This window comes from Rana temporaria, chromosome 3 (assembly GCF_905171775.1).
Source record: "Rana temporaria chromosome 3, aRanTem1.1, whole genome shotgun sequence".
NCBI classification, from domain to species: Eukaryota; Metazoa; Chordata; class Amphibia; order Anura; family Ranidae; genus Rana; species Rana temporaria.
In genome coordinates, this window is record NC_053491.1 from 192,420,322 (window position 1) to 192,954,894 (window position 534,573).

General features: G+C 42.7%; 6 protein-coding genes across 9 annotated transcripts; 2 read left to right on the plus strand and 4 right to left on the minus strand.

The window, feature by feature from the left end:
• Window positions 1-50,546: 50,546 nt before the first annotated feature.
• Window positions 50,547-230,994, minus strand: MYRFL (myelin regulatory factor like). 3 transcript variants are annotated; one of them, XM_040344013.1, is made up of 26 exons: window positions 230,579-230,994; window positions 201,541-201,631; window positions 196,392-196,447; window positions 190,259-190,502; window positions 182,297-182,388; window positions 177,416-177,566; window positions 173,946-174,141; window positions 169,032-169,108; window positions 163,364-163,474; window positions 162,259-162,349; window positions 153,727-153,927; window positions 142,860-142,968; window positions 141,125-141,234; window positions 140,224-140,405; window positions 138,697-138,757; window positions 138,459-138,538; window positions 129,322-129,393; window positions 124,233-124,291; window positions 122,731-122,886; window positions 121,959-122,024; window positions 114,968-115,030; window positions 109,578-109,665; window positions 107,693-107,767; window positions 73,936-74,044; window positions 57,208-57,282; window positions 50,547-52,238 (listed from the first exon to the last, which is right to left on the minus strand). In XM_040344013.1, the coding sequence occupies exons 1-26, from the start codon at window positions 230,631-230,633 to the stop codon at window positions 52,152-52,154; spliced, it is 2,757 nt and encodes a 918-aa protein (XP_040199947.1). In that variant the 5' UTR covers window positions 230,634-230,994; the 3' UTR covers window positions 50,547-52,151. The 3 variants fall into 3 exon arrangements, with proteins under 3 accessions (XP_040199947.1, XP_040199950.1, XP_040199949.1); XM_040344016.1 differs by lacking the exon at window positions 201,541-201,631 and having other exon boundaries at window positions 230,579-230,992; XM_040344015.1 differs by lacking the exons at window positions 196,392-196,447; window positions 201,541-201,631 and having other exon boundaries at window positions 230,579-230,993.
• A 22,707-nt stretch (window positions 230,995-253,701) lies between these two features.
• On the minus strand, window positions 253,702-327,083 carry LOC120931981 (RAB3A interacting protein). The gene is made up of 11 exons (XM_040344017.1): window positions 326,975-327,083; window positions 309,994-310,257; window positions 307,963-308,221; window positions 305,488-305,583; window positions 303,316-303,393; window positions 299,062-299,262; window positions 283,176-283,304; window positions 264,914-265,026; window positions 258,363-258,462; window positions 258,207-258,276; window positions 253,702-254,038 (listed from the first exon to the last, which is right to left on the minus strand). The coding sequence occupies exons 2-11, from the start codon at window positions 310,233-310,235 to the stop codon at window positions 253,956-253,958; spliced, it is 1,371 nt and encodes a 456-aa protein (XP_040199951.1). The 5' UTR covers window positions 310,236-310,257; window positions 326,975-327,083; the 3' UTR covers window positions 253,702-253,955.
• Window positions 327,084-356,417: 29,334 nt separating this feature from the next.
• Window positions 356,418-403,264, plus strand: BEST3 (bestrophin 3). Of its 2 annotated transcripts, XM_040344018.1 has the most exons (10): window positions 356,420-356,801; window positions 367,450-367,623; window positions 380,397-380,491; window positions 387,542-387,775; window positions 391,794-391,948; window positions 393,086-393,163; window positions 394,519-394,671; window positions 397,674-397,754; window positions 398,709-398,860; window positions 402,066-403,264. In XM_040344018.1, exons 2-10 carry the CDS (start codon window positions 367,472-367,474, stop codon window positions 402,928-402,930), a joined length of 1,965 nt encoding a protein of 654 aa, XP_040199952.1. In that variant the 5' UTR covers window positions 356,420-356,801; window positions 367,450-367,471; the 3' UTR covers window positions 402,931-403,264. The 2 variants fall into 2 exon arrangements, with proteins under 2 accessions (XP_040199953.1, XP_040199952.1); XM_040344019.1 differs by lacking the exon at window positions 394,519-394,671 and having other exon boundaries at window positions 356,418-356,801.
• Window positions 403,265-415,598: 12,334 nt separating this feature from the next.
• Window positions 415,599-441,636, minus strand: LOC120930385 (cathepsin E-like). Its single transcript, XM_040341575.1, has 9 exons — window positions 441,544-441,636; window positions 438,147-438,324; window positions 429,224-429,341; window positions 421,929-422,047; window positions 420,671-420,870; window positions 419,702-419,824; window positions 417,546-417,690; window positions 416,074-416,172; window positions 415,599-415,995 (listed from the first exon to the last, which is right to left on the minus strand). The coding sequence occupies exons 1-9, from the start codon at window positions 441,597-441,599 to the stop codon at window positions 415,783-415,785; spliced, it is 1,251 nt and encodes a 416-aa protein (XP_040197509.1). The 5' UTR covers window positions 441,600-441,636; the 3' UTR covers window positions 415,599-415,782.
• An 8,931-nt stretch (window positions 441,637-450,567) lies between these two features.
• Window positions 450,568-451,630, plus strand: LRRC10 (leucine rich repeat containing 10). The gene has a single exon (XM_040341576.1). The coding sequence runs from the start codon at window positions 450,724-450,726 to the stop codon at window positions 451,591-451,593; it is 870 nt and encodes a 289-aa protein (XP_040197510.1). The 5' UTR covers window positions 450,568-450,723; the 3' UTR covers window positions 451,594-451,630.
• Window positions 451,631-464,960: 13,330 nt separating this feature from the next.
• CCT2 (chaperonin containing TCP1 subunit 2) lies at window positions 464,961-499,730 on the minus strand. Its single transcript, XM_040344020.1, has 16 exons — window positions 499,624-499,730; window positions 492,753-492,827; window positions 490,586-490,651; window positions 487,731-487,842; window positions 487,566-487,642; window positions 483,390-483,502; window positions 481,036-481,238; window positions 476,007-476,107; window positions 475,803-475,930; window positions 474,407-474,510; window positions 473,311-473,430; window positions 473,006-473,134; window positions 472,818-472,921; window positions 472,612-472,711; window positions 468,441-468,582; window positions 464,961-465,503 (listed from the first exon to the last, which is right to left on the minus strand). Exons 1-16 carry the CDS (start codon window positions 499,624-499,626, stop codon window positions 465,473-465,475), a joined length of 1,608 nt encoding a protein of 535 aa, XP_040199954.1. The 5' UTR covers window positions 499,627-499,730; the 3' UTR covers window positions 464,961-465,472.
• Between the last annotated feature and the right edge of the window lie 34,843 nt (window positions 499,731-534,573).

Sequence of the window (534,573 nt, forward strand, 5' to 3'; positions counted from 1 at the left end):
TACGCCCGCTCAATGCCTAGTCGACGTGAACGTAACTTACGTCCAGCCCCATTCACGGACGACTTACGCAAACGACGTAAAACGGGAAAAATTCGACGCTGTTCCGACGTCCATACCCAACATTTACGCCCAAAAAAGCCTTACGTAAACGATGTAAAAAAATGCGCCGGGCGCATGTACGTTTGAGAATCGGCGTATCTAGCTCATTACCATATTCAACGCGTAAATCGACGGAAGCGCCACCTAGCGGCCAGCGTAAATATGCAACTTAGATACGACGGCGTAAGAGACTTACGCCGGTCGGATCTAAGACAAATCTATGCGTAACTGATTCTAAGAATCAGGCGCATAGATACGACGCCTCACACTCAGAGTTACGACGGTGTATCTGGAGATACGCCGGCGTAACTCCTACGAGAATCTGGGCCTATGTCTTTTTCCAAGGGGCTTGCCATTGTTCATTACAGCCTCTTGGGGTAAAGAACAATAAGAACTGCTTTAAATAGGTGAATTTGGTAGGTTTACTGATAAATAATTTTCTTGAGTATTAATTAGCAAGTCTGAATGTAAATCCATGGACATGTTCATCTCTGAATGTTTGAAAAAGTATTTTTTTATTTCAGCACATTAACAAATAAGGTCAGATGTGTTTTATGTTAGTAATGCTGATCAAAAGTGCTGCAGATCTCATTACTTGGACCTAAGTATAACAGCAGTCTGTTTTGGACTGTGATCACTGCTCTTTTGCAATTACTGTCTGGATGTTATTGCTTTCTATATATTTCTATAGCAGGATGATGACATATGGCTTGATTGATTGTTAACTGAACACGGGATTAATCAACAACAAAGAAAAGATATAGGGTACTTGGGTCTAAGGTCCCCGAACCAAAGAGCCAAGAGGGAGCAAAAAGGGCCAGTTAGGACTATCGCGGTACCGGTATAAAATTACAAATTAGGATAAAGATATGTAAAAAATAATAGTTTTTATTGCACAGAACATGACAAACAATTACAAAATTAAAATGACAACCGAACAACACCACCAAAACGGAGGTCCCCGGTAGGGGAAAACATTGCGATGAGTTGAGGGTTGTGGCAGTATCTCAACTAGTTTCGCGGGTTATGCCGCTTCATCAGGAGAAGATCTAGGAATAGTTAAACAATATATCAATAATAGATAAAAAAACTGTTTTTTTTTTAATCCCCCTACAGGAACTTTCAGGTTGCATCACTACCTTGATGCACCGTTGGGACAAGGTTTGACCCCCTTTAACAACTTACACCCATTCACGTGGCACAGTTGTACCCCAATATGTGCCATGCTTGGGTTCCTGCTCCCGGGACCCATTTTTTCACCATTACCTTTTTTATTACCAAGGTATCTATACACCACACTTTTTATTTTGTACTCATTCATTCACTCCACCATCCCTCTACCAACCCATCCATTCAACCTCCTCCCCCCCTCTCCCCTCCTCCCTTCCCTGTCACTCTGGCCCCAATCGGCATTCTCCCTCCCCCCACTTTCTCCCCCCCCCTTTTTCCCTTGGTCCCCTGGTTTTATCCTCCCTCCCTCATGTATTCCACATTCACTTCTCACCCTCCACCTCTCCATTACTTTATGGCTTATGTTCACTCGTGATCATCCCCCCACTCCCCCTCCCTGTTTACCTTAGGTTTGGCTCCAGCACTCATAAACATTTTGTTTACATTAGACAAATAGGTCCCTCCATATATGTGTCCCTCCTTGGCCACCGTGGGGGTCTTTGTCTGGTCCCGCCTGCTGTAACCCATCAGCAGACCTGTTCTAGGTGAGCAGTTATACCCGTGTCTTTTCCCTTTGTTTATGTACACTGTTTTTTAATCTATTATTGATATATTGTTTAACTATTCCTAGATCTTCTCCTGATGAAGCGGGATAACCCGCGAAACTAGTTGAGATACTGCCACAACCCTCTACTCATCGCAATGTTTTCCCCTACCGGGGACCTCCGTTTTGGTGGTGTTGTTCGGTTGTCATTTTAATTTTGTAATTGTTTGTCATGTTCTGTGCAATAAAAACTATTATTTTTTTACATATCTTTATCCTAATTTGTAATTTTATACCGGTACCGCGATAGTCCTAACTGGCCCTTTTTGCTCCCTCTTGGCTCTTTGGTTCGGGGACCTTAGACCCAAGTACCCTATATCTTGATTCCAAGGATGATGGTACCTCCCACTATAATACTAATCTATTTTACCCCTGAGACTTCCTTTTTCAAAACAACAAAGAAAAGAAACGCTGTGAAAAGTATTCAAAATCAGGCAGACCTTCAGAAGACTTATAGTCCAAATTTAAATAACTAACAAAAGATGGATGTTGGTGTTTGGCCTTTATGCTTGGTTGTCAGTTATGCTGGAAAAGCATTATAATTATTTGACAGAGTTTGAACATTCCCAGACTTAAAGTGTTAGTAAACCCACAACATCAGTCTGTATATGCAGTAAAGCATGCTTGTTAAACTCACTGTGGAAGGGGTTAATCCTCTGCATTGTGTAAAAAGGCTGTTTGATCCTGTCTTCTCCTGTCTCCTTCTTCCACAGTCCCCAAACCATACCCTCATAGTACAGAGCCTTGGGGACAAGCTGCACATGCTCAGTGTATCGCTAGAGAGTTTTTTTAATTGGGAGAGTGCATGTGATCAGCACAGAGCCAGCACTGTCCAGGCAGAGGGTCAGGGGTCCTGCAGCCTCACGGGACAGTCAGAGTAGAATGCAAACTCCTCCTACAAGCTTTAACCACTTAAGGACCCCTTCACGCCGATATACGTCGGCAGAAAGGCACGGCTTGCCTTTAAGAGCCCAGCCGCAGGGTGGCAAAAAGCGCCGGCGTGCTCGCGACCCGGTCCGAAGCTCCGTGACCGCGCCCGCGGGACCCGTGGACCCGATCGCCGCTGGTGTCCCACGATCGGTCACAGGAGCTGAAGAACGGGGAGAGGTGTGTGTAAACACACCTTCCCCGTTCTTCTGTGTGGCAGTGACACTGATCGTCTGTTCCCTGATATAGGGAACGATGATCAGTGATGTCACGCCTACAGCCACGCCCCCTACAGTAAGAATCACTTCCTTAGGGCACACTTAACCCCTTAGCGCCCCCTAGTGGTTACCCCTTCACTGTCAGTGTCAAAAGTGTCCGCCATTAAGTCGCAAACCAATCGATAAACGCTTATTGCGTTTTTTTTTTACCAAAAATAGGTAGAAGAATACGTATCGGCCTAAACTGAGGAAAAAAACATTTTTTTATATCTTTTTTGGGGATATTTATTATAGCAAAAAGTTAAAAATATTGAATTTTTTCCAAAATTGTCACTCTATTTTTGTTTATAGCGCAAAAAATAAAAACCGCAGAGGTGATCAAATACCACCAAAAGAAAGCTCTATTTGTAGGAAAAAAAGGACGCCAATTTAGTTTGGGAGCCACGTCGCACCGTTGCGCAATTGTCAGTTAAAGCAACGCAGTGCCAAATTGCAAAAAGGGGCAAGGTCCTTAACCTGCATATTGGTCCAGGTCTTAAGTGGTTAACCAGACACTGATAGAAATCACAGGACTGCTCTAACTGCTGATGAAAAAGGGCATTTAGAAGTCTATATTTACCAAAACTACTGCATTTCCATGTTCTGTGTACTGTGGGAGACCAGATATAGTGAATGCAGGTTCTGGGTTTAGTAACAATTGAATGTGGCTATAAACGAATAGAATTGTATTTGAACATTTTCAATTTTCAAAACATTAATTTTGTTTTCCAGTCGAGTGGGGTCAAATTGAAATTAATTTTCAACCACGGTGAGTAAAAAATCCATTCACTAGAAAATCGAATGTTAAAAAGCAAAGGGCCAGATTCACAGAAGAGATACAATGGCATATCTCCTGATACGCCGTCGTATCTCGGAGAGTATCTATGCGGCTGATTCATAGAATCGGTTACGCATAGATAGCCCTAAGATCCGACAGGTGTAATTGACTTACACCGTCGGATCTTAGGATGCAATACTTTGGCCGCCGCTGGGTGGAGTTTTCCAGCGTCGGGTATGCAAATGAGCTTTTACGGCAATCCACGAAGGTTTTCGCTTTCGTTACATCGTTGCTAGTCATTTTTTCCCGTCGCAAAGTTAAGCCTGCTTTAACATGGCTTAACTTTAGACGAGCCATGTTAAAGTATGGCCGTCGTTCCCGGGTCGAATTTCAAATTTTTTTTTTTGTGCGTAAGACGTCCGGGAATACGAAAGTACGTTACGCACGTCGCCATTCAAAAAACACGCCGGGGCGCTGTAATTTCACGCAATGCACGTCGTGAAATTTCCTAACGGAGCATGCGCTGAATGTTCGGCGCGGGAACGCGCCTAATTTAAATGGTACACGCCCCATTTGAATTAGGCGGGCTTGCGCCGGACGTCTTTACGTTACTCTGCCGCAAGTTTATACTCAAGTGCTTTGTGAATCAGGCACTTACGAGGAAAACTTGCGGCGGTGTAACTTAAAGACGATACGTTACGCCGCCGCAGTTCTTTCTGAATCTGGCCCAAACTTTTTAAACTACTTTACACCAAGTTCTTCATGTGATGGAATGTACTGATGAGAATTTTAGTTCGAGAATTTACTAGTGTATGGCCTGCTTAACTTCCACTACAAGTTTTTGTTTGAATGTTTGTACGGAAATAATAAATAAAAAAAAACATTTGTTGGAGCATTCAATCTTGTCATCTTTGAATCAATTAATTTAATTTGAAAGCCCTTAAAATTTCATCCACATATGCTTTTGGAATGTAATCTCAAACATATTAAACAGGTTTATTTTGAGCCTAGGACATGTGCATTACAACATGCATGATTGTTCCTTAGAAAACCATATTCGCAGTTAGAATTTTTTGGAAATTGAACATAAATATGAGCCTACTTACCATGAAAAAATGTATAAATGTTCTAAAAATGTACATTTTCAAATAACATTCTACTAGTAAATGACCACCTGTTGGAAGTAGATCTAACCTTAGCATGGTTTGGAGGGCCACAGCTTTTGATTAACGGAACAGTTCTTATTAATTGAAAAGAAAATAGTAGATAGTGTTTGCAATACCTAATCTCACCCTCAAAATGATATTTAACCACTTCCCGACCACCGCATGTATATGTACGTCCACAGAATGGCACGTACAGGCAAATGGGCGTACAGGTACGTCCTTGCCTTCTAGTGGGTGGGGGGTCCGATCGGAACCCCCCCCCCCCGCTACATGCGGCAGTCGGATTCCCGCGGGGAGCGATCCGGGACGACGGCACGGCTATTCGTTTATAGCCGCTCCGTCGCGATCGCTCCCCGGAGCTGAAGAACAGGGAGAGCCGTATGTAAACACGGCTTCCCCGTGCTTCACTATGGCGCTGCATCGATTGAGTGATCCCTTATATAGGGAGACTCGATCGATGACGTCATTCCTACAGCCACACCCCCCTACAGTTGTAAACACACACTAAGTGAACACTAACTCCTACAGCGCCCCCTGTGGTTAACTCCCAAACTGCAACTGTCATTTTCACAATAAACAATGCAATTTAAATGCATTTTTTGCTGTGAAAATGACAATGGTCCCAAAAACATTGTCAACATTGTCCGAAGTGTCCGCCATAATGTCGCAGTCATGAAAAAAACCGCTGATCGCGGCCATTAGTAGTAAAAAAAATAAAAAAAAATAAAAATGCAATAAAACTATCCCCTATTTTGTAAACGCTATAAATTTTGCGCAAACCAATCGATAAACGCCTATTGCGATTTTTTTTTACCAAAAATAGGTAGAAGAATACGTATCGGCCTAAACTGAGGAAAAAAAAAATGTATATATGTTTTTGGGGGATATTTATTATAGCAAAAAGTAAAAAATATTGAATTTTTTTCAAAATTGTCACTCTATTTTTGTTTATAGCGCAAAAAATAAAAACCGCAGAGGTGATCAAATACCACCAAAAGAAAGCTCTATTTGTGGGGAAAAAAGGACGCCAATTTTGTTTGGGAGCCACGTCGCACGACCGCGCAATTGTCTGTTAAAGCGACGCAGTGCCGAATCGCAAAACCTGGCCTGGGCATTTAGCTGCCTAAAGGTCCGGGGCTTAAGTGGTTAAAACCATAAAAACTACAAGTTTATATTACAGTCACAGCTGTGTGGACACCAAGCCACCATAATTACTTTGGCCTTGTTTGTGCTTCTCCTGGCTCCTCTTTCATCTCCTGGTGTGGGATGCTTGTATGCGAAGCAAATTGCTTTCTTTTCTGATCCTGCCAGTGACAGCACTGCAAAACAAAGAGATGGTAAAGACAGCCAGCTGTATCTGTCATCTCTGCTCTATGAACATCACAAAATATTTCTTGGACTTTTCTTGTACAGATGAAACACATGCTTAGCCTTAGACAGTGTTTAGGCAAGATTAGCTTTTTTAATTGTTTAGTAATAACATTTGCTAAAATAAATATTTTTCTTGCTATCTCTTCGAGTCCTTCACCGGAAGCTGAATCAAAAATGTACTCAATGGTCAAGACAAACAGCAATAAAATCATGAATGATGTTCTATCCCTTCCACATGTGATAGAATAAAGGAGCAATAACGATGAGCAAATAAAGAGACACACTCTCAGTTTAAGTTTTATTTTCAAAATGTTTTGTCCACAGTGTTTTTAAAGTCTAAACCATGTTTACCTTAATGCATGCCTTGCATTAAGGTAAAAAATGTTTAGGCATTGACTTTTCCCCTCAGCCCCCCCCCCCCCCAATAATTACCTGAGCCCTCATGCGATCCTCATGCACTGTGCATGTCTGCATCTCTTCTTTCCCCACTTTCCCAGGTCCCGTTGGCTTTGCTGGGGCAATGGGAGCCATTGGTTCCCAGTAATGTCAATTAAAGCCGTTGAAGAGGGAGCAGAGGGCAATGTCTGTGTCAATGGACGCTGCATCGGAGCTCAGAAGCAAGCATGCATTCCCCATGGGACAGAGCAAGTACGTATAGAGGGGTTGGTTATTTAAAGAAAAATCCTACTGTGTTTGTGCTGAGAACACGCTGCACAGAGACTAAGCTGTCACCAATAGCTTCAGGTCTTGTACTAACAACTGGGAACCGGGGGACTTGGTTCCCGATCACTGTGATAGGCTATCATAATGACCAGTCACTGTACAGCCCATCCCTATGGGGTTTTTTCTCCTATTGAATGGAGAAAAATATACTTTGTATCTTTTTCTCCTTGCTACAATAGAATTGTAAACACTAGAAGTATGTGTGTGTGTGTATAATAATAATAATAATAATAAAAATAAAGATAACATGACCTAGGTCAGTGTCAAGCCCCATACACACTATCAGTTTTCCTGATGGTTTTCTCTTTAGGTTTACCAAAACCATGTAGTACAAGGACCTGCCTGATTGCATTCAAATTGAAACGCTTAAGGTTTGACCTCATATTAGATGGTTTTGGTAAACCTGAAGAGAAAACCATCAGGAAAACTGATAGTGTGTATGGGGCTTCAGGGTTAGGATCAAGATTAGGGTCAAGGGTCATGCTCAAACTCAAAGTCAGGGTCAAAGTCAGTGTATCTTAGGTAGAATTAAAAAAACTTTTTTTGTAATTTAATATTAGTGTAAGTGTCAGTGTGTTTTAAGTAGGATAAAAAAACTGAATTTGCACTGTAGTTTCTGGGCCCGACTATGGGTAATGACGAAAAAATAACATAGACATTATACACTATATTGTCACAAGTATTGGACCCTTTAATGGCATCCCAGTCTTAGTCCATAGGGTTCAATATTGAGTTGGCCCACCCCTTGCAGCTATAACAGCTTCAACTTTTCTGGGAAGGCTGTCCACAAGGTATGGGTGGAGTTCGGCTAAGACCTGGTGGGAAATGTGTTTAATGCTGCTAGCTGTATGGAATGTGGGAGGGACTTATTGGTTTGTTATGTACTGTTCCAATCTTTTATGGAATGACTGTTCAAGTTTTGTATATCTACATGTACCTGTGTTTGTTACCATATGTGTCAATAAACATTCTTTATGAAAAAAAAAAAACTTCACACAGCTGGTGTGGGGGTTCTTTCCACGCTGGTGTGGGGGTTCTTTACCATCAATGCAACAAACATAGGATTCAGCCTCCTGGCTCTCTTGTGGCAGCTCTACTGCTCTGAGTAGTAGCACGTTGGTCCTCCTGACCATCAAACACGTCCCAGTGTTTGAGCACAGACGCTGCACCTAAGCTCTGCGTCTTCCTCCCACAGCTTCATGCTGCTCTATCCCTCGTAGACTCTCTCTCAGGCTTTGGCCTGTTCTGATTTGGCCAGTGCCACTTACGGCTCCATTCACACACTGACCTTTTCGGGTGGGTCAGTCTCTGAGCTCTATCTCTGACTCTCATATGAAGCCAGTAAACCACCATTTTAAACAGTAGCACGGGGTCACCCTGCTACAATATATATGTATATATATTTCCCCCTGTTTGTGTGATTGGCCCACTGAACTTCTCAGAATTCTATATTTAGAAGTCAAATTTAGACATCCCCTGTAATAAGCATTTTGTTTTTAATATCTAAGGCCTCATTCACACCGGGTGTACTGCAGCATACACCCATGCAAGGACCGTGTTTATCCCCGCACAGGGAAGCATGGTTGTTCTATGCATCCCCATACAGGCAGTCTAGCCACTGCATCCCAATTGACATAAATGGGACAGCCTGCACAGGGATGTGCAAACATCTGTGCATCCCCATGCAGGTAAACACAACCCTTACACAGGTGTATGCTGTGGTAAGTCCTGTCTGAACAAGGCCTTGTAAATGAGGCCTAAAGCTCACCATAGGGATGTAGATGCTGCAGTTTTTCTCAGTATAACACTGAAATTTGCTCAGGTGGTTATAGTGAAGGTTTACCCTCTCATTAACAATTCCATCTGAGAAAGGAATATTAAAAGAAAGAGCAGTTCTACAGAACTCAGAAAGGTATAAACCTGTAAAAAAAACTTGTTGAAATCATAATAATGTAATAATTTACCTAGAACATTGTTCTTTTTTTATCAACAAAACTGGTGTCATACTTTAACATTTACAATTGTTTTACAATTACTGTTAATCAATTTAATCTTACCTCTATACATTTATAACTGCATATGTACAGCCAAATCAAGTCAAGAATATGTCACATAAATAATATTCTTTCTTGTAGCTGTAGCTAGCAATATACAAGGGTTGTGCAGCATCTCTGATTTCCCTTGTATATAGGAAATTAGCTTGACAAATCTTCATTTCTTTGTGATGCTGGATAGCTATGCAACCTAGTAGTGCCACCACCATAAATCTGACAACAGAAGTACAGCAGCTTTTTAATGAGGATGCAGTAGAGTAGGTGATGCAGGGACTAGGTGATAAAAAAAAAAAATCCAGATTTGTCAGCTTTTCTCTCGAAAGGAGAGATAAAAATAAATTATCTGTGATATTTAATGCCCACTGAATACTTGCTGACTTGTGTGTGTTTATAATGATTCCTGAGAAGTGAATGCATCATGCATTATACAGGCATCACTCTCAGGCAGCAGTTCAGGTTGCCACTTCGGCCACAGTCGTATGTCATACAATCTGTCCTCATTTACTATTCTGTGTTATGTAATAGAACCTTTGAATTTCCAGCTCAGTGCTTGAAGTTACTTACATCAGTGTTGTCAGTGAAGTGAGACACACTATTTAATACTGAAACAAACACATTTAGACCAATAATGCCAATCAGTTTTATGAATTGCATGAATGTTCTACTTATCTGTACAGAAAAGGTTATCTGCAATTTCTTCAAAGGAGAAATCTTAAAGCAAACCTTTACCACTCAAAAAAAAAAATTTGAACCTGACTCCAGCCCCTCCCCCTCCCCCACTTTTTTTTGGGGGGAGGGGGGATTTCTACTTTTTTTTCTGCAGGGCAACACTTCCTCTTTTCTCACCTAGGCAAGAATGATGTGCGCTCAATTCCATGTATGCGCAGATGCACCAAAAGGCTTTACCTAGCCCTTAGAACCTGACATTTGCACATGGACCAAAAAACTTTAAGGGGTCAGTCCCCTTAATTCTGGGGTTGCCCCCCATTGGTGTTGCCATCTTTGAAGGTATGGTGCATCAGGCTTCTGCCGTTTTGTGCTGCAGGGCAGCACCTCCTACTTTCTTGCCTAGGCAAGAATGATGTATGCTCAATTCCATGCGTGGGTAGATGCACCAAAGGGTCTGCCCGACCTTCGGGCCCTGGCAGAGCTCATTGGCAGATCTAAGCATATGCCGAGTGTCCCCCTTGTGCATGCACAAAGACGAAAAAGACGAAAAAGGTTTTGTATTGTGCAGAGTATTGCAATAAGCACTGGAAGCTTCTTGTATGCAGTAATATGTCTTTACTTTAATGGAGAAATATATTACATGTCTTACAGCTTTGAAAAACATGAACAGGAAGCAGGAATATACAAGTACAAGCACAGAGATAGACAATTCATCCTGTTATATCATAGAAAACATGAACTATACACTATAGTACTACAGTGCCACCTGCTGCATAATAGGTATAATGCATACAATATTGTCAGTTTATTAACAACTTTACATTACATGCTGTTGTTCTTTTCCTACACCCCTTCTCAACAGCATGAGCTTTGTCAAATTATATTCAGCTTCTTCTGGAAATAACTATGATGTTCCATCAATAAAGGCTTGGTGAGTGCATCAGCAGTCATCTCCTCTGATGGGCAATATTGAATGTCAAAAAATGCCTTGTCCTTGATTATCCCTCAGTAGGTGATATTGACATTGTGGTGTTTGGTCCTAGGATTGACCCTTTCTGATTGTGTAAGCTTAGCTTTATACAGCCCTGGTTGTCTTAAAAAATGGGAATTGGTTTTGACATGTCTATCCCAATGTCCACACAAAGTTGACAAATCCATATCACTTCTTGACATGCGTGTGCTGCTGCAATGTACTCTGCTTCAGTGGAAGATAGAGCGACAGTTGCTTGCTTTCGACTAGGCCAACTTATGGTTCCTTCCCCATATTGGAAGATTAATCCACTTGTGGATTTACGGTCTGTGCAGTCCCCAGCCCAAATCAGCATCCACATATTCGACCTGTTTTGGATGTGATGTTGCTGATAACCATAACTTCATCTGAATTGTTCCTTTGAGGTATTGCATCACTCATTTTACTGCATTGCAGTCATGCTGACAGGGAGCTGAGATTTTCCTGCATAGTATGCCCACTGCTGTGGCTATGTCTGGTCTTGTCACAGTGGCAACATATAGCAGCTTACCAATTGCTCTGCGATTTGTGTCATTGTTGGGTAGCAAGTTTTCTGCTTCATTGCTCTTTTGATAGCCTGGTTTTCAATTCATTTGCATCTTGCATATGGAATTGTTTCATGATTTCTGAGGTTGGTTGAGAAGATAACTTTCATGTTCTCCTCTCTCCATTTGGATTCCCAGATAGTAGCTAAGGTTCCCAAGTTCTTTGATTCCCAAATTGTTGTTGAGCTTTTGAACTATGTGATTGAAATCCCCTTATTGTTCAAAACAGGCTACAATGTCATTGACATAGATAAGGATGTATCTCCATCTGTCTTCTTGATTCTTGGAGTAGACACAGGGGTCTGCTTTACTTCTTGAGAATACCTCTCTAGTAAGTATTTTGTTAACTTTCTCATTCCACATCCTTGCAGATTGTTTAAGAATGTAGATGCTCTTCTGAAGTTTACACACAAGGTTGTCTCCTTGCTCAAACCCTGGTGGTTGCTTTCTTGAAGTGACTTTAATTCTTCTTCTGCTGCCTTACTCTGTTTATTGGCTTCACATTTTGGCAGTTTTTCTATGTCTTCCCAGGTTGTTGGTTCAAGTATGCTGTGTGTTTTGACAGTGTATGACAGCTTGCAGGGTGGTATATCCTTTGTAGTCCGAGTGGATCTTTTGACTTCAGGTAGTTCAGCAGTATCTGGTGGGGAACTTGGTTTAGGCATTGTAAATTCCACCTTTTGTTCCGACTCCTGCAAAGGTTTGCTTTTATCAACCTTTTCGTCTGATGTCAGAATCCTAGGTGGATTCAAAGGCAGATTTCGTGGGACCGCATAGCAACAGGCATTTCCAGATGAGTAAAAAAAAAATATTATTATTTTTTTATTTTTTAGTCGTAAGCTAGAGTTTAAAGCAAAATAGTTTTTTTGATGGAACCTCCACTTTAATACTCCCATTAAAGTTCAAATGGAACCTACATAGTCCATCAGTTTAGTCTCTAGATCAGTCTGTTTTTTCCCTGAAGAAAAACCCTCCAGAAATGGCCTAAAGCTTTCTACTTCTAATGGGCCTTACACACGACCGAACATGTCTGCTGAAACTGGTCCGTGGACCAGTTTCAGCAGACATGTTCGGTCGTGTGTAGGCCCGAGCGGACAGGATTCCAGCATACATTTGCCCGCCGGGCCTTTTCAAAGCGGGCAAATATTTCTGGACTTGTTTTAAAACAGCCCGCTGAAATCCTGCCCGCTCGGACATGTTCGGTCGTCTGTACAGACCTATCGTACATGTCCGAGCGCCCGCCATCCCTCGCATGCGTCGAATGACTTTGACACATGCGTGGAAGCATTGAACTGGCAGGGCCGCCATCGTCGCCGCAACGGCGCGGACACGCCCCGCGTATTGTTTACGCGCGGATTTCTGTATGATGGTGAGTACAGCCACCATACAGAAATCCCCGGGCATACATGTACGGTGAAAACGGTCCGGCGGACCGGTTTCATCGTACATGTATGCTCGTCTGTACGCGGCCATAGAGTTCTGGAGGAGATGTGGCATTCAGACGCCTGGTCAGCGTACTTTGTGCTGGAGCAGCATCTATTTCCAATCTCCACCTCTCATTGGAATGTGTACTCTTGCCAGGACTGTAAAGTTAACCTTTGACATTTTATATCTGTGGATCTTGACAACATGTCTACACAGGCCCAGATTCACTCCCTTTGCCGCCCCAAGGCCGGGTCCTTCAATGCCGCCGCCACAGCCCCCCCCCCCCCCCCATTAAATTATGCAGTATGAACCAAAATCGGGACAACGGAAATAGCCAAAGATAAATCATTCAGAGTCATGCGGAACACAGCGTGTGTGCAGGCCAGTCAAGTTCTTCCACCTCAAACTTGCTCATTCATGTCTTTATGGACCTTGTTTGTAAACTGGTGCGCAGTCATTTTGGAACAGGAAGGGGCCATCCTAAGCTGTTCCCACAAAGTTAGGATCATGAAATTATGAAATTACCCAAAATGTCTTGGTATGCTGACACCTTCACTGGAACTAAGGGGCCAAGCCCAACCCCTGAAAAACAACACCACACTATTACTAACAGTTTAGTGTTTACCAGTCCTTTTCTGCTCCTCTGGCTTCCAATTGTCCTACCAAAAAAATCTAAATATTAACAACATTTTACAAAGCTATCCACAACTCTGCCAGTTGTTACATCATCAACCTCATCTCAGAATATCAACTAAACTGTCCTCGTCATTCTTCTCAAGACCTCCTGCTCTCTTGCTCTATTGTTACTTCCTCCCATGTATGCCACCTTCTCCAGCGCCTCTCTCATCTTCTGGATCTCCCTTTCCCAACCCGTATGACTATCTCCTACTCTGTCTGCCTTTAGGCGATTCCTGAAAACTCCTTTGAGCAAGCCTATCCCGCCTCTACCTAACCTTTTACTTTCTTGAGCAACTTATCCCCACACAGTTAATGCATATTGTATCACTTGTGTCTCCCTTTAAATTGTAAACTCTCCCGAGCAGGGATGTACCACCACTCTTGTCTTGAATTGTAATGTAACTGTACTGTCTCTCTTTATTTTGTAAAGCGCAAACTGCTAGCACCATCTAAATTCTGTAAAATATATATACATATATATATATTATAGTATAAGCCAGATGTATAGTCACCATGGCAGATACATTTTATTGTGAGTAAAGTAAAGTAAAGTGAGCTTTATTACATTTTCTTAGCTGAAGTCTGTTCCTACAGGTGGCATGAGAAAACATGTTCAAACCATCAACTGTGTTCTGCTCCCGTGGCCACAGTTATCTGCAAGGTGTTAATTAAATAAATCTTTACAGGTTGAATAGCACCCTATGAAAATGGCAATTTTGTACGGTTTAAAGGAAGAAATTATATAATTGGATTTGCAGTTCATGTTTTCTAACAGTTACAACCGTGTCCTTTTATATAAATGAAATAATAGCATTCTGAGGAAAGTTAAAACATTGATTCATCAAGACAAGTTAACACAATTGAAATTACATTTATATCTGACACCACGCACTTTCTCCACCTTTGTGGCCTATTTCCCGTAAGAAACATGCTCAGCAGGGATTGCCATTAGTGTTTGTTGAATCCATTGAAAAAATACCTAACAGTGCTCAAAGGTGTTTTTGATGCAGCAGCTCCTTGGACTTAACACAATTATCTCACTCAGTGGCATCCTACCTTTTTTTTCACAGTTTCCGTCTTATTATCCATGCTAAGTCTTATGTTCTTCTCATCTGGATCCTTTGGAAGGTCTAACTGTGTTTCTCAGTGTTCCTGCATCTTATATGCTAGGGTACCAATCAATAATGCATGCATTAAGACTCTACGGTTTCTTTTCTTTTGCAATTGACATCCTAAATAAACAAGCTTGGAAGCTATATCATCCAATTCCTGACACTTGCTGAGTGGTATCTGTGATATTTGCACAGCTATTGCTTTAGGATATTGAGGGATGTTGAATGTGCTTGTGCACAACTGCACATCTATAGTGAAAATAGCAAGCATGTTTGAATACATTAATAGCGACTAAATTAAAACTGTAGTATTTTTTGGTCACTTTTATTTTCCTTTTTAAGTTTTTTTAAAAACATTTTAACGTTATACATTCTTTATGTAAACATGTATATTTAATACATGGTTCAGTATGCACAGTGCATGTTGAGCTGCTTAATCAGAAAGCCCAGCAATAACTCCTGTTTGTTGATTGCTCCTTCAGAATAAAGATCCAAGCAAAACTGTCTCTAGGAGGGGTGCTCTGAGTCATTTTAGTGTGGTGTATATGAGTAACTTGATATCCAGTACAGCACAGCAGTACACCAACTATCTGAAACCCTGCAACACAAGACTCCTATTCACCATCTGCTGACTGCAAAAGGTGATGTGAAATAAGAATTTTTTAAAATTCATCTGAATAAAAATAGGAATAAAAAGTATTTAAAGTAGAGGTTCACCCTAAAAACGATTTATTTTACATTAAAAAGTACAATAGTAAGTACATTTCATTTCGGCAGTTTTTTTTTTTTTGCTCTGTACTTACCTTTATATCCGGATTTTGTCCAGGGCTTCCGCGTTCTGACGACTCCGGGACTGGGCGTTCCTATCCCAGCCTCAGGGTTCCGATGACTGCAGGACTGGACGTTCCTATCCTTCCGTTCGATGATTGACGGCTTGTGAAACAGGTGACCTGTTGCACAACGTGCGTCACCAGATTTCCGGAAATAGCTGAGCTGCGAGTCGGCACTATATGGCGCCTGCGCCCGCCGTGTAGAGCTGACTGCGCAGGCATAGGTATAGTGCCGACTCGCAGCTCGGCTCTTTCCCAACGTCTGGTGACGCGCGTTGTGCGACAGGTCACCTGTTTCACAAGACGTCAATCATCGTACGGAAGGATAGGAACGCCCAGTCAAGCAGTCATCGGAACCCGGAATTTTTTTTTTTTATGGGTGAACCCCCACTTTAAACACAGTAAAACCTTGGATTGCGAGCATAATTCGTTCTGGAAACATGCTTGTAATCCAAGCAAATTTCCCTATAAGAAATAATGAAAACTCAGATGATTCGTTCCACAACTATTTATTCATAGTTCTTTTAGGTTATAACCCGTATAAAAAGATCATAGCTATCCACAAATGGAAGCTTCCACAAGGGGATTAGAAGCAAAATCCAGCAGGAGCTGCAGAGAAAAAAAGAGAAGAGAGGCGTCTCCATGTGTAGCAATATGGATACATTTAGGCCCCTTTCACACGGGGCAGTGGAGGTGCGGTGGCGGTATAGTGTCGGAATTGCCGCAGGATTCGGCCGCTATCGGTGTGGTATTAACCCCCACAATGCGCCTCTGCAGACATTGGTGAGAGCCGGTGGTGAGGACGACGGGCTATGTGGATCGCTTTACCCCGGATCCCTGCATACTTAGATGTGCCTCTTTTAACCATGTGAGTTGCTAAATGTCGCACCTTCATTAACCCCCCTGGCGGTATTCCCGAGTCTGGCTCAGGGTAAGATTTTTATACCAAAAGCGGTATCCCCGAGCCAGACTCGGGCTCGCCTCGCTGCAGCCACAGACAAAGTTACTTGCCTTGTCCCTGGATCCAGCGATGCCACCGCGCTGTGTGATTCACACAGTGTCCTCCTGTGCCGCCGATCTCCGTTCCCTGCGACGTTACGACGCACAGGGGCGGGGGTCTGCCCAGTGCCCTACATGTTCTTTTATATAATAAAAACTGTTTTCTGCCTGCAAACTGTAGATTGTCCAAAGCAACCAAAAGTGTCCCTTTATGTCAAAAATGGTTTTAGAGCAGCTAGAAAACAGCGATAATAAATTATAATCACTTGCAGAATTGTGCGATAGCGATTTGTGGGGAAATTCGTCATAAAAAAATAAAAGTAATGACAGCGACAATTCTGCAACTGAGCAAATTTCAGTGATTTTGAGTTGATTACATTATTGAATAATTTTTATTATAATTATATTATTATTTGTTAGAATTATTTATAATGATTTATTATATTATAATTTATAATTTAGTTTTAAAAAAAAAGTCATACCCGGGATGCCTACTAGACTCTTGTTTGGACAGATTTAAGTGAGTTATTCCTAAGAATTACAGGCCTACAATATAAAACACCAAATTTCCTTGCAAAATAATGGTACCGCTTTCAGCACCTTTTTTCCGAAATAATCATACCGCCAGGGAGGTTAAGGCCCCTTTCTAACTGAGTTTTTCAGGCGTACAGTGCTAAAAAAAAGCGCCTAAATACCGCCTGGAAAACTCCTGCCCAGCCTTCTCAATGTGAAGGCTGGGCAGGAGTTGTTTTAAATGGGAAGGAGCGGCATACACACCGCTCCTCTCACCACTCCAAAGATGCTGCTTGCTGGAGATTTTTTTCTCTCCTGCCAGCGCATCGCCTCAGTGTGAAAGCCCTCAGGCTTTCACATTGAGAAGGCTGGGCAGGAGTTTTTCAGGCGTTATTTAGGCGCTATTTTTAGAGATGTACCGCCTGAAAAACTCCTCAGTTAGAAAGGGGCCTTAATGAAGGTGCGACATTTAGCAACACACATGGTTAAAAGAGGCACATCTAAGTATGCAGGGATCCGGGGTAAAGCAATCCACATAGCCCATCATCCTCACCACAGACTCTCACCAATGTCAGTCTGCAGTCGTGACCGGAAGACTACCCTAAAAGCGAGGCTTGAAACACTCGTGGAGCGCAGCGTTGAAGGGATGATTTTAATGGCGGTGCAGGGGATGGTCTATGTGGACAGCTTTACCCCGGATGCCTGCATACTTAGATGTGCATCTTTTAATCATCAAACATGTGACTTGCTAAATGTTGTACCTTCATCAAATGTAACCATATTGTTACACTTAGAGGTGTCTCTCTTCTCTTTTCTTTCGTTACATTGCTTGTATATCAAGTCAGCTTTTACTAAAAAAAAAATTAGCTTGTCTTGCAAAACGCTCTCAAACCAAGTTACTCTCAAACCAAGGTTTTACTGCATTTCTAAAAATAAACTTTGGGGTAATTTACTAAACAGAATCTGGCGCAAGCTACTAGCATCAGCATGTTCAGTTAAGCTTTGGAAATGAAAGCTAAAATATACCAAAACTATTTTTGATTATATTATTGTAGTTCTTTGATGTATTAACTTTTCCCCTTTTGCACCAGAAGTATTGAAATAACACATGTACAACATATATTTTATTATTTTACATTTATAATGTAAACATTTCTCTTTATATTGTATATTGTCTTTTTTTTTTGTACCACAATTTTTCTTCAAATAAAAGTTTGTAAGCAATACAAAATTAAAGCTAGAAGCTGATTGGTTGATATGCACGACTGATGCAGATTTGCTCCAGTCTTAGCAAATTCCGTTTTAAGAATTCATTTTAAAAATAAGTTGGAGATTTAAATGGTAGGTACAGCTTTATGTAAACCGCCCACAGTGCTTATCAAAATATTCAATAAAAATGCAGACCTAAGATGCAGATAAACAATGGTGTCTCGGGGGCTCTGCTGTTGCTTGTGCAGGGATTGACGGTGTTTACATTCTGTGAGCATTACGTTTGTACTATGACTGCCCTAGCCTCAGCAAGTGGAGTATTGAAGAAAACAAAACCTCCTCCAGTCAGCAATGCTTGAACATTTATCCATAATACAAATTGCAAATGTAAAAAAAAAAGAATCCCCAACTCAACAATAAATACAACTAGTATATTTACCTCAAATCTAATGTTAAATGAATGTTGCATTATCCTTTAAAGCGGAGGTTCACCCAAATAACATCTATATCAGACCAACTTCTTTATACTTCTAACATGTACAGTCTGCATTTTTTTTTTTTACGCTGTACATACCGTATAATCTATATTTGCAATCTGGCTTCCGGGTACTTCTCCCTGCGGGAGTAGGCGTTTCTATGCTGAGGAGGAATGTCCTCTGGGAGGTCGCCCAGATGATTGACGTCCTTTCAGAAGTCATTAGACGTCACAAGTCACAGCGTTTCCAAAAGAAGCCGAACATGAAGAAGCTCTATATGGCACCTGCGCAGTCAGCTCTATACGGCTCCTAGTCGGTGCGCAGGTGCCGTATAGAGCCGACTCACAGCCCTGCATGTTCGGCTTCTTTCGGAAACGCCGTGACTCGTGACGCGCCTACGCAATACGGGGGACGGGGCCTTATCCGCCGGGTGGAACTTTTTCTGAAAGGACGTCAATCATCTGGGCAACCTCCCAGATGACATGCCTCCTCAGCATAGAAACGCCTACTCCCGCAGGGAGAAGTACCCGGAAGCCAGATTGCAAATATAGATTATAAGGTATGTACAGCGTAAAAAAAATAAAAAAGAAATGCGGACTGTAAATGTTAGAAGTATAAAGAAGTTGGTCTGATATAGATGTTATTTGGGTGAACCTCCGCTTTAAGCTACATTGTACAATATGGGCAATCATGTTTCAGGCACTAAGAACTGTATAAGAAGTTTATTCAGTCTGATGGGAAAGGGCAGTCAATCAATTTTCTAATGTTGAGGGGAAACTCCCTGAAACAAAAACAGGGAATATTGTAAACCCAGGAACAAATATTGTCAACAAAAGACAGAGAACATAATTTTGCTGCATTACTACCATTTGTCTGTTATGTCCCATCGTATACTAACATGGAGCTGTCAGGAAATCGTCTTCCATACTTACCATAATTTTCCTTTTCTGTGATCCCTAACATTGATATCAACACCACCCATCTCAGAAGAAAGTTGTGAAGGGTTCCTTGCCACTATCTCTGAAACTCTGAGGCTAAACAAGACTAAATAAGAGTTTTAAGGTGAGGTGCCAGAGAGACTTATACCCTTTTGAACAGATCAGTGGCCAGAAATTACATGACTATTAGTAGGTCTAATTTAGGAAAGAAGTCAGTTTCTTGGTCGTCTGAGTCTTACGATGGTTCTAAAAAACAGAATCACTAGGTCATTAGCTGCCCACTGCACTCTAGTAAGGTTCAACTAGCTAAAAATATGTTCTCTTAAAGTATATAAGCTGAGACACATGTCCAGGCCTCGCTGAAGAAAGTCTAAGGCCTTGTACACACGAGCAGACATGTCCGATGAAAACGGTCCGTGGACCGCTTTCATCGGACATGTCTGCTGGGATCTTTTGGTCTAATGTGTGTACACACCATGAGACCAAAATCCCCGCGGACAGAGAACGCGGTGACGTAGAAGACACTGACGTTCTCTGACACGGAGTTCAATGCTTCCACGCATGCGTCGAATCAATTCGACGCATGCGCGGGATTTCGGGGCAGTGGACATGTCCGATGAGTTGTACTAACCATGGGACATGTCCGACGGACAGGCTTCCAGCGGACAAGTTTCTTAGCATGCTAAGAAACTTTTGTCCGCTGGAAACCTGTCCGCTAGGCCAGAAAATTGTCCGGTAGGCCCTACACATGGTCGGACATGTCCGCGGAAACTGCTCCGACGGACCAGTTTCAGCGGACATGTTCGGTCGTGTGTACAAGGCCTGAGATATTGAGATTGAGGTTTAGCAAACTCTTGAAACTTTTGCTAGACTCGGGTGAGATCTCCATTAAGACATTTGGAGGCCATCAGACACTGGATGAGACTAGAGTTATCCTATTGATAGTGACCAGAATTTTCTCTGTGGGAAAAGAGATACATTTCTGGATAGTAATATTCACTTCCCCAAATAAACAGGGGGACTGGGGTTAGCTGGCTTTGGCAGTGTTCTTTCAAATCGATATAGAACCTAGTTGCCTGGCTGTATCACATGCATGATCATTTGTAGTGACTTCATCTTGAAACGCTCTTTTAAAATTAGCTTTTTAAGGTACTTAAGTTTATGATTGGGCTCCAGTTTCCCACCCTGTTTAAACCAGGAAGAGAGGTAAGTACACACTCACAAAGCACTCTTTACGGGGCACCACTTTTATCACAGCTTTTTCTAGAAAGGTCCTCACATAGCAGAAGAGTACATTTCTCTTGACTGATTTTTGTCAGAAAGACTTGGCGACAAGTCACTTTTTGAAACTTCCATGTTTAAACTTCTATAATAGTATTTAGGACACAACGGATTTTGGGGAATTTTGACCCCATGAAATTGTATTTTTGGATGACTTGGAGAAGGAGTTTGACATAATCTTCCAGGATCTGTAGAATGTTTTGCCAGGCCTATACCACCTTGTCTTTATCTTTAAAGAGCTTTCTAAATTAAGATTTTTACATTATAGAAGCCTTCTATGTTGGGGGAAAAGCCCAGACCGCATAAACAGGATGGCTGCATCCTGTTTATTTCCAAACAGAAACTGGCATTAAAAAAATGAATCCTACAACGTCCTTGCTTTGAACTAGTGTCTGCGTCCCTTAACCACTTAAGGACCTGCTCACAATTATATAGGTCCTGTTTTTAAAGATGGATATCTCGGTAACGGCAGCAGCTGCCACAACCGAGATATCCATCTTTACTGTGAGCGGTCCTGTAAACAATAACGGTGGTCTCCACGGCGGATTCGCCGCAAGATCACCGTTATCGGCCGCGGGAGAGGGGCCCCCCTACCGCCGCTCTCCCACGCCCTCCGCCACTTACCGGAGCAGTCGGTAGCGGCGGAGGCGATCGGGTCCTATCCACTGCTTGGCGAGGATAGGAGTGAGGGCAAGATGGCCCCCTCCCGTCCCCATAGCATAGCAGGGAGGAAGTGACGTCAAAACGTTCCTTTTTTTTTTTTTTTTTGCATTTAAGTTTAAATATAAGATATGAGGTGTTTTTGACCCCAGATCTCATATTTAAGAGGACCTGTCATGCTTTTTTTTATTACAAGGGATGTTTACATTCCTTGTAATAGGAATAAAAGTGATCCATTTTTTTTTCAGTGTAAAAATTTATAAAATAAATAAAAATAAATAAGAAAACAAAACATTTTTTTTTTAAAGCGCCCCGTCCCGACGAGCTCGCGCGCAGAAGCGAACGCATACGTGAGTAGCGCCCACATATGAAAACAGTGTTCAAACCACACAAGTGAGGTATCACCACGATCGTTAGAGCGAGCGCAATAATTCTAGCCCTAGACCTCCTCTGTAGCTCAAAAAATGCAACCTATAGAATTTTTTAAACGTTGCCTATGGAGATTTTTAAGGGTAAAAGTTTGATGCCATTCCACGAGCGGGCGCAATTTCAAAAAAATCAAATGGGAAGGAAAGGGTGATGAAGAGAAAAGGAGAACCTTGCGGTATCAGGCCTGGATATGAACTGAGCAGTCCTGCTCTCAGTAGTATCAAATTGTGATTCGTCGCCACTCTTTCTGAGTGGGTGAAGTGCCCCCGGACAGACCCTTCTCACAAGACTGGCAGCCGAGGTGTCACTTTGGATTGCTGGGAGGAACAGATCTCTCTCACAGACCTGGCTCTAGGCCCTCTGCCACAGGCCAATTACTTTAAGTGAGCTAAATGGATGAATGGAGCGAATCCTCCCAGTAGGTTTTTAGAATAGGTCACCAGATGACAGCAAAGCGTACCTGTCAGCATTCCGGTCACCAGATCCCCGATTGGTTCGTTCAAGCCCTGTTGGACAACCTGCCTCCGGGTTCCCCTCAAGCCGACCCCCCAATCGAATGGCACCCAGCCTGGGATCCTCTCAATGGAACTGAGGGCCCAGTAAGTCACTGGCATCCCCTTTTACCTCCGGATGAGGTTCCGTTTGGCTGCAATTTTGGTCAGGTGGGCCGCGCCGGCGGGGTCCATGGATGCGCGCACCCTGAAGGTGGATGTCGCACCTGGAACCGGGACCCCGCGAAGATTTTTGAGCACATGACACCTGTCACAGATATACCCTTCCCCAGCATGCCCTGCGAGGGAAAAACTCCTCTGATTGGCTGCTGGGGAAAACTTGCTCTGCCAGAACCGCTCTGGTGCCAACTGCTGGCCAGGAATGGTACCGCATCCCTGGAGCACAGACTGACCCAGTGGACTTCTGGAATGACAGAAGTTCCAATTTAATAAATTGTGAATAGGAGCAAAGTAACTCTCCCATTGCCCACTAACTTTAGCGTAGTGGCCATACTGAAAGTAAGGGGGCGCTACATACTCCCCCCACTTGAAATGACACTGTCCCCAGTGTCCTAAAGCATTCGAGCCCGAATGCTGGCCTGATACCTGCTAACCAGACAGAAAAAGGAAGAAAAGAAGGAAGGACAGAATTCACACATTGTATTACAATATGTAAATGGCATAAGACATACAACATACACAACCCTATCTATCTAGCTGCCCATTTTCCGCAGTGTTGATAGTAGGTGGGTCCAGAAAAAAAAACCTGTATAGGAAGGATAAAAAGCATACAAAATATATATAGTCTTATCAAATAATCTCTTATGTATTTACAATCTCCAGGGTCAGGATTGAAGCTGTGCACTCGGGCCCGAGCGCAAAACCTCCTTCCCTCCCAAGGAGTCCTAAGGTGTAAGTGCTGTAGGAGAAATACTCTTTTCTATGCAGAAATTCAAAGCATAAAACTCAATATTTTTTTTTCTCTGCAAAGTAACGGTGCAGAACACTGCCCCTAGCGGTCAGTGCGCTGGTACTGTGGCAGTTCAAAACTCAAAGGAGAAGAAGTAGCAGCAAATGGAAGTAAAAGAATATGGAAAAATAGTTATTTTTCCTTGCTGAATTCTCCAAAACTGCGATAAAGAAGTTTTCAAAATCCCACTCTAACTGACTGAACCCTAACCCCCCCCAAGAGTTATTCACACAAATGTCTATGTGGATCTGGAGGAGCAGGGGGGAAAAGGGAAACTGGGAGAAAAGTTCAAAACGGAGTGGGGTCCGTAACTTCCCTTAGGGTGAGTGCCTATGTCAGGCAATACAGACATCGGGTGCCCGCATAGAACGGCATGTCCCGGGTTGGAGAAGCGGTGAGCTAAAGAAACAGCAACAAACTCACCAGCTCCTCAAGGTAGACATGCAGCGCTCGGTCCACAAGATGTACTCCGAGCAGGGCGCTTCTTCTTCTTCTTCTTTTTCCTCGCTGAGGCCCAAAATCCCCCAAAGCCCTGTTGTTCGGGAAACCGTGTCTCGAAAAGGTGATCAGGTAGGTCATTTCCATCCGTCTGTGATCCGCTCGACCAAAATTCGGGGTTGGAGGAATCCTCCACTCCAGCAGGGAGGTAGGTTAGGGCCTTGGTTGGGGCAGTGCCCGGATCAGGCCGATGGGATTTCCTCCACTCGTCCCAGTCGATCGGCCGGGGAGGCCTTCCTCCGGTATCAACACACCTGGGTTACAACCATGAATGTTAAAAAAGTTGAGCTCAGTGGTAGTTGTATTTTAATATGATCAAGGGAAGATATTTAAAAAAAAATTGGGGGGGAATTTGCAAATAATAAGAGTTTTGGGACCACCACTTAAAAAAAGGTACCTTTCTGTGTTTGCAAATGACATATTATGTAGTGATCTCAAGTCATTGCAAGATGTCTCTGACTTACAAGTACAAATCAAACATAGTTTAAAGTGGAGTTCCACCCTAAAAAAAAAAAAAAAAACACAAAAATCCTGCCCAAAAAAAAATTAGAACATTTTTTTTTACTTAACAGAAAGGGAGGTTGCTATGCGGAAGTTGCTATTCTGCCTCTTCCCATACTGCGGCAGGTCTTCTTCCTTGTCCTATCCCGCAGTGTCTTCTGGGGAATGGGGCACACTGCCTTCTGGGAACTGTGTGTATCCCAGAAAGCAGCCGTCCATTCACACAAGCGCCGCGCGACTCGCGCATGCGCAGTAGGAAATGGGCAGTGAAGCCGCTTCGGAATTGCAAACAGACGATCGGAATTTCCGACAAGAACTTTTTCCATTGGAAAATTTAAGAACCAGCTCTCAAACTTTTGCTGTCGGAAATTCCGACAGAAAATGTCAGATGGGGCCTACACACGGTTGGAACTTCCGACCAACAGCTCACATTGAACTTTTCTTGACGGAAATTCCGACCGTGTGTACGCGGCATAACACTTTCCTCTCTTGCTTTATGCTTTATCACTTACGTCATTTGCTGTTCATGCATATTACCTTACAGTGGTTGTAAACACTTACATATGCCCATTGAGGGGACTATCTTCAGTTGATAAAACAAATCCTCCCACATGAATTGTATCTGTCAATCTGCAATGTCTACATTCGTTCAAAGTGCTGAATTCATAAGCTTGTCAGAAAGTTAAAAAAAAAGAGGGTGGAGAACGCACACACAGCACGCAGGAACAGAGCTGAGGCTGTCATTCTGCTGGAGGTCCCTCCCCTGTAACCATTTTTCTGTTGTTGTCAGGAAAACTTGTCAGGAGTGATTCATGCTGATAGCAGAGGAACAAAGCACCAGGCAGAAATGACACTTAGTACTTTTAATTGAGACAAGTACACACTATAGAAGGATAAGATTTGTTCATATTTCATGTCTGAGGTTTACAACCACTTTAAGGCCCGAGGACTGGTGGTGCTAGTCACATGGATCAGGACTATTCCATCCATCCCATTGTTTAACTTGGGTGGGAATCTTGGAGTACCAGAGCTTAGGTATAGGAAAGGCAAAACTCAGTTCAGTCCAACATTTAAGTCCAACATTTAACTCTCTGTAATAAAATGCCTCTGTATAATGAAAGAACATTAGCTACATTTTAAAGATACATTCCCATTATCATAAATTTCCTCCCACACACAGCCTTTCTAATAAAACTAATCAAGTTTTATAATACAATTGGACAGTGATTATAGCTTTGCATTTTGGCAGGTAATGGAATACTGTGTTAATCGTATGCAATAAACAGTTGTAATAAGCTTATAAGAAAACATTTGGCTTTTCAGACCTGTGAAAAGGTGAGGTTTGTTAAAGTATATCTAAAGCCAATTCTTTTGTTTAAAGTTTTTTTTAGTTTTGAGTATGGAATGGCTAAAACCCACATCAATTGTTTTATTATATTTTTATGTTGCACTTGTATTCCTTTTCCAGAGTTTTCCCTAATTTTAGTCTTACTGACATGGGTCCCCAAGACAAATAAAGAGAGGTTCTAACCCTTGTCTATTCTGTCCAAAAAATGGCTTTGGATACAAACTCCAGCTTGGGCAGCCCCCCCCCTCCCCCTTACCATAGTAAATATTTTAAAAAATCTTGGAATACAAAATTCTTGGTGTCTTCTGCCAATCACATGACAAATGGGAATCTACCTTCTCTTCAGGATCAGCACTTGCAGTGCTGCGGAGAGTTGCTTTCATGCACTGGGGTTTAAGCATTCCCCTGTGAGCCCAAGTTGAGTTATGAAAACCCAGGATGATCTTGACTCGCAGGTATTTGTTTGAATAACAATGGGCATCATTCAATGGAAAAAAGGCCTGACTACCAGTGGTGGGGACGGGTCAGGGATGGTGGTTGGCAAAAGACTGGTGGACGTAAGCCCATAGAAAGGTGTTGGGTTTTATGAATGAAAGAAACCTTATTGTAGAACTGCGATCAGGCTATGGGCTTTAAAATATTTACTTTCTCTTAATGCACTGTACAAAAGCTTTAAAAAAAGCCCACACTGACCCAAGTAGAGAAATTCATCCTCAAAGTTCAATACATAAGAAGTGAAGTAGCCACTTCTGCTCAGTAGATTCCTGTAGAAATCTATGGGTTTTGTCTCTAGACTAGCCCCATAAGGTTCTACATTGTAGTGGTATGGCGAGGAAGAAAGAACTTTCAGTGATGGATGTTAATAAACACTGGAAGCTGCGGGCACAGGATCTTGGTAAGTATGCATCTGTGGAGGGGGAGGGTGGGATCTGTTAAGTCATCTGAAGGCAAAAAGAGTTTCCACTTTTTTTGTAGGAAAATAATTTGCGATGGGAAAAGTCAGACGGACTTTTTCCATCGGAAATTTGACTGTGTGTGTGCCTCATCGGATTATTTCCATCGGAAATTCCGAGGAATTCCATCAGAGTTTAGATACTTACTCTGATGAAATTCCGTTGGAATTCCGATGTGATTTTGGTCGGACAAAGGTCCGACCGTGTGTACGGGGCTTAAGTGGGTTTTTTACTAAAGGCAAATCCACTTTGCAAAGTGAACTTGAAATTGCACAGAAAGTGCACTTGGAAGTGCAGTCACTGTAGATCCGAAGGGGACATGCAAGGTAAATAAAAAAAACAGCATTTTAGCTTGCACATGATTGGATGATAAAATCAGCAGAGCTTCCCCTCATTTCAGATCTTCCCCTTAGATTTACAGCGACTGCACTTCCAAGTGCAATTTCAAGTGCAAAGTGGAATTGCCTTTTGTAAAAAACCCCCTTAGTCTTTAAAATATTGCCACTTATTAGTCCTTAGATGTAGTGGCTGCATTACTTTTTTCAGGCTTGTTTTCCTTTTTTTCACCTGGTAATCCTTCAAACACACTACCTGTTCCAGTGTGTCTACACTCTCTCCCCCACTGTAACTATAAAGGGGACAATGGTTGCCACCTAGACTGGACTACAAACATGTCTGCCTTTGTTCATTTCCATTAAATAATGATGGGATTGCTACTTTATAGATAACACTGTTTTTCTTTCTGTCCAATAAACAGGAAACTATAAGGTTACTTGTGTTTTTGGCAAGATTGACATGTGTTATTTGTGCTTGCTGAAAATGTTTTTAGCCATTGATAAAAAAATAAAAAAAATAAATCGAATGCACATCTAAGAACTGGTAAGAAGCAATATATTATATTTTTACTCTGGGGTTTAGATAAGCTTTAAGCCAGAGTAGAGAGAGGGAGAGGCAGAGGTACTGAAACCCTGCTTGCATTGAAAGTAATGATATGCATGAGATGTAATGAAACGTATATGAGAGCATATGCCTGGTAAGTAAATAATACAACATGTTGTATGAATACGTTTTCTAAGATATTCTCTTTGGTATTATTCAGCAGCATATTAATAAGCTTAATGTATTTCATGGCTCCCCAGCTAGGATTTATGCTGGCGAATGTTTTTTTTTTTTTTTTTGAATGCTTGTCTTTAATTATTTAGACACAGTTAACATTTATAGTTTAAAAAAAATCCCGCTTGCTGAATTTTTCATATGGTCTTCCAGAAAGATAGATGGTCTTACCAGAAATGTTTCAAACACTGACCTAAGAGACAACTGGTTCCTCCTTGGAAAGGAAGCACAAGCCAGAGATGTAAAACTATCACCACTACCCTTAACCATTAGTGCATAGAAAATAAAATTCTGACTACCACAGTAAATAAGAAAATGGGCGAAAACAAGTTCTGTCCTATTTCCAATAAGACTAACTGTATATTTCCCCAATAATCTATAGGCTATAGGCATTCCCTGGGGAGCAGGGCACAACTTTCAAGACTGTCCTGTCAATGTCCAGATCCTACTTGGAGAGAATTTTCATGCTGTATTCACCTTTTTTTTTTTTTTTTATTAAAATTTTTTTTAACAAAAACTTTACATCAACAGACACATTCTTACATTTATGTATTAACATACATACAACAACACACACATGGTCTCCTTATAGTCCCTTATGTAAGTTAATCTATGGTGGCTCTTATTCGAAAGTGCATGGTGCTTCATCCTATCCTATCAATTTTCATGTTGTAGTACATGATTTAGGTGTGATGGCTCAATTAAAGTGGTTGTAAATTGAGGAATAAAAAAATGACAACAGCATAATCTGCTAGTATACATCGCATACTAACACATTATAAAATACTTACCTTAGAACGAAGCCCTTCCAGCATCACCCACTCACTGATGAGACAGCTGACATATCCCCCCCCCTGTGTTTCTAATGGGTTCATGGGCTCTGGTGAGGTAAGTGGCTGGAGCCGCCAAGACACCAATCCTACGCATGCGCACGGGAGCCGCCATTTCGGGCATGGGCCCTGAAGGTACGGCACTGTAAAAAAAACTGTGCAAGTTTAGGAGTTATTCAGAGTACCTACAGGTAAGCTTTATTATAGGCTTACCTGTAGGTACAAGTGGTGTAATAGAGTTTACAACCACTTTAGGCTGCTCAGCTGTTGATGCTACTGCCTTTTTTGAGCCTTTGACGTGGGGACATATTTGATAAAAGTTTTAATGCGAGTAGGTAACTCTGCAATAATACTCCTGTAAACTTGTACATTGGCCTTCTTTTAACAAGCATGCGCAGGAATATCTAGCAGCTCAGAGACCTTTACTGGGCCAACAGAAGTGCATACAAAAATGACTGCATCTTCTAAAATAAAGAGTGGCTTCTAGATACTGAAGTAAACAACTTTCATTTGAGTACAATGAAGCTCCTGTTCCTTAGGAATACAGAGATTATAACAAAAGGAAGAGAGGAACATGTCCTTGGTTCTATGAACTCTGGAAGCAGCCTTAAGAAAGGCTATGCAGCATTTTGTTGGTCTAAACACGTTTCTTTAACCACTTCCATACCAGGTACTTACGCAGCTTCCCGCCCAAGCCAATTTTCAGCTTTCAGCACTGTCGCACTTTGAATGGCAATTGCGCGGTCATGCTACACTGTACCCAAACAAAATTGGCGTCCTTTTTTCCCCACAAATAGAGCTTTCTTTTGGTGGTATTCGATCACCTCTGCGATTTTTTTTTTTGCGCAACAACTAAAAAAAGGCTGAAAATTTGGGAAAAAAATTACGTTTTTATTTTTTTCTGTTAATTTTTTTGTAAATAAGTTTTCTCTTTCAAATACGGGCACTGATATGGCGGCACTAATGGGCACCGATGAGATGGCACTGATGGACATCGATGAGGTAGTACTGACGGGCACAGATGAGGTGGCACTGATTGGCGGCGCTGGTATGCGACACTGATGGGCACACATAGGCGGCACTGATGGGCACACATAGGCGGCACTGATGGGCACACATAGGCGGCACTGATGGGCACACATAGGCGGCACTGATGGGCACACATAGGCGGCACTGATGGGCACACATAGGCGGCACTGGGCACTCATAGGCGGCACAGATGGGCACTCATGGGCGGCACTGATGGATACTTATGGGTGGCACAGATGGGCACTGATAGGTGGGCACTGGGCATGGATGGGCACTGTGGGGTGGCACTGGGGTGGCACTGATGGACACTGGGGTGGCGCTGATGGACACTGGGGTGGCGCTGATGGACACTGGGGTGGCAGCACTGATTTTTGCCAGGTTGCCAGTCAGTGCCCATTTGTGGGCACTGACTGGCATCTTTTTTTTTTCTTTATGCTTTTTTTTTTTTTTCTGTCATTTTTTTTTTTTTTTTTCTGTCATTTTTTTTTTTTTGCCCACCCTGGTGCTCCAGGGTGGGCATCCCTGGTGGTCCAGTGTGGCGATCCGAGGGGGGGCTGCGCTGATAAACAATCAGCGCTAACCCCCCCTGTCAGGAGAGCCGCCGATCGGCTATCCTCTACTCGCGTCTGTCAGACGCGAGTGAGGAAGAGCCATCGGCGGCTCTTCCTGTTTACATCGTGATCAGCCGTGGTTGGACACGGCTGATCACGTGGTAAAGAGTCTCCGCCGGAGGCTCTTTACTGAGATCGGAGATGCAGGGTGTCAGACTGACACCCCGCATCACCGATCGCCGCGATGCGTGCCCCCACGGGCGCGCGCGGCATGAAATCCTGCAGGACGTTCTAGAACGTCCTGTCAGGATTTCATAACCACTTCCCGGACGTAAATCGGCCATAGGCCGGGCGGGAAGTGGTTAAAGGGTCACTAAAGGAAAACAGGGTATAGAGACATAAAAGTTAACTGATTCCTTTTAAAAATGATTACAAATAGATAAAAATCAATCATATAATGTACCTGCAGGTTAGTTTCACTTTTAAACTGGTTTCATGTTCCTGTGAACTAGAGAGACACACAGAACAAAAACAAACAAATCCAGGGCAGTGTTTTGTTTTTAAAATGAATCTGATTGGTTCTGTTAAGTTTTAGACACACAGTAATGACAGCTTAGACCACAGTGAAAAGCTCCCAGTACCATGGTTATAAGGAAACAGGCAACCAGGAAGTTTGGAGATCACAGCAGAATTACAGCAACTTCAAAGCAAAAACGAACAATAAGGACATGAAACCAGTACTGCAGTTAGGTAAAGGAAGCTATTTAGCTAAAAAAAAAAAAAAATTCCTTTAGTGATCCTTTAACCTCCCTGGCGGTATGATTCTGTCTGGAATTACGTACCAAAAGCGGTACATTTATTTTGCAAGGAAATTGGCGTTTTATACTGTAGGCCTGTAATTTTTAGAAATAACTCACTTAAATCTGACCAAGCAAGAGTCTTGTAGGCATCCCGGGTATGATTTTTTTTTTTTAAAACAAAATTATAAATTATAATATAATAAATAATTATAAATAATTATAACAAATAATAATATAATTATAATAAAAATTATTCAATAATGTAATCAACTCAAAATCACTGAAATTTGCAGTTTCAGAATTGTCGCTGTCATTATTTTTTTTTTTTTATGACGAATTTCCCCGCAAATCGCTATCGCACATTTCTGCAAGTGATTATAATTTATTATCGCTGTTTTCTAGCTGATCTAAAACCATTTTTTACATAAAGGGACACTTTTGGACAATCTACAGTTTTTAGGCAGAAATGACATTTTTTATTATATAAAAGTACATGTAGGGCACTGGGCAGACCACTAGGGACAAGGGGGGTGTGTATTTTTTACATACAGTACTGTAATCTATAAGATTACAGTATACTGTATGTAATGTGTTTGTTTACTTTTTTGAATTTGGCGCCGTTCTCCGTCCCCGTGCGTCGTAACGTCGCAGGGAACGGAGATCGGCGTCACACGGGGACTGTGAATCGAGCGAGGAGGTCCCGCTCGCTCACACAGCGGGTGGCATCGCTGGATCCAGGGACAAGGTGAGTAAACCAAGCCTGTGGATCCAGCGAAAGGTAAGCCCGTCCAGCCCGAGCGTGACTCGGGTTTACCGATCCTAACATGTAAAACCAACCCCGAGTCACGCTCGGGTTTACCGTCAGGGGGGTTAAGGCAAGACTGACAAATAGAATTAATTTACTGCAAACTCTGTAAATCTCTCTCTTCTAGCTAAGCTAATGGCCAGCGGAAATATAATTTTCAAAGTAAAAAATGTAAAGGAACCTACCAACAGAGGTAAATACAGAGGCCCAGATTCACAAAGACTTACGGCGGCGTATCTCCAGATACGCCGTCGTAAGTCCGAATGAGCGCCGTCGTATGTATGCGCCTGATTCATAGAATCAGTTACGCATACATTCTGCCAAGATATGAGCGGCGTAGTCTCCTACGCCTTCGTATCTTGGGTGCATATTTACGCTGGCTGCTAGGTGGCGCTTCCGTTAATTTCCTTGTTGAATATACAAATGAGCTAGATACGCCGATTCACGAATGTACGTGCGCCCGTCGCATTTACCGTTTACGTAAGACATACGCCAGCGTAAAGATAAAGCAGGTCTCTAGGTGGCGCAGCCCATGCAAAGTATGGGCGTCGGAACAAGCGTATCTTTTTACGTCGTTTGCGTAAGTCGTACGCGAATAGGGCTGTGCATAAGTTACGTTCACGTCATAGGCAGTGTTCGACGTATCTTAGGCATTCTATCCGACGCATGCGCACTGGGATACGTCCATAGACGGCGCATGCGCCGTTCGTTCAAAACGTCAATCACGTCGGGTCACAATTCATTAGCATAAAACACGCCCACCTCTTCACAATTTGAATTAGGCGCGCTTACGCCGGCACATTTACGCCGTCACATTTACGCTACGCCGCCGTAACTTAGGACGCAAGTGCTTTGTGAATACAGCACTTGCCTCTCTAAGTTGCGGTGGCGTAGGGTAAATACGATACGCTACGCCCGCCCACACTTACGCCGCCCTACGTGAATCTAGGCCAGAGATTTGTACAGCACGTACCCATGTCAAATAAAACCAAAGGTCCCCACACACCTGAGAATCCAAATTGACAAGACAGTAATCTGCAAAGTACTAAGGGACCAGTTCTGAATGAAGTCCAACCATTTGAGATATCCCAAGGCCAATGATCATTTTTATTGCACCAGGAAAAACAATAACTTTACAGATCTTAAAGTAAAGTGTTGGGGCAACTAGATCTTAAGGTAAAGTGTTAAAGCTTTTAAGAAGAGTTGCAATCACTTTGCTGGAAAAATCAAACTTTGTTTCAGAAGATTTGCTACTCAGACTGTCAGGCCTCGTACACACGACCGAGGAAACCGGTTGTGTGTACATTTTCGTCGAGGAAACTGTCGAGAAACTGGACGAGCCAAAAAGAAAGCATGTTCTCTATTTCCTTGACGGGAATGGAGAAATTTGGCTTGTCGAGTTTCTCGACGGCTTCACAAGGAACTCGACGAGCAAAACAATGTGTTTCGCCGGTCGAGTTTCTCGGTCGTGTGTACGAGGCCTCAGATGCAGAAATTAAATAGATGGGCAGAGGAACCTTTTATAAAAGGATAACACCCACCCCCAATAATTCTAAAGAATTCATCAAGAATATAAAAAAGGCAGGAAAGCACTGAGAGCTGGTAAGTTTACAGCCCGGGAAAAGGGTATATCAGAAAACCTTAACCCTCCTTTGTAGACAGTGATCGACTTATGGCTGTCCAGTAAATATTACACCACTTTCTGTGGTCACCTTGCTGTCAGCAGCCACACCACCAGCTGACTTAATAGTGAGGAACCTTCTGGGCGACAAGCAAATAAGTGCCGGAATCACATACCTGATGAAGGGGTCCTGCGTGGCGCTAAAATTATGATGATTATGATGTGATCCTTGAATAAATGATTGGACTTTACGATAAGATTTAAGGTGTTTTGGTGACATAGCCTACTTTGTAGTATTAGGAGAAAAGAATTTGCTACAGTTTACACACACTCTCTTGACACGTGTGATATGCCCATGAATCAGACTGAGGTACGATTAGCTACATGAATACCAGTTTTACAAGCACAGATATTTGGGTCAGTTCATTTGTCTCAAGTGGTAAACTCACAATTTTATTTGATCTTGGATTGCATGTTCCAGTTTATATGTAAAATAATTGTGACCATGTACTAGACCAGTAATCTGGCAGAATGTAATCATCTGAATGTTGTCTTGAACTGATTTTTATGTATCTCTTATTTAAAGTCTGTGACAGATGGATCTCCATCTGTGATTATATGCTACATCGTCATGTTACTGTCCATCACTATTTCGAGGTTCTGAAATTGTATTGTATAGTTTCCATTTCTAGTGTGCATTTTACTAACATTCCCAATACAAACCTTTCAAATGAATTTATTAAAGCAGGCATAATTACAGTATAGTCCAGAATCACATATATTTTAGATTCATATACAGAGTTTACCAAGAACAAAAGTATAGCAACATCCTCCTACCAATAGGGAACAGGTGACATGCTTATCAAAGAAATTCTTTGAGGATGGCCAGGCTACCTCATTCTTGTCTCTTAAAGCGGTGGTTCACCCTCCTTAACATCATTATACCATTACATTCGGCATCGTAGCGCGAGCTACGGTATGCCGGTCTTAAATTTTTAATCCCCGTACTCACTGTGCTATCGATCATTGAAGATTCCGACTCCCGCGGGGAATGGGCGTGCCTATGGAGAGGGAGGATGATTGACGGCCGGCTCTGGCACGTCACGCTCCCCGAAGACAGCCGGAGTAGGTCTCGGCTCTTTACGGCGCCTGCGCACAGGCTATGCGCAGGCGCCGTGAAGAGCCAAGCCTATTTCGGCTATTTCCGGAGAAGCGTGACGTGCCAGGGCCGGCCGTCAATCACCTTCTCTCACCATAGGAACGCCCATTCCCCGGAATCTTCAATGATCCATAGCACAGTGAGTACAGGGATAAAAAATGTAAGACCGGCATACTGTAGCTCGCGCTACGATGCCGAATGTAATGGTATAATAAAATTTTTTTTTTTTTTTTTTTAATAGGGTGAACCCCTGCTTTAACCCTGGTTCACATTGCTACGATTTGACATGCGATTTGACATATCAAATTGCATGTTAAATCGGCGGCAATTGCCCGAAATGGCACGGTCCTTATCGGTGTGACACTGCATTTGCGGTGCCGCACCAGATTCAAAAAGTAATTTCTGTACTACTTTTTGAGATTTCTGACTGTGATTGACATTGACAACTGTGCAGAAACCTGCACAGATGTCTCTAAAATCGCAGTGGAAATCGGGACCGACAAGCTGGAGTGAAATTGTGCGAGTTCAGATGAACTTGCATGGCTTCATTCCCACAGCTCCGTGTGAACCTGGGCTTATAGTAGCATTCACTGTAGCTCAGAAAAGGTTGTAAAGGTTTAATTTTTTTTAAAATAACAAACATGTTATACTTACCTCTACTGTGCAGTTCGTTTTGCACAGAGTGATCCCGATCCTCCTGTTCTGGGGTCCCTCGGCGGCTGTCTCGGCTCATCCCCGCAATAGCTCACCCCCTCTGGGAAGTTCTCTCCTGAGGGGGTTAGCTTGCGGGCAAGCCCCCTGTCATACACTCTGCGTCCATAGACGCAGAGTGTATGACTCGGTCCCGCCCCCGGCGGCAGCGTCATTGGATTTGATTAACAGCAGCGGGAGCCAATGGCTGCGCTGCTAACAATCTATCTAATCAACGCCGAGAATGAGTGGAGAAGAGGACGCCGGGGGACGCGCACAGCAGGTGAAGGGGCTCAGATAAGTAAATAGACATAAATGAGACTGCCTGCATGCAAAATGCAAGGAACACACTGCATGGATGTACGCCTAAGTACCCCCCTGTGAATGAGGCCAAAGTAGGTTTGTTCTGTGTGTATATGTTTATCTTTTAGCTCCTAGAGGCAGCATGTGGGCACACAGAGGCTAGAGGACCACTGAGTTCCAAAACAAAAGACAACAAACAAAAGACAGTGTTTTCTGAAAGCAATTTTTGATACATAGTGGTGTAGCAAATGAAATGTAATCCAGCTTGGGTTTACATCTACTTTTAAGTGGATGTAAACCCGATTCATTAAATTTGACCTAGGTACATATATATCTGTAGTGTTTTCTTATCTCTCGCCAAAGACCTAAGTCCTGTGTCTTTATGTTGTTTCATTCCTGTTTTCAGCACGATAACTTCTAACAAGTTCTCCAAGATGGAAGATAAAAGCATCTGCAAATTTATGCCGGGGTGGGCGCTATAAATAGATTAGCAGAGAGCTTGTCTTGTCAGAGCACAGCTCTGAAAGTATCTTTGTTCTTTTGCTTATGTGGAGTGGGGAGTGTGTACATTTCCTCCAATCAGCTAACACACCTTGTATGCTAAGACTACACACCTACTGCTGAATGTGGTAGTAAATATTGTGGAAGTAAAAATTCTACCACGATGTTAGAATTCTAAAGAATATAGCAAGGTGAAGAAAGCAGATATATATGTAAGACCTATATAGGGAGATTTGTTTTATCTCTGTGTAAAATCTGAGGCTGTCCATGTCACTGGGTATATCCACTCTAAAGCATTAAAAGGAAATATCCTGACTTAATATGGCCAAAAGACATTACCAAGCATATTTCTTGGCATAAGATATTATTCATCCAGCTTTTTTGTACACATTATGTGGAGTTAAAACACAATTTTTCCTTTTAATGTGTGTGTTATGGCTGTTATTATGGCCACAGAGCTGTGTTTAGTTGGTAATGAATTATAAATAAAGCATTCAATTTTTTTTGTCAAAAATGTGCTTACTTAAAGTGGTTGTAAACCCTTATTTTTCACTTTTACCTACAGGTAAGCCTATAATACGGCTTACCTGTAGGTATAAAGAATATCTCCTAAACCTGTACGGTTAAGGAGATATTCCCCTCGCAATGTGCCGCTGATTGCAGCGGCGCATGCGCAGGGGGGATCCACTGCGAATAGACCGGCAGCCGCCGGACCTTGCCGCGTTTAAATCTCCCGCGCGCCCGCCAATCACAGCGCTGGAGCGGCGATACCCAGAAGACACGCCGGAGCAAGATGACATCTCGCTCGGCGTGGACCAGGTAAGTGCTACACACCTCGTTCTGAGGTAAGTATTTGATAATCAGCTATTATGCGGTGCATACTAGCTGATTATGCCTTTTGCCTTGCAGGTTTAAAAAAAAATAATAATTATATATGCAGTTTACAACCGCTTTAATAAGATATTATACAGTCTTGCTGTGTTTAACGAGTGTGTTTGTACACTGAATACTAAATTAATGATTTACACAATTTGATTGCACTTATTTGTGGAAATATAGGGCTATACACTTTTCCTTTAAATCCTATTTAAATGCTCCTTTATAATTAAAAATGTATTTTCTTTTGTAGTACACCCATCAGTGTCTAGCAGGTCCTGTGTGTAACAATAATGGGAGATCTGCTGTACTAAAATTAGCCTACTGATGATTGCATGGTAAATATACAGGGATGCAGTCATCTTGGTAAATTCATAAAGTACCTTTATTCATTGTAAACACATTTGTTTACAATTTTTTAGTATGTACAAGTAAGCGTGTGTAAGCAGAAAGCGGTGTAAAAATAATAATAACCATCCACCCATGCCCACTAAGCACCACAGTGGCAATTTATTAAAGGTCTTGCAACCTTATTCTAAATTATGAGGCCTCGTTTTGCCTCCTTGAATATCAAATACTGTATATATATTGTGGTCCTACTTTTGTGGAGGTTTCAGTTTCTATTCAGGTATCATCATCTTTGGCTTTTTTTGAGCATAGATTACATTTTGCTTTCTTACCCTGAAGGCTTAGTTTACAATATTCACTAATCATTTACTACTTTGGGAAATTGTCCTAGTCTGTAAATAATAGGACCAGGCTGGACTATATCCTTCAGACAGCATTTCCATTTTTTTGTATTTCATGGTACCAATATAGTTACATTGTCTCCCTCTTGTAGGCATCTGGAGTTAACTCTGTATACTCTATATGAGGATTTGTGTGTTCTTTAGTTGGGCTGTATTAATATATTTGTGAATTGGATATTGAAATGGGGATAGGGGTGAATCAGATATTAAATGGTGGTAGGGGATGTTATAATCAAAGGGGTATACATATGGTAGTGGTAGGGTGAATATTATGTGGTAGACAGTATTATTATGGCAGTAACTAGTCTTTATAAGAATAAATATCATTTTGAAATTCGGGCATAAATATGACGGTCAAATATGTTAGGATGGTGGTGAGGGATATCATTGTGGTGGTGAGGGAAATTTTTGTAGATAAGTATTGGCTGAGGTGGATGGGATCTGGCATTGACAGCTGGGTGCTGAGGAGCTACTCTAGTGCATCATTTCAGCATATGGGGAGCCCTACTCAGAGGCGTATCTAGTGAAAATGGCACCTATGGCAAGCAGTGAAACTGCGCCCCTGTCAAAACATTTGAAACCCATCTTTCAGATAACCTTAACAAAAACAAATAAAATAAATCACTGATGATGCCAACACACTGGCACACATTGCCATGCATAGAGAGACCGCTCCACATTGCTCTGCACACAGACTGCTCCACATTGCTCTGCACACAGACTGCTCCACATTGCTCTGCACAACCACAGAGAGACAGACTGCTGTGCCCCCCACAGACCACCACTCCCCTTCTCCAATAGTACAGACCTCCCTGAACAAAACACCTCCCTACATAGAATATAGCTCTGTCCAGCAGCAAATAAACAACATCAGCAAGCACCCCCCCCCCCCCAGGCAGCGAGGACATTGTTACTGTGGCTCATATACACAGAACACCCGGGCAGCAGCTGGAGTGTAGAGGACAGTGTGCAGCTGTGCTGCCCAGGTGTAGAGCAGATTGTGACAGGCTTGGGAGCAAGGCTGCTTTCACATTGAGGCGTGCAGCCGCGGTGACGGTATAGCCACGCTATTTGTAGCGCGGCTATACCGTCGTATTTTTCCGCGATATTCGGGCGCTAGCGGTGAGGTTGTAACCCCCGCTAGCGGCCGAAAAAGGGTGAACACACCGCTCCTATACCGCGGCTAGCAGGACTTTTGGAGCGCTCCTGCTAGCGCACCGCTTCAGTGTGAAAGCCTTCGGGCTTTCACATTGAACACTACAGGGCAGGGTTTTTCATGCGGTATAGCAGCGCTATTTTTAGCGCTGTACCGCATGAAAAACGCCTCAATGTGAAAGGGGCCTAAGAGACAGAAAGGAGGACGACACATGCAGGCACGACCTGGAGGTGTGTTTCCAGCTGTAGAAAAATAAAACTGCCAAAGGTAGCAATGCCACTGCTTACTTACTTGTGGTAAAGCACAGACAACAGTTCAGACATCCCCCCCACCCCCATACAGTACAGTCCTTCATCAAATCTGGCGGGCTATGGAAGGAGGTGGGCAGGTTATAGCAGGCATCTGAATGCTGATTGGCTGAGAGTCGGCCGGGGGGGTGGACAATTTCTGCACTCATGAGCGCCTCCTTCATGTGGTACCCATGGCACTAGCCATATGTGCCATACCCTAGATACGCCACTGGCCCTACTTTGTCCAAAACTTGTCCTAACTATTTATGTTCACTGAATCCAGATAAGAGGTGTCAAGAATGATTATGTATTTTGTGCTTACAGATTATGTAGTTTAAAAATGTGCATGTTTTTGCTTATCTGTAAATGTGCTGCAAAGGTATATCCTTATTGTTCGTTAACAGAGACTTTGTAAAGCAAAATAATACAGTGCTTGTATGAGCAGCACCTTGCCAAGAGTAGAAGTTAGGACTGTTTGTATGCAGTGTTCTTTTTTTGGCAAACAGGCGTTGCTGTATGACTGAGACTGTGTGGAAATGCAAAATCTAGCGATCACCAATGTTCTCACGCACGGACATCTCTTCCAGGAATGGTGGCCAAAGGTTACCTCTCTGCTTAAAACAGTAGTAAACTGCTGTCCCGATGCTGCTTTTCATCTAGTTCATTATAATCAGTCATTATCAAACATTACCCAGTGTAATCCAGGCCCAATTGCATATTACTTACTTTTTTAGCAAACGTTTAAAAAACTTGTAACCCAGGATAAGGAGGCGTCATCTAAATTATGGTGTTGTGAGTCCGCAATGCAGAGCATTCCCACCCTTTCATGTTTTCCAAAACACAGAGCAGAGATCTTAGTGTTTTTTATGCTGATTAAAAACGAATAAAGTTGTGGGTGAGAATTTTCTACCGCTTTAAGTAGGGACCAAGTGTGCAAAGAGAAAAATGCCAAAAGTGAGAGGTATTAACATCTAGATTTAACTTTATTCTTAAAAAGCCAATGCAATTTGGGGGTTCTAAAGGCCTTGGTACAGTTGAATGAAGCATGTACTAGACTGATACATTTGGAGGGATAATTAGTATAACTGGCTTAACTGGCATCAAGTGATTATATTAAATACTAGGGATGAGCCGAACACCCCCCTGTTCGATTCGCACCAGAACCTTCGAACGGACCAAACGTTCGCGCGAACATTTATAACCCCACTGAAGTCTATGGGACTCGAACATTCAAATTAAAAAGTGCTCATTTTAAAGCCTAATATGCAAGTTATTGTTGTAAAACGGGTTTGAGAAACCAGGCCTTGCCCCACGGAACATGTATCAATGTAAAAAAAAGTTTTAAAAACTGACGTTTTTTCGGGAGCAGTGATTTTATTGATGCTACACTGTACCCAAACAAAATTGGCGTCCTTTTTTCCTCACAAATAGAGCTTTCTTTTGGTGGTATTTGATCACCTCTGCGATTTTTTTTTTTTTGGAAAAAAAAATAAGTTTTTAATTTTTTCTGTAAATTTTTTTGTAAATAAGTAAGTTTTCTCTTTCAATTACGGGCACTGATATGGCGGCACTGATGGGCACCGATGAGATGGCACTGATGGACATCGATGAGGTAGTACTGATGGGCACAGATGAGGTGGCACTCATTGGCGGTGCTGGTATGAGGCACTGATGGGCGGCACTGATGGGCACTCATGGGCAGCACTGATGGGCACTCATGGGCGGCACTGGGCACTCATAGGCGGCACAGATGGGCACTCATGGGTGGCACTGATGGATACTTATGGGTGGCACAGATGGGCACTGATAGGTGGGCACTGAGCATGGATGGGCACTGTGGGGCGGCACTGATTTACCCATGTTGCCAGTCAGTGCCCATTTGTGGGCACTGATTGGCATTTTTTTTTTTTTTTATGTTTTTTTTTCCCCCCAGACTTTTTGGCACTCCTGGTTGGGAGATGCGAGTGTCGCACCACCAAAACTGGTAATGGTAACGAAATCAGGGACAGTTGGGAACTATGACTTAGATAGACCTATGGACTTCCTGCGTGAAAGCGCTGATTGGCCAAGTCACATCCTGCTGTAACATCACTCCTCTCTCTGTCTAGACACACTGGGGTTGATTTACTAAAACTGGAGAATGTTAAATCTGGTGCAGATCTGCATAGAAACCAATCAGCTTAATTTTTTTTAATAAAAGCTTAATTAAACAAGCTGAAGTTAGAAGCTGATTGGCTACCATGCACAGCTGCACCAGATTTTGCACTCTCGAGTTATAGTAAATAAACCCTATTGCTGTCGCTTTTATAAAGCATAATACTATATTTTAGGTCTGTATTTAGTCAGTCTTTATCTGCTTTATTCTGCTTCTCCTCTATATTTTGCTCCTTCAATTTATTTACACGCCTGCTTTAATATACAGTTGTGCTCATAAGTTTACATACCCTGGCAGAATTGATTTCTTGGCCATTTTTCAGAGAATATGAATGATAACACAAAAACTTTTCTTTCACTCATGGTTAGTGTTTGGCTGAAAACATTTTTTAATGGGTCAAGTCTGGTTACTCTTTTTAAATCATAATGGCAACAGAAACTACCCAAATGACCCTGATTAAAAGTTCACATACCCCAGTTATTAGAACTTTGTATTGCCCCCCTTTAACATCAATGACAACTTGAAGTCTTTTGTGGTATTTGTGGGTGAGCCTCTTTATCTTCTCAGATGGTAAAGCTGCCCATTCCTCTTGGCAAAAAGCCTCCAGTTCCTGTAAATTCTTGGGCTGTCTTTTATGAACTGCACGTTTGAGATCTCCCCAGAGTGGTTCAATGATATTGAGGTCAGGAGACTGAGACGACCACTCCAGAACCTTCACTTTATTCTGCTGTAGTCAATGACAGGCCGACTTGGCCTTGTGTTTTGGATCATTGTCATGTTGAAATGTCCATGTACGTCCCATGCGTAGCTTCCTGGCTGATGGATGGAAATGTTTCTCCAGTATTTTTTTAAAACATACTGCATTCATCTTGCCATCAATTTTGACTAAATTTCCTGTGACTTTGTAGCTCACACATCCCCAAAACATCAGTGATCCACCTCCATGTTTCACAGTAGGAATGGTGTACCTTTCATCATATGCCTTGTTGACCCCTCTCCAAATTGAGTGTTTATGGTTGTGGCCAAAAAGCTAAATTTTGGTCTCATCACTCCAAATGACTTTGTGCCAGAAGGTTTGAGGCTTGTCTCTGTGCTGTTTGGCATATTGTAAGTGGAATTTGTGTAGTAATGGCTTTCTTCTGGCGACTCGACCATGCAGCCCATCTTTCTTCAAGTGCCTCCTTATTGTGCAGCTTGAAACAGCCACACCACATGTTTTCAGAGAGTCCTGTATTTCACCTAAAGTTATTTTGGGGTTTTTCAACATTCAAAATGTTAAGATAATTCTCCCCCTGTGATCAGTCAAACTTCAAGTGTTCGAGAAGCAAGATAATTTATTTCAAATGTACCGGTACAGATGGATGAGATCTTCATGCTGAGAAAGCAGAAGTCACATACAGACACGAGGTGTGTGACCTTATATGGTCAACAGGAAGTATACTATTGGCTTAAAGACCACCGGTGGCTCATGACGAAAAAAGCTTTATTGCCAATCACAGTGCCTCTTTACAATTCGTAGCAAAGCTTGATTTTTTAAGGAAGTAACTTCAAACAATAGAAATATACAAGTTAAAGCAACGTGTCTTTCAGAAGCCATTACAGAAAATTTTACATTCCCATAAATAGTCACACAATAGATATAAAAAACGTTTCCAACAGCATTCCAAACAATTTTCCTGGCAGTTGTGGCTGAAATATTCATTGGTCTATCTGACCGTGGTTTGGTTTCAATAGAACCCCCCATTTTCCACTTCTTGATTAGAGTTTGAGAACTGCTGATTGGCAGTCTTAATTCCTTGGATATCCTTATACTGTATATCTCTTTCCTGTTTTATACAGTTCAACTACCCACAGATTATTTGACAATTCTTTTGCTTTCCCCATGACTCAGAACCTATAAACGTCAGTGCAGCACTGGATGAAAGATGCAAGGGTCTGTCAAGAGTCCAGAAATGCATTGACCTTTTATACACACACACTAATTACAAGTAAACAGATCACAGGTGAGAATGGTTGCGTTTAATAGCCATTCAAACCCCTTTGGTTCAACTTGTGTGCACTTTACCAGGCCAAAATCACCAGGGTATGTAAACTTTTGATCAGGGTCATTTGGGTAGTTTCTGTTGCCATTATGATTTAAAAAGAGTAAACACAGTTGATTGATCATAAATGGCTTCAGCCAAACACTTAGGCCCCGTACACACGTCCGAGGAACTCGACGTGCCAAACACGTCGAGTTCAGTGTTGAAGCCTCCGAGGATCTCGGCGGGCCGACTTTCCTCATTGAACAACGAGGAAATAGAGAACATGTTCTCTATTCGGCTTCCTCGCTGAAAAGTGTACACACGACCGAGTTTCTCGGCAGAATCCAGCTCCGATCGAGTTTCTGGCTGAATTCTGCCGAGAAACTCGGTCGTGTGTACGGGGCCTAACAATGAGTGAAAGAAAAGTTGTTGCGTTATCATTCATATTCTCTGAACAATGGCCAAGAAATCATCAATTCTGCCAGGGTATGTAAACTTATAAGCACAACTGTAATTTAGTTTTTTTTATGAAGTTACATTATGTGGAGGGAAAAGTGTAAAATTATACTATACTTATTTCTAGCATAGTAGATGAAAAGTCATATCAGCAAAATCTGCAATGCCCATTGTCTTCAAAAACTGAACATCCAGCAGCAGTTTGAAAACACTTCTCCTTGGGGCTTACATATAGTATATGGAAAATCCAAAACAATATACCACTTTTATAAACACCATGCAGAGCTTCAGGCTGGGTTCACACATATGCGAATTGGATGTGGGAAACCGCATCCAATTCGCAATAGCAGGAGATTTTGACCAGCTCTCTATGGAGTCGGTTCACATATCTCCGCTGTGGCTCCGGTGCGAATTTGCACAGGAGCCCTGTGCGTCTTTTGGAACATTTCAGGTCCGAATTCAGCCAAAAATTCTGTCTGAAATCGGATCTGAAATAGTGAAACAGGACGCACCGGACCCCTACTGTGAGCCGCATGCGGTGATGGTGTGAACCCAGCTTTAAGCTCCACTTTGGAGGCTGAAGGGCTGTCTCATTTAGCTCCATACTCAGTCTATCAGTGTTCTAACATTGGATCATCGCTAATAAATAAGAGCAGGGATACATAAGGACACATACCTGTCCAGGGAGCCCACGATATCAGCCCCCCCCCCAGCCCCGAGCCGATTTGTCAATCAGCTTTGGGTGCAGGCGCCGGCATTAGTAAGGGAAAGCTTTCAGGCTTCACAGCTAGTTTCCTACTGTGCATGCGCGAGTTGCGCTGCGCTTTCTGAATGGTCCTGTCTTCTGGGACCTGTGTAGGGGAAGGAGGAGGAGCAAGAAATGTTGTATATTGCTGATCTTACCCGGAAGTGGGAGCGGATACCTGTGAAAACCAGGTACCCGCTGCCCAAAAAGTGCCAAATGTGGCAGTGAAGGGTGTGAACAAGCGGAGCTTCTTCCCCTTTTTGGTGGAGCTCCGCTATAAGGTCTTAAACTATGGTTCATTTCTAAGATAATCCAAAAGCCCTATATTAACACATATTTTAGCCTTTATTTCAGTTCCTGTTGTATCATTAGAATCATGTATAAAATAACCACGTTATTTTTTCCGATTTAGTCATTAAATTAAAATACTAAAACCTGCCACAAAGAAAAATAAAAGCATCTTTGAGGTAGGCAAAGAGTTTAGGTAACGTTGTGTCACAGCAGTCAAAAGCAGCAACTGATTTGCCAGGCGGTCGGATTAAAAGCGTATGCACGTCTCATAATGCTTAGTGGTGCATCAGAAATGCCAGCTGCGGCTCAGGACTTTAAGCCTCTGAGCAATAATGTAATTTTCCAATACACTTTATGTAAATTACAGTAACCCAGGTGTATCACCAAGATGAAAATGAAATGTAGAATAAAAGCAATACGAAGGTCATGATTGTGATTTAATAGAACAGGCATGCCAGCATTTTTTTTTATCTTTATGCTTTCTGGATCGCCCTTCCTGAGCCTATCCTTCCAACTCTAGAAATCCTCATTATGCTACTTTTCTTTAAAACAATCAATAATTAATTTCTTTCTAGCACATTTGCAGATATGAGATACAAACCAATGGCAGCTTCCATTCTGAATGTTTAAATTCTTATGTACATTTATTTGAGGTCAGAAGGTGAATTCACTGTAACCACTGCTGTACAGCATATACATACACTATTTAAAAAAAAATGTACATTCTGTTTGATACCACAATAAAGTGAATGAAAATCTGACTTGAAGCTTGTGCTGCTTTGGTATAGTTATTTAAATATTTTCATTATAATCTAAGGGCCAAGATGTGCAGAACTAATACTTGGAACTGACTTTCAATGGAGGTAGTGCATCAGGCTGTGGTCATGGGACGCATGGAAGTATACATATTGGGGGAAGATGGTTCACCTTGGAATGAAGGTTGGGGGTGGAGTCTTTGTGGAAATGCACCTATACTTTATAGACAGACAAGCTTGTCTTCCTAAAGCTGAAGTTTATTGAAAAAAAAAAAAAAAACATCACCAGGAATGGTACTTACCATGAATGATGAGTGTCTCGTATTCTGGTGTCTTCTGTATTAGACTGAAATCTGAAGTCCTCTGCCCCCAGCTACCCCTGTAGCAGTGATCTTCCAGTGCTGTGGGGGTTAATATGAGCAGTTGTGATAGGCACTTGTTAGTGCTGACTATGCCTTTCTGCTCCCATGCTTCACTCATAGTAGTTGTCCTGGTTTCCACAATGAAAAGTGCTTCATGAGTGAAGGAGGCAGATGCGGTTTTTACCATCCCCTACTCCAGTGATGGCGAACCTTGGCACCTCAGATGTTTTGTAACTACATTTCCCATGATGCTCATGCACTCTGCATTGTAGGTGAGCATCATGGAAAATTTAGTTTCAAAACACCTGGGGTGCCAATGTTCACCATCACTGCCCTACTCTAATCTAAAACTTCAAAAAAAATGGCTTTAGCTATACTTTTTAGTTTAGTTTATATAGCCCTAGGCTTTAGGATTTGTTCACACTGGATACATTATAACACATTTTTGGACAATTTCCAGTGCATGGAATATTCAATGTTTTCCAAAGGACCTGTTCTCAACAGTGCACGGCAGTCCCATAACACCGTCGTTCCATAACAGGCCTGAACGTCTTCTCCAAGGTAATGGAGAAAGTCGTGGTACAACAGCTGCAACAGCATTTAGACACCCATAATTTGCTTGATCCTTTTCAATCGGGTTTCCGTCCAGGATACGGGACGGAAACAGCATTGCTCAAAATATGGGATGATGCTCTCGAGGCCGCAGATGAAGGAGAACCTTGTCTTCTAGTACTGTTGGACCTTAGCGCAGCTTTTGACACTGTAGACCATAAACTATTACTGACTCGGCTAGCTGAAGTAGCCAAAGTCGCGGAATGTGACCTATCCTGGTTCTCCTCCTTTTTGGAAAACCGATCACAAGCAGTGAAACTGGGACCGTTCATCTCTGAAAAATGCACGGTATCATGCGGAGTCCCTCAAGGATCCCCTCTGTCGCCAGTGCTGTTTAATATCTATCTCCGCCCTCTTTTTGAAATCAGCAGCAGCCAAAAGCTGCTCTACCACTCTTATGCGGATGACACACAATTGTATTTTCGCATCTGCAACAAAAAGGATCATCATCTCAATCTAGAGAAATGCCTCTCTTTGATAGAGAACTGGATGACAAAGAGTTATCTCAAACTCAACGGTTCGAAAACAGAACTTCTCCTATTTCACGCCAATCGGAAGAATCAACTGGCAACCACCTGGTCACCTCCGCCCATTCTGGGAAAAACCATCACCCCTAGCACCAAAGTCAAAAGTCTCGGAGTCATCTTCGACACCTACATGACAATGGATGCACAAATAGGGTCAGTAGTCAGCGGATTGCACCATCTGCTGTGCCTACTACGCAGACTTATTCCATTTATTCCTAAAGAAGACATAGAAGTCGTGGTGGGAACTATTGTTAACTCCAGACTTGACTATGCAAATGCCCTTTACCTCGTACTCCCTAAGTACCAAATCACTCGCCTGCAGGTCGTTCAGAACACGGCCGTGCGACTTGTGACTGGGAAAAAAGCGTGGGAATCAATCTCACCCTCAATGAAAAGCCTTCACTGGCTGCCAGTGAAAGACAGAATCACTTTCAAAGCACTCTGTCTGACGCATAAATGTATTTGGGGAATTGTGCCCAAATATCTATGCTAAAAAATAAAAGCTTACAACCCTAATCGCACGCTACGATCCTCCAACCAAAATCTACTCCAAATCCCCAAAACCAGATACAAGTCCAAAGGAGAAAGAAGATTTGCTGTCCAAGGCCCTCGACTTTGGAACACTTTACCAACATCCATTTGGTTGGAGGAGAACCACTTGGACTTTAGGAGAAAGATCAAAACCCACCTCTTTTGAGGTCAAAGGAGAAATGGTCAAACAAGTGCCCAGAGGCGATTCAGTTCGCATGTGCAGCGCTATATACGTTTTTCACTCACTCACTCAGTTCCATTTTAAATACATTGACCTGATTTTGTCATTCACACAATACAGTTTTGCCCAAACATCATTGCAAATAAAGTATAACATATGCATTTCTTTACAACAATTTATACATAAAATCTGAGAAAAGTTGATATATGTATATAAATATTTAATTTCTTGTTTCAATGCTGCCATTTTTTTTTTGTAGTTGTAAAAACAATTTAAGAAAAAACATCTAGTGATATGCCAGCTAAAGTATAATAAATTAAATCTTAAAATGAACGTCACTTTGTTGAGGAAAAGAGAACAATTTGTGGGAAAATTATTTACATTGCAAAAATTTTAGCAAAAAATAATTGTAGTATTTTTGGGTGTTTCGTCTGTGGAAACGGACACATGCATGAAATCACAATCAGTCACAGTGCAGTAATAATGGTAAAATGCTGAAAAAAGCAGCATGCCAGTTTGCATGAACATTCAAGGCCCATTCACATCTTTGTGGCCTGGTGAGTTAACGCATATAAGATCATGCAAATTTTTTAACAAGTTAAAAGGGCTCTCAACAGCTTACTGAGAGGCTGAGCCGGGCGCCGGTTAAATTTTCATGATCTTGCCCAAGCCTGGACTGGCTATGTGACATCAGCTGACAGCGGGCTTCAGCGCGCTGTTTGCTAAAGACAGATCACAGGAATGCAGTGAATGCAATGAACTGCACTCCTGTGACCCACAGGAAAAATACAGCCAAACAAGCTTTGGCTGTACTTCTCCTTTAAGGCAGCCCATTCAAATGATTTGACTGGCAATGCACCAAAATGTTCAAGAAAATGGACAGGCAATATTTTTGGCAAAGCAGCACTCCACAATGCACAGTAGTGTGCTACTGTGCGTTTTGGTGCATTGCAATGCACATGCACTGGAGAGGAGTTACATTAGTGCATTGCAATGTATTGCAGTGTAAAAGTCTGCTTTTAGCATCAGTAATATTTTTATTATTATTATTATTATTATACAGGATTAACTTTGTGCCAACAGTTTGTGCAGAGCTTTACTATATAAAGGGAGACATTACAGCAACAATACAATTCAATACAAGAGGGTTAGGAGGGCACTGCTCCTGTGAACTTACAATCTAATAATAAAATATCTCTCGTATATAATAATCAGACGCAACCTCCAACGCCACAATGATATAACATTTGTGCTAATCATCTTAGGTCTGTATAAAATAGGCAATGTTCAGATTCCTCTTGATTCTGTCTTCACAGTCATGTCATTAGTACCATGATGTATTAATATTGTTTTTCCTCATATTACCCTATACCTATTGTTTTTCTGATTATCGTAACTTCTCCTTTTTCCATGGACACTGTCTTTTTTTTTTTTTAAATGTACAATCATATCTGTACGCTTTGAAAAATTAATAAATAAACAATTTATAAAAAAATATATTTCTCTTATGTCCTGCTGCTGGTAGGCTGCACAGTGACACTCTTGAAGGGCTTTTTCTTTCTTAGTCTTCTTCGACAATTTAAATTGTTTCATTTTTTTGGGGTAGTAAACTGTTTGCTAATGACAGTTTGCTAATTGCTATTCATTGTGGTAGAATAAATATGGTAATTCAGAACAGCACTTTTGGAACCCAATAGATGTCAAATTAGTCAAATATAATAGTAGTTAATACAAAACATTCTTTATAAAGAAACCTCCCGCAGGCCTGGTCTGATTGGCACGGAGTGGAACAGTAAAAAAACAATCATTGAGCCTTTGTATGTAAAAAAGCAAATATGGCTTCCCCGTTTACATGTATAATTACAAAGTATACATAAAAAAGATCTCCAAAACCTGAACATACAGTACATTGATAAGGTTATTTACGTGCATATTTCAATTGAAAAAAAAGTCATCCATTTTTATTCTTCAGCTGTTAATGTACGTTGCTCTTTTACCTTGAAAGTCCAGGTGCCAAGCTGAAAACATTTGCTTTTCACTAAATCATGACAGATAAACTATTTAAAGGTACATATTAAAAAATAACATAGAATGAATATTGTATTAATTTGCAAAACAGGCAAGGAAACACATTATGACCGTTTAACACATGGGTTAGAAGTGTTGATATGGGGAAACTTTTGTTTAAACAATCCTTATGTGCGATGAACAGTGATCCATGTGGCACCCGTCCACCCCAGGATACAAATACAAATGAGTTTTGCTTGCTTAGACTCCTCTCCACACTATGGGGTTGATTTACAAATAGACTGTGCACTTTGCAAAGTGCAGTTGCTCAAGAGCTTAGTAAATGAGGTAAAGCTTCACTTTGCAAAGAATACTCAATCACATGCAAGGAAAATGTAAAAAACTGAATTTTTGCTTGCATAAGTGATAGAACTCAGCAGAGCTTATGCTCATTTACTAAGCTCTGAAGCAACTGCACTTTGCAAAGTGCTCAGTCTTGCCTTTAATAAATCAACCACTGTGTGCCTTACCATCACCAGGTAGCAATAGTAGGATACTTTGGAGGGGGCAAGCAGGGTATGGTTTACTGATCAAGAAGCTGGTAGGTGCCTACATTCCGGGGAGCAAGACTGCTATATTGGGTGCCTACTATTTATTATAAAAAGGTAATTAAAAATGCCTCCACAAATTTGTCTTAATATGCTCTTAAAAATTAATAATTAAGAGTAATTAAGAGTAATTAAGAAATATTAAATATTTATAATTTTCGCATTTCATACATTAGGAGGACTTTTGTCTGTCAAGTTCACCCTTGAATCATAGGTGAGTAAGGGTTATTACTGTAAGTATAAAAAGAGGAAATAATATATAAAACAAAAGAACAGGTTTTAAAGCTGAACTCCAGCCAAACAACTAAATAAATGCACAGAAAAAACACATTGAAAAGTTTACCTGCCAAAGGATGTGTATTTTTGTCCAATCTATTTGCACAGCTTTGCCACACAGCACAGCACTGAAGGGCACAAAATCAGATTTTCCTTTCTACATTCCTGTAGTAAAGTTACACATACAGGCCTTCTCCCTCCCCAAGCCTCTGATTGATGAACTCATCTCTCTGTCACATTGCTCTCTCCTCCTATTAGCATGTCTTTTGATGCACATGAGTGTTGTAGCAAAACTTGACAGCTCCTTGCTTTTTGCTTCACTATACGGTGAACTGCAAGAGGATGACACCAGGTCAAATCCAGTTTTCATTTAAAAATGTATTTAATAATGTAATAATGAATACAAAAAAAATGCATTCATTTTTGTATTTTCTATTTACCTGGAGTTCAGCTTTTAGAAACACAATTGAAGCTTGGAAGAAAATCACCAACTTCGAATTTCCCATTTGATCAGTAAATGAATGGCACACTTGTATTTGGAATCAAATTATATGGGCTGGCAAGCAACGTATTATATTCTCACGTTTGTGCTTAGAAAATAAAGCAATATAGAAATGTATATTTGTAAGACCTTATCTGGGTTTTGGACTGAAACATGCAGGATACATTAGGCGTAACATGGCTTGTCACCTTGAGTGCCAAATACAATAGTCTACACTACCGCACACAGTGTTTATTCTTAAGCAAGGGATCTTTTACACTTGCTTCAACTTCAACACACATTAAAGTGCCTACCGCTTAAAAATGTTTTTTGGATGCTTAGGTGGTGCTTTGATGATGCCTCCTGGTGCTTCAATGATGCATCAGTGATACTTTTTTTGAAGCTTTAATAAAGCTTGGCAGATGACAGTGTGTGTTGATATCTCATACTTGAATAAAAAGCAAAGCTAAAACTGAATAAAAGCCTCCCAAAAGCTTTAGGTGCTGCAAGTGAGCTCCTAGACTTCTATGTAGGCTATTGTACTTCACACACAGGGCATCTGCCAAGATTCATTAAAGCTTTAAAAAAGTACCACTGAAGCACCGCAGAAGCATCGAAAACACATAAAAAAATCATGTTGAAGCAGTATGCATTTTAATGTGTGTGTTGAAGTCGAAGCAAGTGAAAAAGAGCCCCCAGAGACTCAAAACTCAAAAAATACAATCTTTCTTCATAAGAAACGATGTGGAATTGGGGAATCTCTAAACTAGATAACAGAAAACATGGGCCCCTTTACTATTTACACATCAACTCTCTATTTGCTTCTTATTACATTAATCAGTTTAAAAAAAAATAATGTAACAAAGTAAAAATGGCATACAGTAGCTGTGATGCAAACATACTGCAGGTTGTGCAAGCCAGGGCAACACAATTATTATTTAATGTAATTGTTTAGCATTAAAAAAAACATATCATTATGGAGTTCTAGTTGCAATCTCGATAAAAGTAAAAATTATAGTCTGTGTACAGGATTCCAGCAAAGTTTGGATCCGTTGAACAATTTGCAAGATCCTGTAAAAAGAAAAGAAACAATTGTTGTAAATATAGCATAAATATTTGCTTTCGAGTTTCTCTTCTTTCTTTTTTGCTTTCCTGCTGAGTCAGAGTGCTACAATATTGTTTTGTTGGTATTCTTTAACTTCGTGTAAAAAGAAAAGAAAAAGGATGCCTGGAAGCCAACAGGATGGGGGACAATTACTTCTCTATCGGCTCTCTTTCATACCACAAGTTTATGCATAAGGGCCCATTCATAATTGCACATTGCAAAAATGTGTGCAGTAATGCGTTTCTGTAATGTATTGCACATAAAAAAGATGGGTTATGGGAACGCATGTTTTATTCAAATTTAATTTAAAGGCAAAGTGATTTTTCAAGTATATAACAAGGTAGGGACAAGCTGTCACTCAGGACAGAAAAACTGAAAATGACAAAGAAAGTAAAAAAGCACATGAAGGCCAAAGAACAGCACTGAGCACACAGAGTATCATTCTTAAGTGAATATGACACCCATACATCATATATACTATATAATAAGTTGACAGTTATCCCACAAGTAATAGTAAATTATTATTATTATTATTATAATAGAGGATTTATGTATAACGCCAAGAGTTTATGCAGCGCTTCACAACTATTGTATTTGTACTGTCAGGGTAGACAGTACAAATACAATACACTTTAATACAGTAGGAATCAGGTGGCCCTGCTCATTAAAGCTTCAAGAGGGAGGGTCAAGAGATACAAGAGGTAATAACTGTGGGGGATGTGCTGATGGAGAAAATAAGTGTACAGTTGTTAGGTGGGGCCAGATAGGCTTCGCTGAAGAGATGAGTTTTCAGGGATCGTCTGAAAGTTGAAAAAGTAGGAGATAGTCGGACAAATTGGGATAGAGCATTCCAGAGGAGAGGCTCGGGAGAAGCCCTAGAGATGAGCACAGGATGAGGTGAAAAGAGAGCTAGAGAGCAGGAGGTCTTGGGAAGAGCAAAAAGAACGATTAGGTTGGTATTTTGAGACTAGGTTAGTGATGTCGCTTGGGGCCAGGTTGTGGGTAGCTTTGTAAATTATCGTATCTTGAATTTAATTTTTTAGTTGAGTGGCAGCAAATGGAAGGATTGGCAGAGAGGGGAAGCAGAAGCCGAGTGGTTTATAACGTGGATGAGCCTGGCAGCAGCGTTCTTTATGGACTGAATGGGTGTAGCCTATTTAGAGGTAAGCCAATAAGGAGGGAGTTGCAGTAGTTGAGGCGAGAGATGACCAGGGAGTGGATTAGAAGCTTCGTGGTGACATTGGTTAGGAGGGGGCGCATCTTGGAGATGTCCTAAAGCAGTGGTTCTCAACCGTGCTAGTGCCGTGACCCCTTAATACATTTTCCAAAGTTGTGGGGACCCCTAACAGCAAAATTATTTTCGTAGCGTGGGTTGTCAATACCCAAGGCAGGCCAAGTAATTTGCGCCCCTAACCCAGGGACATTTAGTGCTCCCTGGGTCCCTTCCACTCGAACAGTATTAAAACCCCTATGGTACATTCTAGGCTATACCAATCTTTCTTTTTGTTCTCCTTTCTTTCCCTTTTATCTCTCTATATCCTAATTTCTTGTTTTTTTCTTCCCATCCTATTCTTTCTCTCCATTTTTTCTTTGTTCCTCCCCCTCTTTCTCTCCTTTCCATGTATTCTCTATTTGTATTCCTTCTCTTACTCCTTGGTGGAGGGAATGAGATGAGCAGCAGTGCTGGTGGGGGGTGGGATCAGTGACAGTGCTGGTGTGGGTGGGATCAGTGGCAGTGCTGGTGAGGGGTGGGATCAGTGACAGTGCTGGTGAGGGGTGGGATCAGTGGCAGTGCTGGTGAGGGGTGGGATCAGTGACAGTGCTGGTGAGGGGTGGGATCAGTGACAGTGCTGGTGAGGGGTGGGATCAGTGACAGTGCTGGTGAGGGGTGGGATCAGTGACAGTGCTGGTGAGGGGTGGGATCAGTGATAGTGCTGGTGAGGGGTGGGATCAGTGACAGTGCTGGCAGGGAGTTGGGATCAATGGCAGTGCTGGCGGGAAGTTCTGATCAGCCAACTTGGGTGCTCTTGATCAAGGTCATCTGCTGATCTGAAAACTGTAGTGGGGACTTTTAATGGCAACTATAATCACAGGTAGTGTTACTCACTGTGTTTTTGGCTCGGTCGCAAAAAGGCTAGGAGAGTGGTGTAGGCTTCTGAAACAGCCCAGGATTCAGTGACCCCTGGCAAATCGCCATTCGACCCCCGAGGGAGTCCCGACCCCCAGGTTGAGAACCACTGTCCTAAAGGTTGAGGTGGCAAGCTTTGGACAGCGATTGGATGGTGGGCCGAAAGGATAGTTCAGAGTCCAGGATCACACCTAGGACCTTAGCGTGGTGGGACAGGTTTATAGTTGAGCAATTGATTTTAACAAAGAAATCAGGAGAAGAGGCACGTGGGGAGGAAAAATTATGAGCTTGGTTTTGAATAGGGTAAGTTTGTGTAAGTGATGTGACATCCGGGCTTATATGTTTGTTAGTAAGTTGGTGATGCGTGAGGAGACAGATGGAGTGAGCTGAGGGGCAGAGAGATAAATGTGGGTGTTGCCAGTATAGAGATGATATTGAAAGCCATGGGAGGCAAACAACTGACCCAGGCAGGAGGTATATATTGAGAAAAGGAGAGAGACAAAAACAGAACCTTGGGGACCCCAACGGAGAAAAGAAGAGGAGAGGGGGAAGTAGATTTGTAAGTGACACCGCCATCCGGTGCTTCCCCAGGCTCTCCCGTGCCATTGGTTGCCCGGAGAGCGAATCGGCCGGCGCTGTCTGGGAAGCATAGAGATGACTGGTGACCAGATGGTCACCAGTCATCTCTATGACCGTCGGAGGCCCGGGCGCGACGTTATGACATCACGCGCGGTATCCACAAGTAAAAAAAGCCGCAATTGCAGCTGTTGGCATGTGATCGTTGATTTTTTTTTCACCGATTTCATGCTTGTAAGCCTGGAGGATAGATGTGGGGTCTTATTGACCCCACATCTCTCCATAAAGAGGACCTGTCACAGTGATTTCTATTACAAGGGATGTTTACATTCCTTGTAATAGGAATAAAAAGTGTAAAAATAAAAAAATGAAGTCAAATAAAAATAAAATTAAACATTTTTTTTTTAAACGCCCCTGTCCCCGATAGCTCTTGTGTAGAAGTGAACACGCATGCAAGTCCCGTCCACATATGTAAACGCTGTTCAAACCCCACATGTGAGGTATCGTCGCGTGCGTTAGAGCGTGTGCAACAATTCTAGCACTAGACCTCCTCTGTAATTTGAAAATAGTAACCTATAAAACATTTTAAAGCATCGCCTATGGAGATTTTTAAGTACCGAAGTTTGGCGCCATTCCATGAGTGTGCACAATTTTAAAGTGTGACATGTTAGGTATCTATTTACTCGGCGTAACATCATCTTTCACATTATACAAAAAAATTGGGCTAACTTTACTGTTTTTTTTTATTTTTTAATTCATGGAAAGTTAAACCTTCCAGCTGAGAAAGTTCAGCCAACATATCATTAATCAGTGGGGTATACGTACTATATCCAGTAATTCCTAAAAGAGCTGCCTGCCACACTTTATACATCAAATGTGATGTGGGAATTGTGGATTGTACATTAAGAAAAACAATGCCTGTAGTGAGTTTTGGCCATGGAGTAAAGAATTAGTGTTATGAGAGGGCACATGAGGGCCACGTCTTACCCAACCCGTAATGTGTTGAATTTGAGCTGCAAGGAAATATAGGAGCTGACAATCCCCCCTAATCTTTGGAGTATTGCAAGAAATCTAGCTTGAGCCTGTTTTTTTTACCCTAAACAGGTCTCTAAACACTACAGTAAACTTCTTAAAATGTAAATGCATGTTAATGGACATGTTAAACTTATGTAAAGTTCTGTTCTGTTCATGTCCTATCTGGCAGTGATGAACTTGGCCCTGTTAGGACTAGGATCTGAGCCTGCTAGAATGCTGTCATTTTGTAACTGCACATATTCATGCCCACTGTATATGGGCAAATACAGGGCAGATAATGACCCAGCCACATGTAGGCAGGTAGCCTACTGTATGTATAGTTAGCATCTGGCTGTCAGGTCAGGGGGAAGGGGTGAATGATTTTGCCACCAGAGGCTCCTGGGGTTTTTCTTGGTACCTTGAAGGTGTCAGGTTTTCTGGCAGCAAGGGGGTTAGTGTTTGGACTCCCTCCCTAGCTGTCCATCTCTGTCAGTGACTGGAAGTGGACTAGTGTTACGGAAATATATGCCTGGTCACTTAGTACATAAAGAGAAGAGTTAGTTAACCACTTTAGCCCCGGACCATTTGGCAGCCAAATGACCGGGCTTACTGTGACAGGTCACTGATCGCTGCTCCCGATGAGAAGATTCAAGTGAGTCACTTGAATGGGGTTTGATTTATATTTTTCCTATGGTTGGGCTTTAAAGTGTATTTACAGCTCAAACCATTTTGTTATGTTTTGGATAGAGTGGCAATAGGTTAAAACACCCATGCTGTCCTTGTGCCACCGAAGAGCCCTTTATTCCCTTTCTTGGAGGTACAACAGTATGAGAGGAAATATCATATAGGTAAGAGAAATTTCCATCTAAAGCTAACCATGCACTATCCAAATCAGTTTCTCCAATAAGGGCAGTGGGCCTCCACTGTCTTCTTGTACTTCAACAGAAAAACCCCATCCCACCTTCAAAAGTTATGACATAGATATGACTCAGAGCTAACAATGGATTTAATCCCCTCATTTTTGTATAGGTTATGGAGGGAAAAAAGGCGTGACAATGTAATCTATCATTAAACAGGTACTACTATTTCATCCTCACAGCCATCATGATTATTAATAAAAATAGAGTCTAAGTTACCTACTACCATTGAGCTATACAGATAATAGCTGTGTTGTTTATTTTAGTTATTTGTTGTATTCTAAGCACAGGGCTACTTACCGGGGTGGCTACACGAAAATGGTATTCACTGTCAAACAGATAGGCTACAGGGAGGATCCAGTGATGCTGAAGACCCTAAATAATGACATGAGAATGAAATAAAACTCTTACAGAATTGATTAGGTAAATACACTTGTATCTCAAGGAGAGATAATAAAGCAAATCATCTGATATACCAAAGCAAGCATTTTAAGTAACATTAAAATAATAAAAACTCCTAACTAATTTAACAAATTGTAAAGGTCTGTGCCAACAGACTTTGATGGGCAGATTCAGAGTTCTTTTGACAGCACTCAGCATAATCCCCCCCAAAAAAACTGCACACCATTGATGACTTTATAGGCAAAACTTTAATCAGCTGACATGGTAGCCTCACATTACAGTGTGCTTTCAAAATATATGTGGGTATGCAACAATGATAGGTCCACCCTGTGGTAAGAATGAGGGTGATCTTTGAAATATTCTAGTTTTAAAGTGGCTATAAAAGGTAGAAGTTTTTTTTTTTACTTTCATGCATTCTCCGCATTAAGGTAAAAAACCTTCTGTGCACAGGTTCCCCCCAAGCTTCCCCCTCCAAAATACTTACCTGAGCCTGAGCTCAAGCCAGAGCTGTGCCCAATAGCAGTGGTTCTCTCTGCTCTCCCTCTCTTCTTTATAGAATACTTAATCTAGCAATCATTTTATTAAAAAAAATTGGCAATAGTAAACACAATTGAGTACTTAGGGCCAGATTCACATAGAAGAGCGGCGGCGTAACGTATCGTAGATACGTTACACCGCCGCAATTTTTCATCGCAAGTGCCTGATTCACCAAGCACTTGCGATGAAAACCTACGCCGGCGGCCTCCGGCGTAAGGCGGGCCAATTTAAATGGGCGTGTGCCATTTAAATTAGGCGCGCTCCCGCGCCGGACTTACCGCGCATGCTCCGTTTCCGAACTCCCGTCGTGCATTGCGCGCCGTGACGTCATTTTTTCGAACGGCGACGCGTGTAGCGTAATTCCGTATTCCCGGACGGCTTATGCAAACGACGTTGATTTTTAAATTTCGACGCGGGAACGACGGCCATACTTTAGACAGCAATACGCTTGCTGACTAAAGTTAGGGGGCCATATTCTCCTACATTTGCGGCGGCCGTAGCGTAAGCCATTTACACTACGCCGCCGCAACTTACTGGAGCAAGTGGCGTATTCCTCAAGCACTTGCTCCGTAGTTTGCGGAGGCGTAGTGTAAAAGGCCCGGCGTATCCCCGCGTATTTCAAAGGGGGCGGCTTATATTTAAATTAAGCGCGCCCCCGTTTCGATCGAACTGCGCATGCGCCGGGCTAAAAATAGCCCAGTGCGCATGCTCCAGTTCTCGGCGGAAAACGTCAATGACGCCGACGTGTGCGTCATTGACGTAAAGTCGTATTCAAGAACGACTTAGAAAAACGGCGTACCCGACGGGAAAAGACGACGCGGACCCGATGCCATACTTAACATGGATACGGCGGACTTGCGTAAACTTACCCCTCATATAGCAGGGGTAAGTTTATGCTTACGCAAACGACGTAAGCGACGGCTACGCGACGCAAATTCGTTCGGGAATCGGCGTATCAGGCTCATTTGCATAAACAAATGAGACCTGAACGTAAACGCCGCCTAGCGGCCGGCGGCGAATTACATTTAAGATCCGACAGTGTAAGTGACTTACACCTGTCGGATCTTCAGCGTATCTATGCAAAAATGATTCTAGGAATCACTCGCATAGATACGCGGGTCAAAAAACAGAGATACGACGGAGTATCCTGAGATACTCCGTCGTAACTCTTCTGAGAATATGGCCCAGGGCACCTAAAACGACGACTAACTTTGCGAAGGGAAACTAGACTAGCGGCGACGTAGCGAACGTGAAAATCCGTCGTGAAACGCCGTAACTCCTAATTTGCATACCCAACGCTAGTTTACGACGCGAACTCCCCCTAGCGGCGGCCGCGGTATTGCATCCTAAGATCCGACAATGTAAAACAATTACACCTGTCGGATCTTCTGGCTATCTATGCGTAACTGATTCTATGAATCAGTCGCATAGATAGAAACAGAGATACGACGGCGTATCAGCAGATACGCCGTCGTATCTCCATTGTGAATCTGGCCCTTAAAGTATAGTTTCCTTTCATGTCCCTTGGAATTATAATTTAAGTGTCAATTAAAATGTCACAAATGATAGAATAAGAGCCGGTTCACACAGGGGCGGCACCACTTTGGGGGCGACTCGGCAAGGCGATCTCAAGACGACTTCAGAGGCGACTTGCAAAATGAGTTCTGTATTGAAGTCAATACAAGTCGCCCCTAAAGTCGTACAAGAACCTTTTTCTAAGTCGGAGCGACTTGAGTTGCTCCTATTAGAGCGGTTCCATTGAACAGAACGGGACGCGATTTGTCAGACGGATTGTATAAACAAATTAAAACATTTTTGCAAGATAATATTAGCAAGATAAAACCTTGTTTGTCAAAAAAGAAAAAAAAAATCATATATTTGTTATTTTAAGTAATGACATTTTTTTTTTTTTTGCAAGGTCCACAGCAGACATGTAAAGACTGCTCATGTCCATAGGCAGTGTACAGGTGTGAGAGCTCAACTGGTCAAAACTTGGCTTCAGATTTTACATGCTTGTATCCCAAGTAAAGTACTGTATAATCATAACTCATGAAGGTTTACTTGCAGGTATTTTATGCCTCTCAGAGATCACAGTACACTTCTTGACAATGGCCTCAGCTATCATTTTACTGAAGAGCCAAGCATCATCTTTGTTCAGGCATCATTCTGGATCACTATATACTTCCTGGACTAAAATTATTTTCCTAGATGGCACAACCATGTAAATTATTGTGTCTGTGTTTCGTTAGCTATGGCGACCCGTCACAATTGGTAATGGAAGTGACGTTCCATCACCACCATCTTGCTATACCCCGCTATCCTCCATAGTAAGGATACACAGACAACTCACTTTCCTGTTAAAATAAGTGTAAAATGCAAAACTCTGGTGGGTGTAACAAGATGTCTGCTTTCCCCCTTCTCAGTGTATCCTTACTATGGACGAGTGCGGGGTGTAGCAAGATGGCGGCGACGGAACGTCACTTTCGTTACCAATTCTGATGGGTCGCCGAATCTGACGAAACACCTGCACTCTATACATTAGGTTCTGGGCTGTGCTTACAGTGACCACTGGGACGGAGAGAGACTAAGGAATGAAGAGACTGGTTGAATTTCATCTCCTGTCTAAAAGAAGCTTTCATTGCTGCAACATGCACATATGCTGTTAAAAGGGATAGCAAGAGGAATGGCAAGAGTCACTTTAAAGCTGAACTCTAGGCAAATAGCTAATTAGACAGATAAAATAAATAAATAAATAAATAAATATATAAGAGCTATTTTCTGGTACCAAATGATTTGTGTTTTTATCCATGTGTTTTTTTTTTATCCATGTGTTTTTATCCATGGGCAAACAGATGTAAATGGACGTCTTCCGTTTACATCAGTTGTTCATCTGTTTCTGTTCAGGACACCTCTTTAAACTGAACAAGTTTGCAGTTTTGTTCCATTTAAATAATGGATGTAAATGGATATTCATCTGTTTTTTTTTTTGTCCTGTTTTTTATTAAATATTTTGATTTATATATATTAATGTACTTTAACTTGTAATCCAGGTAGTTGTCAACAAAGGAAGTGACATTGTCTCCATCTACATTCATCCAGCATCAAAAACTGACAAAAATGACAAAAAACTAAATGTAAAAAAAAAAAAGGACGCTAAATGGATGTAAACAGATGAAAAACTGATGCAAATAGAATAATTTTTTTCTTAGCGAAAATGTGACTGAAAGGATGACACCCATGCAAAAGAGGCCTATGATTTATATACAAAATGTAGGTACAATTAGGTACAAGCACTAGTTGATTTAGTAATACAAGAAAGGAAAATATATAGTGCAGCGCTAAACAATCAATAGTAGGTAATAAACATACTAGGCATACTAGGTAATAAACATACTAGGCTTGTGAAAATGAACACAATGTGAAGAAATCCTTCCCATAAGATGGCACAGAATACAGGAATAACAAGTTGAATGCTGAAATTTTCACACTCTTCATGCGGTAAACAAATGAGGTACTCTTACCAGAACTGATGGACTCATCTGTTATGTAACAGTGGGTCAAACAGGCTTGAGATGGAGACAATGTCAGACGAACTTCAGAATGCAATCAGGACCTCTAAATTAGGCAAAGCCCCAGGCCCAGACAGGTTTTCAATACAGTATTATAAGAATTGTCTTCCAATCTTTAGGCCCCCATATGGTGTAACTGTTTAATAAAGTAAGCTTGGATACATCCTTCACTAGAGATACTTTAAAAGCACACGTTACTGTAATTCTCAAAGATGGAAAGGACCCCACTTGTAGTATCTATAGGCCTATATCACTCTTGAACTGTGACCTTAAATTATTTACGAAGACCACTGCCACTCGAATTGCACAACATCTACACTCTATGATACATCTGGAGCAGGTGGGATTAATTCCATCCAGAGAAGCTTGTGACAATACGATTAAAGTGTTAAACCTTGTCCAAGTCGTACGGGAGACGCGTACCCCATGTGTTATGATAAGTACAGATGCGGAAAAGGCATTTGATCGACTTAACTGAAAATTTTTGATGGCGGTTCAGCGTTATATACAGGGAGTGCAGAATTATTAGGCAAGTTGTATTTTTGAGGATAAATTTTATTATTGAACAACAACCATGTTCTCAATGAACCCAAAAAACTCATTAATATCAAAGCTGAATATTTTTGGAAGTAGTTTTTAGTTTGTTTTTAGTTTTAGCTATTTTAGGGGGATATGTGTGTGTGCAGGTTACTATTACTGTGCATAATTATTAGGCAACTTAACAAAAAAAAAATATATACCCATTTCAATTATTTATTTTTACCAGTGAAACCAATATAACATCTCAACATTCACAAATATACATTTCTGACATTCAAAAACAAAACAAAAACAAATCAGTGACCAATATAGCCACCTTTCTTTGCAAGGACACTCAAAAGCCTGCCATCCATGGATTCTGTCAGTGTTTTGATCTGTTCACCATCAACATTGCGTGCAGCAGCAACCACAGCCTCCCAGACACTGTTCAGAGAGGTGTACTGTTTTCCCTCCTTGTAAATCTCACATTTGATGATGGACCACAGGTTCTCAATGGGGTTCAGATCAGGTGAACAAGGAGGCCATGTCATTAGTTTTTCTTCTTTTATACCCTTTCTTGCCAGCCACGCTGTGGAGTACTTGGACGCGTGTGATGGAGCATTGTCCTGCATGAAAATCATGTTTTTCTTGAAGGATGCAGACTTCTTCCTGTACCACTGCTTGAAGAAGGTGTCTTCCAGAAACTGGCAGTAGGACTGGGAGTTGAGCTTGGCTCCATCCTCAACCCGAAAAGGCCCCACAAGCTCATCTTTGATGATACCAGCCCAAACCAGTACTCCACCTCCACCTTGCTGGCGTCTGAGTCGGACTGGAGCTCTCTGCCCTTTACCAATCCAGCCACGGGCCCATCCATCTGGCCCATCAAGACTCACTCTCATTTCATCAGTCCATAAAACCTTAGAAAAATCAGTCTTGAGATATTTCTTGGCCCAGTCTTGACGTTTCAGCTTGTGTGTCTTGTTCAGTGGTGGTCGTCTTTCAGCCTTTCTTACCTTGGCCATGTCTCTGAGTATTGCACACCTTGTGCTTTTGGGCACTCCAGTGATGTTGCAGCTCTGAAATATGGCCAAACTGGTGGCAAGTGGCATCTTGGCAGCTGCACGCTTGACTTTTCTCAGTTCATGGGCAGTTATTTTGCGCCTTGGTTTTTCCACACGCTTCTTGCAACCCTGTTGACTATTTTGAATGAAACGCTTGATTGTTCGATGATCACGCTTCAGAAGCTTTGCAATTTTAAGAGTGCTGCATCCCTCTGCAAGATATCTCACTATTTTTGACTTTTCTGAGCCTGTCAAGTCCTTCTTTTGACCCATTTTGCCAAAGGAAAGGAAGTTGACTAATAATTATGCACACCTGATATAGGGTGTTGATGTCATTAGAACACACCCCTTCTCATTACAGAGATGCACATCACCTAATATGCTTAATTGGTAGTAGGCTTTCGAGCCTATACAGCTTGGAGTAAGACAACATGCATAAAGAGGATGATGTGGTCAAAATACTCATTTGCCTAATAATTCTGCACTCCCTGTAGGTCTGGGGGAACATATGATGCAGTGGATCCCTTAAGATTTATTCACATCCGACGGCACAGGTTAAAGTTAACGGCGTTCTTTCAGACCCTTTCCCTATCTCAAATGGGACGAGGCAAGGGTGTCCATTGTCCCCTCTTCTTTATGTTCTCTCCCTGGAGCCGTTTTTGTGTAGGATCCGCCTGAACCCAGACATTACTGGAGTTGGAGTGAGAGAGGAGCAACATAAAATCTCAGCTTTTGCGGACGATTTGCTCTTCTCCCTCACCAACCCTTTGGTTTCATTACCGAATCTTATCTGAGAATTTAAAATTTAAGGTCGATTATCCAATCTAAGGATCAATTTTAACAAATCAGAGGCAATGGGGGTAGGTCTTCTTCCTACCGAGAGGCTGCAGACCTTACAGATACATTTTAGATTTAAGTGGACAGATACAGCCTTGAAATATCTAGGAACATATATCCCCTCCAATCTATTACGAGTTTTTGAACTTAATTTTCCTCCCCTATTGACTAGAACACGCTTTCTATTAGAAACATGGAACTAGAGACTGTATTTGTGGTTTGCTAGATGTAATCTTTTAAAGATAAGTATCCTACCCAAGTATCTATATTTATTTCAGACTCTGCTGATCAAAATACCACCCCATTACTTTAAACATAGTGGAGGAATAGTGCTCCCAGATGTACTTAAATACTATCAGGCTGTACATATGGGGAGACTCATAGATTGGAATCGACACTCAATAAACAAACTCTGGGTTCAGATTGAACAAGAGCAAACGGATGTTTCACTGAAAGGGGCACCATGGTGTTATGATAAACTTTCGCTTGATCTAAAGAGGCATCCTGATGCGGGAGTCTGTTGGGAGCTGTTGCTAGTCCCATGAGCTCCACGAACTCCCCGAGTGATTGCTGACCCCCCCTCGCAAAACCTGCAGCCCGCTTGGAGCGATCGGTGCAAGCAGTGCATTAGTGAGTGCTCTTTCCCCCCTGTGTGCTCCCCCCCTTCTGCACCCATTCCGAGCGAGCGTCTGGTCTCTCTGCTTGGAGGCTGGAGCGCGGAGCAGAGGAGAGAGGAAGTCTGAGTGTCTGAAGCCTGAAGCCAGAGGCAGGAGAGTGGAGAGGAGAGGGAGTAGGAGTGAAGGGGCGAGCAGCGTGCGGTCGTCAACTACATAACAGTGCACAGCAGTGAATGGAGGACGGTGCACATAGCGAGAGCTGCTGAGAGAGACATCGAGGGGGATAGGAGAGAGGTGCCTTCCTGCGGGTCTCTGATTGCAGCCTCTGAACACAGTCACGCAGAGCACACCATATTGGGTATAGACTGTATCGGCATGATTGCATCAACAAAGCCCTAACCAGCCCTAAGCCACAGGCTCCTAAAGGAAAACAGCTTGTGTAAATTCAACTGTTAACCACGGGCTGTATTCCTCCTCTGAGGTTCCCCAGGTTACAACCGGCATAATACGGATTATTTCAGCAGACATTCAACTTCAGACAACTTCACTAAGAAAATCAACAAAGGGTGAGTCACCTCTATCTCCTTTAATGTTCATTACCTGAAGAGTTGTATTGGAGGGACTGCATTGGACTGTGACAATTTTTTTGTTTTTATTTCCCCAACGTGGGTATGTAACCAAGTCATATACGATTTTTGTTGCGGAATTGCTGTATTGCCATATTTTAAACGGCAAGATCATTGTGCTACTGCCTAAATTGCCTAAATTGTTGTATAGGACAGTATTATAATACAGCACACTATGATAAGCACCACATGGCAACATATATCAAGCATAAGGTGTGCGCAACAATACAGTTTGGATGCCCCCCCCAGGCAAGAAAGTGGGTCTTTAAAAAAAAAAAAAGAGCAAGAAATGCATGATACAAAATTTATTTTACCTAAAGTACTAGCATAATATAAACCCACTGTGGTTTTGGTCTTACTCTCACTCTGTTACTCCGCTGCTTAATTTGAATGGACTGATTAAAATCGCAAACTGAAAAGCTATCTGATCGGCCGATGAGGAAAAAAAAAAGGGAGAAAGGGAGAGGACGCAGGAAAACGCAGGGGAAAAAGTATAAAAGTGATAAGGGGAAAGGAGTAAAATAAATAAGGAAACATAAAACAATCGGAGAGTAGGAGTTTGCTATCGCTTTGGCGACTAGGAGGGGAATCTGTCAAAGAATTATCCTACCCTCACTACCTACCCTCACTCCCTTCAAATAGAGGGATTCCCTATCAGCTTTGGCTAGGGTTTGTCTGTTTTTTCACCTCTTTTCTGCGGTCTTCCCTATACCGGAGTAAAAAAGGAAGCAAGAATGAGAGGCAGACCTGTAAGGGGGGCTGCAGCAAATGCCCCCAAAATAAGCACCAGCCCGGGTTCTATAAAAAAATATATGACTCAAAACGGCAGTAAAGATAGCCGTAGCAAAATATTAGGGGCCAAAAGTAAAGTATCGGAGGGCCTACAGAAAAACGGTCTGAGAAGGCAATCTGAAATTGTTACAATTGCAGAGACAGTGGCTGAAGTAGAAGGAACATACGGAACCATAAAGTCATAAAGATCTACCTCCATCAAAAGGAGAGTTATCAGAGATGTTCGCGAGATTAGAACTATCTATCTCAGGGATGGAGCTTTCGTTAAAAAATGAAATATCCATATTACATGAGGACATGAATCATATACTAAGAAGAGTAGAAGAAACCGAAGAAAAATTGGATTACCAAGTGGCTGAAGTGACAGAGTTAAAGCAGATGAAGGAGTTACAGAGGGAACAAAGGAATATGAAGTACCGTTTGGAAGATCAAGAAAACCGGAGGATTCAAGGTTTATCGGATCAGCAAGGGGAAGATCTCCAAGAAAAATTGGATAAAGTATTCGGCCACATTTTGGGTAAAACAGAAAATAAAAAAATAAAATTCGAAAGAATCCATCGGATCTGAAAACCGGCAGAAATGGCAGGGGATATACCGAGAGACGTGATCGCGAGATTCCATAACTTTCAAGATAAAGATCAGATCTGGCAGAGCCTTAAATCTAATAAGCCCGCTATATACAATGAAATCAAGCTACAGATATTTCCGGACCTAGCAACTCCGACCCTCTCCAGAAGGAGAATATTAAAACCCCTACTTAAACATTTAAAAACGCACAGTATTCAATACTCCTGGGGTTTTCCATCATGTTTAATTGGGAGGAAAGAGGGCAGGTCCGCAACTTTAAGATTCACGGAAAACAGAAAGTTCTGCAAAAGATTGGTTATCCCACTGTTAGAGATTCCTGGCTGGAGTGAAACACAAGAGAAGACGCCCTATACAACTGAACAACAGACTTGGCACCTCATTTCAAGAAAGAAGAGAACGAAGCAATAAAGGAGATAGGCAGAGGGGGGGAATGTAGAAATAAGGAGGGAAAACAGAGTAAAAAAAAAAGGAGTACCACTGATGTGGGTGCCACATTATTGTTTTTTTTTGTGAGGGTGGCAGGAGGGGGGGGTGGGGTGGTAGGTGGTAATTGAAATATGAATGGGGAGTGGTGGGGTATGGGGGTTCTCCCCCACCAATTTTGGGGAGGGCAGCAGTCCCGGTGGAGACCCACTTTGAGAGCTCAACCTCCGGGGGGTGAACCGTAGGGCCAGATGGAGAAGGAGGGCCACAGATTTTTGGACATTGGGAAGGCCGCAATCCCCCATTTTGAGTTGGAAGGGGGTGGGTGTGGGGAGAGGGTTTGGGAGGGACGGTTAGTGGGAGGTTGGGGGGAGAGGGGGGCAGAAAGTGAGTTGGGGGAAGGGATTGGTGAGGGAGGGAGGGCGGGTATGGAGTGGGGTTCTCTCCTACTTAAAAGAAATAGGATACTGGATGTGGCAATGTACCAATGCCTATTGAAAACCTGCCAATACACTGAAAAGAACTACATGAACCAATAAGGATTAAACAGTAAAAAGGTGGGAGAGGGGAGGGCGATTACCCGGTAGATAAAATGGGTACTTTAAAAATGGTTTCGTATAATGTACAGGGGCTGAACACTCCCATAAAAAGGGGTAATATTCTGAGAGAACTAAAATATCTCAAAGCGGTTGTAGTACTACTACTACAAGAGACACATATCTTGCAGGATTCAAACCTTAAGATCTGCTCACACGACTACCCGCTATGGTACTATGGGGACTCTCCGACTAAACGTGCGAAGGGAGTCGCCATAGGTTTTGCCAGGGAAGTAAGATTTGTCCCTGGGGAGATAATAGTAGACCCAGAAGGGCGCTATCTTTTGCTCAGGGGCAAAATAAACGAAGTTGACTATTCTAAAGGGAATATCTATGGACCAAACAAAAACTCAATAAAATTCCTTAAGGGGGTAATCGAGAAGTTTATGGATTTTAAGAAAGGCAGGGTAATTATGGCCGGGAATTTAAATCTCTGTTTGGACACAGAAGTCGATTGTATGTCACGTGTGCAGCGGATTGAGAAAGCACAATGGAAATCACTTAAAAAGTAACTACACCAACATCAATTGATGGACGTTTAGAGAATACAACACCTGAAAATCCGTGACTAAACATTCCACTCCGCTGTACATGGGACGTACTCAAGAATCAACATATTTTTGGTGCATCATAGATCACTGGATGCAGTGACAGGTTCTGATATAGGAATAGTTACCTTGTCAGATCATGCCCCTGTATCAATTAACTTAAAAATAAAGGGAGTGCAAAAGAGAAATAATATCTGGAGACTTAATGTAGATCTAATACAAGATGTAGAGGTCGCAGACAGGATTAAAGAGGAGCTAGAGCTGTATTTTAAAACAAACAGCTCAGAACATATGTCAGAATAATTAGTATGGGAGGCTCACAAGGCCTATATTAGGGGAATACTGATTGCAATAGGAACAGCAAAAAAAATGGAGGAAATGTGATGAGTTACATAAAATAATCTTTGATCTTGAACAGCGTCATAAACAAACAGGTGATCATGAAGTTGAACGTACTGTCATTCTAAAAAGAGAGGAATTAAGAGATCTCATTGAACAAGAAAACAGAACGGCCTTCTATAGACTTAAGAAAGAGAGTTACCAATGGGTTGACTTGTCGGGAAAATACTTATCCAAAATGTTAAAAAAAAAATCGAGGTCTAACTTTATCAAAAGTATACAAACGGGTAAAGTTGGTAAGGTATACACAACCCCTGAAATCGCGAGAGTATTTCAAGAATATTATGGGAAGCTGTACTCGATAACCCAAAGTGACCCTCCAGATAAAGTAAAAAGGCGGTCAGATAATACTAAAAAACTACAAACAGAAATAGGTCTAAAAAAAATACCTGCGGATAAATTTAGTTCCCTAGAAGACCCCATTACGGAAGCGGAAATATGGAAAAATTTAAAGGAGTCCCCCACAGGGAAAAGTCCAGGCCCCGATGGGCTGACGACCGCATACTACAAGAAGTTTAGCGATATTTTGCTCCTCAAGAGGTGCTCCTATATGAATGGTATGGGCACTAATTGGGAGATTCGTCGCGAGGCATTGGAGGCCGCGATAACGATAATCCCTAAGGAAGGCAAGGATCCCTCTCTGTGTTCCAGTTACAGACCCATCTCCCTACTGAACGTTGACGTAAAGCTGTTCGCTAAAATATTAGCCGGCAGAATAAAGTCAATTATGAAGGATCTGGTGCATACCGATCAAGTGGGTTTTATCCCAGGCAGGGAAAGTAGGGATAATAGCATTAGAACGCTCCTACTGATACAGAAAAGAAAAGAAAGAAAATCCCCAGGTCTAATTCTGTCAATAGACGCTGAAAAAGCGTTTGACAGAGTAGACTGGGGATTTCTTCAGAACACAGAGGCTTATGGGGTGGGACCTAAGATGTTGGGGTGGATAAATGCTCTTTACAATCACCCAACTGCTAGAGTTAAAATAAACGGGACAGTATCTGGGTCATTTGAGATGTTTAATGGGACCTGGCAGGGTTTAGAAATAATCCTGACATCATGGGGATATAGATAGAAGAAGAGGAACACAAACTTGCGGTGTACGCCGATGATATTCTGCTTTACATAATGAACCCAACGATAACTCTCCCTAATTTATTAAAAACTCTTAAAACATATGGGGAGGTATCAAATTTCAAAATGAATCCCTTAAAATCGTAAATACTTAACATAAGCGTCAAAGCACAGGAGGAATGTAGATACAAACAAGACTTCCCATCTATTTAGGAGTCAATATAACATCATCACCTGAGTCAATTTACCGACACAATTACATCCCACTATTGAATGATATTAAAACGGATTTAAATAAAATCGCATCTAGACAGAGATCTATGCTAGGGAGAATAAACAGTTTTAAAATGCTAACCCTCCCCAAGATTGTATATAAAATACAAATGCTACCGATCTCACTCCCAGAAGCATACTTCAAAACATTAAAAAAGCTATTAGGTAGGTTTATATGGCAGAATAAAAAAACGTGCATAAGTATGGCAATATTAACAAGAGATAAGGCACATGGAGGTCTGGGGGTACCGGACATTAACACATATTACAAGGCTATTCATATGGCACGGGTGGTTGATTGGGTAAAAAAAAATAAAGAGAAAGGGTGGGTTAAATTGGTAAGTAGTATGAATAAGTCAATATTAGGGAAAGAGATTTGGATCCCGGCACATTTTAGACATCAAAACGAGCACATGCATACAATCACACTGACATCAATGTCAATTTGGGATAGGGTACACAAAAAGGAAAAATGGAGATATATTTCCCCACTAATTCCACTAAATGATACAAATTATTTTGCACCGGGGAAAGCGAGTTTGTTTGGTAATTGGATAAAAAAAAAGATGCACAATTAAGGGACATACTAAAAGAAGGCAAAATATGCACATAAGGAACTGATTATAAAAAAATAAATATTTGATCTAAACAGGTGGTGATATGCACAGCTGAAACATTTTGTGGAATCCCTCCCTTAGGCCGGAGGGTAATCTGCTCCCACTAGAGCGCTTGTGCTCAGCGCCAAACGGAAAGGGTGGGATGTCCCCGATTTATAAAATTTTGATTGGGTTAAAAATTTCAGGGCCACCACCGTATATTAAAAAATGGGAAGAGGCATTGGAAACAGTTGAAACTGAGATAGATGTTGGGAAAATATTAAAGTTGACGCATATCACATCAACCAACTGTGGTTTGATAGAAATGAATTACAAATGCCTAGCATGCTGGTATATAACCCTGGACATAGCACACCACTATCAAAGGGAAACCTCTACATTTTGTTGGAGGGGCTGTTTGGAACCGGCAACTATGTCACACTTATGGTGGACTTGTCCAAAAATTAAAACATACTGGAACAAAGTGATATTAGTAATAGAGGAAATTACTGGAACTAAAATACCAGAGGAGCCGTGGGTATGCCTGTTTCACGGGACAAAAATGCCTATCAAACAGTACATGAGAACCTTACTTCCCCATTTCCTAAACGCAGCGAAAGTTTGATTCCCAGACAGTGGAAGGATCCTAAGAGCCCTACAGTGAGGAACTGGCTATGTAAAATGAATGATATTTTTTATACAGAACAGCTAAGGTTTATGTGGGAGGAAGGAGAAGGGGGATTTAAACTGAAATGGCAAGATTGGGAAAAATATAAGCTGACACAGAGATTTGCAGACAGGATGGTATAGAGCAGGAAGGGCAATAGGCAAAGGGAGACATGACACAAGATGGTTGGTCGGAGAGAAGAGGGCGGGTAGGGCGAGGGGGGCTGGGTCTGGGTCAGGGTTTTCTTAAAACTGGAAAATAAAATATTTTTGTATATTTTTCTTGGGCCGGAACAGGCTCTTGGTCTGGGAATGAAATATTGTATGTACTTTATACCTAATAAAAAAAAAAAACGGCATCCTCTACAATGCGAATCTGCTCACAAGTGATTGTTACAAACCTATCTTTCGACAGTGGACTCGCCTCTGATGCCCATTCTTGGGAATCCAGAATTCCCCCCAGGCTTGAGAGCCCATCACTTTTCTATTATGCGACAAAATAATCGCTTTCGAGCATCGCATTTTTTAGTATCGGAAGGTTGGCCATCCATAACCGCTTTAATGGAACCTGCAGGCTTTTTCTGTTTACCCTTCTGGAATGCTCTGCAGCTTCACCATTTCCTTCAAACACTTAAGTCACCAGAGAGGTTCAGACGACAGTTAACCATATTTGAAGAATACTGCTCGAAGGAGGGAATTTTGTCACAAACACTTTAAAAAATGTATACTTTACTGATTTCCCCCGCGAAACAACCAAATCTATCGTGGATAGAGAAATGGGAGAGAGAGATGAACCGTAGCTTTACAATTAGCCAAAGACAAAATATGATTGAACTCTCGCTGAAATCATCTATTTGCACCAAGATTCAGGAGATGAATTATAAAATATTAACAAGATGGTATTATACCCCACAGAGGTTACATAAATGTTATCCTATAAGACCTGACTGTTGCTGGAGATGTATGGAGGAGGGAGGTACGATGTTACACATTTTTTGGTCATGTCCAAAAATAACATCTTATTGGAAGGCAGTACGAAATCTTATTCAAAGATTCACGGACTACTGGATACCGGAGGGTCCAGCTTTTTTTTTGCTACATGTCATGGATATCCCGGTCAAAAAATATAAAAAATCTATTTTATGACACCTAGTAAACGCTGCCAAAGCTTGTATCACACTTAGGTGGAAAAATACGTCACTCCCTATGGTTGGAAGCTGGCTCCATGAAGTGGAAGAGATAAATAAGATGGAAGACCTCACACTTTCAACACAAAACCAACAAGAAAAATATTCTGAGGTATGGAGACAGTGGAATATGTTTATTGCTTCTGACAAAGGTCTGATCTTGCTTAACTCAGGATGATCTGATACAAGTATCATAACTAGTAATCCATTACTTACTCAGGGTAGTCCCTTTCTTTCCCCTTAATCCCCCCCTCTTCCCCCCCTTAAAAAAATGTTTTATTTATTCCCCCCCTTTTTTTTCCCTGTTTTTGCACATAGCTTAGAAAATGGAAAAGGTATAGGGTGAATCCAGCGTATGGGGGTGGTCCCCCCGCTCGCTATAATATCAGCATGGTGGCCTCCTCAGGGGTGTATGGAGGCTGCTATGAAGAATGTGATTATTATCTGGTGTTTAAGGATTAGTGAACATATCTGTTATGTTTATATATGATTGTTATGAAAACCTGGATTCTCCCTTGGCGGTAGAAATAAAGTATTTTGAAAAAAAAAAAAAAAAAAGATAAGTCCATCAGTTCTGGTAAGAGTACCTCATTTGTTTACCGCATGAAGAGTGTGAGAATTTCAGCAGTCAACTGGTTATTCCTGTATTCTGTGCCATCTTATGGGAAGGATTGTGTTCACATTGTGTTCATTTTCACATGGAATCTTTTCACACCACTTATTGAAGCCTTCGGGTTTCCCATTAATATTTTTTCACTTTTGTTCACCATTTATTCATTTATTGTGGTATTTTCTAATATGTTTATTATTTACTATTGATTGTTTAGCGCTGCACTATATATTTTCCTTTCTTGTTTGACTTTGTTAGTTTAAGTGCTGGCAGCTTCTGCACACTACTTTGGTTCTAGCGCAGTTTTTTCCATAGTTTCCACTACTTGATTTTAGTAATACACTTATTTTTTTTTTTTTTGTAATAGATACATACATGCCTGAATTGGTGTTTTTTTATTATCTGGCTGGAGTTTACCTAGAAAGGTTTGGTGAAAAGCTGTGGCACTGAAGAGAGAGAGGGAGCGAGCAATAAAGAGCTTACAACTGCCTTTATGCATTTTTAGTGCTTTTTGCAGATTTGCACAACATAACTTGTTCCATAGGAAACCATGTTAAGTGCAAATCTGCAAAATGCAAAAAGCACAAAAAATGCATAGGTGTGAACCAGGCTTACTGTTATATGAGATTGCATAGTTTTCTTTAACTTCTGGAAAATATGACCTTGTTGTCTGATAAGGCTGGATTCACACCTATGCATTTTTAGTGCTTTTTGCATTTTGCAGATTTGCACTACAGAACACCATGTTAAATGGACTGTAGTGCAAATCTGCAAAATGCAAAAAGCACTAAAACTGCATAGGTGAGAATCAGCCTAAGTCAGGGCAAGTGACAAAATTATGTTTCCCATTAAAACAAATGAATAACTTCAGTTTGATAGATTTAGTTTGGTAAATGTATGTAAAAAGTGTCCACAATTTTCTTGAATGATCATGATTTTTCAGTTAATAATACCTAGCAATTACAGTTTCTTGCACCAAATAAGACATGGGAAATAAGTAAAAAAAAGTGACCCTATTGGATTTTAACATGCTGCCATAGCTGGTGCACTATTCTATGCACCAGTTTTTCTTTTTATTATTAGGGCAGTTTACACACACTCTTTTTACCTGAGTTGCCTCTGGAGAATCATCTCTTTTTTTCCTTACATGAATACGTCTGTTACAGATATTTCCCAGGATCACCTTACATTGGTAGATGATCAGTGGTTCTGTAGTACTAAAAGCAGAAATAGCATACAACACAAATTAATAAGGGGAAAAGCACAGCAATAATTATGATTGTCAGACAGATTACAGCTAATCTGCTATTTCAAGATAACATTAAATAAAGGCATAATAAACATATTAACATATAACTTTTGAAAGATTTGTATTTCCACTTATACATTTAAATGTAGAGTGGAATAGAGAAAGAATCATGATTAATGGGGCTGCACAGCTTGTTATCACAGAGTTAGTAAAAAAATTGAAAGTGGTATCAAATTCTGCGGGAGAGTGTCAGGGCTCTGGACCATCACTAAAGGTTTAAAAAAAAATTGTGACAGAACACAACAATCATTTAAAACACAGAGCGAAAACCACACAGATAGGCAATAAAATTTAAACGTTTGTCCCATTGGGATGAAGATTCTCCCCAAGAAGGCCTCCTTGATCGATTGACTTGCAAAAGGCATTTGATTCCGTATCGTGGACCTATCTTTTCCAGGTCCTGGAACTATGGTGCCTTGGTCCCCATTTCCTACAAGATCTGAGGTCTTTATACTCATACCCCCAAGCCCAAAATTACAGATTCTCTTACAATTTCTAAAGATACTTGCCAAGGCTGCCCGTTATCCCTGTTAATATTCGCCATTGCGTTTGAGACTTAAGCTATCGCTATATAAGAAAGTCTGCACTTTAAAATGTGTTAAGCGTGGCTCCTGAATTCATACGTTCACTTTGTTTGTGGATGATTTGCTTTTGTCTGTCACTTCCCCCTCATTTCTATTCCCAACATTCTTCATACTTTACATGATTTTGGAGAGATTTCTGGCCTCAGGGTGAATGAGACAAAGTTGACATGTTGAATAAAATGTGGGAGCATTTTCCTTTTATCTGGCAAGACATATCGCTCCTGTACTTATTAATTCCTCTTACCCCTTCAATGACTCTATCATCTTAACCATCGTGCACTATTTGAACACCTGTAAGAAGAAATTCTTAACTGGTTGCTTTTTGAACTTCCGTGGAATTAATACAGTGAAGACGACAATATTGTCCAGGCTTCTAGATTTTTTTCAATCCTTGGCAGTGCCAAGACTTTCAGATGTGATGCAGTTTCAATCGAAACTGATACACTGCATATAGGGAAAGAAGGGACATAGACTTGCAAAAAAGGTGTTGTTTTCCTCAAGGTCTAACAGGGGAATGGGGGTTCCTAACCTGTGGCTCTATTACCAAGTTTCTCAGCTGATGTACAGTATCTAAAAGTGAGTACACCCCCATATTTTTGCAAATATTTTATATATCTTTTCATGTGACAACACTGAAGAAAATACACTTTTCTACAATGGAAATTAGTGAGTGTACAACTTGTATAACAGTGTACAATGTATAACTCAACACACAGCCATTAAAGTGGATGTAAACTCGATTCATGAAATTTGAGCTGGGCACATATATCTGCAGTATTTTTATATCTCTCTTCAAGTCCTGTAGCTCTCTCCTGAACTGTTCCTCTGTTATCAGCCTGATAACTCCTGACAAATTTTCAGACTTTTCATACAAAAGCAGCCTAAATCTTCTGTCAGGGGTGGTTGTTAAAATAGATTAGCAGAGAGCTGCTCCTATTACAAAACACCTCTGAAGCCTCGTACACACGACCGAGGAACTCGACGGGCGAAACACATTGTTTTCCTCGTCGAGTTCCTTGTTAGGCTGTCGAGGAACTCGACAAGGCAAGTTTCTCCATTCCCGTTGAGGAAATAGAGAACTTGCTCTCTTTTTGGCTCGTCGAGTTTCTCGACAGTTTCCTCAACGAAAATGTACACACGACCAGTTTCCTTGGCAAAAAAATATCTCCCAGCAAGTTTCTTGCTGTTTTTTGCCGAGAAACTCAGTCGTATGTACGAGGCCTGAGAGTCTCTGCCTATGATGAGAGGGGGTGTGTGCCTTTCCTCCAATCGGCAATGTTAGCTATCTTGGCTGTATGCCCAGACATCACACTATGTGTTAACCAGGAAGGGAAAATCTCCTAACACAATCTCAACATTCTAAACAGTATACAAATGTAAAGACAGCAGATATAAATGTAAAACCTATGTAGGGAGATTGGTTTCATCCCTGTGTATCATCTGAGGCTGTTCAGTTCACTGGGTGTATGGAGGGTTTACATCCACTTTAATGTCTAAACACCTGGATACAAAATGAAAATGTCCAAATTGGGCCCAAAGTGTCAATATTTTGTGTGGCCACTATTATTTTCCAGCACTGCCTTAACCCTCTTGGGCATGAAGGTCACCAGAGCTTCACAGATTGCCACTGGAGTCCTCTTCCACGCCTCTATGGTGACATCACGGAGCTGGTGAATGTTAGAGACCTTGCCCTCCTCCACCTTCCATTTCAGGATGCCCCACAGATGCTCAATTGGGTTAAGGTCTGGAGACATGCTTTGCCAGTCCATCACCTTTACCATCAGCTTCTTTAGAAAGGCAGTGGTCGTCTTGGAGGTGTGTTTGGGGTGGTTATAATGTTGAAATACTCCCCTGTCTCAAAAAAGAGAGGATTGTGCCCTGCTTTAATATGTCACAGTACATGTTGGCATTCATGGTGCCCTCAATGAACTGTAGCTACCCAGGGCCAGCAGCACTCATGCATCCCCAGGCCATGACACTCCCACCACCATGCTCAATTGTAGGCAAGACACACTTGTCTTTGTATTCCTCACCTGGTTGCCGCCAAACACGCTCGAAACCATCTGGACCAAATACGTTTTACCTTGGTATTATCAGACCACAGGACATGGTTCCAGTAATCCATTGTCTTAGTTTGCTTGTTTTCAGCAAACTGTTTGCGGGCTTTCTTGTGCATCATCTTTAGAAGAGGCTTCCTTCTGGGATGATAGCCATGCAGACAAATTTGATGCAGTGTGCAGCATATGGTCTGAGCACTGACAGGATGACCCCCCACCCATTCAACCTCTGCAGCAAAGCTGGCAGCACTCATACATCTATTTCCCAAAGACACCATCTGTATATGACGCTGAGCATGTTGAACTTCCAGTGACCATTATGAGAGAGTGAGAGCAATAACACCAAATTTAACACACCTGCTCCCCATTCACACCTGAGACCTTGTAACACTAACGAGTCACATGACATCAGGGAGGGAAAATGGCTAATTGGGCACAATTTGGATTTTTTTGGACTTGGGGGTGTACTCACTTTTGTTGCCAGTGGTTTAGTAATTAATGGCTGTGTGTTGAGTTATTCTGAGGGGACAGATAATTTACACTGTTATACAAGCTGTACACTCACTAATTTACATTGTAGCAAAGTGTTATTTCTTCAATGTTGTCACATGAAAATATATAATAAAATATTTACAAAAATGTGAGGGGTGTACTCACATTTGTGAGATACTGTAACTTTCAGTTGTCTACTCCAGAAGGAGGAAACCTGATTGGATGAGTATAGAGCAGGGGTCCTCAAACTTTTTAAACAGGGGGCCGGTTCACTGTCCCTCAGACCGTTAGAGGGCCGGACTATAAAAAAAACTATGATCAATTTCCTATGCACACTGCACATATGTTATTTTGAAGTGAAAAAAACAAAATGGGAACAAATACAATATTTAAAATGAATAAGAACAATGCAAGCTCCCCAATCATCATTACATCATCATCATCATTAAAAAATCATCAGCTCCACCATCATCATCATTACAAAATCATCATTACAAAATCATCAGCTCCGCCATCATCATCATTACAAAATCATCATTACAAAATCATCATTACAAAATCATCAGCTCCGCCATCATCATCATTACAAAATCATCAGCTCCGCCATCATCATCATTACAAAATCATCACCTCCATCATCATCATCATTACAAAATCATCAGCTCCGCCATCATCATCATCATTAAAAAATCACGCGGGCCGTAGTTTGAGGACCCCTGGTTTAAACCCCCCCCCCCGCCCACCATCATTATCGTAAGCCAGGCCCCCCCCCCTTCATCATCATTAAAAACCCATCAGCTCCCCTTACCATCGCAAGCCAGCCCCCCCACCCCCCATCATCATCATCATTATTAAAATAATCTTTAGCTCCCCTCACAATATAGCCCCCCCCCCCCATCATCATTAAAAATAAACTTTAGCTCCCCTCACAATCTCAAGTCACCCCCCCCCTCCCCCCCAATCATCATCATCATCGTTATTAAAAATTAACTTTAGCTCCCCTCACAATCGCAAGTCACCCCCCCCCCCATCATCATCATCATCATTATCATTAAAAATAAGCCAGCCCCCCCCCCCCCCCATTGTAAGCACCTCACAGCCTCCTTACTGTTTTGTGCTGTGTCAGTCTGGCTGTCACGATGCTCCCCCACTGTTCTGGCACGCTGTGTTAAATGTCCCGCCCTCCTCCTCCTCCTAGACTAGCTTGTGTGACAGACAGCACGCTGGCTCTATCACACGAGCTAGTCTTCTAGGAGGAGGAGGAGGGCGGGACATTTAACACAGCGCGCCGGAACTGTTAACGCTGTGTCACGGAGATCTCCGTGACACAGCGGGATTGCTGTGTAACCGGTCGGCATTGCCTGTCAGGGACGGGCGGGCCGGTTTAAAGTCCCCCGCGGGCCGCATGTGGCCCGCGGGCCGTAGTTTGAGGACCCCTGGTATAGAGCATCAAGCTATTCCACCTTTCATGATAGATTTTATGTTGTGGAAACCTCCTAGGCAGTGACCTTCAATCATAGCTCCAATATTGTCACACATTGGCTTTATAGGGCAGGCTATGAAGCCACAGGAATTTGATCTCAGAATTCACCCCACTAGCTTGCTTATTTAATAACTCTAACTTTCTTCCAGGTCTAGATGCTAGAGCATTCAAAAGGGGTCCTAATAAAGGGCTGTATCATATAGGGCACTACTTCACTCCAGCTGGATCCTTCGCACTATGCCATTCTGTCTCTAAATTAAAAATGTCCTAATCAGAAGTTTTTCACTTTCATGACATTACTATCTTACCCTTCAGAACCCCCCTCCCGTACAAATTATGAGAAATGGTGTACTAAAGCTATGGGCCAAATAGAGGGTACATTCTTTAATTATACAGGCTTCTATTAAGCTCCTCACAAAAGGGTCTCTTGAATGATGTGGCTTTAGACAGCTGGCAACAGCGATTCTAGGTTTCCTTTCGAGGGACTCTGATTGTTTCTCCAATAGAAGCTAAGGTTAAACTTTTTGACTAACTTTAATGTGAACCAAGGCTTGAGCTAATCTGATCAGCAGCTAAAGGAAACATTTGCTGGAAGTTATTTCTACTAAGGAGGTAAGAACATATACACAGTAACAGAACACACCAATTACAGTAGCATCCATCAATTAGCAATGTTCAGCAGGCTTAAACAGTGAAATCTAACCAAATACAACCATTTGAATGCAACACTGGCAATGAAGAGGAGGAAAAGAGGCTTACCAGTCGGTCAGCTTCCTCTGGGCCACTGGTGCGCGCACATAATATATATATATATATATATATATATATATATATATATATATATATATATATATATATATATATATATTGTGACAGGAAGTCAGGTAAATCTGTGGGTGTTGTCACAGACGGGACACACATTTCTGCCTTTGTTAGACAATACACCAATTGTTATTAGGCGTCGGCTGCAAAAGTGGCCAGAAGAGGTCTAAGGGCATTGGAAAACTTCAGCTGTTAAGAATGAGGCAATTAAGGCCTCTATAAGTAATCCAGAGGATTACCACTGAATTGCTGCATCCTGAGGCTTTGTGAATAAGGAGAGCAGTGTACTGAAAGTCTTCTGAGGAGGAGAGGATTAATTTTTCTGTGTGATAAAAATCAAAAGACTATTGTTTTTCTGCTGTATGACCAGCAGTGTCGGCCCAGCACTAGGCTGTGCCAGACTCCCTAGATAGGTTCCTGTGTGGTGAAGGTAGACGCCCCAAGTGGCCAGGGTTTATTTTATGTTTGATTTTGTTTATGCTGTTTGGATGTTTGCACTTGTTTCCAGCAAGATGGACGAATAAACCAAAATCGTTGTTTTTCAACCGTCTTCGACTGCCTTTCTGTATAAATTCAGTGTGTAGTGAACCCATCCAGGGGGTCACACACCCCCTACCGAGCTAACCCCTTACACATGGTGGAGAATGCGGGCAATTAAAATAAACCCTGGCCACTTGGGGCATCTACCTTCACCACACAGGAACCTATCTAGGGAGTCTGGCACAGCCTAGTGCTGGGCCGACACTGCTGGTCATACAGCAGAAAAACAATAGTCTTTTGATTTTTATCACACAGAAAAATCAATCCTCTCCTCACCTCCTCAGAAGACTTTCAGTACACTGCTCTCCTTATTCAAAAAGCCTCAGGATGCAGCAATTCAGTGGTAATCCTCTGGGTTACTTATAGAGGCCTTAATTGCCTCATTCTGAACAGCTGAAGTTTTCCAACGCCCTTAGACCTCTTCTGGCCATGTTTGCCGGCGACGCCTAATAACAATTGGTGTATTGTCTAAACAAGGCAGAAATGTATGTCCCGTCTGTGACAACACCCACAGATTTACCTGACTTCCTGTCACAATATATATATATATATATATATATATATATATATATATATATATATATATATATATATATTAAAAACTAAGCCTCCCCCATCTGATGATGATGATAATAGCCTCAGAAAGCAAATGGTTTCCTTAATTAAAGGAAAGCAGTAAGGAATCCTGGATTGCTGAGAAATTCTGGTGCAGTGGTTTCAGTTGTCTTCTGATAGCAGTGGTTGGGCCCATGAGTAGTGTCAAGTACTTATAGGACAATGAAGTTAAACAATGGTACTGCTTGCAATAGTGGGTTCTCAGTAACTGAGGTGTAAAGGTGTTTGCATGCAGTGTCTCTAGAATGATGGATGAAAGAAAGAGGTTGGCCATTTTCCCGCTCACTAATCCTGTGGATTAAACCCCCTCCAAGGAGACAGGGTGCCCTGTGCAGGCTCCTGAGTGTCAGTAGGGAGTTGCAGGATAGCCACCCTGTAGGCAGACAGTGGTACTGGAACAGTGACTGATGCGATGAGATCTGTGGAGATGTGTGAACCGGCTCCATAGAGAGCCGGTCACAATCTCCTGCTATGAGAATTGGGTGCAGAGAAACCCGCATCCAATTTGCATAGGTGTGAACCCAGCCTTAGGAACCATCAGTGCAGAAATGCAAGTGTCCCGGTGTTACAAATAATCAAATATCTCTTTTTGTTTCACCATCCTAATACCAAATGCTTCCCCTGCTGATAACAGTGTTTTCTTTAACCTCATCAGTCAGTATTTTACCATACTTCAACTGGTCATCTTGGCATTTATGTTGTTTTATACACTTATTTAAAGAACTATACAAAGCAATATTTAACATGAATCCATGGGCAAATAAGAAAGCAACTACCTTTTAAGGGAAAACAAATTGGGGTCCCCATAAGTCAGGCACAGGGATAGAGGGAAATGCCAATACCTTTCTTCCTGGCAAAATTGAGGGATAAGCCCCTTTGGTGAACATACATAAATAAAAATCCAAGAGAACATCTATTCCTTCTTTATTTTAATATATAGGTATTTTAGTGTGGTTTGTTTCTCTGTTAAAAAGTTTTCCAATTATGTCCTGCTCTGGCATAGCTGCTTAAAGTGTAAGTAACCCCCCCCCCCCCCCCTGTCGTTTTCAGCCAAGGAAGCTGCCATCTTTGCCTCTGTTTAATCTACAACTGCCACATGATTCTGCACATGTGATCAGTTATGACACCAGCCATTGGATGGTTTGACAGCTTGGTTGAGAGCAAAAGCATCCCATTGCCATTTCCGAAAATGAAACTGTTTTATGGATGGGTTTACTTCCATTTTAATGATGGAGAAAGTGATGGGAAATCTCCACAACAAGAACAAGAACATCCATAAGAACCCAGCATGGGTTCTAATTCATCCTCAATTGGTAAAAATAAAAGAAAAAAAGATTTTATTTGCATAAAGTTACAGATTTGCACACAGGAATTCCCTTATATTGGGAGTCCTAGATCACTCACAAACACATCAAAAGGTACATGCAGGCATCTCAGGGTACGTGCTTTTCATTACAACTGGTGCTTTAGAATGTTTAGTGAATTAAATAATTCACAAAAAAAAAATGTAATCACCTAGTAATACCATGAAGAAACATACTAAGCCATCATTTCCATCAGGAAATGTCATGTAACAAGTTAACGCCTTTGGTATTAAAAATAAATTTGTTTCTCTGAGATTTAGTACAATAGCTTTATGTCACATAGCATCCTATACTAGTTGACATGCTATTGGTGCAAGAGACCTGACCATAATTCCTTACAATAGAAATGGGTGAGATGACAACTGGGTCAAGGGCTCTCCTGAGTGTTCTTCTATAGAGTATAGTAAAGCTCACATCAAAGTGGGGATTGAACTATACGCGTCTCTGTGCATAAATTAACAAAACAGTAGCAGTCACTGGGATTTAAATGAGAAAACAAATAGATTGCAATGTGTCAAGGGAATGAAAAGTCTGAGTAATTGAACAATGAAGACGATTATTGCAAGTAACAACAAAGCCAACTTTTAGCACAAGTAAGGCTGTGACTAATAGTTTTTTTTTGTCACATGAAAAGGCATAGCAAAACATAGGTAGTGACACAGATTATGATAGGTATTTACTTTACAACTGGTCTAGGCTTTGCACTGTGTTTAATGTGAAATAGTCTTTCAGGTTTAAAGTCAAATCTTATGCCGCGTACACACAACCTTTTTTTGGGTTCTAAAAAATGACGTTTATTTTTTATGTCATTAAAAACGATTGTGTGTGGGCTTCAGAGCATTTTTAGGGTTCTAAAAAGTAGGCAATTTTTTTTTCGAACATGCTCTATTTTTTCACGACGTGTTTAACATTGTCTTTTTTAAGGTTGTAAAAAATGGTCGTGTGTGGGCTTTAACGACGTGAAAAATCCGTGCATGCTCAGAAGCAATTTATGAGACGGGTAAAACTACCATTCGTGATGGAGTAAGCACATTCATCACGCTGTAACAGACAGAAAAGCACAAATCGTCTTTTACGAACACAAAATCAGCTAAAAGCAGCCCAAAGGGTGGCGTCATCCGAATGGAACTTCCCCTTTATAGTGCCGTAGTACGTGTTGTACGTCACCACGCTTTCCTAGAGCATTTTTTTTTCACAATCATGTGTAGGCAAGGCCGTTTTAATGATCAGGTAGACCCTTAAAAAACGTAAAAAAAAAATGTAACCCGAAAACGGTCATGTGTACGCGGCATTACAGTTGGCTGCCCAAGTTTGCTGGATGAGTTATTAAAACTACAGACAAAACGGTTGGAAATCCTTTCCTTTATAAGGGGCAGCCTAATTTGCACCAGATATTTGGCTGAATATGCTGGAAACTAGTATTTTCACCAAGATAAAAACAGATTGGCTTGACGTAGATCAATATTTTTTAAGAAAAACAAAATGAAAGTTTCAATTATATACAGTATGTACACGGGAAAACCATATATTGTCACTACATACTTGAAATATCTCCCATTTTGCATTTGTGCCTAATGCCGCGTACACACGTCCGTTTTTAATGTCATGGAAAAAACAACATTTTTATCGATGTGATTCTTGTCAAGCCTGCCTTGCATACACACGATCGTGAAAAAAAAATGCAACACATACGACAACACGTACGACGGCACTATAAAGGGGAAGTTCCATTCGGATGGCGCCACCCTTTGGGCTGCTCTTGCTGATTTCGTGTTACCGCGTGTTAGTAAAAGTTTGATGAGACGATTCGCGCTTTTCAGTCTTCGTGATTTTTAGTCTGTTACAGCGCACCCGTCTCATAACTTGCTTCTGAGCATGCGCATTTTTTTCCTGTCGTTAAAGCGTACACACAATCGTTTTTCACGACGAGAAAGACGATGACGACGTGAAAAACAATGAGAAAAAATAGAACATGTTCTAAATTTTTAATGGCCATTTTTCACGTCATGAAAAATGCTCTGGAGCCTACACACGACCGGTTTTAACGACCAATTAAAAAAATTGAATTTTTTCACGTCACGAAAAACGGTCGTGTGTACGCAGCTTTACTGTTTTTTTCCCCCACAATGTATGTTTATCAATCAGCTAACTCATTGAAATTAAAAGTTATCTCACCATTTGATAAACAGATAGGCTGGTTAAATTGTAACTATGGACATAATAAATTTGTGAACTGGTGGATTCCCGTCATTTTACTCAGTACAGAGCCCGTGCTTTTTAACGTGTGATGGTATGTATTCAGTTGTTGCTCCGACACAGGCAGTCAAGTGTTCTTCGTACCACTTTAAACACCTGGAAGAAGGTGAGGGTGTGAACATACCTCACTGTATTCTATGGTACAAGCAGCTTTCAAACTATAACCAGGTGCCAGTGGGGACCAAGGAGTTCAAAGAGTCATGGCAGAACAGAGAACCCATAGTATGAAACGGCTCCTTCGTGGCAATCTTTAAGGAACAGTTTCCACTGTATGCTATGAGGACTGCTGGCGGTCCTGGATACAGTGTACGTTTTCTTACGATCTTGGTAGATCTCTATACCCAAGAAGTGACTTGACCCGTGGGGTTTCCCTTTGAGGTGATCAGACAATTCACCAAGAGGTGGCCGTTTTGGTGAACGTATCACTGGATTTTTGCTGCATGGCACATATTGGAACACATTTTCCGCAAAAAGTGGATCCTTGCCTCATTTATTAAAATTTGACTGGAACTTTTTTCACACATTTTTCCTTTCATTTACCATTGTAGGTGTGAGATCACTATTCTAACAGTTGCAGCTGTTCATTGGTTTATTCTGATTCTTTTTTTCTAGTTTACAATATTCACATTATTTACACATAGTAGCGCTTAAGTACTATATATACAGCCTCAAAACCTTAATGACTTGGAAAGGATCTGCAAAGAGGGGTAGGCCAAAATCTCTCCTGAGTTATGTACAAACATGGTGGCCAACTACAAGAAACGTCTGATCTCTGATTGCCAACAAAGGTTTTGTCATCACGTACCAAGTCATGTTTTATGATGGGGTTGAATACTTATTTCACTCATTAAAATAGAAATCAATTTATAATTTTTTTGAAATGCGTTTTTTTTATGTGTTGTTATTCTGTCTCTCACTGTTAAAATATACCTATCATTAAAATTATAGACTACAGGGGATCAAATACTTTTTTCCCTCACTGTTGTTGGTTTTGCCAGTTTGGCCCAGACAAACTGTTTTTTTCTTCCCTAAATTATTATTGATTATTGACATTAAAAAGAAAATACTAACTGTTGCGGTATGATGAGTGAGAAGATTCACAGTATACAGAAGTATAAGGTAATGTATGTGAATATGGAAAATTCAAACAATATCTGTACATTTATAATGGAAGATTAAAGAATCACATAAAATCTTAAATTAAACGAATGGTATGGAATAATAATGAATGATAATAAAGATTATATTATCAATAATAATAATAATATAAAGGAATTTTTAAGCTTTAACCGTCCATCTACCATCATGGTGTAGATATGAAAATCAGGGATATGGGAAAGGGAAAAGAGAAAATAAAGAAAGGACCAGAGAGGAAGACAAGAATGAGGACCAAGAGAGTGACCATCAATATGAGTAAGTAATTAGATCATAAATGTAACAAGGATTTATCAAAGTCTCGTGGGTGGTATGACTTAATCTAAGGAGATCAGATTTTCTCAAATTTATGGATTTTTTTGTGAAGAATGCTAGCAAGTTTTTATATGATATACCATATCATCTTGTTTTTAACTAAAGTAGAAGTAGGTAAGGAGGGCCACTAACATTTTGCTAAAGTTTGTTTGGCTGCAGTAAATAGGAATGTGAGCAGATGGAACTGGTCATTAGTGTAATTGGGCGTTTTCCGATTTAACAATGCCTCCTTTGGATATTTTTGTAGTTTTATACCCAATAGTGTAGGTATCATTCAGTAAACGTTAATCCGGAAATGTTTAAATTAGGGGCAATCCCACCAGATGTGTAGGAGTATGCTGGTTGTTTGGCAGCTTTGTAAACATTTATCAGAGATGGGAGAGTTAATTTTAGCCAGACATTGGGGAACCATACAGTATATCAACGCATCAATAATTTATAATTAGATTCAATTGCTGTTGTATTAGTTGAGCAATGTGCTGTGGTATGCCAATTATGGTGCCATTCTTTTTCCCCTTACCTCTCACCTAGATCTTCCTTCCATTTCATCATATTTGAATCTGGGAAGGAGGCATATCTTCCAAGGATGGATGTAAAAATTATGGTGATAAGCCCTTAAGCATTAGGATTATGAAAACAGAATTTCCCAAAAGGGGTTAGGGTTCGAAGTGAAGAAAAGCTAATACCGTGTCACAAAATACTTAATTTGGAGATATCTGGAGATTTCCCAAAAAGTTAAGTTGTATAGTGTTTTCGTAGCAGAGAGGTCTAAAACATTTGTGAGAAAAAAACAAGATGCGCTACACATAATAAAAATGAAAATACCCAAAACGAATAAAATTAATTGTCCGTGAGTAATGTGAAGAATTAAAATGTACGACAAGATATCAAAAAAAGTCCTTGATAAAAACAATAAGTCCTTTCACCAGTGAATAAGAAAAGAAAAATCCATGATGATAAAGTGACAATCCAATAAGAAGGAACCTCCACCAAACGAGTAATGAATCTGCTTACCAGATTCCCGGTGGTCTCTTAGTTAAAAGAAGACCCCAGGTAGCATGAAGACTGATACTTTTGGAAAGTAAAGGCCTGTGTGGACGATCCGGATGTTGATCTCTGTTACACTCCCGTGTTGGAGGATACGATGACCATACCACATAAAAAACATAGGGGGCCACAATAGTGTAAATCCGTATAAAAATTATTTTATTTAAAAGTAAAGACAAAAACACACTTACAGATTAGCAGTGTTTGAAAGGCTTGTCAAGCTGGAGCTCCGGCCGGAAGCAGACCAGACAACCCATCAATGGTGTGGAAATAAGTGCAGTCAACGGGGGGTGATACCGATGTAGATGCACGTTAGGGCGGAACGTGCATCTACATCGGTATCACCCCCCGTTGACTGCACTTATTTCCACACCATTGATGGGTTGTCTGGTCTGCTTCCGGCCGGAGCTCCAGCTTGACAAGCCTTTCAAACACTGCTAATCTGCAAGTGTGTTTTTGTCTTTACTTTTAAATAAAATAATTTTTATACGGATTTACACTATTGTGGCCCCCTATGTTTTATGTGGTATGGTCATCGTATCCTCCAACACGGGAGTGTAACAGAGATCGACATCCGGATCGTCCACACAGGCCTTTACTTTCCAAAAGTATCAGTCTTCATGCTACCTGGGGTCTTCTTTTAACTAAGAGACCACCGGGAATCTGGTAAGCAGATTCATTACTCGTTTGGTGGAGGTTCCTTCTTATTGGATTGTCACTTTATCATCATGGATTTTTCTTTTCTTATTCACTGGTGAAAGGACTTATTGTTTTTATCAAGGACTTTTTTTTGATATCTTGTCGTACATTTTAATTCTTCACATTACTCACGGACAATTAATTTTATTCGTTTTGGGTATTTTCATTTTTATTATGTGTAGCGCATCTTGTTTTTTTCTTATGTTACCACTGTTTTTATATATCCAGTAAGGTGCAGCTTCACTTTATCACATTTGAGTATCACTTTAGTAGTATTTATTTTTCTACCACTTATTATATTAGCGCAGTTGCTCTCCCATTTTTTCCTTAAAACATTTGTGGATGATATTAGGTCATAAATTCTGTATATGTATGTATGTAGGTTGGAGATACCCTAAAGTGAAAATTGGATTGCGTGTAATAGTAATAAGGGGAATAAGAGAACATAAGGTTCCCATTGAATTTAAAATTGTCCCAGATTCAAAGGCAGTGTTTATTAATGGGTTTAGAAACCATTTTATGGAATCGTTTGGGTAACCATAGAATAGTCTCAATGGATATAGGATCAAATATAGATGCTACAATGCAGGCCCAAAGAGGGAAGTCTTTATAGTTATGATATGCTGTAAGTTGAGCTATTTGCGCTGAAGAGTTGTAAAATGTTACATTTGGGACTGCAAGATCCTCCTGTGTCTTTTAGCTGAAAGAGAGCTTTACGATTGACTCAGGGTTTAACCTTGTTCCAGATAAAGGCAAATATCAGGTTTTGAATTGATCTCAATATGCGGGAGGGTATCCTAACTGAGTACACAAAATAAATTTAGCAATTTAGGGAGGATAACTATTTTATCAACGATATGTGTCCCACTCCCAGCCACAAGATCTGGTATGTTTTCCGGGTCTCAAGAAGGGTGTGCAAATTTCGTATGACAGAAGGGTAGTTGGCAGCATATAGAGATGCATAAGATGAAGTAAGATTGACACCTAAGTAGGGTAATGAGGTATTTTCCCAGGGGAAAGAAAAGTTTGTATTGATATGGGAGAGAGTTTTAACAAGGAGATTAATATTGAGAGCTTTAGATTTGTCATTATTGATGTGTAGGCCAGATATAGTTTGAAAGTTATTCAGTTCATTTCAGAAGTTAGGGAAAGTAGTAAGAGTTTGTTATGACCATAACTGCAAATTCAAAGCCTTTGATATTCATGTTATTTCTTGGAGAAATTGCTAAAGGTTCAATGACGGGTACAAATAGTGGTGAAAGAGGACATCCGTGTCTATACCTCTCTGAATTTCTAAATAAGATGAGCGAAAACCAGTATAGTGGACAATAGCTTGTGGTTTATTATAAAGGGAGTTTACCCATTTACAAAAAATGGGGTCTAAAACCCAATTTTTCCAAGAGGAAAGTCAGATATGGCCATAGAACTGTATCAAATGCTTCCCTGATGTCTAAAGACAAGAGCACAGCAGAGATTTTGTAGATTTAGCGGTCTGAATAATACAGTATGTAAATTCTGCATATATTATCGCTCGTTCGCTTCCTAGTCATAAAGCCAACTTGGTTTTTTCCAATAATTTGGTTATATCAGTGTTTAGACAGGTTGCTAATATTTTGGCAAGAATTTTAGAGTCATAATTAAGTAGGGACATTGGACAGAAATTAGACCATGACGCAGTGTCAGTTTTTGGTTTAGGTATCATACATATAGAGGCAAGGAGTGCATTGGAATCTAAAGTATCCCCTCCAGTAGAGCATTGTAATAAGATAATTGTGGAGCTACTATACTTTAGCTACACATGTTTTCTTTAATAGAGGTCAGATAGGCCATCTGGACCAGGTTTCTTTTAGATTTTAAGTGATTTGATAGCAGTGGCGGCTGGTGCTCCATTTTGTGGGGGGGGGGGGCGGCAAACAAAAACAACCAGACCCCCCTCCCTCTCGGTGGGTGGTATTTACGTGGTCGGGCTCTGGCTTTTGTGTTGGCGGTGATGCAGAGCAGAGAGATCGCTCCGATGAGGATGGCCATCTCCCGGATCTCCCTGTACATCCCTTCCAGTACCGGCCAATACGGTCGCTTCTCCTCTCAGCCAATAGAGTCTTAGGACCCGCTTCCTGGATGGCAAGGAGGAAAATCAGGAAGACAATAGCGAATATTAATTTGCTATTGTCACACAGCTAGGTGGGCTCAGGGCGCAGTGCTCTGTGCCCCAAGCCCACCTCTTTTTGAAATTATTAGAGCCTCAGGCTCCAATCATGTGCTTAAAAAAAAAACACCCCATTGAATACGGCGTATTCCTGTTTTTGAGGCTCACCAATGGTTTACATTTGGGGTGAACCCTCTGTATTCACTCTGGTGAAGTCTTCTCTTGATTGTTGACTTTGACACACATACACCTACCTCCTGGAGAGAGTTCTTGATCTGGCCAACTGTTGTGAAGGGTGTTTTCTTCACTTGGGAAAGAATTGTTCGGTCATCCACCACAGTTGTTTTCTGTGGTCTTCCGAGTCTTTTGGTGTTGCTGAGCTCACCGGTGCATTCTTTCTTTTTAAGTATGTTCCAAACAGTTGATTTGGCCACACCTAATGTTTTTGCTATCTCTCTAATGGGTTTGTATTATTTTTTCAGTCTAATAATGGTTTGCTTCACTGATAGTGACAGCTCTTTGGATCTCATATTGAGAGTTGACAGCAACAGATTCCAAATGCAAATAGCACACTTGAAATGAACTCTGGACCTTTTATCTGCTCCTTGTTAATGGGATAATGAGGGAAAAACACACACCTGGCCATGGAACAGCTGAGCAGCCAATTGTCCCATTACTTTTGGTCCCTTAAAAAGTGGGAGGCACATATACAAACTGTTGTAATTCCTACACCGTTCACCTGATTTGGATGTAAAAACCCTCAAATTAAATCTGAAAGTTTGCAGTTAAAGCACATCTTGTTCGTTTCATTTCAAATCCATTGTGGTGGTGTATAGAGCAAAAAAAAATAGAATTGTGTTGATGTCCCAATATTTATGGACCTGACTGTATGTCATAGTTTGTATAAATATACATGGATCACAAAGAACTCACCAAAAGAGGTCTCACTAAGTTTGATGAATGACAGACCTGAAAACTACTAAGACTGGAAACACACCTTCAAAGCCCCAATCAGTGAACTAGATATCAGAACTTTGGTGGCTGGGTCTTTAAAGCATCAAAATAATCCTACCACAAGTTTTGATGGTGCTTGGGACAGACTTGAGTGTAGCTTGTACTCTGAAGAAAATGTGAGAGTAAAATAAGCACCACTGTTGGTGTCTGGGACAGCAATAATAACCTCCAGCTTTAGTGTCTGTGCCGCTAATGGCCCCCAGCATTCCTCAGGGCCAGCAATAACCCCGAGCAAGTGTAAGGGCCGGCAAAGATAAACTCCAACAATAACCCCCAGCAAGTGTCAGAGAAAGCAAATACCCACAGAAAGTGTCAGGGTCAGCAATTATAACCACCAGAAGTGTCAGAGCAAGCAATAATCTCCAGCAATATAACTCCTGCAATATGCCACAGTATAATAACACCCAGTATTGGTGTTCAGTCGTTTTCTTACCTGAACCACTCCCTCTTTCCAATGCTTCTGCTGAAAACATTTTAAAACAATACAATTGCATTTAGTCTGCAGAAACATAGCATTCCTTGCACTTTTTTTTTTACGGTATGTTTCACATACTTTGCAATTTGCTTCAACCACACATTTTTAAAGCATATTTAAAGGCCTGATTGTACACCAACCTGTTGATGGGTCTTTACCAACCCCAATAAAATAATTTTATTACATCCCTATAGACTGCCAAGGATGCAGTTTGTTAACCTAAATGCATAACATTCTGAATGCTACAATTACTCAAAAAACAGTATTCTCAGTTTGAGTGAAATGAAAAATAAGACAAATCAAAGAAAGCTGAATTTGTAAAAATTAGCAAATAATGGAACATTTCAATTAATACATAGTAAAGCTAGTGTAGTTTCCCATTTAAAGGGCAACTTCCATTGGCTGCTATGTGAAGCTCAAGGTTCACCTATGACCATCCTTTTTTATTCTCTTTCCTATTGCGTGATTTTGCTTTTTTTAACTTGTTTGAGATAAATATTGAAAGACATGACCCAATTTAGGCTGAAATTATTACGCTTCACTTCTATGCTGTTGCTATGGTTTTCAGAGGCAAAAATACAATTTACTTGTATCAACAAGTAGTACAACATTAAGGTATGTTGACTTGCTGCATTTGCAGGATGCCAAGTAAACAGGACCTCTATTTCTCTATTCTAGAGTGTTATGTCATGGGTGGACTAAGATGAGGACATGTTTATCATTTTGCTCCATATCAGTTTTACTATTCTAAATGTTAGCATTTCAATTGTCCCAGGAAAATCTCTTGGACAAATGTTTGGAGACTGCAATAAAACTGGACTCTAGTGTTGTCATGTGTCATTTGTTCAGTGTTGTCACATAAAAAGATATAATAAAAAGTTTACAAAAATGTGAGGGGTGTACTCACGTATGTGAGATACTGTATATACATGTATATTGTGCCTTTGCACTGTTGAACTGTAACTAAGCTGTGTTTAGGAGATTCTTGGCTGTTATCCAAAACTCAGTTGATCAATAACCCCGTTTTGTACATATACCTTTGTTCAGGTTAAATCTAAGATAGGTGCCTGAAAGAAGATGTTTGAATGCAGAGTGCCAGGTGGGTTGGAGTGTTCACAGGGTCTGGGCGGTATAGTTGAACAGGTAAATCAAAGCAGCCCTCTAGGTGGCAATGCTACACATAGGTGATGATTTTAAGGCCCTTACAGATTTAGAGCCAATCATAAATAATGGCCCTAGAAATACTGCTCTCACTCCAGCCTGTGCTGTGATACCCAGTATGTGGGGGGCATGTGTTTTCGTATGTAGACACACCTGACAAATGCGTTATGGAGGCAGGCAATGGGTACAAGTGACCCTCTGCATCTGGTGGCAGCCAATGGAGGCAAATGACACTATGCATCTGGTGGCAGGTGATTGTGGCAGGCGATGGTGGCAGGCAATGGTGGCAAGTGACACACTGCATCTGGTGGCAGTGACACACTGCATCTGGTGGCAGGCGACTGTGGCATCTGGTGGCAGGTGACATGGTATGTCACACTGCATCTGGTGGCAGGTGAAATGACAAGTGACACACTGCATCTGGTGGTAGGCAACGGTGGCAAGTGACACACTGCATCTGGTGGCAGGCAACTGTGGCAAGTGACACACTGCATCTGGTGGCAGGCAACTGTGGCAAGTGACACACTGCATCTGGTGGCAAACAATGGTAGCAAGGGAAATGATGCATCTGGTGGCAGGCGATGGTGGAAAGTGACACACTGCATTTAGTGGCAAGTGACATGCTGCATCTGGTGGCAGGCAATAGTGGCAAGTGACACACTGCATCTGGTGGCAGGCGACGATGGCAGGCAATGGTGCAAGTGACACACTGCATCTGGTGGCAGGCTAAGGTGGAAAGTGACATGCAGCATCTGGTGTCAGGCGAAGGTGGCAAGTGACAAGCTGCATCCGGTGGCAGGCGATGGTGGCATGTGACACGCTGCATCTGGTGGCAGGCAATGGCGGCAAGTGACACATTGCATCTGGTGGTAGGTGATGGTGGCAAGTGACACATTGCATCTGGTGACAGGCAATGGTGGCAAGGGACACACTGCATCTGGTAGCAGGTAACATGACAAGTCACACTGCATCTGGTGGCAGGTGAAATGACAAGTGACACACTGCATCTGGTGGTAGGCAACGGTGGAAATTAACACACTGCATCTGGTAGCAGGCAACTGTGGCACATAACACACTGCATCTGGTGGCAGGCAATGGTTCCAAGTGACACACTGCAGCTGATGGCAAACAACGGTGGCAAGTGAAATGATGCATCTGGTGGCAGGCGATGGTGGCAAGTGACACACTGCATCTGGTGGCAGGCAGCGTGGCAGATGATGGGGGCAAGTGACACACTGCATCCGGTGGCAGGTGAGATGACAAGTGCCACATTGCATCTGGTGGCAGGCAATGGTGGCAAGTGACACGCTGCATCTGGTGGCAGTCGACAGCGGCAAGTGACACACTGCATCTCATGACAGGCAATAGTGGCAAGTGACAAGCTGCATCTGGTGGCAAGCGACGGTGGCAAGTGACACGCTGAAACTGGTGGCAGACAACAGCAAGTGACATGCTGCATCTGGTGGCAAGCAACGGTGGCAAGTGACACGCAGCACCTGTTGGTAAGCCACAGTGGCAAGTTACATGCTGCATCTGGTGGCAAGTGACAAGCTCAGGGTTCCCACTTATTCTACATTATGGTGAGTTAAACTATTTCATCATATATTATAATGTAGTAACAAAAATAATGTGATTCAATCATCCTGACACCATATGAAGCATGATGTCGGGATAATTTAAGTGCTAACACGTCCTTAGGAAGGTTTATTTCATTTTCATTGATCAGTGTTAGGCCCCGTACACACGACCGAGTTTCTCGGCAGAATTCAGCCAGAAACTCGATCGGAGCCGTATTCTGACGAGAAATCCGGTCGTGTGTACACTTTTTGCCGAGGAAACCGACGAGGAACTCGTCGAGCCAAATAAAGAACATGGGGCCAAATCCTCAAAAGAGATACGACGGAGTAACTGCTGTTACTCCGTCGTATCCCTGGTCCTAACTATGGAACTGATCCACAGAATCAGTTTCCCATAGTTAGGACGAAGATCCGACATGTGTAATTGAATTACACTGTCGGATATTAGGATGCAGTACCGCATCCGCCGCTGGGGGGCATTTTTGCGTCGAAATGCCGCCTCGGGTATGCAAATTAGGACTTACGGAGATCCACAAAGCTTTTCAGCTTTGTTTTTTCTCCGTAAGTTATATTTTGGAAACGCAAAATTAGGGCTGCTTTTACAAGGTGTAAACTGTTTACACCTTGTAAAAACAGACCTTTCTTGCTCGCGACGCGATTTTTTTTAAATTTCTAATTTTTTTTTGGCGTCGTATCTTTTTTTTTTACCCGACGCAACTTTATTGTCCCGTCGCAATCCACGTAACGTAATTTCGCGCTATGCACGTCGGGAAAATTACGTCACGAGCATGCGCAGTATGGCCGGCGCGGGAGCGCGCCTCATTTAAATGGTAATCGCCCCCTGGAGAAGAGGAACGCCTTGCGCCGGCCCGATTTAAGTTACACCGCTCAAAATTTCTAGGTAAGTGCTTTGTGGATCGGGCACTTAGTTAGAGATTTTGCGGCGGTGTAACTTAAATGGAAAAAGTTACGTTGCGCCAGTTTTTTGAGGATTAGGCCCATGTTCTCTATTTCCTCGTTAGACAATGAGGAAACTTGGCTCGCCGAGATCCTCGGCGGCTTCACAAGGAACTCGACGAGCAAAATGATGTGTTTTGCCCGTCGAGTTTCTCGGACGTGTGTACGGGGCCTCAGAGATGTTGAAGGAGCCAACGGGAGCTGCAGACTTTTATTGTATTCAAGTTGTTTATTTCCAAACCCCTACATTGCTAAGTAGTAGAGCTGTGATTAGTTAATGCTGGTAAAATTGAGGATGTGGTTGGCATGCTTGCAGTTTAGGCTTACTGAAACAACTGTAAACTCAAAAGTTTAAAATTACTGGTAATAAGCTGTTAAACATTATCTTCTGGCGTTGTGCCATTGACTCATTGCCATAGAAACACTTGTAAAGGGGAGAAGTTAGTAAGATGACCATGCCCATGTGGGTGCGTCAGAAATATTTCTGCACCCAGGTGCTATGACCCTAGGATTGGCCCTGAGGCTATAACATAGGGGGCTTGAACATGACAGCTCCTCTTTAAGGAGACTTTAGGAATCTATTAGTCCCTTACATCCTCTATCCACCTCCTTTGTGTGAATTGAGGAAACTTCGTTTTTTTTTTACATTCAGCCCTCTGGCTGAACAAACAAACAAAAAAAACAAAAAAAATTAACAGTGTACGACCAGCTTTAGAGCCATTAAACGAACCACAACAACAAATAACAAACAGAACAGCAGATTCTGGATGTCTGAGAATTAAATAATACGTTTCTAAGTAGGTTCTAATCATTGCCACCTATTCTGAAACATCTGCTTTTAATTGCATGGATTGGAACTGGTGGTAAATGCAGGGGTGTATATACTTTTTCCATGTGAAACAGCTACATTTGCAGGGCTGGACTGGGACAAAAATTTGGCCTTGGACTTCATCCAGACTGGCCCACTTTGACAGGTCTCTCCCATGGGGGCCGGACAACTCCCACACCCCCCGGTCACCCAAGCCTCCTCTCCCCCTCACTAGCCACTAGCCGTTCTACTTTATTATAGTAGAACGGCTGGTACTGGTACTCTTATAGGCAGTACCAGTGGGGAAGCAAGACACATTTTTTCACCCGGGGAAAAAAATCAGTTTGGTGCTCCTCTTATGGGACAAGATTAGACAGAAGTGAGAAACTCCCAGGCCATACCTGTTAAGTCAGCTGTCTGTCCCCTCCCCCATGCTCCTCTGTCGTCCCCCCTGCTCCTCTGGTCCTCCCCCTGCTGCTTTGTTCCCCCCAGGTGAGCGCTGTGGGCAGGGAGAGGAGATGAGCGCTGCGGGAAGGGAGAGACAGAGGAGCAGAGGGCGCGGCGGTCCGCTGTCACTAAAGCTGGCCCACTGAGCCATCGGCCCACCGGGAAACTCCCTGTAGTCCCAATGGCCAGTCCATCCCTGTGCATTTGCATTAATTCAGATTATGAAAATATACCTGTCATTATCACTTAGTGCCCCTGTTCCTCATTCCAGCAACCGGGTGTTATCTGTTGCTTTTTCTCCCTGTCTGTGTTCACCTGTTGACTGATTGATCTGGTCAGTCACCTGATATAAGCAAAATGAACATTCTATCCCTTGCCTGTGATAGAGACAGACTTACCTGCATTGTCCTGTCAGTCTGCCTTGCTTGCTGTTGGATTCCCTGTGTATGAATCGGTTTAGACTGGATTATCCCCTGAACTCAGCCTGCCTTTTACCTGGAACGGATACTGGATTATCCCCTGAACTCAGCCTGCCTTTTACCTAGAACTGATACTGGATTATCCCCTGAACTCAGCCTGCCTTTTACTTGGAACTGATACTGAATTATCCCCTGAACTCAGCCTGCCTTTTACCTGGAACAGATACTAGATTATCCCCTGATCTCAGCCTGCCTCAACCTGAACTGTCTTTGAACTACGCTATCTGTTTGAACTGCAAGTACCTGTTTGCCTTGTTCAGTTCGCATCTGCCCTGGCGTGGTAGCCAGACTCTATAGCATTGTGTTTTAAGTCCTGGGGGCAACCAAGTACCGTTAGGCCTGCTTGCCTTACAGTGGGTGACTGCAATATTGTGTCAATCTCGCTCCTTTTCTCGGCGAGATTGACCACCTACGAGCCCCATCGCGGGAGCCAGCGCCGAGCTGGCTTGCCGCGATGGAGACAAAGCCGTCATAGAAGCGACGGGAGATCTGACTTGGATTCCCGCCAATTCTACACGTGTGCGGCGTTTGTTATGAATCCTGAGGAGGAACTCCCCGCCGGATTTAAAATAAAAATCTGGCATGGGTTCCCCCCTCAGGAGCATACCGGGCCCTTAGGTCTGGTATGGGTTGTAAGGAGACCCCCCTAGGCCGAAAAAACGGCGTAGGGGTCCCCCTACAATCCATACCAGACCCGTATCCAAAGCACGCTACCCGGCCGGCCAGGAAAGGAGTGGGGACGAGCGAGCGCCCCCCCTCCTGAGCCGTACCGGGCTGCATGCCCTCAACATGGGGGGGTTGGGTGCTCTGTGGCAAGGGGGCACACTGCGGCCCCCCCACCCCAGAGCACCCTGTCCCCATGTTGATGAGGACAGGGCCCCGTCCCGACAACCCTGGCCGTTGGTTGTCGGGGTATGCGGGCGGGAGGCTTATCGGAATCTGGGAGCCCCCTTTAATAAGGGGGCCCCCAGATACCGGCCCCCCACCCTAAGTGAATGGATATGGGGTACATCGTACCCCTACCCATTCACCTGGAGGAAAAATGTTAAAAGTTAATAAACACGACAAAATGGTTTTAAAATAATTTATTAGTCTGCTCCGGAGGCACCCCTGTCTTCTTTAGCTCTTTTTACCAGGGGGGGCTTCTTCTTTGACGTCTTCGGGTGGGGGCCGCTCTTCTTCGCCGCCGTCTGGTTCTCTTCCACCACCGGGGGGGGTCGCTTTTATAAAAGCGCCCATCCCCCGGCGGGTTTCCTCCGACGTCTTCGGCGGGGGGTGGTGTGCTTCTCAGGGGGGGGCTTCTCCGCTATCCGGGGGGTCTTTTTTTATGTTCGCCGCTCTCCGCTGTTGACTCGGCGCACCCCGGTTCTTCCTCCCGCTGTCCGGTGCCTTCTCCTTCAGGGCTGAACGTCTTCTTCTTCTTCTGTGCTGTGACGTCTTCTTCTTCTTCTGTGCTGTGACGTCTTCTTCTTCTTCTCTTCTCCCGATGTTGACACGTCGCCTCTTCTCGCTGCAATGACAGGTGCGCGGCTTGCATCTGACTTATATAGGCCTCACAGTCCCATCATGCTTCGTACCTACCCATGTGATACCTACCCACGTGGGTAGGTACCGGAGCATGATGGGACTGTGAGGCCTATATAAGTCAGATGCAAGCCGCGCACCTGTCATTGCAGCGAGAAGCGGCGACGTGTCAACATCGGGAGAAGAGAAGAAGAAGAAGACGTCACAGCACAGAAGAAAAAGAAGACGTTCAGCCCTGAAGGAGAAGGCACGGGACAGCGGGAGGAAGAACCGGGGTGCGCCGAGTCAACAGCGGAGAGTAGCGAACATAGAAGAAGACCCCCCGGATAGCGGAGAATACCCCCCGGATAGCGGAGAAGACCCCCCCCGGATAGCGGAAGAAGCCCCCCCCTGAGAAGCACACCACCCCCCGCCGAAGACGTCGGAGGAAACCCGCCGGGGGGTGGGCGCTTTTATAAAAGCGACCCCCCCCCGGCGGTGGAAGAGAACCAGATGGCGGCGAAGAAGAGTGGCCCCCACCCGAAGACATCAAAGAAGAAGCCCCCCCTGGTAAAAAGAGCTAAAGAAGACAGGGGGTGCCTCCGGAGCAGACTAATAAATTATTTTAAAAACCATTTTGTCGTGTTTATTAACTTTTAACATTTTTCCTCCAGGTGAATGGGTAGGGGTACGATGTACCCCATATCCATTCACTTAGGGTGGGGGGCCGGTATCTGGGGGCCCCCTTATTAAAGGGGGCTCCCAGATTCCGATAAGCCTCCCGCCCGCATACCCCGACAACCAACGGCCAGGGTTGTCGGGAAGGGGCCCTGTCCTCATCAACATGGGGACAGGGTGCTCTGGGGTGGGGGGGCCGCAGTGCTCCCCCTTGCCCCAGAGCACCCAACCCCCCCATGTTGAGGGCATGCAGCCCGGTATGGCTCAGGAGGGGGGGGGGGGCGCTCGCTCGTCCCCACTCCTTTCCTGGCCGGCCGGGTAGCGTGCTTTGGATACGGGTCTGGTATGGATTGTAGGGGGACCCCAAAGCCGTTTTTTCGGCGTAGGGGGGTCTCCTTACAACCCATACCAGACCTAAGGGCCCGGTATGCTCCTGAGACGGGAACCCATGCCGGATTTTTATTTAAAATCCGGCGGGGAGTTCCTCCTCAGGATTCATAACAAACGCCGCACACGTGTAGAATTGGCGGGAATCCAAGTCGGATCCCCGTCGCTTCTATGACGCGCTCGCTGGAATGTGCTTTTACTATTTCAGCGAGTGCGAGATGTCGGCACCCTGTCGCCGAGAATCAGCGCGATGCTGTCGTGCTAAAAACACATTCTCGGCGGCAGGCACTGTAAGAGAAAGTGGGCTGCTATAGGTGAAGCGCACAGTAGCCAGCTATTACAACAGCCAACTTAGTAGCCTCTTGGACCTCCACGCCCCTGTTAAAACAAGAACAGTCATCTTCACTCGCTCAGCTCCCTGATTTACAGATGAGCTTCGTAAGATGAAGGCAGCAGGGCGGGTCCTTGAGCGGCGCTTTAAAGCCTCTGGCCTCACTGTTCATAAACAAATCTATCGGGAGCAACAACAAAAATATGCACAATCCCTTAAAGAGGCAAGGTCACAGTTTTACTCTAATATCATCAGAACTAATACAGGAAATTCCTTTTCTCTACTCTTAACCACCTTCTTAAATGGAAATTCCCTTCATTAACTACCCTTACAAGAGAGCAGTGCAATAAATTCATGTTATTTTTTACATCAAAAATTACACATATTTGCTCTGTCCTTTCTGGTCCTTCCACTCAAATTGATCCCCCAACATATATCGTCTCCAAACCCCTAAACTGCTTTCCTGAGGTGTCATCAGAAGAGGTGCATAACATCATTAGGAAAAAGAAACCCTCCACCTGTTTTTTGGACCCCCTTCCAACCTCTCAGGTAAAAACACATATTACTGTCCTAAGTCCACTGATTACCGCTGTTATAAATCATTCTCTCCAAACTGGTTATGTTCCCTCTGTTTTAAAAAATGCTATTAGGCCCTTGCTCAAAAAACTCACTATAAATCCAGAAGTCTTATCCAACTATAGGCCCGTCTCAAATCTTCCTTTTATATCAAAAGTACTTGAGAAAGAAGTTGCCACTCACCTTCAGGACCACCTTAAACACAATAACCTTTATTGAAAAATTTCAGTCAGAGACTGCCCTCTGAGTTACAAATGACCTTCTTATGTCATCCGACGTTGGTTCTCCCTCCTTCCTCATGCTTCTGGACCTTTCGGCTGCATTTGACACTGTTGATCATGGTATTCTTTTAAACCGGCTTCATCTTACCATTGGACTCAATGATACAGCCCTCAGTTGTTTCAAATCGTACCTCACACACCAGACAGAATATATTTCCCTTGGCCACTTCAAATCAAATCCACACACAGTTACTTTCGGTGTCCCTCATGGGTCAGTTCTTGGCCCCATTCTCTTTATCCTTTATCTCACTCCTCTTGGTCAAAATATCAAGCGTCACAAAGTTTCATTTCACTGTTATGCCGATGACACACAGCTATATGTTAATGCAACAGCTAAAAACGTAATCTTCACAGTCATCACTATCAGTACTTACTGCCTGTCTGGAGGAGATAAAGGTATGGATGGAGCACCACTTTCTTCAACTTAACATCTCTAAAACCGAAGTCATCCTGATTGGCACTCATCAGACTAAATCATTATCCATAACCAGCATCACCTTCTCCGGTTCAAATATTCCCCTCTCATCAACAGTCACAAATCTTGGTGTAAAAATGGATTTTCAACTCAGTTTTGAGGCTCATATACATCATCTATGTAAGACCTCTTTTTACCATCTACGTAACATCTCCAAACTTTGTTCCATTCTCTCCCTTTCCAATGCTAAAAATTGGTTCATGCCTTTGTCTCCTCCAGACTGGTATTATTGTAACGCACTTCTCATTGGGATTCCTAGAAAGAGTCTGCAGAGGCTTCAGTACATCCAGAACTCTGCAGCAAGGATCCTGATGGGAGTGTGAAAACATGAGCATATTACTCCCATTCTTCATTCCCTCCACTGGCTTCCCATTTCCGCCAGGATTGCGTACAAAGTTTCCCTTCTTGCCCATCAATGCATCCATGGACATGCCCCTCCCTACCTTAAAGAACTTCTTAATTTACAAAATACAACACGTTCCCTCCGCTCCACTCAATTACACCTTCTTCATATGCCAAGAACTAGACTGAGGACAATAGGAGATAGGGATTTTTGTTCAGCTGCTCCACGTTTGTGGAATGCCTTACCGGACACTTTGAGGGCTCCTCAATCTGTTGATTGTAGTAAAGCTTTTTATCCATTTTAGATGTTCTTTTTTCTTTGTATAATTTGTTTATTTTATTTTTTTTAGTATGGATTTGTAGCACTGAGATCTTTTGTGTCTGACCTTTGGGGTAGACAGGACATTCGTGACAATACCATGTTAATCTTAGGTCTCATTTATTCAAGTATAATAGTTTTATCTGTAGACACTGTTTGTACAGCCCTACTGTCATGCCATTTTTCTGTGTTGTATTTTTCTGCATGAGGCTATTTCTTTTTAATGTAGTATGCTGACATCTAATTTGGCCACTGCACCTTGCTTGCTATGTGATTTTGGTGTCTTACTCTGTCCACCGCTCCTGTTTAGTGATAGATAGTTTAGTCCTAAGCTAGACCCTCCTCTTTTTTTTTTCCATGTTCCCTCAACCAGTGTTAGATATTTGCAGAAAGAGGGCTCAGGAAAGTCATTGTCTTCTTACATTTTAAAAGACTGGAAAAATATCCTTAGTACTGCAATTAGCTACAAATGTGTTGGATTCAACTTCTGTGTCTTATTGAAGAGCTAAGCTGCCTGTTAAAGCTGCCAACTCAGTCATACTGTCCGGACATATTGGGTCTAAGGAGGTATATCAATGCATCAGTGTATTTGAAGCAGAGCACTGTTTAAATGAAGATCCAGTGTTTGCCTGGTCAAATATGTTGAAAAAAGCGCACAAAATTTCCACAGGTATATTACATTTTCTCATGACTGTATCAGTCTTTGCTGATCTCTAGTTGCCGATCACAGATATATCAAACTGTTTGTAAATATTAAATGTATAGACTATTTTACCCATTTAATATAACTCTATTTGCTACCTTTTCAAAAGTAGATTATGACAAAAAATTTCAACAAAAGCGAGCTGAAACACTTTTTAACTACCACGAATGTAATAAATACATTATGGATATTGGGGGAGAGACAGCATCAAAAGGGCGACATTTACCACCTGTGGATGATTAGGGGACCTGATAGTCATTATGATCCTTTAAAGAGCAAAACAGTCCTTCTGAAAACGATTTGCCTCCCTATCATGTTTTTGGAACATTGACTCACAATTAGGGTTGTCCCGATACCGATACTAGTATCGGTATCGGGACCGATTCCGAGTTTTTTCGGCGGTACTCAGACGCCGATACCCTGCCCCGATACACAAATAGAATACTTAACCCCCCCCGCCGCCGCCGCCGACCGCCGCCACCGGAGCCGCAAACCACCACCGCGATCCGCCGCCGTTACGCCGCATACCCGCTACCGCCGACTGTGTAATACGGGCGGGAACATTACAGCTTTCAATAGCTGTAATGATTGGCGCCGCGCATAGACACTCCCCCTTGCTCGGGTGAACTGTCCAATCCCGAGCAAGGGGGAGTGTCTATACACGCAGCGCGGCTCCAATCATTAAAGCTATTCAAAGCTGTAATGTTCCTGGCCGTAGTACTGTACACAGTCGGCGGTAGCAGGTAAGCGGGCCATGGCTGCATATGGGGGGGAAACATGGCTGGATGGGGGGGAGACACAAGGCTGGATGGGGGGGAGACACATGGGGGGGAGACAGATGGCTGGATGGGGGGGAGACAGATGGCTGGATGGGGGGGAGACACATGGCTGGATGGGGGGGAGACACATGGCTGGATGGGGGGGAGACACAAGGCTGGATGGGGGGAGACAGATGGCTGGATGGGGGGAGACAGATGGCTGGATGGGGGGAGACAGATGGCTGGATGGGGGGGAGACAGATGGCTGGATGGGGGGGGAGACAGATGGCTGGATGGGGGGGGACACATGGCTGGATGGGGGGGAGACACATGGCTGGATGGGGGGGAGACACATGGCAGGATGGGGGGGAGACACAAGGCTGGATGGGGGGGAGACACATGGCTGGATGGGGGGGAGACACATGGCTGGATGGGGGGGAGACAGATGGCTGGATGGGGGGGAGACAGATGGCTGGATGGGGGGGAGACAGATGGCTGGATGGGGGGGAGACAGATGGCTGGATGGGGGGGAGACAGATGGCTGGATGGGGGGGAGAAACATGGCTGGATGGGGGGGAGACACATGGCTGGATGGGGGGGAGACACAAGGCTGGATGGGGGGAGACAGATGGCTGGATAGGGGGAAGACAGATGGCTGGATGGGGGGGAGACAGATGGCTGGATGGGGGGGAGACAGATGGCTGGATGGGGGGGAGACAGATGGCTGGATGGGGGGGGAGACACATGGCTGGATGGGGGGGAGACACATGGCTGGATGGGGGGGGAGACACATGGCTGGATGGGGGGGAGACACATGGCTGGATGGGGGGGAGACACAAGGCTGGATGGGGGGGAGACACATGGCTGGATGGGGGGGAGACACATGGCTGGATGGGGGGGAGACAGATGGCTGGATGGGGGGGAGACAGATGGCTGGATGGGGGGGAGACAGATGGCTGGATGGGGGGGAGACACAAGGCTGGATGGGGGGGAGACACAAGGCTGGATGGGGGGGAGACACATGGCTGGATGGGGGGAGACAGATGGCTGGATGGGGGGGGAGACACAAGGCTGGATGGGGGGGAGACACAAGGCTGGATGGGGGGGAGACACAAGGCTGGATGGGGGGGAGACACATGGCTGGATGGGGGGGAGACACATGGCTGGATGGGGGGAGACACATGGCTGTATGGGGGGGAGACAGATGGCTGTATGGGGGGGAGACAGATGGCTGGATGGGGGGGAGACAGATGGCTGGATGGGGGGGAGACAGATGGCTGGATGGGGGAGACAGATGGCTGGATAATGGGGGGACATGGCTGCATATGGGGGGGGACATGGCTGCATATATGGGGGGGACATGGCTGGATATGGGGGGGACATGGCTGCATATGTGGGGAGACATGGCTGCATTTGTGGGGAGACATGGCTGCATTTGGGGACACATTAAAAAAAAGTATCGGTATTCGGTATCGGCGACTACTTGAAAAAAAGTATCGGTACTTGTACTCAGTCCTAAAAAAGTGGTATCGGGACAACCCTACTCACAATTGTTTCTTTTTTTTTTTTTTTTACACTGATCAACAGAAATAAACTGATATATATCAATGTGAACACAAATCTATAAAAAGTGAATGAATTAATTACAGTAAAAACAAAACAAAAAATAAAATAAAAACAATGAAAGACGGGACTGCATAATGACCCTTCGAATCAGTAATTAGTAGATACACCTTTGGCAGCAATTGCAGCCTTCAGTCTGTGCAGATAGATCTTTAAAGCAGCACCTCTGGACACTGCAAGTTTTCTTCATTCCTCCTGGCAAAATGTTTAAGCTTGGTTATGTTCTTTGGGGAGCAAATAGTCTTTTTAAAATGACGGCCACAAATTCGTTATTGGATTGAGGCCTTGACTCTGGCTTAACCATTCAAGCACATTCAGGGTTGGACTGGGACAGAAATTTGGCCCTGGACTTCACCCAGACTGGCCCACTTTGACAGGTCTCTCCCATGGCGGCCGGACAACTCCCGCACCCCCCCGGCCACCCAAGCCCTCTTTCCCCCTTCACTAGCTGTTCTACTTTATTACGGCTGGTACTGATACTCTTATAGGCAGTACCAGTGGGGAAGCTAGACATTATTTCACCCGGGGCAAAGAATCAGTTTGGTGTCCCCCTTATGGGACAAGATTTGGCAGAAGTGAGAAACTTCCAGGCCATAGCTGTTGAGTCAGCTGTATGTCCCCTCTCCCCATGCTCCTCTGTCGTCGTCCCTGCTCCTCTGATCCTCCCCCTGCTTCTTTGTTCCCCCCCAGGTGAGCGCTGCGGAAAGGGAGAGACAGAGGAGCGGAGGGGGGCAGCAGTCCGCTGTCACTGAAGCCGGCCCACTGAGCCATCGGCCCACCGGGAAACTCCCTGTAGTCCCAATGGCCAGACCATCCCTGAGCACATTAACATTGTTGTTTTTCAGACAATCTTGTATAGCTAGTAGAAGTTAATCACATTTATCTTGACTTGTTCATTAGGAAGTTTCATAGTTTCTCCAAATCACCTCTTCAATTCCTAAATAAGAGGTCTGGAAAAGCTACGAGGCATCTTCAATTTCACAGAAAAAGTCCAGTTGAATGTGACTAACCACTACTAGCTTTAGTATAGCCCCATTCTTATGGACTTTTGGCTTTATACTTGGGGTCATTGTCTTACTATAGGACAAATTCATAAAGCAATTCCTTCTTATGTATACATTTGACATGAAGAACATTGTTTTCTCCTCAAAAAAATACTTGTGGAATGCCTACTGCAGATTTACTGTGGCAGAGCCACCCCACTGCACTGGATCACGTCCATATAAGTGATCCAGCACTTTCGAGTAGGGGGAGCACGCATGCGCTCCCACCACCCTGGCTGTGCTGCCATTCACTACAACACAAGCTTCAGCAGGTCCTGGCCAATGATTTATGACTGGAACCCATCGGTCAGCTGAGCGAATGACAGGAGAGAGCCGTGTGCAAGTAAGCAACATAGTGCTCTCTACTGTTAGCAGTGATGCGCACTTTTTTTCTCCCTGCCAAGCAGGGAGTAAAAGTTGTCACATTGCTTAGTAAAAGCACCACACAGTAATTATTTTTAGGCACACATTTAACCCTTCGATCGACCTAGATGTTAACCCCTTCCCAACCAGTGTCATTAGTACAGTAACAGTGTATATCTTTAGCACTGATCACTATATTAGCGTCACTGCTGATGCCAGTGGAAGATAGCCAGTTTCCCCCTCAGCATCAGTTAGTTTCAGATTGTCTGTCGCACTATCGCAGTCCCATTAGAATTCACTGATCACTGTCATTAGTAGTATAGTATAAAAAAAATTCACTATACACTTGTTTTGTTACCGATGTACGAGAATACACTTTGGTCAAAATTTATGAAGACATTTTTTATTTTTTTCTATCTATGGGATTTTTTTTAAGCAGAAAGTAAAACATATTGTTTTTTTTTTTCAAAATGTTCAGGTCTTTTTTCATTTATTTTGCAAAAAATAACAGTGGTGATCAAATACCACCAAAAGCTCTATTTGTGCGAAAAAAGTTATATAGATTTAGTTTGGGTACAGCATGACCGTGCAATTACCAGTTTAAATAGCGCAGTGCTAAATGTAAAAAAAAATAGTTTTCTTCTCCCTTAATTCAAGGCACAATACTGCTTGCAGAAGCTAATGTGCAGCCCACAATCTGATGCCAATAAAAATGTACCTGTATGTGGCAATCCTCTCTACAGAATGCTGATCAATAGAGCAGCCTATAAACAACAAAGTATTGTATTTCATCATGGGAGAGGGCAGGGTGACCTTTTCATTCCTGGTTCAAACCCACTCAGCTGAGAGAGTGTTATCATGCAACATAAAAAAAAACTTCAAACTAGTGCACATTTCAAAACTTTAGAACAACATAATGTGAATTTTTATCAGTTAAAGTAGTCATTTTTTCTAAAAATGATGGCGGTGTTTTTATGTGACTATTTTAGTTACAGGACCTTTATCCCACCCGAAGACTGTCTTTTACTGTGGCAGACAGAATAGGAAATGAAGCAGCAACCACAAATGACTTTGGATAGTCCTGCTCCAGACTTAAAGGAGTTGTAAATAAAAAATGTTTTTTTTTATGAAATGACTGTTTACAGGGTATAGAGACATAATAGTTAACTGATTCCTTTTAAAAACGATTAAAAATAGATAAAAATCAATAATATAATGTACCTGTAGTTTCTAGTTTTGTTTTTGCATGTTGTTTCCTGCCTCTGCTGTACAGAGCCACAGAGTCAATACAGGGCAGTGATGGTTTGGAAAACGAAACTGATTGGTGCTGAGGGCTTTTAGACACACAGTAATCACACCTCCTTGATTAGTGACCACACAGAGAAAGCTCCCAGTACTGTGGTCATCAGGAAACAGACAACCAGGAAGTGTGGAGATCAGAGAAGAATTACAGCAACTTGAGAGCAAAAACAAACAATGAGGACATGAAAACAGCACTGCATTAAGGTAAAGGAAGCTATTAAGATAAAAAAAATTCCTTTACAAATCCTTTAAGGAAATCACTTGGGAGGGTGGGGGGTCAATTTTTGTAATGGCAGCCCCAAGAACCATAAGTCTATTTTTGAGTTTAGGTCTGTTTTAAGACAGCTTACTACATAACGATTTGTGTGATTTAACTTACTTCATTTCTAAAGTTATGCGCATATTGGTTGGAGTATACTTGCTCACTGGAATGATGTAACTATAAACTCCAGACCTAAAACAAAGACATATAAGTAATCAAAACAAGTATATACATAATAAAATAAGTTACATAATTACTTGCAAAACTGTTTTACAATTAAAAGGCTCCTTATAACTTTGAAACATTTTACAGTGATAAATGTCACCACCCCAATTTACTGTTTATAGGAGGCATTATGCCCCATACCAAAAATCTCCTGTGGCTTTCTAGGGTGCTTCTGGTCTTCATATGTCACTACAATGTTAAGGATTGATAGGGTACAGGTAAACGTTTAATGAATCCTAAATGTAAACAATCCCATAGATTAGAGCAATGGTAATTAACACTGTACAGAGGGGCCTTAAAATTTGGCAAATATATGCAAAGTGAGATATTCTGGTTTTTATTCAAAGTAAAGAAGCAGGAATTACTTAGGTGTATCTTGCTAGTTTACATGATAACATTTTGTATATAATACTTGGGCAATGGTTCCTCCCATTGTGCAACTTCTCTGTTAGTTACAAAAGGCTGAGCATTTACCATTGTCCATTTATGTTTATTAAGCACACACATCCCCATCATCAGCAATACACAATAAAGGGTGAGGTTTTTGCAATTTATTTTTCATTGACCTAATCTTACCTTGTGATTTTTTCTTAGCCTATGTGGAGAGTGTGTGGCTCATACTTGAAGTCCACAGCTACGCTAAATTATCTGTAGAGAGCTCTGAAGGGATATATACACAAACTCTTGACGCTGCCCTCTCTATTTACTTCATTCTCCCTGGATACCTAAGACTACTATCGGTCATTCGAGGTCAGTTATACAGATATCATCTTTTACACCTTTCAGTCCTTCGCTCCCCACCCCTTTCCCCCTTTGTCCTTTCCCTCTCCCTCCCCCCTGTTCCCTCATGCCCTTCCTTTTTCCCCTTTCGCCACATTCCCCCTCCCCCTTTTCTCTCCCCCATTCCTTCTCCCTTTCCTCTATCTCCCCTCCCCCTCCCCTTTCTTTCCCTCCCCCTATCTCCTTCACCCCATTTGATCATCTGATCTATTAGATATCTATATCATAAGTGACTATACTTATATATAAAACATTTTTTACAACAGTCATATTTGCTTTATGTGCCCCCCCACCCCCCACATCCGCCGTATGAAAACTCTGGGTGTTGTTTTGATGCAGATTCATCGGTAAGCTGCAGCTTTGGAGCTTTTCCCTCATGTCCCCATTTGTAAATTAAATGTTTAGTATTTATGCATCTACAGTATGCGTAACTGTTATCGTTTGCTTACCATATGTATTTTTATCAATCCACTACAGACAAAAGTCTCCTGATGAAGCTGCATGGTCCGCGAAACATGCTGAGAATGAGTAATGCATGTGATGTTGGGATATATTTCCAAGTGGCATTAGAACATATATCTGTATAACCTTTTATGTTATTCAGGGATATGTATCCTTAATTTTAATATTTCGTATTAATGAAATATATATTTTTATGAAATTTGTGTACTCTGTTTAAGCTGGTACCATGATATTTCATCTCCTTTTTCCCCTTTCCCCTTCTTGGTGACCTATTGGGAACAGGTTTTCCTTGTCCCAATCTCCTCAATCAACAATACAGAGAATTTTAACCACTATCTCAAAGACAGTGTAGAATATTTTTTAAAAATGCAAAAAATAAAACTGTATTTATCCGTCTCCAGTTTACAGAAATTCCAGAACACAGCCTGTTGCAGTCAAACAATTATTAAATTATGGTTACAATAAAGGCAAACTGTTTATGTAAGCCAGAATAACCTCTAACTGGTGTGATGTGATAGCTGTATGTTCCTCTTACCCACACTGCAGGTTTTTTTTGCAGTAGTGATGATCAATTACTTGCTGATTCTCTACAACCTGTATAGAGTTGATCGTTGTATCAATCCCTGAAATAGCAAAGGGATAGTAATATAATGAACATACTAGTGATGTATGCATGTAAAGTAGTTATGAGTCCTTGAACAAATGTATTAAACAGTTAAGAAAGGGCATTTATTGAATACATACAATAATGTTCCGATATTTTGGGGGTCAAAGTCTTTCTCTTTCCATAATCTGTGTAGTAATTTCCTCTCTAATAAAACCATGTGTGCCAATTCTGAGGTCCAAAATATTCTAATAAAGTAAATCTAAGTGTAGCGCCCCCTTACTTTCAGTATGGGCACTACGCTAAAGTTAGTGGGGAATGGGAGAGTTATTTTGCTCTCATTCACAATTTGCTAAATTGGGACTTCTGTCATTCCAGAAAAATCCACTGGGTCAGTCTGTGCTCCAGGGATGCGGCACCATCCCTGGCCAGCAGTTGGCGCCAGAGGGGTTCTGGCAGAGTAAGTTTTCCCCAGCAGCCAATAAGAGGAGTTTTTCCCTTGCGGGGCATGCTGGGGGAGGATGTGTCTTTGGCAGGTGTCGTGTACTAGGCAAGTTTTCGCAGGGTCCCGATTCCAGGTGCGGCATCCACCTTCAGGGTGCGGGCATCCAGGCCAGAATTGCAGGCTACACAAAACCTCATCCGGAGGTAAAAGGGGACTCCAGTGACATACTGGGTGCCCGGTTCTATTGAAAGGATCCCAGGCTGGGTGCCGTTCGATTGGGGGGTCGGCTTGAGGGGAACCCAGATGCAGGTTGTCCAACAGGGTTCCCCGATCTGGTGACCGGAATGCTGACAGGTACGCTTTGCTGTCATCTGGTCACCTATGCTAAAACCTACTGGGAGGATTCGCTCCAATCATCCATTTAGCTCACCTAAAGTAATTGGCCTGTGGCAGAGGCCCTAGAGCCAGGTCTGTGAGAGAGATCTGTTCCTCCCAGCAAATCCAAAGTGACACCTCAGCTGCCAGGCTTGTGAGAGGGGTCTGTCCGGGGGCACTTTCCCCACTCAGAAAGAGTGGCAACAAATCACAATTTGATACTACTGAGAGCAGGACTGCTCGGTTCATATCCAGGCCTGATATCGCAAGGTTCTCCCTTTTCTCCTCATCAACCTTTTCTTCCCATTTGAAGTTGATGTTGGCCGAGTTGGCCAGGAAATAAAGCATTGGAAAACCCTTTATTCACTGTCTGGACCTTCGCTCACTGCTTTGTTCTCCAACTGCACCCATACGCCACATTAAGGTAACTCAATATGCCGATCCCAATAACAAATCAGCGGCTCCTTCGGGTGTAGCGCTACATAAGTAAAGAAAAAAAACATACCCAATATAACAAGGCCATCTGAATGTATGCGATAACAACGTATTGATAAATGACATCATGAAAAAAATAAAACAGAGCATGAATGAACGCCTTTTATTATTTCTTTATACTAAAATATATATCTGCATCATCTTTAGTGGCAATTAAACCTTTCCAGGCCATTTACTACCTTCAATGGGGTAGACAATGAATTACCAATTTAACTTAACTTGCTTTTTGTTTACTTATGTGGATAGTATAAGAACAAAGACAGAAAATGTAAAAGTACACCAAAACATTTTTTTATATTGTGACATCAGCCTAATTCAATAAGTTTGTAGAAAATTGTAAAATGGTAAATGAGTTGTAAAAAGGGTAAAGAAGTCTTAACTGGACATTCGTATTTTGCAGCATTATTGTTGTAGGTAAATGGGTATTGTTATACATACAGTGGGCAGACCACTGTAGCATCACAGTGAGTTTCTGCAAGTTATTGCTAAATCCTTGTAATCCCAAACTAGAGCTTTCTGTGTTTAACAAGGTAAAAACAATGTATAATAATAACAATACTGATGCTAGTAAGTCTTCAAGGTATGTCTATCCAAAACCTATATTTCAGTTTTTGGTACAAACTAGAGCAGGGGGTCTCCAAACTGCGGCCCTGGGGCCGTATGTGGCTCCTTGCTTGCCTTAATGCATCCCTTGGGGCATTATTCCATCCAATTTAAGTGGGGCATAATTCTTGTTGCTGACACCAATGGGGCACTATTCATCCAACGGACACCATCAATTTTTTCCATTAACACCAACGATGGGGCACCAAAGATATGGTATTATTTACTCCCACTGGACATTTTTTACTCCCAACGACCCTAGTCTGGCCCCCTTAAAGTCTGAAGGACCATAAACTGGCCCTTTGTTTAGAAAGTTTGGAGACCCCTGTACTATAGTGTTAAACCAACCAACAGCTTGCATCTTTTGGTTGCTTCGTTAGTAAGAGCCTGTACACCTAATGCAGCCATTACAAGGTGATTTTAATATAGGATTTTAAATGATTTTTTTAGAATCATTTACACCAATGTGCTTTCTTGCAGTAAATTGGGAAAAGGTCTCACATGCTGCACTTTTGGTGCACTGACCTCATTTTACCTATCAAGTCAGTTCAAATGGGGTGCTTCAAAAATGCAAGGCAAGGCATTTGTGTTCTGATGTGAACAAGCCCTTAAATATTTTTATTAATGTGACTATTTTTTATTTTTTTTCCTCCTACCAGACCTTTATTGTCTTTTATAAAGACATTTTTATGTTTATAACGTCAACAAAGAATGGCAGCAAATACAAACAATGTGTTTAATACATATATTCTATTTTTGTGAAATGGTTTTAGCTCTTTTACACATAATGCTGATGATATTCTGCATTCATGTGTATGAATATGTTATCATTTATTTTTTTTAAATATAATATCCATGGTTCTTTTAGCACATTTCAAATTTTTGAACTTGTCCTATACATACTTTATGAAGCATGTACGTTTCTATTGTGATGGATTTGTAATAAACTTACCAACGGATGCATACAGAAAATAATGTATGTACTGATGTGTTGCACCATTCTATTAGCTGACTAACCTTATACAGGAGGCGACACAAAAAAGAGATGCTATTATTTCTGTATCAATTTGATATATAGTTATTGCACATAATAGCTACTTAATTATAGCCATTAGTATTAAAGTTCTGGAAAAAGGAATGCATGAAGGGTCCTTAAATATTAGGTGTTGTAGATAGCATTTATATAGATGACCCTATAAATTGCAAACTGAACTCACCAACTAGAGTTCGGTTCATAAAAGCCTCGAGTACAGGGATTATGTTGTGAAACAGTGCCCTCTGCTGGACAGTACCAGTATTTGTGAGAACAAATATAATAGTGTCATAGAAGAATTATTATATAAAAACTATACATTTATTAAGGAGCAAGATAAGCATCTTTAACCAATTAACCCCAGGACCATATTGCTGGTCAAAGACCAGAGCACTTTTTGCGATTCGGCACTGCGTCGCTTTAACTGACAATTGCGCGGTCGTGCGACGTGACTCCCAAACAAAATTGGGGTCCTTTTTTTTCCACAAATAGAGCTTTCTTTTGGTGGTATTTGATCACCTCTGCGGTTTTTAGTTTTTGCGCTATAAACAAAAATAGAGCGACAATTTTGGAAAAAAATATATATTTTTTACTTTTTGCTATAATAAATATCCCCCAAAAATATATAAAAAAAAAGATTTTTTTCCTCAGTTTATGCCGATACGTATTCTTCTACATATTTTTCGTAAAAAAAATCGCAAATAACGTTTATTGTTTGGTTTGCGCAAAAGTTATAGCGTTTACAAAATAGGGGGTAGTTTTATGGCATTTTTATTAATTTTTTTTTTACTAGTAATGGCGGCGATCAGCGATTTTTTTCGGTACTGCAACATTATGGCGGACACTTCGGACACTTTTGACACATTTTTGGGACCATTGGCATTTTTATAGCAATCAGTGCTATAAAAATGCATTGGATTACTATAAAAATGACACTGGCAGGGAAGGGGTTAACACTAGGGGACGGGGAAGGGGTTAGGTATGTTCCCTGGGTGTGTTCTAACTGTAGGGGGGGTGGACTCACTAGGTGAAATGACTGATCGCTGTTCATACATTGTGCTCTGGTCAGGCAAGTGCTCTGGTCAGGCATTTCTCCCCTGACAGGACCGGGAGCTGTGTGTTGCCCCTTGTAGTTAGACAATATTTGCTTATCCTAGCGTCTAGCTTTAAAGTGTTTCTAAAACTTAAACATTTCTTACCATAATGAATTTCCTACATTATGGTAAAAAAAATTCCAGTAGAAGTATCCCCCACCCCCATATATTATGAGTCCTCACTTATTCCAGCACTGTACCTGTCTGTAGTGGCCCTCTCCTTGCTTTCACAGATTTCGTTGAGGCAGCAGGAGTCAATTGACTCCCGCTGCTGGCAGTCAAATCCTGTGGTAAGGGAGCCGGGGGCGGAGTTTAGGTGTGCTAAGTGTTTCTAGGGACGCAGGCAGTGCAGCTTGGGATTGAGCCTGCACATACACACCCATAAGAAGTGGATTCCTAGGGGGTGCACAGAGAAGAGGAGGGTTTAGGAGTGCCAGGTGGGACCCCAGAAGAGGAGGATCGGGGGCTGCTCAGTGCAGTTCCATTTCACAGAGCAGATAAGTATAACATGTTTGTTCTTTTTTTTCTTTAAATAAGACTTAAAGCGGAGGTTCACCCATACCTTACACATTTTCCCCTTTGCTTTATGCTCGTTTTGTCTAGGGGAATCGGCTATTTGTTTTAAAATATGATCCGTACTTACCCGTTTACGAGATGCATCTTCTCCGCCACTTCCGGGTATGGGCTGCGGGAATGGGCGTTCCTTCTTGATTGACAGTCTTCCGAGAGGCTTCCGACGGTCGCATCCATCGCATCACGATTTTCCGAAAGAAGCCGAACGTCGGTGCGCAGGCGCAGTATAGAGCCGCACCGACGTTCGGCTTCTTTCGGCTACGAGTGACGCGATGGATGCGACCGTCGGAAGCCTCTCGGAAGACTGTCAATCAAGAAGGAACGCCCGCTCCCGAAGACCCATACCCGGAAGCGACGGAAGAAGATGCATCTCGAAAACGGGTAAGTACGGATCATATTTTAATACAAATAGCCGATTCCCCTAGACCGAACGAGCAGGAAGCTAAGGGAAAAAAAAAAAAAAAAAGGAATTGGTTGAACTCCCGCTTTAACAATCACTTTAAAGATAAAATAGGGTGATACAGCGAGTCTCACAGTGTACTCTTAGATTTTCTGCTTAAGAAAAAATACAAGACCTTATGTAGAGTAGAGCACAGTGACAGTTCACCCTAGCAATGTACTTGGTCAAAAGTAAAACATTTTTTAACTATTTTCATTACAGGAGTATGAATTTAATCTTCAACATACAGAAAATATAACTTACAGTCACTTGAGAAACCAGGTTTATCAATCCGCCTCATTTCTGGTAAACCTTTACTGTTATTTCCTGTAAATAAACCATATTTATTAAAATTTGTATTGTTATTTTATTCACAGTTGATTCTGTCATTAAATACATGTAAACTAAAATTAGGAGAGGGCAAAAGCTCCAGTGGACCGTTTTCATCGGGCGAACCGATCGTGTGTGGGCTCCATCGTTTTTTTTCCCATCAGTGAAAAAACTTAGAACCTGTTTTAAAATTATCTGATGGTTAAAAAAACGATAGAAAAAAACGATCGTCTGTGGGCAAGTCCATCAGTTAAAAATCCACGCATGCTCAGAATCAAGTCGACGCATGCTCAGAAGCATTGAACTAAATTTTTCTCAGCACATCATAGTGTTTTACCTCACCGTGTTCTGACACGAACGGATTTTTAACTGATAGTGTGTAGGCAAGACTGATGAAAGTCAGCTTCATCGGATATCTGATGAAAAAATCCATCGGTCCGTTTTCATCGGATGAACCGATCATGTGTACGTGGCATTAGTGTAGTGCCAGTCTTTTGGGGCGAACTGGGCTGAGAGGCAAATTAGTCTAGCGCCCCCATAAAGCAACTGCACTCCTTCTGGTATGCGGGTGGCCGGCATTCCGCAACTGGGGGAGGGGGGCGCTGCTTCTAATTTTGACTGTCCTATCATCCTGGACCACAAACCTCCCTCACTGTGCTATAACTTTTCTTCTGCACCATTGACATGGTTATATCCTCTTAGTCCTCTCCATAAAATTATCAGAAATTTGTGCTTAAAGTAGAACTATAGGCAACACTTTTCTTTCATTTTGGATAGAGTAAGGGGGGGTTATAGCCCCTGTCAGTTTATTTTTTACCATCCCTGTTCCATTGCAGAGATTTCCCTTCACTTCCTGCCCCATAGCCAAACAGGAAGTGAGAGGAAATCTATGCAAATTAATGGGAATTCATTGCCCCTCCACCCCAAGGCCCCTCAGAACTCGAAAATTTCAGGGCGGGTCTTAAACAGCAAGGGGTGTGGGACATATTTAAATTAGGGGGTGCACGAGTTTAGTCAGGCCTATGAGTGAGTGAGAAAACTTACATAGCGCAACACATGCTAACTGAATCGCCTCTGGGCGCTGTATCCATTCCATGGGTAAAACCCTTTGACCTCAGAAGAGATGGGTTTTAATCTTTCCCCTGAAGGCCAAGTGGTCCAACTCCAATCGGATGGTGGTTGGTAGAGCGTTCCACAGTCGAGGTCCCTGGACTGCAAATCTTCAATCTCCTTTGGACTTGTATCTGGCTTTGGGTATCTGAAGTTGGTTTTGATTGGTGGATCGCAGAATGCGATTGGGGTTGTGGGCTTTTATTTTTTCGCATAGATATTGGAGGGTGTTTCCTTGAATACGCTTGTGCATTAGGCAGAGTGCCTTAAGAGTGATTCTGTCTTTTACTGTCAACCAATGAAGGGCTCTCAGTGAAGGTGAGATTGCTTCCCATGTTTTTTTGCCAGTCACAAGTCGAGCGGCCGTATTCTGCACGACTTGCAGACGAGTGATTTGGTATTTGGGGAGTCCGAGATAGAGGGCATTTGCATAGTCAAGTCTGGAATTGATGATTGTTCCCACCACGACTGCAATGTCTTCTTTCGGGATAAATGGGGTGAGTCTGCGTAGTAGGCGCAGCAGATGGTGCGATCCGCTGACTACTGACCCTATTTGTGCATCCATTGTCATGTAGGTGTCGAAAATGACTCAGAGACTTTTGACTTTGGTGCTAGGGGTAATAGTTTTACCCAGAATGGGCGGGGGTGTCCATGTCGTTGCGGAATGATTTTTTCGGTTGGCGTGAAACAGGAGAAGTTCTGTTTTCGAATCAAAGAAGGTGGTAATGTCTGTGCTGTGTAATGCTGCCTCTAAAATATAAGCAGTTGAAAAGGGGGGAGGGGGGCCAAGGGGGGGGGGTTGTGGGGTTGTGGTGTAATTGGGGAGGAGGGTGGACCCGTAGGACGGAAAGGTGGGGAAATAAATTACAAACAGAATGGGTAATGCAACCTTCAATGCTAATGGCTAAGTGAATTAGTACATATAATGCACAAAATAAACAAATCAAGGTGAGTGAATGATTCAGTGAATACACATGACAGTCCCAATTTCAGTCAGAGGAGAAAAGCAGGAATCCAAGTGAAACTTGTAGCATGGATGGATAAGTGAATAGTCTAGAGTGAAAGTTCCAAAAAGCCAGATCTGTAAAGATGCGCAGCAAAACGAATCCAGAAAACGTGCAGCCCACACCGTTTGTGATCCTAGCAGCTTACCTCATAGCTGTTACATAAAGCTAAACCAAGATAAAACGCTTCAACCTCTTAGTAGATGGATACCTTCCTGGAGTGTGAATGGGTGAATCTAATGGATTTCAGTCCCAGGCTGTACATGTGGGAGATACAATGAAGACACTATAGCTTAGTCCTGTCACCACTAAGGAGCCTCTGTTACAAGTAAGTGAGTGTAAACTTACACAGTGCAATAGGAGGGGGTGCCTATCTCCACGAGCGGCGAGCTCGTCAAACTCCTGACTTCTCTCTGCCAAAGCTTTCTCCCATCCACATCAATAACGTCAGCCGCTCAAACGAAAGTGGTAGGGGCGGGGGAGAGAGAAGAAGGCAGGCACATCGCGTGATAACGTACAGGTTTATTAAAACGAGGGTAAAAACATCTAGTAAAAACTCACATGGAGCAGTCTTTGAGGCGGTCACACATCCACGAGCTCCGAGCTCGTCTACCGTCCGTCAGGTGCTGAAAACCAATCCAGTGCTCAAGTCCCGACGCGTATTCGTCACACCACGTGACTTCATCAGGGGATCTGTTTTCGAATCGTTGAGTTTGAAATAACTCTTTGTCATCCAGTTTTCTATCAAAGTCAGGCATTTCTCTAGTCCAAGAGAATGATCCTTTTTGTTGCATATGCGAAAATATAGTTGTGTGTCATCTGCATAAGAGTGGTAAAGTAGCTTCTGGTTACTGATGATTTCAAAAAGAGGGCAGAGATAGATATTGAACAGTATGGGCGACAAAGGGGATCCCTGAGGGACTTCCGCATGATACCGTGCGTTTTTCAGAAGTGAAAGACCCCAGTTTCACTATTTGTGATCGGATTTCCAAGAAGGAGGAGAACCAGGGTAAATCACATTCTGCGACTCTGGCTACTTCAGCTAGCCGAGTCAGTAGTAGTCCATGGTCTACAGTGTCAAAAGCCGCACTTAGGTCCAACAGTATCAGGAGACAAGATTCTCCTTCGTCTGTGGCCTCTAGAGCGTCATCCTATATTTTGAGCAGCGCCGTTTCTGTTCCGTGACCCGGACGGAAACCTGATTGAAACGGATCGAGTAATTTAAGAGTGTCCAAATGATGTTGTAACTGTTGTACAACTTCTTTCTCCATTACTTTGGAGAAGACATTTAGACCTGTTATGGGTCTATGGTTGTTTGGGTCTTTGGGGTCGAGGGTATTTTTTTTTAGAATTGGTTTTATTATACCTTGTTTCAGCAAGGTGGGCACCATGCCCTCCTTGAATGATTGGTTTATGAGCTGCGTGATAGCTGGTGCCAATATATCAGCATATTCTTTCAGCAGTTTAGTGGGGATGATATCATTGGGCGCTGTACTGTTTCGCAGAGTACCGATGGTGTTTTTTGTGGCATCGATGGAAATGGGTTTTAGAGTGAAATTAGTTAATTGCGGTGGTTTGTAATTAGGGAAGGGGTTGGTGACGGTTATATTTTGCTGAATACTTTCACAGATTTTTACCCAGCTCTAAACAAGCTGGGTTCATAGTCTGAGTGACCAGCTTGCAGAGTTTGCGGGGGCGGTTTAGGGCATTGGCGATGATGTTGGAGAAATGTTTTTTTTTGGCCATAAAGATTTCTTTGTGGTATTTCTTGGTTATTATCTTATAAATGGTGTGGTTTTCCTCTGTAGAGCTCCTTTTCAAAGCAGCTTCTGTTCTTCTACGCTCTTGTTTTAGCAACGACAGCTGGTCGTTAAACCAGCTGGAGTTGTTTTTCTGGATGCATGTTTTGCGTTTTGGTGCTACTAAGTCGGCTGACTGTAGTAGCGCCTTGTTGATGGCGTAAAGTGTTTCTGTGGCTGTTTGCTGTTGTTGGATTGTTTTATTTTGTTCCCTAGTGTTGTTTTGAAGAGTTCCGAGTGGAGCTTCTTCTGAGATCTAGTCCAGTGAGTTGTCACCGGTTTTATCGTTTTTTTTGGGGGGGGGGCGTATTTGGTAATTGTGCATTTAATGGCATGGTGATCAGTCCATGGTTGCGGCTCATTTTCCAGGATGTCGATTTCCAAATCTTGTTTGAAAATGAGATCGAGTGTATGACCTGAGGTATGAGTGGACCCATGTATTAGTTGCTGCAGACCTAATCCTTCCAGATGGTCGATGCAGGCGTTGGCGACGGGGTCCAGTGATGAGTTGGCCCAGAGGTTGAAATCTCCAAGCAGCAAGAGGTGTTTGATGTTTAGGGAATAGGTGGAGATGAACTCTGTCAATGACATGAGAAGGTGCGTTTTTGGACCGGGTGGTCTATAGCAGAGTAGAATATGGACCGTGTCTTGGGGATTTATTTGCAGTTGCAGAGTAAGGGTTTCCATGAACGGAAGCGAGTTTTGAAGGACTGGTTTGGTGATCGAGAGGTGAATCTTGTGGATCACCGCTAGGCCCCCCCCCCCTCTTTGCCCCACTCTGTTTTGCATTTGAATGCAGTAATTTGCTGGCACCAGTTCTCCTAAAATGGTGTTGCAGTCGGCTGAAAGCCAGCTTTCTATGATAAAGAGGCAGTCTAAGTCATGTTGAAGGATGAAATCATGGATTTCTTGTCGGTGTTTTACTGCCGATCTTGTGTTGACCAAAGCGCATGATATGTGCTTAGGCTGGCGTAAATGCGCGTAGTTTTTAACTGTGGATCGTCGATCGATTCTTAACAGTTGCTCATTCCTTAGAGCTTTTAAGGTGACGGCTGGTAATATTGAGGCGAATGGCTTTAAACCCCAAATGGTTTCTGCAGAGTATCTCAGATTAGCCATAATCGCAGAAAATGCTGGGGGAGGTGATATCGTTCGTGCAGGTAAACCGTCTCTCCCCGTTTGATCCAGAGGAAGGCGAAAAAAACGCTAGCCGTGCAATGCCAATCTGCCACGACAAGGGAAAAAAAATTCCTTCCTGACCCCTCAAAGGCGATCGGGAGAGCCCTGGATCAAGCGCTAAAAACGACTGGGGGTGCGGGGGATAAAGAAGCAGGTCGGTTCTCCACTATGTTGGGCCGCAGCCGCGGCTTTTCCTAAAAAGAACGGCCACAGACTGTCCCAGGGGAAGTAGGTGGGACCTTACCTTGATGATGCCTGCGGGAGGAAAGAGGGGGGCCAAAAGAGGAAACAGGGGCACTTACCTGGTCCGATGCGGGGGGGGTGGGGGCCCTGCCTGTCTGGTGCTAGGAGCCACACGTCCTACTCCTAGGATCATGCGCCGATTACTACTAGCACCAGTTCTAGCCCTTGGGGTGGGAGCAGACTCGGCTGTTACTGGGTGCAATAAAGATGGTCCGTCGTTTCCAGAGGTATAGGCCGAGGGGCACTGCAGGAAAGCTACCAGGTGGTCCAGGGGTCGAATCCCCGGGAAAAACTGGACTCAGGGCATTCGGGGGGAGGACCTGGTTGCTGGAGCAGCGGCCAGGTGCAGCAAGATGGCCGCCGCTCCAGAGACCAGGCCGAAGCTGGGGACTTTCCTGGAGGATGCTGCGGGTGAACTGGTATCGGCTACGGCGGCGATTCGGTGGTCCGAGCAGCTCCGATGGAGGAGGAGGGCTGGATCCTTAATGTTGGGGGTAGAGGTAGCGGGGATCCCACGAGGCTAGGACCGGAGGGGGGTGCCCGGCGGCGGCGGGTGACGGCCTTAGCGTCGGCGTCGGTGATCGATCGCGGCGGGGGATCGGCGTCGGTGATCGATCGCGGCGGGGGATCGTGGCCATGAGCAGAGGACCAGGGGGAGAGGGGGACCAGGGGGGGGAGAGCCGGAGAGAGCGGGGGGAGAAGCCGGGGGAGAGCAGATGTTGCAGCCCTGGATGTCAGCATGTCAGCCTGTCAGGAGCACGCATGTACGCACGTCCTCCTCTCTGCAGGTATCTCTCTCTCTCTCTCACTCTCACTCTCTCTCTATGGCAGCACAAAACCTAAATACCCCTTCCTAAATACACTACTGCCCCAACAAATTTAAATGTACCTACAAGGAAAGAAAGATTGTTTGCAATTTCTTAAACGATTTAAACATGGACAGAAAACTTTTCATGTTAGTGATAGAAAAGAATTTAAGGGGCAACTCCACTTTCGTGGGGAGAAAAAATGAGCAAATAATAAAAAATCATAATATAGCGTACACAATTGCGACTCATATTGGTCATATTTTAATTGAATATTAATAACATTTACCTTTCCATTTCAATCTGCAGCACTGTCATTTTCTGTAAAATGCAATATGGCTACCTGGAGGCATTCTGTACACAGATGGTGTACAGAACGCCCCCTGAAAAATATAATTTCCTGCTTGTGTGATTGGCTCACTGATTTTCCCAGAAGTCTGCACTATGAGTCATTATTTTTGGCATCCCCTGCAAAATATTTCTATTTTGGTAAGTTACCATCAAAGGGAAATCACATTTAATGGGATGAACCTTTCCAAATTCCTCAATAGAGCCCTGCAGTTGCAGCAGCTGACTGAAAATTATAAAAACACTCCCATACGGATTGACGGATTGACTTTGTACATGGACAGAAATAGATATGTCTTCAGGATAACAAAAGGTAGGAATCTAAAACAAAGTTTGTTAAAATCCCTGCAATGTACATAGATCAACCAGAGGGGAATTTTTGGTTTATTTTTTCTCAACAAAAGTACTCGAGTGAACACATGATTTATGGCCTTACCTGTCCCAGTGGCCTTCTTTACATTGGCTGGATGAACAGAATGTTTTGAAGTAGGTGTGGCAAGCTCTGCAGATTGAAAATGGCAGTTTAGACCATGATGTTCTATAGCACTTCATGTTGAAACATAACAAATCCACAAAAGATTTGAAGTTTTTTGTTATTAGATCTATTCCTTCTGACCTTCCATCAGCTAAATAATTCCGTAAATTTTGTACACAAGAAACATGTTGGATTTATACACTAAACACTCTAGCCCTCATAGGTTTAAACTAACAGCTAGAAATACATTTTTTTTTCCGACAAAATGCAGTATTATAGTATGTGTTATTTATATATCCTTTATATATATTTACCACTTATTATGGCTATTTCTTTAGACCTCATTTTATATAGTACTTATGATTATTATCATTAGTATTATATTTTACCAGTTTTTATGCAAACTATTTACATTTTATAATTTTTATAACATGACAAAATGCCATAACACTTTCATAAGCCTCTAATACTTATATATAATACTTATAATATAAAAGTTTCAAAATTAGTATCTATTTGTGTGGATGCAATTTTTTTTAAATGTGTCAATATGTTTGGAAGTATATCTTCCCAGTGAGGCCTCTTCTAGCAATATCATGTTTTTATTACCTTTATTTAATGATGTTATGCAGTAGTAGAACCAATGGGACCCCCTTCTTGGGTTACCCTATACAAAATTTGGTATGCCTTCCTTAAAGGTAAATAGAACTAATAAAATAAACTGTGCACTTACTTTTTTCTACAGTTCGTACTGCCTCATAGTTGATATCTCTCAGTCTGGATGGTTGAATGGAACAGCAGTACTCTTGGTTACATGGTAGGAGGTCACAAAAATTGATTTCCGTTGCACCAACAGGCATAGACGTTGTCGTAGATGTTTGCCTTGAAGCTGTACAATAAAAATAATCATCCGTTTTCAACCTCACTGGTGACACTAACTATCTAAGCAGTCCTTCAGTGCCACCTACAACTCTTCTCATCTACTTCTTTCTGTAAGGCTCTGTCCACAGACTCCTCCTACTCTCTATCTACACCATCACCCTTGGTCAGCTAATAACTTTGCATGACTTAAAAACCATCTCTATGCTAAAGACACCCATATTGATTGCTCTACTTTTCAGTTCACACCCATCAGTCTCCTTGTGCATCACTAATTTACTGACATATTAGTATGCAGTATGCAATCTTTCAAAGACTGCACAAATAATATTCACAGAACTATTAGTCCTTCCCCTCTAATATGGTACTAGATTTAATCTTAGACTCTGACATCTCCTTCCAGCCCCACATCTAGACACTATACAAATCTTGCCACCTTCACCTCCAAAAAAAATTCCAAAATACACCCCATCTTAACCAATGACACCTCAAAGCTACTAATGTACTCACTTATGCTCTCATATACTACAACTCCCTCCTCACAGCCCCCCCTTTTCATTCTAACAGGAATGCTGCTGCCAAAATCATCCACCTTATCAACCACCCACAATCTGCCACACCTGTCTGCCAATCCTCTACCGGCTTCTGATCACCCAATTAATACATTTCAAATTATGAAATTCTTATAAAGCAATCCACAATCCCAACCTTGTCTCAGAATATCAACTGAACCACCCTCTTCACTGATTTCTGAAAGCTCATATCTTCAGGCTATCTTGCCTCCAGATAACAACTGAACTTGACCTTCTCGAACAACTTATTTCCACACAGTTATTACCTTTTGTATCACTTATTTTCCCTTTAGATTGCAAGCATGAGCAGGAACCTTGAATTATATTGGAACTGTATCATCTCCCCTTTGTAAAGTGCTGCACAAGCTGTTGGCTCAATGTAAATCCTGTATAATAATAGAATAGTAATGTACTACCCAGTAAGAATTGTATTCTAATAATTGAACTAACAATGAATCGGAGTTGTATCCTTAAAGGTTTACTTGAAAAGTTACTGAGAGAAAATGAAGGGCTTGGCTTAGTGAATCCTGACCTAGGTATGAGCTTAACTAACTTTAAGATAAATGCAGATATACAGTAAGTACATGGTTTAAAATGCATTTAGGGATGTTTTACAAAGGACATTATAAGAATCTTTTCATAAGTAGCAGCTTCCTATAGTCAATTCAGATAACGTTTGCATCTCACCTGCTAGTCCCTCCATTCTAAATTGAACAGAAAATAATATGAAATCACTTCTACAAACATGAATTATTGCATGATTACTTTTCAGATATGAGCATACCCATCATGGTTGTGTAAACTGGTGGTATCAAAGAGCTTGCAGCACTTGTGAAGTTATTCCTGTAGAAAAATAAAAATTATGGCAGCGCGGAAATGAAATATATAGTAAAAATGTACACATTATAGGGCCTATATTGAAAAAAACATTCACAACAGTTACACAACTTTCACAAAAAAATAACACATTTGTCCAATTGGATTGAATTGGAAAGCTAAGGGAATTTTCATTGTTTTAGACCCCTTTGGCTCCCATTTTTGAGAGACTCTGAGTATTATAAATATATGTAAATATACTGTATATGTAAAGTATATGTATTGCAGTTTACTAATTCTTAGATGAGGTGTCTGCGTTATATTTTTTTTTAGGCTTTTTACCCCTTTTTGTCACCTGTTGTTCTGGCCATTAAGTCTGATATTTTTCAACAAACCAAGCTGTCCAATAAAAGTGTCAATTATAGGGTTGAGACAAACCCATTAACACTCACAGGAATGCTTACCATGATCAGCTTTTAATTATGTAAACCTGTTGGCAGGTGCTTAACAAGGTTTAGCTTGTTTTCTGTGTTATGCCCATGTTTCCCCTGGCTGAGCTCATTTCCTCCTGTAAGCTGAGCCAGCCAGGTGACAAATGTTACGATGTTTGTATGTGTATCTGTGTCTTCAAGTTGACCCGTGTGTTGAGGTAGCCAGGCTGTAAGCGTTAATGTCTTTTCCACTATATTCAGCAGGATACTCCCCCTACAGGCCAGCTAACATAAAATGGGCTGCCTTAAAGCCCCTGGGTTGATCCATGGGGAAATACTATCAAAATGTAGCTGGATATTCTGCTGGAAGAATCACCCCTTTGGTGGTGATGGTGAGGGTGATAGGAGCCTTTTCAGGATTGCCTAAAAGGGAATTGCTTTCTGGACTTGCCTTCTGTATAAGGTATGTACACTCTATGTATGGTAGGAGAGCTCTGTACAGGGTTTTTGTTGAGACTGCTTTGTGAGACCTGTAATGTATTTAGCAACTACATCAGTAAAGAAACTTGTTTGATAACTTGTTTTGCCTGGCCTGTGGTCTCTCAAAGGGATGCATGCACAGCATATCTAAAAAACAGGGCTTGCAACACAACAAGGGGACTGAGCTAGAGGAAGATACAATACATAGGTCTAACACACAGACTATTATCCAGTATAAGGAAATGTGTTGTTGTTAAGGACTATAATGCTGTGTCATTGCTTTAAGCGGAGTTTCACCCAAAAGTGGAACTTCCGCTTATTTGTCTCCTCCACCACTCCGGTGCCACATTTGGCACCTTTCAGGTGGGAGGGGGGTAACGGGGACCTGTTTTTGACATGTCACCTTCCCCACTCTCGGACATGGTGCCGTGGTGCCATCTCTCGAAGTTTGGCCCCCTCCTCCTTCCTCGGGCACAGGGCCAATTAGAAAGTACAACGCGCTTCACGCATGTGCAGTATGGAACCAGCTGTGAAGCCGAAAAGGCTTACCAGGAATGATGGCGGTTGCAACCGTCAGCTGATTCGAAGATCGGCTGGGGTGCCAACATCGCAGGCTCCCTGGACAGGTAAGTGTCCATATATAAAAAGTCAGTGGGGAGACGGACCTCCGCTTTAAGGAAGCCTGGAGACAAGTGACTGGCAGGGGTGATGGTTCCTTTGGTAGGGGTTAAGTGTGTGGCACCTTCGTTAGTAGCTGGCTCCCCTCTATTTGGGATGGGACCTGCAGCACAGAGTGTGTAAAAAACTAGCCTGAAACCACGAAAGACAGTGTGCAGAGGGGCCTCTGGAGAAAAGAGCAGGCACAGGGGTTAGCGAGAGAAGTAGAGAGTGCGTTTCCTGTATCCCATAGCAACCTTGAGAAGTGTCACTAAGAGAGGTAATGTGTACTGCTGGAATGGTGCAACCCAATACAGGTACAGCAGTACCAGCTTCAAAATGCCACACACCTAGGAGTGGTATCATCTATGCCAGTGGTCTCCAAACTGCGGCCCGAGGGCCGGATGCGGCCCTTTGCTTGCCTTTATCCGGCCCTTGGGGCAGTATCCCTCCCACTGATACGAGACACTATTCTGACATCTGACACCAACAGTGGAGCACCATTTCTCCCACTGACACCACTAACAGGGCACTATTCCTCCCTATCATACCAACGATGGGGCCACTATTTCTCCCCTACTACCATATGTTTAGTTCCACTGATGCCAGGAAAATTTCCACCCACCGATGGTCAAAGTCCGGCCCTCCAAGAGTCTGAAGGACAATAAACCGGCCCTTTGTTTAGAATGTTTGGAGACCCTTGATCTATGCAAAGGAGTACTTAAAAGGTAACCTAATTTTTCCTGGGAAAAAATTGCAAATAAAACGAAAGTAATATAGCATATACAATTGCAACACAAGTCATATTGTAATTGAATGTTATTAAGTATTACCTTTCCTTTGCAATCTGCAGCTGCTGTAAAATGCAATGCTTTCAAGCCATACAACCAACTTAAAGTGGAAATAAACCCTCCTATCGTTTTCAGCCAAGGAAGCTGCCATCTTGGTCTCTTTTTAATCTTCAGATGCCATGACATGTGATCAGTTTTGACACCAGCCATTGGATGATTTGACAATTAGGTTGAGAGCACAACCAATGTTGTCAGCCGACTTAGTAGCACCGAAACGCAAAGTCCGCATCCGGAAAAAAAAGTCCGGCTGGTTCAACAACCAGCTGTCCCTACTGAAGCAAGAGCGCAGAAGGGCGGAAGCCGCCTGGAAAAGAAGCCCTTCAGAAGATCACCTCATCATCTAAAGGCAATAACAACACGATATCATAAAGAAATCTTCAAAGCCAAGAAACATCATTTTTCTATGACGATTAACAGCGCCATGAACCGCCCCCGAGAACTCTTCAAGATGGGCACCCAGACCATGAATCCGGGATGTCTTGAAGTCCCCAATTCAGACACCCAAGAGTTCTGTAATGAACTATCGGATTTCTTCATCGACAAAATCGAAAGAATCCGGGTAAGTATTCTGCAAAATAAAACCCCCCTCAGCCCCCTCTTCAATCAACTACAAAACACCAACAGAAACCTTCTACAATCAACTAAGTTCACTCTGGAACCCATCTCCATCGATACCACCAAAAATATCATTGGTGCGTTGCGGAACAGCACAGCACCCAATGACATCATTCCCACCAAGCTGCTGAAGGAATGCGCCGACATTCTGGCGCCTCCCATCACACAGCTTATAAATCAGTCATTTAAGGAAGGCATAGTGCCATCCCTGCTGAAAGAGGGCACAATCCAGCCCATCTTGAAAAAACCTAACTTGGATCCCAAGGACCCAACTCACCGCCGCCCCATAACAGGCCTAAATATTCTCTCCAAGATAATGGAGAAAATAGTGGTACAACAGCTGCAACAGCATCTGGATACCCACAATCTACTCGATCCATTTCAATCAGGTTTCCGTCCCGGACACGGGACAGAAACGGCCTTACTCAAAATATGGGACGATGCCCTCGAGGCCGCAGATGAGGGAGAATCCTGTCTCCTGGTCCGTGGGCCAGTTTCAGCATACATGTTCGGTCGTGTGTAGGCGCGAGCGGGCCGAATTCCAGCAAACATTTGCCCGCCGGGCCTTTTCCCAGCGGGCAAATATTCCTGGACGTGTTTTAAAACCGTCCGCTGGAATCCTGCCCGCTCGGACATGTACGGTCGTCAGTACAGACCTACCGTACATGTCCGAGCGCCCGCCGTCCCTCGCATGTGTCGAATGACTTCGACGCATGCGTGGAAGCCTTTAAATGGCAGGCCCGCCCACGTCGCCGCGTCATCGTAGTGTTTACGCGCGGACTTCTGTACGATGGTTAGTACAACCATCGTACAGAAGCCCTCTGGCAGGCATGTACGGTGAAAACGGTCCGACAGACCGGTTTCACCGTACATGTTTGCTCGCGAGTACCCGGCCTAAGAGTTATCTGAAACTCAACAGTTCCAAAACAGAACTTCTTATGTTTCACGCCAGCCGAAAGAGTCAACTGGCAACAACCTGGACACCGCCGCCCATTCTGGGCCAAAGCATCACCCCTAGCTCCAAAATCAAAAGTCTAGGAGTCATTTTTGACACCTTCATGACAATGGACGCACAAATAGGGTCAGTAGTCAGCGGATCGCACCATTTGTTGCGCCTACTACGCAGACTTATTCCATTTATCCCCAAAGAAGACGTAGCAGTCGTGGTGGGAACAATCGTGAATTCCAGACTGGACTATGCAAATGCCCTTTACCTCGGGCTCCCAAAGTACCAAATCGCTCGTCTGCAAGTCGTACAGAATACGGCCGCCAGACTGGTGACTGGGAAAAGGACATGGGAATCAATCTCACCTTCGCTGAGAACCCTTCACTGAACCCTTCACCCTTCACTGCCAGTAAAAGACAGAATTGTATTTAAAGCACTCTGCCTGACACATAAGTGCATCCATGGGAAGGCGCCGCAATATCTTTGCGACAAGATAGAACCTCACAATTCTAATCGCGTTCTGCGATCCACTGACCAAAATCTGGTCAAGGTTCCAAAAACCAAATACAAGTCCAAAGGAGAAAGAAGGTTTGCTTTTCAAGGTCCGAGACTATGGAACGCTTTACCAACCAGTGTTCGGTTGGAGGAAAACCACCTGACTTTCAGAAGACGGATTAAAACTCTGCTCTTTTGATGTCATGAGACATGAAACATCATGCGCCCAGAGGCGATTCAGTTCGCATGTGCCGCGCTATATACGTTTTTCATTCATTCATTCATTCAATGTGACAGTTAGCATTCCTGGCATGCCGGGAATGTAACTGTTTTTTGAAACTGTTAAATTTATGGATTTAGATCCGCTTTAAGAGAGTATATTATCCCTCTAAGGTCTTTAATCAGGGCCAGGACTTCTGGCACATAAAAAAATCTATGTCTGGGACCTTGCCAGGGAATCTGGCAAATTAAATCCTATGCCTGGGTGCTCCTATCAGCCACATTAGGCGTAAACTGAGAGGTGCCTCCAAACTACCAAAAAACAGACTCTTAAAATCATCTACACAGAGACATAATACATACTGTAATAGTGGTTCTTTTCCGGTGGCGTCTTCTTGCACATATAATATATACAATGTAGAAATGGTCATGGCACTAAAAAACAAACAAATCATGGTCACTGAAATAATCACATAAATAAGAATTAGTCTAATAAAACTCACACATTATTACAGAGTTCTGAAATATGTAGTTCAATAAACATAGCCAAGTATTTACTGCCTGTATAAGATTCCTGTAGGCCAAACACCTAGCAGTATACAAATACTGACTTTTTAGAAATGTCAGTAGTTGAATAGCATTCCTTTCATGGGCGCCAACATAGATTTGGGTGGTGAACAGAAGCAATAATGATAAATTATGGCACTGGAGGGAACCTGCTATGGATTGCAGAAAGGAGTTTTATATCTGATTTGTTGATGAGAGGTTTAATTTTAACTTATGCAGAGTAAAGCCAAAAGAAGCCAAAAAGCTCTTTAATAAAATGCAATCAGAATCAGAAGATTAATTTCTTATAACAAAATGCATATACGTGTCATCACTTCCATCACATATACAAAACAGGAGCCTTACTTTCAGCAAGATCATGGGAATAGAAAAATAAATTACTTCTTGATGCCCTAGTGCCTAGCTTGGCATCCAAGTTTAGATCACGAATACAACCTAAAATATTGAGCCTTATAAAAAACTTGCAAACAGCGGTTTCAAGCTTAGCCCTGATAAGGAACGGATATACAGAAAAATCTATGCAACCTTGCAAACAGCTGTTTCAGGCTTAGCCTTCATCATGAATAAACAGAAGAAACTATGCATTCTTTGAAATAGTGCTCAGGTCCAACAACACAGAACAGCCATTAAGGTTCCCGTGAGCCAAATCCCCTCTATTTTAGGCTGAACTCCAGGCAACCAGCTAAACAGTTGTAATACACATATGGGACCAGTTTTCCTGGCCAAATCTGAGACTTAACACAGCCCATCCAGACTTGACTTGTCTATTTATTACTGCAGTTACGCGTCTTAGTTTGGTCACCTCCTTGCCCCCAGTTTATGACAGAACAAAAGAAGGAGCAGAAGAAATTTAAATGAAAATGTCATCTAAACAGAGCCATGAAAGTAATTCCTCTATATCCTTATGGCCAAGTGGGCATTTAGAAGTAGCATAGATACAGCCTAAAATTACAGAGCCATGTGTTCCATCTTGAAGACAGCTTTTTGATCATCAGGTAAGGAAAACACAGTGCATGGAATCCAGCTTGGGGATTATCAGACCAGAAGTGCTAGAAACAAATTTATGGTGAGATGGACCAAAAAGTAGCTAATAAAATAAAGAAAAAGAATGCATTCACATCTACCCATTCAAAACATCCATATTTTGGGCTTTTTGTGGTGCAACATGCATTGGGCAGCCCATTGATTTTAACGGGCTGCCCTACATGTGACAAAGTAGCTCATGGAGCATTTTTCCATGTTCCAGTTGGTGCGTTTTTTTTTACTATGCGCTTGTCGTGCATTTTGCATGCAGCAAAATGTGCTTCCTTACGTTTGGGATGCCATTAACAATTAATGGCACCACAAGCAAGATGCACTCAAACGCAATAAAGTTACTTAACACACAAAAACCAAGATACCTATCTTACTTTGTAAAGAAACGGTTCTGAATGTACACTCACCCTCTATTTTGAACATTTACCGAAGGATAGAATCCACTGTATCTTATGAGCGATCTACACCTATCTTATACCACACATGATAAAATTCTCTATGTTACATGACAAATTGATAATAATGTGCAGGTCTCCACCTTTCAGGAATTTTAACCTCTTGCCGTCCACATAACGCACAAGTGCAGTGGCAAAAATGGAGGGCCTACACGGCACATATATGCATCCATGGGTGGCATAGCTTTCGGTGCTGAAAGTGCGCATACTGCACACTCCCAATGCAGCAACCAAACTGTCAAACACAGCTAATGATCAGGAGTCAGCGAGATTGGTTCCCAATTATGTTACCACTATGACAGTCAATCACAGAGGCTACATGATTACTGATGCTTCTCGTCCTTGGGTGTACAGACCCGATTAAAAGGAAATCAGGGATAGACTCACCGGGAGGGGGTCAATGGACCATGTAGCTTTACATGTCAGGTATAAATAAACAAACTTATGGAGATACAACTGCTTTTGAATTTTTTTATGTATACATAATTCTTTATTGGTCCACATAAGTCCATTATAGACAGGTATCTTGGCCATGTATGGCTTCAAAGTATCACATAAAGAGGTAAATTGCAAAGGAGTGGGCAGTATTCACATTGCCGTACAATATCTCTGTATACTTCAGTATCCAGGTGATGTTTACATCCCTACATTTCATGTATGTTTTGCATGTGTAACCTGTGGTTAAAATTTGGTATTTTACTGCCCATTAGGGATGTATAGAACGGTTCGCCGGCGAATAGTTTGCGGCGATTTTCGCTTGTTCGCTTTCGCCGGCGAACATATGCGATGTTTGACCCACCTCCTATTAATTAACATTGAGCAAACTTTGACCCTCTACCTCACAGTCGGCAGACACATTCCAGCCAATCAGCAGCATACCCTCCCTCCCTGACCCTCCCACCTCTAGGGCAGCATCCATTTTAGATTCATTCTGAACCTGCATTCTTAGTGAGAGGAGGGACAGTGTTGCTGCTGATGATTTTATAGGGAAAGCGATATCTAGGCCAGTGTACTCCAGTCCTGAAAGACTCATCTGATCTCTGCTGTTAGAACAGCACCCCAAACAGCCCTTGTTAAGGCTAATCAATCAGTCTGCTTTTTTTTCTCTGTAATCTGTACTGCGTGGTTTACAGAGAGAGACAGAGAGAGAGAGAGAGAGAAAGAGAGAGAGAGTGTATTTTTTTGGAGTTGGGCAGGCTAGTCAGTCAATGTTACAGTGTGTAGAGGATATATATACATCCCAGGAGTTGTACATATATTTATACACTGTATCGTTTAGTTAGATTAGAGGTGCAGGGTGCTGTGTAATATAAAGGGGTGCAGGGTGCTATGTAAAGGGGCCCAGAGCTGTGGGGTGCTGTGTAATGTAAGGGGCCCAGTGGTGCAAGCTGCTGTGTAATATAAAGGGGTCCAGTGGTGCTGGGTGCTATGTAGAGGGGCCCAGAGCTGTGGGGTTCTGTGTAATGTAAGGGGCCCAGTGGTGCAAGCTGCTGTGTAATATAAAGGGGTCCAGTGGTGCTGGGTGCTATGTAGAGGGGCCCAGAGCTGTGGGGTGCTGTGTAATGTAAGGGGCCCAGTGGTGCAAGCTGCTGTGTAATATAAAGGGGACCAGTGGTGCAAGCTGCTTTGTAATATAAAGGGGTCCAGTGGTGCTGGGTGCTATGTAGAGGGGCCAAGAGCTGTGGGGTGCTGTGTAATGTAAGGGGCCCAGGCTCACAGTGTAAATTGTGCCCACCTGCCAGTGCCACATCTCATCTATATTGTGTTGGCACAGTTGATAAGATATACAAACAAAATTCACTGCAATACTAAATAGTAGTCTTTTGTCTGCCAGGGTGTCTTTGCCTCACAGGGTAAACTGTGCCCACCTGCCTGCCAGTGCCACATCTCATCTATATTGTGTTGGCACAGTAGATAAGATATAAAAACAAAATTCACTGCAATACTAAATAGTAGTCTTTTGTCTGCCAGGGTGTCTTTGCCTCACAGGGTAAACTGTGCCCACCTGCCAGTGCCACATCTCATCTATATTGTGTTGGCACACCCCAGATGATACGGTCGTTGCTTCATTGTGAACAGACCAAAAGCGATCGGCTGGATAATTTTGCATAGAAAAAACATTAATTTTCTTTGTGATCATCTAAGGAGATCATTAAAGCCTACTAGGCCAACAATGGGCCCACACTGCAGAATCATTGTTTTCTGGGTCACTTAACTGTCACTGAACTACCTCAGCACGACCATAGGATTTGAAAACCCCCCATCGCCTGCAATCTCCCAAACGTGCGCACGAGCACAGTCATCACTACACCAAGATTGACGCATAGAGGAATAAAATTGTGTAAGTTACAGACAGGGTTAGGGTTACAGATAGGGTTAGGGTTACAGACAGGGTTAGGGTTACAGACAGGGTTAGGGTTACAGACAGGGTTAGGGTTACAGACAGGGTAAGGGTTACAGACAGGGTTAGGGTTACAGACTGTAACCCTAACCCTAACCCTATCCTGTAACCCTAACCCTATCTGTAACCCTAACCCTATCTGTAACCCTAACCCTTACACTACCTGATCGATACAACATCATACCTGATGTTTTAAAGCACGTTATTCCAAACAATTTAGGAATGTTAGGTGATTTATGCCCTTTAAGGATTAAAAATGGACTCTGCGACAACTACGTAATTTTCCATGGGAGTTTTGCCATGGATCCCCCTCCGCCATGCCTCAGTCCAGGTGTTAGTCCCCTTGAAATAACTTTTCCATCACTATTGTGGCCAGAAAGAGTCCCTGTGGCTTTTAAAATTCGCCTGCCCATTGAAGTCTATGGCGGTTCGCCGGGTTCGCCCGTTCGCGATCATTTGCGGAAGTTTGCATTCGCCGTTCGCGAACGTAAAATTTTAGGTTCGCGACATGCAGTGTTGTAACTAACGCGTTTAAATAAACGCTGTTAGGTAACGATGGGCCTCCTGAGGGTAATGAGTAATCTATCAGATTACTTTTGCCCTCTCGGCAACGCCGTTCCCATTACTGGGTGGCGTTACCGAAATCGGGTGGCTGGGAGTGTACGGAGTGACGTCTCGACGCGGCCGCGTTAGCTGGTTGGACGGTGAGTGACTCACAACAACGTCACGGGAGGAGGCAGAGTCTGCCCGGCGAATGGCGATACTTCACCGTGAGATGGGAGTGGGCCCGCCGGATGCCTAAAACGGATGGAACAGCGGCATTGGAGCCCGCCGAGGACTCGGAGATCATCAACATGACAGTCGGGGATGGAGAGGCACACAGGTACGCCCGCACAGTACACGGGACGGGACACACAGACCCAGGAGGTGTACAATTGTGTACTGTGTACAATTATTAATATCATCATCATCACACTCCACCTGCCCAGGCAGCAATACTGTACAATATAGATTCAGTGTGCACTGCAGCAGTGTCACTCACACTGCACACTGAATCTATATTGTACAGTATTGCTGGGCAGGTGGAGTGTGATGATGATATTAATAATTGTACACAGTACGAAATGTTCTAAAATACTGTATATAGTGGTTTTATTCTTCAATCAGTTAATATAAACATCTTTGATATTAAAGATGTTATAGAACGTAATTGCATTGCAGAATATAAAAAAAAATCTCAGTTACTTTGCCGAGTAACTAGTTACTAACTCAATTACTTTTTCGGACAAGTAACTTGTAACTAACTAATTACTTTTTTAAAGGAAGATGAGCATCACTGGCGACATCACTACTGCCCATATGTAACATAGAAAGCACATATCAGATATATTTTCTATTTTGTTGTCATATTATTATGATGGTTTAGTAAATTGATAGGACACAGACTGTTCATTATTGTTGGTTGTTTGTATGTTTAAAAAAGGTGATGCTTCTGCGATTGGCTTCCCTGCAATTATAGAGGCATGGTTCAAGGATATAAATGGGAAATAACAATACCAGGATATACATTATACAGGAATGACAGCATAGGGGAGAGGGAAGGTGCATAATGCCAACATTAATTCAAGAAACAAATGAAGTGCTCAAAATCCTCTGGGTCTGCTTTCCAACCAGAGAGAAATCTTCCCTTAGTATACAGACCCCCAGGACAGACTGAAGATTTTGATAACTTGTTAATTGACAAGATAACTCAAATGGCAATGAAGGGAGAGGTTTTGATTATGGGTGACTTCAACATACCGGACATTAACTGGAATTATCAAACTGTTATTACAAACAGGAGCAGGGATGTAATGCAAGCACTGAATGGGGATTCTCTAAAATAGTTAGAAAAAAGCCCAACCCGAAGTGATCATATTTTAGACCAAGTACTGACAAAAGGGGATTGACTGTCTGATGTTGAGGTGAAAGAGAATTTGGGTTCTAGTGATCACCAATGTCTATGGTTTGATATTAACCACTTCCTTACTATGCACTTAAACCCCTTCCTGACCAGAGGACTTTTTGCGATTCGGCACTGCGTCGCTTTAACTGACAATTGCGCGGTCGTGCGACGTGGCTCCCAAACAAAATTAACGTCCTTTTTTCCCCACAAATAGAGCTTTCTTTTGGTGGTATTTGATCACCTCTGCGGTTTTTATTTTTTGCGCTATAAACAAAAATAGAGCGACAATTTTGAAAAAAAATAAAATATTTTTACTTTGTTGCTATAATAAATAGCTCAATTTTTTTTTTTACGTTTTTTTTTTTATCCTCAGTCTAGGCCGATACGTATTCTACATATTTTTAGTAAAAAAAAAAAAAATCGCAATAAGCGACTGGTTTGCGCAAAAGTTATAGCGCCTACAAAATAAGGGACAGAATTATTATTATTTTTTTTTTTTTTTTTTTACTAGAAATGGCGGCGATCTGCGATTTTTATTGGGACTGCGACGTTATGGCGGACACATCGGACACTTTTGACACATTTTTGGCGCCATTCACATTTATACTGCAATCAGTGCTATAAATATGCACTAATTACTGTATAAATTTTTTTTTTTACTAGAAATGGCGGCGATCTGCGATTTTTATTGGGACTGCGACGTTATGGCGGACACATCGGACACTTTTGACACATTTTTGGCGCCATTCACATTTATACTGCAATCAGTGCTATAAATATGCACTAATTACTGTATAAATGTTTTTTTTTTACTAGAAATGGCGGCGATCTGCGATTTTTATTGGGACTGCGACGTTATGGCGGACACATCGGACACTTTTGACACATTTTTGGCGCCATTCACATTTATACTGCAATCAGTGCTATAAATATGCACTAATTACTGTATAAATGTGACTGGCAGGGAAGGGGTTAACACTAGGGGGTGAGGAAGGGGTTAAATGTGTACCCTAATTAGTGTTCTAACTGTGGGGGAGGGGGGGTGACTGGGGGGGTGACCGATCTGTGTCTCTATGTACAAGAGACACAGATCCGTCTCCTCTCTCCCCTGACAGCACCGCTGTCTGCGAGAGCCGGGAATGAGAGATGATCTCATATGTAAACATATGAGATCGTCTCTCATTGGCCGCACAGATCGCCTAGGAAACGGCCGCTCCGATTGGCCGTTCACGGCGATCTGTGACTGGCTGTGTCCAAGGGACACGGCCAGCACAGCAGTTCCCCGCTGCGCGCTCAGGAGCGCGCGCGGGGAACGTGTAAAGGAGAGGCCGTAAAAACACGGCCTGTTAGAAATTGGGAGCCGCGCTGAGGCCGTACAAAGTCGTACGGCCGTCAGCAAGTGGTTAAAACAAGAACAGAAAAATCATATACAAAAACAAGTTTCAGGCCCCGTACACACGACCGAACATGTCTGCTGAAACTGGTCCGCGGACCAGTTTCAGCAGACATGTTCGGTCATGTGTACGGCCGACCAGACAGGTTTCCAGCGGACATTTGTCCAGCCGACCGTTTTCCAGCGGACAAATGTTTCTTAGCATGCTAAGAAACATGTCCGCTGGAAGCCTGTCCGTCGGACATGTTCGGTTGTCTGTACAGACTCACCGTACATGTCCGATCGGCCGCCATCCCTCGCATGCGTCAAAGTGATTCGACGCATGTGTGGAAGCATTGACCTTCCAGGGCCGCGCACGTCGCTGCGTAATCGTCGCGGCGACGGCGCGGTCACGTTACCGCGTATCGTGTACGCATGGATTTCTGTCTGATGGTGTGTACAACCATCAGACAGAAATCTCCGGGCGGACATGTCCACTGAAAACGGTCCGGCGGACCGATTTCAGCGGACAGTCCGTCCGTGTGTACGAGGCCTAAGATTTCAAAAAGACAGATTATGTTGAAATGGGGAAATTCCTAAAAAAATAATTGAAAGGTTGGAGTAAAACGACAGCAGCAAGCAAACTGTGGGCACTGTTAAAGTCTACCATTCTGGAGGCAACTAGATTATATGTCAGGCAAGTTCGTAAAATAAACGTAAGAATAAACCAATGTGTTTCACTAGAGACATACTTAGGATAGTAAAGTAAAAAAGAAGATTCAAGTAAACAGGAGGTGTAGCTGACAGAGAAGAGTATAAAAATAGACTAAAGGAGGCCAAACTCATTATCTGTGGTGCCAAAGCACAGTAAGTGATGGAAATTTCTAAATCTATTAAGAAAGGAGATACAACCTTTTTTAGGTACATTAGTGATAGAAGGAAAAAATACAATGGGATCACTAAAAAGAAAACTGGGCACAAAATTTATGTTAAGGGAAACCTGGATGTGGTAAACCATTTAGAGTTGAAAATATATTTATTGGTATTTTAACAAATGAAACAAACAACATGAGGTGTCACAATCCAAGAAAAGTCATAAGTGCGCTGGGGTAAGAGTCAGCCCGTGGTAAACCATTTAAACAATCACTTCTGTTCCGTCTTCTCAGAAATAAATTGAACTAACAATAACAAGTTGGGGAACAATATTGATTCTGATAATGACGGTTCATTTTTAGGATTTCTGGAGACAGAGGTAGCAAAGGAACTGGCTCGGTTTAAGCTTAATAAAGCGATGGGCCTTGGCGGTATTTATCCTAAAGTTCTAAGATAACTTTGAGGTATAGTTTTTGGACTATTAACAGATCTTTTTATTCAATCTCTTCTAACGGGAGAAGTTTGCCATGACTGGCAGACAGCTAATATTGTACCTATCCACAAGAAGGGCAGCAAGGTGCAAACTGGCAATTACAGGCCAATGAGTTTAACATCAGTTGTAGTCAAATTAATGGAATAATTTCTAAAAAGAAGGATCATTGATGCCTTGAACAATCATTAGATGATCTGAATTTAATGAAAGTGAAATTCCTTCCAAGGAACCATTTTGTACGTGATTTTAAAAGTAATACATTATAAGTGATATACGGTATGTATAATAAAAGTTGTGGATATTTATTGTGCCTTTTAGTCATATCTCCAATTTGGGGACATTTTGTTTTAAGTACTTACCAAAGTATCATGACAGAGATCAGTGCAATTACTGTAGCCTGGAATATTCTTCTGGAGCATTGTTGTTGTGTTGTGGGAATCTGCAAAAGTCAAGAAAGTGAAACAATAAATATTGTGTACTGTACTCTTCAAAAAAAATTGCATAATGAGCATTGCAGAAACATTTTCTTGTCTAACATATGTTCACAAAGCTACAAAATTTGATTTCCTTTAACATCTTTGTTTTTTTTCTACTAACCTTTTTTACTTTTACAGTTAATGGTCTCTTTTGCAGTGGTACGTGACTAACTTTGCTGTATCTGTAAAAACAAAATCAAATTGTTGAAACTGTTAGTGTATTGATCAAACAGGAAGGATAGCTTCATGTATCCTATATGCACAGAAATGGTGACCTGTGTAGAAATTGCAATACATTGCACAAGCACACTTTTCACACGCTTTAAGGAATCCTGACCCCTGACATGCCACATTTGGCATGTCCTTTTTCACTGTTCCCAACCTTACTGTGCCCATTGCCAGCTTATTGTGCCCATTGCCACCTCACTGTGCCCAACCATACTGTGCCCATTGCCAGCTTACTGTGCCCATTGCCACCTCACTGTGCCCAACCTCAGTGTGTCCATTGCAGCATTCCTCTATTTAGACTGCTCCGTGCAATATTTCCCTCATGTTTATTATGCTGAGAATGGCTGAGAAACCCTTTAGCACCCACTGCATAAACAGAAGCAGAATACAGCAACCAATGACATGATAATTTACTGGCAACCAGAATATACTAAGGGTCTTTCTTTGAGTTTTCATACCTAAAGAGCAATTGTCAAAGTTGAGGTCCCCACAAATAACATCAAAGGCCACCAGCTCAGTGGTGTTCAGTGTTCCGCCAATCACAGACGTCTTTTCATCCTCGGACAAGAGAACGTCCATGATAGGCGGAACACGGAACACTGAACAAAGTGTCTGCTGGGAAACGGAGTCCGAGAATGAGAGGACCTCTGTGAACGGGACCAGGAGGAAGCCGCGATATTTAAACAATGGACGTCGCCCGCAGTCTAAGAAGATTTTCAGGTACACTGACTCGAGTATAAGCCGAGGGGTGTATTTTCAGCCCTAAAAAAGGGCTGAAAAACTTGGCTTATACTCGAGTATATACGGTACTACATTATTGTTTTGTAGCTTTTGTGAACTATCCATGAAGGATGTATGAGGAAGGAATGAAGGAGGAGCACGGATTAGGTGAAATAGTAGCATATCTGGAGAAGTTATTATTTCAAGTGTTGCATGACCCACAGTTTTTTTTATGGTCAAAATATCTATTGAGAGTTTAATATTTTTATAAGGGAATAAGTAAGTATTTATCACATAAGAGAAAATTTAGATGTTGGACTTAAATTTGGAGATTTGCATTCGATTTTTGCACCAACTTTTTCGGGGGTGTATGACTTTGGAAGAGCTGCATTACTTATAGTTCCATGGCATCTGTCCAACAAATACCAGCAGCTGGGGAACTGGGAATTAAGTTAATGTCTCAGCCTGAGCACTAAGAAATCTATACTAATATCATCCATTAGCTAACTCATAGTTCTCTATAATTTTACATCTGGTCTACTCTAAATTAACAGGTTGTTGGAGATCCAAGTGATTATAGTCAGGCATTAAATGTTAAAAATTATATAATAAAGACAGTTTTATTTAAACAGGTTTGGGAAAGGTGAATACCACCATGTAAATATAAAATATATGTCTTTTTCCATTATATCATAGTAACCTTTTAGTATTCTCTACCCTTGAAGAAGGCCTCTCACTGGCAGTTTGTCTTAGGCTGCTAATACGTTTTAGTTTGGCAAGCTTCTGGTTCCATATTTCAAGTTCCTCAATTCTCATTTCAAGGTTATTTGTGAGTTTGCAGAGCTGTTTTACTGCTCCTACATTTTCCATAAAAATCTGGTCCTGAAAGAGAAAGCCATCCTATTATTTTTATGATTATTTACAGTATGGGGAATAATTTTGTTTACAATGCAAACATACAGCAACATTTATTTAGGCAGTGCAATGACAAATCTGTGGTTACTAATCAGTAATTTGTTCCCCTTAAATTACTGCAGTAAACTGAATTTAGATCATTAACTTGTAGGTAATTATGTCTTACCTTAGGGAATGAAAATAGCATACCAAAACTGTTAGAATTCACACCTCCTGTAACCTATGGGCATGCAGACTAGCTCACTGGCTAAATTTACAGAAATCCACACTAAAGATTCAACTCACTTAAAATAACCATTATTGGCCATAATGACAATTATTTGCAGCAATGTGGACTAAATAAAATGGAAAATAGCAGTCACATAGTTAAAAACATCATTGTGGCAAATAACGCCTATTTTATGGTAAGTGAATAAGACCACTTTTTCGGAATATAATTTTTTGCATATTCATTTCTGGATCATGTTACCTAAACTAAGCAAGTCAACAAGTTGCAAATAAATCGACCTAATGGTACTTATAGGGTAGTTTGAGTGTCATTGATAACCCAGTGTTTACTAGGAAAACGTATTTGTTTTTAATCTGGTGATTACAGTTTAGTGTATCCAATTCAAATGATGGGAATAAGTGCAACTATGTAAGTACCTTTCCTTCTGCAGTAAAACTATACAAATACATAGAATTACCTTATCTACCATCAAGAAGTTTTCAATTGTTTCTCCATTTTCACATTTGATGTTGCCAGTTTCTTTAACAGCATGTGGTAAAACATTCCTAATTTCTTGAGCAATTATACCTGAAATATAGAAATATGGTAGAATTGGTGTTACCCATATGGTTGGGACATGCTATTATATAGCTTGATAAATAATGTATTTTAAAACTACTAGACCAGTTTTAAAACACTTGGCTAAACTACAAGGGCAATTTTAGTCCAGGGCTATTAAGTGATTTAACCACTTGCTGGTAGTCACCTCACTAATTTCAACTGCAGATTAAGTGATTGCAAACTTTTTTCAGTGGCATGGGATTAAAATCACCACGGTAGTTTAGCCAATTGACATCCAGCAGTAGTATGTCGGGCATATAGCTTACAAACAGAAAAAAAGAACTGAACTGTTGCTACTACAAAGATAAATGCACATTGTACAATCATCAATCACCAAAAAAAACTTTAGGTTAGAGAATGATAGTTGGACTGTACATTATTTATCCTTACTGCACCAGGATCCATCTCTCCACTTGGAAAATTTTGTAAAAAATTGGTTCATACTTTGCTGGGGGTTTTCTTGCCTTCCTCTGGATCAACTGTGTTTTTTTTCTTTTATTGGTTGAACTAGAAAAACTTGTGTCTTTTTTCATCACAGGTTGAGCACCTATAATGTACACGTAGGCTTTTAGCAGAGTTTAGGAGCTGCAGCATTTAGGTGAGGTTAAACCTCCCTCTCATGAAAGCTGAAGAATTGCATTCAGGATAGGAACGTTTTGAACGCAACCCTAGCCTGCCCTGCTTTGTAGGCCACTAAACATGCAAAGATGCCTGATGTTATGGCAAGCAAAGGTACCTGAGGGCAGTTAGGCTGTGTTTGAATGTCCTACCACCCATTAGTGACTTTTTTAAAATATCCAGGGCTCTCTTATAAGTATATTATCTCATACTAGAAAATATAGTAATTCATTCATGTATTCTTGATATATCACCATGGCAACTACTAAGGCTTCCCTTTTAAAACAAACTGGATGATCCTCTGCACTTCTGAAACCTTTCTAATTTGTAAAATTTTCTAGATATTAGACAAAATTTGGGAATATAGGCAAATTTTGATTTTGATTTTGATGTAGGATTTGATGTAGGATTTGTATTGCACCGAATGCGCTCTCATAGGAGCGCATCTAGGCGCACATGTCTTTGGAGTGTAGGAGGAAACCAGAGTATCTGGAGGAAACTCACGCAGACACATGCAAACTCCAGGCAGATGGTGTCGGGGTCAGGATCCGAACCAGTGACCCTTTTTCTGCCAGGTGAGGGAGCTAACCACTATACCACTGTGCTGCCCTGTATCCATTTTTGTTATTGCAGATACCAAAATTCTGCTACCAGCACCAAAACCTCATTCCATCTGTAAAGTATGGTGGAGTGAAATAGTGTTGTGGCCTAAATGGTACACAAAACATAGAGCATTCTTTGAATGGGCAAGAGGGAAGGGGGGTGGCTGCAGCTCTTGTCACAGTGGGCCAGAACTACAGAAGATGCTGTAATATCTGACAAGAAAAAAAGTATACATTTACAGTCAGAGCAACAATCCAGATTTGGCATACATCCCAGAAGAAGTAACTTTTTTTTACAAACCAGAAATAAATTTAAAAAAAAAAGAAGCTGTGTGAAGTTCTGCTTTAGGGAGAAGCAAAGGGCTCAAATACCTGTTTCATGAAGCGAATCTATTCCCAAAGCTGTTGCAAATTCAGGTTTATAGTCATACTCCACCAGCCTCATGCAAGCTATTCTTCTGAGCTGTTCCACTGTATCAACCTGCATAAGAAAAAATATATACTTATTTCAGAGTGTATATGGATGATCCTGCACATACAGGTCCGGATTCTCGTACGAGTTACGCCGGCGTATCTCCATATACCCTGTCGTAACTCTGAGTCCGAGCTGTCGTATCTATGCGCCCGATTCTTAGAATCAGTTACGCATAGATTTGTATTAGATCAGACCGCCGTAAGTCTCTTACGCCGTCGTATCTTAACTGCATATTTACGCTGGCCGCTAGGGGCGTGTACGCTGATTTACGCCTAGAAATATGTAAATCAGCTAGATACGCCAATTCACGAACGTACGCCCGGCCGACGCAGTACAGATACGCCATTTACGTAAGGATATTCCCGGCGTAAAGTTACCCTTGCTATATGAGGCGTAGATGAGGTGTACCAATGTTAAGTATGGACGTCGGGCCAGCGTGGAATTTTTCACGTTTTACGCCGTTTGCATAAGTCGCGAATAGGGCTAGGCGTCATTTACGTTCACGTCGAAAGCACTGGCTTCTTGTGGGTTAATTTGGAGCATGCGCACTAGGATACTTTCACGGACGGCGCATGCGCCGTTCGTAAAAAGCGTAATTTACGTGGGGTCACATTAAATTTCCATAACACACGCCCACATCTTCCACATTTAAATTAGGCGGGCTTACGCCGGCCTAATTACGCTACGCCGCCGCAACTTTGGTTTTAGGATACGCCACTTGCCTGTCAAAGTTGCGGATGCGTAACGTAAATAGGATACGTTACGCCCGCACAAAGATACGCGCTTCTACGAGAATCCGGGCCACAGTGTCTCACAAAAGTGAGTACACCTCTCACATTTTTGTAAATATTTTATTATATATTTTCATGTGACAACACGGAAGAAATTACACTTTTCTACAATGTAAAGTAGTGAGTACAGATTGTATAACAGTGTAAATTTGCTGTCCCCTCAAAATAACTCAACACAGCCATTAATGTCTAAGGGCCAGATCCACAACCAGCGGGCGCAACTTAAATGTTCCGATTTAAGTTACACCGCCGCAAAATTTCTACCTAAGTGCCCGATCCACAAAGCACTTACCTAGAAATTTGCAGCGGTGTAACTAAAATCTGTTCGGCGCAAGGCGGGCCCAATCTAATGGGGCGAGTCCCATTTAAATTAAGCGCGCTCCCGCGCCGGACGTACTGCGCATGCTCCCGACGCTATTTTCCCGACGTGCTTTGCGTTACGTTGCGCCGAGTTTTGTGAATCGCGACAGGTAAAAAAGAGATGCGGCGTGAAAAAAAAAAATTGACAGCGACGCGGGAAAGAAGGGTATACTTTTACATGGTGTACTAAGTTTACACTTTGTAAAAGCAGCCCTAATTTTGCGACGGCAAACTAACACTTACGGAGAAATAACGAAGGGAAAAAGCTTCGTGGATCTCCGTAAGTGCTAATTTGCATACCCAACGCTGGATTTCGACGAGAAATGCCCCCAGCGGTGGCCACGGTACTGCATCCTAAGATCCGACAGTGTAAGTCCATTACACATGTCGAATCTTAGGGATATCTATGCGTAACTGATTCTATGAATCAGCCGCATAGATAGAAACAGGGATACGACGGCGTATCAGCAGATACGCCTGTGTATCCCTTTTGTGGATCTGGCCCTAAACCACTGGCAACAAAGGTGAGTACACCCCTAAGTGAAAATGTCCAAATTGGGCCCAAAGTGTCAATATTTTGTGTGGCCACCATTATTTTCCAGCACTGCCTTAACCCTCTTGGGTGTTCAAAACCTTGCGCTCGTCTACCTTCCGTTTAAGGATGCCCCACAGATGCTCAATAGGGTTTAGGTCTGAAGATGCTTGGGCAGTGCATCAGCTTTACCCTCAGCTTCTTTAGCAATGCAGTGGTCGCCTTGGAGGTGTGTTTGGGGTCATTATGTCATTATGTTGGAATACTGCCCTGCGGCCCAGCCTCTGAAGGGAGGGGATCGTGTTCTGCTTCAGTATGTCACAGTACATGTTGGTATGGTTACCTCAATGAAATGTACCTCCCCAGTGCCGGCAGCATTCATGCAGCCCCAGACCATGACACTTCCACCACCATGCTTGACTGTAGGCAAGACACACTTGTCTTTGTACTCCTCACCTAGTTGCCACCACACACGCTTGACACCATCTGAACCATATAAGTTTATCTTGGTATCATCAGACCACAGGACATGGTTCCAGTAATCCATGTCCTTAGTCTGCTCATCTTCAGCAAACTTTTTGTGGGCTTTCTTGTGCATCATCTTTAGAATAGGCTTCCTTCTGGGATGACAGCCATTCAGACCAATTTGATGAAGTGTGTGGCGTATGGTCTAAGCACTGACAGGCTGACCTCCCACCCCTTCAACATCTTCAGCAATGCTGGCAGCACTCATAGATCTATTTCCCAAAGAAAACCTCTTGATAAGTTGCTGAGCATGTGCACTCAACTGCTTTTGTCAACCATGGTGAGGCATGTTCTTTTTTTAAATTTAAATTTGTTTTATTTTTATACACAAATATAGCTTACATTACATTTCCAATAAGCATATAAAAAGGATCACATTTAAAATACACACAACATTACATTAACATAAATGGCAATGACAACAATATGAGTCTATCCTATATCCTCCTGATTTTTCATCTCTCTTCTACCTCAGCCTTCTCCTTTCCCTCTCACCTCCCGTGGGGAGAAAGTATATAAAAAAAACAACCACCGAACTACCCCCACCTCACCCCCCCTCCCACCTATTAAAGGGCTGTGTGCCCAATTTCCCATTTATTATCCTTTAGTGACTGTGACCTCCATTTTTTGTTATGAGGGGACTGGGGTGTCACTCTATTTCCCCATTACCTAATTACCACTCTTGTACTAAAAAAAAAACAAGGGGGGGGGGGGGTGGCTACTGGCCTCCTCGTGAAAAAAAAAACAAGAAAAAAAAAACCCTGAGGGAGGGGGAGAGGGGAAGGCCTACTACTCCTACATTGGGCTAAACAAACCAGAGTTCCTTAAGTACGGCCTTGCCTTGCAGGATATGCAGGATAGCTCTAGAGGCTATCAACGACCACAGTCGAGTCATGACTATTGTGGTCCTGAAGGTTACCCCAATAAGGATTTTCATTGGGTAGGGAAGGGCCAAAAAAGGCCTTCGGATCCAAGAGAGGCAACAGGGGAGGCAAAAGACAAAAAAGGAAAAAAGAGGAAGGTAAACTAGGTTGTGGTTTGTTCAATTTGAGTGGTAAAGTACTCACTTCTAGCGAACTAGCCGTTTTAGACAAGGGCCTCAAATTTGCTCCTCCACACAAATTGAACAAATTTGACACCTTTATAGATATTAACAAATTTGCCCGGAAGCTCAACATTCAGCGGCATTTTATTTTAGACTCAACACCCCAGATGGAACGAGCTGCCACCTCAGAGACAGTGCATTCGGGCCTTTCAAACCCTTCACTGTTCAATCCGGCCGTTCCAGCTTCTTCCAAAGTCAATACATTTAAGGAGCTGGTCCTTAAAGACTTGGAAGCTCTTTCTGTTAAAAAAGTTTATTCACACCCAATACCTAAAGAGGGATTTTTATCTTTGTGTAATCGCAAAGATCTTGTCGTGCGGCCAGCCGACAAGGGTGGAGGGATAGTGGTCATGAACAAACCTGATTATGTTGCAGAGATGAACCGCATTTTGGGCGACACTGAAACATACCAAGTTTTACCTAATGATCCAACCAACATTTGCAAAAAGGAATTGACCCACCTGGTTCTGAAGGGGTTTAATTCATTTATTTTAAATAAAAAAGAACAAGCTTTCTTGGTACCTACAGCTCCAAGAACCCCAACCCTATATCACCTACCCAAAATACACAAAGACCCATTAAATCCACCTGGTCGACCTATCGTGAGTGGGATCGACTCGATCACATCACGTATAGGTCGATACATCGACTTTTATTTGCAACCGTTGGTTAAATCTACACCCTCATATCTTAAGGATACAACTTCCACTATGAAAATTCTTGAGAATATTGTGATTGAGGGCGATTACCTTCTTGCGACTGCTGATGTGGCGTCTTTATATACGTGTATTCCGCAAGATCTCGGTGTTGAAGCAGTCAGACATTTTTTAAATAATGCAGACTCAATCACAGAGGAACAGAAAGTTTTCGTCATAGAATTGCTTGAGTTTGCGACGACTCACAATTATTTTTGGTTCGACCAGAAGTATTTTCTCCAAAGACGTGGCGTGGCGATGGGGGCCATGTTTGCCCCCAGCCTCGCCAATCTTTTCATGGCCAAGTGGGAGGAGGACATTGTCTATTGTGAGAGACCTTCCTCCCTAGTCTTATGGGCTAGATATATAGACGACGTCCTCCTCCTGTGGGATGGCTCTAAGGAATCTCTGGATGATTACTTTCGAGTTCTAAATACGAATGATCGAGGTATTTCTTTTACCCATGAGAGTAGTCCTACTAGAATCACATTTCTTGATCTGGAGATTGAGCTTGTGTCTAGGAGCTTCAGGTTCAAAACTCACTTCAAGGGTACTGATAGAAACAGCTTCATCCCTACGGACAGTTGCCACCATAGATCTTGGCTTAAATCTGTCCCTAGAAGTCAATTTTTGCGTTTACGCAGAAATTGTTCTGATGATGACATGTATTTTTTACAGGCAGCCATGCTCAGGGAAAGATTTATTGAGAAGGGTTACGACACTTCCTCTGTTGATATGGAGTTACGACAAGTAGCACTAATTGAGCGTGAAAGTCTCTTGCAAGATAAGGAACCACGTCCCAATGATGACTCTTATAAGTTCTCAATGTTGACTTCCTACTCCAATCAACATAGGGATGTTCAAAATATCATCAACAAACATTGGGACATTCTTAAAAGCGATAAAGTGTTGGGCCCTAGTCTACCTGAACAGGCAAAAGTGATCTTCAGGGGAGCCCCTACATTAAGAAATAGTATTGCCCCCAATGTGGTCGATCCCCCTGAGCGTCCCGTCTTTTTTCAGGATATGAAAGGATATTATCCCTGTAAGAAGTGTAGAGTCTGTCAGTTTAATACCAATGGAAGAACAAAATCATTGGAATTTGGGTCTACGAGTACTGTTCGCCAATACCCTATCAAGGTTTTTTGCACATGCGCAACTACGCATGTTGTTTATCTTGTCACCTGCCCGTGCGGGAAGCAGTACGTCGGTCGTACCATACGTGCCTTCTCCGTACGGGTAGGTGAACATGTGACAAAGATCATTGGTGGAAGCACCAAACACACGGTCCCTCAGCATTATAGGGAATGCCATGCTCGTAACCCTAAAGGTTCCCAGTTTCTCATCATCGACAAATATGTGGCACCTTGGAGGGGAGGAGCCAAGACTAGAGGGGTTTCTCGTCTCGAAGCCTATTGGATTTACGAATTGCGCACTTATGTCCCATATGGCCTCAATGTGGATTGGGACATAAATGCATTTATCAACCAATCATAAATATCTATATATTGTTGACATGCATTCTGTATTCAATGGTGGCTCCAGTACCTTTTTTCTACTTTTTTGTTCTTCACCTTTTTAATTTGAATTTTGGCGAAGAATATTGTCTATTCTGTCAATTTTTATTTTTAAATTAATATTTGTTTTTATAAAACTTTTTATCTGTAGAAGTACTATGTGGTTTCATTACCATAAAATACTTCTAATTTTCAAATCCAAAAACATCTTTGTGGTAGGTGTCCATTTTTGGTTGGGTTAGTTTGTAATTATTTTTGTAATTGTTTTTAAACTTTTTGACTTTTTATTTTATTTTTATTTTTATTTTTTCCATTTATTTCTGAATATCTTTGCTCCTTGGATGTTATAGTCCATGAGGCATTTTTTAAAAAATAAAAGTATTTTAACTTCTTTTTGTGACATTTAGTCCCCTTTTAAAAAATAAAAAAAACTTTTGTTGTATTATCTATACAAACAAAAAGTTTTTTTTCCTCTTTTGGTTATTTCTTTGGCTCTTTTCCCCTTTGGTCATTGGATAAATGGACGACCATCCATTTATTATATATATATATATATTTTATATGTATTTGGCTGCTGATGTTTTCAAATTTTGGTGCCTCTCCCTTTCGTTTTCTGGCCTCTTCCGTGCGTTACACCTAGCAATAAGCGGTGGAGCGCATTGTGGATCCAATCTGAGGCGTGGAGCGCATTGCTGGAACGCATGCTGGTTGTTTCAGCCACCATGAGGACACCGCGGCTCCAAACCGAGTCTTGGTGCGCTTGTGTGGAGCGCACTCTGACGCTGACACGTGACAGTGTCATACTTTCCGGCTGAGGCGTGGAGCGCATGGTGGAGCGCACGCCAGCCGGACAGGTTTGTTCGTTTCTGGGGTGCATTTCAACCCCGTTCCGGATGCTGCTGGTGAGCTAGCGCTAAGCTGGGTTGGCGATCGGCTTTCTCATTTACCAAATGAGATTGGATTATGTGTCAGTGCCACATTTTTGCTTTTACTTCATCTGTAAGGTAATTTGAACCAATTGGGATTCCACAGGTGGAGCCACCATTGAGGTAAGGGTGTCTTGTCTTTATAAGCATTCCCTGTGCAGTGTGTCAGCACCCCAGATGATGATCGTTTAGATTGAAACATGTCGGGAATTTGCTGACAATACTGCTCTTTGTTACATGCCTGTTACCAATGCTGAAAATGTGAGTGTAACCCATTTTTTGATTTTGCTATCAAGTAAACTTTTAAACGGATTTACACTATGTGCATTTTTGCCTTCTTTTTTCTAACTTCCGTTGTATTGAGTGTCTGAACCTCCATATGGACCCAAGTCTACAACCTAATACAAGGTGCTTCTGAACCGACTTTCACCTGATCCTGTGTTGGACTTCACCTCCTCGCTGGTATCATCAACTTTAAAGCGCAAATGACCCACTAGGTATATGCCTATTCTGGGTCCACAGCTTCTGGTAAGCCTCCATTCATTTCGGTGCTGGATTTATACATCTTTTTTACCTATGAAGATTTATTACCATTTCTTTATTGAAGTTTATTTTGCACATTTATCCACTGTGAACTGAATTTTGAGGATTCATTTATTATAAATTTTTTCACAGTTTTTTATGGACTACTTTAATGTGTTTCATACGGACACTTTTCAATGATTGGTTAATTATTAATATACCCAATCGTTTATTTCACTTATAATTAGCGCTACACTTTATGTTTTATTTTGCCTACTAATATAGCCTACATATACCAGGGACTGTCTAAACTCCGCCCAACCCCTGCAGGTTCTTATGTCTCCACTCTTGGATTCCTTATGTTGGTACGTTGCCTCCTGCATAATTCTTATTTTTTCTACCTCCCTCAACAATTCCTGTATCGACGGGGCTTGCTTTACCCTCCACTGTTTCGGAATCAATATCTTCGCTGCATTTAGTAGAATTGGGATAATTGCTGCTTTATATTTCTTCCTAGGGATAGCTATTGCGTGGAACAAACATTGCCAAGGGTCCAAACCAATCTCAATTCCACTGATCTTCTCGATTAACTCTAATATTTCCACCCAGTATAACTGCATCTTAGGGCACTGCCACCAAATGTGGGCGTGAGTTCCCACATCCCCACACTCCCTCTAACATAAAGGTGACACCTGGGGGTTTATCATGTGTAGTTTTGCTGGGACATAATACCACTTAGTTAATAATTTAAAATGCATTTATTTTATCCGTGTGTCGACAGAAGTAGAGTGAACATAATCTAAAACTTTACTTCTCATTGTTTCTGGGAATGACTGATTCAGTTCTAATTTCCAACTCTCCATTGGACACACGGCTCCTCCCTCTAAATGTGTCATCAACAACTTGTAAATAGTAGAGATTCCGGGCCAGATTCACAGAGCAGATACGACGGCGTATCTCCTGATACGCCGTCGTATCTGTTGTTCTATCTATGCGACTGATTCATAGAATCAGTTACGCATAGATAGCCATAAGATCCGACAGGTGTAATTGTTTAAGATGCAATACCGTGGCCGCCGCTGGGGGGAGTTTGCGTCGTAAACCAGCGTCGGGTATGCAAATTAGGAGTTACGGCGATCCACGACGGTTTTTCGCGTTCGCTACGTCGCCGCTAGTCTAGTTTCCCGTCGCAAATTTAGTCGTTGTTTTGGGTGCCCTAACTTTACACAGCACACGTATGTGCTGTATAAAGTATGGCCGTCGTTCCCGCGTCGAAATTAAAAAATTCACGTTGTTTGCGCAAGACGTCCGGGAATCCGAAAATGCGCTACGCGCGTCGCCGTTCGAAAAAATTACGTCACTTCGCGCAAAGCACGGCGGGTAATTCAAAAGGGAGCATGCGCAGTAGGTCCGGCGCGGGAGCGGGCCTAATTTAAATGGCACACGCCCCTTTGAATTACGCGGGCTTACGTCGGATGCCGGCAGCGTAGTTTTCATCGCAAGTGCTTTGTGAATCAGGCACTTGCGATGAAAACTTGCGGCGGTGTAAAAAAAAATGAAAGAAAAAAGCTATTTTGTCTCGATTGGAGGATAAAAGTAAATGAAAGGGGTGACTGGAGATTATTTGGCCAGGTACAACCACTCCCAGGCTACAGAACTGTGTATTTCTTTTGATGCATAAGTATGGGGGCCACAGTTCTAATTCCTGCACGTTTAGGACATATTTACGGTACCTATAGGTAAGCCTTATTATAGGCTTACCTATAGGTACAAATTATTATTGAATTTTACAACCACTTTAAAAGATAAAAAAAGTTGCACACTAAGTAATTTATTAAAATCATCTGCTAAAATGGATGGGGAAAAAAAAGGTTTAATATAACTTTAACATTATAAACTGCAGTGCTTCCAACTTTCCTATATTCATTTCCAGAGCTTCACTTTGCTCTACCTGTAATAATTTCTCAAACCTAATAAAGACTACGGGAAATCTGCAGCATACAAGCACTTTGACTAATACACACGGTCGTTTTTCGTCATGAAAAAAAATAAAATTTTTAAAAACGTCATTTAAAATCACCGTGTGTGGGCTTCACATCGTTTTTCGGCTTCTAAAAAACGACAAAAAAAATTCGAACATGCTGCATTTTTTAATGTAGTTTTTTTAACCACTTAACCACCGCCGCATGTACATATACGTCCACAGAATGGCACGTACAGGCAGATGGGCGTACATGTACGTCCCTGCCTTTCCCCGGGTCGAGGGTCCGATCGGAACCCCCCCCCCGGTATATGCGGCGGTCGGTTCTTCCGTGGGAGCGATCCGGGATGAGGGCGCGGCTATTCGTTTCTAGCCGCCCCCTCACGATCGCTCCCCGGAGCTGAAGAACGGGGAGAGCCAAATGTAAACACGGCTTCCCCGTGGCGGCTGCATCGATCGTGTGATCCCTTTTATAGGGAGACACGATCGATGACATCAGACCTACAGCCACACCCCCCTACAGTTGTAAACACACACTAGGTGAAACATAACTCCTTCAGCGCCCCCTGTGGTTAACTCCCAAACTGCAACTGTCATTTTCACAATAAACAATGCAATTTAAATGCATTTTTTGCTGTGAAAATGACAATGGTCCCAAAAATGTGTCAAAATTGTCCGAAGTGTCCGCCATAATGTCGCAGTCACGAAAAAAATCGCTGATCGCCGCCATTAGTAGTAAAAAAATTATAAAAATGCAATAAAACTATCCCCTATTTCGGAAACGCTATAAGTTTTGCGCAAACCAATCGATAAACGCTTGTTGCGATTTTTTTTTACCAAAAATAGGTAGAAGAAAACGTATCGGCCTAAACTGAGGAAAAAAAATGTATATATGTTTTTGGGGGATATTTATTATAGCAAAAAGTTAAAAATATTGCATTTTTTTCAAAATTGTCGCTCTATTTTTTTGTTTATAGCGCAAAAAATTAAAACCGCAGAGGTGATCAAATACCACCAAAATAAATCTCTATTTGTGGGGAAAAAAGGACGCCAATTTTGTTTGGGAGCCATGTCGCACGACCGCGCAATTGTCTGTTAAAGCGACGCAGTGCCAAATCGCAAAACCTGGCCTAGACATTTAGCTGCCTAAAGGTCCGGGGCTTAAGTGGTTAAAATGTTGTTTTTCGGGTTGTAAAAAATGATCGTGTGTGGGCTAAAACAACGTTTTAAACCTGCGCATGCCCAGAAGCGATTTATGAGACGGGAGCACTCGTTATGGTAAAACTACCATTCTTAATGGAGTAAGCACATTCATCACGCTGTAACAGACAAAAAAGCGCGAATCATCTTTTACTAACACAGAATCAGCTAAAAGCAGCCCAAAGGCGAATATAACTTCCCCTTCAGAGTGCCGTCGTACGTCACCGCGCTTTGTTCATCATTTTTCAAAAACGATGGTGTGTGGGCAACATCGTTTTTAATGATGAAGTTGGAAAAACTTTGTTTTTTGGACATGCTGAAAAATGTCGTTTTTTTTCATGACGAAAAACAACCGTGTGTACGCGGCACAAGAACTACAGTTTTGTATTGATTCAAATCTCTTAAATTCTGGAGAATCCAATAACTCATTGTATCGACAAGATTACACCAATACAGATGAGAAGAAAAATAAAATTTTAGCACAGTTTGGGCACAACCCATATAGTCTTGTTCTGATGTGTCCTAAGAAGGGAACATGTCTTGTCACAGCATTTGATTTTGTTCTACAGTTATGTCCATTAGAAAGGCATAGCAGTTTCTCTGGGCTCACCTCCTGGATGTTCCTCTTTGCTCGACTGTCAGATGGATGCATAACTGTCCCCATCACTTTCACATTGCCACAAACAACCAATGCTTCATCAGGTGTGTCAGTGTTAATTCCTACTCGACCATGAGACACCACCGTCTCTGGGACATGCCCTCGTTGCCACAGAACATCATTATCATTCTCAAACTGCCCAGGGTTCGATGCCTAGGAAATGTTAAGGTCAGAGGTACAATATTATCAAACACATCCAGGAACATCTGCTTCACACGGAAAAATTGTCCACACTAAATATGTTATCTGTATTACATTTACTATAGTCAAACATTATTTTTTAAGTAAACTCGGGGATTTTTAACTTACCACAAAATCCTTTTCTTGGAGTTCATTAAGGGACACAGGTTATAAGTTTTTCTGAGACACTGGGATGCCCATAAGCAGTCCTATTGAGGGGTTGGCAACACAACAAACAAAACTCTAAGGCCTCGTACAGACGAGCGGACCTGTCCGATGAAAACGGTCCGCGGACCGTTTTCATCGGACATGTCCGCTGGGATCATTTGGTCTGATGGCTGTACACACCATCAGACCAAATTCCCCGCGGGCAGACGACGCGGCGACGACGATGACGCGGCGACGTACGCGACCCTGGGAGTTCAATGCTTCCACGCATGCGTCGAATCACTTTGACGCATGCAAGGGATATCGGACATGCCCGATGAGTCGTACTGACCAACGGACATGTCCGGCGAACATGGTTCCAGCGGACATGTTTCTTAGCATGCTAAGAAACATTTGTCCACTGGAAACCTGTCCGGTCGGCCGGAAAATTGTCCGGTCGGCCCTACACACAACCGAACATGTCCGCGGAAACTGGTCCGACGACCAGTTTCAGCAGACATGTTCGGTCGTGTGTACGAGGTAAACTAGAGATTATATATACATCTGTTGCAAGGATGTTATCTCCGGATCCCTTTAGAATCCCAGGGATGGTGTTATTTAGCGGCCCTGGTCCCAGTAATGGGGGTTTTAGGTATATTCCAAGAGAGCAACGTATGGGTTAAAATTGAATAAACTGTGTGATCGAGCCACTGGGTAAGTGTACACCTTTTGGATTCATGAAGGCAAAGACTCCCAGCTCCAGCCCTTGAGTGCCATACATATATTGGAACCAATGGGAAAATTGTCTGGGAGCTGGCATACCCCCTGTTCAAAAAAGGATACCATTTATATGTGGACAATTATTATACTAGTTTGCCCCTTTTCCATCACCTTTACAGTAAACAAACCCTGGCCTGTGGTACCTTGAAAAAAAAACCGGAAGGGCTTCCAACAGAATCTATTAACAAAAAAGTTACAAAACAGGGAATCTGCATTCATGAGAAATGAGGAGGTGCTGGCCATGAAGTGGAGGGACAAGAAAGATGTCCACATTCTCTCTACCATCCACAATGAAACCTTGGTAAAGATCCAGAGAAGACGCGGCTACGTTGTAAAGCCTGAATGTGTCCATGACTACAATCTGTACATTGGGGGGTGGATTTAAATGATCAGATGCTACAACCATATTTGTCAACCCAAAAGTCCTGTTACTGGTATTGGGAAGTTGCATTTCATCTCTTTCATATGGCCATGTTTAATTAGCTTGTCCGCTACCAAAAATCAACCGAAAACCAACCCATCACCTACCTCAAATATATTGAAGACATTGTCACTGCCCTGATTTACCAGCAAGAACCTGCCCCAGGAAGCATTCGCTCTGATAGTGCGGGTCAACTTTACGAGCAACATGTTCCCTATACATGCCCCCCACAGAGTCCGGAATAAGACGCCAAAATAAATGTTGTGCATGCAGCAAATAGGAGTTAGAAGGGATACAATTATTATTGCCCCCAATGCCCCTCCCAACCTGGCCTGTGCATCGGAGAATGCTTCAGAAATGATCATATATCCATTGGATATTAGTTCTCCTTATTTTTAACAGACTGACATTTTCATACAGACTAAATAATATCCACTAATTTGGGTTATTTTTTACCAAAGATATGTAGCATTATAATTTTGGCCCAAATTTATGAAGAAAAATTACTTATTTGCAAAATTTTACACTAGAAACTTAAAAAAAAAAAATTTTTTCAAATGTCATATTTGTGAGAATTTTTTTTATAAAAATGTTGTTTGGATACAGTGTAGCATGGCTGAGTAATTGTCATTTAAAGTGTGAGAGCACTGAAAGCTGAAAATCAGTCTGGGCAGGAAGGTGTATAAGCGCTCTGTATTGAAGTGGTTAAAGAAAACGAGAATGAGGAAAGTCTGCCACATTCTCTCAAGGTCCCTATTCAGGATGAAGTCAATGACCCCTGGGACAGGTTCACTTTCTGCAGCTTATGTAGTTTTGACATATGTTAATTATATAGTAACTCACTGTCTCTTATACTGTAGCTTATCAATACCCAAGTTCCTTTTCCTCGCCTCCTCTCCTATTTTTGAGTTAAAAAGGTGATCCATGCTGGATTATAATAAAGGTGTAAAGCAGGGGTGCCCAACCTTTTGAAGAGCAAGGGCCACTTAAGCGACTTGCATGGGCGTCCGCTCCATAGGGCAAGGGAGGGCGTTCGCCCCCCCCTGGAGCCGCGGCCGCCTCTCGCACATCGCTGGTCCAGGGCCGCCTGTGCCGCGATTGTCACTGTCTCTGTGAGTGGCATGTCATGTGTCTGTGCGCTCGTGTTGTCTGCACAGTCCTGCACTTGTTCCGCTCCGCTCCCGCCCCTGTTTGCCGCCAGCCAATAGATGATCGCGCTCCTTCTAACTTTACAGCCCCGCCCGGCGCTCGTCCTGGCGGCGTGACGTCATTCACGCGGGAGGGGATCATCGTGGAATGGATGGGAGGAGCATAGAGCTGCTCTACTGCCTGCACCAAGAGGAGCCAGCGCTGCTGTTTAGGCACGTTCAGCACTAGGCTAGCACACACTTGGCTGGAATAATAACACAATCACAATTTCACATAGTAAAAATCTAATTGAGCTAATCGTGTATGTACTAGGTCCATTGGGAGTTAGCATTGGTGCAAATAGATAAAACTTCAAGCTTTTAGGATGTAGACAGATGTTTGCCAGTTCACTTATTGAAAACCTATTCTGTAAATGTTTTTAGGCTTCTAGTGTGTTGAGCCTCTGAGGCCTTTCTCCTTCTGAAAATTCATCAGTGACCAGTAAAATCATTATTTTGAGGGGGGTATGTGAATATGAAGACTGTGATCTTTTTAATATGCAGCATGGCGGGGGGGGGGGGAAATGTCCTGCACTGGTCATGGTAGCTTATGTATTAATGTCCTGTGCACTGTGTAGGACATTTACCCCCCTCCCCCCGCCGCTATGCTGCATATTAAAAAAAATCACAGACAGTCATCAAAGTTAATAATCTTCAGACTGCATCATTCTGTATGCAGTCTGAAGATTATTAACTGTGATGACTGTCTGATTTTTTTTATATTCAGCATGACGGCGGGGGGGAGGAGGGGGTAAATGTCCTACACAGTTGCACTGGTCATAGTAACTCATGTATTAATGTCCTGCACTGTGCAGGACATTAATACATGAGTTACCATGACCAGTGCAGGACATTTACCCCCTCCCCCCATGCTGCATATTAAAAAAAACACAGACAGTCATCACATTCACAGTTAATAATCTTCAGACTGCATGCATGCAGTCTGAAGATTAACAGTGATGACTTTCTGTGATTTTTTTTAATATGCAGCATGGAGGGGGGGAGGGGGTAAATGTCCTGCACAGTGCAGGGTGCTGTGTAATGTAAAGGGGTCCGGTGATGCAGGGTGCTGTGTAATGTAAAGGGTCCAGTGATGCAGGGTGCTGTGTAATGTAAAGGGTCCAGTGATGCAGGGTGCTGTGTAATGTAAAGGGGTCCGGTGATGCAGGGTGCTGTGTAATGTAAAGGGGTCCAGTGATGCAGGGTGCTATGTAATGTAAGGGGTCCAGTGATGCAGGGTGCTGTGTAATGTAAAGGGGTCCAGAGATGCAGGAGGGGGGACACGTTTAATCCCCGCTAGCGGTCGAAGAAAGGGTTAAATGCGACTGTATCGCTGCTGTCGAAGCGCCCCCCCCTGAAAAAATTTCAGCGGACGCCCATGGCGACTTGGTAACCGGTCATGGGCCACAATGAGCGGAGCAGGCAGATGACAGGTCCGTGTACATTCTGCACATGCAGAGCAGACATGGACACAGCCCACTCTACTCTATGGCCCCGCCAATCTGCCCAGATGGAAGTAGACAGATCCCCTTCTGTTTTTTTTGTTTGTTTTTTGCAGATCGGATTGAAGGTAGGCAGGGTGAGCCCACCCACTCGTGTGGCAATAGAGAATTAATTATTATTCGCTATTGTCTTCCTGCATCTCCTCCCGACCAATTAGGAAGCAGGTCCTTAGATCCGATTGGCCGAGAGTAGAAGCCTACATCCGATCTGACTTGGTGTGCTGCACATCATTCAGGTGCGCTTGACACTTCAGCTCGGCTCCCCTGGTCTCCAGTCCCGCTTCCCACAGGGGTAAGTGTGGGGCTGGTGGGGGCAGACGGACGAGTGAGTGCAGGGGGGGAGGGTTGGTGGGGGGAACGACCAGGGGGGTGGTTTGTTTGCAGCCCCCTCACAAAATGGAGCACCAGCCACCACTGGTAATGAGGTCTGGGTACCCCCAGAAACAATGGGTTATCCTCAGCTGTTTAAATCGTTAGTTTTAGTTGTATAGAATTTGACATTGCATATACAACCCTCACCATGCATTCATTAAAGTTTGTTAGCAGAGAACATACAGTCTGACAGTATCAAAAATTACACTGAAACAGGGAAGCGGGGCCTTAGGTTAGCTAATGGAATCGGGCAGGTTTGCTCATATACGTTATAGTCTGCCATAAATTACTAATGGCTACTCTAAAAGATGTGTGTTGAACATTTTTTTTTAGTTATTGACACACTCCAGACCAGATAAGTATATATGTTAGCTGGAATCAGGCGTGCAATAAAACCTCTGGTAATAATTGACCATCATAAAGCATTTAGCCCAATACCGAGTTAGGTCTGGCTTTCTGTGACCGTAAGCTGCCCTTTTGAAACAGTATACCCAATTTCCATTACTCTGGCTATAATGGAGATATATTTAAAGAACACATCTAAGCTACTATATAATGAAGTCCAAGTCAACTCAGGACTTAATTCTGTGTAATAATAGGTTGATTGCCTGAATGTACAATATGGTAATCTGGAAATATGGATATAATTAGGAAATTTACATTGTGGGAGGGCCTGGTGTAATATTATTAAAAAAAATGCAGCACTCCTATCTCTCACCCCCTTAACACTTGTGATTGGGTAAGGAGAGGACCCTTTATCCACAAAAATATCTGCATCAGCAATCTGGAGCTCTATTTTACCATTGAAACAAAGATCATCTGCCAAGAGTCCTTTTTTTGAGAATGAGATCAGATCCATTTCATGCCTATTGGCTAAACTTTGCCAAAACCCGAAGAGCCCATGCCTTTGTTAAGTACATTTTTCTGTAAACAATTATATTTTTAAATTGTTACATTTATTTCTAATGTACCAAGGAAAAACTTAAAGAATTCCTGTCTTTTTGAAGAGCACTACTGTATCATACATTTCCGAACTACAGTATATCTGTGTTGTGACAGTATTACAGACACGTCAAAATTGTTAGAGTAGATATTTTGGACAGTTCTTATTTCTGATAAAAAAATGTGCTGGCAGTAGCTTGCATGTGTAATGGGTGTAAGGGCGCCCCGACTTAAGCCAAGGGTCCTTCCGAGCCTTCATTCCTGTTTTACGAGGCTCTCTATAATGTCCCTCAGTGGAATCCTTAGCTCAGTAGCGGGGTGTGTGACCCCCTGGATGGGTTCACTACACACTGAATTTATACAGACAGGCAGTCGAAGACGGTTGAAAACAAAGATTTTGGTTTATTCTTCCATCTTGCTGGAAACAAGTGCAAGCATCCAAACAGCATAAACAAAATCAAACATAAAATAAACCCTGGCCACTTGGGGCATCTACCTTCACCACACAGGAACCTATCTAGGGAGTCTGGCACAGCCTAGTGCAGGACAGACACTACTGGTCATACAGCAGAAAAACAATAGTCTCTTTTTGATTTTTATCACACAGAAAAATCAATCACATCCTCACCTCCTCAGAAGACTTTCAGCTACTGCTCTCCTTCATTTAGAAAGCCTCAGGATGCAGCAAATCAGTGGTAATCCTCTGGATTACTTATAGAGGCCTTAATTGCCTCATTCTGAACAGCTGAAGTTTTCTAACGCCCTTAGACCTTTTCTGGCTACTTTTGCAGCCGACGTCTAATAACAATTGGTGTATTGTCTAAACAAGGCAGAAATGTATGTCCCGTCTGTGACATCACCCACAGATTTACCTGACTTCCTGTCACAATATACACACACACACACAATCATATACCCACATGTTCTGCAGAGGGCCCGCTTCCTACCCTTACATTACAATCCTCCCTTACATCAGAGTTCCCAGACCCCGCTTTACATCAGTGTCCCCTTTACAGTGCATCAGAGTCCACAGGGTTTGCCTTACAGTGCAAGAAGGAACTCTGCAGGTCTTAATGTAAAGGGGAACTCTGTGGACCCTGATGTAAAGGGGAATGTTGTGGACCATGGTGTAAAAGCAAACTCTGATGTAAGAGGTTCTCTCGTCACCAGAGCCCCCCACCCCTTATATTAGAGTGTGCAGAGCTCCTCTTTATCTCAGAGTCTGCAAAGTCTCCCCTTGCACTGTAAGGGTGAACTCTGCTAACTCTGATTCACTCTTATGTAAGGGGGGGATCTGGTGACCAGGCAACCGCTTACATCAGTGTTCCCCTCTACACCAGAGTCTGCAAAGTGAATACACTAAGGTAAAGAGGTTCATTGATGTAAGAGGGAAGTGAAGACACAGATATAAGAGGGGTCCTTTAAATCCATGCCCCCTTACTTTAGGGTCTCCCCTCGCCCCACCCTTACATCAGTGACTTTCCCATAGAGTGACTGACTGCCCCACAGACACTGTGTGGCTTGAAGCTGTCACACACAGACCTCTGCAATTGTCTGCAGGCTTTGGGTCCCCCTCTCCTACACCTTGCAGTCACTTTCAAATTTGCTGGAAAGGCACTAAGCACGATGACATCACCGCTGCACTGTCACGTCGTCCGGTGTCAGCGTCCCAGATAACACATGCACAATAAGCGATCACAAATCGTTTGGTCAATTTGAGGCAGTTGGATTTGCATTAGATAGCGTCTGATTCTGTTCAATATTTGCTAGATAAATCCCCTTGGTATAATAAGCACAACTGAACTGTTAATAAAACATTGCCATCAGTTCTGAAATTAGGGTAATGCTTATATTAATGTTGATCTAGTGTGCTTGCTGTAGGAAGTTTTGACCATGATGACAGGGCTAAAAATCTAAAAAAGATATTTTTCGAGAAATACCTTGTCAAGCTGGGTTCTGGTACATTTGCCATGCCAGCAAGTGCTGATATGGGGGCATGGAATCACTGACTGCACTCACATGCTCTCAGTGTCGCTCTGCTCCCTTCACATATCTCCTGTAAAACCTATCCCGACATATCCATACAGTGGGGAGCTCCCCCCCTTCACTCTACTGGCCCTGAGTCAGCTGACTTTCTCTTTCAGTTTCGGCCTCCAGACATGGCATCTACCTGCTGCTGAACTCAATGGGCAGAGAGGATGGGTGGGTGGTCCACTGTGTGGATAGTGCTCAGTGTAATGTCCCATCATTGCCTCTAACTAGAATAACCTTTAGGTAGCGGGTAGCGTCAGCGGGCATTTGCCCCCCCCCTCACAGTGGTTAAAGTCAGGGCGACCTTTGTGACCAGGGCGATCTTTGGTAGTTCCACCACTGCCTCAAGGAGCTTACAATCTAAAGTCCCAAACGCACATGCATACATACACATACTAGGGCCATTTTAGATAGGAGTCAATTAACCTACCAGAATGTCTTTGGAGTGTGGGAGGAAACCGGAGTACCCAGAGAAACCCACTCAGGCACAGGGAGAACATTCAAACCCTTTGCAGGTAATGCAGTGGTTGAGATTTGAACTGATGACCCTAGTGCTGCCAGGCAGAAGTGCCAACCACTTAGCCACATCTGCAAAGTAAGGTTTAGACAACCCCCAAGCCCACAAAAAATCAGGTGCCCAAGCAACCTATTAGCATTCTCATGTTGAAGGCAGGTTTATGTTTATGCAAATAGCAACCTGGTTCAGGAGGGTGCTCACGTAAGAGCAAGGAGTATACTGTCAGCTACCTGCTGCTGCGAGTCAAGCGCCTCTGCATGGCATTCACAAAAGGAAAACAGATTTAAACAATGACAAAAGTAATGCTTATTAGGACAAAGATTGGGCACTACTTTATATAATATTTTCTATATAGAATGTATGTGTAAGTATTGGCTCTACATATAGATGCATATGTACGCTTACCCTTACAATGATCCTTTCAGAGACATGGGCAACCACCAAGAAGGAGTCTTCATTGCTTACAGCATACAGACCAACCACCAACATGAAATACCTGCACAAACAAGGGAACACATTAGGTCTCCAACATGCTTAACGTTGTTCTAAAGCCAAAAGTTTTTTTTACCTTAATACATTACTTGCATTAAGATAAAAAACCTCCCACTAGTTGTTCCTCCACTCCCCTCAGTAAATATTTACCCTAGTCCTATATAGATCCAGTGCCCTTCTGCAGTAGCACCAATTCTGTCTCCCTGCTCTCACAGGCACAGAGACAGCAGTTAGAGCCATTGGCTCTCGCTGTTGTCAATCAAATACTGTCAGGAGGAATCTGGCAGCGGGGGCCGAGCCACGCTGTGTGTCTCTATTGAGGTAAGGGGCTTTTCTGTGCAATACCATTGCACAGAGCATGTAAGTACAAACCACTTATTTTATTTAGGTAAAGCAAGATGAGCCTTCAGTATCACTTTAAACAGAAGCTTATTTCACAAAGGGCTGCAACTTCCAATCCATATTAGATATTGCAAGACAAGCAGGAAGACTTGAGAGCATAAAAATACCTTTGTTTCTTCACATAAAGCAATATTTATGCAATATCCAAGTCATTCATTATAAACCGAAGTATGAATTTCACGAATTAAAATGATTAAACAGGAAAGTATTATATACTGTAAGGCAGTGCCCAAGTTACGAACAACCGACTTGCGAATGACTCCTACTTACGAACGGGAGGTGGCGTGACATCTCTGCCGTTCTGCGCATGCGCGACCACTTTTTGACGGCGGGCACATTTCGATAGAACATCAGAAAACTACTCCTACTTACGAACGGGAGGTGGCGTGACGTCTCTGCCGCTCTGAGCATGTGCGGACACTTTTCGAAAGGCGGGCACATTTCGACAGAACATCAAAAAAGGTACTGTTCTGACTTACGAACAAATTTGACTTAAGAGCAAACCTACAATCCCTAGCCCATTCGTAACTTGGGGGCTGCCTGTATCTATTTTTGTCATAAGAATAAAGACATTCAGCTGAAAAAATGAGAGTGGTTATATGAATTCCATTGTTACCTCTGCTCCGGGTTTGGTTTCCCTTTCTTTCTCATGTTGTTTGCTGTAGTTTCACTAAAATGTAACCTTCCCAGCGTTACTTTAGTGACCTGATCTGGGGGTAAATTTACCCTATAAAGAAAAAGAACATTGGTTGATATGTAGCAAAGGATCAGCAAACATTTGTATAGTTTATGTTAAAGTCCAACTCCAGTCAGAACTTTTAAATGGAACCTAGCTTTTCTGATCAGGTTTTATTGCAGTCTGTACCTATCCTCTCCTTTATCTCTGATAAGATACGAGAAACTGAGGAACAGGTTTTACCAGGACAGGAACTCTCAGATAGTAATAAAAGCATTACAGAGGTTCTAATGTTTTCCTATTTTACCACAAAAATATAGTTTCTGCCCACTCTGGAGAAATCAGACTATAGATGTTGTAACTGCATTTGTTTTCTGGCAAGGTAAATTTATTCTAAGTAAAGCAAAATTCATGTTGATCCTTTTTCTTCTTGTATCGTACATGCAGTAAACTGAAACCTCAAACAATGTTATCTGTCTTCCCCACTGAGTTTAGAACTAGGAGAGATGTATACTTTAAATCAGTAGAGCACCCTGAGGTGGCAACACTGCTCCTCCACAGGTGCAGTACAGACAATGAGCGTTGTCACCCTAGGACAGGAGTGTTTTACTGTCAGGATCATCAGGTGGAAATAAAGAAAATAAAGGGAAAACAACCCTGAAAAAAGAAAAGGACAGGGGTTCATATTACACAGATTGCAGAAGTCAGTAACACATATCTATACCCCCCCCCCCCATTCCCAGAGTACACATCTTTAATATCATATTTCTGGAATTTTAGTGCCTCGTTGATACAGTCGTTTGGCCTAAGTTGGAATTTGTCATCTTGGAATGCCAATGCAGCAGGTTTACCCAACAGGGCTATGTAACTGAAAAATGCATATCAGAACCTTCATCTGGAAGAAATGAGTCGTCACATATACCCCCTGGCAGGGGGAGTATGGGATAGGATAGCTTAGCTTCAAACCACCTGGTGTAATGAAGATTAAAGTGCCTAAATACCATGACTGCAAACAAAGCATCAAAGGCCAGCTGTTACTGAAGGATGACCCGGGTCAAATAGCGGTTATTCATGGACAAATGCTGCCACTAGTGGACACTACAGCATGCTTCCTGGAGGATGGGCAAAAGAAGAGATTAGGAAGGACTGCCTCTTATGGATTTTTCATTGGATAGATAGGCGGACAGTGTGTGTTTGTGTGGGTGGTGGCTGAGTGGGCTTTAAAAGTAATGATCAGTCCAAAGTTCTCTCTCTTGGCTCTTGCCCATTGAGCCCAGCTGAGATACCAAATGCAGAGGATGCCCTTGCGTAAAGTATCATCTATGTTCTTTTGTTTAATATGCTCTGTAGTCTTTTTTATTTGTATTTTATGTTAGCGTTTCTACTTGCTTTATAATAAATAAGATCCTTGCTAACTTAAGCAGTGTGTTTATTTTATAGCTAGCATTGTTGTTGTATTATCACCATTAACTTTATCAGAGCTTTGATAGACTAGCTAACTATAGGAATAGACAAGATAATACATATCTATAATAAATTGGGGAAATCCACAACCACCCCATATTTCAACATCTTTGCTTCTTTTCAATACACATCTATACCCCTTCCCCCCTGAAGTCCACTCAGTAGATACTATGGCACTGCAGAGTGAGGGGAAGTAACTTAGATCTGAGGACCTGTACACACGATCAGTCTAAACCGATGAGAACGGACTGAAGTTCAGTTTCATCGGTCCAAACCGACCGTGTGTGGGCCCCATCAGTCAGTTATCCTTCGGTCCAGAAATTTAGAACTTGCTTTAAAATTGAACTGATGGACTGGTAACCGATAGGTCAAAAGCGACGGTTAGTATGCAAAAGCATCGGTTCAAAACCCGCGCATGCTCAGAATCAAGTTGACGCATGCTTGGAAGCATTGAACTTCGTTTTTTTCAGCACGTCATTGTGTTTTACGTCACCGCGTTGGACTCGATCGTTTTTTTAACTGATGGTGTGTAGGCACATCGGACCATCAGTCCGCTTCATCGGTTAACCGATGAAACTGAACTTCAGTCCCTTCTCATCGGTTTAGACTGATCGTGTGTACAGGGTCTTACAGTTGGGTCATGGTGTCCAAGATTTGACAGTTGGACGGCGGTGTCTGAAGTCTAGTGCTAATCGCACTGCTGTGGTGGAACTAAAATAAAAAATAAAAAAGTGTGGGCGGTCATGGCATCGAGACCAGGGCACCCTGCAAGTGTTGTGAGACACATTCCCCAGGAGCCCAATGCTAGTGGCATCCATAACCCAGAGTCAGGCAATCAGTTCACAAATCATGCAAATAATTCAATAAGCTTCAAGTAAGCACAATCTGTATCATTTGATATCATCGTTATCTACAAAAGGTCAATGCACCGTCCAAACCCATGTGACAGTTGCATGACTGTCATGTTGATTCTCTGACTTCAGTGCTTTCTGAGTCACTTACTGCAAATTAGTATGTAGCAAGTGAAATCAGACATCCTGACAACAGGTTTGTAATGACAAATTCAACCTATGTATTATCTCTCAGAAGAGGGTTCATTTAAAATGCAACTCAATAAAGTAAATTTTTAGCAATATTTTTGTAAAAAGTGCTCAGATGCCTGATAGCAATAGCATTCATAATCACTGTCCATAATAATAAACTTGAACTGTTATTAAAATGTACACTTTCTTGTGCGACATAAAGCCAGGGCTAAAATGACATGGTTTCTTCACCAGGACACTAGTCAGTGTTCCATGAGAATCTTTTATTTTCTATTAGACAGGTCATGAGTGTCAAACTAGCAGAAAGATTAGAGGATCACTAAAGCTAAGCACATATACAAATGTATGCTGGTTCCTCAGGTATTATGCAAATTTCTGCTGGTTCCCGAGATATTTTGCGAATTTCTGCTGTTTCCTGAGATATTATGCAGATTTTTGACAGATCTCACCTGATATTCTTCAACTAAAAAATCAAAGGAGCTGAGGAAAAATGTTGGCCGGAAAATGCTTGCATCCAGTCAGATGCAGCCTCTGTTCAAGTATAAATATACTGTATGCCCAACTTACGTTACAACCAAGAAGTAAAGATATTTCTAGAGGTGTTTCTACCTCAATTTACAAATCTCACGTGTAGGAGTTAAAACCTGACCCACGTTATGTTATCATGGTACTACAATATCTTGGTTTCTTTTATACTATTGCTCATGTTTACCTTCCCCCATCAACTGAAGTAGGTAGATTGAACAACTGAATGTGTTGCTATGGCTATTTTGGCGATTTTTAAAGCCTAGATATGTTTAAAAACATTTTAGTTAAAATTTGTTTTTATTGGAATCCAGGCCTCCCATATTCAAATGCTAACTAACCTTTTGGACTAGTTCATGAAGCCAAGGACAGAAAATTATACTATAGGGAATGGGGGAAAAGAGAACTTGAATAAACCATGAGCTCAAGACAAAGGAGCACTAGGAACAGTCGTTTGCAGGACATTGGAGGAGCAGGAAGCAGTCTGGAAAGAGATCTTGGATCGTGGAAGAGGACTCCATAATAAGGAAAGACCCAAGTTAAAGTGTTACTAAACCCACAACAGTCAAATCAGTCTCTACGTGCAGCATAGCATGCTTGTTATACTCACTGTGGAACTTAAGGGGTTAATCCTGTGCATTGTGTAAAAAGGCTGTTTTATTCTGTATGCACAGATCCTCCCCCTCCTAAACTGTCTATCTGGGGAAGGCCAGCTAACAAAGGCAGGGTAGTTGACCTGCACATGCTCAGTTCTGTGTTTAATGCTAGAGAGAACATATACTTGTTCTCAGAGCTTGCCAGGTCACATGATATTGACATCACGCATGTATACAAGCTGTAGTGGAAATCTCGTCCTACCTGAACATTCAGCACTGGAGAAACTGTGCAGTTTGTCATGTAACTGTGGTATACAGATAATCCAAAAAAGGTATATAGCAGCAGTATTTTAATGTAAAAAGAAGATTTACAATATCTCACAAAAGTGAGTACAGCCCTCACATTTTTGAAAATATTTTATTATACCTTTTCACGTGATAACACTGAAGAAATGACACTTTGCTACAATGTAAAGTAGTGAGTGTACAGCTTGTATAACAGTGTTAATTTGCTTTCCCCTCAAAATAACTCAACACACAGCGATTAATGTCAATGCGCTGGCAACAAAAGTGAGTACACCCCTAAGTGAAAATGTCCAAATCGGGCCCAGTTAGCCATTTTCCCTCACTGGTGTCATGTGACTCAGTGTTACAATGTCTCAGTTGTGAATGGGGAGCAGGTGTGTTAAATTTGCTGTTATCACTCTCACATACTGGTCACTGGAAGTTTAACATGGCACCCCATGGCAAAGAACTCTCTGAGGATCTAAAAAAAAAAAAAAATTCTTTACATAAAGATGGCCTAGACTATAAGAAGATTGCCAAGACCCTGAAACTAAGCTGCAGCATGGTGACCAAGACCATACAGCGGTTTAACAAGACAGGTTCCAATCAGAACAGGCCTCGTCATGGTCGACCAAAGAAGTTGAGTGCACATGCTCAGCGTCATATCCAGAGGTTGTCTTTGGGAAATGTTTAAGTGCTGCCAGCATTGCTGCATAGGTTGAAGGGGTGGGTGGTCATTCCCATTCTTGTGCATCTTCTAAAGATGATGCATAAGAAAGCCTGCAAACAGTTTGCTAAAGACAAGCAGACTAAGGACATGGATTACTTGAACCATGTCCTGTTTTCTGAGGAGACCAAGATAAACCTATTTGGTACAGATGGTGTCAAACCTGTGTGGCAGCAACCAGGTTAGGAGTACAAAGACAAGTGTGTCTTTTCTACAGTCAAGCACGGTGGTGGGAGTGTCATGGTCTGGGGCTACATGAGTGCAGCCGGCACTGGGGAGCTACAGTTCATTGAGGGAACCATGAATGCCAACATGTACTGTGACATACTGAAGCAGAGCATGATCCCCTCCCTTTGGAGAATGGGCCACATGGCAGCATTCCAACATGATCTGTACACTCACTCAGCCTGCAGGTCTCCAACAAAACCTGGACGTCAGATTGAAGGCTTCATCTTACCCAAGACTCTTCTAAATCTTCACACTCTGGACTCTGATTGGAGATGACAAAACCTGTTGAAAATTGAATACCCAGTTTTTCCACTAAGTACAGACACTCTGGAGCCCTGTATTAGTGCAAACTCTGCATCACTTTTCCCTATACTCACAGTGGCATGGCCTAGCACTGTTACAATATATATGTTATAACTGAAGTATGTGTTACATGTAGTGCCAAGAATTCAAATGGAAGCAATCTTTCTCTCTTCCTTCAATCAAATCCTCGACAACTGCATCTATTTGCTTGTTAAGCTATCACTTCTAAAATGTCTAACTTTTATATGTGTGACTTACCAGTGAAAACCCCAGGAAAAGGTAGTTGTGATAAACAAAAAAGCTTTGACAGTGCATGTCATGCACAATACATGATTTTAATATCAATCTGCTGAGAGGAAGGTATAGTTTGCATTCCATAATAAAACAGATATGGCAAGCAGCCCTTTATCTGAACAACATACGAGAAAGATACCTACGTAACAAGATTGAAAGGCCTCTTGCTGCGATCCGATTGAGACTGCTCAATAGTAATTTTCTGGTTCATAGCTTCAGCCTAAATATGGGTAGAAAACACATTTGTGTCTTTTGGGGTGGCAAACTAAAATATACACATTAAAATGTGTCTGTTTTTATAGTTTTTTTTAAACTTACTCTCATCTCCAATTATACTCTCCTACCTTCATGATTTTGTGATAAAAAGGAAAGATAGAACCAAAGCATTTTTTTATTGAATATTGAGCAACCTTGAATGGTTTGTGTTTATTACCAGTGTTACCAGTGTTTTGGACAAGGGTGGTGCTGTGGACAAAGCATTCTTTGATTTCGGCAAGGCGTTTGATACAATTCAACATAATGATCTAATACGAAAGTTGTACAAGCTGGGACTTAATTCTTGGGTGCTTCAGTGGATATGCAGTTGGCTAAAGGATATATGCCAGAGTGTGGTTGTAAACAGGGTTCACTTAGAACACAGACCAGTCACTAGTGGGGTACCACAAGGCTCTGTACTAGGTCCTGTTCTATTTAACCTATATCTAAGTGATATAACTAAAGGCTATTACGCTCTCGGCTAGTTTGTCACTTTTGTTTTATTGGATTTTAGATAATGTATAGATCTTCCTGCACTGAACGTCTGGGCATCTTGTTTGAGGGTGGTTTATGGCCACTTGATCTCTGCGAGATCAAATCTATGGAGGTTTACCTGGCTGTGTGATTGGAATGTTACAATATGTAATCAGGCTTGATTCTCTGTTTAAAACAAGGTAGATACCTGGATATATTTATTAGCTATTTATGGGAAAAGTTATGGTCTATTATTATATATAGGAGTCTGGTGGATGGACTGGTTGCAGCCATCCCTTGACATCCAGATATTAGGGAAAGAGTTCCTTCCACTCTCCCATCTGATTTTTTGCCTCAGTGAGTACCAGACTGCTAAGAACATATGATTTTTCTATTTGGATTATGTGAATCTTGATATTGGGATTTTTAGTCATAATGTATTCAAATATAAATTGTTTCTATTTGTTGTTGAAGGATACATTCGTCTGAATCTTTCTCCCACACACTTGGCACGCTACTGACAGTAATGTTATAAGGAGTTCATAGTATGCGAGTCAATTATTACATTTTTTACTCATTAAATCAAAAAAATCCTGTCTATTGTTCTATACATTTGATGAGATGATGGGCTGTGCTAATGGTTATGATGTATCCATGGAGAATCCAATAAGTAGTAATATCCATGTATTTCTCTGTTCAAAGTCAAGATTTTAAGGTTCTGAAGAAGCAAGAATGCGAAATGCGTCAACCACTTGACAATTACAGTAACAGAGATCTTTAAACTCTATGATATCCACTTACAATTTAATGATTTCATGAATGTAATCAACTCTTTTACTTTAGTTAATAAAAAATATTTAGTAAAATATCCGATCTATATCTGTTTGTTCGCTTTTTTCTAACTGGAGGAAAGTTTGAAACAAATTTTAGAAAATATTATTTTACTCAAAGGGTGGTTAATGATTGGAATAAACTACCAACAGAGGTAGTGAGACAGTCAACAGTAAACGGCTTCAAACATGCTTGGGATAAACATAAATCTATAGTCAGACAACGAGGTAAAAATTAAAAATAAATAACAACCCCAAAATCCACCCCCCCCCTTAAAAAGTGAAAAAAATTATGCAGGTTTGATGGATTAGTCTTTTTCTGCTGTCACTTTTCTATGTTTATTAATTTAGGTAGTTCTGTTGGCCTCTGTGATTCACCTGTAAAGGATCTCATGGAGAAAATTATTTTATAAAATGCATACTGGGAAGACAAGGCACTACCATGGAGGACATGTACCAATGTCAAAAATTAATAACAAATACCTCACAGCAGGAAGAAAGAAATACCCTATTTATAGTGAGAGGAGTGGCTTATCCAAAAATCCCCCTTTCTGGCCCTTCTTATTCCAGTTCGAAAATGATGATGCACTATGCCTACTGACTACATTCAAAGATCATACAGTGCATTATGTTGCATAACAAGAATCCAATGTGGTCACCAGAGACCAAATGGCTGCACCATGTAATGATTGTTTAATGTCTGCCACTCACAGGTAAATTTATTTTAAAGGAGATTTTATATATATATATATATATATATATATATATATATATATATATATATATATACACACACACACATACACATATATATACACATATATACATACATACACACACTATATTGTCAAAAGTATTGAGACACCGGCATTTACACACACATGAACATGAAGGCATCCCCTTCTTAGTCCGTAGGGTCCAATATTGAGTTGGTCCACCCTTTGCAGCTATAACAGCTTCAACTCTTCTGGGAAGTCTGTCCACAAGGTTTAGGAGTGTGTCTATGGGAATTTAGACCATTCTTCTAGAAACGCATTTGTGAGGTCAGGCTTTCTTGTCCAACATCAGCGCCTGACCACACAAATGCGCTTCTGAAAGAATGGTCAAACATTCCCATAAACACACTCCTAAACCTTGTGGACAGCCTTACTAGAAGAGTTGAAGCTGTTATAGCTGCAAAGGGTGGACCAACTCAATATTGAACTCTACAGACTAAGACTGGGATGCCAGTAAAATTCATGTGCGTGTAAAGGTAGGCGTCCCAATACTTTTCACAATGTAGTGTGTGTATATACATATAGATATACAGTTGCAAGAAAAAGTATGTGAACCCTTTTGGAATGATATGGATTTCTGCACAAATTGGTCATAAAATGTGATCTGATCTTCATCTAAGTCACAACAATAGACAATCACAGTCTGCTTAAACGATTAACACACAAAGAATTAAATGTTACTATGTTTTTATTGAACACACCATGTAAACATTCACAGTGCAGTTGGAAAAAGTATGTGAACCTCCAGACTAACGACATCTCCAAGAGCTAATTGGAGTGAGGTGTCAGCCAACTGGAGTCCAATCAATGAGATAAGATTGGAGGTGTTGGTTACAGTTGCCCTGCCCTATAAAAAAACACACACCAGTTCTGGGTTTGCTTTTCACAAGAAGCATTGCCTGATATGAATGATGCCTCACACAAAAGAGCTCTCAGAAGACCTGCGATTAAGAATTGCTGTTCATCAGTCCATGGCAAGACAAATTGTCTATAAATGGAGAAAGTTCAGCACTGCTGCTACTCTCCCTAGGAGTGGCCGTCCTGTAAAGGTGACTGCAAGAGCACAGCGCAGACTGCTCAATGAGGTGAAGAAGAATCCTAAAGTGTCAGCTAAAGACTTACAAAAGTCTCTGGCATTAAACACTAAACAAGAATGGATTTCATGGGAGGATACCACAGAGGAAGCCACTGCTGTCCAAAAAAACATTGCTGCACGTTTACAGTTTGCACAAGAGCACCTGGATGTTCTATAGCAGTACTGGAAAAATATTCTGTGGACAGATGAAACCAAAGTTGAGTTGTTTGGAAAAAAACACACAACACTGTGTGGAGAAAAAGAGGCCCAGCACACCAACATCAAAACCTCACCGCAACTGTGGAGTATGGTGGTGGGGGCATCATGGCTTGGGGCTGCTTTGCTGCATCAGGGCATGGACGGATTGCTATCATCGAAGGAAAAAATAATTGCCAAGTTTATCAAGACATTTTGCAAGAGAACTTAAGGCCATCAGTCCACCAGCTGAAGCTCAACAGAAGATGGGTGTTGCAACAGACAGGACAACGACCCAAAGCATAGAAGTAAATCAACAACAGAATGGCTTAAACAAAAGAAAATACGAATTCTGGAGTGGCTCAGAGTCCTGACCTCAATCCGATTGAGATGCTGTGGCATGACCTCAAGAAAGCGATTCACACCAGACATCCCAAGAATATTGCTGAACTGAAACAGTTCTGTAAAAGGAATGGTCAAGAATTACTCCTGACCGTTGTGCACATCTGATCTGCAACTACAGGAAACATTTGGTTGAAGTTATTGCTACCAAAGGAGGTTCAACCAGTTATTAAATCCAGGGGTTCACATACTTTTTCCACGTGCACTGTGAATGTTTACATGGTGTGTTCAATAAAAACATGGTAACATTTAATTCTTTGTGTGTTTTTAGTTTAGGCAGACTGTGTTTGTCTATTGTTGTGACTTAGATGAAGATCAGATCACATTTTATGACCAATTTGTGCAGAAATCCATATCATTCCAAAAGGGTTCACATACTTTTTCTTGCAACTGTATATATATATATATAAATTGAAGGTGCAATCTCAGTTTAATATACCAATGACTGCACAGTTTTGGACAGTACATGACTTCATCAAGGTGTGTGTGTGTGTGTGTGTGTGTGTGTATATTATATATATATATATATATATATATATATATATATATATATATATATATATATAAATATATATATATATATATATATATTAATTGCATCTGATAAATGGATCAGGTTTAGCTTCACAGTACTAAATAATATTTATGGCCAATATTTCCAAAAAGACAATTCCCCAATTAGGATTTGATCACATCCTCTTGAAATAAGGCCCTTTGTCCTGGGACACAACTGCTTCAGCTGTCAAACAGGCATATAAGTATTCAAAGCCAGTGGCAACTGTCCAACCAACTTTTGTTTTATAGTGTGCTATGCTTAAAAACCACAATGAATCTTAGCAGAGAGACTTTTCTTTTTAAACATGCTTTGCGAATATACAAAAAATGAAAAGGATAACACCACACTTGCAAATCCTTTGTCTTTCATTCCATTGGACCCAGTACTTCCTGGATCTTCCAGTTAATGGGCAGATATATTTTACAATTTCAATGTTTGTTTGTAAGTTTATATGTTTTGATGTAGACTCTCAGACTGTTGTAAAGACATCTTACCTTGACACCAAACACTTTCAAATAAAAGCTTTCAATTGGACTGAAGCCCAGCTGAGTTTTGATGTATTTTGGATGTCCAAGCACTCTGATATGAACTGTGACCTGGAAATGGTTCTTCTTCTGGCATACATAGGTATCATCTACTACTGAGAAGTTGAATCCTTTGTCAGTGATTACTCTGTACCCCACAGCAGGACTGAAAGAAAGAATAGTCTGTTACAGTGTATCACAGGAAAACAAACTTCATTGTCCATTTTCGACAGAAGCAAGGTCAGATTTCACTGATAAGCCCCCATAGGGAATTTTCATTGTGCTAACTGTAACAACAGACAGCTCTTTGTGGCTGAAAGTATTATTATTTAATAATATCCCCAAACAGGTGTAATATTTTATCATTCTAACTTGGAAAGCAAAAGTTATTTCTAAGATAATAAAAACAACAAAACCGTAATATACTGGTGCTGCCTGGCCAAGACCCTCCCTTTTTAGATTGTAAGCTCTAATGAGCAGGGCCCTCTGATTCCTCTTGTACCAAATTGTAATGTAACTGTAATGTCTGACTTTATTTTGTTAAGCGCTGCGCAAACTGTTGGCACTATATAAAACCTGTATATTAACATAGCTCCCAACTGTCCCCGATTTTGAGGGACTGTCCCTGATTTCGAGCAATGTCCCTCTGTCCCTCATTCTCCTCATTTGTCCCTTGTTTTGTTCTGATCTATATAGATGTCTATAAAATGCACTTTTTATCTTTCAAAAAGTGTTTTCCAGCGCTAAACCTTTCATCCATATTCTAAATTGCTGCATTTGTAAATTCCAAAAGCCAATATAAAGGAATAGTAGTGGTAAAAAAAAAGCACTTGTGGGTTTAACCCAGGGCCGTCTTTAATATGGTTTGGGCCCTGGGCAAACATTTTTTTTGGGCCCCCCTCCAGCTTATTTTGGGCCTGGCTGGTTCACATGTATGTGTTTTGGCGGCCCTCATTTGTGCAGGCACAGCAGCCCATTGATTTGAATGGGCTGCCATGCCTTTGTATATATAAAAAATAAAAGAAATATATAAAAAAAGTTATTTTTTATAAAAAAAAAGGGGGGTTGTCATCCGGGGCCCTGGGGAACTACGGGCCCCTGGGGACCTCCAGACCTCTAAAAAAAAAAAAAAATGTCCCTTTAATAAAAAATAAAATAAAAATATATTAAAAAAATATATTTTTTTTATTTAAAAATAAATAAAAAAAGGGGGGTTGCCATCTGGGGCCCTGGGGGCCTCCGGGCCCCTGAGGACCCCTAAGAAAAATTGTCCCTTTAATAAAAAATAAAAATATATTAAAAAATATATATTTTTTTTATTTATAAATAAATAAATAATGGGGGGGTTGCTATCTGGGGCCCTGGGGGCCTCCGGGCCCCTGGGGACCTCTGAACCCCTAAATAAAAAAAAGGGGGTTGCTTTGGGCCCCCAACAGTGACAGGGCCCTGGGCAGCTGCCCCTGTTTGTCCTATGGTAAAGACGGCCCTGGTTTAACCAACCTTGTTTTTTGTACAATTCTCCTTTAAGGGGGTGTGTCCTATGTCTGCATACTTTTGCTGACAAGTGTCCCTCATTACAATCACAAAAAGTTGGGAGGTATGTAATAATAATTATATTCTTAGAAGATCCAAATGGCTTCTTAGTATAAAATTTGGTCAGAGGGTTTTAAGAATGAATATTAATTAGAAAGACATGATATAAAAAAATGTTTTACACAAAACATCTTAACCAAGTGACAGAGGTTCCAAAAGCTAGTATCTAGTGATATTATTACTGGGTACAATTAAAAGAAACCTCCCAGACAAACAGGGAGTCTGACATTTCTGTATGGTCCTTCTAACAATGCCCGACTGTTAATCTGACCCTCTTGTTAGGATATTTGAGTCAATAACAAAGAATATGTTTGTAGAAAAGAAGCTACGACTTTCTCCTGCCCTACGGGCTCTGCATTTTTCCAGGCCAGTGACAAGTACTCAAGTATTTTATGCTTGGTTGAGTTTTTTTCTTTTTTTTTGCCTTGTGTGTCTATGAATCTGCTAGAAAATTTGACTACCAGGAAGAAGCTATCACCTAGCACAGCCCCATTCCTCCTCACAGCCTTCTTCTCTTCTGGGAGAGTTTAAATACTTTTTGCGGACCCAGTTTCTCTGCCTACCTACTTTTACATAGTAGTTAGGAGAGAAACAAAGAGGATTACTATTGAGTGGCATTATCAGTTCTAAATGTACAAATGGCATGGGGCAAAAGTGATTTGCATGATTTGGCCAACTATCTTTACTGTGAGGGGTGTACTCACTTTTGTGAGATACTGTTTGGCCTGTTTATAGTAGGCACGTCTCTGCTTCGCTCTGGTTTAGTGAATGTTTTTTTTTCCCCTTTAGTCCACTGTACCATAATTCCTCTACTTCTATCTTCTTGTTGGTCCCCCAACCCAAATCCATAAATGATTTATATGCATGCATAAATCAAGATGTGAGCAAGTAAAAAATGGTAGAATCGTGCCCTCTAAAAAAAAATGAAAAACCCCTTTGAAAACCTTGGATTTTATACAATGGAGAGTAAGATCGTAAAGGGTAACTCCACTTTATTTTTTATTTTTTATATAACATTCCCCTTTGAGTGATCTATGTACATAGCAAGGATTTTAACAAACTGTTGCAGATTGCTACCTGCTTCTGTTCTGAATAAAAAGTGGTTTGTTTGTCTATGCGGATGTGCAGAGTGAATGTAAGCGGGAGTGACTTTTTCATTGTTCTAATGATGAAAATTGCAGGATCTGCATCCCTTTAGAAGTAATTAACTTTTTGAGAGTAGCTTAACAAAAATAAGATGTCTCCCTGGCATAAATAGCACACAGCATCTGTTGGTGTAATCAACAAGCATTAAAGTTTATGTAAAAAAAATACAAAAGGTGCATATTCGTCACCAGTGATTTGTGTCAGATGCTTTTCTATGCATTATCCTAATATTGTAGGCGCAGGTTTATTGTATGTATTTGATTAAAGTTTATATATGTAAAACAGTAATAGGCTCAGCTGAATGTGTATAGACTTCTTTGCTATTACAGTGATACAGAGAAACAGTAAATAATGTTAGCTGCCTACCGGAATTCATATCAAACCATGAATAGCCTGAGACACATCAGATCTTTAGGTAGATGCCACAACTGCTTGACATCCAGTCTGGGCCAGGTAATAGAAGATACTTATGTTTAATTTCTTTTATTTACCTTTTGCACTCCTGTTGTTTCAGCCCAAAATGATTCATGCCTAATAAAAATTACCGCCGCTATTTTACCAGCCTGGTAATTTTTTGTACAAAATATTTACACAATCACGCATACATTATAAACAAATAGCTGTGGAAAGTAGTCATTACTTATTTTTATAGCACTGTTGTATGAGGGCAATTTCTCTAATAGGAAGCAGAAAACACCTACATTGTGTCAGTTAGGCTCTTGTACAGGGTTGCCCATTGCGGTGTCTGGTAAGGCTTCCATGTTAATGACTGATAACACTTGTCCATGGGAGATACAGCTTGCCCATCACTTTCATAGTCCTGAACATCCATAATACAGTCTGCAGGTGGAGCTGCAATAAAAATAAACACTTTAAAGTGAAATGGTGAGCATCATGCTTTTATCATAAACACGTCAAAAATAATCTGGCTGATTACAGTCATTGCATTTTTATGAAATAATTAGTAGAACTAGTAGAACTAACGGCAATCCTATTTTATTTTTTGGATAAATAGAGGGTTATAACCATTTTTTTTTTGTCATCTGTGTCTCATTGGGGAGAAATCTCAATGGTTGTCACCAAGATCACAAGAACTAATGTTCCTGTTGGAAGACTTCCCCTCTATTTCTGATCTGGTGACAACAGACAGCAATAAAAACCCGGCAGGTGTTCTAGTCCTTTGCCACTCCAAAAAAAAGGTTTGCTTTAGTTATACTTTAGAGTGTGTATCCTTTTAAACATTGTTTTAGATATACACTCACTGTCCATTTTATTAGGTACACCTGGCTAGTACCGGGTTGAACCCTCTTTTGCTTTCAAAACTGCATTAATTCTTTGTGGCATTGATTCAACAAGGTGTTGGAAACATTCCTTCAATTGACATGATAGCATCACGCAGTTGCTGCAGATTTGTCGGCTGCACATCCATGATGCAAATCTTCCATTCCACCACATCCCAAAGGTGCTCCATTGGATTGAGATCTGGTGATTGCGGAGGCCATTAGAGTACAGTGACCTCATTGTCATGTTCAAGAAACCAGTGGTGAGATGATTCAAGCTTCATGACATTGTGCATTACCCTGCTGGAAGTAGCCATCAGAAGATGGGTACACTGTAGTCATAATAAAGGGATGGACATGGTCAGCAACATTACTCAGGTAGGCCATGGTGTTTAAACAATTGGTACTAAGAGGCCCAAAGTTTGCCAAGAAAATATCTCCCACATCATTACACCAGCAGCCTGAACCGTTGATACAAGGCAAGATGGATACATGCTTCCATGTTGTTTATGTCAAATTCTGACCCATTTGAATGTCGCAACTGAAATTGGGACTCATCAGACTAGGCAACGTTTTTTTCAATTGCTAATCAGCCAATCACATGGCAGCAGCGCAATGCTGTGTTTTCGCTGTGACAACTGTTATATAGGCAAGTGCAGGGCCACCCACTGACGTAACCGGATGACCTGCCCCCTCTGATGGCACATGACATTGGAAGGGGCGGGGTCACTCGGTTACATCACTGGGTGGCCCTGTCCTTGTCTATATAACAACTGTCACAGCCAAGAGAAAGCAATCGGCGGGATGCCTCCCATCAATTTTTTGGGGCCGTCGGGCGGCGTGATTGATGATAGATGGATTCCAGATTCCGATAAGCTACCCCCCCCCTCCGGAGACCCCCACAACCACTGGGCCAGGGTTGTGGGGACAAGGCCCTTGTCCCCATTAACATGGGGACCTGAAAGCACCCTCCCTATGTTGAGGGCAAGCAGCCTAGTATGGTTTTTAAATTGGCATGAAGTTCTATACCAGACCCAGGGCCTGGTATGCACTGGGGGGAACCCTTACTTTTTTTTTCTTAATTATGTCATAGGGTTCCCTTTAACCACTTCAATACACTGTATTATATACTGTACACTGACTGCACTGTAGAGATATATACAATATATATACTAGACTGCCTGCACTGTATATATCAGTGATGGCAAACATTGGCACCCCAGATGTGTTGGAACTACATTTCCCATGATACTCATGCACTCTGCAGTGTAGTTGAGCATCATGAGAAATGTAGTTTTAAAACATCTGGAGTGCCGAAGTATTTCCTGCATGCCACTAACTAACCTGCCTCTAGATAACATTCTCTCAATGACAACACTATATACGGCTGCCATGTAAGCAGCCTTATAGTGTGGGGCATGGACATAGCCCCCTGAGCCATGATTGGCTAAAGGCACCCTGCCTTTGGCCAATCATGGCTCTTGCAGCAGAGCGTGCTGTGATTGGCCAAAGCATGCAGATCAGGTGCATGCTTTGGCCAATCATCAGGCGTCAATGCACTGCAATCTCACAGTGCATTATGCCCCGAACGCCCCATACTGTTGGTTATTGGGAGAAGGGGAGAAGGGGCGAACACCCAATGTTCGACTCGAACATCGAGCCCATCCCTATTCCACAGTCAGCAGATCTCAATCCAATAGAGCACTTTTAGGATATGGTGGAGAGGGAGATTAGCATCATGGATGTGCAGCCAACAAATGTCAACATGGACCAAAATTTTTGAGAAATGTTTCCAACACCCTCTATGCCACAAAGAGTTAAGGCTCTAAAGACAAAAGGGTGTCCAACATGGTACTAGCAAGGTGTTCCTAATAAAGTAACCTGTGAGTGTATTATATACAATTGTGCTCATAAGTTTACATACCCTGGCAGAATTTATGATTTCTTGGCCATATTTCAGAGAATATGAATGATAACACAAAAACTTTTCTTTCACTGATGGTTAGTGTTTGGCTGAAGCCATGTATTATCAATCAACTGTGTTTACTCTGTTTAAATCATAATGACATTTTCTGAAAAATGGTCAAGAAATCATAAATTCTGCCAGGGTATGTAAACTTTTGAGCACAACTGTGTGTGTGTATTATATATATATATATATATATATATATATATATTACACACACACACTGAGCAAAATTATGAAAACTCAACGCTTTTGCGTTTGCCCCTATTTATCATGAGCTGAACGCAAAGAGCTACGACTTTTACCATGTACACAAAAGGCCTATTTCTTTCAAATATTATTCACAAATCTGTCTAAATCTGTGTTAGTGAGCACTTCTGCTTTGCTGAGATAATCCATCCACTTTAAAGGTGTGGCATAGCAAGATGCTGATTAGAAAGAATGATTATTGCACAGGTGTGCCTTAGGCCACAATAAAAGGCCACTCTAAAAAGTGCAGTTTTATCAAACAGCACAATGCCACAGATGTTGCAAGCTTTGAGGGAGCGTGTAATTGGCATACTGGCTGCAAGAATGTCTAGCAGAGCTGTTGCCCTGGAATTGAATGTTCAATTCTCTACCATAAGCCATCTCCAGGTTTTTGAGAGAATTTGGCAGTACATCCAACCGGCCTCACATTCGCAGACCACGTGTAACCACACCAGCCCAGGACCTCCACATCCAGCATCTTTACCTCCAAGATAGTCTGAGACTAGCCACCCAGAAAGCTGCATAACCAAAGAATTTATGCACAAGCTGTCAGAAACCATCTCAGGGAATCTCATCTGCATGCTCATTATCGTAACCAACTTGAGTAGGCAAATGCTCCCATTCGATGGCATCTGGCACTTTTGAGGGGTGTTCTCTTCATGGATAAATCCAGGTTTTCACTGTACAGGGCAGATGACAGACAGCGTGTGGGTGAGTGGTTTGCTGATGTCAACGTTGTGGATCGAGTGGCCCATGGTGGTGGTGGGGTTATGGAATGGTCAGGCATATGCTATGGACAATGAACACAGGTGCATTTTATTGATGGCATTTTGAATGCACAGAGATACCATGATGAGATCCTGAGGCCCATTCTTGTGTTATTCATCCATGAACATCACCTCATGTTGCAGCATGATAATGCACGTCCATGATGCAAGGGTCTGTACACAATTCCTGGAAGCTGAAAACATCCCAGTTCTTGCATGGCCAGCATACTGATCGGACATGTCACCCATTGAGCATGTTTGGGATGCTCTGGATCGGTGTATATGGCAGCGTGCTCCAGTTCCTGCCAATATCCAGCAACTTCGCATAGCCATTGAAGAGGAATGGACCAACATTCCTCAGGCCACAATCAATGACCGGATCAACTCTATGCAAAGGAGATGTGCTTCACTGCGTGAGTCACGCCAGAAATGGACTGGTTTTCGGACCCCCAACCCCCAATACAATATTTATGGCCTTTTATTGTGGCCAGCCTAAGGCATACCTGGCCAAAAATAATGCAGTTTGATCAGCATCTTGATATGCCGCACCTGTGAGGTGGATGGTTAACTTGGCAAGGGAGAAGTGCTCACTAACACAGATTTAGTCAGATTTATGAACAATATTTTAGATAAATTTTGTGTACATAGTAAAAGTCATAGATCTTTGCATTCAGCTCATGATAAATAGGGGCAAACACAAAAGTGTTCAATTTATAATTTTGCTCGGTGTATATATATATATATATATATATATATATATATATATATATATATATATATATATATATATATATATATATATATTATATATTTAATCTGAGCATGAAGTGCTTGCGACGTGAGCGGGACTTGCGACGCGCGTGTTCGTGAATCGGCGTACGCAAACGACGTAGGAAATTTCAAATTCGACGCGGGAACGCCGGCTATACTTAACATTGGCTGCGCCTGATAAAAGAAAGGGTAAGTATACGACGGAAAACCGCTACGGAAACGACGTAAAAACAATGCGACGGGTCCGCGTACGTTCGTGAATTTGCGTATCTCGCTGATTTACATATTATTTATCGTAAATCAGCGGGAACGCCCCCGGCGCCATTTTTAAATTTAAAAAAAGATCCGACAGTGTAACACAGTGTAACACTGTCGGATCTAGCCCTATCTATGCGTATCTGATTCTATGAATCAGGCGCATAGATAGGACCAGTTTACGTCAGAGATACGATGGTGTATCTGTAGATACACCGTCGTATCTCTTTGTGAATCTGGCCCAATATTTGTAAACGGTGTATACCAATTACATGCAAAATAGCAAGAAATTACTTTGTCTTGTCTCAATGCTCCATGTCTGCTGCCAGTTCTCTCCTTCTTCCAAGTGAGAATGTTTCCTTTTCTTTGATGAGGAACATGAACTCCTTAAAAAATGTGAACATTATGAACAGAGAAATTGGTGAAAATGAGTATTGAAAAGGTTTATAGATTTTAAGCATACTTTTGGTGCCATCTAGTGTTAGAATTATTTACTTTCTGCACAGCTTGTACACTCAAAAATCTTTTTAGAAACTCCTACAGTAAGCCATAGCAAAGAAATATGATAGCTTTGTTTCAAAGTATAATGTGTGAAACGCTCCTTAGGTGGGAGTTTCAGTATGCAATTTTTTCATTACAGATTCTTTTCAATGTATTATAAGCTTGGAATGTATCTAATATATATATATATATATATATATATATATATATATATATATATATATATATATATATATATATATATATATATATATATATATATATATATATTTATTTATTTATTTTTTATCTGTAGATGTAGATAGATAGATAAATATATATCTATAACACCCAAAAAATAATGCTAAACAATTCATATGTCAGTAAATATATGGGATATGTCAAATACATACAAATGGCAATAACACAAAAAATGCAATGCTGTGAAAGCTTTGATACCATTTTAAAAAGTGTCAAATTATCAGCTTCAGAAAACCTGTATTGTATGAAGTGATCAACTAAGGCTACAATGCCAATTTTATTTTATAAACAATCATAAATCACTTTGTAATTTTAAATCACAATAGTATGCTTATCATGGTAAAGTCAGATATTGTATAACTCAAGCCTCACTTGATTTAAAAGGTCATATTTACGCAGAGTTTAAATTCTTTGTTTCACTCTTCAGTATATATTGCACCTATGATATATGTATTACATATTGATCTATATTATGTAAAACTACACAGTAATTAATGGCTCACATGATACAATTATAAAATACTGCTGATAATTACAAATGTAATAAAGCAATACCAAATTTCCTTCTAATCATATTTTTAAAGCCCAGAACCAGCTGGTTAGAATGCGGAAGGGGTATAACCTCTGTAACTTTTTAATTGTGGTCTGTGTCCCTGTCCAGTAAATTTCCCCTCACAGCCTTTCCTGATGACCTAACAGAAAATTATGAGATATCCCTAATATGCACTCTATTAAAAAGCTCACTATTTGTGCCCCTGTTGGGGAAACTTTGCTTATTTCCTGTTACAGTTATCTGACCACACAGGAAATGAGAGAAAATCTCCTCCATAACTCAGCAGGCACCCTTATTAGCCTCTGAGGCACTCTTACTAGACAGGTGGGTGGCAGGTAAGCAAAACCAGTTTTGGAGCAGCCAGAAAGTTCCTCTGTGTGGTGCCTGCTCCTAATAAGGATTGTTACTGTTAACTTTAAAATGTCTGGCAGCCACAATCTAACTCTACAATGGGTAACTTCAAAATAACATATGTCTCCCTTAGGGGGGGGGGGGGGGGAGGTTGAAGAAATCAGAATGGATGCTGGTGACCACAGTCGTTCAAAATACGACTTGTGACGGGAAAAAAACCATGGGAATCAATCTCACCTTCACTGAAATCCCTTCATTGGTTGCCAGTAAAAGACAGATCACTTTCAAGGCACTCTGTCTAACGCATAAGTGTGTTCAAGGAAATGCCCCACAATATCTATGCAAAAAAAATAAAAGGTCACAACCCCAATCGCGCTCTGCGATCCACCAACCAAAATCTACTCCAGATACCCAAAGCCAGATACAAGTCCAAAGGAGAACGAAGATTTGCAGTCCAAGGACCTAGACTATGGAACGCTCTACCAACCAGCATCTGACTGGAGGAGAACCACTTGGCCTTCAGAAGAAGGATCAAAACCCATCTCTTCTGAGGGCAAAAAAGTTTACTCAGAGAATGGATACCAAGCGCCCAGCGGCGATTCAGTTCGCATGTGTTGCGCTAAATACGTTTTTTCACTTACTCACTCACTGACACCTGGGAATACTAATCCACAGCTCTGCAGATGGACAGGAAGTCTGATGCAACACAGGGACCAATGAGTCTGTCATGTGGACTGTGAAAAATAATCTGAAGTGTATGTAGGCAGGTGGAAATATGTTGGTTCTAGTGATATAGCGGCTAGCCCAGGCCAGTGGAAAATGCCAGGATGAACTCTCACCTCATGGAGGTATGCCTGAGAAGCCATACTACAGTAGTTTAGAGAGAAAGGCATTGTTCATGTTGAACTGTTATGCTACAACTTGTTCAGTAAAGTTACATTAACTCTTCTGAGCCTGGTCTAAAGCTATTCAAAGGGGTTCATATTGGTTTCTGGTGTATCTAAAGAACCAGGAAGCATTACTAAGGTGACAGGTCCTGTGGTAGAATGGGGGTCGATGTTCTGGATCCCTCCCTAGTGGTTGATTTCTAATAGCAACCGAATCCGAACCCACATTACCAGGGGCGGACTGACAGTTCATGGGGCCCCCGGGCAAAAGGAGATCATGGGGCCCCCTGTGTCCCCGCCCACGTTAAAGCTACATTCACACAAAGTCCCACCTACATATTACACTGCCCACATTGCAGGCGTTCAAAGAATTTCTCTATGTTTATTATAGGAGTTAAAACATGTAAGGGACATTCTTCCCACTGATCACCAATGTAAGGGACATTCTTCCCACTGATCACCAATGTAAGGAACATTCTTCCCACTGATCACCAATGTAAGGGACATTCTTCCCACTGATCACCAATGTAAGGGACATTCTTCTCACTGATCACCAATGTAAGGAACATTCTTCTCACTGATCACCAATGTAAGGGACATTCTTCTCACTGATCACCAATGTAAGAGACATTCTTCCCACTGATCACCAATGTAAGGACATTCTTCTCACTGATCACCAATGTAAGGACATTCTTCTCACTGATCACCAATGTAAGGGACATTCTTCCCACTGATCATCAATGTAAGGACATTCTTCTCACTGACCACCAATGTAAGGAACATTCTTCTCACTGACCACCAATGTAAGGAACATTCTTCTCACTGATCACCAATGTAAGGGACATTCTTCTCACTGATCACCAATGTAAGGGACATTCTTCCCACTGATCACCAATGTAAGGAACATTCTTCTCACTGATCACCAATGTAAGGGACATTCTTCTCACTGATCACCAATGTAAGGGACATTCTTCCCACTGATCACCAATGTAAGGAACATTCTTCCCTCTGATCACCAATGTAAGGGACATTCTTCCCACTGATCACCAATGTAAGGAACATTCTTCTCACTGATCACCAATGTAAGGGACATTCTTCTCACTGATCACCAATGTAAGGGACATTCTTCCCACTGATCACCAATGTAAGGAACATTCTTCCCTCTGATCACCAATGTAAGGGACATTCTTCTCACTGATCACCAATGTAAGGGACATTCTTCTCACTGATCACCAATGTAAGGGACATTCTTCCCACTGATCACCAATGTAAGGAACATTCTTCTCACTGATCACCAATGTAAGGGACATTCTTCTCACTGACCACCAATGTAAGGGACATTCTTCTCACTGACCACCAATGTAAGGGACATTCTTCCCACTGATCACCAATGTAAGGAACAGTCTTCTCACTGATCACCAATGTAAGGGACATTCTTCTCACTGATCACCAATGTAAGGAACAGTCTTCTCACTGATCACCAATGTAAGGGACATTCTTCTCACTGATCACCAATGTAAGGGACATTCTTCTCACTGATCACCAATGTAAGGGACATTCTTCTCACTGATCACTAATGTAAGGAACATTCTTCTCACTGACCACCAATGTAAGGGACATTCTTCTCACTGACCACCAATGTAAGGGACATTCTTCTCACGGACCACCAATGTAAGGGACATTCTTCTCACGGACCACCAATGTAAGGGACATTCTTCTCACGGACCACCAATGTAAGGGACATTCTTCTCACTGACCACCAATGTAAGGGACATTCTTCTCACTGACCACCAATGTAAGGAATATATATAGGGAATAACACTCACTTAGGCTGGATTCACACCTATGGCATTTTTTGCTTTTTTGCATTTTGCAGATTTGCACTACAGAACGTGTTCCATAGGAAACCATGTTAAATGGATTGTTGTGCAAATCTGCAAAATGCAAAAAGCACAAAAAATGCCATAGGTGTGAATCAGCTTTAGTCCAGGTTCACACTGACAGCGGGAATAAAATTGTGCGAGACAGTTCAGCTAAACTCGCATGATTTCATACCCGCATGTCAGTGCGAATTTGGCGGGTGATTTCAGAGATATCTGTGTGGGTTGCTGCACAGATGTCTATAGAAATTGCACCAAGAAGTCGCCAAATGTTGTACAGAAACTACTTTTGGGAATCGGCGCCACAAATGGGGCATCGCACCGATTCAGTTAGTGCCATTGCCATGCGATTTGACATGTCAAATCGCATGGTAAATTGCTTCAATGTGAGCCAGGTCTAAGTGCTATTCCCTATATATAACACTGATATCTATACACTGAGTGGCATTCAGTGTACCAGATATCAGTGTGCAGGGCCGGATTGACCATTCGGTCAGTTGGCAACTGCCCGAGGGCACCGTGGTGGGAGGGCCCGGGCTGGCTCAGTCCGCCACTGGAGGTGCCCGCAACAGCGGCAGCTTATCATACACAATAAAAAAAACTGAGTCTGTACCCCTGAGAAAGCAGTGCCTTGAACCATTAAATCCCACAAGCTAGGTTGATGTGGCTGTTGTATGAGAGGGGTCGGGAGGTATGAGCTGGCCGGTGTCCTGACGATATGGTTCCTCTATCGGATAGTTTCCGACCTCAACTGTGCATGCTCAGTCAGAGTCTACGGAAATCTCCGAGGCTGAACAGCTGTTTGTCCGCTGTAAATGGAGCATGCGCAATGCGCTCGCTCCCGACCCGATGCTTGGGGCTGGTTATACACGGCTCCTCCACTCGATGGCCAGTGCTTTTGTCAAAGGGGTGGATGTCATATTCAGAATATCAACAAACTGGGGGCGTGTGTAACCAGCACCAAGCATTGGGTCGGGAGCAAGCGCAGTGTTCATTGCATATGCTCTGTTTACAGCTAACAAACAGCTCTTCGGCTTGAAGATTTTCGTAGCCTCCGACTGCGCAAGTGCAGCGCCTGCGCAGTCGAGGTCGGAAACCTATCCAATAGGGGAACCATCTCGACAAGACACCGGGATGGATGGCTCATCATGTGCACTAGTGAATAGCCCCTGACATGACCTGCTACCTGGTAAATAAGCACAGACACAGCACAGGGCAAGAAGGTAAAGAAACAATCAGCATGGGCATGGCTCTTATAACACAGATTAGACACTGTCACGGTAACTGCAATCACAGGGCTTTCATTATTTATGACACTGACCTGCTAATCTGCACACAACACAAGGCAGGTCATTGTGAATGCCATTCGTTCCTGTGTTTGTGCAATTCAGTGTGCTCTGCCTCTCCAGTCCATCAGCAGCAGCTCCTTCACATGCGGTCCTCCGAGGCAGTGACTTATGGCCCCGCCCCCTCAGCTGAGCCACAGGGGAGAGAGGTGGCCGGAGCGCCTGTCACAGTGTCACTGTACATCCCCTCACGCACAGCTCACGGCTCTGATGAGCCATCCATCCTGGGAAGCTCATAACTCCCGAGCGAGCCTCTTATACAAGGCATCTCGGGGGTACAGAGTACAGACTCCGTTTTTTTAATTGTGTAGAAGCTGACGCTGCTGCGGGCACCTCCAGGGACGGACTGAGCCAGCCCGGGCCCCCCCACCACGGGGCCCTCAGGCAGTGCCCGAATGACCGAATGGTCAGTCCGCCCCTGCACATTACTGAGATCTATGGCCTGGTTACGAGGTTCAAAAAGTGAAGGCGTTAATGAGCATGCATGGGGTCCGCGCTATGTGCATGGATGGACCCCATTCTGAGAGTGAACTAACAGAAGTGCGCAGGACTGGTGGAGTGGGCACAGGCTTAGCACATCCCTCCCAATACAACATTTCCAAGTAACAAAGTGTAGTGACATGGGACACCACGTTTTCCGAGGAACTCTGCATTTCTACTGCACAAATTGAAGACTCATCTCTAAGTTGGAGCCTTAATGTTAGACTTCGCATGACCATTGTCTCCGCCTGGTCCTCAGGCATTAATAAGTGTGCTCCCCACGAAAGGTACCCCTACATGCAAGGCAAGCAGATCCCACCCACATGTAGAACACCCAGCAGCAGAATGAGTTCAGAAGTGCACCTGAGCAGGCTAGAGTACAGGGAGAAAAGTTTATAGACTATGCCAGCAAGGATCAGCCCTCAACCAATTGCTTAATGCCTAAGCAATGACAGAGTTGATTATCCAGCTGGATGAATGCAGCAGGATTTTCATCCTAATACAGGAGTGTGATGTTAGATATTCAAATGTTACCCCAGTGCAGCCGTGTTAACATGGTATATTGTAGGAGCTTGATTTTCCTTCTAACGCAGATAAAGAGTAGCTGTAGATGTATTTTACCTTGAATAGTACATGATGTACATAACCACAGTGACAACAGCTATCTGTATCAGGAATAATTCACTTTAAATATGGTTGCCAAGATCGCTAATGCCTTGTACACACGATCGGAATTTCCGATGGGATAAAATCCGATGGAATTTTCCGTCGGAATTCCGTTCAAGCTGTCTTGCATACGCACTGTCAGACCAAATTTCGACAGTCCAAAACGCGGTGACGTCAAAGACTTTGACGAGCCGAGAAAAATTAAGGATTTTTTTCCATCGTGTGTACAAGGCATAAATGTCCAAATACCTCTAACACCCATTTGTAAATATACAGTAAAAGGAATTCCATGTAAGGTTCACTGAACCCTACAAATAGCACTCAACCCAGAACACTGAAAGCAACTAGGAAAGCTATAGGTTGGTGTGTAAATTGGACTTTCAACTAATAAAAACTGTATCAGCTGAAGAAAAAAATAAAGTATGCATCTTCTGAAAACGTTTGCTTAAATTCTTTCAAAATGGCTAGCCTTAAGCCTCGTACACACGACCGAGTTTCTCTGCAAAAACCAGCAAGAAACTTGCTGGGAGATATTTTTTTGCCGAGGAAACCGGTCGTGTATACATTTTCGTCGAGGAAACTGTCGAGAAACTCGATGAGCCAAAAAGAGAGAAAGTTCTCTATTTCCTCGACGGGAATGGAGAAACTTGCCTTGTCGAGTTCCTCGACAGCCTGACAAGGAACTCGACGAGGAAAACGATGTGTTTCGCCCGTCGAGTTCCTCGGTCGTGTGTACGAGGCTTTAGTCAACCATGGCTATCCTCTTCTTTGCCAGAGATCATGTGACCAAATGCCTAAATTTTGGTCAAATGTTGTGGGAGATTAGTGTAATTTACACTTACCTCTGTAGCATTCATCACTAAATACACAAGCGCACCTCAATGTACTACCCTTATCTTCAAAGCTTCACAAATGTGCATGTTGACAACTACTTAATTTCAAACACTGTGCAGGCTCTGGAAGCATGTGGGCCATGGTAGTGTGGCGGGGAAAGTTGTGACATGCCTGAATCTAACAAAGGGTGCCATGTGGGTCCATGTTTATTACTCATTACAAGTATTTGAGACTAAAACGCATTCCTTTTCCAACAATACAAAATATTACATGACAGATGATAGAATGAAATATCTTGGGATCTGTTTGTTGCTTGCTTTCATTTTCAAAACTATCTATTTGCAGCCAGGCACAGATGCTACACTCTACTAGATATCAGTATCACAGGAGAAATGCTACCGGAAACAAAGTTCACTTCCCCTTTTAATCATACCTTTTAATCATATAGGTAAGATAAAATGCAAATATTGACACACTGTGGTGAGTGATTTTACAATAGTTAAACATCTTGCTATTACCTGTTGTCTGGGGATAGTCTCTGTTCAACATATGGATAGTTATAATCCATGCAAGATTTGTTAGGGGAGCCATGCCATGAACTCCCTTGGTTATTCACTTTCGTGCAGCTCTCCTTTGAAGGACTCAGAGAATGGACTGCTGATGCAGGGTTCGGAGAGCGCTCCACGTACCGGCAGGATCCAGAGGACTGTATCGAAAGGGTAGGTTGAAACCCATTTGGAAAGTGAGAAGTATGCATTAAACCTATAAAACACAGCATTGCATTGTGTTAAAAAAAAGTGGCAATTTATTTACATCTAAAGTGCTACATTTCAGTTTCAACATTGTAAATCAGAATCAAACACAATGTAAATCAATCTTCCCCTGCTGGAGCTTAAAAGAAAGTCAGTCTCACTTATGCAAACTTGTTCTTATCATGCAAACACCTTGCATTGCATTTACAGAGCATGGATAGGTAATTCTCCCTCTGAGACTTTTGTGTCCTGACAGCCGACTTTGGCAGCTATCAGAATACAATGGGGGCTGCCAAACAGCATATTCAGCCGATTGGCTGCAGTCACATTATGGCAAAGACCGTTTCTTTTCAGCTACTTTGATTTTCAGATCGAAGAATTTTTGGTTGTAGGATTCGTCATATAGAGGGAAAGTAGGAGAAAAAAAAAAGAATAGACCTGGATGGCCGCACTACAATGCAACACTTTTATTGTAGTAAAATCCAGCATATAACAGTTCATACTGTACAGAAGGGGGAAAATATAAGCAACTGACACGTTTCACACCTAAGATTGGTGCTTAATCTTAAGCATCAATCTTAGGTGTGAAACGCGTCAGCTGCTTATACTTTTTCCCTTATGTATAGTATGGACTGACTGTTTTATGCTGGATTTTACTACAATAAAGGTGTTGCATCAGAGTGTGGCCATCCAGGTCTATTCTTTTGTCTCCTTTACAGAGCTTGCACCTGCGTGCCTCATTAGGGTGTGTATTCCATGGAACTCTTGCTATCTCTCCTCTCTTCACTTCAACAATAGGTGGAAAGTGACAGATAGATGAGCTCATCAATCTGCTTCTTTCTCATTTCACTGTCCAGTTACAAGCTGGGGGAAGCACAAGTGTTACTTAACTGCAGCAAGAAAAAATACAGTCTCCTGTTTTGTAAATCTCAAAACTGGATAATCAGAAATATAAAATCTTTTGGTCAGTAAAACATCACATATATACACTTCCTTCGAAAAGTATTCATGCCCCTTGAAATTTTCCATGTTTTGTAATGTTACAACCAAAAACGTAAATGTATTTTATTGGGATTTTATGTGATCGATTAACACAAAGTGGCACATAATTGTAAAGTGGAAGGAAAATGATAAATGGTTTTTAATTTTTTTTACAAATAAATATGTGAAAGGTGTGGCATGAATTTGTATTCGGCCCCCTTTACTCTGATACCCCTAACTAAAATCTAGTGGAACAACATTTCCTTGTGTAAAATCTAGTGGAGCCAATTGTCTAGAAGTCACCTAATTAGTAACTAGAGTCCACCTGAGTGTAAATTAATCTCAGAATAAATACAGCTGTTCTGTGAAGCCCATAGATGTTTGTTAGCGAACCTTAGTGAACAAACAGCATCATGAAGGCCAAGGAATACACCAGATAGGTCAGGGATAAAGTTGTGGAGAAGTTTAAAGCAGGGTTAGGTTATAAAAACAATATCCCAAGCTTTAAACATCTCACAGAGCACTGTTCAATCCATTATCCAAAAATGGAAATAGTATTGTACAACTGCAAACGTACCAAGACATGGCCGTCCACCTAAACTGACAGGGCGGGCAAGGAGAACATTAACCAGAGAAGCAGCCAAGAGGTCCATGGTAACTCTGGAGGAACTGCAGAGATCCACAGCTCAGGTGGGAGAATCTGTCCACAGGACAACTATTAGTCGTACAATAAACAACTCTGGCATTTATGGAAGAGTGCCAAGAAGAAAGCCATTGTTCAAAGAACGCCATAAGAAGTCCAGTTTGCAGTTTGCGAGAAGCCATGTGGGGGACATAGCAAATATTTGGAAGAAGGTTCTCTGGTCAGATGAGACCAAAATTGAAGTTTTTGGCCTAAAAGCCAAGAGTCAGAGGCAGCACAATGCACTGCGTTGCTCAATATTGTAGTGTGATTCAGGACAGTGCGCTGTGATAAAATGCAGCATGTCTGCATTTTATCGCAAAGCTACGCTGCATTGCAGTGTGAATGGGACACATAGGAAGCATAGGAATATCGCAGTCCCAATAAAAATTGCAGATCGCCACCATTACAAGTAAAAAAATTAAGTAATAAAAATGCCATAAAACTACCCCCTATTTTGTAGACGCTATAACTTTTGCGCAAACCAATCAATATACACATATTGCGATAATTTTTTTTACCAAAAATATGTAGAAGAAAACATATCAGCCTAAACTGAGGAAAAAATAGTTTTTTCATAAACAAATGTAGGATACTTATTATAGCAAAAAGTAAAAGATATTGGGGGTTATTTACGAAAGGCAATCCACTTTGCTCTACAAGTGCAAACTTGAAATTGCACTTGAAAGTGCAGTCGCTGTAAATCTGAGGGGTAGATCTGAAATGAGTGGAAGCTCTGCTGATTTTTATCATCCAATCATTTGGAAGCTAAAATGCTGTTTTTTATTTTCCTTGCATGTCCCCCTCAGATTTACAGCGACTGCACTTCCAAGTGTTCTTTCAGTGCAATTTCAAGTGCACTTTGCAGTTGTAGTGCAAAGTGGGTTTGCCTTTCGTAAATAACCCCCATTGTACTTTTTTAAAAATTGTCGCTCTTCTTTTGTTTATAGCGCAAAAAATAAAAACCGCAGAGGTGATCAAATACCACCAAAAGAAAGCTCTATTTGTGGGGAAAAATAGGACCTCAATTTTGCTTGGGAGCCACGGTGCACGACCGCGCAATTGTCAGTTAAATCAACGCAGTGCCATATCGCAAAACAATTCCCGGTCATTGGGCAGCCAAATCTTCCGGACTGAAGTGATTAAACCAGAAATTATATCTTAAAGCAAAAGTCCATAGGTGGACCTCAGGAGAGCAAAGGCAAGCATAAAGAAATCCCAATGTAAGTAAAGGGCTTAGTGGAAAACCCATATAAAGTGAGTGGGTAAATGTGCACTAATGTTAAAGAACAATCCCAGGTATGGATATTTTTAGATTGTTACATGGTTTCAGCGTGGACCAATGTAACTATGCATTATACCATACCTAGCTGATCCCTCTGGAAGCTGGAAATCTTTGTAGTAGGCACCGTTACCACAAAAATATCCACTAGCATCTGGGTACTGTGCTGAGCTTCCTCCTGGAAACAATAGGAGAGCAGAATGGCTAGTCGAAAAAGAGGTAATATATTATTTATATAAAAAATTGTCTGATTTTATAATATTATGTGTAGTTGTTTGGGTACCTTAAAAGTCAGCCGTTTCCCCATTTCCATATCTATTGCACTGGAAAAGAACTACAGGAGCTGGATGGAAAATGGCTGTTGTGTTCCGAAAATTATTTTTCTCCAATCATTTGTAAAATATTCACACAGAAAATATACAGCTCAACACCCCTTTCACACTGAGCTGCCCATAGCGTCGGCGGCAAAATGCCGCTATTTTCACCGCCGACGCTATGGGCGGATTTGCGGCGCATTTTGGCTGCTAGCGGGGCACATTTACCCCCCGCTAGTGGCCGAGAAAGGGTTAAAACCGCCCGCAATGAGCTGCTGAAGCAGTATAACCGCGCTGTCCCATTGATTTCAATGGGCAGCAGTGGTGGAGGAGCGGTATACGCACCGCTCCTTCACTGCTCCAAAGATGCAGCTAGCAGGCCTTTTTTAACCATCCTGTTAGTGCAACGCTCCAGTGTGAAAGCCCTCTGGCTTTCACACTGGAGACAATAGAGCAGCACTTTAAGGGTGGATTGCAGGCGCTATTTTTAACGCTATAGCGCATGCAATATGCCCTCAGTGTGAAAGGGGTATAAAGCAAATGTCTACTTAAAGAAATATGGGTGTTGCCATTGCTGACTTCTGCAATGCTAGTTGCTATTTCGAGACACTGAGGCAAGTATGCTAAATCAGAAGTGAGAATGAAGTCAAAACTCCCAATCTAAATATGTGGCCCAAGACAGTGAGGCAGAAAATACTAAAGCCCCAGGAATACCACAAAAAGGGAAAGTCAGCAATGGCTGCCTAACAACTTCATCATTAAAGGTCTATACTGAGAGCATAGGCGTGCGCACAGGGTGTGCCAGGTGTGCTTTAAACCCCTGATATTTCACCAAAGCCCCCTAATGAGGCTCCTAAAAAAATAAAAAATAAAGAAATAAAGAAAATTGTAAAAAATAATACAAATTAAAAACTACTGACACCAATCTCCGTTCTACTGACACCGTCTATATATTTATATACACATGCACACACATGTGTGTTTGAGCTTTGAGGTGCACACCCAAATGCAATAGGCTGTGCACACCTATGACTGAGAGACATATGTAAGCTGCCACTGCAGACTACATACGAAAATGACTATCATGCTGATTTGGTGTCTCCAGTTCTTTCTCAGTTATTAATATAGGCCCAGATCAGAATTTCATCTTGATCTTGAATACAGCTGCTGCATGCTTATTCCGGGTCAATATCTCACAATACATCAAAGCTATAGAATTAAGACTGCCAACAATAGGATAGAGACAGACCTCATATACTGGGCCCAGGTCCCATCAGTTCAGCAGGAAGCTCAGGGGCAGAGAGGGGACTCTTCAATACCTTTGGCTGCATGCACAGTATTCCCCGGGCCCAGCAATTAAGGCAGGCTGTATGGGAGAAGGGGTGGCATGGGGCAGTCAGGTAGGATGTGTGGGGCCCCACAATTTCAAATGGCAGCCCTGTATAAAATCACAACCACCACCAATCAACTAGCATTTACAGAAGAAAGTCAGCAAAAGGTAGCCTAATCATCCCTCTCATTACAGGCCTTTATTAAAGTATAACTAAAGGCAAAACCTTTAGATTGCTGTCTGTGCCCTCGTTAGGGAGTGTTGCCCTTTTTATTGGTCTTGTATTACCATTATCACCAAAAGCAAAAGAAAATCCCTAAATTCGGACATGTCACCAGAACAGGGATAAAGGGGAAATCTTCCAATGGGGATCCTAGTGACAACCACAGATTCCCTCACTTTAGGGGAGGGGTCCCCTCACTTCCTGTTTTGGCTATGGAACGGGAAGTGGAGGGAAATCTACCCAATGGAACACAGACGGCAAAAATAAAACTGATTATAACCATTCCTTACTCTGTCTAAAATGAAAATAAAATTAAAATGTTGCCTTTCATTCTACTTTGTTCCATCTAAAGAAAAAGATGACCAGCTGGTAAGAATAATAACTCTTTCAATAAGTATTCACAAACCACTTGACTGGAAATATAATGTACGCAAACAGACAATATACTGTAGTACAATACTATTCAAAATGCATAAACCTATAAACCCATCCATTTATTAGAGACATAAATTGAAAGGTAAATAATGATTGGTTCATATGCTTATTTGTCCAATTATGTATGCCTTAAATAGAATTTTGCATCACAAATACAATTCAGTAATACAGCCAATACAGTCAAAAGCCCAGTAAACATGGGCCGAATGTCAGGCGGCATTCAATAGAAATCGTCTGACATTCGGCCTGTGGGTCGTGACCAAAAAAGGTCTGCCGATTGGCTCCCGATCAGCACTCTCTGGCTGAAACCACTGACCAGAGTGTTCTGGTGGGGGGAGGGGGGTGAATGCAGTCAGGACACAATAGCATAGCAGAAGAGATCACTGCACTAACATTGCATAGTTGGTGCAGCGGTTTCTCCTTAACTGTCAGTTTTTTTTTTTTTTTCATTTAGCCCTGCTGGGTTGAACAAAAGAAACCTAGTAGTGTATACTGGGGTTAAATTTACTTTGCTCCTACATCAACCACTGCAGAATTCTGGAAGTATGAAAGACTGAAAGTAAAGTAGAGATTTTATGCCCAGAGAGTTGATCCTTCAGTTTTAAATGAACAAATCAATAACCAGAATTTATAAAATGCCAAGTTACTTTACCAATTTGTGGTGGTGAACATGGCTCTGATCCAGAATCAGGAGGTGAATCCGGTAATCTGAGTTACATAGAGAAACATTAATATATAGATATTTATTATTATTTATTTTACAAAATAATTGCATATTTCAAATAAATATTTTTTTTCAAATATATTCTATATGACCTTGACCACAACCAAAAGTACAAAAGGACTTACATTTCTAATCCATTAGTTCCCTAAACTAACCCAAAATGTATGTGGCAGAACCCCTATTTTATCAGAAGGTAATATGTATTATCTATTCATTTGGATGTTACTGCAATACATTATTCATCAAGTACAGTAGACTTATCAATATCAGATGAAAAGCAGAAGAAATACATAATACTGTAAATCAGTCTACCCAAAGCTAATGCTTTAAATTTGATAGATAGGATATCGGAGAGCTAATAATATTTGCCAGAGACCTTACTGGTGGGGAGCACTGAGTCACAACTAATTGGCTTCTTTGTGCTGTTTCTCCCTATCCCAGTGTAGATTATGCTGTACAGGAAATTACAAATGGGTGATGCCAAGTCAAATTTAGGTACTTGCATTTAACAAAAAAAAACATTTATCCTGCAGTGACCTAGGGGACCTGTGGCAGGCACTACTGAGCATGGTGGGGGGCACAGGCATCAAGCAACACACCCCAAGACAGGTGTGTAGGATGTAAAGATTCTTTAAGCAGGAATGCTAGTATGCAACATACTAAGATTTAACAAATGAGTGAATGATCACTGGTACAGATAAATAAAATGCCTCTTCTTGCATAAGTTTTATTCTTTTTTATTACAATTTTATCCGAGTGTCAAAGTTGCTTATGGGAAAATGCAATAGGAGGTCTTTGAACATGCAAAGATGAGTGGGAAGGAACCTAATCTTAAAGGTGGACGGTAACAGAGTTTGATATTTTGGTAGTGAGATTATGCCACTGGAGAATACAAAACACTTAAGATGCCAATGGCTTTTCTTTGGACTGGTCCTTACAGTATGACAAAATTAATGCTACCCAAAGTCTTAATTTATGCATACAAATTTGGAACTGATCAGATGGTAAAAGTTGCAATATTACATTTTGCTGAAAAGCATTGCTTAATTTCTTGTTAACAGTCAATTAATTACACACCTGAAAAATAAAATGTTAAGCTCTTTCAAAATGACTATTTATTGAAAATATTATTCAAACACATAACATACAGGGGAATATTTATAAAGCAGTGATTATGACATTTACTACAGGTCAATCTTTCAGATGTATGCGTTTTAAATGCCAGTGATTAATTCACCACTAGTGAATGTTTGGTGAAAGTCACACGCTTTATAAATATGTCCTTATAGTGTTGCAGTTGTCACATAATCATCAATACAGTTATAATTTGGTAATTAATGCAATACAGTAGATACACAATAGTAACCATGAATACAGCCATACATTGCAAGTTTGGGGAAAGGTTTATAAAAGGGTTATAAAATCATAGATACAGTGTTGTGAAAAAGTATTTGCCCCCTTCCTAATTATTTTAATTTTTTTCGCATATTTCACACTTAATGATTCAGAACAAATTTTAATATTACACAAAGATAACCCGAGTAAATTCCAGATTCAGTTTTTAATTTATTATTTCATTTATTAAGGGAAAAAAGCTGTTCAAACCTGCCTGGCCCTATGTGAAAAAGTAATTGCCCCCTCCCATGCTGAATACATTTTTTGGAAAGCCAAGTTAAATTTCACTTGCCACACCCAGGCCTGATTACTGCCAGACCTGTTGAATCAAAAAATCTCCTAAATAGAAGCTGTCTGACAAAGGGAAGCACGCTAACAGATCACAAAAAGCCTCAATCTAAAAAAATTCAAGAACAGATTAGAAACAAAGTAATGTACATGTATTGGTCTAGGGAGGGTTTCAAAGCCATTTCTAGGGCTTTGGAACGCCATTAAACCACGGGGGGGAGCCATTATCCACAAATAAAGATAACTTGGAACAGTGGTGAACTTTCCCAGGAGTGGCCGGCCTACAAAATTTACTCCAAGAGCATGACGACGACTCATACAGGAGGTCATAAAAGAACCCAGAACAACATCCAAAGAACTGCAGGCCTCACTTGTCTCAGGTAAGATCAGTGTTTGTGATTCAACAGTAAGAAAGAGACTGGGCAAAAATGGCATCCATGGGAGAGTTCCAAGGCCAAAGCCACTGCTGACCAAAAAGAACACAAAGGCTCGTCTTACATTTACCATTTTACCCAAAAAAATCTTGATTACCCCCAAGACTTTTAGGCAAATATTCTGTGGACCGATGAGACAAAAATGTTACTTTCTGGAAGGTGTGCATCCCATGACATCTGGCATAAAACGAATACAGAATAATAATAGAAGAACATCATACCAACAGTCAGACATGGTGGTGGTAGCGTGATGGTCTGGGGCTACTCTGCAGCTTCAGGACCTGCACTACTTACCATAATTTATGGAACCATTAATTCTGAGCTCTACCAGAAAATCATATTTCTCATCAGTTCGTGACCTCAAGCACACTTGGGTTATGCAGCAGGACAATGATCCGAAACACAACAGCAAGTCCACCCCAAATGGTTCAAACAAAGCAAAATGTAGGTTTTGGAGTGGTCTTGTCAAAGCCCAGACTTAAATCCAATTGAGATGCTGTATTATGACCTTACTGGAAAACCCTCCAATTTGGCTGAATTAAAACGATTCTGCAAAGAGTGGACCAAAATTGCTCCACAGCAATGTGAAAGACTCATTGCAGTTGTTGCCGCCAAAGGTGGCACAATCAGTAATTAGGTTTAGGGGGCAATTACTTTTTCACATGAAGCCAGGCAGGTTCGGACAGCTTTTTTGCCTTAATAAATGAAACCATCATTTCAAAACTGCATTTTGTATTTACTCAGATTATCTTTGTGTAATCATATATATATTTTTTTTGATGATCCGAGTCATTTAAGTGTGACAATATGCAAACAAAATGATGGGTGGTAGCCAATGGAGTGGTCAGCAGAGAGGGATAGAAGATACTGAACGTTTGGTAAGGCGAATGAGTCTGGCAGCAGCATTCATGATGGACTGAAGGGGGGGGCAGCCTATGTAAAGGTAAGTCAAAGCCAATGAAGAGGGAGTTGCAGTAGTCAAGACGAGAGATAATCAGGGAGTGAATTAGAAGCTTTGTCGTGTCGTTGATTAAAAAGGGGCATATTTTAAGGATGTTGTGGAGATGGCAAGATTTCCACAGCGATTGGATGTGGGGCCAAAATGAGAGTTCAGAGTCCAGGGTAACACCTAGCAGCCCGGCAGGTGAGAACGGACTGATAGTTGTACCATCAATCTCAACATAGAAGTAGAAGTCATGTGAAATGACTCATGGTGGAGGAAAGATTATAAGGTCAGTTTAAATGACATGCATATTGATATGTTTAAATCATTTGGTTTCTAGTAGAGTGTTAATATCACAAAACTAGTGTTGCAATAGAAGTTTGATATTATAAGAGAGATGCCCCTCTATTAGGTGTTTGGGTAATTAGGTCTTTGGTATTGCAACTAGAGAAAACTATATTAGCAAAATTTAGCAATTTGGGAATTTCAGTTGGAAGTGTGTTTGTCTTGCATGCCTAAAATGTAAACAATACTGGGATAAGGATTTAAAAGTTTGGGCTACATAAAACAGATCAATCAGGATGACATTATTACATTACGTAACATTGGCAATAAAAAAAATAATGGTGTGTCTATAATTCTTTCCCTCTTTATCAGGTCTGTTTGAAGTTGTATAAAAGGAATTGTGAGGTTCAAAATGAGTTTAACCGGCAATTTGTACAAAACCTACACATTTTAAAATGCATGTACAGTATATGTGCTTTCATATGTGTTTTAATAGTAAAATAGTACAGAACTCTTAATACACTTTAGGTACAATTTAAGTTGCACTGAAAGCACAGGGGTATAAGCTCACCTTTTATCTTTAACAAAAGGAAAAAACTGCTCAAAACGTGTCTAAACCATAAAACCAAAAAATCAAGATATTGCAGTTTAGTTGTCATAAGATATGGTGGCTGCATTCGTTTTCACTTTTTGGTGTAAGAACATTTTCAGTAAGTACAGAAACAACATGTTAATCTTGTCAGACATGCAGTCTACTTCCTGTAAGCTTAAAATAAAAACACAAACATCCTTATCTTTCTTGTTTCAATTACTGGTTACATAAAAAAATAAAGCCGTCTAGTGCAGTCATAACATCCAAGGACTTGTAAGCGGCAATATATTGCATTTTTGGTTTTGGGTTTAGATATTGTTTATAGGGAATCTGCCATCAAAAATAGTATTTGGGCATACAGCTAGCTAGTAATTAGATAAGGTAGAGTTTTTCCACCAGTGGCGGCCCGTCTATAAAGGGCACACGGACACCGCCTCCCCTATCCATGAGTCCGGCCCCCTGATCTACTCCGAGGACCATGGATTCCAATGCGGGCTGGGTGTTTATTTGAAAGAACCCGATTAGAGCCAGAGGTGGCCTCGGAGTGCAGAGCATAGCGATGTGATCCCACCCTGTTGTGTGACTATAGCAAATTCATTTTTGCTATTTTCACACTAAAGTTCCTTCCCGACAATCAGGAGGCAGGTTGTGAAACCTGTTTCCTGATTGGCCAAAGCGTCAGGCTATTGGATGCCTAGCGCTTCAGCGGAAGAGGAGACACAGCGGAGGAAGCTTGAGGAGCGGACACTGGAGCTGCCACAGCCCGCACTCCAGGAGAGGAGGAGAAGAGACCACAGCCCCTCCACACAAGCAGGTAAGTGCTGGACTGCTGGACAGGGGGTGGTGTCAGTGTCGTACCAGGGGGGAAGTGCTGTGCCACTGGAGGGGGGTGGTTTGTTTGTCGCCCACCCAGAAGAAGAACCCACCAGCTGCCCCTGGTTTCCATGGTATCTGTCAGCCTTAGAATAGCCGTAGTGAAAAATTATCGCAAGTGTCCATTGTCTCCACAGAGTCTCCACAGTGTTGAGAACTCCAACTTTCAAAGCCATTCAGTATTTAAATCTTTCATATGTGGGATGGATCAGTCCATGCAGAAACTTTGAATCCAGATTAAAAGGAATAAAGAAGTGTAGTACTTACAGTACTCCAAAAGCAAAGTCATTACTGATGTACTCCTCCAGCATGCTTATGTCCACCATAGGATTATCCAAGGCTCTGTGTACATCTTGCCCTGAAAAAGCATTTGTTACAAAAAAAATTGCACATAAACTAGACACTTACACCTGTACTGGCACTAAATATTTTGTAGATTACGACCAACAATCTGATTAAAACGTTTTTTTTTTTAAATCGTGGGTGAAATACACAACCAAAAAGCTGATACTTGTAAGGCCAATTCTTAATATCTTTAGCACTCACTAATAAAACCTCTTTACTTACTCTGCCAAAAATAATTTTTACTTTGCTTTTTCCACAACTTATTCAAGTACCGTTAAATGCTAAGCAAATTAATACACTACAGATGTAAAAGCATTCTATGTTATAATGCAAAGAACCATAAAAGAAGACAAAGCTAAATAATTGGGGGCACGTGCAAGATTTGCACTTGAGAGGAGGTGTGCACCTTGCCTACCTGGGCCAGAGACAGTCAGGCCTCGTACACAAGATAGGTTAACCAGAGGACAACGGTCTGAAGGACCGTTTTCATCAGTCCAAACCGATCGTGTGTAGGCCCCATAGGTTATTTAACCTTAGGTTAAAAAATAGACAACTTGCTTTAAAAATTAAACCTATGGATTGGTAACCGATAGATCAAAACCGATCGTTCGTACGCACAACCATCGGTTAAAAATCCACGCATGCTCAGAATCAAGTCGACGCATGCTTGGAAGCATTGAACTTCGTTTTTTTCAGCACGTCGTTGTTATGTGTTGCGGCGTAAGGCTGCGTAATTCAAATGGGGATGTAGGGGGCGTGTTTTATTGAAATTTGTGTTGACCCCGCGTTTTTTACGTTTTGTTTGAACGGCGCATGCGCTGTCCGTAAAATATCCCAGTGTGCATTGCTCTAAATGACGTCGCAAGGACGTCATTGGTTTCGACGTGAACGTAAATTACGTCCAGCCGTATTCGCGAACGACTTACGCAAACGACGTAAAATTTCAAAACTCGGCGCGGGAACCACGGTCATACTTAACATTAGCTACCCCTCATATAGCAGGGGTAACTATACACCGGAAAAAGCCGAACGCAAACAACGTAAAAAAAAAGCGCCGGGCGGTCGTTCGTTTCTGAATCGGCGTAAATCCTCATTTGCATATTCCTTGCGTAAAAATACGGAAGCGCCACCTAGCGGCCAGCCTGAAATTGCAGCCTAAGATCCGACGGAGTAAGTCACACACCTGTCTGATCTTAGGGATATCTATGCGTAACTGATTCTCTGAATCAGTCGCATAGATATGACCGGCCAAACTCAGAGATACGACGGCGTATCAGGAGATACGCCGTCGTATCTCTTTCTGAATCCGACCCAGGATGTTCTCTCGGTTTCTCTCGTCCTGAACCCTTTTTCAGCCACTGAGTAGAAGGAGCACATTTACACCCACACACCTTAGTTAGGCATATTTAACCCTTTGATCGCCCTTAGTTAACCCTTACATTACAGTGTCGGCGGTGTACAGTATTTTTCACTGTTCGCTATTTTAGCGTCACTTGTGACATAAGATAGTATCAGATAGTGTCAGGGCCAGTTAGAATCCCTTCCAGCCAGGGTAAGTTAGTGTTAGATTGCCTGCACACTATCGCACTCACACTATAAGTCGCGGATCACTGCCATTGCTAGTATAGTGTCTGCATGGATAAATATATTGATCATGAATAGGACTATACTAGTGTCCCCCTTGGTATAGTGTCCCCAAAAATTCAGTGCTAGCAGGATCAGCCCCTATACCTACCAGTACTTGTGTTTACCCCCCCCAAGTGCAGTGTCAGTAGATCACTGCCACCTCTGATACATTGCATACAAAGCAGCAGTGTTAGAAAGATCAGGCCTAATCTCTGGTAGCACTGGCTTATTTCTGGCAGTTCAAGCAGTCCTTGACAGCCATGGGAGCTTAGATGATGAAGAAGAGGTCCCTGTTAGGATCAGGCATATCCGACGCCAGGTAGTTGAAGTGCTAGGAATGCATGAGTTTTCTCATATGTGGCAGGGTAAAGTACTAGTGCTGCACTACCTTTTGGTTGACTGGCAAGCCCCAGCTGCCTAGTAAATCCTAGCTTTTTACACGCATCACTGCAGTATCTCATGGTGACGTGGTCAGTCCCAGCAGTGCTGTACAAGCTGGTGAGGTGGCTAGCACTCATTGTGTCCCACAGTCACCAAGAATTAGAAGACAGGCCCATAGAGAGCCTATAGTGTCCTTCCAGAGGTGCTTTCAAATACTGATTGGCAGCCCCCAGATTCAGCAGCACCCGTTCTCCCCCTATTCATAGCTCAACCCAGAACTCAGGTGGAAACAGCAAATTTAACAACCCCCTTGATCTTTTGAGCTGTTTTTTATCTGTATCATTTGATTGTGGATCAGAGCAATCTCCATGCACAACAATACATCCAGACCGGGCCTTTTGGAAAACATACCACAATTTTCAAATTTTAACTTTTTGGGCCTAACCCTTACCAAGGGCATTACAAAAAAGAATGAATTTGCGGTCATATTGGTCCACAGACCTGATTCATCATATGCCCATGTTTTCTGCTGCATGGGTCAGAAAACGATACGACAATAATGCGTTTCAAGCATTTTAGTGATAATATACCGTCGTCCTCGGGTGACCCTGAATATGATTGGCCCTACAAAATTTGGCCCCTCAAACATACCACATACCTGGAGAAATAGGTTCAACTTCTAGGGCCAGGGCTCAGTAGATGGCAATTGTCCCGGAGCTGTCTGAGGAGTTGTGGTAGGAGGTGCTCAACACTTATCTGGTGTCCGTTATCTCTTCCATAGATAAAATGATTCAGTTTTGTAACCTCCACCAGCTGTATTATACGCCAGCTAGACTTTGCCGAATGCGTAGGAGGGAATCTGTCATAAATGTATGGGGGCGGGAGTCACCTTTCTACATATGGTGTGGGAATGCCCAAAGGTAAGGCCATTGTGGTCACAGGTAACTGAATTTATCTCTGATAAATTTGGCCTGCCCAATATATGTTCTTCCTTACGTTGCCTCCTGGGGATTTTTGACCAGGAGGAGATGAATGTATACACAAAATTGTTCCTTAGGATCCTGTTTTTTGGAGTGAGGAAACTCTTTGCCAGGTGTTGGATTCATGGAGAGTAGCTGACACTTGGGATGTGGATAAAGATAGTGAACTTGGATGTGCTGTTGTATAGGATGACCTATGAGGCTAGAGGGGCTCCCAAAGGGTTTAGGAAGGTATGGTTCAGATAGGTGGATTCTAAGAACACACTGTAAGAAGAGGGGTTATAGACTATTACATATGATTAAGAGTGTTTTTATTTTACTGCATGATTTCCAGCCTGGAGAGGAGGTGATGAGCACACTACTCAAAATAAGGATGGTTTTAGTTTTCTTATCCTACTAATCAAAGCTCATCAGTGTTGAAATCCCTATAGAGGGGGGAGGGTTTGTGGGGTTCTGTCCCTTTGGAGTAGAGGCACGGTTGCTTTTCTTTCCCAAGGGGCTGGGGGGGTTGGAGGGGGGAGTTCTATCATTTTTTTCCCTATTTTGTTTACTCTTTTTGACCTTGTGGTTGTTTGCTGCTTTAAAAAAAGAAAAAGCCACTACATTGCAATACAAGATAGGGTTGGAGACCTGAATGGTTCCGTTATGGAAGAATGATATTTGCACTATTTGTTGCATTGATGTGTATTTATTTCTCAATAATCTTGCTGTAACGCCTATCCCATGTTCTGTATGTCTATACTTTGTGTGAAATAAAAACATAAAAAAATAAAAATAAATAAAGGATGCAGATTTAGAGTTTATGAGGGAAAAGACCACCAGTGAAATTGAGCCCCCTGAATGCCCGGACTTCATTGGACGCAGTGGCTTGGCATCACCCTTGTTCTGGAAGGGGAACCATTTGCACGTGGACAACTATTATGCAAGCGTGCCACTTTTTAGACACTTATTCAATCTTGGAATTGGATTCTGTGGCACCATGCAGCCTAATCTCCGGGGCTTCCCCCAACAGCTCATTAACAAATGATTTAGAAAGGGAGAGAAAGCCTGCTTGCAGAATGAGTTACTTGCAGTAAAGTGGAATGACAAACTTGATGTTTTTCATCCTGCCTTCTATTAACACAGATCCAACAGTCCAAATTAACACAGCATCTGGTGTCATTGAAAAGCCTCTCTGTGTCCATTACTATAATCTTTATATGGGAGGTGTAAACCTCAACAACCATATGATGAAGCCGTATTTAGTATCCTGCAGAGTTAAATACTGGTACAAAAAAGTGTATATTTATTTATTTAAATTGGCTATATATAATGTTTTTGTATTATACAATTATATACAACTGGAAGAACTGGATTCTTCCCAAAAATTTTTATTTTTTTTGAAAATTCTTTTTATTGATTTTTTGCGCACAAAAAAACAGCCATTCACACCAGATAGGCAACATGCCCACCTAGACACAGGCCACGCAGGGCCGACACACCCAACAACAACAATTACAGTTGACTGACGTATACCCTCCCCCCACCCCCCACCCCTGACCCCAACCCCAACCTTGACCAACCACCCTCTCATAGCAGTCCAACATAGAAACACCTTGTGAAATCCTAAAAGTATAGTGCCCGCAGGCCTCCCTAGCTCAAAAGATATAGAAACATGTCATATTCAAATACTCAGATCAGGTGTATAGATCGCTGTATATCATCATTAATTAGCGTAGACTCTAAGGCAGTGGCGGAGCCCTCAATGAGTCAAGCCACAGCTCTAACCCACCGTGTCTGATGAGTCCAACCATGCCTGCCAAACCCTCTTGAATTTCTTATCACAACCCCTCGACCTATAGGTGGCCTTGTACATGTGTATTACCGAGTTAATCAGTCCCTTCCAAAAAGATAACGTAGGGGCATTGGAGTTTTTCCATTTCAGTAGAATAGCCTTCCTGCCATAAAACAACCCAATATTTAAAAGGGTACGGTGTGCTAAGGAGGGAACTACCTCCTCAACCAACCCGATGAGGCAGACCTTAGCAGTTAGAGGAACTGGGACACTCAGTACTCCCGACAGACACTCAACCACCCCTGCCCAAAAGTTCTGAACTTGAGGACATGTCCAGAATATATGCTCCGAGCCCGCTGGGGTATAATTGCACCGCCAACACTGGCCAGTACTGGCGGGGTAAATACGTGATAACCTGGCTGGGGTATAGTAAATGCGATGTAAAAATTTAAATTGGATTAGACGATCCCGAGCCGAGACCAGGTGTTTGAAGGGGTGGTCCCACATGTCGTCCCAGTCTTCCCCTTGAATGTCGGGAATCTCACTCTCCCATCTCTCCCTACACCTAGACACCCCAATAGGGGTTTTTGTAAACATGGCCTTATACACTGTGGACAGGGTTTTAGATAAATCCTCCGTAGTTAATAAATTCTCCAGCGCCGAGGGAAGAGACTCCACCCTACGGCTCCCGAACTGGGCCTGAAAAGCATGGCGCAGCTGTAAGTATCTAAAGAAGAAGGAGTTCGGCAGATTATGCCTGGTCTTTAGCTGGTCAAATGAGATCAAGTCACCTTCTCTAGTAACATGTTCCAGCAGTTTGACCCCCCCACAGGCCCAGATCATTGGGTCTGGGAGAGAGCAAAAGTCCGGTAAATTTGGGTTCAACCACAGAGGTGCCGAGGGCGAGACTCCCAAATACGAAGGCGAGACCATGGTGGTAGCAACCTCCCATGCCCTAATGGTAGCCCTCATAGTGGTTGTTAACGGTAGGGTAGATTTTGGGCCTCTGTATAGAGCCAACCTCAGACTTTCATAGGACCCCAACAGTGCCGCCTCCAGAATAGTGGCCGTGTCCCCCTCGTCTGCCAGCAACCAGCGCCTGGCAAAAACCATCTGGCCAGCCAGATAATATTTCTGCCAATCCGGGAGTGCCAGCCCCCCCTGACCCCAAGGTTCTTGGAGGACCTCAACACCTAGTCGGGGAGACTGAGGCGACCAAATAAAAGACCCAATTATACCGTTCAGTGATGTAAAGAACGATTTGGGAACCCACATCGGGGAGTGACGCAGAAAGTATAGGAGAACTGGTAAAAATTTCATTTTAAGCAGGTTGACTCTTCCAAGTAGCGAAAGGGGCAATTTCTTCCAGGCCTGAACCCGTTGTTTCAGAGTAACCACTAATGGGAGAAGATTTAAAGTCATATAGTCGGTAATATTGGCAGTAATTTTAACCCCCAGATACGAGGACACCCACTGCAGCGGTAGCGCTTCGTCCCGCTGCATCTGGGCCTCGGGACCTAGAGGTAATATAGAGGACTTGTTCCAGTTCACACGCAGGCCCGAAAAAGAGGCAAACGTGTCCAGAACCTGTAAGGCTGCTTTAAGCGACACCCCCGGATCCCTAAGGAATAGTAGCAGGTCGTCTGCATAGAGCGCCACACTTTCTACAATCGTTCCAATTCGGATCCCCCCCTCCTCCCCCGATTTTCTAAGTGCCCTGGCTATAGGCTCCATCATTAACGCAAAAAGGAAGGGGGAAAGCGGGCATCCCTGTCTTGTACCCCGACCAATTTGGAAGAATGGGGATATCTTAAAACCCATCCGAACAGCCGTTCGAGGGTTGGCATATAGCAACTTAATCCACTTACGATAACCAGGACCGAACCCCATTTCCTCCAACACTTTGTGCATGTACTGCCAATCTACGGAATCAAAGGCTTTTTCGATGTCAATGGACACAATCACTTTACCCGGGCACTCAGCATTATCCAATTGGATATGCGTGAATAACCTTCTCAAGTTTGTGTCCGTTGACATACCCGGCATGAACCCCGTTTGGTCAACCTCCACTAGGGTCGAAATGACTCCAGCCAATCTCGACGCCAAGACCTTAGTAAGGATCTTAAGGTCCATGTTGAGTAGAGCAATCGGCCTATAGGATGAGCACTCCATCGGGTCTTTGCCTGGTTTTAAAAGGAGCACCATGTACGCCTCCATCATGGACTCAGGTAAGGCCCCCGATTCCCAGCAGTGCCTAAAGAGCCGGTTCAGTCTAGGCGCCAATTGAGACTTATAGGTCCTGTAGAAATCCGCCGGGAACCCATCAGGCCCCGGCGCCTTCTGCGGAGGAAACGCCTGCATTGCTGCCTCTATCTCTAGAACCGAGATGGGCCTATCTAAGGATTCAGCATCCTCGTCCGACAGGTGGGGCAAGGCTACCTCCCTCAACAACTCGTCCAACCCAGCAGAGTCATACGCCGAGATGGGCGAGTATAGAGCTGAGTAGTACCTCACAAATTCGTCTAGAACTTCCGCGGGATCTGTAACCAAGGCCCCTCCCCTCCCCCTCACTCCAGGTACACTGACTGTCGTTTTTGGGTCCGCAGCTAGATTAGCTAGAAGCTTACCGTTTTTGTCCCCTTCTGCAAAAATAGTCTCCGCCCTACTCTTCACCTCAGTATGGGCTAAGTCCGAAAAATGTAGGGCAACTGCACGCCTAGCCTCCAGTAGGGACACATAGTTGGCCTCCGAGGGAGAGTCTGCATGTGTTTTAGCACTCTCCCGCTCTTTGGCCGTCAGGAGTTCACATTCCCGATTATGGTCCCTCCTGGCTGCTTTAATGGCCGAGATACACTCCCCCCTGGTCGCTGCCTTGAACGCATCCCAGACCACCGGGGGTTCAGCCGAACCCTCGTTGGTCTCCCAATACGTAGCCATGGAAGTTTTAAGGTGTTCTAGTACCTGATCCTCTACCAACCAACCCGGCGATAGTCTCCAGCCCCCCTTCGTCCCCCGGTCCGGGAAGGCTAAGGTGGCCATTAGAGGGTTATGATCCGAGGGGCCCCCGGCTAGATATTCCATCATGCATACATTTTGTAGGATAGGGGTATTGCCAAACGCCAAGTCTATCCTAGCCGACGACCTATGCGTAGTGGATAAGTGAGAGTAAGAGACTACATCCGGATGTTTCCACCTCCATAGTTCCGTCATTCCCGCCACCGAGACCCAAGAACTGAGATCCCCCAAGGCCGTCCTAGCAGCATTGGAGGAGTCCAGCACCGGATCAAGGATGGCATTAAAGTCTCCCATGAACAATGTCGGAACATGGAGATACGGCCCAGTGTCACCAGCAGGTCATACAACAATTTAGATTGGAAGGGAGGAGGCACATATACATTTACCAATAAAAGCTTATGAACCGATAAATTCAAGAGGAGGGCCACGTATCGTCCCCCAGGGTCAGTAAATACCTGGTGAACTACACACTGCACGGCCTTGCTAATCAGGATTGAAACCCCCCTAGAATATGTGGAATAGGTGGAGTGAACCGCCCTCTGTATCCAGGTCTTACGCATTGCTAGGATCTTACTACCCTCCAGATGTGTCTCATGAAGGAGAACAATATGTGGCCTGACTTGTTTGAGGTATTGAAATACCGCCGCCCTCTTGAACCTATTATTCAAACCTCTGACATTCCATGACAGTATCTTAATTCTACTATCCATTACCTATTGTAAAATTATACATTCTCAAAGACATGACCATTGAATAGGAAAAAATGAGCCAGAGAAACCTGCAGCAGGTCAAATAGTCCGTGTAGTTCAAAGGTGCAAAAAACAAAAAAGGTCCCATGGTGTTGGTCAAAACCCCCCCCCCCCCTGCCATTATACCAGAAACTAAAACAAAAACTGTCCGGTATGCAGCTTCATCCCTGTAACAAACAAACCTGTCAGAGTTCCACCGTCGGTGACGATAGTTCGGCTTAGACGTGCACATAGTATAACAAAAAAAGAGAAAAAAGAAAACTTGTGCCCATCATCAAAGCCCCATTGGCTGATCAAATTCAGTTATATTGCGGTCTTGTGGGAGAGTACATAGAGCAAGGGCCTAGTGGCCAAGTCCCACCGGGGATTCAGCCGGCCGTGACAGCAGAACATGGCACACCAAGGACTCAATCAGCGAGGTCTAGTATTAAGGATTCCCAATAAATTTCCCCCTCCTCCCCTCCCCCTCCAATAAAACTGAAAATAATATTTGGTAATCAAAGAAAAAAGAAAAACGAAGAGGGGAGAATCAGCAAAACCAGCAAGAGGAGGCATCCTCGTGTGTAGAGCAGAACTGCAAAAACAGGAACACAGACCCCGACAGGGTCCTGAAGAGACCATCTAAGGTAACGATAACGATTCTGGACGAGCTGCAAACTTCACCGCGACCGATCCAACCATTCACAGGCCTCTTGCGGGTTGTCAAAGAATTTCACCGACCCCTTGAATTGCACGCGAAGACGGCTTGGATACAGCATGCTGTATTTGAGCTCTCTTTCTCTGAGTCGTCTCTTCACATCCGTGAAGGAGCGTCTGCGTCTCTGCGTCTCCGCCGAGAAGTCAGGGAAAAGCATGATCCTTGCGTTGTCATACCTTAGCTCCTTCTGTTTTCTCGCTTCAGCCAGCAGCATGTCACGGTCTCTATAGTTGAGAAACCGGACCAGGAACGGTCTGGGAGGGGCACCCGATGGCCGAGCAGCAGTGGGTACTCTATGGGCCCGTTCAACCACATAAGTGGGAGGGAGATCCCCCAGACCGAGCAGGGTCTTGAAGAAGCCCTCAGCAAAGGTGGCCGTTGACATTCCCTCTGCTCCCTCAGGCAGGCCTACCACGCGGATGTTATTGCGTCGTTGCCTGTCTTCCGCATCGTCCGCACGGTGTTGTAGGGACCGGACCATGTCATGCAGCTCCGCAAGTTGGGAGACATGTGTATGGGAGATATCCTCTACCCCCGAGATACGGTCCTCAGCAGCGGTCAGCCTACCCCTGATCTTGTCCAGATCATGGCGGATGAGGTTACATTCAGTCGCCAGGCTGTCCATGCGACTCACCAGTTCAGTCTTTGAGGCCGCTATGGCTTCCAGGATGGGACCCGTGATCGCAGCTGCGTCCACCTCAACCTCCTGTGAGACAGGGGGTGACCCCTCGGGTGCTGGCATCAGAGCGTCTTGTTGCAGCGCCATCTTGCCTGGGAGAGAAGAGGCGCGCTGAGCGGGGGAGCTGGAAATCCAGATGGCGTGGGCGGGACTAGTCGCCATGCTGCCTTGAGAGCGGAGCTGCCGTTGCTCTTTCGGAGGCTGAGATCTCTGCTTCTGCTTCTTTTTTGCGGCCGAGAAGGACATCCCCGTACTCCTCAGTGCTTCCCCCAGCCAGGCAACCTCTCTGCGGTGCTGAATGCTCGATCCGGCCGCAATAATCAGGATGTATGTATCGGATGGCAGCCGGAGCTCTGAAGAGACACGTCTAGCCTCGATCACATCCGGCCACGCCCCCCCATTCTTCCCAAAATTTCAACAAACATCACGGCCATTTTGTATCCAGAAGGTGCTGTGGCCCAAAACCCAAATCCAGTTGCAGTGGGCCAGCTGCATGAGAGGCATTTTCCAGATGTTCTCTCTCATAATCCAACTCAAAGGTCTCCTCAAAAAAGATGATGTGTCTAATGGACACAAAATAAGGTGAAACACACTTTTTTTCCTGTCCTGGCCAACCTGGTCTCTGCATCAAAGACTGCTTCCATCGCTACCACACTAGTGGAGTGTTAGTCTAGTGCACACAATTCACGCACAGTCTATCGCATTTTGAGAGACCCTAAAATCAAAGGCTTGAAAATGTATGCTCCTTATAAGTTACAAAAACAGTTAAAAAAAATAAAAAAATTGTTTCGTTATTAACCGTTGCAGCACTGATCTGTTTATTCTCATAATATCAGGGTGCTTCTCTCAGAATACATACATCAGTGCCTACAGAATGTGTATGCCCAAGCATGTGGAGTGTCGTGCTCGCCCCCTCCCTTGAACTACACGAGAGTCAGAACGCCCACTAACACACAGCTCCTTTATCTGCAACGTAGAGAACGTCTTGACTCTCCTGTAGTCCAAGGGAGGGGGCGAGCACGACACTCCACACCAGGGAGAAAGCCTTGCATTACTGTGTGGAGTTACAGACAGAAGAACAGGAAGGGAGGATTTCTCAGAAGAAATAAGGACATTTAAAAGCAAAATCGAAGGATGAGGTAAGTGAAGAAGGACTGCACTAAGGTAAAGGAAGCTATGTAGGGAAAAAAAATTGTACCTTTACAACCCCTTTAATGGCTGTGTATTAAGTTATTTTGAGGGGACAACACATTTACACTGTTACACAACATGTACACTCACTACTTTATATTGTAACAAAGTGTCATTTCAGTGTTGTCACATGAAAAGATAGAATAAAATATTTGCAAAAATGTGAGGGGTGTACTCACTTTTGTGAGATACTGTATATAACAGTTTGTAGATGCTATGGCCCGGATTCACAAAGCACTTGCGCCAACGTATCTCCAGATACGCCGCGTAAGTGAAAATATGCGCCGTCGTATCTGTGCGCCGGACCCACATACTAAGATACGCCTAAAAACAGGCTTCATCCCACCGACGTAACTTGCCTACGCCGGCGTAGAGTGGGCGCATATTTACGCTGGACGCATTTGGGGCTCCCATTGATTTTCCATTCAAATATGCAAATGAGGGAGATACGGCGATTCACGACGCCTGACGCAAGTGCGCGTAAGTTATACGTATGTCGTAAAGTTATGCCCCATAAAGGAGGTGTAACTCCGCAGCATCCATGCAAAGGGCTGCACCAGGGAACACAAGCCGGCGTATTTTACGTAGTTTACGTTGGACGTGAATATGGCTGAGCGTAGGTTATGTTCACACTGTAGGCAGTGATCCGACGTATCTTAGGGAGTAGTTCCGACGTGATTCTGAGTATGCGCACTGGGATGCGTTCACGGGACGGCGCATGCGCTGTTCGTTATACGTATCTGTCTGGCGCTCGGCCCATCATTTGCATGGGGTTACGCCTCATTTGCATGGCTCACGCCCACTTCCACCTACGCCGGCTTACGCCTAGGAAACCCAACGCAGTTTTGGGAGCACTGGCTTTGTGAATTCAGTGCTTGCCTCTCTGCACTGCGTCGGCGTAGCGTACAGGAGATACGCTACGGCGGCATAAATGTGCGCCGCTGTCTGTGAATCCGGGCCTATCACAAAACAATTCATATACACCTATTGTTTATTTATTTTTACCAAAGACATGTAGCAGAATATATTTTGGCCTAAATTTATGAAAAAAATTGATTTTATTGGATATGTTTTATAACAGAAAGTGGAAAATATATATATATTTTTTTTGCAAAATTGTAAGTCTTTTTTTTTTGGTGATCAAATCCTACCAAAAGAAAGCTCTATTTGTGTAAAAAAAAAATGAAAAAAATCATAAAAATTCAATGTGCATACAGTGTTGCATGACGGCGCAATTACTATTTAAAGTAGCATAGTGCTTAATAGTAAAAATGCTCTGGTCATAAAGGGGTTAAAACCTTCTGGTGGTCAAGTGGTTAAAAACAGCTTGCAGTGGTTACCCAGGGTTTGCAAGCCAGTGCAAGCAAGGTAAGAGACTTAGAAAGTAGGGCACTTAAAGGGTCACTAAAGGAAAACATTTTTTTTGCTGAAATGACTGTTTGCAAGGTATAGAGACATAAAAGTTAACTGATTCCTTTTAAAAAAATATTAAAAATAGATTAAATTCAATCATATAATGTGCCTGCAGTTTCACTTTCTTTTTTAAACTGGTTTCATGTTCCTGTGAACTAGAGAGACACACAGAACAAAAACAAACAAATCCAGAGCAGTGTTTTGTTTTTAAAATGAATCCGATTGGTTCCGTTAAGTTTTAGACACACAGTAATGACAGCTTAGACCATCGTGAAAAGCACCATGGTTATAAGGAAACAGGCAACCAGGAAGTGTGGAGATCACAGCAGAATTACAGCTACTTCAAAGCAAAAACGAACAATAAGGACATGAAACCAGTACTGCAGTAAGGTAAAGGAAGCTATTTAGCTAAAAAAAAAAATTCCTTTAAAGTCAAACCTGCAGTGGCTTTGAAGTATGTTCAGTCTACTGTAGGCAAAGCTGAAGCTTTGAATCAGCAGTGCGCAGCCCTCATTAACAAGTCTAAGGCCCCTTTCACACTAGGGCAGGAGCCGCGGTGGCGGTATAGCGCTGCTAAAAATAGCGGCGCTATACCGGCAGATTTGCCGTGGGATTCAGCCGCTAGCAGTGCGGTATTAACCCCCCTAGCGGCCGATAAAGGGTTTATACTGCAGAGGTGCATTGCGGGCGGTATTGCCACGGTTTCCCATTGTTTTAAATGGGAAGGAGCGGTATACATACCACTTCTCTCACTGCTCCAAAGATGCTGCTGACAGGAGATTTTTTTCTCTCCCGCCAGCGCATCGCCTCAGTGTGAAAGCCCTCTGAGTTTTTCAGGTGGTATAGCGGCGCTATTTTTAGCGCTGTACCGCCTGAAAAACTCCTCAGTGTGAAAGGGGTCTTATGATGCCCTAACAAAAGAAAAAGGCCAAAAGCCTGTAAGCAGAAGTAGGACATGTTCCACTGTTACTTCCCATAAGCAGGAAGCTGGAAATCAAATCAACGCAAATAAAGATGGCTGAGTTGAGTGAGATAGTGATCAGTGGACTGATTTACTTAAAAGTTTGGATTCCTACACTAGCTTTACTTAACCATTTGCTTACTGGGCACTTATACCCCCTTCCTTCGCGATTATGCAACACTGTACCCAAATGAAATTTTTATAATTTTTTCACACAAATAGCGTTTTGTTTTGGTGCTATTTAATACATTTCTGTTAATTCAGCTGATGGTGGTTGAATTGGAGTGGACTTTCATCTGAGTATTCCTGGACAAAGGCTTTTCCTATACTATGCTATAAAAAAATCAAGAGGTGGAATGTGTATTGATATGCCAAGAACCCTGTTGGACTGGATTGTGAAGCTCAGGACAGGAAATGATGTACAGGAAGTGGAGGGAGGGGAAAGGACTTGAACAAGCCATGTGCTCATGAACAAAAGAACAGTTGTTGGCAGGACTTGGCAGTTGTTGGCAGAGAAGAAATAATGAGATCTTGGATCCTGGAAGATGACTTCATCATAAAGAAAGACCCAACTGTTTAGTGTATGCCTATCACATACATTGTATGTACATGCTTCTTTGGAAAGGATAGATAGCTTGTAAATTGTAGGCAAATTTTGTAATATCTGTCAGTTGAGAATCGTTTTCCGCAAATTGTAATAGCTTGTATGTGCATAATTTTTGTTTAGTAAAAGCACATTAATATATTACAGAGGTTTAATCTTCCTTGGGTTTACTGCAATAGATGTAAAGCAAAACATCCACTGGCTTTTAAACTGTATACTTTTTAAACCCAAGGGACGATCGAGAACTTTTATCCTGGGGTCAAATGCAACCAAGTACCGTATTTTCCGGCGTATAAGACGACTTTCTAACCCCTTAAAATCTTCTTAAAAGTCGGGGGTCGTCTTATACGCCGGTAACCTAACATCCTTACCTTATCCTAAGACATGTAGAATCGCGACCGTACGTTTTTTCAAAAGCCGCGCCTCCTACGTCTTCTGTTCCGTGATAGACGGAACACTCAGCTTCCCAGGAGACACTGTGTTTAGTGTCCGCCTATCACGGAGGCCCTCTCGTCCTGTGTTTAGTGTCTGCCTCCGTGATAGGCGAACACTGAACACAGTGCCTCCTGGGAAGCTGACTGTTCCGCCTATCACGGAACAGAAGACGTAGGAGGCGCGGCTTTTGAAAAAACGTACAGTATGGCCGCGATTCTGCATGTCTTAGGATAAGGTAAGGGCACAGTGAGTCTGGCATACAGCTGGCATGTAATGGGGAACAGTCTGGCATGTAATGGGCCACAGTCTGGCATGTAATGGGCCACAGTCTGGCATGTAATGGGCCACAGTCTGGCATGTAATGGGCCACAGTCTGGCATGTAATGGGCCACAGTCTGGCATGTAATGGGCCACAGTCTGGCATGTAATGGGCCACAGTCTGGCATGTAATGGGCCACAGTCTGGCATGTAATGGGCCACAGTCTGGCATGTAATGGGCCACAGTCTGGCATGTAATGGGCCACAGTCTGGCATGTAATGGGCCACAGTCTGGCATGTAATGGGCCACAGTCTGGCATGTAATGGGCCACAGTCTGGCATGTAATGGGCCACAGTCTGGCATGCAATGGTGGCACCGTGAGGCGAGGCATGACTAGTAGGAAGGGGGTAGTCTTATACGGCGAGTATATCCCAAAACCAACATTTTGGCTGGAAAATTAGGGGGTCGTCTTATACGCCCAGTCGTCTTATACGCCGGCAAATACAGTAGCTTTTTTTACAGAGGGCCCAACCTACACGTAGGGCTTACCCAAGAGCAAACATGGAAAATCAAGTTGAAAGCACCAATTACAAATAATACTATGAAATGCAGAGTATGCAGCACAGCATACAGAATAGAACAATATGGAATAAAAAACATACAGCACAATGTGCAGAATGTAGCAGCAACAAGCACAGCATACTGAATAAATGTTCTAGAATAGACAATGTACAGAAAATGGTGGTATGGAAATTAAATTGTATAGGTCAACATACAGAAAAAGGCAGTGTAGAACATGAAATGTGTGGTGCATTATTACTAAACGATCTCAGGGTCGTTATGCAGTAACTTGCCATTGACAGGATCACAAAAAAAACGTATGTGCGCCTATTGATATGGCTTCCTTGTTGACCAAAGCACTGAGATGTCATTCCCTAACTGGAGAGTGAGGCCGCGTACACACGGTCGGTCCAAACCGATGAGAATGTTCCCGACGGACCGTTTTCATCGGTTCACCGCTGAAGTGGCCTGATGGTCTGATGTGTGTACACACCATCAGTTCAAAAACCGATCGGGTCAGAACGCAGTGATGTAAAACACACAACGTGCTGAAAAAAACAAAGTTCAATGCTTTCAAGCATGCGTCGACTTGATTCTGAGCATGCGCAGGTTTTGAACCGATGCTTTTGTGTACTAACCATCGGTTTGGACCTATCGGGCAGCGGTCCATCGGTTCGATTTTAAAGCAAGTTCTAAAATTTTTGACCGAAGGACAACGGACCGATTGGCCGTACACACGGTCGGTTTGGACCGATGAAACCGGACTTCAGGCCGTTTTCATCGGTTTGGACCGACCGTGTGTACGCGGCCTGAGATTCTGCAGCAATTTGACTACTGTGGCAGGTGACTAGTCCCCTGTCTACTGAGCCCCCAAGGACTTGAATGGAGACATTTATTGGATATCCTCAGGCCACGGTACAGTTTAAGTCTATAGGGATTTAGAGCTCAGGTCTGGGCAACACTGAAGGAAATTTTGTCCGGAGGATGTAATGCACACTGAAGCAGGACATGCGTGTCATAAAGACATAAATGGGCACATGGGATGGGTAGTGTTGTTTAGCTTATACGGGCTGACATAGGGGGTCAGGGTCATTATCGTTTAGAGAAAGCTCAACCTACCCTTAGGCTTCTTGCACACAGAAGGTTTGTTTTCCGAACCTGAATGCCTTTGCTCCTGGCAGGAAAAAAACAGCTTAAAAATGTGCCTAAAGCGGTGTTTTGCAAACACGTTTATACATGTCAAGTGTTTGGATGTTCGATCATTTCATTGGCTAGAATATTAATTTATTCTGACCATTGGAATGAATGAACACTCAAGAGTCAAACGTGCCTATCGTTTAGGCGTGTTTACATGCGTTTAGGCGTGTCAAGCGTTTTTACTGTTCAAACACTCCTATCCTAAATGCATGATGGATGTGTACATGGCAGCATAGGCTAAAAAAAGTAAAACGCTTGTAAAACTGTTTTTTTTTTTTTTTTTAAACCTATGTGCATGAGACCTAAAGAGCAAAAGCAATACATCTAATACCCACAACAAGTTGCTTTCTATATAGTAAAAAGTCAAAACCGTGAAAGTAATACAAATTCAGAGTAATACAAATTCAGCTTGACTAAATATAATTAAAGTTCTTTTGCTGTCTAGACTTCTTTATGGTCTTTATTGCAATACCTGAGAAATTGTAAAAGTCAGTAAGTGTGGGACACGAAAGAAAGAAAATGGTAATAGAGGCAAGCGTAACCAAAATTAGTGTAAGTTGGGCTATATGCACTAAAAGAGAGGCAACAGTTGCTGTGTTATTAGTTCACTGCAGCAAACTGAAGGGTGTACTAAAAGAACATATGGCGTACCATCATGAAACATAAGGTTAACAGTGATGGAACCAAAAAAATGCTTGATTGTCAAAAATGTCAGTGGGAGTAAAGAAAAGTCCCAGTGCCATGGTGTCAATGGAATTAAATAAACCCTCCAGGTCTATATAATGTACCATGCAGTATATAGAGCATGGGTCTTCAAACTATGGCCCTCCAGTTGTTCAGGAACTACAATTCCCATCATGCCTAGTCATGTCTGTGAATGTCAGAGTTTTACAATGTGTAGTTCCGCACAGTTTTTGGGGAGGCGCAAACGAAAAAAAAAAAAAAAAAAAATTGCAACCTTACTGTGCCCATCAAATGCAGCCACTGTGCCATCAAATGCAGTCACTGTGCCATGCCATCAAATGCAGTCACTGTGCCATGCCATCAAACGCAGCCACTGTGCCATCAATTCGCACCTCTGTGCCATGCCATCAAACGCAGCCACTGTGCCATCAATTCGCACCACTGCGCCATGCCATCAAACGCAGCCACTGTGCCATCAATTGTCACCACTGTGCCATGCCATCAAACGCCGCCACTGTGCCAATTGTCACCACTGTGCCCTTTAAATGTCGACACTGTGCCCATTGATGTCACTGTGCCCTTTAATTGCCGCCACTGTGCCCATTGTCGCCACTGTGCCCTGTAAAATGCCCCTCCCCACCCGGCACTTACCTTTCTGGAAGTCAGCCATCCTCCTAGTCCTTCCAAGTCTTCTCCCGCCCTCGATGACGCTTCAGCCAATCCGGTTATCGATAACCGGTGAACCTGATTGGCTGAGACGCCTGTCAGTCTTATCCAAGGAACGCACCCCCCGTACGTTCCCTGGATAAGCATCAGGAAGGCTGAGGGCTGTACTCGGAAAGCCTATCAGAGCCGCTGGCTCTGATGGGCACTTACGCACAGCCAACCAGCTGCCGTTATTCAGGTGGCTGGCGCTCAAGGTCTGGCCATCTAAATAGACCAGCGGCCGGCAACAATAACATAGATTCATGCAATGCATGAATCTATGTTATTGTAATCAGTGGTTCCGCAACAGCTGGAGGGCCGTAGTTTGAGGATCCCTGATATAGAGCATAGCAGTCTTGACTATGAAATATATAACAGCGCATGACATCAGAGCCAGATACACACAGGTTACATATGCCACGAACTTTAGAGCAAGAACAATAATTCTAGCACTGGACCTCCTCTGTAACGCTAAACATTCAACTTGTAAAAGAAATGTAAAGCATCTCCTATGGAGAATTTTTAGTACTGAAGTTTGGCGCCATTCCACAAGTGTGCGCGATTTTAAAGTGTGACATGTTAGGTATCCATTTACTCGCTGTAACATCATCTTTCATAGTATACAAAAAAAAAAAAAAATCGGGCTAACTTTAGTGTTCTTTTATATTTAATGAAACAGTTTCTTTCGAAAAAAAATGCGTTGGAATTTTTTTTTCCGCAGGGCATCTTGCTAAAACTATATACCGTACTATATACCGTATCGGCGTATAACACACACAGGCGTATAACACGCACCCCAACTTTAAAAGGGAAGTTTCAGTAAAAAAAACTTTTCACAGCCCCCTGCGTATAACACGCAGGCACAGATTACCCTCTATTTTCAGGGTAAAAAAGTGAGTGTTATACGCCAATAAATACAGTATATAATGTTTGGGGGTTCTGAGTAATTTTCGAGCAAAAAAAGATGATTTTAACATGTAGGAGAGAAGTGGCAGAATTGGCCTGGATGGCAAGGGGTTAATTACCATAAGTAAGTAATATACAAATAATTATTATATATTATTTCTAAGGTAAATTTACTATATTTTCAAAAACTGTACTCACGCAGGTGGCCTAACAGACAAATTACTGAAGTTTGAAGTTATAACTTCAAACCAGTAATTTCACAGTAAATAGATAAATAATAAATTATCTTATAACATATAGCATAATAATATATGATTTATGAACGTAAAGTGGAGCGCTGTGAATGTGCAAAACAGCAAAAGCAAGTAAAATGTCAGTGTGACATTGTAGGTATGTCAAATGTACAGGGATGATAAATTTCAATTGTATAAACATAAAACACGTGTGTGTATAAACATAATAAAGGTGAAAATGTGCCAACAGGAACAAATCGTAATCAAAAGTGAATGCACATATTGAATATTATAAGTCCATGTAAATAAATGTGACTTCTAGGATGACGACAATTCCGAGATGGTAGGAATGTGTACAGTCTTGCATCCATGAAGAGAGACCACCATGAAAAGAGTGCACCATCGACTGTGCAACCACCACCAAACAAGATAATTAGGTACTCTTACCAAATTGTATGGACTCCCAGCCAGCGGCAGGGAGTCAATCAAGCGTAGAAACTGGCAAAGTAATCACTTCACAGGAACCAACACGAAGGTTGAACAGCAACACCGTCTCAATACCAAAAAGCAATAGGCTCCATCAGTCATAAAAAAAAGAAGACACCACATAGCATAAAATCCTTAAGCAAGGGTTCTATTGATTAAAATAGAACACTTACGTCATACAGGCACTGTAAAACAATGTGATCACAGGTATTGAAGAGGGTGCAATGTCATGAAGCTAGCACAATTCGAACCTACACGTTTCGTCCATTAAGATGTCATCTGGGGTATGAGCTAGCCCTCCATGAATGGCGCATATTTTTAATCTTGACCAAAAAATTATTACCCAATCTGTAGCAGTGCTTAGAACAATAATCTGCAATACCGGAAGGGAAAGCCTCAATAAAGATGTTGACCAGCAATGAAGCCTCACCAAAAATGGTTCATTAATGGTCGAGCTACGACCCTCAAAGTCAATCTTTTTTTTTATGTTTAAGGCAGGGGAGCACATCCCTGAAAGCCTCATATTTATGTCCTTGTTTCAGGCTACATTCAGACACTCTTGTGTTTAGCTTTTCTTAATGCATGAGAAGTTACGTGAAATTATAAACAACCTTAGGACCTTTTCACACTGGTGCACTTTTTCCATGCTTCTCCAGAAGAAAAGAGCATTAAAACGATTTCCCATTGAATCCAATGCAAATGTTGATACTGAAGGTGCTCTGCGCTATAAAAAGTCCCGTGTGCTGTATCTTTGATGCAGTTTTTCAAAAGCGCACCAAAAAGACACCTTCTATTGTAAGTCAATGAGAACAAAAAAAAACGTGGACAAAAAGCACATTCGTTTGTAAAGGCACTTATGCTTCCTAGATCTCTTTTTTGCAGTGTTTAGATGTTCCTTATTTATAACAGGTTTAGCCATGTTTAGAGTTTTTGGATTCTGAATGTACATAATTCAATTTTTTCTAAACAAAGCTAAACTGACTGCATCTAATTGCGGAGTTTGAATTAAACCATCAAAAAATCATTACCTGCCTTTAAAGATATCAGGTTTGACACAGCCCATGTGAATGAGCAAGACATACCTGGCAACATTTTGAGATGGGAATGAGGGACACCTACTAGCAAATGTATGTAGGCATAGGACACCTCCCTTAAAAGGGAAATAATAATAAAAAAAGGTTAATTAAATTGACAGGTGCTATTTTTTACCACTACTATTTCTTTATATTGGCTTTTAAAATAGACAAATGCAGCTATTTAGAATTTGGATAAAAGGTTTAGCACTGGGAAACACTTTTTGAAAGATAAAAAGGGACAAATGAGGAGGAAAGAGGAACATTGCTCCAAATCAGGGACAGTCCCTCGAAGTCAGGGACAGTTGGGAGCAATGGCAGGATGTCATTAATAGTCTCATCTCTCCACAGGCCTTTAAATATGTGAGCTGACTGATGCTCGGGGGTCTCTCTCTGCTGTGGGAGCCATGCTTTTTTGCGATGGGGAACCCATTACTGGGCAGAAGATCTAACCTGTCAGCCAGTGGCTTACACAAGCAGATGTTTTTTTATGTTTATGCAATGAACTGCTGTTCAAAGCCACCCTGTATTGAAAATTGTTTGTTTGCTGTATTGCTGAATAAAACCACAATGCAAACCTGCCTGGATTGTTCCTTCTAAAGCTTTGTGCATAGATTACCGTTGCCAACTGACGGTTCACACATGGGCGGCTTCAAAGTCGTCCGACTCTGAAGCCGCCCAGTACAGGGCGGCTTGCAAAACAACTTATTTATAGAAGTCAATGAAAGATGCTCCGTAGTCACCCCAAAGTAGTACAGGAACCTTTTTCTAAGTCGGAGCGACTTGAGTATTATATAAATATAATACAAATAAACCCAAATATCGTTTTAATTTTCAAAATTGTTTTTTTTTTTGTTTGTTTGTTTATAGTGCAAAAGTACAAAATCGCACAACGGTGCAGTTGTCAGTTAAATTAATGCAGTGCCGTATAGCAAAAAATGGCCTGGTCATTAGGGAATAAATCCTTCCGGGACTGAAGTGGTTAAAGGAACACTTTAAAAACACACCAGATCTCAATGGGGAAACATATAATGCTGGATATCTATACTGATATGGACTGGGTAATGTGTTAGGAATGAAAGGATGCCACATCGTTTGATGTAAATTAAATTTATTAACCTACAGAGGGCCAAATTCAAAGACAAGAAAATCAAAGTGAAAAAATTATGCAGCAAGTTAGTCCATTTTGCTGAAATTTCATTGCAACAACTCAAAATGGTTCTTAGTAGTTTGTATGGCCCCCCGTGTGCTTGTATGCATGCCTGACAATGTCGGGGCATGCTCCTAATGAGACGACAGATGGTGTCCTGGGGGCAATTTGCTCCCAGATAAGGACCAGAGCATCACTGAGCTCCTCAACAGACTGAGGTGCAACCTGGCGGCACCAGATGGACCGAAACATAATCTGCCACAGCAATGTCAGCCTGTCCATACGGGCTGCAGGGGTGCCACCCCCTAAATCATGGGCCTGGCCCCTAATCTACATGCAGGGTGCCAGATGCATGCATTCCAATGTTTTTTTTTTTTTAATTGGCTTCAAAAAAAGGGTGGGCTCAAGGGACAGGGCACTGAAGCGTTAATCGAACTAGTTAAGCTAAAGGTAATTTTGCTATGAGGGAGAAAAGGTCTATTTGCTATGAGGGAGACAAGGTCTATTATCTTCAGACACTAGCAAGACACTGAGGACTCACAGAGTGGGAGTATATGGTGATGCCCAGGGGGCATGTACTCAAAAGCTTTGCCAGTGTCCACTCACCTAAAAAGATACCAGCCTATAACCTAGGAACTTTTTTTTAATGTGACAATAAAGCTTCTGGTGGAGCATTGCGAAGAGACGTGGTCTAGCCAGGTATCATCCCAATAATAGCATAGTCAAACGGCAAAATGTAGTGGGACTTTAGTTATACTTTAGGCGACCATCAAATGTCAAAATCCAGAAAGTATAAAATATTATATTAACGATCAGTTAAACATCGTAAAAACTTGCTATACAGTAATTCATTACACTATCGATCTTGTCTGAGATGGAGTGTCTACGCTTCCTCAGGACCCGTAACGATCGATACAATAAAGGTTGAGAACAACATTCATAAAAACTAGTACCAAGGGAAGCTGGGGAGGCGACATCCAGAGGAAAAAAGTAGAAGTATCTTCCTATTCGAACAATAAGTTTGTCGGCTCATGGGAGGAACAAATCCAGACCAGCCAGTGCCGCAAATCTCCTTCTTTCAAGGCTGACCATGTGAAGGAATCTGTCACCACATAAAGGCGACAAGCAGAGAGCCCAGGGTCATAAAATCAATCCATCCCAGCAGACTGCCGACCGTCCGTGGAAGATGTAATACCACATGTGGCATGTGTGCAGCAACTGTAAAGCCCTGTACACACCATCGGTTTGTCCGATGAAAACAGACTGATGGACTGTTTTCATCGGTCAAACCGATCGTGTGTGGGCCCCATCGGTTTGTTTTCCATTGGTAGAAAAATAATAGAACATGTTTTAAATTTTTCCTATGGTTAAAAAACAGATAGAAAAAAACGATCGTCGGTGTGGAAGTCCATCGGCAAAAAATCCACGCATGCTCAGAATCAAGTCGACGCATGCTCAGAAGCATTGAACTTCATTTTTCTCAGCACGTCGTAGTATTTTACGTCACCGCGTTTGGACACGGTCGTATTTTTGACCGATGGTGTGTAGGCAAGACTGATGAAAGTCAGCTTCATCGGATATCCGATGAAAAAATCCATCGGATTAGATTCCATCAGATATCCGATCGTGTGTACAGGGCTTAAGACCAATTCACACACACACACACCCTGGGTAACTTTGGTTAGACATGGCTATGCAGAGCAAGCTTTCCACATGTGCCTTTTTGGCACTTAAATGCTTGCAAAACTTTTATACTATACTATATACAGCCGCAACACTCATATTTGAAATAGAAACAAATGCAAAATTATGCTTGAACATCTCATAGAAAAAAGGTTCCATATGCATTAAAGGGGGTTGTAAAGTTTAGTTTTTAATTTTTTAAATAGGTTTCTTTAAGCTAGTGCATTGTTGGTTCACTTACCTTTTCCTTTGACTTCCCTTCTAAATGTTTTATTTTCTTTGTCTGAATCTCTCACTTCCCGTTTCTCCTCAGTAAGCTTGCCCCCATGTTCTGGCTGGGGGTTAGTCAGCCAGAACAGCTTACTAAGGAGGAACAGGAAGTGAGAAATTCAGACAAAGAAAACAAATAAAAAAACATTTAGAAGGGAAATCGAAGGAAAAGGCAAGTGTACCAACAATGCACTAGCTTAAAGGAATATATTTAGAAAATAGAAATCAAACCTTTACAACCCCTTTAAGGACTAAAACCAGACTCAAAATTTACCTACATAGGCCCGGATTCACATACATCGGCGCATATTTATGCAGGCAGCGTATCTAATATATGCTACGCCAACGCAGCGCACAGATGCAAGCACTGGATTCGCAAAGCACTCGCCCCCAAATCTACGCTGGGTTTCCTCGGCGTAAGCCAGCGTAAATGGAAGTGGGCGTGAGCCATGCTAATGAGGCGTGACCCCATGCTAATGATGGGCCGAGTGACAGACAAGTACTTAAAATGAACGGCGCATGCGCCGTCCCATGGATGCAACCCAGTGCGAATGCTCAGAATCACGTTGAAACTACTCCCTAAGATACGTTGAATCACTGCCTACGACGTGAACGTAACCTACGCCCAGCCCTATTCACGTACTACTACGTAAACAACGTAAAATACGACGGCTGGTCCATACCTTTGCATGAGTTGCGCCTCATAGATGGGGAATAACTATACGCCGGACGTAAGCCTTACGCAAACCGCGTATATTATGCCCCGGGCGCAACTACGTTTGTGAATCGACGTATCTCCCTCATTTGCATATTTGCAATGAGACAGCCAGCGTAAATATGCGCCCACGATACGCTGGTGTAGGAAAGTTACGGCAGTCGGATGAAGCCTATTTTCAGGCGTATCTAGTTCTGTGGGCACGGCGCACAGATACGACGGCGCATAGTTACACTTACGTGGCGTATATCGGGATACGTCGGCGTAAGTGCTTTGTAAATCCGGGCCATTGGATGTAAATCAACAAACTAAGATAAAACTGATGGGAGGCCACAAAACCAAAACTTTCACTTCTTCATTCAGCATCTAGTTGAAGTTATAGGTAGGCAATGCGACTGCTCCAACTACACATTCAGAATGAGAACTAGCCTTGACCTCCATAACCAAGCCTCTCACCTACGTAAACATGTGCCTGCTCTAAGTAGGTTGAACAAAGTTCGGTGGAAAGACTTCAAAGACTCACAAGGAATAGAGACAGAGCAAATGAAATGATATAATAATATGATAGCTGAATTTGTACAATAACTTTTTGGAACACGGAGGGTTAAAACACAGAGCTTTCCAGCAACATAATAATTACTTAATATTAGGAAGTAACCTGTTGTTGCTATGAAAACATAAAATCTTCCATGTGGGTGTTTTAGCACAAATGTATATGACGTAAAAACAAAATTAATATACTACAATTTTCTATCAGGAATCATTTTAATTATAATATTTAAAATATTTACATGTTTATTTTGCTTTGTTTGTATGTTTTAAGAAAAATTATTATGTATTTCAATGTTTCCAAAATGATGAAACATAAAAACTCCAAAAAAAAATCTAATTGTGGTGCAATCATTTAAAGTCACTGTGGAGGCATTCTACATTATCTGACAAAAGTTAGTACACCTCTCTCATTTTTGAAAATATTTTATTATATTTTTTCATGTGACAACACTGAAGAAATTACACTTTGCTACAATGTAAAGTAGTGAGTGTATAGCTTGTATAACGGTGCAGATTTGCTGTCACCTCAAAATAACTCAACACACAGCCATTAACCACTTCAGCCCCAGAAGGATTTGCCCCCTTCCTGACCAGGTCATTTTTTGTGATACGGCACTGCGTTACTTTAACTGACAACTGCGCGGTCGTGCGACATTGTACCCAAACAAAATGTATGTCCTTTTTTCCCCACAAATAGAGCTTTATTTTGGTTATATTTGATCACCTCTGTGGTTTTTATTTTGTGTACTATAAACAAACAAAAAAAAAAAAGACAATTTTGAAAAGAAAAACACAATATTTTGTACTTTTTTTCTAAAATAAATATCCCAAAAATAAATAAAATAAAAAAATGTTTTCATCAGTTTAGGCAGATATGTATTCTTCTACATATTTTTGTTAAAAAAAAAAAAAATCGCACTAAGTGAATATTGATTTGTTTGCTCAAAAGTTATAGCATATACAAAATAGTAGATAGATTTATGGCATTTTTATTAATTATTATTTATTTTTTTACTAGTAATGGCGGTGTTCTGCGAGACTGCAACATTGTGACGGACACATCGGATACTTTTGACACTTTTGAGACCAGTGACATTTATACAGCGATCAGAGCTAAAAATAGCCACGATTACTGTATACATGTCACTGGCAGGGAAGGGGTTAACACTAGAAGGCGATCAAGGGGTTACCTATGTTCCCTATGTGTGTTTCTAACTGTGGGGGGGATGGGACTGACTAGAGGAGGAGAGAGATCGTTGTTCCTACTCAGTAGGAACACACAATCTGTCTCCTCTTCCATGACAGAACTGGGATTTGTGTGTTTACACACACATATCCTGGTTCTCGTTCGGTCATGAGTGATCGCGGGTGCCCGGCACCCATCCTGCCCACCGGGCATGTACATCGGCTCCGCGAACACGCTGCAGGCACGCTTGCGCCTGCTATAGCGTCTTAAAGACCTGACGTACAGCTACGACGGCTCACACAGCAATGCCAACCTGCCGCAGTATAACTGTGGTGGCTGGTCGGGAACGGTTTGTCTAAACCACTGGCAACAAAAGTGAGTACACCCTTAAGTGAAAATGTCCAAATTGGGCCCAGTGTGGCAATATTTTGTGTGGCCACCATCATTTTCCAGCACTGCCTTAACCCTCATGGGCATTGAGTTCACCAGAGCTTCACAGGTTGCCACTAGAGTCCTCTTCTACTCCTCCATGAGGACTTCATGGAGCTGGTGGATGTTAGAGACCTTGTGCTCCTCCACCTTCCGTTTTGAGGATGCCCCACAGATGCTAAATAGGGTTTAGGTCTTGAGACATGCTTGGCCAGTCCATCACCTTTATCCTTGGTTTCTTTAGCAAGGCAGGATGTATTGGAGGTGTGTTATGGGTCATTATGTTGGAATACTGCCCTGCGGCCCAGTCTCCATAGGCAGGGGATCATGCTCTGCTTCAGTATGTCACAGTACATGTTTCCCCAATAACTGTAGCTCCCCAGTTCCGGCAGAACTCGTGCAGCTCCAGACCATGACACTCCCACCACCATGCTTGGCTGTAGGCAAGACACACTTGTCTTTGTACTCCTCACCTGGTTGCCGCCACATGCTTGACACCATCTGAACCAAATAAGTTTATCTTGGTCTCATCAGACCACAGGACATGGTTCCAGTAATCCATGCCCTTAGTCTGCTTGTCTTGGGCAAACAGTTTGGGGGCATTCTTGTGCACCATCTATAGAAGAGGCTTCCTTCTGGGACAACAGCCATACAGACCAATTTCATGCAGTGTGCGGTGTATGGTCTGAGCACTGACAGGTTGACCCCCCCACCCCTTCAACCTCTGCAGCAATGCTGGCAGCACTCATACGTCTATCTCCCAAAGACAACCTCTGGATATGACGCTGAGCACGTGCACTCAACTTCTTTGGTCGACCATGGCAAGGCCTGTTCTGGGTGGAACCTGTCCTGTTAAATCGCTGTATGGTCTTGGCCACCATGCTGCAGCTCAGTTTCAGGGTCTTGGCAATCTTCTTATAGCCTATGCCATCTTTATGTAGAGCAAAAAAAAAAAAATTCAGATCCTCAGAGAGTTCTTAAGGTGCCACGTTGAACTTCCAGTGACCAGTATGAGACAGTGAGAGTGATAACACCAAATTTAACACACTTGCTTCACACCTGAGACCTTGTAACACTAACGAGTCACATGACACTGGGGAGGGAAAATGGCTAATTGGGCCCAATTTGGACATTTTCACTTAGGGGTGAACTCACTTTTGTTGCCAGCGGGTTAGACATTAATGGCTGTGTGTTAAATTATTTCGAGGGGAGAGCAAATTTACACTGTTATATAAGCAGTACTCACTACTTTACATTGTAGCAAAGTGTAATTTCTTCAGTGTTGTCACATGAAAAGATATAATAAAATATTTACAAAAATGTGAGGGGTGTACTCACTTTTGTGAGATAATGTATATTTGCAGGAGTTTGAACATTCCTAAATACTAATGATAGCACAAACTTCTGAAAATGCTAGTTGTCTGACTGTAAAACTGTGCCATTGACTTTAAAAAAAAAAAGCAATCACCAGTGAAGTCAGCACTTTTGATCTGGATACTTGTTTTTGGTCAATTACAAAGTATTTTTAAAGCTGAACTCCAGTAAATGAGTTATTTTACATACCAAACGGGTTAGTTGTTTTTGTCATCCAGTTCTGAGATTTATGCTACTCGGCCAGCCAGGTCTGACAGGGCAGGATAGCTGGTTTTTTTTTACTGCTGTAGATAAGCAACGCTTATAAGTCTTCTCCCTCTTATGATTGAAAAGTAAAGGAAAACAGCAGACTGATGAGCTTATCACTCTGCTCTCTCCACCTACCAGCATATTGCTTGTCAGAACACAAGCACAATTGACTGGCTGAATCTCCCTTTCCCAGTCTAAGCTTTGCTGTACAGGTGAGTGCACAAGGCTGATACTAGGTCAAATTCATTTATTAATTAATATATAACTGCATTCATGTGTGTTTTATATGTGTCTGAAGTCCAGCTTTAATTTTCAATTATTCCACAAAGGTATATAATATCCAAGTTCATCATCTATTGATCTCCCAGAATTATCCATTTTGCTTAAAGAGCAGAACCATGAAACAAGTCAAAATTGGGACCTTGTATACAAACAATGACTCTGGGAAAAAAATATTTGAACAATTTACTAGGCAAGGACTGACCTGTAGAGTACACTGTAGAGTTACCAAAAGCACCCAAATGGAAAACTGATTTGTCTGACTACAGCAAACCACTGACTGATCACTATGGACGACTTTACAAAATGATTGTTTCTATAGCGTTTAAGTAAATGGCATAAATAAATAAGCAAGGTTGCATTTTTGTAGGTCCAATTAAACACAAAACAGATATCGTTAACTCTATCTGAAAAGACAGTAATTGCTGGGCTAGAACAGAAAACACTCAAAGCTAAATTTTTACCTTCAAAGAACTGTTGCAATGCTTCGTTTTCATCTAGTACATCCAGCCGATCCATATTGGTGTCCTGAAGATTCTTGACAAGTATTTCAAAGGAGACAATATGATGTGTTAAAGATCTAGGCCATACTTCCGATGTGCAACTACCTTATGCACAATCATGTCACTGTGTTGTAGAGCAGATACACTGCTAAAGACCGGGTCGTGTACACAACTTGTTACCTGTAGGCATTCATCTTTTACAGATTTCGATCGAATTTCTTTTAATGGTGAGGAGCCGTATATTTCACTGAAAACAGCAGATTACACTATATCCATCCCTTCCTGGTTTAAAGGACCTTTAGCCTGTGTGCTCTATACAGCACATGCGTAGACAGCAAAGTAATAACCATTAATTCTTATCTAGCATTTGTCCTTCCATGCAAGAAAACTATTTTTACAATGTATGCTATCAAGAATTATAATACGCCTCCTCAAGTATTGGCTGGATGGCACTAAGAGTTTAATGCATCAGCATAAGCCATACAATTCTCTACTGATCTGTCAAAAATTTTCATTGGATGTGGAGGCATGCAACACTGTATCTGGCCAAACATACGAATGCAAACCCTATTTAATGTAATTTCCATATTTTATAGATCTTTCACCACCATTCAGAATTGAAAACAAGCAGAATTCACCAGCAGCTATACTGGATGTATATCAAAAGTATAACAATATAGCAAGCATAGCAGCTGTGTAGTTATATGTGATACTAAGATACATAAAACAATTAAAATAGCATAAGCTTCAACACACTGTGGGGCAGATCCTCGTACAGCGGCGCATTTATCCGCCGGGCGTAGCGTATCTAAGATACGCCACGTAACTTACGTTTTTTTTCAAATCCACAAAGAATCTGCGCCGTAAGTTACGGCGGCGTAGTGTATCTTTGGCGGCGTAATGGCGCGCCATTCAAATCTCTATGATGGGGGCGTGTTTTATGTAAATACGTCATGACCCGACGTAAACAACGTTTTTTTTTTTAGCTGCACATGCGCCGTCCGTGGGGGTATCCCAGTGCGCATGCTCGAAATTAAACCGGAACCAGCCAATGCTTACGACGGTGACGTCATTCTACGCAAATTCCTATACGCGAACGACTTACGCGAACGACCTAAAAAATTCAAAATTGTACGCGGGAACGACGGCCATACTTAACATTGAGTACGCCTCATAACAGTAGCTTTAACTATACGCCGGAAAAAGCCGAACGCAAACGACGTAAAAACAAAGCGCCGGCCGGACGTACGTTCGTGGATCGCCGACGTACGCCTGTCGGATCTAGCCGAGATGCAGTCGTATCTTGTTTTGAAGATACAAAACAAAGATACGACGCGCAAAATTTGAAATTACGCGGTGTATCAAGAGATACGCCGGCGTAATACTTTTGTGGATCTGCCCCTGTATGTGCAAACTGTAGTAATCCTAAAAGTTTACCAATTCACATCTTATGCCTTTTCCTTTAACAAATTGGTTGATTGGTTAATGGCTTACCAATATACTACTCTTATGCCGCGTACACACGATCGGTCCATCCGATGAGAACGGACCGATGGACCGTTTTCATCGGTTAACCGATGAAGCTGATTGATGGTCTGTCATGCCTACACACCATCGGTTAAAAAAACGATTGTGTCAGAACGTGATGATGTAAAACACAACGACGTGCTGAAAAAAAGGAAGTTCAATGCTTCCAAGCATGCGTTGACTTGATTCTGAGCATGCGTGGATTTTTAACCGATGGTTGTGCCTACTAACGATCGTTTTTTTTCCCCATCGGTTAGGAATCCATCGGTTAAATTTAAAACAAGATTGCTTTTTTTTAACCTATGGATAAATAACGGATGGGGCCCACACACGATCGGTTTTGACTGATGAAAACGGTCCAGACCATTCTCATCGGTTTAACCGATCGTGTGTACGAGGCCTTAGATGTCTCAATGCATCCTCTTAATACTCCAAGTTGTACACTGAATATCTTGATTCAGTTTCTTCCCAGTATAGTTTAACATTGTCAATCTCCTTTGTCATGGACACTTTGTTCATCAAGTGTTTTTCTCTATTAGTTCTTAATCAGCGTGATCAGCAGTGCCTAGCCAATACCTCTACATTTTCCTTCTTGCTTGTAGCAGCAGTGGCACCATTGACCAGAAGCATGTTCTTTCCTTTTTCTAAATTATTATAAAATGTAGACATGTGCATTCGTTTTCGTCCGAATTTCAGGTATTTTCGTTATCGTTTTAACAAATGAAAACAGAATCCGAAAGATCCGACATAAAAGATGCTTTATTTTTATTGCTACAACAGTTCGATATAGATAGGAGATTCGACATGACGCTGACAATAGCAATCTGTCTATCGAACCTGCGGTCGAATTTGCCTAACCTTAACTCTATTAGTCCAAGATTATTCTACATAGAGAGGAAAGATTCGACAGAGAGAAAAGATTTGACATTATAGAGAAAGTGTTGGGGTAAACCATTCGACATGAACAACGAAGAAGATTCGACAAGCAGCTAAACTGTACGACGCCGCAATCGTACATTTCCGGTCAAATGCTCGGCCCATAGGCTATAGAAGAATTCTAATATTGGTTGACTAGTAATAATTTATAAATTTAATTATTACTAGTCATACAACATTAGAATTCTTCTATAGCTTGTAGGCGGAACATTCCACCGGAAATGTATGATTGCGGCATCGTACAGTTTAGCTGCTCCGTCGAAGCTTCTTGGAACATTCGACAGACACCATAAGCCTTCAATGACAGATTCGACCTTAATTAATTTGGATTTTCGGAAAAATGCATTTTTTAACTAAACAAAATAAAAACATATTTCGGTAGTAACTAAATACATTTATTTTTCGGACCAAAACGAAATTCCGAAATGAAATATTTCAGTGTGCACATGTCTAATAAAATGTATGTTGCAAAAGGCAAAACCTATTTGCAAATAGTTATGTTTTCTTTCTAATCCCTTTGCGATTAACAGAGTACAAATATTAATTATGGCCGGCAATAAAGTAACCATGCTTAGAATTTGATTAATAATTAGACATGGCATAGTAATATTTATAATGAAGAAATTTTAATGGAATCTTACAGGCACAGGCTAAATAGAAGGTACAAATATAGCCCTTTATATGTTATATACTGTACAAGCTAGTATAAAACATGCTCTAGTGTGTCCATAATATTCAATTGTGTAACAGAGATAGAACCCCTCCTAATAACTTACAAATACTTACAATTACTTTTTTCAATGGAGCCAGAATTACTTGGGGGTCTATTTCTATTACATATATCAAGCCCTGTTTTGCTAGGAGCAGGCCTGACTGCTTACTGGTACAGTGTCAGTCACACAACAAATCCATAGCATTATCACAGCTAGACAGTTTAGCATGCAGTATTTAATTTATACTCCTTTTTTCTTGTTTTCGGATTGTGAGGTCGTTTTCAAAAACCTGTACCAAAGATGCAGACTATTAAAACATTCAGTAAGGCAGTACCATGTGCAAAAAACTTTAGCAACCAGATATTAATGCAATTGACTTTAAGAGGTGCTATTTTTCTACCAAATACAACTGCAATGTAAGAGACATAACCAACTTCTGCGCAAAGCAAATAGGATTTTGTACTCTTGGTAAAATCCTTTTCTTAGAAGAAAATATACTGCTCTCCAAACCTTTAATCCTTTTCAATGGCTCCCACCCTACTTCTCCAACAGGTGCCAGCTCTGCACAGATCCATGGAAAAAGGAAAACATCCTGGACTGCCGCACTCCGTTAAGGTGTCTTTATTTTTACTCAGAGCTATGAGTAAGCATCCAACGATGTGAAACGCGTTAGCCATTTGTCCCTGTATGTTTACTTTTTGCTATTGACTGTATTTTGGATTTTATTTTTTTTATTTACAAAATAAAGACGCCTTAACGGAGTGCGGCAGTCCAGGATGTTTTCCTTTTTCCAAAAATCCTTTTCTTCATGCCTATTGAGGGGCACAAAAAATTCAGATACTGTTGGGTTATACTGCTGTCTACAGAAGGATTGGGTACCAGCACACAAAAAATGTTGTAGACCAGCTTCAGGTTAATCCCTCTCCTGCCTAGTATGCCTCATTTGCAATTCAGTCCTAACACACAGTGATTGGACTTGTGGGACTTGGATGGAAAGTAGGATGCACATAAAGTATATTATGTGGACATTGTGATATTAAGGACATATATGGAGCTATTTATATTTTTTTCATTTGATGTTTTTTTGGGAATAGCGCCTATCTTTATATAAGGTTGGAGACCTCTTACTTTAGTCTTAACATTCTTTCCTACCCCCAGAACTATCACTTGGGTCTGGAGCTTGCCTAGCCCTGAGTACAAGCCATGGACCAAGAAGTTTCTGATTTCCCAGGTTCAACAAAGTATCAACAGCCATGGTGCGAGGAGCGGGTATGCTAACAGATTCACCAAGAACATGCACACTGATTAGGGGCAGAACCAAGGAAAATCTGTAGGAAAGCCTACAAGACTGGTGAAAATCCAGTGAGACACCTGGCTCTGAAGTGATTATTTCTGCCTGCCTACACAGGGGGAAGAAACTACCTCAATCGCCTGGAGAGGCAGATGGATCACATCATGAACGGGTCTATAGAGACAGAGCTATTGGTCTGCTCAACACTCAGAAGCTCAGAGACTACAGAGAGGGGGTGGAAAAGGACTTGGAAAAAAAACAGAAGAGGAAGGCCATCCTAAGAGGGGCTCCCCCAAAACCTTACGCTCCTGCAATGGAGAAGGGGTTGACTCACTACATGATGGCCATGGATCTAAAAGCACAAAGGATGTTGACCCATTTTGTGGTGGTTTAAACTGAATCACTTCACCCAATGGGGACAAAAAGGTGAAAATGCTGGAAGCCAGTGAAGCCTGAAAATGGTTGTATCTTGACTACCTTGGGTCCTTCACGATGATGCCAACTACACATATACATAAACTTGACTTTCTACCTGGCAGGCTGTCTGAGCATCCCACAATGAAGATGCCAGGAAAAAGCATTAGACTGAACACAGGGGCCAACACTTTGTGAAGCAGTAATATCAATGAAATACATTTTTTCAATGGGGGGAAAGAAAGAGGACATGTCCTCATTGGACCATTTGAACTGCTGTTCTGCCTGAAGACCCGTACCAATTAACAAATGCAGCACTGAAAGTTCAGAAACAGGAAGACAACAGACATCCCTGAAATGAAGGATTGAGCAGCCTGCACACATGCCTGGGACATACTTCATACAGGTAAGGGAATTAACTAAAGCTGTAGAGAATTTTTTCTTTTTTTAGTAAACATCATCTTCAAAGCAGAACTGAACCCTTATATCTTTTACAGCCAAGGAAGCTGCCATCTTAGTCTTTGTTTGATCTGCAGCTGCCATGGTGCTACACATGTGATCAGTTATGACAATAGCCATATCATTGCTTGACAGTTCGGTTGAGAGCCCAGGCAAATGTGACAGTTATAATTCATGGCATGCCTTGAATAGAACAATGTTTGGAAACTGTTAAATCAAAGGGTTTAACCACTTAACCCTCGGACCATATCGCTGCCCAAAGACCAGAGCACTTTTTGCGATTAGGCACTGCGTTGCTTTAACTGACAATTGTGCGGTCATGCAACGTGACTCCCAAACAAAATTGGCGTCCTTTTTTCCCCACAAATAGAGCTTTCTTTTGGTGGTATTTGATCACCTCTGTGGTTGTTTTGCGCTATAAACAAAAATAGCGCGACAATTTTGAAAAAAAAGAATATTTTTTTACTTTTTGCTATAATAAATATCCCCAAAAAATATATAAAAAAAAAATTTTTTTTCCTTAGTTTAGGCCGATACGTATTCTTCTACATATTTTTTGTTAAAAAAAAAAAAAAAATCGCAATAAGCGTTTATTGATTGGTTTGCGCAAAAGTTATAGCCTTTACAAAATAGGGGGTATTTTCCCGGCCGGGCTCGGGAAAGCTCGTATACGCTTGGCCGGGCGGCGCATGCGCAGTTACATAATGGCGCCAATCTGCCCCATTTTTGAATAGCCGATCGAGTCAGGGCGACTCAGGGACACTTTGACAGTGACACTCGTTGGCTCGTGCAGTGCACTCGCCATAGGCAGAGCACGGAGCCGTGACAGCCCAGTCCAGTCCAGCCCAGCACAGCAAAGCCCTGAGCCCAGCACAGCCAAGTCCAGCACAGCACAGCCCAGCTTTAAGGGAATAAAGAAGCTGGTGGTGGCAGAAGGTGATGGTGGCAGGAGGTGGTGGGGGCATGCGGTGATGGTGGAAGAAGGTTATGCTGGCACTGTGGCAGAAGGTAATGCTGGCAGAAGGTGGTGGGGCAGGAGGTGATGGTGGCAAGAGCAGATTGTGGCAGGAGGTGGGGGTGGTGAGAGCAGGAGGTGATGGTGGCAAGAGCTGGCAGGAGGTGGTGGTGGGAGCAGGAGGTGATGACGGCAAGAGGTGATGGTGGCAAGAGCTGGCAAGAGGTGGTGGGGGCAGGAGGTGATGGTGCCAAGAGCTAGCAGGAGGTGATGGTGGCAGGGGGTGGTGGGGGCAGGAGATGATTGTGGCAGGAGGTGGGGGTGGTGGGTGCAGGTGGTGGGGAAAGGAGGTGATGTGGCAAGAGCTGGCAGGAGGTAATGGTGGCAGGGGGTGATGGTGGGGGCAGGAGCTGGTCGGAGATGGTGGCGGCAGGAGGTGATGATGGCGGCAGGAGGTGATGGTGGTGGCAGAAGCTGGCCGGAGGTGATGGTGGCAGCAAGAGCTGACAGCTAGTGGTGGCAGGAGGTGATTGTGGCAGGACGTGGAGGTGATGGCAGAAGCTGGTGGGTGCAGGAGGTGATGGTAGCAAGAGCTGGTGGGGGCAGGAGGTGATGGGGATCAGAAACCGATGGACTATTATAGCGAAAATAACAGAAATATGTTTTTTTACCTTAATATGTACCTTAAATTGTATTGCTATTTGCATAGTGTACTTGTTTGTAGCCCAAATACTGAAATTTGCACTTAAAACTGCAATTTTGTAACTTTTATAAAATATCCGTAAAAATTTGCCTGTGCCAGTAAATTTTGGGTGTTGGGCCAGTAAATTTCAATCTGGTAGGTTGGCAACACTGGGCTGGGATCACCTGTCTGTGTCTTTGTGCAGACATGCTGCATCTGTGAAGCAGTGACACAAACCGTTACCAGGCCTTGGTTACTCACAGGCAGCTAGTGTTAAGGGTTGGGAGGCCAGAAGTGACCAAGAGTTTCATCTGGTGTTTTGAAAGAAAGAGCCAAGCTTGGCAACACTCCACCTAGGGGACGATGTTAGCGCTTATGCCGTGGACACACGACTGTTTTTCATGACGAGAAAAATGCAATTTTGAAATTGGTCATTAAAAACGATCGTGTGTAGGTTTCAGAGCATTTTTATCATCGTGAAAAATGGCCATTAAAAATTTAGAACATGCTCTAATTTTTCTCGTCGTTTTTCACGTCGTGAAAAACGGTCGTGTGAAGGCTTTAACGACGGGAAAAAACGCGCATGCTCAGAAGCAAGTTATGAGACGGGAGTACTCGTTCTGGTAAAACTATCATTTGTAATGGAGATAGAACATTCATAACGCTGTAACAGACTGAAAAGCACGATGACTGAAAAGCGCGAATCGTCTCACCAAACTTTTACTAACATGAAATTAGCAAAAAGCAGCCCAAAGGGTGGCGCCATCCGAATGGAACTTCCCCTTTGTTGTACGTCACCGCGCTTTGCTCAAGCATTTTTTTTCACGATCGTGTGTATGCAAGGCAGGCTTGACAAGAATCACGATGAGAAAAACTTTGTTTTTTCCATTACATTAAAAACAGTGGTGTCCAAGTCTCTCAGAGTTCACGCTTTCTATGATGGAAACTAGGCTAGCAGAAAATTTGAAAAAAGGTGCCCAGGAGTGCAATAGTCCCCACTATTTTAGAATGACCAGCCTTACTCACAAGTCATATTAAGATTACATTGGCACATATAAAATATGACTCACAAGTCAGTCTTCATGCTCCTGATAATAAAACGTGTTAAACGCATAATGCGAAGCCTGACGTGATGCCATACTGAGTCCTGACCTCAACTCTGCAAGCCAGGCCTTTTCGTCCAACATCAGTGCCTGACCTCACAAATGCACTTCTGGAAGAATGGTCAAATATTACCAGAGACACTCCTAAACCTTGTGGACAGCCTTCGCAGAAGAGTTTAAAGCGGAGTTCCACCTAAAAATGGAACTTCCGCTTAATCCACTCCTTGCCCCCTTACATGCCACATTTGGCATGTAATTTTTTTTGGGGGGGGGAGTGGGGGCTTCAGGAGGAGTGGGACTTCCTGTCCCACTTCCTCCTTCCGCTGAGGGTCTGGTAAGGCGAATAGCTTAACCGCTTTATTGCAGCCCCTCCCTGTAGGCGAGCACCTGTCCAATCGGACGGCGCCGCACCGCTCGCGCATGCGCAGTGGGTGCCCGGCCGTGAAGCCGAAAGCTGTTACTGCCGGGTGCCCACACTAGGAATGAAGACACCGGCCGGCGAGGGGGGGGGGGGTGAGGAGCGGAGCCCCGGCCGGCGCGACGCTGGAACCATGGAGCAGGTAAGTGTCTTTTTATTAAAAGCCAGCAGCTACACTTTTTGTAGCTGCTGACTTTTAATAAACTTAAAAACAGGCTGGAACACCCCTTTAAACTGTTATAGCTGCACAGGGTGGGGCAAATCAATATTAAACCCTATGGACTAAGACGCCATTAAAGTTCATGTGCGTGTAAAGGCAGGTGTCAAAATACTTTTAGTATCATAGTGTATACATACGTATTGCGGTCGGCAAGTGGAGCTGAGTGCTCCCTCTAGTGGCTAATCTTCATATCTCTTCAAAACAAAATTAAAGCATGCCTTTGCATGTATTTAAGGAAAATAAAATCCAGCACTCCAGAAAAAAGATAGAAGATCATACTTACTAAAAAAAAAAAAAAAGTCATGGATATATATGTACAAATATACACAGACAGAGATGGCAATACATTGGATAATTAGTAGAAAAATATCCTGTTACCTATAAAACATTCCAATCTAGTGTTTAAACTAATCTAATCTGTAATCTTTTGACATCACTTCAGTTCATTAGTGGGATCAGGGTCTATCTTTAAAGGTCAGAGTCCTCCTCATTTCTTCTTCGGGACACTTGTCTCTGTTCAGTCGGAACATCGAGGGGCCACAGGGAGGCACATCTGCTGCCTGAACCCCACTAACAATCAGTTGATCTCACTCCACAGATCCCTGCAAAAAGTCTATACATGTTAACTGGTTACATGGAATGAAGCTCCTGATTGGAGGAGGGGGAGTAGCTTTGCGTGCCCAGCTGGCCACAATAGTAAAACAGGATTAAGATTCCCACTTAACAACTGTGCTTATTTATCTTATTACAGGTATTCATGTATGCTAATAATTTACATACTGTACATTCACATAAGTTCCTGCCTTCAAGGAGCTTGAAGGTCCCTATGACCAGCTCTAGGGCCAATTTAGACTGGATGCAATTAGCATGCCAGCATGTTTTTGGACTGTGGGAGGAAACCCTTGCATGCACAGGGAGAACATGCAAACTTCACAACAGGAATTCTAGCACTGCATTGCAGTAGTGCTAACCGCTAAGCTACTTAAGCTACTGTACTGCCCCAAATCCTAAATTTGGGGCAGTACAAATCCTAAATCTTCTGGCTTCCAAGAAATTTGATTTTTGGCAGGCGTTTTGGTGGACAGGTTCTCTTTATCGTCCCATACATGACAAGTTCTCCTGCACACAACATGATCTCTTTATTCTGACCTATTGGCAGCTCACCTTTTATAATACCTAGCCATGTCCCGGGTCCCCTTTGGTCTAATGGGAACCTCCAGAGGTAGGGATAGCCGACATCCTTGACATGTAGTGTGGGTTACAAGGCATGGTGGGTGTATGATGCAAGGTAGATTCATGGGCACCAGACACTTCTTGAATGCAAACATATTTATTCTCTCTTAAACAGAACTGTGGGAGAGAGGGTTTAGAGCCAGGACATCCTTTTAGTAGATGCAATGTTAATTGGCAGACTCTGAGACTTCTATAGGTAGAGAGCCATGCAGGGAAAGGCACCCAGCCGGACACCACATCTGCATGTGTAGGCATGGGGTGGGTCTTACTCTTTAAACAGCTTGGCTGTTCTTATGGGGTTTCCTGTGATGAGCTGACTCTCCCCAAATTACCTGGCGTCCGGACATTGTTCATGGTTACATGTTTTATGTATGTCCTTGTCATGTGTGAGTGATTGTGGATCTGGATAGATTTTCATTCAGATCATATAACACCATTTTTAGTCTCCTTATATCAGGGGTGTCCAAACTTTTTTCAAAGAGGGACAGATTTGATGAAGTGATAATGTACGAGGGCCGACCATTTTGCCTGACATTCTTTGAACCATTAAAATTAGATGCAAATGAACTAATACACTGCCCAACAAGAATTCTCATGCCTTTTTGGCTGTGTGTGGACAAGATTCTAAGGATGAGCTTGGGCGTGTTATTTGAATATACCGTATTTATCGGCGTATAACACGCACCTTAATTGTAAGAGGGAAGTTTCAGGAAAAAAATAAATGCCCATCTGCAGTCTCATCATTGCCTCTGAATGCAGACTCACCATTGCCATGAATGCAGCCTCAATATTGCCATGAATGCACGATGCTCTGGGATTCGTTGGGGGCTACAAAAGAGAAATATATACAAAATTACCAGTGGTGCCGCATTAAATGGTAACGCGGGCCGCAATTGGCCCCGGTGCTGGACTTTGGACATGCCTGCCTTATATATTAAGTCCATTAACCATGTAAATTATTTAATAAATTGTTGATACATTATACATACATTGTTGTCCTTTAGCCCCTTTGTTTTTTCAATCATGTCGGATTGAAAGACTTTGTTTATGCAGTTAGGGGCTGAACAGCAATTGGTATTTCATTAACTTACATGGTATATTACAAGCCTTGATTATTATCTTTTTTCCATATGTGTAGGCCAGCTGTGCCCTATGGCAACAATCTTGAACAGTTCCTAACAAAGGTCACAATCACTTTCACTTCCTCTACAATCTCCTATTGTAGATTGTCACTCAACTGAGCTTCCTAGTCTCTCTCACTAGACTTGATGATTCACTGCCACTGGATCTCCTGAGCTCCTCCAACCTTCTCGCTCATTATCTTCAAGCATCACCCCCCGCATCCCTGCTGGGTCCCTAGCTTGGCATCCAAGATACTTCTCAAGCGTCACCCCACTGACCTGCTCAGCCCCTAGCTTGACACACAAGGCTGCCCTGCAAGCATCACCTCCGCTGGCTGAGTCCCTGGTTTGACACCTGCTGAAGTTTCCCAATTCTTAACCATCCCCGGTTGGTGAAAATACTGCTCCGGTACTTGATTCAGCTACTCACAGTGGCCCCTGGTAACAAGGTGGATGGCCCCTTAGTGGGCGACAGCTGCCCCTCCACCTCTGACAGGTTCTACAGCCGGCAGAACCGGCACTTCTGGTTGGGCTGCAAGTCGCAGTCCCAACCCTACTCTGCTCTCTTGCTCCTGGATGGGTCCTCAGACAGCCTAGCAGCCAGATGTCCCCGGGAAAGGCCTCAGGCTCTGGCCTAGCAGCCTGGAACAGCACAACACACATCCACCCAGACAGTCATCCAGGTTGCACAGAACCCCGATCACCTGACCTCACCCAAATAAATAGGTCAAAGGACCCAAGAGGATCCCTGCCCATTGTCTGAGATACACCATCTATTCCTAATCTGTCCTTGCAATACTCTTGTCTTATCTCTAATGCTACTAGATACCCGGCCATCTAGTGACAGAGGGGAGAAGTGCAGCAATTCCAGAATTAGGGTGGAATCAATTGATCCCCTATCAATTGACCAAGGCAACTATACCTGGCAGGTAAATGTACTAGCAGCCCTGCCTAAACATCAGGGTGCTACATACCATACATAACAGGTTTCCTTTACTCTCCCCATGCATGATGAGTACTATTATATCATGCACAACAGTTTCACATTATCCTCTCACACATAAGTGATCTTTATTCTAAAAATACATGACAGGTCATCTTTATACGTCTATACGCAACATATCCTCATGTTGAGGCAAAATCTGCAAGCGTTCGGCAGGCACTCTTTCTTTTCTGTAATTATGAAAATAAAGAATATCTTAAAATTTGCTATAACGGACTTGCAATAATAAAAAAAAATTCAAAGTGTAGTGTCAGTGAATTGAATCATAAAATGACTCATAGCCCAAACCCAAATCATAAATCCTACATATATGTTTTTCTACTGATCATTTCAGCTTTACACTGGTTATTCAATATGCAAAACATTTGGTCTTTTCTAATGATTACAATAGAACCAATTCAAACTTAATGCAAAAGTGACATCTAGAGGCTGATAGTGGCAATCACACCTATGTAAACAAAACAAGCAACTCCAAAAAGCTATGGGAGAAATCCTACAAGCCATTAAAGACTCTCAAAGATCCCAACATAAAAATGAGGTGAAGCAACTCCAAAAATGTTTGCATTTCTAGCCAATGAGATGCAAACAGCCATTAGGTGTCAGAGATGGATTGATTTTAAGATGTAATTGTACTCAAAAATTTATGAATTAAACAGAGATGAATGGAGCGGAGGTGCAGGGAGACATACTCGGCTCCATTCATAAAAAACGAGACATTCTATTCATGGTTAAAGTGATATTAAGATAAAAATAAAAAAATACATTTGACCGGTGTGCAGGGGGTGGTGCGTGGCACTAAACACAGATAGTGTCTATACAATGCCTTGAAAAATTATTCATACCCCTTGAATTTTTCCACATTTTGTCATGTTACAACCAAAAATGTAAATGTATTTTATTGGGATTTTTTGTGATAGACCAACACAAAGTAGCACACAATTGTGAAGTGGAAGGAAAATGATAAATGGTTTTCATTTTTTTTTTACAAATAAATATGTGAAAAGTGTCGTGTGCATTTGTATTCAGCCCCTCTGAGTCAATACTTTGTAGAACCACCTTTCACTGCAATTACAGCTGAAAGTCTTTTTGGTCTCTACTAGCTTTGCACATCTAGAGAATTACATTTTGCCCATTCTTCTTTGAAAAATAGATCAAACTCTGTCAGATTGGATGAAGAGCATCTGTAAACCGGTCTTGCCACAGATTTTCAATTGGATTTGGTCTGGACTTTGACTGGACCATTCTAACACATGAATATTCTTTGATCTAAACCATTCCATTGTAGCTCTGGCTGTATGTTTAGGGTCCTTGTGATGCTGGAAGGTGAACCTCTGCCCCAGTCTCAAGTCTTTTGTAGACTCAAAAAGGTTTTCTTCTAAGAGTGCCCTGCATTTGGCTCCATCCATTTTTTGACTCTAACCAGCTTCTCTGTCCCTGCTGAAGAGAAGCATCCCCACAACAAGATGCTGCCACCACCACGTTTCACTGTGGGGATGGTGTGTTCAGGGTGAAGTGCAGTGTTAGTTTTCCACCACACATAGCTTTTGCTTTTAGGCCAAAAAGTTTAATTTCAGTCTCATCTGACCAGAGCACCTTCTTCCACATGGTTGCAGTGTCCTCTACATGGCTTCTTGCAAACCGCAAATGGGACTTCTTATGGCTTAATTTCAAACAATGGCTTTCTTCTTGCCACTCTTCCATAAAGGCCAGATTTGTGGAGTGCATGACCAATAGTTGTCCTGTGGACAGATTCTACCACCAGAGCTGTGGATCCCTTCAGCTCCTCCAGAGTTACCATGGGCCTCTTGGCTGCTTCTCTGATTAATGCTCTCCTTGCCCAGCCTGTTTAGGTGGACGGCCATGTCCAGATTTGCAGGTGTGCTATACTTTTTCCATTTTCAGATGATGGATTGAACAGTGCTTCGTGAGATGTTCAAAGCTTGGGATATTTTTTTATAACCTAACCCTGCTTTAAACTTCTCCACATATTTATCCCTGACCTGTCTGGTGTGTTACTTGACCTTTGTGATACTGCTGGTTCACTAAGGTTCCCTAACAAACCTCTGATGACTTCACAGAACAGCTGTATTTATACTGACATTAAAATTACACACAGGTGGACTCTATTTACTAATTAGGTGACTTCTGAAGGCAATTGGTTATACTCAAGCTACTTTTAGTTGGGGGGTATCAGATTAAAGGGGGCTGAATACAAATGCACGCCACACTTTTCACATATCTATTTGAAAAATGTTTAAACCATATATCATTTTACTTTCACTTTACAATTATGAGCTAATTTGTGTTGGTCCATTACATAAAATACCAATAAAATACATGTACGTTTTTGGTTGTAACATGACAAAATGTGGAAAATGTCAAGGGGTATGAATACTTTTTCTAGGCACTGTACCCGCCTCTGCATACTTGTCAACATTGGACATGCAGCTCTATCTGTATTTACAATGTGCGTGTGGTGCTGCAGGTTCCAGCAATAGTGTGAATGAAAGCCCTAGTGTGTTGGGTTGCCGTTCAAAATGAGTGGCACCACAACACATGTAATTATGCATTACAAAATGCAGAGATTTAAATAGGTCATTAGAGCACAATCACACCAAGGGTGTAGGGACTGTGCTGGGTACCATTGCTTAGTACATTCATAACACAAGACAAGGCAAAAAGCGTGCAAGTATATGCCACTGCACTGTGATTTTTTTTTAAAGCCAGAATTCAGAAATATGGCGTTTTAGTCGATATGAACCCTTTTGTTGTCAGAGCTGTTTCTGCAATTTTTTTTGCACAAAGGTTTAAAAAATTATTTTAGGCCTCATGATTATATATTTTAGGTCTATTAACCACTTCCCCACCGCTCCATAGACAAAAGACGTCTACAGAGCGGTGGAGTTATTCCGGGACGACGTCCCTGGGACGTCCTCCCAGAATGCTTCACTCGCGCGCCCCCTGCGGCGCGCTCTCAGAAGCATCTGTGAGCGCTGGGTCTAGAAGACCCGGCGCATCACAGATCACGGTAAATCGCCGCTGATAGCGGCGGTTTACCACGTGATCGTTCCGTCAAATGACGGAGCGATCACTTGTAAACAAACCGGCGTCATGTAATGACGCCGGTTTCTCCCTCTCCTCTCTGTACCGATCGGTACAGTGTGAGAGGAGAGGGGGGAGAGCGGCAGCAGCAGCAGCTGCTGTGGGATGGATCTGTGACAAATGCAGTCACAGATCCATCCCTCCCTCCCTGTGCAATACTCTGCAATAAATAACACCCACACTCTGCAATACCCCCCACACTCTGCAATACCCCCCACACTCTGCAATACCCCCCACACTCTGCAATACCCCCCACACTCTGCAGAATTTTATTTTTTATTTTTACAGAATTTTCAGTGTTTTTTCTTTTATAGCGCAAAAAATAAAAACCGCAGAGGTGATCAAATACCACCAAAAGAAAGCTCTATTTGTGGGAAAAAAAGGACAAAAATTTCAGATGGGCACAATGTTGTATGACTGAGTTATTGTCATTCAAATTGTGAGAGCACCGAAAGCTGAAAATTGGTCCGGTGAGGAAGGGGGTTTAAGTGCCCAGTGGTCAAGAGGTTAATTATATATTGTTAGACCCAAACATGATATACACTGCTCAAAAAAATTAAAAGGAATCAGAACTCCTGGGATATTGATCTGGTCAGTTAATTAGCAGAGGGGGAGGGCTGTATACAGAGGGGGTTTTTAATTTTAACAGCAAAGCAGCTGAAACTGATTAACAACAGGTGCACTAGATGGGCAACAATAAGACGACCTCCAAAAACAGGAATGTTTTTTCAGGTGGAGGTGTCTGACATTTTTTTCCCCCTACTCATCTTTTCTGGCTGTTTTTCACTAGTTTTGCATTTGGCTAGGGTCAGTGTGACTACTGGTAGCACAAGCCGATACTTGGACCCTATAAAGTTTGCACAGGCAGTCCAACTCCTCCAGGATGGCACATCAATACGTGTCATTGCTAGAAGGTTTGCCGTGTCTCCCAGCACGACAGGAGACAGGCAGTAACTCTAGGAGAGCTGGACAGAGCCGTAGAAGGTCCTTAACCCATCAGCAGGACCGGTATCTGCTTCTTTGAGCAAGGAGGAACAGGATGAGCACTGCCAGAGCCCTACAAAATGACCTTCAGCAGGCCACTGGTGTGAATGTCTCTGACCAAACAATCAGAAACAGACTTCATGGAGGTGGCCTGAGGGCCCGACGTCCTCTAGTGTGCTCTGTGCTTACTGCCGGACACTGTGGAGCTTGATTTGGCATTTTCCGTTGAACACCAGAATTGGCAGGTCCGCCACTGGTGTTCTATGCTTTTCACAGATGAGCAGGTTCACCCTGAGCATATGTGACAGACGTGAAATGGGTCTGGAGAAGCCGTGGAGAACTTTATGCTGCTTGTAACATCGTTCAGCATGACCGGTTTGGTGGTGGGTCAGTGATGGTCTGAAGAGGCATATCCATGGAGGGACGCACAGACCTTTACAGGCTACACAATGGCACCCTGACTGCCATTGGGTATGGAGATGAAATCCTTGGACCCATTATCAGAACCTATGCTGGTGCAGTGGGTCCTGAGTTCCTCCTGGTGCACGACAATGCCCCGCCTCATGTGGCGAGAACATGCAACCAGTTCCTGGAGGATGAAGAAATTCATACCATTGAATGGCCCCCACGCTCACCTGACCGAAATCCAAAAGAACACCTCTGAGACATTATGTTTCGGTCCATCCGGTACCGCCAGGTTGCACCTCAGTCTGTTCAGGAGCTCAGTGATGCTATGGTCCAGATCTGTGAGGAAATACCTCAGCACACCATCCGTCGTCTCATTAGGAGCATGCCCTGATGTTGTCAGGCATGCATACAAGCACTTGGGGGGCCATACAAATTACTGAGGACCATTTTGTGTTGTTGCAATGAAATTTCAGCAAAATAGACTAGATTGCTGCATTTTTTTCCTCTTTGATTTTCGGGGTGTCTTTGAATTCAGCCCTCTGTAGGTGGATAATTTTCATTTCCATCAAATGATGTGCCATCCTTTCATCCCTAACACAATACCCAGTCCATATCAGTATAGATCTTCAGCATGCGATTTTTGCCCGTTGAGATCTCATATGTTTTCAAAGTGTTCCTTTATGGCAGAACCCCAGCTTAGAGGCAAGCTGTACACTGTGTAGCAACGTAGACATATGTAGCAAAGTCCCAGGACCCCTTAAGCCCAATGGTGACCTCCGGAGTTAAGGATAGCTGACATCCTTCAGTGTAGAGTGGGTTACAAGGCATGGAGGGTGTAATGCAAGATGAACAGGTGGGAGCCAGACACTTTTTGAATGCAAAGAGATTTATTGTCTCAAACAGAACTGTGGGAGAGAGGATTAGGACCAGGACACCCTTGGTTAGATGCAATATTAATTGGCAGACTCAGAGACTTATATAGGTAGACAGCTATACAGGGTGAAGGCCTCCAGCCGGATACCAGTTCAGTATAGGTAGGACCGCTGTCTCCTTTGGCAAAAATTGTGTAGCTCTTACTAACAATGGTAAAGGTATTCAACCATCTGAAACTAGAACAGTTCTCTTTACCCCACACTCACTCACTGAGGGTCTTTACTCAACAAGCTCCCAGTCTCTCTCACTAGACTTCAGATCCACTAGCCACTGGATCCGCTGAGCTCTTTCACTGTAGCACTCAATATCTTCAAGCGTCACCCCTGCTTCACTGCTGGGTCCCTGGTTTGGCACTCACAGATACTCTTTTAGGCTTCACCCCTGTTGACACGTTAGGTCCCTGGCTTGGCACTCCTCAAGCGTTACCTTTGCTGTACCGCTGGGTCCCCGACTTGGCACTTGCTGAGGCTTTCCCACTTCTTCACCGTCCCCAGCTGACGAGAAGTCTGCTCTGGTACTGGCCTCAGCTCACTTACTGTAGTCTTCGGTAGCAAGGCAGGTGGTCCCTTTGTGGCGACAGCTTCCCCTCTACCTCCGACCACGACTGGTTCCCCGGCTGGCAGAACTGTTACTTCTGGTTGGACTACAAGCCCGTAGTCCCAACCCTGCACTACTTCTGGATAGGCTCTCAGATAGCCTACCTGTCTGATGTCCCCTGGATAGGCCCTAGGTTTCTGGCCTAGCAGCCCGGGCAATATGACACACGTCCACCCAGAAAGCTGTCCAGGTGGCACAGAACCCCAATCACCTGACTCCACCTACATAAATAGGTTCTACCAGCAGGCCAAAGGACCCAAGAAAATTCCTGCCCATTGGTTGAGACATCCCATTCATTCCTAATCTGTCCTTGCAATGCCCTTGTTTTATCTAATGTCACCAGACATCCAACCATCTAGCGACAGAAGAGAGAAGTGCAGCAATTCCAGGCTACCATCACTTAGAAAATAAATTTAATAGCAACCGTGCCTAAACATTAGGGTGCTACATCCTACCCCTGCCTGGGAAAACTACGTCTCAGAGTTTGCAGAAAAATAATTTGAGCTCTCAAGCCAGTGAGCAAAAGTCCTAGCAAAAACTGGGATGGGTGGGGAAAAAGGAAAAGAAAAATGATAAACAATACACGTGGTGTTCCACATGAAGTAAACATGTATAACATACATGAGTGGCAGTTCACACAGGGCAGATAAATATTAGACATTATATACAATTTCACATGTGGCGTACCACCCAAATAATTAAAAGGGGTTGTAAACGGTAAAAAAAAAAAAAAAATAGCTTTCTTTACCTTCCGACACTCCACAACAGGGAGAAAGCCTTGCATTACTGTGTGGAGTTGCAGATAGAAGAAGAACATGAAGTGAGGATTTCTCAGAAGAAATAAGGACATTTAAAAGCAAAATCGAAGGATGAGGTAAGTGAAGGAGGACTGCACTATGGTAAAGGAAGCTATTTAGGGAAAAAATTAATTGAACCTTTACAACCCCTTTAAGCGTTTTGGTGACAAAAATGTCCACAGTTGAAGGCTCAGAAGCATACAAGGGTGCAAGCAGGTGGTGGACTGAATCTGCAGGGGAAGGGTCAAAGATCAGCTGGGCAACCTAGAACATATCGTGGCTTAGGGGTTAAGACCTGTTTGCTTGTCCCTGGTTCAAATGGAGTTTGCATGTTTTCCCTGTGCATGCTTCCCACTCTGCAAAGACATTCTGGTAGGTTAATTTGTTCCTGTGTATGTATTCATGTGAGGTAGAGACCTTTAATTGTAAGCTTCTTGAGGACAGAGTGTGATGTGAATGTACACGTAAAGAGCTGTGCATATTTGGTTGGTGCTATAGGAATACTTGCAATAAATAATCAAAACAAGTAAAGCATGCCTGTAAGGAAACACCTCCTCTGACATAGTTACTTTGCCCATTCAGGTACAAATGTCATGCTCCCTGTCAGAACAGGTAGTCAAACCCTGCATAATCCCTGCCTACAAAGATAATTGGATTGAAGCATGGGCTAAAAAAAAAAAAAAAAAAAAAAAAAAAAGAAGGAGTCCATCTATACTTTTGCCCCAAAATTAGAAAAACATATGTTACATATACCAGTAAAACCTTGGATTGAGAGCATAATTGGTTCCGGAAGCATGATGGTAATCCAAAGCACTCTTATATCAAAGCAAATTTCCCCATAAGAAATAATGGAAACTCCAACGATTCGTTCCATTAACCATTTTAGGTCTTTAAGTTTATAGTCCATATATACAAAAAAAAAATGATAGCAATGTGACCAGGTTGTGTAACCATAAACTGTCCATCCACAAATGGAAGCCTCCACAAGGGGACTAGAAGCAAAACCCAGCAGGAGCTACAGAGTATAAAAGAGAAGAGAGGCGCCTCTTATTGTAGCAATATGGTTACATTTAATGAAGGTGCAACATTTAGCAACTCACATGGTTGATGTTTAAAAGAGGCACATCTAAATATGCAGACATCCGGGGTAAAGCTGTGTTCAATTGTTCTGTGTTTGTGGGTCTTTCTGCCTTTAGTTTTTCCTTCAGCAAGTGAAATGCATGCTCAATTGGGTTAACCACTTCCCGACCGCCGCATGTATATATACGTCGGCAGAATGGCACGTACAGGCAACATTGGCGTACCTGTACGTCCCTGCCTAGACGTGGGTCCGATCGGGACCCCCCCCCCGCTACACGCGGCGGTCGGGTTCCCTCGGGGAGAGATCCAGGACGACGGCGCGGCTATTTGTTTATAGCCGTTCCGTCGCGATCGCTCCCCGGAGCTGAAGAACGGGGAGAGCCGTATGTAAACACGGCTTCCCCGTGCTTCACTATGGCGCTGCATCGATCGAGTGATCCCCTTTATAGGGGAGACTCGATCGATGACGTCATTCCTACAGCCACACCCCCCTACAGTTGTAAACACACACTAAGTGTACACTAAATCCTACAGCGCCACCTGTGGTTAACTCCCAAACTACAACTGTCATTTTCACAATAAAGAATGCAATTTAAATGCATTTTTTGCTGTGAAAATGACAATGGTCCCAAAAATGTGTCAAAATTGTCCGAAGTGTCCGCCATAATGTCGCAGTCACAAAAAAAATCGCTGATCGCCGCCATTAGTAGTAAAAAAAAAAAAAAAAAAATTAATAAAAATGCAATAAAACTATCCCCTATTTTGTAAACGCTATAAATTTTGCGCAAACCAATCGATAAACGCTTATTGCGATTTTTTTTTTTACCAAAAATAGGTACAAGAATACGTATCGGCCTAAACTGAGGAAAATAATTTTTTATATGTTTTTGGGGGATATTTATTATAGCAAAAAGTAAAAAATATTGCATTTTTTTCAAAATTGTCGCTCTATTTTTGTTTATAGCGCAAAAAATAAAAACCGCCGAGGTGATCAAATACCACCAAAAGAAAGCTCTATTTGTGGGGAAAAAAGGACGCCAATTTTTTTTGGGAGCCACGTCGCACGACCGCGCAATTGTCTGTTAAATCGACGCAGTCCCGAACTGTAAAAACACCTTGGGTCTTTAGGCAGCATATTGGTCCGGTCCTTAAGTGGTTAAGATTAAGTGAGGAACTTGGCCATTGCAGAATATTCTACTTATTTTCCTTCAAAAGCTTCTGGGATTGCTTTTGCAGTGTGTTTTGGATCATTGTTCATCTGTACTGTGAAGCGCCGTCCAAACAACTTTTGCTTCGTTTGGCTGAATCTGGGCTGTCAGTATATCTCTAAACACTGCAGAATTCATTCAGCTGCTTCGGTCTTCTGTCACATCATCAATAAACACCAATGACTCAGTGCCAGTGGAAGCCATGTATGCCCATGCCATCACACTGCCTCCACCATGTTTTACAGGTGACGTTGTGTGCTTTGGATCATGAGCTGTTCCAAGTCTAAACACTTTTTTTCTTCCCATCATTCTGGTACAGATTAATCTTAGTTTCATTCGTCCAATGAATGCTTTTCCAGAACTGGTCTGGCTTTTTTAGATGTTTTTTGACTAAGTCTAATCTGGCTTTTCTATTCTTCAGGCTTATGAATGGTTTGCACCTTGTGGTGAACCCTCTGTATTTGCGCTTGTGAAGTCTTCTCTTGATTGTAGACTGACAATGATACGCCCACCTCCTGGAGAGAGAGTGTCCTTCACTTGTCTGGATGTTGTGAATGGGTTTTTCTTTACCATAGAGAGGATCCTGCAATTATCCAAAACTTTTGACGTCCGTCCAGGCCTTTTTAAGTTGCTGAGTTTACCAGTGTGTTCTTTCCTCAAAATGTACCAAACTGTTGACTGACTGTTGCAAATACCGCACTTGGAATCAACTCCAGACCTTTTACCTCCTTAATTAATGAAGAAATAATGAAGAAGTAGCACACACCTGGCCATAAAACAGATTTTGATTCAATTGTTCAATTACTTTTGGTCCCTTCAAAAAGGGGGGTGGCTATTCTTAAGAGCTGTAATTCCTAAACCTTCCTCCAATTTGGATGTACATACCCTCAAATTACACCCGAAAGTGTGCACTTTCAGCTCATATCCATTATATAACTATATATTATATGTTTTGGTAAATACCTGTAAAAATCTAAAATTGTGCCTGTGTCCAAATGATATATATATATATATATATATATATATATATATATATATATATATATATATATATATATATATATATATATATATATATATATGGACCCAACTGTATTTACAATGTCCATTGTAATTGAAGCTAGAGTTCCTGTTCAAAAATTAAAATAATTTCAGCCAATTAACAAAGCAGAATATTCCATTTCATCAAGCAAAATATTTCATAGGTCTATAAAAATCATAAGAGCTTTAATTTACCCAAAATGTCATAAGAGAAAGAATCTAGCTGAAACTGAACATGGCGATCACAAACTGAAAACAGCCTGAAAAGTACCTGCACTACATCAAGGGGATCCTATTAAATATTTCATTTTCATTCCATGGAAAACCACAATGAAGGTCACTTTGTGCTCTGATCATGACAACAGAAACAAACATGGTGATCGTAAAGGTTCACTTTAAAAAACAAAAATGTTATACTTACCTCCCCTGTGCAGTTGGTTTTGCAGTCCAGATACTCCTCTTCTCAGGTGCTTCTTCTGCTCTCCTGGCCCCTCCCTCATTCGAGTGCCCCCTCAACCAGCAGCTTGCTACAGGGGGTACCCAAGCCAACTCAGAGCTCTGTGTATCCATTCAGACACGGGGCCCCTCTCTCCCCTGATTGCCTGACAGACTTTGACAGCCGCGGGAGCCAATGGTGCTGCTGCTGTGTCTCAGCCAATCAGGAGAATTGTCCTGGACATCGCTGGAGAGAGAAGGCGCCCAGTGTAAGCATTAGGGGGGTGCTTGCTACACACAGGTTTTTTTATCTTCATGCATACAATGCATGAAGATTAAAAAAACTTCTGTCTTTAAAATTTCCTTTATACTTTCTGTTCCTAGATCCTAGTCAACACCTAGAGATCAGTAAATGTCAAACTGATTACATTTCAAACTACACTTTATTTCTTTAAATTTGCATGTTTCACCAATAATTTACAGATAATAATGCCTACAAGGATCCTCAGCAATAAAATGTCTGTAGCACACACAGGATAGGTCAGTTTCATACAGTGTAGTTTGCAGAGTACAGAGGATAGATATTGTGTGATCTCAGTGACAAACGAAACCCTGTGTTATATAATTTCTCCCATCTAACATGGAAGATGGTAAGTCCAAGTACAATCCATTCATGTTCTAAAGTTCTTCTTTGAAAAATCCAAGTTTTGCTCGAGACATCTCTTTTCTCAGTTGCATGACCTCCCAGAACATCTGGTCAACTGTGCAGAAAAAGAGATATACACATTCAGACTTTGTTTTAAGGGAGTAAATTCAATTCACACAATGTGGAAAAGGAAAGAATATGATAAGCTTTAGGAAAACTCCTCGTACATTTTTTTACAACAGAATATAGGCATTCTTAAAATCTTCGGTTGTACCAACATTAGGTGCATGCCTCTACGAAGAATCTATTGATCTTTGACAAATCACTGTAGTGTACACATGGGGCAGGAAATGAACGCATTTTACCAGTGATTGCATATAGTTTTGCACAGTGGGGATAATTTACGAAAGGCAAATCCACTTTTCACTACAAGTGCAGTCGCTGTAGACCTGATCTGGACATGTTGGAAAAATAAACAGCATTTTTGCTTGCACATGATTGGATGATAAAATCAGCAGAGCTTCCCCTAACTTCCGAGCTTCCTCAGATCTACAGCAACTAGGGGTGCAACGGATCGTCACCGATCCGTGATCCGAACGGGTCACCCCGTTTGGATCGGCACACCACGCGATCCGCGGAGCGCTCCGGAGCCTAGGCAAGTCCCCGGCTTCGGCCTAGCTCCGGAGCGGCGGCCATCTTGCTCCACCCAGTCTGCTTGCCAGAGCCCAGCGTGACACGCCTCCCCGGGGAGGCGTGTCACGCTGTGCACTGGGCTCTGGCAAGCAGACTTGGAGAGGGAATGTTAGTGAAGCACTGGTTGAGAGGAGGTGGGAAAAAAAAAAAGAGCACAGTAGCAATTCACAAGGGTGGATTAAAGAGGCTGTTTGGACAGGACTTGTTAAAAAGTACAATCTTGCTGTTTTTACAGCAAGATTATTTACTACTACTGCATGTTATTTTCCCCCAGTTCTGACAATGACGATAAAGTATGTGTGTGTGTGTGAGTGTATATATATATATATATATAAAAAAAATTTGGACCGATGAAAAGGGACTTTTTTTTTTGCTGACCTGAAAATGATCCGACCTGTGACTCATGATCCGAGGATCGATCCGATCCGTGAGTTTTTTTATCCGTTGCACCCGTAACAGCAACTGCACTTTTGAGTGCACTTGTAGTGCAGAGTGGATTTCCCTAGTAAATCAACCCCATTGTCTCTAAAATACAAGGAGAACCCACATTCCTCATAGCATGCTGATGAACTTAGGATTTGGAGGGGAAAAAACAAAAACAAAATTAATATCTCCAAACTCAAGGAAACAATAGTAGTTAGCCTAACTAAGGTGATGGCTTCTGTAAAATTAAGCGGAAACATTCAATGGACATGAAGTGAGCATTTTGTGGTATTAATCCGATTTGTATACCTAGCACTGTGCAAGGTCTGAGAAATGGCATCAGTAACAAATGGTTCAAGTTAAAGCTGAAGTAAAGTTTAAAAATCTTATGAACAGGTAGGCCATCTATAGCAGAAGAGACATGCAATGTCTTTATTTTTTACTTTCTGCTATAATACATGTCCAAAAAATAAAATAAAAATAAATGTTATATTACACACTATATTATATATATATATATATATTATACACACACACTGTATTTATTGGCGTATAACACTCACTTTTTTACCCTGAAAATAGAGGGTAAACTGTACCTGCGTGTTATACACAGGGGCCTGTGGAAAGTTTTTTTCCTGAAACTTCCCTCATAAAGTTAGGGTGCGTGTTATACGCCGGTAAAATATATATATATATATATATATATATATATATATATATATATATATATATATATATATATATATATATATATATATATATATACACACACACATACACAATTTATCAGTTTAGGCCGACATACATTCTTCTACATATTTTTGGTAAAATTACATTACATTACATTGATCTGTTCTATAAAATGCACTGATCAATGTAAAAATTACACTGGCAGGGAAGGGGTCAACACCAGGGGGCCATCAAGGGGTTAAGTGTGTGTTCCCTAGGTGTCTTCTAACTGTATGGGGGATGGGCTTACTGGAACATGACAGATCACTGTTCCCAATCACTGGGAACAGTAGATATCTGTCATGTCATCTGGCAGAACGGGGAATCTCCTTGTTTACATAGGCAGTTACCCATTCTGACTCTTCTTACCGCAATAGCAGGTCATCGGCGGACATCCCGCCCGCTATCCTCCTTGCACGGACCAACGTACAGGTACATCGGGTCGCGAAGGAGAGCCAACCTGCCGTAGTATATCTGTGTGAACTGGTCGGTTGGTGGTTAAAAAGGGACCTTTTTTGTTAGGGTAACAAACGCTTTAATGTTACTGACCATCTTCTGCCCTGTAAGCATGAGGGTGGAGATATGGATCAAATGACACCCTACAGGCTGTACTTTTTTGTAGGTTTGTTTTTATAGCTCTTTTACACTACACAGTGGTCATCTTTGGAGAGCAGAACCAATAGGTTTTTCGACTAGTATTTACCGACATCTACTATGTATTGGGTAGTTGCTAAAAAAAAAAAACGTAAAGTACTGCAAACAAATGACTAAAAATCCCTGTATATATTGTGAGGGATTAGCAAGGTGGTGTAAACACTTGATGAAACACACATTGGCCTTCTGACACAATATTCATCTTGAAACCTCATGCTTCAGATAAGCGATATCCATTATATGGATCGGAATAGCCTTGTGGAGATTTAAAAAAAAAAACTCTACACTAACCAGAATGATTCCACGCTACACGTCAACAAATATTTGAAAACAAGCATTATAGCCAACAGTCAGCACCCTAAAAACAGATAAATCATTCACCCCACTATTGCTGCACGAATAGGCAAAACATTTTCATATTGTGTCAAGATCAGGACACATTCACCAATTTCTATCATCTGTAATTGCCTTTTTTTTTTTTTTTTTTTTTTTACAGCTACACAGGCAACTTCTAGGCACCCAACTAATCCATAGCTTCACAATTACACCCTGCACTCACTAGATAATGCTATACTTGGCATATGACAGATAGTAAATATGTGTGGCCTATTGCTCACATCTGGTGCTGCACTTGAGGCCATTTATCTCTAGTAAATTCACATAACTGCTTGAGATAATTCTCCCTGGGAAATGTATGCAAAATAACCTGCTCCAAAAAGAGAAATGTATTCTTCTTAACATTCTTATGTGGTATGTAAAGAAGCACAGTACTGCACTGGAGGACAAAGTACTGGCAGGGAGACTTTAGGTAATTCTTCCTTGCAAATGTAGCCAAATGACTACCAGCATTTGCAAATGTTTTAGGGCTCCTTTACACAAGCCTGCACACTAGAACAGGTGCAGGCTTGGTTTCTGTTGTGCAGGGGCAGTGCTTGTATTGTTACAACACAATGAAATCTTGAGAGAAGCTTGGGTTTTCCAATAAAAATAATTATATACACATACATACAGCATCGATTTGATGCTGCATCTGTCCCCTGCCACTACACTGAGAACTGAGCGATTAAACACCACTGATCACTCAGTTCTTCCCTCCACTTTAGAGCTGCGACTGGTAGTCAGTGGCTCGCTGCTGTGCCCCTCCAGTGCTCACTGGAGTGTTGACTGTGGAGGGGCAGGAAAACTGCTGGATCAGTCACCCAGGAGCTCGCTGAGTGGCTGAGCCAGCTGCCAGTCCAGGCTTCTGGGTGGTTCCAGACTGTAAATTCGGGATTGGCCTGGCCTGGCTGAGTGACATTGGCCAACAGCATTGGCCCGCTGTTGGATAAAAACTAGTCCCAGGAGTGCAGAACAAACTGCACTCCTGTGATCCATAGAAGGAGTAGGGCCAAAAAAAGCTTTGGCTATACTTCTCCTTTAACATTTTTTTTTTCACCTCTACCCACCTCAACATAGCATTCTGAGCAGATCAATGCAGCTCATCTGATGTGGTGTGAACAAGTCCTTAAACATTCAGGAGGTGGGGCATTCATTTGCAAACCTGCTAAATAAGGGCATTTCCCCGATATTCTTTTTTCTTTTGGTAAAGGTAATTTCCATAAATTGTTTGTTGCGCTGTAAACATTCTTTTAAGTAAGCAAAAAAAAATGATTTGATACATTTGCCAAGTATTGCAAATGTTCATATCATGTTACGCAATTATTTTCAAGGTAGACCAAAATTACAGCCTAACACGTGGCATGTTTACAATTACTAAAATTGATTAAAATGAATTTCTCACTCACCATCCTGCTGCTTTACCAGTCCTTGATGAATGTACCGAATATATGTGAAGAAATTACATACAGAGGTAATCTAAAATAATTAAAGTTAAAATTAATGAAGTGCATTAAAACCATGCATGTATAACCAAAGAGAACCAAATCTTGGACTTTACTCACCCTATATCTACAACATGGAGAAATATAGTAATAATTGCTGGAGTCTCCAAGCTTAATCCTGTGCTTACAATTCTTGGTTTGACCACTCAAAGCACATTTCCTAGGTTAAGTAAATACAAAAAACAATATGCATCAACTATTGCGAGTAAAGGAGCACACACAGTAAAACGAAATCATGTGAAGACAGATGGCCCATATAGGTCAATCTAAACCAAAGCCATTCCTTGTGGCCCAAACTAAACAACCAACAATCCAAAATCAGTAATAAAGTGGTTCTATAGCCTTACAGTTTATTACCTTAATGCATTCTATGCATTAAAGTGTTACTTAACCCACAACAGTAAAAATCAGTCTGTTTATGCAGCAAAGTGTGTGTGTTATACTTACTGTGGAACCCAAGGGGTCAAATCCTCTGCATTGTGTAAAAAGGCTGTTTGATCCTGTCTTCTCTGATCCTCCCCTTCTCTCACTGTCTCCAAACCATATCCTGATAGAACAGAGCCTTGGGGGCAAGCAGTGCATGCTCAGTTTGGTGTGTAATTTTTTCTGTGTAATTTTTTTGGGGGGAAGAGTACATGTGATCAGCACTGTCCAGACAGAGTCAATGGTCCTGCAGCCTCATAGGACAATCAGCGGGGAATTAAAACTCCTCCTACAAGCTTTAAACAGACACTGATAGAAGTCACAAGACTTCAACTGCTGATGAGAAAAGGTATTAAGCCTTTTTCGATTTACTAAAACTATTGCATTTCCATGTTCTGTGTGAGACCAGATATTGTGAATGCAGGGTCCTGGGTTTAGTAACACTTTAACCACTTCAACCCCGGAAGATGTGGCTGCTCACTGACCAGGTCATTTTTTGTGATACTGCACTGCGTGGCTTTAATTGACAATTGCGCGGTCGTGTGATGTTGTACCCCCCCCAAATAGAGCATTCTTTCGGTGGCATTTGATCACCTGTGCGTTTTTTTTTTTATAGTGCAAAAAAATGTAAAAAAAACACGACAAATTTTGAAAAAACAATATTTTGTACAGTGGAACCTTCGGATTACGAGCATAATCCGTTCCAGGAGAATGCTTGCAATCCAAAGCACTCGCATATCAAAGCGAGTTTCCCCATAGAAGTCAATGTAAACTAAGATAATTCGTTCCATGGCATGCACATGGCCAGAGGTGGGGGGGGTGGAGAGACTCGGGAATACAACGAGACCTTTCGGCTGCACTCGGAAACAAAGCATTTCCGAACGGCTCCAGGTGTCACTTGCGGCCCCGCACATCTGGCCAAATGCGGTACTGCACACCGCTCTGTGAAAAACCACTGCACAGACCAGGCAAGTAAAATACACCATTTACTTTTTTTTTTTTTTTTTTTATAAAAAAGCTGAAGCTTTAATGTCACTTTTAATCCATTTTCCATCCATCCAAGAGATTAGCTCAAGTCTTTGTATAGACACAAATCAATTAAGACACTAGACAGATGTCTGAGGTTTTCAGTTCTATTCTAAAGGATCTTATAGTCTAATGTCTCTACCAGTCATACAGACACATACATAAGGGAAAGTGTTAGGTTAAAGATGATTAACCTACAATATTTCAATCTAACTGGGACACAGATATTGAAAGTCCTGACGAGGTTGCTTTAACAGTGCAGCTAAATCAATTCCCGATATGCTTACACCATTGTTTTTTCAGATTTAAAGCTTCTTTTCTGAATTTTAACTGGTTTCAGCAATCTTCGGATAATTTTCTCTTCCTCGATATGTGTTTGTTTCTTCACTGTTCCTATGCAGGTAGAGTTATCTCTTTAAATAAGGTGTGACCATTAAACTAGCTATGACTAAGCATCTATCCATGATGTGAAACATGTTGGCTTTTTTGTCCCCATGTCCACCTTCTACCATTGATTGCAGTGTTGCATGAATTTTTGGATGTCATACAGCTTTGGATTTTATCCTTTGTTCATTTTGTTCCAATAAATTGCCTATCAGAGTGCGGCAGTCCAGGACAATTTATTTTTTCCACGGGTTAGCGCAGAGTTTGCACCTGTCAGTACTACAGGGCGGGAGCACAGCATAGGTCGCAGGGCTATTTTCCACCATTAAACTAATGATAGGAATTCAAAAGTCATGAATGTCATTCAAACTATGAGACAGGGCCACAGGAAAATAAATAATTTATGTTACCTTCTGAACTCATGAACCATTTTCACAATGTTTATTAGGACTGTGTAAAGAGGTTAACCAGATCTCAGAGCACGATACCTGCCGCCTACGTGATTATGAGCCTCTTAACATTATTAAATAAATAGTGTGTCATCTACATAAAGTGCCTTGGAAAAGTATTCCTACGCCTTGAAATTTGTCCACATTTTGTCATATTCCAACCAAAAACGTAAATGAATCTTATTGGGATTTTATGTGATAGACCAACACAAAGTGGCACATAATTGTGAAGTGGAATAAAAAAAATATATGGTCTTCAATTTTTTTTATAAATATCTGAAAAGTGTAGTGTGCACAATTGTATTCGGTCCCCTTTACTCCGATACCTCCAACTAAAATCTAGTAGAACCAATTGCCTTCAGAAGTCATCTAAGTAGTTAATAGAGTAGAGTAATTTCATCTTAGTATAAATACAACTGTTCTGTGACGCCCTCACAGGTTTGTTAGAGAACCTTAGTGAACAAACAGCATCATGAAGACCAAGGAACAGACCAGAAGGGTCAGGGATAAAGTTGTGGAGAAAAAAATAATAATCCCAAGCCTTGAAGATCTCACGGAACACTGTTAAATCCATCATCCTAAAATGGAAAGAGTATAGCACAACTGCAAACCTACCAAGACATGGCTGTCCACCTAAACTGACAGGCCGGGCAAGGAGAGCATTAATCAGTAGCCAAGTTGTCCATGGTAACTTGGAGGAGCTGCAGAGATCCACAGCTCAGGTGGGAGAATCTGTCCACAGGACAACTATTTGCACTCCACAAATCTGGCCTTTGTGGAAAAGTGGCATGCTTTTCTTCAGCAGGGACAGGGAAGCTGGTCAGAGTTGATGGGAAGATGGATGGAGCCAAATACAGGGCAATCTTAGAAGAAAACCTGTTGGACTCTGCAAAAGACTTGAGACTGGGGTGGAGGTTCACCTTTCAGCAGGACAATGACCCTAAACATACAGCCAGAGCTACAATGGAATGGTTTAGATAAAAGCATATGTGTTAGGCCTGGTACACATGGTTCGATTGTTGTACGACCGAGTGTCAAATTTTTGTCAAAAGCGCATGTGCAGGATTTTGTCTAGCATACCAACTATTCCGCAAATTGTCATTCGACAAACACGGACGTATAATAATGTACTATGAGAGTATAAAGAGGAAGTTCATTTCTCAAGCACCACCCATTGGGCCCCTTCTGCTAATTTCATGTTCGTAGAAGTTTGGTGAGCGGTGATTCGCGATTTTCATACAAAACATGTGCGCTGCATTTGGACATTTCATCAATTGCTGCGTCATGAATGTTAATTCTAGATTACGAACAGAAGTTTACAAGATCAAACTCTTCCTAGTCGTTTCTTGATTCCAAGCATTTTCTTTACTGATCATCCAAAAATTAGACATTGAGTTCACACCGACAAAAAATTTATAGCCTGCACATCCATCTTTTGTCTGATGAAAAAGTAAAAAATCGGTTGTGGAATGCACCATACCAACGATCCAAAAAATCTGCAGACAGCTCGTCTTACCATCCGATTTTCAGTCAAAGTCCAGACCTAAATCCAATTAAGAATTTGTGGCAAGACTTGAAAATTGCTGTTCAAAGATGCTCTCCATTCAATCTGATAGAGCTTGAGTTATTTTTCAAAGAGGAATGGCCAAAAATGTCATTCTCTAGATGTGCAAAGCTGGTAGAGACATCCCCAAAAAAAAAGACTTGCAACTGTAATTGCAGCGAAAGGTGGTTCTACAAAAGTACTCAGTTGTTGACTCAGGGGGGCCGAATACAAACGCATGCCACATTTTTCAGATATTTGTAAAAAATATTGAAAACCATTTATCATTTTCCTTCCACTTCACAATTATGTGCCACTTTGTGTTGATCCATTTCATAAAATCCCAATAAAATACATTTACGTTTTTGGTTGTAACATGACAAAATGTGGAAAATTTTAAGGGTTGTGAATACATTTTCAAGGCACGGTACATATTAACACTATTTTAGCTACATTTATTTTGCATGATTTACATCCACTACAGCAATACATGCCAATTTGTTAGCCTGCATCAGGAATAAGCCCCATAAGTTACACTTGACTGACTGTCAATGGTTTTAATGGTTACTTATGCCTCGTACACACAATGGGAATATCAACGAAAGGTCGTCTGTTTTTTTTTTTTTTTGCATGTTAGTCTCATTTTGAAAATTAAGTTTACTAAAGTTATGAAAATTCTCGTACGACAGAATACAAATTCAGAAGTGATATAATGTATTGTAATGTATTCTTTTGTTTGAGCATGCGTGGTCTTGGTCTACTGTACCGATTAAACAAAAATCATTGTTCTGGTATCGTACTATAAAAATTTTGTGTTTGTCCTATTCTTACAAGAACTGTCGTGATCGGCTCATGAAAGCTGTGTACGAATGATCAGATTATCGTACGATCGCTTAGAAAAAAAGTGTTATTTTTCATCCAATTTTTTGATCATGTGTACTAGGCATCAGTTGCATTTCAGAACAAACAAAAAAAATATTAAAAGATTTGGTAGCAGCAGTAAAAATCCATTTTTTTTGCAAAACGTAATTCACAGGACAAGTTTAAGCCTCAATTTTAAACTTGCTGTAGATGCAATTTTTTTTTTTTTATTTGATCCCCTGCCAATTTTGTACATTTACCCACTGACAAAGAAATTATCAGTCTATAATTTTAATGGTAGGTTTATTTGAACAATGAGAAATCCAGAAAAACATTTCAATAAAGTTATAAATTGATTTGCATTTTTAAAAGTTAAATAAGTATTTAATCCCCTATCAATCAGCAATATATCTGGCTCTCAGGTGTCTTTTATACAGATCTAGAGCTGAAATTAGGAGCACTCTTAAAGGAAGTGCTCCGAATCTCAGCTTGTTGCCGGTATAAAAAAAAAAAAAAGACACCTGTCCACACAAGCAATCAATCAGATTCCAATCTCTCCACCATGGCCAAGACCAAACAGCTGTTCAAGGATGTTAGGGACAAGAATGTGGACCTACACAAGGCTTGAATGGGCTACAAGACCATCAACAAGCTTGGTGGGAGGGTGACAACAGTTGGTGTGATTTTTTGCAAATGGAAGAAACACAAAATAAAACAAACAGTCAATCTCCCTCGGTCTGAGGCTCCATGCAAGATCTCACCTTGTGAAGTATCAAATATCATGAGAACGGTGAGGAATCAGCCCAGTGCTACACGGGAGAATCTGGTGAATGATCTCAAGGCAGCTGGGACCAGAGTCACCAAAAAAAACAATTGTTAACACACTACGCCATAAAGAACTGAAATCCTGAAGTGACCACAAGGTCCCCCTGCTCAAGAAAGTACATGTACGGGCCCGTTTGATGTTTGCTAATGAACATCTGAATGATTTAGAGGAGAACAAAGTGAAAGTGTTGTGGTCAGATGACACCAAAAATCAAGCTCTTTGGCATCAACTCAACTCGCCATTTTTGGAGGAGGAGGAGGAATGCTGCCTAAGACACCAAGAACACCATCCCCACCAGACATGGAGGTGGAAACATTATGCTTTGGGGGCGTTTTTCTGCTAAGGGGACAAGACAACTTCACAGCATCAAGGGGACAATGGACGGGCCCATGTACCATCAAATCTTGGGTGAGAACCCCCTTCCCTCAGCCAGGGCATTGAAAATGGGTCATGGGAATTCCAGCATGACAATGACCCAAAACACATGGGTCATGGGAATTCCAACATGACAATGACCCAAAACACACAGCCAAGGCAACAAAGGAGTAGCTCAAGAAGAAGCACATTAAAGGCCCTGGAGTTACATAGCCAGTTTCCAGGCCTTAAACCCATAGAAAATATGTGAAGGGAGCTGAAGGCTCGAGTTACCAAACCGCAGCCTTGAAACCTTAATGACTTGAAAAGGGTCTGCAAAGAGGAGTGGTACAAAATCCCTCCTGAGATGTGTGCAAACCTGGTGGCCAACTACAAGACACATCTGACCTCCGATTGTCAACAAGGGTTTTGCCACTACTTTACTATCAAGTCATGTTTTGTGACGGGGTCCAAAAAATACTTCACTCTTTAAATCCAAATCAATTTATAACTTTTTTTTTAAATGCATTTTTTTGGATTTTCTTTTGTTATTCTGTCTCTCACTGTTAAAATAAACCTACCTTTAAAATTATAGGCTGATTTTTTGTCAGTGGACTAATGCACAAAATCAGCAGGGGATCAAATACTTTTTCCCCCCTCACTGTACAATGCTCCAGGTGCTGCAATATGTGTTTACTCAGGTTTTAATACTGATCATTTGACAAAGATAAAAATTCAGACTCACTTTGGTCCTCCACATTCAACAGCTGAGGCTTTCACAAATCTTACAGGCTGCAGCCCTGCAGGTTCAATGCTCAATGTGTTGTTTTCAACAGCTTCTAGGACAGCTGCAGCCAGCTAGGAATGAAATAAACAGTTACATTTTGCTGGTAGTGGTTTAAATATCTCTATTTAGTACAAAATACAACATAGTTTAACAAAAATTACTGCATTAGCATCACATACCACCATAGGTTCCAAAATAATGTACCATTTGATAACGGAATACAACTGGAATATCTGAACCACAGTATTCTGGACTCTCCTCCAGAGGTCACTCAGATTTATTCAACAACGTAAGTTAGTTTACAAAGTTCCAGCAGCAATGTCACTTGCAAGACCAATAGTATAGGACAAATGGATCCTCTTCCCCGTCTTTCAGTTAAGCAACTACAATGATCTTTTTAGCCGACTGTGAAGGGGTGCATTCTGCCCTCTCACTACTAAATGTAAAAGGGGCATACTTTCCAATGGTCCCTAATTAACAGTATTCCAACCACTGACCACCAATATATATATTAAAAAAAATCTTCTGGGACCTGTGACCCAGAAGATTGCAGGGGGGGGGGGGGGACCTTCCTTCTGGTGCCAGGGGAGGAAGTGAGAGCTGGGTGCGTGTAAAAACAGGGTACTCGCTCCCCCCCCCCCAAAAAAATAAAAATGCCAAATGTGGCATGTCAGAGGGTCACCAGCACCTAAAGCATTCCATTTGTGGGTGGTGCTTTCACAAGCAAACATGCATATTTCTTAATATGTATCAGTGAAAAATAAGACCGTGCTTATTCAAAAAAGTCTGTGAAAAAAGCGTCCAGCCAATCCTCAAAAGACCTTCAATAAACGGTCACAGTGCTACTATAGTTATGACCATTCATCAACATTTGGACAATAAAATTTGCAAAACTTCTTTAAAACGTGCCACGAGCTGTGCAAATGATTTTCAATGTGTATTTCAATCCACCACCACCTTTGCCACACAGGAAAACTCACCAGATTTTAATGACCACCCACGACGTTTTTAAAACGACACTTTTCAAAAACGATGTTGCCTACACACCATCGTTTTTTCACAGTGCTCTAGCAAAGCGAGGTTACGTTCACCACGTTTTTCCATTGAAGCTCGCTTCATAACTAGCTTCTGGGCATGCGCGGGTGTAAAAACGTCGTTTGAAACGTCGTTTTTGCTACACACGGTCAATTTCTGTGAAGTAAAAAACGTCGTTTTCTCCCACACACGATCAATTAAATTGACGTTTTTAAAAACGTTGTTTTTTTACATCGCAGAAAACGACCGTGTGTACGCGGCATTAGCCTCTCTCTCCCTCTCCACTCTACTTACCTGACAGCAAGGGAAGTGGTGGTAGGGAAGTAGAGTGGAGAGGGAGAGACTCTGAAGTTTTGCACATTTCATTGTCCAAATGTTGGTAATGAACTTTTAAAGCACTTTTTTTTACATGAATAGCATTGATCCGGTGGATCCACTGCCTCCAGACGGGTCCCAACTCCGGAGAGTCTCCTCCAGAACCAAGACTCCCGCACAGCACGGTACCGTGTCCATCGGCGCCTATTTTGGCTGCGGACTGCAGCCACGCGGCGGGATGTCCAAGATGGCGACCGGGAGAAGCAAGGGGTCAGATGCACCAGGAAAGGATGCGCCCAAATCACCGCCGCAGCACAGAGGGTCTCCCATCCAGACGCCACACTTGGTAAGAGACACGACCCCTCCTGACTCCCCTGGCTCATTAGGCCTGAACTAAGACGCCTCTGACATACTGGGCGACCGGGACCTGAGGCAGCATATCCTGTCTCCCCCTACCAGGGAGGAAATTGATCGCTTTGCCACTAGGGTGGAAAAGGCCTTTAAACAGGACATTGAGCAGCTGAAAACAGACACTACCCAGCTAGGCAACAGGCTTGAGACTTTAGAACAGATCGTGGATGAGGCCTCGCCTACTATAACTCAGCTAAGGGACAAGTGTGCAGCTCAGGATCACTACATAGAGACTTTAATCTCGCAGCTTGATGATTATGAGAACCGCAGTCGCAGGTCCAATATTCGCATAAGGGGTTTGCCAGAGGCTACAGGAGCCAGTGATATCATTCCCACCTTGCAAGGCATTTTTAAAGAACTGCTGGGCCTTTCCCCTGACGAGAAAGTGGAGATTGATAGAGCACACAGGGCCCTCAGAGCACACAGACGGCCTCTGGCTCTGCGCGATAACTGACTGACTTCCTTAACATTTTTTTCTTTTTTGTTGCATGAGAACTGTGCGGTGCGGAGGCTCAGTCAGGGCCCTCTACTTTCTACTTACCATTAACAGTTTTTCACAGTTTTTTCTAGTTTTATTTTTTTCTGTTTCTTTTGTGGGATTTTACCCCCCAGCCTTAATCCTGTTGTAGTTTTTTCGCCTTTTGTTGCTCCCTGTGACCCCTGCATTCAGGTGCAGATGAAGAGTGACTGCTGGGCAGGAGCCAGGAAATACAATGGACCCTAGACTTCCGGGGACCCCTTGGACTCTGCTCATTTTGGAACTGATTTACTAGGCGCTTTTGGCAGGCTCAGAGTCCCCTCTGGGCAGTGAAATACTGGACATTTGTCGCTTATTCTTATGTGGGGAGCAGGAACCTCCTGTCTTCCTATGTCCGATCACGACTCCCACTTAGGACTACCCGTCAAGGGTATTAGCCCAGATATGGGCACTTTGCTTCACCTTGAGGGCCCTTCAATCTCTGGAGGGCTGCCTGGGTCAGGCAAACAGTATAGGGCAGGGATATGCAATTAGCGGACCTCCAGCTGTTGCCAAACTACAACTCCCATGAGGCATAGCGAGACTGACAGCATCAAGCATGAAACCCAGAGGTAGAGGCATGATGGGACTTGTAGTTTGGCAACAGCTGGAGGTCCGCTAATTGCATATCCCTGGTATAGGGCATCACTTTTTTTATGCCTTCGAAGGCATTCGTGGACCCAAGATTTGTATTTTTTGTGTTATTAATGTTCTCTTCTTCTCCCCTCTTTTTCCTCGCTTTCTTTACCTCCTCTCTTCTAATGCGAGGAAAGCGGATCAGCCCTCGCAGACCAGGGATTGGCGCCTGGACGACCCTCCTCGCCTCATCATGGCTACGATTAGGGTAGTGTCATACAATGTACATGGTCTGTGCTCCCCTAACAAGCAGAACAGGCTCTGGTTAGAATTAGGTGATCTTCCTACAGGAGACCCACTTTACAGATTCATCCCTCCCGAAGCTACCCACTCAACTATTCCCACAATGGTACCTTAGCAATTCCCCAAAGCCCAAATCTAGGGGTACGGACATTGCCAGTTTCAACCCTTAGACCACAGAGTGGACCCTCAGGGACGCTACATGTTTTTAAAAGGCACCATAATGGGACAGAAATATACCTTCGCAACACTGTATGCTCCCAATGTACAACAACTCACATTTATTGACCAGACCCTTGCGCAGCTTGCAGACTTCCGTGAAGGTAGATTAATCCTGGGTGGGGACTTTAACATCAGTTCAGACCCCTTATTGGACACATCGGCGAACAAGTCCACTGGTGGATTGCTGGTCCTCCATGCCACAGAAAGGGACTATACCTACTTCTCTAGCGTCCACAAAGTATACACTAGAATCGACCTACTACTGGTAGACCAGGACGCTGTGGACTTACTTCTGGGAGCAACTATCGACCAAATTACCATATCTGACCATCCCCCGGTGAATCTTACACTTTCTTTATCTCAGGCACTCGCCAAAGTCAGAACTAAATAAAATTACAGTCCCCTAGGGATGATACCTCGAAAATTGCCCCATTGTTTCCAGACTATTTTGAGTCTCTGTACAACCTGGACTCCGCCTCTTCTCTGGCAGAAGTGACTCTCAGACTAAAATCGCCAAGTACCTCTCCTCAATTGGGCTCCCTTCCCTTTCCCCAGAACAGGTGATGGACATAGAACATCCTATTACCCCGGCTGAATTACTGACTACTATCAAATCTCTGCCCTCTGGCAAAAGCCCTGTGCCAGACGGTTTTACCAGGGCCTATTTGAAATTTTTTTACAAGCTACAGACCCCTTTTTGTGCCCTTAACTCCTTGGCGATCACTGGCGGCCTCCCTCAGGAGACCTCATTGGCGCACATTACTGTGCTCTAAAAGGAAGGCAAGGACCCCACCCAACTGCAGAGCTACAGGCCAATATCTCTTTTAAATACTGACCTCAAAATCTTCTCTAAAATACTGGCAAATTGACTAAAACATCTTCTTCCCGACTTGATACATGCCAACCAGACTGGCTTCATAGTGGGACGGGAAGCTAGGGACAATTCCAACAGGGCCCTACAGCTCATTCATTGGGTGCACACACGCGATCGGATGCCTCCCTACCTGATTTTGTCCACTGACGCGGAGAAGGCATTCGATTGCGTGGACTGGGATTTTCTCCACGCGGTCCTTAGGGAAACAGGTTTAGGCCCACAAATGTTATGTTGGATCTCTACTCTATATGTGTCCCCTACAGCTCGGGTTAAGGTAAATGGTGGCCTCTTCGCGGTGTTCCCCATCCGGAACGGCACGAGACAGGGGTGTCCGCTCTCGCCCCTCCTGTTTGCGTTGGTCTTAGAACCATTTTTGCAGAGGGTCAGAACAAACCAGGACATCAGGGGGGTGCAGGCGGGCTCCCTTGAACATAAACTATCTGCATATGCAGACGACATACTTTATCATGTCGTTGACCCTCTTGTCTCGAACCTGATGCGGGAACTGACCGCATATGGGGAGGTCTCCAACTTCAAAATAAACCTCACAAAATCCGAAATGCTACCGATCACTGTGCCGCAGGCTTTGGTGTCCTCTCAGAGATTCCTTCCCTTTTAAAGTGGTCTACCTCCTCTATGAAATATCTGAGGATACAGCTTACGAGCCACCATGATTCTTTATATAAGCTCAATTACATACCCCTCCTTAAGAAAATCACCCAGGACCTTCAGACGTGGGACAGAGCACTATTCACTTGGGTGGGCCGGACGAATATTCTGAAAATGACCGTGCTGCCCCGCATCCTATTTCTTTTACAAATGGTACCTATACACCTACCGAAACATTTTTTGGCGGATCTTCACAGCCTTTTTACCAAATTCGTATGGGGGGCAAGAAACCCAGATTGGCAATGTCAATATTACAAAGGTCTAAATTGAGGGGGGGGGCTGGGCATACCGAACATCCCCCAATATTATCAAGCGATTGCACTGCAATGGATTCTGAATTGGAAATTTCATACGTCCCTTAAGCTGTGGGTCCCTTTAGAGAAAACGATGGCGGGGCGGGACTTGTATTATGCGCCCTGGGTTCCCACGGATGACAGGGGGCTTTTGGAATGGGTGTCTCCACTGACAACCCACTCCTTGAGGTTGTGGGAGAAGCTGAATGATAGCCCGGGCCTAACGCCTAGTACGTCTCCTTTGGCGCCGGTTTGTGGGTTCCCATGGTTTGCTCCTGGAGAGCGGAGGGCTTCCCTCTGTACTTGGGTGGGCGATGGAAATTCGCGGAGGGGGCGTTTTGCTTTCACTTGACACCTTACAAGAGAGGTTTGGCAGCTTCCCCTTTGATTTCTGGAGACACCGCCAGCTAGAGACCTTCATAGCTAAAAGCCACAAGTTAGAGCAGATTAGAACCACTCTGACGAAATTCGAAAACATGTGGGCCTCTGCGGACCCTCTACCCCATGTGGTCCCAGCGCTATATGGGATGCTGGAGGCTGCAGAACCTACCCCTATGCCCCACTTTATCAGGGAGTGGGAAAGGGACCTACAGATTGACTTCACTAGGGAACAGCTTCATCACTTATACCGTTTCACTCACTCGAGCTCTGTGGACTTTAAGACCCAAGAAAACAACTACAAGCTATTGTCACGGTGGTACAGAGTGCCCACTACTCTGGCCAGAATTTTTCCTACTGCCTCTGATGTGTGCTGGAGGGGATGCGGGCAAAAGGGCACGTTCCTCCACATTTGGTGGGAGTGCCCTGTGCTCCGGCCGTTCTGGGAAATGGTTGGCAAACACATCTCGGATGGCCTAGGTGTGGATATCCCGGCTCTGCCTAAACATTTCCTTCTCCATATCCCTCCCCATGCCACGGTCTCATTATAAAAGAAGTGCTCTCCCCCACCTCCTCAATGCAGCAAAACATCTCATACCACTCCATTGGAAAAGCTTGCATATTCCAAGCGAGCAGGACTGGTTGGGGAAGGTGGGGGAGATCATGGAGGCAGAGAGCTGGCTTGCAGACTACAGGGACACCCGTAAACAATTTGATCTAACTTGGGCAGAATGGAAGGCTCACATCCACGTCGCAACCACGTTCTCGTCCAGTTTAGATGTGGCATTACTTGCCCTAGCTGATCCCTCCTTTGGGAGGCTCGTTCAGGCGCGCCGTCAATCGACTAACCCGGACACCTCCTGATTGCGGATACATCTCATCAACTGCACCGGTGAGGGCTGGTTCGTATGCTTCTGCTTCTCCTGCTTTCTTCCCCTCTTTCTTGTTTCCCATCTGACCTATCTTCTTTGTCCCTTTCCTTTTTTCATGATTGTCTACTGTAATTTTTGTCTGTAATGTTTATTGTTTTACCGGCATGGGATGCTTAGGTGTCCAGCCTTGTTTCGGGCCATCGGGATGGTCGTCAGGTTTTTTTTCTTGACTGTCCTGGGTGCCTCTGGTTGTTTCAAGATGCTTATTAGTATCAGTATGGGAGTCCTGATTGCACCTGCATATGGGTAGGGGCTTTAGGCCACCCTACCCCTCACCAGTTTGGGAGTTTGGGGGGGGATGCCTGCCCACATGGAATGAATGACCGGGGCGGGCGGGATGCCCCCTTGCCCACTTTTGATCTAGAGTTTTTTACTCCCTGCCGAGACGTACGTTTGTATCCGGACTATGTTACATATATTTTTTTATTGTTCCCTTCCCGGTATCCCTCCCCTCCCCTCCCCTCCCACCTTTCCTACCCCCTTTTTTTTTGTCTCCCTCCCCTCTCTCTCCCCTCCCCCAGTTTGTCCTGGCTATGTTGAACTGTTTAACTGTCAATATACTTTGAAATTGAAAATAAAAATTATATAAAAAAATAAATCCAGTAATACACTCTCGCCCTGTTCTGCACATGCTCAGTTGCTCTCCATTTTTAGGCACTGCTGAGTTTGTAGAGGCCAATCTGCTGACACCCTTAAAGCAGAGTTAAACCCTCCTATCCTGTACAGCCAAGGGAGTTGCTTCTGTTTAAACTGCAACTGCCATTGGTGCTGCACATGAGATCAGTTAGGACACCAGCCAGATGGTTTGACAGTTTGGTTGAGTACACAATCAAATCAAATGTTTTTTTGAAACGGGTAAATCGATGGGTTTATTTCCACTTTATGATTTTCGGCTGGGGTTTTGGGCTTCAGTAAAATAGCAGCCTCCAGCAAGAAGAAACCATAAAAATACTGGAGGCAATTTACAGCACACACATATTTTGGTAGTACAATTATTAATGTAGAATGTATGTTCCTTGCAAAAGAACATTATTGTTATCAAGTTGTTATGAGTAACATTACACCAAGACCCAGGTAGATACTAGGGTGGATTACCAACTTCTTATATGCCTTGGCCTCCAGAGGTGGATTCTTAACCTGGCCATCGATGGATTGAATCTCTGTTATGGGTAAAGCAGAACTAAACCTAGATTTAACAGTTTCAAAAAACAGTTTTATTCCTGACACCTCTCACCTTGGTGCTCTCAACCAAACTGTCAAACCTTCAACTGGCTGGTGTCATAACAGATTATGGTGTACGTTTAATAAACCGTGATAAGCGGAGATCATGATGATCATGGCTGATCACTGCTTATCACAGAGCATTGCCGGTTTAATAAACTGTGATAAGGAGCAGAGAACACATTCTTCACTTCACATCACTTCACATCACATCACATGGATGTTTTGTCACAAATGGCCAGTTTAATAAACCGTGATCTGAAGATTTCACAGCTCTTCACCTGAAATATCTCCCTTCCAGATTCACCAGCTCAGAGGTGGAGAATCTGGGAGAGAAGCTGGTGTGATAAGAGGAAGAGGGCTTATTTCTTCCTAATTTCAACACCAGTGGGTTAAAAATGAATATTAACAACAATATACGTGTGTATGTGTGTGTGTATATATGTGTGTATATATATATATATATATACACAGTATCTATATAACACGTGTGTGTGTGTGTGTATAATATATATATATATATATATATATATATATATATATATATATATATATATATATATATATATATATATATATATATATATACACACATACACATACATATACATACACACACACACACACCGTATTTATCGGCGTATACGCGCACTTTTTTTCCCTCAAAATCAGGGCAAAATTGTCTGTGCGCGATATACGCCGATACTTGCTTCCCGCACTGTGTTTGAACTTTGCCGCCGATCCCTGCTTCCCGCACTGTTTGAACGCTGCCGCAGACATATACCGAGCGCAGTATACTCGGGTACAGTCGGCCAGGCTCGGCTCCCTTCTAGGTTATGCGAGAGGAGCCGAGCATGCCCGAGTGTACTGCGCTCGGTATATGTCGGTGGCGGCGGCGTTCAAACACAGCGCGGAAAGCAGGGATCGGCTCAGAGACAGCGCAGGAGCAGCGGGGAGGACACCACGAAGGTCGCAGAAGGACGCCAGACTGGACAAGGCCGCCGATGGACGCCAGGCAAGACACCAAAACTGTAAGTAATAAAAAATAAATAAAATTCAGGAATTTCACGTCCAGAGTAGGGGTGCGCGCTATACGCGGGTGCGCACAATAGGCTGATAAATACGGTATATATATATATATATATATATATATATATATATATATATATATATATATATATATATATATATATATATATATATATATATATATATACATATACACACACACACACATACACATATATATATATATATACATACATATATATATATATATATATATATATATATATATATATATATATACACACACACACACACACATATACACACATACATACAGTATTTATATATATATATATATATATATATATATATATATATATATATATATATATATATATATGTTATCACATGTCTGAAAACATTAATTACATGTTCTTTTAAACGTTAGTTTCACTGTTTGAATTTGTCTGCACCATAATCTCACAATATCTCACGAGATTACAGGCAGTCCACCCACTTTTACACAGATCTCGGCTGTTTTCAGAGAAAAAACTTCACCTCTGTTCACCATCTGAGAACTGAAGTTCTCAGTTTATTAAACCGGCAGCAGAGGAGATAATTCTCCTCATGAGAACTGCCGTGAACTGCTGTGAACTGAACGGAGAAAAAACTTCACAGTTTATTAAACGGACACCTATATGTGTAGCACCATGGAAGTTGAAGAGCAAACATAGGCCAATATGGCAGCTTCCTTGGATGAAAACATAGGAGGGTTTGGTTCTGTTTTTAAGTAAGCAAATATTCTCATTTGCACTCACAGTCTGAGGTCTGTATGCTGGCTGTCGGCCCCTAATATTGATTTTATTGCAGGACACATCCTCTACTGTTGTGAGGCTTTATAATATTATTTGACCTTTTAAGCATTATTTGAGTAAGAGGGCATGGGCTTAAACCTGTTAAACTTCACTAATCTTGGATATGAGCTTTGTCCTCTTACTTCTATTGGCGACAGTGATTTGATAGACTGTTTAGTAGGTATGGAGCACAACTGACTTTTATGTTATACTAGTGCTATTAAACAAAAACACACACTATAAAATAGCAAGTGGGGCACTTGACCAACATGCAAATTATTATTATACAGGATTTATATAGCACCAATGGTTTGCACAGTACTTTACGACGAGGGCAGACGATAGAGTTACAATACAATTCATACAGGAGGAATTAGAGTGCCCTGATCGTTGGAGCCTACAATCTAGCAGTAAACATGAGTCTGTAAAATCCATACTTGATGAGCAGTGGTAATGGTGGTAGGGCATGTAGATTCCTGGTGGGCAAAAGAGAACACGTACAATCACAGCTTCTCCGTGAGTTTGGGAGTCTCTCATAGGCATGCAAAACAATAAAAAAGGGTGCCGGTTAAAACAATTTATTCCAAGCAACTTCTATTTAAAACTCCTGTATACTGTATGCAGAGCTGGTGTGCAAACAGGCAGCGGTCTCAATGGGGTCCTTGCTAGTGCCTGTAGCTGCCCTCCAGTCCATCGAGACCACTGCCTGCTTGTTTGGACAGTACACCAGCACTGCATACAGGGAGTGCAGAATTATTAGGCAAGTTGTATTTTTGAGGATTAATTTTATTATTGAACAACCATCATGTTCTCAATGAACCCAAAAAACTCATTAATATCAAAGCTGAATATTTTTGGAAGTAGTTTTTAGTTTGTTTTTAGTTTTAGCTATTTTAGGGGGATATCTGTGTGTGCAGGTGACTATTACTGTGCATAATTATTAGGCAACTTAACAAAAAAAAAAATATATACCCATTTCAATTATTTATTTTTACCAGTGAAACCAATATAACATCTGAACATTCACAAATATACATTTATGACATTCAAAAACAAAACAAAAACAAATCAGTGACCAATATAGCCACCTTTCTTTGCAAGGACACTCAAAAGCCTGCCATCCATGGATTCTGTCAGTGTTTTGATCTGTTCACCATCAACATTTCGTGCAGCAGCAACCACAGCCTCCCAGACACTGTTCAGAGAGGTGTACTGTTTTCCCTCCTTGTAAATCTCACATTTGATGATGGACCACAGGTTCTCAATGGGGTTCAGATCAGGTGAACAAGGAGGCCATGTCATTAGTTTTTCTTCTTTTATACCCTTTCTTGCCAGCCACACTGTGGAGTACTTGGACGCGTGTGATGGAGCATTGTCCTGCATGAAAATGACCAGTTACACTTACCGGTAGCTGTATTTCTGGTAAGTCTTACAGGACGGCACCCTGAGAGATGACTGGCTTCTCCTGACAGGAAACACAATCAAAAAGAGGTTAAAAACCCCGCCCCTTCCCGTGCTCCTCAGTTTGAGATAAAGTATGAACCCACCAGTGCACGGAAAAAACACCACAAAAACATATAATACAAACCAATAATGTATCCCGAGGGTGGGAAGTAGGCCTGCCGTCCTGTAAGACTTACCAGAAATACAGCTACCGGTAAGTGTAACTGGTCATTTCTCTAGTCGTCTTCCAGGACGGCACCCTGAGAGAGAAGCAAGTAGCTTCAGGCCTACCTTAGGGCGGGACCACTGCTTGCAGGACCTTTCTCCCGAAAACCAAGTCCTGAGGTGACAGTAGGTCAACTCTATAATGTTTCAGGAACGTGTTCTGGCTTGACCACGTCGCTGCTCTGCAAATCTGCTCCACCGAAGCTCCGGCCCTTTCTGCCCAGGAGGTTGCTAGTGATCGTGTGGAGTGTGCTTTAACATTAGGAGCTACCTTACCGGCTTGTACATAAGCTAAGGAAATTGTCTGCCTAATCCATCTGGAAATAGAGGCTCTGGACGCTTGAAGGCCTCTTTTCTGACCCGAAAAACAAATTAATAGATGAGTAGAACGTCTAAAGACTGTAACTCTTTCTAAGTAAGCTAATAGACATCGTCTAACATCCAGACAATGAAAGGAAGCTTCTCCTTCATTCTGGGGATTTGAACAAAAAGAAGGGAGGATTACCTCCTGTGACCTGTGGAACTTTGTCACTACCTTAGGAAGGTAAAGGGGGTCCTGACTTAGAACGACCCTGTCCTCAAATAAGCGAAAAAATGGCTCTTTAATGGAGAGCGCCTGCATATCACCTATCCTCTTGGCCGTTGTGATTGCCAAGAGGAAGGCGAATTTAAAGGTGAGTAACCTGATGGGGATAGTGTCGATTGGCTCAAACGGAGCCTTGGTAAGTTGGTTTAACACTAACGAAAGATCCCAGGGTGGAACCCTAGAGATCTGAACTGGGGACAACCTGTCTCTGGCTATAAGAAACCTCTTAACCAGGGGGTCCAGGGATAAACGTCTATCCAAAAAATATGACAAGGCTGCTACCTGAACCCTTAGTGTTCTCGTGGCTAACCCCTTGTCTACTCCATCTTGGAGAAAATCTAAGATGACCGAGGTCTCCTGCTGAGAAACATGTCTCTCTGAGCACCAGCGAGAGAAGATACCCCAGGTTTTGGCATATATACGCCTAGTGACTACCTTCCTGCTGGCTAGAAGCGTGTCAATAACTCTCTCTGAGCAGCCCTTCTCCCTCAGGCTCCGCCTCTCAAGCACCAGGCCGTCAGCTTGAAGAAGCCGGGTTCTGGGTGAAAAATCGGACCCTGACGAAGAAGGTCCGCCCGGACAGGGAGAAGAAGGGGAGGCAACACTGACCCTCGCTCTAGAGCGGGAAACCAGGCCCTCTTGGGCCACCAGGGTGTGACGAGAATGAACTTCCCTACTGCTAGATTTACCTTCTGCAGGACTCTCGGAATTAGGCTCAAAGGAGGGAAGGCATAGGCTAGTTGAAACCTCCACACCTGTGCCAGTGCATCCACCCCCTCCGAGCCGTGTTCTCGGGAGAGAGAGAAGAATCTCTTCACCTTCCGGTTTGCCCTGCGGGCGAAGAGATCTATCTCTGGGCTGCCAAAGTGCTGGCATATTAGACTGAAAATCTCTGTATTTAGTTCCCATTCCCCCTGGAGAATGGGATGGCGACTTAAATAGTCTGCCTCCAGATTGAGGGTCCCTTTCAGGTGTACCGCCGAGAGCGAGAGAATTCTCTGCTCGGCCCAGCCCAGGATCTCTAGGGACAAGTCTAGAAGGGTGCGAGATCTGGTGCCCCCCTGATGGTTGAGGAAGGCCACCGCGGTCGCATTGTCGGAAATGATCTGGACCTCCTGGTCCAAGACTCTGTCCTCGAATGCCTTCAGAGCCTCTCCGACCGCTAATAGCTCGCGGTAATTTGAAGAGGCCCCCTTCTGTCGTTGTCCCCAGGTACCCTGGGCACGGAGATCGTCCAGATGTGCGCCCCACCCCCATGAGCTGGCGTCCGTGGTGATCCTGACCGGATTGGTCTGGCCCCACGACAGACCTTGCTGTAGGTTCTGTGGGATGAGCCACCAACCCAGTGAGAGTTTCACTGGTTCTGGGAGACTGACACTGAGCTCTAGGGATTCCCTTTTTCCGTCCCAGGAGGAGAGAAGGAAAAATTGTAGGGGTCTGGAGTGGAGCTGAGCCCACGGGACTGCTGGAATACAGGAAGTCATTAGACCTAAGACTCTCATGATGTCCCTGAAGGAGGACTCTGCTCTTTCCAACGTTGATCTGACCACTGACATGAGACCTCGGATCTTGTCGCTGGGTAAAAGGAGCTTCCCTCCCAGGGAGTCTATCAGAAACCCTAGATAGAGTTTCTGCTGTTCTGGAAGGAGAGAGGACTTCTCCCTGTTGATGATCCACCCCAAGGACTCGAGAGTAGTCATTGCAGTGGCCAGATCCGCAAGAAGGAGATCCCGACTTTGATTGTATAGTATCAAGTCGTCGAGATAGGGAACTATCGCTATCCCTTGTAGGTGCAGGAAAGCGATCGCCTCCGCCAGGACCTTGGTAAAGACCCTTGGACTGGAGGCCAATCCGAAAGGAAGGGCAGCAAATTGCCAATGCTGCACTCCCTGGACGGAGGCGATCGCGAACCTGAGGAACCTCTGATGCCCCAAGAAAATCGGGACATGGAGGTATGCGTCTCGTAAATCGATGGTGACCATGAATACCTCCCTCAGTAGGAGCCTCCTGAGGCTGTAAATGCTCTCCATACGAAACTTCTTGTGGAGGAGGGAGGTATTCAGGGGCTTCAGATTTATTATCAGACGAAATTTCCCTGAAGGTTTGGGAACCATAAAGATGTGGGAGTACACACCCAACCCTCTCTGGTACACCGGAACTGGGACTATGACCCCCTGATGTGCCAGTTCTGCAACATTTTGTAGAAGGGCTGCTGATTTGAGAGGGTCCCTGGGTAAATGCGTCAAAATAAAGTTTTGAGGGGGAAGCTGACGGAACTCTAGCTTGTAACCTTCCCTTACAATCTGGAGAATATGTGGACTTTGAGTAATACTCTCCCATCTGGGAAGGAACTGGGAGAGTCTTCCCCCGACCTTCCCGTCATTTGGAGTCCTTGTCGCTGGGCTTGGGATTGGAAAAGAGGATACCTCCTTTTTGCTTTTCCTTCCCAGTACCCCAACGCCTGTTGTAAGGGGGCTTTTTCTCTGAGGGACGGTTCTTACCTCCAAATCCACCCTGGGGGCCTCGAAAAAACTTTTTCTTGTTTTGTCTAGGCTTAGCAGGAAAGCGAACCCCTTTCTCTGAGGATCTAGTCAGGGCCTGATCCAGGCCTGAACCAAAGAGCAGGGAGCCCTCAAAGGGAAGACCACAAAGGCGGTTTTTGGACGCAAGGTCCCCGTTCCACATTTTGACCCACACTGCCCTTCTGGCAGAATTGAGGAGGGCTCCTGTTTTTGCAGTAGAACGCACAGTCTCTACAGAGGCGTCTGCTAAATATGCTACTGCGCTCCCTAAGAGTTGAAGGGATTCTAAAATTTCCTTAGAATCTGACCCCTGGGACACATGTTCCTGCAATTTTGAGATCCAGGAATTGGCATTTCTTGCAACACAGGCCGAGGCTAAGGCGGGGCCCAAGGCAGCCGCGTTAGCCTCCCAGGCCCTACGCAAGGAGGTCTCTGCCCGCCGATCCATAGGATCCCTCAAATTGCCTGTGTCCTCAAAAGAGAGATCCGATTGCTTGGAAACTTGCGCGAGCGGAGCGTCTAGTCTAGGAATCTTAAAAAAAGTTGATTCCTCCTCCTCCTTAAAGGGGCAACGTCCTTTCCAGGTCTTGTACCTTAAAAGCTTCTTCTCTGGCTCTGCCCATTCCCTGAGGATAATATCCTTTAGGGACTGGTGTACCAGAATAGCCTTGGCCTGAGGTTTTAGCAGGCCCTGGTATAGCCTATCCTGAGTGGAAATTACTTCCGCAGGTTGAGGGATCTCTTCAGAGGCATATACTGCCTCTAGGAGGCCTTCCATATCGTCCGCAGCAAAGACATACCTGCCTGCCCTAGTATCCTCGCTCTCTTCCTCTGCCTGACCAAGAGAGCCACCCTCCTGAGGGGGAATCTCTGAGTCCTCGGAGTCAGATACTAAGGAACCAAGGGATTCCTGGCGGACTCTAAAGATCTGTGAAGAGGAACTCTCCTGAGAAGAGGGCCCTGCGATGGGGGGTTCAGGCTCTTTGCTCTTTAAAGACACATGAAATTCCTTGAGCGTAGAGAGCATTTCTGACTGTACCTCAAGAAACCCCTTCAGAATCTCAGAGGTCTCCTTCCCTGCTAGCTTAACAATACACTTAGCACAAAAGGGTTTGAAATAATCTGAGGGTAATTTGCAACTACAGTAGCCACATTTCTTGGAACGACTAGTGCTGCTTGAACGACTAGCCCCCCCCTGGGCAGTGCAATCCTCCCCTAAAAAGGAAAAGGTACACAGGCATGTATGCAAATGCTGAGAAATCACATTGGATTTTAGCCCACCATACCTGTATTCAAGAAGACTCACCCCCTGTGGTCTCCTCTGCAGCCAGGGTCGAAGATGACCGGCCCTCTCGCTCCATCGCGGGAGGATGATGGCTCTGCTCTCTCTCAGCTGCTGCTGTCCTTTTTCCGGTAGGACGTACCGTGTGTCTCCGGTGTAGTGGTAAGCCGGGACTGGCGTGCTGGAGCTGCGCTGCGCCATCTTTACCAGGCCGACCCGGAAGTGACACACACGCGCGCGCTTGTGTGTGTGACGTCCTTGCCCCGCGCCGCCGGCTCTGAGAGACGCCGGTTTGGCGCCAAAATTCGAACGGCAATGAACGCCCAGGGATCCAGGACGACCCGGCCGCAGCCCCAGAGCGCACAGAAGGCCCCCACCCCCGGAGAGAGCTCGACCCAAAAACCTCCAAGGTAAGGGGAAGGCTCAGGGAGAGAGAGGATCAGCCCCTGGAGCTCCAGAATAGACACCTATCCCCAGGAGACTCCAGCACTCAGGGGGGTTCTTCTGCTCACATAGTGAGGCCCCCCTGAGTAAGAAGGGACCCCCTAGGAGTGGAAGTATTCGCTGAACCCAAAGGCTACCCAGTGCCTGCGGTTCAGTTCCCAGGGGGGGACCACCAGCCCCAGGCCTTAGGTCAGAAAAAAATAAACGTTTCGCTGTGGGGAAACACAATCAAGAACTGAGGAGCACGGGAAGGGGCGGGGTTTTTAACCTCTTTTTGATTGTGTTTCCTGTCAGGAGAAGCCAGTCATCTCTCAAGGTGCCGTCCTGGAAGACGACTAGAGAAATCATGTTTTTCTTGAAGGATGCAGACTTCTTCCTGTACCACTGCTTGAAGAAGGTGTCTTCCAGAAACTGGCAGTAGGACTGGGAGTTGAGCTTGACTCCATCCTCAACCCAAAAAGGCCCCACAAGCTCATCTTTGATGATACCAGCCCAAACCAGTACTCCACCTCCACCTTGCTGGCATCTGAGTCGGACTGGAGCTCTCTGCCCTTTACCAATCCAGCCACGGGCCCATCCATCTGGCCCATCAAGACTCACTCTCATTTCATTAGTCCATAAAACCTTAGAAAAATCAGTCTTGAGATATTTCTTGGCCCAGTCTTGACGTTTCAGCTTGTGTGTCTTGTTCAGTGGTGGTCGTCTTTCAGCCTTTCTTACCTTGGCCATGTCTCCGAGTATTGCACACCTTGTGCTTTTGGGCACTCCAGTGATGTTGCAGCTCTGAAATATGGCCAAACTGGTGGCAAGTGGCATCTTGGCAGCTGCACGCTTAACTTTTCTCAGTTCATGGGCAGTTATTTTGCGCCTTGGTTTTTCCACACGCTTCTTGCGACCCTGTTGACTATTTTGAATGAAACGCTTGATTGTTCGATGATCACGCTTCAGAAGCTTTGCAATTTTAAGAGTGCTGCATCCCTCTGCAAGATATCTCACTATTTTTGACTTTTCTGAGCCTGTCAAGTCCTTCTTTTGACCCATTTTGCCAAAGGAAAGGAAGTTGACTAATAATTATGCACACCTGATATAGGGTGTTGATGTCATTAGACCACACACCTTCTCATTACAGAGATGCACATCACCTAATATGCTTAATTGGTAGTAGGCTTTCGAGCCTATACAGCTTGGAGTAAGACAACATGCATAAAGAGGATGATGTGGTCAAAATACTAATTTGCCTAATAATTCTGCACTCCCTGTACAGTATACAGGAGTTTTAAATGCAAGTGGACTTGGAATAAAGGGGACTGTTTTTAACTCCTACTTATCTGGTGCCCGTGTCTATTGTTTAGTATATAAGTGCTAATGCATGGTTTTGGTAACTAAAACTCAATAAAATAGAATTTAAAAATAAACAAAATACATTTTTCAGGCTGGAGAAGGGGAATCTACCCTCTGTATCAGCTGATCAGTGTATGTATGGGAGAGGTGAATCTGTTAAGAGGCGGGAAGAGAGAAGGGGAGTTCCTTGGGGGATGACCCTATTTTTCATCTGTTGGAAAAAAGGTTGCAAGACCGGTGAAGGAATTGTGAGGGATTAGGAGTTTATATTGCTGACTCCTATTTTGATTAACTACATTTATAAAGAGGTGGCAAAGTAGTAGGAATTTATGGGAAGAGTTTTTATCAGTATTTACATTTATGCTATGCAGTAGACTACCAGAGCAAGATAATAAAACTATATAGTACGCTATAAGATTCAAATAATAGAGCATACGACGCCTAAACAAAATGTACAATATATTCATTCATAAATGCTAGCAGAGCAATGGCCTTGAAATATAGGTGGTACTGCAGAGGACGAATGGTCAGATATGGGCGATTCTCCAACTTGGTTCCACACAGACCGTTAACTATTGTAGAAAGGATATAAAGAACCACCTCCTACAAATTTTCTATTCATTTTATAGAGCAGGACTCAAGGATTGTCACATTTGTACTAAATATGAACAGGTAATGAGAGATTTTATTCAAATTCACATTTAATCCTGCAGGCTCTGCTTGTGTAGTGTAATCATGGCACTGGCAGAGACAGCTTACATTCCACATTTACCTCATTTTTGGGGAATGTTAAACAGGGACATATATCCTCTTGATAAATTCTTTTTAAGAATGTGCTTGTTCTGTCCATCAAAGGCTCTTCTTTCCACACTTTGAATTCTTGGTAAAGTGTTAAATCAACCTACAATATGGAAGATAAGTATGGTGATACCATTAGAATGGTATGAATCCTCCTTTTATATAAACATTTTAAAAGGTATCCTCTATTAATATTGAAAAAACTCCCATCATCCATCTATCACAGTTATCAATAAAATATGTCAAGACTGCAATTTACACAGGATCTAGCGAACAACATTGCCAATATAAATAAATACACAATTACAATGTATTGCCTATAAAAACACACACGCGCGCGTCTGCAGCAAACAAAGCATGCACTAAGGTTACACCATTCAAATAATTCAAAATTAAATATGATGCCTACTTCTGGCATTCTAAACAGCTTAGGACTAAACAGAAACAAATGCAACATACCATGCATCAACTTATTGGCACATGGAACATACAATGACATTATTAACCACTTCAGTTCTCACACTTGTACACTCCCCCTATGGACCAGAGCAATTTCTACATGACTGCCATGGGTCTGTTTATTCAGCACTAATATTTAACTATGCGAGATACCAAAGTTAATATTTATTTATTGTGAAGCGCTGCACTTTTTTTGTTATGTTATGAAGCAAAGACAGCTGAGAGATCTGGGCTTCCAACTATTTGTTAATACTCGGGACACCCAACCCACCTTGTAGTCTGTGCGTAAAGAGAGTAGCGCTGGGAATTCCAGGATGCTAATTAGTTTATATAAAATGTAGGATCTTATTCTGCACCAAGTGTAGATAAGGTGGGGAACCGGTATAGGCAGAGTGAGGAAGTAATACAGGATCTTGAGCAAAATTGACATTTTTACAGCATTATTACAGCCTATTCAGGATAAGTATACGCTACGCTAGGTGTGAATGGGGCCTAAAAGTGAAATTTATTTTGTTTACACAACAAAGAGGCTCCATTCATATCAGTTTCTGAATGCATAGCAAACTGCACAGAAAAGGCACGCATTGCAAACGCGCCAAAAAGCACAGGTAAAAATGCAAGAAACACTATGCTCTAAAAATACGTTCTTGCGCTTCTTTGGGGTGATTGTTGACCCGTTTGGTATCTATTTTTTTTACCATATCGTAACATAATTTTAATAAAAACCAAAAAGAGTGCACTCAAGTATAAAAATTGAAAGCAGCAGTATCATACTATTGTTACCAGTGGGCAAGCAGTTTGATTCTAGCCAGCTGCCAACTAGCCTGTCCCCCGATGACGTTGTCTGTGACGAAACACTTAGGGAAGGGCCTACAGAAATATCGTCATCACGCACGCTCGTTGGCAGATGGCTCGGTTGGAACTGCCCTTAGGCTAAATTCAGCTTTTTTTTCTAAATTCCAGCTTCTCTATGCCTGGCAGGCGCGATCACTGCCGGGCACCCACGATCGCTCGTTACAGAGTGTGTGTGTAAACACACAGCTGATGTGCTAGTCTTGCAAGAAACCTTTACTGAGACCGTATGCCGACCTGGAACAAGCATTTAGCAAGTAAAGTCAAGCCTACCTACCCCTACCCTACACGCTTTTTCTTTGTTACGTCCTCAAAGTACTGAAGCCACTGAATAAGCATCAGAGTTACATTGTGTTACCTATTGGCACAACAAAGACCAAACTAAACTTAAAGGTTTTGGTTCTGCTCCTAAATCCAGGAATAAAAGCAATCTATCTTTAGACCCTGAAAAGTTTAGGATGTAATTTCAGCATAGCTAAGAATTGGTTCTCTGAGCCACATCTGCACACCACCTTGGAAACTGTACCAATATTTTCGCCAGCCAGTACATAATGATGCCAACATACAACATTAATAGGGGTCTGAGTATGACTCCTGCAATGAAAGGAATGCCAAGAATCATCACCAATTATCTCCAATAAGTCATTGCTCTACAAATCCCTTACAACACTTATAAATATAGTAACACATAAATATAGAAGCATTACATAGTGTCATACATAGGTAGAAATGCAAAAACACTGTCTAAGCTAGCCAATGAACTACAGGAAAGACCATTTCAAAAGACAGACAATCCTGTACTACCATAAGTAGACCATATTTTATTAATTGAATTAGCAAAAATATGACCTATTCAAATAAAGTAAAAACTAGGGTTGTCCCGATACCACTTTTTTGAGACAGAGTACAAGTACCAATCCTTTTTTTTAAGTACTCGCCGATACCGAATACCGATACTTTTTTTTAATGTCATGTGACAGTGGCGGTATTTTTTTTACATTTTTTTTTAACTATTATTTTTTTTTACAGTGATTTTTTGTTTGTTTTTTTTTGTTTTTTTTGGGGGGGGGGGGGGGAGTGAATTGTCAGTGTGTTTGTTATTTTTTTTTTTTTTTATTTACATTCTATTTTTATTTTTTAAATATTTATTGCAATTTTTTTTGTTTTTTTATCAGTCCTGTTGGGGGTCTTTGGTGAGATATCAGGGGTCTTAAAAGACCTCTGAAAACTCCCCTTTAAGACAGAGAAAGGGACTAAGGACACAGATTTCCCTGAAATGAATGGAGGGAAGCTCCTCTCCATTCATAAACTGAAGCATCATAAAAACACAGGTTACGATGCTCAGTTATGTGAATGGACAGAGTCAGTGATCACCGACTGTCCATTCGGAAAAGGTAGGAGCCGGGTTTAGCGGCTCCTACCTCCACTCTCCATCCTCACAAATTGAGGGGGGAGAGCGGCACGTACGGGGGGGGGGGGAGAAGAGCAGCACTGACGGGGGGGGGAGAAAAGCGACACGGACGGGGGGGGGGTGGAGAATAGCGTCACGGACGGGGGGGAGTAGAGCGACACGGGGGGGGGGGGGGGAGTAGAGCGACACGGGGGGGGGGGGGGAGTAGAGCGACACGGGGGGGGGGGGGAGAATAGCGGCACTGACAGGGGGAGAGAAGAGCGTCACGGGGGGGGGGGGGAGAATAGCGGCACTGACAGGGGGAGAGAAGAGCGTCACGGAGCACGGGGGGGGGGGGTAGACTGCACGGAGTATGGGGGAGGAAAGACTGCACGGAGTATGGGGGTGGAAAGACTGCACGGAGCACGGGGGGAAAGACTGCACGGAGCAGAAGACTTGCAACTCCCCTGCCTGCCCAGGTATCGGCTGAGGCATTGGAGCATTCTCCCCCCCCCCCCCCCCAAGTACAAGTACTCGGGGAAAGGCTCAGTATCGGTACCGATACTAGTATCTGTATCAGGACATCCATAGTAAAAACCCACAGTATGCAGTGAAAGACCTGGATGCTCATGCTTAAAAATCCTATCACTATAGACCAAAAAAGATATACAAAAAAAATAAAATATTTAACCTATTATCATCCACCCATAACAAAATATTAGGTAGGAATCAGCTTGTTAACAATAGTGGTCATTCACAGTACAGCCATGGCTGGAACAGAGGCCCAAATTTGGTAAAACAATACTGTCAGAGGTAGTTAAATCTCTGACCACCCTCTAAATTTAAGGCAGCACCACCCAAGTAGCAGGCCGCTACATATACATACATATATCTATATCTATCTATAGGGAGATAGATATATACACACACAATTTTTTTTATTATTTTATTTTTAACTTGAGCGGTTTAATTCTTGACAATTTTCCTACTCCTGACGATTACAGCAATACCCTATACATGTGTAAGTTAGTTGTTGTTTATCTTACCCAAGTGCACACTGACACTAATAAACACAGACTATTTATTTAATCTGATTCAAAAGCACACGACCTAGATCAAGCACTGATCTTTATTTATTTTTATTTTTTAATCCTTCTCTACATGCTCTTTAACACAGGCGTTCAGTCAAGATATGGATCCCGACTCCACTACAATGTATGTCCATGAGCGAGTAGATGTAAATGGATGATCAGTTTACATCTGCATACAGATGTGCCTATTCGGGTCTTTTTTTTTTTTCTCCCCTATTAAAATGGAACAAGACTGCAACCCTATCCGTTTAGACAAATCTGAATGGATGCCGCACGTTTACATCAGTTCCATTTATTATGTCAGTTTTTAGGCAAGAAACATGTTTTGTTGATACATTTGTTACCTAGGATTGGTTTCTGCAACAATTAAAAAAAAAAAAAAAACGGATTCACAAACGGATGTAAAAAAAAAAAAAACTGAACTGAATTGCAACCTGATGTAAACTGAACTGAAGGTTGATGTAAAAACTAAACGTAAACTGAATCTGTTTTTTCTTAGCAAAAACATGACTCAAATGAATGACTCCTGTGTGAAAGGAACCTTGCAGGAGAAAAAACAAAATATGCATTATATTTGATCTGTGCAAGTTCACGCAGCGGTCTCTGCCATTATTTTAACAGGGTGCCTGCATGCAATTGCATTGAACACCTGTGCATCCCAAACATGTGAAGATGGCCCTTCGCACAGATGGCCCTTTGCACAGGTGTACCGATCGGTATGCCCGTGTAAATGAGTTTAAAAGGCTATTGCCAATCCATAGCTTTCCCAGCTCCCGATTGTTAGTACAAGACCTACAAATGTCAGCAACAGCTTGGTCTCTATTGCTGGAGGCACGCTTTAAGCACAAATACAAATTGCAGCCCCCTGGAAGAAGGCACAATTTTAAGTTTTTGCCCCCATTTGCACAAAACGAAATTACATGCAATTTCAACCAGGTCAAATAGCTTTGCATTTTTTTTTAAAACTAAAATAACCATAGTTTTGTTAGTAAAAAAATATGATTTTTATTGTGCCAGTTAAAATCTGTTGCCTTAAGTACAGTGTACAGGACACAGAGGCTTCTTTAACCACTTGACCACTGGGCACGAAAACCCCCTTAATCACCAGACCAATTTTCAGCTTTCGGTGCTCTCACAATTTGAATGACAATTACTCAGTCATACAACATTGTACCCATCTGAAATTTTTGTCCTTTTTTTCCCACAAATAGAGCTTTCTTTTGGTGGTATTTGATCACCTCTGCGGTTTTTATTTTTTGCGCTATAAAAGAAAAAAGACTGAAAATTCTGTAAAAAAAAAAAAAAAAATCTAGTTTCTGTCATATTAGCAGGTTATTTCTCACACACAGCATATGCATACTACAAATTACACCCCAAAACACATTCTGCTATTCCTCCCGAGTATAGCGATACCACATGTGTGCGACTTTTACACAGCGTGGCCACATAGAGAGGCCCAACATGCAGGGAGCACCATCAGGCGTTCTGGAGCACCCAGGCCAATTCTGACATTTCTCTCCTACATGTAAAAATCATCATTTATTTGCTAAAAAAATTACATAGAAACCCAAAACATTATATATGCTTTTTTTTTCAAAGACCCTAGAGAATACAATGGCGGTTGTTGCAACTTTTTATCTTGCACGGTATTTTCGCAGCAATTTTTTGAACGCGTGTTTTTAAAAAAAAAACAGTTTTGTGCTTAAAAAAAAAAAAAAACAGTAAAGTTAGCCCAATGTTTTTGCATAATATGAAAGATGAAGTTACGCCGAGTAAATAGATACCCAACATGTCACCCTTCAAAATTGCACACGCTCGTGAAATTGCGCCAAACGTTGCTACTTAAAAATCCCCATAGGCGACGTATTGCAAGGTATTGGAGTATTGAGGGTATTGCGGAGTATTGGGGGGGTATTGCAGAGTATGGGGGGGTATTGCAGAGTATGGGGGGGTATTGCAGAGTATGGGGGGGTATTGCAGAGTATGGGGGGGGGGGGTATTGCAGAGTATGGGGGGGGGTATTGCAGAGTATGGGGGGGTATTGCAGAGTATGGGGGGGGTATTGCAGAGTATGGGGGGGGGTATTGCAGAGTATGGGGGGGGGTATTGCAGAGTATGGGGGGGGTATTGCAGAGTATGGGGGGGGGTATTGCAGAGTATGGGGGGGTGGGTATTGCAGAGTATGGGGGGGTGGGTATTGCAGAGTATGGGTGGGTGGGTATTGCAGAGTATGGGGGGGTGGGTATTGCAGAGTATGGGGGGGTGGGTATTGCAGAGTAAAATAAAAAAAATGATGAGTGCAATACTCTGCAATACCCCACCCCATACTCTGCAATACCCCACCCCATACTCTGCAATACCCCACCCCCCCAGGGTGGGTATTGCAGAGTATGGGGTGGGGTATTGCAGAGTATGGGGTGGGGTATTGCAGAGTATGGGGTGGGGTATTGCAGAGTATTGCACTCATCATTATTTTTATTTTGCAGAGTATTGCGCAGGGATGGCTGGATCTGTGACTGCAATTGTCACAGATCCAGCCCACAGTGCGGCGGCTGCTGCTGCCGCCCGATCCCCCCCCCCTCCCTCTCCTCTCACACTGTACCGAACGGTACAGAGAGGAGAGGGAGGAACCGGCGTCATTACATGACGCCGGTTTGTTTACAAGTGATCGCGCCGTCATTGGACGGCGCGATCACGTGGTAAGGAGCCGCTTCCATTGGCTCCTTACCGCGATCCGTGTTGCTGCGGGTCCCGTGGACCCGCCGAGCGCCGGTGATCGCGTGTGCGCGCCCGCTCGGGCGCGCAATTGTGACTCTCTGGGAGGACGTATATTGACGCCCTCCTAGAGTTAGGTAACCGCCTTGTAGCCGTATTTCGGCTATAGGGCGGTTACCAAGTAGTTAAATCATTTTGACTAGGTTATATGCAGCTACCTTCAGGTTACTGGACACTCACAAAAGCAAAAGACTATGGGGCAGATCCACAAAGATCTGCCCCGGCGCACCGTATCTGAGATACGCTACGCCGCCGTACCTTACTGCAGTTTGGTTCGAATCCTTAAAGATTTTGCGCTGTAAGTTACGGCGGCGTAGTCCATCTCTCGCGGCGTAAGGGCACGGAATTCCAATTTGGCAGGTAGGGGGTGCGTTTCATTTAAATGAAGCGCGTCCCCGCGCCAAACGAACTGCGCTTGCGCCGTCCCTAAATTTCCCGCCGTGCATTGCGCGAAATGACGTTGCAAGGACGTCATTGTTTTGACTTGGACGTAAATTACGTCCATCCCGCGATTCACGGACGACTTTTGCAAACGAAAAAAAAAATCAAAATTAAAACGCGGGTACGACGGCCATACTTAACATAGCAGGTTTAACTATACGCCACGAAACAGCAGCTTTAACTATACGCCGGAAAAAAGCCAACTACGCTCGTACGTTCGTGGATCGTCGGAAATAGCTAATTTGCATACTCGACGCAGATTACGACGGGAACGCCACCCAGCGGACGCCGAAGAATTGCATCTTAGATCCGAAGGCGTACGAAGCCGTACACCTGTCGGATCTAACCCAGATGCCGTCGTATCTTGTTTTGAGGATTCAAAACAAAGATACGACGCGGGAAATTTGAAAGTATGCCGGCGTATCAGTAGATACGGCGGCGTACTCGCTTTGTAGATCTGCCCCTATAGGGACATCTCCCTAGATCACATCTCACACTTCCAGCTAGCCTCAGTTTTCTATAAAGCAATAGGGGATCATACAGAGGGAAGTTTCCTGTACTCCAGGAAGCAGATTTTACTAGTAGGTCAAAAATCGTATTTTCCTGATCATACAGTACAAGACGCATGCTGACTGGAATGACCAAAAGTAGCCCAACTGAAGAGGAGGGCAACATAGAAAAACATGCCAACAAGCCCACAACAAAAAAAGGTCAAGAAGGGCTGCACGGACTCAGAGCAGCTTGTAGGCACCTTACACCCAAAAGTGGCATAAGAGGAGGCTTTAACATCCACCTGGCAAAACTTTACAAAACGTGACAAATGTGTGAAAAGAGGCCAAGGTGACAGCCTTGAAATTTTAGAAACAGATGCTTAATGCTAAAAAGTCCATAAAAGTATTCATAGATCTAGTACAGGGATATGCAATTAGCGGACCTCCAACTGTGTCAGTTTTGCTATGCCTCACGGGACATGTAGTTCCGCAACAGCTGGAGGTCCGCTAATTGCATATCCCTGATCTAGTAGAATGTGAACTGAGGAACCCTATCCTTTAGGCTATATAGGCAATGACTTGTCTAATCCCCCCACCAATGGGAACCTTCAGGAAGCACAAAGCTTGAATCATATTTCCTAAAAGAAGCAGTAGTTGAGAGGTAAAAACTTACCACAGGCAGCATGTCCAGAGAGTGGAGATACATTTTTTTAAGAAGCTTTGGAGTATAACATAAGAAAGGGAGGACAATATCCTGATTATAGTAGAAGCTAGAGAACATCTTTGGGAGATGAGAAGCCGTAGGCCTTAAACAACCTTGTCCTTGTGCAACAGTAACAAAGGCTCCTTGCAAAATAAGACTGCCAACTCAGAGTCACTCCTTGCAGAGGTGGTAATCGCCAGAAAGGACAGCTTACAGGTAAGGTTAGAGGAGGTATTATCCTTACAAATACAGCTTCTGGAGAACTGAGAACACATGTGGATACAGATGAAGGTACAGGGGGAGAGATGTGATCTACTCCTTAGAGAACTTAATTAAAAAGAGTAAGAGGCCAAAGGTTTCCGAAACAGAATAGCCAAGGCCGAGATCTGTCCCTAATGGTACTCATGGGCAATTTTTTTGGTCTGGTCCAGAGTGGGAGAATAACTAAGGGAACCATCCAATTGAATACTTCTAGGATGAAAGTTCCTTGACTTGTAGCAAGCAATTTAGGCCCTCCAGGTGTAATTGTAGTCTTTATGTAGACTTCCTAACCTACAAGAGGATATGATGACCGAATCTGAAGGTCCCTGTTCTTCACGGCTGTGGCTGTCATGCACTTAGAAGTCAACAACAGAGAGGCAGGATGGAACACTATCCCTATAGATAGACTGTCCACACAGGCCAGAAGAGCTCATGAAGCATCTTTCAGGAGCTTCAACATGTCTGTGTACCTGGTCCTCCTGGACCAATTTGGTACAATGAGATTTACCAGAATGATCAGTAGATCAGGTTCAACTCATCCTACAGAGTGACCAGAGCGTTCACTGCCGAGGTCCAAGGGTCTCTGGACCTGGCAACAAACCTGTCTTGTTTGTTCTTGATCCCAAGAGAGCCACATTTGGTGTTCCCTGCTGGTGTCAAAGACTTCTGGATGAAAAGCATTTTCCTCTAGATCCAGACGATGACAACTGAGAAAGTTCACTTGCCAATTTTCTACTCCTGGAATGTGGACAGTGAACAGGGCTGGAACTAAAAGTTCTGCCCAAGAGAGGACCACATCATCTTCCTTTAGAGCAGCAAGACTTCTGGTGCCTACTTGATGGTGATCGTAAGACAAAGCTGAGGCATAGTATGACTGGATTCTCATTGCAGGTCCTCGCAACACAGTTATCCAGCATTCAAGAGACAACCTAATCGATCTAAGTTCCAGAATATAGATCGGATGCTGAGCTTCCCCCCAAAGAGCAAGTCACCTGCACAGTGACTTGCTCGTTGGGGAGTTCAGGACTGCTCCCCAATCCAACAGGCTGCCATCGGTTATGAAAACTTTCCATGATTATGGAGAAAAAGGTTTATCCAATTCCAAGGTTGCACTGGAAATCTGCCAAGCTAAGAAAACCTGACAAGAACTGAGTCAGTTTTTCCCCATGTGGCCAGAAGGTTGAGTTGCAACAGTCTAGGAGGGAAGCAGGGTGTATGCAACTACCTCGAAGGAGGCCACCATGAGAACCAAGTCACTCACGCAAGTATGAATTAATAATTTTACCTGGCCCAGAGGGCTCAGGCATTAAAATGAATGTATATGTAAACCCTCACCTTGTAAAAGAACATTCATTTGAAAACAGAATTTATCACATTCCCTCTGTTCTCAGCTGCATAAGAGCTAGGGGAGGAGAAGCAGCAACACACTGGTCTTACGAGTGAATGGCTGTGCAGGGGGGGCAGGGTGTCAAGACAAGTCTGACCATTGGAGGAGAGCAGACTCATTTTACCAGCACAGCTAGAGAACTGACCATGCTGTGCTCTCATGTTTAGTGTGCTCAATTTTTGACAGAGGGTTTGGCAAAAACACCATGCATTTCACACAAATGAAGCAATACAAAGAGAACAGGATACTTTTCATACAAGTACATGGTACAACAGCCACATATCAGGAATATGAAAAGTTGGGTTTACATATTCTTTAATCACTTAACCCCCGGACCATATTGCTGGTCAAAGACCAGAGCACTTCTTGCGATTCGGCACTGCGCCGCTTTAACTGACAATTGCGCGGTCGTGCGACGTGGCTCCCAAACAAAATTGGCGTTCTTTTTTTCCCCACAAATAGAGCTTTCTTTTAGTGGTATTTGATCACCGCTGCAGTTTTTAGTTTTTGCGAAATAAACAAAAATAGAGCGACAATTTTTGAAAAAAAATTATATTTTTTACTTTTTGCTATAATAAATATCCCCAAACAATATATAAAAAAAAAATTTTCCTCAGTTTAGGCCGATACGTATTCTTCTACATATTTTTCGTTAAAAAAAAAAATCGAAATAAGCGTTTGATTGGTTTGCGCAAAAGTTAGTGTTTACAAAATGGGGGGTATTTTTATGGCATTTTTATTAATATTTTTTTTTTACGAGTAATGGCGGCGATCAGTGTTTTATTTTTTTTCGGTACTGCGACATTATGGCGGACACTTTTGGGACCATGGCATTTTTATAGCGATCAGTGCTATAAAAATGCATTGGATTACTATAAAAATGCCACTGGCAGTGAAGGGGTTAACACTAGGGGGCGGGGAAGGGGTTAAGTATGTTCCCTGGGTGTGTTCTAACTGTATGGGGGGGTGGGGCTGATCTTCTGTTCATACATTGTATGAACAGAAGATCAGCATTTCTCTCCCATTTCTCTCCCTGACAGGACCGGGAGCTGTGTGTTTACACACACACAGTTCCCGGTCCTCGCTCTGTAACGAGTGATCGTGCGTGCCTCCGGCGGCGCGCACGCGCCCCTAGTGGCCCCTTCGAGAGCCGACGTATAGCTACGGGCTCTCGCGCAGGGGAGCCAACCTGCCGCCGTAGACTTGCAAAGCAGTTGAAGAACAGAAGTTTGCCCTGAGACAGAAAAATTCTGACCAGCTTCAGATACAGTAACTCTAATCAAATCCAGCAACAACTTCTAGAGTTTAAAGATCCAACTGAACCTCTGCAGAGCCTGTACCATCTGTTGGATGTTGACTGACATGGAGAGTGGGGACTGGCCCTTTAACAAAATATTGTCCTGGTACCCCTCAATGTGAATTCCTTGAGCATGGAGCAGAGTCAAAACCAGGCAAGCCTATTAGTGAAAACCCAGGGAGCTATAGAAAGGTCAAATAGAAAGGTGACAAATGGGCAATGCTGACTGTACACTGCAGATAGCGCTTATGAGGTGGAAAACTGGGAATGTGTAAGTAGGCATCCAGGATGTCTGTTAAGGACAGAAAATCTCCTAGAAGGAGGGAGGCAATGACCGACGTGGCATTTTCCAAGAAAATCATCCCCACACATAGGAACAGATTTAAAGTTATCAGAACCAGAATGGGCCGAACTCCTCCATTCAGTTTGGGAACTATAAAGAGGTTCCAGTATAAGCCTTAAAGTGGTTGTAAAGGCAAAAGTTTTTCTTTTTTAACCTTACTGCATTCTATGCAATAAAAAAAAGGTAAAAAAAACTTCTGCGTGCAGCGCCCCTAAATACATACCTGAGCCCAAGCTCATTAGCTCAGATACAGAAGCAGCTTTTGGCTCCTGCACCTTTCAATCAGGGCCAGTGACAAGGAGCAGTTGATGGGGGGGCTGTAGCACCAGAGGGAGACACCAGAAAAGGAGGATTGGGGCTGTTCTGAGCAAAACTATTGCTCAGAGCAGGCAAGTAGAAAACGTTATTTTACAAATAAAAGCCAAGCTTTACAATCACTTTAAAATCATTCTACTGTTCATAGAAGGGTAATGACTCCTTGATCCAAGAGCTGTTGAACAGCCGCAAGCAGATCCACCCACCAAGTTAGAGAGCATGAAGCAAGAAGGACGAAGAGTACAAAACCTCAGTTTGTAGGCCCTGGAAACAATCTGAAGCGAGGGGGTCTAAAATTTTAAGAAGTGGGGCACCTCTTTACTGTAAGGAGGCATTGGATGATTTGGAAGACCATGCCTTCTCACAAAATGTAATTTCTGTCCTATACCTAGTGTAGAGAGAGAGAGACAAAGGAAACCTTCCTAACCTGAAGAGTAGAAGACCTACTGGTAGAGGCGCAAGCCTTTTTTGTCTGGGGAGGAGAGAACACTTACCTTCCGTGATTTCCATAATATACTTATCCAAGGAGGGGCCAATCAGAAGTACGCTTTCAAAGGGCAACTGCTCAACAAGTTTCTTGCAAGAAGTTCTGCTGCATCTGCATTTAAAGTTTTTGTAAAGGATCATGCTTTTTTTGTTTTTGTTTTTTTAAATAACGAACATGCTATACTTGCCTGCTCTGTGCAATGGTTTTGCACAGAGTAGCCCCAATCAGTCTCTTCTCGGGTCCCCCGCCGATGCTCTGAGACACTCCTCCCTGCTGAGTGCCTCAATTGCAAGCCGCTTGCGATGGGGGCACTCATGCGTGCTCGCTCCCAAGTCCTGCTCTGTGTTCATGAGCCACGCTTCCTGTGTCTTAACCCCACCACCTCCTCACTGGGCTGTGATAGACAGCAGCAGGGGAGCCAATAGCTCCTGCTGCTGCATATCAGCCAGTGAGGAGGGAGAAACTTGTTGTGCACGTCGCTGAATCGAGATCAAGCTTATTGGCAGGGCTGAGGGGGAGCTGCATACTGAAGGCATTGAATGAAGGATAAAAACTTTCACCCTTTAGAACCACTTTAAGCCTGAGAATTTTGTACATGTACACAGAAGGAAAGCACATCCTAGAAATTTGGCGAAGTGCATCTGCCAAGATTCACACAGTAGTGTAAAGCTGAAGGCAAAAGGTCCAGCTGACAGTGGAAAAAGAGAAACGCTCAGATGGAACCAGGGTTTCGGGGCCATACGCCTAATCCAGACAGGAAAAGTTTAACAGACTCCCATAGACACAACTGCAGGTTGCATTGCATTGCTTAACATGGCAAAAATAGCTTTCAGGAGAGTCTCTTATCTTACAAACTTTGAAAACTGCATTATTCTTAATTGGAGCCACGAGTGTCTTTTTAAAAGATAAAGCCAGATTCACCCAAGGAATTGCCCATTTCCTAAGGAAACAATTATCAACAGGATATTGATGTGCAAAGCATTTTGGGAGGAGTAAAAATCTTTTCAACCAGCACGTGAACCAGAAAGGGCTTAGTTGTGACAGGCAATTTTAGAAACCTTATACTTGATACCTTGGGGTAAGCAGACTCTAGCTGCTTCAATGCTAAACTAAAGCATACAGCTTTAAATCAGCCATCTTGCTAAGGTTTGTTTCACACTGCTGCAACGTAGGGGGTTCCAACTTGTGAGACCCCAATCACATGACATGTGAAATCCCATGTTAGTCAATGAGAGCCGATCAAATTAGCACTACTGAAGTCGCACTGACTTTAGAAAAGGTTCCTGTACTACTTCAAGGCGACTTCTATCAGACTTGTGCCTCAAAGTAGTACTTAAGTAACCAGGAAGTCTCCTGGCAAAGTCTCACCGCAGGTCACAGCAGTGCAAACCAAGCCTTAGGGGAAAAGTGTGTAGCAGGCATATCATTTCGATATGATGCCTCAGAAGGAGATACATCCTCCTCCTGCACAATGTCTGGTTCAAGAGTCAAAGACAGATTCCTGAGGTGAGGCCAAGGGGGGCACAGTTGTGACGCCTGTGATTTAAGGCTTCTACAAGGTCAGAAATTCTGGCAATGTGGCAGAACATCTAGAAAGGAAATGTGAGGCATGTGTGGCCAATGGCCTGGCTGACTGACCAAAGGAAAGAAGGGATTTAGAATGGAAGCAACATTTAGAGAAAAGGATGCTGGGGCCCTGATCTCATGTACTACGACCCCCAATAGAGCTAAAGGCCGAGCCTAAGCTACAAAGCCCATCTGACCCCCTTATCTTATTCTTATGACACGATTCTGATATGCAAGAGAGATCCAAAATAATTTTCTTGTGTGTAATTGGAATAATAAATGTCTCTACCTTTCCTAAAATACTTAGGAGAGTATGACACACAGAACATTCAGGAAAATATCTAACTACATTAGTGTATTCTCTCTAGATGTAAATGATCTGACTTCCTCCAGAAGTTCCCACATACTGAATTGCACAATTGCAGGACATCACATGCACCAAATATTGTGTACTGGAAAGGATACTGTATATAAAGAAAGGTTCAGTGCTGGAGATCTCACAACCTTTCCCTTCAATATATGCACACAAGTATATATTTACAAAGCAGCGAATGTAAGATTTACCAAACATTCACAGCAGGCGAATCAATCACTGTAATTAAAAGCACATGTGCCAGGAAGGCAATGAACTTGTGGTGAATGTCACATTCACAGCTTTATAAATATATCCCATATTAATCAACTAAAACCTCTTAGGCCCCTTTCACATGTGCGGACCGTATGTCCGCTTTGTCATCCATTCGTTTGCGGATGAAAAAGGGACATACATTGGTCCCTATGTGATTGAGGATGTCACCGGATAAATATCCGCCGACACCCGTAATCACCCGCCTTCGCAAAGATCCGATTTTGCGGACGGAAGAAAACCCTATTTTTTCTTCCGTCTGCGGATCGGATGAACACGGACACACGGTCCGTGTTCATCCGATCCCCCATTGGGGAGAGCGGAGAAAAGACAGGGCGGTCCCTGCACAGTGAGCCACCTGCTCAGCGGGGATATACGGAGAGATCCGTCCCGTGTGAAAGGGCCCTTACTTGCATTACTCCCATAGTAAACTCTACCCAGGTGGGGCTCTTTTTACAAACAAGAACGCTATTTTAAGAATAAATCACATCTTCATAAAGAAAGGTTATCTACGTACAATATTCTTAATTGTATCACAGTCCCAAATAGATTTGATAGAACTACCTTATGTTTGTCCCTTTTAATACACAGAAGATCTTAAAGCGGAGTTCCACCCAAAAATGGAACTTCCGCTTTTCGGAGTACTCCCCCCCCCCCCCACCTCCGGTGTCACATTTGGCACCTTTTAGGGGGGAGGAGGGAGCAGCAACCTGTGCAATCTAGGCATTTTATCCCACTTCCAGGCATAAGTCGCTGCGGCGACCTACGCCACATCCGGTGCCTACTCCCCCCCCCCCCCACACTGTCTTCTGGGAGACAAACAGGTCCCAGAAGTCAGCAGGGAACCAGGAAGTGAAGCCACAAGGCTTCACTTCCCAATTCCCTTACCAAAGATGGCAGCGCCTCCACCCGAAGGACAGATCGGCTTCGTGTGCCGACATCGCGGGCGCCCTGGACAGATAAGTGTCCATGTATTAAAAGTCAGCAGCTGCAGTATTTGTAGTTGCTGACTTTTATTTTAATTTTTTTTCCCGGAAAAACTCCACTTTAAAAGGAACACCGATGTCTTTCTGCTTAAGTTGTAATAGGATTATGCTGCATTATTAGTTTGTGCTTTCCCCAATGTCATCTTCTTCTAACTAGCCAAAGAACGTCCACTGCATTTAAATAGCACATGTTATAGAGACATTGCTCAGTACATAAAACCACCCAGGATCATTCTGATAAAAAGGAATACATACCAAACTGGGTAGTTCATAGCAGAGATCTTTATCAGTAATTTGTTTAATATGCTAGATAAAGACAAGGGCAAGCAACGCTTAAAGGAACAGAAGACTGTTCTGCATTGGAATAACTGTAAATTACTATTTTAATTACCTCTTTAGATTTCTTCACTATTGGCTGCATTACAGTGAGGTCCATAGTGCTGCCACCCATAGCACTGCTAGTGCTTTTGTTTCGGACATGGCCTTTTTTGAACGGAGCCTTCCCTCCGGGCTGTAGTTCATTTGTGGGGGACATTGGAGATGTTGAAAGAAGAGACTTCAAAGCTGCAACTTCTGCCTGTAGTGCATCAATCTATAACCAGTTTCAAACAGGACAAAAAAAATAAAAATAAATTACACTTTTGAAAATCTGCAATATTAAAAATGGTGTAGAGGAAGTCAACACATATAAATTAATTATTGAATGAATACTGTATACAGTTTATATAAAAAAAAACAAAAGACAAAAAAATTGAACTAAAAAAAGGTAACCATTAAGAAAAATTCTTAAAATTACACATATAAGCTTTTATTTAATCAATAAATAAAAAGACCATAAATTTACTCCACTTTGTTATTAAACAAACGTAATCTATGGAAACATCAACTGTGGGTTACACACACAAACTAAGTTTCACAGAAAACAGCAGCTCAAAGTGGTATTCAATACGGTTTCAGAAAAAAACATCTAGAAGGGTCTATCCAATGGTAAAATGCAACATGGATTATCACATTTTTACACTGCTCCTACTTACCCCCAAAAGCAAAATGTATCAAGATTTCTTTAAATTATACAAGACTCTAGCTTACAGACTGAACATTTCTCAAGCTTTGTCATGTATTTGTGGCACCCTTGAAAAAGGTTTTTGTTGATTCACAACCAAGATTTTAAAAAGAAGGACAGTTCTAAAGTATTGCGAGGGAGGCACACAACTGATTCTTTACCTACTTTCAAGGACTTTCCGAAAGTTGCACAGTATTTAACTGGCTTTGCATGGTTCATGGTAATCTTGTTAAATATATTTACATTATCCACTATAATAATCTAAAAATAGATTAAAAGAAATTCCAAAGCAAAGCAAGCAAATTCCAATTCTTTTTTCTGTATTCAGAAAACAAGATACGCCGGAATTTGGCCAAGATCCGACTGGCGTAAGTCGCTTTTACGCGAGGAATATGCAAATTAGGTAGATACGCCGATTCAGAAACTTACGTCCGCCCGGCGCATTTTTTTACGTCGTTTACGTTAGGCTTTTTCCGGCGTAAAGTTACCCCTGCTATATGAGGCGTATCCTATGTTAAGTATGGACGTCGGGCCAGCATCTAATTTTCCGTTGATTACGTTGTTTGCGCAAGTCGTCCGCGAATAGGGCTGTGCGTAATTTACATTCACGTCGAAAGCATTGGCTTTTTGCGGGTTAATTTGGAGCATGCGCACTGGGTTACGTTCACGGACGGCGCATGTGCCGTTAGTCAAAAACGGCATTTACGTGGGGTCATGTTTTATTTGCATAAAACACGCCCGCACAAAGTTATGGCGGGCTATCTGAATCTAGCCCAAAGTGTCCAAAAAAAGTGGAGTTCCACCCATTTTTTTATGTTTGGCTGTGATGCATGCCCTTAGCGCATAGTTTTCACAATGGCCAAAATGTTTATTTTTTTTGGCTAGTAAATACCTTTTTTCCCGTTTTTTTCTGCATAGCTTCCTGGTCCTAATAGCCTAGGCGATTACGTCACAAGGCAATTCACAAGGGTTCCTGGGATATCGGCGTCATGTATCCCTTGCGAATCGCCTCCTACAAAAATCTTGCGTTTTTTTTGAGAGAGAGAGGAGCTTTCAGAAGTCATCAGCGATGTCTGGGTGGGCGGGACAGAGCAGCTATTGAACAACAGCCAATTATGTGGCTTCTTGAGAATGGGGGCGGAGCCGCATCAGATAGCATAATCTGTGTGCAGGGAGAGAGGAGCTTTCAGAAGTCATCGGCGATGTCTGGGTGGGTGGGACAGAGCAGCTATCGAACGCCAGCCAATAGAATGGGGTCAGGGCAGGCCGGATATGTGTATGCGGCTCCGCCCCCTTTCTTAAGAAGCCACATAATTGGCTGGCGTTCAAAAGCTGCTCTGTCCCGCCCACCCAGACATCGCTGATGACTTCTGAAAGCTCCTCTCTCTCTCTCTCCCTGCACACAGTTAAGTTATAAAACAATTATAAAAAAACAACAAGGAACGTCAGCGGCGCCAGAGATGTACAATTTAAATAAAGTTATGATTTAAAAACACCATCAGGATGGCGTCACCCGGTTTCGGACCACACCCCCTATTAATGCCGGTGCATTACCTGCCTAATCTGACTTCTCGCCTGTGTTGTGATTGACTGGTTGCTATAGCATGGGGGCGGGAACTTCCGCAGACACAAGATTGCCATAGAAACCTGTCAGGAAGAAGGGCGGCCTCTCAGGCATTACTGAGCATGTGCGAGATTTGCAGGTTCATGATGGGTAGATGGCTGCACAGAAATCCATGACATTAACACGAGAGGGCTTCGGATGACCACAACTAAAATGGAAACTGTCTGCTTCTGAGATCAGTAAGTAAATAACTATTTTTAAAGAAAGTAAAAGCGCAAAAAGTATGACATGTTAGAAAAGTTCATTTACAGGTTTTGACAGTTACAGAGCAGTGTTTAAAAAAAAAAAAAAAATGTTTGGGGGACTGGAACTCCCCTTTAAACAATCTTGCTTGAAACCTTTCACCACACCACAGTGCTCAGTGACTCCACACCCAAAAGGAATTGCGCTTACCAATAAAATATGCCTTGCATTCGCATGCTTGGCAATAGAGCTGAATAAATCTCCAAACGAAATAATCAATTCCACCAGTTGCTCCACATGAAAAAGTAAAAATGGCTCCAATAGTGAAGTATATCAAAACGAATTTATTAAAAATAGCATAAGAAACCTTCACATGTTGCACTCACATTTAGCAAAACAAAGTTTCGTCGCTCAGGACTTCTTCAAATAAGGAACCCTTTTTGAAGAAGTCCTGAGCAACGAAACTGGTCTAGGAGTGGTTACACGGCATACCAGGAAAACGTTTGGCATACCGACCTCCGTGTGTGTAGTGCTTTGAAGCGAAGAGGGGAACGAACGGAGCAGGGGGCGAGACTGACGGTTTACCTAAGGTCCGCCGAGACCATAATATAACAAGCTTATTGCGAAATTGTCTTTGGTTTGGAGCCCACTGCCGAGTTCATTGTTGAAGTGCCTCTATTTGTTTTGCTAAATGTGAGTGCAACGGTGTGAAGGTTTCTTATGCTGTTTTTAATAAATTAGTTTTGATATACTTCACTATTGGAGCCATTTTTACTTTTTCATGTGGAGCAACTTCTGATTTATGGGAACACTGGTGGAATTGATTATTTTGTTAGGAGATTTATTCAGCTCTATTGCCAAGCATGCGAATTCAAGGCATATTTTATTGGTAAGCGCAATTCCTTTGGGTGTGGAGTCACTGAGCACTATGGTGTGGTGAAAAGTTTCAAGCAAGATTGTTTAAGAAGATTTTTTTGGACACTTTGGGCCAGATTCACAAAAGAGATACAACGGCGTATCTCCTGATACGCCGTCGTATCTCTGTTTCTATCTATGCGACTGATTCATAGAATCAGTTACGCATAGATATCCATAAGATCCGACAGGTGTAATTGTTTTACACTGTCGGATCTTAGGATGCAGTACCGCGGCCGCCGCTGGGGAGAGTTCGCGTCGTAAACCAGCGTCGGGTATGCAAATTAGGAGTTACGGCGATTCACAACGGATTTTCGTGTTCGCTACGTCGCCGCTAGTCTAGTTTCCCGTCGCAAAGTTAGTCGTTATTTGACCTGCCTTAACTTTACACAGCAATCATATTGCTGTATAAAGTATGGCCTTCATTCCCGCGTCGAAATTTACGATACACCGCCGCAAGTTTCCAGGTAAGTGCTTTGTGGATTGGGCACTAAAACTGAAAACTTGCGGCGGTGTAACGTAAACGGCTTACACTACACCGGCGCTATTGTTCGTGAATCTGGCCCTTTAAGTTTAACATTGGATAATAATGATAAAATTAACTGTGTAGTAAAAAAAAAAAAAAAAACAGCGATGATCACGCTCAGTCTGCTGGCACTTAGATTGTGGTCCTGCGAGCTGGAAAATCTTTGTGCAGGGTGAGGCTGGGAGTGTCATTGCCACAAATCAGTGACAGTGGTGTGAGTTTGACCAGCTATTTGGCACAAGTTGGTAAAGATGACTGGAGTCCAATACCAGTTACAGCCTTTATTTGTATAAATCGGGAAAGGAACAAGAAATTATGAAATGTTACTGCATACCTTCCCATGTGCTTCTTTAAGCTGTTTCTCTGCTGTGGCTTGTTTAACATTTGCTTCTCGTACCATTCTATGTGCTTCCTAGGATTAAAAAAAAAAAAATGAAAAATAAAATTACTTTTACACGTCTTAAAACAGAACTGACCTCAACATGTATTCTGTAGACTAGGGAAGGTTTAGAATCTCCATCAGGTTTTACCGTAGTTTATGCTCCATCAATTAAAATTACTTTACCCCCCAAACATTTTTCTCCCAGACACCATAGAGACTAAAAGCGCAAAAATAGGGAACCCCATTTCTAATTCCAAACTGTTGCTGCTAGCCCAATACTATTAGAAAAAAAATACTCAGTTAGTGTAAATAACATATGTATAAAAAGTATGTGCGCCTCTCTCTCTTCCCTCCCGTCCATCCTGGCTTTCGCCCGAATGTCGGTCTAATAACCACATGTGACCTCTTGTAGGCAAACACGGACCTCCCTCATCTGGTGCTCGTCTGCATGGCCACTATGGAGAATTTGGCCACCATGTTTTTATGATCCACTCTGGTTTAGATTCTATGGTGTTCCATATGAGGTATGATGTCAGTTTCATGTATTGTTTTCTCAACTCCTACAGATATAATGCCTGATCAATATAAATATTAAATATAAAAATGGTATAATGTACCAATAACGGTTAATTTTTTAAATACACCATAGATATCTATATATAACCCCCTGAAGACGATCGGTACGATTTAAACGATCGAAACGAGTTGGAGATCCGTATGTGCCAGCCAAATGGTTAACTGCATATGGTCATTGTGAGATATAGATATGTATATGTGAACATCATATATTAATTACATACCAGAGCTCTTAATGTTATCCCTTAATGTATGTATTGGATCCATTTTTCCTCATCCTTTTATGTACAACAATTGTTGATAATTATTAATAAATACATTTATAAAAACTTTATTCAAGAGTCTACAATTTTTTCAGCTGCGCATAAGCCCCTGGGAGCCTCCTTTCACCTTTTATTCAAAAAGTATTTAGTCAGCCACCAATTGTGCAAGTTCTCCCACTTAAGATGAGAGAGCCCCGTAATTGTCATCATAGGTATACCTCAACTATGAGAGACAAAATGTGGAAACAAATGACATTGTCTGATTTGGAAAGAATTTGCAAATTATGGTGGAAAATAAGTATTTGGTCAATATGAAAAGTTCATCTCAATAATTTGTTATACATCCTTTCTTGGCAATGACAGAAGTCAAACGTTTTCTGTAAGTCTTCACAAGGTTGTCACACACTGTTGCTGGTATGTTGGCCCATTCCTCCATGCAGATCTCCTCTAGAGCAGTGATGTTGTGGGGCTGTTGCTGGGCAACACAGACTCAACTCCCTCCAAAGGTTTTCTATGGGGTTTAGATCTGGAGACTGGCTAGGCCGCTCCAGGACCTTGAAATGCTAGGCCACTCCAGGACCTTGATTGGCCAGCAAACTCGTCTGACCTGAACCCCATAGAGAATCTATGGGGCATTGCCAAGAGAAAGATGAGACTGAACAATGCAGAAGAGCTGAAGGGTGCTTCTATAACACCTCAGCCATGCCACAGGCTGATAGCTTCCATGCCACGCCGCTTTGAGGCAGCAATTGCTGCAAAAGGGTACATATGCATGCTTATACTTTTCAGAGGTCTGATATTGTTCTATGTACAATTCTTGTTTTATTGATTGCATGCAATATTCTAATTTTCTGAGATTGAGGATTTGGGGTTTTCATGAGCTGTAAGCCATAATCCTCACAATTATGACAAATCATGGCTTGAACCATCTTGCTTTGCTTATCTATTAGTTTCACCTTTTAAGTTGCATTAGTGAAATAAATGAACTTTTGCACAATATTTAAATTTTTCGAGTTTCACCTGTATGTGTACAATGTACCGTATATATACACACAGTGGTGTTCATTTTTAGAAGCTTATAAACAGCATCCAGAGAGTATTCACAGTGCTTGACTTTTTCCACATTGTGTTATGTTACAGCCTTTTTTCAAAGTGGATTAAATTCGTTATTTTTCTTGAAATTCTACAAACTCAACCCCATAATAACAGCATGAAAGAAATTTGTTTCAAATCTTTGCAAAAAATAAAAAAAATTATATATAATATCATTCTTATGTACACCTACTTCAAACAGACTAGCTGTAAGCTCTTCCAGCTCCTGGCCAAGTTGGTCCCGCACTTTAGAAAGTCTCTCACATTCTTCATCTTTTAGTTTCAGCTCCTTTCAAATGATACAATAACCAGAGAAGTTACAAGTTATTCAGTAGTTATTGCAACACATTTTTCATTCCTCTCTAGATCAGACACAGGAAAAAAAAAAAATATATATATACCGTATTTTCCGGCGTAGAAGACGACTTTCTGGATGCAAAAAAATGCATCCAAAGTCGGGGGTCGTCTTATACGCCGGGTACAGTCTAAGTACTCACTTTTTTCCCCCAGCGCTGACAGTGTCCCATGCTGCGATCGCGATCGAGAATGATTTCAAAGCCGCGCCTTCACTGCAGAGTGTTCTGTGATAGGATGAACAAAAATCTTCCCAGCAGCGCCTCTGTTATGTTTCCCGCCTATCACGGATGTCTTCTCATCCTCGGACGAGATGAGAAGACGTCCGTGATAGGCGGGAAGCATAACAGAGGCGCTGCTGGGAAGATTTTTGTTCATCCTATCACAGAACACTCTGCAGTGAAGGCGCGGCTTTGAAATCATTCACGATCGCGATCGCAGCATGGGACACTGTCAGCGCTGGGGAAAAAAAGTGAGTGTTATTGCACTGGGGGGGGGGGGGGCAACAAGTTCAGGCACAGGGGGGGCAAGTGATGGCAATGTGGGGGCATGTAATGGCACAATGGCAATGTGGGGGCATGTAATTGCACAGTGGCACAGTCTGGGCATGTAATGTAATGGCACAGTCTGGGCATGTAATGTAATGGCACAGTGAGTTATGTAATGGCACAGTCTGGGCATGTAATGTAATGGCACAGTGAGTAATGTAATGGCACAGTCTGGGCATGTAATGTAATGGCACAGTGAGTAATGTAATGGCACAGTCTGGGCATGTAATGTAATGGCACAGTGAGGAATGTAATGTAATGGCACAGTGAGATTTGAAAAAGCCTGTTTCTGTCAGCGGTTCTGGCTCCCCCTCAGCTTCCAGAAAGACAGTAAGAAGGGGGTAGTCTTATACAGTGAGTATATCCCAAAATCAAAATTTTTCCTGGAAAATTAGGGGGTCGTCTTATACGCCGGGTCGTCTTATACGCCGGAAAATACGATATATATATATATATATATATATATATATATATATATATATATATATATATATATATATATATATATATATATATATATATATATACACCACGACCAACTAGATTTGATGTGCTTGTGCCTGTATCTCTGCAGGCACCCAGGAAACCTCCAATTATATGAATGGTACAATTTCAATACACAATATTTAAAGTGGACCTAAACTCAAAAAGTAAAGATTTGTCATAGGAAATATTTAGAAATGGTTAATTGTGCCAGTAATCCTTGCACCTGGCAGGCCCCTGAGCCGAGTACACTTTTGTACCATACTTGACTGGACTGCCGAGGTCCTTCCTCTGCCCCTCCTTTCTTTTGCTTCTTGTAGCATGTCTTTTACCTGTGCTCTTCAGAACCTGACTCATTGCAATGATCTGATATTGTCTTGCTCCTCTTTAAAGTGAAAGTAAACGCTCCTATTGTTTTCAGCCAAGGAAGCTGCCATCTTGGCCTCTGTTTGATCTGCAACTGCCATATTGCTGCACATGTGATCAGTTATGACACCGGCCATTGAATGGTTTGACAGTTTGGTTGAGAGCACAACCAATGTGACAGCTAGTATTTCAGGCATACCGGGAATGTTAAAAAAAAAATTTAAACTGTAGATGGGTTTACTTCCGCATTAAGAGTGTACTTCTATTGTTATGGCGGACTGCCTTTGTAACACCTTATCTTTATGTATCTTGCAGTACTGTTTTTTTCCTTGTGGTTGTTTTCTTTTTATGTCAATAAAACATTTGAACAAGAAATGTTAATTGTGCCCAAGAATTACCCTAACAGTACCATTTGTCTTGAATTACTCCCGAAAAATAGCAGTGCATTCCTGATATGCGAGGGTGCCGAGACAATCCTGTGCCTATAATTTTATATCTGAAGTGTGGGATCCAAAGCACTGCGGCTGATAAGAGACATGCTGCCTAATTTTTAAACACAATGCTACCAGTCCTGTGTGTACTGCACGGTGTGGTGCCCATTGTAATATTCATGGCAGGCATAAAAGGGTGGTTATGAGGCTTTAAAAATGTTTCTTAAAATGCTACTGAAATTCAGGGTACTGATGCACATGTGAACAAGCCTTAAGAAATATTTATGTTTTTGCATTTAATCTACACAGGACCAATCACCTTTTTGTTTTAAGATTGCTAGCACAATGACAAGGACCCTCATATTGCTAAGTTGGTCAAAATAAATTTTAGCCAACTTCGAAGACTGCAACTAAATATAGTTTTACAACATGAGACAGTGACTAATACAAGAATTCTCATAGGCTTAACACTGTGCACTTTATTACTCTCTGGGCTTTAGCAAGCTCCTCCTTTAGTCGTTCATATCCCTTTTCTCTGACTTCTAGAACAGATGGACTCCGCAGGCGGGACATGCTGTCTGTACTCCAGTTAAGCACATCATCTGACCCGTCCACTACATCGGTCAGTGTTGCGCCCTGCAAAAACTCCCTCTCTGCACGGTTGCCGTCCTTCCTCCGACTGTGTTTGGGTGAACATGTCTGACATCCAGAGGTAGAACATGACAAAGTATCCGATAAGCTGGTGCTGTAAATAAGATCATACATATTAGTTTACTTGTCTCCTTTTTTAAAAACACTTAAACCTAAATGTATTAATTTATTTAGACCCCTTTCACACTTGGACTGCACCGCGTTAGCAGTAATGCGCCGCTAATTTTAGCATCACTTTTCACCCCCCGCTAGGAGGCTGAATAAAGGGTTAAAAGTGCCCATGTTGCAGCGCTGCCTATTCATTCCAATGTATACAGCGCTCCTACACCACCTCAAAGATGCTGCTTGCAGGACTTTTTCCAACGTCCTGCAAGCGAACTGCCCCAGTGTGAACGCACTCAGGTTTTCACAATGGGGAGGATTTGAATTTGAGGCATTTCTCAGGCCCTTTACAGGCGCTATTTTTAGCGCTAAAGCAACTGAAAAATGCCTTCAGTGTAAAAGGGGTCCTAAGGTCATATGAAATATATAAAAATACAGTCCAGTTACATTATAATAAAAGATATTCGGGAATGTTCACTTGGCTTTGAAAGAATATAGATGTATACATGTGAAATGTAGAAACTAAGAAAAAAAAAAAATAACCCAATTTCTCAATTTTTAAGGCTGGCTTCACACCTATACACTGTGCTAATGCGCAGTAACCTGCAGTAAAGATCATGCATTTGGGAAAAAGCACATTTAGATGGTATATGGCTCCCTGCTACACAACACACACGTGCACACTGTACCATAGACGACTGTAATAATGTAAAGGAGCCTTTAACCACTTCAGCCCCGGAAGAATTGGCTGCTCAATGACCAGGCCATTTTTTTGCGATTCGGCATTGCGTCGCTTTAACTGACAATTGCGCAGTCGTGCAACACTCTATCCAAACAAAATTTATGTCCTTTTTTCCCCACAAATAGAGCTTTCTTTTGGTGGTATTTGATAAACAAAAAAAAGATAGATAATCTCCATTTTGTACTTTTCCTATAATAAATATCCCCATTTAAAAAAAAAAAAAAAAAATTCTCTCAGTTTAGGCCGATATGTATTCTACATTTTTTTTACCAAAAATAACACAAAAAGCATTTATTGATTGGTTTGCACAGAAGTTATAATGTCTACAAAATAGGGGATAGATTTATAGCAGTATTATTTTTTACTAGTAATGGCGGCGATCTGCGATTTTTATCGGGAATGCGACATTATGGCGGACACATCTGGCACTTTTGACACATTTTTGGGAGCACTGGCATTTATACAGCGATCAGTGCTATAAAAATGCACCGATTACTGTAAAAAAAAAAAAATCACTGGGGTTAACACTAGGGGGTGATCAAGGGGTTAATTGTGTTCCAAGGTGTGTTTCTAACAGTGGGGGGAGGGGACTGACCTAGAGGAAATGACAGATTGTGATTCCTAGCTATTAGGAAACTCACGATCTGTCTCTCCTCACAGAACAGTGTTCACACACACCTGATGCCCATCTCAGGCTCTCAGCGAGCAACCGAGATTGCCACTCCCCGCCCCTCCACAGCTCAGCGCTCCATTGAGCGTGGAGGAGCAGAGAGGCGAGCTGAAGATTCACAGTTAGCAGCTCTCCTTTCTGGGATCTTTGAGAACCGGGCCATTGGTGACGTTCGATGGCTCGGTTCTCAGTCTAGAGGTGTCGGGGGACAGATGCAGCATCAGACCGATCTTGCGTCCACCTAGGCAAGTATAAAAGGGGAAAATCCCCCCCCCCCCCCCCCCCAAACAAATACACACATACTTGTCTTTTAATGATCTTTTAATGATCTAGTTGTTTAATTAGAAGTTACCTTCTCCCTGTAGCATCGCGGCAACTTAAGTGTCTTGGTGAAGAATACACAGGCTGTGTAGGTAGGTCGGATGCATTCAATGTGTTTTTTTGCGAAGTGTTTGAAGTGACATTTAAATGTCTGTAGACAACATTGGGTGAGGTAGTTGGTTCCTGAGACTTTACATCAATAACACCGACATCCGGAGTTGTGGGTGATGCAAGATTCACTTCATGAAATCCTTCCAAGGGGTCACTAGCCATATTATACACATCATCCACACATCTGAAATAAACAAAACACTGCTAAAAACTGAGGCTCATACTCATGGTTTAGGTCTGGTTCACACCTATGCGTTTTCTTGGTGCTTCTTGCAGAAACGCACTACAGTTCATTTAACATGGTTTCTTATGGTATTTAGTACGCTCTCAGTCACGGAATATAGATGCAACAATTGACGACAGGGTGTACGCACTCCTAGTCAAATGTCAAAGTATTACAGCCTGGTGTTCGCCAGGCATAGCCAAATGCTAGCCGACATTTCCTACAGGACGGTTTCCCTTTACAGTGACATTTTGTTTCCACAGAACACTGGATGGCAAGGCATTTCAACGTATTGCAGTGCAATGTACCATGTTGCTGTGCATAAAAAAAAGAGAAAGTGCGATACGATGAAATGTACAATGCACCACCCCCTGCAGGCACCTTACACAGGCACTAACTAGCCTGCATGGTAAACGCTGCAATTTACTCTATAGGCTAGCGTGAAAGCAGCATTATTGTACAAAGACCAAGACAGAAATAGCATGCGATTAAATGACAGCTGCAGACTTTAAGCCAAGATAATTTGAAAATATTTAGAACGTGTTTAGGTGCAAGGCCAGGGAGTTATTTCAAATATTTAACACTAACTACAGTCTAGCAAAGCAGATCAGTACCCAGATCAGACACTGTTAAATAATGTGCACAGTTCAAAATAAAAAACATAAAGCATAAACACGAGTGGGTTGAACTTAAAAGGGTTGTAAAGGAAAAAAAATGGTTTCCCTAAATAGCTTCCGTTACCTTAGTGCAGTCCTCCGTCACTTACCTCATGCTTCCATTTTGCTTTTAAATGTCCTTATTTCTTCTGCTCACTTCCTGTTCTTCTGTCTGTAACTCACCACCGTAATGCAAGGCTTTCTTCCTGGTGTGGAGAAAGCCTCCTGAGGGGGGAGGGGGCAAGCAGGCAAGTCAGGACACTCTCTACTTTGCAGATAGAGAAAGGAGCTGTGTGTTAGTGGGCGTCCTGACACTCCTGCTTGCCCCCTCCCCCCTTAAGAGGCTTATACATATAAAACACACATGCGATACAACAAAGCTCGGCCGCTGGACCATCTAGCATACTGGTGTGTGAGGAAGTCACACTCTAGCTTTGCCCAGCGGAGCCATGCTTGGTTATATCACATATGCATGCCCATTTTTGTTTTGTCTGTGTCCATATGACTTTATATTTAAAAAAATATTAATTATCTGAAAATGTATGTAGTCTCTTCCATACAATTTGATCATATTTTGTCACAGATCAATAACAGAGTTTAGCATTGAAGGTAAAAATAAAATCACATGAAAATATAAAATAAATCTGACATTTGTAATTTAGTTATAGGGCATACTAAACACTCCATTAGCAAAACACTGCATCATCTATAAAAGCGAGCCTCAGGATTACAGCCGATTTGTCAGCGACAAAAAGAAAGCATGACTTTATAGACCTTCGTTAATTATGTATTCCTGATTAATTTATTGTTATGGATACAGATTTTGCTTTTCCATTGTTAAACAAGACTTAAAGCAATGCCAATGACATCTTGATAATAAATACATACATAACAGGTGACCACGTGGGTCATCAAAGGTTCTGAAGAAAGAATACACAAAAGCAACATTCGCCCATAACATTAAAATATTCCATCGTGTCAAGTACCGACGCTTTCCTGTAAACAATTTACCCGACTCGGCAAACTGCCCTTGCTAAATTAAAATCGCATTCCTAAAATGTTTAAAATAATCTTCTAAAAATAAAATAAACAATTTTTGTGCAACAAACGTGAGCAAGACCAACCTAAATTTTTATTACAAGATTAAAGTGAAATGTGTAAAGGCCAAGTTCCCCTTTTGGAGTGGGTTACACCCATATTCGGGGCATATAGTAACATATTCCAGCACGTTCCCTCACCCAGCCCATGACAGCGGGTGGGGATTCCTCTCCCCCACAGCCACTGTCACATTTTAAAATCAGCGAGAGAATTGTAGTTTTAATAGTTTATGAACAAGCCAATGAGCACACTCATAGTCCATCTACAAGTCCTGCAGCTTTCAAAAGGATAAAACCTGTAAAAAGGTTTGGACAGAAAGCTGTAGGACTGGTCTACAGGAGCCTGACACTGCACCTGCGATCCACTTATGTCTGCTTACACGCACCTACCTCCGGTCTGATCAAGTCCATAAAAAACTAACGGGACTCTTCCATTTAGGGGGGAGAAGATCGGGGTTGTTGGATGTAAACCGCCTGCGGAAACCAGAATTGGCTTGGTCCGGGACCAATATTCAGAAAGTGAGCAGACACCGATGTGTCATCTGCCAGCTCTGCTCTGATCAGCAGGGGACCTGTGAGCTGATCCCCTGTCGATCGTAAACAAATTCTACCCCATCTGAAAGGGGCTTAATGCAATAAACTGTGGATTACACATCCAATTAGCAACCAAAATTGTAGATGCTAGCATGTTTTTTAAATAAAGCAAGCTTGAAAAAAAAAATTGTTTTAAAAGCAATGTGGGCATTGCTAGCTTACTAAAAGCAAGCCGTATGAAATGCTTTTCTCGTGTTGCAGTAAACGGCAATTGAAACGCATATTCTCAAAAGAAAAGGAAAAAAAATCTGTCTTGGACAGGGTTAGAATTACACAGCACTGAAAAACGATGAGAGGCTTCTCATACATGATTAATACGTTTCAGGGGGAGCTTAAAACATCAATACAAAAGGACAGACAGTAAGTACAATGCACAACAGTTGCCAGATAGGATAAAACTATCAACAATGATTGCAGTCATCATACAGCTGAGTCCACAGGGCAACCAGCCTATCATATGAAAAGGATATAATCTTTAGAAGAGCTCTTCAGTGACAGTAGGAGGACAGAAGCCAAATATGAGGAGGCACTATACTGTATGTGTGGCCCTCAATCCCTCAAAGAGGCTGCACATTAAAAATGTTGCCAAGAAAAAAAAAAAAAAAAAACACAACACATACATAAAAGGCTATTCTAATGATACTCCACAGAAGGCGTGTTGTAACTGGACAGGGATGTAACTTTTGTGAATGTGTCATTCACAAAATGGTCACTACAAGCAAGTTCGAGTATCTGGTGAGTTTTAAATTACAAACAGTGGGGCCGATTTACTAAAACTGGAGAGTGCAAAATCTAGTGCAGCTCTGTATAGAAACCAATCAGCTTCCAGGATTTTTTTATCAAAAGTTTAACCACTTGCCCACCAGGTAAATTCTGGCACTTCTCTCCTTCATGTGAAAATCACATTTTTTTTGCTAGAAAATTAATCAGAACCCCCAAACATTATATATTTTTTTTTAGCAGACATCCTAGGGAATAAAATGGCAGTCATTGCAATACTTTTTGTCACACCGTATTTGCGCAGCGGTCTTACAAGCGCACTTTTTTGGATAAAAATCACTTTTTTTGAATTAAAAAATAAGACAACAATACATTTTGCCCAATTTTTTTATATATTGTGAAAGATAATGTTACGCCGAGTAAAATGATACCCAACATGTCACGCTTAAAAATTGCGCCCGCTCGTGGCATGGCGTCAAACTTTTACCCTTAAAAATCTCGATAGGCGACGTTTAAAAAATTCTACAGGTTGCATTTTTTGAGTTGCAGAGTAGGTCTAGGGCTAGAATTATTACTCTCACTCTAACGATCGCGGCGATACCTCACTTGTGTGGTTTGAATACCGTTTTCATATGCGGGCGCTACTCGCGTATGCGTTTGCTTCTGCGCGCGAGCTCGTCGGGATGGGGCGCTTTAAAAAAAAATTTTTTGGTTTTCTTATTTATTTTTATTTATTTAGTTTTATAATTTTTTACACTGAAAAAAAAAAAAAAAAATTGATCACTTTTATTCCTATTACAAGGAATGTAAACATCCCTTGTAATAGAAAAAAGCATGACAGGTCCTCTTAAATATGAGATCTGGGGTCAAAAAGACCTCAGATCTCATAATTAGACTTAAATGCAAAAAAAAAAATTAAAAAAAAAAGTCATTTTTTCAAATGACAAAAAAATAAATGTTTCTTTAAGAGGCTGGGCGGGACTGACGTTTTGACGTCACTTCCGCCCAGCAGAGCTAGGAGGACGGGTGAAGGAGATTTCTCCTTCAGTCCCGTCCCCGCTCAGCTGCCGGACACATCCGATCCCCTCCGCCGCTACCGACGGCTCCGGTAAGCGGCGGAGGGCGCGGGAGAGCGGCGGGAGGGGGGGGGGCCCTCTCCCGCCACCGATAACGGCGATCTCGCGGCGAATCCGCCGCGGAGACCGCCGTTATCGTGTACACCACCGCCCCCTGAAAAGATGAATATCTCGGTTGTGGCAGCAGCTGCTGCCGTTATCGAGATATTCAACTTCAAAAAGAGGACGTCTTTTTGACATGGGGCGGTGGTCAAGAGGTTAAATAAAGGGTCATTTAATTTTCTTGGAAAAAAATAAATAAAAATTTGCAAATAAAAAATATAGCATATACAATTGCGACTAGTCAAATTGTAATTGGATGTTATTTGCTGGCATTTTTTTTTACATTCAGCTGTCTGTGGAGAACCCTGCAGACAGATGAGGACTCATGGGTTATTAAAGCGGGGTTCTACCCGCAATTTATTTATTTTTTTAAGTTAGCAGCTACAAACACTGTAGCTGCTGACTTTTAGTAAGAACACTTACCTGTCCTAGGCACCCGCGATGTCGGGCCCCTGAGGCTCTCTCGATCCTGGCAGCTCCCGGCGCCGCCATCCTTACTGAGGGAAACAGGCAGTGGAGCCTTGGGCTTCACTGCTCGTTTCCTACTGCGAATGCGCGAGTCTCGCGGCGCTTTGTGAATGGGTGGCTGCTTTCTGGGATACACACAGTTCCCAGAAGGCAGCGCGCCACATTCCCCAGAGGACAACGTGGGGAGGAAGAAGACCTGCCGTGGTATGGGAAGAGGCATATTAGGAAGTTTCACATAGCAACCGCCATTTTTGGTAAGTAAATAATTTTCTTTCCAATTTTTTGCAGGATTTTGGTGTATTTTTTTTTTTTTTAGGGTGGACCTCCACTTTAAAGGATGCACTGAAAAATGTGCCTGAAAAAAAAACACATCATCAAGTGCAGCCGCATAGATGTGAACCTAGACTTAATGCCTAGAAGATTTGGTGCCTTCCTCACAAATCCTGGAGGTCATACAAAATACTAGCTGTAGTAGTTTTTGTTGTGGGGTATATTTGCTTTTACATCAACTAAATTTAGTAAAACTAAAAGATTTTGTAATCAGTCATATTCTTAAAGAGGAAGTAAACCCTTGTCTCCCCCCCCCCCCCTTTTTTTTTTTTTTTAAATCCACCTGCAAGAGAAAGTCATAATGAGCTAGTATGCACAGCATACTAGCTCATTATGCGTCACTTACCTGAGAACAAAGCCCCCGAAGTCTGCCTTGGTCCCATCCACCGCCAAGTCCCCTGGAGCTTTGGCCTGTTTTTTCACTGCTCCGGCTCTGTGATTGGGTGGAGCAGCGATGACGTCACTCCTGCGCATGCGCTCGGGACTGGCAGGTCCCTGCTCATGTGCGAAAACACGGCATTAACCCAGTTAATGCCAGTCACAAAAATGGCACCGCTCAGTGCGCCTGCGCCGTAGACAGCGGTGCAATTTCTGTGAAATTATCTCCTTAACCCTGTAGGTTAAGGAGATATTTCTTGCACTTACAGGTAAGCCTTAATCTAGGCTTACCTGTAGGTGCAAGTTGCAAGAGTGGGTTTACAACCACGTTAACCTTACTTTTATGTAATGAGCTAAACAAATGTTCTTTAAAAAAGCAGTTTTGTCAAAATGTTGAAAATTGTTCTTGTGTTCATTGATATATTGCTTAAAAGTGGAGTTCCATCAGAAAAAAAAAAAAGTTATAAAGCCAGTAGCTACAAATACTCCCCCGATTGGCTTAGACACAACAGTGGCACCATTGGCTCCCACTGCTGTCAAAGTCAGACAGCCATTCAGGAGAGAGGGGGGGCAGGGTCGAACCGCAGCTCAGTGTCTGAATGGACACATGGAGCTGAAGCCTCGGCTGTCACCATAGTAAGCTGCTTGCTGTGGGGGCACTCGACAGAAGGGAGGGGCCAGGAGCAGCAATGAAGGGCCAGAGAAGAGGAAAATCTGGGCTGATCTTTGCAAAACCATTACAATATGCAGGCAAGTATGACTTTTTTTTTTTTTATAAATAACAAACAACGAGACTTCTGAATTGCTTTGAGGCCCCATGCACAAGGGTGCCAAAATCCATGTATCCAGGGGTATCTGGAGTCCCTGGGGGGGGGGGGTGAATCAGAGTGGAGGCCAGTACCAGTCAAAATCAGATACACGCTCCCCAAAGTGCCATTTCTATACCAGGACTAGGGGTGGGGGCATTAAAGCAGAATTTCCCCTTTTGGGTGGAGCTCCGCTATAAGTCACGTCTTGGTGCATTAAAGGTTGCCGTGTTTACACAGAACAAAAATTTTGTGAGTCCCAGGACTGTACAGCCTAGTTTATTGCAGCTAAACACATAAAAATGCAAGTACATCTAGATGCAGGAGAAATGTTATTTATACTTCCTAGATCAATTTCTCCTGCATAAAGGAGACCCGTGTAAATGAGGCCAAATACAACAAGAAAAAAACTAAAATATAAATCTGATTAGGTTGAACAAATGTTTACCCTTGCAGCAGTAAACTGAGAAAAGCAAATAGTACAGGAACACAGCAAATAGTATTAAATCTTCCTCAAAAACAAAGTGAAAATATCATAATTGTAGTATAAGAATATATATGTGAATCTTTTTCATTAATTATGTATAAAGATTGCATACAGAAAATATTAAGTGGATTTAAAAAGAAATAGGAGGTTGATTTACTAAAACTACAGCTGATTGGCTACCAACAAACAGCTACACCAGATTCTGAGTGCACCAGTTTAAGTAACTATCTCCCTTTGTGTCAGAAAGGTGACCACTATGTTCGTACAGTGGGGGGGACTTTTTGTTCTTGCGCCAGTATCAGAAAACTGTATTGGGACTGTACAGAGCTGCAGGAGAACAAGGAAAACGGCATATCTCTGACCACTCCTAAAGTAATAGTTGCCTGGCTGCCATTCTGATCTTGTTGCTTTAACACTCTGAATCACAAATCTGGAACATGCATGCAGATAAGAAAAAGCATGTGCCAAGTAAAGTCAGAGTAACTTCAAACCTGTTGTTAATCAACAACTTAGAAAGTATTTAAAGGATATTTCACCTTTGGTAACACGTCCGTCCCCCCCCCCCCCATCCCATACAGACAGTCTCATTGATGTCTGCTTTCGGGGGCCGTGTACCAGGAATCTGTGCAGCTGCTGGATCCCAATTGACTTCAATGGCACTTTTTGCAGAGGCATGCACCAAACACCTGTCTATACCAGTGTGGGTAAACATGGTGCTCAATGGGCGTACGCTTTAAAGTGGAACGCCACTTTCCCAATCAAGACCGATTATTCCTAATCCTCATGCATTAGTAAATACAGTATATAAAAAAAGTATATCATATTTCCTTGTTTTAAACTTTTTTTTACATTTGTTCAGCTACTTTTTGATTTCTTGCCAAGGCAAAATGATGTCATACATCCCAGGAGTCTTCAGGAGGGGGACAGAGGAGGAGGGTTTTTTTCAGCTAAGCACACCCACCTGCATGCATGCTTGAGCTAAGCGCAAATGGATTCCAGGAAATAAATGCTACATTAATCATTAACCCTACATCAACCCTTATTTAAGAAGTCCAAAGCCACAAATGATAGGTAAGGGTGTTTTTCAAAGTGTTTCTCAACAAAATAAAGCATGGAGAAATGGATGGATGCTTTGAATATTACAAATTAATTAAATCGTGTTTTTAGTTTGTGGTGCTCAGATGCAGTGAAGATCTGAACAAGGCCTTACTTGGTTCATTAGTTGAAAAAGAAAAAAAGTATTTAACTGGAAATGCCTCTTTCCTAAAACATACCTAAACCCAAAACCAAAAATGTAATATATTGCAATTGTCCTCAGATGTGGGGGCTACATTAATTGTGTTTTTTAAAGCAGTAGCAAACCGCCGATTTAAAAAGAAAAAATCCCCTGCAAAGCAATGGCATAATGTGCTACCGTAGTATGAATCGCATACCAGCACATTTTGAAATACCTACCTTAGAATGAAGCCCTCCAGCGATGAGCTGTCACTGCCGACAGGGATTCCGTCTGCCCCCAGGCTTCCTTCCAGGCCCATTGGCTCTGGCTGTACGAGTGGCTGGGGCCATGTTAACGTCACTCATGCGCATGTGCGTGGTAGCCCTGGGTTATGGCATGGAGCTCTGAAGGCCTGGCACGGTATGCTTTCAGAGTGCATGCGTTGGTGATGTCACCGGCCACATGCAGTGTGAATATCTCCTAAAACAGTGCAAGTTTAGGAGATATTCACTGTACCTACAGGTAAGCCTTATTATAGGCTTACCTGTAGGTACAAGATCAAAAAATTAGTTTACCACCACTTTAAATATTTTTTTAATAACATAATATAATTCCTGTCTTAGGATTCATGCATACAGACACAAAAAAATGTGGAGTTTTTATTCAGTAATTTTCTTTACTGATCTAAATGCAGATGTTTTTAGGGGTCAGAAGTAAATGACACAGTTCAGGAAACTCAGGAATTCAGCATGCTTTGAATGTAACTTTTTGAAAAACAGTGAAAGCAGAACTAAACTCTCTTATATTTTACAGCCACAGAAGCTGCCATCTTGGCCTCTGACCTGTAGTTGCCATGGTGCTGCACATATGATCAGTTATGATACCATTCATTTGACAGCCAACATAAAGTACACTAGTAACAATTGTCACTCAAGGCATGCCTTGAATTAACTGTGTTGGAAAACAGTTAGGCCCCTTTCACACTACCGTGACTTCAAAATTGTGTGATTTTACCGGATTTTTGCTGCGATTTCACGGAATGACTGTGTAACTCGCATCAAAGTTGGATCAAAGTAGTGCAGGGATTACTTTGAAGTCGGCACGACTTGAAGTCATACCAATATGAATGGTTGTCATTGGAAATCATGGGGGAACAACTGGTCATGCTACTTTGCAGTCCCAAATCGTGGGACAAGTCGTACAAGTGTGAAAAGGGCCTTAAAGTGGAACTAAACCCATTGATTTATCAGGTGCAAAAAAGAAAGAAAGTTACATTCTCGGCATGCCAGGAATGCCGTCACATTTCCTTGCGCATTCAACAAATCTATCAAATGGCTGGCGTCATAACTGGTCACATGTGCAGCACCATGGTGGCTTTAGATCAAACAGAGGTTAGGACAGCAGACTCCTTGACTGAAAAAGAAAAGAGGGTTTCGTTTTGCATTAAAGTTTAACTATGGGCAAACATTTTTTATTTATTTTTTTATTTGGAGTGAAGTGGAAAGGTATTAGAAAACTAGAGGTGCACTGTAATGAAAATTCTGATGTCCAAACCGAAAATTCGGGATGCACTTGGTCGAAACCGAAATTGAACCAGTTTTAAAAAAATATATATATTTTTTTTTCCTGTTTAACAAGGCGTATAGAAACAATAAGCATAACTTACAATCAGTAAAAGCCAGTAATAGGTAGTGCATGGAAAGGTATAAGTGACAAGTCTGTAGAACACCAGCGTCTGTGGATATTGCAAGCCTTTCCAGGGGCTGAGTGTAAGGTGCGGAATATTGTCTAGCATCCTCAGGCACCCCAACTGGGAGCAGACTGCGCCAAGAGGGGAAGACAATACATCTAGTCATTGAGTATTTATTTGAGCAATTGAAGTGAAAGGAACAATAGATTTCAGCAAAGAGGTGGGAGTAGTACTGTCAAAGTCTTTGGGATATAGCAGGTGTAATGTGTCATTAATTAAAGCGGGGGTTCACCCTATCGACGAAAAAAAAAAAAAATTTTTTTCTTTTACCATAAAATCAGGCATTGTAGCGCGAGCTACAGTATGCCTGTCCCGAATTTTTTACCCCCGTACTCACCTTGTACGCGTAGATCGAAGATACCGGGGAATGGGCGTTCCTATGGAGACGGAGGATGATTGACGGCCGGCTCTGGCGCGTCACGCTTCTCCGGAAATAGCCGAAATAGGCTTGGTCTTCACGACGCGTGCGCATAGCCTGTGCGCAGGCGCCGTGAAGAGCCGAGACCTACTCCGGCTGTCTTCGGGGAGAGTGACGTGCCAGGGCCGGCCGTCAATCATCCTCCCTCTCCATAGGCACGCCCATTCCCCGCGGGAGCCGAAAAATACGATCTCCGATTACAAGGTGAGTCCGGGGTTAAAAAAATCGGGACAGGCATACTGTAGCTCGCGCTACAATGCCTGTCTCGATGGTAAAATCGTGTCGGGGGGGGTGAACTACCGCTTTAACATTCAAAAAATATCATTGAGCCCAGGTTCACACTGGGCTGCGGGAGTGAAGCCGTGCGAGTTCAGCTGAACTCACAATTTCACTCCCACTGGTCAGTCCCGATGTCTGTCGCGATTACAGAGACATCTGTGCAGGTTTCTGCACAGATGTTAATGTAAATGGCAGCCCGAAAATTGTACAGACACTACTTTTTGAAATCGGTGCAGAGTCACACCGATTAGGATGGTGCCATTGCCAGCAATTGCCGCCGATTTTACACGTCAAATCGCACCAGTGTGAACCAGGGCCGAAGGCCAAGTGGCCAAATAAAGGAAAGCAAGGAGGAATGGCCCATTTTAAGTTACATCGAGGTGAGCGGGAATGATATGGGCTTAGAAAACATTAAAGTGGAGTTCCACCCATAAATATAACATTACATCAGTAGTTTTAAAAAAATGTCATTAGTCCTTTAAGAAAAAAAATTTTTTTTTAGATGCCTTCAAAGTGTTGTTGCTAGGCAGAATAGTTAATCTTCCCACTTCCTGCACCTAGGTGCTTAAGCTTCCTAACCTACACCGCACAGACTCCTGGGAATGTAGTGGGTGTAACTTTCCAGGAGTCTGTGCACTCCCCAGTCTCGAATAATCATGCGACTTGGACAGTACAGGTGCTGAAACCTGATATGAAACCTATTACACTGCTTGTGCAGCACTGAGCATGTGCAAGATCTGCAAGGCTGAAATCCAGGAAGTCATACAGTCTGGCTTCATGATGCCCACACTTAAGATGGTCCCAGTCAATGGCTTTGGCATGGCAGAGTGAGGAGTAACACGCTCGCAGCTCCCTGACCCTCCACTCAACCACCCAGCTAAGAATTCAAACCGAATAGCTCCCTGAGCCCAGCCTAGTAAGTGTAGTCCATCTGGGATGAAGAAGAGGGAGAAAGCGGAGGAACAAAAACAAAAAATTATATATATTTCCCCCGCACACGAGCCGCGCTGACTAGGCTGCAAACAGCAGAATCACGTGGTGTAGCAGCCGGTGGGGAGGAGCAGCAGAGGCGCTTGGAAGCTTGCGCAGTGAAGAGACACACAGACCCAAAGCACTGGGGGAGCTAGCACTATCCATCCCACAAGAGCAGGTGGATATGGAGGGGGTGAGGCAGAGTGAGCAAGGGGGGTATGAGGATAACCCCCGGGGGGGCCAAGACGGAAGGCTACAGGGAGCAGTAACAAGAGACCCTTGTGATATGGACCTCAGAGCATTGCTACAAGCCCTGCCGACTCGTGCAGATATAGAATCCTTGCCGACCCGTGTGGACATAGAATCCATGATGACACGCTTGGAGGAAATGCATCGCATGGAGTGGAACCAGGTACAAACAGAGGTTGAGCACCTTTCAGAGAGACCGACAGGAGAGGAAGGCCAGGTGGCTACTCCAGCAGCTGGAACAGGTACAGAGCCTACAGACTGTACAATGGCAGATGGAGGAACTTAAAGATCGTAGTCACGGCCAAAACATGCAGTTCAGGGGATCTCTGAGACCGTAGGAAGGGAGGCATTGCAGGCAACAGTCCTAGCAATGTGTCAGCAGCTAGCCATCCCTGCTCCACCCCAAGCACTGGCATTTGAGAGAGTGTACAGAGCTTTGGGTCCCCCCTCAGTGAATGTAGATAGACCAAGAGATGTTATAGACCGGTTTCATCAGTACGCACACAAAGAACTAAGAAAAAGCAAGGCCTGGGAAAAAGGCAATATAGAATTAGATAGATCCGGTAAAACTTTTACCCTGACTCCATCGCGTGCCACACTGCAGCGCAGGGCAATGTTACGCCCGCTCTTGGATAAAACTAAATGGGGAGAACCTACCAGTGGGGGTACCCCATTTCATTAAAAGTAAAAAAAAACTCCCTTACATTCACTCTGTGGCATCTGGGAGAATAACCAGACCTGTTCTCTTTCATGGAGATGGAAGCTATAGAGATCCCGAATTAGCTGCAGCAAATTCCAGGATCCCTAAGAAAATGGAGACTATGGGGGGTAGGGGATTCACTGTATCAAGGAGAAGGGGAGAAGAAAGAAACAAAGACCCTACCCCCCTAATGTAAAAGACGACAGGAGACATGTCTAGGGCTGGACTCAAAGAGAAACCCAAGAGGAACAAGAGGGTTTGTTGCATTATGAGGTAACTACCAACCCATTGGGGATGGTTATAGCTGGGGCTGACCTACCCCCCCCCCCCCAGGGGTTTCCTAGGGGAGCACGAGGGGACCTTTTTTTTTGGTATAAGTGATAAAATTCGAACACTTAAAAAGGGGTAAAAGGAGATAAGATATGCTGTAATATGAGATATTTGTGGTTATTTTTTTTCGATCCGTAATCCTATGTACACGTACCCCCCCCCCCAGAGTGAGAGGGTGCGTTGGAGGAGAGGAGACTGCCCCCCTCCGCCTCCCCACTTATGGACTTGGTATACACTAGATATTTTTTTCCCCTCTCTCTATGGGGGAGGGTTTAGACTGGATACTGTATGATAAATGACCTTTGTGGAAGGGTATGTGACAACAAGAATGGTGGGTTATAAATAAGAGAAGATGTTAACAGAGTACTAGAGGGAACCAACTGGATAGGGTTTCCTACAAATACATGGAATATTCCAGAAGGTGTAAAGGCCTGAATAGGTAAAAGGGAAAAAGTCCAAGTGGGTGGGGTAACGGCATCACAGACTCATTTTGGATAGCTTTAGGGACCCCCATCTCCCCACTGGCACAGTGAAAAAAAAGTGCAGAAGCATTTCTCTTTTGGCAAAGCCGATCAAAGAGAAATCTTTTTCAGCTCCCTGCCAGCAAACAAAGCAATAATGCCAGCAATACCTGATTTCAGAGTGCGGCTCACGCGATCGAGCGGCTCTCTCTTCTCACCGTCTGACAACTACATTGGTTGGACCTCAGTTGGGATGAGAGGAGGAGAGAGCCGGCCAGTCACGTGAGTGATGCTCTGAAATCAGGTATAGCCAGCAATTTTTTTTTATAAAAACAGAGAGAGGGGTACCTGTCATTAGGAAGCAAACAGGATTATATAAGATATTTCAGTAGCAGGAGGGGAGGGGGCACTTGACACAGAGAGGCAGGGAGGGACAGGAGAGCTGCGGATGCCAGATGCATGTAAACTGACCCGGTGTCAGGGCTCAGCAGCCATAATGCACCGTGGTCAGTTTACAGAGGGGAGGGTATAGCCAGGCAGGGTCAGCCAGGTTTTTTAGGTGATACAGGGGGCCAAATTACACAGCGCAAGCACTGTGGTGTATAACATGCTTAAAAGGGACAGAATCGTTTTTACTTTAGGGTAACAAACACTTCAATGTGATAGTTGTGCAACAGTCAATAGCCAAAGTCGCACCCTTTCAAAGTTGCATCAAAGTCACAATGTAAAGCTCACGGCTTTGAATGGAGCCTAAAGTTCGGCGGTTATTTACTGTGAGCTGGCAAGCGCTTTTATTGCAGAGGAGACAGACAATAAGTTGCACCTCCCTGCTTACTCTCAGCATTTCACGGCATGTAAACTGAGCCACACATGCACATCTCAGCTTACAATAGCCGGCCTGATCCCTGTGTGTTGAGAGGTCTAGCTCCTGCTTGTGCGCAGGAGTGACATCATTTTGGCCCAGCCATAAAGATAGCCAAAAACCGCCACACACAAGAAGATTCTGACGAGGGAGGGGGCTGTTGAAGGAAAGGGGAGTAAAGTTGCCTTTAAATTTGCTTCAAGGGTTTGTAAAGGTTATTTTTTGTATTTTTTAAATTACAAACCCACTCTGTGCAATGGAATCGCACAGAGCGGCAGGGAACCTCCTCTTTTTGAGTCCCTGTCGGTGCTCCTGGTAGGGTTGCCACCTCCTCCCTTTAAACCCGAACATGTTAATTACACAAGTTCTAAGGCTACTTTAATGCAGATAAGGGACCAAGTCAGTCTTGCTACCACCTTAATCAGCCATAGAACCTGTGTAATCAACATGTGTTCGGGTTTAAAGGGATGAGAGGTGGCAACCCTAGCTCCTGGCCCCTCCTCTGACCAGTGTCTTCATGGGAAGCTGCTTCCCATGTGAGCTCCCATTGACACAGATAGCGGGACTCAGTCCCCAAACCCCCCCCCCAGTGCTCTGTCACTGCCTTTGATTGACAGCACTGGAAGCCCCAGCAAAGCCAGCAAGACCCAGAATGAAGGGGACGGCGCTGGATCGAAAGGGGTGTCAGGTAAGTAAAGGGGGGCTGAGGGGGGTGATGCTGACACTTAAACATTTTTTACCATAATGCAAGGAATGCATTAAAGCGGAGTTCCACCCAAAAAAAATAAAAAGTCAGCAGCTACAAAAAGTGTAGCTGCTGCCTTGTTAGGCCTCGTGCACACTGGACGTTAAAAATTTCATAAAAACGCCAGTAACTTTGCAGTGATTTTTCAATAGTGTTTGAGGTTTTTAGCGTGTGTTTTTTTTTTTTTTTTTTTCTTTCAATGGATCAAAAGCGTTAACCTCTGGTGAGTGACGTTTTTCCAGCTGTAAAAACGCTCAAAAACGTCTCTCAGAACCCACTCTTTTTTTTTTACTGCTCAAAAACGCCACTGAACAAAACTGCTGATAACATCCTATGTGTTCATGAACTCATAGGATAACATGATGGAGACATTATTCACTGAAGAAAAAAAAAAAAGTCTACAGCCAAAAAACAGCTGCTGTAAAAATGTCCAAAAAAGTCCTGTGTGCATGAGTCCTAATAATCGGATACTCGCCTATTCCCACAGTCCAGCGATGTGGGCGTACGAAGCCCAGCTCCTCTACCCCTCCTCTCCACGGCACCGGCATTCTTACCATGGGCGCATGGCTGCTGCGCTGTGAATGACCGGGCAATCTTCAGGGACCTGTGATGTGTCCCAAAAGATTGCAGGGGGGGGGGGTAAACTTCCATTTTTGGTTGGAACTCCGCTTTAAGGTAAAAAATGTTTAGACTTGACAACCCCTTTCAGGTTTTGAAACCACTTCCTCCTGTTGTTATCTGCCACTTGGGGACATTCACTTTGTGCTGATCGTTAGATATAAAAATTAGAGAAAAAAAATCAGAAATTCTTTAAAGCGGTGGTTCACCCTCCATAGCAGCATTTTAGCATAAAATGAGGCATAGTAGCGCGAGCTACAGTATGCCTGTCTTGATTTTTTTATCCCCGTACTCACAGTGCAATCCTACATTGAAGATTCCGTCTCCCCGCGGGGAATGGGCGTTCCTATCCAGACGGAGGATGATTGACGGCCGGCTCTGGCACGTCACGCTCCCCGAAGACAGCCGGAGTAGGTCTCGGCTCTTCACGGCGCCTGCGCACAGACTATGCGCAGGCGCCGTGAAGAGCCAAGCCTATTTCGGCTATTTCCGGAGAAACGTGACGTGCCAGAGCCGGCCGTCAATCATCCTCCATCTGGATAGGAACGCCCATTCCCCGCGGGGAGACGGAATCTTCAATGTAGGATTGCACTGTGAGTACCGCCCTAAAAAAATCAAGACAGGCATACTGTAGCTCGCGCTAATATGCCTCATTTTATGCTAGAAGAAATTTTTTTTTTGTTTTTTTGTTTATAGGGTGAACCCCCGCTTTAATTGTCACCAGAACAGGAAGAGAGTGGAAATTGGCATTACTGCAGCATTTCCAATCACTTTGGAGAGATGATTTGTACTCACTTCCTGTTGCTTCTACAGAACAGGAAGTAAAGGGAAATCTATCCAATGGGACGCAGATGGATACATAAAAACCTGGCACTGCTCTGAACCCATCCTGCTGTGTTCAGAATGAAAGGAGGTTTTGGATTTCGATGCAATTGAAGATACAAAACACATGAGCAGTATTTGATAGGCAGGTGTATAGGAGAGAAGACATGAGTGCAGAGCGGCTGAGTTATTACTAATGATTATGTGAATGTCACTGATGGATGGATCACCTTGTATGAACTCCTGTAATCGGCTCATGGTGGGGGGGGCGGACATGGTGACAGGGGGCGCGCACGCAAGCGCACACACACAAGTTGAAGGACTCCAGGCGGACAATAGCTGGAGGGGACGCCCTACGTCTCACCCCACAGCACGGAATGTAAACATGGAGCGCCTGCAGCAGACAAGCATCTCTCACACACAATGCCAGCAGCGCGTTCCCGCACCGAGGACGTGACGGCAAGCAGCGGGCACTGCCCCCCTGGCACCCCGACCCTCCCCAGCACTTCAATGGCACACTGGTGAACCCTCAAGTCATTTACCTGTCTGAGAACAACGGCTAATAGCAGCCACAGGAGTCCTCCCCGAGAGCGCGCAGCGCGTTCCCCACAAAGGCAAGCAGGTGCACGACACCGGCTGGACCCGCCTGCCTTACGTCACGGGGCACGGGCCTCCAATCAGAACACCGAAGGCTGTTGCACCTGCGTCCATTGTTCCAATTGGAAAAGGCCAGGGGAGTGTTTCTGGCGTCACTGGGCGCCGTAACTGTGAGGAGGCCGTGGTCTGTGTTACTGTGTAGCGGAAACGGGGAAGGAGAGTGAATGCGCAGTAACTGTCCTTCCTCCCCTAGTCACCTGTCTGTTAGGACATTGTATCGTTCTAGAAAAATGGCCCATGCACTCTACTACATGAAGTGGGACACATTTTTCACTAAGTGCATGGTGGACAGTCCAAAATGTGGGTTATTTTAATAGTTCACTCTATTCAGTGCAGTGACAAAAAGTACACCAAGCTGCATGTTTCTGCACACACATGGGGCACATAAAAGCCCAAAGAACATGGAAGTGATCTCAAAGGAAGCTTATACAAATGCACGTCACGGCGTACGTAAAAATGCACAATAATCGCACAGTTTCTGGTGTGAATGGGCTCGAAAAGCCAGAAGACAAAGTGACCTCAAAGGACATGTAAGCAGGGCCGGCCTTTGGGGTGTGCGAGCTGTGCGGCCGCACAGGGCGCCATGGGCAACAGGGGTGCCGTGCGGCCATCACAGCTTGCAGAATGTGAGTCGCAGTCAGTTACTCACATGATCTTCACAGGAGTCCGACTCCTATGAGTAACAGCAGCAGGCGCTGCCAGCCCCCCCCCCCTGCCCTGGGACTGGGTGAAGAGCAACGCATCGGTTGCAGCACCTGAAAAAAATGGCTGCTGCCGGCCCCGACAGGCACACTGTGCATGCGCTGCCGTTGCACGGGAAAGCCAGAAAACGCTTGGCTATTCTCGGGCAGACGGCGCATGAGCAGTGGCGTCTAATCGCCGGGCGGCGCCATTTTTAAATGCAAAGCCGCACCGTCTACCGAAAGGTAAGTCAATTTAGGTGACCAGGGGGCGAGGGGTGAAGATGGGCAGTAAACACGCAGTTTGTGCTGTGAATGGGGAAAATGCGCAGTAAACACGCAGTTTGTGCTGTGAATGGGGAAACATGCGCAGTAAACACGCAGTTTGTGCTGTGAATGGGGAAACATGCGCAGTAAACACGGAGTTTGTGCTGTGAATGGGGAAAAATGCGCAGTAAACACGCAGTTTGTGCTGTGAATGGAGAAAAATGTGCAGTAAACACGGAGTTTGTGCTGTGAATGGAGAAAATGCGCAGTAAACACAGTTTGTGCTGTGAATGTGGAAAAATGCGCAGTAAACACGCAGTTTGTGCTGTGAATGGGGAAAATGCGCAGTAAACACAGTTTGTACTGTGAATAGGTCCTAAGGCCCCATTCACACTTTGCACAGCAGGCACGTTTGCATTTTCTTCCCGCGTTTCAGCAAGTCACAGATATTGGGGCTGCTCTGTGCGCAATGAATTGTGCCAATAGGCTAGCATAGATGGTTTTAGAGTGGTTGTAAACTCATCCTGTCCATTTTCTGCCATATAAGGCTGCTTTCACACTGAGCAGTGTCAGCGTTAAAGCGCTGCTATTTTTAGCGGTGCTTTTGCAGCACTTTTTGGCCGCTAGCTGGACTCTTATAACCCCACTTGCAGCTGAAAACAGGGTTAAAACCCTCCGAAAAGGCCGCTGCAATACTTTGCCAGCGGTTCAGTGGCGCTGCCCATTGATTTCCAGGGGCACTTTAGGAGTGGAGTATAAACCGCTCCTACAGCGCTGCAAAGATTCAGCTAGCAGGACTTTTTTTTTTTTTTTTTACCGTCCTGCCAGCGCACTGCTCCAGTGTGAAAGTCCTCAGGTTTTCACATTGGAGTGAAATAAGATTTTTTACCGTTATAGCGCCTACAAAGCGCCTCAGTGTGAAAGCAGCCTAAAGCATTATCAAGCACTTAAAGCGGACCATTCGTCATTTTTTTTTTTAATCTTTCCATCTATTAAATCTTCTGCCCTTGTTGTTTTGCCTTTGGATAGTAAAACAATATTTTTCTGGGAGTAAATACAATGTTGTGAACAAGTATTTGGCCGCTTTCTGATTTCTTTTTTTGCATATTTGTCACATTTAAATAACTCAGATGATCAAACAAATTTTATTATTACACAAAGATAACCCAAGTAAATACAAAAAGCAGTTTTTAAATGATGGTTGCATTTATTAAGGCAAAAAAGCTGCCCAAACTTGCCTGGCTTTATGTGAAAAAGTAATTGCCCCTAAACAAAATAACTGATTGTGCCACCCTTGGCGGCACAACTGCAATCAAGCATTTGCGATAATTGGCAATGAGTCTTTCACATTGCTGTGGAGAAATTTTGTCCGACTCTTCTTTGCAGAATTGTTTTAATTCAGCCACATTGGAGGGTTTTCCAGCATGAACGGCCTGTGTAAGGCCATGATACAGCCTCTCAATTGGATTTAAGCCCAGGCTTTGACTAGGCCACTCCAAAACCTAAATTTTGCTTTGTTTGAACCATTTGGAGGTGGACTTGCTGGGCCATATTCTCAAATAATTTACGCCGGCATATCAGCAGATACGCCGACGTAAGTCCGATCCTATGTTTAAGTGTATTCTCAAACTGAGATACACTTAAACATGCCTAAGATACGACGGCCTGCGCCGTCATATCTTAGGCTGCAATATTTACGCTGACCGCTAGGTGGCGGTCAGCGTAGAATATGCAAATGACTAGTCACGCCGATTCTCTAACGTACGCTTGCCCGCCGTAGTGTTTTAACGTCGTTTCCGTAAGCGATACGCGGCGTAAAGATGCCCCCTAGGTGGCGTACTCAATGTTAAGTATGGCCGTCGATCCCGCGTAGAAATTTGAAAGTTTAACGTCGTTTGCGTAAGTCGTCCGTGAATGGCGCTGGAGGCCATTTACGTTACAGTCAAAACAAATGACGTCTGTGAGACGTCATTTAGCGCAATGCACGTTGGGTAATTTACCCGACGGAGCATGCGCATTACGATCGGCGCGGGAGCGAGCCTAATTTAAATGATCCACGCCCCCTACCAGAATCATTTGAATTAGGAGGGCTTGCGCGGGTGGACTTTACGCGATGCCGCCGCAAGTTTACAGGTAAGTGGTTTGGGAATCAGGCACTTGCCACTTAAACTTGCGGCGGCGTAACGTAAAGGACATACGTTCCGCCGCCTCAGATCTATAAGAATATGCCCCGCTGTTGTGTTTCGGATCATTGTCCTGCTGCATAACCCAAGTGCACTTGAGTTTGAGGTCACAAACTGATGGCTGGACATTCTCCTTTTAGGATTTTCTGGTAGAGTTCAGAAATCATGGTAGGTTGTCCAGCTCCTGAAGCTGCAAAGCAGCCCCAGACAATCACGCTACCACTACCATGTCTGACTGTTGGTATGATGATCTTGTTAGGGAATTCTGTATTAGTTTTATGCAAGATGAAACGGGATGCACTGTAGCTGGCCAGCTAGAACCTGTCCTAGGTAGCTAATATAACCTACATGTATATACAGCTAAACCTGCTAAGAACCTAAATGTAGTGCACATGTTTATATGTGAGAGACAAAAGAAAAGTTATTCACTGTGATTTTATGCTTGAATGTCATATAATAGTTGTGTGTTGTGTTCACAGAGGCAAAAGAAAAAATATGTCTTTAAGAGTCGTTTATTTATGACAGTGAAGGTAAGCTCAAATTACACAGTATAATTCATACCAGAAAGCATAGAGTTAAGCTTTTGTGACTCATCAGTAGCCTTGGCCAATCACAGCTAATCTCACATTGAGCAGAGTCTTGACCTATCACAGCTACCTTTGCATCCATTCTGTCTGGGAGTTTCCTAATACTGTACATGTGCTGCATTCATTCCACATGAAGACAGAGAGCAGACATACAGAGTTCAGGTTTATGGAAGCAAGGGCCTAAATAGGTATGTTACACAAGTTATATATGTTCCTATTGTAAATAGTGTTATCAGAATTGAATACTGATCTAGTTGTGTGTTCACTTATAGTTCCACCAAACAAAGTCATCTAACCGCCCTAACTGTAGTTCCACCAAACTAAGTCACATCCATCCATCCACTTTAACAAGCTAACCGAGCTAAAGCAACACTGCAAACCAAGTTGCAAACCACAGTTATACCTTTCAGAGAAATCCGAGAATGCTTTGATAACTTACAGAGAGAGAGAGAGTATAAATACTGAAGAAGAAATATATCCTCCATTTTATGTTGAATGACAAGATTGAATATTTGAACCGCCATTTTGTTATACTTATTCAACACGTGTTTGTACATGGACTGTCTGCTGCAACGTGAAGTTAATAAATAAGTTATTTTAAGCATTTGGTGTGCTCTTTAAACCTTACTGCTTCCATAGAACGGCAATATAGGAATTTCAGAGTAATAGATAGTCTTGTTGGACTGAAAAGTCAGAGATATCACAATTCTTCTAATGCCACAGCGCATGAGGCACTTTATAGTGTTGCGCCTGCCACATGCACACCTTCCAAAAAGTTACATTTTTGTCTCATCAGTCCACAGAATATTTGCCTAAAAGTCTTGGGGATAATCAAGATGTTCTTTGGTATATGAGAGATGAACCTTTGTGTTATTTTTGGTCAACAGTGGCTTTGCCCTTGGAACTCTCCCATGGATGCCATTTTTGCCCAGTCTCTTTCTTATTGTTGACTCATGAACAGTGATCTTACCTGAGGCAAGTGAGGCCTGCATGTTGTTCTGAGTTCTTTTATGACCTCCTGGATAAGTTGTCGTCATGCTCTTGGAGTCATTTTTGTAGGCCGGCCACTCCTGGGAAAGTTCACAACTGTTCCAAGTTATCTCCATTTGTGGATAATGGCTCTCCCCGTGGTTCACTGGAGTTCCAAAGTCTTAGGCCCCATACACACGAGAGGATTTATCCGCAGATACGGTCCAGCGGACCGTTTCCACGGATAAATCCTCTCAAAGATTTCCGCTGATTTCGATGGGATGGAGTGTACACACCATCGCATTGAAATCCGCGCGGAAATCCTCTGCCGATGACGTGTCGCGCCGTCGCCGCGATTATGACGCGGCGACGGGCGCGACGCTGTCATATAAGGAATTCCACGCATGCGTCAAATCATTACGACGCGTGCGGGGAATCCCTTTGGACGAATGGATCCGGTAAGTCTGTACAGACGAGCGGATCCATCCGTTGGAATGTATTCCAGCAGATGGATATGTTGTGCAGCACAACAAATATCCGATCTGCTGGAATCCATCCCAGAGGAGATTTCTCCGCGGAAACAGATCCGCTGGCGTGTACACACCATAGGATCTATCCGCAGAAACCCATTTGCTGGGATTTATCTGCGGATGGATTCTATCGTGTGTACGGGGCCTTAGAAATGGCTTTGAAATTCCTCCTAGACCAATACATGTTCATTACTTTGTTTCTAATCTGTTCTTGAATTTTTTTAGATTGTGGCATGATGTGTGACTTTTTGTGATCTGTTAGCGTGCTTCACTTTGTCAGACAGCTTCTATTTATGTGGTCTCTTGATTCAACAGGTCTGGCAGTAATCAGGCCTGGGTGTGGCAAGTGAAATTTACCCTCAGCTTTCCAAAGAATTGTGGTTAATCACAGTTCATTCGTGATTCAGCATGGGAGGGGGCAATTACTTTTCCACATAGAGCCAGGCAGGTTAGAACAGCTTTTTTGCCTTAATAAATTAAATAATTTTAAAACCGCATCTTGGATTTACTCGGGTTATCTTTGTGTAATATTAAAGAGGAAGTAAACCCTCAAACATTTAAAAAAAAAAACCTGCAAGAGAAAGTCATAATGAGCTAGAATGCATAGCATACTAGCTCATTATGATTGACTTACCTGAGATCGAAGCCCCCAAAGTTCTCCTCGGTCCCCTCAGCCACCGCCATGTCTCCTCCGATCTTCATCTTTGTATCGCCACTCCGGCGCTGTGACTGGCCGGAGCAGCGATGACGTCACTCCCGCGCATGCACGCGGGACCGGCAGATCCCCGCGAATGTGCGGGATTACAGCATTAACCCCCCATTATGCCATTCACAAAAACGGCATGCTCAGTGCACCTGCACCGTTGTGTAACGGCATTGGTGAACGACAACTGCGGTTAGCAAGGATTTCAATGCGCTTCTTTATGTGACAATTCAGTATTGGGCCCCAGGCGTCACTCCGCACAAACAGGAGTTTGGGGGATCTCTATATCATCTCTCTGTCACATAAAGAAAGGCGTTGAGCTACTAAGGATGGACGCATTACATCATGCGACCAGAGCTTAGCGTTTACAATTATAATACTTTAAAGATCAAGATTCCAATACACCTCTATATGCAAGTGATTATCAGTACAGGACCCCAGGCGTCACTCCACATAAATGGGAGTTTTGTGGTTCTCTACATAATATCACTTTGTGCATATAGGGATGTATTAGGCCACTAAGGGAGTTGGTATGGAAATACCATCAACCCCTAGCATAAAAAGGTTAGAGCGACCATGTTCAATAATTTAGGACAAGGCCTATAAATGATTTGTACTTATGTCAAGCTTGTAGTAAATAGGAGTTGTAGTGACAACTAGTAGTTGCGTATGAGAGGCAGTATAGCTCAGGTAATGGTAGTTGCATATAAGAGGCAATATAGCTTAGGTGATTATAGTTGCATATGAGAGGCAATATAGCTTAGGTAATTATAGTTGCATATGAGAGGCAATATAACTCAGGTAATTTGGATGTAGATGGCCCTTTAAGGTATTCCTTAGGAAACAGTCTTTAGCACAACAATATATCCCAAATAGTATGTTGATATCCACAAGGCATAATAAGTAATAGTATTAGATGGAACACAAGCAGCAGATCTTCCTATGGCACTACAAGTGACACAGTAGCTACTCATCCGTTTGCAGGCTTCAATGTAGTAAGCAGGGATTCCATGGTGTAAGGTGTTGAGCAAGGAAGGCCTCAAGGTTGTCCCCAGCAATGGCTCTCTGTTGCAGAAGATGTAACAACACTAAAGAGGTAGTTGCAGGCTGGAGCGGTGTTGCAGCATGGGGAGCGATTGCACCAATATCAGTAGCGTGGCCGAGCTACGGTTGACAATAATAGAAAGCTGTCCGTGTACCAAGTGAATGCCTTTATAGGCAGGAGACAGGTACCAGACAGCTGTGATACATTCGTTGTGATTTGAAAGAAGCGCCGTATAGTGCGGCGCATTTCCGCGTTCCACAGTCGCCGTAATACGTTCCAGCGTGGAATGCATTACAGCTAGGAACAGGCGTGCGGAGCGCCTGTTACACGTTGTCTATGGCGCTCAAGCGCTCAAGTCCTTACTGCAAATATTGTTGTAAATTTGTAAAAAAAATCCCTAAATTGCTTCCTTTACCTTAGTGCAATCCTCCTTCACTTACCTCATTCTTCCATTTTGCTTTTAAATGTCCTTATTTCTCCTGAGAAATCCTCACTTCTTGTTCTTCTGTCTGTAACTACACGCAATAATGGGAGGCTTTCTCCCTGGTGTGGAGAAAGCCTTTTGAGGGGGGAGGGGGCAAGCAGCAGTGTCAGGAAGCCCACTAACACACAGCTCCTTTCTCTATCTGCAAAGTAGAGAGTGTCCTGACCCTCCTGCTTGCCCCCTCAAGAGGCTTTCTCCACACCAGGGAGAAAGCCTCCCATTACTGCGTGTAGTTATAGACAGAAGAACAGGAAGTGAGGATTTCTCAGAAGAAATTAGGACATTTAAATGCAAAATCGAAGCATACAAATGGAAAAAGAAAATATGGACAGCCGTACTCCAAAAAACCTTGATGGTTGTCTTTATTTAAAAAAAGGAAAAATGCACTACAAGTCACAGCACACTACACTGGAGTAAAACAGCTGACGCGTTTCGATACTGATCATCCTAACACAATCCACCTGGAGCGGTAACTTTCTTTCTTTCAAAATCAAAGGATGACGTAAGTGAAGGAGAACTGCACTAAGGTAAAGGAAGCTATTTAGGTAATTTTTTTTTTACCTGTACAACCCCTTTAAAGAGATATTTCTTGCACCAATGGGAAAGCCTTAATCTAGGCTTACCTGTAGGTGCAAGTTGTAAAGAGGGGTTCGGTTTGATGATTTGAATCATTTAAGTGTGAGAAATATGCAAACTAATTTATCAGGAAGGGGGCAAATACTTATTCACAGCACTGTACCTTTTATACAGCCCACTTCCTGTTTCTTGTCTGGTCACTTTGCCAGGAAGGGAGGGGGGAGGAGTCATATAAGGGCCAATGAGAGCTGCAGAGCTGGAGGTGTGCCTCTGTGTAAATCCAGGAAGTGAACAGGCAGCAGCTTCAGCTGCCCGCAGTTAAAATGGATGCAGCCTGACTTAGTGGAGGGAGTTTTTTGAAGCATATTTGGCAAGTACAGAATCACAGTATATATAAAATAATATGCAAAGTGTTGAAGGGAAGCTTCAGATGTTTTTATTACAAATTATGTGACCAGACTGCAGTTCCTCTTTAACTGATAGCTCTGTGTTAAAACCTTACAACCTTGTTTATTTGTTTGTAATCCTTCTGTTAGTTTTCATTACATCACCGACACATGCGCACGTTTGTCTATTTTTACAGCATGCTCATCGTGCGATCAGTCCTTTGATGATATGTCGGGGCTCAGTTATCTCCTGTGTCCACGGCACAACTCCAAGATATCACCAGATTTGGTTTTCCATTCACAAAACAAGCATGCTAAAGAATTATGCCGCATGCGCGAGATTACGGGCCGGGAGAAGAAGAAAGGGCGGATGTCCAGAGCACATCAGATGCAGGAGACAGTAGTTAGGAGGGCGGCGACTGCACCCGGAAATTAGGAAATTAATAAACCAAAGAAAAAAAAGTAAGAAACATGCGGTGGGGCTTCTATTTACTGCGCACTTGTTTAAAATGATTTACTATACTACCTTCTTTAAAATGTAGCTTTGGAGGGTCAAAGTTTACTTCCTTTTTAACCACTTAAAAGAGAAGTATGTTTTTTATTTTATTTTAGCTTCATACTTGCCTATGTGGATGCTGTATCTGTCCCCAGTCGTCTCTGCACTGAGAACCGAGCCATCGAACATCGCCGATGGTTCGGTCTTTCACAGATCCCAGAGAGGAGAGCTGCTGACTGTCAGTCAGCTTCTCCTTTCTTCTTCTCCAGGCTCATTAGAGTGCTGAACTGTGAAGGGACGGGGAGCAACAGTCTCAGCGGCTCGACTGATGGCAGTGACGTCAGCAGAGAGCGGACTTCAGACCGCTCTCTGCTGAAAACGGGTCACAGAAGTTCAAAAAGCACTGCACTCCTGTGACCCAGAGGAGAAGCCCAGCCTAAAAAGCTCAGGCTGGTCTTCTGCTTTAAGGACCAGGCCTATTTTTCAAATTTATTGGTTTACAAGTTAAAATCATTTTTTTTTTTTTTTTGCTAGAAAATTACTTAGAACCCCAAACATATTATATATATAATTTTTTTCTCCAGACACCCCAGAGAATAAAATGGCGGATGTTGCAATACTTTATGTCACACCGTATTTGTGCAGTGGTCTTGAAAAAATCCACTTTTTTTTAATAAAAAAATAAGACAAAAGTTAAGTAAACCCATTTATTTTTTTATATTGTGAAAGATAATATTGCGCTGAGTAAATTGATACCCAACTTGTTATGCTTCATAATTGCTCCCGCTCATGGAATGGCGACAAACTTTGACCCTTAATCTCCATAAGGGACGTTTAAAAAATTCTACATGTTACTAGTTTTGAGTTACACAGGAGGTTTTAATTATTGCTCTCGCTCTAATGATCACAGCAATAACTCATATGTGTGGTTTGAACGCCGTTTACATATGCGGAAGTGACTTTTGCGCCCCAGGATGGTGGGATCGGGCACTTTAAATAAAATAAAATAAAGTCTTCTTCATTTTACTTTTTATTTTAACACTGTCCCTTTTTAAAAAAAAACAGCATGACAGGAACTCTTTATTGTGAGATTTCAAAAAGACCTCAGAGCTCACATTTAGACCCCTTTCACATGAGACCCCTTTCACACTGGGGCGTTTTGCAGGCGTTATAGCGTTAAAAATAGCGCCTGCAAAGCGCCCTAAAACAGCTGCTCCATTCACTTAAGTGTGAAAGCCCGAGGGCTTTCACACTGGAGCGGTACGCTAGCATGGCGTCCTGCCAGCAGCCTCTTTGGAGCGCATTAGGAGCGGTGAAATGCGGGCAGTTAAAAGCGCCCCACTAGTGACCAACAAGCGATGTAAATCCGATAGTAAAGCGCTGCTAAAAATAGTGGCGTTTTACCGCCGGCGCTCGGTGTGAAAGGGCTCTTACACTTTAATGCAATAATGGAAAAAAAATGCATGTCACTTTTCATGCAAATATGCACAGTAAACATGCAGTTTGTGTATATATATATATATATATATATATATATATATATATATATATATATATATATATATATATATATACATACACACACACACACATGCTAATGGCAGAGTTGGTCAGTGAGAGATCTTTCCCATCTCCCCGCTGGCACTGTGAAAAAAATTGCAGAATCATTTCTCTTCTGGTATAGTCGGTCAGAGGGAGATCTTTCCCAGCTCCCTGCCAGCAAACAAAGCGATTGTGAAGAGATTAAATGCCACCAAGTTGTAGGAACAAAATGATAAAAATTTAGTTTGGGTACAGTATTGCATGACCGTGCAGGAATGGGGTAAATGTTCCCGGTATTGAAGTGGTTAAACCTGAATTTCAGGTATACATACACAAAATATTGGTCTGTGTGCATGAGTGAGGGGTAGCTCAGTCCCTATACTTATGAACTAACTCATACAAAAAAAGGGGGGTATGAATACTTTTTCAAGGCACTGTATGTGTGAAGAGAAGTCAAACAAGAAAATTGAAGCGCATACTGCATGCTCCCAACTATCATTCACATCTCACTGTAAAAGTTTTTAATCTGGAGCCAGTGGGTCCCAATCATGTTACCAATACGAGAGCCAATCACAGTGGTCTCATAATTCAGAAACCACTTTACCACCTTGGCATTAAAGCCCACTTAAATGGCTGCCAAGAGGCACTGTTAACTTTTTTAACATCCTCTCTTGTCTGTTGTTGACTGTGTTTACAGGCTTTAGGTTGTGTCAATAGAATCCGTTTGTCATCAATTTGAGATTGATGCACTTGACCTCCTTTTGACCTGCATTTGAACTGCTTCATGTGGATGAACCAAACCCCGTCAACACAGGCCATTACAAACACACATTGGCCCGGATTCACAAAGCACTTACGCCAACGTATCTCGAGATACGCCGCGTAAGTGTAAATATGCGCCGTCGTATCAAAACTAGATACGCCTGAAAATAGGCTTCATCCGACCGACGTAACTTGTCTACGCCGGCGTATCGTGGGCGCAAATTTACGCTGGACGCATGTGGCGCTCCCATTGATTTTCTATTCAAATATGCAAATGAGGGAGATACAGCGATTCACGAACGTACGCGCGCCCGGCGCAGGCTACGCGCGGTGCGCGTAAGTTCAACGTCCGGCCTAAAGTTATTCCTCATAAAGCAGGTGTAACTCAGCACCAGACATGCACAGGTCAGCTGGACAGCAGCTGCAGAAGCACCGTTACGGACGAGCTGAGCTGAGCAACCACACTTGCAGGACAACACATCTGTATGCCAACATGCCAGGCAGGGCCGCCATCAGGAATTATGGGGCCCCTTACACAGCTTCAGGCATGGGCCTGGGGGGGTGCTGCCGCGAATTGTGAAAGACGAAATAAAGAAAAATATATATAAAAAAAGGAACTAAAAATAATAAAAAAATTAATTAAAAAATATCAACAACATTTTTTTTATTTTTTTTATAAAAAAAGGTGACTTGCCATCTGGGGTTCTGTGCTCACAACACCACATCCACTTCACATTGGTTTAGCCCAAGTCCACCATGCAGGACTTGGGAGCAGCAACGCCACGCCAAGGCCCCAATGGTGTTGCTGTCCATTCATACCACATTCACACGGTCGTGGGGATAACCTCTCCCTGACGACCCAAGGTGACACACCTTGCTGGCAGGCATGTCACCCACATTCACACACCAGTCACACTGTAGCCTGCACTACTGACTGTGTGCAGTCACTACAAAAATAAAAAATCTCATAATCTGAGCAAAGAAAATAAAAAAGGCACTCATTTGCCCTGTCGTGGGCCAGGCATGGTGCCGCGGCTCCGGGTCCTCAGTTGTCTGGGGGGAGCCTCGGGTGGGGGGGTGGGGCATCAGGAGGAGGATCATCCCCTGGTCTGTCCCTCCTGGCAGATGCTGGCTGCCTGCCCTCCAACGCAAGGGCAATGCGGGTGAGGACAGCGTTCGTCTGCACATGCATCCGCAGCTGGCGGGTGGTGGTGTGCCGCTGGTGGCGCCTGGTCTGCCGTCCCTCTGCCTCGATGGCAGCCATGTTGGCCTGTACCGCCACTCCCAGGCTCCTCACCTCTGCCACGAGGCCTGATGTTGTGGCCTGCAACTCCCCAATGCAGGTGACCATAGCAGCACAGTTAGCACTCACATCCTGCAGGCTGTCAGAGATTGAGGTGCTCTGCTCAGCCTGCTGTGTGAGGCACTGCTGCACACTGGCTGCGGTGCCCTGCACAGCCACTGTGCATTCAGCCTGGGTCTTGGCTGAAGAGGCCAGGCTGTCTGCCACACGGCGCAGGTCACAGGCAATAGCACTCATGTGGCGCGTCTGGCGGGCCTGTTCCCTCGCAAGCCCTTGTTGGAGGGATTCCGGAACACCCCTTGTCTTCCGCGTAGCCTTCTTGGGGGCAGGAGAGGCTTGGGGCCGTCTGTACAGGGAGACCCTTGAGGGGCTTTCCCTGATGGGGGTGGCCCTTGAGGGGCTTCCCCTAATGGGGGAGGAGGGGGAGGGGCTTCCCCTGATGGGGGGGGGTGAGGGGCTTCCCTTGATGGGGAGGAGGTTTGGGAGGGTCCAGGGATGGTGTTATCCTCTTTGAGGTAGACACCTTCCTCAAGGTCACCATGCTCCTCCTCAACTTCCTCTAGAGGAGAGGTGTGGGCACACTCCTCCGGGGATGGCGTGGGTCGTCCAGCAGCTGACAATGGCCCCGCTCCCTCCAGCACATCTGTGGATGACACAAAGCATTCACATGTTGGTGGACCCACACACTTGTCACATGTTCCCTTCCACCCCCTCACATGACACACCCCGGATAGGGGATAAAACACACTTACCTGTCCTCAAGGCCTGGTCACCAGAGTCAAAGCCCTCCATGCCCTCCACCTGCTCCCGCTCTAGACAGCTGGCGATGACCTCCTCCTCATCAGTCAACCGCAGAGCAGAAGCTGGTCGTCCTCCCATGCCCCTGGCGTGCCTCCTCATGCTGGCCAGCTTATCACGGACCCGACGTCTCATGTCATTAATCTTCTTGTTGACATCGTCGGGGGTCCTGGTCTAATGCCCAAGGGCATTGACCTCCAGGGTGATCTCCTCCAGGATCTCCCTCTTACGTGCCCTGCTGGTCCTGGCACTGTGGGCACCATGGAGGTACATATCAAATTTGGCTATTGCCGAAATCAGGATAGCCCTCTCCTCCTTAGAAAAATTCCTCTCCCTCCTCTCCTTGGCAGCTGCCATCGCTCAGCAAAAGTACTTTGGTTCAGGGGGGGAAATAAGCAGGATGTACTTTTGCGCCGGACAGGCGTATGGCTGGGCGTATTTATGCGCTCGGCGTAAGCCGGTGGGCCGGCGTATCCCAGGAAGTTTCGCCGGCGTAGTTGTGAGCATGCGCACAGGGGTGTGGTCATACGTCCGCGTCACTGCGCATGCTCCGTTCATGATACGCGGGACGTAAAACACTGCTCCACGCTCGGACCATCATTTGCATGGGGTCACACCCACTTCCACCTACGCTGGCTTACGCCTTCGAAATCTAAGCCACGCCGACACAGCTTGGGGAGCACTGGCTTCCTGAATTCCATGCTTGCCTCTCTGCGCTGAGATACGCTACGCCCACATAAATATGCGCCAATGTATGTGAATCCGGGCCATTATTCTTGTTTTCTGATCTACTGGAACAAAGGGACAGAGAGCTGAGTTGGCTGGCAGTGCAGTGTGCTGAGACCATGGTGGGGAACACTACAGGAGGACAAATGACAGGAAAATCCAGCCTCAGAGCAAACCTTTTGAAAACTGATAGTGTGATTAAGAGATTTTCGTTACTAAGTGTCCTCACAGTCTTGGTACAGATTTTATAAACAAATTAGTCAAGGAAACACATTTACATTGGCATGAATACAGAAATAAAATGGACAGTATGGCTAAACGACAGCTCACAAATTTATGATGGCAAAGTGTTTTTCTTTTCTACATATGCACTAATGCCACATACTTCCCCTATAGTACAGTATATAACTATTAATGACAGCCTGTTACATTTTTGCATTTGTGGGGCAGCAAGTTCTTGAATACACAGGACACTATATTTTTGAAAACTTTAATTCTTTCTTCAAGATAAAAGTATTTGTCTTCAATATGCACACTAGCGTTTTTTTTTTCAAAAACACTGGTAAAACTTTTTGTAGTAGTGTTTTAGCAGAGTTTTAGGAGCCTTTAAGCGCGTTTAGAAGCATTTTGGAGAGCGTTAGCGTTTTATTATAATTTTTGCAGTAAAGGGGGAAAAAAATCTTAAAGGAACACTAAAGGCAAATTATTTTTTTTTTTTAAATAACAAACATGTTATACTTACCTCCACTGTGCAGCTCGTTTTGCACAGAGTGGCCCCGAATCCTGTCTTCTGGGGTCCCTCGGCGGCTGTCTTGGCTCCTTCTCGCAAAAGCTTTCCACCTTCATGCGAGCGAGCTTGCATGGCGGAAAGCTTTTGCAGGCGCGCTCCCGTGATACAGCGGCGGACATAGCCGCCGACTATCACTCGGCCCCGCCCCCCGGCGCGCCACGTCATCAGATGTGATTGACAGCAGCGCCAGCCAATGGCTACGCTGCTATCAATCCGTCCAGCCTAGCCAATCAAGGGCCAGGCTGGGAACCGAAGAGGATCACGAGGACGTGCGCGGGACTTTCGAGGGGTGAGGTAAGTAAAACGGGGGTTCGGGGGGTCCGGTACCGGCGGATGTTTTTTCACCTTAATGCATAGGATGCATTAAGGTGAAAAAACATTTGCCTTTACAACCCCTTTAAGCTTTTAGCAGCATTTAGCATTTAGCATTTGTTTCTGCTGGGAAAACGCTCCAAGAATATACGGGAACTTGTGGAACTTGAAGATTCATTTTGACAAATCCGAGGCAATGGGAGTAGGTCTGTTACACTCCCTCCTTGCGAATCTTCAAGCCAACTTCAAATTCAAATGGACGGCGACGGCCCTGAGATACCTGGGAACCTACATACCCCCAAAAATTTCACAGATCTACGCCCTGAACTTCCCACCAATGTTGAGAACCACCCGAGAACTTCTTAACAAATGGCATACGGGCCTCCACTCGTGGTTTGAGAGGTGCAACATTCTCAAGATGAGCATTCTCCCCAAATTCTGTCAATCAAGCATTAGGCAAAATCTGCATTAATACTGAGCGGAAATATTATTGGTCAATGTTAGCAAAAAAAAAATTTTGTTTCCATTTTTCTTTTTACCCATTTTTATAAATAAGCCTCGAGAGTAATTGTGGTCTAAAATATTGGTGCCCATTAAACCACTTTAATATTATTACTTTATACTCTGCGTCATGTACATTTGGAAGTTAATTACATTTGCCTTTATCGCTTTTTCAAGAACATCACAGAAAGGCAGAATCACAAGCTAACCCGATTGGAAAGGTATTTCTTAAAATGTTAACAAAAGCATGTCCTGCTGAAAACTAATTGCTACTATGTACTTAGTAGTTTCAGCAAGGTCAAATCGAACTTGGATCAAACATTCTGTACACTAGAAATGTGCATGACGGAAACATTTGTTTTATTTAGTTTTGGATTCATTTGTTAGGTTAATAATTTGTCATTCATTTCGTCATATTGGTTATGTTAGAATAAATAGTTTTCAGAATTTGTTTTTAATATACATTATTTTTCAAAAATGAATTTAAAATAGAAAGATATTGCAATAAATACAGTAAGGTATAAATGTAAAATAAGATGATGATTCCTATTTAGGCTTCTTTATACAATATAATATAATATAATATAGAATGGAGTAGACAATAAAAGAATAGGATATAATAGAATAAACCACAATATAATAGAAAATAGAGGAATAGAAAAGAATATAAGATAATGAAAAGAATAGAATTGAATAAAATAGGATAGAATAGAAAATATTCTGTTCTATTCTGTTTTATTCTATTCTACACTTTTCTATTCTATATTTGTTTATTTTTTCCTTTTTGTATTCTATGCTATTCTATTCAATTCCATTTTTCCTATTCTATTCTGTTTTATTCTATTCTATAAAGCAGGTTAAGTAGGAATCATCTTATACTGGCAGGCATACTACCTGCCAGATGCTGGACCAGGGAGAATGGTCATTGCATTCGGAGGTGTTTCAACTCCTTTGCAGGAGGTGGGGCACACCGGATGTGGATCTCCTGGCCTCTCGTCTCAACCGCAAGGTGTCAAGGTTTGTGGCCAGGTCCAGAGATCCTTGGGCAGACGTGTCAGACACGTTGGTAGCCACATGGGGTCAGTATCGGCTACTTTATGCCTTTCCCCCATTGAAGTTGCTTCCTCGGCTGCTCCGCAGAGTGGAGGCCGAGGGCATCCTGATGATTCTAATCGCTCCAGATTGGCCCCGGTGTCCTTGGTACGCCGATCTTGTGCACCTGGTGGCGGATGCGCCTTGGCGGCTGCCAATGCGGAGGACCTTGTGTCTCAAGGTCCCATACTCCATCCTGCTTTACAGTCGCTGGCTTTAACGGCATGGCTATTGAAAGCCAGGTTCTAAGGGACCGAGGTCTTTCCGACTCGGTCATTTCAACCATGTTGAGGGCACGGAAGTCTTCTTCTAGGAAGATCTACCATCGCACCTGGAAGGCCTACATCTCTATGTGTGAAGACTTTAAATGAGACCATGACTCCACGGTACATAGATCTCCATCCCCAATAATTGATGGAGGAGGGGAAAAAGAAAAGGGGAAAGATTGTGGATGATGGGACTTTATATGAAACAACACATTGGGGTAAGTTGAATCAAACAAAAATATAAATTTGTTAACATAATATAATTGAGCATAGTGCAATAATGGTATCCATAAAAACTCCATGTATGGTACAGAAAATAGCAAATAACATGATTGACAATCACATACTTGGAATATCACATGATTGTGTAATCATTTAATAAAATTGATGACATGATAAAAACACTGTTATACATGATAATAAATGGGCCAGCAATAAACTCAGATGTAAATAATAAAAACATAATAATTGGTATACTTAGTTGATGATTCAAACAAATCAAAACCCATGGTAGGTACATGACTGCTGTGACCTGGTGTCAACTAAAAGCAGGGGGGCTCTACGCATTTCGTGGACTCTATCCACTCATCAGGAGTGGCTATACAGTAGTGGTACCTAAAATAAAGTCCCATCATCCACAATCTTTCTCCATTTCTTTTTCCCCTCCTCCATCTATGTGTGAAGAGATGAGTTGGCGCCCACGGATGTATTTGGTGTCCAGGATCCTGCTGTTTTTACAGCGTGGTGTGGATCAGAAACTTGCCTTAAGCACCATTAAGGAACAGATTTCAGCCTTGGCTGTGTTCTTTCAGCGGCCGTTGGTGGCCCATTCTCTGGTGGGTACCTTTGTGCGGGGGGTTCGTCATATACTTCCCCCTCTTAGACATCCTCTTCCCCCTTGGGATTTGAATCTGGTGCTCTTGGTTCTTCAGAAACCTCCCTTTGAGGACATCAGAGAGATTCCACTTTTTCCAAATTTTACAAGGTTGATGTAAGTGCATCTTCTGATGCTTCCTTCGGCCGCAAGGTTTTGCAGGCGGCTGTTTAAAGTTGCAACTCCTCCGTTGAGGAGCTCTGCTTGTTTGGGGTGAAGTTGTGTGCTTTTTTTACTGATACTGTTCCCACCCTTCGTTTTTTTTTTTTTTTTTAATTCTTTATTTATTTCAAGAATTACGTTACAGGATATTACATTTAATCTCTTCTGCTTAATTAAACTATATCAAAGAGTTGAGAGAGCGATGGATAAAGACCCCATCATCCCCCCCCCCTCCTTCCCTCCTTTATCCTGGTTTCGCAATACTTCGCATTTTCCTCTCTTTCTTTCTAAATCTTGTTACCCTCTCCACCCCCCTCCCCTTTCCTTTACAGAAAAAAAAAATCACCCTTCGTTTTTGACACTGCTTGGGGACGTCCCGCTTGTCAAGACTTGAAGAGGCTGTGTCCGTTCATGGACGATAAGAGAAAATAGGATTTTTTGTACTGTAAAATCCTTTTCTCTGTCGTCCATGGACAGACACAGCCCCCACCCCTCCTTTTTAGGTTTGTACTGCTTGTTACGAACTGAGGCTGCATGCTGCAGGGAGGTGGGTTATGTCCGGAGGGACCGCCCCCTGGGCGGGGCTGTTCAACTCTGTTAACCAGTTAGCAACCGCCCTATAGACGAAATACGTCTACAAGGCGGTTGCTTAACTCTGGGAGGGCGTCAATGTACTGTGGGGCGCGCACACGGGAGTCTCCGTGACCGCCGGGTCCTCCGGACCCGGCTGATCACGGTAAATCGCCGCTGATAGCGGCGGTTTACCACGTGATCGCTCCGTCCAATGACGGAGCGATCACTAGTAAACAAACCGGCGTCATGTGATGACGCCGGTTCCTCCCTCTCCTCTCTGTACCGAACGGTACAGTGTGAGAGAGGAGAGGGGAGAGAGCGGAAGCAGCAGCAGCTGCTGCTGCTGCTGCGGGCTGGATCTGTGACACATGCAGTCACAGATCCAGCCATCGATCCCTCCCTGTGCAATACTCTGCAGTACCAGCCATACTCTGCAATGCCCCCACACTCTGCAATGCCCCCACACTCTGCAATACCCCAAAATACTCTGCAATACCCCAAAATACTCTGCAATGCCCGCAATACTCCGCAATGCCCCGCAATACTCCGCAATACCCCACAATACTCCACAATACCCCGCAATACCCCGCAATACTCCGCAATACCCCGCAATACCCCGCAATACTCCGCAATACCCCACAATACTCCGCAATACTCCGCAATACCCCGCAATACCCCGCAATACCCCGCAATACTCCGCAATACCCTGCAATACCCCACAATACCCCACAATACTCCGCAATACCCCACAATACTCCGCAGTACCCCACAATACTCCGCAATACCCTGCAACGTCGTCTATGGGGATTTTTAAGTAGCGAAGTTTGGCGCCATTCCACGAGCGTGTGCAATTTTAAAGGGTGACATGTTGGGTATCTATTTACTCGGCGTAACTTCATCTTTCACATTTATGCAAAAGAATGAAGAAAAAAAATAAATTTGCCAAATTTTATAACAGAAACAAAGAAAAATTATTTTTTTTTACAGAATTTTCAGTCTTTTTTCTTTTATAGCGCAAAAAATAAAAAACCCAACGGTGATTAAATACCACCAAAAGAAAGCTCTATTTGTGTGAAAAAAAGGACGAAAATTTCATTTGGGTACAGTGTTGTATGACTGAGTAATTGTCATTCAAATTGTGAGAGCACCGAAAGCTGAAAATTGGTCTGGTTATTAAGGGGGTTTACGTGCCTAGTGGTCAAGTGGTTAAAATAACATGTATCTGAATATCTAACATGTTTCTGCCTAGTCCTCTCCTGTAAACAGGAACATAACCCACTTGTCAAGACTTGAAGAGGCTGTTTCCGTCCATGGACGACAGAGAAAGGGATTTTACGTTAAGTACAAAAAATCCTATTTTTAAGCTTAGCTTTCATTTAATACATGTTTATTATCATGCATTCTGTGACAAGACTATTATTTAAATGGAAAGTATGATCTCAGGCTGATCTAATAGAGTGATAAGATGATCAAGGAATAGAATATGAGCTGTAAGCTGTAGATGTTGGGATGTGTTTATCATTTTGGAACAAACTTTCTTGAGTAAAAAAAAAATCCTGGACAGTTAAGCCTCGTACACATGATCGGATTTTCCAATGGAATTGTGTGTTGACAGACTGTTGGCCTAAAATCCTACCGTTTGTACGCTCCAACCGACAATTGTCAGATTTTCCACAGACAAATGTTGGATGGTAGGCTTTAAAATTTTCTGCGGATAACGGTCTGTTGTCGGATTTTCCGATCGTGTGTACACAAGTCCGTCAGACAAAAGTCAAAAGTAGAAACACACATGCTCGGAAGCCGGAAGTGATCTTTCTTGTAAACTAGCGTTCGCAATGGAGTGTTAGCATTCGTGATGCGGCAAATTATGAAATGTCGAAATGCAGCACACATTCTCTTCTTCTTTAATGGGATAATAATGAAGCAGCTTTGCTGGTGATACTGACGGAGGAGTTCTGCCAAACGTATTTAAAACTGCTTTATTTTTCTAGTGATATCAAGAATAATATTATATATTTTTATTTTATTTTTTTGGTCAAGTTACCACAACACCATTATACCGTAGTTTTTTTTATATCAAAGCTACAACTATGTTGGTGTCCCTTGTTAATTTTACATTGTAGTTTTTAAATGTAACTGCCTACTCCCAAACTGTCATTTGAAGTAAAACACATAGCCAAGTATTATTCTACACAATTGTTTTTTATTGTGCATTATTCAAAAACATAAATAAAGTAAATTAGACATGCTATCTGCCATACAAATCTAAATAACTTAAAACAAAAAGTGCATTCTATGCATACAAAAATAAATAAAGTATAACAAATAGAAAGAAAAAAGAAAATTAGTAATTGAAGGGCTGAAAATCCCCAGCCCAGTGGGCTTGTTGGGGGTCTTGTGGCTGGAATTGCCACTGTACGCCATGCTGCTGTGGTGGGTGGGGTGGCTGTGGTGGGGCCTCCAAATCACAAATGTGGGTAATGGATGTAATTTGTCCCCCCCCCCCCTGTTGAGGAGCTGCAGCATGAGTTCCTCACACATTCTCCTTTGCTCCACATCCATCTCCCTTAACTTATTTGCCGTCAGACACCCAAATGCCTCAGCTGCATCTGGGTCCGTCCTGATGCCACTAGTGGCTTGGCCACGGAAGGCAGCTGTGGCCTCATCCAGGTTCCTGCTCTTCCTGGCCCTTTTAGCAGAAGGGAGTAGAGGAGGGATCTGGGACCCTGTGTGACTGCTGGCAACGGGCTCCTCCTGACTGACACTTTCCTGTGTATGAAAATGGGACATAATCTCGTGAGAGTTTGCCAGAAAGGGAGGGGGCATGAGTCATAAGAAGGCCAATGAGAGCTGCAGAGCTCTGTGTCTCTGTGTAATTCCAGGAAGTGAACAGGCAGCAGCTTCAGCTGCCCACAGTTAAAATTGTTGAAGCCAGACTTAGTGGAGGGAGAATTCTGCAGCATATTTGACAAGTACAGAATCACAGTGTATATATAAAATAATATGCAAAGTGGTTAGAGGGAAGTTTCAGAATGGCAAAGATGTTTTTATTACAAATTATGTGAGCAGACTGCAGGTCCTCTTTAAGGTAAATTCCAGAGAACACTTTGCATTAATTTAGAAAAATGCTAAGTGTTTTTTTTTTTAAAAGGGAGAGAGGGACATCACTAGATAGGCAAACCTATCTAGAGTGCAAGATCCACTAATGCCTTGTACACACAATCGGAATTCAGACGGAATTTTTTGATCGGATATTCCGACCGTGTGTGTGCTCCACCGGATTTTGTCCATCGGAAATTCCGACTGACTTAGAAAGAGAACGTGTTCTCTTTTTTTTTTTTGATGAAAAAAAATTATTTCGCAAATTCCGATCGTCTATGTGGAACTCAGACGGAGAAAAAAAACACACATGCGCAGAATCAAGCAGACGCATGCTCGGAAGCATTGAACTTTCATTTTTCTCGGCTCGTCGTAGTGTTGTACGTCACCGCATTTTGTACGGTCGGAATTTGGTGTGACAGTGTGTAAGCAAGACAGCTTGAATGGAATTCCGTCTGAAAAATTTGTCGGAGTTTATCCCGATGGAAATTCCGATCGTGTATACGGGTGTAACGCTATCAGCGTTAATTCAGTGTGTACGAGCGCAGCTGTATCTCTCCCTAACAGCTGCGCTCTATTCAATGAGACGTCCGCGTCACTTCCGGTGCGCGGATGTCTGCGGTTCACGCTGGAACGCGGAAGTGCGTTCCAGCGTACGGCGCCCGGCTCCTCTCACGAGCCCGGGCTATTTAAACCCTCAGGTTCGGCGGCAGGGTGTTCAGATATTGCAGTTGGACGCCTGCCGCCACCTGTGTATTGGGACCCCTCTGCAGCCTCTCCTTCTCGGACCAAATCTGCCAGCAGCCCTGACGCCAAACCAGCCTCTCTGATCCAGCTTCACAGCACCTCTTCCCTGAACCCTGCTATCTGGATGTCAGCAACCTTTCTGTTGGAAACCTCCACTTGAAGCTACTAGCTAACCGCAAGTACCCTAATGACAAATAGCTGTTATTACAGTGTATATCTTCTCTGCTGTTAAAGGGACAGTGTTCTTATTCTTTGTATCTGCTATACTACTGGGTCTGTTATCTCAGCTCAAGTTTATTTCCTGCACACACCTCAGTAAGACCACTGAATCCATAGTAGAGCCATTTGCATTCTGCCGCAGCCAACCTGTCTGCTTATTACTGAGCTGCCAGTAGCTATATCAAGGGACTGTTCCATAGTCTGCTGTCTAATTAAGTTTATGAAGTAATAAGCTACCATACTTATAAGTTCTGTTTCTCACTGGAGGTTGTGATGAGTAAACCCCAAACTCTTATTGTTCATTGAGAGTGAACCGGTGGTTGAACCCTGAGAAGCCTCCGCAGTTGAGATCCAAAACCATATTTACTAAACCCAGAATATTCTCGCAGGGTCATAACATAATATCTGAACCAAAAAGAAAGAATGGATCCAGCGGAGCTCGCAAATCATGTGGTTGCACTTTCCCAAAGAGTGGATAATCTTACAGCTAATATGAATGAGTTACGTATGGAGAATGATGCTTTACGTAATCAAAATTTTGTACAAGCCAGAGATAGACCAGAACCTAAGGTCTGTGCTCCCGAACCTTTCTCTGGTGAAAGAAAAAATTACAGACAATTTATTAGTTCATGCCGCTTGATGTTTGAACTGCGTCCACGTACCTATTATTCTGATAGGATTAAAATCCTCACGTTAATTACTTATCTCAGGGGTGAACCCAGAGTATGGGCCGATACCTATGTGGAGGAACATGGAGATCTCTTAGGGGCTTTTGACACTTTTCTTGATGAGATGTCTTTGTTATATGAAGACCCCAACAAACAGCTAACAGCTGAAAATTCAATCAGGAATCTTAAACAGGGGAAGAGGCCTGTGGAAGACTTCATTTCTGAATTTAAATGCTGGAGCAGAGAGACTCAATGGTCCGATATTGCTCTTAGAAACCAGTTCCGGTTGGGTCTGTCGGAGGCCATGAAGGATGAGCTGGCTCGTGTGGAACTCCCTAATTCCCTGGAAGATCTTATGCACCTCTCAGTGACGATAGATCGGCGTTTGCGTGAGAGAAAAGCTGAACGTGCCACCATCTACCCAGTCATTTCCTATAGGAGGTCCAAATCACCTCCCAAAGATTCCCCAATGGAACTTGGAGCTATTAAAGGACCTTTGACTTCAGCAGAGAAACAACGCCGCAGAGCCAACAATCTCTGTCTCTACTGCTCAGCTCCAGACCACATCGTCTCCACCTGTCCTCTTCTTAAGAGGAATACTGAAGGTAATTTTTCCCACATTAGTAAATTAAATTCAGTTGGAACCACATCTAATCGTTATGTCTTTATTCCTCTTACCCTGCAGTGGGATCAAGAAGAGATTACTATTGAAGCAATGGTCGACAGCGGAGCCTGCGGCAACTTCATAGATTCAACTGTTGTAAAATCTAATAAAATTCCTTGTGTGTTCAAGCATACTCCTGTGTCACTCACTTTTATTGACGGTTCTAGTTCTTCTTCCGGTCCAGTCTCGACTCAAACATCCCCTCTTGGGGTTACTTGTGCAAGTGGTCATACGGAGACCCTAATTTTTGATATTATTTCATCCCCTGTATTTCCTATAGTTTTAGGTCTTCCATGGTTACTTCTTCATCAACCGACTTTCTTATGGTCCACAAACTCTCTTTCCCTACAGTCTACCTACTGTAAAGAATTCTGTTACCCTTCTTGCATGATCTCCTTTTCAGAAGTGCACCCGGCTAATCTGCCAGATCATTTACATGAATTTGCTGATGTCTTCAGCAAGACCAATGCAGACATACTTCCTCCACATAGGATTTATGACTGTCCTATAGACCTTATTTCTGACAAGCCTATACCTACCGCTCGGATTTACCCCTTATCACAACCAGAGCTGGTACATTTGAAAGAATACCTGGATGAGAATCTCAAGAAAGGATTTATTAGGCCCTCCACTTCTCCGGCAAGTGCAGCATTGTTCTTTATTAAAAAAAAAGATGGATCACTTCGGCCAGTAATTGACTATCGCTCTCTCAATAATATCACTATAAAGAATAGGTATCCGTTACCACTTATTCCAGAACTCATTGAACGTCTCCAGACTTCCAAAATCTACACAAAACTAGATCTCAGGGGGGCTTACAACTTGATAAGAATCCGTTCGGGTGATGAATGGAAGACTGCCTTCAAGACGCGATATGGTCTTTTCGAGAGTGTGGTTATGCCCTTCGGGTTATGTAATGCCCCAGCAACCTTTCAGAGGTTCATTAATGATATTTTTCACGATCTGCTAGACATTTGTGTTGTAGTTTACCTGGATGACATTTTAATTTATTCGGACACTCCGGAGGAACACAATAAACACGTGCGTTGGGTTCTGGCTAGACTCAGAACACACTCCTTATATGCTAAACTGGAGAAGTGTGTTTTCAGTCAAACTAGTATCTCCTTTCTCGGTTACCAGATCACCCCTAACGGAATTCAGATGGATCGCTCCAAAGTGGATTGCATCTTGTCCTGGCCGATTCCCCAAACTAGGAAGGCCCTCCAGCGATTCCTTGGATTTTCGAATTACTATAGAAAATTCATCAAGAATTTTTCAACGATTGTAAAGCCATTAACTAGTTTAACTAGTTCAAAAACACCTTTCTCTTGGTCCAAGGAAGCACAGAGATCCTTTGATACACTCAAAGTCAGTTATACCTCCGCTCCCATTCTTCAGTTGCCTTACCCACTATACCATTTCACACTGGAACTCGATGCCTCACATTTTTCTTTGGGTGCGGTACTCTCTCAACAATCAACATTATCAGAACCATTGCATCCAGTTGCCTTCTATTCCAGAACACTATCACCGGCGGAAAAGAACTATCCTATTGGGGAAAAGGAACTCTTGGCAATAAAAGATGCCTTGGCCAACTGGAGACATCTACTGGAGGGTTCCTCGCACCCTATTACCATCCTCACAGACCATCGCAATTTACAACATCTAAAAGCATGTAAGACTCTATCTGCTCGCCAAGTTAGATGGAGCTTATTTTTTGATAGATTCGACTTCAACATTTCCTACCTCCCAGGAACACAAAATATTAAAGCCGACTCCTTGTCACGCATGTACGAAGATCAGTCTAGGGAGATTCCCCCTCTCTCCATTATTTCATCCAACCGATTCATTGGTACAACTACGTCCTTTAAAGAGTTGCTTATTCAAACCCTTTCCAAAGAGGGTTCTCAATTGCCTGAGGGACTACTAAAACAATCTAATGGAATATTTACCTTCAATGATAAAATTTACATCCCACCGAAGTTGCAACTCATACTGCTCAAACAACTCCATGATTCTCCTCTCGCAGGTCATCCTGGAGTCAGTAAGACCATACATCTCGTTAAGAGAGACTATTGGTGGCCCCATTTGACAAAAACAGTTCAGGACTATGTCGGTTCCTGTCATATCTGTGCCACTAACAAACATTCACGGAAGCCTCCTTATGGACTGCTAACTTCTATCACAGTACCTAATAGACCCTGGGACGTCATTTCCATGGATTTCATAGTTGATCTCCCTAGGTCTCACGGCGCTAATACCATCATGGTCTCAGTCGACGTTCTAACGAAGATGGCTCACTTCGTTCCTTTAAAAAAGTTACCAACTTCTCAAGAGACAGCAGAAGCTTTCATCTCCAATGTCCTTAAGTTGCATGGTTTGCCTACCCAGATCATTTCAGATCGTGGTTCACAGTTTATCTCGAAATTCTGGAAAGCTCTTTGTCAAAACTTACAAATAGATCACCGCATGTCTACCGCTTACCACCCCTTAAACAAATGGACAAACAGAACGTGTCAATCAGACACTTGAACAGTATTTACGTTGTTATTGTACACATCTCCAAGATGACTGGTTTCATCTACTTCCTCACGCTGAATTTGCTTACAACAACGCCACCAGCTCTTCCTCTCAGTTCTCACCGTTTTACGCCAACTATGGATTCCATCCCAATAGTATACCTTCTATCTTACACCCAAATAAGGTTCCCGCTCTCGATCAATATCTTTCAACCATAAAAGAAACTCTGAGCATACTCCGTTCTAACCTTGAGGCTGCGCAGCAAAGACAAAAGAGATATTATGATTCACATAGAACAGTACCTCCCTCATACAATGTTGGCGATTTAGTCTGGCTATCCACTCGGAATTTACGTCTTAAAATTCCTTCTAAGAAACTTGGCCGTCAATTCACTGGTCCTTTCCCAATCTCTCAGATCATAAACACTAACGCTGTCAAACTACTACTACCTTCAAATTGGAAGATTCATCCATCATTCCACGTTTCACTTATCAAACCATACAAACCTAATCCATTTCCTAACAGAGATCCTCAACCCCCTCCTCCAGTTGAAGTTCTTGGTGAGACCGAATATCAAGTAGAGAAAATTCTCGATTCTAGGAAAAGAGGTTCTTCCCTCCAATATTTGATACGTTGGAAAGGCTATTCTTCCATTGATGACTCCTGGGAATGTTCTTCAGACATTCACGCTCCTCGACTCATTAAACAATTCCATCGCAGGTATCCTGATAGACCATCTCTTACTAGGGGCATCGGAGGTGCTCCCTTGAGGAGGGGAGTATGTAACGCTATCAGCGTTAATTCAGTGTGTACGAGCGCAGCTGTATCTCACCCTAACAGCTGCGCTCTATTCAATGAGACATCCGCGTCACTTCCGGTGCGCGGACGTCTGCGGTTCACGATGGAACGCGGAAGTGCGTTCCAGCGTACGGCGCCCGGCTCCTCTCACGAGCCCGGGCTATTTAAACCCTCAGGTTCGGCGGCAGGGTGTTCAGATATTGCAGTTGGACGCCTGCCGCCACCTGTGTATTGGGACCCCTCTGCAGCCTCTCCTTCTCGGACCAAATCTGCCAGCAGCCCTGACGCCAAACCAGCCTCCCTGATCCAGCTTCACAGCACCTCTTCCCTGAACCCTGCTATCTGGATGTCAGCAACCTTTCTGTTGGAAACCTCCACTTGAAGCTACTAGCTAACCGCAAGTACCCTAATGACAAATAGCTGTTATTACAGTGTATATCTTCTCTGCTGTTAAAGGGACAGTGTTCTTATTCTTTGTATCTGCTATACTACTGGGTCTGTTATCTCAGCTCAAGTTTATTTCCTGCACACACCTAAGTAAGACCACTGAATCCATAGTAGAGCCATTTGCATTCTGCCGCAGCCAACCTGTCTGCTTATTACTGAGCTGCCAGTAGCTATATCAAGGGACTGTTCCATAGTCTGCTGTCTAATTAAGTTTATGAAGTAATAAGCTACCATACTTATAAGTTCTGTTTCTCACTGGAGGTTGTGATGAGTAAACCCCAAACTCTTATTGTTCATTGAGAGTGAACCGGTGGTTGAACCCTGAGAAGCCTCCGCAGTTGAGATCCAAAACCATATTTACTAAACCCAGAATATTCTCGCAGGGTCATAACAACGGGGCATTACAATATAATTTCTTGACGCCATTGCCAAACAACTCATTTTCTGCAGTGCAGAGTTCAAAGTAAAACAATTAGTTACGGTTGCTCTGAACAACTACAAATATTAGTGATAATACTATATTCATACATAAGCCCCATTGTGTAATATCAGCAGGAAGTCAAAGAAAGATTAAGCCTGTAGTAAAATAGCCTGAATAGTCTTTCAGTCTTCACTCCTACTTTTTTTGTGAAAGAATAAGGATTTATATGTGAACATATATAGCTAGATTCACAGAGACTTAGGCTGGCGTATCAGTAGATACGCCAGCCTAAGTCAGAATTTGCGTGAGCGCTAATTTAAGCATATTCTGGTAACCAGATACGCCGCTTGTATCTGAGCCTAGTTTAAGCGTAAGTGTCTTACACCCTTGTATCCTAAAGTGTCATTTTTAGGCTGACTGCTAGGTGGCGCTTCCATTGCGGTCGGCGTAGAATATGTAAATCAGTAGATACGCCTATTCACGAACGTACGCCTGCCCGACGCAGTACAGATACGCCGTTTACGTAACGCATTAGCAGGCCTAAAGTTATTCCATCAAATAGATGGAATAGTAATGTTAAGTATGGCCGCCATTCCCTTGTCGAAATTCGAAAATTTTACGTCGTTTGCCTAAGTCGTCCGTGATTTACGTAATTTACGTAATAGCGATTTACATAATTTACGTCCACGTCAAAATCAATAGGCCCTGTGCGGCGTACGTTGCCGCAATGCACACTGGGAAATGTAGGCGGACGGCGCATGCGCCGTTCCCAAAAAACGTCAAAAATGTCAGGTCAAGCCCCATTAACATAAAACACACCCCCTCAGCTAAATTTGAATTAGGCGCCATTACGCCGCCCGGTTTACGCTACGCCGCCGTAACTTAGCAGGCAAGTACTTTGAGAATCATGTACTTGCCTCGCTAACTTACGGCGGCGTAGTGTAAACAAGCTATGCCGCAAAGTTAGGACAACATGTATGAATCTAGCTATTATTATTTACAAGTACTTTTCTTCTCTTAGGCCAGTGTTTTGGAGTGAGTCTAAATTCCTATTAACCACATTTTTGTTTTCTAAACTAGATAACCCAAGTGATCAATGTGTATATAGACCAGAAGGCATTACATACCGTAAATTGGCTATCTATTAGTCTTTAGTGATATATTAATGTGCTTTAAGATTGGTTAAAGATCCCTTAGTCAATGGTCTTCTTTGAATGGCAGGTGGATTTATAAATATAGAATAGGAGAGCGCAAGATCAGCAGCTGTTGGCTGTTTTTGTCCCATGGAACAGTCTCTGATGTAACTGACAGTGTGCGTGTTGGCACAAACAGGCTTCCAGCAAGAAAGACACTCTTCCCTCCTGTGCTCGTCAGTCTGGTCTCCAGGGACTCCTTACTGCTCCTTGGGAAGAGACTTGATTGCCAGCAGAAGGCAACTGTGAGAGTACCATTTCTGAACGTTACAGTATTTTTTAACCTCAACAAGGACTTTGTAAGGATACTGCCCTGATTGCCATATCAGGTTAGTCCAATACACTTTTCTTTCATTATCTCAGAATGATTGGCTACTTGCATGAATATTATGAGCATTCTTACTTTGTAACCTATTTATAATAAAAGTTATATTACAAATGTGTGCATTCCATTTTATTTAACTTATTCTGCATATTAACCAAGTTATATTACAACTATAAAATAACTTTATATAACTCAATACATTTCATTCCAAATAAATTGCATTACATAATAATAGTTAACATGATCCAAGAGCTTGTTTATAGATGAATTCTTGTATTATAAATGCATGCATGGTTACAGGTCAGATATTCTAACACTGCAGTTTATGAAAGATTCCTTAGAAGATTTGGGTCATGGAAAATCCTGTCTTCTTCTTGCTCTCAGGCCTACAGGCGGACAGCCCTGGTGTAATGGTCTGCAGGTCTTTCACTTATAAATACCCTCAAAGGTCACAGAATAAACTTTTTATGTTGTTTAACATCGTATTAAAATAATGGTTGTGCTATATACTAATAGTGCACATCTCGCATGCTGAGCTGTGGTCAGATTTAAATAGTTTGCAGCATTCACATGCTTGGTTATTATGCTTTAGTTTTTACAGTAATGAAAAAATTAGTTGAGAATCATGTTCTTTTATATCTGAGTAGCATGTACATGCCCATGCAATGACAAAGTACAGACTGTTCCTTCTGCTTTCATTTGTTTGGGTTGTGATGTTCAAGGACTGTTGTTTTATTACAGATCTTTTTAAAGATAACCTTTTAAATAATCCGGTCGGCTTTATGTGCAGACACTCTAAAGCCTCATACACACGATAGGTTAAACCGATGAAAACGGTCTTCATCAGTCCAAACCGAGTGTGTGTAGGCCCCATAGGTTATTTAACCTTAGGTTAAAAAAATGGCAACTTGCTTTAAAATTTAACCTATGGATGGTAACCGATAGGTCAAAACCGATCGTTAGTATGCAAAACCATCGGTTAAAAACCCGCGCATGCTTAGAATCAAGTTGACGCATGCTTGGAAGCATTGAACTTCATTTTTTTCAGCACGTCGTTGTGTTTTTTACGTCACCGCGTTCTGACACGATCGGTTATTTAACCTATGGTGTGTACGCACGACGGACCATCAGTCAGCTTCATAGGTTAACCTAGGACAACGGTCCTTCAGACCGTTTTCATCGGATGGACTGATCGTGTGTACGAAGCTTAAGTTCTTAAAGAGTTCTAATTAACACAAAACGTGGTAATAGAAGATTCATTTTGCATTTTGTAGTATTGTTCTAATGTGCAATTTCACATCAGACATTGGAAAACATATACTGGGGCAGATCCTCAAAGAAATTATGCGGCGTATCTCTTGATACGCTGCGTAATTTCGAATTTTGCGCGTCGTATCTTTGTTTTGGTATCCACAAAACAATCTACGACGGCATCTGTGTTAGATCCGACAGGCGTACGTCTTCGTACGCCGTCGGATCTTAGATGCAATTTTTCGACGTCCGCTAGGTGGCGTTCACGTCGTAATCCGCGTCGAGTATGCAAATTAGCTATTTTCTGACGATCCCCGAACGTACGACTGGCCGTCGCATTTTTTTACGTCGTTTCCGTTCGGCTTTTCCCGGCGTATAATTTAAGCTGCTATATGGTGGCGTACTCAATGTTATGTATGGCCGACGTTCCTGCGTCTAATTTTAAAATGTTTACGTTGTTTGCGTAAGTCGTCCGTGAATGGGGCTGGACGCCATTTATGTTAACGTTGAAAACAATGACGTCCTTGCAACCTCATTTGGAGCAATGCACCCTGGGAGTTTTTACGGACGGCGCATGCGCAGTTTGTTCGGCGACGGGGACGCACTTCATTTAAATGAAACACGCCCCCTACCCGCCCAATTTGAATTCCGCCGCGAGAGATACACTATGCCGCCGTAACTTACGGCGCTAATTCGTTGAGGATTCAAACCAAAGCCAGGTAAGTTACAGCGGCGTAGCGTATCTTACATCTGCGCCGGGCGCAGTGTATGTATGTGGATCTGCCCCACTGTGTGTATATATAAATATATATATAATTACTACAGTACTGTACAAAAGTTTTAGGAAGGTGTGGTACAATGCTGTAAATTAAGTATGCTTTCAGAAATAGAAGTGTTTCTAGTTTATTTTTATTAATTAACAAAATTAGTAAAAAGGAAAAAAAAAAAGTAAATGAACAGAAGAGATTTCTGTGGGGAAAAAAAATGAACAGAAAATAAATTTAAATCAAATCAATATTTGCTGTGACCACCTTTTGCCTTCACAACAGCTTCAATTCTTCTAGGTACATATCCACAGAGAAACTCGGCAAGTAGGTTGTTCCAAACATCTTGCAGAACTAACCACAGGTCATCTGTGGATGTAGGCTGCCTTAAATCCTGCTGTCTCTTAATAGAGTCCCAGACAGACTTGATTTTGAGATCAGGGCTTTGTGGGGGCCAAATCATCACTTCCAGGACTCCTTGTTCTTCCCTGGATGTTCAGGGTCATTGTCCTGCTGCAGAATAAATTTGCCTGTATTTCTCAGTATTGAGGACACCATTGATCCTGACCAAATCTCCAACTCCATTTGCAGAAATGCAGCCGCTAGCTTGCACCATGCTTCACTGCTGCTTGCAGACACTATTGTACTGCTCTCCAAACCTTCAGCAAACTGCCTCCTGGTAAAGCCAAATATTTCAAATTTTCACTCATCAGTCCAGAGCACCTGCTGCTATTTTTCTGCAGCCCAGTTCCTGTGTTTTCGTGTATAGTTGAGTTGCTTAGCCATGTTTTGACATCAGAGGTATGGCTTTTTGGCCACAGTTCTTCCATATAGGCTACTTCTAGCCAGACTTCTCTGGACAGTAGATAGGTGTTTCTGGGTCCCACTGGTTTCTACCAGTTCTGTGCTGCTGGCACTGCTGGAAATATTCTGATGTTGAAGGAAAGTAAACATAATGCGTCTTTCATCTGCTGCCTTAACCCCTTCACGCCAACAGTACACATATATGCGGTCTCACTGGACTGCCCTTTTTTACGCATTTATGCGTATTTGTCTTTGTGCTGGGAGTGTGCTGCTGTGTTTCTCTCTCTGTGAATGGAGAGGAAAGATACCAGGGTTAGTGTTTGGGTCAAGGTCAGGGTCAAATGTCATGATCAGTATATTTTGGGCAGGATTAAAAAAATATATATATATATTAAATTTAGTATCAGTGTCAGTGTGTTTTAGATAGGATAAACAATTTACAGATTCTTTATTATTACACAAAAAACTGACCATACATATTAAAAATAGGTTGGGTACTAGGACTAGATACAGTATATTGGCAAAAAGTCACAGAACAAAGAATGATGATGGAAAACACCTTCAAAAATGTATTTTCTTCTTCAGGGGTGCATGAACATAAGCAAAAGGGAACAATTTGCTTTCTTTTGAGATGGTAAATGCGTCTAGAGAAAATACCCAAAGTTTAAAAAAAGCTGCTAGTTGTCCTTTGAGTGTCACCAGGGGGTGCCAGGGGTCAGTGCCAGAGCAGTGATCCAAAGGGGTTTCAGTAAAACAGTGAATATCATATGTGCAAAATCTAAAATGTCCAAGCACAACCAGCAATACTTGGTTATGCTTCAATTCTAGGGTCACCGATAGATAATGAGGAGATATTATATCATATGACATATGGATTTTTTGCAGTTTTTGGATGCAGTTTCCATATAGTCAGACATCATGCAGTAATCACAATGTATTTGTCCATAGGGGTATGGATCCACATTTATCCAATCTTTTCTTTCTACTAATGTACTTTTTTGACTTTGTGTCTAAAAAGTCCCACTATGAGGGTTCTCTCTATTTGTTCTCAATGTAAAGAAGCACCAGCTACCATATCATAAAATCAGTACTAACCAGAAAATGTGCTACAAAATGTGTAGCAAGCTTGGCATGTCATCATAAGTAGGTGTCCTCTGGGGTAGCTTATGCGTCTATCCACGGTGCTCTCCTCTCCAGTTCCCAGCACCGATTCAAGCTGCAGCAAAGAACGCTCACATTGGAGCCAGCAAAGATGGTAATAATGTAGTATTTATTGCACAGTGAGAATCACATACACCAAACAAACAGACTGCTATATCAATGAAAAACCACTGTGACACCATGTTTGTGTAGCCCATTAATCACCTATAGGGAGGAGCCGGACTGACCTTTCGGCCATGTTGTAGACCAAAAATAAAAGAAGCTGATGCAATCGAGAGTGAGGGTTTGATTTTTGTAGCAGTTTGCACTGCAATTTAAAACTGTGCATTTATATAAAAAAGGAAGCTATTCACTACGTCATTAATAGATTATTTTATATATGACAATGTTTGCAAATAAACATGGGTGAAAGGTCAAATAGATAATTTAGCCCTCTAGTGGGCAAAAAACATCAGTACAAGGAAAGCAATTTAAATACAGTAAAACCTTGGATTGCTAGCATAATTCATTCCAGAAACATGCTTGTAATCCAAAGCACTTGTATATCAAAGCAAATTTCCCCATAAGAAATAATGGAAACTGAAATGATTCGTTCCACAATCTTTTATTTATAAGTCCTTCCGTTTATAGTCCATATAAAAAAGATTATAGCAATGTGACCAGGTTGTGTAACCATAAAATGTCCATCCACAAATAGAAGCCTCCACAAGGGGATTAGAAGCAAAATCCAGCAGGAGCTACAGAGTATAAAAAAGGAGAAGTGCCTCTAAGTGTAGCAATATGTTGCTAAATGTTCTACCTTCATTAAATGTAACCATTTCTTTTCTTTTATACTCAGTTGTGACATGACGCTACTTTTTTATTAAGACATCGCTTGTATATCAAATCAAAATTTATTAAAAATGTTGCTTGTCTTGCAAAAGGCTCTCAAACCAAGTTACTCTCAATTACAAACCAAAAGATGACGGGTCCACTGATGGGACCTCTACCAATTATGTGAATTAATTCAAACCCTATGCCACTCACCCTTGGTGTTGCTGCCATAGCCAAGTAGACTAGACAAAAAGTAAAGTGGGGAAACCAGGAGATAAAGCGGCTACTGGGGCAGCAAAGGGCAATACTGGAGTCTGATAAAAATGCAAAGGAGTTTATTAAATTAAAAAATATAAAGAATAAAAGCATAGCTCAGATTACTGAGAAATAAGGTTACATTTACTTTGGTTACAGTTCATGAAGTCCCATATTGCTAAAATATAAAGAAAGTCCTGCAGCAAACAGATGAAATTCTGCATGTTGTGGCAACCACTAAATAGATGCACCAAAATTGCTATTGAGATGACTGTTAATGATTTAGTTTTTACAGTGTTATTTACTAAAAGGAGGGTCAGGTCTGGAAAGTTTAATTCTTCTTGCTATAAGCATACGACAATTTGATACTTTGATCATTCTGATTAAGTAAGCCCATGAAGTGATTTAGGGACTCCATATCTCTTCTCCAAATAAACAAAATATGTAATGTTTGTAATAGTTCAAATAAGGCATTGCATTCCATAGATATACTTACATCTCTTAGCTCACCATGAAAAGTTTAGCTAGACTGGGCACTTACTTTTGCACAGTACTGTATAAACATTCCAGTAGTTGCCACTGCACACACAGGACCCGAGAAAGGACCCTCACTGATATATATACAGTACAGCGCCAAAGTTTTAGGCAGGTGTTAAGAAATGCTGTAAAATATGAATGCTTTCAAAATATATACATTTAATTGCTTATTTTGATAAATTTACAAAATGCAAAGTGAGTGAACAGAAGAAAAAATCTAAATCAAATCAATATCTGGTGTGACTTCCCTTTGCCTTTAAACTAGCATCAATTCTTACACTTGCACACTTTGTACACTTGCACAAAGTCAGGGATATTGGGAGGAGTATGGAGTATGATCAATCAATTATACCAATCAGGTGCTAGTTATCATCAATTTCATATGTAGGTTAAAACACAGTGAGCTTAAAACTGGGCGAGGAACACACAAACTCTGCTACTAAGGTGAGGTTGTGAAAGAGTTTAATATTACAGGTCATATCCCATGGCAAGAGCACAGCAAAAAAAAAACACCAAGTAGTTATACTGCATCAGCAGGGTCTTTCCTAGGCATTTCAAAGCAGTCTGGGGTTTCAAGAAATGTTGTTCAATCTCTTTTGAAGAAGCACAAATACATGGGCAACATTGAGGACTGTAGATACAGTGGTTGGCCAAGGAAACTTTAATGGAGAAGGATCTGAGGCAGCCCAGGTCACCATAAGATTTGTGGTTAGTTCTCCACTATGTTTGGAACAACCTATCAGCTAAGTTCCTTCCAAAAGTATATACAAGTGTACCTAGAAGAATTTATGCTGTTTTGAAGACAAAGGGTGGTCACAACAAATATTGATTTAATTTGGATTTCTCTTCTGTTCATTTACTTTCCATGTTGTTAATTGATAAAATAAACTAGTAACACTCCTATTTCTGAAAACATTATTATTTATAGCAATTTTTCACACCTGCCTAAAATGTTTATACAGTAGTGTGTATATACACAAAAAAATGGTAATGAAAAAATAAGGCAGCACCCCCTGGGGCTTGAAAGGTGAACACTCAGTAATATGGTTTATTTTGACATTTCAACAAGGTACAGTAAAAGCTTTTCCATCTCAGAACAACTGTGAAGTTAAACAAAACAACATATATACCCTAAACATCCCTCCCATCATTACAACCCACATGTAATGGCATCATCAAGTGCCAAGGTCAAAGTTTCAGCTAGAAGAATAGTGGACAAATAGAAAACACAAAACAACAACAAAGTAGTACATACAAAATTGGCCTAGCTGAAGGATGGAGCCAAACCCTGGCACTAATGGCAAGTGCCAGAGATAAGAAAAGGGCATTACAAAACATCATGCTGACATAGCAAGGTGGCCTTCCAAGCTGAATCAAGGCTAGGATAGGAAAAAATTATGGACAATTAAATATTAAATATATTTAAAAAAAAAAAAGGGGGTGGCCCTGCAGAGCAACCTGCAGCACCAGAGATGTACAGTAGATCAAGGAACAGGCCCAAAAACAGACATGAACCCAGTGTAAAATCACTAAAGAAATGTGCTGAATCTAGGATGGAAAAGGACCTGGGGGTCCTAGTAGATGATAGGCTCAGCAATGGGATAGAATGACAGGCTGCTGCTAACAAAGAAAACAGAATATTGGCATACATTAAAAAGGGGATTAACTCCAGGGATAAAACGATAATTCACCCGTTCTAAAAGACTTTGGTCCGGCCTCACCTAGAGTATCCTGTCTATTTCTGGGCAATAGTCCTCAGGAAGGATGTACTGGAAATGGAGCGAGTACAAAGAAGGGCACAAAAGGGTGAACTGCTCCAGGTGGTGAACTAAAGAAAACACCCTCCTCATAGTGGAAGCCAGGTGCAGGCTCAGCACGAGTAATATTGAAGAAATGGATTCTGGACAGCCGAACTCATATAAAAGCCTTTATTGTAATGAATAGTCAACGTTCATGTGACAACAAAACCAGGAAAAACAGCTGACGCGTTTCACAACATCATTGTTGCTTAGGCATAGCTATGACTAACAAAGCTAATAAAGGTTCTGGATGATATTCGTTATGAAGAAAGGTTGCGAGCACTGAACTTATTATCTTGGCGCTTGAGAGGGGATATGATTTCAATTTATAAATACCATACTGGTGACCTCATGATAGGGATAAAACGTTTTTGCGTAAGGGAGTTTAATAAGACACGTGGCCACTCACTAAAATTTTAATAAAAGAGGTTTAACCTTAAACTGCATAGAGTGTTCTTTACTGTAAGAGCCACAAGGATGTAGAATTCCCTTCCACAGGCGGTGGTTTCAGCAGGGGGCATTGATAGTTTCAAAATACTATTAGATAGGCACCTGAACGACCGCAAGATACAGGGATATACAATGTAATACTGACATATAATCACACACATAGGTTGGACTTGACGGACTTGTATGTTTTTTAAACCTCATCTACTATGTAACTATGTAACTATGAGTGTGAAATTTAAACTCTGATCAGGGAGAGCACACAGCAGAGTGGTCCCACAGACAGCACATAGGTTCAAAGTATCTTATGTATTTATGTTTATTGTGCACTTGGCAGCATGGATATATTGACCTTTGACACCAGCGAAGTGTGGCCTGTTTAGTGAGATCCAATAGAAGAGCTACAGTAGCTCAAATTGCTGAAACAATCCATGCTGGTTCCAATAGAAAGATATCAGAACACACAGTGCATCGCACTTTGTTGCGTTTGGGGAAATGCCCTGACCCCTGTTCACAGCAAAAAGCACCTACAATGGGCATGTATGCATTAGGCCTGGACGGAGCAATAAAAAAAGGTGCTCTGGTTTGATGAATCATGCTTTTTTTTACATTATGTGGATGGCCAGGTGCTTGCCCCTTTATGTACCCGAGGAGGAGATGGCACTGGGATGCACTATGGGAATGCCAAGCTGCTGTTTCCAAAGTGAGCAAAGTCCTTTCTTGTATCAAGGGAGGTATGGACACCAGAGAGATAATTGTGCACCTGTAAAAATCATTAGTAAAACCTTATCTGGAATATGCACTTCAGTTTTGGGCACCAGTTCTCAAAAAGGAACTGAAGAAAGTGCAGAGAAGGGCAACAAAACTGATAAGAGGCATGGAGGAGCTCAGCTATGAGGAAAGATTAGAGGAACTGAGTCTATTCTCTCTTGAGAAGAGGCGATTAAAAGAGAAGTATGGTATTTTTTTACTTTTATACTTCCCTAGGTTGATGCAGCATCAGTCCGATGCTACATCTGTCCACCGCCGCCTCTGCAGTGAGAACCGAGAGATAAAACACCGCCGATGGCTTCGCTTCTCTAAGCTCCCAGAGCAGGGAGCTGCTGCCTGTCAGTCGCTGAGCTGTGGAGGGGCAGGAGTGGCCGTCTCAGTCTCTCAGCGGCTCGCTGAGAGTCTGAGACAGGCATAAGTCCAGGCACCTGGCGGATCCAGACTTTATTGTTGTGATGATGTGGTGCCTGGACTGATTCCAGTGACATCAGCACAGAGCGTAATTCAGGCCGCTCTCTACTGAAAACGGGTCACAGGAGTGCAAAACGAATTGCACTCCAGTGATCCATAGGGGAAGCCCAGCCAAACAAGCTCAGGCTCCTTTAAGGGGGATATGATCAATGTGTACAAATACATAAGGGGTATTTTAATTCTGTCCATCTGATCACCCCCCACATCTACTACCCTCTGTTCCACTTGACCCTCCCTTCTAGATTGTAAGCTTTAACGAGCAGGGCCCTCTGATCCTTTCTGTATTGAATTGTAATGTAACTATAATATCTTCCCTGATGTTGTAAAGCACTGCGTAAACTGTTGGCGCTATATAAATCCTGTATAATAATAATATTTTTTTTATTTTTGGGTAATCACTTACAGACCGGAAAATGTTCCCCCTTAATGACCAGGATTTTTTTTGCGATACGGCACTACGTCACGTTAACTGACAATTGCACGGTTGTGCAACCCACAAATACAGTTTTCTTTCTCTGCTATTTTTATTTTTTGCACTATAAACAAACAAAGAGCGACAATTTAAAAAACATAAACAACATTGTTTACTTTTTGATATAATAAATATCCCCCCCCCCAAAAAAAAATTCTTCATCAGTTTAGGCCAATATGTATTCTTCTACATATTTTTGGTAAAAAAAAAATAACAACGCAATAAGTGTATATTTATTGGTTTGCGCAAAAGTTATAGCATCTACAAAATAGGGGATATATTTATGGAATTTTTATTGTTTTATATATATTTTTTTTTACTAGTAATGGCGGTGATCTGTGATTTTTAGTGGGACTGTGACATTGCAGTGGACAGATCGGACACTTTTGACACATTTTTGGGACCACTGACATTTATACACCGATCAGAGCTAAAAATAGCCACTATAAATGTCACTGGCAGGAAAGGGGTTAACACTAGGGGGCGATCAAGGGGTTAAGTGTGTTCCCTGAGAGTGTTTTTAACTGTATGGGGGCCGGGCTGACTGGAGGATGAGAGAGATCGCTGTTCCTAATCACTAGGAACAGCAAATCTCTCTCTAACTCACCTGTCAGAACAGGGATCTGTCTGTTTACATTGACAGATCCCCATTTGGTGCTCATTCCCATGATTGCGGGTGGTCCCCCACCGTACAGCGGCACGTGCGCCTGCTATGTCTCCTTAGAGAAGCCGACAAACTGCCCCGGTATAACGACGGCGGCTGGTTGGCAAGTGGTTAAACTAGATGGACTTGTGTCTTTTTTCAACCTGACTATGTAGCTATGTAACTATGTAAGTCAAGTCAGGGGGGGTAGTGTGATGCTTTGTTAAATTTGTCTAACGGAGTCCATGTCTCGATGGGTCAGTGTGTGTGTGTGTGTGTGTATGTGTATGTGTATATATATATATATATATATATATATATATATATATATATATATATATATATATATATATATTTATATATAAATAATTTTTGGCTTGAATTACAATAACTCTTAACTCATTTTATTGACCATCCATTTGTGATATGGTATAATAAAAATGCATTGCATTTATGTATTACAGCTTTCAGGAGGAATATGCCGAGATGACAGTCACGTATTCCAGTAAAGTGGCTAATGCTACATTCTTTGGTTTTCACCGGTTACTGCTGAAGTGGAGAGGCAGCATTTATAAGTTACTCTACAGAGAATTCTTTTTGTTCATCAGTTTATATACAACACTGAGCATCATATACAGGTATCTTCTATTGTATATCCTTCTTCATACCATTAACAGTGCATACAAAACCTTTATGAACAATAGTTCAATATACAGTATCTCACAAAAGTGAGTACACCCCTCACATTTTTGTAAATATTTTATTCTATCTTTTCATGTGACAACACTGAAGAAATTACACTCTGCTACAATGTAAAGTAGTGAGTGTACAGCTTGTATAACAGAAATGGGATCGGTGAGTGTATCCTCTCAGTAGTGCCACATCCAAAAATTGTTAGAAAGTAACTAAATACTCCTTGGTGGACTTTTTAGGCACCTGTATACATTCCACGGTTTTGCTTATGTGCAGGGTTTTTTAATATATTTTGTTAAATAAATATATTTTTCTACAAACAAACATTTACTCATACTATTCATAATATGTATGAGTAAATGTATGTTTGTAGAAAAATATGTTTATTTAACAAAATATATTAAAAACATCTGCACATAAGCAAAACCATGGAATGTATACAGATCTGTGTCCAGAAACACCATAATCAGAACATTACGACCAGTATTGTCCTTCAACCGACGCATTTCAGATTTTTTCCTTCATCAGGGATGTTTGTTAAGAGACAGGTTATAGGTCTATAACATAATCAAAAAAAGATAAGTATCCAGTAACAGAGTTTTTTCTATATAGTAATTATAGTATATACAGTATTCGATATCTGGAAAACTCACATATATTTAGGTAGTGTCACAGGAGAACATTCCATTGAAATGTATTTTAAAATCAAAGAGAACATAAAAAGGACTTATATCTCAATAGCCTGTTAGAAAATTAATATCAAGTGTAGATCAAATATTTGATGATGCCGAGGTCCCCCAACCATGAGATGTTGGACAAATGAGAGCACTGAGGTCAAGGGGTGGAAAGGATGACCTGAAACTAAGAAATAGCGATGATATGTATCGTGAAACTTCAGTCAAGTTTTCTTAAAGGGGAGTTCCACCACAATTTCACTTTTTAAATATAAATACCCCTGTAATACACAAGCTTAATGTATTCTAGTAAAGTTAGTCTGTAAACTAAGGTCCGTTTTGTTAGGTTGTTACAGCATTTAGTTTATAATCTAGAAATAGACCGTGGCCATCTTAAGTGTGGACATCATGAAGCCAGACTGTATGACTTCCTGGATTTCAGCTTTGCATATCTCGCACATGCTCAGTGCACAAGCAGTGTAATAGGTTTCAGTCAGGTTTGCAAGGACTACTGGGAAACATGATGCCTATCCCAGAAACCCTTGCAAATAGCCTAGGCAAATAAGGAGGAGGAAGTAATGAAGGACTACAAAATAAAGGTATTTACAAGCAACAAATTAAATAAAAATTGTCCATTCTGAACACTATGAGATTAGAGTATGCAGCACAGACAAACATAAAAAAATGGGTGGAACTCCACTTTAAGTGTTGTTTCCAAGAATAAAGACATACTACCTGAATCATGTAGTTGTCCATACAAGAACATGGAGGCTCTTTTAAAATATAAGAATCTTAGAGGCTGCAATTGACCTATATGAAAAACAGCAAGTAAAGTAATCCAAATTGGGCCCAATTAGCCATTTTCCCTCATGTGACTTGTTAGTCTTACAAGGTTATCGCTCTCACTCTCTCATACTGGTCACTAGAAGTTCAACATGGCACCTCATGGCAAAGAACTTTTTAAGGATCTGAAAAAAAAATGAAAGGTGAAATAAAGATGGCCTAGGCTATAAAAAGATTACCAAGACCCTGAAACTGAGCTGCAGCATGGTGACCAAGACCCGGTTTAACAGGACAGGTTTCACTCAGAACAGACCTTGCCATGGTCAACCAAAGAAGTTGAGCGCTGGTGCGCAGCATCATATTGAGAGGTTGTCTTTTGGAAATAGAGGTATGAGTGGGGGTCTGTCAGTGCTCAGACCATACACCGCACACTTCTTCAAATTGGTCTGCATGGCTGTCGTCCCAGAAGGAAGCCTCTTCTAAAGATGATGCACAAGAAAGCCTGCAAACAGTTTACTGAAGACAAGCAGACTAAGGACATGGATTACTGGAATCATGTCCTGTGGTCTAATGAGACCAAGATAAACTCATTTGGTTCCAGTGAGGAGTACAAAGGCAAGTGTGCCTTGCCTACAGTCAAGAATGGTGGTGGGAGTGTCGTGGTCTGGGGCTGCATGAGTGCTGCCAGCACTGGGGAGCTACAGTTCATTGAAGGAACCATGAATGCCAACATGTTCTGTGACATACTGAAGCAGAGCATTATCCCCTCCCTTCAGAGACTGGGCCATAGGGCAGTTTTCCAACATATTAATGACCCCAAACACACCTCCAAGATGACCACTGCCTTGCTAAAGAAGCTAAGGGTAAAGGTGATGGACTGGCCAAGCATGTCTCCAGACTTGAACCCTATTGAGCATCTGTGGGGCATCCTCAAACAGAAGGTGGAGGTCATGGAAGAGAACCTGTTATGAGGTCATGGAGGAGTGTAAGTGGCAACCTGTGATGCTCTGGTGAACTTCATGTCCAAGAGGGTTAAGGCAGTGCTGGAAAATAATGGTGGCCACACAAAATAATGACACTTTGGGCCAGATTCTTAAAAGAGATACGCCGGTGTATCGCCTGATACGCCGCCGTATCTATGCGCCTGATTCATAGAATCAGTTACGCATAGATAACCATTAGATCCAACAGGCGTAAGGCTCTTACGCTGTCTGATCTTGAATGCAATTTTTTTTTTCGCCGCTAGGTGTCGCCGATGTTGTTTTCCCGATCGAGTATGCAAATTAGCAAAATACGCGAATTCCCGAAAGTACGCCCGACCGACGCAGTGAAGTTACGACGTTTACGTAAGATTTGCGACACGTAAAGTTGCCCCTGCTATATGAGGCGCAGCCAATGTTAAGTATGGCCGACGTTCCCGCGTCGAATTCTAAAAATTTACGTAGTTTGCGTAAGTCGTCCGTGAATAGGGCTGGACGCCATTTACGTTTACGTCGAAACCAATGACGTCCTTGTGACGTCATTTAGTGCAATGCGCGTTGGGAAATTTTAGGGACGGCGCATGCGCAGTACGTTCGGCGCGGGAACACGCCTAATTTAAATGATCCACACCCCCTACCCGGATCATTTGAATTAGGTGGGCTTGCGCCGGGGGATTTACGCTACGCCGCCGCAACTTTAGAGGCAAGTGCTTTGTGAATCAAGCACTTGCCCGTAAAACTTGCAGCGGCGTAACGTAAATCAGATACGTTATGCCCGCCGAGTTTTACGCCGTTATACAAGAATCTGGCCCTTTGGGCCCAATTTTTGGACATTTTCACTTAGGGGTGTACTCACTTTTGTTGCCAGCGGTTTAGACATTAATGGCTGTATGTTGAGTTATTTTGAGGGGACAGCAAATTGACACTGTTATACAAGCTGTACACTCACTACTTTATATTGTAGCAAAGTGTAATTTCTTCAGTGTTGTCACATGAAAAGATATAATAAAATATTTATTATGTATGAAAGGAATTCAAACAAGATTTTTTTTTCTGGCCCCATGCAACCACTCAGAATCATTGTTAAGTTTTCAGCTCTGGACTGCAGGAAATTACATTTGGGAGGTGACTGATTGCTGTGGGTAACAAGAAATGTTCTAGTTATACTTTTAATGCATAAGTGCCTTCTGGGTATTAGAGCCCACTTAAAGTGCCGCCAGGAGCCGTTATTAAGGAGTTAACTTAGCTTTTTAACATCCTCTCTTGTCTCCTATTGCCTGTGTTGGCAGGCTTCAGGGCTGTGTCAATGGCATGAGTTTGACATCCATTTCAGATTGACGGCTACATAGGACCTACACTTTGACTTGCGTTTGACCGACTTCAAGTATGTTAAAGCAAGCCAACACCCGTCCACACAGGCTATTACCAGTACACATTTATTTTCCTTACTGGGCTACTGGAACAAAGGGACAGAGAGCTGGGGTGGCTGGCAGTGCAGTGTGCTGACACCAGCTTCAAAGCAAACCTTCAGATGATATTTTAAAGACCGATAGTGTGATAAAGAGCAGGTGTCTTTAGATTTCGTACAGATTTTATAAACAAATTAGTCAAGGAAACACATTTACATTGGCATGAATACAGAAAAGAAAAATGTATTGTTCAAAGACAACCCACAAAATATAAAAGCACAGAGTGTTTCCTTTTTCCATATGCACTACTACCATACTTCTTAATGTCTGAAGCTCTTATTAAAGGGCATAGTAGCAATTTATGTAGTATAATTATTTTATCAAGTTAAGGGTATTTTAACCAATTAAGACCCGGACCAATATGCAGGTTAAGGACCCTGACAATTGCGCGGTCGTGCGATGTGACTCCCAAACACAATTGGCATCCTCTTTTTCCCACAAATAGAGCCTTCTTTTGGTGGTATTTGATCACCTCTGCGGTTTTTATTTTTTGCGCTATAAACAAAAATAGAGCGACAATTTTGAAAAAAATTCTATATTTTTACAGGAGATGGTCAGAGAGCACAGACATGCTACAGGAGACAGTCAGAGAGCGTGGACATGCTACAGGTGACGGTCAGAGAGCACAGACATGCTACAGGAGACAGTCAGGGACCGCAAACATACTACAGGAGATGGTCAGAGACTGCGGACATACTACAGGAGGCGGTCAGAGACTGCGGATATACTAGCAGAGATGGTCAGAGACTGCAGACATAGTACAGGAGAGGGTCAGAGACTGCAGACATACTACAGAAGAGGGTCAGAGACCGCAGGCATAGTACAGGAGACGGTGAGAGACTGCAGACATACTACAGGAGACGGTCAGAGATCACAGACATACTACAGGAGACTGTCAGAGACCACGGACATAGTACAGGAGACAGTCAGAGACCGCGAACAGAGTACAGGAGACAGTCAGAGACTGCAGTTCCTATGGATGGTTATAGATAATGGCCAACTGGCCCTCTAACCAGACCTGGAGATACGGCAACAACAGTTCCTCTGACCAGAAGTCAGCTCACTCTGAGTTGCCTGTGGCGACTCTGCTGGGTAGCGCCCAGATCTGTATTCTGGCAATGACTCCATTCCTTTCTTCACCAGGGATGGTGCTAGGCTGTGTGGCTTTCCCTCTGATGGCGCAGGGCAGTGGGGTTCTCTCTCTGATGGTGCTCCCTCAGCACTGTCCTCTCCCTGGAGTCCTGAGTGCACTTCCCCAAAGGCTTTCCCGGGCTCCTGACTCTCTCTCTCTCTTTCTCTCTCTCTCCACTTCAGATGGGCATGCTTTGGACTGCAGTTTCCTCCATTATGGTTACAATGGCGGCATCACAGTCTCTCCTCTGACCTCCTCCTCTGCCGTTATTTGTTCATTTGAGAAAAAAATATACAGTATATGTTAAGCGTTGCGTAAATTGACAACTCTATACAAGTACCTGTAATATATAAATATACAAGTAACATATCAATTTTAGAAAATAAACTATAAGGCCCAGATTCACGTAGGAGATACGATGGCGTATCTCCAGATGTGCCGTCTTATCTCTGAGTCTGAGGCGTCGTATCTTGGCGCCTGATTTAAAGAATCAGATACGCCAGAATTTGTATAAGATATGACCAGCGTAAGTCTCCTATGCCATCGTATCTTAACTGCATATTTACGCTGGATACGCCAATTCACGAACGTACGCCCGGCCGTCGCATTACAGATACGTTAGGCTTTTTCCGGCGTAAAGTTACCCCTGCTATATGAGGCGTAGATGAGGCGTACAAATGTTAAGTATGGACGTCGGGCCAGCGTCAAATTTTCCGTCTATTACGTTGTTTGCGTAAGTCGTTCGCGAATAGGGCTGTGCGTAATTTACGTTCACGTCGAAAGCTTTGGATTTTTGCTGGTTAATTTGGAGCATGCGCACTGGGATACTTTGACGGACGGCGCATGCGCCGTTCGGAGAAAGCGTCATTTACGTGGGGTCACAATACATTTACATAATACACGCCCACATCTTCCACATTTGAATTAGGCGGGCTTACGCCGGCCTATTTACGCTACGCCGCCGCAACTTTGCTATGAGAATACTGCACTTGCCTGTCAAAGTTGCGGAGGCGTAACGTATATAGGATACGTTACGCCCGCGCAAAGATGCGCTCTCCTACGTCAATCCGGGCCTCAGAGTACATTAGATGTAAACAGATGTGACCCCAGATGACCACTTATGTGACTCTGCATTTTAAGTCCATCACAACATCATATTTCCTGTTTACGAAGTCTGGTAAAACACTTTACCACCCTGTGACTTTTTATGTCACAGCCACAGAACATGTGTAGTATGTCCATTCGGGTATATAGAGTTTCTTGCTGACCCATAGTTCCCCACGGCGTTCCCAAACTATGTTAGTTATTCTGACTGGTGTAATGCTTGCTTAGCATTTGCATTTGTGTGTCAGCCTCATATGACTTGTCCTTCTACTTGGATTGTAATTTCCTTGGACAATGTTCACGCTGCTCACCATTTTATATATACTATATATATATATATATATATATATACACACAGTATATAGATATACATATATGTATATGTGTGTGTGTATATATATATATATATATATATATATATATATATATATATATATATATATATATATATATGTGTATATATATATATATATATATATATATATATATATATATTATACATACAGGTATATGTGGGATTGGGTGATTAAACTCAATCAGTAGGTGCATTTGCAATGAGTCACACTGTACTTTAAAGTATGGCCAGGGCCGCTGTTAGAAATAATGGGGCCTCGTACAGCCTATCGGATGGGGCCCCCTTCTACCCTACCCCGGCCCTTGCCCTGACCTGCCTCTAAACAAAATGCAGTTTTATCTTCAAGTGGGGGGCATACAGTGCAGTGGTTGTGGAAATGATCGGGCAGCATCAGAGCTGCTGGTATCATTTTCACATGAAACCCAACACACACATGGCCACTGACCCTGGTTTAGCAGCTCGTTTTTACTCCCCCCAATGCAAGTGTAAAGTACCCTCTCACTGCGCCTTATGATCTTTAGCATTAGGATAATCATTCACACAGCAGGTGCTCGGATCTGCCACAGTGTGTCACATGGCTGTTGGGTGCTGACTTTGTTATGGCTGTAGTGTGTTACAGTCTGTACATAGCTCCCAATTGTCCCTGATTTAGAGGGACTGTCCCTGATTTGAAGCAATGTCTCTCTGTCCCTCTTTCCTCCTCATTTGTCCCTCATTTTGGTCTGATCTATATAGTTGTATATAAAATGCACTTTTTATCGTTCAAAAAGTGTTTCCCAGTGCTAGATTTTTCATCTGATTTCTAAATTGCTGCATTTTTACTTTTTAAAAGCCAATATAAAGGATCAATAGTATCAATAGTGGTAAAAAAAAAGTCCTTGTGGATTTAATTAAAGGGATTGTAAATGTACAATTTTTTTTCCCTAAATAGCTTCCTTTACCTTAGTGCAGTCCTCCTTCACTTACCTCATCTTTCGATTTTTCTTTAAAATTTTCTTATTTCTTCTGAGAAATCCTCACTTCCTGTTCTTCTGTCTGTAACTCCACACAGTAATGCAAGGCTTTCTTCCCCGTGTGGAGTTTCGTGCTCACCCCCTCCCTTGGACTACAGGAGAGTCAGAACGCTCTCTACGTTGCAGATATAAAAGATAGAGAAAGGAGCTGTGTGTTAGTGGGTGTCCTGACTCTCCTAACACAAAGCGTAACAGTTCTTTCACTTCCACTAAAATCACTTCTTGCGGTTTTTCAGCCCACTGAGCTCCCAGTCTCTCACTAGACTAGATGATTCACTGACACTGAATCCCATGAGCTCCGCCAATCTTCACGGTGGTATCTTCCTGAAGCGTCATCCCCCCACTGCCTTGCTAAAGAAGCTGAGGGTAAAGTGGTTGTAATCCCACATTGAAAAGAAAAAAAAACTGCAAGACAAAGGCATAATGAGCAAGTATGCATAGCATGCTTGCTCATTATGGAATACTCACCTGAGATCGAAGCCCCCTCTGCGGTGCCCACCGGCCGGCGACATCGCTCCCAGAGTTACATCGACATCGCTCCCAAGTATCGCAGCTCCGGCGCTGTGATTGGCTGGAGCCGCGATGACGTCACTCCCACTCATGCGCATTGGGAGCCGCCGATAACATCACACTCACTGAAACAATGGCACATACGTGCCATTGCTTCAGTGTGCATGTGCCGATGACGTTGGCACATGCAGATACAGGGGATCTCTCCAAAATCGTGCAGGTTTAGGAGATATCCGGCATAGCTACAGGTAAGCCTTATTATAGGCTTACCTGTAGTAAAAAGTGGATTGTAACTTATAGCAGAATGGGAAGAAGACTTTCAACAACCTTGAACAGACTCCAAACGTTCTACAATCTTTCAACTGGCACACATCGCCTCCATTTCTTCAAAACTTGCGGAGACTGGCTATAAAATATTGTCCAGGTGGCTCTACACACGGGTGTCTCTACACAGAGTCTTCCCGGAACTCTGTTGGAGAGGATGTGGGCCAAAGTAAACAGCCTAGTTGCGTTTAGTAGACCATCCCCATGCAGAGAGAACAATAAGAATGTCAGCCGCACTTCACTTAGCTGTTCTTGTTGTGCTTTTTAATATTTCAATAAATTAACTGCATACAATGATACACTATATTACCAAAAGTGCCTTTACACCACATGAACTTTAATGGTATAGCGATGTGGACTACATTCATAATATGGTGCAATTCCCCATCATTCTTCATCTATAGACATATCTGTGAGCCCGACCAGAAAGGTTTGTGGGAGTAGAAGTCTTTTAGACCGGCGTTTCCTTTGTGTGATGTGATATGTGGACTAAACATCCCAGGCGTCCTTGTTACAAGCCAAAGAGACTCCTGGGAGGAACTATAAAAGGGACCGGAGATCCGCGCTGCGCTCTATTCTTCCTGGGCCTTGCTGTGCGCACATCTCCCTTTGTGGGGAGAGAGGCTGCTGCCTACCACGTGGTGATCGAGTGATTCCAAGCCGGCCTGCCTGCTGATCTACACAAGGTCGCCTGCATCCATCAGTCGTGGGTCATCGCTGATCATTTCGCTAAAGGATGTCTCTTCCAGGATTGCTGTCTGCAAGGTGTAAGCCAGTCTGGTCGTTGGTGAGAGGCAAATTGCCCATCCTTTGCAACCCTTCCTTGCTACTTTATCTGAACACTATGTACAGACACTTTTTTGCAATACTGTTTGGAACACTGTACATAGACACCTTTACTTAAAACCACTTCAAAGAGTATCGCCTGTTCAATTCCTTCGGCTATTACCACACCACTGTGGCTTATTGGATACAATCAATGAGCTCCAGCTGCCGGTGAAGACTATCAGGCCTGCATCTTGTCGTTATTACAAATTTAGGGGCCCTATTCAATCCCCTATTTCGTCTGATGTCTCATTTGGATATAAAGGTTGAATAGGCTGGCCTGGGGTTCCCCTTTAGTAGTAGACTGCCTGTCCTAGATAACTAACCTTTTGCTGCCTTTACAGGTTATGCTTCAAGTTGTAACTCATTGTACATAAATGTAAATTATGCGTTTTTGCTGTTGAACTAGTTTAAGCTGTCTTTTAGGGAAATTATTCTTCCAAGTCCTGGCTGTTATCCAGCACTCAGCAGACCAATTCCCCTCTTCTGTGTATCAATACCACATTATTTACTCCAGTAAAAGTATATAAGATAAACATATTTGACTTGTGTGACATGTCATTTAAAGGTGTTGTGGAAGATGTCTGAACCCAGAGTATCAGGTGGGTTGGAATGTGCCATACTACAATGGAATCCAGTGGCGGCTGGTACTCCATTTTTTTTTTTGGGGGGGGGGGCAAACAACCTCCCCACTCGCTCACCTCGACTTCCCCCGCACTTAGCCCATCCAAGTCAAGGGCAGTTTTGGCGGCTTCCCCAGCTGCTCCTCCTGGCCAATCCGGTCGCTTCTCCTCCCAACCAATCCGGTCTTAGGACTTGCTTCCTGTCCTGTTTAGCCAGGAGGAAAAGCAGGAGGACAGTAGCAAATGTTGATTTGCTAGATTCCGCATAGGGCACAGTGCTGACTCACAGTCTCTGCTCTAATTCATCCCAAAAGTGTTTTATCAGGTTGAGGTCAGGACTCTGTGCAGGCCAGTCAAGTTCCTTCACCCCAAACTCACTCATTCATGTATTTTTGGACCTTGCTTTATTCACTGTTTTAACAGGAAGGGGCCATCCCCAAACTGTCCCCACAATGTTGGTAGCATGAAATTTTCCAAAATGTCTTGGTATGCTGACACCTTAAGAGTTCCCTTCACTGGAACAAGGGGCCAAGCCAAACCCCTGAAAAATAACCCTACACCATAATCATTTTGCTTAAAATGCACCTGTGCACTATGAATTATTTACATATTCTGAACAAGCAGAAAGGAGCACTTTAAAGTGGTTCTAATGTCAAATAGTTTTCTACCTTAATATAAGGTAAAAAACACCCCAATAACTGTCCCCTCCCCATCCCTAAACCCTTACCTGCCTTCTCTCACCGCTCCAATGCTGTCCCAGCTGGAGCATTGCTCCTCTCACTTACTGATTTCACAAAAGAGACATATGTGATTGTGACCATTAGCCTTACCCTACCTTTTCCAGGTTGCATCACAATATTATAAGCAACAGCAGAATGAAAGTGACCTAGAGCAGGGTATTGTACACTTAACATAGGTTAATAATGCACCCTAGAGCTCAAACACACATGTGTGTGTGTGTGTATATATATATATATATATATATATACACACACACACACACTATATTGCCAAAGGTATTGGGACACCTGCCTTTACACACACTTGTGACTGTCCTGCACCAGAGTCCTGACCTGAACCCGATAGAACACCTTTGGGATGAATTAGAGCATAGACTGCGAGTCAGGCCTTCTCCTCCACATCAGTACCTGCCCTTACAAATGCACTTCTGGAAGAATGGTCAAACATTCCCATAGACACACTCCTAAACCTTGTGGACAGCCTTCCTAGAAGAGCTGAAGCTGTTTTGGCTGCAAAGGGTGGGCCAACTCAATATTGAACTCTACGGACTAAGGCTGGGATGCCATTAAAGTTCATATGCGTGTAAAGGCAGGCGTCCCAATACTTTTGGTAATATAGTGTATCTCCACCCAAAAAACTGCCTTTCTTGATGTGTTTAACAACTTCTGGCTTGCTCACAAGGATATTAATTTATTGATTATTAAAAAATACTGCGCAAGAGCTAAGTGGAGTGTGGCTGACATTCTTTTATGTTTTCAGTGGAGAGTGTAAATGGTCTGCTGTGGCCGGCACCCACGATGTCCATGTACACAGGAGGCCATTTTTAAATAGAGCTATGGATCTGTGTGTGCTTCTAACCCTATACAGGTATTTAATAATGAAAGGGTTAACTCCAATGCGTCCTGATTTAACTATTTTAGTGTGAGGTGAATATACTTATTAAGGGGAGCAATATGAATAACAAGTTTGTTTCACAGGCAGAGTACGTCTTCTTGACATTAAGTAAACCTCTCACTTACTAAAAAAAAAAAAAAATCTAAATTTTCCAAAAGCGTTTAAGCTAAAGAGTCTGACAGAAAAAGCAGCACCAGAGGGGTGAGTGTAATATGTTGTGTTGCAAAAAAAATTGGACTGAGAGGGTCACGTAAAATACAGGCTATTTAGTTTGAGACTGTAATAACTGTTTTACTACAATTGTATAGGTTATACATAAAATTCCTCTAATTAAGATATAGATGTATTAAGTAATTTAAAGGGTAACTCCACTTTTTAGTGGGGGAAAAAAATAGCAAATAAAGAAAAAATAAAATAGCATGACACATCATATTGTTATTGAATGTTATTAAAAATGATCTTTCCTTTTCGATCTGCAGCTGCTGTAATTTTCTAAAAATGCATTGCAATCTGGCTACCAGGAGTTGTTCTGTACACAGAATGTGTACTGACCACTCCCCAGAAATATAATTTCCTTCTTGTTCTGGTTTGATTGGCTCACCAATTTCCCCAGAAGTCTACACTAAGATACAAGCGATGCAGGCCCAGTAGATTTCCTCATTAGTGCTCTGCAGGTGTCACAGCTGCTTGATAATTATGTAACCACTCCCATTAGATTCTTTTTCCCACATGGGCACAGAGAAACACACAGGGATTTCTTCAGAATAAGGCTCCTTTTCACACAGGCTTTCCGATCAGGTCCGCCTGTCAGTTTTATGGAGCGGCGGATGTCAGCGGTGACATGTCCGCTAACATCTGCTGCTATCCGATCTGATCCAGTCCGTGAAATCCAGACGGATGGAGACCCTATTTTCCATCTGTTTGGTGGATTACATGGGATCCGATGAAAACGGACAGGCGGTTTGTTTTCATCTGATCTCCCCATAGAGGAGAGTGGGGCTCTGCCATCTCAGCGCAGTGAGAGGAGACGGACCTGTTATCCGCCTGCTCATTGGGGATCAGCAGATCAATCCCCGCAGAGCAAAAGAGGAATCCGTCGGGAGGACCGCCCGTGTGAAAGAGCCCTTACAAAAGAAAGGAATCTGCAACAAAATTTGATATAATCCCTGCAATGTAGATAGATCACCCAGAGGGGAATGTTTTTTTCTCAACAAATGTGGAGTTACGCTTTAAAGGTCAGTTACAAATCATTTGCATTTACTGGTGTACGGTGACTTTATTTCTGCTGCAGATTTTTTCTTACAGATACTCAAAAACGTTACTTTGAAAAGCTATCGATTTACTGTGACAAATATGCTGAACAAATCCCAGTAACATTTGTTTTAGGTAAGTGGCCACCAATGGAAAAAGTCTACACAGAAGTATTTATCAATGTAACTGATCGTGACCACAGCAACATATGCACATTTTGGGTTCTCCATTGAAAAAGCAGTTATGTACACTAAAACTAAAGTGGTCCATAGACATGACAGTCAACAGATCTAACTGCCAGATTGTAATTCTTTAAAATGATCATGGGCCCCTCCCCCTCTCTGTCAGTGGAGCTAGAAGAGAGAGAGAGCGGCTCTAATTTCATTCGCCGTGCCGCCGCCTTGCTTCCTGCCTGCCGAGAATCATGGAACTGGTTTCTAGGGAGGGCAAGCGCCCTCCCTTGCCCTATGGAGCGGAAGTCCATGATCATGGCATAAACATATTGGGAGATCTGTCTTGTGTGTATATTTACTCATTGAGAAGATACCCTAGCAATGTGTTTTTTTTTTAGGAGGACCAGTAGCAACTCTCTAGGAAAACTCATCTTAGCTGATTGTTCTTCCACCATAGATCAATCAGCCAAGTGGTGACCACAGAGAATGTAAACTGCTATTAGGCATTTCTAGATTGACTTAATTACCTAAATTGGCCAAAGATCAACTCATGTCTGTGAGCAACTTTATTCTCTTAATAGCATTATTTGCTTTTTGTGTTAAAGTGATTGTAAAGGATCTTTATTTTTTTTAAATAACAAACATATCGTACTTGCCTCCACTGTGCAGCTCGAGTGACCCCGAACATCCTCTTCCGGGGGCCCCCGGCGGCTCTCGCGGCTCCTCCTCGCATCAGATAACCCCCTAGGAGAAGCCCTCTCCCGAGGGGCTTACCTTGCGGACGCGCTCCCGAGCCCAGCATTTGCGTCCACAGACACGAATGCCGGACTCGGCACCGCCCCCCGGCGCCTGCGTCATTGGATTTGATTGACAGCAGCAGGAGCCAATGGCTGCGCTGCTATCAATCTATCCAATCAAGAGCCGGGACCCTGTGGAGAGAGGGACAGCGCGTCCCTGCCGAAGAAATGAAGGGGCTTGGGTAAGTAAAACGGGGGGACTGGGGGGCCGGTGACTGACAGATGATTTTTAAACTTAATGCACAGGATGCACGAAGGCAGGGTTGCCAACCTTTTTCTTACTGGCAACCTGAGAAATTACAGAAATCACATAAATCCTATTAAAAACGAACACAGTGAATAGTTAAACAGTTTAAATATGATATGGAAAAACTGACAATACCTATAACAAAGTCATTTGCTTGATTTACACTTAAAAAGTCAACACGTGTAAAAGTTAGGTTGCTTTGCCCTTGGATGGCAACCAATCATCCTTAAATAGCATAGTGCCGCATCCTGAAATATATTGAGAACAGGGGGGAGCGAAAAAATGGACTTTGTAGGCACTTTTTATATAAAAATACAAATTTTGTTAATTCAATAATCACATAACAATATAGACAAAATAATAAATAAATTGGATTCTTAAAACATGTATCGGATTGTTTGGAACCAGAGGCAATGGGCCGTGCTGAGTGAATTAGTTGGTATAGATCACTGAAGAACTTTGGTTCGCACTGGTCCACTCGTGGTTCAATCCAGTTTGGATTGAACCACGAGTGGACCAGTGCGAACCAAAGTTCTTATAAAAAAAAGTTATATAAAAAAAGTTGTATTTTTATATAAAAAGTGCCTACAAAGTCAATTTTTTCGCTCCCCCTGTTCTCAATAAAAAGTCAACACAGCATGAAATGATCAGCCCCTGATATTTACTGGCAGTTGTAAAAAAATCACAGATTTTTACAAACCGCCAGTAAATTTACTGCCGGTTGGCAACCCTGCAATAAGGTGAAAAAACACAAGCCTTTACAACCCCTTTAAGTTGTGTTAGTTGATATTTATTCTGATCAGTTTGCCAATGTTCTCATATGAAAAAAGGCACGTGGTAGCCCTAAATTCTACTTTTTATGCTACTCTTTATTGTGTCTTTCAGTGTGCTTCTTTGTTCTAGCTTCCTCTGGCTCATTAAACACCTTTGTGCACTTGACAGTCACAATTGCTTTTTTTTTCACTTGGAGCTTAACCTCATAATTAACCAGCAAGATTGAATGTTTCTGTGTTATAATCAAATTACTGTAATACAATATCAAGATGGATACCTATACTTTAATGTTTCCATCTGTTATTGTCTCAGAAGTAGAAGAAATAATGCATATCTCCAAACTTTTTCAGATGGGAACGAGGGACACCTATTAGCAAAAGTATGTAGGCATAGGACACACACCCTTAAAGCAAAATTATACAAAAAAATATTGGTTAAACCCACAAGTGCTTTTTTATCACTACTATTCCTTAATGCCGCGTACACACGATCGGTCAATCCGATGAGAACAATCTGATGGACCGTTTTCATCAGACCAAACAGATCGTGTGTGGGCCCCATCAGTTATTTATCCATCAGTTAAAAAATGTGAAACTTGCTTTAAAATTAACCGATGGATACCTAACCGATAGACAAAAAACGATCGTTTGTAGGCACGTCCATCGGTTAAAAATCCACGCATTCTCAGAATCAAGTCGACACATGCTTGGAAGCATTGAACTTTGTTTTTTTCATTACATCGTTGTGTTTTACGTCACCGCGTTCTGACACGATAGTTTTTTTAACTGATGGTGTGTAGGCACGAATGACCATCAGTCAGCTTCATCGGTTAACTGATGGAAAAATCCATCAGACCGTTCTCATCGGATTGACCGATCGTGTGTACAGGGCATTACACTGGCTTTTGGCATTTACAAATGCAGCAATTAGAAACTGGATGAAAAGTTTAGCACTGGAAACACCAATTTTCAAGAGATAAAAAGTGCATTTTATATACAACTATATAGATCAGACAAAAGTGAGAGATAAATGAAGAGGAAAGCGGGACAGAGGGACTTTGTTAAAAAATCAGGGACATTTGGGAGCTATGAATAATGGATGGAATAAGGGCACATAGCTTATCTCCTCATGGCTGCCTGACACTTCTGACTTCCTTCTCTGGACTCCAGACTTTAAGCAGAGTGGCAGACTAAGCTTGTTTAGACACCTGGAAAACCTTTCCCAGTTACAGATCTTGTCTCACAGTACAGCTTCCACCAAGACTACAGTAGCAAGAAAATGTTAGGTGCCACTAAGTGAGTTGAGAGATTAGACTCATGCCACCCATACAAGGTGCTCCAAGACTCAAACCATGCCTAAAAAAAATGGATTGACCCTGACCGTAACAGCATTTTGAGACAAACCCAAGTTTAGGGTCTTATCCAAATGCGTGAACTGTGTTTTTCAGAAGAAGCTTACTTCTCTAAACTTGTTAAGTAACTGGCCAGCCTTGCTGTTCCATTGATAGGTCCTATTTAACTTTATGGACAAAGAGCAATTGGGTGCTGGCACAGAAAATGGTTGGAGTGGAAAAGTGGAAAGGAGGCAGCTGTGCAAATGTTTACCAGGCCATAGTTACTAAAGAATTTGGCTGAAGGCCCCTATTGTGGGCATTTACTTAGTTAAAACAGCAACATGTGTGTATGTATTTTTATAATTATCTTATTTATTATGATTTTTTAGAAGAGAAAAAGCTTGTCTAATCCCCAAGTCACTGTGCGGTTAGCACTACGGACTAAGACTGGAATGCCATTACAGTTCATGTGCGTGTAGATGAAGGCGTCACAATACTTTTGGTAACATAATGTATATGAAATATGATAAAGCCTAAATATTTTTGCGCACATTAGATATTTATTTTGGGGCTTGTATTCACAGAGCTGGATGCAGAACCATCTTTATTGCCACCTTATTCCAAAAGCTGGTCCAGAGAAGGCAACTAGGGGAGTAGTAGCACAGGGGGACTGAGTGACAATGCAGTAAAACGGTTCAATCTACATTCATTGCACACAAAAAATGCATAAAGTTACCAGGATGGTCCACTTGAGAGGCTCCACCCCCTTCTGGAAACACAAGACAGAAGACAAGAAAGTATAAAAGTGTTCCTAGGAACCAACAACCCCAGTCATTTAGAAGATGATTACAAAAACAACGATAAAGTAAAACTCATTATACCATAGGTAAAGGTCACCATCCAGGATAATTATTTTTTAAAGTAGTTATCAGGTATGGTTTCCCCCAATCAATCCTCCTGGATGGTTCACTAATATGTTACCTAGGGCAAAGTTGGTGGGGAAGCATACACCAGGTCAAAGTGCCAGACATAGGCATCTAACCCTGTTGGGTTTCCCTGTGTGTTCGGGGAGACTGAATATACTTTTATGTTCTGGGCTGGCTGTTGCAAAGAGGTCTACCTAAGGCATACTCCATTTTTCTCCCAAAAGTTGAAAGACTTGTTGGAACTCCCAGTCACCTTCTTGAGGAGAATTCTGCTTAGCATGTCTGTCATGGAAATTTCTGTGCCTCCTAATATGGGTCTCTGAAATTAAGGCTAGATTCTCTTTTGCCCAGCAGGTTCTGCTATCTTCCTCAACACTTCTGACTTTGTTTCCCTTTAGTGATTCAGTAATGAAAGTGTTGCAATATTTTTTAAGAGGACCACAACATGCTGTGAGGTGATTTTTAGCTTGAAGTAGCAAAGCGCTTCTCCTACCATTTGCAGTTGTCTCATGTTTGAGAACTATTGAGAGAGAGAGAGAGAGAGAGAGGGAGTCCATATTCCTCCCAGCCCCAGATGCTGGCATTTGTAGGGATTTTTCTTTTATCCATAGCTGATCGATCCTATGCCAAGTTGGATACTTTCACCTAGTTGTCATACAGATAGATTTGGCCAAGTCTGCTCTTCAGCCAGTCCATTTCTTCAAAACCAGATTCTGTAAGGGTTTTAAGTGAGCTTGTGCCCAAACGACTTCTCGTATGGCCACTGTCATGCATCCTAGCACTGGCATAGCTTTCCTTGTGGAAAGAGAAGCACGTTCCACTTCTCTTGATTAACATTTTTTCTTACCTTCTCTTCCATCAAGTACCCTCAAAAAAAGAATTGTCTGACATAGAGCCAGATTTGTCTTCTCCCAGTTGGAAATAAAACTCTGCTCTTGGAACAGGTTCATAATTGTTTGCAGGTTTCTGTTCACCACCCCTTTGGATGGTGAAAACAGTAGGAAGTTGTCTAGGTAAGAAATGAGGCCCATTCCCAAATTACTTAAAATCACACTTGATTCTGCCAAATTTTGGTATCCTCAATGCCAAGGCTAACTCAAAAGGGAGATCTTTAAAAATAAGTGTCTTTTGAGACTTCTTTTACAAAGCATAATTGCTGGCGTTTGTTATATATGGGAATATGTACAGTAGCTAGGCATCATGGGTATCTAGTCATAAAAGTACTTTGGGGAATGAGAGTTCTGATTCTTTAGATCAGAGGTCCCCAACCCCTGGACTGGTACTGTTCCGCAGCCTAGCATTACCACTAAGCTCCACCTTTTGTCAGATTATCGATGGCATTAGATTCTCATGGGAGCACGAACCCTACTATAAACTGTGCATGCAAGGGATCTAGGTTGTATGCTTCTTATGAAAATCTAATGCCTGATGATTTAACCACTTCCATACAGGGCATTTTCGCCCCCTTCCTGCCCAGACCAATTTTTAGTTTTCAGCGCTGTCGCACTTTGAATGACAATTGCGCGGTCGTGCGACGTCGCTCCCAAACAAAATTGACGCCCTTTTTTTCCCCACAAATAGAGCTTTCTTTTGGTGGTATTTGATCACCTCTGCTGTTTTTATTTTTTGCGCTTTAAACAAAAGAAGAGAATTGTCAAAAGAAGAGTGACAATTTAAAAAAAAAACACAATGGGCCAGATTCACAAAAGAGATACGACGGCGTATCTCCTGATACACCATCGTATCTCTGTGATCTGCCCGTCCTAACTATGCGGCTGATTCATAGAATCAGTTACGCATAGATAGCCCTAAGATCTGACAGGTGTAATTGACTTACACTGTCGGATCTTAGGATGCAATTCTATGCCGGCCGCTAGGTGGCGAGGCCATTGCGGTCAGCGTAGAATATGCAAATGACTAGTTACGGCGATCCACGAATGTCCGCGATGCCCGTCGATCTAAATTTACGTTGTTTCCGTCAAGATACGCGTCTTAAAATTAGGGCTACCTCCTAGGTGTTCTAAGTAATGTTAAGTATTGCCGTAGTTCCCGCGTCGAAATTTAAAACATCACGTCGTTTGCGTAAGTCGTCCGTGAATGGCGCTGGACGCCATTTACGTTAACGTCTAATCAAACGTCATTTAGCGCAATGCACGTCGGGTAATTTTCCCGACGGAGCATGCGCTTAAATTAGGCGGGCTTGCGCCGAGCGGATTTACGTTACACCGCCGCAAGTTTACAGGTAAGAGCTTTGTGAATCAGGCACTTACGCTGTAAACCTGCGGCGGTGTAACGTAAATGGGATACGTTACGCTGCCGTGGAGCAACGTAAATGTATCTGAATCTGGCCCAATATCTTTTACTTTTTGATTTAATAAATATCATAATTAAAAAAAAAAAAAAAAAATCCTCAGTTTAGACCAATATGTATTCTTCTACATATTTTTGGTAAAAAAATTGCAATAAGCGTATTTGATCAGTTTGCGCAAAAGTTCCAGCGTCTACAAAATAGGAACGCTAGACCACCAAGCTCTGAGGAAAGGGGTACGCCCCTGAAACGCGTCAGCCCTAACATCGGTTGTAGATTCAAGCGAATATCGTATCCTGCTGATGTTGTTGGACTTCTGCTGTATTGTCTTTCAAGGCTTGATTTTAAACTCCACTTTGTGAGTACAATGATTTATTTTAACAATTTTAATAAAATTCTTTTAGCAGTATCACACTAGGTCGGTGCGCCCTCCGTTCTCTTTTTTCACATATAGCTCAATACATATCCTATAAGTACCCTATTGTTCCTGCAGACATATTTACCTTCTTGGTTTAAATAAAACAGATTTTGTCATTGGATAGTCAGCTCTGATTTATATACATTTTCAGTTTAAATTATGAATGTTTTTTATGTTTTCTTTATAAACACCTTTTGTTTTGCTTGCAGGTTTTTATGTTACTCTTGTAGTGAACCGGTGGTGGAACCAGTTTGTAAATCTTCCATGGCCTGACAGACTCATGCTTCTCATCTCCAGCAATGTGCATGGTAGAGATGAATATGGACGGCTACTTCGCAGGACACTTATGCGTTATGTTAATCTCACCTCCTTACTGATCTTCCGTTCAGTCAGCACTGCAGTGTACAAACGATTCCCAACAATGGACCATGTTGTAGAAGCAGGTATAAGAACTGAAGTTTAAATAGTTTTGTAGGCTGTATGTGATTGTAGGTGAACCAGATAGAAAGTATAGGTGCCGCTTACGCTCTTTAGAGGGTCCTCATCCGATGCCACCTGTTGGGAGTGCCGGTTGGCAACGAAGCTCATCGCAGCTCCAGACATCACCATGGAGCAGAAAAAGCAACCCATAAGCCGCCCATTGCATCACTGCAAGTACTCTGTAAAGGGGAATGTGGCATCTCAGCCAGGGCTCCACTCAGGCCATGCCCCCAACCAACCACCAGGGGGTGTGGCCTGGTTGGAACCCTGGCTGAGACTGCCACATACTGTTTTACAGATAACTTGAAGCAATGTGAGACTTATGGGATATTTTTTCTGCTATATGATTTCAGGTTTTTGCTTCCTGCTCCCATGGTCTACTTCTAACATAAGCAATATTAAAAATGGATGATATTGACAGATGTTGTCACTCCTTTGCACACACATACGCTTTTTGTTCTATTGACTGAATATACAGTACATTAAATACTTCCCCAAAACCTATTTGTGATCGGTTCCCATGACCTCCACGCACTAATACTAGATTCCTATTGTATTTTGTTTTTTTCATTTCCTACATTTTTAGATAGGGTCCTCTTCTCTTGTGTTTGAAGTTTTTTATTTGTACCTTTTTTTCCTTCTTGTCTATTGAGGAACACAGGAATTCTTAGAATTCTTAGCCTATCGGGTTAAACTGCTGCCTACAGGAGACATGAACACTGGCAACAAAAAAGCCATTGCCCAGCACAGAATACCCTGCCCACAACCATGATGCCCACAACCATGATGCAGATACGAACTTTTGGTCTTCAGGATCAGGTTCCACTGTTTCCAGTGTTCCCATGAGAGTGGACGTGTTTTCTTGAGCTCTGCTGTTCTTTGTTTGTTTGAAGATATTTCTTGAAGACTTTTTTTGCTATCAACAGCTGAAGGTGGATTCATGTTGAATTTATGAAATATTTAAAGTCTCTCCAGTCAGCCAACAGTGTTAGCGGATTCATGCTATTTAAATCCTAGAAGTTTCTCCAGTTAGTCAAGAAGTCAGGCCTCGTACACACGACCGAGAAACTCGTCGTAAAAGAAACATCGTTTTCCTCGACGAGTTCCTTGTCAGGCTTGTCGAGAATCTTGTCAAGCTTTCTTTGCGTACACACTGTCAAGAAAAAATCTCCTCGTTCTCAAACGCGGTGACGTACAACACGTACGACAGCACTATAAAGGGGAAGTTTGATTCCACTGGCACAACCCTTGGGGCTGCTTTTGGTAATCTCATGTTACTGCGTGTTAAGTAAAAGTTTGGTAAAAGACGATTCACGCTTTTCAGTCTGTTATAGCGTGACGAATGTGGTATCTCCATTACGAACGCTACTTTTACAGAAGGTGCACTCCCGTCTCATACTTTATTCTGAGCATGCGCGGGTTTCTAAGCAAACACACAAACGTGTTTCTCATCGTAAACCAGCCCGACGAGAAACACAGCGAGGAAATAGAGAACTTGTTCTCTTTTTTGCTCATCGAGATCCACGACAATTTTCTCGACGAAAAACATATACACTACAGTTTTCCTTGGCAAAAAAGCTCTGCCACCAAGTTTCTTGATGGATTCTGTCAAGGAAAACCATCGTGTATACGAGGCCTAAGAGTAGATTCATGTCAGATATAATAAATCTTAGATGTTTCTTTATTTAAAGGAGCACAAATTTCCTCATTTTATACCAGTGATCTCTCTGACATGAGCCTGCAGTTAATGGCATCCAGTCTATTTTCCAGTTACCATAGAATAATACTAATCACCTCAGGCCAGTATTGTCTGGGAAATCCTTGATGAAAATTGGGACCAGAGCTGCGGCAGTTCATCTAACCCCACCTCTGAAGTCCCCATGTTGTGCGTTGCTATCGGGCACTGACTGTCAGCCTCTTGTCTGCAACTCAAGCTTTACCAGATTGTTAGCTCTGCTATTAGACATGCTGCGCTGTCATGGAACCCCTATTGTGGGATACTTAGAGATATTGGTAGGCAGACTTCCTCAGCCGGCAATGCCTGGACCAGGAGACTGGTTCCTATGCCCAGAGGTGTTCCAGGTCCTGTTTCTCTCTCCACCATCCCTAGTGATTCAGGCAGATTGTGATACAAATGTATAGTCTAAGCTAACACTAAGGGGGTTACTTACTAAAGGCAAATCCACTTTGCACTACAAGTGCACTTGGAAGTGCAGTCACTGTAGATCTGAGGGAGTCATGCAAAGAAAATAAAAAACAGCATTTTAGCTTGTACATTATTGGAGGATAATATCAGCAGAGCTTCTTCTCATTTTAGATCTTCCCCTCAGATCTACAGTGACTGCACTTCCAAGAGCACTTGCAGTGCACTCGTAGTGCAAAGTAGATTTGCCTTTAGTAAATCAATAGCTTAGTCTTCTGTTATTGTTTCTTAGGTTTAACCAGGCGGACATTTAGGCCCCATCTGATGCTAGCTTTGGGTGTTAGGTCTTTCAGACGACTCCCCAGTTTGCTGTCTTTTCTTGGGCTTGATGGACCTCGTTGTAATGTTGCCCTCCTCTCTGTTAGACTTATTTTGAATGTCCTATTTTATAAATTCTTGGAATTACAGTGTCTCTCAATGGACAAGAAAGAAAATAGGCTGTTTGTACTCAACATTAAATCCTTTTCTTGGATCCCATTTACAGGTCATTTCCCTTTGTTTTGTTTCTGCCACAAAATTGAGGCATGATGGTTGTGGTCGATGTTATCCTTTGCTAGTCAATGGCTATTTTGTTGCCAGCGTCCATTTCGCCTTTAGGCAGCAGTATAACCTGACTGTCTAAGAATGCTAAGTATCCCTATTTGTCCCTCAATGGACTCCAAGAAAAGGATTTTGCGGTGAGCACAAAAATCCTTTTATTATGTTATGTTAACCATTGCCTAATGCTAATGCATTATAAATAAAGGATACTAATAGAAATAGTAAAGAAGATAATTACAGTAGAACCTTGAATTGCGAGCATAATTCGTTCCAGGAAGTATGCTTGTAATCCAAAGCACTTGTATATCAAAGCAAATTTCCCCATAAGAAATAGTGGAAACTCAAATCATTTGTTCCACAACCATTTATTCATAAGTCCTTCAGCTTATAGTCCATATAAAAAGATTATAGCAATGTGACCAGGTAGTGTAATCATAAAATGTCCATCCACAAATGGAAGCCTCCAGGAGGGGATTAGAAGAAAAATACAGCAGGAGCTACACAGTATAAAAGAGAAGAGAGCGCCTCTAAGTGTAGCAATATGTCTACATTTAACGAAAGTACAACATTTAGCAACTCGCATGGTTGATTATTAAAAGAGGTACATCTTAGTAAGCAGGCATCTGGGGTTAAACTGTGTGCAAACGTGACCAGGAAGTCTACCCTTCAGTAGAGTGATCTGAAAGCGAGGTTTGAAGCGCTTGTGGAGGGGCGTGGAAGGGGCAACGCCAATGGTGGTGAGGAGGATGGTCTATGTGGACATCTTTACCCCGGATCCCTACATACTTAGATCTGCCTGTCAACCATGTGAGTTTAAAGTCAAAATGTTGTACCTTCATTAAATGTAACTGTATTGCTACACGTGCCTCTCTTCTCTTTTAAACTCAGTTGTGACGTGTCGTTACTTGTATATCAAGACATCGCTTGTATATCAAGTCAAGATTTATTTAAAAATGTTGCTTGTCTTTCAAAGCGCTCTCAAACCAAGTTACTCTCAATCCAAGGTTTTACTGTACAGTGTCAGACAAGGTGAAATATTGGTGAGGCAAGCTACACATTGCTCCTTGACCTTGGTTATAATTGTACTGTGAGTACTTGTAGGTGCAATCTTTCTGTTTTGTTCACCACAGGTTTAGTATGGCTATAAACTCGCTGCTTTCTTAAGTTCACTATTACTAATTATTATTGTTATTATGGTTATAATACTACTTATATTTATCTGCTTTGTATTTAAAAAGGATTTATGACAGCAGATGAGCGAAAAATATATGACAACCTTAACTCTCCTCACCTTAAGTACTGGGTACCAGCCATCTGGTTTGGAAATTTAGCTTCAAAGGCCAGGTCTGATGGAAGAATTCGTGACAGCATTGATCTTCAGTCAATGCTTCATGTAAGTCAGAAAGCGAATACAGAAATGGGCTATTCCCAAGTGTGTGCTGCATTAGTGAACCAAGAATATGTAAGTGCATTTTGTGTGATTCCTGACAGTTTTTTTCCTTGTGAGCAGTAAATACAAAATCTAGTTTTGCTTGGTGGAAGCTTGGTTGCATGGAAATACCACCTTGCATTTAGCCAAAAATCATATTATCTTCTCCAGCAACATCCAGTTCTAATTGTAAAACAAACTTTTTTGTGCCTAATACTTACATTTTGTTGTTTTAAATTAATAATAAGTACTGCTTCCAGCCACAAAATAATGATATTGTAATACTTATAATTTTCAGGGCTGTGCTTTATGCCACATTTTATTTAGCAGTGCTGGTGTCAATTTTGTCTTTGATATACATAATTAAATCAAGTTTTTCTGAAAATGTAAATCCCTAAATAGCTGAAAAAAGTCCTGGATATCAAAAGCAAGTTAACGAATAGCCCAGTTCCTCAGGTTACTAGCATGCAAGTGGATATAATAATCCGAAGCATGTCAAACTTCCCCTCTTGATCTAGCAATGTGCACAGGAGCCTCAGCTGTCCCAGATCTCTCTCTCCTCATTGGCTAAGACACAGCAGCAGGAGCCATTGGCTCCCGCTCCTGTGGGAGCCAGCAGCAGGAGCCATTGGCTCCCACTGCTCACAGCCAGTGAGCCAATGAGAAAGTGGAGGGTGGGGCCAAGACGCAGCTCTGTTTGTCTTATGAAGGCATATAGTGGGGCTGGAGAGCGAGCATGCACCAGTGCCACCATAGCAAGCGCCTTGCTGTTGGGGGCACTGGTCAAAGGGGAGAAGCCAGGAACGCTGGCAGGGGACCCGAGAAGAAGAGGATAGGAGCTGCTCTGTGCAAAACCTTTGCACAGTGCAGGTAAGTATAACATGTTTGTCAAAAAAAAAAGTAAACCTTTATTATCACTTTAACCATGAGTCCAGGTACACATAACAGGCATAAATAAGCAGTTTCTACAGATATTGCTTGTTCTTTGTTTCAAATAAAAACAACATCCTTTCCATATAGGGATAGGCAGTGTATTTGATGAGTAGCCTACAAAAAATGCAATTAACTTATTAGCTGATACTGATGTGTGCTTTACCCCAGGAGATGAACCGGTTCCGGTCTTGGTGTGGTCTCTTATTTGGCTATGACTGGGTTGGCATTCCTCTGGTGTACACACAGGTAAATGCAATTTTTTTAAGGACATGTGTAGTCTCTTTTAGGTATGCATGTGATACGTGCTAGACATCAGACAGATCATATGTATGTATGTATAATGAAAAAATATATGTGTGCATGGGTGCAGCCTTATTTTCTCAATTCGAAATTCCCACTTTGCAGTATGACACAGTGGTATTGGCCTACAGCTCCTTATCATAATGCAAGTCTATAGCAGGGTATACACATAGGCCCAGATTCAGGTAGATCGGCGCAAAATTGTGCGGGCGTAACGTATCTCATTTACGTTACGCCTCCGCAACTTACACGGGCAAGTGCTGTATTCTCAAAGCACTTGCTCCGTAAGTTGCGGCGGCGTAGCGTAAATCACCCAGCGGAATTCAAATTCGGCGGGTAGGGGGCGTGTATTTATTTAAATGAAGCGCGTCCCCGCGCCGAACGAACTGCGCATGCGCCGTCCGTAAAATATCCCAGTGTGCATTGCTCCAAATGACGTGCATTGCTCCAAATGACGTCGCAAGTACGTCATTGGTTTCGACGTGAACGTAAATGATGTCCAGCCCCATTCACGGACGACTTACGCAAACGACGTAACTTTCTAAAATTTCGACGCGGAAACTACGGCCATACTTAACATTGGCTGTGCCTCATATAGCAGGGGCAACTATATGCCGGGAAAAGCCTAACGTAAACGTCGTAACTTTACTGCGTCGGCCGCACGTACGTTCAGGAATTCGCGTATCTAGGTAATTTGCATACTCGACGCGGACTTCGACGGAAGCGCCACCTAGCGGGCCAAAAAAAATTGCACTTAAGATCCGACGGCGTAAGAGACTTACGCCTGTCGGATCTAATGGATATCTATGCGTAACTGATTCTAAGAATCAGTCGCATAGATACGACGGCTCAATGCAGAGATACGACGGCGTATCTGGAGATACGCCGTCGTATCTCGGTTGAGAATCTGGGCCATAGAGTTTTTATGCAATCAGCAAATTGAAAAAAAAAATGTCCAACAAAAGCCAGTCTAACAGCCGACTTCTTTTGAACAGAGAGCGGTACACACAGAAAATTTCAGTACGTGTGTACCCTACTTATGTGTTGCCAGTTTAGGCAAATCAATACATTCCCTGTGTGGCTGATTTCTTATGTCAACAATTGTTAGGAAGAGAGGTAATGTGATTGAAAACTGATTGTATACTCCTGAAGTGTAAGCATGTATAAATGTTAAAGTCACAAATAAAACTACAATAAATAATCATATTTGCTCACTAGAAGTACTCTATACTTTCTAACTGTGCAACTCTTTACATTTTACATACAGTTAACACAAATCCACACTGCTGTATACTTTTTAGGTAGTAACTCTTGCGGTATATACTTTCTTCTTCGCCTGTATAATCGGACGTCAGTTCTTAGACCCTAAACAAGCTTATGTAGGACATGAATTGGACCTCTACATTCCAGTCTTCACTCTGCTTCAGTTCTTTTTCTATGCAGGCTGGTTAAAGGTGAACCCTCTCTCTTTCTCTCTCTCTTATTTTTTCTCTCTCTATCTATCACACACTCTCTCGCTGTCTGTCTATGTTTATACATTATGCATGCTTGTCTATCTGTATATAATACAAAGATATTAGACTTGAGCAGGTGTTTTATAACCATATGGGAGCAAAGGGTTTCTGTATAACGACTTTTATATAGGTCGTGTGTGTTCTTGACTGCTAATATTTTAATTTTAGAAAAAGATGGTTGCAATCTACAGTAATATAATGACCAGTATAGCAGGCTACACTCATTTACACATATAGCGTGCCTCCCAATTTCCTAGGATGGGAAAGAGGGACACCTTTTAGCAAAATGTATGTAGGCAAAGGGCACACCCCTGCCACATCCTCTGTTACATGGAGATTTAATACACAAAAACGTATTGCTTAAACCAGGTATCTCCAAACTTTCTAAGCAAAGGGCCAGTTTCCTTCAGACTTTAGGAGGGTCAGATTGTGTTCAGTGAGAGTAGAAAATACCTCAGACTTGATGGTCCGCAGGGGTAAAAAAATGACATCCTACCCGTGGGCAGTAGGGGGGTATTAGTATTCATGGGAGGAATAATCTTCATTGTTGGTGTCAGTGGGAGGATAGTGTCCTATCATTGGTATCAGTGGGAGGAATAGTGTCCCATCATTGCTATCAGTAGGAGGAATAGTGACCCATCACTGGTGTGGGAGAAATAGTGTCCCATCTATGGTATGCGTAGAATGAATAGTGCTCCATCTTTGATTTTAGTGGAAGGAATAGTACTCCATTGTTGTTGTCATTAGTAATATTGCTGTCAAGTCACCTGTGGCCAGTTGACAGATGGAGTCAGGAGTGCACCACCAGGTAATGAACCCTATGGCAGACTGTTGAGGATGGAAGACAGAGTGGATATGGAAGGCAGGTCCACTCGAGCACAAACAGGGATCCCACAGGAAGCTTGAGCCCAACATTCCCCAGGGCGCGGAGTCTAAGATTCAGCAGGTATTCACCAGAGCCTCTAGTGGTGAGGTTGGCCTTAGCTGCAACTGAATCCAGGTCGCGGCCCCCAGAGTCCCCCAGCTCACGCTCCGTAGGGCATAGAGGAGAGAGGGGAAGCAGCCAATCAGGATAGAGATTAGGGAGGGGTAAGCCAAGGTCAGGGCGACAAGCAGACAAGGATAAATGAAGGACATGCCAAAGGTCAGGGTCAAAAGCAAACAGGAATAGTCCGGGACAAGCCAAGATCGGTACACAGAGATAAACGTAGCACACGGCAAGCAGGAACCCAAACAAACAACGTTGATCAGCAAGGCAGACCTGCAGTGCACTGGTTAATATAGAGTTCCTGTTATGGCCTGGGGTGGAGCCTTGCTAGAGGAGAGATTATTTAAGCAGCCAGGTGAGAGTGACTGGCCTCTAAGGTGAACACATGGGAGGAGGTAAGCTGACAGACAAACATTACTGCATATGCATGACAATTGCCTTTATCAGTGGGAGGAACAGAGCCCTAAGTGCTGGATAAAGGCTAGCAAAGGGTCACATCTGCCCTGCAGACCACAGTTTAGAGACCACTGGCTTAAGCAAACAAGTATTTAATTTTTTTTACTACTACTACTATTTCTGTATACTGGCTTTTGAAACTTATAAATGCAACAATTTAGAAATTGGGTGAAAGGTATAGCCGTGTAAGACACTAATAGCACCCTCCTAGATAGGCTTCTAGGATGTCAGACAAATGTAGTTCTTTTTTGGCTCCTCTGTAATTATTGTGGCGGCTATTGACTTCTTTGGGCTGCTCTAGATTTCACAGGTTGCCGGTTTTATTATCTATCTCCCGGGTTCTGGATGATTCTAGAACATAGGAAGGGGAGAGTCAAATAGGCAGCTTGAATATTTATTGTGCGCCAGCTATTTCCTGGGGAGATGTGCCCAGTGGATGGCAGGGAGAACATAAATAGTCTGGGGTCTGGAGCAGCTGGGTTCATGTCCTGCTGGAGAAGTTCCACAGCCTCAGGGGCTGCTGCTCCTCTAAGGACGTTCTACTGGAGTTTTTTTGGTGTTCATCAAGCTCCAAGTTGTGGCAATGCTTGGGGGGGGGGGGGTTATTCCTTAGTATGGTTGGAGCTAAAGATTTGGTTTGGAGAGGTTACTGAAGAGTGCTTGGTGGAAGCTGGAAAGTGTGTAGCTGACCTGTGGCATTTTGAGCATTAATCTCTCCTTCACTGAAGAGCATCTAGTGGAAACTGGAAGTGAGATCCTATCGTGCAGACAAAGTGAGTCTAGAGTAAGCTAGGAACGATGCAGTTGCCCTTTGATATAGTGATGCCCGGTGGAAGCTGGAAAGTCTTCAGCTGTCATGTGACATTGTGAGAACTAACCTGAGCTCAAGGTCCTGGTGACTGTTTGCTGTTTTCTTTTGGGCTGATAAGTTCCAGGCAGCTCTTACAGGGTCTTAGTTCTGGACATTCCCCTTGGTCCCTGGCCTAAAGATTGTTCAGGGAAGTCTAGCCTAGTGAAGAATGTCTTCCAGCTACTATCCAGCGTTCCTGGAGTATCCCATACCACCCTACCCCCTCTCCAGTTTAAAGTTCTTTAAGCAATAAATTATAAAAACAACAAAAAAAACATAGACGGCTTATTAGAGCCAAAAGTTAATGGACTGTTGCTTGGGTGATTGGTGGCCTCTGCACTGTTTGGGGAAGAATCAGTTCTTGCCACCAGCCCCTTCAGTACACATATTTTGATAAATTGTGCATTTTTTATACAGGTATATGCATCAGACCAAAATGACAGACAAATGAGGAGGAAATAGGGACAGAAGGACTTTGTTCCAAAAGAGGGACAGTCCCTCCAAATTAGGAACAGATGGGAGCTTTACAGAAGCATAGACAAGAAATATACATGTAGCATAGTTCTTACTGTTTACCGTACTTTGCTGTAACTGTTAGCAAAAGTAAGCCTTAAAAACTGTTTGTTATTGTCTTCATTTTTAATATAGGTGGCTGAGCAGCTAATTAACCCTTTTGGAGAAGATGATGATGACTTTGAAACTAACTGGTGTATAGACAGAAATTTACAGGTTAGGAACTTTGCATGATTTTTTTTTTTTCCTGAGAAAGCTCTAAGACAGTTAGTTATACAGCCTACGAACAGTCGTGGTGAATGATCAAAAAAAATTAAATCTACCATGGATGGTGTCTGCACACAGTTAGTAGTGTTCTGAAGTGGAGGTGCTACATGTAGCATTAGAGAATTGCAAGGGCCTAAGATTTATAACCACTTTTTAGATTGTAAGACATACCTGTTACTTTCTACCTTTTATTGTGATGTCACTCTTCTTTGCTTGATATGCACCCCTTAAAACAAATGCCCCGCCTGCTAATTATAGCAAGACTCCGCCTACAGACAAATATTTTTTTTTGCAATGCTGGCAACTATGTCAGTCATGCCCAGCACAGTGCACAGCAACCTCAGCTACCAGTGTATTATGCAGGAATGTTTTAAGAAAATTATAACCCACCCTGGGCGCCACCAGGATTCTTAGTTACCAGGATCTGTAGCCTAGTCTGTGTATGCATACAGTAATAACTTAAAACCATGTGAGAGTTTGGATTATCTGGGGTTCCCATTTTTACTGCTGCTTGGAATTTCCAATGACAGAATATCAAGGCATAGCCATGGATAGAAAGCTGTCAATTATGTGGGATGCAAAAATCTAAATTTGCTGTTAAGTGTGAAGCTGAATGAAGCATAGTACGTTACAGAGAATAGTTAGGTATGACGTTTTGTCACTAGTTGTATGGGACAAAATTGCCTGCGAAGGGCAATTGCATTAGCAACCACAGTTGTATGAACCTCCATACCTACAAGTAAGTGGCAAGAAAGCACTAATAAAACTTGTAGATAATCTTCCACTTAAACCTCCTTATCCTTGTCCAAGGTCATGAAATACATCATAATATGCACTATGAAGCTGTGCTGTGAAGATTTATTCTAGGCTTTCAAATATTAATAGTTAAATCACTGGTTTTAGGTTTCCCTAATGGCTGTGGATGAGATGCATACAAACTTACCAAAGATGAGTAGAGACATCTACTGGAATGACTCTGATGCACGACCACCATACACACTTGCAGCGGCTGACTACTGTATTCCTTCATTCTTGGGATCAACAGTCCATATGGGGTAATTATCATTTCCACCAGGTAAAAGCGTATGTAGCTTTACTAATGTGTACATTTCTACACAATTCCACACAAACAGCGCAATTCTACCTTGCTAATGTTATCAGTCACTAATTTAAGAGAAATTAAGATTTCAAGAAAAATAGCAGCCTTTAGCATTAGGGACGCCTTTTTTTTTCAATGTAAGTACTGACTTCCCTGGGCGCTGAATTAAAAAAAATTACCTAAACTTAAAGTGACACTAAATGATATCCTTATTTTCCAATCACACATCTACTACTCAAGTGGGTTGTAAACCTCCGACATGAAAAATGAACAAAGCACATCCTTCTATAGTGTGTACCTACAGCCTCAATTTAAAACACTCTGGGGTTCATTTATTAAAACTGGAGAGTGAAAAATCTGGTGCAGCTTTGCATAGAAACCAATCAGCTTCCAGGTTTTATTGTCAAAGCTTAATTGAACAACCTGAAGTTAGAAGTGGATTAGCTACCAGATTTTTCACTCTCCAGTTTTAATAAATCGACCCCTTAGGCCCTGAGGATCCGTACATGTTTCATCCGCTTGCTCAGTGGGGATCACTCCGCTGAGTCCCTGCACACTGTGCAGGGACCGTCTGTCCGCGTTCACCCAATCCGCTCTGCAGACGAATGGAAATATTTTTCCTCTGTCTGCAGAATCGGAGCATAGCGGACAGCGATGAGATCAGATGTCAGCGGATGTTCATCCACTGACACCCCCTATCCCATAGGGATACATGTATGTCCGTATTTCACCCAAAAACAGATGGATGAAATACAGACATACTGTCCGCATGTGTGAAAGGGCCCTTAGTGTGATTTCTGTCTGCTGCCTGCTCTGCTATCTTCTCAAATCATTTCTGACAGCTAATGTCAACTCTAAAGGAATCAGGGGGACAGGGGAAGGGAGCTGCAGCACAAAAACTGTGATTAAAACCCCCAGTTGTGCATGTTTACCTATGAGTTTGTATTGGGGGGGGGGTGTCCCTTCTCTCCACTCAGATCTCAGATCAGATTAGTCAACTCCCTGCTATATGCTCTGCAGTGTGTGACCTCAGATGCATGCCCTCTGCCTGCTAAAGCTCAGAGGTGCTCTGTAAAATTTGCACTTTAGGAGACTATAAGATGAGAGGTCTGCAGATAATCAGGTACAACTTATGCAGCAGGGTTTATTTCATTTCTGTGTATCACCTGAGGCTGGTCACTTTACTGGGTAAATGTGCGTGTTTACAACCACTTTAATGAGTGAATGAAAAACTTGTATAGCGCTACACATGCGATCTGAATCGACTTAAGGCGCTTGGTATCCATTTCCTACTATATTTTGCCTTCAGAATAGATGGGTTTTGAGTTTTTTTCTGAAGGCCTGGTGATTTCCTTCTGTTCAGATACTGGTTGGTAATGAGTTCCACAGTCAAGGTCCTTGGACTTCAAATCTTCGTTCTCCTTTGGACTTGTAGCGGGCCTTGGGTATTTGGAGTAGATTTTGGTTGGTTGATTACAATTTTTCACATAGATATTGGGGCGCACTTCCTTGTACACATTTGTGCATCAGGAAGAGCGCCATAAACATAATTCGATCTTTTATGGGCAACCAGTGGAAGGACCTGAGGGAGGGCGAGATTGATTCCCTGTTTTTTTTTCCTGTTACAAGTCGTGTCGCCGTATTCTGGAGGACTTGTAGACGAGCAATTTGGCATTTTGGGAGTCCGAGGTAAAGGGCGTTTGCATAGTCCAGTCTGGAGTTCATTATTGTTCCCACCACGACTGCTGTGTCTTCTTTTGGGATGAAGGGAATGAGTTTACGTAGCAGGCTCGGCAGATGAGTGAGTGAGTAACTTATATAGCGCAACACATGCGAACTGAATCGCCTCTGGGCGCTGTATCCATTTCATGGGTAAGGAACCCCTTGACCTCAGAAGAGATGGGTTTTAATCTTTCTCCTGAAGGCCAAGTGGTCCGACTCCAGTCGGATGGTGGTTGGTAGTGCGTTCCACAGGCGAGGTCCCTGGACTGCAAATCTTCGATCTCCTTTGGACTTGTATCTGGCTTTGGGTATCTGGAGTAGGTTTTGATTGGTGGATCGCAGAATGCGATTGGGGTTATGGGCTTTTATTTTTTCGCATAGATATTGGGGGGCGTTGCCTTGAATACACTTATGTATTAGGCAGAGTGCCTTGAAAGTGATTCTGGTGGGATCCGCTAACTACTGAACCTATTTGTGCATCCATTGTCATGTCAGAGTCAAAAATGACTCCGAGACTTTTGACTTTGGTGCTAGGGGTGATGGTTTGTCCCAAAATGGGCGGGGGCGTCTGTAATATATTTTTCTTGAAACAGTTTCTTACTGCAATGCCCCATGTGAGCTTCTGGACCTCTCCCTTTCCCTCTCAGTTGTTTGAAACAAGTAGTGTACATTAGTTACAGTCATGTTCACTGATCCCATAATCTATGATCCATAGTCCATAATCCATTCCAAGAGTGAGCAAGAGATGATGTCTATCTTCAGACATACAGTGAGACCATGGAGAATGAATGTAATCACTCACTAACAGGAAGTCAGATCACAGCAGCAGTAAAGAAAGGGATTTGGAGACTTGAAGGAGACTGAAAGCAATAGAAGGTAGAAGTTAAGAATACGTAGGATTTTATTTTTTTCAAATCAGATTTTAGTGTCACATTAAGCTTTAAACTGACTGATACATCAATCTATCGTAGCGCCTATGTACTTTATAGTACTGGTGCTAGTTAAATTTAAGGGTAGATCCTCACCACAAGTTTACTGTTTTTACCTGGCTGGGTAATAAAGAGCACAGCAAAGAGCACCTGTCATGGACATTCCTTTACTTCTACTAAATGCTATACGCATCATTCACCCCTAGGAATTTCGGAGGAGCCATGAGGTAACACGCTGCCCAAAAATCCAGCAGCTCCACTGGGGGGTAATGCTACACTATGATAAGGTTTCCCAACCCCATTCCTCAAGTACACTCTTAAGGCCATGTTTTTGGGAACTTCCATTAAACAAAATAGCATTCATAAATACCAAGCTAATAACATTGATTTAATGCACTTGTGCAAGGTAAAGGTGATCCTGAAAACATGACCTTTTGGAGGGACTTGAGAACTGAGGTTTTTCCGTGCAAACAGTAATACATTATTTTCTGCTTTTTGTCTCTGCTGTAGGCTACCTGATTCTGTATTTCTACATGAGGACTGGTTTCTGGATGAAGAGAAGCATAGAAGACAACCTTCTGTTTTAAGAAGAGTCAAGCGTTTTTTAAGTGTCCATGAGCATCCTGAATCTCCCGTCAGAAGTACTTTCAGTCGACAGGGAAGTGATGCTTCAGCTACGTTCTTTCCTTCTGAAACAAGTCACATAGGCAGTTTCCATGTTGTTCCATCCAGAAGAACTAATATTCATGGTAGTAGGAGGCACGGATCTATGGATCAAAATGCTAAGCCTGGCACCACTAGAAATGATCTATCTGTTATTCGGGAGTCTAGTAAATCAAGTACTTCCGTAAGACAACCCTCAAATGAGAACAGTACAACACCAAACTCAGCTTTAAATGTACCTGAAGTGGTGGTTAGTACATCTTCTGAAACGCTAGTCCAAAATGCCACCCCACTGCAATCAAATTCTCCACCTATATTAAATAATGGAGAAAATACTGACTGTGTTCAGAAAAACACAGAGCAACCAAGCTCTGAAATAATTCCCAAACAAGATATTCAGAAACAAGGGTCAATACAAGTTCCACTGAATACAGGTGGGGAGAAATTACAGCACATCACTAAAGATCAACAGATTGCATCCCATCGGTTAAGTGAAATTATATTCCCAACACAAAGTCCTTTAACAGGTTTACAGCCACCATATACATCTCTGCATAATATACCTCTTTCTTTGCCTTCAGAAAGGGAAGTGCCTGCTTTAGGTGTTCACTCAAATTCCACTGAAAATTTGCTGGATTTATTGAGCCACATTGCCACCAGAGAAACAGACATTGTCGACTTTCACGATGAAAAGAAAGATGGGAAAATATAAGATAATATTAAATCCTGTAAATGCAAACATGTAGTTCTGGGACAAGAGAATCTGCCTAACAAGAGGAACGACTTTCATAACGCACAAAAATATCTAAGAACAAATGTTTGTAGTCAAGCTACTGACATGGTCATTTCATACTTGTTATCAACATGGTGCAATTCTCGCTGGAAGCAGGGCATTTGTATAATATAGTGCTTTTTTTCTCATTTCCAAGGAAAATAACAGAACGTTGACTGTACCCATCAGAAGAGGTTTGAAACTTGCACTTATGAAATCAAGTTCTGAATTAGTCACTACTCACTGAAATATGGTTCTAATGCCTCGTGCACACGACCGGTTTTCCCAACGGGAAAACTGCCATGTTTACTTTTTGTGGGGAAAACTGGTCATGTGTATGCTCCATAGCAGTTTTTCCCGACGAGAAAACTGCCCACAAAAGAATTAGAACCTGCTCTATTTTTTCCCGTCGTGATTCCCGGTGGTCTTTTTCCCATCACGAAAACCGCTCGTGTGTGTGCTTTTCCGAGGGGAAAAAAACGTGCATGCTCAGAATCAAGTATGAGACGGGAGCGCCCCCAAAGGGCGGCGCCATTTGAATGGAACTTCCCCTTTATAGTCTCGTCGTACGCGTTGTACGTCACCATGCTTTGGTCGGGCGGGATTTGGCATGAACGTCTGTATGCAAGGCAGGCTGGAGAGGAATCACGTGGGGAACAATTTCGCTTTTTTTCCTGACAGGAAAACCGGTCGTGTGTACGGGGCATAAGGCTGGTTTCACACTGCTACACTGTGGTTTGGCCACAGCAAGGGTGTATAAGCAGTTTTCATATGTTTTACCTGCAGTTTTAGCATAGACTATCTATTAAGTTGCGCATTTTTGTGTGTTTTCTGAAAGCGCACTATGCTACATTTTTAAAACTGCAGTTAAAACATGCAAAAAACACAGATACACTTGCGCTGCTCCCAAAGTGCAGTGCAGCAATGTGAAACCGGCCTTTCTGCCACCACATGGCTTGGACAATACCACCTAGACATAATGTTATTTTTTAAATGCCTTTAGTGATAGGTTAACTGAGCAAACACATGGAATGTAGGCCAAATTGACTTCATATAAACCTTCTGCTTGTCTGCTAAGAGGGATAAAATTGCTGCAGAACATAAAGCTCATTACAGTAATGGCTAAAAAAAAAAAAATCAGATCTCTAGGCCATGCAACATTCTGCCTGCAAAAAATTATCAAAACGGATAAAGGTACTTTGACCTACACACCACCAGTGTTAATTTGTAGACGAAAATATTTTAGTCGCCAAAATTAGCACTGGTACTGGAGATTTTATTGGACTAAAATACAATTAAAACGAAAACAATTCAGATGACTAAAATATGACTGAGGCCTTGTACAGACGAGCAGACATGTCCGATGAAAATTGTCCGCGGACCGTTTTCATGGGACATGTCTGCTGGGAGGTTTTGGTCTGATGTGTGTACACACCATCAGACCAAATTCCCTGCGGACAGAAAACGCGGTGACGTGGCGGCGACGATGACGCGGCGATGTGCGCCAACCCGGAAGTTCAATGCTTCCACGCATGCGTCGAATCACTTTGACGCATGTGCGGGATTTCGGGCCAGCGGACATGTCCGATGAGTTGTACTAACCATCGGACATGTCCGACGGACAGGTTTCCACCGGACAAGTTTCTTAGCATGCTAAGAAACTTTTGTCCGCTGGAAACCTGTCCGCTAGCCCAGGAATCCGGTCCGCTAGGCCGTACACACGGTCGGACATGTCCGTGGAAACTGGTCCGCGGACCAGTTTCAGCAGACATGTTCGGTCGTGTGTACGAGGCCTAAAACTAAAATGGTATTTAAGTCAAAAGACTATGAGTAAAACAAAATCTAATTTTGAAATCAAAGTGAACACGGCTCTGCTGGCCTTATCTAAATCGGCAACACAATTATCCCCAGCCTTTAATAGCACATTCAAGTTTAAACATGTATTGCACTATTCCATCACCACATAAGAGTAAGTAGGGGGCATCTACTAAGCTGCTGAAAGAAAAAAAAATAAGAACAAGGCTTTTCTTATTTTTTTCTTAATATTTAATTCTGGTAATATATTCAGGAAATATGTGCAATGGCATTACAGCCAATAGAGTTTACAGGTTTTATTTGTGTGTGTTTTTTTTATACTTTAAAGTTGCACTTCTGTTTGTCAAAAAGCATTATTTTTGATTGTTTATGAAACTTTATTTATAAAGACATTATATATCACAAAGGCTAAATCTATGTCTGTAGTGTATGTTCAAACCTAAATTCCATAAATAATGTTATTACATTTTTACTCCAGAAGTATATAATGAGTTTGGCACTTCTGGAGAAATGCTTAAATAATGCATTACAATTTAACTAAACTTATTTGATGTTAGCGGTCTAACATGTCTTGCAGATTTTAGTAGACTAAAATACAACTAAAACTAAACCAATTCAGATGACTAAAATACGACTCAAACAAAAATGACATTTTAGTCAAAAGACTATGATTAAAACTAAATCAAAATTTGACATCAAAATAACACTGCACCCCACTTTAATCAGTAGTTGTGCCTTGGATATAATGGAAAAGACTGAAACTTTTTACTATTTAAAAGCCCTTTTAGCCAAGCCCTCTCTAGAGACTCTTATGTGACCTACTTGTAGTATATTCACACAGCTTCCAGCACCCACATTGGGCATTTCAGTGGGCTTTGTTACTAGTAGCTTTACCACCTTAGGTTCAAGCATATGAGACTTGCCCACAAATCCATTGTTTGAATTATTTTTGGAAACCAAAGTACTGTATAGTCTTGTGTATAGAATGTATATAATTTAAGTCTATGTATTGAATTAAGTTCAAGTTCATTTCAATTTACTTTTGTTAGTCATACCAAGTTGCCATGTAAATGAGAGACCCTCAAATAGATTTTCTGGTATGTTTGTATTGCACATTCATATGTCCTCCTCCCACTCTTTGAGACAAGTGTGAAAGTGTCCAAAGCTGCAATCCACACGTTTAATATAAACCTACCAAGCCAGCACTGGCCACTTCCCTTTCTGAATGAACACCGTGAGTGATCGGTACTGTGTGTTTGTGCTTTGGAGTGCACACCTTAATGCAATAGGCTGCACACACCTATGGATATGTATAAAGTGTCTTACAATTGTTCATGCATGTTGTTTTCTTTGCTATGCTCCATTATAACAGTCAAGAGCTATGCTATCAGCACAAAGAAAATATTTGCAAACATTTCTTCATTGTGGTGAAATTGTGATCCCATCACTTTTGACCATATGTGATGTAAAACACTCCACACTAAGGATATATAGAAAGGACAAAAGCAGATATTGTCAGTCCTACTTACTGTTGACAGGAATGACATTTCATACATTTACACTGAGATTATTTGTAGCATAGCTGTTTGTCTATTCAAACAAGTTTGCTCTTCAGTGCCATCTAGTGGTTATCATGCAGTATGTCCTTTAGATTGCCCTGATGCTCCTAGGAGATAAGTGTGCTCCTCAACTCTATCTAGTGACCACAATGCAGTATTCACACAATCTAACCGCAGGGAATATAGCCTGACGACATTTGATTTTGACTCATTTGCATAGAACTAATTTATATGCAGTTTCGATGGACAGCTTTGTGAAGTTTTCATAAATACACCCCATACTGTGTGCAAATGAAAAAGATCTATAGTATTTTTTTTTGTGCCATTAAAAAAAGCCATAATGAAACCAGGAAAAATAAATAAGTGTATGTAGAGTAAAAAAGAGTTTTGAAGGTTAATGCCATCTGTCATCCCTGGTTACCTGAGTTATTATCCAACTTCCTAAATAAAAACCATTGTAGTTACATGAGGATCTCACTATTTTTACTAGCAATAATTTTACTTCCCTACCCGTACAACAATCTGATTGATAGCCATTGATCTCTTTTTATTTCTTTGTAGGTAATGATTATCTCTTGTATCGCTTTATTACCATTCCTGTTGAATTGCTACAATTAACAATACAATTGTTCCTCTTTTGTTTCTTTACTACTGACACTCAAAATATGTATGTTACTCTTGACACTTGATGTCACGTGTCAATATTCCTTTGCAGAATTCAATAAACTTATTGAAAAAGAGAAAAAAAATGCAACACACCTGTGGGAAGTGCTTAGTCCAGCCACATGTGCAGGGGAAAAACACACTCCAAACATAGCAAAATGCATCAAAAACATAACATACCGCTGCAAAAATGGAGCAGTGTGAAAGAGCCTTTAGTAGACAACCTCAATGACTTTGGTGCTTCTATTGTGATTTTATGGGTGAACTATTCTACAGTGCTTGCAGCTACAGATGTCAGTTAGGGTTTGTCTATAAGCCTTGTCACAGGGTTACTTTAGAGAAAATGTGTGGCCATTAAGAAATAAGGGAATTGCTATTTCCAACGTTTTTTAAATATGCACTGTTTTATTAGTTACTGACCTGAGGTGAGCATGAAGGCAGTAACGTCTGAAAAGTCTATACTGCCAACTACTAGAATTGTGTACTAGTTTATGGACTGTGGTAGAGTGTGCCACTACTCGCCTTCCTCAGTGGAGGGCACCCCTCTATTTACTTCACCCCTCACAATCCCTTTGGTTCCCATCATCTTCTGGACTTCTGAACACAGGATATAGATTCTAGTTCGTCTTACCATCCTGGGCATATAGGGACCACACCTGATAGGACAGCAGTGGCTGGGCATATGATCTGTCACTAGACACTTTCCAATTTTGTGTCAGGTGTGCAGGTTGCCAGAGGGCAGAAGAGCACACAGCTACCCCGCAAGTTCCAGTCACTGTACAGAACCTTGCACCAGCTGTACCTAGAGTGCTACGTGCATAGGTGTGGTGGACCTATGCATACAACCACCTACTACTGGATCCAGACCAGAGTCCCCTGTTGCCTCTCCACTGCAGGACTGGGGACTGGTGTAACATCTGTATGCGGATGACATCCAGTTGATAGTTGATGATCTAACTTACCCTGACATGCCCTTAAGATTGGCCAATTGTCTGCGTGATATTTACCACTGGATGGCCATCAACAAATTGTGCCTTAATGGTAACAAAACAGAAGTCATGGTGGTTGGAAAAGGCAAGACTGACTTCAAAACTGGCCCACCGAGTTAGGCTTGACACCAAAACCGAAAGATAAGGTGACGGTCCTGGGGGCTATCATGGACGAAAAACTAAGTATGATTCCCCAGGTCAGACAATCTGTTTCGAGAGCTACCCATTTTTTACGACTCATCCGCAAGACCAAACGCCTCCTGACCCAGGATCAAAGGAAAGACATAGTCCAGGCACTAATTATCTCTCGCCTAGACTTTTCAAACGGAGTCCTACTAGGCATTTCCATCAAATGGTTTAAGAAACTGCAGTTGGTGCAGAATCAAGCAGCCAGGCTCATTTACAATCCTCAAAAGCAAGATCACATCAGCCCTGTGCTCAAAGAACTCCACCGGCTCCCGGTTATAAAACGTGCTGATTTTAAAATGCGCTGCCTGATTTACAGGGGTTACCACCAGCTGGGTCCACAGTTCCTGTCAGACCTGAGCCCACACTATACACCTAGACGCTGTCTCCGTTCAGCCGACAAAGCCCTAATCACTGGCAATACCGATAGGCTAATTTCCATAGGAGGTAAATTGGTTCTGCGGGGGCAACTCTCTGGAACCGAACCCCGCTTACCATTCGTATCTCCCCAAGCCTATATACATTTAGGAAAAAGCTCAAGACCTGGCTATTTTTCCAAGCATTCCAATCCTAGGTCAATCTTCCTCTGTTCATCCACTCGCTGCCTTCTAAATCTTTCTTTCCCTCTCCCTTCTCTCTTCTTCTTCTCTTTTTCTCTATCTCTTCCTCTGCCCTGCAGCAGTTGCGTTTATTTATGCTACTCTCGCCAGAACATCCGGGCAATCTGTCATAAAGCTCTTTGGCACCACCGACTGGTGGTATATGTGCGCTTCACAAACAAATAGTAATAAATAAATAAAATAAATAATCACCTGTACTGCCAGCTGCAGGCCATCTCCATGTCAGGGGGAATTTACTCCACAGTGAATGGCAAGCAGCAGTATTTGCATTGCATTGGTTTGAATTGTATAAGACTCTTAGAACCTGTTAACCTTTGGCATGCTACCACTCATTGCCCTCTGTAGGAACAGCTCATGACAGCTTCAACTGTAGCATTTTCTGTTTACCTTTATTCTGCTTCCCTGTATACCACGTTATTATTTGGCTTCTGTTGTCAATTTTACTGTGAATTCTTTCAGTAAATTTGCAGTTAAGTTACTCACGGTCTGTTATTTAATTGATTTACAATTACATAATAACTCTCTATGAAGTGAAGGTATGATCTGGATGATAACCAAAGGAGCCTGCACCTTTGAAAAAAAAGTTACCTGATAAAGAAGTGGCTCAAACTAGAAAGCCCTAAGGGCGTAGGTGAACTCAGTGGACATCTGGTCGGTGAGGACCTCGGCATTAGCTCCGTGCCTGAGCAATGGAAGTCACCTCTTCCACTGAATGGTCAAAATGTATCTATCGCTGGGAGCCCATGCTGAGACTGAGGACAATACAGTGCTGGCGGTGTGATAAGTGGTTACATATTATTACAAAATATCCTCCATCCCAGGTTTCTATGGAATGTCTCCCAGGAGACTAGCACTTGGTATCCCTGACAGACTGGTGGCAGTATTTAATAAAACTTTGAAAAATATGCTAAAAAAAGGTGGTAGACCAGGATGAGTGGGTTTTGGATCCTTGATATTGCTTGCCACCTGCCAGTTCACTAGTCTTCAACAGGGTTCTGCAAGACAGTATTGATTCTGTGACCCGCAACATCAAGAAAGGTGACTGGCTCAGGAGGCCCAAAGTCAGATGTAGAACAGATCCGCAAGAGTACGAGCTTTCCATCCAGTGGATCAAGTGCTGCTTCTACTTACCACAGTGGAGGAAGTAAATTTCTTGCCTAGTGGCAGAGGCCTTATGAGATGGTGGAATGAGTATAAGGGGTTAATTACAAGGATTGTCAGCCAGACAATGAGAATATAGAGCAGATTTATTATATAAACCTGATGAAGGCCAGGAAGGATAGAGAGACTCTTCTGGCTATGATTGACAAGTCTGTGGTGACAAGAGGAGTGTCACATACCTGTATGTAGAGCCCGAGATGACAAGGGTGGCCTCTTGCACAATTTCTGTTGGGCATCCTGACAAGTGCCAGGGTGTAAACACTCTAGACTGAAACTTGAGAGCACTGGTATCAGATGAGCAGGGGTACAGCTGGCAATACACTGTGGATGTGTCAAGTTCAGGTAAAAGTAGAGTTGGGTCACAAGCTGGGTCCAGTAGTAGCTGAGCAGGAAGGTTTTGACTCGTAGGCAGGATCATAGTCAGAAACAAGCAGAGGTCAGCAACATGTGGCCAGTGAGGTACAAAGTTGATGGACAGAATTTTGGTCAGAATTCCAGTCTGTGCTCAGTAATGGAGATAGACAGTCAACATGTGCAGACAAGTGTAATACAGAAAGCAAGTTGAGACCGGGTCAATAACAGGATCAGAATGAGTATCAGGATCAGGAACACAGGACAAGACTGAAGACCCTTCAGTGTGGATTTTTTACACAGCTCAGATTTAAATAGTCCACTTGGCAGCAGTGGACTTGCCTGTATGTCCATGTGTGCTCGTATGTGTGTGCAATGACCCACGCACAGTTAGGCTTCTATGCCCCGCAATGATGCACATGCAGTTAGGTGTCTGTGCTGCCCCACAAATAAGTGCACATGCTGTTAAGCTTCTATGTCTCACAAATATGTACACACTTATCTGGAAATATAGAAGTATTCCCCCTAGTTAAAGCATGTTAAAGCTTATATGAGAGTTTACTAATCTGTTTGCATATACTTTAAAGAACAAGGATAAGAATGGGCCACAAGATTATAGTCATGTGGAAAATCAAGTACGCTTATGGAAATTGTTAATTTTTTCAACCTATTTTGTCTGTTGACAGACAATAGATGTTCATTCAAACAGTACCTACAGAAAAGTGTGATATACTTAAACAAACGACACATAAAACTGGCACAGTGCATTTATAATCACAACCTAAATGAACAAAAATGCAGATTTATAAATTGCATATTAAAAAAGTACATCCCTACATTTACCTTCATTTAATATCCGTGAACTCAAAAGATAGATTTGTTTGCCCATAGTTACAGTAGAAATGTTTGGCAAAAACCAAATAAAGCATTTCAGGAGAAGAATCTCATACCAACTATAAAGCAAGGAAAGGTGGAAAGGTTACATCTAAGGCCTGGTACACACGATAGGATTGATCCGCGGCTACGGTCCGCCGGACCGTATCCGCGGATAAATCCTTTGAGGATTTTGATCCGATGGAGTGTACACACCATCGGATCAAAATCCGCGCCGAATTCCCAGCGCGGTGACGTGTCGCGCCGTCGCCGCGATGATGACGCGGCGACGTGCGCGACGCTGTCATATAAGGATATCCACGCATGCGTCGAATCATTACGACGCATGCGAGGGATGGGTTCGGACGGATCGATCCTGTGAGTCTGTACAGACCACCGGATCGATCCGCTGGAGCCGATTCCAGCAGATAGATTTGTTAGCATGTCTACAAATTTTTATCTGCTGGAAATCGGAAATATCCGCGGATAAATATCCGCTGGAACGTACACACCAGGGGATCTATCCGCTGAAACCGATCCGCTGAGATTTTTCAGCGGATGGATCCTCTCGTGTGTATGGGGCCTTAGGGGTTGCTTTGCTGGCCTAGACAGCTTGCAGTCATTAATTCATTGATGAATTTTGTAGCATTTCAAAGCATTGTAACACTTGAAGAAAGATCCTCAAGATACTACCTGTTAAAACTTTATATATATATATATATATATATATATCAAAAAGAAAATTTTGGGAGGGATGGGAGCATATCCGCAAGTGTAATTTCTTCAGTGCTGTCACATGAAAGATATGATAAAATATTTACAAAAATGAGAGGGGTGTACTCACTTTTGTGAGATACTGGTCTCGTACACACGGGCCAGAATCTCGTCAGGAAAAAAAACGTTGTTTTTCCTGACGAGATTCTTGGCAAGAATCTCTTGCCGCCCGAGTGTACACACAGTCCTTTCAAAAGAACTGCGATTCTTTTGAAAGGCAAGAACGCGGTGACGTGCATGCGTTAAAGTCATTTAGAGCACGCACGGGTTTCCACGGCGACAGGCAAGTATACACACTTATGGGTTTCTCGTCGGGAAACAGGCCGACAAGAATCTCGACGAGACGAGCAGGATCTCTATTTTTTTTTTTTTTATTTATAAATCTGCCAGCCCGTTGGATCAATTAAGATCAATTTTATTTCTTTTTTAACAAGAAAAAGATCAATTTTGTTAATCAAAAAATAACATTAACCACTTAAGGACCAGGCAAGTCAATATAATATTTTTTTGCTAGAAAATTACTTAGAAGCCCCAAACATTATATCTTTTTTCAGACACCCTAGAGAATAAAATGGCAATTGCACTGCTTTATGTCCCATCGTATTTGCAATTTTTTTTATATTGTGTAAGATAATGTTACGCCCAGTAAATTGATACCCAACATGTCATGCTTCAAAATTGCGCCTGCTCGTGGAATGGCGACTCAAGACTAGTATTGGCAATAAAAAAACTTTAAGGGCTGATTCACATCTGTGATTTCTTAGCTTTTGCATTTTAAGCACGCTACCGTTTAACTCTATAACAAACGAGGGTTTAGATGATAGCGCATCAAAGATGCAGCGTGCAAAACTTTTTTTTTAGCTCACTGCACCTAAGACGCACAGGTGTGAAGGGACCTAAATATGTAAATATCGACTCCCTGGCGAACATGTTGTCCACCCAACCATGATCACCCCTGATCGCCTTCGTTTATGTCACCTCCTTAAGATAAACTAGGTTCTCCTCCCCCCACTTTATTTACATTATTTCTTCCATTCGCCCCCTCAGCAACTCTCACAGTCCCCCATGATCCTCCTCTGGTTTTCTTCTCTCTTCTCTCCTTTCCTTCTATTCTCTCTCTCTTCTTTCCTCCCCCCTTCCTCCCCGCCCTCTCGTGCCCCTGATTCTTACCCCCCCCCCCCCATTTTTATTCCTAATTTTTTTTATTTTTTTTTTGGTTTTCGGCCTTGGTTCTTTTTTTTGCCTTCTGTGTCATTTTTTTTTTTTTTTTTTTTTTTTTTTTCTTTTGATTTTATTGTTTCCTTCCTGGAGACTCTGGTTGTAAGGTTGTCACCTATTAAGAGGCCATTTTGGCCGCTCACAATTTTTGTTTCGGGTTCTTGTCATAATTTTCCTGTTGTGTTACATGCTGGTGGGGGTCCTGCTGTGGGCGATAGCCATTGGGCTGACTCTCTACCACTACCTATTTATGACTGTATCCTAATTGTGACACCTCATGCTGTTCATGTATAACATGTTAAAATTCTAATAAACATATTTTCAACTCTAAATATGTAAATATCATGAAATGACTTTGTAATTTTAAAGAAGTTAGATCTTTATCATGTGTACATATTTTACCATTCTCATCTGAAATATGAAAGCATTACAGTACCACAATGAGCTAATCAATTAAGAAATTACAGTATATTTAGGATGTACACTCACCTGCCACTTTATTAGGTACACCTGTTCAATTACTAGGTAACACAAATTTCTAATCAGCCAATCACATGGCAGCAAATCAATGCATTTAGGCATCTAGATGTGGCGAAGACGACTTGCATTATAATATGAAAGAAAGGGGATTTAAGTGACTTTGAACGTGGCATGGTTGTTGGTGCTAGATGGGCTGGTCTGAGTATTTAAAAAACTGCTGATCTACTGGGATTCACGCACAACCATCTCTAGGGTTTACAGAAAATTGTTTAAAAAAAGAGAAAATATCCAGTGAGCGGCAGTTGTGTAGATGCAATAGCCCTGTTGATGTCAGAGGAGAATGGACAAGTTTGTTCGAGATGATTGAAAGGCAACAGTGACCTAAATTACTACTCATTGCAACCAAGGTATGAAGAGGTGGTGGTGTAATGGGGGGGGGGGGGGATATTTTCTTGGCACACTTTGGGCCCCTTAGGGCCCTTTCACACTAGCGGACCATATGTCAGCATTTTCATCCGTCCGTTTGCGGATGAAAACGGGACATACATGGGTCCCTATGTGATTACGGGTGTCAGCGGATGGTCATCCGCTGACACCCGTAATTTGTCCGCCTCCGCAAAGATCCGCATTTGCAGACGGAAGAAATCCTATTTTTCTTCCGTCTGCTGGATCGGATGAACACGGACATACGGACCATGTTCGTCCGATCCCCCATAGGGAAGAGTGGAGGAAACACAGGGCGGTCCCTGCACAGTGTGCCGGGACCGCCCTGTCAGCTGCCAGCTCAGCGGGGATTTTACGGAGGATCCCCGCTGAGCAAACCGGACACTCGGAGCGGATCATTACTGATCCGCTCCATGTGAAAGGGCCCTAAGTCTCAATTGAGCATCGTTTAAATGCCACGGCCTACCTAAGTATTGTTGCTGACCATGTCCATCGCTTTATGACTACAGTGTACCCATCTTCTGATTGCTACTTCCAGCAGGACAATGCCCCATGTCACAAAGCTCAAATCATCTCAATCTGGTTTCTTGAACATGGCAATGGGGGTTATTTACTAAAACTCAAGAGTGCAAAATTTGGTGCAACTCTTCAGAAAAAACAATCAGCTTCCAGGTTTTAGGCTGGGTTCACACTACTACACTACTTTCATCCTACTTTGCTCTGTGTTCAATGTTTCCCTATGAGAGCGTCTTGTAGCGTCCTACACAAGTCGGTCCGACTTTGAAAATGCTCCCTGTACTACTTTTGGTCCTACATTGATCCTACTTCAGGCCCATTGAATATCATTGAAGTCGGACCAAAGTAGTATCCTGTTCATGAAAGTAGGATGGATGTAGGACCAATGTAGGATAAATGTAGGACCAATGTAGCAGAGCAAAGTAGGATGAAAGTAGTGTAGTAGTGTGAACCCAGCCTCATAGCCAAAGCTTAATTGAACAAGCTGAAGTTAGAAGCCGATTGGCTACAATGCACAGCTGCACCAGATTCCAGTTTTAGTAAATCCCCTCCAATGAGTTCACTGTACTCTAATGGCCTCCACAGTCACCAGATCTTAATCTAATAGAGCACCTTTGGGATGGTGGAACGTGAGATTCGCATCATGGATGTGCAGCCGATAAATCTGCAGCAACTGCGTGATGCCATCATGTCAATATGGACCAAAATCTCTACCATGAAGTATTAAAGGGGTTGTATAGGTTTGTTTTTTATTTTCTAAATAGGTTCCTTTAAGCTAGTGCATTGTTGGTTCACTTACTTTTTCCTTTTCATTCGATTTCCCTTCTAAATGAGAAATTCAGACAAAGAAATAAAACATTTAGAAGGGAAATCGAAGGAAAAGGTAAGCGAACCAACAATGCACTAGCTTAAAGGAACCTATTTAGAAAAAAAAAAACCTTTACAACACCTTTAAGGCAGTTCTGAAGTCAAAGGAGGGTCCAACCCAGTACTAGCAAGGTGTACCCAATAAAGTGGTCGGTAATTGTGTATATTGACAGTAAGATTCCCCTCTCCATAAAACAGTGTTATTCAAGGAATCCAGAAATGTAGAATGCTTTCTTTTCTATTTGAGAAGATGCAGAGGACATGTAGACGGCACATTCAAACAAGGGTTGATACCAATGTTTTTGTGTCCTGCTGCGTGTGCTTTTTTTTCCTGGCTTTTGCTAGTCCAATTCTGTCATTCTCACGGTCAAACACACTGTAAAACTTGGACATAAAAATATCTCCCAAGATCCAGAGAGTTCCAGAGTTAGTAGAGAAATCCATGGGTTGAAACCCAGTCAGGCACATTACAGATTTTTCTGTTTGCTCCTATGATAAAGTACAACATGTAAGTATGTTATCTACACTCGCAGCACAGACTGCATAATATGCATACTGTATGCTTACCTTAATCACATACTGCTCAGGAGTTATAGTGTAGTCTCTCTGTTCTATGGTGAAGGTCACGCTTGGAAGACTAGACCAATCCTTGCAGCCTACCGAGTACTGCAAAATGGAAGTAAAAATAATACCTTTTTCTCAAGGTCAAAAAATATAGCTAAATATAACTTATGTTGTGGAAGTGACCAGTGCCGATCCTGAGTCTACCTGGGGCCCTAAGCAAAATGACATGTCACATTAAAGTTGAGAAGTAGGGGGGGGGGCGCTGCCGACAGTGACATGTAACATTAAAGATCAAAGTTGGGAAGCGGGGGGAGGGGGTGTTCTGCTGTCGGAAATTACATCTTTCGTTAAAGTGAGAAGCGGGGGGGGGCTGACTTCTTACCTCTTCTCCCATGCAGCCAGCAAGTTGAGAAGCGGGGCGAGGCGAGGGGCTAGTAATTTGGGGGGCCCTCCGCAGCTTTGCGGGGCCCTAAGCGGCTTGCATAGTGAGCCTATAGGGTGGATCGGCCCTGGAAGTGACTACTGTAATTACTTCAGGAACATAGTTGCTAGACTGCAGGCCCCAAAGACAGTACCTTATTACAGTATGATGAAATAAACATGCTTTACCTCGCACTAATGACTCTGAAACGGGGGTTTCTGCACAGTGGCCCAGATATAAACGATTTCATAATATGCAATATTCATGCCCGTATTCTTTTGTGGCAGCCAGTACAGGCAGTGTCTGATGCATCTAAGCACTCTTGTTCTAGGAAACTATACTTCATTTTCTTATGATGCTCTAGTGCAGTGGTTCTCAACCTGGGGGTCGAATGACGATTTGCCAGGGGTCACCGAATCCTGGGCTGTTCCTGAAGCCTGCTCTGCTCTCCCACTCTTTTCGCGGCTGCCTAGCAGGGCTGCTCCTGGAGCCCATGGCCGCCCACTCAGTTCACGGCATGGCTGGGGGGCAGAGATTAGAGGTCAGCTGACTGGTGAGGAATGTGAAGTGGGAGGGGCTGGAGGAGACCCTATCTCCTAATTACGGCATAGGTGTCACTGCTACGAGACACCACAAAGTCGGAGAAACAGTGAAGCCAGAGACACAGTGAGTGGGGGAGGAACACAAAAAAAAAAAGGAGTAATAACAGGAAAGATGGCTAGAGAGAGGGATGGGGGAAAATAACAAGAAATTAACATAAAGAGAGATAAAAGGGAAAGAAAGGAGAAGAAAGAGTGGTACATCCTAAAATGTACCATAAGGGGTTTAATGCCGTACGAGTGGAAGGGACTCAGGGAGCGCAAATTACTTGTCTTGCCTTGGGTGCTGACAACCAACCCACGCTACGAAAATGATTTTACTGTTAGGGGTCCCCACAACTTGGGAAATTTTATCAAGGGGTCACGGGACTAGAAAGGTTGAGAACCACTGCTCTAGTGGGTGCAGAACATCATAGCCTTACAACAAATATCAAAGGGAAGTGAAAAAATATTACCTCATTAAATAACATGGGTGTACCTCCGATTATTTTCTGCAACTTCTTTACGTCAACACTCGGCCCAGTAATGAGGGAGGTTCCAGAATCAACAATAGCCTCACAACCATTAGGGCAAAATTGTACTTTTCCATTAACTTTTATGCTGAATGACAAACAAAAATGGTAAGTCACATAACAAATCATGTAAGTCTAAAAAAATAATCTCCCCATATTTTTTTTTACATTTGGTCAAACATTAATTGTATGTAGCACCCTGGGGTTTAGTCAGGAAGCTCCTCACAAATTTACTTACCAGGAGAAGTTACCCTGGTCAATTGCTAGAGATCCATTGATTTCTCCCTATGTTTGGCCTTGTTGCACTTTTCTCTTCTACCGCTAGGTGGACGTGTACTTGGTGGTACTAGATACGAGAAGGGCAACCCAATGTCAGGTTATTAGGGTATGGGGTATCTCAGCCAATAGGCAGGGGTTTTCTTGAATCTCTTGGCCTGCTGGGAGAACCTATATATTTGGGTGAGGTCAGGTGATCCTTGTTCTGTGCCACCTGGACGGCTGTCTGGGTTGACGTTTATTGTACGCCCCGGGCTGCTAGGCCAGAGATTGGGCATCTGGCTGCCAGGCTGTGTGAGGGCCTATCCAGAAGTAAGAGCGCAGGGTTGGGATTGCGGCTTGTAGTCCAACCATAAGCAACGGTTCTTCCAGCCGAAGATGTGGATAGATTCATGCTTTGCATGAAGCTATCAACTGCATATAGGGAGTTGGCTGGAGAGAGGGGGCAGCGCCCAGGTGCGCCTAAAGGATGGACCACCACATGTAAGGTCTGGTAAGCTGCCAAATACTACATTTTGTTTTTTATACACTTTAATCAAGTACTGCAGACATAAATAATTGTAATAATTACAAAAAAATGTAAAATAATAAATGCATCAATAATCCCAGTATTATTTTGTATTATTTTAGGATATTATTAGGGTTTTAATTTGGCACATCAAACCACTTGGCTTTTAGCTATAGCAAATTTGCCCCGATCTTGACTTCCACTGTATAACCTTGATCCCAGTCATACACTCTTAATTTAGAGTGCATAAACCAGTAGTTCGAAAAAGTGCGCCACGGCTGGAACTCCTAAAAGTGGAACCAGTAAATGTGAAAACTATGAATTAAATAAAAACTAAATGAGCAGCTCCCCAAATTCAGGTGACTGAAAGATGTATGGAAATGGTGAGGGAGGGGGCGCTAGGCCTACTAAATGGTGAACATACGGTATATAATAAATAAATAAAATATTATCTTAAATTGTTATAGTCCATATATGAAGCAATATATATAGTCCAATCATGTGCTAATTTCGGAATAGAAAAGTGATCAAAAAAGTCCTTTTTAAAAGAAAGCTCTCGTGAAGAAAGGTTTGTATCTTGAGTAAACAGTGAAGCCTCCACCAGATAAATAACATTCACCCGACGTGAATAAATAGATTGGCTCCTTACCAATTTGAGTGGACCCTTTAACTAAAAAGAGGCGTGACGCTACTTCCGGGTCCTGTTGGTGGAGTTGGAACGCACGCCACAAACGGAGACACACAGAGACCCGCTCTCTGCATTTCGATACCACGCGCAGTAGCCTCAGTGCCGGGACGTTGGCACTTGATCAAGTAAGGAGCCACTTGGCTGTCCTGTTATTTTATTGCTTTTAATAAACGGTAATATACTATTGCGGCCTTTCTTTTCCATTTTTTCAATGGGATGTGAGATCTGACACCAGGCCTATCATCGCTGATTGGGACTTCTTTATCTGCACATACCATGGTTACCTTGTGTAACAAAGCTGATTTGACCTCTTTTTAGTTAAAGGGTCCACTCAAATTGGTAAGGAGCCAATCTATTTATTCACGTCGGGTGAATGTTATTTATCTGGTGGAGGCTTCACTGCTTACTCAAGATACAGACCTTTCTTCACGAGAGCTTTCTTTTAAAAGGGACTTTTTTGATCACTTTTCTATTCCGAAATTAGCACATGATTGGACTATATATATTGCTTCATATATGGACTATAACAATTTAAGATAATATTTTGTTTATTTATTATATATGTTCACCATTTAGTAGGCCTAGCGCCCCCTCCCTCAACATTTCCAGTAGTGGTAAAATACTTACTTTTCAAGCTTTATTTGCCAGTAACCTTTTTTTGTGATGTTAATCCAATGAATTGGACCTTTGTAAAGGGTGTCATCTATTCCCCCCAATATCAGCTCTCCCCCATACTGAAAATCATCATCTCTGAAATAAATAAAGATAGAATAAACAAACAAACACATATAGTGGGCCAGATTCTCGCAGATCGGCGTATTGTTGTGCGGGCGTAACGTATCCTATTTATGTTACGCCTCCGCAACTTAGACGGGCAAGTGCTGTATTCTCAAAGCACTTGCTCCGTAAGTTGCGGCGGCGTAGCGTAAATAGGCCGGCGTAAGCCTGCCTAATTCAAATTTGGAACAGGGGGGCGTGTTTTATGTAAATAACTTGTGACCCGACGTGATTGACGTTTTTCACGAACGGCGCATGCGCCGTCCGTGGAATATCCCAGTGTGCATTTCTCTAAAGTACGCCGCAAGGACGTATTGGTTTTGACGTGAACGTAAATGACGTCCAGCCCTATTCACGGACGACTTACGCAAACGACGTAAAATATAAAAAATTCGACGCGGGAACGACGTCCATACTTAACATTGGTACGCCACATGTACTCCACCATATAGCAGGGGTAACTTTACGCTGGGAAGAGCCTAACGTAAACGGCGTATCTGTACTGCGTCGGCCGGGCATACGTTCGTGAATTCGCGTATCGAGCTGATTTACATATTTCTAGGCGTAAATCAGCGTACACGCCCCTAGCGGCCAGCGTAAATATGCAGTTAAGATCCGACGGTGTAACAGACTTACGCCGGTCGGATCTAATAGAAATCTATGCGTAACTGATTCTAAGAATCAGGCGCATAGATACGACCGCCCAGACTCAGAGATACGATGGCGTATCTGGAGATACGCCATCGTATCTCTTTTGAGAATCTGGTCCAGTATCTCTATCATCTCCAAAAGTTTTACATGTTTTAAATGGCAACTAACTTATTTAAATGAAAAGAAAATATTGACTTGTCCACTTGCTGCAGCTCCATCATCCGGTCAAATACCGGCTTTGCATTTCCAGCAGCAAGTGCAGGATATCCAAGGCCCAACACCCCATCAAACTTTGCCAAAACAAATGTTTTTCCAGGTTCATTGATTGATTCGCCAAAGTCCTGCCCCACTATGGTCATATTGCTGATCTGTATGAGGAGAAAAAAAGAAGATCTTTGACTTTTCACCTGAACTGAGAACCTAGGAACAACACATTTTGAAGGTAACCTCGTGCCATGCATTGTGTAATACTAATAAGTTTACCATCTCTACCACAATTCTGCTGTTTGACAGTTTTCCTTTTAATTCCATGGTTAGGCCATGGTTAATGTTGTTATCAAATTATATAAATATGATGTAAATATTCTTGCATACATAACTGGAAATACTATGATATTCTTTAAAATATAATAATATCAATAGCCATAACCTTTTAGCAGCATCACGTAAAATATAGTACACTGATTAGGAAGGAAGAATGTAATGGGAAAATACTATAGGGCAGATTTACAAAAACTAGACCAGATTAGTTTCTGACAACCAGTTTTATATATTAATGAATCCTAGAAATTCTTCATTGCTATGGGTAATTTAATTCAAGTGTGAGGTTTCTGCATTAGCTTCATACTGTTACACAATCAAACAGTTTGAGCTGACATGCTTGGAATAGTTTATGGTGCATATCAGAAGAAAGAAATGACTGATCTGTTCAAAATAATGTTTTTTTATTTTATTTTACTAGTTAATTATATATTTAATTCCTTAGCCTTGTATTTTAAATTTGTAACAATGTTGTAAATTTTAAGTACCATTGTGCAAAATATGCATTTTTGCGTGTTAGTTAAATTTACTTTTTAATAAAGACACATTCATCTAAACATGATCAGTTTTCTGACTTTGCTTGGAGAACAGCGTGCCTGTCCTCCAATGGGCAAGAATTGTGCTTGCATACCAGCCTGCACAGTCATTCACTGGGAAGAGATCAGTGTAGTGCTGTTTCTCCACCCCTAGCTCTCAAAGTCCCTTATGCAGCTGAGAACAAAGATTATGTAATCACTAAAAAAATATACATATATTTTTAATATTTTTAATTTTTATATATATAGAGGCTAAAAACGTTGTTTTTTACAAGCCGAAAAATGGTCATGTGTACGCGGCATCAGGGTTCATATACACATCTTATCTTTCTTATGACAAAGCCTCTTACCTGCAGTGTGTCTTTTCCCATCATAGCAACAAGTTGTCCAGTGCCATAGTGAATACTAAATGTCCTTCCATTATGTTCATAGGATTTAGACAGGAAGGACTTGAAAGTTGTATGTACAGCTAGAAATAAACAAGTCACTTTATTTAACTTTTACTGTGTAATGTGTTAGTGCCATATAACACAAGGAATACAGCGCTGTGAAAAAGTATTTGCCCCCTTCCTGTTTTAAAAATTTTTTGGCATATTTCTCACACCTAAATGATTCAGATCATCAAATTTAAATATTACACAAAGATAACCTGAGTAAATCCAAGATGCAGTTTTTAAATTATTATTTCATTTATTAAGGGAAAAAGGCTGTTCAAACCTGCCTTGCCCTATGTTAAAAAGTAATTGCCCCCTCACATGCTGAATCATGAATGAACTGTGATTAACCACATTTTTTTGGAAAGCTGAGATAAATTTCACTTGCCACACCCAGGCCTGATTACTGCCAGACCTGTTGAATCAATAAATCACATAAACAGAAGCTGTCTGACAAAGTAAAGCACGCTAATGCATTGTACACACAATCGGAATTTCAGATGAAAAAAGTCAGATGGAATTTTTTCATCGGATATTCCGACCGTGTGTGGGCCCATCGGATTTTTTTTCATCGGAGTTTAGAAGTAGAACATGTTTTATTTGTTTCCGATGGAAATTCAGATCGTCTGTGTGGAACTCCGACGGAGAAAAAAACATTCATGCTCAGTATCAAGTCGACGCATGCTCTGAAGCATTGAACTTCATTTTTCTCAACTCGTAGTGTTTTACGTCATCGCGTTTTGGACAGTCTGAATTTGGTCTGACAGTGTGTATGCAAGACAGCTTGAACGGAATTTCGACGGAAAATTCCATCGGATTTTATCCCATCGGAAATTACGATCGTGTGTACAAGGCATAACATATCACAAAAAGCCACACATGAATGAATGAATGAATGAATGAAGAACTTATATAGCGCGGCACATGCAAACTAAATCGCCTCTGGGCGCTTGTTGTTCCTGTCTCTTTTGGTATCAGAAGAGATGAGTTTTGATCTTTCTCCTGAATGCTAAGTGGTTTTCCTCCAACCGAATGCTGGTTGGTAAAGCGTTCCATTGTCTGGGACCTTGGACAGCGAATCTTCTTTCTCCTTTGGACTTGTAATTGGCTTTTGGGATTTGGAGCAGGTTTTGGTTGGTGGATCGCAGAACGCGATTGGGATTATGAGCTTTTATTTTTTCGCATAGATATTGCGGGGCCTTCCCATGGATACATCTATGCGTTAGACAGAGTGCTTTAAAAGCAATTCTGTCTTTTACTGGCAACCAGTGAAGGGCTCTCAGTGAAGGTGAGATTGATTCCCAGGGTTTTTTCCCAGTCACTAGTCTGGCGGCCGTATTTTGAACGACTTGCAGACAAGCAATTTGGTACTTTGGGAGACCGAGGTAGAGGGCGTTTGCTCAATCCAATCTGGAGTTTACAATTGCTCCCACCACGGTCGCTGTGTCTTCTTTTGGAATAAAAGGAGTGAGTTTGCGTAGTAGGCGCAGCAGATGGTGAGATCCGCTGACCACTGACCCTATTTGTGCGTCCATTGTCATGTAGGAGTCGAAGATGACCCCGAGACTTTTGACTTTGGCGCTAGGGGTGATGATTTTGCCCAGAATGGGCGGGGGCAAACAAGTTGTTGCAGGTTGATTCATACGCTTGGCGTGAAACAGGAGAAGTTCTGTTTTCGCTCCATTGAGTTTAAGATAACTCTTTGTCATCCAGTTCTCTATCAAAGAGAGGCATGTCTCTAGATTGAGATGGTGATCCTTTTTGTTGCAAATGCGGAAATACAGTTGCGTGTCATCTGCATATGAGTGATAAAGCAGTTTTTGTCTGCTAATGATTTTAAAAAGAGGACAAAGATAGATGTTAAACAGCACTGGCGATAGAGGCGATCCTTGAGGGACTCCGTGCAATAACGTGCGTTTCTTGGAAGTGAAAGGTCCCAATTTCACTGTTTGTGATCGGTTTTCCAAAAAAGAGGAGAACCAAGATAAATCACCTTCTGCGACTTTGGCTACGTCCGCTAGCCGAGTCAGTAATAGTTTGTGGTCTACGGTGTCAAAGGCAGCGCTTAGGTCCAGCAGAACCAGGAGACAAGATTCTCCTTCATCTGCGACCTCTAGAGCGTCGTCCCATATTTTGAGCAATGCTGTTTCTGTACCGTGTCCGGGGCGGAAACCCGATTGAAATGGATCAAGTAGATTATGGGTATCTAGATGCTGTTGCAGCTGTTGTACCACTACTTTCTCCATGACCTTGGAGAGAATGTTTAGGCCTGTTATGGGACGGCGATGAAGTGGGTCCTTGGGGTCTAGGGTGGGTTTCTTCAAGATGGGTTGGACTATGCCCTCTTTCAACTGGGAGGGCACTATGCCTTCCTTGAAAGAGTGGTTTATAAGCTGCGTGATAGGAGGTGCCAGGATGTCGGCGCATTCCTTCAGCAGTTTAGTGGGAATTATGTCATTTGGCGCTGTGCTGTTTCGCAGAGTACCGATGATATTTTTTGTGGCCTTGATGGAGATGGGTTCTAGGGTGAACTTTTCAGATTGTGGTGAGTTTTGGTGGATGTTGTATGGGTAATTGCAGGGGGGGTGAGGGGGGTATTGTTCTGCTGAATGCTTTCTCGGATTCCCTCAATTTTATTAATGAAGTAATCCGACAATTCATCGCAAAACTCTTGGGTGTCCGAATTGGGGGCTTCCAGACAGACGGGATTCATGGTCTGAGTGACCATCTTGAAGAGTTCGCGGGGGCGATTTAGGGCGCTGTTGATTGCCTTTGAGAAATAGTTTTTCTTGGCTTTGAAAATTTCTTTGTGGTATTTTCTTGTTGTGGCCTTGTAGATGATGAGGTTTTCTTCTGAAGAGCTTCTTTTCCAGGCGGCTTCCGCCCTTCTGCGCTCTTGCTTCAATAACGACAGCTGGTTATTAAACCAGCTTGACGTGTTTTTCCGGATGCAGGTTTTCCGTTTTGGCGCTATTAAGTCGGCTGACTGTAATAGGGCTGTGTTAATGGCATCCAGTGTTTCTAAGGCAGTTTGATGAGGTTGAATTATTTTTACTTTTTCACTTAATATGGTTTTGAAGAGTTCCGAATGGAGCTTCTTCTGACATCTGGTCCAGTGTGTTGTCACTGGTTTTGATGTTTTTGTTAAGGGGGAGATTTTGGAAATTGTGAATCTAATTGCATGGTGATCTGTCCATGGCAACGGTTCATTTTCCAAAATGTTTATTTTCAGATTTTGTCTGAAAATAAGATCAAGCGTGTGACCTGAAGTATGTGTGGGTCCACATACTAATTGCTGTAGCCCTAATCCTTCCAGGTGGTCAATGCAGGCGTCGGCAACGGGGTCTTGTGAGGAGTTGGCCCAAAGGTTGAAATCCCCGAGCAGCAACAGGTGTTTGCTGTTCAGGGTGTAAGTGGAGATGAACTCCGTCAATGATGGCGGAAACTGCGATTTTGGCCCGGGTGGTCTGTAGCAGAGTAGAATACGGACGGTCTCCTGGGGATTTGTTTGCAGTTGCAGAGTAAGGGTTTCCATGAATGGAAGAGGATTTTGAAGGACTGGTTTAGTGATCGCCAGGTGATTCTTATGGATCACCGCCAGGCCTCCTCCTCTTTGCCCTATTCTGTTTTCGGTTATGATACGATAATTTTCTGGCACCAGTTCTCCGAGAATGGTGTTACAGTCGGCTGTGAGCCAGCTCTCTGTAATAAAGAGGCAGTCTAAATCGTGTTGTAGAATGAAATCATGGATTTCTAGTCGGTGTTTTACTGCCGATCTTGTGTTGATTAAAGCACATAATATGTGCTTAGGCTTCGGGTAAATGGCTGAGATTCTTAAGAATCGATCGTCGATCGATCCTCAATAATCGATCAATTCTTAGGGCTTTTTTGGTGATGGCTGGTAGTATTGCGGCAAAACGCCTCAGACCCCATATGGTTTTAGCAGAATATTGCCGATTAACCATGGTCGCCAACCCTAGGGGGGGGGGGAGGGGGGGTTTTGGGTGATTGAGGGAAGATTAACTTAATCCTCCCTCCTGGCTTGGTCCAGAGGAAGGCAAAAAACCCTGGCCCAGCTGTGCCAATATGCTGTGGCCAGGGAAAAAATTCCTTCCTGACCCCTTGACAGGCGATCGGGCAGAGCCCTGGATCAAGTGCAGATTGAATTAAGAGGGATGGGGGGGGAGTGAGGGGTTCTCCTTGTTGCTGGGTGTACCAAGATGGCCGCTGCACCGGCAGCAGGGTCCAGGCTTGGGGCTAACTTTTAATGGATTTGGTTCTGCTGTACAATCCCGGTCATTGCAGGTATCCTTTAGGGGTAGGGGGGGTGGAGGGGAGATACTGAGCAGTTGGTGGAAGATTGCAGGGTGTGGGAGGCGACGCGCCGCTAGGCCTCAAGTGAAGCCACGGTCTTTCCTAGATCGCGGCTGCCGCGGTTCTTCACAGGCCGGCGCGGATGTCCGGAGAGACGCTGAAAAGCGGCCGGCGGTTGAGGCGGGCAGTTGTTGGGGGGATGCCTTGATGGAAAAGTGGGGGTGTAGAAAAGGGGGTGAGGAGAAGGGGAGAGCCGAACTATATGGGTTGCTGCGGCGGCTTGTCCTGAAAAGGACGGCCACCGGCGATCCCAGTAGATGGCCCCGAGAGCAAGGGCTTACCTGTAGGCTTCCTATGGAGGGAAAGAAGGAGGGAGCCAGGGGACGTCGGGGTAAGCCGGGGGAAGCCAGGTGGTAAGTCTGCGGCGAAGATCTGACAAGCAGAGACCGGGGAGAGCAGACAGCAGTGACAGGGAGGAGGATCAGGCTGAGCTGGAGGTGGAAACCCTGCCTGTCTGGCTCCAGGAGCCGTACGTCCTACTGCTAGGATCCGCACGCCGATTACTACTGGAGCTCAGTTCTAGCCCTGGGGAGGAGTCACTCTTTCAGACTCAATCCTGAAGAGCAGGAGAATGGTGGAATGATCACACTGCATTCTCAACTTGCATCTGAGGTGTCCCTAGCATTGCATTGACATCATGCCACAATCTAAAAAAAAAAAATCAAGAACAGATTAGAAACAAAGTAATGTACATGTATGGGTCTAGGAGGGATTTCAAAGACATTTCTAAGGCTTTGGAACTCCAGTGAACCACGAGGAGAGCCATTATCCACAAATGGAGATAACTTGGAACAGTTGTGAACCTTCCCAGGAGTGGTCAGCCTACAAAAATGACTCCAAGAGCATGACGACGACTCATCCAGGAGGTCATAAAAGAACCCAGAACAACATCTAAAAGAACTGAAGGCCTCACTTGCCTCAGGTAAGATCACTGTTCATGATTCATCAATAAGAAAGAGACTGGGCAAAAATGGCATCAATTTCCAAGGCCAAAGCCCCTGCTGACCAAAAAGAACACAAAGGCTCATCTCACATTTACCAAAAAAACATCTTGATTATCCCCAAGACATTTAGGCAAATATTCTGTGGCCTGATGAGACAAAAACTTTTTGGAAAGTGTGCATCCCGTTACATCTGGCATAAAACTAATACAGAATTCCCTAACAAGAACATCATACCAACAGTCACACATGGTGGAGGTAGTGTGATGGTCTGGGCCTACTCTGCAGCTTCAGGACCTGGACAACTTACCATAATTGATGGAACCGTGAATTCTGAGCTCTACCAGAAAATCTTAAAGGAGAATGTCCGGCCATCAGTTCGTGACCTCAAGCTCAAGTGCACTTGGGTTATGCAGCAGGACAATGATCCGAAACACAACAGCAAGTCCACCTCCAAATGGTTCAAACAAAGCAAAATGTAGGTTTTGGAGAGGCCTAGTCAAAGCCCAGACTTAAATCCAATTGAGGCCAAAATTGCTCCACAGCGATGTGAAATTGCCAATTATCGCAAACACTTGATTGGAGTTTTTGCTGCCAAGGGTGGCACAGCCAGTTATTATGTTTAGGGGGCAATTCTTTTTTCACATAAAGCCAGGCAGGTTTGGACAGCTTTTTTGCCTTAATAAATTAAACCATTATTTAAAAACTGCATTTTGTATTTACTCGGGTTATCTTTGTGTGATAATAAAACTTGTTTGATGATCTGAGTAATTGTATTGTAGCTATTGTAGCTATTTTGTAAAAAGCTGGTCAAACTGTTGGCACTATATAAATCTTAATAATAATAATAATAATAATAATAATAATAATAATAATAATAATAACAATGATTGATTGGTTTGTTCAGCTAAAAATGACACAACTTCTTTTTTAGCTAAAACATTTCAAAATAATTTCAAGACAATCTATTAGGCATGGTTCACATCTATGATAATTTTTTTCAGGCCGCGTTTGCGCGGGTACGGCAATCCATTCGTTTGAATGGGCTGCTGTGTCTGTGTTTCTGGCAAAAAAAAAGGTGCATGCACTTTTTTTTTTTAACGCGGCTGCAGAAAAATTTCCCTGCGGATCCTGCACTGCGCTGCATTTTTTGATGCGTAGGGGTGCCATTCAGAATGAATTAATGGCATCCCCGCACTTTTGTAAAACAGTAGCGCATTTTTACTGTGGGTGGTTGTAGTCCCGCAACCGTAACCATATGCAATTCCTGCACCTGCAACCACCCGCATAGATGTGAACAGAGCCTAAGGGGACCACTCATTGACAGCCAGTTTACACCATAAAAATGCACTCCAGGTCCATTCCAGATGCATTTCTGCATGCACGTTTTGAACAAGTTTTTGATGCATTCCAGTGTATTTTTTTTAATTCTTTCATGCATTTCCGGTGCTTTTTTTTTCCTTTTTTTTTTTTTTCCACTGTACTGGGGGCTGGTGCATCTTTGATGCATTGCGGTGCATTCCAGTACAGTCCAGTAAATGAAAAATGCAGCATTTTCTACTACCTTTAATGGGTGCTGTTTCTCTTAAAGCCCAACCACGGGCACAGCTAACAAAAAAAAATCCCTTGTGATGGGCCCCTTCTCATCCCTCATACTGCAATGGTTAAATGTTTGTTAGGTTGCAAAAGAGGCTCTGTTATTTACTCTCCACTCCAGCAGGATCTGGCGCTCTCCTCTTTTGCAACCCCCTAGACATAAATTTAACCCCTGCAGTGTGGGGAGGTGGCATTTTTTTGTTGTCCCCTACGTTGGGCTTTAAAGAAGGTTTTAAAGGTTGGAGCAGAAAGAAACTAAGAAGTGCAAAAGTACAGTAAAGAAGATAATGGAAGACTTACTGCATGCTTCACTGATACAGTAAGAGGACGGGACCCACAAATTGGAAGACCCTGTGTCAAAGACCACACTAAAGTTTTGAGGGGGAGTTCCAATGCTGATTGTTCCATAATACTGAGCCTGGAATGAGAAATCAACTGCATTATTGTATTACATCATCTCTTTATGTATAGCAAATATAACTACTCCTATCATAAAAAAAGACTGAGCACTTTTATCAGTACTGATACAATTTCTGCTAGCTTGATATTTTCAAATGTTTAGAGAAATATTTATATATAGATTGATTTTAAAACATTCAGTATTTATTTTGATGTATTTTATTTAATGTATTGCATTATTAAGGGTATTGTTTTGTGGTTTTGTATATATTTATTTAGATATTTTTTTCTTATGTCATCTTATTTATTGTGATCAGGACTAAAAAAAATGAATACAATAATAATAATAAAACAATGTAACCACTTAACTGTTAACTTAACCAATTAACTGCATGTTACAGGTATTGTTTTTCTTTTCAGTGATGTGATAGTTTGACTGATAATTACTCCGTCATGCAACACTGTACCCAGCTAAAAATTATTATTTTTTTCAGACAGGGATTCTTTTTGGTGGTAGAGGATTGTGGTTTTGCGTATATTTTCTTTTTCTCTTATGTCATCTTATTTATTGTGATCAGAGCTAAAAAAAATTATAAAATAAAAATAAAAAAAATGTAACTACTTCAGTAACTGCATTTTACACCCCCTTCTTTTTCAGTGCTGTGATAGTTTGACTGATAATTACTCCGTCATGCAACACTGTAATACTAAATATTACTTTTTTTTTAGACAGAGGTTCCTTTTGGTGGTATTCATTAACTACTGGTTTGGCACTTTAAATCCTCCCTTATCAATCTGAAATTATTGGTGGTCAGTAATACTTAAAAAATGTCAAACCCTCCACCTTGAATTGCAGACTTTCTTTGCTGCAGTCTGGAGGATTGATAGAAATACATTTAGAGAAGAGCCATTGGGCACATGCCAGGCATTTATAAATGTCTTTTCAGAATGCCTGTCTGCCCAAGTTGCCTTTTAACTACAATGAAGGGGGCGGGGGGGGGGGTAGTTAAAAAATATGGCCCGGATTCACATACATCGGTGCATATTTAATGCCGCCGTAACGTATCTCTTTTACGCCACGCCGGCGCAGCGCACAGAGGCAAGCACTGGATTCACAAAGCACTCGCTCCCACTCGCTGTTAAAGATACACTGGGTTTCCTCGGCGTAAGCCAGCATAGGTGGAAGTGGGCGTGAGCCATGCTAATGGGGCGTGACCCCATGCAAATGATGGTCCAAGCGTCATAGAAGTACTGAAAATGAACGGCGCATGCACCGTCCCGTGGCCGCATCCCAGTGCGCGTGCTCAGAATCACGTCAAAACAACTGCCTAAGATACATCGAATCCCTGCTACGACGTGAACGTAACCTACGCCTAGCCATATTCACGTACAACGTAAACGACAAAGGATACAACGGCTTGTGTTCCCTGGTCCATACCTTTGCATGAGTTGCGCCTCCTATATGGGGAATAACTTTACGCCGGACGTACGACTTACGGAAACCGCGTATATTATGCGCCGGGCGCAACTATGTTCGTGAATCGGCGTATCTCCCTCATTTGTATATGTGCATAAAAAATCAATGGGAGCTGCAAATGCGCCCAGCGTAAATATGCGCCCACGATACAACGGCGTAGGAAAGTTACGTCGGTCGGATGAAGCCTATTTGCAGGTGTATCTCAGTTTATGGGCACGGCGCATAGATACGACGGCGCATACTTACACTTACGTGGCGTATCTGTAGATACGTCGGCGTAAGTGCTTTGTGAATCCAGGCCTATATGTTTTAGTCAGATAAATAGAGAAATTGTATAGTAATGTTGGTGTTTCATATGTAACCAGCAGGGGGAGTTCTAGCATCTTTTTCATATATTTGCTTGTCATTCCATATCTGTTATGCCTAAAGAAACCTGGTATTAGATGGATTTGGTCAAAAAAGTGGCACAATCTTTCTTCCCTCTTTTCTGTGGTTTATATTCAGCTTCAACCAACATTTCAATTAGAGAGAAACATTCAAACATTTTCTGCTGTGCTTTTTCTTTAGAAAATCCATAATGCTTTATGATCTATGAGTCAATGGTGTATTCTGCATTAAAAGTTTATTTGTAAATCAAAGGTCTTTTTATAAACCATAAAAAAAATGATAGAAAACATTAATGTAAAGAATTTTTATACTTTCCCAAAACTATTAAATTTCCCTTTGCTAGTGCATCCTATGGTGCATTTCAAAATGTAGTCAAGTGTATTTGTTAGTCTTTCTACTTTATATTCACAGGGGGTTTTCTTTAGCCCTAAATATCAAACAGCAGCAAACACAAGGAAATGTTCTATAGATTTTACAATCAGCTCATCACAAGTGAGCAACCAAACAAGTCGTCATTTTATTTAAAAAAAAATGTACAATTTAATCACCCAAATAATCTTCCAGTTTACATTCTGTCTACCAACAAGCGTAATCTCCAGGAAACCCATAGATTTTCTTGCACAATAGCTTCGGTTGAGTATTTATAGAAAGATGTCAGTGTCACATTCCAATGTGTTTGGTATAGCAGACAGAGGTTTGCAATGCTACTCAGGCTGTCCTGAGATGTCTGGGACTTCCTAACAAGTACACAGATTGATATACGAGGTGACAAGGGATTTTGTCAGACGCTTGACATTAAATTAGCTATGTGTTACTCACCAGCACTTAAAATGTTGTGCCAAGGGCTGCTTCAAACATTTTTTTTTCTAAAGAAAGCTATTTAGGCACAAGTTTTCACCACCAAAATGTGTTACATTTTTGGTGCCATAATATTACTGTGATAGTATTTATCACCATTACACTAAAGTCTTTATTGGCATGTTTGTATACATTTTAGAATATGGATGAAAGGTTTATCACTGGGAAACACTTTTTGAAAGTTAAGTAGTGCATTTTATATACAACTATATAGATCAGACCAAAATGAGGGACGAATGAGGAGGAAAGAGTGACAGAGGGACATTGATCCAAAAGAGGGACAGTCTCTCAAAATCAGGGACAGTTGGGAGCTATGCTGAAACAACATTCACAATATGAAATGTTACCTAGAACAATTATTAAAATGACTAACAATAAATAAATAAAAAAAACCTGCAAGACAAAGGCATAATGAGCTTGTATGCATGCATAGTATGCTCCCGGAGTTATTTCTGGGTATCGCATGTTCCGGTGCTGTGAATGGCCGGAGCCGGTAACGGCACGTCAGCTGAAGCAACAGCATAATTGAGGGTCAGTGGGGCAGAGGTTGCCGTCAGTAAGGCAGTGGATAGTGTCAGTCACTAGAGCAGTGGCTGGTGTCAGTAGGGCAGTGCATTTTGTCAGTAGGGCACTGGACGGTGTCAGTAGGGCAGTGGGCAGTGTCAGTAGGGCAGTGGATTGTGTCAGTCACAACAGCAATGAATGGTGTCAGTGGGGCAGTGTATTTTGTCAGTAGGGCAGAGGACAGTATCAGTAGTTTTTTATTTTTATGATATTTTTTATGAATTTTTTAAAATTGATTTTTTTATTTTGGTGAAATATTAGGGGTCTAAACTTTTAAGACAAAGAAAGGAATTGAGGATATGGGTTTTTCAATTCCTTTCTCTGCAGCCTGAGCTAAATGAATTGGAAGTGCTCTGTGCTGAGCAGATTTCTGTTAATTCACATACTGAACCATAGTAAACAACAGAGTTATTATTAAACAGAGTGAGTAATCAGTACAGATCACTCACACTGTCCATTCAGAAAAGGAAGGGGCCGGTAAACAACATATTTCTTGGCTCCTTTCTTCGCTCTCCATTTTGACACATACTGCAAAAATCGGTGTGAGAGGGGGGATCCGGCAGTGCTACGGGGGGAGGGAAGGAAAAAACAGGGGGGGCCCAGGCAGCAGAAAGAGAGGAGGGGAGAGGCAGCATTTTCCTGAACTATTCGCCATTGGCTGTATTTTCCTCCTGCATGCATTGAATCTGTCTTTCAGCGGCTGCAGGAGGGAAATACAGCCATTCGGTTTAACAAATGCCACCCTGCCACCCCTCCTATACAGATCTGACTTCAAGATAGCAGGCTGAATTCCTGGGGTCCGGATCCTGGCTCCCCTGTGATCAGCCAGTTAAAGTGGCAAAATATAGAGGTCGCCCCCTCTAAGATAAAATAGTGTCCTGTTTTTTATGGAAGGAAGAGTATCAAGTAAAGCTTGAGAAATTACAGTCACTCATAGCAGAAAGAAGAAGTATTTATTCCTGTGTAATCTGGTTTTCATCATGATGCATCTCATTCGCTTTAAATACTACATATTTATGTTGAATGATTCCTGTTTAAAACGGGTCTTTCACAATGTATTTAAATGAGCAAAGACATAATTTATTGTGTCTTTCAGCCTGTAAAACTTACGTAAAGCAAGATTTTCTCACAGAAATACATGTTACCATTGGGATAGTATGAAGCTAATATGTCCGTGATACAGGAACAAAACATATTCTACGAACAGATGTCAACATTCAAACCATTCCCATAGATAATTGTGCTGAAAAGAATAATTTTTCGAGTTAATTACACTAGCACAGTCTTTGTCAGTCTGTCTTCATCAAACTGTGTTTGTCTGTGGACGCAGTAGCCATTCCCAGTCTTTGATAATGTGAATATTAATATATTGCAAAGAATTCTGTACTCAGACAATAAAATATTGAATTTGAATGCCAGACAAACAGCTAAATATATAGGTGGAGTACATATGAGAGCTGTTTTACCTGCTTATGGATTTGTATTTGTGCCTATTAGTTCCTGAGATTTACACAGCCCTGCCACACAGCATAGCCAGGATAGTGACCAGACTTATCACTTCTGCACTAAGGCCCGATTCACACTTGTGCGTTGCGTTTTTGAGCTACGTTTTCTTTGCCAAGTTCTCAATCAGCTGTTTAGCGGTTCCACTGCGTTTTGATGACCTTGGAGAGGGGAGGGAAGTCTTGCCGGTGTTATCATGAGGGGGAACTCCACGCCAAATTTTAAATAAAAAATGGCATGGTTTCCCCTCCATGAGCATACCAGGCCCTTAGGTCTGGTATGGATTTTAACGGGAACCCCTACGCCGAAAAACGGCATGGGGGTCATACCCAAAATCCATACCAGACCCTTATCTGAGCGCGCAGCCTGGCCGGTCAGGAAAGGGGGTGGGGACGAGCGAGTGCCCCCCTCCTGAACCATACCAGGCCACATGCCCTCACCCCAAAGCACCCTGTCCCCATGTTGATGAGGACAGGGCCTCTTCCCGACAACCCTGGCCGTTGGTTGTCGGGGTCTGCGTGCGGGGGCTTATCGGAATACGGGAACCCCCTTTAATAAGGGGGCCCCCAGATCCCGGCCACCCACCCTATGTGAATGAGTACATCGTACCCCTACCCATTCACCTGGTGGAAGAAAAATGTCAATAAAAAAACACTACACAGGTTTTTAAAGTAATTTATTAGGCAGCTCCGGGGGTCTTCTTCCGACTTCGAGGGTCTTTTTCCAACTCCGGGGGTCTTCTTCCGACTTCGGGGGTCTCTTCCGACTCTCCGGCCTTTTCTCCCGATCTCCGGTGCCTTCTCCACGGTCTCCAGTTCTCCTCCCGCTCTCCGGTGCTTTCTCGTCCCCACCCCCTTTCCTGACCGGCCAGGCTGCGTGCTCGGATAAGGGTCTGGTATGGATTTTGGGGGGACCCCCACGCCGTTTCTTGGGTGTAGGGGTTTCCGTTAAAATCCATACCAGACCTAAGGGCCTGGTATGCTCATGGAGGGGAACCCATGCCGTTTTTTTATTTAAAATTTGGCGTGGAGTTCCCCCTCATGATCCCTGTTCAGAACGCAACACATGTGCGAATCAGATGCGTGCCCATAGAAGATAATGGGCCTGAATTTGCACCTGAGCCGCACTGCAATGCCTAGAAAACACACTTTTTTGGGCAATGCACAGTACTAATGCATCGCACATATGTGAACCAGCATCATTAAAATCAATGCATTTTATAATGTAATGCGAATTGAATGAGGTTTAAACCACAGGTGTGAACCCGGCCTTAAGCAATATAGCTTGGTCAACCTCTGTGCCCCCAGCCTGATCTGACCATAAAAGAGCTGTATTGAGATAATCTCTCCTCCTGTCAGCATATTTTTTGTTAGCATCTATAAGTGCACCAGATTTTGAATGGCTCCAGGTGATGCCCCCCTCTGCTGAACAATAGGATTGGACCATACTGATATTAACACAGATCTTCGCCCTCAAATACATTATTCCTCCTATCTGCCCTTTCTCCAGTCCTTTGTACGAATAGCACTATTTTTTTTCCTTCACCTTTTTTTTAAAGTTAATTGTCTGGCCCAACCCGCCCCCCGCCCCCTTCATGCCATTTGCGTAGGGGAATGACGTGCACTGTCGTCCCTTTGACTCCTGGGATATGACATTGTGTACTGTATTCCAGGACACAAAGACTCTCATTCTGTAAAGGAGGGGGGCAGCCTAGAGCGCATCATTGGGAGGCGTGTTGGCTGAACCCGGAACAGCTGGCAGCCTCTCGATGGAGTCACACCAGAACATGTTGGCGTGGGACTGAGTGCTGCCAGAAGAGAAGAGTGTGGTCCTGGAGCCCCTTTGTGATTTCCAATTTTCTCATTTACAATAGAAGGTACTGTATGTTGGCAGGTGCAGTGTCCTTTTTAGAGATACCACTCCTCTGGCAAAGTTAGTGGATGGAGTCTGTGCCCTTTATGAACAGCTTTATGTTTGGCCTTAGCTAGAAAGGATGCATGGGAGAAGGTCACCCCCGACCAACAACATGTAGGTCTGATCTGTGCTAGAGAGAGAGGGCCCTATGGGGTTTGAATGTCAGGATGCTCAAGATGAGCACCCATGTTAGGGGGACTCAAGAGGGAGGAGGTCAATGCCCCCCTGATCTACATCTTGCTATTCTGTAAAATGGGGTGTGGAAGCTTTCTGAGCTTTCTGGGCTTGGGTCCAGCAGTAAATCTCAAGGGAGGACTCATCGAGGAACTTATGATGGCAATAAGATGTACTTCTGCAAGTTATGCACTGTACAGAGGAAGATATGTCACTATGCCAATGAGCTATACAAGTTGTTTCACAGTAAACAGATGAAAAAGCATCTCAAGTGGACATTCTTTACTCACGAAAACAGGCCTCCAGCCAGGAATATGTGAGTACTGTGTAAAGGGTGGGCCTCACATCGGGAGTGATGGAGGCACAGTATGGCGGAGTCTCATCTGGTGAAAAAGCAATGCAGGACCTGGGCCAGCTTGGCGGAAACCATTGTACAATCCAGTTATAGGTACAGTATATTGCCACATTTATTATTATTATTATTAATAATAATAATAATAATAATAATATTATTATTACTGTGCCATGTTAGGACTGAGTACTTTTACCAAATAAAAATTCAGGTACTAGAATTGCTGTGGCTTTCTTCATAATTTTAATGTGCCACTTGTTCCTGGGCTGTCATATTTATTCCTAGTTTCATTACATAGTCAGTCACTGACAAGAAAAAGCTTACAGGTCTGGGATTCTGACATCAACGGCTCCATATTTATTCAAAGTCAGTGTCCTAGACCTAGCACACAGGTGTCAAATACAAAGAATGCGGCCCGAATCCGGCCCTCCAAGCCATTTCATGTGGCCCTCGCACTTCTCATGTAGTTGCAGGAGAGCTCCAGCCCTCCTCTGGTCCTTATCCAGGCCCTTTACTTTCTGCTTTCAAGCAATGCATCCATCTTCTTCCTAGCAGCAGCATAAGCAAAGGGGGGTGCACTGTGATGTAAGGGAGGGTGGGGGACTCACCCCTTTTGAGTGCCATCATAATGCTGATGAGGCCCACAATGAAATTGAGTTTGACATCCCTGAACTAGCAACTTGCTTTTAGGTTTGCAGGTTTAGTCTTGAGGATCTCTGCATACACAGCAATCTCCTACCACCTTTCCTCAACACGTGGTCAGCCACTAAAATGAAAGTAGCTGAGCCAATTATTTTCCTCCATTAAAGGGGCAATCTACCATTTCAGATGATCGCAGATGGAATCACTGACTTTTTGTTTGTTTGTCTGACACACTATATGGAAGTCCTGAACTGAGTTCGAAGTTATGCCAAGTACAATGCTGGATTTGTGTTAGGCTGCTTTCACATTGGGCAGTGGAGGTGCGGTGATGGTATAGCCGCGCTATTTTTAACGCCGATATACCGTCGTATTTACCACGATATTCGGGTTAGCTAGCGGTGAGGTTTTAACCCCCGCTAGCGGCCGAAAAAGGGTATTACTGCGGTGTTACCGCGGTTTCCCATTGATTTCAATGGGAAAACGCGGTATAGGAGCGGTAAACACCCCACTCCTATACCGCTCCAAAGATGCGGCTAGCAGGACTTTTGGAGCGGTCCTGCTACCGCACCGCTTCAGTGTGAAAGCCTTCTGCCTTTCACATTAAAGCCTGCAGGGCATGATTTTTTCTTGGGGTATAGCAGCGCTATTTTTAGTGCTGTACCGCATGAAAAATGCCTCAATGTGAAAGGGGTCTTAATGATAGTGAAATGTGGAAAATGCAAGGGGAATGAACATCCACCTGCTGCTGCATAAAGGAGGAGACTCCACAATGGGGAATCGGCTGAAGGACTCCATGAAACATCTAAGAAGTTAATGGGCGGCTGAGGCATCCAATCTCCACCCATAATTGAAATGTGTGCTTTGCATTGTCCAACCCTATAAATGTTGTGCCCTAAAGGTAAACCAAAATAATTTCATTTATCAAACCAATGCTGAATCATGAACACACTTACATTCATATAATCAAACAGATACTCTGATGTAGGCCAAACTGTCAAGGAAACTTGTTCGGAAAAGCACTGCTTATACTTCTGAGCGAAGACATGAGGTTGGTGATTTAACCAAAATTCCTCTAGTTTATTCTTTTGCCGAAGCTGGTGCCGGATTGAATGGACTTTTACAAGGGGGATCCTGAAAAATAAAGCAAACAACAACAATAATATAAGTATTACAACCCCAATTCCAATAAAGTTGGGACGCTGTGTATAAGCTACATAAAAACAGAATGCGTATTCATCTACCTATCTCCTTCATTATGACATTAGATATTATAGGCTCCTACACCATAATTCAAATGCTACTTAAAGGGGTTGTAAAGGTACAATTTGTTTTCTAAATAGCTTCCTTTACCTTAGTGCAGTCCTCCGTCACTTACCTCATCCTTCGATTTTGCTTTTAAATGTCCTTATTTCTTCTGAGAAATCTTCACTTCCTGTTCTTCTGTCTTTAACTCCACACAGTAATGCGAGGCTTTCTCCCTGGTATGGAGTGTCGTGCTCGCCCCCTCCCTTGGACTACAGGAGAGTCAGGACGCCCACTAACACACAGCTCCTTTCTGTATCTGCAACGTAGAGAGTGTCCTGACTCTCCTGTAGTCCAAGGGAGACGGCGAGCATGACACTCCACACCAGGGAGAAAGCCTTGCATTACTGTGTGGAGTTACAGACAGAAGAACAGTAAGTGAGGATTTCTCAGAAGAAATAAGGACATTTAAAAGCAAAATCGAAGGATGAGGTAAATGAAGAAGGACTGCACTAAGGTAAAGGAAGCTATTTAGGAAAAAAAATTATACCTTTACAACCCCTTTAAGGCCTCCCAATTTCTCTATAGGATATGGCATTCCCCTTCTCGATTTCACTAATTTGATTAGAGCTACAAGTTAAGATTATGCATTGTACTAGCCTATATATAGCCTATAGATATTCCATCCAACCGAAGACACCAATGGTTGGAAAAATGCTATATCAGAAACCGAAGTAACAGCGAAGAAGTAGGGGGGGGGGTGTTTAATACCATTTATTAGGTTACTATGGTCCCTATACATTGATTTATCCACTTACTATATTACCTTTCCCTGCAGGGGTATGAGCCCCATTTGGCGTCTTCTTAAGTGTACTGTTAAAATTGTATGGTTAACGCCTATGTTTATCATTGAAAACGTAATAAAGTTTGTGGTATAAAAAACATTGCACTACAAAAAAAAAAAACAGAATGCAATGATTTGCAAATCTCTTAAACCCATATTTTATTCATGATAGAAAATAGAAAACAAATCAAATGTTTAATGTACCATTTTAAGAATAAAACAAGCTAATTTTGAAATTGATGACAGCAATACGTCACAAAGAAAGTTGGGACGTGGCCATGTTTACCATGGTGTAGCATTCCCTCTTCTTTTAACAACACTGTAAATGTCCAGGAACTGAGTAGACCAATTGCTGGAGTTTGAGAGAGGAATGTTATCCCATTCTTCCCGATATAGGATTCTAACTGCTCAACAGTCCAGGGTCTTCTTCATCGTATTTTTAATTTCATGATGCTCCACATATTTTCAATTGGTGAAAGTTCTGGACTGCAGGCAGACCAGTTCAGCACCCCGACTCTTCGACTACAAAACCATGCTTTTGTCATAGATGCAGTATGCTAAAAAATAAAGGCCTTCCCTGAAAAAGACATCATCTAGATGGGAGCATTTACTACTCTAAAACCTGGATATATCTTTCAGCATTGATGGTGCCTTTACAGATGTGCAACCTGTTCATTCCTTACGCATTAATGTACTCCATACCATTAGAGATGCAGACTTTTGAACTGAGCGCTAAAAATAAGCTGAAAGGTCCCTCTCATCTTTAGTCTGAAGAACGCGGTGCCCGCAGTTGCCAAACAGAATATCAAATTTAGATTCATCTGACCAGAACAGTTTTCCACTTTGCGACAGACCATTTTAAATGACCTTTGGCTCAGAGAAGACAGCCGTGTTTCTTTATCATGTTCAGATATGGCTACTTCTTTGAATATTAGAGCTTTACCTTGCATTTTTGGATGGCACAGTGAACTGTGTTCACAGAAGAAGATTTTTGGAAGTATTCCTGAGCCCATGCAGTGATGCCCATCACAGAATCATGCCTGTTTTAATGTAGTGCCATCAGAGAGTCCAAAGATCACAGGCATCCAATATTGTGTTTTGACCTTGTCCCTTGCCCACAGAGATTTCTCCAGATTCCTACAATTATGTACTGTATATGATGATATATTTCAAGCCGTTGAAATTTTATGTTGAGGAAAATTATTATGAAGTTCGTAAATTTTTAGACGCAGCTTTTCACAGATTGGTCAACCTCTACCCATCTTTACGCATGAGACGCTCTGATGCTCTAAGATGCTCTATTTATACCCAATCATGTTACTGACCTGTTGCCAGTTAACCTAATTAGATGCACAATGTTCTTCCAGTACTTCCTAGTTAGTACCACTTACTTTGTCAGAATTTTGTTGCCCAGTCTTAAATTTTTGAAACATGTTCCTGCCACTACAATTTCTCAGTTTACACATTTGACATGTTTTCTATTTTCTATAGTGAAAAAAAATGCATTTATGAGATTTGCAAATCATTGCATTCTGTTTTTGTGTATATTTTACACAGAATCCCAACCTTTTTGGAATTGGGGTTATAGTAGTAATAATATCATATCGATAATGATCAGTGCAGCTTATCAGTGCTTATTTGTGCCGCCTCAGTTGTGCACCATGGCGGCATATGAGGAACATGTGGATGTTGTGGCCACGGCAAGAGGTTAATACATACAAATAAAGCTTGCCTGATTTGTACATGGTCATTAGAGTTAAAGCTCAAACACATTCCAAAGGAATCATCACAAAAGCCATGCTCTGTATCTGTAATGCATTTACAATGTTACCATTTACAGCAATACAGGAACAAAGCAAAAAAATACATCTGAATAGGATCTAGAAAATCTAAAAGTAACAAAATACGGTGTATAAAACAAATGCTATTGAAACACAAAATTACAATACACCCAATGATACTAAAGTATGTCATGTGATAACAAACACACGTAATAATACAACATAGGAAAACAAAGTCAAATCCACAATACGCTCAATTCACAAAGCTAAGACACCTGGATAAGTATCCCTATTTTTAAAATCTTGACAGTTATTTTCAGTAGAGTCCAATGAAATTTGAAAGTCACGGGTACATAGCTCAAAACAGGGTGACTTGGTGTTAAAGTTTTGTAAAGTGAATGTCTTTTACAAACAATAATGATGAATTGTAAAAAAAAATCGGGAAATCAGATCTCGTAGACAAAAAAACATGAATTTTCTTACCTGTGTAGTGCTGTGCTTATATGGATAAAAAGTGTAAGTACAATTATCAGCTTCATTGCTCCTAACTGGACATGCAGACATTTGTCCCTCAGTTTTTATATCTGTTAAGGTCACGCTGTACCCAGGTCACTTGATTACTGCAGGACAGTGACCTGGTAATTATTCACAGAAGTGATAGTAACATTCCTAATATTTCTAAGGCACTTAGAACAATGTGCATTTTCATGTAAAAAATAATAAAAACATTATTTGATGAATAGGAATATTAGATTTTTAAGGAAATTAAACTACTAAGACAATGTAAAATATAAGAAGCATGCAAAAAACATATCCCTTCTGCCATTATAAATGAGAATTTGAATAGTTTTTTTTTTTTTAAACTGCACCAACTTTATTGTGACCTTACCACACAGAAACACAAACCTGGTTGATGGACTGTGAGATGCTTGCTTAAAGACACTGACAGTGATAACTGATTGCTGGCCTTCAAAAAAACTTTTAAACGTCACTTAAGTGGTGCCTCAAGACTACAGAGTTTACATTTAGTTATTGCACTGGCATAATTTCTTTTATGAACTTTATAGACAGGTAGTCTGGCAATTCTGGCACTTGCCATAAGGGTTAGCATTTATAAAGACATTGGTGGCGAACAGCCTAGCTCAGTAAGTGAGGTCACATAAAGCAGAACTCCAGCCAAAAAACAAGCTAAAATGGAATAGCCCATTAAAATATACAACAATTCATTTTTGCTGCAATATTCACCTTCAATCCAGAGATTTCCTCCAGAGTGTTTTTTTCTGCCGTTAGATGTCCTCAGTCTGATGGCCAACATCACTCAACCTACTTCTTTTGAGCCCAGGCCATCCTGGACCCACCCCAAGCCTGTGACTGGACAGTGAAAAGATAAGCAGCGCAGTGATGAGCTCATCTCTCTGTCACTCTGCTTTCTCTTCCAGTCACTATGGGGCAGATCCACAAAAGAATTACGCCGGTGTATCTATTGATACGCCGCATAATTTTAAAGTTCCCGCGTCGTATCTTTGTTTTGTATCTACAAAACAAGATACGACTGCATCTCGGATCGATCCGACTGACGTACGTCTTAGTACGTCGTCGGATCTTAGGTGCATTTTTCCGGGAGTATGCAAATGAGCTAGTTACGGCGATCCACGAACGTACGTCCGGTCGGCGCATTTTTTTACATCGTTTGCGTTCGGCTTTTTCCGGCGTATAGTTAAATCTGCTCTATGGTGGCGTACTCAATGTTAAGTATGGCCGTCGTTCCCGCGTCGGAATTAGAATTTTTTACATCGTTTGCGTAAGTCGTTCGCGAATAGGGATTTGCGTAGAATGACGTCACCATCGTAAGCATTGGCTTGTTCCGGTTTAATTTCAAGCATGCGCACTGGGATACCCCCACGGACGGCGCATGCGCAGTTAAAAAAAAACGTCATTTACGTTGGGTCACAACGTATTTACATAAAACACGCCCCCATCACAACTATTTGAATTGCGCGCCCTTACGCCACCAAAGATACACTACGCAGCCGTAACTTACGGCGCGGATTCTTTGAGGATTCAAAAAAAAGTAAGTTACGGCGGCGTAGTGTATCTTGGATACGCTACGCCCGGCGGAATAATGCGCCGCTGACTGTGGATCTACCCCTATGTTTCTAATTAGCTCCCTGTTCCTCCTCTCACACTCCAGCTCTGCTGTACAGAGACTGCAAGAGTATGATACCAAATCAAATTCAGGTACTTAAAAATACTTGCACCTACAAATACATATAATGATGTATTAATAATTACAGAGTTGCATAAACATGTGTTAGAGCTGAACTCCAAGCAGTCAAAAAATAGTGTGTGTGTGTGTGTCTCTGTATGTGTCTGTGCGTATGTATGTGTCTGTGTGTCTGTATGTGTCTGTGCATGTGTATGTGTTTATGTGTATCTGTGCATATGTGTGTCTGTGTGTGTGTGTATGTGTGCCTGTGTGTATGCGTATGCAATTACCTGTGTAGTTTATGGGAGCTTTTGTCATTGTTCCCAGGAGACATTTCAGGGGCCTGCCGCAAATTATCGCGGGATTTAGAAAGAACTTTAAGCAAGTTCTTTCTAAATCCCGCGATAACTTGCGGCTGGCCTCCGCAATGTCTCCTGGGAACAATGACAAAAGCTCCCAGGAGACATTGCGGCATCGAGGAAGTGACGGAATACCCGCACACTACCCGATGAATCCATATACAGGAAGCGACCAGTAACATAAAGAATTACTAAGGTACAGTGGATCGAAAAAACAAAAAAAATGCGGTTTAGTAATTAACACATTGCAGCGATAATATTTAAAGTGGTAGTAAACTCTTTACTACCACTTTTACCTACAGGTAAGCCTATAATAAGGCTTACCTGTAGGTATAAAGAATATTCCCCTTGCAATGCGCCGCTGATTGCAGCGGCGCATGCGCAGCGGGGATCATCGGTTAAAGGCCCGGCAGCCGCCGGACCTTGCCGGAATGAAGTCTCCCGGGAGTGATGACATCGCCGCTCCAGCCAATCACAGACCTGGAGCGGCGATACCTGGAAGACACGCCTAGGCAAGATGACATCTCGCTCGGTGTGGACCAGGTAAGTTCTCCACACCTCGTTCCAAGGTAAGTATTTCATAATGAGCTGGTATGTGGTGCATGATAGCTCAATATGCCTTTTGCCTTTCAGGTGTAAAAAAAAAAAAACTTGTTGCGGGTATACAACCGCTTTAAGCAAAGTTGTAAAGTAGGATGGAGCTCCGCTTTAAAAACAATAATAATTATTTGTATTATACTTATGGTAATTAACCCCTTGCCACCCAGGCCAATTCTGACACTTCTCTCCTACATGTAATAATCATAATTTTTTTGCTAGAAAATTACGCAGAACCCTCAAACGTTATATATATGGTCGTTTTATGTTACACAGTATTTGCACAGTAATTTTTAAAATGTTTCATAAATATAAACAACAAAACAAAAAAACACTAAAGATAACTTGATTTTTTGGTATAATGTGAAAGATGATGTTACACCAAGTAAATAGATACCAAACATATCACGCTTTAAAATTGCGCACACTCATGGAATGGCACCAAACTTCAGTAATTAAAAATCTCCATAGGCGTCGCTTTCAATTTTTTGTACAGGTTACATGTTTAGAGTTACAGAGGAGGTCTAGTGCTAGAATTATTGCTCTCGCTCTAATGATTAAGGCGTATGTAACCTGTGTGTATCTGACTACAGTATATAGGATTAACACATTCCTTTGGTAACCTACTGATAGTTGGGTTAGCAGTAAAATCTATTTATGGGAGTGTGTGAACTTCACTACAGCGCACACACTGATAAACCACAGCCATAATGTAAGAGAGAATGTAGTCAGATTCCTGTTCTTAGCATGCATCACCCACCACTGGCCCAACATGAGCTTCTTTGTAAAAAAAAAAAAAAAACTGATGAGAGGTACCAAGCACTGCCTTTACAGACCACGGACTTCCCAACCATTTCAGCTCTCACCCCTTATGGACCAGAGCATTTTTTACATTTCTGCTATGGATCTGTTGATTCAGCAATAACCTCACCATTACTTAAAATAACAATTTAATATATACTGTAAGTATTGTTGTTGTTTTTTTTGGTGACATTGTCTATCAAAATGTATCTTATTTTATATGCAATCTATATGCAAAAAGAGGATTAAAAAAAAAATGACCCTTTTTCTTATGTATTCAGTGCAAATTTAAAAACAAAAATTGTGTTTCTGTAGCTAAAAAGTATTCATGTTATTCTATAATTTGTCCTGTTTATACTGATATTATTCAAATATAACATGTTGCAAAGTTATTTACAAATGAAATTGATGTCCTTTTTTTTCCACAAATAGAGCTTACTTTTGGTGGTATTTGATCACCTCTGCGGTTTTAATTTTTTTGTGTTATAAACAAAAATAGAGCATCGATTTTGAAAAAAAAACAATATTTTTAACTTTTTTACATTAATAAATAAATACACAAATTAATTAATTAATAAACATGTCTGTAACGGTCACCACCGTTTACGATTTCCATTCCATCGCCCCACGACAGCTTATCCGACAGTCCGACAGACATCAGACACGATCCATTCCATTTCCCAGAATAATGAGACTCAAGCACACAGCTCTGTTACTGGTTCCAAAATGTATGAACGAATACCTTTAATGGTACCTTAGCTTTCTTATATACAGTACAAATATGTTACAGTAATCAAAGGAACAAAGAAACTCTCCACCCACACATCACACAATGGGGCTTCAATATACCTTATTTTAGATAATGACATTCAGTTGAGTTAATTATTAGTCATCCCCCAGACGTCCCGTCTCCGCAATAATCTATTCACACCTGATCATCAATAGGCTTCTCACACCAACAGTGTCATTAGCATCACACAATGGAATGTCTTTCAGGAGCCAGCCTCAATCAACACCTCAAAGCTAGACATCTGACCCTTACAGACACACAATGGACAATGGAATACCTTAGGAGTCTATTGATCTGGTGTGGGTCAGCATGAAATCATCTGTAATATGTCCAGATCTCCTGCAATACATGAATTATCAGTAATGTCCCATCTCATGTAATTTATAATTATCATTTCTCAGTCACCCTATGCCCAAAAGGGGCATAGGATTACCCTAGACCCAAGAGTCATTAGTGACGCTGGCACAGGAGTACCCCACATCCTTCAAAGGTCCCTGGGTGTCACAGGCCATTCCGTTACAATGTCTTCATCAGTTTAGGCCAATATGTATTCTTCTACATATTTTTGGTAAAAAAAATAGCGTATATTGAGTTAAAGCGTCTACAAAATAGGGCATAGATTTATGGCGGCAATCTGCGATTTTTAGTGGGACTGCAACATTGCAGTGGACAGATCAGACACTTTTACACTTTTTTTGGGACCATTGACATTCATCAAAAATGCTATAAAAATGCACTGATTACTGTGTAAATGTCACTGGCAGGGAAGGGATTAACGATAGGGGGCGAACAAGGGGTTAAATGTGTTCTAACTGTGGGGGGATGGGACTGATGGAGGAGGAGAGCGATCGCTGTTCCTAATCACTAGGAACAGCAGATCTCTCTCTCTTCCCCTGTCAGAACCGGCATCAGTCTGTTTATATTGATCTACGTTCTGGCTCTATTTCCCGCCATTTTGTCTGCCGGCCATGCCCATCGGGTCCCCCACTGTGCAGTGGGTGCGCCTGCTATGGCTCTAAAAGGAGCCGATGTACACCTTGGCGATTTGCGGAAACGAGCCAATCTGCTGTAGTATAATCATGACGGCTGGCCGGCAAATGGTTAAAATATGCCAGTAATCTTTCTAATGTGCATGGACACAGTGGATAACATTAAGCTGTTTCTACAGGCAAAATTCCTGTAGAAGCAGCTATTTTTAAATCAGTGTGCTTGGAGTCTAGGTGTAACAAGTACTTATTTAGGTTTCATTGTTTTATCTTTCGATCTACTTTCTAATATTTTCTTTATTTATTATTATTTATTTATTACAGGTACTTATATAAAGTGCAGTCATTTTGAAATATTTTAATTCAAAATGCTGCAAAAGGGCATGATGACCTTCACAACAGCTGATTTCTGATAATGATTAATCATATGGCTTCTTTTGTCATTGTCAAAGCTTTGACTGCAGAGAGTAGGTTACGCGCTTCCCTTGAACAAACAGTAAAAACACTAAAACCAATCACGGTTCTCCGAAATGTGGCTCCCCTGGATGATGTTTTGTAACCGTTCACTAACGACTTAAGAGACCTAATTTTCATCTCTGCCTAACTTTTATATTACAAGATAGGATGTCATAAATCTCCCGTATCATCCTGTCTAACCATGGTTACAAACATTTTTTGTGGAATTTTTGGAATTGCTGGGTGCTCTGTGTCCATTGTATTACCTGTGTTCTGAGTCACTGACCCAGGTGAATACAGATCCTATGATTAGCAAACTTGTTCCTGGAAAAAAGTATTGAAGCATGTGAGTCAGCATGGAAGATAGACAACTAGCAATTTTACAAGGAGATGTCAGCAATGACCGCCAACAATGTTGTGCATATATCCTCACTACAGGTTTTTTTCAACACTCCAGCCTCGGAAGGTTTTACCCCCTTAGACCCCTTTCACACTGAAGCGTTTTTACAGTGTTTTAGCTTTAAAAATAGCGCTCTTAAAATGCTCATAAAACGCTCTCCATGCATCTCAATGGACCCTTTCACACTGAGTCCTGCAAGCAGCATCTTTAGAGCAGCTTTTGAGCGCTGAAAAAAAACGCTCCAAAAACGCCCCTCTCCATTGAAATGAATTGAAAAGCGCTGTAAAAACGCCTTACCCTTTCACACCGAGGCACTGCAAATACGCCCTAAAACTTTAGGGTGTTAGCGGTGCTTTACCAGCACATTAGGATTGCAGATGAGGCTTCGCTCTAATAACGCTGTAATAACGCTGTAATAACGCTGTAATAACGCTCGAAAAATGGTCGAATAACACTGTAATAACGCTCGAAAAACGCTTGAATAACGCTCGAAAAACGCCCCAGTGTGAAAGGGGCCTTAATGACCATTTTTTTGCGATACGGCACTGCGTTACTTTAACTCACAATTGCGCGGTCGTACGACTCTGTACCCAAACAAAATTGATGTCCTTTTTTCCCCACAAATAGAGCTTTCATTTGGTGGTATTTGATCACCTCAGCGGTTTTAAATTTGTTGTCTATAGACAAAAAGAGCGGCAATTTTGAAAAAAAAATTATATATTTTTTACTTTCTGATATAAATCATATTCAATAATTTAAAAAAATCGAATTTCATCATCAATTTAGGCCAATATGTATTCAGCTACATATTTTTGGTAAAAAAAATCCCAATAAGCGTATATTGATTGGTTTGCGCAAAAGTTATAGCGTCTACAAGCGATGGTATATATATATATTTTTTTAAGTAATGGAGGTGATCAGCAAATTTTTAGTAGGACTGTGACTTTGTAGAGGACAACTCGGACACTTGACACTTTTGACACTTTTTTAGAGACCAGTGACACTAATACAGTGTTCAGTGCTTAACATATGCACTGTTACTGTACTAATGACACTGGCAGGGAAGAGGTTAACATCAGGGGTGATCAAAGGGTTAAGTGTGCTCCTAGGCAGTGCTTTCTAACTGTGTGGCGGTTGCTCTGACTGGCTGAAGAAAGAGATCGGTATTCCTGCTTAGCAGGGACATAAGATCTCTATCTTCTCCCCTGTCAGAACGGTGATCTGCCTTGTTTATGTAGGCAGATCGCCATTCTGCCTTTCTGGAAAACGATCAAAGGGGGGGGGGGGCAGCGGATATCAGGCCTGATTGGCATCCCCTGTGTCCAATCAGCATGGAATTGCCCCACCTAGGGTTGCCACATCAACCCTTTAATCCAGGACACATATTAATTACACAAGTTCTGAGGCTGATTTAATGCAGATAAGGCACCAAGTGAGACGGGGATGTCTTAACCAATTGTAATGCAGAAATGCAATTGTCTGAGCAATGATCATGTTGTAAACTAATTGGTATGCTGACTGGCACTGTAATCGTAATGGGATGTGCATTAGACTCCAAATACCGTAATCCTCTAGTGACCAGGTACGCCCCCTGAAGACGTTAACAACGAAACCTACATCGGCCGCGGTACCTGGTCACGTGTTTGTCTAACGCCACTTCCGGTGCTCTGGTTTCTGTTGACGCTGGGTGGAACGCAAGCCACCGCGAAGGTGGAAGTGGAGCGGGACACTGAGAAGCTTGCAGCCCCCGATGCCGGGTAGGCACATTTTAATATAAGAGGCCACTTGGCTTTTTTTGTACTATCTTTAATTTTAAATAAACTGTATTATGCAATGGATTTCCCTATGTTTTTTTGCATATCTGGTCTGTAACTCCGAGGAAGAGGTGTATCAAATTTTTCCTGTCTATTGGTGTGTGTGCAGGCACAATCCTGCAAATGCTCTATCTTACTTTCTTTTTCATTGAAGAGGTCAGTTTTATCTGGTAAGCGCATTCATTATCTGTGCATTTTGGGTGACGGCAGCAATCAATGTTTGGTGAAGGATATATCTCACCTTAAGCAAGAATTCACAGTAGTTACCAAGAAAATCTGTCATTGGATCGATTGGAATTTACATCATTTATTGGGACTTTTATATATTTTCACAGTTCTCTTTGGTGATCTATTTGGCTATGGACTCATCTTCAATATGTCAATTTATTTAAGATATATTTGCAGTTTAACTGTATATTGGTATATAGTTATATACTATTGCATATTGCACTTTAATATAGCGCCCTCAATTATTCACAATATAAAGCATAGGGTTAATTTGTAAACACCAACCCTTCATATTTCTCGTAAACTATTCAAAACTAAAACAGATGGAAAATGTGACACATATAACTCAATCCTTTGAAGTGGTTAATGTCTTGGATGGGAATAAAGAAAATACATGCAGCATTCTGTGCATGTATCTTCGAGAGCACTTAGGGCTCTTGGTGAATAAACCCATGTGTATCAGTAGGTTTGGTTGTGTGCAATTTAATTCAATTACCTAACCATTAGCTGAGTGAGTTATTTTTAATTCATGACAGGTACTTTAAACAGCTTCAGATTAAATCAGATTTTTTTTTCGGCCTGTTAAAAGTTGGAATGTTTAGCTAAAATGAATCCAAGTTTAAAAATTCTGCCTTTTGTAATGTGCATTATCTGAGTGTACATATCTTCATAAATTACAATGTGCATACCACACCATGTTTCTTTTCTTGTTCACATGAATGCTTGCCAGAAACTGTATATTCTTTGGATTTGGGAAGCTAGTTTAGTTTTCCTTTTGTAGGAGTTGAACAGACACAAGGGAAGGTATTTTTTTTTTTTAAGTCACGTCTGTCCGTCCCATCACCAGATGCTCCTTCAGTTATCAGTAACATTTCACAACTCTTGAGATTAATCGCAGTTACCATGTAAACAGTGTATTGTAATGGAACGACTGAAATGCCACTCTTAACAGCCTTCACAAAACATAGTTCAGGGACAGAGAGAGAGAAGGCTCAGAGCATGAAGTTTCTGTGAAATACATGGAAGATGGGCAATACGGTAAGAGGAATTATTGCCTTCATCCCATCAAACAGCTGTCAAAAATACCTCCATGGGGAACTGGAAGAAATGCCCATAGATAAGATGGTGGACTTGAGCAGTATGCAAATTAGGAGATTTCCTCTAAGAGTATGCGCTTTCACAGAACTTACCAAGCTGTACCTAAGTGACAACAACCTAGCCAACCTTCCTCCAGAGCTGGAACTGCTGCAGAACCTCCAGATTCTAGCCTTGGACTTTAACAACTTTAAAGTTCTTCCACTAGTTGTATGCAGCCTCAAGCAGCTGTGTATATTATACCTTGGAAACAACCATATTAAAGACCTTCCAAAAGAACTAAGTTGTCTTAACAACTTGCATACTCTTTGGATTGAGGCCAATTATTTCACAAACTTGCCTGTTGTCATCTGTGAGCTGCCTCACCTTAAGACGCTTCACGCTGGTTGCAACCCAATCCGCAACATCCCCAAGGAGCTAGTAAATTTAAGAGAACTGAAAAGTATTTGGATGTCGGGAACTCTCCTTGCTGAATTTCCACCAGTTTTTTTAAAAATGCCTTTCCTGGAAATCATTGACGTGGATAGAAATGGTATTCAATTTTTCCCGAGTCTAAAGCGCATGCCGGGGTTGAAACTTGTTATCTATGACCACAATCCATGTCGCAATGCTCCAAAAGTAGCAAAAGGCGTTCGCAGAGTTGGAAGATGGTCTGAAGAAACTCCAGAACCCAAGAAAAGGTTTGAGGTGGAAGCAGAGCTTGAAAAGGTCACAGAAAGTAAAGACATACAATCTACAGTTGCTAATGAAACAAAACCGCAGAATGTTAGTCCTGTAGAGGCAACCACCTGCTTAATTTAATTTTACGGACTATAAAATGTTAAAGTATGGCAGTTTATCAAAGAGCAGTCAAGTATTTTTTTACATTTTTGAGGAATACAGCTTTTTTTACAAATATACTTTTTTAAACTAAAGCCTTGTACACACGATCGGATATCTGATGGAATTTTTCGTCGGATATCCGATGAAGCTGACTTTCATCAGTCTTGCCAACACACCATCAGTCCAAAATCCGACCGTGCCAAAACGCAGTGACGTACAACACTACGACGAGCCGAAAAAAATGAAGTTCAATGCTTCCGAGCATGCGTCGACTTGATTCTGAGCATGCATGGATTTTTCTCAGATGGAGTTTCACACAGACGATCAGATTTTTCTATCGTTTTTTATCCATAGGAAAATTTTAAAACATGTTCTATTTTTTTTCACCGATGGGGCACACACACGATCGGTTTGTCCGATGAAAACAGACCATCGGTCTGTTTTCATCGGACAAACCGATCGTGTGTACACGGCTTAAGTACTTTAAATGAAGCTACCGTATTTATTGGGGTATAGCGCGCTCCCGCGTATAGTGCGCACCCCTAAAGTTGCCCCGAAATTCCTGTGGAAAAAAGTTTTTTGTACTTACAGTTTGGTGTCTTGCGCGGCGTCCATCGGCGGCATCGTCGGTTCTGGCGTCCGTCTGCGGCTTCGGGTGTCCTCTTCGTCGGGTCCGGCGTCCTTCTGCGGCGTCCTCCCCGCTCGTTTAGTCGGGCAGGCTCGGCTACTCTCGCGCTCACGTCCTGTACGTCCAGGACGTGAGCGCGAAAGAAGCCGAGACTGCCCGAATATACACAAGTGTACTGCGCTCGGTATATGCCGACGCAGTATTCAAACTCGGCGCGGGAAAGCGGGTATCGGCGTATATCGCGCACTCACGATTTTGCCCTGATTTTCAGGGCAAAAAAGTGCGCGGTATACGCCGATAAATACGGTAATTGTTAATCAAGAAAAGTTTGATTATTTTATTTGGGAAGTATAATCGCTAAGGACATGTGTCTGCCTCAACATTTTTTTATTTTTATTAAGAATGACATGGACATGTAGAAACCTTAGTTGGATTGGTCAAATTGTCTCACATAATTAGAAGGTATCTACTGAAGAGACATTTATCTTGGCAGGTACCTAATCCCTTGTTGAGAAAGAAATGACTTCCATAGCAGAATACAATCTGATCAAATAGCAGATGGTTCCTTCGGTTTCATCAGTCAATGGACAGGAGCAATTCCTATCATTCTATGCAACATCAAGGCATTGGTTTTCTGGCATTATCACCAAACATTTCTGGAGTACGCAGAGTGTTTCTCCCAGCCAATCTGAATCACCCTTAATAATTCATACTGGGGGTTGTAAAGGTAAGCTAGTGCATTGTTGGTTCACTTACCTTTTCCTTCGATTTCCCTTTTAAATGTTTTTTTTCTTTGTCTGAATTTCTCACTCCCCGTTTCTCCTCAGTAAGCTTGCCCCCATCATCCGAGCCGTTCTGGCTGGGGGTTAGTCAGCGTGCTTGCCCCCTCCCTTGGGACTACATCCCTGCAGGGAGACGATGTGAACACAACAGGCTTACTGAGGAGAAACAGGAAGTGAGAAATTCAGACAAAGAAAAAAAATTCAGACAAAGAAAAAAAACATTTAGAAGGGAAATCGAAGGAAAAGGTAAGTGAACCAACAATGCACCAGCTTAAAGGAACCTATTTAGAAAATAAAAAACAAACCTTTACAACCCCTTTAAACAATTTATAAGAGATCTGATATAATCAAATGTTTAGGTTTTATATTTAATGAATTTACAGTTATTTTTATACACCTCATGTACTGGGTATGTCGCGTGACAAATCATTTCTGACACAATCACTATTTATATACATATATAGAATGAATTCATGAAACATGTTATTTACTGTTTAGGTATATGGTAATAAGCTGGAGTTTATTTTCTAATATAAAAGCTGTGGTCCAATGTCTGTTTAATGATTTTAGGATTTCTCTTTATTAATCAAAGTATTTACTACTAAAAAGGACATCTACAGCTTTAATAAAATGAACTCGGCTGTACTGTAAGTTGTAGACATAATGATAGAGAAAAACATTTAAAATATAGCTTTCTGGCTATACTTGTAAAAAAAAAAAAAAAAAAAAAAGAATATAGCTTACCTAGCATATTTTGATACCCAGGGAGGATTGTTTTGAACATTGACCTCTGGAAGATTTACCCCCCTTCATGACCAGGCTATATTTTGCTTTTTGGCACTGCGTTACTTTAACTGACAAGTACACAAACAATATGTATATAATTTTTTCAACACAAACACAGCTTTCTTTTGGTGGTATTTGATCACCTCTGGGTTTATTTTTTGAGCTATAAACGAACAAAGCGAAGAGCGAAAATTTGGAAAAAGAAACAATACTTTTTACTTTCTGCCATAAAACATATCCAATAAAAAAAATAAAAAATCGAATTTCCTAATACATTTAGGCCATATTTTTCTTTTTGGCACTGTGTTACTTTAACTGACAAGTACACAAACAACATTTATATATTTTTTTCCCAAAAATACAGCTTTCTTTTGGTGGTATTTGATCATCTCTGGGTTTATTTTTTGCGCTATAAACAAACAAAGCAAAGACCGAAAAGCAAATACCAACAATATTTTTTACTTTCTGCCATTAAACATATCCAATAAAAAAAAAAACATATCTAATTTCTTCATACATTTAGGCCAATATGTATTCTCATCCATATTTAGGTAAAATAAAATCCCAATAGACGTATATTGATTGTTTTATACAAACATTTTAGCATCTACAAACTATTGTATACATACTGAAATTTGTATTCATTTATTTATTTTAACCACTTCAATACAGGGCATTTTCACCCCCCTTCCTGTCCAGACTAATTTTTACTTTTCAGCGCTGTCGCACTTTTTTATGACATTTGTGCAACACTGTACCCAAAATAAATTTTTATTTGTTTTTTTCCCCTACAAATAGAGCTTTCGTTTGGTGGTATTTGATCACCTCTGCGTTTTTTATTTTTTGCACTATAAACAAAAGAATAGCGACAATTTTGAAAAAAACACAATATTTTTTACTTTTTGATTTAATAAATATTAAATAAAAAAAAAATGTTTTAGGGCGATACGTATTCTTCTACATATTTTTGGTAAAAACGAAATCGCAATAAAAATTGATTGGTTTGCGCAAAAGTTATAGCGTCTACAAATAGGGGATAGAATTATGGCATTTTTATTAATTTTTTTACTAGTAATGGCGGCGATCTGCACTTTTGACAAGTTTTTGGTACCATTCACATTTATACAGCTGAGAGAGAAAGCCTCAGGGGTAAGATGAATTAATATTGTAGTGGGGGGGTATCATCATCCTTAATATCGAGATATATAGAGTACTTGGGTCTAAGGTCCCTGAACCAGAGAGCCAAGAAGGAGCAAAGGGGGCCAATGTGGACTATCGCGGTACCGGTGTAGAGTTTACAAAACTATGTAAAGAATATATTAAAAAAAGAATACGTTTTTATTTCAAAATACAGACAGACAGTTACAAAATTAAAATATTAACAACCAAGCAACGACACCAGAACAGAGGTCCCCGGTAGGGGAGAACATTGCGATGAGTTGAGGGTTGTGACAATGTCTCAACTAGTTTTGCGGATTGTACCGCTTCATCAGGAGAAGATCTAAAACAATTCCGCCGATGGGGTACAGCAGACGGGGCCAGGCAACACCCCCCACGGTGGCCAAAAGAGGACACATAAATGGAGGGACCTATTATCTGAGTGATAAAAAAGATAATGGTGGATGAATGGGTCCCGGGAGCAGGGGCCCAGCAGTGGCACATGTTAGGATAAAACTGTGCCACGTGAATGGGTGGGTAAGTTGTTTAAGAGGGACCAAACCTTGTCCCAAAAAGGAGCATCAGGGTAATGATGCAACCTGCGGTGCACTTGGCTTGGTAAAGCCACAGCAGTCCCGGGGATCATGGTTGTTAATATTTTAATTTTGTAACTGTCTGTCTGTATTTTGAAATAAAAACGTATTATTTTTTATATATTCTTATCTGGTTTTGTAAACTCTACACCGGTACCGCGATAGTCCACATTGGCCCCTTTTGCTCCTTCTTGGCTCTCTGGTTCAGGGACCTTAGACCCAAGTACTCTATATATCTCCACATTTATACAGCGATTAGTGCTATAAAACTGCACTGATTACTGTGTAAATGTGACTGGCAGGGAAGGGGTTAACACCAGGGGGCGCCCAAGGGGTTAAATATGTTCCCTAGGGAGTGATTCTATCTCTAGGGGGAAGGGACTCACAAGGGGAGGAGACCGATGTGTGTTCCTCTGTACTGGGAACACACATCGGTCTCCCCTCCTCTGATAGGATGTGGATCTGTGTAATTTATAGTGCAAAATGCGTCAAATGTTTTACTTTTGCATTTTTCCTTTTTTAAATAAAGACAACCATCAAGGTTTTTTGGAGTGCGGCTGTCCATATTTTCTTTTTCCATTTGTTGACGTGGATTTGTGTGTTCACACACACAGATCCATGGTCCTGCTGTGATCACGGGCAATCGCGTGTGCCTGGCGGATATCGCGGCCACCTGACATGCGCACCGGGTCACGAGCGATGTGGCGGGCACGCACCCCCCTAGATGACCAGGAAACACAGGACGTTGTATGACATCCACCCGGAGGGAGAGAAGGTTCCTGCCAACATCATTTTAGTATGGCTCGGTAAGGAACTGGTTAATACTAGTATTGGCTGTGATCCGCAACCTATAGTGAGACTGTGATTGTATGGTGGACAGTCTGACACAAACTGACTCTTTGTGGGAACCAGTGACACTAATACAATGATCAGTGCTAAAAATATACGCTGTCACTGTACTAAAGACACTGGCTGGGAAAGGGTTAACATCTTGGGCGATCAAAGGGTTAAACGTGTGCCTAACCAGTGTTTATGTGTGTACTGTGAGGTGCTTTTAATAAATGATGTAACGGTTTTTATTCCCTGTTTTGCAGGGAAACAAAAACCGCCACATCCCCACTGACAGGACAGAGCTCTATATTGTTTACATATGCAGAGCTCTGTCCTGTCTTCCTCCTCGCCGATCAGTGGGTGCCGGCAGTCGTTTTAAGACAATAACTTGCATATTAGGCTTTAAAATGCCGTATTTGCCGGCGTATAAGACGACTAGGCGTATAAGACGACCCCCTAATTTTCCTGGAAAAATTTTGGTTTTGGGATATACTCGCTATATAAGACTACCCCCTTCCTACTAGTCTTTCTGGAAGCTGAGGGGTAGCCAGAACCACTGACAGAAACAGGCTTTTTCAAATCTCACTGTGCCATTACATTACATTACATGTCTCACTGTGCCATTACATTACATGCCTCACTGTGCCATTACATTACATTACATGCCTCACTGTGCCATTACATGCCCCCACTGTGCCTGAACTTGCCCCCACTGTGCCTGAACTTGCCCCCAACTGTGCCTGAACTTGCCCCCCACTGTGCCTGAACTTGCCCCCCACTGTGCGAACAGTGCCATCACTCACGTTTTGCTGATTTGACTTCCAGGCCGTGACAGTCTCCGTCTGCTGCGAGCGTCCATGATTTGAAAGCCGCGCCTTCTCCTCAGACTGTCCTGTGATAGGCGGAACACAAATGTTCCCAGCAGCGCCTCTGTTCTGTGTTCCGCCTATCACGGACGTCTTCTCATCTCGTACGAGGATGAGAAGGCATCTGTGATAGGAGGAACACAGAACAGAAGCACTGCTGGGAAGATTTGTGTTCTGCCTATCACAGGACACTCTGAGGAGAAGGAGCGGTTTTTAAATCATTGACGCTCGCAGCAGACGGAGACGGCGTATAAGACGACCCCCGATTTTGGATGCATTCATTTTTTTGCATCCAAAAAGTCGTCTTATACACCGAAAATACGGTGAGCACTTTTGGATTCGAACGTTCGAGTCAATGGGGTTCAAAATGTTTGCGCGAATGTTCGGTCCGTTCGAAGGTTCTGGTGCAAACCGTGTTCGGCTCATCCCTAGTGTCCTTATATTATTTATCAGTGGAAAGCAGAAGGTGGAACATTGTTAAGCTCATTCTTTTCAAAGACCACCAAACCAAAGTCTCTCTATTGTAGTCTGCATATAATTTGGTTTTCAGTGTTTAGGCAAATAATGTTAGTGATGGTATAGTCTCACAATTGTAAGGAGAGAAATTACAGTTAGTTATTTCAAATAAAGCAGGGGTCCTAAAACGTTTTCAACAAAGGGCCAGTTTACTGTCCTTCAGGCTTTAGGGGGGCCAGACTATGGCCAGTGTGAGTAGAAAATGTCATGGCGCCAATGGGAGTGAACACTTCCCCGTCATTGGTTTTAACAGGAGGCATAGTGCCCTGTTATTTTTAGGAGGAGGAATAGTGCCCCCCCCCCCCCCATGGTTGGTATCAATGAGAGAAATTGTGCCCATCAATAGTGTCAGTGGGAGGAATAGTACCCCATCTTTGGTCTTAGCAGGAGGAACACTGGCCCATCAATAGTGTCAGTGGGAGGAAAAGTGCCTGATTAATGATGTCAATGGGAGGAATGGTGCTTCATTATTGGTGTCAGTTGGAGGAATAGCATCCCAAGGGCTGGATAGAGGCAAGCAAAGAACCACAGTTTGGAGACCACTGAAATAAAAGGTCAATTTTTGTCCTGCTAATAAGGACACAAATGAGATCTCTGCACTTAAATTCCTCGGAATGACACATACTGTTGTCTTTATGAGGGGTTCTTAAAATCGCTGTTGGATTTTTATTTTATATTAAAGTAGACCTATGACCTTCATTAAAAAATCCATTGCAACATTTTCTCTTAGTCTCCCTACATAGTCTCACAAATACCTATTGAGCCTGCTAATGAAGTCCACCGAATGCAGCGCTGCTTCTGAATTCATTATTATGTAGGCTGTGTCTGCTTGCAGTACAGTGGAATAATATATTGTAGGGGGAATGATATAAGTATTGTCACTATTAATCAGAAGCATGTAGCTTGTCATTAACCACTTCAATACCGGGCACTTTCGCCCCTTCCTGGCCAGGACAGTTTTGAGATTTCAGCGCTGTCGAATGACAATTGAGCAGTCATGCAACACTGTACCCAAACAGCATTTTTATAATTTTCTTCCCACAAATAGAGCTTTTTTTTTGTGGTATTTGATCAAACCTGTTTTTATTTTTTGCTAAACAAACTAAAAAATACAGACATTTTTGAAAATTTTGCTTTCTCCTTCACTGACGGGCACTGATGAGGCGGCACCGATATGCAGCACTGATTGACGCTTTATTGGGCACTGCGAGGGGGTTATGATGGGGCACAGACTGAGCACCGATTGTCAGCTAATGGGTATAATTGATGGGGGCTGTGCTGATAATCAATGTGCTGATTATCAGCACAGACCCCCCCTCTGATAGGTAGAGCTGCCGATCGGCTCTCCCTGTCAGCGTGAACCGAGGAATGCCGTTAACTGGCACTTCCTGGTTCACGCTGTGATTGGTCACAGCTGATCACGTGGTAAGAAGCCTCTGTCAGATCGGAGATGCGGTGTGTCAGACTGACACGCCGCACTAACAATCGCCGCGATGCGCACCCCCATGGCGGGTTGTCCTGCTGGACGTCACATGACACCCAGTCAGGATAACAGAACCACTTCCCAGCCATCATTCTGCATACCGTGGGCGGGAAGTGGTTAAGCACCACGCCACACATAACTGTAGTTCTGCCCACTGATTTTTGGTTTGAAAGTACTACCTCTGTTGTTGAAACCCTCACACTGTCATCTGCAGTGTCTAGGAGGTGGAAGCATTAATACATTTTAAAAATTCACGGCAAACTCACCCATCCATCCATTGTCTTCATGCTTTATTTTGTTGAGAAGTCAAGCCTAGCATTTCTAGCCACAGCCATCTTGAGTAAGGGCAGATGATTCATGTAACATTTACTTCCTGAAATCCATCTGCCCTGAGCGCAGACATGATAGTTACAAAGTTGGTAAGGTTGAATAAAGACACCAGTCTATTCAGTTCAACATGTGTGGGTGTATTATGTCTTTACCACTTTCCATATCCCTGTATATTGTATTTAATAAGATGCCCATCTAATATTTTTTTTTTAAGTCAACGACATTAACCGCTGAAATCACCGATTGTAGAAGGCAGTTCCACATCCTTGTCTTCTTGAGTGACCTGAGACTGAATAGCTTCCTCCCTATGCTGGAGTCACCATTAAGATATTTGTATATCGGTATCATATATCCTCTCGAGTCTCTTCTCTGGGGAGAATAAATTTAATGTTTGCAAACGTTCCTCATAACTGAGGTCCTCTTATTAGATTTGTTGCTTTTCTCTAGACTCTCTCCAGTTCCAGCAGATCACTTCTGAGGACTGGAGACCAGAACTGGGTGGCATTCTCAAGATGTGGGCAAATCAGTTTTGTAAAGTGGAAGGATTATAGTTTTATCTCTCGAGTAAATACCCTTGTTAATGCATGCTAATATTCTACTGGCTTTGCATGCTATTGCTGAGCCTGTGATCTACTAGGACCCCCAGATCTTTTCCCATCCTAGACTCCCCCATAGGTTTTCCCCCTAATGTGTATCTTGCTTTTATATTTTTAGCCCCCAAGTGCATTACTTTACATTGGAATCTCATTTGACGTGTCTGCCCACCCCAATAATTTATTGAGACCTTCCTGTAGAGTTTCTATATCCTGTTTTGAAGTTATTACTCTACTTACAGTATATCACAAAAGTGAGTACATCCTCACATTTTTGTAAATATTTTATTATATCTTTTCATATGACCAAACGGAAGAAATGACTTTTCTACCATGTAAAGTAGTGAGTGTACAGCTTGTATAACAGTGTAAATTTGCTGTACCCTCAAAATAACTCAACACACAGCCATTAATGTTTAATACTAGTAATGGCGGCGACTTATAGCGAGACCGTGATAGCATGGTGGACAGTCTGACACTTGTGGGAACCAGTGACACTAATATAGTGATCAGTGCTAAAAAATATGGGCTGTCACTGTACTAATGACACTTGCTGGTAAGGGGTTAGCATCTAGGGCAAACAAAGGGTTAAATATGTGCCTAACCAGTGTTTATGTGCATACTGTGAGGTGCTTTTTACTAAGGGTTGTAACGGTTTTTAAATCCCTGCTTTGCAGCTGAGGGTAAAGGTGATGGACTGGCCAAGCATGTCTCCAGACCTAAACACTATTGAACATCTGTGGGGCATTCTCAAACAGAAGGTGGAGGAGCGCAAGGTCTACCCACCAGCTCCGTGATGTCATCATGGAAGAGGACTCCAGTGGCAACTTGTGAAGCTCTGGTGAACTCCATGTCCAAGATAGTTAAGGCAGTGCTGGAAAATAATGGTGGCCACACAAAATATTGACACTTTAGACATTTTCACTTAGGGGTGTACTCACTTTTGTTGCCAGCAGTTTAGAAATTAATGGCTGTGTGTTGAGTTATTTTGAGGGGACAGCAAATTTACACTGTTATACAACCTGTACACTCACTACTTTACATTGTAGCAAATTGTCATTTCTTCAGTGTTGTCCCATGAAAAAATATAATAAAATACTTACGAAAATTTGCCTGTTACAGAGAGTGTACTCACTTTTGTGAGATTCTGTAGCTTTGTAACCAGTTACATACACGATTGTCCACAGACCTCAATTTGTGGATTAAGCATTTATGGGGGACTGTGACAATTGCTTTGACAAAGTCTAGATACACTACATCCACAAGCCTATCTTTATCCACATTACAGCCCACTACCTCATAGAATTTTAAAGTTTGTCTGGCAAGAACGGTCTATCATAAATCCATGCTGGTTACTACTACTGATACTATTCTCTGCAATTCCTGGATGTAGTCCTTTATCACCCCCCCCCCCCCCAATAGTTTACAAACTATTGATGTTATGGTGACTGGTCTGTAGTTTCAATATATCTTGGCCCATTCTCGAATATTGGTACCACATTAGCTTTATGCCAATCCGCTGGTTCTGATCCAGTCATCAAACTTTCCTTAAAGATTAGGAATAACTGTCTAGAAATTACCTGGCCATGTTCTGTGAGGACTCTAGGGTTTAAGGCATCTGGTCCTGGCAATTTGTTCACATTAAAAGTTGTAAAGGAAAAAAATGTTTTTGCTGAAATGACTGTTTACAGGGTATAGAGACATAATAGTTAACTGATTCCTTTTAAAAATGATTAAAAATAGATAAAAATCAATCATATAATGTACCTACAGTTTCGTTTATGCATCTAGTTTCATGCTTCTGTGAAGTACAGAGCCAACAGAGGGCAGTGATGGTTTGTAAAACTAAACAGATTGGTTCTGAGGGGTTTAAGACACACAGTAATCACACCTCCTTGATTAGTGCCACAGAGAGAAAGCTCCCATGACTTTTTTCATCAGGAAACGGACTGTTCAGAACAGAGAAGGATTAGAGCAAAAACGAACAATGAGGACATGAAAACAGGACTGCAGTAAGGTAAAGGAAGCTATTTAGCTTAAAAAAATAAAAATTCCTTTAGTGACCCTTTAAGTTTTTCTAGGCTATTTTGAACACTGGCTTCTGTTAACCACGAGGACACATTCCTTGCTGTGTTAACAATATGTAGTCTTATCTATTCTGCCCCTCCTTTTCCATAGTAAGAACTGAAAAGAATGTATTAAATACAGTTCCTTCTCCTTGTAACCAAACGTCCCTTGATCATCCTTTATGGGGTCAATATGCTCTGACTTTGCTTCTTTTTTTTTTATTATTAAAATAAACCAGTAGTATTAAAAAAAAAAATAATAATAATTAGACTTAGACTTTTTACTCCCCTCTGCCATGTTGCATTTCGTTGTCCGTTATTGTTACCCTGATCGGCGTTATTTTTTAAAGGACAGGTTTTTCTTTTCCCTCTTTAATGTTCTTTTTTTTACACTTGAATTTGGTCACCCAGGTTTAGCCTTCGTTATTTTATATTTGTTTCCCATTGGAATACACTGGCTAAGGCCATTACCTAAAATGTTCTTCAAAACACCTCTGCTTGTCCTCTGTGGTTTTTTGTTTCTAGAATATTTTCCCATTTAATGACATGAAGTATGGAGCCAAGTTTGGTAGTTTGCGCTCTTGAAATTTAATGTTCTTGTCCTAACCTCGTGTTTGCTTTTCCTGTGCTTTACAGTGAACATAATTACCCTGTGATTGCCGTTTCCCAAAGTATTTTTTACTTCCACATCCGCTATTAGCTCTGGGTAGTATGCGATTAGTGGGTCTAGGCAAGCTTTGTCATCCACCAACTGACACATAAAATTGTTTAAGACATTTCAGAAGTGCCGAACCTTAGAAGAGTGAGCAGTTCCATCTGCCTAGTCGCCATCTAACCCCCATAACTATTATATCGTCCTGCCTCACCGCTGTTTTTAACTGTGAAAGGCGATCAGTTTCCTTTTCATCCGAGGGTAGGGGGCCTGTAGCATACCCCGCTATTTCCCCATTTGTTTCTTTCCTTTGAAGTTCCAGCCACAAGTCATCCACTCCTATTGCTCCGTTAGTGTCATTGCTCATGTTCACTGTCAAATCACTCTTGATGTACACGCACAAAATAGGGCATACCCCTGTAAAGTTGCAAGCCAGTCATGTGTACTGTCAGACCAAATCTCTGTTTCTTCCACAAAGTCAAAATCCTCATACATGAGGAGTAGTCCTAGTTCCTCCATTTTGTTCACCAGATTGCTAGCATTAGTTAACATGCCTTTTAGTTTTTTACAGCCACATATCCAGTTTAGCCCTTTGTATGTACATCCAAAGATTGAACCTTTAATCACAATCTGTTGGCTGCAGTAGCAGCCATCAGCTTTTGTGGGTTTTGTTCAGCCGGCTTCAAAGTTAAAATGATGCAGCCGCTCTAACTGCCGGTCACTTTCAGAGTTGGCAGTGCGGTGCCCCCTCCCTCGTTCCCAGCCTGTGCACGTGTATGTAAACCACAGTCGCACCACACGTGACATTGTCGAAAACGTAAGAGTGAGAACAATTAGAGCACAAGAGCTCCTTAGTAAAACGGATGAGCTGTATATGCTTTTTAACCTTGGCGCACTCAATTTTAAGACATGGAATTTTTAAAAATCTATTTACTAATTTTTTTTATTTGAGTTTTTATTTTTCATATCACATTCAGGTTTGTATTGGTCCAGAAAAGCACCAACACCTTTGCATCCATTGAGCTACATGCTGGTGTGCTCCTGTACCTTTAAGAAGAGGTGGGCTCCCCTTCAGTCCACCTGCCCTCAGGTTTGCTACGGTGCATCATGTTGGAATTTTGCACTTGATATGGCCTGCATATAAAAATAAAATCAATGCACGTTTCTGTGCAATGTGGTTTGAACAAGCCAAGACTTGTCTTCTGTTCTAATTAGTGAAACAAGTTGCATGCATTCTTCGGAATTTAAAGCTACTTGGTTTACATCATACGTCTGTTATTTAACCCCATTATGCACACTAAGGTGTGGTTACACAACATGAGATGTCAGGCAGCTGGCTAGCCAGCAACAGATTTCAGGTAACCTCTGACCCTTTAGCAAAATTGTCAAGTTCAAATGTATATCTTTCATAATTAATATGCATGTTCAGATTCTTGCATACGCCCAACCGTGCCAGGTTTTCTTTAAAGCTGAGCTGGAGTCCTGCAGTAAAAAAAATCTTTCCACCTGGCTTCTAGAAGTCTTTTTTTTTTAATGTTTCTATGTACATTTAACAGCACATGCATCATAAGAGTGCCAGCTCATTCTTTCCATCAGTAGGGTGCCAAAAACAGGAAATTAAGTAACTCTTGTATGCACATGCAAGAGTTACATTGCCAGTGGTTGAAAAGAAGCAAGACCCAAAGAAACAGTGGCAGGGGACAGAGCAGCAAATGGAGCCTGGACTGGGTACTGGTGGAGGGGATTACTATAAAAAGGCAAATGAGTCATAATGTGCAAGCATGCTGTAAATACTTGCTCATTATGATAAACGACCACCCACTACCAAGTGGATTTTAGTTCCACTGTAACTGGCCCATCGTGCTTTCGCCGCAATTTAGCTGCATGTTGCCAATCAAAAGGTGAATAGATGGTTGACTCTTCCACGTAAATATAGTCCTGTGTATATGACAAAAATTGTAATGGGTCACTCACAAGCAATCAAAATGCTTGAAAAGTTGAGTCAATGCATACACTTTTATCATACATGAGAATTTTAATGAGGAATGAGTCTCAAAGCATGCTTTTTCTTGCAATATTTTAACCGTTTTGATCTCAAAATCTTCCATAAATTTGTTTCACACAAAACATGTAATAAACATTGTCTTCATTCATGCTTTTTGGTGCAGGCAAATTCTTGGGATATCTGTGTATGGCAATGTTCTCATCAATGCATTTTGTTCCAATGGCATGGATTATATTGTCATGAATCTCATTACACATTTGACCTACCAAAAATGAACAAAGGATTCTGCTCAAAAGTAAAATAACTGCCTCTAAATTTAACATGTTTTGCTCATTCAATAAACACATCTCATGACACTTTAGTGCTTTGTATGGAAGGAATACAGCTGTATTATCAAAATTTATTTCAGTGGAGGAAAAAAGAATGAACAAGCATTAACTAATAAATAAACCACAATGTGGGCCCAACTCTCAAGTGCCAAGATGTCAATGGTGTTTAGCTTTCACTGTGCCTCTGGCACTGCATCTATATGCAGCCTGGTTTGCAAGCTCAGCCATCCACTGGGAAGTTTAGCAAGGATGATGGTCAGGCACACGTTTCCTAAAAGAGAACATTAGAACTATTAGACTGAAAAACAGGCACAATCAAGGTAAAAACCATTACAGACGAAAAAATATAACATATTAAGACGTCATTCAATCCTTCATATCTATATTCACAGCTTATCTTTTGAAAAAGTATGACATGATTAGAAACTGGACAAATTCCAGACAAGTATCTAAGCCCGTAAGCAATAGATTTTTTTTTTTTTTCACCCCTTCTAAAAGCAACCTTTCATAAAGGTCTTTCAAAATTGAAACCTGAAGAGAAGTCAAAAGAAACCATTATATAAAAACGATACCGATACCCCATTCTCATGAAATAACCTGTAAGAACGGTTTGCAATTTGTGGTTTTGCATATTCTACGTGCTTTAAAGCAGGGGTCTCCAAACTATGGCCCTCCAGTTGTTCAGGAACTACAATTCCCATCATGCCTAGTCAGGTCTGTGCATGTCAGTTTTACAATGCCTCATGGGAGGTATAGTTTGGTAACAGCTGGAGGGCCGTAGGCTGGATATTCCTGATTTAAAGGATAAGTTCCCTTTTTGGAACAGGTTACATGTTCCACCCATATTCAGGGTAAAACATGTAACATGTTCTAGCAGCTGCAGCCATTCCCCCTCTCCAGTGAGGATAAATACGTCATTCATTCTCAGTCCCCTGTGAATGGGAAACTACAAGTCCCATAAGACTTTGCAGCAGTCTGCTTGTAGTTCTCAATAAAGTTTATTTACTCTTCCCGTCAGTGAGTGTCTGCTTGCCCCTATGGAGGTATGAGCATACAGATACACGGACAGGTCTGCAGGAGTCCTACATGGTACCAGCGACATGCTGATTGCTGGTGCAATGCTTTACAGGATCCCAAAACAAAAAACATTGTAAATGCACATTTTTTTTTTACCTGCAAAAAAAAAAAAAATGTGCATTTATTATTTTTGTTAAAAAGGTGAACTTGACCTTTAATTCTGAACGGTCATCTACCAAGTTCTTTTGGGACTTCCTAGAATCATGTTACTAAAATACACATCCACTGGATTTTCTTATCCACAGCCTGAGCTCTGTAGCCCTATGTGCACCAGAGGCATATCCACTTAATGTGATAAATGAGTTTGTTCCTGGAACACATGCAAGAATGATGTTTAGAAGTATTCTCTACTCCTGCAAGGACATCAGCATAGAAAAAGAAGCAAATCACCTAGGCCTAAATTAGTTATGGTTACACTTTTCAAATATAAACTAAACTTGTCTTTGCAGGAAGGTCATATACCACCAAATTCAAAAAGATTAAGCCACAGTACAGTGGTTAGGTACTATAAAGTAATGATCACACTACTGCTTAAGGAATGGTTTTTAGGTATCTGTATATGTTTTTATGTATGCTTTATATTGGTTTCCTAACAATATTGTAACTTACTCAGATAAAGGCTGCATATACAATGTGTAAACGGACAATGAAGTGTCTGCTTAAGAGTAACTTTGCCCTTTGTGTCATCTGTGTGCATTGCAGGGATTACCTTTTGCAATAATGCAAAAGTAATGGTTTGTCTGTCTATGTGCACATGTGTGGGAAACAATTTTAGAATTATCATTTAGCTGCTGCACCTGCAGGGTTCTAATGAGACTACTTTGAAGTTGGAACGACTTGAAGTCATACTACTTTGAATGGATGTCTTTGGAAATCACAGGGAACGACTTGTCGTACAAAATGTGAAGGGGGCCCTAGGCTGCTTTCACACTGGAGGCACTTTGCAGGCGCTAGAACGCTAAAAATAGTGCCTGCAAAGCGCCCTGAATGTGCCACTTCTGTCACTCCAGTGTGAAAGCCTGAGGGCTTTTTACACTGGAGCGGTGTGCTGGCAGGCCGGTAAAAAAAAAAAAGTCCTGCTAGCCGCACCTTTGCAGCGCTGTAGGAGTGGGTAAGGAAGCCCGGCGTTAACGGGCCACGACCAGGACTGCCGGAAGTGGGAAAGGATACCTGTCAAAATCATCCTGTCCCATCCCCCCCCCCCGAAAGGTGCCAATTGTGGCACGGAAGGGGGGGGGGGATCTAATGCGTGAAACTCCACTTTAAACACTGCATTCACACCTGAGCGTTTTTAGCTCTTAAAATGCCAGAAAAAAAAAAAACGCCTGAAAAATGCCCAACATTTAAAATGGCCCCTGCTCACATCTGAGCATTTTGTAGCCTGAAGCAAAACGCCTGAAGCTCAAAAAAGTACACAAGCTTCTTTCTGGGCAGATTACAGGCATTTTTCTGCTTTTTACATTGGTGATTTTTTGAAAAATCACGGTAAAAGCATGCAACTTTCTGCCTGAAAACGAAATGCTCAGGTGTGAATGCAGCCTTATAGGCTTTATAAACACTAGGAAATTGCCCAGCTCTGCTGAACGCCTTTCTGCTGGCAAGAGATGAGCAGTGCAAAAAACTCAAGTCAACCTCCAAGTAGAGCTTTTAATGTAGTTGAGGATGTCATTTCATTTAAAAATGTGAACAAGAGAATCTCAAGGCTACATATGCAGAAAAAAAAAAAAAAAAGTGTTGCTACACAGCAATACACATCTGTTTATTCACTTCCACAACCATACATATTTTTATAATCTTAGTATCTCAGTAACTACAGAAATGTTGATTTGGATGTTGAAAATATGCCTATAAAAGAAGCACCCATGCTTGCATCAATTTTCTTTTGAATAGGACTTGGATACCAAAAAAATAAGGTTTTGATCAAAATAAGAAATATCAATAACTACATTTCCCGATGAGTAAGGGGGACACAAAGTTAAAACTAAGAAAAAAAAAAAAAAAAGCAAAAGAAGACATATGGTAAAATATATATAGCATGGAAAAAAAATTATGGGTGCTGGTGTAGCATATTTGTTGACAATGTTCAAAGGAATAGGTAAATCTACGACTATAAAATTTTATTTTTTGTTACCTTGGTGCAGCTTTAATAATATTGTCTACACGTAGGATGACTTCAGCTGCTTCAGCAGCACTCAGCAAAACTTGTCTCTTCACCTGGAAGCTCTCGGTTATTCCCAGCTCTCCCATATCTCCAATGATGCCATTTTTCATGTCTACAAATAAATATAAAACATTCATATCTCTACAGCAATGTTTAAGTTCCCCCGCCTAAACTTGCAGCCCTCACATACTGGTCACAGTAGTACATTGTGCTTTTTTTTTGTTTTTTTTAGTGCATCCACAAAAACATTTCATGTAAAAAAAAGTTAACATTAACATGCAAAAAATTAGGTTACTAGGATTCTAACTCTAATCTGCAACACCTAAACTTAAAATTAGGCACCTTAAAAGAGATTCAGTCACAACTGGTCTGAAAAGCGGTAGTATTTAAGAGTAGAAGCATTTTGTTTCTTTTTAGGGGTCCCCTGCAGGTACAGTGCATCCAGAAAGTATTCACAGCGCTTCAGTTTTTGTTATTTACAGCCTTATTTCCAAATGGATCAAATAAATGTTCCTCAAAATTCTACAAACAATACCCCATAATGACGACAACTTGAAAGAAGTTTGTTTGAAATCTTTGCAAATTTATTTAAAAAAAAGAAAAAAATCCCATGTACACAAGTACTCACAGCCTTTGCTAAATAGTTTGTTGAGGCACCTTTGGCACCAATTACAGCGTTAAGTCTTTTTGGAGTACGATTCTACTAGCTTGGCACCCTTGGGCAGCTTCTCTCATTCTTTGCAGGACCTCTCAAGTGACATTAGGTTGGATGGGGAGCATCAGTGCACAGCCATTTTCAGATCTCTGCAGAGACATTTAATCAGATTTAAGTCTGGGCTCTGGGCAACATTCACAGAGTTGTCCCGTAGCCACTCCCATGTTATCTTGGCTGTGTGCTTATGCGACGTGCCAGAACCGCAGGGGGAACACGTGAAGTGCACGGTGGGCCGATGAGACAGCAATAATACAGTTCATCCGTTTACTCACGGTTAGCAGAAAGCCTCCCTGGGCCGGTCGCACAGTGAAGAGGAAGACAGCACGGAATCCTCCGGGGCACGCTCTGATAGGGAAACGCCAGCCGAGATGGTGGTTGAGGTGCCCGTGATGACAGGGGTGTTAGAGTGCCTGTGGCGGCTGGGTCCCTTGATGGTATGTGTCGTGACGCCAGTACCGTTAATGGTGGTACAACCAGTTGTAGTAGCAATGTTGAAGAAGGAGGTAGACAGTGGTAGGATACAACTCACAACTTTTACTGTGACTGGTTTTGGTTGCAGTACAAACATCCAGTTAGAATACAGTCTCCGGGTAAATAGAGGAATTCTGCTGATCCACTGTTAATAGGCTTTAGTAATCCTGGACTCAGGCTGTGGTTCAGTATAATGCTTACTTGTTTCTGGTCCCTTTTGAATCCAGTGACATTGGTGAGGTCGCCGGTGGCTAAGAAATCCTTCACCTTTATTCTCAAAGGTCTTTGCTGCCGGTTGGTGGCTTTTACCCTTTGATTTGAGCAGTTCCAATTTGTCCCTTCTCTGGACTGACCTTCTCTCTCACCTTGACATTCTGCTTTCTCTCTGCACACTGACCTCCTGAACTGAACAACTGACCACAGATAAACCTGAGCTGGGATAGATATCCCAGAGTGGTGCTAGCCCCATCTTGTGGTGGGAAGTATGAAGCACACTTGACCAGCCTATGAACAGGGATACCACAGGTGTAGCAATGCAAAATGACATGCAATATAGCAATGACAAAGAAGTAATACTTTTGCAGTTCCCACATGTCCTGAGTGGGACGCTGCACTTAGGGTCGTTGTTCTGTTGGAAGATGAACCTTCAACCCAGTCTGAGGTCCAGAGTGCTCTGGAGCAGGTTTTCTTCAAGGATGTCTCTGTACATTGCTGCATACATCTTTCCCTCGATCCCGACTAGCCTCCCAGTTCCTGCCACTGAAAAACATCTCCACGGCATGATGCTGCCACCACCATGCTTCACTGTAGGGGTGGTATTAGCCAGGTGATGAATGCTGCCTGGTTTCCTCCAGACATGACTTTCAGGCCAAACAGTTCAATATTTGTTTCATCAGACCAGAGAATTTTGTTTCTCATTGTCAGAGTGTCCTTCAGGTGCCTTTTGGCTAATGCCAGGCAGGCCGCCATGTGCCTTTTACTTAGGAGTGGCTTCCGTCTGGCCACTCTACCATACAGGCCTGATTGGTGAAGTGCTGCAGATAGTTGTTCTGGAAGGTTGTGCTCTCTCCACAGAGAACTGCTGGAGCTCTGTCAGAGGGATCATTGGGATATTGGTCACTTCCCCAAGGCCCTATTGCTCAGTTTGGCCTGCTCTAGGAGGAGTCCCGGTGGTTCCAAAATTCTTCCATTTACGGATGATGGAGGCCACTGCTCATTGGGCCCTTCAATGCTGCAAAAAAGTTTCTGTACCCTTCCCCAGCTCTGTGCCGAGATACAATCCTGTCTCAGAAAAATACAGACAAATCTCCTTGGCATTCATGGCTTGGTTTGTGCTATGACATGCTGTTAACTGTGGGACATTATATAGATGTGTGTGCCTTTCCAAATAATTTCCAATCAACTGAATTTATCACAGGTGGACTCCAATCAAGTTGTAGAAACATCTCAAGGATAATCAGTGGGAAACAGGATACAACTGAGCATAATTTTGAGTGTCAAAGGCTGCAAAATACTTCTGTACATGGGATTTTTTATTAAAATTTGCAAAGATTTCAAACCAACTTCTTTCAAGCTGTCATTATGGGGTATTGTTTTTAGAATTTTGAGGAAAAGAATTTATGCCATTTTGGAAAAAGGCTGTAACATAACAAAATGTGGAAAAAGTGAAGCGCTGTGAATACTTTCCAGATGCACTATATTTTCCATAATGTGCCAGTATGCACAGCATGCTAGCACATTCTGACAGACTTGCCTGCCAAAGAAACACTCCAGCGCTACGGTGTGATCTATCCAGCGGGTCCCAGGCACTTCCATCTTCACTAGAGATAAACCGGTGGCCAAAACATATCAGACATTTGGCCGATAAGAGACAAAGATGCTGATAACGGTGCCGGAAACTCACAATTTTGCCACGATTCCATTTTCATGAGTCATAGGACTCCAAAACGGCATCAAAAACGTAACACGAGTGGGTTATTGATGCGTTTTCAATGAATTTTGAGCAGGAAGTGCAATGTTTTTTAACTGACCAAAAATGCAAGCAAGTGAGAATTTGAAACATGGAAGCGCAACGGACCAGAGTGAAGACATGCATAGAATTTCTTGTGCTTTTGTTGCACTAAAAAAGGTGCCGATAATGTCCGACAAACTTATATTAATTTAAATTCATGATATTAAGACGAATATATATATTTATTTTTAAAACTAATTTATTGTGCATTCTTCATTTTCTGGTTCAATAACCAAAATTTCCATTCAGTGCACCTCTAATCTTCACTCCGGTCTTCCATTCAGGTTTTGAGTCTTCAGCCGACTGAACAGCTGGACTGCAATAATGTCACTCCCACTCACTTGATCCTCTGCTTCACCGGCAAACGCCCGCCCCCCTCCCCAATCAATGGGTGGACTGTTCCTGACACTTTTACATCCAGAGCAGGTCTTTGGGCGTGACGACATCAGGAACAGTTCACCTCAGAAGACCTTGGGGGTACAGGAGCCACTGGGTCTGGTCTTGTACAGGGAGATTGGAGGATTAGGCAAGTACATTCCCTAGACAAAAACGAGCAGTTAAACCGTGCAGTACGGGTACAGCCCCACTGTATGGGAAAACTTTTTTGCGCAGAGTTGGGCTTTAAACACACAGGTCACATGGATGGTTATACTGCCCTCTTCCAAAGCAAACCTAAACGACACCTGTGCCTCAAGAGATGCAAAGGCTGCCATTGTCCTAAAAATGCTAGTAACTGGCCAGTCATGTCTGATCTGACTTTAGTCCTTTCTAGATCATGCATGCGTGACCTGGAACGTACATGCAGTCAATGAAAACAAAACAAATTTTCCGATTAATTGTTCTGCATCAGTGACTAACAAGTAAGCAGTTTTAGAATCAGAGGTCTTGCAGTTAAAAACCTTCCATTTCTGTTGGCACTTATTTTCTTTAAAAATAATCTTTACCGAGTCCATATGTCATCTTTCCTTCACTGTGAGCTGCTCTGAGCTGAGACACCAGGTCAGCACTGTCATAGCCGGCATTGTCTGCTATGATAGTTGGAAGCTTTAAAAAACAAAAATAATAATTATTGTGAGATAATGCATTCGATTTTTATCTTGTACATAAATAATCACAAGCAACATGCTCACTCTTAGATTCTAGAGCTTACCGTTCTTAAAGCTATGGCAAAAGACTCCATAGCCACAGACTCTTTGCCAGGGGTTCTTTTGGCCAACTCGGTTACTGCATGGGCCATTAGCATTTCAGAGCATCCTAAAAGATCACAAACAGAAAGTTTACATACAAAATAGCAGGACCGTACAAGCAGTTTGGGAATGAATAACTCAAATTAAATACCTCCTCCATAAACTGTTCTTGAATCCTTAACAGTCTGGGACAATACACAGAGGGCATCATGCAAGGATCTCTCCGCTTCATCCAAAATCTGCTGTGTTGCTCCACGAAGAACAATTGTACAAGCTTCTCCTGAAAAGTACATTTACAATACTGAGGTTTATCCAGTAATGGTAGGGCATCTACTTCACTTTTACAGATTGAGCCCATATGCAGATACTTTGTGAGATGGAGTATGAGAACAGCTACTGCAAACATTTTTTTTTTCTTCTTTAAAAAAAGTGTCACATTTAGAAACCCATACATACCCAATGCAACCCCTGAGAAATGGATGAGATTATCTTCGCCAATCATTACTTCTTCAATAAGTTTACAGCTTCCAAGTTTTACGAGCTCAGGATGATCAAAAGTGGAAGCGATGTCTCCACCTGAAAACAAAAAAGGTGTCAGATGAAAAAAAACAAAGCAGACTGTTTTAGCACAGGTTAGCATAGACAGCACAGTATGATGCTACAAAAATGTTAAACACAGCATTTGTTTTGAAATTTCTGGATAGTTTGACCCGTATAAAAGTCAATATGATTGTTCATAAATAGGAAAACTACAGCTGAAATATATGCAGTCATTTTCAAATTAAATTGTCACTTCTACAAAACAATTACCACGGCAGGCATCTTTATTCTTTTTTATTTTTAATCAGAGAAAGGCATCGTTATGGTTATTGTTGGACCCCATTCACACTAGGGCGGTTTGCAGGCGCTATTGTGCTAAAAGTAGCACCTGCAAACAGACCTGAAACAGCGGCTGCCGTTTCTCCCGTGTGAAAGCCAGAGGGCTTGCACACGGGAGCAGTGCGCTAGCAGGATGGAGAAAAAAAAATGTCCTGCTAGCTGCATCTTTGTAGCTCCTGCCCATTGAAATCAATAGGACACCACTGCTATACTGCCGGCAATGCGCCTCTGCAGAAGCGCATTGCAGGCGGGTTTAACCCTTTCTCGCCAAATAGCACCGCAAAATTAGTGGTAAAGCTTTGCTTTACCACCACTGCACCTCCCACACCAGTGTGAAAGGGGCCTAAATGAAATCATTTTTTATGTTCCAATGAAGCTCCCAGACTGTGCGCATACTGCAACTCTGGCCTTCTCTTCAGCTCTCACTCAATAGTGTTGTTTTCTGGTGCAAGTCTAGATAGAGATGATGTAGAAGCCAGAGTGTGCACCCAGCAATCAACTTCTTGAGTGCAGAGGAGACCATTTGAGTATCAACAAAAAGTATCTGCAAGATGTATTGCGGTGGTAACAAAGCATCGTTCGATATTGAATTGACAAGAATGTAACCAATTTTCTTAATTTGCACCTGAAACACCAAATACAAAGGGGGTCCTTGACTTAAAAGTAAGTTTACCTGTCACAAGTGCCAGACGCTCCACACCCACAAAATCTGCATGTTCTATGGCCATAACACCAGCTGTTGCAAACAACTGTTCAGGGTAATTGTAAATCAGTTGCCTATGATAAAAAAAAAAAAAAAGAAGAAGAAGGTTTACAATAAGATACAAGGTATAGTCAAAACTCAGTGAGCACATATTTTGAGTTATTGCAGTGTTAACTTTGCTTGCTGTCCTATATTTTCTCTATTGTAATAAATGTAAAAAATTTCAGTTTAGGTCACAGCATTGACCGTCTCCCTCTCTCTAAACAAATGTTTAACCACCTAAGGACCAGGCTTTTTTCTTTTTACACGCGATTTAAAATCTCCCTCTTTTTGCTAGAAAATTACTTAGAGATTACTTATATATATATATATAAATATATATCTCTCTATATCTATATCTATATATATATCTATATATATCTATATCTATATATATATCTATCTCTCTCTCTATCTCTCTATCTCTCTATCTATCTCTCTCTATCTATCTATCTATCTATCTATCTATCTATCTATCTATCTATCTATCTATCTATCTATCTATCTATCTATCTATCTATCTATCTATCTATCTATAAAATATCACTCTATCTATATCCCAGACAACGGCCTACAGTCACACCATATTTGCTTAAGCTTCATTTACACTGCAGCTGGTAAACGGATGTTTAGTTGGGCGTTTTTTTCAGCTGACCCTGAACCCTGCTTCGTTATCAGTACATGTACACAGGGTCATTTATAGCCGTTTCTAGGCAGTTGAGTTTAGAAGCATTTTTTTGGAAAGCAGAAAAAAAATCTGACTATTTGAAAAAAAAAATGTATTATTATTATTATTATACTACTTCTAGCCTCAGAGGGGAAAGGACCCGATCGTCTCAGGTAAGCAGTGGAGATGACCGGAAAGCGACGGGAGGGGGAAACATCTCCCCCTGCCAATAATGGTGAATCTAAAAAAGGACCTTCTGCCAATTTTTAAAATAAATCGGTGTTATGGTTGTTATCTGCTGCCATAACAACAGTATTTAGCGCCAAAGTAACGTACGACGGCGGCTGGTCCATAAGTGGTTAAATAAGGTAGTAAGGGAGTGCATAATTTTCAACAAAAATTGACAACTTATTGACTTGCTTTTGGAAAAGCAGCAATAAAACACAAAGCATTCTGAAACCATCAATTACAGTACAGTCAGTATATTATAGCATTAATGTTCTAGGTCCTCATTTTAATATCTAGAAAAACTAAAAGCACAGTAAGAACCTGAAAAGGCAATGAATTCTCCACAGTAAGATCAGTTTCCATACTAATGCCACAATACCTAGCAAAACATCAGAATGAAGCTTTTAATCCAACAATCAGAGTTATCATTACCTGTTGATAAAGCAGTTGATTCCATGTTTTAGAATTCGTTCCACCTTCTCTTTCATCTTCTCCTTCTCTGCTTGCTCAATCTCTGCCACTTTTGCGGTTGAGTCTACTCGCACTCTTGAGCCAAACACCTAAAGGATTAATTTTATTAACGGTTCATAGGAATCAACAAAAGGAAATAAATTAAAGCATACAAAAATCACTAACCTTAATCTTGTCAGTATCCATTCCTGTATTAGCAATAAGTATTTTAGCATTCTCAATGCGTTTTGGTTGATTCACACCAATTTTTTTGTCCAACAAGAAACCTAAAACGATAAACCATCAGTTTGAACTATGCAAAAGGATTAAACAGGAAGATTTCACAAAAATACAAAAAACACATACGTGGTCTCTATACAAATCTACTGAACTCAATTAAGATTAAACACTAAAAAAATATTAAAAAATTACCCGGTTGCAAATTTTACATAATACAGCAGATGGGGGTCTTAAAATTTTGCTGTACTGATATCTCGGACAACCTGGTATCCAATGCTTCTGGGTGTGGTCCACATAGCTAGTCCCCCGTTGCATGCTTTGGTTCTTTCCGCTGACCTCAACATCACTACACCAAGAAAAGATCCTGGATAATGACCGTATTCTTGTTGCAAAAACAAATGATTGTTCCATTAGTCTTTGTGAGAGTTGGTCATGTTTTGTAGTAGCTTGGCTCAACATGTTACTCGTATATTTAGATGCTTCTTCAGAAGCTTTAGGCATACATTAATGCATTCAACACACAGGGTTTGCCGACAAGGTAGGCAGCAAAGTAGATGGATATCCAAGGATACGGTGGGTGTAACAGATATGCAACTAGAGGTAGACCGATATGGGTTTTTCTATGGCCGATGCCGATATTTAGAAATCAGGGCGGCCGATGGCCGATATATAATGCCGATTTTTGCGGCCGATTTTTTTATTTTTTGCTAGGTGCGGGTGGTGCTGAATTGTGGAGAGGGATGGGTGGTGCTGAATTGTGCAGAGGGATGGGTGGTGCTGAATTGTGCAGAGGGATGGGTGGTGCTGAATTGTGCAGAGGGATGGGTGGTGCTGAATTGTGCAGAGGGATGGGTGGTGCTGAATTGTGCAGAGGGATGGGTGGTGCAGAGGGATGGGTGGTGCAGAGGGATGGGTGGTGCAGAGGGATGGGTGGTGCAGAGGGATGGGTGGTGCAGAGGGATGGGTGGTGCAGAGGGATGGGTGGTGCAGAGGGATGGGTGGTGCAGAGGGATGGGTGGTGCTGCGTTGTGCAGAGGGATGGGTGGTGCAGAGGGATGGGTGGTGCTGCGTTGTGCAGAGGGATGGGTGGTGCAGAGGGATGGGTGGTGCTGCGTTGTGCAGAGGGATGGGTGGTGCAGAGGGATGGGTGGTGCTGCGTTGTGCAGAGGGATGGGTGGTGCAGAGGGATGGGTGGTGCAGAGGGATGGGTGGTGCAGAGGGATGGGTGGTGCAGAGGGATGGGTGGTGCAGAGGGATGGGTGGTGCTGCGTTGTGCAGAGGGATGGGTGGTGCAGAGGGATGGGTGGTGCTGCGTTGTGCAGGAGGGATGGGTGGTGCTGCGTTGTGCAGGAGGGATGGGTGGTGCTGCGTTGTGCAGGAGGGATGGGTGGTGCTGCGTTGTGCAGGAGGGATGGGTGGTGCTGCGTTGTGCAGGAGGGATGGGTGGTGCTGCGTTGTGCAGGAGGGATGGGTGGTGCTGCGTTGTGCAGGAGGGATGGGTGGTGCTGCGTTGTGCAGGAGGGATGGGTGGTGCTGCGTTGTGCAGGAGGGATGGGTGGTGCTGCGTTGTGCAGGAGGGATGGGTGGTGCTGCGTTGTGCAGGAGGGATGGGTGGTGCTGCGTTGTGCAGGAGGGATGGGTGGTGCTGCGTTGTGCAGGAGGGATGGGTGGTGCTAGGCGTGGGTGGTGCTGCGTTGTGCAGGAGGGATGGGTGGTGCTGCGTTGTGCAGGAGGGATGGGTGGTGCTGCGTTGTGCAGGAGGGATGGGTGGTGCTAGGCGTGGGTGGTGCTGCGTTGTGCAGGAGGGATGGGTGGTGCTGCGTTGTGCAGGAGGGATGGGTGGTGCTGCGTTGTGCAGGAGGGATGGGTGGTGCTGCGTTGTGCAGGAGGGATGGGTGGTGCTGCGATGTGCAGGAGGGATGGGTGGTGCTGCGTTGTGCAGGAGGGATGGGTGGTGCTGCGTTGTGCAGGAGGGATGGGTGGTGCTGCGTTGTGCAGGAGGGATGGGTGGTGCTGCGTTGTGCAGGAGGGATGGGTGGTGCTGCGTTGTGCAGGAGGGATGGGTGGTGCTGCGTTGTGCAGGAGGGATGGGTGGTGCTGCGTTGTGCAGGAGGGATGGGTGGTGCTGCGTTGTGCAGGAGGGATGGGTGGTGCTGCGTTGTGCAGGAGGGATGGGTGGTGCTGCGTTGTGCAGGAGGGATGGGTGGTGCTGCGTTGTGCAGGAGGGATGGGTGGTGCTGCGTTGTGCAGGAGGGATGGGTGGTGCTGCGTTGTGCAGGAGGGATGGGTGGTGCTGCGTTGTGCAGAGGGATGGGTGGTGCTGCGTGGTGGGGGGGGGGGGGGGGTGGTGCCGCGTTGTGGGGGGGGGGGGGGGCCGGTGCTGCATTGTGGGGGGGGATGGGTGGTGCTGCGTTGTGGGGGGGGGGATGGGTGGTGCTGCGTTGTGGGGGGGGGGTGGGTGGTGCTGCGTTGCGGTAATGAAGATGATTGATTTGCAATGCATTGTGAAAATGAATGAGGATGAGAGTTACATTGTGAAGAGGATCTCCACAATGTAACTCTGATATGCACCCAGTCATCCTCATCTTCTCAATGCCAGCCTCAGCCAGGTTTCACTTTAAAAAGACATAAAATTAAGTCTGCAGGTATCTATCTGCATGCACCTTATAGGCTAGGTTCATGCCGATGAGATGACCAGCAAATCATTGAACACGTGTAATAGGAGCAGCCAGCAGGCTCCCCCTCAGCAGGAAAGGAAGACAGAGCTAGTGCTGTCCAGTGTCCACGATCTCCTGCTGGGGGATGTTACCATGTCAGGTGGAAGCTGATTTTTTCTCTATTACAGCATGCCGAGGGAGGGGAGGGGCGGGGCAGTACGAGGAATGGCAGTGAAATCTCTCCTTGGCTTCTCTATAGTGGCTGTGCGGGCGGAGGATTCAAGAATACATTGCTTCAAGAGCACTGGTCAGTACTGCAAGTCAGGTGGCAGAGAAACAATCATTGGCCCTTTACAAGTATCTGCCACCTGACTTGCAGTACTGATCAGTGCTCTTGAAGCAATATATTTTTGATTCATACACCCGCACGGCCACTATAGAGAAGCTAGGGAGAGATTTCACTGGCATTCATCGTACCGCCCCGCCCCTCCCCTCCCTCGGCGTGCTGTATTAGAGAAACAATCATTGGCACTTTACAAGTATCTAATACAGCACGCCGAGGGAGGGACAGGGCGGGGCGGTACGATGAATGCCAGTGAAATCTCTCCTTAGCTTGCAATTGTTTATCCAATACAGCGCGCCAAGGGAGGGGGCGGAGCGGGGGCGGGGCGGGGGCGCTACGATGCAAGGCCAGTAAAATCTTTCCTTGACTTCAATAGTGGGCGTGCGGATGGAGGATTCAGGGACACACGCTGCTAGAGCACTTGTCAGTACTGCAGGGGGCAGGCGGCCATGCCAGCCGTTTTTTTGTAATGGACGCGAATGCCGCGAATCGGACGATTTTTTTACAATAATCGGCCGATGCCGATTTAATAAAAACGCCCAAATATCGGCCGACCGATATATCGGTCGACCTCTATATGCAACATCAAGAAAGTGACTGGTCCATATCATTGAATCCCAGTTAAACAGTGATGCGATTAAAACAGTATAATAAAATGGGTAAAGGATAAGTCACAGGCCTGTGACTTCTAGATCAGGGGTCTCCAAACATTCTAAACAAAGGGCCGGTTTATTGTCCTTCTTCAGACTCTTGGAGGGCCGGACCTTGGCCAGCGGGAGTGGAAATTTTCCTGGCATCATCGTTAGTAAACATCTGGTATTAGGGGGAGGAATTGCTGGTATCCTAGGGAATAATAGTGCTCTATTAGTTGTGTCAGTGGGAGAAATGGTGCTCCATTGTTGGTGTCAGATGACATAATAGTGTCTCATATCAGTGGGAGGGATAGTGCCCCAAAAGCCGGAAAAAGGCAAGCAAAGGGCTGCATCAGGCCCTCGGGCCGCAGTTTGGAGACCACTGTTCTAAATGATAGTGGGAGCTGCAGAGGGTCTCTGAAGAGAGATGTGTTCCTCAGAAAATACAGTGGTTGAATATCAACATATCATAGATGGATGGTTGCTCGCTATTCTCCGCCACTCCAAAGATCACAAACCATTGTAATGTTATGCCCATAACAATACAACAGTATCCATCTATTTTGTTTCCTACCTTGTTGCCAAACCCTGTGTGTTGAATGCATTATTGTATGCCTAAAGCTCCTGAAGCAGCATATATATACGCGCAACATGTAGAGCCAGGCTACTACCAAAAATGACCAACTCCCACCAAGACTGAAAGAACAATCATTTGTTATTGCAACAAGAATACTGTAATAATTCAGGATCCTTTCTTGGTGTATGAGTTGTGTGCAGTATCAGTATCTAGGCAAACCTTACTTTGCAAAGTTTTTTAGTCATTGTCTGTCTGAATGTATTTCATTTTTAATAAAAAAAAAAATTAATTCCAACATTGTGTACCTCAGTGCCTATACACTCAAAGTACCATTTCTTTACCATTATCTCCAATTTAAGGGACAAGGCACATGTTTAGTCTATTTTTGTTAACATATCACCATTCTGTGGCGATACCTTGAATCAAATCTTTCAATATTCATGAACAAAGTCTCTCAGTGCTGACAACCGATGCAAAACTATCAATATTTTGCGCTGGCTGATCAACTCTGTATGGTCAAATCAAACTTGAAATTGAAAGGGAAGTTATGGCTATTTTATTTGCAGATTAAATTGTTCTGATAAAATCCCATATGGATCAAATAAAACATATATTATTATAATACAGGATTTATATAGCGCCAACAGTTTTCACATTGAAGCATGCATTTAAAGCTTTGGCTAGGCAGACAGTTTATTGGAACAAAACTCCAACTCCTTTTTCTGGTAGCCAACCATCTTTTAGTTCATGTATAATTAAAATGTACCTTCATCCAGATAAGAATCTGTTAAACTTCCTCCCAGCTTCTTAATGACATGAATTGCTTCCAAATTGCCAGAGCCTTTAAGTCTCAAAACAGCTTCCACAGCCAGTTTAGCAAAGTGGTCCTTGTGGTGTGTGAGCAGCTTAGAAGACAGGGTTGTCCTGGAAATGTTTAAAAGATCGGCCCGAAACTTCTCTTCATCATTTCTATGAAAGACAATCAAACAAGAATTACTTATTACAAAATTAGATGCGTTTGAAGATGTATACTGCAAAAATTAAAGGCCACGTTCACCTTTAGGATCATGTTACACCCATTGAGAGTGTACCATGCTCTTAGTGACCCACCTCCCAACTTTGTGACAGTAGGCGGGGGATCTCCTTCCTGCACCCACTGTCAATTTGAAAACAGCACGGCCACATGATTCAGTTTCCTGTAAATTAGAATATAATAAACTTTCAGCTCTCAATGAACTGTAAGGGTGCTAGTGAGCACTCTCACGTGCCATCGATTCTGTCATTCAGTAACTGCCTACCAGTATCAGAGGTACAGGCAGACAGCTTGCCAAGTGTGTGCAGCACCCACCATCTGATTGTGGGTTCAATGCTTTGTGTAAAAAAAAATAAAAAAAATTACTTGTAACCTATTTTTTTTTTAGAAAGGGTTAACTTATGCTCTAAAGCAGATCGAAAGAGAATATATATATCTATATCTATATCACCTCCTTACTTTCAGTATGGGCGGGCACTACGCTAAAGTTAGTGGGGAATGGGAGAGCTATTTTGCTCCCATTCATAATTTGTTAAATTTGGGCTGCTGTCATTATTGGGCGACAGTTGGCGCTAGAGGGGTTCGGGCAGATCCACTTTTCCCCAGCAGCCAATTAGAGGAGTTCTCCCTCGCGGGGCATGCTGGGGGAGAGTATATCTGTGGCAGACGCCATTTTTGTTGGTTCTTCGCGGGTTCCAGAAGCGGCACCCACCTTTAGGGTGTGCGCATCCAACGGACCCCGGCGATATGGCCTACCAGGCCAGGGTCGCATGCTACACGGAGCTCCATGTTGCTGAAAGGGGCCCCAGCTCTATTGAAGAGATCCCAAGCTATGTGCTGAACGGTGGGGGATCGGCTCAAGGAGATCCCAGAGGCAGGTTATCTGAGGGGCTTGGACGAACCATCGGGGATCTGGTGACCGGGACATTGACAGGTATACTTCAACTGTCACTCTGTGACCCTAATCTAATTTACTGGGAGGATTCGCTCAATCCATTTAGCTCATCCAAGTACTAGGCCTGTGGCAGAGGTCCCTAGAGCCAGGCCTGTTCCTCCCAGCAACCTCAAAGTGGCGCTTCTGCTGCCAGGCTCGTGGCAGGAGTCTGTAAAGAGGCACTTCACCCACTCTGGCTAGAGTGGCGACGAACTGTATCTACTACTACTACTGAGAGCAGGATTGCTCTTTTCATATCCAGGCCTGATAGTGCAAAGTTCTCTATTGCTTCATCAACCTTTTCTCTCTAACTCATGTTGATGTTGGGCCGAGAATAAAGCATTTAGAAAACCTTCATTCATTGTCTGGGCATATAAAAATGAAAAAACGGCCATTATAATTAGGAGGGAAAATTACCACACAAGAAAATATTATTGAGAAACAGAGAGCTTTTCTTTAAAGCAGAACTTCACCCTAAAAAGGGAAAGTTCTGCTTGAAGGCCTCCTCACCACAATTTTTTGGGCCAGGGGGAGTGATCTACTGTGTTCTAGGACACGTCACAGAAGACTACGGGACAATACCCAATGAGCAGCGCAGTTCACGCAGGTGCCCACAGTTAAGATGCTGACGCCGTGGAACAAAGGCGGTCCCTGGTGCCCCCTTGGGTGAACACAGCGCTGGATCCTGGTGTCCATCTATTAAAAATCAGCAGCTACAGTTTTTGTAGCTGCTGACTTTTTATTTTCAGAGAAACGATTAGAGCTACTCAAAGTGTTCAATGTATTAAAGAGATCACCATTTACTATTATGCACCATTTGCGAATGAATGTTTAGAGCTGAGCATACTCAAAATAAGGAACACATTTAAAATTGCTCCATGAAATGACTCAAATATTTAAAAATTCCCACTAAAGAAGTGAAAACCATCTCTATGCGCACAACAAAAGGATGGTCAAGAAGCTATCCATCAGCCGCTTTCTCTTCCTTACAATGGTGCTGCTGGAATGCAAAGAATTCATCATTTCAGTTTTCATTAACTGTCATTTGGTCATTCTTGGTTAAAGGAAAAGAGGCCCCAATGGCATCACTACACGCATACAAAGCTCAAAATATATACAGTATGGTATAAATATTGAGCCAATGCAAACTAACCCATGATCTACTGCTGCTTTCAGAAGGGCTTCTCTGGCAACCTGTGTAGCTTGTCTCCATCCTGATATAATAGTCTGAGGGTGAAGCTTCCTGGCAACCAACAATTCAGCTTCCTGAAAAAAAAAGAAAAAAAGAAAGTTTAGTTGAAAGCCTTTTTTTTACCATCTGCAATGTATGAGAAAGCTTACACAACAAAGTGTTTTCCTTTGTATTTTTCTGTGTGCCAGAAACTAACAACTAATGTATGAAGACAAGTACAGTCCATAGGTTTCCTAAATATCTTTGGACAAGATGTTTGCAGTGAAACATCAATAGAACCGGTGGAGGGTGTAAAGAACGCATTACGCATTGTATATCAAACATGCCATCGTTGGCAAAGTTGTCCTTTACACAGTAACTAAAATATTACCAACGTATTTTTATCCTGTCACGTGAAATCAAAAACATACTGATGGATCACCATGACTAGAGAAAACCATAAAGGACCAATGCACAGCAAGTCAGTGAAGCAGCCAGTGCAGAATTTAACGCTTTCGCTGCCAGGCCCTGCACTCCACTTATAAAGTTCCGGTTGGGGCTCGGTGGCCAGACCATTTTTTCAATTTTTTTCCCCATTCGTTCCTTACAGCTTTCAGTGTTTCGAACAAACGCAAACATTTCTCTAAAAATCTTGAGATTTTCATTTTTCCCACTTACAGCTTTCAGAGTTTGTAAAAGACATTTTCTGAAAGCACCTGACCAGCAGAATAAAAAGAAAGTGCTACCAATTTTTACAGCCCCACGATATTTGCAAAAAATGTTTATCAAAAGCAATATTTTTGCCAAGAATACACTAAAATCATTATTAGCCGATATCAACACGGCAAGTTTTACAAAATTACTGCTAAATATAAAAACGTTTAAACTGTATAGAGTTCCAGAAAAAATCTGGGAGTTTTTCTGCTCTGCATATGCAGAGTGGACACAGACCTGTCTTATGCCTGCTCCGCTCATTTTGGCCCACGACCAGTTACCAAGTCGCTTAAGTGGCACTCGTTCTTCAAAAGGTTGGTACCCCTGTCCTAAACAAACTCACCAGAGCTTGATGCTGGCAAGAGTAAAAACCAGCCAAATGCACATAGGAATCACAGAAGGAAACCTGCAGCTTCTTACTTTCAACTGAGAAAGACACCTCTGTTAGGTACTCTCATATGAAGGAAAGAAAGGAAGCTTCTATAGCGAAAAAACTTCTAAAATGTATTTGTTCGTTAAAACCAAGTAATGTACTCACATTTCTGTGTCTCCACTGACGCAAGTATAACAGCAAGATATTATTACCAAGTCACCTCCGGTCAAAAACCAAGCCACGTGGGCCAACTCAGCACACATGATGTTGTCAGGTCTTAGCACCGACCTATGCGTTTAGTCATCTGACATCCACCAGGGGCAGTAGGAGAAATTCATGATGAAACACATAGGGTAGGGCTAGGACGTGACATCACCATGCATGCCAAGTTCACGCTCGTGGCTTGGTTTTCGGTAATACCATCTTGCTATTATACTTGTGTCAGTGGAAACACACAGAAAAGGTAGTACATTACATTAAGCACTTCAGCCCTGGAAGGATTTACCCCTTCCTGACCAGGCAATTTTTTGCGATACGGCACTGCTTTACTTTTACTGACAATCACGTGGTCGTGCGACAGTGTACCCAAAAACAATAAAAAATTCCCCCCCCCCCCCCCAACAAAAAGAGCTTTCTTTTGGTGGCATTTGATCACCTCTGCGGTTTTTATTTTTTTTTGCTTTGAACAAAAAAAAGGAGCGACAATTTTGAAAAAAAAAAATTACAAATACCAAATAAAAAAAAAAAAGTTTAAAAATCTAATTTTCTCATCAATTTAGGGTAATTTGTAGTGCCTTTTTTTTTTTTTTTACCAAATGTATGTTGACTGGTTTGCGCAAAATTATAGTGTCTACAAAATAGGGGATAGATTTATGGCGTTTTTATTATTTATTTCTTTTATGGTGATGGCGGTGATCAGCAATTTTTAGCCGACTGCAAAATTGTGGCAGAGATTTGACACCTGACATTTTTGAACCAGTGAAATTACAGCGACCAATGACACTGGCAAGGATGAGGTTATCAGGGCCGATCAAAGGGTTAACCGTGTTCCCTCAGTGTGCTTACCAACTATGGGGTATGGGCTGCTTGGGGCAACACACAGATCCGTCTTCCTGCATATCAAAAAGACATGATCTCAGTGTAATCCCCTGTCAGAACAGAGATCTGCCTTATTTACACAGAAAGATACCCGTGCTGTCCATGCGGGGAACGATTACAGGAGGCCGGGGGTCATTCAGTCCGCTGTGCCCGTTGATTGGCTCCACATGCCCACAGAACGCTGTGTACGAGCCGGACACACACCTATGACGATTTGCGCAGCCAAGCCAACCTGCCGCAGTATAACTGCGGTGACTGGTCGGCATGCGGTTAACAAATACATTTTAGACATTTTTACACTATGGAAGCTTCCTTTGTTCTGGTTTCCTTATTCATTATACTTCCAATGCTGCCCATTCACATGAATGCAGTGCAGCTGGAATGTAACATTGGGAAAGGCTCCTGTGCTTTTTTGGTGCGATGCAGTGCAATCCTGCGGTCAATAGACATCCTAAATCGCATCGATGCGTTTTTGTGTGCAATTTGTGCTGGTTGGTAGGATCAGGCACATGCTAGCATCCGGACCACCAGTGATTAATCCCTGCTGTCAGCAGCAGGGATGAGTCATCGATTGTCAAGGACTGGGCACCCACCAGCATCCTTACAAGAATGAGTCATCCCTGCTGTCAGCGGGGGGAATTTCCTGCTGACAGCAGAATGTAAAAACAAGAGTCAACATAAATTGTGTAAAAAACAGCGTGCGGGTCCCCCACCAATTCATACAAGGTCCTTCAAGTCTGGTATGGCTTTTGAAGGGGACTCCACAGCGGAAAAAAACAAACAAAAAAGCATGCCCTCCTTTCCCCAAATCCATGCCAGACCCATATCCAAGCATGCAGCCAACAGGCCAGGAAAGAAGGGGTGGGGGGCAAGCGAGGTCCCCCTTCCCTGGCAAAGCACCTTGTTCCAAAGTTAGCTGGCCCTGTGGTTGTGAGAGTGTGGGGGGCAGTTTATTTATGTAAATCTATCAATCATGAGAACGCCTGTTGCTGACCCGCACAAAAAAAAAAAAAAACTTGCTGCCCACCAAACTTTATAAGTCAAAAACAAATAAAAACACAGGACAGTGACTTTTTTTGGTGAATGAGAAGAGCCCCCTTGTCCTCATTTATGGTTCTGGAGGAGGGGGGGGGGGGTGTACAATAGGTACCCGCTCGTCCCCATCCTTTCTTGGCCTGCATGCTCAGATGAGGGTTTGGTATTGATTTGGGGGAACCCATCACTATTTATTTTGCCGTGGGGTTTCCTTAAAAATTCATGTCAGACCTGAAGGGCCAGGGTAGGGATTGGAGGCGGGACCTGCACACCATTTATTTACAAGACAAAAAATGTCAGCTCGTTGGTTTACATTATGCTGTCAGCAGGAAACTGCCTGGCGACAGCAGGCATGACTCGTTAAGGAGTCTGCACGCTAGCGTCCTAACAACTCGCGACTCAACCCTGTTGGCTGACATTAGGGACAGAGTGAGAGTAGTAAAAAAACGCATTATAAAAAGTATCACAAATGCACCAAGTCGCACTACAAAAATCGCATTGAAGATTTGATCAAAATTACCTTAGTGTTTTAGTTATATATAGTGGACTTTGTTTTAAAAAACATTACAGGAGAAGCATAGCCAAATTTGAGGAGGGAGAAGAGCAGAGAGCTGTGACCGACAGCCTACAGCTCTCTGCTCACGGAGCTGTGAACAGCGTTTGATCACTCGGTTCTCAGTGTAGTGCCGCCGGGGGACAGATGCAGCATCTGACCCATGCTGCATCCACCTAGGTAAGTATGATGGAGGGGGGGCGAACACCTTTACTTCTAAGGTTCACTCTGTTACTATTAAACCGCTATCATTTAAACGCATATTTACAAGTGGGTTCGTCACCCAATGGATCCCTATAATCTTGGAAGAGCACATAGGTGTTAAAAAAAAAAAAACACACATGCCATATGCACTAAAAGCAAAACAATCTTAGCATCCTCTTACTCTAAGAAGTTCAGCAGCCAACACTGTCACTGATGTTGTTCCATCACCTACTTCATCATCCTGGACTTTAGACATGTCTAAAATAAAATGGAGTAAAAGTGAGTCAAAGTAGAGAGAGATGGTTTCAGAAAGGATTTGCATTAAAACCAATAAAATGTATCTTACCAACCAACACCTGGGCTGCAGGATTGTCAATTCCAATAGACTTCAGAATGGTTGCCCCATCATTGGTTACAGTAACAATGCTGTCCCTACCACCACCGAGAAGAATCTTGTCCTGGAATGATGATAGCAATGATGGGCACATGAAATCAATATTGTATGATCTACAAAAAGGTCTAATGTTTGACACAAAAAAGCACCCATGAGCTGTATGACAATTACCCTATTACATTAGAAAGTTAAGCATAATCCCTCAATGTAGTCACACACTGCATGGCGCAATTTTTTTTTAAATATATATATATTATATAGGGAAGGGCAGCACTTGGAGAGCGTAGCTCCACCCACTTCCCAAGAAACACTGCAGCCAAACGCCTTCAAATTCAGCCCCTTCCACTATGCCATCAGTTGTTACCGGAGAACCCCTCCGACATGCTGGAAAACAGAAAACCCAACACCACAACAATCATAATAAACAAAACCAGTAATGATCAACAGTGTAATAGCTTCTGTCCTGAAAGGCAGTTACCAGTAAAGCCAAGATTTTCTCCCCTCGCCTTCCAGGACAACACCTGGAGATAACCGAGAACTTACCCTAGTGCTAGACCCTAGTGCTGAGGCGCCTCAGAAGACATTGATGACGAAACACGTAAGGTGGAGTCACGCACTTACGTTACATCTGGGTAACGCTACCTGAAACGCAGTTGGAGCGCAGGCTGCAGTTTCCAGCTTTGGCGATCGTGAAGTGCCCAGCTGATTTTAACTGTATATAGGACTTGGCATTAGGAAGTAGCCGAGCTTTGCATTTTTATTTTTATCTTTCATTTTTATTTTTTGTCCATTTGTTCTTGGCCATTATTTGTCCTTTTTGGATGCACTATCCTTTTGTAGAATTGATGGTGTCAGCCGTAATAAAAATCAATTTTGGACTACCCCAATGGAGCCATATTTTTTTTCTCTGAGGAAAATGAACACATGCTGGTGCTGACTTTCTGGAAGTCTTCCTTTTACACGTAACCGGCCTGACGAGTGGAGAAATAAAGCAGTGAAGCCCCGGGAAATTTTACCTACATGCCGTATACCCCTGGATGGGGTTGCTGGAGCTGGTGAGTGGGAGCACCGTAACCACTGCAAGATCACCTGCTGTGTCATAGAAACACTTTTCACTGCAAGAGCCTGCACCAATTTAAATTCTGATCAATGGAACCTCAATATTGACGTTGATGGGACATCACAATTGTGACAGACTTTCTTTCACTACTTTCCTTACTTGCGATTATTTTTTTTATTTTTTCACTTCTAATTGATATCATGGTTGTGTCTTTTTTTATGGTAGTTACCCATTAACAATCATATCCTATGTAAAACCATAAGTTACATATCAGATGACCTAACAGGAAGTGATTGCTGATACAAGCTACAGGAAGTGATGTCATCGGAAAATCTGTTCAGAGATACAAAACTGACAAGATTCTAAATATCATGTGAAGGAGGCCGTTTTACCAGTTACTCTCCGATTGGCCTTGTTTTTTTACCTCTGTTGAGTCATTCTAGATACGCATTTACCATCCATTTTGGTCACCACCATCTGGAGTCCTTGTCGTTTTGAGAGCTGCAGCATTGGATTGGTCCCATCAGATTTGCATATGCCTGATTGACCCTTACGAACGTATGTTCCTCAGGGTTCAATTTATCCGCTAAGCCTCTCTTCAGTTGGTGACGGCTTCCTCTCTTTCTTTGGCTTTTTCACGATTGAATCAAGGGAGCAACCCTCACTCATTGCTTTAATGGCCCATCACTCCTTTATTTTACAGAGATTATATTTGTATAGATATTTTGTCACATATACTCACCCACATGTATATTTAATTTAGTTTAGTGTATTCATCATTGGTTGCACTTCAGCGCTACATTTACATGTTTTGCATAAGTTACATATTGATTAATAGATTGCCGCACATATGGGTTATTATATAGTATTGCACATCAAGTCCTAAATAGCAGGGCTGCTATTATTTGGATCCTTTATTATTACCACTGAGCAAGGGTACAGGTTTATTTTTATTTATTATTTTTATTATAATATATACACTATTTCGAGATACCATATTGGGTATAGGTATCTACTAACACGGATGTTTTGCACATTTGATATTTTATATAGTCAACACGAGATCCCTGTGAGGGTCCCCTCTTCCCTTGATTGGAGGGGTAGGCAGCGCCATCACCCCCTTTTTCACTTCCTTATATTCTTGTAGCATCCCCTTTGGGGGGGACTCTATTCGGGGGGGCAGCAGCCTTTGTTCACTCCTTTCCCAAGCGCAGGATATATTATTTATTTTCATATATTTAACATTATTTTTATTTTAATTGGCATAACAACTTGCTCATACATTTTGTTCAGCGTCTTTCGGTTTAATACTTTGTTCTATGGCATCTATTAAAAGTTTAAGTAACCCCCCCCCCCCCCCTATCGTTTTCAGCCAAGGAAGCTGCCATCTTTGCCTAGGTTTAATCTACAATTGCCATGATGCTGCGACATGTGATCAGTTATGACATAAGCCATTGGATGGTTTGACAGTTTGGTTGAGAGCACAATCAATGGGAGTGTTACATGTCCGGCACGTGCCAAAAATGTTTACTTCCGCTTTAAATACTTGTTTTGTTGCCCATCACAGTCTGATTGCTTAGGTTTCAGGTGCACATTGGCAAAAAGGAAAAATGTGTTACTGCTACCATGCAACAAGAAATTTAGAATCCTTGATAGGTGCTCAAAGATGCAAAGCCATGTTTCTTAGGGTGCTAGTGAACTCACAACATGTAACTGGTATTATAAAATGTTTAAGCTCAACACTTACCATGCCTTTTGGTCCCAGTGTGCTCTTTACCAAATCTCCAATAGCAATAGCTCCAACAAAAGAAGACTAAAAATACAAAACATGTTCAGTTAACTTTGCAACCTAACCACCAAAGAGAAAAAAAAAATCATGCAGGTGAAGGAAAATTAACTGCTTTTGAATACAGAAAAGGCAGCTATCCACGTAAATGTGTTGGGTTCTTTTTTTGTATAGTGAAGCTTAATAAAACAAATATAGGTACATGTCGTTCATAATCAGAATATGCATAAGTTACAATATAAGTGTATCAGGCAAAAAAAAAAAAAAAAAGCACTGTAGGACACTAGGCTTCATCTGCTAGAGGCAGCTTAGTTGCCCCGTTTCCTTTCTCCCCCACCCTTTCTAGCAATCTTTGATCAACTGCTGTTAGAGTGACAGAATAGATTCTCTAGAATATCCTTTTAGGGCTCTTTCACACGGAGCAGATCCGTATTGATCCGCTCCGTTAGCCCGTTTGGCTCAGCGGGGATTCCTCCGTTAATCCCCACTGAGCTGTCGGCGGGCAGGGCGGTCCCCGCACACTGTGCAGAGACCGCCCTGTCTCTCCTCCGCTCTCCCCTATGGGGAATCGGATGAATACGGACCGTGTGTCCGTATTCATCCGATCCGTTCCGCCGGACGGAAGAAAAATTGGGTTTTCTTCCGTCCGCAAAAGCAGATCTTTGCGGACGCGGATGGTTGCGGACATTAGCGGATGCATCATCCGCTAACATCTGCAATCCCATAGGGATACATTACAAGTCCGAAAACGGACTTGTAATAAACGGACCGTTTGTCCGTGCGTGTGAAAGGGCCCTTAGTCTCACCAGCTCAGATATAAAGCCCATGCAGTTCCCGGCTTTGTGTGCGGGTTCGGCTGGGACGGTCTTGTTTGGACTGAGTGGACAGCTTTCGAGATATCTAACCTGAGGCCAATCGGTCGATTGCGTCCCCTTGTGAGTTGCACTGTCCCCCAGGGAGACAGTGTCCATCACAGGGTATGTACTCCTCCCTTTTAGCTTCAGGACATGCATGATGTATACCACCTCACCCCAGGGAGGCTAGGAGCAGGTTATGGGTACCTCCATCACCCTCTGCTACTCTGTGCTGTGTCTGCTGTGGTATTTAATGACTGATGCTACAGACTCCATGTCACTTCTACACTAGATGTCAGACTTTTTCCCCTTGGACTGCTTGCACTTGCAAGTACAGTACTTCAGGTGGGAGCTCTGGTGGCCTTTAAAGCTGCAATGACTGATTAACACCACACCCAGTGTTATTCTCTGACAGTATGGCCACTCTGAATTGCAGCGTGGAGGGAACATAACCATGTTCTTTCACCTCTCCTGCAGCATATGGCAAATGGCCAAGTCTGCTGGGGCTCTTCCCCCCCCCCCCCCATCTGTGGCAGCACCCTTTGTTGCAGCACCCTTTGTTGCTATTTTCTGCATAGTGCTGAGGAACCAAGTGACTTACGACTGAGTCAACTAAAGGGGTCAACTCCACCTTTGAGTAGCCTCTAGGGACTGACACTTTAAACCAAATGGTCCTTCTGCAGTATGACCCTAATTCACTTTCTGACACTAAGGCAGATGTGTAAAACGAATATAGTTTCAGGGACTCACCTTTATTGTTAGAGAGCTTGTTCAAACTGCCTGCAGACTAAAGGCTCCAGCTTTGTCCTGCTGAGCGGTGGCGAGGGAGCACACATCTCAGCGATTCCGTTTTTAGTTCCTAACTTTATTTGAAGTATCACACTTTGAGATTTCATTCATGTCTCTGCACAGAAAGCTTGGTGTGCTGCACTGCTATGAGGTGACCTGCAATGCTTCCCTGTGCACTGCAAAAAAAATTCTACATTTTACTGCAGCTCACTGCACCTCTAAGCTGCCTTGCAGTGTGAACAGGGCACATAGAAAACAATAGTTTTCTATGTATCCTAGTGGTCATTGGTGTTTTCTCCAGTGCCAAAAAGGGCATTTTGCAAATTTGTGGAATTCCCAATTCTTTAACTAAAGGTAACATGCTATAAAAGTTAAAAATCACTTTAAATACAGCATAGTTATCTAAAATGGACCAAAAGAAAACATACAAAATCATTTTCAATAAAAGCCAACAAGGTGTTTGTGTGGTGTATTGTAATACTTACTAAACGGGCTGTTTCTGCCCTTTCTTCATCAGCTCCAGCTCTAAAAATGTTCATCGGTGCTAGCGAAAGGGAAGCCTGCATTTGCAAAGTATTAAAAGAAATACAAAATTTAAGGAAAAAGGTCCTCACTGTCAGAAAGACACATAAGTGAATATAGCAATATAATTAAAGTATACCAAAATCTAAAACGTAACAACTTTCACAACATTATATAAATATATACACCAAGTGGTCCAAAAATTTTATAAAACGTATCACATTTTGATTTGCTACTTTAAATAAACCCTTTAAAGGCCCGAAAAGTCCAAGCTAATAGTGCTAAACATTGTGGTTTCTGTATGTTCACATTTTACTATTTAAAACCGATTTCTGTGTAGTTATGGTGCCCAAATTAAAACTAAACCCCTCCCATAAGCCGGCCCCACATGGATCAAATTTGGCCTGCTCAGCAGTGACCAAAATGAATTCCAATCCATGTATGGACAGGGAGGTTGTACAGAAGTGAGGTTAGCTGCATGAAAACAGCAAAGTGCGAATATGCCCCAAAACTCTATTCACACCTCTTAGGCCCCTTTCAGACGGGGCAATGGAGGTGCGGTGACGGTATAGTGGTGCGATTTTTAGCGTCGCTATACTGCTGTATTTACCACGATATTCACCCGCTAGCGGTGCGGTTTTAACCCCCGCTAGCAGCCGAAAAAGGGTTAATACCGTGGTGGTTTCCCATTGATTTTAATGGGGAGGAGCAGTAAACATCACGCTCCTATACCGCACCAAAGATGCGGCTAGCAGGACTTTTGGAGCGGTCCTGCTAGCGCACCACTTCAGTGTGAAAGCCTTCGGGCTTTCACACTGAAGCCTGCAGGGCACGATTTTTTCAGGCGTTATAGCAGCGCTATTTTTAGCGCTAAACCGCCTGAAAAACTTGTCAGTGTGAAAGGGACCTTAGGCTCCATGCACACTGGGCTTAAAAAATTGCCAGTTCATATAGAGTGTTTTTTGTACAGAGTTTAAACGAGTTTGGGGGAGTTTTGCGTTTTTTTTTCTATCAGAAAGCTCCAATCGGAAACACAAGCCAGAAGGTTTTTTTCTCTGCCTCTAAACGTTGAGCTCAAAATATGCCTGTAATCGTCCTAATGTGCATAGACACATAGGATAACATTAAGCTGCTTCTACAGGCAGAACACAAAACTCCTGTAGTAGCAGTGATTTTTAAGCCAGTGGGCATGGAGCATAAATCTTTCAATTGTTGTGGTGCATTTTTCATTTGTTTTGCAGTACAATGTATTTCTATAGAAACTGCATACAAACACACACACAGGCAGCATGTTTTTTTTTTTTCTTTCAAAAACATGCTGCAGGATAACAGTTATGAAGCGTGTCTAAGGGCGAGCACTTAAATGCTAGGTTCTGTTCTGCGTCCACTGCCTGCGAGTCAACTCTTTTCACTACACTCCTACATATCTACCAAATGTGATCGTATGACTTGGCCCAATGTCTCCATCCTGGTGGCTGGAGAAGGTGGCGTTTGGCAGATAATGAAAGCACACACCAACAATCAAATTTTTTTTACCACAAAAAGGCTAATTTTTACACAGTCAAACTTTGGCTGCTATCTGCTTGCTTAGCAGGGGATCTATCCGCTGATCCCCGCAGAGCAGGTGGATGACAGGATTGTGTCTACACTGATTATGCAGAGCAGACATAAATACAGCCCACTCTCCACTATGGGGGCGGGGGGGCAGATGTAAACGGAGTGAACACTTTTTTAGGCTCTGTTTACACTTATGCAGACACTTTAATGCGGGTTTTACACATGACATATGCTACAATAGGTAGCACATTCATTTGAACCGACTGCCTAGCATACTAAATATCACACCAAACTCATGCTTACATATTTTTATGCTGTGCATTCCGGTGCACTAACCTGCATGTGCCTTACTGAGGTGCCATTAAAGTTATTCTGCAGGTTTATTTATTTTTAAACAAACATGTTTTACTTACCTGCTCTGTGCAATGATTTTGCACAGGGCAGCCCTAATCCTCTTCTTTTTGGGTCCCCCACCAGTGGTCCTGGTCCCTGCCCCTGCTGAGTGCCCCCACAGCAAAACTCTCCCCTGAGCCAGGCTCCTGTGAACGGACATTGTCAGTTCACACATGGCATTGCTCCATCCTGCCCCCCAGTCATTGGCTGTGATTGATAGCAGCAGGAGCCAATTGCTCCCGCTGCTGTGTGAGCCAAAGAGGAGAGAGAGACCCGCATGCACATAATTGGATCAAGATGGGGCTCAGGTAAGTAAAAAGGGGGCAGCAAAGGAGCAGCACCCAGGTGTTATTTTTTTGTTTTTTAAACACCTTAAGGCAAGATTCACACCTATTCATTTTTTGTGTGCTTTTTGCATTTTTCAGATTTGCACTACAGAACATGTTCCATAGGAAACCATGTCAAATGGACTGTAGTGCAAAGCTGCAAAGAGCACTAAAAATGCATAGGTGTGAATCCAGCCTAAAAGAAGTTTGGCATTTTCTTTTAAAGCATCATACTTACCTAGGTGGATTCAGCAGGTCCAATGTTTAATTTGTCCCCCCGCTGTCTCTAAAACTGAGCAAAAACTGCTGATGGCTCAATTCTCAGTGCTCCGTGAGCAGAGAGCCAATGACTGTCAGTCACCGGCACTCTGCTCCCTGGGCTCAGTGGAACACCGGGCTGTGGAGGGGGTGGGAGCGGCTGGCTCAGGCTCCCAGGGGAATCCTGAGCATATGGTAGCGATCTTTCCCCAGCTTGGAGCGGCTCTGTGACTTTAGCCTGCTGTCTGCTAAAAACATGTCACAGTAGTGGAGAACAAACTGCACACTCTTGTAATCCAAAAAAGAAGTACAACCAAACAAGCTTGTGGTCACACCGAAGACACAATGCTTCTCGGCAAAATGTATCCTCCACGTTGCCTTCAGCAGGTGGTAGTGCGAGCAAACATGACCCATTCAAGCGGCTCTGTAGCAAAATCGCAGTAAAAAGGCACACGTTTCACATGAGTTTTATGTGCATTTCTGGGTTGCCTGCACCTGTGAAAAATGGTCAAGTGACAAAATAATACACCAAAACCGGTGTGTGTTTTTACTGCGATTTACATAGTAAGGCTGAAAAAAGGACAAAAGTCTACCCAGTTCAACGTGTGTGTGTGTGTGTCAGTGTCTAATGATTTCCCATATCCCTGTATGTTGTGTCCTTTAAGATGTATATCTAAAGCCTAGTACACACGATCTGATGTTTTGCAGACAAAATGTCAGACTTTTGTGTGAATGGGGGTTGTCGGCAAACAAACACGAACGTAGTGACGTACTACATAAAATATCAGCTTTCAAGCGCCACCCTTTGGACACCTTCTGCTAATATCGTATTTGGTGAGCACCGATTCCGAGCATGCCTGTTTGTACTTAGGACTTTTGTCTGACGGTCTTGTGTACACGCGATAGAAAAATCTGACAGACCGCAGTCCACGGAAAATTTATAAGCCTACCATCCAACATTTGTCAGCGGAAAATCTGACAATTGTCTGATGGAGCGTACAAACGGTCGGATTTTAGGCAGTCTGTCATCACACAATTCCCATCAGAAAATCTGATCATGTGTACAAGGCTAAAGAGTCTTTTAATAATATCCATACTCCGCGCAGCCACCACCAATTGTGGGAGAGAGTTCAACATCCTTATTGTCCCGACAGTGAGGAACCTCCCACACAGTTTAAGGTTAAACCGCTTCTCCTCCAGTCTCATTGTGTGCCCCCCTGTCCCACACTCCGTGAGACTGAATCGTTTATTTCCTATGCTGGGATTCCTATTGAGATATTTGTAGATTGCTGTCATGTCCTCTCTTTAAAGGGGAGGTTCACCCTAAAAACAACTTTCTAGTATTACATTGGCCCCCCACATTACAATACAATTGTGCCTATTATGTTTTTTTTGTATGCTGTACATACCTTAGGAACAGCTAATTCACCCGTGGCTTCCGGGTTGCAAGTCCCGCGGGAGTGGGCATTCCTAACATGCTGGTGATTGACGTGATGACAAAAAACTAGCTCCCCCCAGTCGCGTAAGCTGCGTCATGATTGGCGGAAGGAGCCGAACGGCGAGTCGGCGCTATACTGCGCACCGCAATTCGGCTCCTTTCAGCAATCGTAATTCAGCTTATGCGACGGGGGGGAGCTCGTTTTTTGTCATCACGTCAATCACCAGCATGTTAGGAACGCCTACTCCCGCGATATCCGCAAACCGGAAGCCGCGGGTGAATTAGCTGTACGAAGGTATGTACAGCATAAAAAAAAAAACATAATAGGCATAATTGTATTGTAATGTGGGGGGCCAATGTAATACTAGAAAGTCGTTTTTAGGGTGAACCTCCCCTTTAAAGCGTCTCATCTCCAGCAAAAATAAGACCCCTTTCACACTGAAGCGTTTTTACAGCATTTTAGCGTTAAAAATTGGGCTATTAAAACGCTCTCCATGCATCTCAATGGACCCTTTCACACTGAGTCCTGCAAGCAGCATATTTGGAGCAGCTTTTGAGCGCTAAAAAAAAAAAAAAAACGCTCCAAAAACACCCCTCTCCATTGAAATGAAAGCACTGTAAAAACACCTTGCCCTTTCACACCGAGGCGCTGCAAAAACAATCTAAAACGTTAGGGTCTTAGCGGTGCTTTACCAGTGTTTTTCAGGCGTCAGGAGTGTGAAAGGGCTCTAAAAGCACTCTGTCTTTTACATTGGGATTGCAGATGAGGCTTCTTTCAGGCGCTTTACAGTCTTTTTTTAATGCCAAAGCGCCTGAAAAACGCTTGAATAATGCCCCAGTGTGAAAGGGGCCTAAATGTAGCATTTGCAGTCATACCTCGTAATTGAGGTCCCCTTATTAGTTTTGTTGCCCTTCTTTGGACTCTCTCCAGCACATCCCCTCTGAGGACTGGTGACCAGAACTGGACAGAATACTGCAGATTTGGTCTAACCAGAGCTTTATAAAGTGGCAGGATTATAGTTTTATCTCTGGAGTATATCCCTTTTTTATGCATGCTAATATTCTGCCTACTTTGGTAGCTGCAGCTCGGCACTGCATGCTATTGCACGGTCTGGCATTAGATCCTTCTCCATCCTTGGTTCTCCCCCTGGTGAGTGGTTTGTGTTTATGTTTTTTGCCCCCAAGTGCATTACTTTAGCTTTCGCCACATGAAACCTCATTTGCCTGCCCACTCCTTTATCTTAGTCGGGTCATTCTGCAAAATTTCTACCTCCTGAATTCCATGGGGAGCTGCCGTTTTCAAAACCGCACCAAAGATGCAGAACTTTTCAAAAAACGCACAGCACAGTGGTGTGAAAAAGCCCATAGGATTTAAAGGGAAACATTTTTCTTGCAAGGTAAAAACATCAGTGTGAAAGGGGACTAAAGTGATACTATAGATCGGGGAAAAGCAATTAGCGGACCTCCAGCTGTTGCAGAACTACAAATCCCATGAGGCATAGAAAGACTCTTAAAGCCACGAGCATGACATCCAGAGGCATGATGGGACTTGTAGTTTTGCAACAGCTGGAGGTTCAAGAATTGCATATCCCTGCTATAGATTCTGGGGTCCTACAGCGGCTCCCCGCATCAGATAACCCCCTCTGAGAAGCTCTCTCCCAAGGGGGTTACCTTGCGGGCGCGCTCCCCTGTCCAGCATTTGGCGTTAATAGCCACCGAATGCAGGACTCGGCGCCGACCCCGTCATTCTATTTTATTGACAGCAGCCGGAGCCAATGGCTGCACGGCTATCAATCTATCCAACGAAGAGCAGAGAACGCGTGAAGAGAGCGACTGCGGGATCGCGCCCATGGAAAAAAGGGCTCAAGTAAAACGGAGGGGGGACACACTGCATAAGACATGAAGGTTTACAACCCCTTAAAGCGGGAGTTCACCTATAAAAAAATTTTTAACCTTAGATTGATGCTCATTTTGTCTAGGGGAATCGGCTAGTTGTTTTAAAATCGAAGCAGTACCTACCGTTGTAGAGAGCGATCTTCTCCGCCGCTTCCGGGTATGGTCTTCGGGAGCGGGCGTTCCTATTTTGATTGACAGGCTTCCGACAGGCTTCCGACGATCGCATCCATCGCGTCACGAGTAGCCGAAAGAAGCCGAACGTCGGTGCGGCTCTATAATGCGCCTGCGCACCGACGTTCGGCTACTTTTCGGAAAATCGTGACGCAATGTATGCGACCGTCGGAAGCCTGTCAATCAAAATAGGAACGCCCAGTCCCGAAGACCATACCCGGAAGCGGCGGAGAAGATGCATCTCGTAAACGGTAAGTACAGCTTCGATTTTAAAACAACTAGCCAATTCCCCTAGACAAAATGAGCATCAATCTAAGGTTAAAAAATGTTAGTTCGGGGTGAACCTCCACTTTAAGTTTGTTAAAACAGGGACAGGTGTTCTAACGCCTCTGAAAAGCTCTCAGAATGTGGATCCCTTTTCAGAGGCACATCTAAACTGAGCCTTAGGGTAAAAGGCCAGAGGTTCGGCATGCCAGCCTCACAACTTGTATTTAGAGATGGAGCTCAGCAATGGCCGTCTCTATATTCCTTTATGAAAAGGCTTACATTGGGACACTGTAGTAAAATCCCGGCCTTGTGTATTAGTTGTGTCAGAAGCTATATAGACACATTAGTAGCAGTCTCAGCGCTGGGCCTGGGAAGGTGCATGGCTCTGCAGCCCTGTAATAGAAGTGACATGTGTACGCCTCATGGCCGTCCCTCACACACAATACAATGTACGGGAGAGCCCTGAGCCGCCCGCCCTCCGCTGAGACACAAAGATAACACCTCAGGATAACAAGCGAGCCCACTCACCATGGTAGAACTATTAGACACACAATGGAGGAGAACACGCCGCTACTTCACACACCGGCCTGACACGGGAAGTGACGCAGTAAACGGCCGAGGGGAGGGCACAGAACACACGAGAATGGGCTGTGGCTCGCTTTGGCGTCCATGTTTGATGTGGGAAAACCAATATAAGAAAACCGAACATGTTCACTGTAATGCAGAGAGCGGAAAACTGATTATCTACATTACGTTAACAGTATAAAGAAAATAAAGATAAGCGTGGCTTTTTAATCGATATAAGTGTGAGGATTGTGCAATTGCCAATTTCCAATATGGTTGACGAGGGCGCTTGTATGAACTGCGCTGGAGAGAAGTAAAGAGGTGTATCGTCAGAATAGGCGACCCATCAAAGTTTAAGTGGCTGGGATAGACGTTCAAAAGTAAAAAAAAAAAAGAGAAAAAAATGTTAGCTTGTTTGTTTGCAGATCAGTTTAACCACCTCAAGCACTTTCACCCCCTTCCTGCCCAGGCCATTTTTCAGCTTTCAGCGCTGTCACACTTTGAATGACAATTGCACGGTCATGCTACACTGTAACCATATGAAATTGTTATAATTTTCCTCACACAAATAGAGCTTTCGTTTGGTGGTATTTAATCACTTCTGTTTTTTTTTTTCCTAAGTTTTTCTTAGTTTCTGTCAGTAAATTTTTTAAATAAGTAATTTTTCTCCTTCACTGATGGGCGCTGATGAGGCGGCACTGATGAGGTGGCATTTATGGGCACTGATGAGGAGGCACCAATATGCCGCCTTGATAGGCGGCACTGATGGGCAGCACTGACAGGCATCACTAATGGCCACTGATTTCTGGCACTTGTAGGGAATGATTGCTGGCACTTGTGGGCAAAGGTGGGCACTGATTGCTGGCAGTGGTGGGCACACATTGCTGACACTGGTGGCACTTAATTGTAATCAGGGCACTGATGATCAGTGCCCTGATTACATCCCTAGATGTCCTCTGTGACCGGCTCTCCTCTCCTCACACTCTGTCAGGGTGAGGCGAGGAGCACCGATTACCGGCATCTCTGTGTTTACATGTGACCAGCTGTGATTGGACAAAGCCGATCGCATGGTTAAAGAGCCGCGGGTGAGGCTCTTTACAGAGAATGGGGTCGCTCCGTGTCCTAGCAACACGGCCGCAATGCGTGCCCCCATGGTTAGGGTGACCAGACATCCCCAGTTTCAGGGGACAGTCCCCTGATTGAGGACACTGTGCCCAGACCAAGTCTGTCCCTGGTTTTGTCCCCGGATTGGATTTAATAGGGGACAGGGGCAATTTCAAAGACAGTCAGTGCAGAATTAAAATAAAAAAATTTGAATTACATACCCCCGCTCCACCGTGCCTACTAGCATAGGTGGTTTGTATTTTTACCATTATCTGTGCCCACTTTTGATGATCATGTGCTGGTCGGAGCGGAGGGAATATTTATTCAGTTTTGGGTGCATGCCCATTCAGCTCCACTCGCATGTTATTCTGCCTTGGCTCAAATCCTGGCCAGCCACCTGCCTGGTTATCTCCTTGCCTTCCCTGGCGGAGTGATCTTCATCCGCTCCCCATCCAGTAGTAGCCGGGGCCCTTCAAGAGTAAGACTTGAGAGGCTGTTAGGCGGGTGGCAATGGGCAGAGAGTCGCTGATTGTTGCCATTACTAGTAAAGAAAAAATATGTCCCCGGATTTCATTTTAAAAATCTGGTCACCTTACCCACGGGTGTTCTGGGAAGCGGTCCTATGACAATCACCCGCATATAGCAAACGGTACGTACGGACGTTTTTTTTAAATAAAACCAGCCGATTCTAATTGTCATTATTGTGGGAAATGCAATGTTAAAAGTTTATTTTTAGGGGAACCACCCCTTTAAACCCCCTTCCTGCCCAAGCCAATTTTCAGCTTTCAGCGCTTTCACTCTTTGAATGACAATTGCGCTACACTGTACCCATATGAATTTTTTAAATATTTTTTTCACATAAATAGAGCTTTCTTTTGGTGGTATTTAATCACTACTGGTGGTTTTATTTTTTGCTACATAAACAAAAACAAAAAAAAAAACAGAAAATGTTGAAAAAAATTGGATTTTTTGTACTCACCGTAAAATCCTTTTCTCTGACGTCCATTGATGGACACAGCTCCTTAAATCTTGACAAGTGGGTTATGTTCCTGTTCACAGGAGATGACTAGGCAGAAACATGTTAGATAATTAAATAAATGTTACTTTGACAGAGTTGAACAGCCCCGCCCAGGGGGCGGTCCCTTCAGACATAACCCTCCTCCCTGCAGTATGCAGCCTCCGTTCATAACAAGCAGTACAAACCTAAAAAGGAGGGGTGGGTGCTGTGTCCGTCCATGGACGTCAGAGAAAAGGATTTTACGGTGAGTACAAAAAATCCTATTTTCTCTTATCGTCCATGGACGGACACAGCTCCCTAAATCTTGACAAGTGGGACGTCCCCAAGCAGTGTCAAAAACGAGGGGTGGGAGCAGTATCAGTAAAACCAATTTAACTTCACCCCAAAACAAGTAGAGCTCCTCAACGGAGGAGTTGCAACTTTAAACAGCCGCCTGCAAAACCTAGTGGCCGAAAGAAGCATCAGAAGATGCACTCACAACAAACTTGTAAAATTTGGAAAAAGTGTGAACGGACGACCAAGTAGCCGCCTCGCACACCTGTTAGACAGACGCATGATGTCGGAAAACCCAGGAAGCACCAATTGCCCTGGTCGAAAGTGCCATGACCGGAAAGGGGGCGCCCGCCCCCTAAGAGCATAGGCCTGTATGACAGTTTGCCTGATCCACGAGAAATGATGGTCTACGAGACCGCCAGGCCCCTTTTGTGGACCAGACATCGACACAAAAGGAGCATTAGATCTCCAAAACGGAGCCGAAGCAGGCAGGTACACCCGCACTGCACGTACCACGCCTAAAGTATGAAACTGTACGGGTAAGTACAGTCCCTCCCGCTTAGGTGGGTTGGTACGGCTGGGTGTTCCTGGAGTTCAGGGGTTCTCCTATCCTCCCTTCCCTGCTCCTTTTCCCTCTGCTGCATTGCTCACTGAAAATGGAGTCAGTATCTAGTTCTTCTTCCCCAAGCATGCCTGAGGTGGCAGCCGGTGCTCCTGCACCTGGCATTCCCACAGACAGTCCTGAACACTTTTGTTGCCAGGGTGGGAGCGGACTGTGTAAGGGGGGTAAAAAGTGCCTCCTCCCCCCGCTATCCCCTGGGGAATGCTCTGTATCAGACCAGGACCTGGCTGCGGCTCAGGTCCCCGGTTCTGTTTTATCTGGAGCCGTGGACCAGGTACTTGTGAGGATGACCCCTCACTTGGGTCGGGCATGACAAGGCACTGGTTGGTGCGCTTTTCAATGCTGTAAGGGACTCCCTTAAGCTGGATAATGCAGCTATATTTGCCTTTAGTAAATCAACCCCATAGTATATCTTACACCCAGGAAACGGGCCACCAGCTTCCTATGTTTAACCACTTGACATCCGGGCCTATTTTGGCACTTCCTTTCGCACTTCTCTCCTTCATGTAAAAATTAAAAAAAAAATTGCTAGAAAATTAATCAGAACCCCCAAACATTATATATATTTTTTTAGCAGACACCCTAGGGAATAAAATGGCGGTCATTGCAACTTTTCTTCTCCCACGGTATTTGCGCAATCATTTTTCAAACACCTTTTTTTGGGGAAAAAAAAAAGGTTTCATGAATTAAAAAATAACAAAACAGTAAAGTTAGCCCAATTTTTTTGTATAATGTGAAAAATTATGTTACGCCGACTAAATAGATACCTAACATGTCACGCTTTAAAATTGCGCACACTCATGGAATGGCGCCAAACTTTGGTACTTAAAAATCTCCATAGGCGACGCTTTACATTTTTTTACAGGTTACTATTTTCGAGTTACAGAGGAGGTCTAGTGCTAGAATTGTTTCACATGCTCTAACGCACGCAACGATACCTCACATGTGGGTTTTGAACGGCGTTTACATATGTGGGTGGGACTTGCATGCGTGTTAGCTTCTGCACGCGAACTACCGGGATTTTTATTTTTTTTGTATCACTTTTATTCCTATTACAAGGAATGTAAACATCCCTTGCATAGGTGTGCGCAGCCTATTGCATTAGGGTGTGCACACCAAAGCTCAAACACACATGTGTGTGTAATATACCATATATGGCAGTGGGCAAGTCAGTAGGGCTTTGTCAGCAGGGCAGAGATCGGTGTCAGTAGTTTATCTTTATTTGTATTATTATTATTATATATTTTTTTTAATATTAGTTTTTTTAAGAGCCCTGTTTTGGGCCTTTGGTGAAATATCAGTGGTCTAAACAGACCCCTGATGTCTAACTTTTGAGGCAGAGAAAGGGACAGAGGACAGAGATTCCCCAGTCCCTTTCTCTGCAGCCAGGCAGCAGGGGGAATCTACATAGTACAGGGTGATTAGGGTGTGCCCAGGCACACCTTACATCCTATGTGCGCACGCCTATGATCCCTTGTAATGGGAATCAGTGTGACAGGTCCTCTTTATGGAGAGATGTGGGGTCAATAAGACCCCACATCTCTCCTCCAGGCTTACAAGCATTAAATCAGTGAAAAAACATTAACCGATCTCACACCGACAGCCGCGATTGCGGCTTTGTTTACTTCCGGGTACCGGGCGTGATGTCATAATGTCGCGCCCGGGCCTCCGACGGTCATAGAGCTGACTGGTGACCATCTGGTCACCAGTCATCTCTATGCTTCCCCAGCCAGCGCCGGCTGATTCGCTCTCTGGGCCCCCGATGTAGCTGCAGACATCATTCAGATATCACTGCACAAATTCAAGGACGTAATTTGACGTTCAGCGGTTGTAAAGTGGTTAACTGTTAATATTTATTCTTCAAGGAACAGATTGCCAAGAGTCTGATAAAGCTCTCCGGGTAATTGAAAAATCGATTTTGCCCATTTCCTGTCACTCTTTTAATGCCTTTGATAAAAGGATATCAAGCAACGCTAGATCTAATACAGCACATTTAGTCAGACAGGGAATCCTCTACTGCCTTGTTTACACATGTGGCTGTCCACCGAAACTTCGATCCCATAGCTGCCAACAGTCTAGACATTCACGGTATTCAGACTTTTGTCCCGGTCTGTCCATGTCCCTGGAAAAACCACGGGAAGTTGGCTTTGTCACCGGACCGGCCACATCTCGCGGTTGTGAAAACATGGCAACGGGAATCTCCATGCAGCTTCTAGCCGCTAGCAGGTCTCTTCTGTGTGTACAATGGAGAGGGGAGGGGCCTCTGACCCGGGCAGCTATTCGGCTTCTCTCTTCTGTATACAAGCAGAGCAATTTACCTGCACCCTCTAACCTGCCATGTCTGGACCCTCTCACCCGCCATGTCTGCACCCTCTCATCCTCTCCTGTACCATGTCTGCACCCTCCCAACCTCTCCTGTACCATGTGTTCAGTATTTAGCCCTAACAAAAAATGTATTTATGAAAAGTGAAATAAATAGTGGCGCTGTATATATAAACACTGTAAATTATTAAGTGCTCACACCTGAACCTTACATGTGTATATACAATTTGAAAATGAATATACATATACACCCAGTGACAAGTGAAATATCAAAAAAATCACACAAAAATTTAAAATATAAACAGTCCATAAAATACTCCAGTGAAGTGTTTGTAGTGTAATCTCTTCGCAATTCTTCCACCACACCAAAGTGCAAGTGACTCCACTCCCCTCAGAAAACGCACTCACCAGATATATCTGCCTAGCACTCTCGTGTCAGGCTCAATCACTTTTACACCAATATTAATGGAACGACAGGCCTATCATAATAGGGGTACACCAGATATATTAATTAAGCTGTGGGGCCCGTTGTTAAAGCGGGAGTTCACCCGAATTTTTTTTTTTAACATTAGATTGATGCTCATTTTGTCAAGGGGAATCGGGTGTTTTTTTTTTTAAATCGAAGCAGTACTTACCGTTTTAGAGATAGATCTTCTCCGCCGCTTCCGGGTATGGTCTTCGGGACTGGGCGTTCCTATTTCATTGACAGGCTTCCGACAGGCTTTCCGATGGTCACATACATCGCGTCACGAGTAGCCGAAAGAAGCCGAACGTCGGTGCCGCTCTATATGGCGCCTGCGCACCAACGTTCGGCTACTTTCGGAAATTCGTGACGCGATGTATGCGACCGTCGGAAGCCTGTCGGAAGCCTGTCAATCAAACAGGAACGCCCATTCCTGCAGCCCATACCTGGAAGCGGCGGAGAAGATCTATCTCTAAATGGTAAGTACACCCGATTCCCCTTGACAAAACGAGCCTCAATCTAATGTTAACAATTTACTTTTTGGGTGAACCTCCACTTTAATAACCCCAGGATTGGCTGTATTTTCTTTGACTCCTCTGACTTCCTTGACTCCAGATAGAATAATATAGAATGATGTATAGAATGAAGGGGGTTAAATATAGGATGGGAGATGAAAGTTCAGAAGAGTGAGGGAGGGAGGGACGAGGGGATGAGGAGGGGAGGTCTTTAGGCAGAGGGGAGGGGAGAGAGGGGGGTTTTCCCTTTTCTTTTTTCCTTTTTATTTCATTATTATGTTTTAATGTGTTAGTCTGTAAGTATTTTCTTTTTTTTTTTATATATATATTATGTGGGACTGTATGTAAAGGCATGTATAAATATACATTTTGATATACTAATGTCAAGTTTGTATGGTTGAAGTTTTGTAAAATTGAAAAACGTTGAATAAAAAATGTAAAAGTGAAAAGGTGAAACGATTATCCAATCCAATGGCTCGGGCAGGCAAAAGAACGTATATATACGCCCCCCTTAAGAAGCGGCATTGTGAACGCGTGCCCGCCGCAAGCTCCGTGACTCTGACCGCGGGTCCCGCAGACTCGATGTCCGCAGGCATACCCGCGATCGTGTCACGGTGAGGAAGAAGGGGGAAAAGCTTATGTAAACAAGCATTTCCCCAGTCTTCCTAGTGACAGGACAGTGAACACAGCTTCCTGTATTTGGAAGCGGTGATCAGTGTCGTGTCACACAGAGCCCATCCCCCCTACAGTTAGAAGCACTCACTTAACCCCTACAGCACCACCTAGTGTTTAACCCCTTCACTGCCAGTGCATTTTTATAGCACTGATCACTGTAAAAATGACAATGGTCCCAAAAATGTGTCAAAAGTGTCCGATGTGTCCGCCATAATGTCGCAGTCACAATAAAAATCACTGATTGCCGCCATTACTAGTAAAACATTTTTTTATAAAAATGCCATAAAACTATCCCCTATTTTGTAGACGCTATGGCCCAGATTCGCGTAGCACTTACGCCGACGTATCTACAGATACGCCGCGTAAGTGTAAATGTGTGCCGTCGTATCTATGCGCCGTGCCCATAGAACTAGATACGCCTTAAAATATGCTTCTTCCGACCGACGTAACTTTCCTACGCCGGCGTATCGTGGGCGCATATTTACGCTGGACGCATCTGACGCTCCCATTGATTTCCTATTCAAATATGCAAATGAGGGAGATACGGTGATTCACAAACGTATGTGCGCGCAGTGCGCGTAAGTTCAACGTCCGGCGTAAAGTTATTCCACATAAAGCAGGTGTAACTCAGCACCAGACCTGCACAGGTCAGCTGGAGAGCAGCTGCAGCAGCACCGTTACGGACGAGCTGAGCAACCACACTTGCAGGACAACACATCTGTATGCCAACATGCCAGGCAGGGCCGCCATCAGGAATTATGGGGCCCCTTACACAGCTTCAGGCATGGGCCTGGGGGGTGCTGCCACGAATTGAGAAAGACAAACTAAAGAAAAATATATAGAAAAAAAGGAACTAAAAAGATTAAAAAAAGAAATTAAAAAATATCCAGAATTTCTTAAAAAAAAAAAAAAGGGGGGCTTGCCATCTGGGGTCCTGTGCACACACACCACATCCACTTCACATTGGATTAGTCCAAGTCCACCATGCAGGACTTGGGAGCAGCAACGCCACGCCAAGGCCCCAATGGTGTTACTGTCCATTCATACCACATTCACACGGTCGTGGGGATAACCTCTCCCCGACGACCCAGGGCGACACACCTTGCTGGCAGGCATGTCACCCACACATTCACACACCAGTCACACTGTAGCCTGCACTACTGACCGTGTGCATACACTACAAAAAAACAAAAAGGGTTCATGCCATTGGCCGACATGGCATGCCCTTACTGGAGGCCAGCACATCCTTCTATGCACGACACTCCAAAAGAAAAAAGCTCATAACCTGAGAGAAAAAAAAGGCACTAATTTGCCCTGTCGTGTGCCACGCATGGTGCCACGGCTCCGGCTCCTCAGTTGCCTGAGGGGGAGCCTCGGGTGGGGGGGTGGGGCATCTGGAGGAGGATCATCCCCAGGTCTGCCACTCCTGGCAGGTGCTGGCTGCCTGCCCTCCAATGCCAGGGCAATGCGGGTGAGGACCGCATTAGTCTGCGCCTGCATCCGCAGCTGGCGGGTGGTGGTGTGCCGCTGGTGGCGCCTCCTCTGCCTCCCCTCCGCCTCAAAGGCAGAAGTGTTGGCCTGTACCGCCACTGCCAGGCTCCTCACCTCTGCCACAAGGCCTGATGTTGTGGCCTGCAGCTCCCCAATGCAGGTGACCACAGCAGCGCAGTTACCACTGACATCCTGCAGGCTGTCAGATATCTGGGCCGAGGAGGCCAGGCTGTCTGCCACACGTCGCAGGTCCCCGGCTATACCACCCATATGGCGGGTCTGGCGGGCCTGTTCCCTTGCAAGATGTTCCTGGAGGGATTCAGGAACACCCCTTGTGTTGTGCGTAGCCTTCCTGGGGGCAGGAGAGGTTTGGGGCCGTCTGTATGGGGAGGCCCTTGAGGGTCTTTCCCTGATGGGGGGGGGGGGTGAGGGGCTTCCACTGATGGGCGTGGAGGTCTGTGAGGGCCCGGGCAAAAGGGAAGACTCCTCAAAGTAGAGGCAAACCTCCTGATCCAGATCCACCGTCTCCTCCTCAACCACCTCTAGAGGAGAGGTGTGGGCACTCCACCGCTGTCTCTTGGCTTCCCAGGGGGTCAGGCTGAGCCAGATGTTCCGGGGATGGCGTGGGACTGCCACGGGCAGCAGATGGCCCAGCTCCCTCCAGCACATCTGTGGATGACACAAAGCATTCACATGTTGGTGGACCTACACACTTGTCACATATTCCCTTCCACCCCCTCACATGCTACAATCATTGATGGGGGATAAAAAACACTTACCTGTCCTCAAGGCCTGGTCAATGGAGTCAAAGCCCTCCAGGCCCTCCACTTGCTCCCTCTCCAGACACCTGGCAATCACCTTTACTCCGGGGTCAACCGCACAGCAGATGGTGGTCTGCCCCCCGTGCCCCTCTGGTGCCTTCTGATGGCGGCCACTTTATCCCGGACAAGCTGACGCAAATCATTGATTTTTTTGGTAATGTCCTTAGAGGTCCGGGACTCATGACCAAGGGCATTAACATCAAGGGTGATCTGCTCCAGGATCTGTTGTTTCTTGGCCCTGCTGGTCTGGCCACTCTGTGCGCCATGGAGGAAAACATGATATTTCTCTATGGCAGAGATGAGGACAGCCTTCTCATCTGGGGAGAATTTTTTTTTCCTCCTATCCCTCTCAGACTCAACATTAGCCATCGCTCAGCAAAAGTACCTTGCTTCAGGGGGGGAAACAAGCAGGATGTACTTTTGCGCCGGACGGGCGTATGGCTGGGCGTATTTATGCGCTCGGCATAAGCCGATGGGCCGGCGTATCCCAGGAAGTTGCGCCGGCGTAGTTGTGAGCAAGCGCACAGGGGTGCGGTCATACCTCCCCGTCACTGTGCATGCTCCATTAATGATACGCCGGGCGTAAAACAATGTTCCACGCTCGGACCATCATTTGCATAAGGTCACACCCACTTACACTTACGCTGGCTTACGCCTACAAAATTATGTTACGCCGGCGCAACGTTGGGAGCATTTGCTTTGTGAATTACATGCTTGCCTCTCTGCATTGCGTCGGCGTAGCCTAAAAGAGATACACTACGGCGGCATAACTATGCGCCGCTCTACGAGAATCCGGGCCTATAACTTTTGTGCAAAAGTGGGCTGGTCTACCAAAATAGAGGATGCCCCAAAAAGTATGATAGAGTGTGGGCCAAATGGCTAGCAGAGGCCTCCACGGCGACCGGAGACTGACTGAGTTTGTAATTGTGTTTTCTTTTTGTTTTGTTTCTCCTCTCTGTATTAGAACCTCTGCTATGGGTTTGCTGGATATAATTTGCGGTCCCTGGGGCCTCGACTGAAGAATTTGATACTTGGACATTTTAATTGAGCGGGAGCCACTACTGCACTAGGTTGTTTGTTTGTTGTCCCTTCTTGTAAACGTGCTGCAGCTGTATGTTACTAATGATGGAAGCAGCCTATGGCCAGCTGGTACTGACTCCTGCGTGGGTATAGTCCCAATGCTGTGGCAGGTTTACTGATGTGGTTGTTTGTATGTTTTATACTCAATAAAAAGATTTAAAAAAAAAAAAAAAAAAGTGGGCTGGTCTTTGACCAGCAAAATGGTCTGGGGTTTAAGTGGTTAAATGTGTATTTTTGGTTCTTTTTTTATTGCTCATTTGGGCATTATTTACACGCATTTTGCCGGTTTTTTAACATGGCATTTTTTTTTTTTAATGTGCATCTGCCCTCGGCTTTTTTCTATTGTGCGTTTTGTTAAACACACATTTTGGCCATTTAGCGCACAATTTGGCACAGGTTATTTTAGCACGCATTTTGGTGTGGTTTGTAACGCACATTTTGCCACTTCTTTTAGCATGCAGTTTGACTTTTTTTAATGTGCATTATGATTTGGTTTTTATTCGTAATGCTCACAAAAATGCACGGAAAAAACAAGCCAAAATACATGTTAAAATAAGCACCAAAATGCACATATAAATGTCACATCACAGCAGCTTCTCACCCAGATTCTCCACCTCTGGAGCTGGAGAATCTGGGATGGAGATTTTTTACAGAGATGGCCAGTGAGATCTTCAGATTCCACCTTCATAAAAAGCCCATCTGTGTAAAAGTGAATAACAGAAGGGTTTGTCCTGTGATGAGAAGTGAAAAATATGTTCTCTACTCCTCATCTCAGCTTCATAAACTGGCACACCTGAGAGATCAGTCGTAATCATCAGGATCTCGCGTCTTTTCTTGATAAAAGTACACCTATGTGTCACAATTAAAAAAAAAATAAGAAATTTAATAAAAAAAAAAAAATTCAATATATATATATATTTTTTATATACTGTCACCAGTACAGCGTCATTATATGACTGATGTGGCAGTGACCAGGGACACTGACTGATCACAGTATGTTAACCACTTAAGGACCACCGCATGTACATATACGTCCACAATATGGCACGTACAGGCACATGGGCGTATAGGTACGTCCTCGCCTATTAGCGGGTGGGGGGTCCGATCGGGACCCCCCCCGCTACATGCGGTGGTCGGGTCCGCTCGGGGAGCGATCCGGGACCACGGCGCGGCTATTTGTTTATAGCCGCTCCGTCGCGATCGCTCCCCGGAGCTGAAGAACGAGGAGAGCCGTGTGTAAACACGGCTTCCCCGTCCTTCACTATGGTGGCGCATCGATCGCGTCATTCCCTTTATAGGGAAGACACGATCGATGACGTCATTCCTACAGCCACACCCCCAAACAGTTGTAAACACATACTAGGTGCACCCTAACTCCTACAGCGCCACCTGTGGTTAACTCCCAAACTGCAACTGTCATTTTCACAATAAAGAATGCAATTTAAATGCATTTTTTGCTGTGAAAATGACAATGGTCCCAAAAATGTGTCAAAATTGTCCGAAGTGTCCGCCATAATGTCGCAGTCACGAAAAAAATTGCTGATCGCCGCCATTAGTAGTAAAAAAAAAATAAAAAATAAAAATGCAATAAAACTATCCCCTATTTTGTAAACACTATAAATTTTGCGCAAACCAATCGATAAACGCTTATTGCGATTTTTTTTACTAAAAATAGGTAGAAGAATACGTATCGGCCTAAACTGAGGAAAAAAAATGTTTTTATATATGTTTTTGGGGGATATTTATTACAGCAAAAAGTAAAAAATATTGCTTTTTTTTCAAAATTGTCGCTCTATTTTTGTTTATAGCGCAAAAACTAAAAACCGCAGATGTGATCAAATACCACCAAAAGAAAGCTCTATTTGTGGGGAAAAAAGGACGCCAATTTTGTTTGGGAGCCATGTCGCACGACCGCGCAATTGTCTGTTAAAGCGACGCAGTCCCGAACTGTAAAAACACCTTGGGTCTTTAGGCTGCATATTGGTCCGGGGCTTAAGTGGTTAAAAAAAAAATGTAAATTATTTTTTATTCATTTTTCTTTTTTATTCATTTTTTTTTTTTTTACATCCCGTCATGAGAGTAGTTTAATGTAACCGTAGTAATACTATTCTACTCTGGGGGGTGATCAGGGAACTTTTTTTTTTTTTTGTTAAATGAAGATCATTGTAACAGCAACATTTTTAACTCTCATGAATGGTTTAACCATTCATGACAGCTGTGATCATTAGTGATCTGTGATGTATCATGTGATAGCTGTGGGCCAATCACAGCATAGACAACACACAGCTGTTATGAATTAATTAATTCATTAACAACAGCTTTCTTGACATTGTGATCATGTGATCGAATGGCGATTGCATGATCACTGGGCCCCGAGTAGTGAGATCCACAATCCACTGTGTCCAGCAGACACAGCAGTGGGGGAGGCATGCAGCGTGCTCCTAAACTCGGTGCAGACACATGATGTACAAGAACTTGATTGTGTCTACACGTGCCGACCTGCCACAGTATATGTACTGTGGTGGGTCGGCAAGTGGTTAAAGAAAAAGATAAACTAATTTTTTTTTTGGTATGTTTCTTTTTACAGTATTTATGTTGCCTAGTAAGAATTGTTTTGCATTGTATTGGTACTGGTAATTATGGACAAAGATAAGCCCCTGTTCATAACATGACCCAAGCCATTTCAAAGAATGAAACAAAATGGCTATTTGAGCTGAATACTTTAAATCCTGCTGGACTCAATGTAGATATAAATCTGAATTGTTTTATATTTATTAATTAGATCTAGAGCCTGTGCGGATCAATCCAATTGGTATACCAAATATAAATAATTTTATGTATAGTTTTGGTACACTAAATATAAAAAATTACCCAATGTAACCAAATGAAATTGTAATCATTTTTTTTTCACACAAATAGAGCTTTATTTTGGTGGTATTTAATCACCGCTGGGGTTTTTATTTTTTGCTAAACAAATAAAAAAAGATGGAAAATTTTGCTAACAGGTAATTTTTTCTTATGAGCACAGATAAGATGGCACTGATGGGCACAGATAATATGGCACTGGTAGGTAACAATGATGGGCAGCATTGTTTATGAGGCACTTGATGTGTGGCACTGTGGGCACTGGTGGGTGGCACTGGTGGGCACTGGTAGGCGGCACTGTTGTGCATTAGTTGGTGGCACTGACAGGTGGCACACATGGGCACAGATGAGCTGTCTGCAGCTCTCCCTGACCGATGTCCCTCTGATTTCCACCGGTGACCGGCTTTTTTTGTCTCCTCAGGCTATCAGAGGAGAATAGCCAATTACCGGCTCTGTTTACATTACATGATCAGCTGTCATTGGCTGACAGCTGATCACGTGGTAAGGGGTCGGGACCGACCTCTTACTCCGATCTGTGATCCAGACAATCTCATTGACTCGCTGATCACAGAGCAAGTCGCTCACGCCCTGCAGGGGGCACACAGGCCGCTGCTCAAGGCTGTGAGGATGTCTATTGATGGTCTCCCAGCAATTCAGGTCCGCGCTGTAGCCGTAATTTGGCTATAGCGCGGACGCCAAGAGGTTAAGTAATACAATAAGCAATTGATTTCACAAATTTGCATATAATTGAAGAGGTATATGGTTAATTTGCATATGGGATGTCTGGGATTCCAACTGGATTGAAAAACGCAAAATAGCAGGCGAGGTGCATATTATATATTTACATATATATAGGAAGTGATGTGTCCAGACAAGTGACCTCTGATGACATCAGACGCAACTGACAAAACACGTAGGGAGGAGCTTCTGAGACCAGAGATTTACGGCATTTGAAGCACAGGCAAATCGCTTGGCGTCTATAGCAGTTTTGGTTTCCACTTCCACATCATTTCATCTAGAGATGCCTGTTTTTATCATGTAAATGTAATTGCAATTTTAAATGTTTTAATAAAGTAACATACATTTGATATACTACATTACAAGAAGTCTTTTCATCCTCATCCCTGGCAAGGGAGTTTGATGCAGAAAGCCCTAGAGGTGCAGGAGCTCAGTTATCCATACAGAGAGCAATAACTATCCTGGACACCATTAAGAAATGAGGACCAACAGTGGACAAACCAGGGGATTTATATCTGAGCAATTTTTGACCTTTGAAAAAAGATGGTAAAATCTTTCTGGTGAGTGCAGTGCGAACTTGGTGGCGGAGAGGAATTACTATCCTGCTTTGGTGACACGTTTTTTTTCAATCACCTTATGGATGTGTTAAAAGACACAGAGCACATTACTTATGGACTATAAATGTATTTGTATAGTTTATCTCATTGGAGAATTGTTTATGACGGTTATGTTTTTAGGCACATTTTAGACACTATGGATGTAGTCTTTTAGAGTGCGTCCTTTTTTTTTTAGAACTGATTGGGCCTGAATTCGCACCTGAGCCGAACCGCAATGCCTAGAAAACGCACACGTTTTTTCGGCAATGCGCAGTGTGAATGCATCGCACATATGTGAACAGCCTCATTGAAATTAATGTATTTAGAAATGTTCTGCGAATTGGATGCGGATTAAGCCACAACCAATTTGCATAGGTGTGAACCCGGCCTTAAGCTTTTCTACAACTTTATCCCTTACCTGTCTGGTGTGTCCCTTGGCCTTCATAATGCTGTTTGTTCACTAAGGTTTTTCTAACAAACCTCTGAGGGCTTCACAGAACAGCTATATTTATACTGAAATTAAATTACACACAGGTGTATTTACTAATTAGGTGACTTCTGAAGGCAATTGTTATCCCTAACTAAAAACTAGTGAAACCAGACAAAAGGGGGCTGAATACAAATGCACGCCACACTTTTCACATATTTATTGTAAAAAAGAATTAGAAACCCATTTATCATTTTCCTTCCACAATTATGTACCACTTTGTGTTGGTCTGTCACATAAAATCCCAATGAAATACATTTACATTTTTGGTTGTAACATGACAAAATGTGGAAAATGTCAACAGGGATGAATACTTTTTTTAAGGCACTGAAAATCTGCGAGATTGCCACTACCCTCATCTCAGATTGACAATGCTGCTGTTCGAAAGTGTCTCTATTGCTTCTACAGGGGACTGGTGAACTGCAAGATATACAAATGTTCTGGTTTTGGGTTTTATATTCCTAAAGCTAAGCTACAGGGATATGTTTTGCATATTATATCTGATCAGCCTCTGCGGAAGCTTTAAATCACTGTAGTAACCCAAGCTACTACAGTAAAAGCCACTATCTTCCAGGTGCTGTATCGAGCATCTTTCCTACTGCACCCTAACCACAGAGGAGTGCTCGCTTGCGGAGATTGGCTGCCATATGATATTTTTAATATCTGTCCTAATTACGATGGTAATAAACACGTGACATGGGGTTTAAACCCTTCCACACTGTAAAAAAAAATTAAAAAAAGTTTTGGCGCTAGACACACTTTAACCCCCCCCCCCCCCCAACCCTTGCCCAGGCACATTTTTAGCTTTCAGTGCTCTCACACTTTGAATGACAATTACTCAGTATGCAACACTCTACTCAAATTAAATATTGACCACAAAAGGAAAAACGGGAATATGCATACAGTGGAACCTTGGTTTACTAGTAATGCGGTTAACAAGCAACTTTTTTTTTTTAATCCTGACTCGGTTTGCGAGTGTTGTCTCGCAAAACAAGCAGAATTCAAGCTAATGGGGTGTGCAGTACCGCATTTGGCCAGAGGTGTGAGGGTGCCAGTGACACTCGGAACGGTTCAGAGACCGTTCAGAAATACTCAGAATCACTCGGAAATACTCCATTCCCAAATGTTTCCAAGCCTTTCCGAGATCAGCCGAGCTGTCCCTGAGTATTTCCGAGGCTCTCCGGCGCCCCCCACCTCTGGCCACATGCAGTATTGCTTTGGATTACAAGCATTCTCCTGGAACGGATTATGATGCCAAAAACACCCTCTGTGCAGCAATGCAATGACAGACTTGGCTGATTACATTCGGAAATTTTAGATCCACTGGAATGTGCTGGGAAATGTCAAATCTAGGATAGGTGAATGCCCCCATTGGCTTTTGGAACTGTAAGCAGGTTTGGATAAAACCCTTGAAACTGGAACAATCCCTCTTAAAATGTGAATCTTCTGCAAGGCAGCGTGAAGATTCCCCAATCTCATTAGAGAAGCAGATTTGTGGGCCTGAATCAAGGAGGAGACAAGGGCAAATTCCAGCCTGTACCTCCGGGTCATCACATCCCAGACCCAAAGATAGAAAATGAAAAAAAAAAAGGAATGGCATTAGACTTGGCTGGCTTAGATGTCCAGGACTTGCAACAAACTTGAGAAGAGGACTTGGCCTTAGACGTGGTAGGGATGAAAAGATAACTTCTGAAATCCAGGAAGATGTTTTGCCATAGGTACCTTGACTTTCTTTTTACTAGGTGCTCTTGCTGCACAGGACTTTGTTAACAAAGTTGTCTAAAGACTTTCCGATCAGTTTCACAGCCACAGGATCCTGCACACATCTGCATTGCCATAACAGCCAGGACTTTGGCGCAGGGAGTCCACCAAATAGTCTACACAATAGCGTAGCTGTCGTCCTACAACCTTGCCAGATTTATCTGGATGAGGAAGGTAATTTACATTAAATCCTAGGAAGAATAGCTATCAGTATACTGTAAGTTGTTCTGTGGCTCTTAATGTGTAAATGCAGTGTTTCTTAGTGGGTAGGACACATTTCTTGTGTTTCTTATTATAGTAGGTGATATGTGCTGTTTTGTCTATTCATACAGAAGCATAAAGGAATATGGAAAGGGAGTGCAGACGGTTTTTCGTGCAGTGTAATCTGGACTGCAAAACACAAATCGAAAGAAGCACAAGACATAGTATACATTTTTAACACAAAATACATAAAAAACAGAATGCGATGATTTGCAAATCTCAAACCCATATTTTATACACAATATAAAACAAAATGTTTAAAACTGAGAAAATCTACAATTTTAAGAAAAAATATGGTAATTTTTTAAACGGATGGCAGCAATACCTCTCAAAGTTGACAGCTGGTAAAGCAAGTGGTACTAACAAGGAAGTGCTGGAAGAACATTTCGCTACTAATTAGGTTAATTGGCAACAGATCAGTAACCTAACTCGTTATAAAAAGGCCATCTTAAGGCCCGTACACGCGGTCAGAAAATTTGAAGTAAAATTTTGTCCGATGAACGATCTGTCGATTTTCTGATCATTAGTATTCTGCTTTTGACAGACGATTACGAATTTTCGTCAGACAAAAACTGGATGTGCAGGCTTGAAACATTTTGTCTGATGTGACCACAACATCCAATTTTCTGCCCCCCCAAAAAATCTGAAGAGCAAGACTAGGGATACTCAGAAATACAAAACAATTAAACACATTACGTCACTTCTGACGTTGAATTCGGTCGTCAGAACATTTTCTGATGGCGAGTACCCTCTTCACTTTCAATTTGAGACTAGCATCCAACACAAAAACTGACAAAAATTCGTCCAATAATCTGACCGTGTGCACAAGGCTTTAGTCAGAGTGTCCCAGAAGTAAAAATAGGCAGACTAAAGATGGGCTGACGAAGGTAGCCATACTATCCCGCTCCAAGTACAAGTCTACATTGTTACCCTAGCCCTCTGTATAACTGGCCAGTGATATTTTGCACACTTATATATAGAGACCGAGACTGTATCTGCTATTGACAGGATATGCCTCTGGAGGGCAAATACCTTTTGTTCTATTTGAAGCCCCTGTGATTTGAGATATATCACAGTCAAATATATCGGCCAGCAGCACTCCCTTTGAATGCTCATTGTGCCTTATGTGAATCACTGTTGGTCGGCTATACCCTGGCCTGTTGTTCATGCATGGCTTTGACGGACCATTTTCTCTCTATTTGTTGAGTTAGGATTCTCTACTGTTCAGGTGGAGCACCTACACTTGGGACTTAAACCACAGTTTTGGAAGTTTCAAGCCCTTTAGTCCCGTTTTTTTTAAACGTATTGGATGCTCTGTCTGACAGTTTTGGGCTTGCATTTCAGCTGTTTCCATATCTGTCCTCAACATATGTGTTTGTTTTTATTATCTTTTGAATAGTGTTTATTGTCATATATATTAATAAATTAGATTTTTTTTTACGATTACTGTTTGTGGTCTGTTTAAAATCCCAACATGAGGAACTTGCTTTTTACGAAAGATGGGCAGAAGTTCACCAACCTCTGAAAAGCTGCATCTAAAAAATGTTGAACAATTTCAGAATAATGTTCAATAAAAAATTGCATTGAGTTTAACCACTTGCTTACTGGGCCCCCTTCCTGACCAGGCAAATTTTCAGCTTTCAGCGCTCCCACACTTTGAATGACAATTGCACGGTCATGTAACACTGTACCCAAATGAAATTATATTTTTTACCCACAGAGAGCTTTCTTTTGGTGATATTTATTCACCACTGTGTTTTTATTTGTTTCCTAAACTAAAAGACCAAATTTACAAAAAAAATAAAAAATTTAGTTTTTCATATTTTGTTATAAAAAATTTCAAACAAGTAATTTTTCTCCTTCATTGATGGGCACTGATGAGCCCTGATAGATGGCACAAGGTGGGACAGATGTGCAGCACTGGAGGTCACTGATTAGCAGCATTGGTTGGCACTTTGGGGACCGATGTCCATTTAACAGAAGTTGGTTACCAGCTTTATTTCCTTCAAGCTGATCGCAGGAAGAATAACCCCCGTTAGACTTACCGGTAACGGTATTTCCAGGAACCTTCCAGGACAGATACTTGAGAGATGAATAGCTCCACGCTCTACAGGAAACACAAATCAGATACAATTTAAAAGGCCCCTCCCTTTCCTCCTTTAAGGTTTTACACAGAAACTCATATAAAAACCGCCACCACCAGGTAGGGGTGTTGAATATAATCAGTGCATCGATGCATCGCGATTCGGGGCCCCCCGATGCGGCATCGATGCATGTGACCCCAATAATCGATGTTGGGTGACGTCATCCTGACTTGCCCCGCCCCTCCCGGGAGATCGCTCCAAGCAGGTCTTTTAAAATGTTTTTTTTTGTAATAAATGCGCGTTGTAAGGCCACTGCTGTGTGTGCTTTTTTTAAATACATGCAGATTCATACCTCATAGCTCCGTGTGTAGTAACTGTACATGCGATCATGTGACTCCATGGTCCGGCCCACCTCTCTCTTCCTCTGTCCTCTCATCCCTCGTCTCAAAGTCTCTTCTGATGTCAGCCCTGCCCGCCACTCTTGTGATCTGTTACTTTAGCTAAAGACGATGGGCAAGGCTGAGAACGGACATCAGGAGAGATGAGAGGAGAGAGAGGCAGGTCCGAGCATGGAGTCACATGAGGGGAATAGAATACAGTATACAGTAATATACACACGGAGACATGAGGTATGATTCTGCATATGTTTTAAAAAGCACATTACAGCAGTGGCCACCTAATGAATTATAACTGCATTTATTATCACAGATATTTTATCAGCAGTTTGACTCCTACACGTGCTCTTCCTGTGCTGACATTTCTTTGCTTTTCACATTCCACTGTGTTAACTCCTAGTGTGCTGGAATGTGCAAAGAGTCAGAGAAATTTCAGCAGACAGTACAGTGCAGTGAAACTCACAGGGCTGTCAGTTGTGGAATCTAATGCCTGAGTCCTGACCCCCCAGCAGCCGTGTGTGTATTCCTGTGCACTTTTTTAAAGGGGAGTTTCACCCTATTTACACCCTTTAAAAATGCACAGATGACAATGAACCCTCAATAAAAAATATCAGTACAGCGAGGAGTTGGGAATGTGTCAATTGTAATAGAAAATAAATAACACGGTAGTGTATTTAAAACTCCAAGTCCTCGCTGTACTGATATTTTTATTGAGGGTTCATTGTCATCTGTGCATTTTTAAAGGGCGTATTGATGACAATGGCAGTACATAAAAACACACTGAAAATGCACAGGCAAAATCATGTATTTTCCTCATTGTTTCCTCCAATCATCCTGTGTGCGCAGAACAGCATGTAAGTACAGAGGAGGAGGGGCTGCTGTTATCCGGGGACACAGGGGGGGTACGGGCATGTAGTGGAATCTGATGTGTCACCTGTGATAATTCATTGTCACTGCAGGGACTGGGCTGTATGGAGGAGAAATATAGACCATCTCCTGTACTATGTCCACAGTCTCTGATCATCTCCTGTACTATGTCCGCAGTCTCTGATCATCTCCTGTACTATGTCCGCAGTCTCTGATCATATCCTGTACTATCTCCGCAGTCTCTGATCATCTCCTGTACTATGTCCGCAGTCTCTGATCATCTCCTGTACTATGTCCGCAGTCTCTGATTATATCCTGTACTATGTCTGCAGTCTCTGATCATCTCCTGTACTATGTCTGCAGTCTCTGATCATCTCCTGTACTATGTCTGCAGTCTCTGATCATCTCCTGTACCATATCTGCAGTCTCTGATCATCTCCTGTACTATGTCTGCAGTCTCTGATCATCTCCTGTGCTATGTCTGCAGTCTCTGATCATCTCCTGTACTATGTCCGCAGTCTCTGATCATCTCCTGTAGTATTTTGGGGGGAGAGCCATGCGCACTTGCGCTGCAATCGTGATGCATCGCCGAATCAAATTGAATCGTGGACTTGATAATCGTAAGACCGGTGAAGATGCGCAGCCCTACCACCAGGTAAACAAGGTCGACCAGTAAAAAAACAGAATAGGGTGGGAATATTGACGCTGTCCTGGAAATACCATTACCGGTAAGTCTAATGGGGGTTTTCTTCCCCTCTCACCTTCCAGGACAGCTACTTGAGTGAGTGAGTGAGTGAATGAGTGAGTGAGAAACTTATATAGCGCAACACATGCGAACTGAATCGCCTCTGGGCGCTTTGGTATCCATTCCCTGGGCCCTCAGAAGAGATGGGTCTTGATCTTTCTCCTGAAGGCCAGGTGGTGTACCTCCAATCGAATGGCGGTTGGTAGGGTGTTCCATAGTCGAGGTCCTTGGTCCGCAAATCTTCGTTCTCCTTTGGACTTGTATCTGGCTTTGGGTATCTGGAGTAGATTTTGGTTGGTGGATCGCAGAATGCGATTGGGGTTGTGTGCTTTTAGTTTCTCGCATAGATATTGGGGGGCAATTCCCAGAATACACTTATGCGTTAGACAGAGTGCTTTGAAAGTTATTCTGTCTTTTACGGGCAACCAATAAAGGGATCTCAACGAAGGTGAGATTGATTCCCATGTTTTTTTCTAAGTCACAAGTCAAGCAGCCGTATTTTGAATGACTTGCAGACAAGTGATTTGGTATTTTGGGAGTCCAAGATAAGGGCATTTGCATAGTCCAGTCTGGAGTTAATAAGTGTCCCCACCACGACTGCTATGTCTTTTTTTGGGATAAAGGGAGTGAGTCTGCGTAGAAGGCGCAACAGATGGTGCGATCCGCTGACTACTGACCCTATTTTGTGCATCCATTGTCATGTGGGTGTCGAAGATGACACCGAGACTTTTGACTTTGGTGCTGGGGGTGATGGATTGACCCAGAATGGGCGGGGGCTTCCATGTTGTTGCGGGATGAATCTTCCGATTGGCCTGAAACAGAAGTTTTGTTTTTGAGCCATTGAGTTTAAGGTAATTCTTAGTCATCCAATTTTCTATTAAGGTAAGGCATTTCTCTAGTCCGAGATAATGATCCTTTTTGTTGCAGATGCGAAAATATAGTTGTGTGTCATCTGCATAAGAGTGGTAAAGTAACTTCTGGTTGCTGAACAGGCGACAGAGGGGATCCCTGGAAGACTCCACATGACACTGTGCGTTTTTCAGAAGTGAAAGGGCCCAATTTCACTATGTGTGATCGGTTTTCCAAGAAGGAGGAGAACCACGATAAATCACATTCCCCCACTCCGGCTACTTCGACTAGCCGTGTCAGCAATAATTTGTGGTCAACCGTATCAAAAGCTGCGCTTAGGTCCAGCAGTACTAAAATACAAGATTTTCCTTCATCTGCGGCCTCTAGAGCGTCATTCCATATTTTGAGCAGTGCGGTTTCCGTCCCGTGACCAGGACGGAAACCGGACTGGAATGGATCAAGTAATTTATGGGTGTCTAGGTGATGTTGTAGCCGTTGTACAACTTCTTTCTCCATTACCTTGGAGAAGACATTGAGGCCTGTTATGGGGCGATGGTGGTTAGGGTCTTTGGGGTCAAGGGTGTTTTTTTTTTAGAATTGGTTTGATTATACCTTGTTTCAGCAAGGGTGGCACCACGCCTTCCTTGAATGACTGGTTTATGAGCTGCATGATAGCTGGTGCCAAAATATCGGCACATTCTTTCAGCAGTTTAGTGGGGATGATATCATTAGACGCTGTGCTATTTCGCAGAGTCCCGATGATATTTTTAGTGGCATTGATTGAGATGGGTTTTAAGGTGAAATTAGATGATTGCGGCAGAGTTATGTGGGTATTAGGTTCGGGATTTGGAGGGGGGTAGATGGGGGTGCTATTTTGCTAAATGATTTTACGGATTTTTTTCAATTTTATTAATGAAATGATCTGATAATTCATTGCAAAATTCTTGTGAATCAGAATTAGGGGCTTCTAGACAGACTGGGTTCATGGTCTGGGTGACTAGATTGAAGAGTTCGCGGGGGCGGTTTAAGGCATTAGTGATAATATTGGAGAAATTATTTTTTTTTGGCCATCAAGATTTCTTTATGGTATTTTTTGTTTATTGTCTTATAAATGGTGTGGTTTTCCACTGAAGAGCTTCTTTTCCAAGCTGCTTCCGCTCTTCTGCGCTCTTGCTTTAGCAACGACAGCTGGTCGTTAAACCAGCTGGAGTTGTTTTTCCGGATGCACGTTGTGCGTTTTGGCGCTACTAGGTCGGCGGACTGTAGTAGAGCCTTGTTTATGGCATCCAGAGTTTCAGTGGCTGATTGATGTTGTTGGATTGTTTTTATGTTGTTCCCTAATGTAGTTTTGAAGAGCTCTGAATGGCGCTTCTTCTGAGATCTAGTCCAGTGTGTTGTCAGCGGTTTTATCGTTTTTTTTTGGAGGGGGCGTTTATAGTAATTGTGAATTTAATGGCATGGTGATCCGTCCATTGTTGCGGCTCATTTTTCAGAATATTGATTTCTAAATCTTGTCTGAAAATGAGATCAAGCGTGTGACCTGAAGCATGTGTGGGCCCACGTACTAGTTGCTGCAGACCTAATCCTTCTAAATGGTCAATGTTGGCGATGGGGTCCAGCGAGGAGTTGGCCCAGAGGTTAAAATCGCCGAGCAGCAGAAGGTGTTTGGTGTATAGGTGGAGATGAACTCGTCAATGACATGAGCAGGTGCGTTTTTGGACCCGGTGGTCTATAGCACAGTAGTATGTGAACGGTGTCCTGGGGATTTGTTTGCAGTTGCAGGGTGAGGGTTTCCATAAATGGAAGTGAGTTTGAAGGTCTGGTTTGGTGATCGAGAGGTGAGACCTGTGGATCACCGCCAGACCTCCCCCTCTTTGCCCCACTCTGTTTTCTGTTAGAATGCGATAATAATCTGGCACCAATCCTCCTAGAATGGTGTTACAATCGGCTGTGAGCCAGCTTTCTGTGATGTCGTTTTGTAGGATGAAATCATGAAAACAGCACTTTAAGTGCTTAAAACACTTTCCTCAGTACAGCCGAGTACAAAAATCCAATTTTCTCTTCTGTTCATGGACGGACACAGCAGCCTTTGACCTTAGGGACGTCCCCAAGCAGTGTCAAAAAAAAAAAAAAAAGGGGTGGGAAAACAACACAGCAAACCAAGCTACACCCCAAACAAAAACCAGAGTTTCTCAATGGAGGAACTCCAACCTTGCGGCCAACGGAGGCCTCCGAAGATGCACTCACATCCACCTTGTAAAATTTTGAGAAGGTGTGGATTGACGACCAGGTCGCTGCCTTACACACCTGTAACACAGAGGCTTGATGACGGAAAGCCCAAGAGGCACCAATCGCCCTGGTCAAATGCGCCGTAGCCTGAAAAGGGAGGCGCCCGCCCCTTCAGGGCATAGGCCTGAAGCACAACCTGTCTGATCCACCTAGAAATGGTGGTCGACGAGACCGCCAGACCTTTTTTAGGACCATTCACCGACACGAAAAGTGAGTCCGGGAACGGCGCCGTAGCAGATAAGAACACACATAGGGCCCGAACCACATCCAGGGAATGTAAAGTGGCCTTCTTCGGGTTTTTCGGCCGAGGACACAAGGATGGTAACACAAGCTCCTCATTAATGTGAAATGCCGAAACGACCTTTGGGAGAAAAGGCGGCTGCGGCCGCAGCACCACCTTATCCTCATGGACGACCAAGTAGGGAGCCTTGCAGGACAAGGCTGCCAGTTCAGACACCCGTCTGACTGAGGTAATTGCTTGTCCCAACGTGACAGAATTTCCTTCTGCAGCACCTGGGTGTGGAATTGGGCATACGGAATTGCCTCGAAAGAGGCCACCATCAGACCCAGAACCCTCATGCAGAATCGAAGAGATGACCACTTCTGGGTCGACAACTGCTGCACCGCAGATTGCAGTGTCTAACGTTTCTCTGTTTGGAGAAAAAAAACTCTCGCCTCCGCGGAATCCAGGACTAACCCCAGGTATTCCAGTCGCTGAGACAAAACCAACACTGACTTCTGGATATTCAGAAGCCAGCCGAACTCTCGCAGAGTCTGACACATCCTCTTCTAATTCTGAGCTTGAGGAAGCTTTCAGGAGAAGGTCGTCCAGATATCCTACGATAGCGATCCCGCACTGCCTGATCAGGGCGAGCACCTGGGTGAAAAACCTGTGGTGCAGAGGCCAGGCTGAATGGGAGGGCCACAAATTGAAAATGGTCCTCTCCGATCGCAAAGCACATAAACCTCTGGTGCTTTGTGCATATGGAAACATGTAGGTATGCGTCCATGATTTTAAAGGACGCCATAAAGTACCCCTGATGGAGCACTGCCACTACCGAGCGAATCGAATCCTGAATTTTTGCACTTTGACAAAACAATTGACGGCCTTGAGGTCCAGGATTGGACAGACCCCTTCCTTTTTGGGAACTACAAACAGATTGGAGTAAAACCCCCGAAACCGTTCCATCGAGGGAACCAGCGCAATCACTCCCCTGACCAGAAGATCCTGGACAGCCCCTGACAGATCCTTCCGGCAATCCGGAGGAAGCTGGAGGTTGGAAGGAAAGAATCTGTTTGGTGGACAAGATAGAAACTCTATCTTGTACCCCGCGGAAACGACTTCGCAAACCCAACGGTCGGAAAGAAGAGACCTCCACTGAGCCGCGAATTTGCGAAGCCGGCCTGAGACGGGGGCAGACCTTCATGCAGAAGCAGGTTTGTCCGCAGGCTTGCGGTACCAGGGGCGCTTTTGCCCTGCAGCGGGGGTCCAAGCACCTTGGAAAAAAATTCCTGCCGCACTGGGCGGGCAAAAAAAACGCTTGGGGGTAGTAAAGGAGGGCCCTTGCTTACCACCTGTGGCATCCTTTATGATGGCATGCAGGGACGCCCCAAAAAGCTGTTCACCCTTAAAGGGTAAATCCACCAAGGCCTTCTTAGAGGACTGGTCCGCAGACCAACACTTCAGCCACACAAGGCGACGTAGTACAACCGTGGAGGCCCTGGAGAGCAAAGGGAGCGAACAGGGCCGACTCACAGACAAACTTCAGACCCTGAACCAACTGTTCAGCCAGGTCCACACAGGTCTCGGAAGCACTCTGCGCCTCCAGCTCCTGTAGCAAGAACTTTCCCCGTTTGGTAAGTGTCTGCGACACCAGAGTCCCGGCCAAAACCGGTCTGCCGAACCCACAACTGTGAACATGGAATGGGCCACAGCCTCCACTCTCCTGTCTGCGGGGTCCTAAAATGTGGGAGCCCCTTCCACAGGCAACGTGGTGGCTTTGCTCAATCTGGACACGGGAGGGTCCACTGACAGAGGAGACCCACTTTTTTAAAAAGTCCTCCTCAAAGGGATAACGGGTCGCAAAGTATTTAGGAACAGCAAAAAAATTCTGCGGCGTATCCCATGTCTTGTAAAACAATTTGTCCAAATATGGAACACAAGGAAACACTCTTGCGGTGCGGGGTGGCTTGCGGAACCCAAAAGGGACCGGCACATCCGATGCCTCCGCCAAATCCTCAAGTTTCTGAGTATCCCACACCGCAGAGATAAGAGCTCCAACAAATTCCTCATCATGCACCGACCCTGAAGCAGAGTCATCCTCACTGTCCACGTGGGTTAAGCCTGCATCATCTGACATGACAGAACCAGATGCAATAGCAGGGCCTGATATTGTGTCAGAGACATCCCCAGAAGCAGGCTCAGGGAGGGGGCGCTTTTTACCCCCCTTCTGGCCACTTGTCGCTTCAATCCTGGCGAGAAATGCCTCAAGGACTGCCGTCATAGCCTCTACAGAGGTGGCAGGGGCATTAAGGGTTAACTCAGGCATTGCTGGGGTAGAAGCTCCTGGTTCAGGCTCCATGTTGCCCCCACCGCTATGCCTCCCTAGCACTGCAAGGCAGAAAAACCCACCGGTCACCTCCCGGCTGCAAAAAAGAAGGCAGGGGACCCCCAGGGAACTCACCACCCACCCGGATGCAGTGTGAGCTGAAGCGCTGAGAAGTGCTGGCTGCGCTGTCCCTCGGGAAGCGATTCGCAGGCTTTTGCTGCGCTATTTCAGGCACTAGAGGCCAAGACTTTTCCAAGATGGCCGCCGTCTGAGGTAAAAAAAACACCATGCGGGCTACAAGAAAATGGCCGCTGAACTATGCAAACCGCGTCCGCGGCAAAATGGCAGCCATGCGCAGTTTAAAAACACTGACACCGCAAAAACACACGGCCAGCACACACAGCAACTCCCCAAACAAACAAAAAAAAAATCACAGCACCCCACAGCACACGGTCCCCGGTAGCGATAGAACCCCAGGAGGGCCCCCCCCTTACAGCCGCCACCCAGTATTGGGAAGGAGGGAGAGGAAGGGAGAGAGGAAAGCAGGGCGGACCCTCATTCGACCTCCCCAGGGAAGCACCAGCCATACCACCTTGCCAGGGCAAGGGGCCTACTTACCCGTCCTGCGACCACCGGCTGGAGGCATTCCGGACAGAACCAACGTGCGCTAAACGGCATGGCTGTCGGCCAGACACACTGTGACAAGGCCATAGAGACCGGTCATATGTGTGCCCTGGAACACATAGTTCCCCGGCCACCCCTGGAGCAATGGGGCATGTCGTGGACGACCCAGAGCTGAGGGCCGGCACACGCTCGATGGCCGAACATGGGGGGACTACAAGAGTCAAGACCCAGCCTGTCACCCAGTCGGCAGTTGATAGTAGAATCTCAGGATTCAAAAATGCAGGAACAAAACAAAATAAAAGTGAAAAAAAAAAATCGAAAAAAAATTCCAGAGTACAGGGACTCCAGAAGGCCATGTCTCTCCTGACGTTAGGCAGAAAAAAACTGGAGCTGCTGAGGCAGAGTGTGGGTTATACCCAGGGGACCACGCCCCCTGGGAGGAGCTGTACTGAGGAAAGTGTTTTAACACTTAAAGTGCTGTTTTCTACCTAATCTCCTGGATGAAAGGAATATATACCCTAAGGTCAAAGGCTGCTGTGTCCGTCCATGAACGGAAGAGAAAAAAGTTTTCCAAACATTCCCATAGATTCTTCTTGTGACTAACTTACGGCTGTCCAGGATAGTTTGAATAACCCTCTCTGGGCACCCCATTAACTGTAGGATGCGCTGCTCAACCTCCAGGTCATCAAATGGAAGGTCTGAGGGTTTGGATGCAACATTGGTCCCTGATGGAGCAGATCCTTCCGATCTGGTAGGGGCCAGGGAGGATCCATAGAGAGGGCATTCAGAGAGGAAAACCAACTCCTCCTGGGCCACCAGGGGGCAGTCAGAACAACTTCTGCCCGTCCTGAATAATTTTCCAAACTACTAGAGGTAAGAGGGGAAAAGGAGGGAAGGCGTAGGCCAGAGTGAAATCCCACGGGAAGGAGAGAGCATCCATCCCAAAGGACTCAGTCTCTCTCTCCAGTGAGAAGAACGCCAGCAGTTTTCTGTTGAGACTGGAGGCAAAAAGATCTACTGTGGGAAGACCCCATCTTAGCACAACCTCCCGTAAACGTGCCTTGATTAGTTCTCAACCGCTGGAACTGATGCTCACCCTGCTCAGATAGTCCGCCAGCACATTCTCTGACTCCCTGATGTGGACTGCCCTGACTAAAGTGACATTGATCTCTGCCCAGGACAGGATCTGCTGTGTGAACGTTAGGAGCAACTTTGAGCGAGTGCCCCCTTGCTTGTTTAGGTACGCCACAGTTGTGACATTGTCTGAGAAAATTAAATAACTGCATGATCCGCCGAAGGGAGGTCTGTGGGAGCAACTTGAAGGTCTGCACGGAGAAAATAATTTTTTACATTTTCTCTTCGGGAAGAAAAATCCTTTGGACAACAGAGTCTATTAGATAACCTAGGAAAAGTATGCTCTGGGAGGGCACCAGGCAAGACTTCTGCTGGTTGATTTTCCAACCCAATTTCTGAAAGGTCTGTAAAACCAACTGCAGATCCTCAAAAATCATCTAGATATGGAAAGATCGATAAACTCTGTATCCGAAAAAAAGGCCATGATTTTTGTAAAAATTCTGGGTGCTGCCGAGAGACCAAAAGGAAGGGCATTGAACTGCCAATGACTTGGCTCGTTTTCTATGAGAAACACAAATCTGAAGAACCTTCGGTGACTCTGGCAAATTGGTACATGAAGATAAGCGTCCTCGAGATCCAGGGTTATCATCAAGACCCTTGGGAACAACAAATTACTTACAGAATAAATATTTTCCATCCGCAAACATCTGTAGACTATGAATTTGTTCAGGAAGCTTAAATTGATGCCCATCCAAAAGCCACCAGAAGCTCTCTTGACCAGAAAGACGTGGGAATAAAAACCAAAATTTTTGAATTTCCTGAACAGGAGGAATTACTCCCTCTGTTCCCCACACAGAAATTAGATCCATCATGGCTTGCCGTCTCTTTGGTCTCTCGGCAGATGGGCAAGAAAAAAATCTCGGGGGGGGAGGGGGGAGACTTGAATTCCAACCTGAAACCCCTTTCCAAAGTTTGAAGAATAAAGGAATTGTTGGAAATCTCTGCCCATTTTCTGACAAAATGGGACAACCCCCCATCCCTATTCTGGCATCACTGGGGAATTTTGGAAGGGGCTGAAGGAGCAAAGGGAGTCCCCCCTTTTTGCTTGCCTTTGTTAAAAGACCACTTCTTTGCCTGCTGGTTTTAAAATGAATCTGGTTTTGTAATCAGCGAAAAGGCCTTATTCTGGGGCTTAGTCCTTTGGAAAGAAGGGAACCAATTACTCTTCTCAGAGGAACGAGCTCAGACCCCTACTAAGGAGGAACTAAATAAGAGCCTGCCATCAAAGGGTATGCCGCAAAGTTTATTCTTGGAGGTAAGATCACCTTCCCAAGATTTAAACCAGATGGCTCCCCTAGCTGAATTAATGTGAGCAGAAGACCTGGCTGCCACGTCTACGAAATATATGCTGCTGCATCGGCTAAAAAGGAAACTGACTTGGCAATGAGTGGGAGACTCCCTAATCTCCTCTTTGGGGGTGTCGGATGAAAGGAGATCATCCAGATGCTGAACCCATACGTCTAAAATTCCTAGCCACACAGGTGGATGCTACCGCCGGACCCCCAAAAAAAAAAAGCCGAAGCATCCCAGGCCTTACAGAGCAATGAGTCGTCTTTTCTGTCCATTTGATCTTTAAGGACCCCAGAGTCTTCAAAAGAAAGATCTGACCTCTTTGACACCTGTGACATAGGGGCATCTAATATGGGACACTTAAAGAAAACCTCCTCGAACTCAGACTGAAAAGGAAACCTTTTGTGCCCTTTAGACTGGAATAACCTTTTTTCAGGTTCTTTCATGAATCATGTCTAAGTGACTGGTGCATCGGAAAAGCTCTCAACTTCCGCCCCTGTAGACCCCTATACATTTCATCCTGTACAGATTAGGCTTGCTGTGGCATCTCAATTTGCTCCGAGGTATATATTGACTTTAATAGTTCATCAATATCTTCAACTGGAAAAAGATAATTAGAGCTACCCGTATTTTCCTCTGATGCAGATTCCTCATCAGATGAAGAACCCAGATTCTCACCTTCCTCCAGATCAGAAGTATTGTGTGAACTAATGGTCTCAGACACTAACGGAGGACGGGATCTAGCCAAGGCTGAAGGCTCTTGAGCTATGGGTCTAGATGAGGAAGGCCCCAGTCCAGCTACCCTGTCATTAAAGAACCAAAAGGAGGCCACTACCTCCTTCATAGAAGACATTAACTCCTTAAAAGAGGAAGTGTCTGAACTAGCTCTGGATGGAATACAATCCTCACAAAATTGTTTTTTATAACTATCAGAAAGCCTGGCCCTACAGTTCCCACATTTCTTCTTTACCGGTTTGGCCTTGGGGGCAGTATGGGACCAGGATGCTGCCGCTGGTTCAATCTGAGTGGGCGCACCATCCTCAGACCTGTCCTCAAGCTCCATAAGGCAAGCGGAGATCGACCGGGGAGATAGGCTGCTGCTGTACTGCTAAATGCGCCTGTCCGGCATTCAGCAGACTGTTTCCCCAGGCAGCATGACCTCAGTGTATTACGCTGTGCTTCCTTAAAAAAAAAAAAAGAAAAGGCGCCCGGAAGTGCGTCACATCACTTCTGGCGACATCTTGACGCGTCACTGGAAGTCCTCCGACGCCATTTTGGTACACCACGGTGAAGCACGAGGACACAGTTCCACAAAGCCAGAGCTGGGGAAAAAAACTGAAGGGAGTTGCCACCACTCACACCACCAGGCAGGCAAGTAACCCCATAAATAGGGAACCCTTCTGGATAGAAAGTACAGGACTATCACCCAGGACTTGGCCACAACTAGTCCTGGATGATACCAGAGAAGAGGGGTCCACCAACCAGTTACCAGACCCAAGAAAAAAGAAAAAAAAAACATGTCGAGCGTCTGGAAACACAAAACAACCGAGGGTCAGAGGAAAGGGAGGGGCCTTTTAAATTGTATCGGATTTGTGTTTCCTGTAGAGAGCGGAGCCAATCATCTCTCAAGTAGCTGTCCTGGAAGCTGATAGGGGAAAATATTCAATAAATGGCTTCTGTTTACTTCCGTGATCAGCTGTTATTGGCCGACACCTGATCGTGTGGTAAAGGGCCCGTTGTCATTGGCCCTTTACCCTGCTCTGTGATCAGCTGAGTCCAAAGAACTCATCGATTACAGAGCACGCCAGGCAGCATGAGAACAGGATGCCCCTCTCGGCATTTGACGTCCGCGCTGTAGCCGTCTTTTGGCTACAGCACTGACATCAAGTGGTTAAATATATCATCACATACAGTACATATCAAAAGATTGAGAATCTGGAGAAATATATGTGCACAAGGGACAAGGTCAAAATGCAATATTATATGCCCGTGATCTTCAGGCCCTCAGACACCGCTTTAAAAAATTAAATAAAAAAACAGGCATGATTCTATGATGAAAAAGGTGTAATTAGTGCTTTGTGCAAACCATAAGCTCTTTAGAATATGATTGATAAGTCATCCAATGTCTGTGTTAAATAAAGTGCCTATTGTGTCCCCCTCTTATGTGCCCTCACTCACCAGCTCATAATGGGTTAAAGACCTGTATTGAAAGGGATTTGTTATCCTTCGAGCTGTAGCTTTATCTTTTCTCTTGGTATCCCAGCAGGTAAGTAAAAGCTCTTCATATGGGTATAGGAAAATAGAACCAGAAGAATTTTAAAGTTATAGGTTTGCACAAAGGATTTTTTTTTGTACAACGCACCAATTGCACTTTTTTCATCACAGAATCATGCCTGTTTTTTTTTTTTAATGCAGTGATGAAAAAAGTGCAATGTGTAAACCATAAGTTTATTACAATTCTTCTGGTTCCATTTTCCTTTACCCATATGAGGAGCTTTAACCTACCTGCTGGAATACCAAGAGAGAACAGATATAGCTATAGTATGGAGGATAACAAATACTTTTCAATACCGGCGTTAAACTATTGAGCTGGTGAGTGAGGGCACATAAGAGGGGATCACGACATGGCACTTTTTTGATAACAGACTAATCACATTCTAAATAACTTATTGTTTACACAAAGGAATAGGATTTAAATATGTGATTAAGTCATAGAGTTGTATATAAAGTCGTAAATAACTTATTGTTGAGACAGCTCTGGTTACATATACTAATATATCTGAAAGGAACACACATTTTAACGCAGCAACAGTCTTATACGTTTACTCACCATTACCACAATACACATTGCAGCGCAGGGATTACTACATTTAAACATGATTCTGTGATGCACATCACTGCATGGGTTTATAAATACTTCCAAAAAATAAATAAAAAATTCACTGTCTGAACATAGTTTGCCATGCCACCCAAAAATGCAAAGAAGCAGCCACATCTGAATATGATCAACAAATGCTGCAGTCTTCTTTGCACAAAGCGTATTTAAAATGGTCTGTTGCAAAGTAGAAAACTGTTCTGTTGTCAGACAAATCGGACATTTTTAACTATGGATGTCGCATCCTCTGGACTGAAGATGGGGGGGAACCTTTCATCTCATCAGTGCACATTTCAAAAGCCTACATCTCTGATGGTATGGGGGTGCATTAATGCATATTGAACAAGCAGCTTGCACTTCTGGAAAGGCAAAATCAGTGCTGAAAGATACATTCAGGTTTAGCAGCAGCATGTGCTCCCGCCCATCCAGATTACATCTTTTTCATGGACAAGCTTTCCATATTTCAGCAGGACAATGTTAAACTGCATACTCCATCTATGACAACAGCATAGGTTCGTAGTAAGAGAGTAAGAGAGTCCGTTTGCTTGACTGTTGTGCCTGCAATCCAGACCTTCCACTGATTGAAAATACTTGGTGCATCCTGAAGAGAAAAATACAAACATCTTTGAATGTTAAGCAGTTTGGATCCTATATTTGGCAAGAACGGGACAAGATTCCTCTCCCAAAACTCCAGCAAAAGGTCGCCACAGTTCCGAGAGGTACAGAGTGTTAAAATAGGGGATGTGACACCTTGGTAAACATGGGCTTGTCCCAACTATTTTGAGAGGTGTTGCTGCCATCAATTTCATAATTACCTTATTTTTCTTCTTAAAATACATTTAAGTTTAAACATTTGATAAGTTTTTTATTTTATTTTTATTCCAAATCATTGCATTTTATTTTTAGGAAGATTTTATACAGCGACCTAGCTTTTTTGGAATTGTTAAGTGGGTGTAACTGTAGTGATATGCTGGATTTTCAAGTGACCTTGCTCTCCATTTTTAAGATGCAAATCAAATGGTGAAATCTCACTTAAACATGTTTTACTTTTTGGGAGGACTTCAGATGCAAGAGAGAAAAAAAAAAAAAAAATTATGAATAGTGCCGTGGATTTCAAGGCAGAATAATAAAGGCTTTTACTCAATCGCAATTATTTTAATACAACAAATGAATATAAATGCTAGAAAAAAGTGAACCTTTAGTTTTTGCAACCTCCTTTACTGTAACAATCTCAACCACTTTCTGAAGCTGAAATCGAGGTGGAAGGGCCTTAGTAAGAGGAGCCCAAGAATCCAATGGCCACTCTGAGCTCCAGAGATCCGGTGTAGAGATGGAACCAGGTTCCAGAAGCACAACCATCACTGCAGCCCTCCCCTCATCTGGGCTTTATGTCAGAGTGGCTAGGTAGAATCCTCACATGAAAGCCCTATTAGGCCCCTATAACACTGGGGTGGAAGCAGCATCAGCGCTTTACCGCCAATTTCGCGGCGCTATTCAGCCACTAGCGGGGCGGTTTTACCCCCCGCTAGCGACCGAGAAAGGATTAAAAAGGCCCTGGACCAGCTGGTTCACCAGCCTAATAACCTCGGGAGGGAGTTGGTGCTCCTCCACAGTCTGGTGCAAAATCTTTGCCCATTCAGTGAGTGTCTGAGACACCAGGGTTGTGGCCACAATAGGCCGCAAGGCAGACCCCAGCATTGTAAACATGGAGCGAGTCAGAGCCTCAGACCTACTATCAGTCTGGTCCCTTCTATAGGGAGAGTGGTCACTTTATTTAACCGGGCAACCGGAGGGTCCACTACCGGAGGAGAAGCCCACTTTAAGAGGCTCTCCTCAAAGGGGTACTAAACCGCCAGGCGGTGAGGGACTACAAAGGCCTTCAGCGGCTTTTGCCATTCCATATCAATGAATTTGTCAAAGAAGGGTACATAAGGAAAAACCTTCACAGAGCGGTCTGATTTGTGACCCCCAAAAAAAGACAGCCCTCAGCAGAAGCCTCAGCAGCACTATTGAGCTAAAGGGAGTCCCTTACAGCATTGATAAGTGTCCTGTCATGTACCGACCCAAGTGAGGGGTCTTCCTCACAAGGAAGGTCCTGGTCCACATCTTCAGACAAAACAG

Bases quoted from the DNA above. Each gene is read 5' to 3' on its own strand.
- LOC120931981 (XM_040344017.1), bottom strand. From the start codon at position 310,235: ATGGCTAGTGACCCCTTGGAAGGATTTCATGAAGTGAATCTTGCATCA. The intron at 303,394-305,487 runs GTAGGTGTACAT...TTTTAATCCTAG, and splicing joins TTACAGCTAGTCTGTTTGAA to GAAGCACATAGAATGGTACG. The intron at 283,305-299,061 runs GTAATTAAAATA...TCCATATTGTAG, and splicing joins TAGTGAAGAAATCTAAAGAG to GTTGATTTAACACTTTACCA.
- LRRC10 (XM_040341576.1), top strand. From the start codon at position 450,724: ATGGGCAATACGGTAAGAGGAATTATTGCCTTCATCCCATCAAACAGC.
- BEST3 (XM_040344018.1), top strand. From the start codon at position 367,472: ATGACAGTCACGTATTCCAGTAAAGTGGCTAATGCTACATTCTTTGGT. The intron at 380,492-387,541 runs GTAAGTGGCCAC...TTTTGCTTGCAG, and splicing joins CCCAGTAACATTTGTTTTAG to GTTTTTATGTTACTCTTGTA. The intron at 394,672-397,673 runs GTGAACCCTCTC...TTTTTAATATAG, and splicing joins TCTATGCAGGCTGGTTAAAG to GTGGCTGAGCAGCTAATTAA.
- CCT2 (XM_040344020.1), bottom strand. The intron at 487,643-487,730 runs GTAAGATACATT...ATTTTATTTTAG, and splicing joins TGCAGCCCAGGTGTTGGTTG to ACATGTCTAAAGTCCAGGAT. The intron at 475,931-476,006 runs GTTAGTGATTTT...TTAATCCTTTAG, and splicing joins TGGATACTGACAAGATTAAG to GTGTTTGGCTCAAGAGTGCG.
- LOC120930385 (XM_040341575.1), bottom strand. From the start codon at position 441,599: ATGAAGCTGATAATTGTACTTACACTTTTTATCCATATAAGCACAGCA. The intron at 422,048-429,223 runs GTAAGTCTTCCA...GTTTATTTCTAG, and splicing joins CTGTATCAGTGAAGCATGCA to CTGTACATACAACTTTCAAG. The intron at 419,825-420,670 runs GTTAGTTGCCAT...TATTTATTTCAG, and splicing joins TTTTCTTTTCATTTAAATAA to AGATGATGATTTTCAGTATG.
- MYRFL (XM_040344013.1), bottom strand. From the start codon at position 230,633: ATGGATCGGCTGGATGTACTAGATGAAAACGAAGCATTGCAACAGTTC. The intron at 142,969-153,726 runs GTGAGCCCAGAG...TTTCTTATGCAG, and splicing joins CAAAGAGGAACATCCAGGAG to GTTGATACAGTGGAACAGCT. The intron at 74,045-107,692 runs GTAAGTTAAATC...TTCTGCTTTTAG, and splicing joins CGCATAACTTTAGAAATGAA to TACTACAGAACCACTGATCA.